This window comes from Stomoxys calcitrans, chromosome 1 (assembly GCF_963082655.1).
Source record: "Stomoxys calcitrans chromosome 1, idStoCalc2.1, whole genome shotgun sequence".
NCBI lineage: Eukaryota > Metazoa > Arthropoda > Insecta > Diptera > Muscidae > Stomoxys > Stomoxys calcitrans.
In genome coordinates, this window is record NC_081552.1 from 105,063,757 (window position 1) to 105,640,472 (window position 576,716).

Sequence of the window (576,716 nt, forward strand, 5' to 3'; positions counted from 1 at the left end):
CGGCTCGCCACAACAAGGGATACATGGGCGCAAGACCTTAAATCAAGAGATCGGTCTATATGGCGGCTGTATCCAAATCCGAACCGATCTAGGCCAAATTGAAGAAAGATGTCGAAGGGCCTAACACAACTAACTGTCCCAAATCAGCAAAATCGGATAATAAATGTGGCTTTTATGGGCCTAAGACCTTGAATCGGCGGATCGGTCTATATGGCAGCTATATCCAAATCTGGACCGATCTGAGCCCAATCGAAGAAGGATGTGGAAGGGCCTAAAACAACTCAATGCCCCAAATTTCAGCAAAATCGAATAATTAAGACCCTAAATCGGCGGACCGATCTATATGGGGGCTATATCAAGATAAGGTCCGATATAGCCCATCCTCGAACTTAAACTGAATATACCCCTAACCTTCGGTGGTGGGTATAATAACCGGGTGTGTTCTGAAACTCACTTTAGCTGGTGAAACGCCCTTTTCTCCCCTGAAAATGCATTAATGTACATATGTATTAATAGCTTCATGCAAGATACAGCACATATGTATCTTATTAGCCAAAAAAAACTAAAACGATTTTTCGTGTGTACCGGGGCGACATAATAGGCGCTGCAGAATTTTTTCTTGAAATTAAAATGTATTTTTTTAATAGGTCCATGGTACAATGCATCCGTGCATGCAATGCATGGTACAGTTCATCCTGATTAATTTAGAAGGGGTGGGTTTTGGTTGAAACAACAACGTATATGAATTTAAGAACGCACATTTGCAGCTGATAAATTGAATGGTGTCATTTTATTTTTTATATGTAAATGGCAACATTTTTGCCAAATAAACCAAAAACAAAATCAAATGTGGAAACCCTGTCAAACCACCGAAAGAACGATTTAGGGAAATGTTCCCAAAAAAACGTAGCCTTGCACGAGAATTATTTATTACTTTTCTCGATTCCTCTTTGTGTTTTTCGTTTTTTTGGGTAGAGTTGCCAGAGAGAAAAATAGATAACGATTTCTGTTAACGAGGAATTAGGAAATAATACATAGACATATTTAACTAAACAATGTTCCTTATCAGGATTCACTAATAGAAGGTTAGGTCACATGCAAAAACACAAAGTGGATAGGCCCCATAAACATCATTAAGGATGTCAAATCTGACGAATTCAGTGAATCCTGGTTCCTTATAAGTTACAGAATTTTGGTGCTGACGTATAAAAACACAAGTTAATTAGCAAAAAGAAGCTAACAACAAAGAAAAAAGTGTTTTGTACAAAAAATTTGAAGTTTAAAAACAAAAAATTGTCCACAATCCATTGAAAATTCATTCGTTATCCATACACAGTTATATTGAAATTCTCTCTTCTCTTAATTTTCTTCGTTTATTTCTAATCTTAGTACCTGGCTCATCTTAAAAGAGTCGATGGCACCGGCACCCATGTGCCGGTTAAGGTTTACCGTTAGGATAAGTAAACATGCAAATTTGCCCATGAACATTCCACTTAGGAACAGGGACAAACTCCTCATATATCAATGACTGCTGTCCGATTCAAATTTTAAGCTCTTTTTATAGCCGAGTCCGAACGGCGTGCCTCAGTGCGACAACTTCTGGGAAGAAGTTTTAACACGGCATAGTACTTCCCAAATGTGGCCTGCATTAGGAAAGGATAACCAACTCTGAAATTTTTTTTTTGATGTTCTCACCAGGAATCGAACCCAGGTGTTCAGCATCATAGGCGGACATGCTAACCTCTGCGCTACGGTGGTTAGGATAAGCAACAACGATATATTCGGAAAAACTAATCCCTTTAAAAGAAGTATATCGTATATGAAACTCCATAAAAAAAACAAACGGAAAATTTTGCCGAGATGTGTTCGTTTCGTCATAACTTGTTTTTTCATCTGGGGAAAATTTACATTTCGGGACGCCCATTGAGAACTCAATCAATCCGTTCGAAATAAAAATGTTTATGAAAGAATGTGTTGTGCTTTTGGTCTGCAATAACAACAACATATAAGATGCTGACGACGGCTTTTGCAAAGTTGCGCTTACTTAACTTATAACAGTGAAAATACTACAAAATCTAATTATTTTTACAAATAAATGCTGAGTTTATCTCTTTTTAAACAGTTTTGTGTTTCATTATTTATTAATTTCGAAGGGTTGGGTTTTGGTTGAAATTGCAACAACCTGTATGAATTTGACGACGACCCAAACACTCACATTTGTGTGTACACATGCACGTAAGCAGCTGATAAATTGTTTGATGCCATGTTAATTTTTATATGTAAATGACAATATTTTGGCCAAAGAAACCCAAAAAATATCAAATGTGATAAACTTGGGAAACCACCGAAAGAATGATTTTCGAACATTTTCCCACAAAAAAGAACGTAGTACCAGCCTTAAAGGTGGAGTTACATACCTCGCGCAGCACATATGCGTGCATGTCAAAAAAAAAAAAAATCAAAATAGGCTGGTTTGTATTATGAGTTGCACAACAAATAATTTTTTAAATAATAACTGTTAAGTAAAAACAAAATATTTTAAAAAGTGTCATGCTGAAATAGTGTAAAGCCTAGTGCTGACTTCATTCGCAGCGAAAATGCCTTTTTAATTATTGCGAAATCCGACAGACTCTATTCTTTGCCAGAACACAAACAACGACACACAACAAAGACGACATCATTGAAACAGAGTTGATTAGCGCCCTTTTCGTGAGCATTTAATTACATTGGCAATTAATTGAACCGAAATTTGTATTGGCGCAGCGATAGGTCGCTACTATTTTGCTTATAGAACTCAGTACCACTTGTACGGAATGTGTTCGCATTTTCCTTCTCACCATTTTTTTTATAATGCGTTTTGACAGTTGTTCGGCCGAAAAGGCGAAGTCAATACTAGACTTAAAGCAGAAAAAATAGGATTTGAAAAAATTAAATAAGTACATTAAACGAAACAAATTTGAGGACATGGAAGAAGGTAAACGAGGTTATTATAAATATTATTTTATTTTAATATGTAATTTCCCCTTAAGAGACTTTATTGGCTTGGAAAACGACGCTGATGACGGATGATAACAAATTCAGTATTCCTTCATGTGGATCTACATTTAATGGTATTGTGCGCAAAATGTTAAGATTGGTTTTTATTACGATTCACTAGTTTTTACAAGCGGTATCCACGACAATGCCCGGCTGACACGGAATAACTATGAGCACCACACAGGCTGGAACTAGGGGCTCCGACTTGTGTGGTGTCCATCGGGAAGCTTAGCTGAAAGCTACCGGGCGCGTCCACAGGTTGCTGATGCAAAGCTTCGTTTTTATGAGGAGTAGCTGCAAATGCGGCCGCGGGCAGTCAGCGATTTTCGAGAGCAGAGTCTCAGTGAGGAGTCAGGTGGCACTGGCTCTTAATTAAATACTGAGTGCCAATGATACTCGAGATGGCAAGGCGAGTTATTGGCGCCTTCAAATAATCAATGGCCTACATCAGCTTCTGTTCCCAAGTAAGAGGCGGCTGGAGGCGAGCGTCGGAGCTTGGAGCAAGCGGCTCGCCACAACAAGGGATACATGTGCAATCCCACAAACCCTATGCGGTTGGGGCACTGGGCCAGTAACCCACCCCCGGAAAACTATGGGAAACAAAGAAATAGTAAAAACGTGTGGTTAGTCGAAGACTGAAACACCTTGTCTCCAGCTTTACTCCGGTGGAAGAGAGGCTAGCCACAATCCGCATAAAAGATAACGTCCCATAGACTTTGCCACGGAAAAAACATGGTAGTTAGTAGCACCAGATTTCAACATACAAATATTCACAAAGCTACATGGCTGTCACCCGATCCAAATACGAGGAACCAAATTGATTACGTTGTCTTAGATGGAAGGCATTCATCCAGCGTGTTAGATGTACGAACGATCCGTGGAGCGAATGTAGATTCGGATCATTACCTTGTTACAGCAAAGATTCGCAACCATTTGGACATGGCTAGGAAAGTACGATCTGACGCTGCACGGAAGCTGGACATTCAAAAGTAACAAACAAACAGGTTCCACCGGCAAACTTCACTCGACTGACCCAACTGCTTGATGAAAGCACTCTTTGTTCCGATGATAAAATGGCGCAGTGGCAAACTATTGTCTACTCCATGGAAAATGCCGCGAAATCCGTACTTGAGTACCGGAAGCCTCCTCCACGAAACCCATGGTACAACCAAGAGTGTCAAGATGCTACTGAAGCCAAGAATGCGGCATATAGAGCAATTCTGCAATCAGTAGCAACGATGAAGGAGATGTATCGCAAGGAAGGAAGAGCGGAGAAACGTCTATTCCGCAGAAAGAAAAAGAAGATGGGAAGATGTTAGTGTGAGCGAATTGAAATGTACACGAGTCAGAATGAAATCCGAAAATTCTACGAAAGAATCAAACATCAAGCCGATGGCTTTGGTGCGGGCACATCCTCCTGCAGAGACAAAGAAGGAAATCTGGTAACTGACACAGGTAGCATGCTGATAATATGGAGAGAGCATTTTACCCCACTGCTAGAGCCCGACGTTGGCGGCGTTGTTTGTGTGTCTAATGGTTCTTAACTACTACATACACACACACAACCAAAACTCGTTCACAGATAGTGCACTTCGCGAGAAAAAATTGTATTCAGCTGTTTACGGTACACTACCTAGTAATTATGTCACGCGATCTCTTTGTTGACTACAAAACCGCTTTCGATACCCCTCTACGTTCAAAGATATTTCAAACCATGTCTGACTTTGGTATACCTGAAAAATTAATAAGACTCTGCAGGATGATACTTGCTGATACGCATTCCTCAGTAAGAATCTCTCCGAACCATTCAGTACCAAACGAGATTTCAGACAAGGAGACAGCCTATAGTGTGATCTCTTTAATATCCTGTTGGAGAAGATTTTACGAGATGCAGATGTGAATAGATATGGTACACTTATCACATGAGAACACATGCTCCTCGCCTACGTCAACGTCAACGACATCGACATCACGGTCGGTCACCTGAAAAAGTAACTGCAGCCTTTGAAAGAATCGAAAGAGAGTCGGTGAAAATGGCTCTGACAGTAAATAGAGATAAGACGAAATGGATGGTTTCAACTCCCAAAACGACTTGTACAATCGAGCAGATAAAGGAAATGGAGAAAGTTGGGAACTACAACTTTGAGATAGTCAGTAACTTTATCTACCTCGGCACCGCCGCAACCAAGATATAGTCATTTACAGGTAGTGGCAGTTGCCCAACAACAAAATGTTGAGTGCACTATCTGTCAAAATCAGTTATTAGTGCGACTCTGATTTTGTGTTCAGAAACAAGGTCACCTCTCGACAGACGAAGATAACATTATACAAGATACGGATACTACCCGTGTTGTTATATGGTTCTGAGACATGGGTACTTGTGAAAGGAGATGAGTCAGTGCTTGGAGTATATGAGAGAAAGATGAGCACGACTGGGATTCCAATGTAGACGGAGCGGGGGTGAGTGATCGAGAGAGATGACGTCACAATCGGAATTCCCTCGATGGCTGATGATGAGTGGACTGTAATTTAGGCGGTTTACTAAGCTTATTATTCCTCACGCACAGAGGAATAATAAGTTAGAAAAAGAGGAGATAAACCCAAAAGAGACAAGTGGAAATAAAAAGATGGTAAGTGTTTCGGTTGCGAGATTACAAAGGTAAGGGTGTTATTAGGAGAGGAGAAAAAAGTGTGGATGCTCACCTTGCTGCGGTTGTGTAAGAAGTGAAGTTTTAAAAATTACAGAAAGGGCAAGTGAGCTGCAGTACTAAAAGGCTTATAACTAACAATTCACAATAGTCTTACAATCTAGTACGGATGGCAAAAAAAGGATCTCTTATACGCTAGACAATTCATATCAATTCACAATACAATTCAATAATTCATACAACTTATTCTACGATATGTTCTTAATTTTTAAGGGACAAATGCAAATTTGTCCATGGCGCCGGCCTTGCGGTTACGCAAAATTTGATGAGGAAGCGCAAAGTACGGTCGCCAAGGACTTTATAGCCTCTGACAGTATCAAGTAATTCGGTTGAGGGGCTGCTGAGCGTTCTTTTTTGGCTTTCTGTGGCTTTGGCTTCTGTTGAGGTCTTGGCTTTTGCTGAGGTCTTGGCTTTGGTGGCAGGCGGCCTCTTTGACTCTGAGACCTGTAGCGTTTTTTGGGTTGTCGCTGTTGTTGACCAGCTGAGGCTGTGTGTTGACGTTGGCCAAGGCGTGATTTAGCTGGTTGTTTGCGTTGGGCCGGAGTTGATGTTGATTGTTGTCGTCGAGGCCGTGCTAAAGTTGGTGGTTTCTTTTGGGGTTGTTGTCTTGATGAGGTCGATTTGGTGGTGATGGTAGAGCTGCTGGAGTTGAAGGTGAGTTTTCGTGGGTGCAGCATGGTGTGATGCCGAAACCCACATTTTCGACAAGTATCTGCCGACTGGCAGTCATCAATTGTGTGGCTTTTCGCCAGACAATTTCGGCAGTAGTTGTGCTGTCGAACTACTACCCTCCTGTCCTCCACCGTCATCTGGATGAAAATTGGGCAGTATCTGAGGGCATGGCGTTTTTTTGCACAACACGCACTTGTAGAGGTTTTGGGCACTCATTTTGACCTGAAAGTAGACAGATGTTTATTGACTGTTGAGGTAAGCAAGAAATGAGAAAACAAATGAGAGTGAGATAGAGTATATAAACGGGTATGAAAAGTAAAGGAAATGGAAATGAGGGGAGAAGCAGACACACTTATGCGGTAATAATTTCCCCTATTGGGTTTGATCAAGTATGGGTAAGTGACATAGTTTAACGATTGGTCGAGTAATGACCCCGGATGCGATCTTCACATCCGCAATTCTGGTGTTCCTATCGGAACCGCTGTAGGTCTTAGACACTCTTCCCAGTCGCCAGTCACTAGGCGGTAGTAGATCGTCCATTACGACTACAAGATCACCGACCTTCACATTGGGAGAAGTGGTCTTCCATTTATAACGCTTCTGCAGCGTCCTCAGATACTCCTCTTTCCATCGTATAGCAAACTGGTGATGGATGGCCTTCAACTTCACCCACCTATTTACCACGGAGATATCCCCAGCCAAAGGCTCGGGAAATGACATTATCGGAGCGCCTTTCAAAAAATGTCCGGGAGTCAGCGCCGTGAGATCATTCGGATCCTCAGAGACGGCAGAGATGGGGCGAGAGTTCAGAACTCCTTCAATACGAGCAAGTAATGTGGCAAATTGCTCGAACGTGAATAAATGAGCGCCAGCCACTCTCCTGAAATGGTGCTTAAAACATTTCACGGCCGATTCCCAAAGCCCACCCATATGTGGAGCATGAGGGGGTATAAACTGCCACTCAAAGCCCTGTGTAGAGTACCTCTCAGCAATGTCGCTTGCTGCAACCTGAATGAAACTCCTAAACTCTCGTAGCATCTTTCGACTGGCACCCACGAAATTCCTGCCATTATCAGATACTACCTTACGAGGTAGGCCTCGCCTCCCAACGAATCGAGAAAAGGCGGCTTCAAATGCCGCCGTGGAGAGCTCGGAGCATGGCTCTAAATGCACAGCCTTTGTTGAGAAGCACACGAAAATGCTTACATAACCCTTTAAGAGAGGGGCTCTGCGAAGAGCTGAACTTTTGAGATCAAAGGGCCCTGCGAAATCTATGCCCGTCACGTGAAATGGTGGTGTTATTGTACATCTGTCAAGAGGGAGCGGAGCCATAATCTGGGAGCAAGGCTTCTTCTTGAAGATGATGCACGTTTTGCACTTGTGAATAATGCCCTTCACCCTTGGTCTGAGACGTGAGATGTGAAATTCTGTCTGAATCATACGACACATTAGGATGCATTCACCGTGGGCGAGAAATTCGTGCAAATGGAGCAAATAAAGGTGGCAAAGCCGAGAGTTCCCTGGAAGTATGATAGGAAATCTCTCGTTGTAGGGTAAAGAACAAGCCGCGAGTCGACCATTAACGCGTAGGACCTTGTCCCGATCCAGGAAGGGGTTCAGACATTGTAGTGAGCTTTTGTTGGAGAGTTCTTCAGAACTACTAACCTGCTTGTATTCGTCTGGGTACCACTTCATCTGGGCCAACATTATCAGACGGAATTTCGTGTTTCTTACCTCATCTTGGGTAAGAATTGGAGAGGAGTTACTAGTGGTCCCTCTAGATTCAGCAAGGCAGTTATAGTAGAATCTGAATATATAGGAGACTACCCTAAGTGCTCGGTGGTATGACGAGAATCTGAGCAGGATGTCTGAGTCTTCCACTGTCTCGTGCATAACCTGGATATTCATGCGCTTTCCCATTCCAGGGGATACCAAAGGGTTCCTGTTTGGCCATTCTGACGGTGGGTTCGTCAGCCAATTTGGGCCATGAAACCACAATGAAGGACCATGAGCACGACTGGGATTCCAATGTAGACGGAGCGGGGGTGAGTGATCGAGAGAGATGACGTCACAATCGGAATTCCCTCGATGGCTGATGATGAGTGGACTGTAATTTAGGCGGTTTACTAAGCTTATTATTCCTCACGCACAGAGGAATAATAAGTTAGAAAAAGAGGAGATAAACCCAAAAGAGACAAGTGGAAATAAAAAGATGGTAAGTGTTTCGGTTGCGAGATTACAAAGGTAAGGGTGTTATTAGGAGAGGAGAAAAAAGTGTGGATGCTCACCTTGCTGCGGTTGTGTAAGAAGTGAAGTTTTAAAAATTACAGAAAGGGCAAGTGAGCTGCAGTACTAAAAGGCTTATAACTAACAATTCACAATAGTCTTACAATCTAGTACGGATGGCAAAAAAAGGATCTCTTATACGCTAGACAATTCATATCAATTCACAATACAATTCAATAATTCATACAACTTATTCTACGATATGTTCTTAATTTTTAAGGGACAAATGCAAATTTGTCCAAAAGATTCTTCGTAAAATATATTGTTACAATTGGAGTTTATTAGTTTTATGGTTCCCTTAGTTAAATTTCCGTTATTTTAAATTTCAAATTGTAACCGTTTTCTCATTACGCCATCACACATTGTTTCTAGTATTCCCTAGAATTTCATTATTATTCTTTGTTGTTAATCTCTTACTCGTAATAATATCTGTTGTATTTCTTTTGTTTGGTTGCACCCCTAACTTAAATGTGCAATAGATGTAAGTGTATGTGTTTGCCGCTCAGCTTTAGCAGAGATCAAGACAGGACCTATCGCGAAGTTTCCAGATTGGGTATTCTCGAAACATCGATGTGGCCAGCAAAAGGTATATAACGCAGTGGCGTAACGCAACACGAGTCAGTCTTAGAACGCGTATTGTAAACGTATCAGCAAACAGAAGTTGTAAAGCAACTTGAAAGTAAAACGTAACAATATGAACCAGTTTGCGTTAATGGAGAATGTGGGCGAGGTATGAACCACGAGCTGTATGACGACGATAGCATAGTTACACGCATCAAAATACAACGGCTGCGTTGGCTAGGTCATGTTGTCAGAATGGATGAAGAAGCTCCAGCAAAGAAGTCTTTTGAAGGCAAAGGTGGTACACGCAAACCGGGAAGACCAAAATCACGATGGAAAGATCAAGTGGTGGGAGACACTTCGAAGCTTGGTGTCAGAGATTTTAGAATGAGCGCAGAAGATCGGGGCGCTTGGAACGCTATTCTACGTTCGGCTAGTGGAACAAATGTACTGTCATAGCCATATAAAGTAAGTATCCACTACAACGAACGGAACTCATAAAGCGAAGACAATTTTTATTTCTTTTTTTAGAAAATAAAAATTAAGAAGTAAAAATTTTAACGCAATATATTACATGTTCCATCAGCAATTTAATCCAATTAAATATTTTTTTTTTTTATTAATGCAAAAAATATCAACTATGTATTTTGTTTTATTAAATTGGCAAAAATGTTATTTGAGAGAAGGCACAACTTTCAAATAAATTACTTTATTGAGTTAAAAATTGTTTTAATTATATTTTTGAGGTTGTTATAAATCAAAATTACAAAATTGTTCATCAATAATACAAATTTGTTTATAGGTCCCATTTCAGCGAACTTTTTAATTGAATGCACAAATTTCTTAATTGAACCATATTTCTTATTTTTGAATAATATTCAGATCTGTCTGAATGCCACTCGTCGAACTGCGATGGGCTGCCTCCTCAGTTCTCTTGTGGGGCACCATCATCAGGAGATAAAGATCCTGCCCGGTTCAGTGACAATGAATAACAGCATCAGCTTAAATCAGTATAGGCCCTTAAGCATAGTACTGCCTTCACCTTTTCTGCCAAACAACTGTCTAAACGCATTGTTAAAGTTATAGCGAAACGAACACTTTCATCAATATTTTCCGCTTATTTTATATATGGAGTTTCAGCGCGAAAACCGAATATATTACTAACCTTTAGTCCGTTATTACAACGGCTGAGGCATAGAGTCACAGTCATCTTCTTCTACTTCGACAAAACCAAATATTGATATTGTCTTATTGGATAAACGCACGCATGTTACCAAACGGGTGCGATATCCTCCACTTAGGAACAAACGAAGAAAGTCCATGGGTGCCGCCGCTTCCACGCGTGGGGGAGACAAAACACAAAAGAATACAACTCACCCGTCTAACCAGCAGCAGAACGCCACCAAGGATGTCATCCAATTGGAATTGGCGTCAAATCGATGTCAATCGGAAATTTCGTCGTCCCAGCGGTTGCAGCACCACTGGCTATAAAAGCGATGGTGAAGAGCATTTAGGAGATCTTTCCTATAAATCAACAGTGTGCAGCAAAATCTTGACTGCCAAAAGTGGTTAGGTTTCTGATAATGGCTCATCATCGTTTCGCGACTGGAAACCCACAAAGAACTCCCATAATTCTGCCTACAACAGCGATCCGATTTGTAAAAGTCGTTACAGCACAAAAAGCTGTGCTTTTCGCAAATATTATGGATATCGAAGCGATTACAAGGAAAGTATACTGGAAAGTACTTCAAAACCATCACAGTTTCGCAGTAAACGCAGATCTTCAATTATGCCTAAGTGTATGGGATGCTCATGTTAATTTTCTTTTCTTTTAATATTGGTACTACGTTTTTTTGAGGGAAACACTTTCCATAATCGTTCTTTCATTGGTTTGACAAAGTTACCACATTTGATTTTTTGGGTTTCTTTGGCCAAATTGTTGCCATTTACTTATAAAAATTAATATGGCACCAATCTATTTATCAGCTGTTAACGTCCAAATGTACACACAAATGTGAGTGTGTGGACCGTTCTCAAATTCATATATGTGTTGTAATTTCAACCAAAACCCACTCCATTAAAATTTACTAGTAATGAAACAAAAACTATTTAAAAAGAAACGAATACAACTTTTTTTGTACATATAATTACACTTCGTAGTATTTTTAATGATATAAGTTAAATTGGCACAACTTTCCAAAAGCCTTTACCAGCATCTTCCACTTGTTTCAAAATAATGTTGTTGTAATTGCAAGACCAAAAGCAAAACTCTAGCTTTCACAGTCGTGATTACTTCGTACAGATTTATTGCAATAGCTTGCTATGAAAGGAACATTTTTTATTTATTTTAGAAGTGTATTTATTTATATTTATATACAAATTCTTTCTTTTCTATTCATTCACTTATAACTCCGAGTAACACTAACAAATGCTTGGTTAGTGTTACTCCGAGTAACACTAACAAATGCTTAGTTACAATTAGAAGTTTGGCGATCGCGTTTATTTTACATAAGAAAACGACTTGTTGCACAGCAACGGTGATTGTGGTCTACTTGGGCGTCGTGATATGCAAATTTGCCCTAGATGAAAAAACAAGTTATAGCGAAACGAACAATTTTCATCATTATTTTCAGCTTATTTTTTTATATCGAGTTTCACCGTGAAAACCGAATATAGTACCAACCTTTAAATAATAGAAAAACTGTTGATTGCTGCGTAATATTGCAACATCTTCAAAATTTTTCGCCTGATGTTTCCCCCTTCTTTTCGTTTACTTTAAAAGTATACGAGAAAATCAAATTTGTTTACAGGAGGTTTATCCCCACGATAAATTAATGTTCAGAATAAAAACGTAAGCATTACCATACAAGAATGGATTCATGTAAATCGTAACAGTTGTCAACAATGCCAAGCAAATGTCAAAACCAGTCACTTGATAATTTGCTTTCGAGCAAGAATTTTTTAAAAAACAATTGATATTATAAAATTATACATATATTAATATTTAAGATCCTTAGATGCCCACCAAGGTGTCTATGACAAAAATAGGGGGCCAAAAAAAGTCTAAAAGTAAAAATTGTTCGTTTGTGTCTCGAGTTTGTTGTTGATGCAGTCACGTGTCTGTTTGTGGAGGTGGTGATCATCGTCAAGCCGCCGGAACAAAATGGTTTTTTGTTATTTAAAGGCACCAAAAACACGCCTGTCATATCGAGAATTATTGGCACTTAGTATTTATGCAAGAGTCGGTGCCGTCCGGCTTCTCACTGAGGCATTTCACTCGATACCGCCGATTGTCCGCACTGAGGACTACACCATCTGATTCACTGCATTTAATGCTACATCTAATGCCCCTGGACATTGTGGCTAGACAAATTGTTGCGACCACTGGCGTGAGGCTATGGGAGCTTTCTCTATCTATCCTTGATACAATGTCCGATGTTCCAGGCACTGTGAATTACACCCTGCCTGAGCCGATTTTTGATAAAATGTACTGTACTCCTGATAGAGCCGATTGGAACTACGATATCCCTGGTAATAGAAGTTACATAGACTTCTACACGGATGGTTCTAGAGGTACTCTAAAGATCTAGAACTGGTCATATCAAAAGGTTACCCGACCACTGCAGTGTGTTACAAGCGGAGATCCTTGCATTTAAGGAAGTGGTGGAATGGCTAAGATATGTCATAACGACGATTGGCATAAATATCTTCTCAGGACCGCCCTCCATGTTGACAAACTGAAGGTTGCCAGCAACGGCTTTTGAAGAAGCTGTGAGGACATCGAAAAAGAAGAGACTATAGAACATTAGAAGGCATCTTTCTTCTTCGGTTCCTGTAGTATCACAATGGACGAAAACGTCTTAGTAAATCTGATGGCAGATTGCTATTTTTACCTAACACAGCCTCACCATGCCAATAATCCAGAGACGATTGATGAACTTATTACGAATATCAAACGCGAAACGCAGCGGTAGCGGCCAATATATAATCCAATATAATATTCATTTACAGGTAGTGTCAGTTGCCCAAAAACAAAATATTGAGTTCACTATCTGTCTGATTTTGTGTATGTTACTAGTTCGCGTAATTTTCCGTTGTTTTTTATTATCGTTCTTAACAAAACTACACACAAACAACCAAAACTCGTTGACAGATAGTGCAATTCGCGAGAAAAAATTGTGCTCAGCAGTTTGCGGTACACAACGTGGTAATTATGTCATGGTAGTGTCCGATTTATGCTTGAAAACTGTCGTGGTGGCCATGCAAAGAAATCGATTTCCATATATAATGGCATCGAACGTACTTTCACAGAAATGTAGAATTTCATGGATATCCACAATCGTTTTTGTATTATTTAAAAAAAAAACTTTTGTAGCGCCTTGTTTGGTTTCGTTGACAGCCATTTTTCTCGCAGTTGACTCCAAACTCTAAACCAAGCATGGGAGCTGCTTTTTGGCTATGTGTGTGAATAAAATTAATTTGTTGTGCACGAAATGAAATTGCAATGCGAGAATTGTTCAAAAATAGCTATTTAATTACACTTAAATTCAAATATGTTTTGCTTTTGTTATTACTTGTAACTTTACTGATTAAAGATTTTTTGATAAATAATGTTTTATAGTTTTGCTTGTTGGTAGGCAACCGTGTTTTTAAAATCACTACAATTTAATCGTAACAGTGTTTGCTGGCACATAATGCATTTCAATCCAGAAAAATAGTTGTCTGCGAAGAAACAAATTAATTTTTGATTCATTCATTGTTATGTGTTTATGTTGCCTGAGCTGCAATGAACAATGTTCGTAGTTTATTTCTATTTCTTCGCATGTAAAGAGGGCTAACATCCACCAAAAGAGCATAAGCTGCAGAGCGCAAATACTCAAAGGAGCACCTTTGCCCATGCCTTTTCTAAACCCATTCAATGAGTGAGCTTCATGTTGTTTTACAAGCATTTTAGTCTGTGTGTGTGTATTATAGTTAAGAGCCATAACATACACAAACAACGAAAAATGGCGCGAACTAGTTACATACACAAAATCAGAGTTGCACTAATAACCAAATATTTTGTTGTTGGGCAACTGCCACTACCGGTAAATGAATATATCTTGCTCTCATGCCGCTGGCGTCAACTTTTTTTGTTTCCCATATAAAATGTATATATGGGAATCAACACATCATATACCAACTGTAATTCCATGGCGAAACAATTAAAGGTGGTCTCATTTGTACAATAACCACAAATCATATGGTGGAATCCGCCATGTTGTCATCAAGCTGATCGACGTTTTGCCAACACACACAACGAAATTTGTGTGAGTGTGTGTATACGTGTGCGTAAATGAACAGAGAATATGCGAGAAAGAAGATAACAACAAAGAAAATGAAAACAATACCTGGCCGGCTGCTAACAGATGTTTGCGTGAGACCACATTTTAAAATCCGCCTTGCTGTAATTCGCTATTGACCATACTCGGCACAGGTATTGAAGGGCCTTTTGCAACTAACTGCACCAAATTTCACCAAAATCAGGTAAAAACCTTAAATCAGAAGATCGGTTTATGTGGCGGCTATGTTTAAATATATTCCGATATTGACCATATATAAATATGTAGGCCTATTGCAACACATTGTTCCAAATTTCAACAAATTCGGATAATAAATGCGGTTGTTATGGACACTAAATCGGCAGATCGGTCTATATGGAAGTTCCAAATCCAGAATAGTCCAATTTGTCCCATTTAAGAATTTTTTAAGAAAAAAATATGGATCTGTCCCAAAATTTAGCTGAATATCTGAGTTTTTGAAGGTTGTACCGTGATTACACAGATGGACACACAGGCGGACGGACAGACATGCGGACATCGTTAAATCGTCTTAGAATTTTACTGCGATCAAGAATATACATATTTTGTAGGGTCGGAAATGGATATTTTAATGTGTTGCAAACGGAATGATTTAATGAATATACCCCTATGGAAGTGAGTGTAAAATAAAATTTCGCTAAAAATCTACCAAAATCGAAATAGGCCGCCAATTCGACCAAACTCCTTAAAATTTAAAGTAGTTTAGGTTAGGTAAGAGTGGCAGTCCTTTACAGACTCACTTCGACAATTATAAGCCCATTGTGATACCACAGTAGCGACTGACCAAGGCTTTTGGAGGGAATCTAACCCACGACTGCACTGGTAATCCAAGCACGCTACCAACTCGGCTACTGGGGCGCCAAAAAACGGTAAAGCTGCAGCTAAGTAAAATTTTTCTCACCAAGTGCACTATCTATCAATGAGAGTATTCGTTGTGTGTGTGCATTACAGCTAAGAACCAAAACAAATTTGAAATAAGAATTGTACTGAATACTGTATTTGACGGATGGTGCACTCAATTTTTTGTTGTTGGGCAACTGCTCCCATGACTTAATTACCAGGTAGTGTTCCGTAAACAGCTGCGTACAAATTTTCTCGCGAAGTGCACTATCGGTCAACGAGTTTTGGTTGTGTGTGTGTATTATAGTTGAGAACCATAACACACAAACAATGAAAAATGGTGCGGACTAATAACATACTCAAAATTAGAGTTGCACTTATCATTGATTTTGACAGATAGTGCACTCAATATCAGTGATTAGTGCAACTCGGATTTTGAGTATATTACAAGTTCGCGTCATTTTTCGTTGTTTGTGTGTGTATAGTTTTTGACTATGATACACACACAACCAAAAAACGTTGACAGATAGTGCACTTCGCGAGAAAAAATTTTACTCAGCTGGTTACGGTACCCTACCTGGTAGTTATGTCATGACTGCTACTACCTTTTAAATATATCTTGCGTTTAGCCTCCCGACGTTGGTGTCATTGCTTAGCCGCTAAATAATTCCAACGCCGTTGTATTGTGTTTCAGTTCCTGTTGTTCCCATATGCGGGTTCCTTTTTCAAACAATCTTACGAAAGAGCATAATAACCGGTGATTCCGTTTTATTGTTTACTTCGCAAGCGGCGGCTTTTATACGTTCCATCTCTTTTCGTCAAACTCACAGACCATTGAAGAGAGCAAAAGGTGATGCTTGTTTCATACTCAATTTTGGTAGCGAATGGCAGGCAATTCTGCTACATTTTCTTTAATTTCAAATCATTTTTAAACAAAGTGGCGCAGGGAACAGACGCGTAACGTGTTTTTGAATTTTTTCGGGCGCTCGTCTTCCCGTGTCTTCGTTTAAAATTTTCCGTCTAGCGCGAAACATAAAGCTTATGTTTAAATAAATGAATTGAAAAGTTTGTTTTTCAATAACTAACAAAATATAGAGTGCTGGCGGTTTCGATTAGGGAAAGTGTATTTCATTTAATAGAATTTACGGTAATTTATTTTGGGTGCCCAATAAAAACAAGAATTCACTTCAAATGTGTGAAAATGAAAATTGTTTAACTCAAATGTTTGTTTGTTTAATCGCCAACTGATTTAATAAAAATATACAAAGGTATATGAAATTAGGAATGCTTGCAATTGATTTGAAATCGGATATGCCATCAAATAAAACCGCCTAACAAGTGCTTAACTAAAAATACAAAAACGCGACTAAGAAAGAAGCAGCAGTGATAATATACAACAACAACAATGAGGTAAAAATACTTGGAATTAGATAATGAAAAAGTAAATGATAAAAAATTATTAAGCAAATAGAGAACAGTAAACATTGAATCATAAAGTGAGAAGCAGCACCCCCCCCTCTTTATCACAACCAACGACTGCAATAGTTCTTGTTTCTTAGCAGTGACGAGCCAAAGTAGTGTTTTTTCTTTGGTGTAAACAAAACAACTGTAAATGTGCAATGTTTCAAAGTGTCGGGGTTTTTATAAATGTGTGAGTCCCTTATGAGAAGGGGAAAAGGTAATAAGAAAAATAGACGTTATAAAATAATTCGGTGTTTGTTTGTGTTTATCTCAGTCACCGCACTCGGTAGAGAAAATACCTTTATCAACCTCGCTTAAAAGTGTGCCTTTCCCTCCCTTCTTATGCCACCACTAACCGTTAACTGCTGGAGCAACACTAAAGCCCAAAATAGCAACTGTGGATAACCCCTTTCTGCTTTTCCTTTTTGTGAATCATCATCAACAAAGAACAAAAAGTGAGTGGGCAATCAATCCACCACCCAACTCACCTCGGCGGCAAAACTTTTCCATAGTTTTGTGGTGCGTTTGCTCTTTTATTATTGCCATCCACAAATTTTGTTTCAAACGTCTTGGTCGTTTTATTTTATTTTGCAACAACACACACTTGTTATTTAACCGCATTTATTTATGCCGGCACACAACATAAGCGAAGCAACCAGACTAACTCCTTAAATAAAAAAAAAACAACAAATACAATCGACGAAGACAACGGCAACGGGTAAAAACAACAACAATAGCAACTTCAGTACTCGCCAAAACTAACAACAACAACAAACCCGAGTTAAACTCATCCACAGTGCACTCACTATAAAAGGGCAACATATACCACAGCAACAACACGAAACAAAGAAATCAAGAGCACACACACACACACATACACAAAACAACCAACCGCCCCAAAGGCAATAACAACAGCAAAAACATTATCAACAATACACCGGCAATAAAGAGAACAACAGACACAATTGGAAATACAAAGTTAGAATTTTTGTTGTTACCAATTCGGAACGAAAAAGACTCGAACTCAAATTCAAAAACAAAGCCGAGTTCTGTCTCAATATCCCTCTTAAAAAATATAAAACAAATAAAATCAGTGAATGAAAAAGAGAGCAATCATCCAGAAATAAATACTTTTAAATAAAACAAAGCTATATTATTTCTAAAATTAAAATCGCCAATTATTTTTACCAGAACATTTGATTCGAAAAATAATTCCAACAACATGAGTTCCTTCGATTCCTCCCCATCGTCCTGCTCCATGGGTAAGAGAAAAAATTGCGCTTGGCTGTCCTCGTGTTTCTCGTCAACACAACAAAAACACTACTGCCTTTCTTTTGGAAATATCTACTGCCGTCCTTTGGTTTTTCTCGCCATTGCTCTTGTTTGTGGTCTATTAACCCATGCATCAGATGCTGCTTTGGATTTAAATGCAGCTCCACCACCGCCATTGGCAGCGGCATTAGCTTCACCCGGTGGCTCCTCGATTTTGGAGCAATTTAGCCCCAATTGTAGCGCCGTGTCGCACATCTTCACGAGTCGTGGCATTGACCCGGCCGAAATACCGCAGAAACCAAGTAACGGTAAGTTTTGATAATAAATTATGGCTTGGAATAAATTAAGTTAATTTATGACTATAAAAAGCTTACGGTATGTGTTTAATCTCATGTATAAAAAATATGCATATGTACAGGGTAGCTGACAGGATGTGTTACCAATTGAAAAAAAAGAGTAAATTTTTTTTGTATAAAAATTCTATATTCGATAAAATGTATATTCAAACGATAAAAATGTGAAAAAAGAAACAAAATGTAAAAAAACTTTAAAATCCAAACTAAGCACTTGACGTTCTAGTGGGATTTGGATACAACTCTGAAATTGGAATATTTGATCAGCTGGGCTTACCTTCTAATTGCAACAAAATGCCACTCTTTCCATTAAAGCGATGTAAGGGCGGGTCTAAATTTCGGTAGAAAAAAAGGTGGATCACAAAACAATGTAAAACTCTTCTACGAAACTTGTTCGAACTGAAATGGAATGCACGTGCTCGGCAGGCTACACATTTCGGGAGAAGTGGTCGGGGTTTTTGTTTCATTCCTGAATTCTGACCCATTACCAGCGTTACCATTGGAAATGTTGAAATAGTGGCAAAAAAAGTGTAATTTGTAAAAAAAACGTGGCTTTTTTTTGAAAAGTGGCACAAAGATGGCATTCTACTCGTTTTAAAAAAAAAAAAACAAAAAAAAGCTAGGTGTAATAAAAGCATACAATAAACCTTCTGCTTCTGGGTTATTTTGGGGAAGGGGTAGACCCACAGAAAATTGATCCCAAAAGTGGGTATCAATTGACATGGTCGGTAAATATGTCCGAGTTAAGGGTGTTTTGTGGAGTAGGTGGGCCCTAAAAACTATCAACATCGAGCTTCGCTGTCTTGAAGATCCAAGTTGTCTTGGTGAGCATATTCGTCCTATTTGGGGGTTGTTTTGGTGGTGGGACGTCGCCTAGGCAGTTGGACCCGAATGTTGATATCAAATACCTTTCATTTGGGCCCCATATTTCCATATTCGGCAACATATCATGTTTGGGGGAATGGGGCGGCCACTCAGTGACTTGACCCTGAAAATATATATCAGATTCCTATTCTACTCTAAAATACCTCTTGTTTGAACCCCATATTGCAATGGTCCGCTAAAACGCCCCATAGACACTTTTTCCCGAATATTGATATCAGATTCGTGCTTTACTCCCAAAGACCTTTCATTTGTCCCCCATATTGCTGTGGTCGTAAATTTGTCCTCTTTGGAGGATTTCTTGGGGAGGGGCGGCCACCCAAACACTTGACCCCACATTTGGATATCAGACTCGTATTCTACACTCAAATATCTAGCCCCATATTCCCATGGTCAGTAAATAAGTCCAGTTTAGGGGGTATTTTGGGGAAGGGGTGAACCCCCAGAAACGTGGTCCCACATTTGGATATCAGATTCGTATTCTACTCGCAAATACCTTTCAATTGAGTCCCATATTGCCATGGTCGGTAAATATGTCCGGTTTAAGGGTGTTTTGGGAGGTTGGGAGGAGGTGTCCCCCAAACACTTGGTTCAACAATAGGATATCAGATATGTTTTCTAATCTTAAACACCTTTCATTTGAGATCCATATTGTCGTGAATGGTCTATATATATATTTGGTAGGACTTGGGTGAGGGGCAGCTCCCTTCCAAAGTTTGGATACCTAATTTTTGTTCTTGATTTAGTATAAGAGAGCACACAACATTAAATCGCACCACTCATATCCGAGATCTGGCGTTTCTAAAAACTAGGGTAAGGGGGAGGGTCCGCCCCACCACTAGGTCATTATGCACCATCTGTGAAAATTTCAAAAAAATCCGTTCAGCCATTATTGAGTTTATAAGGAACATACAATACAATACATACAAACACAAATTGATTTTTATATATATGATTAATATTCAAATATGGGCCGATCTGGATTATTGGATATTTGGTTCAGGTTACGAGAAGCCTAATACAAGTCACAGTTTCAGCAGAATCGTGTTATAAAAGCGACTTTTATGTGTTTATGACCCAAAATCGGCAGATCGGTCCAAATGTCCGTGAAGATAAAGTTAACTTTAACCAGCAGAGACACAAATCCATTCTTCTAGCAGCGCTCTTTTACGAGCTTAGCAGAGTTATGCTAACAATTTAACAGAAAAGATCTAAAAATAAAATCAAGAAAAATAATAAAAAAACAAAATTCAGAAACAATTAAAAGAAGAGCACTAGCAGAACCACAAACATTTCGTATTTTGTAAAAAATTAAGTTATAACGTAAAAAAGTAAGGAAAGGCAAAAGTCGGACGGTGCCGACTTTATAACACCCTACACGTACCGTGTAAGTGGAAATTGGAAGCTATATTTTATTTTGAACCGAATTTAATGGACTTCGGAGGAGGTTTTCAGATGGGTTATAAACACTCCATATTAAATTTGGAGCAAATATGTTCAAAATTATAATGTGGCTCTATATGTGGAAATATGGCGTTATATATATATATATATACGGAAGCTATATCGTAATCTGATCATATTTCTATGAAATTCATCAGTTATATCGAGAGTGATAAAGAAAGTCCTTCCTGTCAAATATTGAGAGAATTGGTTGCCAAATGACCACGTTTTTGCAATTTTGCTCAAAATCGGACGAATATATATGAGAGCTATATCTGAATCTGAGCCGATTTTATCCAATCTAAATAGCACAAAATTTAAAGATGATTGGATGAAAATTTCGAACTGTACTTTGTTCACATGGACAGAAAGACATGGACAGAAAGACGGACATAGCTAAATCGAATCAGAAAGTGATTCTGAGTCGATCAGTATACTTATCAACGGGTCTATCTCTTTCTTCTTACTTAACTTTAATTGGATATGACAGAACATTTGTCCCATTAGCCGAACGTAGAATAGCGTTCCAAGCGCCTCGATCTTCTGCGCTTATTCTATAATCTCTGACACCAAGATTCGTGGTGTGTCTCCCACCTTCAAAAAACTTCTTTGCTGGAGCTTCTTCATCAATTCTGACAACATATCCTAGCCGACGCATCCATTCTATTTTGATACCGCTATCGTCGTCATACAGCTCGTGGTTCATACTACGCCTATATTCTCCATTAACGCAAACTAGTCCATGAATTTTACGAAGAATCTTTCTCTCAAACACTTCAACATACAACCATACAACAACACGGGTAGTATCAGTGTAATCTTCGTATAGTGTAATCTTCGTCTGTCGAGAGGTTTCCTTGTTTATAAACTGCTTACTTTGGATTAGTAGCATCTGTTTGCCAGTATAATTTTTCGCCTTTTTTCAACCAAACTTAGATATGGCTTGAAATACCTTTGAACGTATAGGGGTATCGAAAGCGACTTTGTAGTCAACAAATATATGGTAGGTATTGATTTGTCCTTCTCGGGTCTTTTCCATGATTTGGCGCGGTGTAAATATCTGGTCTAGGTTAGATTTACCAGGCCTAGGTCAAATTATCTCATGGACTTTAGGTTTTAATCTTTCACACAGTACGCTCGAGAGTATCTTGTATGCGATGGGAAAGATACTTATTCCTCTGTAGTTGGCATATTCCGTCTTGACTCTTTGTGTACGGGAAAAGTATGCTGAGGTTCCAATCAAAGGGGCCATTCTGTGAATTCTTACTTTAGCTTTAAATGCCAAATATCTCAAATACTGTTGTCTTTTTGGATATTCGGCTTTTGATTTAGACTGCAGGCATCGAGAGCTTCGTTCGCTATAAGTGAGTGCCTCGCATCCTCTTAGTTTTTGCACAGTGGGCCATTCTGTGAATTCTTACTTTAACTTTAAATGGCAAATATCTCAAATACTGTGGACTTTTTTTATATTATGTTTTGATTTAGATCCTAGGCATCGAGACATTCCTCTAAGTTTTTGCACAGTGGGCCATTCTGTTAATTCTAACTTTAACGTTAATTGTCAAATATCTCAAATATTGTGGCTTTTTGGATATTCTGCTTTTTCATTTAGAGAGCTTCCTTCGCTTAAAGTGGATACCGGTTTGGACTTATTAGTGTTGTTGCTCTGCCCGTTATGCATATTTTACGTTGTAACTTAATTTTTTACAAAATTCAAAATGGTTGTGGTTCTGTTAGTGCACTTTTTTTGTTTGTTTCTGAACTTTTTCATTATTTTTCTTGATTTTATTTTAAGATATTTTCTATTAAATTGTAAGCATATCTCTGATAAGCTTGTAATGGAGCGCTGCTAGAAGAAAGGATTTGTGTCTCTGCTAGTTAAAGTTAACTTTATCTTCACGGACATCGGTCGATATGGAAGCTATCTCAAAACATTGTTGGGGCAAGCTTGTTTTAGTAGTTTGGTTGCCTTCTGAATAATATTTCCTCAAAATGTTTGTAATTTTTGATTCATTTGTTTACAACAACAACGGCACGGCACCGGATGGCTGTGGGCACCACACAGGTTGGTACATTGAGGTCCGATCTGTGTGGTGTTCATTGCTGTCACGAGAAGCTTAGCTGTAAGCTACCGAGGCGTCCACAAGTTGCGGATAGTGGAATGCTCCATACGGAGTAGCTGCAACAGCAGTCGCGGACAATCCGCTGTATCGAGCGGAGAGTTTTAGTGAGAGGCCGGGCGGCTCCGGCTCTTGCACAAATACTGAGTGCCTATGATGCACGATATGACAAGGCGAGTTATTAGCGCCTTTAAATAACCAATGGCCACCTTGTTCCCGCGGCGAGCTTACTTACCTACAGGAGCTTGACGAGGATCGCCACCTCCACATGAAAATGTGGCTACAACAACAACAACAATTTCGTAGCCCTTAACAATTTATTGAACTCATAACGAGCATATAATTCTTTAGCGCCATATGAAGTTCAAAACTACTCACATGTATTTAGTTAATTTAAACTGGTGTTGAGGTTAAACATTTTTTGAGTTTAGGACACATTTGTCATATTTTTTCGAATTGGGCTTTAAAAACATAAACAAAATTGTATGTTTCAGCTATATAGGCTAATAATTAAAATTTCGAAAGAAAATCAGACTAATTCTAAGGGGAAAAATGATCCATTTTGCTTATTTGACGTTTAAGTTTATTCTATTATTTACAGTAAACGACTATTAATGCTGTTCTTTTTGTAATTAAAGTCAATTCGGCCAAAAAATTAATTGCATCAATGCATTACCTTGAATAAAGCAGAGTTAATTAAACTGGACTGGCAAATTAACATTGGAAAAGAAATGTTCGGTTTGGGGATGACACACTCAGAATGCTTATCGTAAATAAGGGTTGATTACATAATACACGTTAGTTCATGATCTGCGCTCATATTTAATTAAAAATTCGTAAGGGGTTAGAAAATTAACTTTGTACAAATAAAACTAATTTTTCATGAGTATACATAGATGAAACAGCTAAAAACTCAGGCGGAGTTAGTAATTTAACTTAAACTCATTTCTTTGGAATAAGCAATAAGTTTACCAAACATGAGTAGAAGCACATTATCGTTTACGATATCTTTTCTGAAACTTTTTACTGGATGAACTACTCAAAAAATTTGGAATTTTAGCTCAATATATGTATTTTTTGAGTTCACAATAACATGCTCGGAAAATAAGCATAATTTAATAACTGTTAGTTAGTGTTGAACTAAAATTGAATTTGTTGACTATTGCATTGTCAACCCCAAAAATATATTTTATTATTTCTTTGGGTTCCCCACCAACGCACGGAGTATTGTGGGACTTAATTTTAAAGTATGAAATATTTAATTAAATAATTATTTTGCTGGTACCAGACTCGAACTCGGCACCTTTGTATTGAGCAGCTGAATGACACGCTCAGAAAGCTTCCACAAAAGCTTCTTAAATTTTTTTTTGGCTAAATGTTATTTTAAGTTTTACTCACTTCCACTGTTGATAACATTGTGTCTATAAATAGAATATGTCAAGCCTAAACAAAACGGCATGACCATCTTTGATGGAAAAGTGTAAGAAAATGTGTTTCTTTTGTGTTGTTAGCAAATATCGAAAAAGAAAAATAGTCTAAGACTCAACTACTGGTGTTGTGGATGAATGCATAGAGCGTCTGCTTTGTAAACGGAAGGTTCTTGGTTCAACTCTCGGTTGCGACAAAACGTAAAGCTTTATTTAATTTATAATTGCAATGTTTCATACTAAATTTGTCTTCTTCAAAACAGCTGAGCAATTGATAGTGTGGGGGTGGGAGGCAGGCGGAACTAAATGGGTTTATGCTTTAAAGATGTGTTCGTCAATCTCCAATTGGATGGTTCGCAGAATTTGGAAATAGTGATTTATTTCAATTATTTTGCCTCTACGTTTCAATGCTCGTTAGTTCATATTTTACCTGTGGGAAGTTTAGTGTGAATTAATACTCTGTAAAAACAATATCGAAGCTGTTATGAAATTATTGAACTCGTAGCGAGCATATAATTCTTTAGAGTCATATGACGTTCAATATTTCCCAAATTTAGTTCACTTCAACTAGTGTTGAGGATAAAAACTGTTTCACTGTATTAAATTCTAAAATGTAAATATTTATTGGTGTAATTATTTCCATTCAGTTTTGGCTTAAAAAATATTGTATTAATCAAAGCCATATGGTCATGCATGAATAAAACCTTGAAATTATGTTAATTTAAGTAAAAACAACTTAATTTTTTCCATCAATAAAAATTGTAGGAATAAATATTTGGTTATTGGCTTTCAAATAAATTAAATTAGAGAAAAAACACATACGCATACATATATACATACATACAAAACAAATGAACTGGCATGAATGCCATGGATTTTACGATTTGCGTTTGATTCCTTGGTGGGATTTTTATGGGTTTTTTAACGTTTTGGTTTCTGTTTTCTTTTTTTTTCTTTTCTATTCATTGGAGCAGAACATAATTAAAAATTCGCACTATGCCACAGTGTGAAATAATGCCGCCGAGTGAGCTGATGATGGTTGGTTGACTTGCGTTGCGTTCGTGGTGGCTACTTTGTTTGGCCATTTGAATGTGATATATGCGTGATTAATCGATTAATCGCACAGTTACAATTCCAAACATGGCGGCAATTAATATCACCCATAAGACAATGAAACACACATTAATTAATTATTTTATGTGCTCTCTTGCCTGTCGGCAATGCTTTCTGTGTATTTGCTTCTCGTTTCGATCGTTTCTATTTAACGATATTTTGCCAAAGCAAAAACTAATAAATATTCTTTGAATCTACAAATCGGCATTTAACTTTTTATATGTTAATGACTTAACTGGCATTAGCTCTATCCGAATGTCTGAGTTGCCTGCCAGCCTGTCTGTCAACTGGTCTGTCGGAATGCTGGTGCCATGAATAAAATACCTGGGATAATCAAGTACATGCTTCAAACGATCGGTAGTCATCATTAGAAAACAGACAGCTACACATCAATAACGGACCGTAGTTATTGACAAACTCTTAAATTTATGTTAACACAACATTGATAATTTAATTAACTTAAAATTTGAATTTATGTACTATACTCAACTGAAATCACATTAAATTGTGGAGAAATGGGCGACTTTAGAGGAGCTTCGTTGAATGTCAATAGTATCTGAAAGTAAGCTGATGGTTTATTAATCAGAATTAGAGTTGAATTTTATCTTTCATCATATTGCGTATGAACTTGTTAATAGAAATGCTTAATAAGTGTTTTTGTGTAATGCTTAATCGAATGCTTTGAAACATAACCTACAATATTGCAATGGCGCTTTGGTCTAATGGATATCACTTCAAAAATCCTACTAACGCTACCATATATCCTGAAGCACTCAAAGAATAGAATATCAGTGCTGCAATTTTAGCTCTCTTTTATCGATTAACAGCCAAGTGGTATAGATTACAAATGAAGTGCCAAACTTATATACCACACAGATCCGAGTAGAACATGGAACTATAACCTCCTTGGAATGGAAACAGAATAGAGTACGAAAACTTCCATGAGTAAGGTTCTGAACTGGTTAACCATGTCTGTTTTGGGGTTATGCTTAAAAAAATTTGTTCCTTTTAGCTTTCGTGGTGCCGCAAGAGGTTGTCGTTGATATGAATTCGTCGGGACTTGTTAGGAAATTGTGGTTGAGTCAAAAATCTTTTGGGCGATAAAAAGTTTCGACTGGTCAGACCCTGATAAGGTATCACCACTTGAATTGCAAGCTGTGTTCGATAGACGGGCTCCTTGGCCGTGGGTGATGTACCCTGCTTGTATCAGCATGTCGTATGTCGAGGGATGGAGAGACACAAAGGTAATTTTCTATTTCAATTGTAGGAAAACCTTACCACACGAAGGCGAAATATTTTCGTCCTATTAGTCTGTCATCTTTTATGCTAAAGGCTCTAGGGAGGTTGACAGAAACATATCTTAGGGCAATGATTCCTGGAGATCGTCTGTCTCGTCAGCAGTATGCATATAGAGTCAAGTCTACTGAAACATCCCTTCACGACCTACTCTCAGCGAAATTTTTTATTCAAAATAGCAAAAATGTTTGCCAAAACAACAGTTTTTGTCTGCTGGAAATTGGAAAGCACTCATTACTGCTGTTTCTGCTGTTTTAACAAAAAGTTTCGACTACTATTTCACCTACCACAATCTGCCGTTTTAAATACAAAACTGCTAAATATTGAAGACATATTATTGTTGAACTGACAAAAAATTGTTTGCTTTTGTTTTATTTTATGCTATTATTTATGTTTACCTATTAAGCCGGCCATGTATATTGTTTATTTAAGGCCTTTACTCCAAAGGGAGGCGAGCTAATGGTCATGAGAGATTATGTTGGAAGAGCATATTTCAATTTGTTGAATATTACTGAAAACGAATTACCCGATCGACAGATTCCTTGTACACATGACATGCATCCATTGGTCGGTAGATAAAGTCGCTTGTCATTTTTATTGCTCTGTTAATGTACTCATAACTGTCGATGCTGCTTATAGCTATTTCCTATTACAAATTAATGTGGAATGTAAATTGGCCCTGGACTGTTCATCGGCAAATTTGCAAAACACCCACTGAGGTACACATTTTCATTAGACTACTGATCAGCATCTCACTCATGAAACTTCCTCAAATCTACCTTTTGACACATTTATTGTTTTATTGGACTACGCTGCATTGCTGCTGACACATAGTACATAACTCTTTTTGCATCATTCATGAAACTTCCTTAAATCTGCCTATTTCAATTCTGTTCCTATTTTTTTTGGCTACATACCACAACCAATGTCCGTGAAGATAAAGTTAACTTTAACTAGCAGAGACACAAACCCATTTAATTAGCAGCACATTGTTACGAGCTTAGCAGAGCTATGCTAACAATTTAACAGAAAAGATCTAGAAATAAAATCAAGAAAAATAATGAAAAAATTCATAAGAAACGACAACAAGAGCACTAAAAGGACCACAAACATTGCGAATTTTGTAAAAAACTATCTAACAAAGTAATAAATGCATAAGGAACAAATCTTCAACACCAAAAAGTCCAAAGCGAAAAGTAGAAAAACTAAGAGGGGTGCCGGGTACCCACTTATAGTGAAGGAAGCTCTTGATGCCTAGGATCTAAATCAAAAAGCAAAATATGCAAAAAGCCGCCAGTATTTGAGATAATTGGCATTTAAAGTTAAAGTTAGAATTAATAGAATGGCCCACTGTGCAAAATCTAAGAGGGGTGTCGGGTACCCACTTATAGTGAAGGAAGCTCTTGATGTCTAGGATCTAAATCAAAAACCAAAAGCAGCTCAGCCCAACGAGCTTTTTCGTATAAAAATATTAACCGCTTCGGGACTGGCGAAGAGCAGAATACGAAAAAGATGCTGAAACAATGCAGTGATCGGAGTTACCAAGAGGTGCAAGATTTCAAGATTTCTCAATCAAGATTTCTTATCGGTAGATCGGTATAAAGAGAACTATACCAAAATAAAGCCCATCTTTGAACTCTAGGCTGTAGAGAGATTTCAACAAACAGACGGGCCGACATGTATGCATACTTTGTAGGGTTAAAAATATATAATTTGATGTTTAAAAGTTGGAATAGCAAAATGACCACCTCTTGGGTAGTGGGTATAAAAACACACCGGTAGTAGATTTTGGTCGGATTTGGTAGGATTTTCCTTAAATTTTGGTAGGAAAGTGGCAACACTAACCACAACATCATTTGTTATTTGCTGTCCATTGATAATAAGTACAACAACAGCACTTGTGTGCAATGCAACAACAATGTTTTTTTACCTTGCATTCTATCCCCTGCTGCTGGATGTTGTTGTCTGTTATTTGAAACCCTCTTTTTTATTGCTATTTTTTATTGTTGGGTGTTGTTGTTTGTTATTTGAAACCCATTTTTTATTGCTATTTTTCATCACCTTCTCTTTCATTATACCCACGAAGACCCCATAAATTATATATATATACTAGCTGACCCGGGCCCGCTCCGCTGCGCCTTCTTTTATTTTATATGGAACAAAAGTTGCCTGGGAATATTTATTTTCGACAACTAAAGATCTTTTAGTGAAATACCATGCTACGAAAATAGTATATCGCTTGACTAAAATTTTAACAATATAAGTGCCTTTATCTGAATCCCATATGATCCTTATTGGTCTACGAATTCAAGTTTGGATGTAAGGTGTACTCCATTCTATACTTCATTTCAGCCCGATATTCTCATGATGTCTGATTTAGGAGGAGAGGTAGTCCCTCAGATACTTGGCCCTGAAAAAATATCAGCATCGTGCTCTTCTCTCAAATACCATGTATTTAAACCCCATATTGCCATTGGTTTTGAGGGGAGTTTACAGGATGAGGCGTCCCCCAAACACATGGCCCGGAAATAGGTTATCAAATTCGTTTTCTAATCTCAAATACCTTTCATTTGAGCCACATATTGTTATGGTTGAAAAATTTTTCCCCTTTGGGGTGTTTTGGGGAAGGGGTGATGCCCTATGAAATTCGTATTCTACTCCCAAATACCTTTATTTAGGTCCCTTATTGCGATGGTCAGTAAAAAATTGCTGTTTGTGGGGTATTTTGGGAAAGGGGTAGACCCCCAGAAAATTTGTCCCGAAATTGGGTATCAATTCTTGCTCTACCCCCCAATACGTTTCTTTCAAGCTCCACATTGACATGGTGGGTAAATATGCCCGATTAAGGGGTGTTTTGGCGATTGGAGTGGTCCCCCAAACACTAAGACAGGAAAATATATCAGCAACGTACTCTATTCTCATATATCTATATATCATTTATTTGAACCCCATATTGCCATGCCCTCAAAATTGAATATCAAATTCATTTTCTAATCCCATTTAAACTCCTTATTGCAAAAGTCAGCAAATATGTCCAGTTTGGGGTATTGGCCCTAAAAACTATGAATATTTAGTTCCACTCTCTTTAAGACTCAAATTATCTTGGTAAGCAAATACGGGAGCTGTTATGGTGGTGGGACGTCCGCTAGACAGATGGCCGCTAATGTTGATATCAGATACGTGGTCTACTCCCACATACCTTTAATTTGAGCCCCATATTTTCATAGTCGGCAAACATGACCGGCATGGGGGGTGTTTTGGGGGATGGGCGGCCACTCAGTGAGTTGGCCTTGAAAATATATATCGGATTCGTGTTCCACTTTAAAACCCCTCTAATTTGAGCCTCATATTGCAATAGTCAGAAAATACTTATTATTTGGGTGGTGTTGTGGGGGTGGGGTGGCCCCATAGACAATTTTCCCGAATATTAATGTCAAATTCGTGCTTTACTCCCAAAGACCTTTCATTTGAGCCCCATATTGCTATGGTCGTAAATTTGTCCCCTTTGGGGGATGTTTTTGGGGAGAGGCGGCCCCCCAAACACTTGGTCCCATATTTGGATATCAGATTCGTATTCTACATTCAAATACCTTTTTTTTAAGCCCCATATTCCCATGGTCAGTAAATAAGTCCTGTTTGGGGGGTGTTTTGGGGAAGGGGTGGACCCCAGAAACGTGGTCCCACATTTGGATATCAGATTCGTATTCTACTCGCAAAATACCTTTTAATTGAGTCCCATATTGCCATGGTCGGTAAATATGTCCGATTAAGGGGTGTTTTGGGGCTTGGGGTGGTCCCCCTAGCACTTGGTCCGATAATTCGCACCACCCATCTCCGAGATCTGGCGTTTCTGAAAATTAGGGTAAGGCGGAGGGTCTGCCCCCCTTTAGATATCAAAAAATGTAGTACCCTATTTTCAACACGGGGTCATTATGCACCATCTGTGAAAATTTCAAGAAAATCGGTTCAGCCGTTTCTGAGTCTATAAGGAACACACAAACATACAAACAAACAAACCTACAAACAAACACAAATTGATTTTCACATCCTTGGGTACCACAATGTCTCTTTTTATTTCGCACAGAAGCCTCGTGGTATATGTACGTAATGGCGTAGTGTTCCAAAGACGACAACACCTGGACTCACTGGATCCTGAATTTAACTCCCTTTGGGTTAAATTCGGGATTGGATCAAATATACTTCACTTCGGATTTTTATATAGAAGTTCAAACTCAGAAAGGGAGGCTTCTATGAACGGCTTTGACGCCCTTTCTGATTCCATTACAAATATTTTGGAGGGCTTTCCGGGCAGTGAAATCGTTGTCGCTGGGGATTTTAATGTCCACAACTCCTCGTGGCTTTCATATTAGAGTCATACGACTCCTGAGGTTCAATACGGTGAGCTTTTCGCTGCGCACAATGGTTTGGCGCAACTAGTGAACGAGCCGACACATATCGCATGTGTTCAAGGGCACTAAAATAATACTCTTGATCTTTTTTTAACATCACTTTTGCACCTCTTGGTAACTCCGATCACTGCATTGTTTCATCATCTTTTTCGTATTCTGCTCTTCCCCAGTCCCGAAGCGGTTAATATTTTTATACGAAAAAGCTCGTTGGGCTGAGCTGCTTTTGCTTTTTGATTTAGATCCTAGGAATCAAGAGCTTCCTTCACTATAAGTGGGTACCCGGCACCCCTCTTGGTTTTTGCACAGTGGGCCATTCTGTTAATTCTAACTTTAACTTTAAATGCCAATTATCTCAAATACTGGCGACTTTTTGGATATTTTGCTTATTGATTTAGATCCTAGGCATCAAGAGCTTCCTTCACTATAAGTGGGTACCCGGCACCGCTCTTAGTTTTTCTACATTTCGCTTTGGACTTTTTGGTGTTGTAGATTTGTTCTTTTTGCATTTATTACTTTGTTAGATAATTTTTTACAAAATTCGCAATGTTTGTGGTCCTTTTAGTGCTCTTGTTGTCGTTTCTTCTGAATTTTTTCATTATTTTTCTTGATTTTATTTTGAGATCTTTTCTGTTAAATTGTTAGCAGAGCTATGCTAAGCTCGTAACAGTGTGCCGCTAATTAAATGGGTTTGTGTCTCCGCTAGTTAAAGTTAACTTTATCCTCACGGACATTAGCTTTACTACTTCGAAAGTACCGCTTACTTTCGACAGGCGGGCAGACGGAAATGGCTAGATCGACTTAAAATATCATGACGATCAAGAATATATATACTTTATTGGGTCTTAGACGCATATTTCGAGGTGTTACAAACGGAATAACGAAATTAGAATATCCCCCATCCCCCTATGGTGGAGGGTATAAAAATTGCAGACGGAGAAGTCAAAAGAGGCCATTGGGGGCGTGCAAAATAATACTATTGCTATTAGTGATATTAAACAAATGCAAGTGTTAACTGAGAAATGTAAACAGAGAAGGCAAGCATATGGATAAATACACGACGCGTCGTTCATTAATCGTGACGTAGGTCAGAGTGCCGAAAGGGCAGACAGATAGTCAGTCAGTCAGACAAGCAGCAAGACATTTACTCTATCTACGTTGTCTGCCTTGTTTGAGTCTTAACAAATTGTACAAATGACAGTCTGGTATTAAGGCTGAAGCCTTGTGGCAGACATTTCGCTACATCAACATCATAAAGTGGCAAATGAATTTTGTACAGGCGTTTATGCACTTGTATTTATTTAGCAATTTGTTCGTCCGTCCCTCTGTCCTCCTCTTCTATTTCCTTCCACAAACCAACCAGCCAACCAACCATTTCATACATACACCATTTAACCTCTGTCTTCATATTATTGCTGATGCTATTTTAACTGTTTCGTCTTTATGTTTCCATAAATTGTGCAAAAGATTAGGGGGCTAAATTGTTCTCAACAAAAATTTAATTAAAGTGCCAATTCAATCCTTCTTCTCATTTGATATTTCCCCTTTTTGTTGATGGTTCAATTTGTTGGATAATTTAAGAAAATTAAGTGAAGTAACATTTCGTTGGAAGAAAGAAATTGGAAGTAGCAAGGAATGGAATAGAATATGACCATATGACCAAGGTACTAACATTAGTGTGTGGGAAACTAATGTTAAATGATTGCTTTTCTTAAAGGACACAAATTCATTGCTGTAATCTTGTAATCACTTACACTCGTTATTGTTCGGTTAAACAGTACAGTCCATTATTTCGCGGTATTACATCTTGTTGTAATAAATAAAAAAGTAATCTTTTTTACTCCCTTCCTAACTTTACTTAAAAGTTTAATAAAGCTTACGGCTAATCCTTATTGCCAATTTACATCTAACAAACTGTCTTTATTTTATATATTCTTGCTTTTATTTACGCTTCCGCCGAACACATTGCAATGCCGAAAAGTTGGAAATTTCTGAAGTTTCTTCTTGCCTAAAAATTAGGATTACAAACTAAAGTGCATAATTTTGATCGCCAAAAATATGGAAACTCTTCTGTAAAGAAACGCAAATTTATGTGACCTTTAAGTAACGTGTTTATGTTGAACGAACCTATTGCCTGCTAACCCTCAATTTTATTACCACTCTCGGCTGTTCCCAGGAAATTCTTCAAAAAAAGATGTTTTCAATGCCAAGGAACCACATTAAAAATTCGAGGGAATTTCCAGCGACATTAAGACAATTCTTGGAGATAGTGCCCCATTTGTCTGAATTGGTAGATGTGAACTTTATCAAGCGATTGCATTACATATCGTAGGTTAGAATAGATAAGGTTGAAGAAGAGAGTGTGGGTTATTAGCCGCCCCATGATGCCGAAGAAATCTAAGCCAGATTTTATGTGCTGTTCGCGAAAAACCTAAACTTTCTCCATTCTAAGAAAAGGTAGTCGTAGTTTCCCTTTTCTTAGGAAAAGGTCGTTCTAGTACCCGTTGCCTTAAGAAAATGTAGTTGTAGTGTTCTTTTCTTTAGGAAAGGTTGTTGCAGTTCCCTTCTCCTTAGGAAAATGTAGTTGTAGTACCCACTACCTTAAGAAAAGGTATTTTTAATTCCCTTTTCATTAGGAAAAAGTAGTTGTAGTAATCTTTTACTTCGGAAAAGTAGTTGTAGTACCATTTTCCTTAGGAAAAATTAGTAGTAGTACCCTGTTTCTTAGGAAATAGTAGTTAAGTACCCTTTTGTACCATTTTGTAGTACCATATTCCTTAGGAAAATTTACCCTTTGTCTTAGGCAAAGGTAGTTGTAGCACCATTTTCCTTAGGAAAAGATAGTTGCAGTAAATATTTCCTTAGGAAAAAGTAGTTGCAGCAACATGTTCCTTAGGAAATGGTAGTTGTTGTACGCTTTTCCTTAGGAAAAGGTAGTGGCAGTAGAATTTCCTTACGAAAATGTAGTTGTAGAACATTTTCCTTAGGAAAAGGTAGTTGTGGTACCCTTTTCTTTAATAAAGAATAGATCCAGTTCCCTTTTCCTTAGGAAAAAGTAGTTGTAGTACCCTCTGCCTTAGGAAAAGGTAGTTGTTTTGCCCTTTTCCTTAGGAAATGGTAGTTTTAGTTCCCTTTTCCTTAGGAAAATGTAGTTGTAGTACACTGTTCCTTAGGAAAGGCAGTTGCAGTACCCTGTTCCTTAGGAAATAGTAGTTTAGTACCTTTTTCCTTAAGAGAGGGTAGCTTTAATACCCTCTTCCACAGGAAAAGGTAGTTGTAGTACCCTTTGCCTTAGGAAAAATTTGTTGTAGTACCTTTTTCCTTAGGAAAAGTTAGTTTTAATACCTTTTGCCTTAGGAGAAGGTAGTTACAGTACCGTTTTCCTTCGGAAAAGATAGTTGCAGTAAATATTTCCTTAGGAAAAAGTAGTTGCAGCAACATGTTCCTTAGGAAAAGGTAGTTGTAGTACCCTTTTCTTTAATAAAGGATTGGTGCAGTTCCCCTTTCCTTAGGAAAAGGTAGTTGTAGTACCCTCTTTATTAAGAAAAGGAAGTTTTAGTACCCTTTGCCTTAGGAAAAGGTAGTTACAGTACCGTTTTCCTTAGGAAAAGATAGTTGCACTAACATCTTCCTTAGGAAAAGGTAGTTGTTGTATCCCTTTCCTTAGGTAAATGAATTTTCCTTAGGAAAAGTAGTTGTAGAACATTTTCCTCAGGAAAAGGTAGTTTTAGTACCCTCTAGCGTAGGAAAAGATAATTGTAGTACCCTTTTCCGTAGGAAAGGGTAGTAGTAGTACCCTTTTCCTTAGGAAAAGGTAGTTGTACACTCAAGGAAATTTTTTTATTCAAAATAGCAAAAATGTTTGGCTAAAACAACAGTTTTTGTCTGCTGAAAATGGGGAAGCAGTCATTACTGCAGTTTCAGCAAACATAGGGCTGCTATATTACCAAACATTTCGGTCAGCTAAATCAGCGAAAAATATCTACCGTTTTAAGTACAAAAATATGCAGAAAAAAACATTATGCCATTTTTTATGTTTGCCTGTTACTTGGTTTGGTTACTTTAGGCATATTTTTTGGAAATATTGTTGAAAGAGATGGTTTTAATTTGTGAAACATTAATTTAAAGAAGCTTCCTGATCCACCCATTGATATACATTTCGAAAAGTGGTCGAGCTTGCTCGGATTTTTTGTTATTGCTCTTCTAATGTGTGCATGACTGGCATGACCGTTTGTATCTAAATTTAAAGAAAGAATGTTATGAAAAGTATACATTCAGTGGTGATTATAAACATCCACTGAGGCACACATTTACATATGTGTTCTATTTTTTCTTCTAACATCCCCATCATAATTAAGCAGTAGTCATTTTCAGCAAACAACAGACTTTCAACAGTCAGCCTGCTCTTCTGAAATTGCAGAATTACTGCTGTAATAGCAGCAAATTAACCACTAATATTCAGCAGACAGTATTTGCTATTCAGCACCCTGTTTTTTATGAGTGCGCTGGTCAGCATCTCACTCATAAAATTTCCTTAAATCTACCTTTTGGCATACTTATTGTTTAAATGGACTATATAGCATTGCTGCTGGCTCCATATATCCTTTTGCGTACTGGTAAATATCTCATTCATGAAACTTTCTTAAATTTGCCTATTCCATTTTTTGGCTTCCTACCACGTAATAAGTACAACAACAGCACTTGTGTGCAATGCAACAACAATGTTTTGTCCCTTGCTTTCTATTCCCTGCTGTTTGTTATTTGAAAACCCTTTTTATTGCTATTTTTCATTGTTGCGTGTTGTTGCTTGATATTTGAAAACCCTTTTTTTATTGGTATTTTTCTTCATTTGAATGTTGTTTTGTTTCGCACACCACTCGTTATGTGTGGAATGCATGGCTATTATTTATGTTTTCCCCTTTTCCACCATTCATGTGTTTCATGTGTTTTCTTTCAAAAAATCAAAATCTTCTCTTTCATTTTAATTTATTTAGTTTACTCTCATTCTCACAACCTCATCATAAATTAAGCAGCAGTCATACCGCTGTTCTGAAATTGCAAACATTTCGCTATAACAGCACAACTAGTGCTGTAATAGTAGTAAAATTAACTACCGCCAACCGCCAGCAGCCAGTGTTTGCAGGTTTTTTTTTGTGAGTATAGTACACTTTTCCTTGGGTAAGCAACCCATGCTGACCATCTTTCTGCTTCATCGCATTATCCACTAAGGATTTTTGTAGTCCTTCCGACCGCTTCATTATTTACCAATTTTTGGTTAGGTAGGTGGCAGAATGCCCTATAAACCTTATAATAATGGACGTTTTCGTCTGCCAGCATATTTAGCGATCAGACAGTGGCATGTGTCATGACGGACACAATAACTGAGACGTCTGTTCTAGCCAGCCACAGCAAATCGGTAGACTTCTCCAAGTCTAGATTGGATTACATAATTTTGAAGTGTTAACAACCAGATTCCAGTTCCCCTGGAATGTGTAAAGTAGTTTCTAGTCTTGCAAGCTTGGCTGCTCTACAAGTCCATGGGATATCTCTGTGGCTCGGCACCTAGAACAGATGAGTTTTGAACTGCTCAGATGGCTGAGAGATGTGCGACAGTCGAGGGGGTTTTTGAATTCAGAAATATGTTCCCCATAGAGTTAATGGCTGAGGAGATATTTATGCCAGCCGTCGTTATGACATTACCTTCTTTAATTGCAAGGATCTTCGCCTGATACATGCTACAGTGGTTGAGTAACTTTTCCGATATGACCAGTCCTAGTTTTGCAGAGTACACCCCAAAGCTCACTTAATGGACAAGTTTGGAACCATCCGTTCAGAAGACTATATATAGCTCCTATTGCCAGAGATATTCTAGTTTTAATTAGTTCTATCAGGAATAGTAGTACAGTATTTTTTATAAAAAGCGGCTCAGGCAAAGTGTAGTCCACACTGCCTGGAACATCGGACGTTGTATCAAGGATAACATAGTGTCCATAGCCGCCACATGACCAAGAGACTTCTCCATTAGCTCACAGCATTAGTTGCAGCTATTTGTCTACCCACAATGTCCAGAGGCATTAGGTTTAGCACGAAATTCAGTGCATGGGCTGGTGTCCTCCTTAGTACGGCTGTACTGCACAAACAAGTCATTCGTTGGTTCCGGTTGAAGCGCCGTCCAACAGGACTACAACACCATATAGCATTATAGGTCTGTCAACTGCGGTATACACAAGAGAATGACAAAGTGTGTGGATTTGGATACCACAAAAATATATACATTGAATAGGTATGGATGCTAATTGTATTATGCCTGCACATATATTTCACATGCTTCACAATACTTTAACCACCCTTTGTAATTATCGACGAATACCCATTTGCTAGTGGTCGGGTGGACGCAACCCAGCGGGAAACTTGAGAAGGACCCACATTTAGAATCCTTCCCAAAGCTTACAATTCAACCACAAATAAAGCAAAACCAACTTTGAACGTCCTTTTAAATTTTGCCATTATATAAGACCTTTGTATTGAATCTTTTACACTTTGCAAATTCACTTCGTTCAAAAGAAGAAAAGAAAACATTGCAAAAGGGCATTCCTTAGCAATGAGTGCCTCATGTCTTTGCACAAGTAAACAAAAGACAATGCGAACAAAAGGCAAGCCGATATCAAACACATATTAGGCTTTTGACGAACTCAATATTGCGTGTGCGATAGCCCAGCAGACAGCACATCGGTTTAGCAAGAAGATCAAATCGCGGGGAAGGCAAATTAAGTTTCCGAAAATGTTAAAACAACATTTTCATTTTAAAAAAGGACTTCAGAGATTCCAGTATGAGGCGGAACATATTAAATTTACTTGTCTCTCTCAAATGAGAGAGCATTATTGTTTTTTGTGTTGTCCTACACCTTCAAAATCTCCTTCGGCATACGGTAATTTTTGGACACGATTTGTTAAATAGCAATGAGTAGGGAAGGTCCCTGGCATGTCTTCTGTCTCCAAAATAAGCTTTTACTCCTGAACTTTCACGCAGGGAAGTTGACGTTCGTTTGCATACACAAACACATATGAAAAAGTTTACACATGCTTGATACTTTTATTTCACGACTGGTACCCAAGCAACGCGTTAGATACTCAAAGTATCTTTGTATACTCACAGTATCCGTGTATACCCAGTGGGAAAAGGTAATCATTGGGATATGAGAAGGTAATCGATAGCCTCTATAGCTTATTGATTCCATAATACGTTATTCTTAACACGGGGGATGTCCTAGAAAAAGAAAAAATTCTTTTTATTTGTTCGAAGGAAACATTATATTATAATTCGTTAAATAGAATACATTATCCAACAATGTATTTGGAATAAAGTTTGTAACTAATGCATTATAATTTCATAAAAAAATAAAATTATTTATCCCCGAAACACATTAAATAATTTTTTGTGCTAACATAAAAATAGCGAAAATTCTCTATTATTATTAAATATAATATTAGGGTTTGAAACGCCATTATGACCTTAGAAAATTTAGCTTTTTTAAGGAGGCAAGAAATTATTCGAGAGTTCGGTCTATATGCAAAAGTGTAATTTTTAGTAATTCTTTTACTTAGAAACGTCTTTCTCGCAACTACGCAACGCAAGGCAAACTAAATCATGTTTTTGTTTTTGAAGCGACAGACAACGGAATTCCATAATGAAGAAGAATCGTCTCTTACAAAAATATAACATTCCAGCTTCATTTGATATGGTATTACAATCGGTAATTGATGTGCACTTTTTGTCAAATGAAATTATCCCTTTGTTCTTTAAGATATCTTATAAAATGTCAATCCCGTTACGGATTATATTATGTATTCCAAATGCAATACATTCGTCCTTTTCCCACTGGGAGATATGAAAATGAAAAAACATTTTATTGTAATTAGTTTTTTTTCGAAAATGGAAATACGTGCTTGCGTTTAGTTCTCTCCTCCCAAGGAGACAGATGTCACTGTGGTTAACTTGTATCTTCTGCTGAGAAGAACTTCTTCTGTCTTGCATGGATTTCCGCCTAGACCACTTTCGGTAGCCCACTTAGCTGTCGCACGCAGAGCTTCTTGAAGTTTATGGGAAACTTTCCCCTAACCATAATGGTCTCATTTTTAGCATACGTGATCACTATTACACTTTTTTCTTCCAGAGACGATAATATATTGTTAATGGCTATATTCCAAAGTCAAGAAGATAGTACCAAGTTTACTGATTGAGACAGTACCAAGTTTACTTGGCTATAAGATCCAGAGGATTGAGTACGGTACCTCACAAATGTCGCCAGCATTGGGAAGGGAAAACCACCGCTGATATTTTTTTTCTGATGTTCTCGTCAGGATTCGAACCCAGGCTTTCAGTGTCATGGGCGGACATGCTAACCTCTGCGCTACCGTGGCTTCGTCTTAGTCTGCCTAAAAATAATCACACTAGACGTCCTCGAGTTAAGACCGTTCCACCTCACGCCTTTCGTGATCGCCTGGATTTCTCCTTTGGGGACCGTGTTATGGTCTGGCAGCCGGAAATAGAACCCTGTCTTTAGGTTCACAATTAAGACGCTCAGAATTGTTCTATTCTCTAGCTTTGATCTATTCGTGTAGCATGAACTTCCAGGTGGCAACAGATTCTCGCAACCGACAACCGACAACAATCGTTGTCGGTTGTTCCCTGATCCTGTTGTAATTTCCTTACAAGCCACTTCTTCTCCGTGGTCGTTCACTTAACTACGAGACGTAAGTTAGTTTTAGTCTTATTACGTTTCTTTAGAGCCCGTAGACTATCCTCAGATTGAGGCCCAATTTCGAGTCTACATAGTCTCCAACATCTGTGCGCCTTCTCAGTACGCTTCTGGATGTGACAATTCGAGTTCAGTTTCCTATCTTAGATCATTCCCTGGTATTTGACACTTCTAGATATCGATATCGTTATATTTTGAGGAAACAGTACAAAACAGACAACTTTCCTCTAACTGAAATTTGAGAAAACAGTACAAAACAGAAAACTTTCCTCTAACTGCAATTTCTACAGCAGTTGTTGGAAGTCATACCAAAACGATATGTGCCAAATTTCAGCAAAATCGGATAAGCATTGTGCTCCCCAGAAGTTCAAGAAGTCTAATCGGGGGGATAGGTTTGTATGGCAGCTATATCAGGTTATGAACCGATTTTAACTATACTTAGCACAATTGTTGGAAGTGATACCAAAACACCACGCCCAATTTCAGCCAAATCGGAAAAGAATTGCGCCCTCTAGGATCTCAAGAAGTCAAGACCCAAGATCGTTTTATATGGCAGTTATATCAAAAGATGGACCGATTTGGCCCATTTCCAATCGCAACCGACCTACACTAAAAGGAAGTATTTGTGCAAAATTTCAAGCGCCTAGTTTTACTCCTTAGACTATCAAGAGTATATATACTTTATGAGGTCTTAGACGAATATTTGGAGGTGTTACTACCGAAATGACGAAATTAGTATACGCCCATCCTATGGTGCAGTCTTCAGTTCTGTTAGAAAGCTTTTCTCAAAGAAAAACCATTCATTCAAGCAATGCTACTATTCAAGGCTATCGAACAATTTTTTTTGGTGCAGAGAATTTTTGAGAAGGTTCTCACACCATGTCTTGGTTGGTCTTGGTTTACTGGCAGTTCTGTTGCCTCTGGCCATGGAGCCAGTTTTCTTTATAAAACATGTTGCTGTTGCCCAGGCGATGCACAGAACCCCCAGACAGACATTGAGCCAAATGATTCATAGCATAGTGGTTGCTCATCTTCGGGCTGATCATGATGATAACTCTGGTGATAATGTCTTTGGACTGATCTCACTAAAATGTATAATGATCACCAAAATAAGGGTAATGATAAAGTTTTTTGGTTGGCTGGGAATCTTGCTTAGTAAGTTTGATTTTGCTGCTATACTTGACACACACACTCAGAACGCACACCCTTACATTTCCATGGGACTTTATAGCTGCTTACCAAAATTGTCTCAGGGAGAAAAATGTGTTGGTTAAAACCAGACCCCCGTTGCACGAATCGTTGTTAAGGCCTTGGTTTATGCAGATAACCCTGTGCGTCCAAGCAGCAACAACAGCAAATGTATCCACTGCAGAATCAACTAACAAAAAAAACGATAAAATTTGGAATTTTATGTTAATTGAGCAATAAGCTAAAAATTATGAAATTTGCCACGTTAATGAGTTAATTAAATGGTCTTTAAGTTACAAATGATAAAATATGGAATTTAAGCCATCAAACCTTTGGGGGGACAACAACTTACTCGGGCACTTAATTGTCCAGGTTTTAGCAACAGAAGCTTTCAGCTTTTTTGTGACAAAGGGTTAGGGCTAGTCTCTCCTTTTATTTTATTCCTATGAGTTGTTGGGTTTGTTGCGATCTCAGTCGCTTCCTCTTCTGTCAATTATTTTGGAAATAAGTGTGGTTAGAGGCTACCAGCATCTCTTCTTCTCACAATTCTCATGGAATATTTGCGCTCGAGCCTGGGTGTGCATGTTTGAGTAGAAACACCAACAGCAGGTGTTGCCATCATCGTGTGTTCAGAGTGTTTGCGCATGCGCCATAGTACATTCTGCTATACATGTGTGAAATGAGGACTGATTAATTAATCTTTTTACGCGTTCCCTGAAAGGTTTCCAATTACTGAGCTCACCACTTATTTCTTGCTCTACAAGCCTTTATCTAATAATAAATTTAAGGAATTTAAATCTTAAACTAGCAATTGGGAGACCTTTTTCGTTCAATGTCTTGGTCTTGAAGTTGTTGGGTATGGAAAAAAATCTTTTGATTAGACAAGTTGGTTTTTTTTTTGAATAAGTATCGTAATCCCGGACACCACGGGATAACTATGAGCACCACAAAGGCTAAAACTTTGAGCTCCGACTAGTGTGGTGTCCATCGTCACCACGGGAAGCATAGCTGAAAGCTATCGGGGTCGTTCACAGGTTGCGGATGGTGGAAAGCTCTGTTTTTATGCGGAGTAGCTGCAAATGCGGCCGCGGGCAGTCAACGATTTTTGAGCATTGGCATTGGCTCTTTATTAAATACTGAGTGCCAATGATAGTCGAGATGACAAGGCGAGTTATTGGCGCCTTCAAATAAAAAATGGCCAACATCAGCGTCTGTTCCCAGGTTAGGGGCGGCTGGAGGCGAGCGTCAGATTTTGGAGCAAGCGGCTCGCCTTAACAAGGGATACATGTGCAATCCCACAAAACCCATGCGGTTGGGGCGGTGGGTCAGTAACCCGCCCCCGGAAAACTATGAGAACTGCTATGAGAAACAAAGGAATAGTAAAAATGGACCTCCCCAACGTTGACGACCCACGCAAACGAAAAAAGGACCATGATTTGCGGATCTGCATCTGGAATGTCCGCACCCTCTATAGAGAAGGTGCAGTATACGCGCTGGCGGATGTATTAGCAGATATTACCGCCTTAAAGGAAGTGCGATGGACTGGGAATGGCGTCACTACAACACGAAACTGTGACGAACTATATCATATCTGCCGTAACACGAGGCATGACTTTGGCTGTGGATTTGTGGTTAGTCGGAGACTGAAACACCTTTTCCGGTGGAAGGGAGGCTAGCCACAATCCGCATAAAAGATAACGTCCAATAATGGGTTGAGGCTCATAGACTTCGCCGCGGCAAAAAACATGATAGTTAGTAGCACCAGATTTCAACATAAAAATATTCACAAAGCCACATGGCTGTCACCCGAGGAACGAGGAACCAAATTGATCACGTTGTGATAGATGGAAGCATTCATCCAGCGATCGATCCGTGGAGCGAATATAGATTCGGATCATTACCTTGTTGCACGGATGCTGGACATTGAAAAGCTGCAAACACAACAGATGGCAGCGGCATACTCCACTCGACTGACCCAACTGCTTGATGAAAGCAGTTGAGTCAGTCGCAGAAAGCAAAACGAAATGGAAATAGAAAGACGAGAGTATGAGCGAATTGAGATGTACAGGAGTCAGAATGAAGTTCGGAAATTCTACCAAAGAATTAAACATCAAACCGATGGCTTTGGTGCAGGCACATCCTCCTGCAGAGACAAAGAAGGAAATCTGGTTACTGACACAAATAGCATGCTGAGGATATGGAAAGAATATTTTACCCAACTGCTAGTGTCCGACGACGCAGAACCAATCAACGATGATGGTATGAATGTTTACCTCCTAGTCAGAATGAGGTCCAAGTAGCAGTGACCCGACTGAAGAACAACAAGGCAGCTGGAGCCGACGGGTTACTCGCTGAACTATATAAGACCGGAGGCGACACGCTGATAAGGCGTTTGTATCAGCTTATTTCCGCAATCTGGCTAGAAGATCGCATACCCGATGATTGGAACCTCAGAATACTATGTTCCGTACACAAGAAAGGAGATAAGACGGAATGTCCGAGAAGGACAAATTAACATCTGCCATCTCTTTGTTGGGTACAAAGTCGCTTTCGATAGCCCTATTCGTTCAAAGGTATTTCAAGCCATGTGTGAGTTAGGTATCCCTGCAAAATTAATAAGACTGTGCAGGATGACACTTGCTGATATGCGTTCCTGAGTAAGAATAGGAAAAAATCTCTCGTGTGCCTGTACAAAAGCTCTTCTTTTCATTCACGTCTTTTCCAAGCTCTACAGATTTCTACTGCAGAGAGAAGTAGTCTACTTGGCGCTCCATTTGGCCGCTACACTGACAGCATGCCTGAGACTTACGTATATTCCGAAGGAATGGTTTTTTAGGCCAAGCCGGTCATGGCGAGTTATGCGACACAAAAGTCCTATAGAGGATACCATGATAAAAGTGGGACATTCAGCGAGTTGCTCAGAAAAATAATCTTTCGATACCAAGATGTATTGATTGACATTGAGAAGACTTTTAGTAATGTGAGGACCGAAACACTGATCCAATCCTTAGACCGGGTGGATTTGATTTTTAATAGGGAATTGAACTGAAGGTGTGACATCTAGGAGCGTAGTGAGAAGGCTCACAGATGTGAGCACTATGTGGACGGAAAGCACTATGTGGACGGATTTTTTAAAAGAAAGTAAATACATTTCTAATAAAACTTAGAATGAACTTTAATCAAATATACTTTTTTTACACTTTTTTCTAAAGCAAGCTTAAAGTAACAGCTGATAACTGACAGAAGAAAGAATGCAATTACAGAGTCAGAAGCTGTGAAAAAATTTGTCAACGCCGACTATATGAAAAATTCACAATTACTTTTTGGGCAACCCAATAGTTTGATGGACTGCGACGGAGAAAAAGCGCAACATAAGGACAATATAACAGGATCAGAGAATTTGTTGTCTTGGCATTGGCTGGGCTATTAGAACCACGCCACCAGAACACTGGAGACTATTTTAAATATCCGGCCCATAGAAATACAGATTAAGTACGCTACTGCGCCTACAAGATTTAAGGCGATGTGAGAATGGATCGAGAATAGGAGCAGATCTTACCATCCCAGTATAATCTCGGCGACTATAGGAAACCTGTATGTAAGTTTTGGGTTGAATCCCTGAGGCGACAGACACTTTAGGTCAATTGCGAAGAACTCCCGCAAGCGGCATATTATTTACTTGACTGCACTCTGGTATTGCCATCTGGAAATTAGTGCTACACGGATGGACCTAAGCTAGATGATAGAGTGGACGTGGGGCCGAGATCTGCTTCCAACTGCCTGATCATAAAAAGGTCTATCAGACGGCGATTCGGGTAATCACGGAATGCATGAGATGGAATAGTGTTAACGCGAGAATGTAGATTATAAACATATTTACGGACAGTAAGATGACCATCAAAGCTTCAACAACCAGCACAGTGAGGTCACGGATAGTTTTTGAGTGTAAAAGGATCATCAATCAATTCTATCAATTATCATTTTTTTTCACGATATAAACTAGTTTCCAAAAGCCAGTGCCCAAAACATGTGGAGGTAATGTTAAGGTTTAACTCAGCAATAATGCTTTTTCCTTTATTGCTACATTTGTGCACCTATAACGTCAACTTAGCTCCCAAATATTGTGGAATTTAGGATACTGTGACCCCAATGAGGCGTCCTTTTCTGGACCTTAACATATTAGATCTTCCCGACCCCGTTTTTACGGCTAGATTATTACTGTTCATATATTCATTTATGATTATTTATGTGGTTTTCCGAAAATTTTCTTCAATTTCACCTGGGGATATATTTTACACATAAATTATCGTATTTACAAAGAAATGTTTGTACATTGACATATTTTGAGCTATATCTTGGCACTAAAAATCTAATTTGTGAAGAAAACGTCTGGAATGGTCCTAATATCTATTTTACTATTTATTTACGGACAATGTCAAGTGCCATATAAATCCTCAAAAGTCCCGCAAAATAGCGAAAACGTATAGATATGTGAGTTGTGTACGTATACTTTTTTGATTTATTTTTCTAGCTTTGATCTTTTATATAGATTCTAGGGCGACAAAAAGAGTGATATCTGTACTTAACTTATACGTATTGCCCGGAGGAATATGTGCTTCAACAAAGAAGAAAGAGTCATATTAAGAAATTTTACATCAAGAGCTTTTTTAGCTGTTTCTTTTTTTTTGTAAAATAATTGAAGTTTACGTAAATTTATTTGATTGACAGGAGAATTCAATTCATAAGGAGAGCTCAAAAAGGGGTGGCATCCATCAGAATGGCCACTTATGAAATTTCCTTATTTCCAAAATAAAATAACTCTCATTATTTATCAAAAAAATAAAAAAATCTAACAACCAAAAGGATTGTTTTGCTTACTTTTTTTTTTTTTTAGAAAGACTTACACTGACAAAATGTTTGTCCCTATTTTAAAGATTCGAGCCAAAGATTAGCAAACTTAATTTAAAAATATTAAATTTTGTGAAAAATATATTCCTTCATATAATTTGCGTAGCTAGACATTTTCCCTGGAGGGAGCTATAACCCATCAAAAAAAATTAAAAACATTGTTTTTACTTTCTTATAAGAATGCAATATTTCCTATTCTTAAGTTCAAAAAATTAATGGGGTCCGTTTTTATCACATAAAGTCCCGTTTCCCTTGTTCTTTAATTGTGGTCTTAATGCCATGGACACCACATACTTCTTTATGACTCTTGGCAAAGTCGATCGCAAACGCAGCCAAAGTCGATCCCAAAAGTTGGTTCTAAATAATCGTCTAACCGGTGTAAGAATACAAATTCAGCTTCCTACTTTAATTTGTATGCTCGGCCTATACTTCTTCGCGTGAGAAATGGTTGATAGATTTGCAGATCGTTAGGACAGACGGCGTATTTAATACAATTTCCTTGCATCAAAATTGATTTTAATTTGAACAGATATACCAAAATCTCATTTTGCAATAGAATAAATATTTCATTGAAGTAAAATCGGATTATGTTTAGCTTGGCCGATTCTTATGTACATACCTTCCACAAAGAATTGTTTTGTTCTTTGTACTCATATATTTTTAAGCAGAAATTAAAGGCTTAATCAAGCTCATTGCAGGTTCTCAACAATTCAAATCTAGAGATCGGGTTTTATGGACTGAAAGTCATAACAGAAGTCTTTGTGCACAAGTTTAGCAAAATAGGATACGATATGCACCTTCTATGGCGTGAAGAAGTCAAGTGGGAAGATCGATTCGCATTTGGCTGATTTGCAATTCCAACTGATTCTCTTCAATAAGAGGTACTTTGGGCAATATTTGAACCTGCTAGCTGTACTTGACACAGATACATGGACACTTAAAATGTCATGGCGATTGAGAATTCATTAGGGTCTAGGGTTCGGAATACCGAAATTCGAATAATCCCATCTCATGCTGGAGCTTCTAAAATCCCATTTTTCAAGAAAGCATTTGTTGTTATTGAGACATGTGTTGTTACTAAGGCAAAACCAACACAGAGTGCAAACTTCCATTTCAAAAAGTTGCCTACATCAAATCGGCAAGTAATGTAAATTTGCCCATGAACATTCCATTGTATCTCACAAATGTCGCCACCACTGAAAACTGATGTTCTCGCCAGGATTAGAACCCGGGCGTGCAGTGTCGTAGGCGGACATGTTAACCTCTGCGCCACGGTGGCCGCCAAATGCAAGTCATAAATTCTGTCCCAATTTTCAAGAAAAATTACCCTAATTCAAACTTTGCAGCTTCTCTTATAAAAAAATAAAAAAATTCTGGGAGCGAATTCAGATTCTCCGGGGTAGCTTTAAGTTTTATGTAAAAAGATTATGAAAAAGGATTTTAGCAGTAACCTTAAAATTATAGGTTAGTGATATAATTGAAAAAGAAACAAAAAAACTATTTTTTTTTTATAAAAAAACAAAATAGAAAAAAAGGTATTTATATTAGACAATATTAATGGAATTTAAGGTTAAAATTAATTGTTAAGGTTTTTTTCTTCTTTTAATTTGGTTAAGTTTAAATAGATATTTTTAAATATTGATTTAGTTCAATTGTGAGCTCCGTTCATTTGCTGATCATATTTAGGCTATGCCAGCTCTCACTCGATAAAGAAGCTGTAGAAATCAAAATCGGCACTTATGGTCCGTCAATAAAAGTGGAACCGGTCCCTCGAGTAATCCAAAAGTCCACATGGATAATTATGATTTTTAAGGTTTTTACGGCCATATACACGAGAGAGGTTAGACTCGGCCTGTATGCTACAAAAAAAAAATATTGAATTAGGCCACGTCCAAATTTTTAATTCAAGAACTTATAAAAAATAAACAAAATTCCGTAGGTGCGATTTCTACTTGCAAAGGATTTCATTCAAAAATAAAACAAAAATTTCAAGTTTAACCTGTGTTTCTTTTCGCAAGAATCTGCTACTTATCGGTCACAGGATTTAAAAATCTGCCGCATGTAAAAAATGTACTTACCGGTCTTTTCCTTTCACACTTTTTATTTTCTTCTATGATCTTGCTGCGGAGGATTGCAAATTGAAAAGAATTTGCTATCCAAAATTTGCCTATCACTAAGAGAGTATCAAGTGAAGATAGAACCAAAAAAATTGAAACAAGTAGAAAGGAAAAGATAACTGATGATTTCACCTTTGTCCCAATACCCCAACAATGACAAGTATGGCATAGAATAATAAGAGTAAAGAGAGCAAATAAAATCATCACTAAAAGCTGTAGCCATTATTTCATTATTGCCCAATCATAGATCAATGTTGTTGTAAATATAAATTCGCTGGTAAATAGAAATATACTGGAAAAGAGAGCTACAGAGTCACAGGCTGTCAAAAAAATTTGTCAACGCCGACTATATGAAAAATCCGCAATTACTTTCAGGGCAACACAATATATTCTTGATCGTCGTGACATTTTATGTCGATCTAGCCATGTCCGTCCGTCTGTCTGTCGAAAGCACGCTAACTTTCGAAGGAGTAAAGCTAGCCGCTTGAAATTTTCCACAAATACTTCTTATTAGTGTAGGTCGATTGGTAAATGGGCCATATTGGTTCATGTTTTGATATTGCTGCCATATAAACCGATCTTTGATCTTGACTTCTTGAGCCACTAGAGGGCGCAATTCTTATCCGATTGGAATGAAATTTTGCACGACGTGTTTTATTATGATATCCAACAACAGTGCTAAGTATGGTTCAAATAGGTCTATAACCTGATATAGCTGTTATATAAACCGATCTGAGGTCTTGACTTCTTGAGCCACTAGAGGTCGCAATTCTTATCCGATTTGGATGAAATTATGCACAAAGTGTTTTGTTATGATATCCAACAACTGTGCCAAGTATGGTTCAAATCGGCCCATAACCTGATATAGCTGCCATATAAACCGATCTCGGGACTTCTTGAGCTTCCAGAGGGCGCAATTCCTATCCGATTTGGCTGCGATTTGGCATGACGTGTTTCGCTATGACTTTTAACAACTGTGCTAAGTTAGGTTCAAATCGGTTCATAATCTGATATAGCTGTCATATAAACCGATCTGGGATCTTGACTTCTTGAGCCTCTAAAAGGCGTAACGGCTTTTCCCATAACCTTCAACTTACACATTACGTATACTATTCGAATAGGTCTATAGCCTGATACAGCTCCCATATAAACCGATCTCCCTACTTTACTTCTTGAGCCTCTAGAGGACGTAATTCCTATCTGATTTAGCTGACATTTGGCATGACGTGTTTTGTTATGACATCCAAGAACTGTACTAAATATGGTTCAAATCGGTCCATAACCTGATATAGCTGTCACATAAACGGATCTGGGATCTTGACTTCTTGAGCCTCTGGAGGTCGCAATTATTATCCCATTTGGCTTAAATTACAACGGTTTCTCCCACGACCTTCAGCATACGTGTCAAATATGGTCTGAATCGGTCTGTAGCCTGAAACAGTCCATATGTATGGACTGACATAATTTGTGTGAAATTTCCAGGATGGAGCAGTGGAAGGTTAGAGAATTGGAAAGTGGTCAACTTTGACACCCTGTATCTCACCCTGTATTAAAGATATATGCCAACAACGCCATTTTTCCGAAAGCCTATGTCCTCCTCTAAAAACGTCTAGACATTTTTAGTGCTCAGGTCAACAGGTAAAAAGTTGTGTACTTATATCCAATTTTTCGTCGTTTTGGCCACTGTGCGGTTTAATAATTATGTTGCAAGCCTCTATCGCTGTAGTGCCTGATGTAACTGGTGCGTCAGACGAACATTGCTCTTCTCTTTGAATATCAGATAAACATTTTCAAAAAGATTATCTACAATCTTAATTTTGACCATATTGCAGTTCATGCCGTAAGTTTATGCGTAAATGTGATTTTTTGAAAGTGGGGCCAAGAAGGTGGCCAAGCTTAGAGCCCTGATTCATTTTGCTATAGGTTTAACATTAACCAACCTTGATCTAAATGCTTTAGCTTAGTCGAATGTTTTAGGCATCACAGCGACAGGTTCGTATTCACACATATTTTTTTTCAGCCATATAAACCTTTTTATTACACATACACACAACCATTTCATTCCATGGCAAACCAAAGTCAGCCAATGTCATCCCAAATAGTCGCCTCCTGTTGCCGTATCTTGGTTGATTCCAAAGTTGTCCTAAAGAAGTAGGAATTCCTTCTGCCAACGGATAACGAAAAAATGTTGTCATACTACTTTTCCACCTTAAAACAACAACTGAACCGACTGGCGAAAAGGAGGACCACGATCAATGACTGTTTAAACTGAATGGTTGGTTGGGTTGTCTTGCTTTATTTTTTTGGCCTGAGATGAAGGAAAGGTTGTAAATTCTCTTCGAAGTCGAGTTTTCGATGCCCATGGTAGGCTCAGTTTAGTTTCGTTTTTTATTGGGTTCCACAGGCAATGGATGGATGGATGGGAGTAGTGAGTGTGTGTAATATACAGCACATACACAGTGTGTATGTGCTGTGCGCAAGCGTTTCACAAATCACTTTCAGGCGTTATGATCGTGTTGGCTGCGCGAGCGACATTGTTGCCTGCCCCTCTGTTTGGGTTTTTTTTTGGCTAAAGGCTGCTCATCCAAAGTCAATATTATGCATGCGCCAACGTTGGCTTCTTTGTACTCAAGTTTATTGAGTCAACTTCGCTGTGAGTTGGCACCATTGTGGAATTTCTTTGAATGGCATCGGCCATTACTCCTTGGGAATCTTTTACAGAACCGAGAACTTAACAGCTGAATGCAAGGGTACACATAAACCTCACGTACTCGTTTGGGTATTCAGAAGAAGGAAAGACTTCTGGCCATGAATGTAAATATTCTATTTGTGACTCAGTATATGGACAACGGTTGTTGTTAAGCCTTTCTTTTTTTCTTATATTATATCCGATTAAAATGTGTCCCCTTTAGGTGTAAGCGAGTTTTTTTTTTTAGATAGAGGCACTTATCCTAGACCCATAGAGGTATTATTGCTATATTGTATTCGTCAGCGTTTTGGTCTCCCTCTTTGCGTGTTCTATTATGGTCGCCATCAAAGACTTCTTCGCTGGAGTTTCTTCATTTTTTCTGACAATATGACCTAGCCACCGCAACCGTTGTATTTTGACGCGTTTAACTATACTATCGTCGTCATACAACTCGTGGTTCATACGACGCCTTTATTCGCAAATTAACTCGGACTGGTCCATACATTAAGCGAACCTTTTCCTCTTATCTGCTCGGCTGTACAGGACTTTGTGGAAGTTGATGCCATCCACTTTGTCTTATCTCCATTTATCTCCATTTATTGATACTTTCAAAGGCTGCAATTGCTTCTTCCGGGGACCAACGCATAATATCGATGTCGTCGGCATGGGCGAGTAGCATATGGTCTCTTGTGAGTGGCGTGCCTGTGCCAGGATAATAAAGAGATCAAACAATAGGCTGTTTCCCTGTCTAAAACCTCGTTTTTACTGGGGAGCGCGCTCAGGAGGCGTCATCCTGGAAAATCGTATCAGGGACACAAAATTGAGACATGGCTTAAAATACCTTTGAACGTATAGGGCTGTCGAAGGCTGCCTTCTCGGGCCTTTTCCAGGACTATTGGAGCCAACATTTATGAAAAGTTTTTGTAGAATTTACTTGGCGGCCAAGTTATGTAAACACAATTTTTCTTACAATGTATGCTGCGTTGGGGTATACTGATTAAACTCGTTTATAAAAAGGAGGGTGTTATTTTTGAACTAAAGATCGATTCGGGTAGCACTTACTGAAGGTATTTCTTCTTCATTATGTAATGTTCATGGGACATCAAGGTGGATTTATAAATTTGGTCTCACGTGAATAGCCGACCAGTTTAACGGTATGTGTTTACGTTCACCGCAATCCACCCAATTTTTTGCATGTTCTCTTTGTTTATGTTTCTCTTTCTCTCATTTTATCTGCACACGTACACACACGAGCGCAAGTTTCTTTGGTTGTGTTGAGAACAATGTCATTTTTTGAAATGACATCTTGATGACGAGATGGCGGATTGCACCATATGATTGGTGGTTGTTATACGCAGAGGTTAGCATGTCCGCCTATGACGCTAAACGCCTGGGTTCGATTCCTGGCGAGACAATCAAAAAAAATTTTCAGCGGTGGTTTCCCCCTTCCTTATGCTGGTAACATTTGTGAGCTACTATGCTATGTAAAAACTTCTCTCCAAAGAGGTGTCGCACTGTTGCACGCCGTTTGGACTCGGCTATAAAAAGGAGGCCCCTTATCATTGAACTTAAACTTAAATCGGACTGCACTCATTGATATGTGAGAGGTTTGCCCCTGTTCCTTAGGGGAATGTTCATGGACAAAAATTTGCAAAATTTTGTACGAATAGGACCACCTGAAATTGTTTCGCCATGGTACACTTCAAATTGTTCGGTGTAAAGGCCCCATTAGTTTCCCCCATGGTATAATTGATTTTTGAGTTCCTTAGCTTATCTAGTTCGGATCGAATATATGTTTCATATTATAGCGTCAACTAGCCCTTAGAGATTTTATCGATTGCCTCTCCTTTTCTCACTATTAAGGATTTTCTCTCATTCCACTGTCAACACATGTTTAATCTTATGCCAGATCATTATAGTTGGATTTTCTCAATCGTTTTCATGGGTTTGATTATGTCAGTTTACCTGTTCTGTCTTTCTTCATCTTTCCATTTGCCTTCATCGTCGTCATCATTAGCGGCTACTATCGGCCAGACAACCTCGATGGAATGCTACGACTATCTCTGTTGTTTAATTTTAGACCTGGAAGAATATTCATTGCCACCAAGAAATGTGGCAAGCAACCAGTGCCGTTGTTCAATGGATGGTCAACTATGCGCCTGCATTTAGAGACTACCATTGAGACTACCTGGCCAATGTACTTTTGGACAATGCTCGTATCGGTATTACTGGTTGCCGCTGCTGTTGTTGTTTCCTGGGCCAATGTTGGGGTGTTTACCTGGGTATATTTGCCTTTGCATGTCGCTTAACGCGGCCTTTGCTCCTTTGACGCACCATTCAGCACCGTCATCATGTGGTTGTTGTTTTTGCTGTTGCTGCTTCATCCCAAAACTACTTTGGTTTGCTGTGAGTTTATGTTAGCCTGACATTGAAATTATTCTTTGAAATCTTATTGTCTGTCCGGCTTGTCGGTTGTTGTATTTTTGGTTGAGTTAGTTTTGTTGCACCATTCGTCTCTGTTTATCCATCCTCCATTAAGTCTTTGCACATTCTACTGGCTTTAGCCATTTGTAGCAACAAGTCCATTGGCCGCCAGAACTGCTGAGACACTATCTCTGCGCTTGAATTTCATTCTACATTTCTGCCTATGGGCGTTTGTTGCAAGGATTTATGTTTGCTGTTGATATTAATCATAGTGTCATTGAAATCGTTTATTTCTTCTGTAAGATTTTGCTTGGTCAAGACTGCTGCAAGTACATAAGACATCTGTATGCGCAACACGTTTTGAGGCAAAAGCAAACAGCGTATTCGTCTCATAGTCGCTTAGAAAGGCCGGATAATGTAGGCCTATCTTTATTTGTTCGCATGGCGTTGGCGGTTAGCAACAAAAGTGCACTCAGAAAAAATGCTGGCCTCAAGTGGCAATATTTGCATACTAAAATTTTAACATACTCCATCATTTTAGTCAAATCGTTTAGGAATTCTACTGTCTGAGGGTTCAATAAGTCAAATCAGGAGATAGGTTTATATGGGAGTTGTATCAGCCTTTTTCCGATTTTTCATTGTGCAAATATATATCAGATTATGGGCAGGTTGGACTGCACTTGACATATAGTGCAACCTTGCAACCTTATCGAATAAGTATTACGCCTTCTACGAGCTCGGGTAGTTAATTCGAGAGATTGGTTTGTACATTGATAGAAAAAAGAGGTTGCAAAATCATGCACCAATATTGTCGTTATTATTCACAGATGTTACTGCAAATATTCTTAACAAGCGTGGATGATTTTGTGAACATGCGTTGTTGTTTCATGCACCAAACGTTATGAACACCATCCCTATAAAATGTGTATTTATACCAACCCTAAGTTCAAATGACTCTATAAACATTATATGTGCGTAGCAGGCTGTGGTGCAATGGGGCAAGACGTTTCTAAACATTCAAGGGGATGGATGGAACACAGGTTCGATACTCAGCAAACACACAAAAACTCGTCTCATTTACAAAAACTGTGGATGGTTATTGCACATTTTTAGTTGATCTGATAACATAACTTTTATGACCGAATGTGGTTACTTTGTCAAGGCCGTGCATGATTTTTTTCTTTGGGTGTATGTGAGCTATATCAGGTTGTAGGCCGATTTAGAGAATACTTGATATATTGGAAGTGGTTTCCAAAGACATGGTGCAAAATGTTTACAAAATCGGATAAGAGTGGCCGAGATAGTCTGAGCACCCGCCTTTACCATATCCGGGGCTGTCTCTGGCCTGTCGCCCGACTCCCACTCTCCCACCCCAGCCATCGAAAATACTTCTACGACTGCTCCAGGGCCCCTGGCCGCATCCTGGACACCATCCTCGCCTCAGCGTTCGATCCTACAAGTAGTGTGAGAGCTGATACCTTCCTGACAGAGCTCTTCGACTACGCAATCGACGAAGGAGTTTCCGCTACGATTGTCTACAGAAGGGTAGTTGGCTAAGTAAGTTTGACTTCTTTTCAGCGCTTGGATTCTTCCTCTCGCGATGAAGAAGCGTTTTTGAGTTGAATGAGCCCTCTCCCTTTGTGTAAAATCGTTTTTGCTCTTGCACGGCTAGCAACCTATTCAGCGTCTCAAGGTGCTATATCACTCACTGCAAGATCGAGAGAAGGCGGATTTACATTGTGGGTGGACTTTCGAAGTTTTGCGGACGGACTGGTGGGACGTACAGAAATCATATTAGTGGTCTCCCCAGCATAATATGCCTCCTTATCAATCAATGTATGGTTTTGTCGTTGTCTTTATTGTTTTCATCCATTTTTGGTATTGCGAGTGTAACGGAAAGAAGGTCCCCCGCAGCAAAAGCCCCAGGTACTGCGGCAATAACTTAGAAAAAAAAATATATATATACATCTTGCTGAGGCGCACTGATATCGGCAAGGCTCCCTTCGAATATATGTTTGGATACCCCTGGCTTTAAACCATGGACCGTCAATAGGCTCGAGGGCTTACTGTCACCGCCGCAGTCTCAAGCGCCTATATCAGGCTCCACATCGCGTCAAAGTTGTTTCCTCTCACGAGGTAACAATCTTTATTGACTTTAGGGGCAATAAACATCTATGATTTAATTACGCGATTGTTTTTAAAAAAATAAGGTTTGGAAAATAATCACAAAATCGTACCTGAAGTAGCAGAATTAGTACGTTTTGTCCCGCCATAGGTACTATTTGCTTATTTCTTTGTAAAATTGAGCTAGAGCTCTGAATTTTGGCACATAGGTACAATATGGCAACATAAATTGGGGGACAGTATGAGATTTTCGAAATTCATACATTTGAGTACCAAAAGGTACGAAACAATACTAAGATGTACACTTCGAATAGAGTGAATGGATAAGGATGGAACTGCGAAATTTGGTTAAAATGATTGCTGTTTCGAAGTAATGGATGTAGAAAAAACAAATATGAAAAAATTATCCGAAACGGGACAAAAGATACATTTTCTGCCGCAATTGCTACCATTTGGTACTTTCTTTATGGATTGAGCTAGAGCTATGAAATTTCGCATGTAAATACAACTAGAAAATACCTAAATGATGGTGACTAAATGATTTTTTCAAAATTCGTGCATTTTGGTACAAAAATAGTGAACAAATAGTACAAAAAAGCTAATCTTCGCCTACCACGAACCAGGATAGTTAGATTTAAGCAATTTGATAAACAAAAAATTGTAATCTTGAGAAAAACACGAAACAAAAAAACAAGATACGCAACAAATCGTACCAGAAAGAAAAGAGAAAATGTACTCTTAGTACTGTAATTGGCACCTTTGGAATTTTCTTTTCGGGTGGAGCTTAGGTACACCTAGACAGTATACATCGGGCGGCAAGAAGATTTTTTTTTTTAATTTCGTACATTTAGGTACTAAAGGTACGGATTGAACTACAGCTCTCAAAATTGGGATACAGGTACATATTCTAGTATCCCAAAATGTACATGAGAGTACATATTGGGATACTAGAAAATTTTGGTAAAAATTCGTATTGAGCTAGATCGTCAAAATTGGGATGCAGGTACATCATGACAGTACTTAACGGCTGATAATATGATTTTTCTCTGATTTGTACAGTTAGGCACTTCAAAGTACAATATGGAATTTTATTTACGGATCGAGCCAAACTGTCAATGTTAGGTAAGAAATGTATTGTTGATATTGCTACTATTTGTTTTTGTACGGAAAGGAGCACATATGTGAAATGTTATTCGCAGTTATGACAAAACTTTATAATTTTATGAACTGAGTGACAACATGGAATTTCAAAAGGTTTTCACCAAAACAAGGGTTCTAATAAAACAGGGGCAAAGTGGACCGGGGTATACTAGTTGATCTTTAAAAGAAGATCCCTTTTCATTGAACTGAAACTTGGATAAGAGGGTTACCATAATGCAGCCCCTGTTCTTTAATTGAATGTTCATGGGCAAATTTGCATTTATTTGAAAATTGAATAGGAAAGTACTCATTGATATGAGAGCAGTCTACCGGCAGTTCCTTTAGGAGATGATAGGGGGAAAGCGGAATTTGAATGCGTTAGTCAATTAAATGTGCGATTACCTTTTTAGGACAGTATATGAAAGAAGAAGGTTGCGACTTTCCGGAATAAGGGTGATTTTTTTATAAGTGTTATTCGACGTATCTTCCGTTTTTGGTCCGACTTATCCGATACAGAGGGAAAGGGTTCCACTCAAGGTTCTTGTTTCTTTGGAGATTTTTTCGAGTTCTCAAACATGAGCGTACGGTGATCGGATTCGCTTAACGGGATGAACTCCAATCGATTAAAAATAGTCTTAGTGACACCTTATGTCATCTCAGCTTACGACACGAGTAAATTATTGTTGTTTATTCTATTGACAGAGCACTTATAAACCGGAGTCGAAACTAGTTGGAAATAAAACCCTTAAGGCCTGGTTTTGTTGTCGTAAATATACCGTAAATGTAGAAGAACGCCTTATGCCTTATGAAAACACATACAAACGATTACCGAACGTCTGTTGATAGTAACCGCAATGTAGAAATTTACGTTCCGTTTTCGTGTCAGCTGATGAAATATGAATTTTGAACAAATTTCGAAACGAAGAATGTATATATATTTAGTAAACTGAAATTCTACGATTTCTTAATGCAATTTTATAAATTTTATTTTTATTTTTTTATAGTCTAAATTTAATTTTTCCTTATTTTTGAAAGTTCTTTGCAGTGCTATTCTTTGAATAGGGGCATTGGACGAAATGCTCTATAGGCAGACAATATTCTGCAATGAATCTAAATAAGATTTTAAGACCAAAAAAGTAAGCGCAAACAGACAAAACCAAACGAAAGGCACGTCACATGTGGTGTAGGTATCACTGCCTATACCACAAAACAGCATTGGCAGCATCAGCCGATGGCTGATCTCAATGCAGAGAACAAGTAAGTTCGGCAAAATTGCGTTTGCTTGTTACTGTTGACATTGTTGGATTTGAATAAGGGAAGTAAGATTTTACTTCATTTCTATTGCGCTTGTGAATCAAGTCGTCTTAAAGAGCCCTGTTCAAATGCAGATGTGTGCTTTGCAACCTACTCTAGTTGGGGTGGTATGTAAAGCGCCATCATGCATTTGACAAATTTCTGCTGTAGAATATTCTAGCGAATCAGACATCGCGATACAGAGCCGGTCATATGCTTTTAAGCAACATCACACATTTTGCCTTACTTTTGAAAGTTCTTTGCTATGCTATTCTTTGAAAAGAAAGCATTGGACGAAATGATCTATAACAGGACAATATCCTGCAATGGAACATAAATAAGATTTTAAGACCAAAAAAGTCAGCGCAAACAGACAGTTTAATTTTAGGTTGAATGGGTAACTCATCATGAAAAGGTTAGTTCATTCGGTGGACATTGTGCGGGAAAAAGAAGTGTGGGTGAAAAGGAAAAGTGAGAAATGTGCGAATATATAAGAAGAAACTACAAAAAGAGAGTAGAGAGCAAGCGCCTGTCCGACATCATCGTTTCCGCTTACACATGTTAACACTATGTCGTGGAAACGAGGTCCGTGTCATGTAGCATACAACCCGTCGAACGGGAGGAAACTCGAGTGGACCCCCTTGTGGTTTAGGGCGATGACTATCGTTTATCTCCACATTGGAAAATGTCGCTTCAATAGTCAAGAAGGCCACCATCAGTTGGAGAAACGTTTCAAATTTTAATACCTCATTCGTATTCTACTTTCCAATACCTTTCATGTGATACCTGTATTTTTCCGATCAGTCCACTTTTGATTTTGGGTTGTGTTTTTGGCATTTTCGTCTCCCTTCTGATACCGAAAAATTATATAGCGTATGTTTCCTTCCAGACCATTCTACACAATATGCAAAAATTTCGAGAAAATCGGTTCTGCCGTTTTTCGTTCTATGCGGAACAAACAAACCGAGTCCCATATATCCGTGATTGGCTAATGTGCCCTTTTTGGGCGTTTTTGTAGGGCTGGGGTGACCCCCTATACTTCGACATGAATTTGTATGCCTGATTCGTTATCTACTCCTGCATACTTTTCATTTGATACCCATATTGGCCCACTTTTGGTTTTGGGTGGTGTTTTTGGGGTAACGGTGGAGGGTCCGCCCTTTACCGTTATATAAAGCCTATTCCTAGTTTTTGACCACATTCGTAGTCTACTCCCGAATACCTTTCATTTGAGTCCCATATTGTCATGATCGTCAAATAAACCTATTTAAAAGAGTTTTGGGTATGGGGCGGCCCCTCAGGTAGTTGGACCCAACTTTTACTATGAAATTCGTACTCTACTCTTGAATACCTTTCATTTGAATCCCATATTGTCCTGATCGGTCTACTTTTATTTTTGGGTAGTACTTTTGGGGTAAAGGGGAGGGTCCGCCCCCTCCCGATATTAAGAAATTATATAGCCTATGTTTCCTTCCAGACCAACCTACACAATCTGTGAAATTTTCAAGGTAATCGGTGCAGCCGTTTTAGAGTCTATACGGAACAAACAAACAAACACAAATTGAATTTTATATGTAAGATATCGTATGTCTGAAATTTCATTGCCACTTTTCAACACGTTCCATCTATTACCATAGCACGATCCTTAGTCCTGTAATGCTTAGCAACTAAGGTGCTCTTCTCATCTCATTGCTGTTTAGAGAGTGTTAAATATTTTGCGATGTTTTTGATACCATTACAAAGACATTAGCCAGATTAACAGCCGTCAACAAGCACCTCAAAGGCATTTTTTGGTCGCCACTATGATGCCGTCTTTATCAATTTTATATCACAAAACATTAAATTCTTATCTCTGAATCAACGATTGGATTTGCAATCGGAATATTAAACGTGCTGTTGGCCGTGGCAAGGTTTTTGGGATCACATTTTAAATATTGCCGTTTCACAAAGTGGCCGACTACAATACATATTCATCTTGGCGAGGCAACCGTATCCCGAACAACATTCGGAACACTCCATACTGGCTTGTCATTAATCATAGCATGTGTCTGCAGTAATGAAAACGATGCATTCCTTAACGAAACAAATATCTTTACGCCACAAAAGATGACGATGATGGAGACTGGGGCGAGGAGTTGGATCATCATTATCATCATAGGCGGCTGCAGCAACAGCAGCAGCGGCAAGGTTTTAATGCTCCGGTAACTGCCTCCATTAGGAAAACAACAGTGACTCTATCCATGGAAGATGATGCCAAAACTGATTTCATGTTTAAACATGCTGCCACTGCTGTTGAGGATGTCTATTGGATACGTGCTTGTTTACAGTTTTTGATTTTTTGGTTGCTGAATCAAAAGCACCAGCCTTCTTCCGCTTACGTTTTCTTCTGGTGGACGAGGCAACATTCCATTGATGTTGATGCTGATGCAGAATGCCAGCTTCTGCTGCGGCTTTAATGCTGCTCAGGTTGCGTGAATCTAAAACGCCGCTGTTTGTGTGTATGGTGCATGGCGAGTATAGTGTATAAATTTTGTGAGCATGTGAGCTGATATCAACCTCGAAGCAACTAAAGCAGAATGCCCTTAGCGGGTGTTACTCCACCGAAGTCGTAGTAGTCTTTTTTTCTGTTCCAGTCACTTACTCGTCCATGTGAATCGGTGACTTACTTGGCTGGTCTCGCGAGAAGTTAGTTACTACTTGCCTGTGTGATGGTGATTAAAAAGAAACCTGGCCTCAATATCTTGGTATGCATTGCATTCCTTAAACCAAAACAAATTTTGCTGTTGTTGCTTTCATTTAAGTTTCGTGTACGTTCTCACGAAGCTCTGCTTCATGAATCAGCCATGTACTTGTACTTGGGCTGTACAACATTCTTCATTTTGAGCACTACTCTGCCAGAGGAGGCAACTAGCGAATAATAGAATATTTTGCAACAACAAGAGGGAAATTTAGAAACCTGGACATGGCCATCAGACTGTCCCACGCTAAGGAGGAGAATTCTTTTTTTTTTGGAATAGGAGCTGTATCCAAATATGTAATCATAATGATATAATTTTGCAGCGGCTTTCAGATGGGTGGTAAAACATTCATTAAATAGTTCCCAAAATTCACAGCTTTTGTCTTTGTCTTGATACGTGGACAGATGGCCATGGTTAAGCCGAATCACGAAGAATTCGTCAGAAATTCTAACGCACCTGATTTAAAAGAGCAATAGCATATTGATCGTGGTTAGGTAAGGTTAGGTTAGGTTTAAGTGGCGGTCTGCCATCAGACTCAGACGTTTTCGTCCATTGTGACATCACAGGAACAGAAGAAGGAAGATGCCTTCTAGTTCCTACCGTTGAACCATCCAGAAGGCTTGAAAAAAACCAATTACTTGCGAATGTTCACATCCGCTACATCAGACAGATTCTCAAAGAAATGAGAACCTAAAGTGGAGCTCCTTCTGACTGCTAGTGTGGGACACACACACAGAAGGTGTTCTATAGTCTCTTCTTCTTCGATGTCCTCACAGCTTCTGCAAAAGTCGTTACTGTCAACCTTGAGTCTGTCAGCATGTTTTCCGATTTGACAGTGACCTGTCATGACGGACACAATGACTGAGACGTCTGTTCTAGCCAATGACAGCAAAGCGGTAGATCTCTTCAAGTCTAGATTAGGCCACATAGTTTTGGAATGCTCACAGCCCCCTCTTTGTGACCATCTATCATTCGTTGTCCTTCGGGCCTGGTACTGAAAACTTAGCTTACATGTCACTAGAGGCATACCAGTATCCCTGAAATGTGTAGGGTGTTCCTAGTCTCGCAAGCTCGTCTGCTTTAGAATTGCCTGGGATATCTCTGTGGCCCGGCATCCAGAACAGGTGAATTTTGAATTGTTCAGCCATCTCGTTGAGAGATCTGCGGCGGTTGATATTAATGCCAATCGTCGTAATGACATTATTTCATTGTCATTCCACCACTTCCTTAATTGTAAGAATCTCCGCTTGATACACACTGCAGTGGTCGGGTAACATTTTCAAAATTACCAGTTCTGGTCGTTTAGTTTGGAATCATCCGCATAGAAGTCTATGTAACTTCTGTTATCAGGGATATCGTAGTTCCAATCGGTTCTATCAGGAATAGCTCTTCAGTACTTTTTATCAAAAAGCGGCTCAGGTAGGGTGTAATCCTCACTGCCTGGAACATCGGATATTGTTTCCTCACTAGACATTGCCATACATTCTCTGACTTCTGAATGTACCCCACCGTAATAGGTTTCGAGGACAGAATCTTCCTCAGTCTAGAGGCCTCAGATGTATCCTCCGCGGAGCTGCAGAATTCTACCCAGGATTTGTTCTGAGCATTTCTCAGCTCGCTCTTATATTTTCTTAGCTCAGCCTTATAGATGTCCCAATCGTGAGGTGCTTTTGTGGTTTTTGTTCTGTTGAAGAGTTTTCTGGAGTCCTTCCTTAGTCCAAGCAGTTTGCCCCTTGGCTTGTCACTAGGACATGCAGGCACAAGCGAGTCTTTCAGGGCTTTCGTGATCCGCTTGACCACTATGTCTATATCCTTCGTAGTTTCAGCTTCTTTTTCTGGTCTAGAAGGGATACACGTGCAGAATTTGTGACGAAATTTATCCTAATTCACCTTTCTTATGTTTAGCCGAGGGACCACTTTTGCAGTATTTTTTCCAAGGCTGAAACTAATAAAACGATCATCAGAAAAGCTGTAGTCATCCAACACGTCCCGGTCGCATATTCTTCCACTTATATCTTCCGATACAAAGGTAATATCTAGTACCTCCTGCCTGTTCCTGGTAATAAAGGTCGATTTATCCCCTTTATTACAAATCGCCTGATTGCAACTTATAATATATTCGATAAGCAGCTCACTCCTTTCGTTGACATCTGAACTTTCCCATATCTGGTGATGTGCATTAGCATCACGTGCTACAAAGAGGCTTTTTTTCCCTAGAGAAGCGGATTCAACCAGCGACTTAAGGTTTGAAGGCGGCGTCTCTGAATCGTGTGCATAGGGAAGCCAGCCAGTAATGAGACTTGTTTATTTCAAGCTGGCTACTAATAAATCTTCAGTGCTTAAAGACGGAAGTAAAAAAAACATTAAGACTATTCATTGCAAGAATACAGGCTCTGTGTCTCCCATTTCCCCGTACCCTTGAGTAGTTTAAATCCCGGAATTCTTAGTCCACGAACAATTTCTCCACACACCCATGGTTCCTGGATAAAAACCACTTCAAATTCCCCTGGCTCAGGAGGACCTTTAGAGCCGTCGAAGCGGCCTTGCAATGGTAGAGATTTATCTGTAGAAACCGGATCATAGTCAGAATTCAGAACTTCCACCACTGTTGTATTAGCCTCGTCTTCTGTCGATTCTTCCTTGGATGCTTCACTAGCTGCTACTGTCGAAGTACTTTTTGAGTACCGTGCTCCGCTGGCGCACAGCTTGGATGTCCCACCCACACAGGGCTTGTCGGGTCCCGTTTCGATGCCATCCCCTCCTGTCTCCTGATTGTGGCAGGGGGATTTTCAGTCTCCTGTAATCCGCCAGACTTTAGCGATGTGGTCGATAGTTCCTCAGGCAAGTGTTCAGCAACAACTGCTGAGTCGTCTCCTGATTCCCCAACCCCACCGCTTCTAAAGGCCTTCAGTTTCAACTTGTTGAATCCGTAGGATGCAACTCCTTTAGAATTGTTAACGACAGCCGGCGTTTAGTACGAATACTGCATGCCTTCGGTCACCATCATCCAATCTACCAATCTTCCAGTCGTTGGTTGAAAGATTGGGATAACATTCCCTTAATCTTCCAAATATCGATTCAGGATCTGAGGGAATTATTGGTACGCAAGCATGCGCCATTGGTCGAGAAAGAATATGTTCCTTCTTAACTAAATCTATTGCTGCACCTGGCCAGATCTCACCAATCTTTTTTAAGCACACAACGATACATTTCAATTGAGCGTTGATCCCCGAAGGCAATTAATATGTATCGGCCGCGATACCAGTCTGCATCGCCACAAACTGGAGGAGACCCAGGAAATTCCGCAAGGACATTGGAGTATACTGATGACTGTCCATTGACTATCCTACTCCATATATTCCTAGGTATGCAGCTCTGTTATTCTCCAAGCTGTCTTTAACGACATTAGCAAAGGTTCTTGGACTCATATTACTATTGTGCGTTTGGGGATGGGATACCCTTCAATTAACCGCTGCCTTTTAACTGACTGCTCTGCCCTTTCCAAATGTAGACGTGTATCTTTTTGAGTATACGGCGCAGCGAATCTCCGAGCCCAATTAAGGGTGCCTCTCTTCTTATCGGTGATAGTTTTAGGATCATTCGCACCAGGCCTCTCAATAAACCTGGGAGCGCCCAATTAAGGGAGCCTCTCTTCTTATGGGTGATAGTTTTAGGATCATTCGCACCAGGCCTCTTAATAAACCTGAGAGTGATTTTTTTATTAAAACCTCTCAAAGAGGGCATTGTTTTGCCAGAGAAAGCCGATGCCTAGGCAAATTATATGCATGCAACGATAAAATAGATTCGGCCTTCTCCTTTAGGCTCGAACCAGGTGTCTTTGTAAAAACCTCCTGACGATCATTCGTTTGTCCGCTAGTGGGGCCTGGCGCTGTCTCCAAGTGAAGCTATAAATATAACCCCTTAAGCAATTGAACAATCTATGAATATCTAAATGAATTTCAATCCTTTTTTACTTGTTAAAATCTTCTTTATTCATTGTAGCGTATCTCCGGGTTGCCTTCATTCTTGATATTTGTTTTTTCGTCACTTTGAATACTTGCCCCCATTTGGTGTCGATCCTTAGCATATTTGGCTATTCCATGTGTACACAGAAAGAAATAAAACTCGGTTTCAATCCAATCGATGTTTTCATTGAAACTGCTTCAATCACGAAAATGTTAATATCAATCACAGTTTTTGAAAAAGGTGTGAAACTTTTTTTAATTAAAAAAAATTCATATTCCATAAACAAATTATTACCCCATTTTTGAAATTTCCAATTAGTTTTTTAATTGATCCAATTAAAAAAATTATTGAATATTTCGAAATATCCAATTAATTTTTTTATTGGATCAATTAAAAATTTAATTGAATATATTCAAATGTTACATTAAAATTTTAGCGAAAAGCGCTGTATTGGGCGCTCCCTCGATTTCGATGCAACATAGGTACAGAAATGCATCTAGAAATTTAAAAAGGTAGTCGAAAGATTGTTTTTGGGGCAGTCTAATTTTCTATATACAAAGAGTATTTATCAAAATTTTGAGCGGCTAGACTTTTTCAAAAACGGACAATCATAACAATGCTGTCGGGTCAAAGAAAATTTCCGATTCCATTAAAAAATGATTGAAATAACTTACTGCCTAGACCACTAACGTTTATTTCTTTTTTATCACTCGATTCGTTCTCCAATTCAATGAAAACAGCTGTCTTCCCTTGGCTGTTTTCAATGAATTGGGGAACGAATTGAGTGACAAAAAGAAATAAAAGATAGTAGTCTTAGCCGTTATTGTTTGAATAAAAAAGATTAAATTTTCATCCGGAGGCCACCGTAGCGCAGAGGTTAGCATGTCCGCCTATGACGCTGAACGCTTGGGTTCAAATCCTGGCGAGACCATCAGAAAAAATTTTTCTGTATACGAACACTTCAGTTTTACGAAGCTTGGATTTTCTTTCTCCATACTCCTGTATCCAAGAATGGAAGTGAAGTAGTGTATTATGTGAAGAAGTGTATTATATTAACAAAAGAATGCTTCTCTAAAACATGTACCTTTCTGCCCAGGATGCGATGGATGCGAAGGATGCGCGTGGTATGTGTGATTGTTGTATATGGGGTATTTATTAAGGAAGGCACCATTATGTAAATATTTGTAAGCGCCAATGCAATGTACGTTTCTTTAGTGCGAGGTCCATAGTGACATGAGATGGTTAAGAAGGTACTTCAGGAGTTTCAGGTAAAGCGCTATCAACCTCAGCTGTAAGGATCATCAATATCAAGTTTTTTTTTTGGTTGGAATTTTTTCCGCACCATATAAAAAAGCGAAATACCTTGTGAGAGTTTCTTGGGATTCATTACCCGCGCCCCATATTCAATTTTAAGCTAATGTTGTCATTGTTGCTGATGCTCTTTGGTGGTTAGCTTTTAACCAGCAAATAACTACTTAATTAGGTTTTGTTGCCATAAAGGAAGTTATTCGCCCGAAGGTCCATTTAAGCTGCACCATTTCAGTTTTACGGTGGAGTAGCTTCAACTGCCGTTAATATACGTTGGCTAAAGTGATCTGCTCATTACACCTTGGTTCTTGTTTCATTGGGACAATGGTAAGCATACACGTAGACCCATTTCCATTGCACATAGCATCCAGTTTACCATACGAATATTCCATATGAATAATTATTTTGCTCATTTGTCTTTCCATTTCTCTGCTGGGCTGGACTGGGCTTTTTGGCTTCTTGCGTTTTTGTGAGATGCGAAATTATTTTTCGTGTTTCGCAAAGTGTTAAGGCTGCGCTTACTTGATATTTCAATTGTTAATTAAATATTCAGTTTTGTTTTGTGGTCCACTTCCTTAAATTTTGGTTAATTGTAATAACCGTAATCTTTCAAATCGGAAAAATCAAAAGAATATTTTTTGATTTAGTAAATGGGCTGAGAGAGTTCCATATTTGTGCGCCAATGGTCATGGAGGCGCTTAAACTTTTTAATGTTTGTAGACCATAGGTTATCAAGTGGAAAAGAAAATGTTTGTATATGGTTTAAATTTCAATAACTTGTTAGTGTTAATGAAATACTAGACTACGATTTCAATAAGTTTTTTTTTCTCCCTATTTTGTGCGAAGGCAACTAAGATTATATTCATCAGAATAAGAGGTTAGTCAAAAGTAATTGTTTTGGATGTAAAACGGAGTTGACGTATGGAGGATAGAATCATCCGACCATCTCTACATTGAATGCCTTTAGACCTCGTAGTCAGACTACACTCACAGAAAAAAGTTTGCTAAAAATAGCAAACACAGTCTGCTGAGTATTAGTAGTTAATTTTGCTGCTATATTTAATTATGAAGGGGATGTTAGAAGAGAAAATAAAATGCAAATGTAAATGTGTGTTTCAGTAGATGTTTATAACCACCACTGAATGTATACTTTTCATAATGTTTTTTCTTCAAATTTAGATACAAAAGGCCATGCGAGTCATGTACACATTACTAGAGCAATAACAAAAATTCAGAGCGAGCTCTGCCACATTTTGAAATGAATACCAATTGCTAATACAGCAGCCCTATATTTGCTGAAACAGCGTAGCAACATGTTGCAAGCTGCCTACTGTAGGGTGCATATCTCATTAGATGCAGGTTGACACGGTGGCTAAACCAGCTAGGCCTCAGTCTCGGGTTGGTTCTTTGTCACTATGAGATATGCAAACAGCTGCGAACATAACTAATCGTGTCAAAAAGGTAAATTAGTTTATTCTTTTATTGGGATATTATAAAAACCAAGACGGACATAAAAAGGAAACGGTTGACACACAATAGTTTGGAGAATCCCACCCCTCCTGCCGTTTATCAAACAAGCAGCCTACGCATTACCCCAAGCTCCAAAATGTACGGGTAATACTCCAAAATCACTTAGTCTGTTTTCCCCTCAACACATTTCTTTATTTACAACCAAATTCACCAACCCAACACCCCTCCCTTCCACCCAGAAGAACTTACTCTGACATAATGGCAATTTCTCCAATTAAGAGCCAAAGAGAGAAAGAGAAGAGACTGTTTATATTAAAATTCATAAGAGCCTATTCAATGATCCATTTATTACTCTTTTTTTTTTTTTGTTATGTTTTTGTACTAAAATGTCAACAAGAGGTCAGCTAAGAAAATGTACAATTATAACTACATATTTACAAATTCATATTTTTTTTCTCTTATATCCTTACATACTTACAATCTAGTTTTTACTAATTCTCTTAACTTTTAACTTCTAAATACTGAAATAATATGTACATCTATACATAATTCTACATAATTCTACATAAGCCTACATACATACATGTCTGGCATCAAGTGGTTGTTGTTATTTGTCGTTTTGTGTGTTAATGTTGTTTCATCACCATTCAGGAGTGAATTAGAAACTCAATAGGTTAAAAATTTTGAATAAATTAATTTTCAAACAAAAAAATAAAACATTAGAGCTAATTTCCTTTTACCTTTTTCTCTTTGCTTAAATTTAGTGTACATACATTTCTCATTTAATAATTAGAAAAGCAAAGGGAACAAAATTAAATAATTCGGCATCACCGAAGAGAAGTCTACCGCTAGAAATATTTTTGTTTCTTTTTCTGCTTCTTCTTAATAACTTTGTTGGCATTTGTTTGTTAGAGCATCAGATTTAACCCCTCGCTCTTGTTGTGGTCTTCATCTGATTTCTTTTTCTGTTTATTTGCAATATTTCATTAGTTTTCTGTTACATATATATAGTTCTTTTTTTTATATATTTGTTTTTTTATTAACTGTGAATATATCATAATTTATTTATCTACATAGGTGTTCATAGATATTTTGTTCTTTTGTTTGCATGTTTATCGCTTCTTTCACTATAGATTTCTTTGAAAATGCATCGGGCACGAATATTTTTAGTTTTTATTTTTTTCTATGGAATTCTGTTTTGCAGAACAGCACTCACTTTTTAACAAAATTCAGATATTATTTTCCAGTTTTTTTGTTTTTATTCGTATGTACATTTCTATGCTTCCTATTTTGTTTCAATGATATTTTCTTGTTGTTTGGACATCTTTAAATTACAATTTTTCTTTTGCTTTTGATCTTTTTGTAAGATGTTACAATTCAAGTTAATTTTTTTTTCCTTTGAAAGTACTTTGTTTTGAACATTCTTTTCATTAACAATTGAATGTACACTTTCCTTTTTACTTTATTTTATTTATTTATTTATTTTTTTGAATTAAACTTTAATGTAGCGACACTTTCCAAGAGATTTTTTTCTTTTTATCGCAATCAGAATAACCTCTTCTTTTTTTTACCGCAAAAAAACGTGTCTTTTTCCGGAAGCCTCTCTCACCTCTCTCTTCTTCTTTTTTCTCCCTTGTCATTTTTTTTTTCATTGGTTTTGCCTATTTTCAGATGTCACTAAATAGTCTTTAAGGGCTGCATTCTGGGGCAGAGTTAGGAATTTAGTCTTCGTGATAAAAATTTGAACCCGGGTTCATAACAAACAGTCTGCTCTGAAATTGCAGAACTACTGCTACAATAGCAGCGCAATTAACTACTAATATTAGGCAGACAGTGTTTGCTATTTTCAGCAAACTTTTTACTATGAGTGTAGCATGGGCCACAGGCAGTCCCGGTGAAACCTGGACACTACTTGTCATGGAAAAAAGGAAGCATCTGCCAGAGGTAAGTGCAAGAGGGCATATTAAAATCTTTCCGATTTTGGTGCTCTCTATGTGAAAGCGTGTCGCAGATCGGTCATCCTAGCCGTTATTAGTAACGACTGCACTGAATCATACACCGAGGCGACCGAGATGCGACAGAATTGGACTCCATCAAGGTTGGACGTGATGGGTCTTAGATGGTCTGCAATTGACTCACATATCTGGCTCTGGATTGATCATGGATTGAGTACCACACGAGCCGGGTAAAATCGACCCAGACTATGTACACGTTCTACCAGACTTGTCGCCACCGATTGAATGGGCAGGAAGAGCATTGCGGCAGACCTTCTGACAATGACAGTTGTTGGCCTGGTGATATTTGCCCAAGCATCGCGTGCAGTTCCGATGTCTGGTCATAGTTCGAATACCACGACTTTAAGATATATCCAGATATGTCTTGCACTTTCCAAGTAAGGGACGGTGGCCGCATACGCGACAAGCGTATCGGTGAGAAGTGGGAGTATCCAGAACTTTCGCAGTAATGGACGCCTGCTCAGATAGGCTCACGGGAATAGCTCCTCGGCGCCCAGCTCAGACTCAGGCCGAATATGCATGTGAGTCGCGGCCAAACGTGATGCCGATTTACCGCAGTAGCGAATTTCTTTTCCTGTTCATTCAATCTCTCGGTTGCAATCGGCTTGTTGAGCTCCAATGCAAATTGGTCCTGGCGTCATGCCCATCTGCGTTCGACAGTACGTCATCGATCTTCATAAGGAATTCAATATTATACATGTTCGTAGAATCCATATTACTACGAAGAAAGGAGATAGTATAATTTTCGTCCACAATTACCAACTTAGATATTGGCTGTTATACAACGTCATTTGCTGTGCGAACGACCTAACTTCCACGAGGTCAGAAGAAGATTCTCGTGCCGAATCACTACTAAATCGGTTTTTTTCTACATCTTTTACCCGGGTATTTCTACTTGTGTAAATTCTTTAGATATTCCTCCTTTAGCCGAATATAAAACAAATATGCGAGAGCTTCAAACTTTCCAACCCGATATTAGAGTGACAATGGTTGTTCAGTTATGATAGGTGCTGAAGGAGAGAGTAAAGGCGCGTTGATTAAAAAATGACCGGGCGTCAAAGCTACCAATTCACTCGGACTATCCGACATAGGACAAAGGGCGCGAATAAGGACAAGCCTCATTGGATGCCACCGAGCGCAATTGGTTCATGTCTGGTATTGTGTCCCAAGGATGTGTATTGTGTCCCGATGCCAAGACAACATGTTCTTTGAACCTGTTGTATTATCCTTACGTTGCACTTTTTCTCCATTGCAGTCCACCAAACTACTGAGGCGTAAGAAAGTAGCGGTTTAATCACGCTCCTGTAGAGCCAGGACTATCCTCGGATTCAGGCCCCATTTCGAGCCTACGACCCGTCTACAACAACATACAACATCTGTGAGCCTTCTCAGCACGCTCCTGAATGTGACACTTCCAATTCAATTTCCGGCCCAAGATCACACTTAAGTATTTGACTTTGTCAGATATCAAAATTGTTCTATTGAGGAAACGTGGAGCGTCAAATTGACCCACCTTCTTCTTGCTCGTGAACCAACAGATTTTAGCTCTCTGAGTTAACATTGAGACCCCTAGGATATCCCAGTCGTGTGCCATCTGCAAGCCCCATTCAGCCCTTCTGCATAGCTGGTTCGGATCCTTACCCCTAAAAAGTATTATAACATCGTCTGCATAGCATAGCGGGTTAAAATCCCATCTTTGGTGGATGTTCTACTCTTTATCATGGTGTCCACAATATGTTCCATGATTTTGAGTAGAAAGGACGTAAGGCTTATAGGTCTGTAGGCCATTGATGCCACATAACTTGCCTAGCCGGGCTTGGGTGTGAATACCACCCTTATGTAAATACCAATCTTGCCTCCTGTCAGGCTTTCGGAGTATATGCATGTCCCAAGCACGCTTTGAAAATATTGGACAGGTGGGGTGCCAAAAAGTCTACCACCTTCTGTAGTAACGCCAGAAATATTCCATCAGGCTTGGGTAAATGTGATCAAATCGACCATATACTTATCACTAAACTCTTTCTGCGTTCGCTGATGGATCTAAAAACTAGACGAGGAGCTGACATTGATAGTGACTGTATGCTCTTTATGAACTTAAACAAAAAGCACAAAGCTCAACCTCTTTTACCTAAAATCCCCGAAACAGCGCGCCCGTACAATACAGCATTAACTGAGAAGCTACAGACATGGGCCGACATAACAACAGCTTGTACGGAGACAGCCACCTCTACCATAGGCACTTCTAGACGATTCAAAAATCCATGGATATGCATCAAAACTATAGAAGAAATAAAACACCAGAAATGTCTACGCAACGCTCTGCTACGGGCAAAATCAAGTGTAACAAAAACCGTAGCCAGGACTGAACATTGCACCTCCGCCTTGCTGGTCAAACGCCTAGTTCGCAGAGGTAAGCGATTATATTTAAATATAATGGCAGAGCAAGCCGAAAATGCGCATGGAAACATGCGTGGTGTTTACGAGTCAAAAACAACGGTAACAATATAAGGCCAACGGCAATAATAAAACATGAGGATGGATCAGAGTTAACAACACCCGAGCAGCAATTAAAGCGATGGTTCGGATTTTTCAGCTCCGAAGGATCAGTAACCCAGAACGTAAGCTCCGATCCTCTTGATCCGCCTGTGCGCCGAAATCCACGCAGGGAAATATCTACAGCTACACCTGCGAAGAAACTGAGGCCGTTCTGGTCTCACTCAAAAACGGCAAATCAGCCGGTCCTGACATCGTACCTGCCGATCTGTTGTGTACTGCACTGTGGCTCAACCGATCACCCTAATAATTAGAGAGGCCTGGGATACAAACGCTGTCCCCTCGGAATGGAAGAAGAGGATCATTGTTACAATCCCAAAGAAGGGTGACCTCACCCAGCGCAAGAACTGGAGGAGATTACATTGTTAAACGCAATAAATATGATGATGGCAAGTCTTCTTCTGCAACGTATTTCGGCTGCACTTGACAGCATTTTGAGGAAGGAACAAGCAGGTTTTCGGCCAGGACGTTATTGTGCCGACCCCATTAGCGCCTTGCGTATAATCATTGAACAGTCTGCAGAATTTAATACGCACCTATACCTTTTATTTATCGACTTCGAGCGTGCTTTTGACACAGTTTCGCGAAGTTCAATGTGGAACACGCTGTTGAATAAGGGCATTCCTGAAAAGATCGTGACGCTAATTAGGGAGCTGTATAGGAATGCAGAAGTTTCAGTATGTTTCAATGGAAAAGAGAGGGCGATCCCTTCAAGATCAATAAAGGAGTGAAGCAGGGGTGCATCTTATCGTCGACGTTATTTTTACTTTTACTAAAGGGTGATTTTTTAGCTATTTTGGGCAACATTGGATTAAACAGCTCACGCACGTTTCGTGCGTTGATTCACTGTCAAACATCTTCAGTTTAGTCTATAATTTAATCATGAATCGTCTTACAAACGAACAACGTTTGCAAATTATTGAATTTTATTATCAAAAAGCGTGTTCTGCTAAGAAAGTTTATCGCGCGCTTCTTCCAGAAAATGTCACAGTTTGGTGCAGTTTATGGGCTAGTGGTATCATTGGACCGTACTTCTTCAAAGATGAGCGCTGTTTTGAGATGATATAAAAGTTTTTTTTGTCCAAAATGTAAGAGCTTGACTTCCATGACATGTGGTTTCAACAAGACTTTGCCACATGCCACAGTACGCGTAACAATGGACTTATTGAGAGGGCAGTTCAGTGAACATTTTATTTCACGTTCGGGACCGTTAAATTGGCCGCATATTAACGCCTTCCTTTTAAAATTTGGCAACCAGAATTCTTCTTAACTTTTTAACCATAAATGCGTTCACCAATCGACTCGTGATGAAACTACTCCTATCTACGGCCATCTTGGAAATTGCTGTAATTTGCAAAAATATATTTCCCATTTACTCCTGACCCTCGATTCCCCCTTGCTCTTGATTTGATATATTATTTTTGTTGAATTAAAAAAAAAAATTGCTATTTTTGAAAAAATAATTGAAGAAATTTGATTTTTTTTTTAATTTCCTAGGCTACAACAACGAACAAAATATTTTTCTTAATACTATAGTCTTCCATATGGCAAAGAATAGTGCATTTTAATGGCTTACATAAAATCGCACCTGCTATCAAAAGTAGTAGGCTTATCGCCATAAATTTATTTTTTTATATAGAAACCACCAAGTCTAACAAGATGATAAAAAGGTTTCCAGAAATCTGATTTCTAAGAATTTTGAGAAAATTTTTTGTTTGATTTTAGAGCTTTAAAAAATTGTCGACTTTTGGTCGTCTTTTATGTGACGAAAAATTTTTTTTTAACTACTTTCATCGTTCAATGGTCCACTTTGCATCAATCCAAATTTCATAAGCATACCTCTTTCCTAACTCGAGCTAAAATTTTTTTAAGACGGTTCTATTTTTGGGTATTTTTCTAACTATTCGTCGTTAATGAAATAATTTTTTTTTTCTAACAGATGGCATGACACATACATATATAACAAAAATATATTGTATATCATGCCACGCACTATTTACCGTAAAAAATCGTATAAATCGGTTTAGGACTGTAGGAATAAACATTCATAGCCTTCGGAAGTTTATAGAGGCGATAGGAGGTCAACTTTGACAACCTGTATCTCACCATGTATTCAATATATGGAACATTTGCGAGTAGTCTCTGAAAGTTTATGGACTCTTCTACAAATGTCTAGATTGGATCAAAAGTTGTGGACGCATTTATATTTTGAAAACAAATTAACTACAATGACATATTTTTCACTCTTGTCTCAGTTCAGCTGTGACGTGTACTGTAAATGTACACGGATACTGTGAACATCGAACATTTTGTTTGGGTATCAAACCTGAAATTAGTGTATCAAACATGTTTGAACTTTTCCATAAGTACACATTTACTTTTGCCCAGTCGAACAGCAGTAAATGTGTATTCGTCGTTGTTTATCAAGGGTTGTTACAGTGTTGTGAAGCATATGGAATGTGTATGAGCAGGCACAATACACTTAGCATCCATTCTCATTGAACCCAAATATTTTTGTGGTATCCAAATCCATACACTTTGTCATTCTCTGGTATGGACCATACCAGAATGAATTTGTTTGTAACACCCAGAGAGATGGACCCATTGATAAGTATACGGATCGACTCAGAACCACTTTCTGATTCGATTTAGCTATATCCGTCCGTCTAGCCGTTTGCCCATGTTAATTTGTGTACAAAGTTCAGGTCGCAATTTTCATCTTTGAAGACGATCTTCAAAGTTGGTACAAACATTTTCTTGGGTCTAGAGACGAAGCCTATTGAAATTGGAAAAAATTAATTCAGATTTGGATATAGCTCCCACCAGGGACGTAGCCAGGATTTTATTTTTTCAAAATCGAAAATTGCCAACATTTTTTAGTTACTGTGAAATTGGTAAAGATACCTCAAACTTTTTTTTTGAAAATTGTCGTCGCTACTAATTGCTGAAATTGGCCCATCGGCGGTGACATGTGGTTAAAGTCAGAGCTGAATTTTGTACGGCTTGCCAACACACAATTATCAGGCCGATCCTAATCTCCCAAAGCCTTAAAAATGTGCTTGTCTTTGCAAATATCTTAGTTTTATAGCGTTTGTTTTGGCGAATCAGCTTCAGTATTTTGATGAAATGTTTTCTTTTGCGCTTATTTTTATTTGATCTGAAGCTAGTTTTATGATTTCAACAGGTTATTGTTTGTGTCGGTCAATTGGGTTTAAATGACTTTTATATCCACGAAATTTTAAGCAAATAAATTAAAAAATTAAGGAACAATAAAATATTAAAAAAAAAAGAAATTTTTACGACGATCCATCTACGTTCTGCTTAAATGATGCCGCTTATTTCTCTTTCCATGACGAAAAAATTAAAGGTGGTCTCATTCGTTTAACAACCACAAATCAATCCGCCATCTCCACCTCAAGATGTCATTTCAAAATTGCCATTGCTCTCAACAAAACCAAAGAAACTTGACCTCGTTTGTGTACGTGTGCCAGTTAAATGGGAGAAAGAGAAACTCAAACAAAAAAAAAACATGCAACAAAATGGGGTTGTTTGCTCAAAATGTAAACACAGAACTGACATGTTAAGACCGTCAAACAGTTTTCAGCTCTTCGCGTGAGACCACCTTCACTAATCCGCCATGTTCTCCTCCGAACTTTTAAAATCGATCGAATCTATTAAAATCGATCGAAAATCCGATTTTGAAAGAAAAGATGTCCGGAAAAAATTGCATCCAACTATTGCCGTATCTTATATATAAAAATCAATTTGTGTTTGTTTGTGTGTTCCTTATAGACTCAGAAACGGCTGAACCGATTTTCTGGTCCATAATGATCCCGTGGTGAAAATAGGGTACTACATTTTTCGATATCTGAAGGGGGGTGGCGGACCCTTCCCTTTACCCTAATTTTCAGGAACGCCAGATCTCGGAGATGGGTGGTACGATTTAAATTTTGTGTGCTCTCATATAATACCCTAAAAATAAAAATTTGGTATCCAAATTTCGGATGGGGTACCTAGGGGGGCCGCCCCACCCTAAAACCTACCACACATATATATTTAGGATAAGAAAACGTATCTGATATCCAATTGTCGGACCAAGTGTTAGGGGGATCCCCCCAACCCCCAAAACACCCCTAAATCGGACATATTTACCGAACATGGCAATATGGGACTCAAATGAAAAGTATTTGCGAGTAGAATAAGAATGTAATATCCAAATGGGGGTCCACCCCTTTCCCTTATTTACTGACCATGGGATTATGGGGCTTAAATAAAAGGTATTTGAGTGTAGAATTAGAATCTGATATCCAAATATGGGACCAAGTGTTTGGTGGGCCGCCTCTCACCAAAAACATCCCCCAAAGGGGACAAATTTACGACCATAGCAATATGGGGCTCAAATGAAAGGTCTTTGGGAGTAAAGCATGAATCTGATATCAATATTCTGCAAAAGTATCTATGGGACCACTCCACCCCCATCTAAATAGGAAGTAGTTGGTGACTATTGCAATATGAGGCACAAATAAGAGGGTTTTTAGAGTAGAACACGAATCCGATATATATTTTCAAGGCCAACTCACTGAGTATCCGCCCATCTCCCAAAACACCCCCCAACCCGGTCATGTTTGCCGACTATGGAAATATGGGGCTCAAATTTAAGGTATTTGGGAGTACACCACGTATCTGATATCAACATTAGGGACCAACTGTCTAGGGGACGTACCACCACCATAGCAACCCTCAAATAGGACGTATTTGCTCACCAAGACAATTTGGGTCTTAAAGAGAGTGGAACTAAATATTTATAGTTTACACCAAACCGGACATATTTGCTGACTTTTGCAATAAGGAGTTTAAATGAGATTAGAAAACGAATTTGATATCCAATTTCGAGACCAAGTGTTTGGGGGTCGTCTCACCCCATAAACTCCCCAAATGGGCAATTGGGGCTCAAATAAAAGGAATTTGTGATAAGAGCACGATGCTGATATTTTTTCAGGACTAAGTCCGTGGGTGGCCACCCCACCCCATATACCCCCTGGTACAAACTGGACATATTTGTGGATTATGGCTCACATCTGATATCGGTTTTATGGCCAAGTGTTTCAGGGAGGCCTCACCTCATAAACTCCCCCTAAACCACACATATATATCAAATGTGTTTTTTTTTGGAGAAGAATAAGAATCGCATATCCAATTTTGGGGCAAAGGGTTTGGCTACTCCAATCCCCCACCAAAACCAAGAGAATGAAGTAAATCTAACACCCAAACTTTGACGGGCGGACCGTCCCCTTACCCTTTTTTCTAAAATGCCAGGTATCGGAGATGGGTGTGGCAATTTAAACGAAATTTAGTTTGTTTATAATAACTCAAGAACAGAAATTTGGTAGCCTTCTTTAAGATGGGATAACTAGGCATATCCCAGCACCCCAAAGCAGAACTTATTCCCAGACCGTGCCAGTACAGGGCTAAGATAAATTAAGAGAGTGAAAGAAGGCGCAGTGCAGCGGACCTTATCCAGCTAGCAATAAATAAAGACAGGCATGCTAAAACTACTTGGTGCTTGATAATATTTAGAGCTCCTCCAAAAAGTCATAATTATACCACTAAGAGTTAATTCGACGCTTCTGTTTTTAATGCATTTCTATGGAGATTTAATAATACATTTTTTGTTACGGGATTTAAATAGTCTTTAAACAAGCCACACCTTTAACGCGGCTCATTGCTTGGGAAGGAACAGAAGACTTTAAAAATTTCGTCATTGTCATCACCATGAACATGACGATCACGATCATCATTACCACCGTCTTTATCATATTTTGCAATTCAAAAATAAAATTTGAAAACGTCTAGTAAAATGTCTAGTAGACAGTTCTCACTTTAGGTAGTCAATAAGAATGAATGAATCCTATCATTAAATAAATAATAGTTTAAAAATTCCACATACTCACAAACAGTCTCGCGCACACAAACCAGATAGTGTTTGCTTACGAAATAAACATAAATATACCTAAAAAATAAGAAGAAAAATAATTTTTTGGGATTGTCACAAAAATATGTTGCTTTGATGAATGGCTATCGCCTTAACCAACCTACACATACGAGAGCGTCCGTCTGTCTGTCTGACTATGTGCCTATCTGCCCATTCGGCCACGCACAGGCACATGTGCTTCGACTTGCCTAAGGTTGTCGAAAGACCAACTATGCATCTGTGAACAAAATGTCAAAAATTGAAAAAAACGTCTTCTTAGAATGATTCATGCTGAGTCCAAGACGCCGTCTTTATTCCATGACGACATCATAGTGTCAATGAAAGTCAATGGGAACAATATGGGCTGGGACTAACCTCAGAAATATTGAAACAAAAACGAAATTTGTTGTCTTATGCTGTGAATATGACATAATTGCAAAAAAATCTCCTGCCTCCCAGGGATGTTAGATTGAGCGGGAATTGATTGAGAACCAGCGAGAAGTGATAAAGTTCAAGAGGTTAACTGGCGATCATGATGATGATGAACAGACGTTATTTTCATATGAAATCAGTCTCCTCCAGTCAGAGATCAGTGTAGGGATTGCAGCCATCATCATGATCATTTTATATGCGCGTATGGCATAGTCACGTCATGCCCTGCAAACATTTTAGATCGCTAAATAATCTTTCGCCAATCGTCTAGATGAAGGTAACGATAGCGGACGAGCTCGTCTAAGAGTCGTAGACGATTCCCCCGTTGTGGCCTCAAGACGACTCTTTTGGAAGAGGGTTTCCCGAAGCTTCCATATGAGTTTCTAAAGAGTAAGTCAGATGAGTCTTGGACAATCTTAGAATAACGCAAGAATCGCGCGGACGAGTAATAAATTAGTGCTTTGGAAGATTTATAAAACACTCTTTTAGAAGAGTTGCGCATTACTCGCCTGAACAAGTAACAAACAAGGGTTTTGGAAAATATTGTTGCGAAGAGTTGCGCGTTGTTCGCTTGGGAGAATTAAAAATGCATAAAAAGTTTCGTTGTTGATCGAAAAATTAACAACACGAAAAACCTTTAAAATTTTTTTTTGTATTACTCGTCAAAATTAATCATACTAAGTACCAATCGTCATATAAACCAAGTGAAAATTCTGTTTGGTCTTGTGGAAGTTGTTCAATTAAAACAATACATAGAATAACATAACTCAATACAAGTCTTAAACGCACTAGGCATGAAAATAAAAACAATAGCGAAAATTAACACAGACGGTATATAAACAAATCTTCTGAGCGATAATAACGCAATGGGTTGCATAATAACCGCCACGAAGAATTGCTAAAATTTCCGCACACGTAATGGATTGTCCAACGAGAATCTAGAAGAGTACCTCACGATTCATACGGACGATTATAACGCAACGGCTTGTAAGAGAATCGTCGCGAAGAATGGCTAATACTTCCGCATACGCAAAAAATTGTCCAATGATATCGAAGAAGAGTGTTTCGCGACTCATACGGAGGAACAATTGCGTAAAAATCTTCCAGAAGATTGTTTTATTCACCGCGGGGATAAACGTTCTTCCAAAACATTTTGAAAAATGTTTGTAGGGTGGTTTCGCTCTCATCTCATGTGAGTGTGTGTCGTCTTCAAGATCCCCATAACCTGAAGAGAGGAAATCTTCAGCTATGTCATTGTAATGAAAACACGTCCAGAATGTTTAACCATTTTAAGTGGTGGTTGACGGCTGTGATGATTTTCATTCGTCCGTCCGTCCATCGAATGCTTCATCGTTTCTATGTATGTTCAATATTTGTATTTATAACTGCAAGCATGATCATGCATAGTTTTGACCATATTTGTTAATACTTATAGCTTGATTTTCTTCCACATTTTTTCTGCCATCTCATGCCACCATAACCAGATATGGCTGAATGGGATTAGATGTCCATGGTACAAGCCCATACGCCATAACTTGTGTTCTTGTTGTTCTCTCTATCGGGCTTTTGCAATCATTACGTGCACGCAATATTGATAGTTTTTCCGTTTTTCTTCATTGTTATCGCCTACTTTCGGCTGCCACCGGAGTGGCAGAGGCTCCCATGGGTTGCCATTCAATGCACTCGGTTGGATGTGGCATTTTTTGCAACCAGTGCTCGTAAATGGACTTTAGCGGTATCACAAATGAATTGTGCATTTTAACACCTTTATCTGGACAAGGAGTTGAGGCACATTGGAGACAAGTTTTACGATCAAAGCTACATGGAAACGGTGGTGGTGCGGTTAGCATCCGCCTCTATTCCACCAAGCACTTGGGTTCAAATCTCGTTGCAACTAGCAAACCTTGCAAAGTGTTTTTGATGTTGCCACATGTTATAAATCTTTGTAGTTAAACAAATGTACACTAAAAATGAAAAAAAAAAAAAAACATAAAATAGGACGTAATATTGTTGCAGATATTAACCATAACGTGACCACACTATTCCTATCTTAGTCCGTTTGTATGTAAAATATATTCCATAAATTTAAGCGCGAAAATTTGCTTGAAACGCTATAAGTATTACCCCGCCAGCTTTCGCAATTACCCATGCTTCGGAATTATATACCAACAAGGGTATTATCAGTGCGTTGAGTGGTTTTGTTCGTAAACTGCTTACTTAATCCAAAAAAGCATCTATTAGCCAATATTATTCTTCGCTTCATTTCAAAATTGGCATCAACAATTTTGTTTATGGCGGTGCCGGGGTAGATACTATTTCTGATTTTCTCAAAGTGGTAGTTCCTAGCTTTTGTTGTTTGCAGTGTTCCGAGCGTTGGTACCGTCATCTTTGTTTCATCTCCATTTGATGCCGAAATCACTTTACTGATCCTTTCTCGACCTTTTTAAAGACAGAAGTGACTGTTCTCAAATACCGACCCATAGGTTAGGTTAGGCTAGGTTGAAAAGAGGGTGCAGTTATTAATCCGCCCAATGCCACTATGGACATACACTTAAGCCAGTAATCGGCTTGTTGTGCGCTCTAAAAACTATAAAGTAACCTCTAAAAAGAAAATTTTAAGTTAGGAATTTCGTGCTACTTACAAAATCCTTAATTGTTTTTAATACCACTGCCCTAAGTTGGTTCATGTCTGTACCGGTATCTGTTGGACGCGAAAGCCGGGCAATGACAAAGGAAATGCTCCAACGTCTCATCATCTTCCCCGCATGCCCTACACATGCTATCACTTGCCGCACCGATTTTACATGAGTGAGCTCGTAGTCCTATGTGTCCCGTTATAATACCAATACATAGCTATACTGAACTCTTTCTTGCTTCCTTTCAGTAATAGCCTCGTCTTTTCACGATCTGGATCCCCCCATAGAATCTTCTGAATCTTATATACACTCCAGCATGGATAGCATTTGCCATTTTTTTAAATGACATTTTCATATATATAAGAGCTATATCAAGTTATTGACCGATATGGACAGTACTTGTCATGGCTGTTAGAAGCCATAGAAAAATATCACCTCCAAAATTTCAAGCAAATCGAATTGATCCCTCCAGAGGCTCAGAAAGTCAAATTGGGAGATCGGTTTATATGGCAGCTAGATTAGGTCATGAACTGATTTCGACCATACCTGGCACAGTTGTTGGAAGTCATACCAAACACCACGTGCAGAATGGCACGTGCATTTTATATGGCAGCTGGGACCGATTTGGCCAATTTACAATTCCAACCGACCTACACTTATAAGAAGTATTTTTTGAAAAAACTCAAGCTACCTTTACTCCTTCGAATGTTAGCGTGCTTTCGACAGACAGGCGGACGGACGGAAGGACATGGCTAGATCGACTCAAAGTGTCATGACGATCAAGAATATATATATACTATGGTATTATAAACGGAATGACGAAATAAGTATGCCCCATCCGACGGTGAAGGGTATAAAAATGAAAACATATATCGTTGTACAGATTATATACAAATTACCCTAGAGAATGTGGAATCAATCATGGATCTTGGCCTCTTGTTAGATCAAAGGTTAAACTATTGATCACATCTATCTTTGACGGTCAATAAAGCCTATGGTTCTTAAGGATTCGTTAGGCGTTGGATCATAGATTAAATCTGATCAAATTGCCCACGTTGAAAAGTCGGCTTTCAATGCTGAGCCTCAATTTCATATGAAATGTACTAAATGGAAACCTGAAGTCTAAGTTTCTATTGGGCCACATTTATTTAAGCGTATCGCTGAGACCAACACGAAATTTTGAACTTCTTCATGAATTGAACATTTTCGTACACATTTTGCGAACAATGACACATTAGGCGTTTATGCGTTGAATTTAATAAATATTGCAATAAGATAGGTTTGTGCGAAAACAAATATTGCTTAAAGTGGAAAATTGTTATTTTGCTGAATTCGTAGTTATCAAGTCTATTTGTATATGTTGTATATAGTCCAGTCTGTAAGGATTATAATATCTATAGAATAATTCGTCGATTACGGATAGCGACCCAACTTCAGTTGCATTGCCAACGGGCAAATTTGAAATAAGAATTTCCATTTCTATATTGAATTGCATACTTTTTTACAATTTCCTTAGAAGCTGAATGTTGATATAGCCTGCACTTGACAAAAAATGTCCAATGCTATACTAATGTTCATATCAAGGTTTTATCTCCTGGCAGCGTAACTGCAGTAGAGTTGCAATCCATAATCGATCCATAATAATAATAAAAAAATTAGAAATGAATGTTAGCAGAGCTAATGCTGGTTAGTCGGTTTGAGGTTCCCACCGGCCCACAGTGGCGCGGTTTGAGTTTTTTCGTTTCAAAAATCATATCTTTTGAAACGAATAAAATAATTGAATGATTAAAACGACATATGATAGATACAATTATAGATGTTTAGCCTATGAAATGTATGTTTGAAAAGGGTGCTACGCATGGTAGGTGTTATGTTATGGCTTATCAAAATCAAAATTTCTGGAAGAATGGTAATTAAATTTTAGATTTTTCCCCCTTTTTAAGGCTTTATTATTTTAAAATTATCAACCAAAAATTCAAAAAAAATCTGTAAAATTTTCGTCATAATTCATAACCATGCTTTTTTTTTAAAAGGTAAGTTGTGTAGCATACAACTTTTAGTACGAGGATTTAGAAGCCTTTCCAATGGCGCAAACAGAGCTCTATCCTTTGCAAAACGAATTATTACAATCTCCAAATTTTGCATACTTGTTGGAATCCATCTCCTTATTCACTATGTAAGTTTCGTGTAGATATCTATATCCGTTCAAATGTTATAAAATTATTCCAAAGATTTTTCGACTATGGAAGATGTTCTCCATACAATTCTTGAACCACGACTTTTTACACTTGTTGCGTCAAAACGAAAAATAGGTCAGCAAAGGGCTGCTAAACTCTTATAAATCATCTTATGGGGCTAGGTAAGGTTAGGTTAGATAAGGGTAGCAGTCCTTTACGGACTCACTTGGACAATTTTAGGTCCATTGTAGCAGTAGTACAGTAGCGAAAGACCAAGGCTTCTGGCGGGAATCGAACTCACGACCCCTGCACTGGTGATCCCAGCACGCTACCAACTCGGCTACCGGGTTGCCCTGTCTTTTGGGGCTATCAAAGAACGTATTTTGAAACTGTGGCAATGGTATTAGATAGTGCTTTGCCTAGAGAAGCACAAAGATATCATTATTATTCTTTTTGATAATTCTACATTTATTAAGTATATCCATCTATAGATAAAATAAAATATCCCAAATCCTTATCTAGTTTTCGAGATATTACACTTGAAATTGGACTAAATTACCTAAAAATTGTGTGTTTTGAAAATCGAAAATAGGTTAAACGGACAGTTTTAAAGAAAAAATGTTTTACTTGAGATAGGTTCATTCAAAGTGTTGTAGGCGCACATGAAAATGTTAATGTTTACCACCAGTTTGCTCTGTCCGGGCTATTGTGCGGCCGAAGTTTAACTCTCAAATACTTTATTTCCCACTCACCTCGTCATTACTAATGTATACTCGTTTTGTTGTATAAAATAATCAAACATAAAAATATTAAATTAGTATTTTATTTTTTTTTTTTCAGGTAAGTGTTTTATGTAAAAGGAAATCCATTTGAAGGGAATACAATCAAACGGTAAGCGATATCAATAAGTTCTACAACCAATCATTTGTTCTACAATCATTGCTATTGTTAACACAGCGCACAGAGATGGCAGAGAAATCGAAAAAAATATTAAAATATTACGTTTGAGAAGTGTTAGAGATATCTCTTTGACATTTGAAATAGGTAGCGCTGAGGTGTTAACGAGATCGTGAGCAAAATTTCAAGACCCTAGGTTGTCCGGGCGCCAAAATTTGTCACCTCGGTATTTCCAAAAATTGTTCGGGCTGCCAAATCTTCCTTTATGGTCTGATTTTTAACATTTATTTACTGGATAGTGCTCAAAAATCCCTATAAAAAGGTCCGCTTGAGGTATACAATATCTCCACTGGTTTCGGAGGTTTTCGACTTAAATTTTTTTTGTGCAATTTTGACCGAGATCTGCTTCTTATTTTGCAATTTGCGAAGGCATAAGTGTTTCGATTTTCATTCATGCATGATTTGAATTCGTGATAAAATTTACAGCGACTTGGCCCCGACAAGTGTCCACATCTGATTATTCAGTTAAAATGTTTACAGTTTGGAAGTAAAAATAATTTGAAAAAAGTGTTTTTGGCATTTTTTGGTCAAAAAAGTATTTTCATTGATTATTCTTTATTATAAAAACTTGCTTTAAAACCTCAATTATTTCTTTTTTGTTGGTGAAGAGAACATATTGAATATGCGTTTGTGAAATATGAACAAGATATGTCATTATAAACGGGTGCTATATGTACTTCAAAATAGGCAATTTTTTACTAAAAATTGGTAACCCCATCGAGTTCAACATTTCCTAATCCCAGATTCCCCAACTGGGCACCATTTTTTTTACTCCATATGTCCCCTAAACCCACGCAAAAATGTTTGTGCACCTAACAATATTTGTAGCCTCCAAAGCAAATGTACTAAAACCATTTTTGCTCGATTCGAACAAACAAATTCGAACAGAATTTATTTTTAGTTTTTTAAAGACACTTTTATTTGCAAAATTCAAAAAGAATTGCTAAAATATCTTTATTCGTTTTTTTTCTTAGAATTTGGCGCCCGGACAACCTAACACTTTCAAATTTCAAGGAGTTATCTCTACTCGTTCTCACACGGCATATTTTTTACTAGTTTCTTCGATTTTCTCCCACTGTGCATTGTTTTAATCAACAATTTCATTAATTCAATAAACTCTATTCACTATATTGCAAAGCTCAATTTCCGATTTACGTTCCCTTTTTCATACAAACTTTCAACTTTCTGCTTTATTCCTTTGCCACCTTGTCCATTGGCCACTGGATGAGCGGTGTGATGGACGGACACAAAAAACTGTTATGGGGGAAAATGCGTTTAATTATTGAGTATAAGTTTCCGAGAAGGTGGTGCTGCTGAATCACTATTCATAACTTCAAACTACAAGAGAAAGAAGGAAAGAAGAAAGAAAGAAAGAAACATTGCTCTTTAAATCTTAATGTAGTCCCTGAGACAAAAACGAAATTTCACACGGTTTATGACCATGTTTAAAAAGTATATTCAAACCTTTTAGTTTTTGTTGTTTTTAGGCTCTTTGGTGTGTTTTGTGTTTTATTGTAAGGCCAGTCGAAGAATTTCCATTCGTGGGCTACATTGCAACATAGTATACGAGTTGCGTTGGAAAAGTATAAGCGATAATATCAAGAAATTTTTTTGGTTTTCAGAGACCCAATTTTGTATGTATGTATTTTCATACCTACCACCAGACTATAGGGGTAAATTAATTTAATATCTATTATTTTATATTAGGTTTTTTTTAAGTCTATCTATCACATTTTATTTATTTCCGCTCTAACTTGACAATTGACCCGAAACGACCGGCAGAAAACTTTTTTGTCCGATTTTGAGGATATTTTTTTGACGTCGATGCCAAGCTCGGTTTATGTGGTCTCCATATTAACCACAAACATTGAATGTTTTTTGTTTAACTTTTCCATCCCTCCTCGTTCTCAAGTTTCTGTCCATTTTTCGTAGTACTTCACAGGCCTGTCGTAGTTGACTTACCTTTCAATTGATTTTTTCTTCGAGTTTTCGTGTTGTTATTTTTTTCAATTCATGATTTCCCTTTTTTCTCGTTCACCTTTTGCCCATAACTAATTGGAAATTATGCCTAACAAAATATATTAAAACGCTTTAGTTTTACGTTTCTCGTCTCCATGATGGAAAAAGGAAAAAGTCATGGTGAACTCCTTTTTTGTGAATTCAATTTTTAGCGGGCTGTTGAGTTCATTAGACGTCATTATTACGATTTATTGCAGTGCACACAGTTCGTTTGTATGCCTTAAGCCTTAATTAGGTTATGAGATTAGTGTCGTTTTGGGTGGCCAGGTGTAAATAATGCTGGCTCGAACAAATTTTAATTGGGGCAAAATGGGTAAGGATTTGTCAAGCTATTTTTATTTATTTGTAGATGGAATTCAAATGTTGGCGTTATCATGACAATACAGCGAAACAGTGAAAAAAGAATGAAATAATAGACATTTGGATTGCGGACAGACATAAAAACCAGAAGAACAGGAACAAGGAAAATGTCTTTTAGTTCCTACCGTTGAACCAGCCAAATCGCTCTATAAAGCCTTATAATTTGCGTATGTTCACGTCCCTTAATTCAGGCAACAGGTTGAGTTGGTTGCCCACCATATGTAAGTTTACTCGGAGGCCAGTTCGACTTATAGTGATACCCTAAAACAAAGAGAAGAGAAAGAAGATGTGAGTCCTCGGACCATATCCAGAGGCTATGCACGAATAAAAGAATCAGGGAGAATGAAGAACCAGAGTGGGAGGTGAATCGCTTATCCCTGATCCAGGGGTTATCTCCTGCGACTCTGACGCAGGCCTTTCTCTGGACATACCGAACTCCGTCGTACGAGTCTTCACCATACCAGTGTCCCATAGGTCAGTATTGGTCTTACAATGGCCGTATACATCAAATAAATCATCTTGAGGGTTACCCTCCACTTCCTTCCGAACATTTTCTTGCAGGAGTTAAAAGCGCACAGAGCCTTACGACTGTTTTCCTCTGCATACCTCTTTCAGGACAGCTTCGAATCGAGGATTATGCCAAGGTACTTTGCTTCCTTCGACAACTGCAGAGTGATCCCGTCCAATGACGGGAGTCTGAACTTTGGTATCTTGTATCTGCGAGTGAAGAGCATCAGCTCGGTCTTCGTTAAGTTGGTCCATTTCTGGTAGCTCATCTTGACAACAGTGATCTCGTCGACTGAAACTTGCCTCGGACCAGCAACTTGACTTCGTTCTCAACCTGACGAATCTTGTAAGGATAAACTCCTGGCGAACTCCTTAGAGGAAGCTAACGCAACAGTGGTGAAAAATCGGAGTCCTAGAATGGTCCGGTTTCTGCAGATAAATCTCCGGCACTAAAGATCCTTCTGATGGCAGGAGGATTTGACGTTGTTCTTATCCAGGAACCACGGGTGTGTGAAAAATGGTTCGTAGACTAAGAATTTGTGGATTTAATTTGTTCGAGGGAACAGCAAATGGGAGACACCAAGCCTGTATTCTTGCAAAGTGTAGTCGAAACACTAAATATTAAGTCTACCTGTTTTATTTTACTTCTGGTAGTAGTTTTTTCATGCATTTTAAATGAAGTTTCAAAATCAGCGCCAAGTATGGGTCACAGTATTTATAGCGCACAACAAACCGATAACTGGCTTAGGTGTTTGTCCATAGTGGCATGAATCGCATTAATATCCGCACCCTCTTTTCAGCCTAACCCATGGGTCACATAGGTGCGTCCTTCGGTATGGGCCTACACTGACCACTCTCCCTTGAAAACACAAACAGTTTGTTATATATCCGACTTCCAGCTTCTTCTATCCTTCCTTCTATAGAAATCACTATACCGTTTGTACGAATAAATGTATCCGCTTGAACTTTTGAGTATTGCAAATGTGCCATATATGTATTCAGATTTGGATATGACTACTCTAGAAGCGTACATTTTTATCCGATTTGGTTCATGTTTGGTGTTAAGTATTTTTAAGCTCTTCGCGCCCACACCGAGTACCACATAGATCGGTCCATAATGAGATAAAGCTTCCATATAAACCTGTACCCCGATGTTATTGCCTAGTCTATAGATTTTGATTCGATTTGGCTGAAATTTGGTACGTAAAGTACATTTATATCCTCCAACATTTACACCAAATCCCACCCACATAAGTTCAGAAATTGGTACAGAAGCCCCAATTTTGATCCGATTTGGCTAAAATTGGGTACGTGCAGTACACTTAACCTTCTAATAAACACACCATATATCGGGATTTGCAATAAGAGCGCTACAAAAGTTTTTTTTTTAATGAAACAAAAAAGGTTGCGGATATCAATGAAATTCTTTATTTCTGTGAAAGTTCGATGCCATTATGTATGGAAGTCGATTTTTTTGCATGGCCAGCAAGGGTACGCTTGCAGACGCTGAACCCAATTTTCGATGGTTTTCAAGCATAAATCGGCCGATACGGCTGCGTTCGAATTTCGGGTTCGATATTCGTATGCAGTTCATCAATTGGCGCTGGCTTGCTAGCCTTGACGTAGCCTCACAGGAATTAGTCTAACGCTGTCAAATCGCCCGACCGATGCGCCCAATCGGCTGGACCATTTCGTGAGATAACACGTTTTTCAAACTTGATTTACAATAAATTGATTTTGACATTCGCTATGTGGCCTGTGGCGCCGTCCTGTTGGAACCACATGTCCTCCCAGTCCATATCATCCAATTGGAGCCAAAGATATTCTGTTATCATTGAATGACAGCGATTTCCATTCACAGTAACCTGCCAGTCTTGTTCAACGCCGCCGGCCCATAAACCGCACCAAACCGCAATTTTTACGGGATGCAATGATGACTCATGGTGTACGTGTGGAATGCTGTCTGTACAATAACGCATATTTTGCTTATTGACGAAGTCATTCAACCAGAAATAAGCCTCATCGCTAAATTGGACATAGCGCTCTTAATGTGGAGGTAACTGACTCCGAACTCGGTAGTAAATTTTAATAATTTCGACTCGTTGTTGGCTCGTATATCTTTCCATCATGAAATGGCAAACTTTACTGAAGATAAATATCAAAAGAGCGGCAAAAAATATGGCGTCGTTTGCTGCCCCTGTCGTTCCATTTTTGGAACGTCTCTGAAAAAAAATCCCTGTTTAGTACCGATCCCTCGATATGATTTCGCGAGCTGCCGGTGGTCTTCTTCAATTGCCTGTATTATTTCTTGAAAATATATCAAATATAAACTGATTCAAGTTCCATAGATTTTTAGACAAATCCGTCCGAATGAGTCCGTCTTTACCTTTTTTGATTTAGGTCTTGCGTTTTTGGAGAAGCCCGACTAATCTGAACTTATAGTATAAAGTTTCCTCATGCTTTGAGAAACTGGCAAGCCTATTTGTACTAAAGATATACGCTTTCAGAAAATGATTGAACTGGCCACCCTGTTTTTGATATAGGATGTGCCATTCTGAGTTATGGTTGACCTCTAGTGATTTCTTTAATAATTAAATGCACATGACTTTCGATTTAACGATTTGATTGTGCAGGTGGGCACACGTTCAATCAAAGTATATAAACGATTACAAATAGTTAATAAAATATATATTTTTTTTCAGTGCTTAATTTTTAAGGCTTTGTTAAAACTTAAAAAAGTGAAATTATATAGGCAACCTTGGGCTACCATATAGGTAACCCTTAAGAACTTAATATGTATTGTTATTTACAGCACAACTGCAACAATTACAAGCCAGGAATAACGTACTTAATTAAAACTAGCCTACCCAAGCACGCTCTACTGCGCCTTTTACAATGCACGGAATAAAAATTTACTTATATTTCCATTCTAACCTATTTAGGTCTCATGGGTGTATCTTCATTTCAAACATACTCCACGTTGTTGACATACAGGCACTTAGCCCAAAATATTTCTTTTTTGTTTCATTTTCATTTATTATTTGTAGGATTCCACCTTCAATTTATGCCCCATATTGTTATTATAGGGATATATGTCCGTTAAGAGGGAACTGAAGGAGGGACGAGCGCTTAACATATTGACAGAACAAATTTTTACCCTACTGTCATGTACCTTTCATTTGAATATGATATTGCCATTATTAGGCTACATGTCAACTTAGGTATAAGGCGGACTCTCAGCCACTTGTTAAATGTTTGAATGTTCCTTTCGTACTCTCCTTCTAAAACCCTTGCATTTAGATCCAGATTTTTTTCAAATCGGCTGCATGTCCTTTGAGTAGGTTTGGAGGCCTTTGTGATTGTTGGCCCCAAATTGAGATGCCAAATTGCTACTCTCTTCTCAAATACTTTGAATTTGAAGCCTATATTGTCATAGCAAGGCTACATGTCCGTTGGTGCCTTTTGAGACAAAACTCTCTGAAAGTTGAATCCATATTTCAAAATAAGATCAGTACTCTACTTGTAAAACCCTCATTGTCATGATAGGTTGTTTAAAGAAAAAGGATGACCCCCAAACACTTGACGTCATATTTTTATGTCAGATTCGATCTGCCTGCCATTCGAGATACCATATTACCAGATCACGGTAGATGCCGCTTTGGGTTGTTCAGTGGCAAGGCAATCCCTCACAAAGCCTCCTTTATATATTGAAATATTGCCAAAGTTGTATTCAACCGTTGCCAATATATTAAACGGCAAAGATCCATAGCCGCAGCTTAAGCTACTGACACTCACTCAAAGAACACTAAGTAGGACCACACGCATCACAGCACCACTCACCCGAACCCCAAGAGTGACTTCTTTTTCTCTCGCATATGCTAGTCACCTTTCGCAGTCTCACCACTAATACTGCCCCCTATGGCTTTGCATTCACACAAATTTACTGTTTTTCATGTTATTTTGCACATCTCTGAAAAAATATCTTTCGATTCATGCCAATTTAATTGAAATTCATTCAGCGTAATGTGTACTACAAACTCGTCTCTATAAAATCCACCTACTGCATATGACCTGTAGTTATAAAATTATTTGTCTTGTTGTGAAGAAAATATATACAGACAACAACAACAAAAATGCAAATACCTAGCAGCCGAAGACAGGCCCACACCCCACAACAGCCTCACCTAAATAGTGATACTCTTTCCCTCGCATCATTTGTTTTTCTTACTCTCACCACTAATTCTCCCTCCTATGGCTTTGCATTCACACCCATAACGAATGCTTTAGAAAAAGACCCAACAACAATTTTTTGTGTTTATGCTACCTCTTCATTTATGTAAAATTAATTCCTCATTTTCATGTCTTTTTTTTAAGGAAAATTAATTTTCATATATATTCGTAGGAAAAATATCTTTTGATTGATGCCAATTTCATTAAAATCCATTCAGCCTTTCGGCCGTAATAAGTACCACAAAATCGACTTTATTTAACCCTTGGCTGTTAAATGGTTGGGCTAGGTTGAAAAGAAGGTGGGGATAGTCATCCGCCCCATGCCACTATGGACATAGTCGGCTTGTTGTGCGCTCTAAAAACTAAAAAGTAACATCGAAAGAGAAAATTTTGAGTTGGGTATTCCGTGGTACTTACAAAATCCTTAATTGTTTTCCATACCACTCCCCTAAATTGGTTAAATTCAATGACATAGGCTGTTAAATAATATTATAAAAAGATACGTCCAATTACTACAACATAGACGGGTGATTCTAGACGATCAGGTGGGATTTGGGGTGTATTCTAAATAAATAGGACTGTTCATATCGAGAAGGCTATTCGACCACGGTATTGGGTATCAAGCGTATATCTTTGCAATTAAAGAAGTGATGGAAAGGCTACGATATAATGTTGTAAGGACGATTGGCTTAAATATCTTCGCAGACATCCAGACAATCATTAAATCTCTGGGGAACATATTACTGAATTCAAAACTCGCTCTTGACTATCGCAGATCTCTCAACGAGATGGCTAAACAGTTCAAAATTTACCTGTTCTGGGTGCCGAACCACAATGATATTCCAGACGAGACTAGGAACTATCTTGCCCATTCCAGGAAAACTGGAATCTGTGGGTATGCCTCTGGCGATATGTAAGCTAAATTTTCAGGATTAGGCCCGAAGGACAACGAATGACAGATGGTCACTCTTGAAAAATAGCACCAAAACGAAGAAGATCTAATAACCTGGTTTCAGACGTGAGCTAAGTGCAAAAGTGACGTGAAAAGAACATAATATTAAAAAAAAAAAACAAATTTATATTGAAAAAATCTATAAATAATATTGAAAGGAAAGGTATTCATTTAAGTTTTATGTAGTTTTTTATATGATAAGTTGTTGTGCAGATTATTTAAAACTAGTGTTTCATCGGGCACTCTCCGCTGCGCTTCTCTTTACTCCATAATACTTTTCACCTGAGCCTTATAATGCCAGGGTCGGTAAATAACTTATGTTTTGGGGTGTTTTGAAGGCTTGACTACTTTAGAATTAATTCCGCAAATCGGTTTATATGGGAGCTATAATAATTTATAGGCGATTTTAGATCATACTTCCGATGAATGTTAGAGGTCATAACAGAACACTGTGCACAAAAATGTATCCAAATCGTATAAAAATTGCCCCCTTTAAGGGTTCAAAAAGTCAAATCGGGAGATCGGCTTATATGGGAGCTACATCTTAATATGGTCCGATATGAATCATCTTTAACTCAACTATAGAGGAGCTTGCTGCAACTCACCTTTTCAAATTTCAGCGAAATCGGGTAATAAATGCGGCAATTATGGGCTTAAGACTCAAAGCGGTAGATAGGTCTATATGGCAGCTATATCGAAATAAAGTCCGATTTGGGTATATTCGGCTCGGACATCGGTATGCATCAAAGAACTGCACTAGTTCAGCGACTCAATTTATGTTGATAATTTTGTTTGGGTGGATGAACGGAGAGTGATTGCTTTCGCATTTGCTCCAACCGAACATTCAGTTCGAATCACTTCATTAGTAATCAAACATGAATTTTCGTACTCGTTCGTTGCACTCAGTAATAAGGGATGATCAAACAAGCTATCTTGAATTGAATGAACTTTTTGTTTTCATTCGAGTTTGTTGGGGACAATTGATTGTTCCGCGCACATTCATCCAATTCGGTGCACGTGGCCTAAAAATAACAACAAACACTTGTTAGTTTTTTGTTTTCTTTATTTGTAATGGACAAAAATTCTGAAAGTGTGGCTGAAAATGTTGAAAGTGGAAACTACACACCGTCTGGCCAACATAAAGGTCGGATTTTATTAAATCTGATGGTACGGGTAGTGGACGGCCAATTATGTTAAGCGAAATTTTTTAGACGTGACAATCCATTATCAAAAAGACCATAAGATGATTGGTTTGGTGTTGGGCAAGAAGTAACTGGATTTCGAGTGGTCCACCAGCATAGACATTCTGAAAAAGCTCATAGGCATTTTTTATGAATTCGTTGTCCCAAATATCGAAAACGTAAAGTTTTTAAATTTTAAGTTCATTTAATGAAATAAAGTTTCTAATGTTAGATGTAAGCCATAAAACCAAATGAAATTAGAGGTTTTATTGTTTTTTAAATCTGTGTTAATTTATTGATTCCAATCAGACTTGCTCATTTGCACTTTGAACAAATCAAATCGAATACATTAAACTGAAAAATCATATCAAGCACGAGCTTCAAAATTGCAACAGAATCATTCACAGGATCCTAACCTAAGAATGTGAGCTGTTCGAGTGGAACGTGGTGCTTCAATCAAATCCTTTTTGAATCACAGCATTTTCGTTGCGTTTTGAGCGAGTTGAATAGACTGCTTTCACTTGTGCACATGATTGATTTTAATCGGTTTTCGAAACAGATTTTCCCTGCGCCTTTGTTTTTGTCTTTCTTTGACTAAAAATCGATTTACCCGATGTGAAAAACCCCAACCAGAATTACCCAAAGCCTTGGTCTTGCCATCTTTGGCACATACATACATCTCCAACTACTTAGGTTTTTCTTGTTATTCCAAGAAAGAATTTCCAACATTGCTTTCATTAAAATTATCATTTGCCATATTTGACAAATCGTATAATTAATTTGCCATAAGTATAATCATTTCAGTTATATTGTAACATTGCTTTCATCGCTATTCATGCCCCTCCACTTGAAAAACACGGTATGCATGTGTTTTGGCATTTCCCCCTAAGGTATTAGAAATTTCAATATTGATTTCCCTTTTCATTGGTGTTGTCACTGATGCATTGAAGTTTTATTATTGGCGTACACAGAGTTTTTGCCGTAGGGCAACAAATGTCAGTCAGTACTTTGCATCGTCTCCCTACAGAATTTCAACTTCAATTACGAAGGAAAACATTTTCATTTACCTGTAACCTAAAAAGGTAATGAAATGTCCTTTGCATTATTATGGCTCATCAAATTGTAGCCGAAGGACTTATGAACGAAGCAAGAACTGTTAAAAGTGTGTGTGTACTTACCTTTAATCTTTATTAGTTTTCGGTACTTTGCATACGAAATACTAAATCCAATGGCTTGGAACTAATTGTCTAGGCGCACTTTTACTATGCATTCCTCATTCAAGGATAATAATGAAGAAATATGTATTCTAAGTGGCACAGTGAGGGAGGGGGAAAGAGAGAGCGAGAAGCGTAAAAGAACGTGTGGACAAGTACTTTGGCTGTATTTACGTTAGAAATATTTGCCCGTGTGCCCTTTGGGCGGAGGTGTGCACAAAAATGAGGAGATTTGCAAAGGATTAAAATGACAATAGTGGTGAGAGCAAGGATGCTTAAGGAAACCCTTACATTGTTGTGAGGGTAAACTGGTACACAATGACATCCCCTTATTGTCATTACTTCATGAAAGGTATTGCCTTGTACGCCGCACTTTATAAAGATGAATGGGAATGGGAAGCGAAAGTTCGTTCAATTATGCATTGTACAACTGAAAGGTAAAATAGTGACGGGAATTTTAAATAAGAGTGATAACGGACACTATGTAAAGAGGCGAATAAAGATACGATACTAATGGGCTGAGGTATCATAATGTTAAAGGCTTGATGGAAGAAGAACGAGAAGAAGGGCCAACATTCCCTACATTAAAATTTTAAAATGATTTTTGTATACATTAGAATACAGGCTGGCTGGCACGAAGTGTTACCAAGTTCAGACTAGTATATCAGTCAAACTAGAAATGACAGCTGCATGATATTTGTTTTATGGACAGCTCATTTTGCTGTTTACAACTCACTTGTTTCTGTATCTATCTAAAAGAAAATAATTCGTTACGGAGTTCAATCGTAGTAGTGAGATTGCGTTGTATTTAGCTGGAAAATTATAAATGATTATTGTTGCCGAACTCAAACACCTTAAAGTGAACATAATATTTGTGTATCGCACCATAAATTGTAATAATTATACTGGTAGAGTTGCAACCCAATGACGATGGTAAGAAAAAAACTGCAAACGCGGCTGAAATGATTCAGTGAGTCGAGGCTCGAATTTTACGTAATCCACGCCGAAGTGACAATCAAGTGGCTATATATCTGAAAACATGCCGTGAAAGATGCTGTGCAAGTTGTTCTGTCATGGCCAATTAAAGTAAAGTAAGGTATGCCGTGAAAGGTTACAACACATGTGTATTTAAAAACTGAGCTCAAGGTAAGGCCTTACAAGTTACAAAAGTCATATGCCCTTACACCAAAGCAAAAAAAAAAACAGAAAACAATTTCACAATTGTGCAAATCATAAACAACAGAATAATCATGTTTACATAACCGAGCGCACGTGAGATAACTCACGAAGGGACACCCGAAATGAACGTCCATCTCAAGTGATGGTATGGGCACCTGTGACTGCCAACGTAAACCAAGAATGGATAAAAAATCATGTTCGGCACTTGATATTGATTGGCTGTTGAGTGCCAATCGTATTTTGACCGATTCAGAGCAATAGTCATAGCAAAAGGTGGTCATATTGAGCAAAAGTGAATGAATTCTGAAATTAAGATTATTTTGTGATTTGAATCATTTTTGTGATCTGAATCATTTTTGTGATTTGAATCAATAGAAATTATTTTCAGGGAAAAAAATGTGGTCGTTTGAATTGGTAGCACTTCGGGTCAGCTAACCTGTACTTATGGAACTGGCATATACTGAGAGTTTAAAATTCATAATTTGTCAGACCAAGTAGGTACAAAATGATTGTAAACAAGTAAAAGCGTGCATAGATCAGACGGGCCGAATCTTGTGAACCCACTACCATGGATTGTGCTAAAAATTTATGCAAAATAAATTAAGTTAAAGGGCATAATTTTATTCTACATTCCAAACTTCTGCCAAACTTCAGCAAAAGTTAAAGCTAGGAACCGAACAAGGATGGTTTACATGGGAGCTATATCGGGTTATAGACTGATTTGGACCTCATATGGCACAGTTGTTGGAAGTCATAAACAAAAACACTACATGCTCAATTTCAGCCAAATCGGACAAAAAATGCGGCTTGTAATGACTCACGAAATCAAATCGGGATATCGGTTTATATGGGAGCTATATCAGTTTATTGACCGATTTGGACCGTACTTGTCACAGTTGCTGGAAGTCGTAACAGAACACTACATGCCCAATTTCAACCAAATCCGACAAAAATCGCGGCTTGTAATGACTTAAGAAATCAAATCGGGACATAGGTTTATATATTTTGTCTCATTAGCCGACCATAGAAAAGGTTCCCAAGTCTATCGATCTTCTGCGCAGCTTCTCCAATCTCTGATACCTAATTGATTGATATTTCTATCGGAGTTTTGGCCGCCCTGGTATGCATATACCACAGTGCTTACTTTCAAAAGACTTCTTCGCTAGAGCTTCTTCATTCATTCTTACAACATAACGCAAGCGTTGAATTTTATACCTTTAACTCTGCTAAAATACAAGATACTATCGAGCGTACTGTGTGAAAGATTAAAATCCAAAGTCAACGAAATAATTGGTCCCTATCAGTGCGGCTTTAGACCTGGTAAGTCCACCATAGACCAGATATTTACACAGCTCCAAATTCTAGAAAAGACACGAGAAGGACAACATCTTTTCGTTGACTACAAAGCCGTCTTCAACAGCCCTATACCTTCAAAGGCTTTTCAAGCCATGTCTGAGTTTGGTAACCCCGCAATACCGATACGACTTTGCAAGATGACGTTTGCCGATACATGCACCTCACTTAAAATAGAAAAAAACCTTACCGAACCGTTCAATACCAAACTAGGTTTGAGACAAGGAGACAGCCTATCGTTTGATCTCTTTTATATCCTATAGGAGAAGATAATATGAGATGCAGGTGTGAAAGGGCATGGCACACTACTGATAAGAGTTAGTGTGCCATGCTATTCGCCTATACCGACGAACCGGAAAAAGGCAATGCTGCCTTTAAAAGTATCGAAAAAAAAAATCACCGAAAGTTAATTTGGCAGTACATGGGCATAGGACAAAGTGGACGATATCAACTACCACAAAGCACTGCATCAGATAAAGACAATGGAGAAAGTTGGGAACTACAACTTTGAGATAGTGAGCCACTTTATCTACTACGGTACTGCCGTATCGAAACTGAAACGAATGACACAAGTTCGTAATAAATCGAAGGATAATATTGGCAAACAGATGCTACATTGGATTGAGCAAGCAGTTTAGGAACAAAACCACCTCTCGACGAACGAAAATTACACTATACAGGACACTGATACCACCCGTGCTGATATACGGCTCCGAAGCATCGGTACTTGCGAAAGCCGAAGAGGCGGTAGGAAAAGTTCGAGGAAAAAAGCCTTCGTAAAATATATTGACCAGTATGCCCAGTATCATCCCAGTAGTCCAAAAAAACGAAAAAATGGAAATAAGTACACAACTTTTTGTCTGTTGACCAGAGCGGTAAAATCTTTTCTAGAAATGGCGTTGTTGGTCTATATCTTAAATATAGGATGAAACACGTGTGTCAAAGTTGACCGCTTTCCATCTTCTCCAATTTAGGGGCTATAACTTAAGCTACGTACAGGAAATTTCACACTAATTGCGCCACCCCAAAACCTACCAAATATATATATACACCAATCACGACAATATGGGACTCAAATGAAAGGTATTTAGGATAAGAAAACGTATCTGATATCCAATTGTTGGACCAAGTGTTAGGGGGACCACCCCAACCCCGAAAACACCCTAAATCGGATATATTTACCGACATGGCAATATGGGACTCAAACGAAAGGTATTTGGGAGTAGAATACGAATCTATTAGGTTGCCCAAAAAGTAATTGCGGATTTTTTAAAAGAAAGTAAATGCATTTTTAATAAAATTAGAATGAACTTTAATCAAATATACTTTTTTACACTTTTTTTCTAAAGCAAGCCAAAAGTAACAGCTGATAACTGACAGAAGAAAGAATGCAATTACAGAGTCACAAGCTGTGAAAAAATTTGTCAACGCCGCAATTACTTTTTGGGCAACCCAATAATATCCAAATGTAGGACCACGTTTCGAGGGTCCACCCCTTCCCCAAAACACCCCCCAAACAGGACTTATTTTCGGACCATGGGAATATGGAGCTTCAATAAAATGTATTTAAATGTGTAAAATTCAAATCTGATATCCAAATATGGGACCAAGTGTTTGGGGGCCGCCTCTTCCCAAAGGTCTTTGGGAGTAAAGCACGAGTATGATATCAATATTCGGGAAAAGTGTCTATGGGGCCACCCCACCCCCACAACACCGCCCAAAAAGGAAGTATTTTCTGATTATTGTAATATGAGGCTCAAATAAAAGGATTTTTAGAGTAGAACACGAATCCATCCACCAAAACACCCCCCAAGCCGGTCATGTTTGCCGACTATGGAAATATGGGGCTCAAATTAAAGGTATTTGGGAGTAGACCACGTATCTGATATCAACATTAGGGACCAACTGTCTAGGGGTCGTCCCACCACCATAGCAACCCCCAAATAGGACGTATTTGCTCACCAAGACGATTTGGGTCTTAAAGAGATATATATTTATAGTTTTTAGGGCATCATCCCTTCCCCAAAACACCCCCCAAAGGGTAAACATTTTTCGACCTTGCTAATATGTGGCTCTAATGAAAGGTATTTGAGATTATAAAACGAATTGGATAACTGATCTTGGGGCCATGTGTTTGGGGGACTCCCTTCGAAACCAATTGCAAAATGAGTTTAAATAAATGGTATTTGAGAGAAGAGCACGATGCTGATATTTTTTCAGAGCCAAGTGTCTAGGGGACCAACTCACCCCCGAAAACACTCCTAAATCAGATATCATGAGAATATCGGACTGAAATAAAGTATTTTAATAATGGAGTACACCTTACATCCAAACTTAAATTCGTAGAGCAATAGAGATCATATGGGATTCAAATGAAAACACTTATATTGTTAAACTGTAAGTCAAGCGATATACTGTTTTCGTTGCATGGTATTTCATTGAAAGCTCTTTAATTGTCGAAAATAAATATTGCAAGGATACTTTTGTTCCATATTAAGTAAAAAGAAGTATAAAAACAAAATGTAGCTCAGGCCAGGGCCACCGCCTCAAAATTATTTTTCTTAAGGACAAAATTGTATTGAAATTCTTACTAAAAACATAACACTCTCTTGCAATAAAACTTCAGCCAGGGTCCGACTCCCTCAAATAATCTTTTTTAAAAGCTAAATTTCATTAATTTTTTTTTTCACGATAACACTTTATTTCCTAGTGGTTATCCCCTCCTAATGCTTGCGACTTTTGGTGTGGCACACAGATAAAAATAATTTTGAAAAAGAACAACTTTTGATGAAAAAAAGACCACGAAACTTGTTCATTTTTCATCAACAATTTATTTTGAATCTCAGCGAGAGAAATAAGAAATTTGTTATTGAAAAACACTCTTTGCAAGCCAACATATAACAACCACAATATATCCATAAACAAGACAAAAACTATTTATCCAGCCGTCACGTGGGCTTTGCTGCATTGCTTCGGTCTGGTGGTGATTGAAATTTTCTTTGTTCGGCTCGCGCTGCATAGTCTCGTTCGTTTACTGCTTTTGGTCTCGTGTTTTTTTTCTGTCCCTCTCTTTGCTATTACCCTAAAATCCAATTTTACGATATTAATTTTGCCTCCATAAGCATTACTGCACAGCAATAAATGTCTCAATCAAATTCAATAAAAATTATATAAAAACCCCTTTAAAAAAATTGTTTGATTACGAAATACATTTTTTTCGCTGAATTTTCTAAAATAAGTGGAAAGACAAAATAACAAATACATTTTTTTTTTGACCGGCCGGGGGATTCGAACCTGGTTTTGCAAGTACTTAACGGCATAGGAGTATTTTGTGCTACATGGTAGTACGCGTATTTTGACAACTAACTCAACAAAAGTCTTTATTGAAAATCCACAAAATTTCAATTATTTTGTTTGTCAAGTTTATACAAACCTACTTCAACAAAAGTCTTCAATTTAATTCTGAAATTCGTTAAGAATTTATTGTTTCACATACAAATTTGATAGTTGGTTTTTTTTCTTATTTTTTTTCACTGCGGCACGCCGTTCGGACTCGGCTATAAATGGAAGGCCCCTTATCACTGAGCTTAAACTTGAATCGGACAGCACTCATTGATATGCGAGAAGTTTGCCCCTGTTCCTTAATGGAATGTTCTTGGAATGTTCTTGCATGTGCAACCAAATACAACGTTACAATTTCAAAAACGTTTAATCTGTGTCACTTCAAAACTTTTATTCTGTTCAAAACTTTTATTCTGTTCAAAACTTTTATTCTGTTCAAAACTTTTATTCTGTGTCACTTCCTCTACAGAACCCAGAAAAAAACGTGGAAATATCTCTATTCTATCCGATTTTATGTAACCGGCAACATAAAAGTCCATATATCAAAAAAATTCGAATTTTCCAAATTTATTTGTTGTCGTCACCATTAATCAAAAAAACCGACTGCCTTATTTACGAAACATATTTTAAAATATTTTGCCAATATATTTTAAAGTCAATTTCCATACCAGGAGACAAGATTGATATTTATACCGAAGCCCAGCAAGGCAAGTCATGCAACGCTAAAGGCCTTCAGACCTATAAGCCTTATGTTCTTTCATCCAAAACCATTGATCGTATTGTGGATACCAATATAAAGAGTGGAACATTCAGCGAACTGCTCAATTACAAAAGGCTTTCCCAAAGCCGAAAGGATCTGCAAGGAAATCTGATTGTTCGCGAGGAAGATGAAGGTGGGCTACTTTGACGCACCGCGTCTCCTCAACAAAACGATTTCGTTATAAAACAAGGACAGGAAACTGAATTGGAAGTGTCACATTCGGGAGCGTACAGAGATCAAGGCTGCCAGACATAATGATTGTACGTAGTTTTGACAATTTTTGTCCAAAATTTGGCACTTTGACGCATGAAAATCGTCGAGCGTCGATTTGAATCCCCCTATAAGTTGACGATTTTTTTCGAAATCTCTTTATACTGAAATCGACCTCAAATTAAAGAAAAAAAAACTTCAGAGTTATCGTTTATGACTGACTTTGTACGACCAATCCGCATTATTGCCCTATTTTAATGCAAAGGGCGGTTATATTTGAAGGCCTGATGTTGATTTTGAAAAACTTTAACGCGTTGCTCATTTGTATATCTTTCCATCATTAAAATTGAGTTAGTCTGAAATTGAGAAATGTCAAATAAAATGCAGAAAAATGTTTACGTGGGACATTAAAATTTAACAATCATTTAAATATTACTAGCCCTCCAATCATATTCACGTCTGAACTCCATATTAAAAAAAATTAAGCAACCTTTAATATTTTTGAAGAAAGATATTGACAAACATTCCATTGGCCTTCCAAACAAATTCGTTGCCACATACTACGAAGGTTCATAAACAGTTCGGTAGCGACAGCCAATGTTAAAATTGAGCTTATTGCCCTATATTTGTCATTGGTACCAAAAATATTGTAGTACTGCATGGAAAATTTAAAGGAGCAGACTTGTCATATTTTTTATTTATGTTCTTTATTTGAAGAATCCCAATATGTAAATATGCAAGTAGATGATAGCTTTTCTACAATGAACAGAGAAATATCCAGCTATGAACCGCAAATTGCTTTCACATGTCTTGGAACTATCATAACAAAATGGACTACGCCAACATGATGAAATAATTGCATCACGATCAATAACCAACATCTGAGCTATGCGGGCTTATCCAATAAACACAGTGAGCTCCTCGTAAATAAGAGCTGCGCGAATTGAAATACAGTCTTCTAAAGCTTGTGCGTAGTTATTTGAGTCTATACGGGACATTTACTTTTGCACTAATAAATAATACCATACTTAACACAGAGAAAAAATAACTTTAATGCTTTTCCGAATATAAATGACAACAACACATTCGGTTAACTGACAATTAACAATTATTTACCAATATCATCAATTTATATCTATAATCGAATTCCCACCAATGGTTTCTCTGGGTGCACCCTTCGAAAATCGCATCATTTAATTGATACAGACTAATTTAAAAGAGTGACGATTTGTATGAAAATTGTTGAAGATTTTTACGATTTTGTCTGAGAAGGCTCACAGATGTTGGGCATTATATAGGCTCGAAATGGGGATAGATTAGACCAATATATACTTACGCCTCGGTAGTTTGGTGGACTGCGAAAGAGAGAAAGAGTGCAACGTAAGGATAATACAACAGGTTCAGAGAACATGTTGTCTTGGCATAGGCGGAGCGTGGCATAGACGCCCACTAGGGCACTGGAGACTATTCTAGATATCCGACCCATAGACACACAGATTAAGTGTGAGGCAGCCACAGCGGCTATGAGACTTATGGCGATGGGAGAACGGATAGAAAAAAGGAGCAGGTCCTACCATTGCGGTATAATCGCGGCGAAAATAGGAAGCCTGAGGTCGAGTGCGACGTATTGCTGCCAGCGGCACAGCCTTGGATTGACGAAACGCTGGTATTGCCATTTAGAAGTTCATGCTAGACAGATGGCCGATGAACGCCCATGTAGCACTATTCCATTTTGTGAGAACACGAGCCTATTACTGAAAGAAAATAGGAACGAGGTCAGTACATCTATCGGTATCATAAAGGGACATCTAGGACTACGAACTCATTTATGCAAAATCGGTTTTTGCAGCTTACAAACCAGACATGAACCAACTAAGGGGCGTGGTAAGGAAAACAAGTAAAAGCGTGCAAAGTTCGGCCGGGCCGAATCTTATTTACCCTCCACCATGGATCGCATTAGTCGGCTTCTTTTCCAGGCATCTTTTCTTAGGCAAAAAAGGATAAAAGAAAAGATTTGCTCTGCTATTAGAGCGATATCAAGATAGGATCCGGTTTGGACCACAATTAAATTATGTGTTGGAGACCTGTGTAAAATGTCAGCCAATTCGAATAAGAATTGCGCCCTTTGGGGGCTCAAGAAGTAAAATAGAGAGATCGATTTATATGGGACCTGTATCGGGCTATAGACCGATTCAGACCAACAAAACACGTCGTGTAAAATTTCATTCCAATCGGATAAGAATTGCGCACTCTAGAGGCTGAAGAAGTCAAAACCCAAGATCGGTTTATATGGCAGCTATATCAAAACTTGGACCGATATGGCCCATTTACAATACCAGCCGACCTACACTAATAAGAAGTATTTGTGCAAAATTTCAAGTGGCTTACTTTACTCCTTCGGAAGTTAGCGTGCTTCCGACAGACAGACGGACGGACATGGCTAGATCGACATAAAATGTCGCGACGATCAAGAATATATATACTTTATGGGGTCTCAGACGAATATTTCGAGTAGTTACAAACAGAATAACGAAATTAGTATACCCCCTATCCTATGGTGGAGGGTATAAAAATTAGGAATTCTGTAAGTAGCACGGAATTCCTGACTTAAAGCGCGCAACAAGCCGAATACTGGCTTAGGTGTATGCCCATAGTGGCATGGGGCGGATTAATATCCGCAACCTTTTTTGACCTAACCTAACCGCCATACATTTCCAATCATGCATAAAAAATTCCCCAATTCGGATTCTTTCTACTCTCAATTTCATCTCCTCCACAAATGTTGCGAACATTTCTTATCACTCAGATCATAAATATTTAATTTTTTCCCCATTTGAACCACTTTTCGTCGTTATACAGCTTATACAGTTCGTGGTTTGTACGACGCCGATATTCTCCATCAATGCAAACTCATCCATAAACTTTACGAAGAATCGTTCCCTCAAATACTCCAAGCACAGCCTCGTCTGCTTTCGCAAGTACTCATGCCTCGGAACCATATAGTCTTATATAGTGTCATTCTCATCTTTCAAGAGGTGGCCTTGTTCGTAAACTGCTTGCTTAATCCAATGTAACATTTGTTTGCCAATATTATTCTTCACTTACCCTGATTTTTCGAACATATTCCAGCTCAAGATCATATTCAATGTTTTCTCTTTAAAGAATAGCATAGCAAGGAACTTATAAAATTAGGCATATGTGTGCTGTTATTTGAAGCACTTTGACTGTCATCGCGATTTCTGATACGCCATGTATCTTCATCCACACCTTTGTCAAATTGATTTAGCTGCCCTACGTACCCAACGACTATTGAGTACGATGTGTAGAGCACGTTTTTGTATTGAAACAGCGCCCAATAAGTCATCTAACTCTCCTTGGCGCAATAACATTGTCAAACTCTTTTCGTTGGGCACCGGAATATTCTTTGAGTGTCACTGCAAGTGCTTTTTGTGCGTAGGCCACGTTGACCTACAGCTCAGCGATCTTTAAAATCTTCGTGGTTTTCCGACCATATTCTAGCTCGAGCTCATATTCAATGCTTTATATTGAAAGCATAGCACAGCAAAGCATATTTCAACACTGGTGTCATTCGTTTCGGCTACGGTGTTGCCGAGGTAGATAAAAGTGATGACTTTCTCAAAGTTGTGGTTCCTAACATTCCATTTTCCTTATCTGCTCAGGTGTACAAGACATTGTAGGAGTTGATACAACCATTTCGTGTTATCTCTATTTAATGCCAGACCCACTTCCACTGATTCTCTTTGGTTACTTTCAAAGGCTGCAGTTACTACTTCCGGGGAACAACCAATGATATCAATATCGTCGGCTTAGGCGAGTAGCATGTGGTCGCTAGTGCATCCTCGTATAATCTTTTCCACTAGGATATTAACGACATCACACGATAAGCTGTTTCCTCGTTTGGTATAGAATGGTTCGGGGAGATTCTTTCCTACTCTTACTGAGGAACGTGTATCAGCAATCGTCATCCTGCAGAGTTTTACTAATTTTGCAGAGATACCAATCACAGACATGGCTGGAAATACCTTAGAACATATAAGGTTGTCGATAGCGTCTTTGTAGTCAATGAAGAGATGGTACGTGTTGACCTGTGCTTTTCGGTTCTTTTCCAATATTTGGGGCAATGTGAATATCCGATCTACGGCGCTTTGTCCATTTGTTTGATATTTGATTGTGATGGTCCAAGTTTTGATATAGCTCCCATATAAACCGATCTCCAGTTTATACTTGTTGAGCCCCTAAAAGGCGCAATCGTTATCCGATTTCCAATACTTATCTGAAATTCTGCCCAATGACTTTTGGTATGACCTTCCACATACGTGCCAAATATGGTCTGAATCAGTCAATAGTCTTATGTGGCCCGATCCCCAGATTTTACATCTTGAGCTCCTATAGGGTGCAATTCTTATTCGATTATCCAAGTATGGTCCGATTCGTTTCATAACCTAATATACATCTAAAAGCACAGCAATTCTTATCCGTCATCCTTTGTTTGACTATAAGGAGATACCGGGCAAAGAAATTGACAAATGCGACCTGTGGTGGAGGGTAAATAAGATTCGACCCGGCCGATCTTAGCACGTTTTTACTTGTTTTTTTTTTTTTTATATATTTTCCAACTTCTTTTATTAAATGTTAACAATGTGAATAGGTGAAACTAACCTAAAATAATAAAACACTTTTCTCAAAATCTTCGTCATTTCCTCATTATTGTACCCACTGACCCTAATATTAATATAAGCGACTGCAGTGCGTGAAAAGGTACAAAAGACAAAAAAGTTTAAATCAAAGTAAAAGTTGCCTATCTGGACCAAAATACTGGAACAAGCGAGATTGCTGCATTCGAAAAAAAATTTCGGAAATGTGAATTTGCAGGGCAGTTTTATATCCAAAAAACAATGCAATGAGGAAAGTAAACGTTGGGAAATGTTTTTGCCATAAGCCAAAGAATGGTGGTGTGCTTGGATTGAAAGTCATGAATGGACTTAAATGGATATGAATGAAGGATGTACCCATCATCTTCGGTAGGTGGAAAAAACAGACAAAAAAAAAATAAACAACAAAAGTTTAAAACATACAAATGACCACAAAACCCCTAAAACGCCTTTAATCATAATATACGAGTATGGGTCGAAGCCGTCGTCATCGTCATCATTCCACAATGGCTAAGTGCACAAATCTTAAAGTTCATTAAATATCAGAGCTTGAAACGTTTGGCAAAAACCGAAAAAGTTTCATGCAAAAAAATTTAAACCAAAAAAGGAGCCCCAAAAGGAAAAAAAAAATCGAAAAGGCCACAATCAGCACCACAATACTGAAGTAGTACGCATTTTTTATTTTAGTTGTAACCACGTTAATGAAACACATTAAAATTGCGGTTTTACCATTTCTCTTGGCTTAATTTTTTCAATGCTGAATAAAGCAGCATGGCGGATGGGCAATGATCATGCCTGTCCTATGCGCCTTTAGCCCCCAATAGCAGTAACCACATGTCCAGTGACCACTTGATCTTGCATTCAAGACAATTCGGCTCTCTGTATGGGTTGTTGTTCCAAAAACGTTTACACATGCTTGCAGAAAATGAGTCTTAAGATTTCATAATTGTGAGAAACTCAGTATGGTTTTAAAACCCATGGATATGTGGTTAAGGTGTTTGCCACAAAAAGTCTTGGATTAAATAAGTCAGAGATGGTTCTTCAATGCAGGAGATGTACTGTATCCTTCCAATATTTATTTGCTTAAAATATGTAGGCATACACATTTTTTTTGTCCGATAATAAGGCCGCTGGTTTTATCTCCTTCGACTGTTAACGACATCCTCGCAATTCATAAATCTTTGATTTTGAAGTTTGGGTTTAGACGAACTTTCTGGAAACTGGAAATCCCACATTCATAAAAAATAGCAAACACTGTCTGCTTTGTGTTGGGATTAAATTTTGATGCAGCATTAGTTCTGCTGTTATAGCAATATGATTGCAATTTTAGAACAACAGGCTGACTGCTGAAAAGTTGTTTGCTGAACACTAATGCAGTTCAATTAATGACAGGGTTATTAGAAGGGGGCCAAGATAAAATCACTTTTTATACCCTCCACCATAGGATGGGGGTATACTACTTTTGTCATTCTGTTTATAACACCTCGAAATATGCGTCTAAGATCCCATAAAGTATATATATTCTTGATCGTCATGACACGCTAACTTTCAAAGGAATAAAGCTAGGCGTTTGGAATTTTGCACAAATACTTTTCATTAGTGTAGGTCGGTTGGGATTGTAAATGGATCAAATTGGTCCATGTTTTTATATAGGTGCCATATAAACCGGTCTTGGGCCTTGACTTCTTGAGCCTCTAAAGGGCGCAATTCTCGTCCCATTTGATTGAAGTTTTGCACGTTGTGTTGTTGTGTATCACTTCCAATAACTGTGCTAAGAATGGTTCAATTCGGTTCATAACCTGATATAGCTGTCATATAAACCGATCTTGAGTCTTGACTTTTTCAGCTTTTAGAGAGCGCCATTCTTATCCGTTTTGTCTTTTATTTTGTGATGTTTTGGTATCACTTCCAACAACTGTGCTATGTATGGTTAAAATCGGTTCATAACCTGTTATAGCTGCCATATAAACCGATCTTGGATCTTGACTTCTTAAACCTCTAGAGGGCGCAATTCTCATCCGATTTGGCTGAAATTTTGCACAAGCTGATTTGTTATCACTTCCAACAACTGTGCTAAGTACGGTTCAATTCGGTTCATAACCTGATATAGCTGCCATATAAACCGATCTGGGATCTTGTCTTCTTGAGCACAATTCTCATCCGATTTGGCAGAAATTTTGTACAACGGCTTCTCCCACGACCTTCAACATACGTGTCCAATATGGTCTGAATCGATTCATAGCTTGATACAGCTCCCATGAAAATTGATCTCCCGATTTTACTTCTTGAGCCCCTACAAGGCGCAATTCTTATCTACAATTATATATCAATTCTACAATATTCAGCATTCAATTCATTTATGGTCCGAATCGGACTATCACTTGATACACTCCAATAGCATAACAGTACTTATTCATTATTCTTTGTTTCCCTAAAAAGACATACCGCGCAAAGAACTCGACAAATGCGATCCATGGTGGAGGGAATATAAATAAGATTTGGCCCGGCCGAACTTCGCACACTCTTACTTGTTTTTTCTCTAAAGAGGGTCGAGATAACGATCATGAATACACATAATGGCACAAGCTGGACAGACAGAGCGTATACCGCGTACCAAGTACGAATAAAACTTATTCCATCTCTTTGATAGAATACGACATCAATTCGTATACTGAAGGCCCCAAAATAAGTTTTGGGGTCGATTCGGGTGTCTTCTTAGGTAAAGCAAACATTGCCACCTCAGTTAAGTTTTCTGAGTATTGCAATGCATTTCAGACAGAGCTCTTAGAAAACTTCGTCGAAAGTTCGGCGACTCGTAGCATTAAGGTCGATCATAGTACCATCAAGAACTGTGAAGGTGCGTAAGGAAGAACTTAGGTAGTCTACATCGACGTTTTCAAAGCAGAGACCAGGTGAGAAAAGAATAAGAGATAGGTAATATGCAAATTTCAAGGCCCTAGAAGTCCCAAGGGCACTTTAGTGGGCCTTCAAAGTTGGTCACCTCGGCCCTACAAAATTTTGTTAGGGCTGTCAAAAGCGCATTTATAGTCCGATTTTCAATTTTTTTTCCTGGGCCTTAATGTCCAAGAAATTTGATTAACAATTATTTTTTTTTTAATTTTCGCAAAGACTGGTCTCTTATTTTGTTGCTTGTGAAAGCATTTCTGAACCTATTTCAAATTTTTGAACTGATTTGGATAGCTAATAAATAATTTACTATTTTTTGTCCCGATATATGCTAAGGTCCGATTCTTCAGTCAAAAGTTTTGCGAGTTACAAATCGCTCTCAGGTTTATTGAGAGGCTTGGTGCAAATGACCCTAAGACTCTCACAAATAGGGAGAGAGACTCCCTAAATTGGGCTCGCGAATTTGTTGCACAGGCTACCCCAGAGACTACACGTCAGCCAAAAGGCTGCGTTCACCTGGAGGGCATCCCATGACTAAAAGAACTAGGGCGAACAACAGTAAGGTGGGTCCAAGAACCTTTGCTAAAGTCGTTAGGGACAGTTTGGTGATGGCAGTGAGAACAGGGCTGCATACCTAGGAATAATTGGAGTGAGATAGTCAATGGACTGTCATCAGTATACTCCGATGTCCTTGCGGAATTTCCTGGGTCTCCTCCAGTTTGTGACGATGCAGGCTGGTATCGAGGCCGATACGGACTAATTGCCTTCGGGGATCAACGCGCCGGGGAAGCACGGGATTTAGAAAGTACTTCGACAGCAGCAGCTAGTGACAAAATTCTGCACGTTCTAGACCAGAAAAAGAAGTGGAGACTACGGAGGTAATAGACATAGTGGTCAAGCGAATCACGAAGGCTCTGAATGACTCGGTTGTGTCAGCATATCCTAGTGCGAAGTCAAGGGGCAAACAGTGACCGCCATGGTGAACCCCAGAGCTGGTTGGTCTAAGGAAGGACTGCAGAAAACTCTTCAACAGAGCGAAAGCCACAAGAGCACCGCACGGTTGGGACATCTATAAGGGTGAGCTAAGAAAGTATAAGGGCGAGCAGAGAAAGGCTCAGAACAAATCTTGGGTGGAATTCTGTAGCTCGAGACCTATTGCAGTGGGGTATATTCAGAAGTCAGAGAATGTATGGACAATGTCAAGTCAGGAAACGCTAGAACTACTCGTCGATACGCATTTCCCGGGGAATTCTCTAACAGACAACGTGGCGTCATAAGAAGTTGCCACTTATTAGGGAAATTATGTTTGACCCGACAATCCTTTGGGCGATAAGAATTTTCGAATCCTTAAGTCGCCAGGCCCTGATGATGTATCCCTGGTTGAATAACAAGTTGTGTCTGACTGGTTCCCTGGCTTACAGAGATATACTCTGCTTGTATCAGCATGTCATATATACCTATGGGATTGAGGGACACTAAGGTCATTTTCATTCCGAAAGCAGGAAAACCCTACCACACGAAGGCAAAAGATTTTCGTCCCATTTGTCTGTCATCCAGTTTGCTGAAGACTCTTGAGAGGTTGATAGAAACATATCTTAGGGCAAAGATCCCTAGAGATCGCCTGTCGAGGCAGCAGCATGCATATAGTAAAGGAAAATTCACTGAAATCACGACCTAGTCGGCTTCATAGAGGGTTCTCTCGCTGTCAAGGAATATGCAATGGTAGTATTTCTTCTTCTCTACCGTAAGAAAGTTTGTTAATAACTTACTTACTAAAAGTTAGTGTTGTATAACCGACAACCTTATGAGCTGTTTGCCGACATTGATATAGTTAAGCATATCTAATTATTACGGTTTCGTTGGTCAGTTCATTCTAAATGTGAAAATGAATAATTATCTTTGATTTTGAGAGTGGCGACAGAACAGGAAGACCGAAACTTCGATCGACAAATCAAGTAAAGGAAGGCATATAGTTTTACAAATATGAACTAATAAGACTTAGCTGTATACAAATTCCCACCCCCAAAAACACCACCTATCAGGACGCTTTAAGCAATTCGGGTATCAAATGAAAGGTATGTAAAAGTAGAGTACAAATCTGAGATAAAAATGTATTCCTTCGTGTCAGGGGGGCCTTATTTGTTTGTTTCCCGAGTGTCGCACTTTTCCATATAGCATACATAATAAACTTTTTCTTTATATGCTGATACAATTGCCTTTCACTGGGAATATAAAGGGTGATTTTTTTGACGTTAGGATTTTCATGCATTAGTATTTGACAGATCACGTGGGATTTCAGACATGGTGTCAAAGAGAAAGATGCTCAGTATGCTTTGACATTTCATCATGAATAGACTTACTAACGAGCAACGCTTGCAAATCATTGAATTTTATTACCAAAATCAGTGTTCGGTTCGAAATGTGTTCATTCACCGTAACGTTGCGTCCAACAGCATCTTTGAAAAAATACGGTCCAATGATTCCACCAGCGTACAAACCACACCAAACAGTGCATTTTTCGGGATGCATGGGCAGTTCTTGAACGGCTTCTGGTTGCTCTTCACTCCAAATGCGGCAATTTTGCTTATTTACGTAGCCATTCAACCAGAAATGAGCCTCATCGCTGAACAAAATTTGTCAAAATTTGAACACATTTCGAACCGAACACTGATTTTGGTAATAAAATTCAATGATTTGCAAGCGTTGCTCGTTAGTAAGTCTATTCATGATGAAATGTCAAAGCATACTGAGCATCTTTCTCTTTGACACCATGTCTGAAATCCCACGTGATCTGTCAAATACTAATGCATGAAAATCCTAACCTCAAAAAAATCACCCTTTAGAACAATTTGCTGTTTCTGCGTCTACCGGCATTGATTTTAAATTCCATAATTACTTGTTCTTCGCTTCAAGTTAAGGTTTGAACTGAAAGTAAAATGCGAAAATATGAATCCAGTTCCTTTTATTGGACTCGACAACATATTGTAACGGTATTTCTAGTAATAATTTTCGTAATAGGGCGATAAAAACTAAATTTTTTCCAAAATAACTCCCCAAAAAATGAAATAATCCCCACATTGCTTTTTGGAGTTTATTTCCTTTCCTTTTTTTAAAAATTATTTCATAATGAAATAATATCCGAACAATATTGAAGAAATAAATCCCAAAAAAAGATAAAACATTCCCCAAAATACTTTTGGGGGTTTTTTAAATTGTTTGCGTTGAAGGTTATATCATTGGGGGTTAGCTCGTAGAGCCTGGAAAAGTCTCTTGAATTGTCAACCACCGATGGAGAGTACAAACAAGACGTCAAGACCCAAGATCGGTTTATATGGCAGCTATATCAAAACATGGACCGATTTGGCCCATTTACAATCCCAACCGACCTACACTAATATAAAGTATTTGTGCAAATTCAAGCGCCTAGCTTTACTCCTACGAAAGTTAGCGTGCTTTCGACAGACAGTCGGACAGACGGACGGACATGGCTAGATCGACATAAAATGACATGACGATCTGGAATATATTGTATATACTTTATGGGGTCTCAGACGCATATTTCGAGGTGTTACAAACAGAATGACGAAATTAGTATACCCCCATCCCATGGTGGAGGGTATAAAAATCGATGCAAGATTGAATTCGTATTATAAGGTGAAGCATGTTTTCTGTTTTCGTCCATGTAGTATACAACCACTTCACTAAGAAGGGTAGGTTCAGCAGGACAAAGTAAAAGACAGTAGGCCTTTTTTTTCAATCCTTTATCATCATAGGAATAAATCGACTAAGTGGCTTAGTGAGTCCTAAACCTTACCTTAAAATAAAAAACAAATATGTATAAAATGAAGATATTCGCATTAAATTGCAATTTCATGGAAATACCATAGACTTCTTCCCTTAGAGGGCTTTTAAAATTATCGACGACATAAGATGGGGTTATTTGAGGAATCTAAATGTACAACATTTGGGTTACTTTTAGACGATTGGGGTCGCTAAAAAGTTTGTCTTCTCTGTATCGTTGTAGACTAGTGTTACAGGGGTTTTGCGGCAAGACTTGAACACTTTTGGTTAATCAAACCACAAGAATGTATTACGTTTAGGTTTCTTTGTAGGAAAACGAATGGACAGCCGGGGGGAAGGCGTATAACCAAAACAAAAACAAAAGAATACAATACCATGTCTTTTAGCCTTTCAGTTTGATATTTTCTCGGCCTTATACCAACTCCTTTATCTTTTTTGTAAATTAACTGTTTTCCAAGTGGTTTGTGTTTTGTTTACAGCGAAATGTTGTTTTAAGCTTCCTAAATAGTTCTTGGCGTTTTTTATTTGTTTTGTTTTGTTCTGTAGTTCAGGGATTGCGCTATTAAATCCAAATTAGAGAAGTGCGTGTTGCGGTTATGTTAATTATTACAGGTCTGCCTCTAATGGTTTTACACCAAGGGAAAAAATCATCATAGAAACAAATAATCGTTCTAAATCATTTTAAAGAAATTAATAAATTGTTTTAATATGAAACCGAAAAGAAAGCCAAGCCGACAGACATAAAGCCTAGAGGTTTTAATGAACACATTTCCGCACTCAATCAGGTATATGGTGTAGGCTAAAACTGCAAATTATTTTTTTTTTAAGTCTGAAACACCATTGTGCATTGTGTGAATATTAGTTTGTTGTCAATATTAGCTGACAGGCGGCTTCCGCTATAAATAGATTCTCTGTAAAATTATGTTAATAATTTTCTTTTGTTTCTTTTTTCTCTTTCAGGTATGTTGTTGTTAACTAACGTGTCAATGCGTAACGCAGAGGGCAAGTAATTTAATATGCGAGTCATTTTCTTTATGCCCAAAAAAATTGATCTGGTTTGTTTGTTGCCGACACCATCAACTATCACAGAAGATTCCGACAAAATCTATTCACTCAACGAAATCTGTTGTTCATAGTGGCAACAAAGTAAGCCAAAACAGCTGTTTTTGTCTACTGAAAATGGGAAAGAACACATGACTGCAATTTTAGCAAACCCAAAGGGGGGTTATCTTAGCAAACCAATGGCTGTTGTTTTATACACATTTTGGTGTGCTATCTAAAAAAATCAGCTATTTTAACTTCAAACTCTGCTTAAATATTGGACACATATTACTGCTAAACTAAAAAACAATAGTTGCTACGATATCTACAAATTGGGCTGCTTTGAGAGCAAATATTGATTGTTGTTTCAGCAAACATTTCTGTCATAAATGTCGACATTCGTTTTTTCCTAAAGACTCGGCTGTAAAAATGAGGTCCCTTATTTTTGAGTAAAACCTTGAATGGGACACTACTAATTGATATGCAAGAAGTCTCAGTGTTATTCCTTATTTCAATGTTTGTGGGCACAACCGAATGTAATGTAATAGCAGCAAAATTAACAGCAGACACTGTTTGTTATTATCAGCAGACTTTTCAATAAGTGTTGGTTCCATGAGTTGAGAAAATTAAACTTTTGTATATTTATGACCAGCCGAGCCGGGCCCGCTCCGCTGCGCCTTCTTTAAGACTCTAATATCTTTTTAGGGTGGGACACTTCGTCCTGAATGCGGATATCGAATTCGTGCCACTGTAGCTTATGGCGCTGAACGCGTTCGAATCCTGACGAGAATATCGGACAAAGCGGTGTCTATCCCCTCTTAATGTTGGCGACATTTGCGAAGTACAATGCCATGCATGGTCATTTAAAAAATTTCCCCGAAGAGGTGTCGCACTGCGGGACGCCGTGCGGACTAGGCTATAAAAAAAGGTCCCTTATCATTGAGTTTAAACTTGAATCGGAAAGCACTCATTGATGTGTGAGAATTTGCCCCTTCTCGGTTGCTGGTGGTAATTTTCTTCCTTAGGGTAATGTTCTCATTAGGGAAGAGATGGCACCTCAGACATTTCGACTCAAATATGGATATCAAATTCGTGCTGCACTTCCAAATCCCTTTAATTTGAGCCCCTTATTGCCATGACGGGTAAATATGAACCGTTTGGAGGATGTTTTGGGGCTGGGGCGGCCACCGGCACTTTGCTTTGAAAATAGATATCAAATTCGTTCTTTATTCCCAACGGAAATGAAGTTCAGTTTCGAGGGTGCTTTAGGGCATATCCCAAAACATTTGGCTCCAAAATTGGATATAAAATTCGTTTTCTACTCTCTGTGTATTTGGATCCAAATTTTAATACCATATTCGTTTTCTGGTCTCCAACACCTTTCATTTGATACCCTTATTGTGCCCATCGGACCAATTTCGGATATGGGTGGCGTTTTTGGGGTAAGGGGGATGGTCCGCCTCTATCCGATATCTAAAAATTATATATGTTTCCTTCCAGATAAACGTGTACAATCTATGAAAATTTTAAGAAAATCAGTTCAGCCAAGTATCATATAGTCATAATGAGTCTAATGGCGTTTTTGAGGGGTGACATGACCCCCTATACTTCGATTTGATTTTGTATGTACCTTTCATTTGAGCCTCATATTGAAATGAACGTCCAATATGTCTGTTTGGGCGAGTTTTGGGGTTCGGGCGGCCTGATGGGTACTTAGACTCAAATTTTAATACCATATTTTTCCGATCAGTCCACTTTTGATTTTGGGTTGTGTTTTTGGCATAAGGGGGAGGGTTCGTCTCCCTTCAGATACCGAAAAATTATATAGCGTATGTTTCCTTCCAGACCATCCAACACAATATGCGAAAATTTCGAGAAAATCGGTTCTGCCGTTTTTCAGTCTGTATGGAACAAACAAACCGCCATTTTGGGCGTTTTTCTGGGGTTGGGGTGACCCTCTATACTTCGATATGAATTTGTATGCCAGATTCGTTATCAATAAATTATAAAGTATATTCCTACTCTTTGACCATATTCGTAATCTTCTCCCGAATACCTTTCATTTGAGTCCCATATTGTCATGATCGTCAAATAAACCTATTTTAAGGGATTTCGGCTCCCCAGGTACTTGGACTTTTATTATAAAATTCGTTCTCTACTCTTGAATACCTGTCATTTGAATCCCATATTATTAAGAAGCGGAATCACTTATATAGAACTGGGTATGGATGTCGAATTCTTAGACGCCAAATTGACAATCTTTCAAATGTCATAAATAGAATAGCGAAGTAGGTTAGGTTTAAGTGGCAGTCTGCCCTCAGACTCACATAGACGTTTTAAAAATCCCAACAACTTGCGAATGTTTACATCCGCTAAATAAGACAAGTTCTCAAAGAAAAATAAAGTGGAACTCCTTCTGACTGCCAGCGCAGGACACACACACAGCAGATGTTGTATAGTCGACGTCAATACTGGCAACTGTGAGGACGTTCCTCGACGTCCTCACAGCTTCGGCAAAAGTCAATACTGCCAACCTTCAGCCTGTCAGCATGTTTTCCCGTCAGACAGTGACCTGTCATGATGGTCACAATGACTGAGACGTCCGTTCTAGACAGCGACAGTAAAGTGGCGGTCCTATTCAAGTCTAGACCAGGCCCCATAATTTTTGAATGCCCACAACCCCCCTTTGTGACCATCTATCATTCGTTGCCCTTCGAGCCCGATCGTGAAGACTTAGCTTACATGTCGCTAGAGGCATAGCAACAAATTCCAATTCCCCTGGAATGTGTAAGGTAGTTCCTAGTCTCGCAAGCTCGTCCGCTCTACAATTCCCAGGGATTTCTCTGTGGCCCGGCACCCAGTACAGGTGAATTTTTAACTATTCAGCTATCTCGTTGAGAGATCTTTGACAATCGAGGGCGGTTTTCAGAAATACATTTTTCAGGGATTTAATGGCTACCTGGCCGTCTGAGAAGATATTTATGCCAAACGTAATTATGACATTACTTCTTAGCCATTCAACCACTTCTTTAATCGCAAAGATTTCCGCTTGATACACACTGCCGTGGTATGTAACCTTCTCGATATGACTAGTCCAAGTTCTTCAGAGTACACCCCAAAACCCACCTGGTCGTCTAGTTTGGAACCATCACAATAGAATTCTATGTTACTTCAATTGCCGGGGATATTGTAGTCCAAATGGGTTCTATCAGGAATAGTGGTACAGTACCTTTTATAAAATAGCGGCCCAGGCAGTGTGTAATCTACATCGCACAAATGGTGGTTGACGACCTCAGTGCTGCTGTTATGCACAAACAAGCCATCTTATGGATCCGGATGACGGGCACAATAACTGATTACTTTAGGCCCTTTTTCCAAAAGGAGTCGGAGGAGGAGAAAATAAATAGAAAGTTTGCGTGGGCGACGAATGCGCACGCAACATTGTGGAACAGCGAAACGGTTGGTGGGGCGGCGAAAATCCTATGGGGGGATCCAGTTCGTGAGAAGACTAGGCTATTACTGAGAGGAAGCAAGAAGGTGGTCAGAATAGCTATTGGTATCATAACGGTACACATAGGACTACGAGCTCACCTATGTAAAATCAGGCGGCAAGTGGAAGATGACGTTGGAGCATTTCCTTTGTCATTGCCCGCGCTTTCGCGTCTAGCAGATACTGGCACTTAGGTGTAGACACAATACCAGGCATGAACCAACTTAGGGGAGTGGTATTGAAAACAATTCAGAATTTTGTAGGTAGCATGGAAATCCTAATTTAAAATTTTCTTTTTAGAGCTTACTTCATAGTTTTTAGAGCGCACATCAAGCCGATTACTGGCTTATGTGTATGTCCATAGTGGCATGGGGCGGAATAATATCTGCACCCTCTTTTTACCCTAACCTAACAAATTTTCTAAAGACATACTTTGGCCCAATCTACTTTGAAATTATTTTAAAAAGCCAAATTTCCAATAAATTTGTTTGTGCCTGCTCAATGCTTTTGCGACACTTCATTTTGCCCTCTTCGCCCTCTTCGAGGGCGGGGAAACTTGCCCTTAACTGCAATACCCAAGTCATCAGCATATGCATTACGCGATCTGTTGAACATAGAAGGTGAATTGTGAAACTTTGCATCCCACGCACCTTCTATCGGTTAGCGTTTGTTTATTTTTTATGTGATATAAATATGTTTAAAAGCCCACAGACTTATTTACTGTATTTATAAATGATCTGTCAGATGTAATTCTTCAACAAATAATAATATATTCTGTATGAAATGAAATTGCCTATGGTGGAACAAGTCTAAGATCTTTACCTTACAATTTTTAAATCATATATTGTTGTTTAGTTTTGGAAGATTGTTTAGTAAAATAGTGTGTAAAATAGATGTCTACCGCTTTGCAGTCGCTGGTTAGAACGCACGTTTCAGTCATTGTGTCCGTCATGACAGGTCACAGTCTGGTCGGCAGACTGTGCTGCTAGACTAAAGCTTGCCAGTTACGTCTTTTCGCCAAAGCGACGTACCTACGTCGAGGAACGAGAAGAGACTATAGGACATCTGCTGTATGTGTGTCCCACATTGGCAGTCAGAAGGAGTTCCACTTTAGGTTATCATTTCTTTGCGAACTTGTCTGAATTAGCGAATGTGAATATTCGGAAGTTGATGGGATTTTTAAAGCGATCTGGAAGGCATCTTCCTTCTCCTGTTCATGTGGTATCACAATTGAAGAAAACGTCTAAGTGCGTCTGATGGCAGACTGCCACTTGAACTTAACCTAACATATTCTCAACTTTACAATATTCCTTTAGACCTTCAAGAATTTTCAGATTCCGAAATCACTCACTTTTAACACTTTTGATTGGCAACACTACCTTTACACGTCAGCTGTTCTCAAAAGCCGAAGTATTTGTGACATGTACTAAGAGAAATGTGAAATCTATCTTCATGTCGTCACCATTTGATGAATGCACACAAACATAGTTATATACAACACACTTCGTAGGGAACATGACAGAAATGCAAATTATACAAAATGAGATGCAGTGAGACGATTTATTGCATTTTGTTCTCAAATGCCAGACAGAACGTCTTCCTTTTTGTTTGGAATCAAACTAAGGCCAAAACTAAGGACGAATGTACAACGCACAAAACAAAAATTCATCAAGAACAAGTCCCATGAGAGTGAGTATCCATAGAAACAGAAAAAGAAAATTTTTTCCTTCATCTTGCAAATCTGGGAAAAGAACAAAACGAACTTCGGCCAGGTAGGCAGGTCATAAAAAATTATCATTGGCGGCGGCGCCTTGTGAACTGCCGCTGCTTAACCACGGACAGACAGACGGATGGACACATTGCCGCTTGCTACACAACGTTTGTGTTGTTTATCGGCCGCCTCTTGATGCTCAATGAAGTTTTGTTTTGTGAGTTGTTGTTGTTTTTTTTCCAACTTTTTGAACTACGTGGACTTAATAAAAACTAAAACAACAGCAACAATAAGAACAAAAACAATTTAAATCAAAAGGTTAAAGCGGCATAACATATACCAAACATCTTAAAATGTATAGAAGAAGCATAAGCGAAAGAGTTTACCACGGACCACAACATCAACAACATAATTTTGTTGTATTCAACTAAGTGCACCTGTAGTGGCCACCGCGCTGCGCTGTTAGCTTTGGTAACTATGGCGGCCTTAAACCATTTTTCGTCTTCATGCCACATGCGTTGTTGTCATTAAAGCCCCAAGAAGCGAACGAAGCCTTAACAAAACAAAACAAGCTGAAGTGGTGGAGGATTTGGAATTTGGATTTGGAGGTGATGGTGTAAATCGTTTTTAAAAGGGAATTAAGTGTGGTCTGCTTTTTTTGCGCGTGTAAGCTGAAATTGCTTCTTGCAGTCTTTGCAATGTAATGACATTTACAATAATTAGCAATGTTAATTAGTTACCAAACATAAATGTTAAACTAATTAATGGTGCCAAGATTAAGAAGCTTTTATAGCCGAATATGAGGAAATGTATGAGCTGCTATGGTGTGCGTAGTTTGATATTCTTTCAAGTGAGTATTATGGAAAATTCCAATGGACATTGCCAAACAGTAATTATGAAGACTGTATTAGGTTAGATTGTGTTACGTTTTAGAGACCATCAGTCTCACTTAAATAATGTGGCACCCAGATGATTCAGAAAACTTATACAGTGACTAACATAAGTATTCGTTTTTCGAGTTTCTACAAATATATTACCTATGAACTTTTTTGTAAAAATATTTTTATCGAGATGCATAGAGACGTATATAAAGAAGTGAACTATGCAAAAAAAGAGATTAAAAAATATCTTCATTGTATTATTTCTAAGGATTAAGGACATAAAGAAGTTATGCCTTCTCAGAAGATATCAAGCAATGTGCGTGATAAGTGCTATTGCAATCGTTGCCATCAACCATAGGATCCTCTAGCTGAGCTCGGAGAAGATTTTCAAGCTCCTGGGTCTTCTGCGCTTCTTCTCCAGTTTCCAACAGCTACTTTCGAGATGAAGAATCTTCCTTTAAAACACGTCAACTAAACAATTTCTTCAAAAGATTTCATGTGGCAGTAATAATTCATAAGTTACATCCTATCAAAAACTTAGTGAGTACATGTTATTATTTTTGGCATGTAAAATAATGGATAACTTATTAATCCTATATATACTATATGCTTAATTATAATGAGTTACCAACAGGAATACCATCTTTGTTACCGGTAATACAAGTGTCGTTGCAACCAACCTTCGATGAAGCTCAAGAATAACCACTTATTGGTAATAATATAAAAAAGCGGACTATGCAAAAAAATGTAAAAATATCTTCATTGTATTATTTCTAAGGAATAATAAAAAAACTAAAAAATCTTGCTCACAAAAGCATTCGTCGGTAAATCTATAACAAAGTTAGGACTATATATTGATGACATTTAATATTTTGTAGGGTAATCCTTATTGGTAAAGATGTCCTCTATCGTCTTAGCATCGATTCTACCAATTTTCAACACATTTCTGGAGTGATTTGGTCTCATCCCTGCAGCACTATTAGTATTAAAATGTTTAAATACAGAATTAGACATTTTAATGCTAAATCTTCCCTTGAGTGCTGGTAAAATTGGGTTTCAAGATAAATAATGTATGTTCCAGGAAGATGACGACTCCACCAACACAGCATCGAGCGTCAAAAAGTGTTTTTTTTTTTAATAATCCTTAGAAATAATGCAATAAAGCTATTTTTAAATTTTTTGGCATAGTTCGCTTATTTGTATACGCCACTACGGATCGATAAAAATGTTTGTACAAAAATGTTCATAGGTTTACAAAAAATTTTATATTTTTGTAGAAACCCTAAAATCGAATACTTATATGAGTCACTGTATCTCCAATTAACACAAATCGCAAAGACATGAAGAAGTTATGCCTTCTCAAATAATATCACCCAATGTGCGTGATAAGTGCTATTTCTAATAGTTGTCATCGACCATACAATCTTCTAGCTGAACTCAGAAGATTTCCAAGCTCCTCGGTCTTCTCGGCTTCTTCTCCAATTTCGACAGCTATTTTCGAGATGCGGAATTTTTCTCGCGCTGAGTTTATAGGTAACATGGAATTCAATTCTCTCCTTAATGAAATTCGAAAATATATCGGGACCGAGCACCAAGCTCCATCATCAGTCTGCTTTGCCCCAAAAAACATTACATACTTCCACCACTCACTTATTAGAGAGCTGTGCAATGGTAGAAGAATACCTTCTTGAGACGAACATTGGATCAAACATCCAATATCGCTAACTCAAAAAGATCATTTAGCATCAGCAAACTTCGCTTGCCAAAGAGTAACTTTTTTATGTGTATACACATTTTATCAGCGTGCTTCCCGTTCATTCATCTTGTTTTGCGCTACTTTATTTTGGTTGTTTCATTTTGTTGTTCGAGTTATGTGGTTGCGATTTAATGCATAAGGCAGGCATGAATGAATTCCTTCAAGGACTTAATTTCAGCGAACAACTCTTTAAACACAACTAACCTTGAATTTCAATAAAATGTTTGCCTTTTGTGACACTACATTTTGCATAAACATTTTTAAAATTTTTTATTATGCTTTTTTGTCCCAAACAACAATTTCCTAAAAATGTTTCTATATAAAAATTTAAATAAACATTTTTTAAGACAAAATTTTAACCGATTACGCCGGAGCCTCGACTCCGTTGTCCGATTTTGATACAATTTCATGACGTCATAATTTGGAGAAAACGTTGAATTTGAAAACTTTTTGAAAAAAATCTTCTTTTATTTTCTAATCCCCTACAAGAAAAAAGTAATTTTTTTAATATTTAATGAGCATTTAGCGAGGAAAGGTGGATTTAATGATTTTGGCCCAAAATAGCACCTGCTGTCAAAAGAATTAGGATTATGGCCATAAATTAATTTTTTTATTATAAACACTATCAAATTCAACAAGATGCTAAAACGGATTCCAGAAATCTCACTGCTAAGCAATTTTAGAAATTTTTTCGTTAGATTTTTGGCATTTTGTTCCAAAACAAGACTGGATTCAGTTGTCCACTTTACGCCAATCAAACTTTCGTTACGCTACCTCTTTTCCAACTCGAGCTAGAATTTTTCGAAGAAAGCTTATTCTTAGGTATTTTTCGTCGTTAATGGGTTAATACATATTATTAAAGGGCAAATCACAATGTAATTTTTTTTAAAGATACCATTTTTGTGATTGTTTTAAACTAAAAGTTATTAAAAGTTTCTTTAAAATTCATGGAATTTTGTTTCCAACAAATTTTTCTATTAAAAGGAAGGTTCAACATTTAACAAGAAATTTTCTAAGGCATAATTCTATATGAATTTTCTCTTCATTCTCGTTTTACTACTTTAATTGAAATTTTATCTGTAGAAAAAAATATTAAAAATTTCTTTAAATGAGAAATTTTGCTTGTTAGTCAACTCCCAAAAAGCCTTGTACAACCGAGCAGATAAACAAAATGGAGAAAGTTGGGAACCACAACTTTGAGATAGTCTGTAACTTTATCTACTTCGGCACCGCCGTAGCCGAATAGAATGACACCAGTTTTGAGATAAAACGAAGAATAATATTGGCAAACAGATGCTACTTTGGACTAAGTAAGCAGTTTAGAAACAAGGCCACCTCTCGACAGACGAAGACTACACTTTACAAGACACTGATACTACCCGTGCCGTGATATGGTTCTGAAGCATGGGTGCTTGTGAAAGCAGATGAGGCAGTGCTTGGAGTATTTGAGAGAAAGATTCTTCGTAAAATATATGGACCAGTTTGCGTTAATGGAGAATATAGGCGACGTATGAACCACGAGCTGTATGACGACGATAGCATAGTTACACGCATCAAAAAAAAAAAAAACGGCTGCGTTGGCTAGGTCATGTTGTCAGAATGGATGAAGAAGCTCCAGCAAAGAAGTCTTTTGAAGGCAAACACGGTGGTACACGCAAACCAGGAAGACCAAAAGTCCGATGGAAAGATCAAGTTGTGGGAGACACTTCGAAACTTGGTGTCAGAGATTTTAGAATGAGCGCAGAAGATCGAGGCGCTTGGAACGCTATTCTACGTTCGGCTAGTGGAACAAGTATTCTGTCGTAGCCAATTAAAGTAAAGTAAGTACACGCAAAAAAATTAAACATTTGATACATTTTTACGACAAACAAAATACTTTTATCATCAAGTTTTGTTGTTATTGTAACCGTGTAACATTACGCATCAACATATCAAACGGTATCCATAAACGTAGTAGTATTGAACGTATCTAACTTTGTTTATTTGAAACCCTTTAGCAGGGTGAGTATTTGAGCGTATAGACAAGTGGTTGAAAAAATTACTCACCCCATTGCACAGTACTTTGTACATACACAAGAAAATAACCCCAAGCATACACATCGGCTTGCAAAAAATTGCAATGGTGTGCTTGTCCCTGGTATAGACACCGTCTCACCCAACATTTTTCCGGTTTTGTTTAGACTGAGCAAGGAGCAGTCAGTATAAAAAGCAGTAAAAATATTTTTTTTAATCTTTTTTATTTCCAATATTTCGGTCCATGTCGCCAAACCATTTCCGAGGATTTTAAAATATGGAGTTGTGTTTAACGTGATGCTATTGTATTCACCGTATGTTGGCAACTTTATATTTGTTACAAATTCTTGCAAGAATTTATGGTAAAAACATGTACTTTTATCGTACACACAGTCCAACGTTTTTCACAATAGAAGTTTACTTGGCGAACATTTCCTTTATGCCAAACGTACTATTTTTTTGCGTGTATGGTTGCTGATATGAATGCTGATTGCAGGCATTTATAAAAATATTTGCCAAATCGGTAACTCTTGTGAATTTCATTCACAATGAAGAGTTACAATTACAATTATATTTCGCATTTAATCAACAGTTGTTCTCTATATTCTAAGAAATTACATCATATTCGATTTTACAATATTGTCTCATTCATTTCTCCGTTCATGTGATAACAATATTTATTACCCCATGAGAAATTTCGTTGATACACAAAGCAAATTTACCAAGAAGTCAAAGAAAGTGCTGATAGAGCAATATCTGTAAAATAATCTCATAAACCTCTAACACTTAACAAAGAAGCCATTTGAAAATACCGCAAAAGCCGCTGTACCTGTGTTTTGTTGCCTTCGCCTTTCCTGGCTACCAGTGATTCTTGGGATAGTTTTTATTTCCCGGCACATTGGGAGCTAAGCATAAAACAGGTAAAAAGTGTTTAGTTAGTAGGAAGTCCCAAATGATAGCTTGTTTAAAACAACAGGATAATTGTACATTTATATATTGGGTTGCCCAAAAAGTAATTGCGGATTTTTCATATAGTCGGCGTTGACAAATTTTTTCACAGCTTGTGACTCTGTAATTGCATTCTTTTTTCTGTCAGTTATCAGCTGTTACTTTTAGCCTGCTTTAGAAAAAAGTTTAAAAAAAGTATATTTGATTAAAGTTCATTCTAAGTTTTATTAAAAATGAATTTACTTTCTTTTAAAAAATCCGCAATTACTTTTTGGGCAACCCAATAGATATGGACATATTTACATATAAATATTCTCATAGACTATGTTAGAGTAGGTCCATGGTTTTGGTAGTAAATCTAACATTACTCAGCAGATGTTTTGCTTAAAGCGGATCTCTAGCTACACGCTGCAATAATTTATTTGCAAATTCTGTTTAGAAATGGTGGCAAGAGTTTATATTACAATTTAATTCGGATTTATGAAGCGTTGTTTCCGCAATAATCTCTTTAGGGTATAAGCCTAGATAAATTTCATTGAATTGCAAATAAATAGTTGTTTGTGTCTGTAAAGCCTGTAAGTAAATCTCATCATTCATAGTGTTTTGTTTAATAAATGTTTAATAAAACGTTTAATAAAATTTCTTAATACTGTCCGCAATACGGCAATCATGCAATCACTACAATTTTTGAGTGACTTCAGCTTTTGCATAGAGTGCAATCATATCATGACGTCTAGAATTTGCATAGCTAAAATTTATGCGTGTTGACAAAAACACTGACCCACACGACGCAATATAATGTTTGGGAATTCAGATTTGTCGCAATAGCACAGGGCTAAAGGGTGTGAAAAACTATTGCAAAAAATTAAAACTTACATCGCACGGCAAAATATCAAATTTGTAAAAAATCTGCATTTTAGGGCAAAAATCTTCCGATTCAGCACTTTGCTATTTGTGGAGCAAAAAATCGGCAAATCTGGCAGCCCTGTACTGTACTAAAAGAGAAAAAATTTGAGTGTTGGAGCGTATGGATCAGTGGTTGGCAACAATACTCACACTATTGCACATTACATTATACGTCAATCCCATGGCAGCCGGTTGTACGTACCGGTTTGAGCCGTTGATATCCTTGGTCGGCAAACACACTGCTGCAACAACAAATTTGTACGCAAACAAGAAAATAATACCAAGCAGGCCAATGGGATTGCGAATGATTGCAATAGTCACTGGTATGGACACATTTTCACAGAAAACATTGTTATCCTTTTTTGTTTTGACAAAACAAAGAGCAGTCGGTTTTATGAGCAGATCGGTCGAGTGCGAATGTTAAACTCGGAAAGTGACAGTTTTTGAAGTTTCGCCTTAAGTAAAAAAATGCTGGTATTGCCAATGACAAAAATCATTAGAGCAACATACAAATGGCTGCCAGGTACAAAACAACCCAACAAGAATTTCTAGCAAAAACATTGTTTGATAATATTTACGCGGAACAGAAATATCCACCCTAAAGTACTACCATAGGAAATTTTTGTTTTATTTATTGCAAAACAAAGACAGCAGATCATAACACAAACCCATGATATAGCTGTCCGAAAATTTAAGGCCTTTAATATAATTGTGTATCATTACATTGAAATAAATCCAACTAAACTCTGAAGGAGTTTGTACTACCAACTGAGATCTGCTTATAATTGGAAAAGACATTGAGTTTGAATTATATTACAGCATTAAATTGATCTTGCATCCTTCTCAATGCACAATTCATTTTAAAATTAAAAAGTATATACAAAAGCTCGACATTAAATTTATATACATAAAGAGAAACTAGTTGAAACTACGAATAACATGTTCTATACATCAAAATTGAAAGGTATTGTCAGGGCAAAATCACTTTATATTTGTCACAAATTCTTGAAAAATTAATCGCAAAACAACATGTTCTTTTATCGTAAACAAAAAGTTCAACCTTTTTTAGAAAAGAAGTTTTCTTGGCGTGAAACAAATTTCCTTTACGTGAAACAAATTTGTGTGTACTTGCGTTAGTGTAAAAACCCAGATTGTATCATAGATAGCATTTTGTGAAAATATTTTGTTGCGTAGTTTAACGATAGCGCTTAAACTTTTTCCTGCAATGGAATTATGTGAGTCAAGAAAACCCGTGCTTGCTTAAAATGAGCCGAACCCTATCACGATGGATGCAATGAAGTATGTGTAGCAGTTGAGTTTGATTATATGTGAACTCTTGGTTTTAACATAAAATATTTATTTAACATATGTGATATGAAATAATGCTATAAACTTCATAGATCTATTTTGAATACCCAAGTTTACTTTAATCGGATCTTTCTGTTACCCTTAGTATTGTCAAGATCACTGTGCGCACACTTTGACCACCATATTCGGTCCGAAACCTTTTCCAATCCAGTGAGGTTTCCTATCGCCGTATCCATTATCCCGCAATGGTATTTTTTTTTTGCATCGCTGCGTTGCTCCCATCTCCTATAGCCGATCCCCGCGGAGCTGCCACATGGTATAGCGGTCAAAAAAAGTATTCATCATTAGCAAAATTGATAATAAATTCACTTATTTTGGGTAATTGAAGAAAATTTAAAGTAAACAAATAATGCAGTTTTATGCAATAGTTTATTTTTCGTAATATGTTTTAAAATAAATTCAAAAAATAAATTTAATTAGCGCAAAAAATGCAATTTTATATAATAACACCAAAAACAGAACAAAAAAAGTATTCATCATTGATGTGCTATCATCAAAGTCAAATTCAAATATTATTTGGGAATCCCCCTTTTCTGTTTTATTTAGTAAAGGAGGCTTTGCCCTTGACAGCAAATATTTAATTTCATTGAAAATATAGTTTTTGTCAAAATGGGTCGTAAGCAAAACGAGGTTTCTGATGAGGTAAAAGTTTTGATAATAAAACACCACAGGAATGGTTTAACTCAAAAAACTATCAGTGAAATATTAAATAGACCACGATCTACTATACAATCCATCATCAGAAAGTGGACAGAAACGAAAACTGTTGACAATAAACCAAGATCTGGTCGACCAAAAGCACTTTCAGTTGGAGATGTGCGTTGGCTAGTGCGGCAAGTTCAGAAAACTCCGAAGACAAATGCGACCATTCTTCGTAAAAACACTATGGAATATTTAGGGAAGGAAGTTACTACACAAACAATTCGAAATACACTCAAAAGGCATAGTTACAGAGGAAGAACTGCACGTAAGAAGCCCTTTATAAATAAAATAAACCGAGTGAAAAGGCTAAACTTCGCAAAAATGTATGTAAAACAGCCCGAATCATTTTGGAAAACAGTCATTTTTGCAGACGAGAGCAAGTTTAATCTTTTTGGGTGCGATGGAAAGGTCATAGTGTACAGAAAACCAAATACAGAGCTTGAAGAACGAAACACAGTTGCTACTGTAAAACATGGTGGAGGTGGTTTAATGGTTTGGGGGTGTATGGCGGCTTCAGGAGCGGGAAATCTTGAAATTATTAATGGAGTAATGGATCATAAGTATTACATTGACATTTTAAAGAGGAATTTAAAAGATAGTGCTGTAAAACTTGGGCTTGGTAATAACTTTCAATATTATCAAGATAATGACCCCAAACATTCTGCTTTAAATACCAAGATGTGGATGCTGTATAACTGCCCCAAAGTCATTAAAACTCCTCCTCAAAGTCCCGACTTGAACCCAATTGAACATCTTTGGGAACATCTCGAACGCAAATTGAGAACGCGCAATTTTTCGAGCAAGAGTCAAATGCAACAGGTGATAATGGAGGAATGGACTAATATAGACCAAAATATAACCGCTAAATTAGTCCAATCGATGTCAAACCGTTTAAAAGAAGTTATAAGACGCGGTGGTCGAATAACAAAGTATTAATTTTTTTAAATTATGTTATTTATTTTTTTGTTTTTTTGCAATGATGAATACTTTTTTTGTTTAATTTTTTGTGTTCAGCTGTAAAATGGCCCTTTTTGTTCCAATAAATACTATTTTTTTCTTTAAAAACAATGAAATTGTGTACATATATATCACACAAGCACTACTGCATCATTAGTTTAATATGTTTTTATTCCAATTGTCTTTTGTAGACTTATTAAAAAAAAAACATTGAATGATGAATACTTTTTTTGACCGCTGTATTACTTCGCGGGGGTCGGCTCAATTATAGTCTTGCTCCACTTTCTACACTTTGCTGGCATTGTGTTGCTTGTAACGCCTTTCGGGCGATATCTTCCTCATTTAGACTTTTGTGAACTATCATTATACACGCGTCCATTGTGTTCCAATTGTCCTCCGATTCTACCACGACGGTTACTTTATTGTCTGCCATTAGCTATTTATTTATGAAAGACTCCAACATGTTGCGACCTATGGCCAATCTTGGACATGTAAATAACGAATGTTCTGCGTCCTCCTCCATTGTAGGACAATTTGGGCACCGTGGAGAGGTGTCATGTCCGAAGCGATACAGTTAGCTTCTATATTGTCATCATTCTGCAAATTGCGCTGATCACATTCGATGCCTCTTTAACAGCGTATTCCACGTGCTGATTGAATTTCAAGCGGTCGTCTATCAGGACTCCAAGGTATTTCAAATTTTCGACCGATTTTATCTCCCCTCTGCCCACTTTAATATCTTTTTCTCTTCCCACTAATGAGCACAGCCTCCGTTTTTTGTTCCGCTAGATGTTGTTGTTAACCAGTCTTAAAATATTTTAATAGCCTCGTCCGAGCACAGCTCTACTTCATCCAAGTGACTTTCTTGAATCAATATGGCAATGCCATCTGCAAATCCACAATTGCAGCTTCTTCTGGTAATTTAAGTCTAAATATACCATCATACATGCTGTTCCATAGAAGCACACAGATCCTTGTGGCAGTCCAGAGGTTACATTATTTGAAACGACGCCCTTACCAGTGAGTGTCAACACATAGTACTCGGTTCGAAAAATAGCTTTTTATAACGGGACCGTTTATATTTCTTAATGGAAAAAGCTATATATAGAATTGAAAGCGTTTTTGATGAGGAGAATAATGACTGCACATGAATTGACATAAAGTTATGCAAGTTATCTCTATTATCATAAGCAAAGTACCTTTGCTTATTTCCAAAAAAGGTTGTTTTTCTAAAATTTGGTTTACGGAACATACATTTTTTTCGTCTAGATCCAGTGGACCATCAGCGGAGTAAGGCCCCATTTCGAGCGGGTCGTAGTCGTGCACTTGTTGCCCAAAATCTGTCAACCATTGTCGTATATCGAAATCCTTACGTTAAAGAAATTTTGCTCCTGAAATCGGAACCAAGGTCTAGGCGAGTCGTTTGCACATCACGCAAAAAAATATTTCGTTTGACATAAAGGAAATTTTCGCCAAGTAAACTTCCTTTCCGAAAAAGTACATGTTTTTTGTGATAAATTCTTCCAAGAATTTGAGACAAACATAAAGCTATTTTTACCCTGATAATACTTTTCATTCTTAACATATAGAACATGGTCTCGGAGTTTCAACTAGTTATTCTTTATTTATAAAAATTAATTTAACGTCAAACGTTTAAAATGGATTGTGCATATAAAAAGAATTAATATATTTAGCTTGAAAGAGTTTTTTACCTTTTTCGTTACATTTTTTGTTATTTTTTGTAGGATTTAAAATTTTTTTTAATATTATTTATTGTGAAATTTTTTTAGTAAAGTTAATAGAACATTTAATTTCTATCTTATGTTTTCAAAACATATGCTTAATTCAAACCAAGCACAATTTAATGTTGTAACATAATTCAACCTTAAATTTTTACGAATTGTAAGCAGATCTCAGTTTTTTTTGGAGTTATTTCAATGTTATGATACACAACTATATTAAAAGCCTTCCATTTTCACACAACTCCGTTATGGGTTTGTGTTATGATATGCTGTATGCGTTATGCTATAAATAAAATATAAAAAAGTTGCTGTTGTTTTTGCACATTTAATTGCCTACTTTGTGATGGATATTTCTTTATCGCGTAAATGTTACCAAACAATGTGTGTGCCTTAAAAATTCTTGTTGTGTTTTCTTGTACCTGGCAGCCATTTGAGTGTTGCTCTAATGATTTTCATCATTAGACACACCAGCAATTTTGTACCGAAACTTTAAAAATTGTCACTTTCCGAGTTCACCACCCGCATTTGTCCGAGCTGCTCAATATACTGACTGCTCATTGCTCAGTCAAAACAGAAAGGGAAAAAATGTTGAGTGTGAGAATGTGTCTATACCAGTGACGAGCACACAATTGCAAATAATTGCAAGCCTATGGTCCTGCTTGGGATTATTTCTTGTGTACGTACAAAGTGATGTGCAATGGGTTAGCATTTTTGCCAACCAACCAATACACTCAAATACTCACCCTTTCTCATAGGAGAGAAGGAGAGACACAAGAGAATAATTATTGGTCCAGTACACTAATAATCGTTTGCGGCTATCGAAGAGCTTTTGCAATTAAAGTGTTTTCGGTTTTACAACAAAACGAAAGTCCTTTTATCGTAGATGAAGCTGCTAAAGGTTTTGCGATAAACAAAGTTACGTTGAATGATACCAAGTTTATGGCTATCGTTTGATATGTTAAAGCGAAACGTTACACGGCTACAATAAAAACAAAATCTCGTGATAAAAGCATTTTGTTTGTCGTAAAAATTTCCCAAAAGTTTTTTTTTGTTGCGTGCAGTTAGGTCCGTAGTAAGCTATTCATGATGGTCATCCATTGGATGGATCATGCCATATTGCCTAACTGCGTAGTTTCTCCCATTTTTCCTCTATCTTCATTGCCACACATTATCTGGTTGAGCCTCGTAACCAATTGCTTCAACAAAAGCGTGCTTACTTTACGAAAAAGGATCTATTCATAAATAAGGTAGAAAACGGCAAAAGGACTAAATGTTCTCTAAAATAGTTTTTATCAGCCGACAAATGAACACATCTTTCTTAAATGCATTTAGCCAAACTGAAGAAGGAAAATAGTCTGGGAAAGGAGCATTAAGAGAGCCGCGTTAGCACAAAAAGGTTGATTCTTTGTTTATATTGCTTAGTTCGTCCATGCATTCGTTCATCTGTCCGTCCTACCGTGTGCTGGAAGAAGAAGGATAATGACAAAGACTGTGTGTTTTGTGTTTGTTGTTGTTGGTGTATTTACCTTTACCACCATATATATAAATATATATTCCTTGTTGGCTGCTCTCCACACCAAAACAATGCCATCAACAACAAACAAAAACAAATATGTCATTATCCTTGCCAAAGGTATACTATACTGAAATCAGTGTGTAACATTCACAGGAATAAAGAAGTAAATGCAGCCATAGCACCACAGACTTTTGTCGTAGTTGTCCCCGAACAGGAATGTGCTCTTTCGAACCACACAAGGTGTGTTGCAAGGACTGCAATGGGGTGCTGGTTAGATTGCTGCATGCATGCTCGGTTGGGCGAGTCGGTCCACCCAGGTGCCTGGTGACTGTGATGGCGTTGAAGCAAGGTGCAAAATCTAAAAGTGTATTTTACACAACAAAACTGTATGGCAGCAGCGTTAAGTATTACCGAGTACTTTGATGTTGTTGTTGTGGTGGGATTTTCTATTTTTTTTCTTTCGTTTTTGTTTTCTTTCTTACTTCGCAAATAAATCCAAACCTGTACGGTAATCTTGTATCCCGATAATCATTAGAACTCTTCCCTTCTCTCAAATATTGTGTTCGGTGATGATGAGTGAAAGGAGTCTGTCCGTCCTTTTCTTTTCCTTTTGTTAACAAACAAATTCGCTGAAATCATTCATGACTGCATCCATGCCTTTCAAAGTTTTACTGCTTTTTCATTTATTTGTTAGGGTTGTTGTTATCACTCTTCTTCGTTCGTTCATAAAGTTTCACATAGGTGATTGTATTTTTTGCCAACAAAATTTGTCATTGTTTTAAGCCAATTGCCTTTCTTTCGTTGAGAGTACGTAATAGAGGTATTCGTTTCTAATTAGTCATGGGTTTCTACGAAATGCATTGTAGATTAAACCGAGTTCGTTGGTAGAAACGGCAATGTCTTAGTTTCAGTTGTTCATATACTTCCTAATATTTAGATTTTGGAGGCCACCGTAGCGCAGAGGTTAGCATGTCCGCCTATGACGCTGAACGCCTGGGTTCGAATCCTGGCGAGACCATCAGAAAAAAATTTTCAGTAGTGGTTTTCCCCTCCTAATGTTGGCAACATAAAACTTCTTTCCAAAGAGGTGTCGTATTGCGGCACGTCGTTCGGAGCTTACCGTTTCCTTAATGGAATGTTCATAAGCAATTTAGCATTTTGCAATATTTAGATTTTATTAAGCAGCATCTAGTATAAAGTTTATTACCATCCGAATCGGAGAAAAATATGGTATATGGTAATTTTTGCTATGATGTAATACAATTTGTTCATGAACATGAACAACATAATGTGGGTTAGGTTGATGGGAAAGTACGGATATTAACTGCGGATACTACACGTAAGCTAGTAATTGGCTTTTTTTGTGCTCTGAGTAATGAAAATAACCTCGCAAAGTTTATAAAAGGAATTCCGTGCTCCTCATATGAATCCCTAATCCCTATCGCATCCAATACCAGACATGGTATTGTCGTCTTCCCCACCTTTCCTATGCACGCAGTCACTTGCCACACCTATTGTGTACAAACGATTTCGGACATGTTTACTATTGTCACCTCTACTACACCGCGATGATATGATCTCCTCCTATTTTCCACCGAAACCTCAATCCTCATAGGAGAGTTGACCGGACTTTTGAAATTATCCCGCCAAAACAAATTTGCCTATTAACATTCACTAAGAAATAGGGACAAACTTCTAATCGCTGAACATTATGCTGCATTTATCCTGCATCACCGTCCACCAAACTACCGAGGTGTAAGTTAGATCGTGAGAAGACGGGGCTATTGTTGAAAGGAACAGGGACACATAGGACTACGAGCTCACTTATGTAAAATCAGTGCGGCAAGTGATAGCAAGTGTAATGCATGCGGGGAAAATGATGAGACGTTGGAGCATTTCCTTTGTCATTGCCCGGCTTTCGCGTCTAACATAACTGCACTTAGGTGGGGACACTATACCTGAGATGAACCAACTTAGGGGAGGGCCATGGAAAACAATTAAGGATTTGGTAAGTAGCACGGAATTCGTAATTAGATTTTCTATTTCGATGTTACTTTTGTTGTATTTAGAGCACACAACAAGCCGATTACTGGCTTAGGTGTATGTCCATAGTGGCATGAGGCGGATTAATATCTGCACCCACTTTTCAACGCTACCTAAGTTAGTATTGGTCTTTCTGCGCTTCTGTAGAGCCTGTACGCTATCTTCGGATTCAGGTGCAATTTCGAGACTATATTGCATGGTTCCAGGGGTAGTGCCCAGTATTTGTAAGCCTTAACATTTCAGTTACCATCCAAAATAATCCTTGTCCGGTTCGGGTTCGAGATTGGCCAATCTAGTTTCTTCCTCGAAAACAGAAAGATTTCGGTTTCCTTGGGTTAACATTTAGATCTAGTCCAGTCTCCTAGATACTTTCGACCTTCCTGTAAAGCTGATTCTGATTCTTGTATGATTCAGACGAGTTCAATCCTCTCATCAGTTAAAAATTTAATGATAACAGAAAATCAAACAAAAGAAATTTGGACTCTCTGAGCACGAGACATTGGAAAATTGGGAATGTCTCCACGAAACACAACAACCATAACAGCAGGAATCGATTAAGTGGAAAAGTAAGGCGAAGTGGAGACAAAAAAAGTTAGAATGTATGGTAACGGAGACCTTAGACTCTTAGAGGGAGTCTTGGCGTAACATCAAAGATATTTGAGGATACATAATTATTCTTGGGCCTTTCAACTGATTTGGTGGTTCGTTTGCGCTGTTTGCGTTCGAATTGTTTGCGGTGTGTTTGAGCTGCCTGCAGTCGAAAGCCTGCCCCGTGTAGCCAACACCATCGCCGTGCCCTCGCAGCCTCGCCCTCTCGTTTGTGTTTTGTTGGAGTTGCCTGCAGTCGAAGTCCTGCCTTCTGCCCCGAGTAGCCCACACCACCGCCGTGCCCTCTATGCCTTACTGCGATTCCATGCTCCCTTACAAATTTTTTGTTAACTTGTATTCCTCCCGCTTTACTGAATTGTATTTTGTTTTATTTAAAACAAAGTTCGGCCGGGCCGAATCTTATATACCCTCCACCATGAATCGGATTTGTCAAGTTCTTCGCCCGGCATCTCATTATAGGAAAAACATGTTCTTTGCTCGGCATCTCTTTATGGGCAAACGGGATAATGATAAGAATTGCGTCCTATATGGGCTTAAGAAATAAAATCAGGAGATGGGTTTATATTGCAGCTATATCAGGTGATGGACCGATGGACAAATTTGGCACTCATGTTGAAGGTCATAGTTGAAGTCGTTGTACAAAATTTCAGCTAAATCGGATAAGAATTGCGCCCTCCAGAGGCTCATGAAGTACAATCGGGAGATAAGTTTATATGGGAGCTATATCAGGTTATGAACCGATTTGGACCCTACTTAGCACAGTTGTTGAAAGTCATAACAAAACACCTCGTACAAAATTTTAGCCAAATCGGATAAGATTTGTGCCCTATAAAGGCTCGAGAAGTCTAGATCCGAGATCGGTTTATATGACAGTATATCAAGTTATGAACCGATTTGGACCATACTTAGCACAGTTGTTGGAAGCCATAACAAATCAACTCATTCAAAATCGGACATGAATTGCGCCGTCTAGAGCCTGAAGAAGTCAAGATCGGTTTATATGGCAGTTGCATCAAAACATGGACCGATATGGTCCATTTCAAATCCCAACCGACCTACACTAACAGGAAGTATTTGTGCAAAATTTCAAGTGCCTAACTTTACTCTTTCGAAAGATAGCGTGCACACAGGCAGACAGAAGGACGGACATGGCTAGATCGACTTAAAATGTCATGGTAAAGGGTGATTTTTTTGAGGTTAGGATTTTCATGCATTAGTATTTGACAGATCACGTGGGATTTCAGACATGGTGTCAAAGAGAAAGATGCTCAGTATGCTTTGACATTTCATCATGAATAGACTTACTAACGAGCAACGCTTGCAAATCATTGAATTTTATTACCAAAATCAGTGTTCGGTTCGAAATGTGTTCAAATTTTGACAAATTTTGTTCAGCGATGAGGCTCATTTCTGGTTGAATGGCTACGTAAATAAGCAAAATTGCCGCATTTGGAGTGAAGAGCAACCAGAAGCCGTTCAAGAACTGCCCATGCATCCCGAAAAATGCACTGTTTGGTGTGGTTTGTACGCTGGTGGAATCATTGGACCGTATTTTTTCAAAGATGCTGTTGGACGCAACGTTACGGTGAATGAACACATTTCGAACCGAACACTGATTTTGGTAATAAAATTCAATGATTTGCAAGCGTTGCTCGTTAGTAAGTCTATTCATGATGAAATGTCAAAGCATACTGAGCATCTTTCTCTTTGACACCATGTCTGAAATCCCACGTGATCTGTCAAATACTAATGCATGAAAATCCTAACCTCAAAAAAATCACCCTTTATAAGACCAATATTTCGAGGTGTTACAATTAGAAACACCTCGAGAAATTTTGACTCGACTCCTACACCAGGCAAATTGCTCGACTCCGACAACGGGCACAGAAAAATGCTACATTTTATACCCACCACTAAAGAATACACATTGCGGGCAATATGGGTATCAAATTAAAGGTATTAGTGAGTAGAATACGAATATGTAAAAACAACAAATAGAAATTGGACCTGGGAAGAAACAACGGGATCTTGAGGTTTTGGACCCCCTTTAACCCTAGACAATGTGGGTGCTAAATAAAGGGTATTTAGGAGTAGATTAAGCAAACGCAATTTTCATTTTTATTCAAAATTTAGGATGAAGAGGAGTGGGATGAGGGTGATGATGAGTATAAAGACATCACATGCCATATACACGTGGCAATCCCTGGGAAGCGCCAACGGCAACAATAGGGAGAACGTCCCCCAAGAACGATCCCCTAGCGACCCCTTGCTACGAAGCACCTTTGCCCCAGAATCTCGTTACTGGACTCAGAACTAGGAGGTGCGCCCTATTTTTATAATAAATATTCTTAATTATCTGAGTATTCGAAGTCAATCTAGCCATATCCGTACGTTCGTTCAACAGGTACAGAAATCACCATACAGTTGAAACGAATCAGGCTACCCGCACGAAATTTTGGATAGAAACTTCTTTTCTGTCAAATATTGACCATATGGGTAGATTAATTTTAATTTATACAATAAAATTAAACTATGTACTTAGACATTGTTTCGTACTACGTACGTTTCTAAGGCGATTTATGGGCCAACTTTTTCCTGAACTGGGCTTTCAAACTGTTCGAAAACTCAGCTTATTCAAAAAACATGTGCAAGTTTATTTTAAAAAAAATTTGTCTAAAAATCAAATTTCGATTAATTTTTCTCTTAAGAAACAATTGTCGATCAAATTTTCTCTAAAGACAAAATATCGATTAAGTTTTCACTAAAACCAAAATTTCTATGAACTTTTTTTAAAACCAAAATTTTAACTAAACTTTTTCTAAAGATAAAATTTCAATCAAATATTTTAGGAAAACGAAATTTTTTAAAAACAATAAAATTGTTTCTAATGACATAATTTCAATGAAATTTTTACTAAAGACAATATCTTAATGAATTTTTTCTTAAAGCAAAATTTTAATATAATTTTATATAGAATTTTTCAATAAAATATTTTTTAAAGGCGAAATTGAAAAAAAAAAATCTAAACACAAAATTTCAAGGACGTTTCTAAAAAACTGATTTTATTGATATTTTCGCAACATTGTTCTAAAGAAAAACTTTCAGTATGATTATTTCTAAAGACAAAATTTCTATGAGATTTTTCCTAAAGACTTAATGCCAATAAAATTTTTTTCTTAAGACAAAGTTTTGATCAAATTTGCTCTTAAGAAACAATTGTCGATCAAATTTTCTCTAAAAACAAGATTTCTTTGAAATTTTTTTAAAAACAAAATTTTAACTAAGCTTTTCCTAAAGATAAAGCTTCAATCAAATTTTTTCTGAAAAAGATTTTTATTAAAAAAGTGAAATTGTTTCAAATGGCATAATATCAATGAATTTTTTTCTAAAGACAAAATTTTAATGAATTTTATCTTAATTTTAATGAAATTTTTTCTAAAGCAAAATTTTAAACAAATTTTTTCCATGAATTAAATTTATATAATTTTTTTTTTTAATATAATTTTTTTGTTGAAAGATTTTTTTCTCTATTTTGTTCGGAGTCGAGTTAATTTTTTCGACTCCGACTCCAGGGAAAATTGCTCGACTCCGCAGCCGTAGTTAGTATACTCCCATAAAGAAATAAATAAATGCAAATTTTGTAACAATACGTTCCATGCTCTTCAGTAGAATGGTAGTAAGGTTTATAGCTCTATAGGCCTACGCTTGTCGCTATCAGAATTTCGGATAATGTGCGTGTCCTTGTCAAGCCGCCCTGCAGGAAGTTTGGGGTAAATTCACTCCTATTAACATAAATTTCCGGTCAAATCACCCGTCATCCTTAGTCCTTGCATTGTGGCTGTTGTGAGGTATTTTTCTTTTCGGAGAATAAACTGGCACAAAAGTCTCTATGTTGGGGACAGATCGTTTTTTCCTATGATACCTCCTCCTTCCTTCCTTTCAGTTATAGCCTAATCTTCTCACGATCTGGATCCCCCCATGGGATCTTCGTCGTCCTACCGACCGTTTCGCTGTTCCACAATGCATGCGCCGCCCATTCCCTAAAATCGGACTGCGTCGACCCGAAAGGCTTCGGGTTAATTGGGTTAATTGACGACAGTCCTCTGGTCTTCACCGCCAAATCGTCTTCCCTTTCATTTCCCCTTACTCCGTTATGGCCCGGCACCCAAACGATGCGGATTTTGCCATCCTCAGAGAAGGCGTTAATCTCCTTCTTACACTGCAAGACTGTTTGCGAACTTACCATCCTGGTTGTTATTGTCCTTATGACAATTTTACTGTCGGTAAAGATGTTCACACTCGAAGTTTTTTGCATATAAATCTATTTTCAACTAGTTTTGTTTGTTCTCTGTTAGGGGGGACGCTTATTCGCTTAACACAATCTTCTTATATATAAAACTAGCTGACCCGGGCCCGCCATTGGCCATTGGCTTAAGAGGAGTTTACAGGATGAGGCGTCCCCCAAACACATGGTCCCAAAATAGGTTACCAAATGCGTTTTCTAATCTCAAATACCTTTCATTTGAGCCACATATTGGCATAGTCAACATTTTTTTCCTTTGGAGGTGTTTTGAGAAAGGGGTGATGCCCTAAATACATGGTCCTACATTTGGATATCAAATTCGTATACTACTCCCAAATACCTTTATTTGAACCCCATATTGCGATCGTCACTAAAAAATTGCTGTTTGTGGGGTTTTTTGGGGAAAGTGGTAGACCTCAGAAAATTGGTCCCGAAAATGAGTACCAATTCTTGCTCTACCCCCCAATACATTTCATTTAAGCTCCACATTGACATGGTCGGTAAATATGCCCGATTAAGGGGTGTTTTGGGGATTGGGTTGGTCCCCCAAACACTAAGCCCGGAAAATATATCAGCAACGTGCTCTATTCTCATATATCTATATATGATTTATTTGAACCCCATATTGCCATTGGCCTCAAAATTGAATATCAAATTCGTTTTCTGATCTCATTTAAACTCCTTATTGCAAAGTCAGCAAATATGTCCGGTTTGGGTATTGGCCCTAAAAACTATGAATATTTAGCTCCACTCTCTTTAGGACCCAAATTGTCTTGGTGAACAAATACGTCCTATCTGTGGGTTGTTATGGTGGTGGAACGTCCCCTAGACAGTTGGCCCCTAATGTTGATATCAGATACGTGGTCTAAATCATACCTACATAACTTTAATTTGAGCCCCATTTTTCCATAGTCGGCAAAAGTTACCGGTTTGGGGGTGTTTTGGGGGATGGGCGGCCACTCAGTGAGTTGGCCACGGATTCGTGTTCCACTTTAAAAACCCTCTTATTTGAGCCTCCTATTGCAATAGTCAGAAAATACTTACTATTTGGGTGGTGTTGTGACGGTGGCGTGGCCCCATAGACACTTTTCCCGAATATTGATATCAAAGTCGTGATTTACTCCCAAAGACCTTTCATTTGAGCTCCATATTGCTATGGTCGTAAATTTGTCCCCTTTGGGGGATGTTATTGGTGAGAGGCGGTTCTCCAAACACTTGGCCTCATATTTGAATATCAGATTCGTATTCTACATTCAAATACCTTTTCTTTAAGCCTCATATTCCCATGGTCAGTAAATAAGTCCTGGTTGGGGGGTGTTTTGGGGAAGGGGTGGACCCCCAGAGATTCGTATTCTACTCGCAAATACCTTTCATTTGAGTCCCATATTGCCATGGTCGGTAAATTTGTCCGATTTAGGGGTGTTTTGGGGCTTGGGGTGGTCCCCCTAGCACTTGGTCCGACATTTGGATATCAGATACGTTTTCTTATCCTAAATACCTTTCATTTGAGTTCCATATTGTAGTGATTGTTTTAAATATATGTTTGGTAGGTTTTAGGGTGGGGCAGCCCCCTAGGTACCTCATCTGAAATTTGGATACCAAATTTTTATTTTTAGGGTACTATATGAGGGCACACAAAATTTCGCTTAAATCGCATCACCCATCTACGAGATCTGGCGTTTCTGAAAATTAGGGTAAGGGGGAGGGTCCGCCCCTCCTTCAGATATCAAAAAATGTAGGACCCTATTTTCACCACGGGATATGCACCATCTGTGAAAATTTCAAGAAAATCCGTTCAGCCGCTTCTAAGTCTATAAGGAACGCACATACATACAAACAAACAAACAAACCTACAAACAAACACAAATTGATTTTTATATATTGTATAAGAGATTCAATTTGTGTTTGCATGTTTGTTTATTAATTTGTCGGTTTGTTTGTTCCGCATAAACTCAAAAACGGCTGCACCGATTACCTCGAAATGTTCACAGATTATGTAGGTTGGTCCGGATGGAAACATAGGCTATATAATTTTTTGATATCGGGGGAGGGTCCCCCCTTATCGCAAAAGAACTAACCAAAAATAAAAGTGGACCTATCGGCACAATATGGGATTCAAACGAATATGGTATTAAAATTTGGATCCAAGTGCACAACACCCCCACCCCGCAACCCCAAAACTCCTCTAAACAGATATATTCGAAGTTCATGTTAATATGGGACTCAAATGAAAAGCATCAATCAGTGGATTTCAAATATGGCATAAAACATTAGGTCCAAGTAATGGGAGGTCGCCCACCCCCAAAATGGCCATATTAGCCGACCATGGCAACATGGGACTCAAATGAAAGGTATTAGGGTGTAGATTACGAATATGACATTGACATTTGCGTTTAAGACTAGGTGGTGCTTTTCCTCCTCAAGATACGTTATATTGTTTATTTGATCCATTATGACAATATGGGACTCAAATGAAAGGTATTTGAGAGTAGAAAACGAATTGATATCCAATTTTGGAGCCAAGTGTTTTGGGGTACGCCCTAAAGCACCCCCAAAACTGAACTTCATTTCCGTTGGGAATAAAGAACGAGTTGGAAGTGCAGCACGTATTTGATATCCATATTTGAGTCGAAATGTCTGAGGTGCTATCCCTCTCCTAATGAGAACATTATCCTTAAAAAGAACATTACCACCAGGAACCGAGAAGGAGCAAATTCTCACACATCAATGAGTGCTTTCCGATTCACGTTTAAACTCAATGATAAAGGACCTTTTTTTTATAGGCGAGTCCGAACGGCGTCCCGCACGGTGACACCTCTATGGGGAAAATTTTTTAAATGCCATGCATGGCATTGTACCGAATGTCGCCGCAAATGTCGCCAACAATAAGAGGGGATAAACACCGCTTTGTCCGATGTTCTCGCCAGGATTCGAACGCGTTCAGTGTCATAGGCTACAATGTCACGATTTCGAGATCCGCATTCAGGGCGAAGTGTCCCCACCCTAAGAATATGTTAGAGAGTTGAAGGAGACGCAGCGAAGCGGGCCGGATTCGGCTAGTTTACATAGATATTTAAATATCGTAGTTTCTTTTCCAAAACTTTTATGCTTTTTTACCATTCGCTTCCCCTTGTTGTAAACTTAAACCAACTCTTACAATAAATGATCTGAAGTGAATCTCTGATTTCCTTGGAACTGATTATTCAATGGAATTCTGACACCATCTGCTACTAAGATGTTGAATACTATGACATGAATTAGTTTTTGTAAAATAAACATCTTCGTTGTATTCAAATACATTTTCCAAACTAGATACATTCTAGAGAGTCTTCAAAGCGCATATAACAAATTTGAAAAAAGAACTTTGTTTCTTCTTCTGGTCTTTATTTATGCAGTATGAGCAGGTTTTTCAAATGTACAAAATAATTACCAAACAATTTTTATTGCTTGTAAAACAAAAGTTGCACTGATTGTTTCACATTTATAATTTTTGTCACACGAGCCCCCTTCCGCCTTCAAGGAGACAGGCATTGTGAGAATGAAACAAAAAATAAAGAAAATCTACGAAAATCGGGAGTGTGTGTAGGTTGGCTGGCAGGTTGTTGCGTTGGTTATTTTTCAATGGACTAATGGGCTCTTGTCACACACATGCTTGGATCGAAAACATACTCGTACGGCATACGTAGCTGTTTTTTTTTTCTAAATATTTGGCTAAAAAAAATAAAAAAAGAATTCAATTAGTTTCATCTTGAGATTAGGCGTTGACATGCCGGACGAGGTGTTGGCTGACATTGCTTTGGCATTATGAATGAAATGAATTACGAAATACAGAAGACATAACAAAAAAGAAAAAACTAGTAACGACCAGAAAGCAAACAGAATTTTTTTATAATTTTTAATTAATGAATGATTCTAAATGTTAGCTAGCTCGCATTTTGTTGAGTCTATTTCTAATCAACCCCCAAAAAAGGAACCTTAGCAGGTGTCCCAAATTCAAATCCTCATGTCATTTTTCAAAATTGCGGGTGGTCACCCTGATAATTTGATTAACATTTTCACTATGAATGAGACACTACATACAGGGTTTGGTATTTTTCCTTTATATGCCCATTAAGCTAATGGGGATCTTCTTCAGCAGGGAGACATAATCTATTTTATTTAAATTTTGTTGCATTTTAATTTTGTCGTTTCGTCATAGATCTTATTGTTGTATATTTTTTTCTTTTACAATTTATACACTAACAAAGTGTCTATTTGGATAAGATATGCCAGCAGCATATATGTTCGAGAACAGAATAACTTTTCATAAGCAAAGTAGGTATTATATTTGTATGCCAAGTAAGTTACTATAGAACAGAGAAATTATTTTCAAAAATTTAACGATTAGACATGGCGAGGATTAAAACTAATTTTTATATGCGAGTCTATAGTCTCATTACGTACATCACAAGTTTAAATGTTTATATCCATTTAACGACTTTTTCATTTGAAAGTTTTACTATCATTGAAATTTACTGGTCTCCAAAACATGAACTGTTGGACGGTGTGTATTAAACGATTTTTTAAAATATTTTATTACAGGCCAGTTAATTCTTTCTCTCTCTCTCTCCCTCTGTCACCAAATATGCCCGAAGGGGGATTTGTGGCTTGTCTTTTTGTTTTAGAAGAGCTTTTTTCAGGTTTATGGCAAATTGTGGAATTTTTTTCGGTTTATCCCTATCTTGCCTTCGTGGTTTTGTTGGAAGGTTTTCTTAAAAAGTTGGTGAAATTGCATTTGGTTAGATTGAGGTGTTTGTAATATGAGTGTCTTTAACTAGGTTATGTTGTGATGCCACGGGAGAAATATGTAGAAAATATTGCCAGATTGCTTTGCAAGTTTGTCCACAAACACTTCAGTAAAGGTACGTTCAGATAAATGAAATATTTGACCCAATTTCTTTTATAATGTTTGCCCAAAATATGTCAAATTCGTACATTCTTGTTTATATATTCACATTGGAAACATTTATTTAAAACATTTTGTTTGTCCAAAAACAAATCGTTATTAGATCAAAAAGGGGTTTTCATCTGCCCTCGTTTGATTTAACACAAAAATTGTTAGACCAAACAAGAATAGACAAATTTTACATGCAATCGAATGTAGGGCAAAGAAAATGCTTGATTAATGTGGATCAAAAATTTTTTTAATCTGAACGTACCTTAAGGAACAGCTGGGATACTTGTCGCATATCTGCGATACGTATCCCATTCTCATGTGGACCACCTCCATCAGGAGACAAAGATCCTACCAGTGCGAAGACATAACTACATGCTGTCTAAGCAATACCTTTTGGGCTGTTATTGTTATGTTATCCCGATTGTAACCAGGGACCGCACGATACACGTCACCTGTTTAACTGCCCGGCCAGACCCACTCGACTCAGACCCAGTTCCCTGTGGACGCACCCCATCTTAGTCGCGGAGTTCCTGGGTCTTGACACTCAACAGAATCAAGCAGACGAAAGATAGTACACAATAAACTACTACAACAACAACAACAACGTATCCCAGCTGCACTTTTTAGGTGTAAGTTCAATGATAAGGGATTTTTATTGACGAGTTCGAACGACATGCCAGAGTGACGTTCTTTTTAAACCAGGCGTTTAGCATCATGGGTGGACGTGCTAACCTCTGCGGCATCGAGATTTTCATCTACATCGCTTTAAGCCCACAATAACTGATACATTTTTACATCCGTTCTATATCCGACGTCCTCACTGGTTCTGATGTACTCGTTACCTGCAACCTTTTCACTTTCAGCATGACTCCGGTTCTAGCTAACGACAGCAAAGCGATAGCTCATTGAAATTTTAGATTGGACTTTCACTGCCTCCAATTGATGACCATCTATTATCCTTGGCCCTTATGAAGTTATTTTGAAGAATGCGGTGATAGGTTTTTTTTTAAATTTCCAACATCGTAATCGTTTTGATTTAGAACGTAATAGAAACAAGTAAAAACGTGCTAACTTCGGCCGGGCCGAATCTTATATACCCTCCACCATGGATCGCATTTGTCGAGTTCTTTTCCCGGCATCTCTTCTTAGGCAAAAAAGGATATAAGAAAAGAGTTGCTCTGCTATTAAAACGATATCAAGATATGGTCCGGTTCGGACCACAATTAAATTATATGTTGGAGACCTATGTAAAATTTCAGCCAATTCGTATAAGAATTGCGCCCATTGGGGCTCACGAAGTAAAATAGAGAGAACGATTTATATGGGATATGTATCGGGCTATAGACCGATTCAGACCATAATAAACACGTTTATTGATGGTCATGAGAGGATCCGTCGTACAAAATTTCAGGCATATCGGATAATAATTGCGACCTCTAGGGGTCAAGAAGTCAAGATCCCAGATCGGTTTATATGGCAGCTATATCAGGTTATGAACCGATTTGAACCTTATTTGACACAGTTGTTGAAAGTAAAAATAAAATACGTCACGCAAAATTTCAGCCAAATCGGATAGGAATTACGCCCTCTAGAAGCTCAAGAAGTCAAATCCCCAGATCTATTAATATGACAGCTATATCAGGTTATGGACCGATTTCAACCATACTTGGCACAGTTGTTGGATATCATAACAAAATACTTCGTGCAAAAATTCATTCAAATCGGATAAGAATTGTGCCCTCTAGAGGCGCAAGAAGTCAAGACCCAAGATCGGTTTATATGGCAGCTATATCAGGTTATGGACCGATTTAAACCATACTTGGCACAGTTGTTGGATATCATAACAAAACACGTCGTGCAAAATTTCATTTCAATCGGATAAGAATTGCGCACTCTAAAGGCTCAAGAAGTCAAGACCCAAGATCGGTTTATATGGCAGCTATATCAGGTTATGGGCCGATTTGAACCATACTTGGCGCAGTTGTTGGATATCATAACAAAACACGTCGTGCAAAATTTCATTCCAATCGGATAAGAATTGCGCACTCTAAAGGCTCAAGAAGTCAAGACCCAAGATCGGTTTATATGGCAGCTATATCAAAACATGAACCGATATGGCCCATTTTCAATACCAACTGACCTACACTAATAAGAAGTATTTGTGCAAAATTTCAAGCGGCTAGCTTTACTCCTTCGGAAGTTAGCGTGCTTTCGACAGACAGACGGACGGACGGACAGACGGACGGACATGGCTAGATCGACATAAAATTTCACGACGATCAAGAATATATATACTTTATGGGGTCTCAGACGCATATTTCGAGTAGTTACAATCAGAATGACGAAATTAGTATACCCCCCATCTTATGGTGGAGGGTATAAAAACTCGATGACGATATCCGAAAATACAGCAATATTCATTGATAACCTCGATCTCTAGGCTAGCCCCTAAATTAAACTTTTTCAGTTTCAAACAAATAAATAGTTTAAGTCAAAGAATTTTATTTTTTAGTATGTAGTCTTCAAATTGTGATATTCAGCAACCTAAAAACATTAGTTTACTCTTTTTTTTATTATTGCAAAATAGGTCCAAAATTTATCAAATTTACACACCAATTGTACAATAAAACAAATCCGCAATTAACCGCTCTGAGATATTTTAAATAGATGTAATTCAAGCTGTAAACTAACTCACTATGCCCGGATGTGGACTGAATTGCAACCCTTTATAATGTTCGACACATGGTTTTATGGATATACGATAAAATATATAATTAAGAACTATATCTAAATGACCCGATGTTGTTTTGTACGCATGTTAATATCTGTAATGTACCGTACTAAATTTGGTAAAGATCGTACCAAAATTACGTCGATTTCAGCCATAAACACGTATATAGGGTGAAAGGTAAAAGTAATTGCGGATTTTTTAAAAGAAAGTAAATGCATTTTTAATAAAACTTAGAATGAACTTTAATCAAATATACTTTTTTACACTTTTTTTTCTAAAGCAAGCTAAAAGTAACAGCTGATAACTGACAGAAGAAAGAATGCAATTACAGAGTCACAAGCTGTGAAAAAATTTGTCAACGCCGACTATATGAAAAATCCGCAATTACTTTTTGGGCAACCCAATATATATGGGAGCTACATTTTAATATGAACCGATTTTGAAAATGAATTTGCATACATGTTATGACATTGAATTAAACATCTCATTTAAAATTTTGAAATATTCGCAGCAAAAGTTTGGCTACCACAGTCGTAAAAGCATATAACGAATGGAAGATATATGGGAGCTATATCTAAATCTGAATCGATTTTGATGAAATTCGTTAGACGTATTGAAACATCAAACAGTAAATTTTTCTATCAAATTTGGAAATGCTCGAACTAAAAATGGGTCTACCACAACCATAATAGCTAATATCGGATAAACTACAATATATATATGAGAGCTATATCTAAATCTGAAACGATTTTTTCCGATTTTCAATATTTTTGTTAATTTTTATGTTGCATCCACTAGTTCCAGTTCCTTTATAAGTTCGACTACCCTATAATATTGGGTTGCCCAAAAAGTAATTGCGGATTTTTTAAAAGAAAGTAAATGCATTTTTAATAAAACTTAGAATGCACTTTAATCAAATATACTTTTTTTTACACTTTTTTTCTAAAGCAAGCTAAAAGTAACAGCTGATAACTGACAGAAGAAAGAATGCAATTACAGAGTCACAAGCTGTGAAAAAATTTGTCAACGCCGACTATATGAAAAATCCGCAATTACTTTTTGGGCAACCCAATACATTGGAATATCTATGAGGTACAGCACCAATGAAACCGTGTACTGTTCAGCCATTTAGTTGGGAGATCTACGACAACCGTGGATAGTATATTAAATTTAGGAACACAAACTCCAAAGATTTAATGGCTGCCAGTCAGTCCGAGAAGGTATTAATGGCAAACGTCCCCAGAAGACCGCTTCTTCAAGACATCTTAAAAGAACGTTGCATGAAGATCTATAACTGATAGCCCATGCAAATCATTGATGACATTTTTATATAGTTGTCGCCCAAATCATACTTTTTAAGCGACATTGTAAACGAAAATGTCATCAATGAATAAATAGATGACAGTACACCTCATATATTCGTCAATGACAACAATCCAAAATATTTTGCAAGTTTGTTTTCAATGACAAAATAGAGGATAGGATCCACAAATTTGCCATTGAAAAATTTGTACACAAACATTTTTTAAGGTATTTTCGTGTTTTTTTTTTTTTTTGAGATATTAAATTTTTTTTCTCTTTTTGTTTCGGGGAATTTTGTTAATGACTGTTGTTTGTTTTTCACGTTAATAAACGCAATGTTTGCGCATTGAAATGTCTAAAAATTTAATTTAAAATGTTTTTGTATGTTTTGAAGTTTTTTGTCCATTGTGCCGTTGACGTTGCCTTGTATTATGACTCTTCGCAAATTTCTATCAATGTTCTTAGGTCAGGTTAGGTTAGGTTGAAAAGAGGCTCCGTCCCATACCACTATAGACATACATCTAACTGGCTTAGATGTATATCTATAGGGTATATAGTGGTATATCGGCTTGTTGTGAGCTCTTAAAAAAATGTTCTTAAGGCTGCTAAACAGAATTCTTCTTATTTTAAATGTATAAAGTGTATTTAATTGTTGGTTTCTAAATACTTATAATTTCAAGCATTTATTGGAACAGAACTCAATTTTCTGTTCTTTTAGGTAATTAAGGTGTTTATAGAAATTAGGGGGGTTGTTGCATTTATTTTTCGCTTTTCCATTTTAAAAGAATAGATATTCTCTTCAGACGTTGATACTCAAATGACTTCTTCACGATGCATCACATTCTTCTTTGTTTTGTTATTTTGTAAGTTAGATTTCTTTTTCATTAATGTACAAAACAAAGTTTTTAGAAAGATGACAGTTTATACGAAAGAGTCTGCTAGATGCCTTCGGCAGAGTAAAGTGTTTAAAATTTGATTGAGAGAGAGAAAATGAAAAATGGAAGTGGTGTCTTTTTTTGTGCACGCGGTCAGTACATTTTTCGATGATAAAATTTTATAACAGATAACCCGGCACGGGATAGCTGTGAGCACCACACAGGCTGGAACATTAAGGTGCGATCTGTGTGATGTTTCTTGCTGTCACGGGAAGCTTAGCTGGGAGCTACCGGGCGCGTCCACAGGTTGCGGATAGTGGAATGTTCCATACTGAGTAGCTGCAACGGCAATCGCGGACAATTTAACGGTATTGAGCGAGAGTCTCAGTGAGAGGTCGGGCGGCACCGGCTCTTGTACGAATACTGAGAGCCTATGATGCTCGATATGACAAGACGAGTTATTGTTATATTCACCCTGTTTCTGCGTCGATCGGTCCTTTGGACCGGAACGAGCTTGCTCACCTACAGGAGCTTGACGAGGATCCCCAACTCCACATGAAAATGTGGCTACAACAACAACATGAAGACTTCTCGATGCGCCTAGCCCTAGTTTTTTAGAATAGATCTCAAACTAAAATGTCTTAAGACATTAGGTAAGCATTGAATTCAGTACATCGGTATTTGTTCTCAATGCTGCTGTGATGCAAGAAAAGTCAACCTTTCGATCTGTCTGAGTCTTGAACAGCGCCATCCACCAGACCACAACACCATGTACCGTTATACGTCGGACAACGACAGTATATGGGCAGTATCTAATGCGTGGTTTAACCTCTCAACTTTTGAAAAGGGCTCTCTTGCAGGTGTAAAGGTCAAGAGTTACCTATTTCGCCCTTTTGAAAGTAATGGATTTAAAGTTGAACATCCAGATATTGTACGATTTGAGTGAATGAAACGTTGCACAGTGGGTTAAACGGCAAAATATTGGAAATAAGTCTACAACTTTTTAGCTGTTGATCTTAGCGTTTCAAAATGTTCTAGACATTTATAGAAGAGGACATAAGCTTACTGCCGGTCGATTTCTTTAATACGGGGTGAGATGCAGGGTGTAAAAGTTTACCACTTTTGACTTCTCCAACCTTCTGGGGGCCATAATTTTTGATCTACTGAATCGATTTGCATGATTTAGTACCCTAGAGAAAGAGCGAAAGACGAAATCTAAAAAAAATACGCATAATGTACCATGCCATCGTGTACCGTTAAAGAGTTATGAGTTATTTAATTTAAAAATAATAAAATTTTGTCTTGGTTTTTTCAGGGTTTTTTTAATAACCCCGTCAATATTTATGCTATAAACTTTAAATTTCACACAATTTGTGCCAGTATATGTATGCACAAAATAAAAAAGAAATCATGTCAATATCTTTAGCGGTTTAAAAATGGTATCGTTTTCAATATGAACAATGTTTTTTTGTCATAAATCTGCAAAATTTTTCAAAAAGATACTCCCATTTATTTCAAGTTTTTGCAAACTTTGGCCTTAAAAGCATTATCATTTGTTCCCATTTTCACAAAGTTGAGGTGTTAAGAAACATTTTAAGTGCTAATTTGACTAATTTCGATATCAAATCACCCCGTTATCTTAAGACCAATATGGCCAAATTTTACTAAATTTCAAAAGTTTCACGCTGGAATTAAAGCTTGAAATGTTTTCAACAATTTAAGGTATGTCTCCCCCTCTTCTAGCCAAAAATGAGGTCATGCCAGCCAAAAAAATTTCATGCTTTAATTCAAGCCCAAAAAACATAAAAAACTTCCCGTAGAACTTTTTTGCCAGTGTGAAACTTTTGAAATTAAGTAAAAAAATTTGGCCATATTGGTCTTAAGATAACGGGATGGTTTGCTATCGAAATGAGTCAAATTAGCACTTGAATTTTTTTTAACACCACCGCTTTGTGGAAATGGAAAGAAATGATAATGCTTTCATGGCCGAAGTTTGCGAAAACTTGAAAAATGAGAGTATATTTTTAGAGAAATTTTGCAAATTTTTGACAAAAAAAATTTTTTCATAATGAAAACCGCTAAAGATATTGACATGATTCCTTTTTATTTTGTGCATACATATAGTGGCACAAATAGTGTGAAATTTGAAGTTTATAGCTTAAAGATTGACGGGCTATTAAAAAAAAAACTCATTGAAAACAAACAAGTAAAAATTTTGATATTTTAAAATTAAACAACTCATAACTCGTTGACGGTCCACAATTGCATGGTACATTATGCATTTTTTTAGATCTCGTCAAGCTCTTTCTCTAGAGTACTAAATCACGCAAAACGATTCAGAAGTTATGGCCCCCTGTACCTCACCCTGTATTGAAGATATAGATCTGAAAGCTTATGTCCTCCTCTACAAATATCTAGAACATTTTGAAAAGCTAAGATCAACAGATAAAAAGTTGTAGACTTCTTTACAATTTTGTTTGCCGTTTGGCCCACTGTGCGTTGGCCCCTCCCGGGGATCTTCCTGGCAACTGCAAGCGTTTTTGTGATTGACGGCGTCCTATTTTTGAAGGCATCCTTAACGTTAAGAAATACTAACACTGTATATTGCTTGACAGCGAGATACCCTCTATATAGCTGAATATGTAATGAATGCAGAGTACATTTCCCCAAGTAATTGAACTGGTGAAACATTGCCAAATCCTGGAGATTGTGAGGAATCGAATTTTTTTATCGCCCAAAGAGTTATTGACAGGGACAACAACAGTGGCAATCATTTTCGGCGCCTTTCTTCACTAGAGAATTTTCCGTGATTTATGTATTCATGAGTAGTTATAGTGTTTCCTCACTAGATATTGCCTATACGTTGTCAGATGTGTTAATGAATCCTTACCGCTCTAGGTTATTCTCAACTTATCTTAATACCGGGTTTTCCAATATGGACTCGACAACTTTTTTAAATAAAACGCAATCCATTTGAGATATTCAAAAACTTTATTCATAATCAAAGCGATTATGAATGGAGCTCGTCTTCGATTTCCCAGTCATACATTCTTTCCCTGATATTCTCCGATACAAAGTTGCCTGTTTATTTCCTTAATTACAAATCGCATTGTAAAATTTATTCGATAAGTAACTCATCCCTCTCATAAACATCTGGACGTCGTCAGATGTTGATGAGAAGGAAGAGTTTATGTTTTAAATTTCGGAAGAGTTTATGTTTTCAGTTCATAATTTACTGTAAGACTTAAAAAAATCAACTGCAACAGAGCAAAAAGCAATTCCATACTTCGCTAAATAATTCTTAAACGCTGTATGAGGTACAATTTCGCTCAATATTTTGAGCACTATTCATTCTCTTCAACTTATTTGCAGCTATATCAGATTTTATTATGCTAGCAATAACTGAAGCAATTTTTTGCATTTTATTAACAAAGAAATACTGTTTTCTTTTCAGGTACGTCTTGTTTCATTTAAACAATAATTTTTCATATAAAATCTCTGTAAGCATTTTCTGTAATAATGCAAAAACGAAAGAAATATATGAAAACTTTTGAAATTGGTGACGGCGATAAGGTTCTTTAATATGTCGATAAAAGGAACTTAAATGCTGCGCATAATTCAAACGCTTATGTTGTCATAAAACATATGAGTAAGTAATAGAAAATTAAGTTCCCGAGTAAAAAAAATTATGGTCAGATCCAAATATATCTGCAATAAGGATCTAATTAGATCCAAGTGGATCTGCCGTATCCAATTGTATACAATTATATCTGATGCTATATATAACTATATCTGGTAGTAGATATAATTAGGTATGGGACCAGACATACTTATATCTGCTATATATAATTACAGTCGAACTTTTCTATGACGAACTTTCCTATAACGAATTGTTCTCTCTCTCTCTCTCTACCAAATTATATTTGTAGGCTCCTCCACAGCCAATTTACTACTTAAGGACGATTTTGAAAACATCTTGGGCCGATATGGGTATATGGGTATTCATGTAGCTTTTGTTTTTTTTTTATTTTTTAATGACAGTTCTATCTGCAAAATTCAAAATTTTTGTTTTCAGAAAATTGAAAATCGGGCCACAAATGAGGATTTGATTTAGGGGCTTGCCGAGAGGTGCCTTCAAATTCTGCTCATAATCTCGTTAAACCACAGCTATAAGCATTAAAATTTTCAAAGTGTTATCTCTACTCGTTGTAAATTGACAGATTTTTTACTATTTTTCTATTCCCCCTGTATGTTTTTTTTTTTTATTTTTGCACTTAGGTCAAATTAAATATATGTTTGGTCAGTTTCTCTATAACGGTCCATAACTGCTACGTTATAGAGAAGTACGACTGTATATCCAAAGATATATGCTATATATAACTATATCTGGCTTTGGATATAATTATATCTGGCCATAGATATAATTATATCTCCACTGTATATACAGGGTGGCTGATGAAAGCCGCTACCAAAAAAAAATGTAATAACTTTTTTTATATTTAATAATAATAATTTAATAATTAATTTAATTAATTAATTAATTAATTTAATTAATAATAATTTAATAATTAATTTAATAATTTAATTTAACATGAATAAAAGAAAAATGTATTCCATACACCGAAAAAAAAATGTAGCAATATTCATCATTGTAGCAATATTCATCAGCCACCCTGTATGTATCTCTTGCGCTACAAATAACCAAATTTTGTTCTTTCAGGGTTTTATAGTAGAAATGCGGGCGGGCGGGTTACTGGCCCAGCGCCCCAACCGCATGGGTTTGTGGGATTGCATGTATCCCTCGTTGTGCCGAGCCGCTTGCTCCAAGATCCGACGCTCGCCGCCAGCCGCCCCTAACCTGGGAACAGACGCTGATGTTGGCCATTGGTTATTTGAAGGCGCCAATAACTCGCCTTGGCATATCGAGTATCATTGGCACTCAGTATTTAGTTAAGAGCCAGTGCCACTTGACTCCTCACTGAGACTCTCCTCTCGAAAATTGCTGACTGCCCGCGGCCGCATTTGCAGCTACTCCGCATAAAAACAGAGCTTTCCACCATCCGCAACCTGTGGACACGTCCGGTAGCTTTCAGCTAAGCTTCCCGTCATAACGATGGGCACCACACAAGTCGGAGCTCAAAGTTCCAGCCTGTGTGGTGCTAATAGTCATCCCGTATCGGCCGGGGATTGTTGGTGTTAACAATTGGTAATATGTGATATTTGGGAGTTTTATTTTCTTAATGTCATGTTATTACAGAATGTAAAATATTAAAAAAGAATGTATATTTCTATATTCATTTGCACATTCCGCCAATTAGATTAGATATTATTATATAAAATTGGATCAGTTTATATCTCGGACAAATTCGAGATACAATTGTATCTTATTGTATCAAATCTTATCAGATTGTACTCAATTAGATCTAATTTGATACAATTAGATCCAATTATATATAACCATTTTTCGGATCCAATTATTTCTGATGCCACATATATTTGGATCTAACCATATCAACTTTTTTCACTCGGGTTGTTTATTTTTATAGTTACGCGCAAGTCGTGACTGTAATGAAAACATTCAATTATCACATTAATTTTTTTATTCCTAAATTTCCTTATCTAACTATGTTGTATTTGTTAGTTTCAACATAACAATTATTAATAAGTAACAATTTTCTAAAAGAAAGAAATGCCAACTATTTTTTTATTGATAAGTAAGTGAAATGGTTTCTTTGGTAGTTCCTTATTTCATCCATTACCTTATGCATTACGTTCTTCATGACTCACCTCATGTAAGAGTGCAATTCATGTAGTATATACAAAAAATGTCATTGCTTGGAATGAATAGAAAAACTATTTCATCACCTGCATAGTTTTTTCATTCATGATTGCTGTTTTTTTTTTTTTTTTTGAGTTGGCTTGGTCTTTGTTCACTAACCATCAATGAAGGTGCACAACTGCATTCAAGTTGGTAGCAGCCAATTAACAAGTCTCATCAATAAAGATTAAGTTTTTCTCGGTGTCATCCTCTGGCTATGATTCGCCCATCTTTTTTCAACCGAGTAATAGATCCAACCGACACAACCAATCAAGCTGTCATTATGAAGGCATTTCGAAAACTTTTTTCTTAAGACAGAAATATTATTGAAATAAAGAATGTAAGAAGGTTAAAGGGGGAGGGGAGCAAGAGCAAGTGGCATGATATGCTGACGGGATGACGATTATGATGAGAACGATGTGTGGATACGGATGATACAAAAAACTGGAACATTAAATATGGAATACAGAGCTAAAGACCGGACATGATTTTCTTGCTTTCAACATAATTAACAGCTCAATCAATAATTAATGCTATTCAATGGTAAGTTAGTTAATGACAACAAAAATAGCAGCAGCAACTTCTGGACCAGTGTCAGTAAAAGTTGGAGCTATTTAAAAGAATTGTTTTCGACAAAGGAACAGTGGGCTTGAATTATTAAGGCCGAACAGAAAGCAACAAATGGTAACAAAATGTAGCAATCTTTAAAAGAACATTTAGTTGCCCATTATTTATTTATTAATTGTACCTACATGTCAACGTTCTTAACCTCAAGCTCCATCTAAACAGAAAGTACTAAATGGTACCAATTTTGGTACCAAAGTTATTAATTTCTTATTTGTACCTACATGTCAAATATCGGGCCTCTAGCTCCAACTATAAAGAAAGTACCAAATAGTAACAATAGACACCAAAATGTTCGAATTGGGAAAAAATCATTTAGTTGTCCATCACATATTTCTAAGTTTTACCTACATGCCAAATTTAAGACCTATAGCTCCATCTGCACAGAAAGTACCAAGTGGTATTGGTTCCAAAATGTACAAATTGTGAAAAGATCATTGTCACCTATCATATTTTTAATAGTTGTACCTGCATGCCAAATTTCAGACCTCAAGCTCCCTGTAAAAAAAATGATCAAATGGTACCAATTTTATTACCAAAACATACGAATTTTGAATAGATCATTTAGTCACCTATCATATATTTCCTAGTTGTACCTACCTCTAGATCCATCTGTACAGAAAGTACCAAATTGTACCAATTGCGATACAAAACGTACATTTTCTTCCGTTACCAGCACTATTTTTCCATTTTTTCTTCCCACCATCATCATTTTGCACCAGATGTCTTTTAAGTAAAATTGCAAAATTCTACCTTTATCCATTCGCCCTGTAAAGAGATCAGCCATTTCGTACCTTTTTAGGTACTTTTTTTAGTAACTAAATGTACAAATTTCCAAAAACACTTATGGTCACCCAAATTAAGGTTGAACATTTCATTAAGGAACAGGGTCAAACTCAAATTTATTAAGGCATCACAAAAATCCTTAATTACAAAAAATAAAGATATTGATGGTTATATGATGCATTCCCCAAATTGTTCGAGAAATAGCAGGAAAATAAACGTATCTTGCCTTTTCTATTTCGCTTAAATTAGTTCTAAATAAACTCTGTTGACACATGAGTGCAACAGTTGTTTCGAATTATTATTGGTTGTTCTTTCCTCAGGATATCTTATCGCATACCGTTTTTTTTGACGGCACAGCAAAGGGCAGCTTAAAGGACAGCATATGCACAGCCACGTAATGGATTTTGATAGACGACTGCAATAGACAAAAATGTAGCGAGTCTTTCGGGGGCAACACGCATTATGTGACCGAAATCGTTACCAACAAACTTTTTAGCATTTACGGCTCTGAGCATCAAGAGTCTTCTTTCGAGCGTTGGTAAAGCAATAGATTCCAAGCGTTTCTCGTAAGAAGGGAGAACTTCAGCCAAATTTCATTTCACGCATAAGGAAAATTCATTCATTCCTATCTGAAAAGCACTTGAAGAATGAGTACTAAGCTCATAAACCAAAGATTGGTTTCATAATGATCATCAAAGTCCTTGGTCCACCCTTTTATAAAACCCAACAACGACTTTGCCTTATTGACGCACCGATCAATATGAAAATTAAAACATAATCTACCGAACAAAATAACACCCACATTGAAAAAAGTTTGCCCAAGATTTAAGATTTTTCCTAATTCGAAGGATTTTGGCAATGGAAACGAACCAAAGAACCAAAACACATCGAAATATCCATTTCCGACCCTATAAAATATATATATATATATATATATTCTCGATCAGCGTAAAAATATAAGACGATCTGTCCGTCTGTCTGTTGAAATCACGCTACAGTCTTTAAAAAGAGAGATATTGAGCTGCAATTTTGCGCAGAATCCTTTTTTGTCCATAGGCTATATCGGACTATATCTGGATATAGCCCCCATATAGACCGTTCCGTCGATTTAGGGTCTTAGACCCATAAAAGCCACATTTATTATCCGATTTTGCTGAAATTTGGGACAATCAGTTGTGTTAGGCCCTTCGACATATTTCTTCAATTTGGCCCAGATCGGTTCAGATTTGGATATAGCTGCCATATAGACCGATCCTCCGATTTAGGGTCTTAGACCTATAAAAACCAGATTTATTATTCGATTTTGCTGAAGTTTGGGACAATGAGTTGTGTTAGGGCCTTCGACATCCTTCTTCAATTTGGCTCAGATCGGTCCAGATTTAGATATAGTTGCCATATATACCGATCTCTCGATTTAAGGTTTTGGTTGCCATTAAAGGCGAAGTTATTGTCCGATGTCGCCAAAATTTGGGACAGTGAGTTGTGTTAGGCCCTTTGACATTTTTCTGAGACTTGGCTCAAATCGGTTTAGATTTGCATATAGCTGTCATATAGCGCCCATAAAAGGCGCATTTATAATCCGATTTCACTGAAATTAGACATGCATGGTTTTATTCTGCACCCTTAACGAATATACAGAAACGACAACACGTGAATAAATTTTGGGTTATCCCCGTCGATTTTCTCAGTAATTAACTTTGTATTTAAATGTTGAAAAACATCTACCAATCTACCAAAAGAGAATAAAAACCTACCAAAAACGACAACACTGGTTGTGACCATAGTGCGGCGTGCCGCTGTGCGATTCCTCTTTGTAGAGAAGTTTCTACATGGCTGCCATACCAGGTGGTACAGTACCTCACAAATGTCGCTAGCATTAGCAGGCGATACCCACCGCCGAAAAAATTGTTTATGTTGCTCTCGCCAAGATTTAAACCCAGACGTTCAGCGTCATAGGCGGACAATGTCGGAATGTTCGCATCCGTTAAATGAGATAACGTTCCAAAGAAATAAGAACCTAAAGTGGAATAACTTCTGACTGCCAGTGCGGGACAGACAGATATACTTTAGTCTCTTCATCCTCGAAGTCCTCATAGATTCGGTAAAAGTCATTACATGCAACCTTTAGTCTGTCAGCATGTTTTCCGATCAGACAGTGACCTGTCATGACGGAAGTCTGTTCTAGATAACAGTAAAATCTCTAACAGTCAATCGTCGATTTTAAAGCACTAATTCATTCACTTCATTGACGTGTTGGCCATGTGTTGATGTCGTTTGGTCGTCCGTAGCGCTCCAAGTCATCAACACGTTCTTGACCTTTTGGAAATCTTTGTACCACATTTTTCTGCGACATGGTAGAATCACCAAATTCCTCCGCAACATTCTCAACTTTTCCACATCCGAAATTTAATTTCGCAAAAAATCGAAAAATTCACTCTTGGCCGCTTGGTAAACACAAGCGAATATACACTACTGATAATGCCATCGACATAAAAATTGGCCCAGATGTCATTACCCAGCGAAAAATTTATGGCATCTAGAGGTTTGAGGCTAGAGTTTTGACGCGGGAAAGACGAATTTGAATTTCAGTAGGAGCAAAATCCAAATCCTAAGTGTTAAAATAATTTAAATTTGAAATATGGAATTATGTTTTTTTTTTTCGTTTTAAGCCTATAATTTTGTGGTTCCAATTTCAAAACAATAATGTGTGCTCTTACAGGCTTACTGGAATTAGTTCTGGAAGTCTCATCCCTATATAAACAGAATGTGTGTTGGAAGTAAGTGTGGAAGTAGTTTACAAGTTTTTGTTTGGTTCCGAAAAAAATTAATTTTTTGAAAAATTTTTCACTGGGTAACAGTTCTGTTAACCCAAGAAAACAAGAACTAGGCCTGAATCCGCGAAGTTTAAATTGAAAATTCACCTTACTTTTTACGCACAGAATATCAGCATGAACTTGGTAACACTTCGTATTAGCTGTGCTGTGCTGGTCCGTTTATGCTATAAAATATAGTTTAGATCGAGCTACGTATCATGAATTTTATGTCAGGCGCTTTGAGAATTGTTCGGCTTATCGAGATGTCTCGCACGAATTATTGATACCAGCTGTATTTATAGAAAGTGATACCAAAACAATACCGTAAGTTGTGAATGATGTAAAGCGTTATAAGCACCGTACGATATTGTCTTAGTATTAATTCACGGCTTTGCTTCACCACCAATACCATTGATACCACACGGTATCAATTTTTCTTTCGGTGTACAAATCACTACTCCCAATTTTAGCATAATAGGGTATAATAAACTAACTGTATGAGCTCGAGTTCTCACAATATATATCGATCTATATAGCTGTAATACCCAAATACAGTCTACTTTGGATCATTTTCGGTACAACTATCAAGGGTTGTAATAAAACTCCCTTCATGAGCCCACGAAATTCCAAACGAAGATCATTCTAATAATTTAGTTTACCAACTAATTTTATACGGATAATAAAATTTCTTAAAAAAAAAAAACTTAAAAAGTTTAATGTTCCGCCGCATTTTTGTCTATAAAAATACCAATTAACTGTATAAACAAGTTAGAAAGAAGTTCACAACAAAGTGGAGACAAAACTGATAAGATGGAGTTAATACAAAGGTATGCGTGTGTGTGAATCTGAAGAAAAACAACTACACAATGCTGGCCAGTAGAAAGGCGGACAGGCAGTCAACGTTTCGACAATCATAGCAAGAAAATAAAAATACGAAGAACAACAAATACAATAAGACCATGCCTTGCAGACTTGACTACAACTGCGGGAATCAGGTTACTTTGATGATGAGAAGAATAAAAAATCACAGTTCTATGTTCGTTCATTGTTGCGCCGTAGAAGCGATGAAGCTGCAATGCCAATGGCAATATCACATAATCATCATCATCCCAATGCGGCTAATATTCCAAACACAAACAAGATATAAAATCAAAGGCAATCATAAATGAAATATTAACAGAGGATATGAATTGGCAAAAAAGATGACTACGACGACGCATATTCCCCACGGACAGACCAATGAAAGGTCTGATCATTGATTGGTATTTGTTTGTCCAAGGCATACCATCGTAGTCATCCAATCCACAAAACCAACATTCGTCCACATTTTCAAATGATTTCTGGCGATCTTCTACGGTTGTGCCTGAATGGAAGGGACATTTCTCTATAATTTTTGTATTGTTTTGCCGCTCCAGAGATCGAAAACTCACATGATTATCGTAAGATTTAAAATCATTAAACAGTAAATTGATGCTGATACGATGAGTATCTTTGCCGGCAATGAATGGCAATGGGAATGGATAAGTTTATTAATTGTATTTACTGTGTGATCTTGGCACCTATCTGACATAGAGATCGACGAAAAAAGTTGATGCTCACAATATTTATGGCGATGATGAGGATGACTCAGTATAAAATAATTTCACAAAAGTCATGGAATTTGGACGGACAAACATTTGGATGGATGGATGGACGGATGGACAGGCATTTGGGGAGTTTCTATGTGAGTGAGACACTACGAAGAGACTTGCGTGTTGAATCGTTTGTTTTTTGGTTGAATGAAGACTAATATGTGTAATATAACTCAATTAAATGGTTTAAATTATTCAATAGATAAGAGTTCATAAGAAATTAAAAGTGATTTCAAAGTTGCTTTATGTTTGAAAAAGAATAGGGGTTTGATATCATTCTTCTATTTAATGAAATGTAGAAAACTTCAAAATGGCCTAATCACATAGGCGGCCATAACAATGGCTTAATTTCACTAAAAGCGGAATGTTAAAGAGATTCCCAAAGGCCTGGATCTTTCCGATGACATTAAATTTTGCAGTCTTGGTCTTTTGCATGGACCGCTTTTAGGTTAGAAATTTAAGGATTTTCTTAATTAAAGTTTATGGTAGATGTTAGGGCTCTATTACACGGCATGTAGTTGTCTTATGACATGTGTGATACAAACGAAACTAACATATGAAAATCACTTTTCAAAATAGCACATGTAATTTTTTCGATTTGAGCGTGCTTGCTCTATTCCTTCTGACAAAAAAAATAAAGAAATCAGCCGTTTTTGTTGTCAGTCAAATGAAAGCAACCCCAAATTAAATTGTTTTCACAAATTTATGATTTAACCAGCTTTCTCAAAACTTCAGCAATAATTACGCTTAAAAAAATCAGCTTTTGCTAAAATTTTTGGGTTATGACATACGAAAATAACATACAGGTGTGATAGCAAATGTGATGAATCGTATATAAAGTGACAATTTTGACAAACATTTTCAATTACATTTGAATACAAAAAGTGACATGTCAGAAGACTTCTCCATGCCGTGCAATAGCGCCTGTAGAATTTTCGAATTATTTGGCCCTTAAACTTTCCGCCAAGGATAGATAGCATAAGGGCATATCACACAGAAAAGTCGACTTGAAATATTGAAAAGAATATTACAATACATTTTCGGTGGTTCTTCACACGATGTTAGCGAGCATTGCCTTATTCAACTTCGCAAGTTCTCAAGCTGCCCATGCATGAATGTAGGAGCCACGATAATACTTGTGTCTTGACGATTGAGAGGTGGCTTAAGCCTCCTTAAGCCTGCTACTAAACATTTATCTCGTTTAAAGCCAATAAAAGGCAACGTGTTCATACTTCTAAGAAAAAACGCGTTGTGATTATTAAGCGAATAGACAAACAGCCAGTAGCAAATGAGCCGTTTTTCCCGCACACGATCTTAAAGCTAATTGCAATTGTAAGTATGAAGAAGCGTCGTCCACAGAGGGAGAGTGCGACAATGTTGGATGCGGAATAAGGAATACGGGAGCCTAGGTTGGAGTCATTTCGTCATTTTACTTTTAACACATCGCAATCAACATTTCTGACCCTTACAACTCAATGTATATAACTGTTTGTGTTTAAAATATATCTACAGTTCAATGTTTGCCAATTTTATATCTTAAAATACATGGTGGTGGATATACTAGTATCGCAAGTGTAGTATTTCATAAGAAAAGTTGAATTAAGTTTGTCATGAATATAAATTTTCTCTGTGAAGCATAGAAAACTGCCCTCAATCAACTTGGGGGACTGTGTACGCTATAGTTAAGAGGGAAGGCGCCTTATATGCCTGTAACTCTTCACAGTGTTGAAAGTGAGACTGTCGGAAGGACGACGAAAATCCCCTAGTGGGAACCGGCTCGTAACAAAACGAGGTAGTGTAAAAGATAATGAACAAAGCTTTCAGGACAACTATGGTGTCCCATACGGGCACACTAATACAGAATGGGTACTAAAAGTGACAGAGTAAGTGGAGAAGCCGACAAGACTTTGTAGCATTTCCTATGCCAACGACGGGCTTTCGTGGCTAACAAATACCGATACACGGGTGTGGACCAGGACAACCCTAAAAACAATTTGTACCACAAAACGTTTTTTTTTAATCTTTTGAAATGTCTTTTAATTTGAAATTTGATATTACAAATGACAAATTATTAAGATGTCGTTTATTTTAAATGTATACAACAATTCAGTGGGACGATACAAGTCTGAAATTCTCCAGTTTTTAATCGGCTAGGCTAATTTCATTCTACCTTGGTCGGGAGCTACACCGTTAATTTACCATCACCGGGAGATCTATTTGTATAAAAGTAAATTCAATGCACAGACCGAATAAACCCGAATTTAATAAAGTCAGTTGGAAGTCATGAGAGAAACCATTGTACAAAATTTTAGCCCGATCGGAAAAAAATTGCGCCCTTTATAGACGCACTGTGTATTTTAGGTAGAGTCGTATCGCTTATTTGTTAACTTTTGCAATACAATTTAGCTTTGCCGACAGTATCGATAGGAAAAATATCAGTGCTATCGATATTTTGCTAGCTGTAGTTTACACCTTATTATTATTCATCAATGTTCTTAAAGGCTGAGGCTAAGGCGCGAAAACTTCAATGCATCATATAAGGATAGGTTTGTTGTAAGAAACTAAAAGTCGACTAGGTTAGGTAAGGCTAGGTTAAAGTGTAAGTCTGTCATCAGACTCACATAGACGTTTTGTCCGTTGAACCATCCAGATCCCAGTAACTTGCGAATGTTCACATCCGCAAAATCAGACAGGTTCTCAAAGGAATGAGAACCTAAAGTGAAACTCCTTCTGACTGCTAGTGCGGGACACACACACAAAAGTTGTTCTATCGTTTCTTCTTCTTCAAAAGTCGTTGCTGGCTACCTTCCGTTTAGACAGTGACCTGTCATGACGGACACAATGATTGAGACGTCTGATCTAGCCAATGACAGCAAAGCGGTATCATAGCCCCCTCCTTGTGACCATCTATCATTCATTGTTCTTCGGGTTTAGTCCTTACTTAGCTTACATGTCGCTAGATGCATACCAACAGATTCCAGTATCCCTGGAATGTGAAGGGTAATTCCTAGTCTCGCAAGCTCGTCCGCTTTACAATTCCCTTCGATATCTCTGTGGCCCGGCACCAAGAACAGGTGAATTTTGAACTGTTCAGCCATCTTGTTGAGAGATCGGCGACAGTCGAGGGCGGTCTTTGTGTTCAGAAATGCGTTCTCATGGGATTTTAATGGCTGCGTGGCTGTCTGAGAAGATATTTATGCTAATCATCGTAATGACATTATATCCAACCTATTGTATCAAGGATAACACAGTGTTCGTAGACGCCACATGACCAACGAGAAAGCTCCCTTAACCTCACGACAGTGGTCGCTGTCGTGAGGTTAAGGGGCAATTTGTGTAGCCACAATATTCAGAGGCATTAGATGTAGCATTAAATTCAGTGCATGAGATGATGTCGTCCTCAGTGCGGCTATGATGCACAAACAAGCCATCCTTTGGATCAGGTTAAGTATTTAGCAGTAGGTGGACTTTTGAATCGCCGTCCACCAGGCCACAACACCATATAGCATTATAGGTGTGGCAACTGCAGTATATACCCAATGCATGACACGCGGTCTAAACCCCCAACTTTTGCCAATGACTCTCTTGCAGGTGTATGGGGCAAGAGTTGCCTTTTACACATTTTTCTTCCTGACAATAATATACTGTTAATGGCTATATGCCAAAGTAGAGGAACACCTCCTCGAGGTGTTCCTCTGCTGACCCATCTTTTTATATCCACAAATCAAAGGCCTGCCGTAATGCAATCTTTCTAACAGTAGAGTTGATGCCATGAAACTCCAACTCCTTCATGGTTGATGTCGGTTTTACATTATTGAAAGCACCTTCAATGTCAAGAAATGCTACCATTGTGTATTCCTTGACAGCGAGAGAACCCTCTATGTAGCCGATTAGGTCGTGAAGGGCTGTTTCAGTGGACTTGCCTTTACTATATGCATGCTACTGTGCATTATTATCACTTCCTACAATAAGGCGTTTCTTCAATACAGAAGCGGTTTTAACCAGCGACTTAAGGTTTGAAGGCGGCATCTCTAAATCGTGTGCCATATATAGGGAAACCAGCCAGTAATGGCTACTATTTAATCTTCAGTGCTTAGCGACGGAAGTAGAGAAATATTTAGACTTCTCTTTCCAATGAGAAGTTTAAATCCCGGAATTCTTAGTTCACGAACCATTCCTCCATACACCCATGGTTCTTGCATAAGAACCGCGTCAAATACCTCTGCCATCAGGAGGATCTTTAGTGCCGCCGAAGCGGCTTTACAATGGTAGAGATTTATTTGTAGTAACCGGACCATAGTGAAGATTCAGAACTTCAACCACTGTTGTGTTAGCCTCGTCTTCTGATTCCACCAGGATTTCATCATCACAAGATTCGTTAAATCTTGTCATGATGAGCTTCCATACGCATCCAGATTCAGGTGAGAAAGCTGTGGAACCACTCTTCCTCAGGACACAGGACACTTGCGATATGTACCTTATGGATTCCTCCTTAGATGCTTCACTAGCTACTGTTGTCGAAGTACTGTTTGAGTTCCGTGCTTCTCCGCTGGCGCACACCTTGAGCCCAGTCCAACTGGATGACCCACTCCCACAGGGCTTGTCGGGTCCCGTTTCGATGCCACCCCTCCTGTCTCCCGATTGTGTCAGGGGGATTTTCAGTCTCCTGCAATTTATCAGACTTTAGCGATGTGGTCGATAGTTCCGCTTCTATAGACCTTCAGTTTCAACTTGTTGAATCCGTAGGATACAATCCCTTCAAAATTGTTGAGGTTTGGGGAGTCAGCGGGGTCAGCCGGAGTTTGGTACGAATAATGCATGTCTCCGGTCACCACCAGCCTCATCCAGTCGGTGGTTGAAAAATTGGGATTACATTCCCTTCCAAGAATCGATTTAGGGTCTCAGGGAATTCTTGTGAAATTGACTTTCCATGTGAAATTGACTTTCTATGTTATAGAAGACGAATAACCGATGTGTCGAAAGTTGTACGAAGAGAACAATTTAAACACGAAGGAAGTTGGTGAGAAAACCAAACGTTTTTTAAATCTTCGCGGAAGATGGTGTATATCGGAATATACTTAGATTTCGCTACTATATAGACCGGTTTCTCAATAGAATTTATTAAAATTTGTGAATAGATTGGGTAGGGTCAGGTTGAAAAGAGAGTGCGGATATTCCGCCTCATGAATATATGGACATACACCTTACCCAGTAATCGGCTTATTGTTCACTCTAAATAATAAAAAAAATAACCTTGACAAAAATAAAAATCTTCCGTGCTACTAACTAAATGCGTAGTAGTTTTCTATACCACGCCCCTAAGTCGGCTTATGTCTGGTATTGTGTCCTCACCTAAGTGCCGGTGTCTGTAAGCCGCGAAATGCTCCAACGCCCGCCCTACACATGCTACACGTATTCCGCATAAGGGACTTGTAGTTCTATGTGTCCCGATATGATACCGAGAGCTTTACTGATTTTCCTTTAGTACGTATCTTCCAATAGGATTTTCGTGGTCTTACATGTTACATTCGTGTTCGTCGCCCATGTCCTTAACTCGAACGGAAAAACGGTTGTAGATATCAATGAAATTCTTATTTCTGTGAAAGTTCGTTGCTATGTACAATGTCATTACCTATGAAACTTGATTTCTTTTGCATGACCACCACGGGCGCGCTTGCAATTTCGCGTTCGATATTAGTACGAAGTTCATCAATCGTCACTGGCTAGTTGGCATAGACCATAGACTTGATGTAGCTTCACAGGAAATAGTCTAACGGTGTCAAATCGTACGACCAAGGCGGCCAATCGACTGGACCATTTTGTGAGATAACACTTTCTCCAAACTTGTGGCGTCGTCCTGTTGGCACCACATTACCTCCAAGTCCATATCATCCAATTGCGCCCAAAAATATTCTGTTATCATTGAATGGTAGTGATTGCCAGTCATAGTAACGTGCCGGTCTTGATTATCACGGAAGAAGTGTGGCCCAATGACGCCGCCGGTCCGGCAAAAACCTCACCAAACCGTAATATTTTCGGGATGCAATGATGACTCATGGTGTACGTGTGGAATTCTGTCTGACCAATAATGCAAATTTTGCTTATTGACGAAGCTATTCAGTCAGAAATGAGTCTCATCGCTGAAGCTCTTAACATTGTATTATGACGAATACAATATTTAGTTGGGGCAAATCGTTGCACATTTGTAATAACAATGGCTCTATAAGTGCAAATCAACAAGAAACATTATTTTATGAAAAACTTTGGGACTGTGTTTAGGATAAAATTGCAAGATTTTGTGTCGAATACAAAGTATGTATCTTTTTTTGACGCAATTTATGCGCAGTAGAACTTCTTGTTGCCTCCAGGTTGGCGCCGTTTGTTGCGAGGTTTTTTTTCGTTATATTGCACAAACGAGCATTTTTTTCACCTAAAGTAAAATTTGTAAAATATTCACTTTTCGAGTTTATGACCGAGAACCTCCCAAAGAAAAATACCAAAAATGAATTCTTCTTGTAGCCACACTCTCTTACAAATAAAAGAGACGCAAGATATAAACAAACCAAAATAATCTTATTTTCGTCTAACAAATGCTATTTTGATGTAAACAAAGCATTTTTGGCTTAAAATAAATTTTGAATTTTTGCGTAAAAAAGCGATCCTTTACCACAGCCGAAATTGATAAAGCCACTTTAACATCAAAAATGGAGGGAAATGTTGCACAGTTACTATAAAAATAGTACTTTCCTAAAAAAACAAAGATATTCCAAACGTTTTTGCGCTTTAGGGAAATTAAATTATAAATACACTATGCACTATTGCAAATGCAAATTTGCCCATGAACATTTCACTAAAGAACTGGGGCAAACTATGCACTCTTAGTTATCCAATATGTTGTGACTAAAAATGTGTATACATAAATAAAAAATAGAGAAAAAAGTTGCTGAATTTACATTAAAAAAGCAAGGCAATATTCCATCCAATTTTTGCTTGGGCAGCTAATTAGGGACTCCTATGTTTTCGTGCATTAAGTAGAAAATAATATAATTTGTGTAACTTAAATTTGTTTTTCGGGGTTTTCTTAAGGTTCTTAAGGCCCAATTAACTCTAATAATTAGTTGGGTAATCCCTATCATGCATGTACTGCTCTTCAACTTGAGGAAAATGTTGGAACTAACCTTTTTAGCGACCCTGGGAAATATTTAAACGAAATTCTTGAACATTTTGGAATAACTCATCCAAATGTTAACTTGTTCTTCTAGCCAAAGATCTCTCGAAGTCTTCGAAGAGTGATTTTGTTGAGTCTTAATACGGTGTTATCAGAGAATCAGACCAATAAATCTGTGTGTTTGGTAGAAAACCAAGGTTTAATGTACCATGTTAAACCATTTTTTAAATCGTTATCGTGCATAAAGTTCTTAACAGTAACTTCAAAATAATCTTAATCAGGAATTCCATGCCACTTATAAAAATACTAATTGTCTTTCATATTATTGTGTCCCAACTAAGTGCCGGTGTCTGTTAGTCGCGAAAGCTGGACATAGGACATAGTAAAAGCACCAATGGGTCATCACCCTCCACACCACATGCTATTTTGCATAAGTGAGCTTTGTATTCCGTTATAATACCGAAAGCTATTCTGACCTTCTTCTTACTCCCTTCAACAATAGCCTCGTCTTCTCATGTTCCAGATCCCCCCATAGGACTTTCGCCGTTCTACCGACCGTTGAGCTGTTCCACAGTGTTACATGCGCATTCGTCGTCCATGCCCTTAAATCGGACTGCGGCGACACGAAAGGCTTCGGGTTAAATTCGTTTATGGACAGCAGTCCTCCGGGCTTCACTGCTGATTCGTCTGTCTTTCATTTCCCCTAACTCCGCTACGGCACCACATTCAAACAAAGCGGATAGTGTCATCTTCGTAAAAAGCGTTAACATCATTCTTACACTCTATGATTGTTCGTGACCTTACCGTCCAGTATGTTATTGCTCCGATGGCCAGTTTACTATCCGTAAAGATATTCACACTCGGCGTCTTCGCGTTACACCACTTCACGCAATCCGTGATCGCCCGGATCTCCGCCTGCACGACCATATTATGGTCAGGCAGTCTAAAACAGATCTCAGTCCCTGGGTTCTCAATGTAGACCCCCAGGCCCACGCTGTCCTCTAGCTTTGATTCATCTGTGTAACATGATGTTCCAGATGGCAATACTAGGGTTCCGTCAATCCAAGACTGTGCTGCTGGCAGCAGTGCCTAGCACTCGACCTCAAGGTTCGACTCAGGTCTCCGATCGGAAACCTCTTCCCTTCCTTCCAGGTTTCCTATCGTCGCCTCGATTTTACCGCGCTGGTATGAGCTGCTCCCATCCTCAATCCATTCCCCCATCGCCATAAGTGTCATTGCCGCAGTGGCTGCCTTACAATTAATCTGTATATCTAGAATAGTATCCAGTGCCCTAGTGGTCGTGACCCCCATCGCCCTGCCTATGTCAAGACAACATGTTCTCTGTACCTGTTGTATTATCCTTATGTTGCACTTTTTCTCCATCGCAGTCCACCAAACTAATGAGGCGTATCACGCTCGTGTAGAGCCATTGTACTATCCTCGGATTTAGGTCGGAAGGTTTCGTGCCTACTGCCCATCTACATAGTATCCAACATCTGTCAGCCTTTTCGGTACGCTCTTGAATGTGTCACTTCCAATTCAGTTTGCTGTCCAAGATCACCCAATAGTATTTGACCGTGTCAGATATCGAAATCGTTTTCTTGAGGAGACGTGGTGCGTCAAATTGGCCCACCTTCGTCTAACTCACGGACAGACAGATTTCAGTCTTATCTGGGTTAACATTGAGATCCCGAGTCTAGCCCAGTCGTATTCCATCTGCAAGACCCTATCGGTCCTTCTGCATAGCGGATTATGATCCTTATACCTTAGAAGTGTTATGGCATCGTCTGCTAAGCAGACGTGTTCAAATTCCGCCTAAGTCAGCATCCGTAATAGGTTATTATTGGTGGTCACCCATAGAAGGGGCCATAAAATGCCCCCTATAGCGTGCCCCGTCACTTTATTCCTTATCTTTTTGTCTCGGGACCCACAATTAGTTCACCTATTCTTTAGCATATGGTTTATCCAGTTTCAAAGGACCTACAGGTTTCCGGCCAGGGTTTCTTGTGCCGACCATAGTAACTCCTTGCGCGTAATCACTTCATTACAGTCTGCAGAATTTAATATACAACCATACTGTATATTTGATACTCGTGATGAATAAGGTCATCTCTATAAAAATCGCTCGATTGAAAATACAGATAAAGTTGGTCTGAAAATAAATATAACCAAAACCTAGTAAATGAGGATAGGCATGACAAATATAACGTCATTGAAGACTTATCTTGGCATTAAAATAATAAATGACGGAGGATGAGAGTCAGATATCCGCCAATGTATCAACAAGTCCAGAAGCGACTTTCTAAAACAGAGCAATGTTTGGAGCTGCAATGACATCTAATAGTATAAAACAAAAATCAGACGCTTCAACTGCAGTGTCAAATCTATTTTACAACTTGGAGCCTGGAGTAGAAGTTGTAAGTGGTCAAAGGCGTAGCAGTGAGCTGCTGTACGTGATAGTTCAAAAATTAATCTATCAATGTGGTTGATCGAACAATTATAGATCTTTCAACGCGATTGATCGAAAAATTATCTATCAACGTAAGTCTTCTTAGCAAGATATGGTTAAATTTGAGTACAGATTGGAATCTTGCAAAGCCAGGGTGAATTAGCTTATTGACGGCAATTGTGTTTAAGCAAAAAATAATTCGGAGCACAACCACGAAAATGAGGAAGATTATTCTATGGAGCTTAAGTCTTAAAAAGCAATCAAAGACAAGTCTCAAAGTTCCGACAAAAAAGCATTTGCTGCGTATTACTATTTACTAGTTTATTACTACATATACCAAAGAAAATATTTTTACATGAAGCCAATGGTGTTTATTACGGATCTCGAGCAGACTATGAGAAAGACCCTAATACAATTTGTCCTCAAACTAAACTACAATAGTTGGTTTTGGACAGATAAACAATGCATAATTATGAATGGTTTATTAAACTGAGATTTAATGCAATCTTTTGAATCCACAATGCGAGTAAGCTCGAAGTGCACTGCAAATAAATTGTTGTTCTCTTTGAACACAAAAAATGTATTTTTAGCTAGAGAAGTAAAAAAATTCGCGCGAACAATTTGTATTGAAATCTTTGTATTGAAATCTTTGTATTGAAATGCCATTAAAAAAAACTTTTTCTCTCCAGAATGGTTGACACTAAAACGCACATATGTGCTAATAGGATTCCGAATATCTTTATAGAAGATTAAGAGAATTATTCGTCTGAGGATGAAGTTACCAAGCAGGAAAAGAATTCCACACAACCCCTCGATTTGAATGGTTTTGTTTGCGAGGACAAAACGCCAACACCTGGAAAATTTGCAACATATGCCTTCTTAGTTTACAAGCAGATGCCATTTCACAAGGACTTGACACATATAATTCTCCCTATTGCCGTTCAAAAGCTGAAAACTTAGTGCAGGCTCTTATTTAAATGTTAATTTTTATATACAATACATATGTACGGAATTATTACAATCAATATTTTGCGCAAATTCCTTTAATACATTTCAATCTTTAAAAAAAGAAATAAGACCCCAAAAATTATTGGAGGGTTATTTCATTTTCTATTTGGGAGCTTATTTCATTTATTGGTGAATTATATAATTTAAATTTTCATTCAATTTCATTATGAAATAACACCCCAATTTCGGGGACAAAACTCATTTTCAGTTTTGGGGAGTTTTTTTTGTGGCGCCCACTTTTTCTGGGGGCTGGTAAAACCCTTTAAACAGCAATAAAATATAAGTTTTTAACTCACACTGGCCAATTATTCTACAGACTTTAGCTTGTTAAATGCGAAGGAAATGATCTTAATATCCTGTAGTTGGAGCATACTGTCCTCGTTCAGTTTTTTGCAAAGGAAACTTATTGCTTCCCAGTTGGAGCCTAATGCTCTTAGCCGATATGTGTACAGAACATAATATGATGAGGTTTGGACTATCGAGTATACATTATTCTAGATCGATAATCAAGCTGATATATGCATCGTTTCCGGCCTTGAAACGGTCAGGTAATCAACAAAAAGTTGTCAGTCTGCACCCAACCGATCATCAGACCCTATGTACTTATTCATTTGTGATTTGTGCATTGGTAGAAGCATCTTCTTCTTATATACAAAATTCAATTAGTGTGGTTGTTTGTTTGTATGTTTGTTGGTTCCGTATAGACTCAAAAACGGCTGAACCGATTACCTTGAAATTTTTACAGATTACAGTCTGGAAGGAAACATAGGCCATATAATTTTTTGATATCGGGAGGGGGGGGGCGGACCATCCTCCTTACCCCAAAAGTACTAGCCAAAAATTAAAGTGGGCCGATCGGGACAATATGGGATTGTATGAAATGTATTCAAGAGTAGAGTACGAATTTCATAATAAAAGTTGGGCCCAAGTACCTGGGAGGGTCGCCCCAGCCCCAAAACCCCTTAAAATAGGTTTATTTCACCCATTGTGACAAAATATGGGACTCAAATGAAAGGTATTTGAGAGTAGAAAACAAATTTGATATGCAATTTCGGAACCAAGTGTTTTGGGGTACGCCCTAAAGCACCCCCTAAACTGAACTTCATGTCCGTTGGGAATAAATAACGAATTCGATATCCATATTTGAGTCGAAATGTCTGAAGTGCCATCCCTCCCCTAATGAGAACATTACACTAAGGAAGAACATTACCACCAGGAACCGAGAAGGGGCAAATTCTCACCCATCAATGAGTGCTTTCCGATTCAAGTTCAAACTCAATGATAAGGGACCTTGTTTTATAGCCTAGTCCAAAAGGCGTCCCGCAGTGCGACACCTCTTTGGGGAAAAATTTTTAAATGACCATGCATGGCATTGTGCCTTGCAAATATCGCCAACATTAAGAGGGGATAGACACCGCTTTGTCCGATATTCTCGTGAGGATTCGAAAGCGTTCAGCGTTATAAGCTACAATGGCACGAATTCGAAATTCGCATTCAGGGCGAAGTGTCCCCACCCTAAAAAGGTATTAGAGAGTTAAAGGCGCAGCGGAGCGGGCCGGACCGGCTAGTGTATTAGAAATATGAAACGTTGACTTATTTGATCCTGTAACTTCAACAGGATTTTGCCCAGCCATAGACCTAAAGGTTTTTCTTACTAATTTTAACAATCAATTGATTTTTAAGCTTGTAATCTTATAGCTAAAGAATCTATCCTGAAGTCATTGTGTCTAAGACTGTTATTTATTGGGTTGCCCAAAAAGTAATTGCGGATTTTTTAAAAGAAAGTAAATGCATTTTTAATAAAACTTAGAATGAACTTTAATCGAATATACTTTTTTACACTTTTTTTCTAAAGCAAACTAAAAGTAACAGCTGATAACTGACAGAAGAAAGAATGCAATTACAGAGTCACAAGCTGTGAAAAAATTTGTCAACGCCGACTATATGAAAAATCCGCAATTACTTTTTGGGCAACCCAATATATTAATAATAGAGTAGTAATACTAGTAGCTGTTTGTTTTTATCAAATTATGAAATATATTTTAATATAACAATGCACATTATTCAAATTATCTTAACATAAAATCAAAGAACTTGATAAACAACACAGTAAAAATGTCACTTTTGTTTGCATTAAAATCATATCTGATACGTTTGACCCAGTCAAAAAGGCCACTGATTGACAATTGTTTGCACCGTGCACACAAAAACAGAATGTATTTCTGTTGATTTATTGTCCAATTCGAAGTAAAGTCCCAATAAAAATATCATACTTTATCAACACTCTGTGGTATTTAATCTAAAACAAGATAGGGTGAAAGTTGGATTGCATTAAAGTCGAAAATATATTACCCAGCACTTTTTTAAGAGATTGATAATGCAGTAGGGTCTCCTGGCAACACCGATGACGACCACTACTAACATACGGCAATGGCGATGATGATGATGAGTTTGTATCGCAACATTTACGATTCATTTCACCGGAAAGATTAGATTTGTTAAACAACTTGAATGCCTACCTGTTTGTGGTGGCGAAAGAAGGGGGTCAAAATTGAAGGTTTACAATAACTACTGATCAATAAAAGAAATTTAAACCACAGAAAATATTATGACAGATAAATGTGTCATTTGGTGTACTTGGAAGGCATACGTGAGATCGGCAGCACACATATACACACACATGCAGACAGACGGATGCACGTCATGATGGTCTATGATTGCTGTATTTCGATTCCGCTTAATTTCAAATAATATTTAATACTTCTAAATTTCCTTAACCACTAGCAAATGATTCAATGGGTGTTAACCTGGAGCACACAATAATAGACGTCATTATTCATTACCTTCAAAGTACATATGGTTTCCTCTTATAACATTAGCCGTCTAATAGTTATCTTCATCTGCTTTGAGTCTGCCAGGCTGTGAATATTTTTTTAGATGAAATTTGATGCCTACATTTTGTATCGTGGTATTGGCTGTCTGATTTGTTGTACTGTTCTAGATTTGTTCGTTGCTTTAACGTCATTTTCTTCGAGGAAGTGGGAAACACCTTTTCCTTTACGATTCTTTTATATGAATCACAAAATAAATTATCCAATTCAAACATGGGATCATATGGGATCTCACAGAACATAAAATACGAATGTAAACCAAAAGCTAGTTTTGTTGTTATCTTTTTAGACAAGTGGAACTGTCGATTCAGTTACATGAAGTACATGGTTACAAAAATTTGATCAAGTTATTGTTCCAAAAAAATACAACATAAAGATCATACAATGTCTCTTCTATATATATAAAGGGTGATTTTTTAGCTATAATCTAATCCTGACCCATGCTTTATATAAGACCTAGTCGTTTGTGTGGGTATTATCACAATAAAAATAAATACAAAAAATACAAATCTTTATGGCAACACTGGTCTGAAACGCTCAACGACGTTTCGTGTTTTGTTTCACTGTCAAACATCTTCAGTTCGGTTTATAATTTAACCATGAATCAATCGTCTTATTCAATTTTGTTATCAAAATAGGTGCTCTGTTAAGAAAGTTCATCGCGAGCGTCTTCCATTTTACGACGAAGCTCATTTTTGGTTCAATGCGTACGTAAATACGCAGAATTGTCGATTTTGGAGTGAAGATCAGCCTGAAGCATTGCAAGAGCAACCAATGCATCCAGAAAAAGTCACAGATTGGTGCGGTTTAAGAGCTGATGGCATCATTGGACCGTACTTCTTCAAAGATGATGCGAATCGTAGCGTTACTGTGGATGGTGAGCGCATTAGTGAGATGATATAAATTTTTTTTGTCCAAAATGCAAGAGCATGACTTGCATGGCATGTGGTTTGAATAAAACGATGCCACACAGTTCGAGTTCGGTGAACATTTTATTTCACGTTCGAGACCGGTCCATTGGTCGCCCAGATCGTGCGATTAATCGCCTTCAGACTATTTTTTGAGAGGCTATGTCAAAGCTCAGGTCTATACAAATATGCCCGATTCAATTGACGCGAGATAAAGAAAGAGTATGCCAAAATTGGATTACGCGGATGGACCATTTGAGGCGTAGTCACGGTCAACATTTTCATGACAAAACCTTCAAACATTAAATTATATAGACCGTACTATCGATTCAAATAATCCTGAATTTTTCTGAATTCTATATTCTATATTAGATTTTTATGACGGTCTGCCGATTTAAGGTCTTAGGTCCATAAAAGCCACATTTATTGTCCGATTGTGCTGAAATTTGAGACAGTGAGTTGTGTTAGGCTTTTCGACATCCGTATCCTACATGTTTCAGTTCGGTCTATATTTAGAAAAATTGAACAGTGACTTGTATTTATTAGAACCCTCAATGTCCTCGCCGAATTTGGTCCAAATCGGACGATATTATTATTATTTGCTATAGGTGCGTAAATAATGAATTTGTCACTGGATTATTACGAAAAGGTGTTTATATACATACCCGAGGCCCGGCCGAACTTAATGCCTTTTCGACAATTCCTTGAAAACATCTGATTTTATAAAGGAAAAATAAATGTTTTCATTGAATTGGCGATCGATTCGAGTGACGTATTTATTAAAATTAAGCTCGGAATTTTGATCAATACGTTCTATATATAGAAGATAAAACTCTCCCACAAACAGTTTTTGGTTACATTTTTTAATTTTCTGACATAATACTAATCTTTTTTATGATCAAAATATGCATGTTAATGACATAGATACGGCTTCTTAAATTAGTTTCTGTTGGGTTTACTTCCCCATTGCATGTAATTCACAAAGTTACTGTAATAAAAATATATATTAATATATGTATTTTACTACTCTTTCTTTTATAATTCGGGAATCAATTTTGTCCGTTGCATTTTAAGAAGTGATCATGGACCCAAACATAAACCTCAATTTCGTGTTCCAGAAGTTTTACATATGTGAACCATATTGGATCGGAATCGAGGGTGCGACCTTTACTCCGCGCTTTTCGCAAAAGTTTTAATGTAACATTTGCATATTTTCAATTAAATCATTAATTAATCCAATTAAAAAATTAATAGGATATTTTGGAAATTTCACTCATCTTTTTTTAAAGGGATCAATGAAAAACTTAATTGAAAACATCAAAAATTTCAATATTTTTTTTAATTGAATATGCATTTTTTTTTTACCCATTTTAGTCCTTTTTGTAATGCAATCGCCTTGAAACTTTACACGTAAGACGCATTCGGCTTCCTGATAAATAAAAGATACACTCGGTTTTTTAGTAGTTTTTTTAGTAGTAGTATAGTTCTCGAGAAATCGGGGTTGAAAAAAGATAGGACCGGCACTATATTTAATACAAAAAAAAATTGGAATGATAAAAAAACGAACATCAAACAAGCACCGTTGGCTTGCTAGAGGCACACATATTTTGTATCTTCTTTCACATAAAACAACATTTCTTAGTAACATATCGTTAAAAAGAACAATTTGATATTGTTTAAAGCGTGTGCTATATTTATTTTTTAGCAGTAATAACTTTTTTACACAAACACAATTTGCTTTGTTTACCTTTGAGGTGGCAAAATATGCTCGGCGTCTCGATTTTTACTTCCCGAAGACGATAACTTTTTGATGTGGTTGCGATTAATGCCTTGGGCAGGCTACAGAGATCGCGATTTCCAAGCTTACCAAGCTCCATAATCAGTCTTCTGTTTTATGCCTTCCACCATAGGATAGGGGTATACTAATTTTGTCATTCCGTTTGTAACACATCGAAATATTAATCTGTGACCCCACAAAGTATATTCTTGATCGTCTTGACATTCTGAGTCGATTTAGCCATGTCCGTCTGGTCGTTAGAGTAGGTCGATTATGAATTTAAAAACAGCAAAATTGAACACAACAGTCTAGTATAAAAAAACATTGTATTTATTTATTCTAAAAATTTTTGGAATTTAATTTTTTTTCAAACATCATTCATTCTATTTGTAACTACTCGAAATATTCGTCTGAGACCCCATAAAGTATATATATTCTTGATCGTCGCGAGATTTTATGTCCGTGTCCTAACTTCCGAAGGAGTAAAGCTAGCCGCTTGAAATTTTGCACAAATACTTCTTATTAGTGTAGGTCGGGTGGTATTGTAAATGGGCCATATCGGTCCATATTTTGATATAGCTGCCAAGTAAACCGATCTGGGATCTTGACTTCTTGAGCCTCTAGAGGTCGCAATTATTATCCGATTTGCCTGGAATTTTGTACGACGGATCCTCTCATGACTATCAACATACGTGTTTATTATGGTCTGAATCGGTCTTTAGTCTGATACAGCTCCCATATAAATCGATCTCTATATTTTACTTCTTGAGACCCCAAAGGGCTCAATTCTTATTCGAATTGGCTGAGATTTTACACATATAATTTAATTGTGGTCCAAACCGGACCATATCTTGATATCGCTCTAATAGTAGAGCAAATCTTTTCTTATATCCTTTTTTTGCCTAAGAAGAAATGCCGGAAAAAAAACTCGACAATTGCGACCCATGGTGGAGGGTATATAAGATTCGGCCCGGCCGAACTTAGCACGCTTTTACTTGTTTTAAAATAAAATTGCAATTTTCTAATATTACTAAAATTAGTTATAAGTGGTCTAATTTAAAACTTCATATTTATTTTTATTCAAACTTAATATTCGAATAAATTATTAAGCCAAGTATCAATGCAGAAGTATGTCAAGGGGCTTAATTTTAGTCACTGTCCCAAATTTCGGCGAAATCGGATAATAAATTAGGGCCAAGACCCTAAATCGGAGGATCGGTCTATATGGTAGCTATATACCGATCTGTGCCAAATTGAAGAATGATGTCAAAGGGCCTAACACAACTCACTGTCCCAAATTTCAGCAAAATCGGATAATAAATGTGGATTTTATTGGCCTAAGACCCTAAATCGGCGGATCGGTCTATATGGGGGCTATATCAAGATATAGTCCGATATAGCCCATCTTCGAACTTAACCTGCTTATGGACAAAAAAAAAGTTTCAGCTCGATATCACTATTTTTGAAGACTGTAGCGTGATTTCAACAGACAGACGGGCGGACATGGCCAGATCGTCTTAGAATTGTACCCTGATCAAGAATATATATACTTCCAACCCAATAGCGCTTAAGAAGATACACTGGCGGAAATTGAAGCTTTACGATTAAATATCGCATTTTATTTTAATAAAACTGTAGTAAAATCCACTCTAAACGATCGCCAAAAGTCGCGCCCACTCTTCTAAGCTCTATTTTCTATTATTGGGTTGCCCAAAAAGTAATTGCGGATTTTTTTTTTAAAAATTAAATGCATTTTTAATAAAACTTAGAATGAACTTTAATCAAATATATAATTGCCATTTTGTTCGATAACCTTTTGCCATCTTCCTGGCAAATTTAGTATTCCACGCTCATAGAACTTCTGGCCTTCATCTGCAAAAAACTGAAGCAAGTGCGATTTTATAGCCTCATCATTGGCGAAAGTTTTACCATTTAAGGAGTTCTGCAAAGATCGAAATAAATGGTAGTCTGATGGTGCAAGCCAAGCTCACTCAGTTTTTGCCGAGTGACCTAAGATGTGTGCGGTCTAGCGTTGTCCTGGTGGAATATGACACCTTTACGATTGACCAATTCTGGTCGCTTCTGCTTGATGGCTGTATTCAATTTGTCCAATTGTTGACAGTAAACATCCGAATTAATCGTTTGGTTCCTTGGAAGCAGCTCAAAATATACCACACCCTTCCAATCCCACCAAACAGACAGCATAACCTTCTTTTGGTGGATATCAGCCTTTGAAGTGGTTTGAGCTGGTTCACCATGCTTGGACCATGATCGTTTTCGACTAACGTTGTTGTAAACAATCCATTTTTCATCTCCAGTTATGATTCGTTTTAAAAACGGATCGAATTCATTGCGTTTAAGGTGCATATCACAAGCGTTGATTCGGTTTGTTAAATGAATTTCTTTCAATACATGTGGTACCCATATTAAAATTGACGCCAAACAAACAAATGTAAACAAAATTTCGCGCACTTTTTTCTAAAGCAAGCTAAAAGTAACAGCTGATAACTGACAGAAGAAAGAAGCAATTACAGAGTCACAAGCCATTGAAAAAAATTTGTCAACGCCGATTATATTACTACTATATTACCGACAATTACTTTTTGGGCAACCCATTACAAAATTTATGAGATTGAAGATTTCCTGGCGTATATCAATAAAATATCTTTGCTTTGGGAGTAGTTTCTAGTTCGAGTTGTTCTACCTACAATTCATAATTAAATTTCTAAATATTTTTTTTTTTTTTTTGCAAAGCTACCAAACAAACTATTCCCGATTTATATGCACATAATTCCGATCTTTAACTGTATCATGGCATTATTTTAATATCACAAATTTCTCTTTTATTTCTGTTTGTTGTGTTGCAGTTCAATATACAAAACAATGCTTAGTTCTTTCAAGGTGAATCATTTTTGAAATTTAATCTAATGCCTTCAATTACGAACAATACAGGGTGGCTGATGAAAGCCGCTACCAAAAAAAAATGTAATAACTTTTTTTCTATTTAATAATAATAATTTAATAATTAATTTAATTAATTAATTAATTAATTTAATTAATAATAATTTAATAATTAATTTAATAATTTAATTTAACATGAATAAAAGAAAAATGTATTCCATACACCGAAAAAAAAATGTAGCAATATTCATCATTGTAGCAATATTCATCAGCCACCCTGTAGGTCTGCTAATTGAAACCCAACTCTTCTTGTGATTAGCAAATCAATTATTTTATTAGCAGCTGTTAATTGGTGGAGAATGTCTATACGTAAGTTCCTAATTTAAAGATTCCAAGGTAAGGATAAACATACGAAATTTCAAAACAAATGCCACACACACACACACATAGCATTCACCATACAATACAGTTGGTGTTTATTTGGAGAGGGGGAAATGATTTTCAGACAATGAAATATGGACTGTTTATCACATGCCAAAGTAAATACTTGGCTACATGCTGGAAACCCACTGAATTTAGGAGCGGAATTGAGCAGCGAGGCGTAATCCAACCATCCTGTAGGCCCCGTCCCCCCTTCATTGTTGTCATCATCTTCACCATAATCATCGTCACACCAACGATTTACTAGTGTAAACATTTTATAAATTGTTTACATTTAAAGAACAAAATAGCAGCAGCAACAGCAAATGGAAGGAAATATCAAAAAGAAAGCAAAGTCAGACTTTTTTTAACGATAACGAGCCAAACAAAAAGTCCATAACTTAAGGGGTAAATTTATGGTATATACGCTTCGGGCATAATAGCCCCGGGCCACACAATGCCTTGAGGCCTCCATACAATGTCTGTAGTAATTTATATCGGCCGGTGTATATCTCACTGCAAGTATGTTTATAGTATATCGCAATATAGGTGTAAGTAATCAGTATTTGTATTATATTTATTTTCTTTTTCATCCAACCCCCCTCCCCCTGTTTTGTTGTTGTTGCCCTTGAGGTTTATCAATTTGTCTTGATTTTTTTCCTTTTCGTTGTAATTGATTGACTTAATTCGACTTCAGAAACCCTTCATCACATTGCGTCTGGAATTTCTATGCGCCGACATTCTTTTAATTGGAAATTAATTCAATGGGCCAAGTGTTAATAAAAATATTTAATGAGTATGTTTGAAAATGAAAATACCTATTTCCATTTTCTAAACATGGAAATTTGTTTATGGTCTAGTGATAATTTCATATTGTTTTTATTTGTTTTTGTTTCGTAAAATTTATTAGCTAACTCAGTTGCATTTGTCGTAAAGTTGTAAAATGTCGGACCTGATTTATTTATTTAAATGCCACTGTATTTCTTCGGGCTTTAAATATTTTTATGTTTATAAGAGATATTTGCTTTTTAAAAATTTGTTTTTAATATCTCTAAACAGTGGAACAATTTTATTTATAAGTAAGGTAACTGAAAATACGAGGTAATTGAAAATACAATATTTTTAATTAAAAAATTTGTTGATTTAATATTTTTTTTAATTGAATATGATTCACATTTAATTGAATTATAGTCGTGATTGAAATTATTGCAATTTTCAATTAAAAAATAAAAATAATTTCAAATGAAATTTGCTTTAATTTATAATTATAATTATATAATTATAATTATAAAATTAAATGAATCGAAAAATGTTTGAATTATAAATTGGTGTTAAACCCCATATCCCTTCTTTTATAATATCTGCAGTGTATCCTTCACATGATTTTATTTAAGCAACATATTACATATCGTCCCCTACGATATAACTAGAGGGAGAATTCAAAGGTCCATACGTCCCACATGTCGATAAACTTACAACAATCTCATTACAGTCGATTCTACGAACTAAACTTTAAAAATAAGTTTCAAAAAGTCTCAATAATTTTTTTAATTGAAATAATAACAAAAAATAATTGAAAATTTCGAAAAATTTCAAAAAATTTTCTATATGAATCGTTTATTTTTTTTTTTTAATTTCCATCGTTTTTTTTATTTGAATATGCAATTTTTTAATTGAATTTTTGTTCAACTACGTCTTCAAAACGGTGATTGATTTTATCATTTTCGTGTGAAGCAGTTTCAAATAAAAAACTGATTGAATCAATGAATTTCGTGATTGAAACCGATTTTTTTTTTTCTGTAATATAAGAAACAAGTAAAAGTGTGCTAAGTTCGGCCGGGCCGAATCATAGGTACTTACCACCATAGATTCCGCTAAAAATTTACCCTTATTAACTGAGTTTGTATTTGAATTATTTTGGTCTCAAAAAGTCATATGGGGTTGTCGGTACTTAGGGGGGTCCTATAACACCATATTGACCGTTTCGGATAAAACTTGGCATGGATGTTGTAAGTCATATGATAGAGAGGTTCGGGCCATATTTCAGCCAAATCAGGAGAAAAATTAGGTTAAAGAAGTCAAATCCGGGGATGGACGGACTTGGCTAGATAGGCTCAGAATATAAAAAAATATAAAAGTATATAACTTCATGGGGTCGCAGATCAATATTTCGAGGCGTTACAAACGGAATGACTAGATTAGTATAATCCCATTCTATGGTGGCGGGATTTTTCATTGAGTTGTTTTCTTATCAAAATCATTTCAATTACTTTTGTTGAATTTATATTCCAAAAGAACAGTTTTATAAAAACATTCTCTGACAGGAAGGTACACAAAATCGCTCAATATCGGTGGCTAGTTCCGAATGTCGTAGATATCGATATCATTCAATTCAGGTCAAAAGAAAATTCTTAATCATCGGTCTATTGTCAGTCACCATTGATGGAGATGATCCGCAAAAAAATATGACGCCATCAATCTAAATCTTTTTTGATTGTTATACTAACCACCATAGGATGGGGGTATACTAATCTTGTAACACCTCAAAATATTGATCTGCGACCCCAGATCCGTCCGTCCGTCTATTGAAATCACGATAGCTGTCGAACACGTAAAGCTATTCGCTTGAAATATTGCATAGATAATTACTATTGATGAAGGTCGTTGGGGATTGCAAATGGGCCATATCGGTTCAGATTTGAATATAGCTCCTTTATAAACCGATCTCCCGATTTTAAGCCCCTGTAAGCCACTATTTTTGTTTGATTTGGCTAAAATTTTGCATCTTGCTAAAATTTTGCATGCGGTGTTCTGTTACGGCTTTCAATAAATGTGCCAATTACGGTTCAAATCCGTCTGGATTTGACTTCTTGAGCTCTTACAAGCCTCAAGTTTTGTCCGATTTGGTTGAAATTTTGCCAGCTGTTACAGCTTCCAACAACTATGCCAATTACGGTCCAAATCGGTTAATATCCTGGTATAGCACCCATATAAATAGATCTGCCGATTTGAATTCTTGAGTTCTTAAAAACCGCAATTTTGTTCTCTTACAGCTACCAACAACTATGTCAATTACGGTACAAATCGGTTTATAACCTGGTATAGCTCCCATATAAACCTGTCTCTCGATTATCCTTGGTCAGTTCCTAGAAGCTTTAATTCTGCTGGTTTGACAGAAGTTTGGTATGTGGAATAAAAGTATGCCCTTCAACTAAATTTATTTTGTATGAATTGTTAGCAGAATCCATGGTGGTGGATTCCCAAGATTCGGCCCGACGGAACTTAGCACGCTTTTACTTGGTTTTTATATAACTACTCGAAATATTCGCCTGAGACCCCATAAAGTATATATATTCTTGATCGTCGCGACATTTTATGTCGATCTAGCCATGTCCGTCGTCCGTCCGTCTATCCGTCCGTCTGTCTGTCGAAAGCACGCTAACTTCCGAAGGAGTAAAGCTAGCCGCTTGAAATTTGGCACAAATCCTTTTTATTAGTGTAGGTCGGTTGGTATTGTAAATGGGCCATATCGGTCTATGTTTTGATATAGCTGCCATATAAACCGATCTTGGGTCTTGACTTCTTGAGCCTCTAGAGGGCGCAATTCTCATTCGATTTGACTGAAATTTTGCACATAGTGTTCTAGTATCACTTCTAACAACTGTGCTAAGTATGGTTCAAATCGTTCCATAACCTGGTATATCTGTCATATAAACCGATCTTGGGTCTTGACTTCTTGAGCCTCTAGAGAGTGCATTTCTTATCCGATTGGAATGAAATTTTGCACGACGTGGTTTGTTATGATATCCAAGAACTGTGCCAAGTATGGTTCAAATCGGTCCATAATCTGATATAGCTGCCATTTAAACCGATCTTGGGTCTTGACTTCTTGAGCTTCTAGAGGGCGCAATTCCTATCCGATTTAAATGAAATTTTGCATGACGTTTTTTATTTTTTCTTTCAACAACTGTGTCCAATAAGGTTTAAATCGGTTCATAACCTGATATAGCTGCCATATAAACCGATCTGGGATCTTGACTTCTTGAGCCTCTAGAAGTCGCAATTATTATCCGATTTGCCTGAAATTTTGTACAATGGATCCTCTCTTGACCATCAACAAACGTGTTTATTATGGTCTGAATCTGTTTATAGCCCGATACAGCTCCCATATAAATCGATCTCTCTATTTTACTTCTTGAGCCCCCAAAGGGCGCAATTCTTACTCGAATTGGCTGACATTTTACACAGATCACCAACATATAATTTAATTGTGGTCTAAATCGGATCATATCTTGATATTGCTCTAATAGCGGAGCAAATCTTTTCTTATATCATTTTTTGCCTAAGAATAGATGTCGGGAAAAGAACTCGACAAATGCGATCCATGGTGGAGGGTATATAAGATATAGCATTCGGCGCAACTCTTTATTCTACAGCTATCTGCCAGGGCCTCTCGACGAAAGAGGAAAGACTACTTCAAGTGATTTGTCAAGACAAGATTAAAAGGCGTGTGACCGTATTTTCGTCGTGGTAAAAAAAAAGTTACTGGTGTTTTAGACCGGTATTGTTTAATTGAAAAATATAACATGTTCAATCACATTTATATATAAAATTTTTTTAAGAACCAATTAAAAAAATGATTGAATAAATCAACTCTTTAATTAAAAATGACAAAAATTTTAATCACGATCGTAATTGAAAAAAAGTTTAGGTTCAATTAAAAAAATTATTGAATCTATTAATTTTTTAATTGAAAATTGCCTAAATATCAATCACGGTTGTAATTGAATAAATTCGAATTCACTTAAAAAATTACTGATAAAATAATTTTTTTAATTGAAAACATTTCTATTTTCAATTAAATTTTTAATTGAAAAAAATTTCCTGATATTTCAACTTTTTCAACAGTGATTAACTTTTGTTTTATTGCTCTTTTTCTTTAAAGTAAACCTTAGCATTTAGCGTATAATATCTCGAAGTATTGATCCATGTGAAGGGGTGCTGTTAGGTTGTTAGGTCAATATTAGGAAGCCTACTATTTTTATGGATAACTACAGTTTTACCTACATAAAAACCACATTTTATTTTAACAATGTTCCCTATCTTCGGGCACGTTTTGCATGTATTCAATTCTTCCATTTATATTCTCATTCTCGGGGATTTTCCTGTTTTGCACGCTATAAATTTATATTTTTCAAAAATTATAAAATTTTTCAAATTTTCCGCTCATTACAATTTTTTTTAGGATGGGTCCAACAACCTTTGCTTATGTCGCTAGGGACAGTTTGGTGATGGCAGTTGTCGACAAGAACAGGGCTGCATACCTAGGAATTATTGAATTTCCTGGGTCTCCTCCAGTTTGTGACGATGCAGGCTGGTATCGAGGCCGATATTAGTCTGTATTGGCCGCGGGGATCAATGCTCAATTGAAATGTATCGTTGTGCGCTAAAAAAGATTGGTGAGATCTGGCCAGGTGCAGCACTAGATTTAGTCAAGAAGGGAGATATTCCTTCTCGACCAATGGCGCATGCTTGGATACCAAGGATTCCCTCAGATCCTGAACCGATACTTGGAAGACTAAGGGAATGTAATTCCAATCTTTCAACCACCAACCACCAACTCGAAAATCGGATGATTCGATAATGCTGATAGTGACCGGAGGCATATAGTACTCGTACTAAACTCCGGCTGTCTCGCAGACCTCAACAAGTTTGAAGGGGTTGCATCCTGCGGATTCAACAAGTTGAAGAGGTCTATAGAAGCGGTGAGGTTGGGAAATCAGGAGACGACTCAGCATTTGTTGCTGAATACTTGCCTGAAGAACTATCGACCACATCGCTAAAGTCTGATGGATTGCAGGAGACTGAAAATCTCCCTGCCTCAATCAGGAGACAGGAGGGGATGGCATCGAAACGGGACCATATCGCAAGTGTCCAGTGTCCTGAGCAAGAGTGCTTCTATAGCTTTCTCACCTGCATCTGGATACGTATGGAAGCTCATCATGACAAGATTTAACGAATCTTGTGAGGATAAACTCCTGGTGGAATCAGAAGACGAGGCTAACACAACAGTGGTTGAAGTTCTGAATCTTGACTATGGTCCGGTTTCTACAAATAAATCTCTACCATTGTAAAGCCGCCTCGGCGGCACTAAAGGTCCTCCTGATGGCAGAGGTATTTGACGTGGTTCTTATGCAAGAACCATGGGTGTGTGGAGAAATGGTTCGTGAACTAAGAATTCCGGGATTTAAACTTTTCAAGGGGGGTGGAAGACACAGAGCCTGTATTCTTGCAAAGAGAAGTCTAAATGTTTTTCTTCTTCCGTCGCTAAGCACTGAAGATTTAGTAGCAGCCAGCCTTGAAATAAACAAGTCTCATTACTGGCTGGCTTTTCTATATATGGGACACGATTCAGAGATGATAAGGGGCCTCCTTTTTATAGCCGAGTCCGAGCGGCGTGCCGCAGTGCGACACCTCTTTCGAGAGAAGTTTTACAAAGCATAGTACCTCACAAATGTTGACAGCATTAGGAGGGGAAAACCACCGTTGAAAATTTTTTCTGATGGTCTCGCCAGGATTCGAACCCAGGCGTTCAGCGTCATAGGCGGACATGCTAACCTCTGCGCTACGGTGTATATATACAGGGTGGCTGATGAATATTGCTACAATGATGAATATTGCTACATTTTTTTTTCGGTGTATGGAATACATTTTTCTTTTATTCATGTTAAATTAAATTATTAAATTAATTATTAAATTATTATTAATTAAATTAATTAATTAATTAATTAAATTAATTATTAAATTATTATTATTAAATAGAAAAAAAGTTATTACATTTTTTTTTGGTAGCGGCTTTCATCAGCCACCCTGTATATATATATATATATATATATATATATATATATATATATATATATATATATATATATAATAAATTGCAATCTGTCGATTTGTAATAAAGGGGACAAACCGACCTTTGTTACCAGGAACAGGCAGGAGGTACTAGATATAACCTTTGTATCGGTGGAGAATATTCGACTGGGAAATGTTGGATAACCACAGCTTCTCTGACCATCGTTATATTAGTTTCAGCCTTGGAGAAAATACTACTGAAGTGGTCCCTCGGCTTAACAGAAAAAAGGCGGATTGGGATAAATTTTGGCACAAATTCTGCACTTCTATCCCTTCTAGACCAAAAAAGGAAGTGAAAACTGCGGAGGATATAGACATAGTGGTGAAGCGGATCACGAAGGCCCTGAATGACTCGCTTGTTTCAGCATATCCTAGTGCGAAGTCAAGGGGCAAACAGCGACTGCCATGGTGGACCCCAGAGCGGGTTGGTCTAAGGAAGAACTGCAGAAAACTCTTCAACAGAGTAAAAGCCACTAGAGCACCACACGATTGGGACATCTATAAGGGTGAGCTAAGAAAGTATAAGGGCGAGCAGAGAAAGGCTCAGAACAAATCCTGGGTGGAATTCTGTAGCTCGAGACCTATTATTGTGGGGTATATTCACAAGTCAGAAAATATATGGACAATGTCTAGTGAGGAAACACTAGAACTACTCGTTGATACACATTTCCCGGGGGAATTCTCTAACAGACAACGTGGCGCCATAAGAAGTTGCCACTCGTATGCACTTGTCGGAGCTTATTAGGAAAATTATGTATGACCCGAAAATCCTTTGGGCGATAAGAATTTTCGAATCCATTAAGTCGCCAGGCCCTGACCGGTTGAATAACAAGCTGTGTCTGATAGACTGGTTCCCTGGCTTAGAGATATATACTTTGCATGTCATATTTACCTGTGGGATGGAGGGACACGAAGGTCATTTTCATTCCGAAAGCAGGAAAACCGTACCACACAAAGGCAAAAGACTTTCGTCCAATTAGTCTAACGGCAAAGATTAGAGATCGCCTGTCGCGGCAACAGCATGCATATAGTAAAGGCAAATCCACTGAAACAGCCCTTCACAACCTAGTCGGCTACATAGGGGGTTCTCTCGCTGTCATGGAATATGCAATGGTAGCATTGCTTCTTCTCTACCGGTAGAAAGATAATCAATAACTTACTTACTAAAAGATCCATTACGGCAGACTTGGGATCTGTGGATCTTCAAAGATGGGTCTCTAATTTGGAATACAGCCATTAACAATATATTTTTGTCACTGGAAGAAAAAGGTGTAAAAGTGTTCGCGTATGCTGATGATGTGGCAATTGCGGTTAGGGGAAGGAGATATACTTCAGGAAGCTCTACGTGCAATAGCGAAGTGGGCTTCCGAATGTGTTCTAGGAGTAAATCCGTGCAAGACAGAAGTAGTTGTTTTCAGCAGGAGATACAAGTTGCCAATAGTGGCACCTGTCTCCTTGGGAAGAGAGAATTTTCCATTTACAGAAAGCTCAAAATACCTGGATTTTTTTGCTATACAGGAAATTGAATGTCAAACCCAACATTAAGGGGAAGATAGGCAACTCCTGCTCTATAAATCTGCAAAAGAGCCATTGGCAAAAGTTTGGGGTTTAGACCGCGTGTCATACATTGGGTATATACTGCAGTTATCAGACTTATAATGCTATATGGTGTTGTGATCAATCCTTAACCGGATCCAAAGCGTGGTTGTTTGTGCATCCCATTGGTCATGTGGCAGTTGCGTACGCTGCGTTATCCTTGATACAATATCCGATGTTCCAGACAGTGTGGATTACACCCTATCTGAGCCGCTTTCTGATAGAACCGATTGAAACTACGATATCCCTGGTAACAGAAGTTAAATAGATTTCTATACGGATGGTTCCAAACTAGACGACCAGATGGACTTAGTGGTGTATTCTAAAGATCTAGAACTGGTCATATCGAAAAGGTTATCCGATCACTGCAGTGTGTATCAAACGGAGATCCTAGCAATAAAGGAAGTGGTGGAATGATTAAGATATAATGTCATTACGACGATTGGCATAAATATCTTTTCAGACATCCAGGCAGCCATTAAATCCCTGGTGAGCGTATTTCTGAAGAAAAAAACGGCCTCCGACTTTCACAGTTCTCTCAACGACATGTAAACTAAGATTTGGTCACGAAGAAGGGGGCTGTGAGCATTCCAAAATTATGTGGCCTCATCTAGACTTGAAGAAGTCTACCGTTTTGCTGTCATTGACTAGAACATTGTGTTCGTCATGACAGGTCACTGTCTAATCGGAAAACATGCTTACAAACTGAAGATTGCCAGTAACGGCTTTTGCAGATGAGACTATAGGACACCTTCTGTGTGTGTGTTCCGCACTAGCAGTCAGAAGGAGTTCCACTTAAGGTTCTCATTTCTTTGAGAACCTGTCTGATTTAGCGGATGCGAACATACACAAGTTATTGGGCTTTTTAAAACGATCTGGACGATTTAACGGTAGAAACTAGAAGGCTTCTTTCTTCTTCTGTTCCTGTGGTATCACAATGGACGTAAACGTTTAAGTGAATCTGATGGCAGACTGCCACATAAACCTAATCTAACCTAACCACGAGTTTCCTTGAATTATATCAGGGACTCATAAATGAAAATATGATCATGTTAGGTTATTTGTTGGGCTATTTTTGTATTCAGTGATGTATGCGTACATATATTTGGCTCATTTGCACTTCTGTCCGGATTACATCTGTGTAAAAGAGAACACTATATAATCTTGCTTTTTGTAGAAACAGATAGATACATACCGTTTATGCTATTAAATAATAATTTTAATTCGTGCAATTAAAAATTTGTCAAGCATATGTCTTTTTTACCAATCACATGCCATCATTCAATGCACAATAGAATTTCAATGTAAACAATTATCACAGAAAAGAAGCCTGTTATTGCACAAAAGCACATGCATTGGGAAAAAGTACAGCTAATAGACAGGGTTGTCGAGCGTGGTTTATGGGGTAATTGTATCATGGAGGCGTTTTCGCAATTAATACGATTCAAATACAACATACCAACGCACGGCCCTTGAAGCCATCACATCAAATATGGTGGAAAATCTTCTAACCAAAGACGAAACACGTCCCATAGTGGTTGGTGTGTGTTGCAATCTCTGGCTTTTTCTTTTTCATTTGCAAAGAAAAGCTCCGATCATTGAGCTCGTCTCGAAAAAAAAACAAACAAAAATTGTAAAATTTAATGATCTTCGCACTAACAGGGAGAAAACTTGAAAATGAGAAAATTTCGGCAGAGCTCGGCCGGGATTCGAACGTTGGCACACGGAGCAATAGCGAGAGCCGTTGCCGTTGTCTGGCGTTCGAAGCCATTCATACAACTTCCCACAGATGCACAGAATTATGTGTACCACGGAAGTAATGTAATTTTCACAGAAAAAAGTCTGTCATTACACAAAAACACATGCACTGGGACAAAGTACAGCTAATAGACAGGGTTGTTGAGCGTGGTAATTGTGGTAATTGTATCATAATCATAGAAGCGTTTTCGCAATAAATACCATTCAAATACAACATACCAACGCTCGGCCCCTGAAGCCATCCATCACACCTAATATGGTGGAAAAGTTTTCTAACCAAAAAAGAAACTCGTACCATAGTGGTTGGTGTGTGTTGCAATCTCTGGCTTTCCTTGTCCATTTGCAAAGAAAATCTCCGACAATTGAGCTCGTCTCGAAATAAAAACAAAAAAAAAAAAATGGAAAATTTAATGATCTTCCCTCTAAGAGGCAAACAACTTGAAAATAAAAATAGTTATCAAAGCAATTAATCCCATTTTTATACCCTCCACCATAAGATGGGGGGTATACTAATTTCGTCATTCTGTTTGTAACTACTCGAAATATTCGTCTGAGACCCCATAAAGTATATATATTCTTGATCGTCGCGACATTTTATGTCGATCTAGCCATGTCCGTCCGTCCGTCCGTCTGTCTGTCGAAAGCACGCTAACTTCCGAAGGAGTAAAGCTAGCCGCTTGAAATTTTGTACAAATACTTCTTATTAGTGTAGGTCGGTTGGTATTGTAAATGGGCCATATCGGTCCATGTTTTGATATTGCTGCCATATAAACCGATCTTGGGTCTTGACTTCTTGAGCCTCTAGAAGGCGCAATTCTTATCCGATTTGAATGAAATTTTGAACGACGTGTTTTGTTACGATATCCAACAACTGTGCCAAGTATGGTTCAAATCGGTCCATAACCTTATATAGCTGTCATATAAACCGATCTTGGGTCTTGACTTCTTGAGCCTCTAGAGTGCGCATTTCTAATCCGATTGGGATGATATTTTGCACGACGTGTTTTGTTATAACATCCAACAACTGTGCCAAGTATGGTTCAAATCGGTCCATAACCTTATATAGCTGTCATACAAACCGATCTTGGGTCTTGACTTCTTGAGCCTCTAGAGGGTGCAATTCCTATCCGATTTGAATGAATTTTGACACGTAGTATTTTGTTATGATATCCAACAACTGTGCCAAATATGGTTCAAATCGGTTCATAACCTGATATAGCTGTCATTGCACAGATCTGGGGACTTGATTTCTTGAGCTTCTAGAGGGCGCAATTCCTATCCGATTTGGCTGAAATTTCGCAAGACGTTTTTTATTGTTACTTTCAACAACTATGTCAAATAAAATACAAGTCGGTTCATAACCTGATATAGCTGCCATATAAACCGATCTGGGATCTTGACTTCTTGAGCCTCTAGAGGTCGCAATTATTATCCGATTTGCCTGAATTTTTGTACGACGGATTCTTTCATGACCATCAACATACGTGTTTATTATGGTCTGAATCGGTCCATAGCCCGATACAGCTCCCATATAAATCCATCTCTCTATTTTGCTTTTTGAGCTCACAAAGAGCGCAATTCTTATTCGAATTGGCTGACATTTTACACAGGTCTCCAACATAAATAAATTTTAATTGTGGTCCAAATTAGAGCCATAGCTTAATATCGCTCTAATAGCAGAGCAAATCTTTTCTTATATCCCGTTTTGCCTAAGAAGAGATGCCGGGAAAAGAACTCGACAAATGCGATCCATGGTGGAGGGTATATAAGATTCGGCCCGGCCGAACTTAGCACGCTTTTACTTGTTAAAAATTTTATTATTAGTCAATACCATGATTGATTGGTAAAATTTAAGTTTTTTTCAAATAAGGAAAAATCTTGAATTTTGCGCCAACTTTTCTTTCAGTGTACGCTTTTTCAAGTTTGGTTACGATTCTTGCTGGTAAATTGTTGGCATCACAGGTGGTATCATAAATCCTACGCCTCTTAAAGATGTCCGATAAAGTCTTCTGGTCTCTTTCATCTGCCATTTGTTGCAGTTCAATTTGGTTAAACTTCAGCAAATATTATTCTCATTTGGTTTTTCCTAAAAAGCGATTAACATCCACAACCTCATCCAGTGCAGCCATCAAACGCTAAACGTTTATTGTTTTGCTCTTGCGTTATCCTGTATTGTTTTTGGACTCTTGTGGTTGTTTCTATTTAATTTTATGCACAAAAATTTCATCTTTTCCACACAACACCTTGTTTAATCGTGCTAAAACAAGCAAACAATTGTTGAACTGTTGGAAGGGGTCGTTTTCCTCCGGCTTCTTTGTTTCGCTTCAACGGCAATCGTTGAAACCAACCCATACTGAAACACCGCTTCATTCATATCTTCCTTCCTTCATTCGTTTATCAAGATTCCATCCATGTTTTTGTTTACATAATGGCAAAATTGATTTATTATCAAAAAAAAAGAGGGAAAAAATAGGTGGTTTTTCTTTTGCGTTCTTGCTTGGCCACATATCTGGTAAAGAAGAGTACCTCCTTCCTCTTTGGGTCAGGATGATGTCTATATGCCATACCTGCCATATTCCAACTGAAAGGTTTTGTATCTTTTGCTGGGTGTCCATAAATATATATTTGATTTTTTTAATGGTTTTTGTTTGGCACATGTTTCCGGTGATAATAAGTTTTATTTTTTTTTTTTTTTGAGGATAAATTAAGCTTGTGTCGTTATTTCGCCATTATGAAAATTGTATAAAATTTTTCTTAAAATAAGGAAATCTAAAAAATGCACAAAAACGCTTGCAATATTAAAAAAGCTTGAAGATCGTTAATGTATAGGGTAAAAGCGCTTAACGGCGACAAGTGTTTCTTAGCTTTTACCTTATCTCTACCTACCATATGGCATCTTAGCTTTGACTAATAGCTATATGCTATACAAAATGTTGTTAGTAGAAATACTTTAATGAAGTTACTATTGGGTTGCCCAAAAAGTAATTGCAGATATTTTAAAAGAATGTAAATGCATTTTTAATAAAACTTAGAATGAACTTTAATCAAATATATAATTGTCATTTTGTCCGATAACCTTTTGCTCATAGAACTTCTGGCCTTTATCTGCAAAAAACTGAACCAAGTGCGACTTTATAGCTTCATCATTGCCGAAAGTTTTCCCATTTAAAGAGTTCTGCAAAGATCGAAATAAATGGTAGTCAGGGGCTATATGGTGAATGCATCAAAAGTTCCCAGCCAAGCTCACTCAGTTTTTGGCGAGTAACCAAAGAAGTGTGCGGTCTAGCGTTGTCCTGGTGGAATATGACACCTTTACGATTAACCAATTCTGGTCGCTTCTCCTTGATTGCTGTATTCAATTTGTCCAATTGTTGACAGTAAAGATCCGAACTAATCGTTTGGTTCCTTGGAAGCAGCTCAAAATATTCCACACCCTTCCAATCCCACCAAACAGACAGCATAACCTTCTTTTGGTGGTTATCAGACTTTGAAGTGGTTTGAGCTGATTCACAATGCTTGGACCATGATCGTTTTCGACTAACGTTGTTGCAAACAATCCATTTTTCATCTCCAGTTATGATTCGTTTTAAAAACGGATCGAATTCATTGCGTTTAAGGTGCATATCACAAGCGTTGATTCGGTTAGTTAACTGAATTTCTTTCAATACATGTGGTACCCAAATATCAAGCTTTTTCACCAGCCCAAGACTTTTTATGTGATAATGAACGGCTGATTTTGGTATATTAAACTTCTCTCCTATCTCACGCTCAGTTACATGACGATCCAATTCGATTAATGGCCTGATTTGGTCATCATCAACTTCATTTGGCCGACCTGAAAAATCCGCAATTACTTTTTGGGCAACCCAATATGATAACAGTTTGTGTCTACAGACTCGCACATACCAGGTGACTGGTATGTGCGAGAGAAAGAGTATACTGACAGAGGTGCTTCTTTGATGTTATTTGGCGTTGAGGTCAGCCGGTAGCTTAAGCTGCGGCTATGGACAAAGATGTTTGCAGTTTAATATGTTGACAACGGTTGAATACAACTTTGGCAACGCACTTATTTAAACATTGAAGTAAACAAAATGAGTCTGAGTAACTAATTGTGCGGCCACACTATGCATTTAATGAATGAAATAGTTGGCGGAGAGTTGAAAAAAGTAAAGGAAAGAGTAGGTAGTATTTTTGCTTACATTATATGATGGGGTCCCATATGTTTTAAGGTAAAAAATAAATATCGCTTTGTATGTTTCTTTGTTCGTGAGAGATTGCCCTGCCACGGCGCAACCCAACGCGGCATGTAGCGCGATCTGGTAATATGGGATCTTGAATGGAAGCAGAACGAATTTGACATAAAAATATGACGTCAAGTGTTTGGGCGTCATAATTTTTCTAAAACCTCCTATCATGATAATAAGGATTTTACAAGTTGAGTACGAACGTTACTTTGAAGTATGGATTCAACTTTAACAGAGTTTTAACCCAAAAGGCATCAACGGACATGTAGCCTTCCTACGACAATATGGAGCTCAAATTCCAGGTATTTTAGAATTGAGAAGGAATTTGATATCGAAATGTTGGGCCAACAATCTCAAGGTCTCCAAACCTTTTTGAGAGGACACGTTGCCGATTTGACAAAATCTGGCTCTAAATGAAAGGATTTTAGGAGTAGAGTACGAACGTAACATTTAACAAGTGACTGAGAGTCCGCATTATACCTAAGTTGACATATAGCCCAACAATGACAATATGATATTCAAATTAAGGATATATGGCAGTAAGGTAAAAACTTTTTCCGTCCACATGTAAAAGCTCTAAACAGTAATTACGGTAAGGACCTGAAATGACTTTATATAGCCAAAAATTTCTTGAGTATGTCCCTCCTTCAATTCCCACCAAATGGACATATAACCCGATAATAACAATATGGGGCATTAAATTAAAGAAGAGGAATACAAATCGCACAAATAATAAATAAAAATGAAAAAAAAATGGGCTAAGTGCCTGTGCGGCTGAAATATACTTTTTAAAATAGCATTGCATTCAACCGGAAGGTATTGGCAAGATGTGTAAGCCAACAATGTGGAGTATATTTGAAGTTAAGATACACCCATGAGACCTAGAAGTTTAGATTATATGCATAAGTAAATTTTTATTCTGTGTATTATAGAAGGCACAGCGGAGAGTGCTTGGGTGGACCAGTAATGATCAAACTTATTTTATTGGGTCTATTTGCGTACGCTTTTTTCAAAGGAGGTTTTGCTTGGACTAACAACAGCTGGGTATCGGGCCACAGCCAATATGCAAGACTGAAAACTATCCCAACTTGCAAGACTGGAAACTATACCAAAAAAAATTTGAATTTTTGGTTGCTCATTTGTAACGATTTCCATAAAACTTGGCACATTCCACTTTTTGGCCCATGGGCCCATATAGATTTTACAGTGTAGTTATCCAATTGTTGCACAAAATATTATCCATAGCTCTGAGAATGTAAAAATTAGAACTTAAAACAAGTTCCGTGAATAAGTTTTTCATAAGCAGTCATTAGGCAGACCGTTGATATAGGAACCACATATATTGGGTGATTAATTTTGTAGCTATAATCTTTTTGGCAACACTGGTTTCAGCAGCTCACGCACGTTTCGTGTTTTGTTTCACTGTCAAACATCTTCAGTTTGGTCTATAATTTATCAATGAATCCTCTTGCAAACAAACAACGCTTGTTAATTTTTGAATTTTATTATCAAAAATGATGCTCTGTTAGTCGTGGTCAAATTGTGTTCAGCGTCGAAGCTCATTTTTAGCTCAATGGGTACGTAAATAAGCAGAATTATCGATTTGGGAGTGAAAATCAGCCAGAAGCATTGCAAGAGCTACTAATGCATCCAGGAAAAGTCACAGATTGGTACAGTTAATGGGCTGGTGGCACCATTGGTCCGTACTTCTTCAAAGATGATTCGAATGGGCTATGTTAAAGCTCATGTCTATACAGACAAACCCGCTTCACTTGACGCATTGAAACACAACATTGAAGCATTAATTCGTGAGATACCGGCCAAAATGTTGGAAAGAGTATACCGAAATTGGATTACGCGGATGGACCATTTGAGGCGTAGTCACGGTCAACATTTGCATGAAATAATCTTCAAATATTAAATTAAATGGACCGTAGTATCGATTCAAATAAATGTTTCATAAATTTTTCTGAATTCTATGTGTTTTTTTTTTAACTTTCCTATAGGTCATAAAAAATCACTCTTTATAAAAGGTTATAGACCAATTTGGAATATAGGAAGTCTTTGAAAACTCCATGTACATAATTTCAGGTAATTCCGATACTGATTTCACACTCTTGGAGTTCAAAAAGTCAAATCGGGACATCGTTATGTACACCGATCGAAACTCAAGACGTTATCAAATTGACCCCATTGGTTTATGGAAGTAAATCAACACACATGTCATCAGATTGTTGTTGTAGTCACATTGAGGGGGAAACAATCCTCGTCAAGCTCCATATTTGAGCAAGCCAGATCCGGTCCAAAGAACCGATCCCTGCGGGAATGTTATGAACAACCACCTTTCGAAACGGAACGTACACCAGTGGCTGCTATGTCATTGTCCAAGGATCTGTTGATCAGGCAATTTCTTTTCAGTAAATTTTAATCAAATCTTTCTGCTTAACACAGTTCTTGTGGTCATTAAGCTCGACCCCACTTTGGAGAAAAAACAATTAAAGTGATCATTTATACATTACCGGCCTGTACTAGGCTTCCCGATTTGACATCGTGAGTCCCTGGAAGCCGTAATTTCTATTAGATTTTACTGAAATTTTGCACGTAGTGAAATTATCCTTGTTGAAAGGCAAATTGATCTGTAACCTGATAAAGCTTTCATATAAACCGATCCCCCGAGTAGTCTTTTACGGTCTCTTTTTGCCCGATTTGGCAGAAATTCGGTATGTAAAGTAGACATTGTCTTTCAACTAAATTCATTGGTCAAAATTGTTCGAAGAACTCATGGTGGTGGGTTCTCAAGATTTGGCCCAACTGAATTTAGAACGTTTTTATTTGTTCGTGTCCACATTATTGAAAATATACGACGTCTTTAGCAAATGGTTGGAACTAAAAGATAGAAGAAGCGCTTAAAGAAATCATAGAAGACCGAATAAGAAGAGAAATGAAAAAACTCATGTTATATTAAATTAACCACAACCTAGAAAAACAATATTCGAACCAGAAATTGAGTAAAAACGGTCCGGAGGAGTCCAAAGGCTTTACTCAAATATAGACCGATTGGATTCATTAACCACGTTCACACTGATCATTAAAACCTTTTTTATACCCTCCACCATAGGATGGGGGTACACTAATTTCGTCATTCTGTTTGTACCTCCTCGAAGATTTGTCTAAGACCCCATAAAGAATATATATTTTTGATCGTCATGACATTTTAAGTCGATCTGTCCGTCCGTCTGTCTGTAGGTCGAAAGCACGCTTACTTTCGAAGGAGTAAAGCTAGCAACTTGAAATTTTGCACGAATAATTCTTATTAGTGTAGGTCAGTTGGCATTGTAAATCGGCCATATCGGTAGATGTATTGATATAGTTGCCATATACACCATCTTGGGTCTTGACTTCTTGAACCACTAGAGGGCTCAATTTTTATCCGATTTGGCTGAAATTTTGCATGACGTGTTTCGTTACGACTTCCAACAATTATGCTAAGAATGGTTCAAATCGGTCCATAACCTGATTTAGCTGCCTTATAAACCTGTCTGGGGTCTTGACTTCTTGAGCCTCTAGAGGGCTCAATTCCTATCAGATTTGCTTCAAATTTTGCATGACGTGTTTCGTTATGACTTCCAACAACTGTATTTAGCATGGTTCAAATCGGCCCATAACCTCATATAGCTGTCATATAAACCGATCTGGGGATTTGACTTCTTGAGTTGCTCGAGGGTGCAATTCTTATCCTATTTAGCTAAAATTTTGCATGACGGGTTTTGTTATGACTTCCAACAACTGTACCAAATATGGTTGAAATCGGTAAGTAACCTGATATAGCTGCCATATAAACCGATCTTGGATCTTGAGCCTCTAGAGGGCGTAGTTACTATCCGATTTGTCTGAAATTTTGTACAACGGCTTCTCCCATGACCTTCAACATGCATGTCAAATATGGTCTGATGCGGTTTGTAGCCTAACACAGCTCCCATATAGACCAATCTCCCTATTTTACTTCTTGAGCCCCTAAAGGGCGCAATTCTTATTCGAATTGGCCGATATTTTACACAAGGACTTCTACTATGATCTCAAACATTCAATTTAATTATGGTCCGAATTGGACCATAACATGATATAATTCCCATAGCATAGCAATTGTTTTCTTTTATCCTTTGTTTGCCCAAAAGGAGATACAGGGAAAAGAACTCGACAATTGCGATCCATGGGGGAGGGTAAGTAAGATTCGGTCCGGCCGAACTTAGCACGCTTTTACTTGTGAATGGCTCAATCATCTGTTTTCCCTCTATAAAATCATCTGAGGAGAACCTTAAATACGGTTTTAATAAGCAGTGTAAGCGGTGTTATAGATTGCTTAGAACGAAGTTTTAAATAATTTTATGTTCCAAATATCAGTGAAATCGGATGACAAATAAGTGTTTTATGGTCCCAAGACCAAAAATCGGTTATGGTCCAAGACCCAAAACCCCTTTTTAAAGTTAGGCAGAAAATGTGTTTTTGTATTGTAACGGCATTTGACTGGTTTCCTAGATCGCGATTTCGTTTGGTACCACCAAACTCGTCATTAGGATTTGTCAAAACAAGTATGCCTTCTGGTTGAAACTATGCTTTTAAGAGTATTTTCTTTTTGTAGTGCATTAAGAAAGAAAATTGCTCCACTTCATATAATTCAGAAAATTAACATATTTTCCTATTTTTGGAACTGCAACTGCTGACTGTTTGCCCTTAACTAACAATGCATTTAAGGATTTGCATTTAAGGTTCTTCGATTTTTAGGGTGAACTTGCTGAAGAAGTGTGGTACCTTGTTCCTTAGGTCCACTATGGACATATTGGGCCTGATTGCAGATTGCTACTTAAACTTATCTATGTTACGTTCATGTGTGTACACTCTTGAGAAAAATTGGTAACTTTGACAAAACCCCCAACAAGTCTTAAACACCATCAATTCATTTGCGCTCTTATATTAGATTGTCCTTTTAAAGCCAAAACGGCGCCTGATTTCCTGGATATCTGCTTTCACCACATGAATTATATGTGGAAATAAATTTTGTTTTTTTTTTCAACATTCTAAGGATGTGTCATGTGGCAGACTTAAATCAACCAAACAAATAGCCATACATCATCCATATTACTCTTCTTTGTGGGTATTTGTTATACCTTCTAGAATTTTTTGTCTTCTAAGTTCGGCGTTAAAGAATGGGCAGAAAAGGAAAGAAAAAATAAACGCCTAAGAACAAGAGTTAAAACCAGGAAACATGTCATCCCATAGAATTTAAAATGCATTTCACTCCAAGCGCCAAAGTTGTCAATTATTTAACTGTGATGGAATGAGCGGCAGTGGCGCAAGGCACAATACAAACAAACAACAAGATGATATGAAGTGAAGGATTTTTTGCCGAAGGAGCAAAAAGTAACAACAGCGAAGTTGTGTGAAAACCTGTGGAGGAGAGCTGCTGATGTTGCTACCTTTCATGAGAGGCGGCATTATTCACTTTGATTTCAAGTTCAACAGACTCAAGTGTACACATGTCACAGCACACGGCATAGCAGCATCATCATCAACATCAGTATCAACATTCAACGTCAGATATCAGCAGACATCATTCACAAGTACCAACCATAACAACGGTAACAACTGCCACAATATCCTACAATTCATAGATTATTTTTATGGAGTGAGTGTATGTTATGCCATTCATGTAATGTTTGCGAGGCATGCTTAAAGGTTATAGGGTTTTAAGCCAATTCGAAATAGAGTTTGTTGTAAAGAAAAAGGCCCTTTTACTCAACCAAAGTTATTTCTATAATATTGAAAGTGGAGTTATGTAATCAATTTTTTTGAGGTTCAATGGCCATCCAGTCATAGTCCATTTCTATCCAAATAACACATTTGTAAGCCTATGGTATATGCCTCTCCATCGCAATTTCAATCTTAAAGCCATCGCAGAGAATATGCAAAATTAGTATTCTACTTCAGCCATCCCTACCTCGTTGCAATTCTGGCATTGCAGCATTATAACATCTCGAATAATAATACAATCTGCTGTTATCTACAGCGGTCAAAAAAAGTATTCATCATTAGCAAAATTGATAATAAATTCCCTTTTTTTGGGTAATTGAAGAAAATTTAAAGTAAACAAATAATGTAGTTTTATGCAATAGTTTATTTTTCGTAATATGTTTTAAAATAAATTCAAAAAATAAATTTAATTAGCGCAAAAAATGCAATTTTATATAATAACACCAAAAACAGAACAAAAAAAGTATTCATCATTGATGTGCTATCATCAAAGTCAAATTCAAATATTATTTGGGAATCCCCCTTTTCTGTTTTATTTAGTAAAGGAGGCTTCGCCCTTGACAGCAAATATTTAATTTCATTGAAAATATAGTTTTTGTCAAAATGGGTCGTAAGCAAAACGAGGTTTCTGATGAGGTAAAAGTTTTGATAATAAAACACCACAGGAATGGTTTAACTCAAAAAACTATCAGTGAAATATTAAATAGACCACGATCTACTATACAATCCATCATCAGAAAGTGGACAGAAACGAAAACTGTTGACAATAAACCAAGATCTGGTCGACCAAAAGCACTTTCAGTTGGAGATGTGCGTTGGCTAGTGCGGCAAGTTCAGAAAACTCCGAAGACAAATGCGACCATTCTTCGTAAAAACACTATGGAATATTTAGGGAAGGAAGTTACTACACAAACAATTCGAAATACACTCAAAAGGCATAGTTACAGAGGAAGAATTGCACGTAAGAAGCCCTTTATAAATAAAATAAACCGAGTGAAAAGGCTAAACTTCGCAAAAATGTATGTAAAACAGCCCGAATCATTTTGGAAAACAGTCATTTTTGCAGACGAGAGCAAGTTTAATCTTTTTGGGTGCGATGGAAAGGTCATAGTGTACAGAAAACCAAATACAGAGCTTGAAGAACGAAACACAGTTGCTACTGTAAAACATGGTGGAGGTGGTTTAATGGTTTGGGGGTGTATGGCGGCTTCAGGAGCGGGAAATCTTGAAATTATTAATGGAGTAATGGATCATAAGTATTACATTGACATTTTAAAGAGGAATTTAAAAGATAGTGCTGTAAAACTTGGGCTTGGTAATAACTTTCAATATTATCAAGATAATGACCCCAAACATTCTGCTTTAAATACCAAGATGTGGATGCTGTATAACTGCCCCAAAGTCATTAAAACTCCTCCTCAAAGTCCCGACTTGAACCCAATTGAACATCTTTGGGAACATCTCGAACGCAAATTGAGAACGCGCAATTTTTCGAGCAAGAGTCAAATGCAACAGGTGATAATGGAGGAATGGACTAATATAGACCAAAATATAACCGCTAAATTAGTCCAATCGATGTCAAACCGTTTAAAAGAAGTTATAAGACGCGGTGGTCGAATAACAATGTATTAATTTTTTTAAATTATGTTATTTATTTTTTTGTTTTTTTGCAATGATGAATACATTTTTTGTTTAATTTTTTGTGTTCAGCTGTAAAATGGCCCTTTTTGTTCCAATAAATACTATTTTTTTCTTTAAAAACAATGAAATTGTGTACATATATATCACACAAGCACTACTGCATCATTAGTTTAATATGTTTTTATTCCAATTGTCTTTTTTAGACTTATTAAAAAAAAAACATTGAATGATGAATACTTTTTTTGACCGCTGTACATCCACATGTTCTACATCATGGTCAAGTTCAACTATTAACAAGTAAGCCTTGGCAAACTGTTAAGCTACTTGAATTGAACAAGACCAGTGTAAATACAGTCATTGGCATAAGTATTTTGACACACAAATTTTCGACCAGTTTGGCTTAATGAAATTTTTTAAAAACTGCAGACGAAGCAATCTTATTGAGGACATTTGCTTTCAAAGAATCGGAGCATGGTGAATATCGAAACATCGTCATGATATCTGTCTCAGTTCCTCGTTTTAGGATTACGTTGTCTTAGGCAAACTTTTTACAAGCACAACATGGAATAGAATGACCAATAGGTTAAGTTTTAGTTTGACTTGTGACTTCACTCGAAGAAAAGTTTGGCCCACAATTATACATCTGCGAGAAGAAAAGCCACCGTTGCGCAGAGGTTGCAGCATTTCCGCCTATGGCGCTGAACCCAGGCGGTTAGTATCCTGCCTAAGGCATCAATCAGAATGTCAGTGTTGAATATACTCTCATTATGCTGGCGACATTTGTGAGGTACTCTGCTTTGTAAAAACTTCTCCGTTCAGACACCATTATATAACCACGTTACGGTGGCCTCCTCAGTTCTCACGCGAACCCCAGATTCAGGCGAATCTTTGTACATTCTTGGTAATCTCTTATCCGGTATGTTATTTCTCTGAATGAAAAACACCAGCTTCGTCCTAAGGTTTATTCTCTCTGCAGCACAACATTATCCATATATCCACGCAAAAAAATAATTCGTTTCACATAAAAGAAAATTTTGCCACGTAAACTTCTTTTCCGAATAACGCTGGAAAAACGTAAACGATAAAAGTACATGTCTTTTTGCGATAAATTCTTGCAAGAATTTGGGGCAAATATAGAGTTATTTTTTACACTAAAAATACCTTTCACTTTTCATATCTAAAATGTTGTTCGGGGTTTCAACTAGTTTTGTTTACTTATAAATTAGTTTAAGGTGCTTATGTATATGTATATTCTTATTAGTTTTCAAATAGATTGTGCGTATTGAAAAGGCTACCAAGTTCAATTCAATGTTGTAACACAAATTGTAACCAAATATGAACAGATCTTATTTTGTAATTCAAACGCTTCTAGAATATATTTGGATTTATTTCGATGTTATGATACACAATTATATTAAAAGCCTTCCATGCTGCTCCAATATTTCGGCTATCGATACAATGTTGCCAATTAAAGAGTTTTTGGTTTTACAACAAAAGAAAGGTACTATTACCACAGGCGAAGTTGCTAAAGGGTTTACAATGAAAAAAAAGTTTGCTACATTCGATAATACTACTTTTATGGCTAACGTTTGTGTTGAAGCGAAACCGTATATAGTTACAATAAAAGAAAAAGTTCATAATAAAAGCATTTTGTTCCTCGTGAAAATGTCTCAAACATTTTAGTTTTTACATGGGCGATTAATTTCGGGCCATTATTGTAGAATTATGAGGACTTCATTTACCACTAGGTTCGAGAGAATCGACCAGGACAAGCCTCCTTAAGTCGTCCTCATTATCACCCGTTTACTGTCCATACCATCTCCCAAGTTTGCCTTGATAATTCGAATGCTTAGCAATTTGCTCGTTTATTGGCAAATATGAGGGAGGACCCCTTGTGGTCCAAAGTGGCCGTTTTATGGTGTCCTCCCAGGACTACTACGTTTAAACTAACTCCGACCTGCCATAAAGGAGTCTGTGTGATGCCCCGCTGAAGTTATTCAGTGTTGGACCTTTTCTCTCTCTACCTTCTTTCAGTCTTTCCACTATTCGGACTAAAAATGACAACAGACTGTTGGCAATATAATCCTTCGTCGTGTTGTAGTTTATGTACTTAGGCAACGGGGGCAGCGTAGCACAGAGGTTAGCATGTGCACCTATCATGCTGAACGTCTGGCGAATATATCACAACAAATGTGTTGTGGTTATCCCACCCTATTGCTGGCGACATTTGTGAGGTTCTATACCATGCATAGAAACCATGTTAAAACTTCTCCCTAAAGAGGTGTCGCTCTGGGGCCCGCCGTTCAGCCTCGGCCATAAAAGGAGATCCCTTATCATTGAACTTAAATTTTAATATGAGTAGTTTCCCCCTGTTCCTTAATTTGCATTATTGGTGAACTCTGATACGGATTCTCCTCCAGCTTTTCATCTTGGCAGAGCAATGTTTCGGTGCTCAGAAACTGTTACTCCCTTCACAGGTATACTTTAGGACTATCCAATGAGTTTTTGATCCAACGACGGTTCCCTTTCTCATCTTTTTATTTTATTTTATTTCTGGGCAGTCTTTGTATGAAGGCCTCTAAATGGGTTCTATGTTGACTTAAAAACGCTACCAGTCGGTACATTTATGAATGATAATTAAAGGAATTTACTTTACGTATATTTACCACCTAATGTTTAGGAATCATAATCCTACATATATTAATGCATATATAAACCATTTCATTCATTTGTGTATTTGAATAGCTGGATAGCTGAAAAGCTGTAGCTTATGTTTTATATACTAAGGTGAATGAAATAACCTCATCTCTAAGATTTAAATGCAATTAGTGTTGAAGAAAGATGATACGTATTTGTAAAGAAATGAGCTATTTATTGTTCTAATAAATTTCTCTAAGCGTACTCTGCCGCCATTCACTATTCATTTACGTTTTAAATCAAGAGATTCTCTGTAACTGCACCAAATGTTTATTTTTTCATTCATTTTCAACAAGAAGCTGTTACAAAAATCTTTGTAAATCTTTACTCATCATTTGGACTATCCTTTTTACCAGACTTTAAGCTTCTTCTGTGCACTTGCAAATACAAGGACCACCTATGCGTCATGCATTTCCATCGTCATCAGAATAATTGGAAAGACGGAGGATATTTTGCTGCAACTGTCGAAAATGATTTAATGTGGAATGTGAAAAGGACAAAATCTCTGAGAAAAATCTTAACATATTTCAATGCACCACTGCTGTCGATGAATATGTTCGTTTGAAAGGAAAATGCGTTTTTAATTTGTGAAGATATGTGGCATGCTCTTCTTCCTTTTCGTCCATTTCGAGATGTTAATTCTCTCTTTCAGTTCGTACCTGCACCACATTATTTTCTCTTTTCTTCTTTGACGTAGATATTTTACGCTTTACATAACAACTCTTACCTTTCCTTTGAGCCATGTACATCCCTGTAGTTATTGCATGTGTTTCTGTTAATGGATTTGACTTTGTGAATGACAGCATAAATATGCGGACGACAGAGCTGTAGCCCTACAGGTATTGCAATTTCAAACACTTGCATGCCCTACACCATCGCTGTTATTAAAGACTTAGAAGTTCCACAAAATGTAATATCATTGTTAAGCTTTCCGATTGACTGACAAGCACTACATTGTAATCAAAGGACTGATATTTGGCAACGTCTGCTTATAGTTAGAGTTTATCTAAACAAGATGACTTTGGTGAACATCGATTTAGATTCATAAATTGCTTTCATACTCTGGTATACACCCTTATGCCTTAATGAACACACAGATACAAGGGGATTTTCATCAAATTTGTCAAACAAGTTTTTTTTTTAATAAATTAATTTTGAATACTGAGCAATTACTTTTTTAAGTCTGTGGCAATATTGGACCATCTCTTATGCAACTGTCAATAGTAGAAGATTAAATAATACACATATGGGGCCTGTTTTATTTCATGGATTGTTACGTAAATCGTGAGGGAATGAAGAATACATAAAAAGTTAGTCAGTCCAAGACAGATTATTTGATGGTTTTATATAATCACCCTTATTCCGGTTGTCGAAGGCGAAAATCGACCGCAATCGTAGTCACGTTTCATGGTGTACCGAAAGTTATTGCCGACACTCGACGCTCGACGTTCTAGTAGTGGAAGAATAATAACCAAAAATGTAAAAGAACGTGTTTGTATATGGGCAGTAGGTGTGTGCGATGAACAACCTTAACTCTCGATTGTTGTTTATTTTGTTAAAACAAAATAAAACTGTTGTCTTTAATAAAAATAAGTTCGATGATGCCAATTGCTGCCAGAAAACCCCTCCTGTAGAAATTTAGAACTTTTCAATAACAAAACAGGAACGTTCTCTCCTGCTGACAATTTGTGTGCGCGAAAACACTTAGTGCCATCGGAAAAATTGAGGAAACAAAATTAAAAGAAAAACATAATCACCGGTATTCATAAAACTTATTATGGATTTGAAATAAGTTTATTTAACAGATTTCCCTTATTGAATTGTTAAATAAGCCCATTTTAAGGCTTCATTAAATTTTGTTAATAAGCTTTTGTTGTCGTCATAACGACGAATAAATAAAGCAAAGTTGGAAAGATCATATCATCAATCAATGTGCCAAATATGATAAAGGTGGTTGTGACTTACGCATTCTTGAACGCATGAAGGCCGAAGGCCAAGAAGACGCTGGAAAAGACTTTAATTAGTAAACAGCCAAAATATACCTACACCGTCGGCCCTATATAGTAAACATATACTTGATCATCTTAAAAAAGGACGATTTAGCAATGTCCGTGTGTCTGTCGGCTGTAATCTCTCTGCAGTCTTTAGAAATGAAGCTTTTGAGCGGAAAGTTGGTTTAGATTTTTTATTAACCATTAAGTGATAAAGTGTCATATAGAGTGATCTGCCGATGCTAAGTCATAAAATAAGCATTTCTGAAATTTTGAATCATGACTTGGATTGAAACCTTCAACATTCAAGGTAAAAACGGTTCACATCGGATCATAGTTGGATATAGTTGGCAAAAGGCTCATAATATGCTTGTGTTTTACCTAAGTCCGCTAAATTTTCTAACTGCCTCCTGTGTACAGAATGGTGTCAACCATTAAATTTTGTAAAATACTGTTTTAAAAATCCCGTCTATATTTTTTGTCAAAAACATAATGGATTGTTCATCTTCAACAACCCTAATACCGTTTTATAAAAGTGTCGAAATTCGTGCACGCCTTCGACATCCGGAACAAGGATGAATGTCGCGACATTATATATTATATTTGGTAGGTTTTGTGTGGCATTGAATTAATTAAATAACAAATATATTTATTGATTATTTCTCTCTTCTTCCTATTTATAACTACGTTACTCTTGGTAATAATAATGCACTGAAGACCTATCCAGATTTTCTTTGCAATGCAAAACTGAAATGTGCATTGTAAATTTCCTTATCAGTGTAGCCTTATCGATTTTAGGAATCTAAACAATAACGTTAACACCTTTAGACTCACCTTGTTGCATCGTTGAAAGAACTCCTATAAACTTGTTGATATTTTCGAGGCAACCAGAGTACGCATACTGCATGTTTCCGGTTCCAATTAGCCTCATCCAATCTTCCTATCGATGGTTGATAGCCTAGTCTTCCAAGAATGTCTTCGGGCTCAGAAGGCTTCTGTGGTATGTTTGCATGCGTCGGAAGGAATATATTCCTTCCTGACTAAATCAAGCATTGCCCCAGGCCAGCGTCACCATTGTGCACTTTAGTATCAAATTTGGCACTTTTTTTGGACGATGCCACTTGCGTACCACTTTTTTATTTTGATACACTTTTAACATTTTTGCGCCACTTTTTCATCTGTTTGTGTCACTTGTTCAAAAATACAACTATGTAGCGATTATCTATTGTTTGTCGTCCAACAAATCGCATATAAATTTTTAGTTTTTCGAAAATTTAAAATTTTTGAGCTGAACGAGAGTATCTGGACAACACAAAAAAAATCAGTTTGTTTATGTTTGTGAAATATATCACTTAAGTATTTGCATACCCACCACCGAAAATTTGGCTTTTTGATTACAAAAAGTCTCGACCGAAAACCTAGGATTGATTTACGGTGGTGGAAATCTAACATTCGGATTGACCGAACTTATCTTTTATATACCTTTTTATCTTATTTATAAAAGAACTGAATTGTTTGTTTTTGTGATACAATGCAAATGCAAATTTTGCCCATGAACATTCCACTAAGGAACAGGGGCAAACTTCTCACATATCAATGAGTGCAGTCCGATTCAAGTTTAAGCTCAATGATAAGGGGCCTCCTTTTTATAGCCGAGTCCGAACGGCGTGCCGCAGTGCGACACCTCTTTGGAGAGAAGTTTTACATTGCATAGTACCCCACAAATTTTGCCAGCATTAGGAGGGGAAAACCACCGCTGAAAATTTTTTCTGATGGTCTCGCCAGTATTCGAACCCAGGCGTTCAGCATCATAGGCGGACATGCTAACCTCTGCGCTACAGTGGATCTCCGCCTGCAGAACCGTATTATTGTCAGGCGGTCGATGACAGCTCTCAGTCCCTGGGTTCTCAATGTAGACCCCAGGCTCTCTCTGTCCTCTACCTTTGATCCGTCTGTATAGCATGATCTTCCAGATGCCAATACCAAAGTTCCTCGCACTCGACCTCAAGTATCATCTCAGGTATCCAATCGGAAACCTTTTCCATTCCTTCAAAATTTCCTATCGTCTCACAGTGCTGCCAAATCGAAAAATCTTGAAAATAATTCTGGAAGTTTGGAACTGATAGAAATATGGATACGAAACTTAACATAGTCAATGCTGTATGTATGCCCCATGGATTAGCCTCTGGACCTATTAGGGTCCCCTTTTATACATGTATTATATATATTTGGAAAGGTATAAGCCGATCGGCCCATAAATGACCGTTTGGAAAGCAATTCAAATTTTACATGCACGAGGTGACCAACTTTCAGCCTCTAGACCTATTAGGGTCCCCAAATTTTGCAAACATATTGAAAAACACCTCAACATTGACTATATTAAGTTTCGTGTTCATATCATATCAAAGACTTTGCGATTTGGCAACACTGTGCGTCTCTCGATGGTATGACCTATTGCTATTCCATCCATCCATTCTCCCATCGCCTCAAGTATCATTGCCGCAGTTGCTGCCTTACACCTATTATGTATGACTATGGGTCGGATAATCTCCAGTGACCTTGTGGGCATGGTCCTCATCGCCCCGCCTACTCGATTTGGCGTCTCTCGATGGTATGACCTGTTGCTATTCTCTATCCATTCTCCCATCGCCTCAAGTATCATTACCGCAGTTGCTGCCTCACACCTATTATGTATGACTATAGGTCAGATAATCTCCAGTGACCTTATGGGGGTGGTCCTCATCGCCCCGCCTATGCCAAGATAAAATGTTCTCTGAACCTGTTGTATCCTTACATTGCACTTATCTCCATCTAAGTCCACCAAACGACTGAGGCGAAAATGTGTATTAGTCTTATCACGTTCCTGTAGTGCCAGTGGACCACTCTCGGATTCAGGCCCCATTTCGAGCATACGGTACGTCTACATAGTGCCCAACATTTGAGCCTTCTCGGTAGCCATCTCCTGTCCAAGATCATTTGACCTTGTCAGATATCGAAATCGTTTTGTTTGGACCAATTTGGAGACGTGGTGCGCCAAATTGGCCCACCTTCGTTTTCCTCGTGAACAGACTGACTTCAGTCTTCTCTGGGTTAATTGTGTTATTGAAACCGCTAGGTCTAGCCCAGTCGTATGCCATCTCCAAGACCCTTTGCGCACATCTAGATAGTTAATTCGCATCGATGTCCCTTAGAATTATTATAACATCGACTGTTATTTACTGTGGTCACCCATAGGAGTGACGATAAAATGCCCTCCTATGGCGTGCCCTGTGCCACATTCTCCTTATCTCTTTTGTCATGGGACACACAATTTATCCACCTGTTCCTCATCATTAGGTTCATTCAGTCTCTAAGGACCCGGTCCACCTGATAAAGGTGGTAAATTAACGACCTACGATCAACAGTGGTGAGAAATATTGTTCAGTTACTATAAATGTTTGTCGCAGAGGTAGTCCAAGTGCATTGGTTTTTTTCGTACATGCTGTCCTGAAAGACAAAAGCAAAGTAGCAAAGTTTCTTGAATCCACAATAATATTGTTCGCCATAGGTCTCATGGAGATGGCGTGTTCGCCAGATGGCCTCAGTCTTTTGGCTGACTTCTATACGGATGCCGGTGTAACCTGGCTGGCTTCTGTTCCCCGAGCCCAATTAAGAGAGTCTCCCACTTACCGCTGAGGATCTTGGGATCAATTGTACCGATCCTCTCAATAGTCCAGGTCTTTTTGTGCAACGCCTAAAAGAAGAAAAACCATAACCATTGTTAAGTATTCCCAGATATTTAGAAACACTTCCTGGTTTTAATTTATCATATTCGTCTATTTGTATGTTTGTCTATGTATTCCGGTGGTCGCGGTACAGGTCTTATTTGTTGACCGATTGTTATAAAATTTTGCCAAATACCACTTCTTGAGACCAGAGACGAAATGACAAATCCGGAAAGATGGGTTCTGTTTTGAAATGGCTCCCGTGTTTGTCGTTTATCCAATATGCGCTTTTATGGTTGCAGAAGCCACACTTTTGTTCCGATCGTCAATCAATTCTCACCAGCAGTTACTTGTAAGAGGGTTAAAAAGCTCAAAGAGTTTTCAATTATAAGACCATATGTGTCTTTTTTTCTATACTTGAAATAATGTAAACATTTTTTTCTGAAAACCCACACCACTATATCCGTTTTCTGTGCAGATTGGCGTTAATTTGAAAGTAATTGTTTTCTCATTTCAAAGCTTTTAAGAAAGTTTTCAAAATTTGTTTCACCTTACTTTTTTGGGAAGTGGTATTATCGAAAATTCAACATCACCAGGAAGAGTGTGCTTGGCATTCGACCCTGTCGCATTCATGTGTTATGCATCTTAATTTCAGTTCTACTGGTTAACCACTTGAAAATGTTTCGCTCAAATCTTAGGCTTCCTAAGACCATGGCAACAAAAACGCAAAACCGAGTAAGGGAAATGCGTGCAGAAAATCGAGTTTTTGTTGTTGTTCATCCTTTACAAGTGTTGTGTATGTGCTATGTTTTTTTTTTTTTATTTTGTGTCAATAACATAAATGCATATGTTATGTGCCCAAGCGCTTTGTCGATTGCAATATAACGCAATGTAATTTCAGCCTCGCTGCAGTTTGAAAAGAATTGCATACACAATTCGCAACTTCCACATTTTGCCACTCTTGATGTTGGAATGCAGGGACTGAGTGTGCATGCATACTTGTCCTCGTCCTCGCGCAATGCAGAACTCACAACAAAACGGGGAATAAAGAAGTGAAAAAACATGAAACGAGAAAAATCTCTTAGTGCCAGTTTGCCTTATAAAATGATATATAATGTCTAAAGCATACACTTTCCTTCGCATCCACTTCCACTTACATCCAAGAAATGCATCTGTATGTCCTTTAACAACAAAACAGGAACATACGAGTATAGACGGTCAGAGACCAGATTTCCAACGACACTCAGTAACAATGGCATCCAGGTATTACAGCTGCATTTGTTTTTGTCCACATTCTCCATGTAAAGTATGTTTTTTTAACTTCACTTTCAGCTACAGCTGTACAGCTATACGCTGTCATCAAATGAGTCTAAAGCAGAAATAAATCATGTGGTATATTAAGGATTTGCAAAGCTTGAAACTTGTGAATTATTTGTGAAGAATGTATGACTTCTTGCTTTTTAACATAAAATAGAGTGGATTATATAGAATTTCTGTTTTCGCAAGCAATCAATTTTCAACTGGTTAAAAAGAGGAAAGTTTAATCAAATTCTATTCGCTTTTTGAAGCGATCTGGATGGTTCGACGGTATCTCTCTCTCTCTCTCTTCAAAGGCATCCTTCCTCTGCTCTTCCTCTGGTATAACAATTGTAGAAAGTGAGTCTGATGGCAGACAGCCACATAAACCTAAATTAATATTCTTATCTCTTATTCTATCAATTTTCTTAATATTCAAAAAGTTTTGGTTAGTTAGGTTAGGTTGAAAAGAGGGCGCCGATATTAATCCATCCATGCCACTATGGACATACACTTAAGCTAGTTATCGGTTTCTTGTGCGCTCTAAAAACTAGAAAGCAACCTCGAAAAGGAAAATTTTAAGTTAAGAATTTCGTGCTGCTTACCAAATCCTTAATTGTTTTCCATACCGCTCCCCTATGTTGGTTCATGTCTGGTATTGTGTCCCCACCCAAGTATCGGTGTATTTTAGCCGCGATAGCCAGGCAATAATTTATTTATGAAATGCTCCAACGTCTCATCTTCAAAAAGTTTAACTTATTCATCTTTTAACTTCGGAATTTAACGTCGCATATGGCGTAGCATGAGTTCGTATGATGACGAACGTCTGGGTCTAGCCGTGGCGAAAGATCATATAATATTGCAGAAGTAGTTATCACCTTACTAATGCCTACATAATTTTTGAGCCCTTCAGCCATTTTGCCATGAAGACTCTTCTGTGAAAAAGGCCCTTATGATTAACTTGAATCGAATTCATGGGCATAAGTTCATGTCACGTACCGAATTTCCATCAAATTCGATGAAAAATAGGTCGTCAAGGAGCTTAACAAGCCAAGTCTGGGGATGTAGTTATGTGGGAGCATACCCAGTGAGCAATTTTTGCCGAGCGCTCTGGTGCTACAATGTTTCCGAAATTTTTCGTTTTATAAGAAAATTTCCCTCAGAAATTTAACAAATTTCCTGTTAGATTTATTTCGATCATTTCTGCACATTTTATTGTGTTTATGGCCGAAAACCTGAAATATTCTGAACATACTCGAAAGTAAATTTATATTTTTGTCGTATTTTTTCGTATTCCCGAGCATCAGACGAGAGTTGTTTCAGAGTATATTATATATAACACTAGCCGAACCGGACCCGCTCCGCTGCGCCTTATTTAACTCTCCAATAACTTTTTGGGTTGGGACACTTCGCCCTGTATGTGTGTAGCGAATTCGTGCCACTGTTGCCTTTGTCCGCCCATAACGCTGAACGCCTGCATTCAAATCCTGGCGATAACATTGAACAAAATTTAAAGCTATGATGATCCCTTCTTTGCTCGGCCATGTAAAAAATTCTCCCCAAAGAGGTGTCGCACTACGGTACGCCATTCGGACTCGGCTATAAAAAAGTCCCTTATCATTGAGTTTAAACTGGAATTGGAAAGCTTTCATTAATGTGTGAGAAGTGTGCCCCATCTCGGTTCCTGGGTAAATTTTTACTCCACTGCCAAATACCTTTCTTTTGGGTCCTATGTTATCGTATAGGTAAATATTTCTGGTTTAGAGAGACACTTGGCCATTTAGGTAAATATACGCTTCGTGCTCTAATTTCAAATACATTTAATATGAGCTCCGTAATGCCATAACCGGTAAATAAATTCTGTTTGAGGGTGAGGTGAACCCCAGGGACTTTGACCCGAAAATGAGTATAAATTTCCCGAAAATCAAACAATTTAAACATCAAGTGGCTTTTATTTAATAGGGGGGGTTTTTTCGGGTGGGACAGTCCCCCAAACACATGGCTCTTCAATTGGATATCAAATTCGTTTTTTCCTCTCAAGCACCTTTCCTTTGATCTATATATTGTCGTGATTGGTCTATATACCCATTTGACGAGTTTTGGACGGCTCCCGAGGCACCCGACCCCAACAATAGAAACCATGTTTTGTTTTGATTATGAAAGTGCAAAAAAATTTCGAACGAATCGCATTACCAATTTCCGAGATCTGGTGTAATGAGAAGTGCTTTTTAGGGGAGGGATGGCACTCAGACATTTCGACTCAAATATGGATATCAAATTCGTGCTGCACTCCCAAATCCATTTAATGTAACCTCATATTGCCATGGTCGGTAAATATGAAATGTTTGGAGGGTGTTTAGGGGCTGGGGCGGCCACCGGGACTTTGTCCTGATAATAGATATCAAATTCGTTTTTTACTCCCAAATACCGTTGATTTTAGCTCCACATTGCCATAAATGAAGTTCAGTTCAGCAGGGCGTGCTTTAGGGCGTACCCTCAAACACTTGGCTCCAAAATTGGATATATAACTCGTTTTCTACTTTCAAATAATTTTCATTTGAGTCCCATATTGTCATAATGGGTCAATCATTTGTCTATTTGTCTTATATTTTTAAGGAAAAGCGCCACCTAGACTTGAACACAAATTTTAATGTCATATTCGTAGTCGACTCCCAAATACCTTTCAAATGAGTCCCATAAAGACATGGCCGGCTAATGTGCCCATTTGGGGGTGGGACGACCTCTCATTACTTGGACCTTTATTTATACCACATTTGTAATATATTGTCGCATACCTTTCATTGAGGCCCATATTGATATGAAAGCCGAATATACCTGTTTAGAGAAGTTTTTGGGTTGGGGAGGGTACTTGAACCCAAATTTTAGTACGATATTCCTTTTCTAGTCTCCAACCCCTTTCATTTGATACCCATATTGAATGGCATTGTTAGGGATAGGGGGGAGGGACTGCCGCCATCCGATATCTAAAAATTATATAGCCTATGTTTCTTTCCAGACAAACTTACACAATATGTGAAAATTTTAAGAAAATCTGTTTAGCCGTTATTGATTCTACGGAACAAACAAAAACACCGAGTCCCATATAGTCATGATGGGTCGTATGCCCAATTAAGGCGTTTTTGGGGGGTAGTGTGACCCCCTATACTTCGATCTGATTTTGTATGGCAGATTCGTAAACTACTCCCGAATACCTTTCATTTGAGGCCCATATTGACATGAACGTCCAATATATCTGTTTGGGGGAATTTTGGGGTTGGGGCGGCCCAATGGGTACTTAGACCCAAATTCTAATGCCATAGTCGTATTCTATTTTCCAATACCTTTCATTTAATACCCATATTGTCCCGATCAGTCCACTTTTGATTTTGGGTGGCGTTTTTGGTTAACGGGGAGAGTCCGCCCCCTTCCGAAATCAACAAATTACAAAGCATATTTCTCCTTCTTAACCATATTCGCAATCTACTCCCGAGTACTTTTCATTTGAGTCCCATATTGTCATGATCGTCCAAAAAACCTATTTTGGGAGGTTTTGGGGTTGGGCGGTCCCCCAGTTACTTGGACCCAATTTTTAATATGAAGTTGGTACTCTTCGCCTGTATACCTTTCATTTGAGTCCCATATTGTCCAGATCGGTCCACTTTTATTTTTTGGTAGTACTTTTGTGATAAGGGGAGCGTCCGCCCCCTTCCGATATGAAAAAATTATATAGCCTATGTTTGCCTCCAGGCCAACCTACACAATCTGTGAAAATTTCAAGGTAATAGGTTCAGCCGTTTTTGAGTCTATATGGAACAAACAAACAAACACAAATTCAATTTATATTTCACATAAATACCTAATGAACCATTTGCCGAGTTCGTTTCCGAAATTGGTCAGGGTCTCTGCACGGGTTTCCAATTCTGAATGCATAGGCAAAATCTTAACGAAAGTTGTATGGGCGGCTTACACCGACTCTGAAAGTTTTGTCAGTGGAAATTCGGTATAAGGATAAGAGTTGTCTAACGAATTCTTTTTAGAATTCGGAAGCAAAATCGAGGGAAATTCTAAAGAAATTTTTTAAATTGCTCGGATATTTCCGAGGTTTTGTTAGATTCTCGTGACAAAAAATTACCAGAGAATGAGAATATTTTCTGGTGTTTTCTCCGAAATTCCAAACGGTTTCGGACGTTCGATCCGAAAATTTGGAAAATTTCTAGTTTTGTGTGAGAAAATTTTCCAAAATGTTAACTGTGATCTAAAAAAAAACACCCGAATAAAAACTGGACCTCTCTGTACATTTTCAGAGGTTTGTTAAGAAAATAATAAGGTACTCTCCACATATTCGAACAAATAGTCCAAATATTTTCCGAAATTTTTTACTATTATTAAGAAAAAATCCTAAGAAATTCTGAGTATTTTCGGGTGTATGTTTAGAAAATAATACGTTTGAGGCATTTTTAAGAGAAACAAAATACTCTTATTACGTAGTCTTTCTTTTATTGTAACTATGAAACGTTCGCCTCAACATATCAAACGGTAGCCATAAACGTAGTATTATTGAATGTAACTAACTTTGTTTATTGTAAACGCTTTAGTGACTACGCATACGATAAAATCACCTTTCTTTTCTTGTAAAACTAAAAACTTTTTAATGGCAAAAATGTTTCGATAGCTGCAAAGTGGGTTGGGTAAGCGGGAGAGGGTAAGTATTTAAACGTATAGACCAGTGATCGATAAATAGTGATGGGCGGATGGTAAACTAGGAAATTGACAATTTTTAATAGGTACGTCCAATGACAAAAACCATTAGAGTATAATTGAATGCTTGTTATATAATTGTATATCATAACATCGAAATAAATCCAAATATACGCTGAAAGAGTTTGAATTACCAACTTAGATCTGCTTATGATTGGTAAAAATTTAAGTTAGAACTATGTTACAACATAAAATTTAACTTGACATGCTTTTCAATATGACGCTACATTAATTTATACAGCGGTCAAAAAAAGTATTCATCATTAGCAAAATTGATAATAAATTCACTTATTTTGGGTAATTGAAGAAAATTTAAAGTTAACAAATAATGCAGTTTTATGCAATAGTTTATTTTTCGTAATATGTTTTAAAATAAATTCAAAAAATAAATTTAATTAGCGCAAGAAATGCAATTTTATATAATAACACCAAAAACAGAACAAAAAAAGTATTCATCATTGATGTGCTATCATCAAAGTCAAATTCAAATATTATTTGGGAATCCCCCTTTTCTGTTTTATTTAGTAAAGGAGGCTTTGCCCTTGACAGCAAATATTTAATTTCATTGAAAATATAGTTTTTGTCAAAATGGGTCGTAAGCAAAACGAGGTTTCTGATGAGGTAAAAGTTTTGATAATAAAACACCACAGGAATGGTTTAACTCAAAAAACTATCAGTGAAATATTAAATAGACCACGATCTACTATACAATCCATCATCAGAAATAGGACAGAAACGAAAACTGTTGACAATAAACCAAGATCTGGTCGACCAAAAGCACTTTCAGTTGGAGATGTGCGTTGGCTAGTGCGGCAAGTTCAGAAAACTCCGAAGACAAATGCGACCATTCTTCGTAAAAACACTATGGAATATTTAGGGAAGGAAGTTACTACACAAACAATTCGAAATACACTCAAAAGGCATAGTTACAGAGGAAGAACTGCACGTAAGAAGCCCTTTATAAATAAAATAAACCGAGTGAAAAGGCTAAACTTCGCAAAAATGTATGTAAAACAGCCCGAATCATTTTGGAAAACAGTCATTTTTGCAGACGAGAGCAAGTTTAATCTTTTTGGGTGCGATGGAAAGGTCATAGTGTACAGAAAACCAAATACAGAGCTTGAAGAACGAAACACAGTTGCTACTGTAAAACATGGTGGAGGTGGTTTAATGGTTTGGGGGTGTATGGCGGCTTCAGGAGCGGGAAATCTTGAAATTATTAATGGAGTAATGTAATCATAAGTATTACATTGACATTTTAAAGAGGAATTTAAAAGATAGTGCTGTAAAACTTGGGCTTGGTAATAACTTTCAATATTATCAAGATAATGACCCCAAACATTCTGCTTTAAATACCAAGATGTGGATGCTGTATAACTGCCCCAAAGTCATTAAAACTCCTCCTCAAAGTCCCGACTTGAACCCAATTGAACATCTTTGGGAACATCTCGAACGCAAATTGAGAACGCGCAATTTTTCGAGCAAGAGTCAAATGCAACAGGTGATAATGGAGGAATGGACTAATATAGACCAAAATATAACCGCTAAATTAGTCCAATCGATGTCAAACCGTTTAAAAGAAGTTATAAGACGCGGTGGTCGAATAACAAAGTATTAATTTTTTTAAATTATGTTATTAATTTTTTTGTTTTTTTGCAATGATGAATACTTTTTTTGTTTATTTTTTTTGTGTTTTGTGTTCAGCTGTAAAATGGCCCTTTTTGTTCCAATAAATACTATTTTTTTCTTTAAAAACAATGAAATTGTGTACATATATATCACACAAGCACTACTGCATCATTAGTTTAATATGTTTTTATTCCAATTGTCTTTTGTAGACTTATTAAAAAAAAAACATTGAATGATGAATACTTTTTTTGACCGCTGTAAGTAAAGTAAAACTAATTGAAACAACGAATAACATTTTATATGTCAAGAATGAAAGGTATTGCCAGTGTAAAAAGAAACTATATTTGTCACATATTCTTGCAAGAATTTATTGCAAAAACAAAAAACAAGTACTTTTATTGTGAACAAAATTCAAAGTTTTTCAGAAAAGAAGTTTACTTGGCGAAAATTTCTTTTATGTGAAACGAATTAGTTTTTGCGCGTATTTCTTCATTTTTCTTAGTAAATCTTGCGACTTTTTTTCATTTTTCCTTATGGCTTGACGTGACAAAACTTGTCACAATTATCACCATTTTAATGACTTTTCAATTACAGTTGAGCCTGGATTATCCGAGAACCTCCATTATCTGGGATGGATAAGATATTTTTGAATTTTTTATAGCTTCGATTATCCGTAATTACTTCCATTATTCGGGAGTATAAGCAAACTTTGCCATTTTATTTTAATAACCATACAAAATGAAAATAAATCGATCGTTCTAATTTTTTTGTGTGCAGAACTGACTTTCTTTTTGGGTATTAAAGCCTAAAAGCCTTGGGAAGCGCAGAAGAACCGAAAAAATGTACTTAGTAATTTAAGAATGGTCGTCGGGAAAGATTCAAGGGAACTTCGGGGGCAGGCTCATTGATAAAAAAAAGACTAAAGGCTTCGAAATGTGAATATTCTAAGGGCAGGTTGCAAAATCTAAAAAGCGAAGTGAAATTCACAAGCCTAAGGCTGAAGGAAAAAAAGGCTCGGCTGACTTTCTAGTTTGTTGAAAATTTTATTTATTTATTTCAAGGGAAAAACTAGGTCAAAAATAAGCTGCATATATTAATCCGCCCCATGTCACTATGGACATACACCTAAGGGAAAACTGAGCAATAAGACAAATTTTTAATGGATATGAAACTGTCCTATTGTGGAAGTGTTTACAATAGAGCAGTTTGGTTCGCCATGATGAAGCATTCATAGATAGGTAAAGAAATGACTAACTATATTATTGTGTGTGAATGCTGCTGCTACTCTCAAGTACAAGGCGAAAGTTATTGGAAAAAATGCTCGACTAAGATCTTTAATGTGTTTGAGCAAACTTCCCGTTATTTACAAAGCCAATAAAATTTTTGGATCATTTTAAGAAGATTGGTATGAAAGATGCTGTAAAATCCTTCTCCTAATAGACAACTCTTCGACACATCCAGACGTAAAATTAATTAAATTCAGCCGATGGACCAGCGAGCACGTTGAAGCTTTAAATGTTATATCGACAAATGTATCTACTCGTTTCAGATACAGAAATGACCTAACATACATCCAATAATGACACAGAAATATTAACAAGATTTTACTACAGAGGATATGGAAAGATAGTTCAGGTATAATAATGCTTCCCAATTTGCTGTTTTGTCGGATATTGAAATTATAGATATGACATATTCCACAGATAAGACTCAGAAGGAAAATAATAAGTTTAGTTGAAACTGATGGCGATGATAGAATACACTCAAAAATATCTTTAGTGGTTCCACAAGAATCGAAAAAAGTTCGGATTCCAAATTGGTGTTTGACCCTATACTACTTCTTTGTTAATACCTGCAATGTAGCCTTCAACATAGCCTCCATACAACATATCGTCCCCAAAGATATAACTAGAAGGAGAGTTTAAATATCCATGCGTCCCACAATTCGTAAATTTAAAGCAATCCTATGGCAGCCAATTCCACGAACAGGATTTCAAAAATGGTTTCAAAAATGTCAATAATTTTAATTGGATCAATTAAAAAATTCAGAAAATTTAAATATTTTCAATCATTTTTTTTTAATGCAATTGTTTTAATTGGAAATTTTTTCTATTACTCGTGATTGAAGCAGTTTCAAATAAAAAATTAATTGGATCAATTAATGTGGTGATTGAAACTGATTTATTATCTATGTGCATCCACTCCGCTCGCCGTTGATGGAGTGTTAACAAAAAGCTACTGTACGAGTATTGCTGTGTAGATTGACTGCAGCTGTACTTTCTAGTATTCTTTTAGTAATCTATCTCATTTCAATAATCATTCCGCGCCCCATAACCGAAAGTTTGTCTCCAAGTGGCATCGTTCGTCAAAAACCGTAAATAATTTATAAATCTATTTCCAATTTTATCAAAAAGTATGCTGATTCTCACCATTTGCTATATATTTGGCTTTTTAGGTCCTAAAAAAAACTTAAATTTTTACTAATGCACAAATAAATATTTTCTATGGAAATTTCAAACTTCCACGGAAAATAAGAATAAAGGTACTTTGGATGACGTTGTAACAGAAAATTGGTTATGAAATGGAAAAGTGTTGTGGTGGTAAATGCTTTGTCCTTTAATTGTTGTTCAATTTCTGGTCTAATTTAGATGGAAAACAGCAACATTTTTTTGCACATATAATTATTTGTCTGGGGTATAAGAGCTTTATCAAAGTCTGTCCGTCCAAGAACTCAAAGACTCCCCTCACTTTCAAGGTAGGCGCGAAACACACAATGGTATTTACATTTCGCCATTGCCACAGACAAATTTGTCTCTGGTTTGCCTGGTTTTGTCATGCATTCTTTTGTGCAACCACTCACTGCAATTTTAGTGCCATTGTTGGCATGCGGGGAAAGAGGTGTATTGCTCCTGCAATTGCCACTGCAGTTGTTGTATCCTTTAAATTCCAGTTTTGGTTTAGGAAACCTTGTAACCATTTTTTTCTTTTCTTAATAGCATATGTGTGTGCTACAGTAATTGTTGGAACAACGTATAATCTAAAGCTTTCATTATGTGCTGGTAAAAAGCTTCAAACACAGATGTCCTTTTTGAATCCATGAATGCTGACTGCATTAATGCAGGCAGGCAGGCGACCGGCCCATAGCAACAACTTGTAGAAAAATTGTGCGAGTTCACACTGATCACAAATTCATGTTGGGTTCATGTGTTGCCTCAAAGGTGAGGTTATGACTATGTAGTAGTGCATTCCAGAACAATTTATGGTAAAATAATTACAAGTCCGGATTTTTGCATCACATTATTAAAACTTTGTTCAAATGTTGGATGTCAGCAAGATATTATGATAGTTTAAAATAAGGTAACACTAATAACACACCGTAGCGCAGAGATGAGCATGTCAGCCTATGACGCTGAACGCCTGGGATCAAATCCTGGCGAGACCATCATAAAATTTTCAGCGGTGGTTATCACTCCCTAATGCTGGCGACATTTGTGAGGTACTATGCCATTTAAAAACTTCTAATCAAAAGAGGTGTCGCACTGCGGCACGCCGTTCGGACTCGGCTACAAAAAGCACGTCCCTTATCATTGAGTTTAAACATGAATCGGACTACACTCGTTGAAATGTGAGAAGTTTGCCCCAGTTCCTTAAAAGAATGTTCATGGGCAAATTTGCATTTGCATATAACAGGGAAAATAATTAAATTTTAACCTCTACAGTCAAAGTGCTTTATAACAGTGTTCGTGCTGATATGTTAGGCATTGCAGTACTGAATTTGTGCAACAGTTTCATAACGAACTCTTTATATTACTAGCTAATGGCCATAGTAGCCAATGCTATTTTTCTACTTTATTATGTTTATATTTACTATAAGCTTAATAAACAAATATATAAATTAAAAAAAAAAACAAATCCCGAACGTGAAATAAAATGTTCACCGAATTCGCCACTCTATAAGTCCATGTGGCACCACATGCCATGCAAGTCAAGCTCTTGTGGGGCTATGTTAAAACTCATGTCTATACAGACAAGCCCGCTTCAATTGATGCATTGGAAGAATCATTGAAGCATTTATTTGTGATATAGCGGCCGAAATGTTGGAAAGAGAATGCCAAAATTGGACTAAGCGGCTGGACCATTTGAGGCACGGTCCTGGTCAACATTTGCATGAAATAATCTTTAAACATTAAATTATATGGACCGTACTATCGATTTAAATAAAGAATTCATGGATTTTTCTGAATTTTATGTGTTTTTTGTTTTTTTTTTTTTTGAAAAACTTTCCTATAGCTCTTAAAAAATCGCCCTTTATATCAACATAGTCTCGTTTTCATTTTAATTGATGTTGCATATATCACAAATACTTCATCACTTCAAGCAATGAATGCCATGATTAATTTTAATTGAATTGACATAGTGTCTATTTTACGTTAACACTGCTGTTATTGTTGTTATTGCAGCAGTGTGTTGTACACTGAGGCCGCAGCCCTTGCCGATGAATGATTCCGGTACGTATAACCGGCTGCCATGGGATTGCCATTTGACACTATATTTCGCTTTAGCAAAGAATTTCTTATACCGCTTGTACCACCATGCCATATTTATACGTACCACACCAAAGCAAAAGATCATCTTCTTATTGCTTCTGCATGCCACCGTGGCGCAGAGTTTAGCATGTCCGCCTATGACGCCGAGCGCCTGGGTTCAAATTCCGGCACGAACATCAGAAAAATTTCAGCGGTGGTTTTCCCCCTAATAATGCTGGCTACATTTGTAATGTATCCTGCCATGTTACAACTTCTCTATCAAGTGGTGTCGCTAAACACTAATCGGACTGCACTCATTGATATAAGAGAAGTATCCCCTGTTGCGAAATTTAGTAGTTAGTTCCTTCTGCAAAAAACTCTATAGCGGTCGATAGATACATTCATAAATATCTTAGGGCGAAGATTCCTGAAAATCGCCAGTCACACTTATTGTGTCCATCATGACAGATTGATGTCTGATTGGAAAACATGCTGATGAGATATTATCTGAATTAGCGAATGCGAACATTCACAGGGTATTAAAGCGCCCTGGCTGGTTTAACGGAAGGAGTTATAAGGCAACTTCCATCTTCTATTTCTTATTCTATTGCCTAACCTAACCTTATCTTAAATCTATTTAATAAAAAATATTTACACTTTTTCCGTCTTTTTAAAACTGACTTGCTTAATAAAGGTGATTGAAATACAATTTAAGTTTGAATATGATTATGATGATTGTCCTCAACTTCCAAATTTGCTTCCGTTCCAAAGTATTTGTTCATCTTCCCCTATCCTATTTTTCGTTTCTGTAAGATTTCAATTATGGGCTTTTAGTTGATGATCTTGCTCTACACCCATCACTCTATCAAATAACAATTTCGTTACATTTTTATATGCTACTTGTTCATAAACTATTATCAATTCTCTTCTAGTTCAGTATTTTGCGATTACGTTAAGATGCGATTATAAAGCATTCAAAACAAACCTCAAATGTATTAATATTTGTATATGAATCATTTAAAGGCTGTCTAATCTTTAGACAATTAAATGAATTTGAGTGTTTACTCTCATCAAGCAAAATCATTAATCACTCCAACATATCTTTCTATCTATCGATTATTCATATCATTAGTTATCTGCTATTTTGCTAATCCAAAAAAAGAAAAAATCAATTAATCAAAAGTATCCGTAATCAAACGCTTACCAATAATTATATCATTAGCCCATAACAAACTGATACTACTACTTAATAAAACTTTTTTTTAAACATCTTTTAAAACTTTTTCATATGAAAATAGGCAGATTAATAACCTTGCTTTCTCTCTTCTATTTTCAGGTAAGCTCCTTTATACATCAAAAGATTTTAAGTAAGTTAAAGATTGAATTTGTTTTCCCTTGGATTGAGTTCTATTGAGATATGTATGTTCTAAGAGTCAGATGCAATTTTATTTATAAGACTTTATAAAAGTTGTATTTATTCATTCCATGACCAATCCATGTGCGAATTTATTGATAACTCTTTATAACAATTGAATTTATACATCCCATGACCATTTCATTCTTAATTTTATTATTTATTTTAAAGCAATTGTGCCACAAGAAAGACAGATGGTATAATCGACTACCATCATAAGTGATTTGCTTGACGCATCTCAATTAAAATTTATTACAAGTAGAATGAAGTCATGATATAGGGTCGCCTGTCGCAATGTTCCAGATATTAGAAGACGCATCCATTTCTCTATAAATGGTTCCAAACGAAACAATCATGCTTGCCTTGGGTATACTCCAACTAAAGAACTCAAACTTGATATATCGGATGGATTTTCATTCGCTTACAGAAATGGTAGAATGGTTTAAGCACATTGTCTTGTCAGAGGTGGACATGAATATATTTTAGGTAGCCAGTTGCTACTTCAACTAAAGAACTTTAACCCGATATATCGAATGGATGTTCTCGCGCTAACAGAAATGGTGGAATGATTAAACGATATTATCGTACCAGAGGTAGGCGTGAATATATTTTAGACTGCCAGTCTCTATTTGAAATTCCGCACAAGGTATTTCTGAACGCAAAAAGCGTCGTCAATCATCCCTTTTTTTCAATGAAATATATGAGACGTTGAACGGTTTTTTTTGCTGGTGGTATAGGGTGATGTCGATATTTAACTCTTTACCAGAGAAACTTGTAAAACTATCAACCACCTTATATATTTCAGAGCATCTGTGTCTGTCTCTAATGATATTCCGGATAAAGCTTTGTGGTATAGCCCAACGCAAAGGAGAAAGTGTGGTAACGTGAACAAGTCTGATAATGAAATGTTTCACCATATAATATAGATGCTGAAGGTTGCCAACAGTAGAGACTTTATTGAAGCGGTTTTCGAAAGGAGCTGGTGAGCTGAACAGAAGCTGCAAATAGCCATACATTTTCGTCCATTATGTTGCTATACTAATAACTAATATGTCTAAGAAAGCCAGTTTGTTTATTAAACCACTAAATTTAGGGTTTATATCGTTTTCAAGATATTTACAATAAATGTGTGTTGATCGAGAGCTCATCACTACTGACTTTATTTTAATGGGAGCCTTAAAAAGCTTCAAGCCATTTGAGTCAACAGAATCTGAAGTAATATTTCCGACATTACTACAGACGGGGTTTAAACAAATTAAAGGCCGATACGCTGATGAGTTTGGTGGTACCAAACGAAATCGCGATCTCGGATACCAGTCAAATGCTATTAAAAAGCAAACACATTTTCCCTACCTAACTTTAAAAGGAGGAGTTTTTGTTTTACTATTTGTTGTAGAACCAGAGAACCCCACTGTCTGCAACCGGACAATGTCCGATTGTATGAATTATTTCAAGTTTTAGTTCAATATAACTAAAATATTTACGATTTCCCCTTCTTCAATTCACAATAACATGCTTCTAAGTGAGAACAATTTAATAACTGTTAGTATTGAACTAAATTTTAATTTAATGACTTTGGCGTTAATAACCCCAAAAATATGATTTATTATTTGTTTGTGGCTCCTCATAAACCCGCGCAATTTCGTGGAGTATAATTTCAAAAGTATGAAATAATTAAAAATCATTGTGCTGGTTCGAGACTGGAACTCGAGACCTTTGTATTGAAAATCAAAGTCATATGATCTGTGCCACTAAAGCTCCTACCCCTTTTATGGCAAAATTTATTTTAATTTAAACTCACTTCCACTGGTAATGACATTGTGGCATTAAGTAAAATATGGCAAACCTAAGTAAAAAAGCATTATCATCTTTGATGACAAAGAGCTAGAAAATATTTTGCTTTTGTGATGTTCGCAAATAATGAAAATGAGAAAAAATTTACAGATTCAAATAGGAGGATGAATGCGGAGGCCACCGTAGCGCAGAAGTTATAAGGTTTGCCTATGACGCTGAACGCTTGGGTTCAAATTCTGGTGATACTTTACATTAATTTTATTGGCTACGACAGAACATTTGTCCCATTAGCCGAACGTAGAATAGCTTTCCAAGTGCCTCGATTTACTGCGCTCCTTCTCCTATCTTTGACAACAAGTTCGAAATGTACTTCACCACTTGATCTTTCCATATAAGCTTTGGTTTTCCGAGTTTCCGTGTACAACAGTGATCGCTTTCTAAAGACTACTTCGCTGGAGCTTCTTCATTCATTCTGACAGCATGACCTAGCCAATGAAACAAAGAATAACTGCCAGTATTATTATTCTTCGCTTTATTACAAAACTGACGTGATTCGTTTCCGTTATGGCTGTGTCGAAGTAGATAAAGTTGGTGACTATCTCAAAGTTGTGGTTCACAACTTTCTTCATGTACTCTATCTGCTCGGGTATACAAGACGTTGTGGATGTTGCCAGACACACTTTCACTGATTCTCTTTTAATTTTTTCAAAGGCTGCAGTTACTATGTACTCCCGGTGACCGACCCACGATATCGATGTCTATTATTTAAGAGCGGAGACGACACGCTCCTGCTGACTTGTTGTTCTTCAACCATAGGTAAACATTCTATAACATCATCAAATATTGGTTCTGGGGTATCCTCTTCGCTGCCATCATTGGCTGGGCAATATGGCAAGCACATTATCTGCATCAGTTACACTTTCCATGGAGTGGACAATGGTTTAACACTGCGCCGTTAAATCATGAGGAAAGGATTGATTTCATCAAATGGTTGAGTCAGTCGAGTGGAGTAAGCCGTCGCCATTTATCATGTTTTTTAGTTTTTCTATGTGCAGCTTCTGTGCAGTGTCAGACCGTACTTTTCTCGCCACGCTCACATGGGGGCGAACCTTTACTGCAACAAGGTAATGATCCGAATTTATGTTCGCTCCTCGGATCGATCGTACATCTAACACGCTGAATGGATGCCTTCTATTACTTCTTGATCTGGGGACAACCATGTGACTTTGTTTTTTATACACAGAAAAAATATGGGCCTATATTAGACCTGTTAAATATGGTATTCACTTATAAAAACTTTTCAAATAAAATATAATTTATTTAATTATAATTGCAAAGTAAAAAAAAAGTTATTGTAGAAAAACGCTACGTTGAAATAGTGAAAAGCGGAAATAATTTGGATGTGAACAAATAGAATGGAAAGGAATTGGAGGAAATTGAAGAATATAACATAACAATATTATTAATATTATCTTATTTTAACAGTATAGATGTATATTAACTTGGCAATCGGCGCTGAGGAGGGAAGATAACTTTTGGGGATCGCGTTTTCGTGGTACTGTACACAAAATGTTAAGATTGCTATTGTACAATCTTGGTAAGAGTTCTGCAAATGGACTGTATTAACGTTTTAAAACTCCAAGATTGTAAGCCAAATTGCAAGGTTGCCGTACGATATAGCAAGGAATAAGGAAATAAAACACAAGGATTTCAGTATGCGGTTTAAGGGTTTATTGGGCTCGCTGCTTCTTACCGCTTCGGTTGCTTGCAAGTCAATGACCAATGGATACAATGTACGAAGCCAGCGAGCATTAAAAAAAGTGCATGTCATTTTAAACTCATCTAGAACCGTACATGGAATAAACGTTAAAATGGAGACTAATTATCCAATTGAGTAAAAGCTTTTATTCATTTGGTTAAGATTGGATAAAGAGTTTCCATATCTTTATAAATATGTATGTAAAATGGGGAATTCATGAAGTTTCACATAGTGATTTGCACAAAATGAATTTGAGGAATTGAATTTTCTACAATAAAATATTACGATTCATTTTAAATTTGTATATGAATTAATTTGTTTATAATACTCTTTACAGACCATGTCCCCGTCAATGAGGAGAGGTTCATACTTGCATTTTTCGTTCTTTTTTCCAAAGCCTGGAATCATTAAGTGAAAAATATATTTATATTTTTAAGCAATACATTTCATGTTTCATATGCAAAAATTATTAATCAATAACACAAATTCCTTATAGGACAGATTACAGCAAATTTGTTAATTGAATTTACAAATTTCTAAATTGAACCTAGTTTTTAATTTTGCCTTTGTATTACAATCTGGAACTGCCAACTATCATATATTTTACCGCGGCGAAGTCTATTTGCCTCAACACATTATCGAGTAAATTTTCCGACTGTTGGACCAAAGATATTTTTCTGCCTTATTTTCGCATTAAAATCGATATTAAGATCATAGGTGGGCAGGGATCGTAATCTCTCTCTAGGCGCTCGTAGAAAATATCCTTGGTCTGTTCGTTCTTGTCATCCGTCGGGACATGGGCACATACAAAGTTGATGTTTAAGAATTTGGCCTTTATACGGATTGTGGCTAGACTCTAATCCACCGGAGAAAACCTGGAGACAAGGTGTTTCAGTCTTCGACTAACCGTGTCATGGCGGCTATATTATAGTTTCCCAGTGTTTGGTGTTGTTGTGACGCCATTCTGGCCCAACGCCCTAACTGCATGGTTTATGTGGGATCTCACATGTATCCCTGGATGGCGCGAGCCGCTTGTTTCAAGACCCGACGCTCGCCTACAGCCGCCCCTAACCTGGGAACAGACGCTGATGTTGGCCATTGTTTATTTGCTTATATTGGTTCAGCGCTCCATTCCAAATTCCATTAACCAAATTTAATTCATTTGAACTAGTGTTGAGTTTCAAAAGTTTTTGAGTGTACCACTATGGAAATGCTGTACGCAAATTTTGCTTTTAAATAAACCTTTCTAAGCAAAAGTTTCACTTCTGTCACGCTTATGTTTATTCCCAAAAAGACCATAAAGAACAGTTTATTTTGTTGCAAATTTTATTTAAACTGTCCCAACGACTTTTAAATTGGAGATGACTGAAATGAATGTGCGCAACTAAATCTTTCAATTGTTAAAATTGTTCGCACAAAAAAAAGCCTTGATTGAAAAGAAGTATTATAAAGGAAAACTCGAAACTTTTGAATGCTGATGAGTTGGGGAAACATGGCAGAATTCTTGGGCAGTATTCTATTCTTCCTAGATGACTGAGCACTCTCCCTCATAGTATGGGTTATACTAACATTTTCAAACAGTTTGTTATTGGTATAAGATAGATATATTGGTCTATGGTCGGAGCCGTAACGCAGAGGTTAGCATGTCCACCTATGACGCTGAACGTAGGGGTTCGAATCCTGGCGAGAACTTCAGAAAATTATTCAGCATTACCCCATCTATTGCTGGCGAAATTTGTGAGGTATTATGCCATTTTTACACGTAAAAACTCTCCCCAAAGAAATGGCCCCCTGGCGCACGTCATTCGGACCCGGTCATAAAAAGGAAGTATCTAATTATTGAGTTTTATCTTGAACCACACAGAATTCATTGCTATGTGTATCAGATATGTTATATCTGGTACAAAACAATTTGTAAGACCTAAAATGTCATATGGTGTTGTTGTCTGGTGAACGGCACTACAAAAATCTACCTAATGCTCAATAGTTAGTCATCTCTCAATAGCTGGCTGAATTTAATGGTACACTTAATGCCTCTGAACATTATGTGGTTATACAATCAGTCTCCTTGGTCAAGCAACGTCTGTGTACACTGCGTTGTTCTTGATGCATTGCCCGATATGCCATCCATTTTGAAGGGTACACATATAAGATTCAACCACGTCTAACATAATGCCTTTGTACTTGTCAATATTTCGCATACATAGGTATTTTATCAGTCAATATTTTGCTGTGGCAATTATATTAAAATTGTTTACATATGATTTTTTAGTTTTTTTTTTAATCATTTCTTATTTGGTCCACTGAACCCATCAATTTCAATAACATAAGTTCTTATATGAAAGCGCGCCCCACAAAAGTGGGTATGGGAATCAAGCATACAAAGTTTGCGTCGTACGGTGACGTAGATCAAAATTGGAAAATATAAAATCGTATTGATTAGCAATTAATTTCATGGGTTGCCATCAATGAATTGAAACGGTGTCAAGTAAGAATGTTCAACCGCAAGCAAACACACAATCCAAACAAAGTGCCTAAATTTGTATGGCCCACTCGAAGCCATTGGGGAAAAAAAAACAAAAACAAATCTGAAAAAAAATTGCGAAAATTTGTTTACCACATGCCTTCAACATCACTTCAAATCGTCGAGTATTTGCGGATATCATGAGTGTTTTGAAGAGATTCTACCCCCAAAAAATCAACGTACGAGTAGACTCAAATCGAACATAAACGCAATTGGACCACCGGCAAACCTCAATGGGATACAATGTAGAAATGAACGGATGCATGTATCCAGCTGAGATAGGATATTTGCATGCCTTTGGTGGTGCTGGTATATATAGTTGATGGTTTCCGTCAAGCGAAATACAGACAGTTTGGCCTTTGAGTATCTCTTCAAGTTTAATTGAGTGTATAACATTACTTCCATATATTATGGACAATGCAATTCAAGACAGAGTCGTCGACGCTGACTGTTGTCTAGGCTTTGTAAAGATGTTCGTGCGATAATGGGTTTAAAAAAACTGTTTATTTAATTTATTTTTAATAAACGACAAAATCTATATTTTGCTGAGGTATGAAGTAAGCTTTGGTTATTTATGGATTGACAATACCTCCCGCCATATCATTCAAGCTGCCTTCATGATCTTGGTAATAATTATGACGCCGGTTGGCCAGACTATAACCACCATTGCATATCCAAAACGGAAATATCTTTCTGTCGCTGTAAGCATTCCAGCTCTTCTGCTTCTACTTTTGCAGTTCAAGTGATGTCTTGTGTTCCTCAGTTTAGCTGGTTAGGTTTCCTTTTTTGTCTTTTAATTTTTTGTTCTTCATTCGGTTTAATCTCGTTACATTGGAATGCCGCTTATATAGCAGAGTGGCTAGATTCATGTAGAATGTGACTTGAAGTTGGTCAAGGCTTTTGTCGTCTTCATCTGCTTCAGTGGCTGAATGGTTGGCATGTTGAATGGCCAACATTAATGGATATTCATTGCAATCCATTATTCAAAGGACCACCCGATGTTTGGGGCATTCCTTATTTTCTGGCATTCTCGAAAAACTGGTTTGGAGTGAATAAAGAAGTCAATGATTTAGGCACACTGAAAGTAAATAATTGTTTCAATTACACTAGAGCCCCGACTTACGTCGTTAATGGGGACCGAATGCACTGAAATTAAATTAATGGAGGAAAATATTCAAAACAAAGCAAACAAAATTATAAAGAGAAGTTTTACATAGTACCTCAGGAGAGGAAACCACCGCTGAAAATTTTTTCTAATTGTCTCGCCTGGATTAGAACCCAGGCGTTCAGCGTCATAGGCGGACATGCTAACCTCTGCGCTACGGTAGCCTCTAAATCAACAACACTTTTATCCATTAAGTTCGACTGTTTTTTTTAACAAAAGTATCAAAAGTTGGTTGAATTTTAAAGATTTTTATACCCAACTACTCCACTGTGCGTCAGGTGTTATAACTTTGTACATTTGTTTGCAATGCTTAGAAGGAGAAGAGCTGGACCCATTGATAAGCATACCGATCGGCTTAAAATCACTTTCTGACTCGATTTAGCTATGTCCGTTTGTCTGTCCATGTATTATTGTGATCAAGGTACAGGTTGCATTTATTGTCCGACTGTCATGAAATTTTGCACATGTCAATTCTTTGGTCCTACGGCGATTTTGAACAAAATCGGTTCAGATTTAGATTTAGCTCCATATATATCTATCAACCGGATATGGCTTTTAAGCCTGTAGCAGCCACAATTTTGGTCCGATCTGTAGAAGAGTTTGCATATTTGTGAAACACCGCATGCAGAGGTATGGGCGAATCTTCTAATTTAACTAGGCAAGAGCGAATGAATGTAGAAGGTTGATGATGAGACAACGTCGGCCAGGCAAATTGCTAGTCTCTAGTGATGAGTGGACTGTTTGTATGTAGATGCTTGTTATTCCTCAGAATTGGGGCAAAATCAGTCTAAATGTAGATTTGACTCCCATATACATATTTATTTTATCCGATATGTACTAAGGCAGTAAAAGCCACAATTTTGGTCAGATCTGTACAGTATTGGACGTGAGATGTTCTATTTGACGGCCCGGTATGTGTGCGAAATTTCATCGACATCGGAACAGATTTAGACGTTGCTCCTATCAGGTACTTAGCCAACATTTTGATAAAAAAAAATCAATAAAATTTTTCTAAGGACTAAATGTAAATGAATTTTTTTAAGGAATCACTTTCAGAGAAAAACTCTCTAAAGACAACCTATCCTCGAGATTTTTTTTAAGGCCAAACTTTCAATAAAAGTTTGCATTTTGCAACACAACATTTTGCCTAAGCATTTTTAAAGTCTTTTTATTATGCTTATCTGCCCCAAAAAAAATTTTTCTAAAATTTTTTCTATAGACAAATTAAAAAAAAAATATTTATAATGAAAAAAAGTTAACCGATTGCGCCTGACCCACGATTCCGTCGCCCGACTCTAAATTTCATAATTTAGAGAATTTACAATTTTTTTTATATCTTGAATTTAAACAAATTTTTGAAAAATATTTTTTGAGTCTCTAATCCAAAAAAAATATTTTCTTTAAAATCGCACCTGCTGTCAAAAGAAATAGGATTATTGGCATAAATTTATTTTTTTAATATAGAAATCATCAAATGCAAAAAGACATTAAAACGGATTCCAAAAATCTCACTCCTATGAATTTCGAGAAATTTTTCCTTTGATTTTTGGGATATAACAAATTGCCCATTTGCCGCCAAAACATGACGGGTAAAATTGTTGTAATTGGTTTCAGTAGTCCACTTTACGTCGAGCTGGAATTTTTCTAAGGCAGCTCTATTCTTGGCTATTTTTCGTCGTTAATGGGTTAATGATATTTCTTTTAAAGGCCGAAGGGCAAGGTAATTTTTTCAAAACATAAAATTTTGGTGATTGTTTTAAACGAAAAGTTTTTAAAAGTTTGTCTTTATGTCGTTAAATGAAATATTTTGCTTGTTAGTCTGAAAAACTTCTTCAAAGAATAATTAGTAATATTTACTTATAGATTATTTGAAATTCATCAGCAATGAAATGGAAATTTTTAAGGACTCGGAAACATAATTTTAAACCCCAAAATGATTACCATGATTAATTTGCATTTTAATACAATTATTTAAAATTAAACCAATCTTTTTTTTCTTGAAATTCCAAGATATTTATGGCAATTGATACGGAGCTCATAGTGATTAAGGCACGAAAATTCTGGTAGAAATTTGTTAGTTCTGTTGGCTTTGAGCACAGTGAAATATTATTGAAGACTATTTTTAATTACCTACTTTTTTAATTTCTTGCAAGAAAATCTTTTTACAATGAAAATATTTTCCTTACGTTTCAGGTACGAAAATCTTTAATGAAATTCGACGTGTTTCACAGTGAAATACCCATGTTTTTCATGATTACTTTTTTGAAAAACTATAAAAATATCACTGATAACATAACACTTTTATTAAAATTTTATCATAAATAATGGAAAAAGTAATAGTAAACAACATTAATTTTCACTGTGAAACACGAACTTAATACCCATCTAAAGTGAGGAAATGTGTTAAAATAATATTAGTCAGCAGATTTTCACTATGTTTCCGATTTTTAGTTTTACCACCTTTTCTTATTTTATCTCTAACAAATTAGGACAACTTGAGGATTTATGAGGACATGATGGGAATCATAGACATATACGACAATAGTTGGATGCAATTTTTAGCGGACATCTTTTCTATCAGAAAAGGATTTTCGTTATGTTCGAAGAGGAAATTAGCGACATAACTTAAGCAGAATGTAGATGGTTTATTTGTATTATATTTTTTAACATATTTAATAACTATAGTTGCCTTATGTTTTCAATTTGTTTGCGTAAAATTTTATGGCAATAAAAGTCTTTCAAGACAAATGAACCGACACAGACAATATCCTGAGCGTAAAAGAAAAATGTCCTGGAAATACTGAAGCTGATTCGCCGAAACTTTCCCTAGAAAACAAAGATATTCGCATAGACAATCACATTTGTAAGGCTTTGAAAGATTAGATTGGCCAATAAATAGTGTGTTGGCAGTCAGTGCAAAATTGAGCTCTGACTTTATGACCAAATGTCACCGCCAATGAGTCAGTTCCTGCACACAATAGCGACCATAATTTTCTAAAAAAGAAATTTGAGGTATATTAACCAATTTCACAGTAACAGAAAAATGTTGACAATTTTCGATTTGGAAAAAAATCTGGGGTGCCCCCGCGCCAAATATATATATATATATATATATATATATATATATATATATATATATATATATATATATATATATATATATATATATATATATATATATATATATATATATATATATATATATATATATATATATATATATAAATATATATAAATATATATATATATATATATATATATATATATATATATATATATATATATATATATATATATATATATATATACACATTTTTGATTTTTAAGGCTATAGAAATGCACAGAAATGCAAGGTTCTATCCGATATTTCAATAAATATTATCACCTTCCTCCATTTCTTCAAATTCGGCTTCTCTACCTAAACTAGCTAACTCATTACTCATTGGAACATCATCTCCACTATCTCCATTAATAAGTACTGGCCATTATTGCCGCCATCTCCCTTTCATGGAGGATGCCTTAACTTCTTCCCAAGATAGATGTATATTTTCAATAACTTTCGCTATGTTGTAGCTTTTCCAGAAATCTTTCATAGAGAGTTTAACATTTTGATCTGTGGAATCAAGACGTTCCCCGAAAGTTCGGCGTAAAAGAAAAACCAATTTCACATGCTGCGATAAGTCATTCGAAAACATTTGTCCCTGTGCGTTATCGACTAACAAAAGCATTTTGAACTCAATTTGTTTAAGCTCATGAACGGCACAATTTTCTTACCAATCCTTAAATAGGGATTGCGGTCACCTAAGCCTTGTGTACCGGGAGGTCCTTTTTCTTAATATTTTTCATTGCCCTTCGACTTTCTGATTGAAATATCAAAAAAGGTTTAAATTTAACATCTCCCTTTACGTTTCCGTCCAAAAGTGGTGTTAGCCAATGCTCTCCGGCTTCATATCGAGGCAATGCTTTCTAATTTTTTGATAAGTAAGTTCTTGATGGTAACCGTTTCCAGAAAATACCTGTTTCGTCGGTATTCAAAATCTGCAGTAATAACTAGAGGTAGAAAGTCAAATTAAAATAGAAATATCCTAATTTTTTGTTAAGTTCTTACTCAGTGGCATTTTTGCTCATTTTTAACATCTTAACCAATAAAAGAGTGTTGTGGCAAATTCAGCTAAATGATTTATTTTATCACTGTCTCTGCTACAAATTGTTTTTACTCTTGTAGGTGGTAGTCCAAGAGCTTTTACTATGTTAACAGCCTTTTCTCCCGATTTGAAACGTTTTATAATGTCCAAACTGATTTTAGTTTTCTTTTACTTTGACACATATTTTACATCCATAATAGTCACACAACATAATGCAGATTTGAAATAGGTTTATTTGACAGTTATATAGAAAGGAAATTGGTCAAATAAATCTATTTCAAATTACATTAAATTTTGTGACTACCGGTGTAAATTCTTACCACAACTCCCACCACCACCACCACGACCATTTATACATACATACATATAACTAACAAAGAAAAGTAGGGTAATTCCCTTATATTTCGCGCGATTCGATAACTTCTTAACGCACGGGTGACGAGACGAGACCCTCCACTATGCGTAGTATCTCTTTTTAGGCAAACGAATACGAATATAATATTGTGTGATATTTCAGTTCATTCCGATAAGAATTGCGACTTGTAGGGGCTTAAGAAGCAATTGGGGGGATCAAGCTATTGGTCGATTCAGACCATAATATACACGTATGTTAAAGGTCATGAGAGAAGCCGTTGTACAAAATTTCTTCCAAATTGCATGAGAATTGCGCCTTTTAGAGGCTCAAAAAGTCAAGATCCCAGATCGGTTTATATGGCAGCTATAACAGGTTATGTACCGATTTGCGGCATACTTAGCACAGTTATTGGAAGTCATAACAAAACACCTCATGCAAAATTTCAGCTAAATCGGATGAGAATTGCCCGCTCTATTGGCTCAAGAAGTCAAGATCCAAGATCGCTTTATATGACAGCTATACCAGATTATGATCCGATTTAAATCATACTTTACACAGTTATTGGAAAAGATACCAAAACACTACGTTCAAAATTTCGGTCAAATCGGACAAAAATTGCGCCCCATAGAGGCTCAAGAAGTCAAGACCCAAGAACGGTTTATGTGGCAGCTATATCAAAACATGGACCGATTTGTCCCATTTACAATCCCAACCGACCTACACTAATAAAAAGTATTTGTGCAAAATTTCAAGCAGCTAGCTTAACTCCTGACGAAATTAGTATACCCCCATCCTATGGTGGAAGGTATAAAAATGCAAAAAGACAGAAAGGATGCTAAATCAGGCACTACAAATGCTAAAATTGGTATGTAATACACAATGCATCTCAGACCGATGTAACTTGAAATTCCAATGACGAAAGAGAAGCAACTTAAATTTCAACAATGCAAATCGAATTTCCCAACCTTTAAAAAATGATCCAACTTGAAATTTCGACGACGCAAATCGATTTTTCCGCAAGTCGGGGCTCTGGTGTATATATATAACATCTAAAGTCATAAAAACTGATTCAATGTAAACTTCTTATATATAAAAATACCTTAAAGAAGAAACATAACCTATTTCTTTCTGTCATTTTTTTTAAACTTAAACTCTTTCATATTTAGTTAAGCCTAACCGATAAAAATAGTACTTTGGAATGGCAATGGCCTGTTGCATCCTTTAAACAAAAACTTTGAAAAAAACATAAAAATCTTCTTTGCTCCTTTAAGCATTCTAAATATTTGTCAATATCCTATAATAACATGCTTATTCAGTAATATACCACAATAACTTTTATAACATTGTCTCCTTTTCCCCCCAAGATAAAAGTGAGCAACTTAATATCATTGACTTCAAAAGGCAATGAGAAACAAAGAAAGCAAACACGAAAAGTTTACAAACAAAGAAGTCAATGAAACTGCTGGTGATGCTGGTTAGTCAGCGAAAATGATGACTCAAGCAAAGAACCAAAAGAACTGAACCAACTCTGAGTGAGGCATTGAAATGTCCCAAGGCAATTTTACCAATGGAGGTAAATAAGTTATTGGCATATATTTGTGCCAGATATTTCTTACTAAACAAGAATATCGACAATGCATCGAAATTTTGGAAAAAAAAAAATAATTAACACAATTAAAAAACAAAAACATATGTTTTTAATAAAATAACGGGACACATAGGACTACGAGCTGACTTATGTAAAATCGGTGCGGCAAGTTATAGCATGTGTAAGGCATGCGGGTATGATGATGAGACGTTGGAGCATTTCCTGTGCCATTGCCCGGCTTTCGCGTCTAACAGATACCGGCATTTAAGTGGGGACACATTACCAGATATGATATATGGCATGAAAAACAATTTGGGATTTTGCAAGTAACACGGAATTCCTAACTTAGATTATCTTTTTCGAAGTTCCTTATTTTAGTATTTAGAACACACAACAAGGGCCGATTACTGGCTTGGGTGTATGTGCATAGTGGCATGAGGCGGATGAAAATCCGCACCTTCTTTTCAACCTGACCTAATAAGATATTTCATCGAGCCAGACAAACAGCGAAGAAAAACTGAAAAAAATAAATATATATGTATTGGATTGCCTAAAAAGTAATTTCGGATTTTTTAAAAGAAAGTAAATGCATTTTTAATAAAACTTAGAATGATCTTTAATCAAATATATAATTGCCATTTTGTTCGATAACCTTTTGCCATCTTCCTGGCAAATTTAGTATTCCACGCTCATAGAACTTCTGGCCTTTATCTGCAAAAAACTGAACCAAGTGCGATTTTATAGCCTCATCTTTGCCGAAAGTTTTACCGTTTAAGGAGTTCTGCAAAGATCGAAATAAATGGTAGTCTGATGGTGCAAGGTCAGGGCTATATGGTGGATGCATCACAAGTTCCCAGCCAAGCTCACTCAGTTTTTGGCGAGTGACCCAATATGTGTACGGTCTAGCGTTGTCCTGATGGAATATGACACCTTTACGATTGATCAATTCTGGTCGCTTCTCCTTGATGGCTGTATTCAATATGAGGGCTTTATCTGAAACTGAACCTATTTCTATGAAATTCACTAGTGTTGTCGAAAGTCAAGAGAAAATCCTTCCTTCCAAATTTCAAGAGAATCGATTAACAAATGACCATTTTAATGCATTATTACTACAAATCGGACGAACATATATATGGGAGCTATATCCAAATCTAATCCGATTTTTTCCAATTTCTATGGGCTTCATCTCTAGGCCGAAAAACATGCCTCTATCAAATTTGAAGACGATCACATAAACATTGCGAACTGTAGTTTGTACACAAATTAACATGGACAGCCAGATGAACATAGCTAAATCGAATTACAACTAAGGATTTTGTAAGTAGCACGGAATTCCTAACTTAAAATTTTCTTTTAAGAGGTTACTTTATAGTTTTTAGAGCGCACAACAAGCCGATTACAGGCTTAGCTGTATGTCCAAAGTGGCATGGGGCGGATTAATATCTGCACCCTTCTTTCAACCTTACCTAACCTAGTGCCCACACAAAAATGTATGAACTTAAAGATTTTTTTACCCAATGAAATCCATATAGTTGTACCATTAAGACCCTCTCCACTCGTAATACAAACTAGTTTTTTGTTTTTAATAAAAAGAAAAGAAAAAAATTCAATGCAATGCATTTCATTTTGTTTCCGCAATTAATCGACTGAAGTAAAAATGGTTTATTTATGGGAAAATACCTATTATTTATTTGAATAAGGTCAGTTAAACATGTTTTTGAAAGAATTAAAAATTTTCCAATAAATTGGTTAATGGAGTTGATAACCGCTTTAATTGAATTATTCAGCTTGCCATAAATGCAAATTGCAAAATCGTTTATTAATAATACAAATTTGTGTATCGGACCGATTTCAGCAAAATATTCAATTGAATATACGAATTTTTTAATTAAATTAAGGTGTTCATCTTTTCTGTGCACCCTCAACTGGCACCTATCACACCTTTTTAGCTCTTCATCTTGATCAATGGTTAACTTTTAAAAGGACAAAAAGAAAGTCTTCCCAACCAAAGAGGTGGCGGGAGTGGGGTGAGCGTGGCATTACTTGGCAGTAATAATTATAAACATATTACTTTTTTTCATTTTTGTAAATGGCACAACCAAGCGAACTGTAGCAAAAATATGATTATCGATTGCGATTTAATGCAAAAATAAGTCATGATAGACTGAGATAAAAGCCATCGGCAATATGAATATGTTATCCATCAAAATCATTGAACTGGTAAATCAACTTATGATTAACATATGCTTGCAGAAGAATATAATAATGAGAATTGCATATTAAAATAAACTCGCCATATTTTTTTTTTTTTGGCAGGATAGGATGGGACAGTGCATTACGCATCTAACGAGCACGTCTATCGTCGTTTGCCGGGCTTCGTCGAATCCGCGGTACCGGCTAAAAACCCAATCTATATCAGCTCGGAATACATATTGCCCTCGTAGCCATCTCCCCTAAATAGTGCCTCCTCTTTATAGTGTCTCTCATTTTCTAGCATCTGAAATGTCGCCAATCAGCGTACCCAGCATCACTTAGCCCATTGGCTGCACTTAAAGAAAATATGCTCGGCGTGGTCTTTAACTTATTCTGCCTCGTACACGCAGGTGTAAAAAGTGCACTCACCCATTCGATGCAGATACTCCGTGAAATACCTATGGGCGGAAAACATCTGGGTTGGGTATAAGTCGATGTCGATAAATCAATGTGTCCCCCTACCTTTTTTATTCTATCTTTCAATGGTCTAAAAGAAGGGCGAAGTCAGTTTGATCCGCCCTCATATTGGGCTCTGAAGATCTTGTATCTCATATTGCATTCCCGAGATCTGGTTCCAATAAGGATCCCTGGGCGGCTCTTGAGGTGACTTGTATTCTTTCTAAGCCTAGGATCGTATCGTAGATTAGTACCCGATTCATCAGGTAGATCTTTATTATCTTCATCAAGTACCTAGGTACATGAAGATCTCTCTAGGGCTTGTATTACGTCTACCCACCTCAGGGTGTGAAAGGCATTCTTTATGTCAAGCGTCGCTAATAATATGAACGGCCTCGTAAAATGACTGACGTCTTGTGTCGTTTGCGCTGTGTTAACTATCATTTTAGAGCTCCTAGTGTCGATTTGCTGGGTCGAAATCCGTACCGTCTTTTGGAGTGACCTCCCGCGGCTCTGATGGCTTCACCTAGTCTGTTGAAGCAGTTTGCCAGCAGTATCTAGAATCCACAGTGGTCTGTACGACGATGGTGTTGCTCAGTCCTCTATTCCTTTGCTAATTGAAAACCAGCTTTTGCTCCTTCCAAGCGTCTGGAAATATACCATCTCACAAGCAAAGCTAGGAGGCTTCCTATTCTTGAGGCTGTTGCCGATGGCTTGCAGTTCCTCTGTGGTGAAAAGAGCTATGTTCGCGGTAGGCTCTGCTTTACTGTCGTCCTCTCTTATCTGATGTGCGGGGTAAAGTGTGTTCACTTTGTTGTGCGATACGAGCTTTAGCTTGACGATTGATACCCGAGTCTCCAGGGACTTTTATTTATATCAAGTCTCGTTTCTTCCCATTTGTCTCTCTGCTTTTATCTGTGGCGGCTTGGCAAGTTGGTATGAGTTGTGTTCCGTCGCAGCGGCACCTCTACGACGGGTTCAGGTATATTTTCTTCTGGTCTTAACACAATTTCGACCGCATTCGTCCTTCGGTTTGCGGTTTGATCTTGCTTTCAACTTGGACATTGCTCAGTTACACGAGCTTGTGATTTGCGCCAAACTTGGCATCATAGAAGGAATGCTTTTCGAGTGTCATTAGTTAATTATCTGCTTGAACCACTCTCGGCTTGGAATATTTTAAATTTAAATTGGTTTTGCAATTTAATTTTTTGATGTCTCTTCTAATTGTGCTGTTTTATTCTTGGAAAACACTGCGCCCCATATGTACTTAAGATGTTAACGTAGAAGATTGACTCTTTAGCAATGAGCCTGGTGTCCTAATAATTCAACAATTTGACTAAAATACAATATTAAAACCATGGCCCCATGGGAAACCATGTGCGATTTAACCCGCCCATGCCATTCAGGCACTCACCTGAGCCAGTGATCGGCAACGTATATGCGTATGTCGGAGCTAGTGGACCATCTTGGGATTCGGTCCCCATTTCATTCCAATGTCTCATCTGCATAGGAACAAACATATATGAGCCATTTCCTAAATTTGGTACTTTCAGTTTAGTTTTCTATTAGTTTTGGTTGTAGGGCTCACTCGGAAACTTAAGGTCCATTGTATCCACCCTAGAAGAGAGAAGAAAAACAATATTTCGGAATTACTAGATTAGTGTACCCCTCAACCTATGGTGGTGGATATAAAAAAGACGTAGAATACATGATGAGATCCACCATGGTACGGTTCAAATCAGTATAACGTAAAAAAGATAGGAAGGGGAAACCAACACACAAGACAAAATCAAAGGTCAGAGAGGATCCATTGATGAAAGCTTCACTCAGTCAGACACTTCTGGCTTCTATAGTAGTCCATAATGACGAGATGGTTAAATGCCAGGAGGTGGAGGTGTTTTCTCTTAAATCTGTGTCTATTCGCAATTGCCGGGTAATGACCGCCGTCTCCAACTCCAACTCATCTCCACAAACCCTGCAGAAGTCCGCCTCACCCTGTGTCCTGGGCGACATGAAAGACCTAAAGTCGCCATGAGCCACGGGCCACGGTTTTAAAAAGAGGTCAAAATGACCCTTTAGGGTTCACAAACAGTAACGCTGCTTACTGGCCATATATGTGTACAAGACATAGCCAGGATTTTATTTTTGGTGGGGTGGCATCCCACATTTTTTCAAAATCGAAAATTGCCTTAAGTCTTCTGCGGTGACATTTGGTCACGAAATCAGAGCTAAATTTAGTACTGATTGCCAACACACTATTTATAGGCTGATCCTAATCCTTCAAAGCCTTCAAAGTGTGATTGTCTTTGGGAATACCTTAGTTCTGTAGTGAATGTTTCATCGAACCAGCTGCGCTCATTTTTGCTCTCAAACTAGCTTTATGATTTCAACAGGTTATTGTTTGTGTCGGTCTATTGATTTTCAATGACTTTTCCATAAAATTGTATGAAAACAAACTAAAAAAATTAAGCAACAATAATTGTTAAATATTTAAAAAAATAAATTTTGACCTATTTTTGCAAAGAACCATCTACATTCTGCTTAAATGATGAGTGACGCTAATTTCTTCTTCGAACTTAATTAAAATCGATCGAACTTAATTAAAATCGAAAAAATTGAATAACAAATTTGGTTTAGTGTAGCGGCTCTTATAGATAAAAGTCTGCTGTCTAATATTATTTAAACACTTTTCCTTACTTAAGGTGGGTATTAAGTTCGTGTTTCACAGTGAAAATTAATATTTCTTACGATTACTTCAATACATGATTTTATTCATAAGGGCATTCCTATTATTTTTGATAAAATTTGAATAAAAGTGTTATGTTATCAATGATATTTTTGTAGTTTTTCAAAAAAAAAAAGTAATTGTATTTTGGGTATTTCACTGTGAAACACCTACTTAATACCCACCTTTTTGTAAACATGCAATTTGACTCGTCGAATTTCATTAAAGATTTTTGTACGTAACACGTAAGTAAACCATTATGCGCAAAATATTTTCATTGTAAAAAGCTTTTCTTGGAAGAAAATCAAAAATTAAAAAAGTAAGTAATTAAAAAACAGAACTAACAAATTTGTACAAGAATTTTCGTCTTTGGAAAAAAATCCATGAATTTTTGGCTTTAAGAAACTTTTAATAACTTTTCGTTTAAAACAATCACAAAAATTTTATCCTTTGAAAAAATTACATTGCGATTTGGACTTAAAAAAATCACATTAAACTATTAACTACGAACAAGTAAGAGCGTGCTAAGTTCGGCCGGGCCGAATCTTATATACCCTCCACCATGGATCGCATTTGTCGAGTTCTATGCGCGGTATCTCTTTTTAGACAAACAAAGAGTATTGAATAAAAACTGTTATGCTATTGGAGCTATATCAAGTTATAGTCCGATTCGGACCATAAATGAATGCTGAACATTGTAGAAGTCATTGTGTAATATTTCAGTTCATTCGGATAGGAATTGCGCCTTGCAGGGGCTCAAGAAGCAAAATCGGGAGATTGGTTTATATGGGAGTTGTATCAAGCTATTGATCGATTTAGACCATATTAGACACGTATGTTGAAGGTCATGAGAGAAGACGTTGTACAAAATTTCAGCCAATTCGGATGTTGCGCCCTCTAGAGGCTCAAGAAGTCAAGATCCCAGATCGGTTTATATGGCAGCTATATCAGGTTCTATAACGATTTACCCCATACTTAGCACAGATATTGTCATAACAAAACACCTCGTGCAAAATTTCAGCCAAATCGGAAGAGAATTGCGCCCTCTAGAGGCTCAAGAAGTGAAGACCCAAGATCCGTTTGTATGGCAGCTATATCAAAACATGGACCGATTTGGCTTATTTACAATACCAACCGGCCTACACTAATAAAAAGTATTTGTGCAAAATTTCAAGCAGTTAGCTTAACTCCTTCGAAAGTTAGCGTGCTTTCGACAGACAGACGGACGGACAGACGGACGGACATGGCTAGATTGACTTAAAATGACACGACGATCAAGAATATATATACTTTTTGGGGTCTCAGACGCATATTTTGACGAAATTAGTATACCCCCATCCTATGGTGGAGGGTATAAAAATACCCAAGAATTTAGCTGATTTGAAAAATTCCAGCTCGAGTAAGGAAAGCTGTATTATAATGAAATTTGGATTGACGTAAAGTGGACGAATAAAATGAGTTGTAACAATTTTTCTCGTCATGTTTTGGGGGAAAATTGGCTTGTGGAATGTCGACAATTTTTTAATATCCCAAAAATCTAATGAAAAATTTCTCAAAATTCGTAGGAATGCGATTTCTGGAATCCGTTTTAATTTATCGTTTTATATGATTTCTATATTAAAAAATAAATGTATGCCAATAATCCTACTTCTTTTGACAGCAGGTGCGATTTTAAGCCAAAATCATTGAATCCAGCTTTCTTCGCTAAATGGTCATAAAATAATAAGAAAATTTTTATTTTGTTGCAGGGGTTAGGAAATAATTTTTTTTTATTCAAAATATTTTAAAAATTGCTGCGTCAATGTAAATTCCCTAAATTATGAATATATAAAATTTCATCAAAATCGGACAACGGAATCGAGGGTTCGCGCAATGGGTTAAAATTTTGTGTTTAAAAATATTGATTAAAATTTGTCTATAGAAAAATTTTTGGAAAGTGTTGTTTGGGACAGATAAGCACAATGCACAATTTCATTGAATTTTGGTTTTGAAAAAATAATCTTGAGGTTAGGTTGTCTTTCGAGAGTTTTTCGCTGAAATTTTTTCCTAACAAAAACTTCACTAAAATTTAGTCTTTAAAAAAAAAATTATTGAAGTTTTTATTTATAAAAATTTTGTTTTTGTAAAAAATTTAATTAATATGTTGTCTATGTCTTGTCCGGCCCGTGCTGATGTTTTGTCATTAAAAAATATTACGTTGAAATTTTGTCTTTAGAAAAATGTCATTAAAATTTGATTAGAAAAAATTTCTATAGAATTTTGTTTTTGCTTAGAATTTCATTACAATTTTGTCCTTAGGACAAGGGCCCCTGCCCCTGTCTACGTCACTGTATGTGTATATCGTGACAGTCCGTTCGGCCAGCTGCTCCTGCATCGGTAGTATATGTAGATTTTCGTATTGACCTAACTTAGTCTTCCTAGTGAGCAATCATATCTCCGTTTTCACTCATATGCACTACAGATAATATTCAGATCCCTGTTACGGCGATCAAAAATATTAATAACTCGTATAATACACCTCCCACGGCGGAGGAAATAAAAATAAATCTATTTTCTTCAAATAACTATTCGGGTTATTATCTGTGTCATATAGGTCCACTTTGCGGCATAGACCATCAATAGGAAGATAGTCTGTTTTTGATCTCTTGCTGGAACTGAAGACGCATTTTTAGCTTTGATGCAATTAGAAATGGAGGAAAATCTTCCAGTATGTTCCATTATTACTTTGGATGTTTAACAATGGCACTATAGTCATACATTCATTCATTGGTGTACGATATTCCAGCCTTTTGAATAAAAGTAAATTTTGTAACTGATTCATCTTGTATGTGTCAGTCTGACCTTGTTGGTCACCGGATGGGACATTAAGGGCTCCTATCGATTTAAATGGAAGCTTTTTTTATCGTCCAAAGATCTCCAGACTCAGTCCTAATTTCTCTGAATGTCCCAAGGATATTTTGCGAATGCAAATTTGCCCATGAACATTGCATCAAGGAACAGGGGAAAACTTCTCACATATCAATGAGTGCTGTCCGAACGGCGTGCGGCACCTCATTTAGTAGAAATTTGTATATGGCTTCCATACATTCACAAATGTCGCCAGAAGGCTACCGCGAAAAATCTTTTCTGATGTTCCGGCCAGGATTCGAGCCCAGGCGTTCAGCGTCATAGGCGAACATGCTAACCTCTGCGTTACGATGGTCTCCTCTCATGACTATTAACGGGTAAATTTATCAAGCGATTAACTTTAACGAGATTTAAATTTTGATCATTTTATACAAAAATTTCTCATGAATTTTTGCTCCATAAAAATCCGTCTCTTTCATTTTGTTTTGAAAAAACAATCAACCTGCAGTTGTGGTTTTAAAAAAAGCGTCCAAATTAAAGCACTGTTTGAATTTCTTTGAAAGTCATGACTTCAAATGGATAAGAAGACAAATCGTATAGTTTTCATAGCAATGTTAGTTGCTGTGGTCTTGTTCCAATGAATATATGTATGTACGTTCATGTCTCCAAATGTCTATGAATTAGGCTATGTCTAATGGCCAAGTATTTATTGAGCTTTGTCGGCTTTTTTATAGTTTGTTACGTCCGCGTCTTTCAGTAAAACCCCCAATGCTGCCATACAAAGTGTCTCTCTTTCTTTCTATCGCTTTAAGTTTAGATGACAATTATCCAGGCAACTCAGACAAATTCAAGCCAAAGGGAAGAGGTATGAGAGATCTTGCCAAAGACCAAACCGCAAAACCAAAATATTCACAATCGTTCGAAAGCGTAACTTTAATCAAACGACAAACATTGAACAAATCGAGCAGTTTTCTTAATTTACGATTGTCGCGCTGAAAATCAAAAAGCAAAAAAAAAGAAACAAATGAGTAAATCCACCACAAATCCATGGCAGGCCAGGGAACCAAACCATGTACATCTGCTATATATACATTCAAGACAAGCCAACAACTTTTGGTCGGTTCCAACAATGTACTATGTCCACAGGCTTGACCAGAAGCAGCATTCACATTTATTTCGGTTTTTTTATGGATGGTCAGCAATATTGAAAATTAATTCTCTTTGATGTCGCTTTTTTGTTGTTGTTGTTTTCCAATTGTATTGGGAGCAACATTATTTTAGTTTTTTTGTGTTAAAAAAAAAATCAATTAAATTAATTAAGCCATATCAAATGATTAATGAATAATTTGATCATACAGAAGTAATGTGGCAAGCTTTATAGACAACCACTTCATACCGTCCTTTCGTTCATTTGCACAGTCACATTCGTTAAATTGATTATTAACGTCTCTCATTTTGACATTTCGTAATCACAAACGGTCACAAACGACATTTAAATAAAATTCCATAGTCTTTCTTTATGATGGCATAAATATGCTTTATAGCTATGCGCCCCATAATGGTGCTCAAATTCTATGTGCACTCACGTAAATGGAAAACATTTTTAGATTTTATTTTTGGAACTGATGCAAAAACTAAATTCTTGATCTTTGGCATGTGTTGGACGTATATGGACTTTTTTCGTTTGTCTGTTGTCTTAGCGAATTTGAGGAATGTCTATACGCCACTGTGGTCTTAAAAATTTGTTAAGTAATAGTTAAGCCAATGGCAAAACTTGAATTTAAGTCTGTATGTACGGGTGTGGTCGATTCCTTATTAGATGTTGCCCTTGCTGCTGCTGTCGGTGTACCTTTTTGAGTTCCCTCCTTTACCGATCATTAAAGTATGGCAACAACTGCCGCGTTGTTCCTGACTCTCCAACCTCACCGCTTCTATACACCTTTAGCCTAGTCGTCTCGGATCCTCAGGACACAATTCCTTTGGACTTGTTGAGGCAGCCAGAGTCTCAAATCTTTCAATCCGTACTTGAAAGATAGAGATTGACCCTTAGGCATGCAAGTACTGATGGGGATCTTAAGGATGCCTCGGTGTCCATGCATGTGCGATTGGTCGAGAAGCGATATCTTCCTTCTTTGCAAAATTCAGTGCTGCTCTGTACAAGGGGTATATGTTAACTGGGCGTCTATGCCCAAAAGATCAGCCCCTATACCATCCGGTACCATCTGATAACCTATACAATCTGGTGCAGTTTCCGGAAATTCCGCAAGGACGTCGGGGTCAACCGATGAAAGCAAGTATACAGCTCTCTTCTCCTCCCTTGTTATTAACTGCCAAGCTCTTATTAGGACATTACCAGAGTGTCTCGCACTCACAATACGAATACTATTTAAAGCGAATACTATTTAAATTAATAAGAGAGAAATCTCCCAGCTGTTCCTTTATAAGAAATTCCTAGAAAAAATTACTTTTATTGAAATTTTGTTTTAAAAGTTAAACTGAATTTGTAAGTTATTTGTTATCACTGAGCTTGACATTGAATCGGACAGCACTCATTGATTAGTGAGAAGTTTGCCCCAGTTCTTTAACGAAATGTTCATGGGCAAATTTGCACTTAAATTTGTAAGTTGACATTAACAAACTGAATTTATGTAAAAATATCATATATGAAAATAAATTATTCGTAAAAGTTTAAACAAATTAACTAATTCAATGTTTTAATTTCTTTTTCAGGTAAGTGATAGTATGAAACGGAAAGAAGTTTTATCTGTACGAAGTCGTTTTTGTAAGTAGTATATATTTCAGTCGACGCACAGTGGGTTAGAATCGGAAAAAACTGGTAAAAATCTGCCTTTTGAGAACGGGTAGAGACAACTCTTTGAAATTTTGAACGGTTAAAGTTGAGGTGTTTGTCACCAAACCAAATCATGCATCAAAAAGGCCAAAGTTCAGCCGACGAACTAAATGCCACTTGCGATATATACATGTATATATTCATAAATGTCTTAAAAGAGGGCACAATATTTTAATTGTTTTGTTTAAGCTGATCTCAATTTGCCCATTTTAAGCCCAAACAAAGTATTTTGCAAAAATCGTAATAGAGACATATTTTTTGTTTTGTTTCCTCTCATGTCGAAGTCAATCACTCAGTTAATGAACTGCGTTTTTGTTTTAATGATTGCAATTCGTTATTATTGATGGTTGCTCTTTATATAAATAAACATTTTTCATTAATTTTTGTATGGTATTTCCAAACCCTGGTTTCCGTGGTCATATCTGCGTAAAAATGTAAAATGTTAATTGAGTCCAACACGGGTGTTTCATGGTTAGGAGTTTCTCAGTTTTTTCATTAAAATATGGAAAAAATAATTTAGTAATATTAATGAACAGGAATTCGTAAATACAACAATTAACGAACATTTTCGTTTTAATAACGTAAATTTTCGTAGTATTAATTCATACAAGTCAGCTTACGCTGGAGAAAATCAAAAAAAAAACTATTAAAATTATGCCGTGTGAGAACGGGTACAGATATCTTTTTGAAATTTAAATAGTTTGAGCTGAAGTGTTAGTGAAATCGGTTGTCAGGGCGCCTTTTGGCAGGCCTTCGGTATTTCCAAAAATTTTTCGGGCTGCCAAATCTTCATTTATGGTCTGATTTTCAAAAATCATTTCATTTCATTTTTACTGGACAGTGCTCAAAAATCCCCACAAAAAAGTCCACTTGAGGTCTACAATATCTCCAGTGGTTTGGGAGATATTCGACTTAAATTTTTTTTGTGCAATTTTGACCGTGATCTGCTTTATATTTGCAAAGGCATTTGTGGTTCGATTTTAATTTTTATGCGAGATTTGGATTCGTGGCCAAATTTACAACGACTTTGTCCGCGACAAGTGTCCACGTCTGATTATTCAGTTAAAAGTTATACAGTTTGGAAGTCAAAAAATGTAAAAAGTGTATTTTCTGCATTTTTTTATCATTTTAATCATTAATCAAATCGGGCAGAATTTATTTTTAGTTTTTTAAGGACACTTCTATTTGCAATATTCAAAAAGAATTACTAGCATATCATTATTCGTTTTTTTCTTAGAATTTTTTCAATCTCTCTCAGAAAATTGCAGTTTTTTTCCATATTTGTTGTTTTTACACATTTCTCGCTTATCTCTTTCTCATGGGCGCATTCGCCCTCATTATTCTAAGATTGCGGTGTCTCCGTGAGTCCCGATTTATAATGCGGAAATTGCGTTTATATCAAAAACCTCAACATCCTCAACGTCCTCCGTTGTCTCTGCTCTCACTCCCATGTCGTCTAAGAACGTTTCAGTTTGGACATTGATTTTTGGGAGAAACTCTTTTACCTTGGCGGCGCCAGTAACGCTATCGACCTATTCCCAGAAATGCTTCAAGGAGGTGCATTCTGCCGCTCTGATCATCTTGTTGTATTCCTTGAGCCGTGTGTAATACACATTCCAATAAACTGCCGTTTTTTTACGACGTGTGGACCTCTTTCCCATCTTTGCGAATCTCCCCAGTTAACCAGGGGTTTTGCTTAAGCTGATTTTCTATCTCGAAGAGGACTGCTATCTTCGAAGGACCACACTATTGCAGTCGTAATCCTGTTGCAATTGTCGTCAATGACTTCTATGCTTAGACAATTCAAAATATCTTTTCCAAGTCTTCCTCTAAGTGTTCTTCCGAATTTTGTCCAGATGGTTTTCTTTCAATCTGGAAGCTTATCAGATTCGGCAATGTGCGTACTATTCTGAACGTAATGTATCTCCATAGACACCCTCCTGAACCTTATCGATTAGATTTTTCGAACTTATTGGCACATCTAAAACCTCTTCTCTAAATCATTTGTTTTCTTAATTTGCAAGCCGCCGCACTATGGACGGAAATGGGAAAATGTGGCCAAAATTCGATAAAACCCACAAAAGTGCTCCGATTTTAATAAAATTTGAAACAAAAGCAGAAGGCATTTAAGGTCATATAACTTTTAACATACGAGACCAACATGCATGCTTTTTTTTCTTGTATCGAAAGAACTCATCGATATGAACAAAAGGAAGTAAAAAATATATGCCATATTGTGCACTAAATAGAAAGATATTAGCTGTCATATATATATATATCGCCCGATTTTGACTAAAATTGCTTTGATATGCACATCTGTCACTTTTACGCATTTTTTTGGCACAGACTTTTTTCTTAATACTCTTAATATAGTCGTTGAATTTTATAGAAATCGGCTCAGATTTACATATGACACCCATATATATATGCATGACCGAAGCCATATGAAGCAGATTAATCAACAAATATTCCTTAAATGTTGCAGATTGTTTTCTTTAGAAATTGGGTCAGATTTGGATATAGCTGCTATAGATATGTATTTACCACACAAATTTCACACACAAGTTTATGAAGCGATTTTTACTAAATTTGCTACATAGAAGTTTTTTGCACCTCTAACAACACACAAAAAGTCTGCCGATAACAATAATCATGTCTGCTGGCTATTAATAGTTAATTTTGCTGCTATTACAGCAGTGTAGCACAATGTTTGCAATTACAGACCAGCAGGCTGTCTGCTAAAAAGTCTGAAGTTTGCTGAAAATGTCTGCTGTTCAATTTATGATGGAGTGTTTAGGAGGAGAATAAAATAAAATTAATTACAACAAAATAACATAAAATATAACAAAATAAAACGAAATAAAATGATATAAAATTAAAATAATAAAAGAAAATAAAATAAATTAAGATAAAAATTTAATATAATTTAAATTAGTTTAATTTAATTCACTTTAATTTATTCAAATAAATAATATTAAATTAAATAACATCAGGTTAAACACTAAATTAAATAAAATAGGAGAGAGAATCCCTATGCGAAATTATATGTAAATATATATTCGCTCTCAATGCAGTGCAATTTATTTGCCATCGAAGTAACAATTTTTTGTCTGTTTAGCAGTAATAAGTGTTCAATATTTTAGCAGATTCTGTAGTTAAAACAGCTTATTCAGCTAGTTGAAATAACAAACGGAAATGTTTGCTGAAACGGCAGGCCTTTGTTTGCTGAAACAGCAGTCATGTCTGCTTTCCCATTTTCAGCAAACGTAAATTGTTATTTTAGCAAAAATGTTTGCTATTTGGAATACCAAATTCCCTTGAGTGTAGCTGCATCCTATGGTGGTGATTATAAAACGATGCCAACTTCGGCCGGGCCCAATCTTATGTACCCTCCACCATGGATCGCATTTGTCAAGAACTTTGTCATACTTGGTTTGGAGTTGGAGAACAATAGTACGCTCCTAGAAAAAAGTCTGCTGAAAATACCAAACACCGTCTGCTTGCTATTACAGCAGTAGTTCTGCAATTTCATAACAGCAGGCCTACTACAGAAAAGATTGTTGTTCGCTGAAAATTACTGCCTCTTAATTTATGATGGTTTTTCTAGAAGAAATAAAATGAAAAATAACATTTTTGGAAAGAAATGAGGAAAACAAGGTTGCGGTCAGACACCCATTCTGCGCACAAAAGAAGAACTTTTTGTTGTTGTTTATTGCACACGCTGTTTGCAAAAGGGTTTTGAGCACAGGCGAATATGCGCTTCGATTTATCACATGGTAAAAAGGGTCATCGTTATTGTAAACAATACACAGCCAACATGCGTCATAACCATGAAGACTTTATAATGAAACACATATGCAGCATTTTCCTTTTTGAAATACCTCTGCGCTGTTGTTGTTCCATTTTACTGAACACGAGAGATGGGTTGTTGTTGTTGTGTTGAAGGGCAATATATCAGAAAACCAAACAAACGGGTCTCCTTGCAGAAACGAAGAGTAAGAAGGGACAGTACGTAGCTAGTCCAAAGAATGTGTAAGTAAAAACAGATTCAAGTAAGTTTCTTGAATCAAATATTGACCATTACGTGAATGGAGTGCAAATGTGTGTCTCTTATAGGTTTAAGGAAGGAAGTTCTTGATTGAGATTTTGGAGATAGGCAAATGGGGATGTGTGTCTGAATGACTGTTTACTTTTATATGGATTTTTCATAAAATATCAATATTAGTAGAAATGACCTATAAAGCCAGTAGCCCTAACAGAGTAGGCATTAGCAGAGCAAAAAAATTGATGAGAGATTTTTCGCCACCTTTCGAAATGAATACCAATGGCCGCAATGTCTAGTGTAAAAGGATCTGTTGACCAGATAATTTCCTTTCAGTAATGTTCCACAAATTAAAATCTTCTTTCCAACATAATTTGTAATGGTGATTGGCTCGACTACCTTTGTAAAAAATGCCCAAAGGAATCAAAACACATGACCAGCCGTAAAATGCAAACATAAATAATAGCATAAAATAAAAAAAAGCAAAAATGTATTCATTTCAGCATTTTTCTTCAACATTTTTTCAATATTCCAGCAGATGTTCGTATTTGAAATAGCAGATTTTGTTAGATGAAATAGCAGTACGAAATGTTTTGCAGAAACACTGTGTTTGCTAAAACACCTGTTATGTCTGCTTTTCCTTTTTCAGCAAACAAAACCTGTTGTTTTAGCAAACATTTTTTAATAACAAATTTCGATGAGTGTAGGTAAACCTGCCTTAAATGCCTATATACTGATTGTACAGGCACTTGTTGACAAATCTTTACAAAATGTTCTTTATGAAATCCTTTGTTACCCCGCACTATACCTGATCTTGGTAGTTATTTATTATTATTATTATTTTATGTATTGAAGTCATAATTTTGCATTGAATTCCTCATTTTAGCAATTTCTAATAAAAGTTTGGAGTTTTAATAGCCAGGAAGTAAAATCACAACATAGCCTTAAATGGGAGCCCATCCAAAAGACTTTATGCAAAATTTCTCCACTTCCATGCTATAGTGATTTTATTTAAAGACGGACGGACATATTTTCGAAGCTGTTAGTTCAGAAAAGTGGCTATTACAGCCAAAACGCAAAAAAGTGCACCAATTCCTTTTGCTGTATGGTAAAGAAGACTTGGTTGAAGATATTTAAATTAAATGTCGGTTAACGGTCGGAGACGCTAAGCGATTACAGGGAAACTATATCAAATTATTTTAGAATATCGATGCAAGAAAATGAGTTTTGGAAAATCATTTTTTTAACACTAAAATAGGTTTTTATTCCACAAATAAAATTTTGTAAAAAATTCTAGTTTAAGTAGAGAGCAAAAAATATAAAAAAATTTTATATAAATTAGCGAATAGGCCCATAAAGTTCTAAGAATTTTTAAAGATTTATAGAAAAAAAAAAATAATAATAATTGTCATTTTGAATAATGGACAGACATAAAGCAAACTTACCGTTACTATACATCAATCTTCATATGTGCCTAATGCAAGTTCGTAAGCTAAATTTTGATAGATAATCTTTTCTTTTAATTGGCTATGACAGAATATTTCTTCCACTAGCCGAACGTAGAATAGCGTTCCAAGCGCTTCGATCTTCTGCGCTCATTCTAAAATCTCTGACACCAAGTTTCGAGGTGTCTCCCACAACTTTCCATCGGGCTTTTGGTCTTCCCGGTTTGCGTGTACCACAGTGTTTGCCTTCAAAAGACTTCTTTGCTGGAGCTTCTTCATCCATTCTGGCAACATGACCTAGCCAACGCAGCCGTTGTATTTTGATGCGTGTAACTATGCTATCGTCGTCATACAGCTCATACAGCTCGTGGTTCATACGTCGCCTATATTCTCCGTTAACGCAAACTAGTCCATATATTTTACGAAGAATCTTTCTCTCAAATACTCCAAGCACTGCCTCATCTGCTTTCACAAGTACCCATGCTTCAGAACCATATAACAGCACGGGTAGTATTGTAAAGAGTAATCTTCGTCTGTCGAGAGGTGGCCTTGTTTCTAAACTGCTTACTTAGTCCAAAGTAGCATCTGTTTGCCAGTATTATTCTTCGCTTTATCTCAAAACTGGTGTCATTCGTTTCGGTTACGGCGGTGCCGAGGTAGATAAAGTTACTGACTATCTCACAGTTGTGGTTCCCACCTTTCTCCATGTTCTTTATCTGCTCGGTTGTACAAGGCTTTTTGGGAGTGGAGACCATCCATTTCGTCTTATCTCCATTTACTGCCAGACCCATTTTCACTGACTCTCTTTCGATTCTTTCAAAGGCTGCAGTTACTACTTCCGGTGACCGACCGAGAGCATGTGCTCTCTTGTGATTAGTGTGCCATATCTATTCACTTCTGCATCCCGTATAATCTTCTCCAGCAGGATATTAAAGAGATCACACGAGAGGCTGTCTCCTTGTCTGAAACCTCGTTTGGTATTAAATGGTTCGGAGAGATTCTTTCCTATTCTTACTGAGGAACGCGTATAAGCAAGTGTCATCCTGCAGAGTCTTATTAATTTTGCAGGGATACCAAACTCAGACATGGCTTGAAATACCTTTGAACGTAAAGGAGTATCGAAGGCGGCTTTGTAGTCAACAAAGAGGTGGTAGGTGTTGATTTGTCCTTCTCGGGTCTTCTCCAGGATTTGGCGCAGTGTGAATATCTGGCATAGGGTGGATTTACCAGGTCTAAAGCCGCATTGATAGGGCCCAATTATCTCATTGACTTTAGGTTTTAATCTTTCACACAGTACGCTCGAGAGTATCTTGTATGCGATGGGGAGGAGACTTATTCCTCTGTAGTTGGCACATTCCGTCTTGTCTCCTTTCTTGTGTACGGGACATAGTATGCTGAGGTTCCAATCATCGGGTATGTGTTCTTCTAGCCAGATTGCGCAGATAAGCTGATGCATACGCCTTATCAGCGTGTCGCCTCCGGTCTTAAATAGTTCAGCGGGTAACCCGTCGGCTCCTGCTGCCTTGTTGTTCTTTAGTCGGGTTACTGCTTCTTGGACCTCATTCTGACTAGAAGGTAAACATTCTATACCATCATCAGGGATTGGTTCTGCGGTATCCTCTTCCTGTCCGCCGTCGGACACTGGCAGTTGAGTAAAATGTTCTTTCCATATACTCATCACGTTGTCTGTGTCAGTTACCAGATTTCCTTCTTTGTCTCTGCAGGAGGATGTGCCTGCACCAAAGCCATCGGTTTGGTGTTTAATTCTTTGGTAGAATTTCCGGACTTCATTCTGACTCCTGTACATCTCAATTCGCTCGCACTCACGCCTTTCCATTTCCTTTTTCTTTCTGCGGAATAGACGTTTCTCCGCTCTCCTTTTCTCCCGATACCTCTCCTTCATCTGGCGCGTTGCTACTGATTGCAGGGTTGCTCTATATGCCGCATTCTTGGCTTCAGTAGCATCTCGACACTCTTGGTCGTACCATGGGTTTTTTGGAGGAGGCTTTCGGTACCCAAGTACGGATTTCGCGGCATTTTCCATGGAGTGGGCAATAGTTTGCCACTGCGCCATTATATCATCGGAACAAGGAGTGCTTTCATCAAGCAGTTGGGTCAGTCGAGTGGAGTATGCCGCTGCCATTTGTTGTGTCTGCAGCTTTTCAATGTCCAGCTTCCATGCAGTGTCAGATCGTACTTTCCTCGCGATGTTCAAACGAGTGCGAACCTTTGCTGCAACAAGGTAATGATCCGAATCTATATTCGCTCCACGGATCGAACACGGAACACGCCGGATGAATGCCTTCCATCAATCACAATGTGACCAATTTTGTTCCTCGTGTTTTGATCGGGTGACAGCCATATGGCTTTGTGAATATTTTTATGTTGAATTTTGGTGCTATTAACTACCATGTTTTTTGCGGCAGCGAAATCTACCAGCCTCAGCCCATTACTGGACGTTATCTCGTGGAGGCTAAACTTTCCGAATGTTGGACCAAAAATTTCTTCCTTCCCTATTTTCGCATTAAAATCTCCCAGAACGATTTTAATATCATGGGCGGGGCAGCGGTCATATTCTCTCTCTAGGCGCTCGTAGAAAATATCCTTGGTCTGCTCGTCTTTGTCTTCCGTCGGGGCATGGGCACAAATAAGACTGATGTTGAAGAATTTAGCTTTTATGCGGATTGTGGCTAGCCTCTCATCAACCGGAGTAAAGCTGGAGACTAGGTGTTTCCGTCTTCGACTAGCCACAAATCCGCAGCCAAGTTCATGCCTCGTGTTATGGTAGCTATAGTATAGTTCGTCACCGTTTGGTGTTGTAGTGACGCCATTCCCAGTCCATCGCACTTCCTGTAAGGCGGTTATGTCTGCCGTGTACCTCTCTAATACATCCGCCAGCGCGTATACTGCACCTTCTCTATAAAGAGTGCGGACATTCCAGGTGCAGATCCGCAAATCATGGTCCTTTTTTCGTTTGCGTAGGTCGTCAACGTTAGGGGGGTTCGTTTTTACTATTCCTTTGTTTTTCATAGTAGTTCTATGTTTTCCGGGGGCGGGTTACTGGCCCAGCGCCCCAACCGCATGGGTTTGTGGGATTGCATGTATCCCTCGTTGTGGCGAGCCGCTTGCTCCAAGATCCGACGCTCGCCGCCAGCCGCCCCTAACCTGGGAACAGGCGCTGATGTTGGCCATTGGTTATTTGAAGGCGCCAATAACTCGCCTTGTCATCTCGAGTATCATTGCCACTCAGTATTTAGTTAAGAGCCAGTGCCACCTGACTCCTCACTGAGACTCTCCTATCGAAAATCGCTGACTGCCCGCGGCCGCATTTGCAGCTACTCCGCATAAAAACGGAGCTTTCCACCATCCGCAACCTGTGGACGCGCCCGGTAGCTTTCAGCTAAGCTTCCCGCAATAACGATGGGCACCACACAAGTCGGAGCTCAAAGTTCCAGCCTGTGTGGTGCTCATAGTCATCCCGTATCGGCCGGGTTTGATAGATAAAGCACCAAAAATTTCTATTTGTGGCCTTTGTTTTCCATTTCCGCCCATAGTGCGCCGCAAGGTTTAGTTTTTGTCTTGGAGGAGTCAAACCGTTTACAACCATAAAATATTGGGTGCCTGAGTTTAAACGGGCCTGAACGAGCTGCCACGCAGAACACAGTTGTGGTCGACCTGTTCGAAAAATCCAAAAAATTTTATTGGATGACCTTGGTGAGCTATCTGTACATCGCATATTGATGAAAAAGCTGGGCCCAAGTTGGGTGCCACATTTGCTCTCAATGCAACAGAAACAAATCCACCATTGCGATGGCGGTAAAGACCCATGAATTTATGTTCGAAATGCTTCAGCATGCACCATGCTCGGCTTTATAAATTGGTATTTTTGATAATATATCGTCCAATTTTGTTGGTCGACAAAAAGCGAAAGAAAGAAGAAGAAACAAGTGGGAAAAGTGTTTTGGTTTTAAATTGACCATTTCGGCTCCGTCGATTTTTTTGCTGCGATCGGCGGCTCAATTTAAACCGTACGAGCTGCTGAAAACGGCGACGCCGTAGTTGAATCAAAATTAGTCATCGGCTGCGCGCGGCCGGCTAATATCGGCTGGGCTTCGTTCATTGGCAGCTACATCCTATAGATCTTTTGTATTGATGAAAACCCAAGCTCGAAGCGAAGAATATGTTGTTTTTTTTTCTCAAAATCGTTTTTACTTATATGCAATATTTTGTCCTTTCGTTAAAGCATCATCTGTGATGTCCCTCGGCTTGCCTTTTCCATTATAAGAAAATATTCGATCATTGATCTAAAGTCCAATGAGAAAAAAACACCTCACCCAAAAATTATCTTCGCCTTTTAGATTCACCTTTGAATTAAAAACAAAGAAAACTAAATAAATTCCTATTTATTCCATCCCTAACCCAATTGCAACGTAACAAGTATTTATTTTTTCATAAACCGAAAAAATGTAGCCTTCAAATTAAGAGTCTCATAGCGTATCTGCAACTGCAACATTTAATGTGCCAAAAATAATCCCAGATGGGTAAAAAAGAAAACAAACACAAAACATAAAAGAATTTTTTATTATAGTAATAAAGTTACACATAAATCAACAAGTCGACATATCAAGACACCACATAGAAAACACACAGAAAATTTGCACAAAATCACATGCTGCAACAAACGTTAATAAGATCGAAATCACAAAAAATCTAAACAATGGCTATTGTGATATGGGCACATTGCATTCATAACAGACTGGCCATAATTTAAAGGAAAATATGTGTCAATTTGCAATACGTTCTAGTGCTGGGGGTTATTCCAATTACAATATGGTTCGGTTTTGTGGTTTATGAACAAAAATTTATGATGTATTAAAATACGCTGCGAAAAATTTGAGATAATATGGAAATTGTTGAGCACCAAACGACTGTTATACAAAAACAAACATATTAACAAATTTCACTCTAATCAGAAAAACATTTTCTGATTTCCTAAAAGGAGCCTAGAATGTAGGTATCATACCTCAACACTCTGAGCCATCGAGGGATTGAAAGAATTTAAGTTATTCCTGCCTACGCTGATGACATTGTCATATTTAATCCGAATAATGATACTAGTCAAACATAACTTCAGAAAGTTAAATGGCAAAATTGCAAAGCTCCTAGGTAAGATGGTTTCAAATCAATCCTTTTAAAATGGATACTTTCCCAACAATTTTAAAAACGAAAAACGTAAGGTCGTACCTATATTGTAAGATGGAGAAGATTCCCAAAATCCAAACAGCTACACCCCCTTAAACATGCTGAATAGTCATGACAAAGTTAAAAAAAAAACAAAAATATTCTACACAGAATAATCGAGTTTACAGAAAACCAGTCCATCCCTATGTAAGACCAATTTGGATTTCGTAAGTAACGCTCCACTATACGCCAAGAGAAACGTATGGTGAATATCGTGAGTGAAAATGAAAGGCAACGTAGGAGTTCCGGTATGGTTTTGATTGACATAGATAGGGCTATTGATTCGAGCCGTCACAATGGGCTGGTATACAAACTCCAGCGCTATGGATTTCCAAATATAGGATTTTTCAATAAGAGCAATACAAAAGTAAAACAAAAACGGTTGTTAATATCAATGAAATTCTTTATTTCTGTGAATGTACTTTGTATGCCACCTGCAAATCCAGACACTGAACCGAATTTTCGTCGGTTTTCAAGCATAAATCGGACGATTCGATTTTCGTACAAAGTTCATCAATCGTCGCTGGCTTGTTGGCATAGACCATAGACTTGACGTAGCCCCACAGGAAATATGTGCGGCATAAAATCGCACGACCGAGGCGGCCAATCGACTGAACCATTTCATGAGATAACACGTTCTCCAAACTTGGTTTCCAATAAATTGATTGTGACATACGCTGTGTGGCTTGTGGCGCCGTCCTTTTGGAACCACGGTAGCGATTTTTTTGGATTTATTGTCTATATAACAAGATAATAATCTTATAATTAGAGTGTAGATATATTTTTTTATAATATATTCGACTAAAGTAGGTTCTTAATAAATAAACTAGGTTACAATAAATAAAAAGTTTTAACAAGTAAAATCATGCTAAGTTCGGCCGGGCCGAATCTTATATACCCTCCACCATGGATCGCATTTGTCGGGTTCTTTTCCCGGCATCTCTTCTTAGGCAAAAAAGGATAAAAGAAAAGATTTGCTCTGCTATTAGAGCGATATCAAGATAGGGTTCGGTTTGGACCACAATTAAATTATATGTTGGAGACCTGTGTAAAATGTCAGCCAATTCGTATAAGAATTGCGCCCTTTGGGGGCTCAAGAAGTAAAATAGAGAGATCGATTTATATGGGAGCTGTATCGGGCTATAGACCGATTCAGACCATAAAAGAGGATCCGTCGTACAAAATTTCAGGCAAATCGGATAATAATTGCGACCTCTAGAGGCTCAAGAAGTCAAGATCCCAGATCGGTTCATATGGCAGCTATATCAGGTTATGAATCGATTTAAACCATACTTGGCACAGTTGTTAAAAGTAAAAATAAAATAAGTTATGCAAAATTTCAGGTAAATCGGATAGGAATTGCGCCCTTTAGAGGCTTAAGAAGTCAAGTCCGCAGATATATTTATATGACAGCTATATCAGGTTATGAACCGATTTGAACCATACTTGGCACAGTTGTTGGATATCACAACAAAATTCTTCGTGCAAAAATTCATTCAAATCGGATAAGAATCGCGCCCTCTAGAGACTCAAGAAGTCAAGACCCATGATCGGTTTATACGACAGCTATATCAGGTTATGAACCGATTTGAACCATACTTTGCACACTTGGTGGATATCATAACAAAACACGTTGTGTTTATATGGCAGCTATATCAGGTTATGGACCGATTTGAACTATACTTGGCACAGTTGTTGGATGGACCGATATGGCCCATTTACAATACCAACCGACCTACACTGATAAGAAGAATTTGTGCAAAATTTCAAGTGGCTAGCTTTACTCCTTCGGAAGTTATCGTGCTTTCGACAGACAGACGGACGGACATGGCTAGATCGACATAAAATGTCGCGACGATCAAGAATATATATATTGGGTTGCCTAAAATGTAATTGCGGATTTTTTTAAAGAAAGTAAATGCATTTTTAATAAAACTTAGAAATATATAATTGCCATTTTGTTCGATAACCTTTTGCCATCTTCCTGGCAAATTTAATATTCCACGCTCATAGAACTTCTAACCTTTATCTGCAAAAAACTGAACCAAGTGCGATTTTATAGCCTCATCATTGCCGAAAGTTTTACCATTTAAGGAGTTCTGCAAAGATCGAAATAAATGGTAGTCTGATGGTGCAAGGTCAGGGCTATATGGTGGATGCATCAAAAGTTCCCAGCCAAGCTCACTCAGTTTTTGGCGAGTGACCAAAGATGTGTGCGGTCTAGCGTTGTCCTGGTGGAATATGACACCTTTACGATTGACCAATTCTGGTCGCTTCTCCTTGATGGCTGTATTCAATTTGTCCAATTGTTGACAGTAAACATCCGAATTAATCGTTTGGTTCCTTGGAAGCAGCTCAAAATATACCACAACCTTCCAATCCCACCAAACAGACAGCATAATCTTCTTTTGGTGGATATCAGCCTTTGAAGTGGTTTGAGCTGGTTCACCATGCTTGGACCATGATCGTTTTCGACTAACGTTGTTGTAAACAATCCATTTTTCATCTCTAGTTATGATTTGTTTTAAAAACGGATCGAATTCATTGCGTTTAAGATGCATATCACAAGCGTTGATTCGGTTTGTTAAATGAATTTCTTTCAATACATGTGGTACCCATATTAAAATTGACGCCAAACAAACAAATGTAAACAAAATTTCGCGCACTTTTTTTCTTAAGCAAGCTAAAAGTAACAGCTGATAACTGACAGAAGAAAGAATGCAATTACAGGGTCACAAGCCGTTGAAAAAATTTGTCAACGCCGACTATATTACTACTATATTACCGACAATTGCTTTTTGGGCAACCCAATACTTTATGGGGTCTTAGACGAATATTTCGAGTAGTTACTAACAGTATGACGAATTTAGTATACCCCCATCCTATGGTGAAGGGTATAATAAAAAGTAGATTTTTTTGAAATTACACACTTTGTCCGTAATTATGTGGCCACCACTGTACACACCTGTTAGTAAAATTTTTTTTTTTTTTTGGAAGACACCCATCTTCCTGCACCACTTATCAATGAAAACATACGGCTTTCATCAGAAAAATCTTCCGACTTTAAAATTTGGCTCTCTTGAGGCCATTTAAATTTGGCTCAACGGTTCGTTTATATCCTTTATCTTTAAATTTGGTATCTCTAAATAATCGCATGCTTTGGTTAACAAAAATCCAAATATTTTGTTCAAACATGATTTCTTTTTTTTTCTTTTTCCTCAAATGCTTGGCCTTACTCATTTACCTTGTCCGTTTATGAGATGGTCCACCTCGTGACAGCATTCATTTATTTTAGGCGACCAGACAGACACATTGGCGTGCCTGCGGTTAAATCATGTAGAAATCCGCAAACACCAAACCGATATGCGACGTTGAGATAAAATAAAGCATCAAAGCATTGAATCCACATATTCTAATGTCCATCTACCCATAAGATGTGTAGTGTAGTCTAAATTTGGATTTAGATGTTCAATTTTGAAGAGAAAAAAAAATATAACCGGAACATCTTAGCACGACGACAAGAATAAGAATTACACCAAAGTGTCTCAACGTGGCAGTCATTGTTGGAGAACATCTCATTACTAATTTTCTGCGTTTACAAGTTTAGTGACCACAAAATAAGTGGCTCGGCATCATCAGCAGAGTTTAATACGATAAGAACTGCCTGGAGTGGAAATGTGGAAAGAGAAAAAAGTTGCCAACAAACGGATGGAAGAGAGCACAGACAGACAGTATTCTTAATATATGCTCGTCACGTTTATGTTGCTGGTTTGGGGAGCTGAGGTATGAAGGAATTGGAGTGAATGTCTTATAGAAGGCAGCAGCAGCTCCCCTACCTCCTCCCATGACACATACCTTGGACCATCGTACTTGCGCGTACTTAAGTGATTTTTATTTCATGAGTTTTTGGCCTAAATCTCAAAGTGTCAGCAATAATTGAAATTGAAATCGCTAGTATCGCTCGCATTAGTGATACTGCCGCTGCTGATAGTTGCCTGTATTGTTGGTTGGCTAGGTTTCTGCAACTCAAAATTTATGGCAGGCCGGTCGAGCAGCCGAATGTTTATCCTCTCTCTCCTTCATTCCAAAAACGACTTGAAAGACAAGTGCCTGTTTTGTCGGCCGTGTGCTGCCTGGTGCTCATTGCTCGTCTCAATCTGTTCATTCCCCCAAAGATTTAGGATAAAGATATACGATTTTTTATGATATCTAAAGTATTTCATTAAAAAGCAACTTAATTGAAATTCCTACATGGCTTGTCCATGTACAAATGAAATGAAATATGAAATTGAAAGAAGATGGAGCATTTCCATTTTGGGCATTGGTCAATAATGCTCTCGAGTATGTTTTATGGAGAGTCTGCCAAGTAATAAATCATAAACCATTGAACTGCTATATGCATCAGTTAGGCAACAGTAGTTTCAAGGAGAACGAAGTACAATAATGTGAAAAAATCTAATTACCTTTTTTTTAACTACGTAAAAACGGAATTTTTTTGGCCAGATGGAAACTCAATTTCCAATTTTTTTTATTGTTATATTTAATGGTTACATCGATTTTAGAACAAATAACATTTTACACTTTTACGGTGCAACATTTTGCAAATGTCGCGCTAATCCTTTCAAAATGTTGCACTTTTTACATTTTGAATCGAACATGTTCATATGCGGAACTTGGAAGGTGAAAAGAATTTTTTTTTTGTTGAATATGTTTCAAATTCCAATTTTTATACCCTCCATCATAAGATGGGGGGTATACTAATTTCGTCATTCTGTTTGTAACTACTCGAAATATTCGTCTGAGACCCCATAAAGCATATGTATTCTTGATCGTCGCGACATTTTATGTCGATCTAGCCATGTCCGTCCGTTTATCCGTCCGTCCGTCTGTCTGTCGAAAGCACGCTAACTTCCGAAGGAGTAAAGCTAGCCGCTTGAAATTTTGCACAAATACTTCTTATTAGTGTAGGTCGGTTGGTATTGTAAATGGACCATATCGGTTCATGTTTTGATATAGCTGCCATATAAACCGATCTTGGGTCTTGACTTCTTGAGCCTCTAAAGTGCGCAATTCTTATCCGATCAGAATGAAATTTTGCACGACGTGTTTTGTTATGATATCCAACAACTGTGCCAAGTATGGTTCAAATCGGTCCATAACCTGATATAGCTGCCATATAAACCGATCTTGGGTCTTGACTTCTTGAGCCTCTAGAGTGCGCAATTCTTATCCGATTGAAATGAAATTTTGCACCACGTGTTTTGTTATGATATCCAACAACTGTGCCAAGTATGGTTCAAATTGGTCCATAACCGGATATGGCTGTCATATAAACCGATCTTGGGTCTTGACTTCTTGAGCCTCTAGAGGGCGCAATTCTTATCCGATTGGAATGGAATTCTGCAAGACGTGTTTTTTTATGATACCCAACAACTGTGCCAAGTATGGTTTAAATCGGTCCATAACCTGATATAGCTGCCATATAAACCGATCTTGGGTCTTGACTTCTTGAGCCTCTAGAGGGCGCAATTCTTATTAGATTGGAATGGAATTTTGCAAGACGTGTTTTTTATGATACCCAACATCTGTGCTAAGTATGGTTTAAATCGGTCCATAACCTGATATAGCTGCCATATAAACCGATCTTGGGTCTTGACTTCTTGAGCCTTTAGAGGGCACAGTTCTTATCCGATTTGAATGCATTTTTGCACGAAGTATTTCGTTGTGATATCCAACAACTGTGCCAAGTATGGTTGAAATCGGTCCATAACCTGATATAGCTGTCATATAAACAGATCTGGGGATTTGACTTCTTGAGCTTCTAGAGGGCGCAATTCCTATCCGATTTGGCTGAAATTTTGCATGACGTATTTTATTTTTACTTTCAACAACTGTGTCAAATAAGGTTCAAATCGGTTCATAACCTGATATTTTACTTCGTGAGCCCCAATGGGCGCAATTCTTATACGAATTGGTTGAAATTTTACACAGGTCTCCAACATATAATTTAATTGTGGTCCGAACCGGACCATATCTTGTTATTTCTTTTATAGAACTGCCAAGCAAACCTTCTTTAAAGCATTAAGTTTTGTGATCATTTTTTTTAACATATAATACAGAGGGCGCGAACCAAATAAACATTTCTACACATTCAAGCAAAATTTGTCTAAATGACGGCAATCAGCTGTTTTACGCGTGAAGTTTATCTAAATGTAGGCGATCACAAATATATGCATGATATTCGGTGTACGCCACAGTTTAGGTTTAGGTGCCTATGCAACGAGAGCAGCTGTTTTAAAGTGCTTCACTCTACACCGTAGAAATGCAATATTTTTGAACTCTCTGTAGGCAACACTATTACACTCAACGAAATTTGTTATTCGAAACAGCAAGCATTTTTGCTAAAACGACAGCTTTTGTTTGGTGAAAAGGGGAAAGCGGACATTACTGCTGTTTCAGCAAATACAGTGCGGCTGTTTAAGCAAACGGTTTGTACTGCTATTTCAGCCTGCTGTTTTAAATACAAACATCTGCTAAAATATTGAATAATATAAAAAAAAATATCGGCTGAAATGAGAAAATGTTTTTATTCTATTATTTGTGTTTGCCTTTTACGGTGTCCTGTGTTTTAATTACTTTGGGCATTTTTTCCGCGAGCTTATGACCATGGCAAATTATGTTGTAAGAGAAGATTTTATTTTGTGGAATATTACTGAAAGGAAATTACCTGACCAACAGATCTTTGTACACATAGCCATTGCGTCCATTGATATAAAGGTGGCGAAAAATCTCTCGTAATTTTATTGTTGTGCTAATGCCCAGACTGTCGTGGCTACTGGCTTTATAGTTATTTTTGCTTATATCGTTATTATACGAAAAAAACCGCATGGAATGTAAACAGCCAACAGGTCAATATCTCATCCAAAAACTTCCATAAATCTGGCTGTGCCAACTTTTTTTGGTCTATCCATGTGTATGTGCAATGCATGACAACACTCATAGAAAAAAGTTTGCTCTAAATAGCAAATAGTAGTTAATTTTGCTGCTATTATAACAGTAGTTCTGCAATGTCAGAGCAACAGGCTAACTGCTGAAAAGTCTGTTGTTTGCTGAAAATAACTGCTGCTTAATTATGAAGGATGTTAGAAGAAAAAATAAATTCAAATGTAAATGTGTGTCTCAGTGGATGTTTATAACCACCGCTGAATGTTTACTTTCCATAATCTTTTTTTCTTTAAATTTATAAACAAAAGGCCATACCAGTCATGTACACATTAGTAAGGCAATAATAAACAAGTGAAAACGTTCTATGTTCGGCAGGGCCAAATCTTGTATACCCTCCAGCATAGATCGCATTTATCGAGTTCATTTCCCGATATCACTTTTTAGACAAACAAAGGATAAAAGAAAAGAACTGCTTTAATATTGGAGCTATATCAAGTTATTGTTCGATTCGGACCATAATTGATTTGAATATTGGAGACCTTAGTAGAAGTCAATGTGTAAAATTTCAGCCAATTCGAGTAAGAATTGCGCCCTTTAGGAACTCAAGAAGTAAAATAGAGAGATCGGTTTATATAGGAGCTGTATTGGGTTATAGGCCGATTCGGACAATATTTAATACGTAAGTTGAAGGTCACGAGAGAAGCCGTTGTACAAAATTTCAGCCAAATCGGATAATAATTACGCCCTCTGGAGGCTCAAAAAACAAAATCCCAGATTGGTTTATATGGCAGCTATACTCGGCTATTGACCTATTTCTACCACACTTAGCACACTTGTTGGAAGTCATAATAAAGTCATAAAATTATATGGCAGCTATATCAAAACATGGACCGATATGACCCATTTACAATCCCAACCGACCTACACTAATAAGAAGTATTTGTGCAAAATTTCAAGCGGCTAGCTTTATTCCTTCGAAAGTTAGAATGCTTTCGACAAACAGACGGACGGACATGGCTAGATTAGACTTTATGGGGTCTTAGACGAATATTTCGAGGAGTTACAAACAGAATGATGAAATAAGAATACCCCCATCCTATGGTGGAGGGTACAAAAATGCGAGCGAGCTCAGCCATATTTCAAAATGTATACCAATAGATGGACTATGTAGCTTCTTTACGTAATATTCCATAAATTCAAATCATCTCTTTCAACAAAATTTCTAAAAAAAATCCCTAAAGTAATCAAAACAAGAACCAGGCAAAGAGAAAAAAATAGCATACATTTTTTTTCAGCAGATTGTTTGTTTGTTGTTTTAGCTGACCGAACAGTTTGCTGAAACAGCAGTAATGTCTGCTTTCCCATTTTCAGCAGATAAAAACTGTTGTTTTAGCAAACATTTTTGCTGTTTTGAATAACAAATTTGGTTGATTAATGTATTGCCCCTTCTTGCTTTCCGCTTCTGTGAGAAAATCCATTTGTTTAATTTTTCTGATATTTTGCCTCTATCCATTTCTCGTGTAGTAAAGTAAAACAATACCAGTGGAAAGGTATTTTAAATATGAAAATGTCGCATAAGTGCCTCATACCAACTTGATGTTTATGACACATGCTATGATTTATGTTTTTTGTGACATACTATGTCACAAAACGCATGTGCAACGTGTGCAATAAACAACAACAACAAAAAGTTATATTTTTGTGTGCAGAGTGGGTGTGTGACCGCTACCTTGTTTTCCTCATTTTCTTTCCAAAAATTTTCTCTTTCATTTTATATCTTTCAACAAACCCATCATAAATTAGGCAGCAGTAATTTTCAGCAAACGACAAACCTTAAGCCTGCTGTTCTGAAATTGTAGAACTACTGCTGTTATAGCAGCAACATAAGCTACTAACAATCAGCAGATAGTGTTTGCTATTTTCACCCGGCATTTTTCTATTAGTGTATAAACGAAAACTACACCCGGTGGTGGGGTTACATATTTTGGTGAAAAATATGGCCAAAAAATGCTACACTTTTTTGGCCAATAGATATCACGATAAGATAGCTCAGTTATATGAGTTTTGTGTTACTGCATTTGTAGTAGGTAGGAAGGTATATTGCCTACAAAATGGCAGCCAAAGTGGTTAAAAAACCTGAGAAGTTCTGCACTCTTTGATATAAAAGAAGTCTTCTCGGTGTCCTTTGATTTGCAATCCCCAAGACCTACAATAAGTATCTACACTCGACGATACTTATTGTACACTCGACGATACTTACTGTTATTCAAAATAGCAAAAATGGCTGCCAAATTACAGTTTTTGCCTGCTGAAAATGGAAAAGCACACATGACTGTTGTTTCAGCAAAAAAATAGTTACGGTTTTAGCAAACATTTCCATCTATTATTTCAATTATTAAAAACTGCAAAAATGTTTGCTTAAACAACAGTTTTTGTTTGCCGAAAAAGGGAAAGCAGTTTCCAAGCGGTTTCCAATCTCAAAATTCGCTTAGCTCCAACAAAATTAAAATCTTTGAAATACACATTTTTTTTCTGTGTGTCTGTGTCCGTCTGTTCTAATCACGCTATAGACTTCAAAAATTGAAGTATTGAGCTAAAGTTTGACACAGATTGTCTGTACACAGGTTAAGTTCTTTAACGATCAAACCCGGATTAATTTAGATATAGCTGCCATATAAACCGAATTCCCGTTTTAAGGTCTTAAACCCATAAAAACAGCTATTATTTGATTTCGTTGAGGTGTACGAAGGCCCCGATATCCGAACCGAAAATGGCATATCGGGCCATAATTAGATATAGCTGCCATATAGACCGACGTAAGGTTGCGTTTATCACCCGATTTTGTCGAAATTTAGAACAGTAACATCCTGTCGTCATCCGCAACGAGTTTAGTCGAGATCGAATTATATTAAGATATAGCTGCCAATTAAGGGTCTAAAATCCATAAAAGCCCCATTTGTTATCATATCATAGAAAAAAGTCTGCTGGCTAATAGGATTTAAGAAAAATCTTTTCTACTAGAATCAATGATGCTGGCAATATACTGATAGATTTGTGCCCTTAACTCCTGTGAGCTCCGTATCAATTGCCTTAAATACTGTATTGTCAATTGTAAAGTTCTAAGAAAAAAAGGAAATGGTTTCATTTGAAATAATTATATTAATTATAAATTAATAATGGTGACCATTTCGAGGTTCGAGGAAATAATTCAAATAATTTATAATAAAATACTACTAATTATTCTTTGGAAACCATATTTGCGAGTATTATTAATTAAAGTTTTTCAGACTTACAAGCAGAATATTTTATTTAGAGGCAATTTTTGAATAATGTTTTTTTTTTTCAGATTAAATTTTAATTAAAATAAGAAAACTTGAATTAAGAGAAAATTAAAAAATAACATTGCCATTCGCACCTTAAAGAAAATTTTATTAAAATTTGGTTTTTAAATATATTTATTGAAATTTGTATTTAGAGAAAATGTTTGGAAACTGTCGTTGGAATAAATGTTATGAAAATTTATTAAAATCTTTTTAAAAAAATAATAATTTAGAGAGGGTCAAGGACCGTTAAAATTTTGTCTTTAGGCAATATTTCCTAGAAATTTGGGCTTTAGAAAAAATTTGTTACCATTTTGAAAAAAATGTATTGAATTTAGTCAATACAAAAAATGTCATTAAAATGTTGTCATTAGAGAAAATGTCTTTGAATTTTTATCTTTACATAGAAAAAATGTTATATTGTATTGGAATTGTGTCCAAATAAGGCAAATGGATTTTGTTTCTGTTTCCATTAGGAAAAGAAAACCAAAATAAAAAGACATTGAACATTGGCACAGAAATTTATATTTTGGCTTTAAAAAATACTTTTCATTTAATTTTTTATAAAGAAAAAAAAATTGATGCGAAATTTTGGGAAATTTTGTCTTTTTACAATACTAGCCGAACCGGGCCCGTTCCGCTGCGCCTTCTTTAACTCTCTAATATCATCTAGGGTTGGTACACTTCGACCTGAATGTGTATACCGAATTCGTGCCACTGTAGCCTTTGTCCGACTAAAACGCTGAACGCCTGCGTTCAAATCCTGGCAATAACATCGGACAAAATTTAAAGCGGTGGTGATCCCCTTTCATGGTCATGTAAAAAATTCTCTCCAAAGAGATGTCGCACTGCGGCACCGCATTCAGACTCGGCTATAAAAAAGTCCCTTATCATTGAGTTTAAAATTGAATCGAAAAGGTTTCATTGATGTGTGAGAAGTGTGCCCCTTCTCGGTTCCTGGGTAAATTTAAACTCCGGTTAAGAGAGACACTTGGTCCTTAATGTAAATATACGCTTCGTGCTCTACTTTCAAATACATTTTATATGAGGATGGACCCCAGGGACTTTGTGCCGAAAATGAGTATAAATTTCCCGATAATCAATCAATTTAAACATCAAATAGCTTTTATATAATAGGGAGGTGTTTTCGGGTGGGTCAGCTCCCCAAACACATTGGCGGGTTTTGGATGGCCCCCGAGGCACCCGACCCCAACAATTGAAACCATGTTTTGTTTTCACTATGAGAGTGCAAAGAAAATTTCGAACGAATCGAATTTCCAATCTCCGAGATCTGGTGGTTTTGAAAATTAGGGTATTGAGAAGTGCTTTTTTGGGGAGGGATGGCACTCAGACATTTCGACTCAAATATGGATATCAAATTCGTGCTGCACTCCCAAATCCATTTAATGTGAACCCATATTGCCATGGCCAGTAAATATGAAATGTTTGAAGGATCTTTTGGGGCTGGGGCGGCCACCGGCCCTGATAATAGATATCAAATTCGTTCGTTACTCCCAATTACCGTTGATTTGAGCTCCATATTGCCATAATCGAAAATTAAGTTCAGTTTAGGGGGCGCTTTAGGGCGTACCTTGGCTCCAAATTTGGATATCAATTTCATTTTGTACTCATTCAAATACCATATTGTCATAATGGGGTCAATCAACCTATTTGACTTATTTTTGGAAAGAAAAGGCCCACCTAGACTTGAACTCAAATTTTAATGTCATATTCGTAATTTACTCCCAAATACCTTTCATTTGAGGCCCATATTAACATGAACGTCGAATATATTTGTTTAGAGGAGTTTTTTGATTGGGGAGGTCCGCTAGGTACTTGGACCCAAATTTTAATACGATATTCGCTTTCTAGTCTCCAATACTTTTCATTTGATACCCATATTGTGCCTATCGGTCCACTTTTGGTTTTGGATGGCGTTGTTGGGGTAAGGGGGAGGGACCGTCTCCATCCGATTTCTAAAAATTATGTAGCCCATGTTTCCTTCCACACAAACTTACACAATCTGTGAAAATTTTAAGAAAATCGGTTCAGCCGTTTTCGATTCTACGGAACAAACAATCTACTTCCGAATACCTTTCATTTGAGGCCCATATTTTATTTTAGGGTTGGGGCGGCACGATGGGTACTTAGATCCAAATTTTAATACCATATTCGTATTCTAACCCAATACCTTTCATTTGATACCCATATTGTCCCGATCGGCCCACTTTTGATTTTGGGTAAAGGCCCCCTTCCGAAATCAACCATATTCTGACTATATTCGCAATCTACTCCCGAATACCTTTTATTTGAGTCCCATATTGTCATGATCGTCCAAAAAACCTATTTGAGGGGGTGTTGGGGTTGCGGCGGCCGCCTAGTTACCTGGACCCAATTTTTATTATGAAATTCGTTCTCTACTCCTGAATGCCTTTCATTTGAGTCCCATATTGTCCCGATCGGTCCACTTTTATTTTTGGGGAGTGCTTTTGGGGTAAGGGGGAGGGTCCGCCTCCCGTCCGATATCAAAAAATTATATAGCCTATGGTTCCTTTCAGACCAATCTACACAATCTGTGAAAATTTCAAGGTAATCGGTACAGCCGTTTTTGAGTCTACACGGAACAAACCGACAAACAAACAAACACATTTTCAATTTTATATATAAGATTATAAATATGAAATTTTGTCATTCATTTTGTGTTTAGAATAAATTTATTTAAATTTTTTTCTTGAGACAGAATAATTTTGTGGGGGCTCGAGCCCGAGGCCCCCTGCCGTATCGATCGATCCACTGATTTAAGGTCTTAAGCCCAAAAAACCTTAGACCAGTACTGGATGGACCGGGTCCTTGGAGTCTTGTATAAACCACATGAAGAAAGAAATACGGGAGAAAGTGACACAGGTCACGCCCCAGGGCGGCAATTTATCGTCCCTCCTATGGGTGGTTACTATGACCACCATAATAATCTATTACGGATGCTGACTAGGGAAGGATTTGAACCAGTCTGCCACGCAGACGACGTTATAATATTTCTAAGGAATAGGTATCTGAATCAGCTATGTGGAAAGGCTGAAAGGGTTTAGAAGGTAGACCTAGAGGCCTCAATGTTAACCCAAAGAAGGCTGAAATCTGCCTTTCTGACGAAGGTTGACCAATTCGACGCGCCACGTTTCCTCAACAGAACCAATTCTATATCCGGGACAGGAAATATAACTGACAGTGTCACATTTGGGAGCGTATCAACAAGACTCACAGATCTTGAGCACTTTTTTGATGGGCCGTAAGTTCGAAATGGGGCCTGAATCCGAGGTAGTCCACAGACTCTAGAGGAGGGTGATTAGACCAATATTTACTTACGCCTCAGTAGTTTCAGTGCAACATAAGAATAATACAACAGGTTTAGAGAACATGTTGTCTTGGCATATGCGGAGCGATGACGACCACGCCCACTAGGGCACTGGATATTATTCTAGATACCCGACCATAGACATGCAGATTAAGTGTGAAGCAGCCACTACCACTATTGGACATAAGGCGATTTTTGTTAGAGGCAATGCATATAATCGCGATAAAAGTAAACCTGAAAGGAATGGAAGAGGTTTCCGATGGAAAAACTGAGACAACACTTGAGATCAAGTGCTAGGCACTACTGCAGGCAGCACAGTCTTGGATTGAATGAACTCTGTTATTGTCATCTGGAAGCACATGCTACACAGATGGATGCTAGAGGTCCGAGTAGGCCTGTGGGTCTACATTGAGAACACAGGGACTAAGATCTGTATCCGACTGCCTGACCATAATACAGTCCTGCAGGCGGAGATCCGGGCGATCATGACACTCGTGAAATGGTATGGTGTCGACTCAAGGACATCGAGTGCGAACATCTTCACGAAGAGTAAACTGACCATTAGGATTGGTAAACCAGGGCAGTGGCATGACGAACAAGCTTGGAGTGTAAGAAGGAGATTAACTCATTCCATAGCTGAGTAAGGGCAATGAAAGAGTAGACGATGTGCCAGAATAGCGGCTTACAGACACCGACACTTAGGTGGGAACACAATACCAAACATGAACCCTCCTAAGGCGTGGAATGGAGAACGAAATTCCTGGCTAAGGTTACTTTTAAGTATTTAGAGCTCACAACATGCTAATTACTGCGGATTAATAACCGCACACTCTTTTCAATCTATGCTATCCTAATACAATGGACTAAAATCGTCTAAGTGAGTCTGTAAAAAAAGACTGCCACTCTTATGTCGCAAAACGATCAACAACGACTTTTGCAGATACTAAACCAGAGGATTTAATCTCCATCTCATTAACATTACCACAGGTTTCAAATACGTTTTTGAATATTTTTTTTATGGAAGCAATCACCCAATAAAATAACTTGTTCACAATGGTACATGAGAGTGGTGCTCATATTTAATTAAAACTGACAGTAACTTTTACATTCTATTGGTTTGTCTATTGGTTACCACCTTACTCATCCATACGACTTGAATAAGAAGTTTATGACAAAACTCTCATACAAATTTAAACTTTTGTCAATTTGAATGCAAAACTTTTTCGGCTTGTTGCTAACTAAGCCACTAATTCCAACAAACCGCATCCAATAACATCTAATTGTACATGACCAAAACGCTTCCTTTCTAACCCACAAAAACGCAAATGTTTCAAAATTTGCATAAAATAAACCATACAACAATTTCATTGAATGAAACAAACCAACCGCAAACAAATTGGGAGTGTTGCCACAAACCAAACCTGAACCCTGGAGAGACGAACAAAATAACAAAAATAAAAATCATCCTCCGTCTTTGTTCTTAGGGGTTTTGGGCCGAAAAAATTGCAATTTATTCCAATTACCATAATTGTTCTACCTCCTTCTATGGCAGCCAAAAAAATTTTGTCTACCCCACAACTAAGAGAAAAGAGTATTGTTGCTGAACACCACCATTGTCCTCTTCAGCGCTTTTTTTGGGTGAAAATATACCTTTACATCCTGCTAATGTGTTTTAATGCGAATTAATGTTGCGTGGGACATAATCCTGTTAAAATACACTTTGTCCAGAGACCGTAAAAATTAAACAACACACAACGTTAACAACTCGGGAATGTTTGTTAAATGTTGCCCTACCAATGGGGCCGCTTCCTCCTTCTTCGCCTTCCCACCTTTGGCACCAAAATAAACAGGGGGATGAACAGTATTAGTGGGGCCCTAAATTTCCCCTGTACGTTAAATGTTTATTTGTCATCGAAATAGCTAAATAATCAAGAATAAAAACTAAATAAAAATCACAAATACGTCCACAGATTTTGAGTTCAACATGGAGGCCTTCTGTTAGGCCTTAATTTGTGAATACCAAAAAAAAAAAACAATAGTATTGAATTTCAAAAGAGTTATTCGAAATGCGCTTATGAGAGGAACACTTGTTCCAAAGAGCTTTTAAGAAAAACACACAAACTAATTTTTTCGTATAAAAAAGCTCTTTAGAGGGTTTCATAGTAAAAAGATCAAGTTGAAATGTTTTTAAAATTTTTTGTGCTATAAAAGCTTTTAAAAGTTTTTTTTTCAGTTTTTCTTTTGAAAAGGTCTTTTTAAAGTTCTTCATGGAGAAGATTTCTTTTCCATTAAAGCACCTTTAATGGGATTTCGTTTAGAAAAGCTCTATTAAGAGGCTTTATTTAAATAAAGCTCATTAAAAGAGCTTTAAAACTTCTAAAAAAAATTTCTCCACGAAAAACTAAAAAAAACTCCATTATGTGAAGACTTAAAGAGGGTTTCGCATAGAAAAACTGGTTGAAATGGTTTTCGGAACGAAAAACTATTGTAAAAAGTTTTCTGAACAGCTCTTTTAAAAGGGGTTTGGTATGAGAAAAAACTTTCTAAGAGTTTTTCTCATAGAAAAGTCGTTCTTAGTTTTTTTTTTTGGAAATAAAACTTTTTTCCTCTAAGAAAAGCGTTTTTAAAAGGTTTTTCTAAAGAAAAACTTTTCATTTAAATATCTATAGTATAGCTCTATGAACAGTTATTTATATAGAAAAGTTCTATTAAATGGTTAACGTATAAAAAATTCGTATCAAACAGCTTCTTTAAGATGTTTTTGTACAGAACCATTCTTCTAAAGTTTGTTCCTGCGAAAAGCACTCAGGCGTATAATAAGATCTTTGAACATTTTTCGTATAGAAAAGTTTTTCGAATAGTTTTTCGTATGGAAATCTCCTTAAAGAGCAAAGAAAAGGAAACATCTTTTAAGATGTTGTCGTTTGGTAAAGCTCCTTTGTTAATATTTCGTATAGAGAAGATCTTTTAAGATCGTTACGCATAAAAAAAGCTCATTTCAGAAGGGCAAAAGCACTTTTAAGAGCTTTTCTAGTGAACAAATCTTAAAATCTCTAGTAAAATAATCTTTCAAGAGACTTTCCTCTTAAAAAGAATTTTAGTATAGGAACAGTCTTTGTATAGGAACAGCACTTATATTCATTTCATGTAAAAAAGTTTCTGCACTGAGAAGCTTTTTAAAAAGCTTCTGTACAAAAAGCTCTGACAAGTTCTTGAAATTTGTCCGTTTAAATAATCTCTTTTTATTATGGGATTATGCATATAAACTTTCCCATTTTAAAGGATTCTTTGTATAATTCTATTGAAAAAGGGCCTTCTCTACCTTTTCATTTCCCGATTAAGTTCACCTGCCAACTTAGAGATATATATTAATTTGTGCTGATTGTGTGACAACATAATTTGTATGTTTATGACGATTATTAATCATTATTATGTGTCATGCCAGAGGCTTCTTAAAGCATTTTTCTAAAATTCGGCAAAACAAAAAAAAAAACAGGGTTGCCTTATGTGCGTGAGAATGACGATAATGGCCCGACGGCAGACCAACAACACCTTACAACAGCAAAAAAAAAAAAAACAAAACACACCAGCATAAAAGAAGCCACAACTCCATCGCTCCATGCCAAGGCACAAACAAACAGTAGGAATAGCCAACTTTAGATTCAAATATCAAAGAGATGGGCGGAGATTTACATAATTATGTGTATTTAGGAATAAAAGTTTATGGAAAAAGGTCATCCATCGTAGACAAGCAGAAACGTATTAAACTTTAAAGCAAAAAAAGTGGACTTGTATAGAAAACTTGGAATAGCAGTGAGTAATACAGCAGATATAGGAAATACTCGCACTAATCAAGTGTAGCACCCGTCAATTATTTGGGAGTAGCCCATATTATAATGGGAGTTGTTAATGAATTCAAATAGTAATAGCTTCGCCTGATTTCAATGCTTGGGAATTTTTTGGTTGCGAGGTTCCCAAAAAAACTATTCAAAGTACTGTGTATTGGCAATATTTCAATGTTTTTTTTTTATACCCACCACCGAAGGATGGGGGTATATTCATTTTGTCATTCCGTTTGCAACACATCGAAACATCCATTTCCGACCCTATAAAGTATATAGGTTCTTGATCAGCGTTAAAATCTAAGACGATCTAGACATGTCCGTCCGTCTATCCGCCTGTCTGTTGAAATCACGCAACAGTCTTTAAAAATAGAGATATTGAGCTGAAATTTTGCACAGATTTTTTTTTTGTCCATAAGCAGGTTAAGTTCGAAGATGGACTATATCTGACTATATCTTGATATAGCCTCCATATCGACCGATCCGCCGGTTTGGGGTCTTAGGCCAATAAAATCCACATTTATTATCCGATTTTGCTAAAATTTGAAACAGTGAATTTTGTTAGGCCCTTAGACATCCTTCGTCAATTTGGCCCAGATCGGTACAGATTTGGATATAGCTGCCATATAGACCGATCCTCCGATTTAGGTTCTTAGGCCCATAAAAGCCACATTTATTATCCGATTTTGCTGAAATCTGGAACAATGAGTTGCGTTAGGCTCTTCGACGTCTTTCTTCAACTTGGTCCAGATCGGTGCAGATTTGAATGTAGCTGTCATATAGACCGATCTCTCGATTTAAGGTTTTAGGCCCATAAAAGGCGCATTTATTGTCTGATTTCGCCGAGATTTGGAACAGTTCGTTGTGTTAGGCTTTTTGACATCCGTGTCGCAAATGGTTCAGATCGGTTTATTTTTAGTTATAGCTTCTAAAAAGACCAATATTTTGCTATACACAATTGAACAATGACGTGTACCGATTAGGATTTGATTCAAATCGGAACATATTTCGATATAGCTGCTATGGGACATAAGGTATGCAATTTACACCGGATTTTGATGAAAGGTAGTTTACTTATATAACCGAGGTGGTGGGTATCCAACGCCTTTCTACTTTTTTTTTAATTTTATTTTAAAATTGTCAGAACTGACAATGTCCTTGAACAATAATCTTATACAAAACTGTCTCTTCACTGACGTCCTTGTTTTGCCACTTCGATTGTAAACTTTTAAGTTAGGCAAATTCTGACAAGGGTTTGAAAGTCTATGACTACATTCTCCAATTGCCGTCTTATGTTGGAATGACACTTGACGTAGATGTTCCATGGATAACTCTGTTGCTCTGTTGATAGAAAGGGCATAAAATGTCATGAACCTTCCGTTGAATGCCGAGACCATTTCTGGTGGTTTAATTTGCTGTTTTAACCACCATAGACTCCTGCTAGCGTGCCAGCATTTGTTTGTTACCATTTGTTGTTCTACGAAACATTAATTTGGTACGCATAATTAATTTGGATAGCATTATTTAATCTAAGCTATTAAGCTACCCATAAATAACCCAAGTCCATGAAAGGCAACACTCATATGAGTACTCCATGCATTTCTCCATCAACATAAAAAAAAATAACAGACAAAATTATTGGCAGTGTTGTTCTAACAAAAACCAACAATGGTCTGCTCTCTTTACCAAGCCCCAGAAATCAATGATCACCGTTTTTTGTTTTTTGCCTCATCCGAAGAGTGGCAGCTAGTCTGCTGCAAAGCAATTTGCATATTACCAGGAAATAGTAAAATAACAAAACGAAGAAAAGAAAAATGTTCATTCTGGAGTTAACAACAAAAACAACAACGAAGGGAGTAAAAAGAAAACATAAACATTATGCTAAAAGTATTAAAAAGCCTACACTAAACTATTGCAACCCTTCTCCTTTTAAAAATGTTTTTTGCTTTACCAACACATCATGCGGCTTAAAAATAAAAAATAAATAGGGAACGCATGGACCAGCACGGCGATTATTAAACTGGCTGAAGGGCCTCCAAGCAAATGTATATGCAATTCACCATAGGATGAAGGATAATAACTAATTTCGTCATACTGATAGCTTTGACATACTGAGGGGATCTGATACTACCGGCTTTCTGCCAAACTCACTATGTTTCCCACATGTGAAGCAAGTCGCACGAATTTAGCTCCCATCTAAACCGATCCATTATCATGTCCTGCCCGCTGATTCTGAAGGCTTACATGTCGCTAGAGGCATACCCACAGATTCCAGTGCTCCTGAAATGTGTCAGGTAGTCCATAGTCTCGCAAGCTCGTCTGCTTTACATTTCCCCGGAATATCTCTGTGGCCCTGTACCCATGCTTCGCAGAGCTTTATTGGCTGCCGGCTGCCTGAGAAGATATTTATGTCAATCTTCGTTATGACATTATATCTTAGTCATTCCACAACTTCTTTAATTGCGACGATTTCCGCTTGATACACACTACAGTGGTCGGGTAAACTTCTCGATAGGACTAGTCCTAGTTCTTCAGAGTACTCCCCAAGTTTGGAGCCATCCATATAGAAGTTTATGTAAATTCTATTACTAGGGAAATGGTAGCTCCAATGGTTCTATAAGGAATAGTGGTACAGTATTTTTGATCAAAAAGCGGCTCAGGCAATGTGTGTTCCATACTGCCTGGAACATCGGGCATCGTATCAAGGAAAACACAGTGTCCGTAGCCACTGTGTTATCCTTTAATGTACGAGTATTCTTATTTCAAAATCTTCTTTCTGACGTTTTCGTATGAACTTACATGCGTATACATCGTAGACTTCAACACATAGGTTTGACCGAATATTGTTCGAAAATCCTTAGGCTACTAATATGGATATCAGTTTCGAGTTTTCGAGTTAAACTTCTCTTCTAGCAGTCCTCTAGGATTTTCTAAAGATTGACCAAACACTTCTTACAGATTATTTTCAATGGCAGTTACATGATCCGGGAATTTTTTTTGTAACTCTGTTGCAGTTAGTTCAATCGCAATGTGTTGGAGGAAAAACTTTCAGAAAGAAAATATAATGGGAATTTTTCGTGCATTTTGAACTTTATTGATACAAAAAGATTTCAGCTGTAGAAACTTTAAAAAACGCTTTAAAAAACCAAATAACTTGCGAATGCTTACATCCGCTAAATCAGACAGGTTCTCAAAGAAATGAGTACTTAAAGTGGAACTCTTGCTGACTGCCAGTGTGGAATACACACACTAGGTGTTCTATAGTCTCTTCCTCTTCGATGTCCTCACAGCATCTGTAAAAGTCGTTTACTGGCAACCTTCAGTCTGTCTGCATGTTTTCCGATGCGACATTGACCTGTCATGACGGACACAGCAAGCCAATGACCGCAAAGGGACAGACCTCTTCAAGTCTAGATTAGGCCACATAGTTTTGAAATACTGATCCTGAAAGCTTAGCTATGTCGCTAGAGGCATGCCCACAGATTCCAGTTTCCCTGGAATGTGTAAGGCAGTTCCTAGTCTTGCAAGCTCGTCCGCCTTACAGTTCCCTGGGATATCTTTGTGGCCCGGCACCCAGAACATGTGAATTTTGAAATCTACAGCCATCTCGTTGAAAGAACTGCAACAATCAAGGGCAGCTTTGGTATTCAGAAGAACGCCTGGCTGTCTGAGAAGATATTTATGCCAATCGTCGTTATGACATTACATCTAAGCCATTCCTCCACTTCCTTAATTGCAAGGATCTCCCAAGGATCTTTATACACACTGCGGTGGTCCGGTAACCTTTTCAATATGATCAGTTCTATAACTTTAGAGTACCCCCCAAAGCCCACCTGATCGTCTAGTTTGGAGTCATCCGTATAGTAGTCTATGTAACTTCTATTACCAGGGATGTCGTAGTTCCAATCGGGTCTATAAGGGATCAGACTCAGGTAGGGCATTATACACACTTCGCACATTGTATCAAGGATAACACAGTCTCCGTAGCAGCCACATGACCAATGACAAAGCTCCCTTAACCTCACGGCAGTGGTCGCAGCAATTTGTCTAGCCACAATGTCCAGAGCCATTAGGTGTAGCATTAAATTCAGTGCATCAGATGGTGTAATCCTCAATGCGGCTGTGATGCACAAACAAGCCATCCTTTGGATCCGGTTAAGTATTGAGGAGTAGGTGGACTTTTAAAGCGCCGCCCACCAGACCACAACACCATGTAGCATTACAGCTCTGACAAGTCTCCTCCCAAGGAGACAGGTGCTACAGTAAGTAACTTGTATCTCCTACATCTGTTTTGCACGGATTTATACCTAGACCACTTTCGGTCGCCCACTTCGCTGTTGCACGTAGAGCTTAGAGTCAGGGAAAACTTGTACTTAAGACTCGAACCAGGTGTCTTCGTCAAAAGCGCCTGCTGACCAGTCGTCTGTCGGCTAGGTTTTAATAGCAGACAATAGCAGCTGCTGGGTCTTTGGAGTCCATTCTAAGCCTACTCCCGAACTTTGGATCTGCCGCTCCACTGGAAACAGACGCAGATCATCAGCCACCAAATGGACAACACATAATGGCAATTAAAGGATCTGGATTTTTTTCTGTAACTGTGTAACAGTTAATTCAATCGCATTGTGTTGTAGGAAAAGCCCTCAGAAAGAAAATATAATCGGAATTTTTTTGAGGTTAGGATTTTCATGCATTAGTATTTGACAGATCACATGGGATTTCAGACATGGTGTCAAAGAGAAAGATGCTCAGTATGCTTTGACATTTCATCATGAATAGACTTACTAACGAGCAACGCTTGCAAATCATTGAATTTTATTACCAAAATCAGTGTTCGGTTCGAAATGTGTTCAAATTTTGACAAATTTTGTTCAGCGATGAGGCTCATTTCTGGTTGAATGGCTACGTAAATAAACAAAATTGCCGCATTTGGAGTGAAGAGCAACCAGAAGCCGTTCAAGAACTGCCCATGCATCCCGAAAAATGCACTGTTTGGTGTGGTTTGTACCCTGGTGGAATCATTGGACCGTATTTTTTCAAAGATGCTGTTGGACGCAACGTTACGGTGAATGAACACATTTCGAACCGAACACTGATTTTGGTAATAAAATTCAATGATTTGCAAGTGTTGCTCGTTAGTAAGTCTATTCATGATGAAATGTCAAAGCATACTGAGCATCTTTCTCTTTGACACCATGTCTGAAATCCCACGTGATCTGTCAAATACTAATGCATGAAAATCCTAACCTCAAAAAAATCACCCTTTAGTTGTTGTGGATGCAAATGTTTCTTTTCTATTAGTTTCGCATTTTTCCAACTTTTTCTGATAGGATAACCCAATTATTCGTACTTTTTTTTAGTAATTACCATTTTTTACATCCTGGTACTGGCGACATTTGCGAGGTACTAGGTCATGTAAAAACTTCTTCGCAATGATGTGTCGCACTGCGTCACACCGTTTGGACTTGACTATAAAAAACAGGATACTTATTTATGATCGAGCTCAATCTTGAATGCCTTATGAATCTTGGGCAAATTTGCAATTTTACCATTGTAAATTTAAGGTTCTATTCGCTTCTTGTTAAAGAAAATATTTATTCAGAATTTTGTCGTTTTCAAAACTTTATTGCACAAGAAGTTTCCGACTTGGGTGCGCCAAGTGATAGCATGTGTAGGGCATGTTGGGAAAATGATGAGACGTTGGACCATTTCCTATGTCATTGCTCGGATTTCGCGGCTAACAGACCCCGATACTTAGGTGGGGACACAATACCAGACGTGAACCAGCTTAGGGCCGTGGTATGGGAACAAATTAAGGATGTTATAAGAAGCACGGAATTCCTAACATAGATTTTCTTATTCTAGATTACTTTTAGTATTTAGAGCGCACATAGTGTCATGGGGCGGGTTAATATCCGCACCCCCTTTTCAACCTAGCCTACTACTAGGGCCCCCTCTTCTACCAACCTATTCCCTTATTAATGCAAAATACTCTTTCGCATAAAATTTGTTTAAATAGGTGGACATTTAGAAACATAAACACACTGTTATTCTAATGGTAAACATTCCACAGAATGCAACCATAAACATATCAAATGCCGAGCTGACTTTGCTGTACTGTTCTTTTCTGCCTTCAGATGCACTTTTATGGCGTGGCAACACAACATTACATAGGTCTAGCTGTTTTTTCCCAAAACAAAACAAATATTGCAAAGATAGTTTATGACGAGACTGGAGTTTTACAAAAATAGGATGACATTCAAGAAGTCAGTCTGTAGACCGGACAGAGGCAATCATCGAGAAGAAAATTATGATTAATTTACAAAACTGTTTTATCTATTGTATAATTAATAGGACAGAGAATGAGAGAGACATACTTGTTGCAGAAATTTGACTTGCAAGAGGGTTTGCTAATTATTTTTTAACATTAAACTCATAATAGTTTAGATTTAATAGACAATTAAATATAATCATTCATTAATTCTTATATTGAGGATATGAAAACCAATATGTGTATATGGCTTCGGACTTTGAAGGAAGATTTTTCAGTTTTGCAATTCTCCTCTACTGATCCTTCAGTTTAATCTCAACTTGGACAATGTACCGTACTTTTTAAAATGGATAGCTAACCAACAGTCTGCTTTTAGGCTTTTGATCCCCATATAGACAGACAACCGGCGTGGGGAAGAATGAATAGACTGACAGATAGATGTTCAAAGTGCTTTTATTTGTAGTTTTACTCAAATGTTTGTATTATATTTTGTAGTTTATTTCTGCTGCTGCTGCTGATACTCTTCTGTTGCTATTTTAATTTTTGTTCTTTTTTATAATAGTCGAGTTGAGAAATTTTAATTACTGCTGGTACAGCGCACTGCATACAGAAATAACTATGAAGTCGGATGATAGAAAACATTTTTTAAACAATGCTCAGTAGGGAATGGAATAAATGATGGAGGTCCGATGGAGGATCGTTGTTTATGGGAACATTTCAACGGTGTGACATTTATTAAAAATGCTATTAAATCGAGAGTACTAAAAATAACAAATAATTTTAAACCTATAGTTATAACATTCATGTTCTGACAACATGAATTTTAAGGATGTGTTCGAGACACATCCTTAAAAAAAAATATACAGAAATCCCAATACAATACTAGTTTAAGTTGGCAGGGTAAGAAACCCAAACCTCATTCGTCATGGTATCCCAATGGTAGGCCAGATGCATTCCCAATGGGATTCTTTAGTTTCCCTCATTTCTTTTCACATGCATATTTCCTGGTGATTGTAGTAAAATCTCGATTAATCCTTCACAGGAAAGACAATCGTTTGCTAATTAACTTACTCGTGCCATCTGAATTAGAATGCACAGCCAAAACTTATTCAATAAATCTGCATAACAATAGGAAGTCAAAAAAATTCCAACTGAATAATGAGAAACTGAAGTGGTGGAGAAGTCGTATGCATCAACTGACTTGCTCATCTAGGAACCTACTGACGATTAGAATCTATACAATGCTTAGTACCCTAGAGATGTGAAGAGATTCTTATAGTCCACGAATAAACTAGTTCAATTGAACAGGTCAAGGAAATAAATGAACTGAACTACTCGCATAAGCCGGTCGATTTCGTTCACCAGCTCAGTAATAGGTTTATTCACTAGTGAGTGGCACCATTGTGAAACTATTGAAACTCGTTAGTGTGGTTACCAACCTATCGAATTATCTTTAAGGTCAACTGGTCGTCTAGCCTGAAACTGTCCGTATAGAAGTTTACCTACCTTCTACTACCTAGGATGTTGTAGTTCCAATCGATTCTATCAGGAAAAGTGCAATATGTAATCCACACTGCCTGGAACATTGGGCATTATATCATGCATAACACAGTGTCCGTAGCTGCCGCATGACCAAAGATAAGCTCACTTAGCCTCACCGCAGTGGTCGCAGCAAATTGTCTACCCACTATGTCTACATGAATTAGAGTTCTGTGCATCAGATGGTTTCGTTCTCAGTGCGGTTGTGAGGCACAAGCAAGTCATCCGATGGATCCAGCTTAACAGTAGGTGGACTTTTGAAGCGTCGTCCATCAGACCACAACACCCTATATTATTATAGATCTGACAACTACAGTATACATACATCCATTGCATGACACACGGTTTAAGCCCAAATTTTTTCCTTTGACTCTCCCGCGTTTGTATAGGGCAAGGCATACGAAAAACATTTATCTGTCGATTAAAGAGGAACCTTGGACTGTACCATATGTTCAAATTTATGCCCAAGTCGGAACTTTCATAGTTACATTAGAAAACACCGACAGAAATGACTTCTTGTTTACTTTAAAGGGCGCTTTAGCAATGTTCAACTCTTCTTTTTCAACCCCCCTCGTTTGAATCTTCCCAAAGAATCTGCCTTTTGGCAGTAAACCATAGCAGATGGAGCCGCCGCCTGTGGCGCACGGTAAATGGCACAACTGGTTACTTTTGTAGACTAACTAGACTCGCGTGGCATGATTATATTCTTGATATGCTCTGCAGCAATGGAATAGGTTGTTGATGCGTGGAAGACTTTTTGTTTAATTATAGCAACATTAGCTGCAAGTATAACAACAACGACGACGATGGCTATGATGGCCGCCACCAGCAACATCATCATTATCACTTCAAACTTCAAATGCAATGTGCATTTCCTCTTATGAGCCCCCAATGTTTTCATTCTAATGTGTTGCACATTTGGTTGGATTTTGCTGTTTATTTTCTTTCTTGTGCTGATGATCAGCGAGTCTAGTCTATCATGATTTCCTGTAGACTTTTTAATCAATTTCTATTGCATCATAAAAACAGACAATGTGTTCGAACGTCCGTTTGTCTGTCGTCTTCTTCTTTGTGCCCATGGTCTGTGCCACATTAACTTGACATCTAATGTTTCGATGGGTATTTCTTTTTTATTTTCTAATGGTTTGGGCATCAAGTTGGCTCCCCTTGCAAGGTGTTAAAAATACAGCATTTTGCCTATTTGAATCTAGAATATGAAAACTTTGGTGAAGTTTTTTCGACTTTTTCATGTTGGGCTTCGGGCTATGGTTCCCAACATCAACCTGTCTGCCCTGCTGAAAATTAATGTTCATCAAGAAGGAGAAACAAATATGAAAAGCGTGCTAAGTTCGGCCGGCCGAATCTTATATACCCTCCACCATGGATCGCATTTGTCGAGTTGTTTTCCCGGCATCTCTTCTTAGGCTAAAAAGGATATAAGAAAAGAGTTGCTCTGCTATTAAAACGATATCAAGATATGGTCCGGTTCGGACCACAATTAAATTATATGTTGGATACCTGTGTAAAATTTCAGCCAATTCGTATAAGAACTGCGCCCATTGGGGCTCACGAAGTAAAATAGAGAGAACGATTTATATGGGATCTGTATCGGGCTATAGACCGATTCTGAACATAAAAAACACGTTTGTTGATGGTCATGAGAGGATCCGTCGTACAAAATTTTAGGCATATCGGATAATAATTGCCACCTCTAGGGGTCAAGAAGTCAAGATCCCAGATCTGTTTATATGGCAGCTATATCAGGTTATGAACCGATTTGAACCTTATTTGACACAGTTGTTGAAAGTAAAAATAAAATACGTCATGCAAAATTTCAGCCAAATCGGATAGGAATTGCGCCCTCTAGAAGCTCAAGAAGTCAAATCCCTTGATCTGTTTATATGACAGCTATATCAGGTTATGGACCGATTTGAACCATACTTGGCACAGTTGTTGGGTATCATAACAAAACACGTCGTGCGAAATTCCATTCCAATCGGATAAGAATTGCGCCCTCTAGAGGCTCAAAAATCAAGAACCAAGATCGGTTTATATGGCAGCTATATCAGGTTATGGACCGATTTGAACCATACTTGGCACAGTTGTTGGATATAATAACAAAACACGTCGTGCAAAATTTCATTCTGATCGGATAAGAATTGCGCACTCTAGAGGCTCAAGAAGTCAAGACCCAAGATCGGTTTAAATGCCAGCTATATCAAAACATGAACCGATATGGTCCATTTACAATACCAACCGACCTACACTAATAAGAAGTATTTGTGCAAAATTTCAAGCGGCTAGCTTTACTCCTTCGGAAGTTAGCGTGCTTTCGACAGACAGACGGACGGACAGACAGACAGACAGACGGACGGACATGGCTAGATCGACATAAAATGTCGCGACGATCAAGAATATATATACTTTATGGGGCCTCAGACGAATATTTCGAGTAGTTACAAACAGAATGACGAAATTAGTATACCCCCCATCTTATGGTGGAGGGTATAAAAATGTTTGAAAATTATTGTTTAACTTCACCCCAAAGTGAAGTGGCTAATACTTTTAAAAGAAGTCCATAATAAAACAGCCGTCATTAAAATATTTCATAGTCAGGAAATGTATTATTTTTCTGTGCAAATGTTGAAATTTAAATAGGTTTTTATTACAATGTTACTATTACTACCTTCAAAGTAATACCAACATCGTCCCTCCGTTTGTAACTCATCGAAGTAATGATCTGAGCGCATTCGTCGCCCACTCCCTTGACGGCAGTCCTCTGGCCTTCACCGCCAATTCGTCTGCCCTTTCATTTCCCCTCACTCCGTTATGGCCCGGCACCCAAACGATGCGGATATTGCCATCTTCAGAGAAGGCCTTCTTATACTGCAAGACTGTTCGTGATCTTACCGTCCTGGTTGTTATTGCCCTTATGGCAACTTTGCTGTCGGTAAAGATGTTCACACTCGACGACCTCGCGTTAGCACCACACAATTTCACGCATTCAGTGATCGCCCGGATCTCCATAGCAGTCCACCAAACTACTGAGGCGTAAGTAAGTATTGATCTAATCACGGTCCTGTACAGCACGTGGTCTATCCTCGGATTCAGGCCCCAGTTCGAGCTTATGGCCCATCCACATAGCGTCCAACGTCTGTGAACCTTCTCAGTATGCTGCTGAATGTGACACTTCCAATTCAGTTTCCTGTCCAAGATCACACCTAAGTATTTGACCTAGTCAGATATCGAAATCGTCTTATTGAGGCAACGTGGTGCGTTTAATTGGTCCACCTTCGTCTTTTTGTTAACCTATGGGTTAACATAAACCTGGGTAACCATAAACCTATTATATGTTGTAACAGCTTAGTTAAATGTCATTGAAAGAAAAAAAATTAAAAATAATAAATTTCATACTTCCCCATTTAAGGGGTAAAATAGTTACTTAGTTATAATCACAGCCTTTCTCAAAGGGTTATTGTAATACGTTCTTTTATTTATCTTAAAAACAAAAAATGATTTTAAAAAAATGGATACGAATGGGATATAAGTTCAAAGTTATTCGACTGGCTCTGAAACCAAGTTATTATAATAGACCAAAACCAAATAAGTCCTCGATAGTATGGTGGTCTAGGATGGAGAAGAAGTTCAACACAATGACTCTAGAACAGGTTCAGATGCCGTGTTGTCTTGGCATGGACACTTGAAAACACAGGAAAGAAATCGGGTCTGTGCGTCTATAATGTAGACCAAGAGACCGAGTTTTCTTTTTCGGCTCCTATGAGTCCTGCAGGCGGTATTAACGAAATGTTAAAGAGAAATAGTGTAGTGTGAACATTTTTACGACAGGAAGTTTGCGGTAAGCACAATAGCAACGAAGATGGTGAAGTTACAACCAGAGAAGTTTTTAAGGGCAAAAATGTTTGCTGCAACAACAGAATTCTGCTAAAAATGGGACAGCAGTATGTTTTTGCTATCTTAGGGCAATGATCCCTGGAGATCGCCTGTCTCGGCAACAGTATTCGTATACAGAGTGCGCCAGAGAAAGTTACTTATTCACAAGGTCAATAAAAACAAAAGTACATCAGTTATTGTTTGAATTCTTTTTGATTTGAGAATACAATATCCCAATTTTTTTCTGGTAAATGACATGTAGTAACCGACGACCCCCATTGCGCATATAGTGATTAAGTCGATTTTTGAAATTCGTGTCCACTCGTTCCAGCGTATCAATTGGTATGTTAACAATGGCATCGCGAATGTTGCTCCTGAAGTGTCCTATGGTCCGTGTTCGATCGTCATGAACCAGGGATTTCAGATAACAGCATAAAAAGAAATAATATTTAGCGACAGTTCCACACTCCCGAAATGAATTAGCCCCGACACAATCGAATTACGGTCAGGAATGAATCTGTGAGGAGGAATTTTAAAGCGAGCGCGAAAGGCACGTTGCGTAGCAGGAAGTGAGCGACCATTAGTAAAGAAGCTCTCAACGGCGATGATCCGCTGCCCCCTAGACCAAGCATCACCACTCAACACAACCGTAAGAAAGTTTTCAATAACTCACTCACTAAAAGATGCATTACGGCAGGCTTAAGTCTGTAGATCTACTGGGTACTGTCTCCTCTCTGTCTCTCTGGAAGAAGGTGTACAATTGGTTACGTACGCAGATGATGTGGCGTATTCCTCGACTGTCAATGAGATGGTTAACAGTTCAAAATTGTCCTGTTCTGGGACACAGATACATCCCAGGGCATTGTAGAGCAGATGAGCCTGCGAGTCAAACATTCCGGGGAAACTGGAATCTGTGGATATGCCTCTAGCGACATGTAAGCTGAGCTTTCAGGATCAGGCCCGAAGAGCAACCATTGAGGTCACTAAGTGTGGGTTGTGACAACTCCAAAATTATGTCGTATAATCTGGACTTGAACATGTTCATCGCTTTGCTGTCGTTCACTAAAACAGACGTCTCAGTCATTGTATCCATCATAACAGGTCACTGTCTGTTAGACTGAAGGTTGCCAGTAACGTTTCTTGCAGAAGTTGTGATGATGTCGAGGATGAGGAGACTAAAGAACACACACTTGTGTGTGTGTCCTGCACTGACAGTCAGAAGGAGATCCACTTTAGGTTCTTATTTCTTTGATAACTTGTCTGATTTAGTGGATATAAACATTTGCAAGTTGTTGGATTTTCTAAAGCGATTTGGATGGCTCAACGGTAGGAACTAGAAGGCTTCTTCCTTCCCCTGTTCCTGTGGTATCACAATGGATGAAAACATCTAAGTGTGTCTGATAGATGCACCTAGACAAGTTTCTAATATTCGTCAAACCAATATTAGATAAAACTAGGAGATCATATTTAGTATATATTTATTTTTGATTCGAAATACATACATTCATAAAATACATAACAATAATTATGTACAACACAGAAAGAAAATTCTGTGTGAAATAGTTAAAATCTCAACGAATTTCAGCATTGAATTGAAGACATTAAATGTTGAAGTAGATTTGTAGAGACTTGACAGACAAAATAATTGAAATTCTGTGGATCCGGCTTAAAAAATATGTATGTCTGTTTTTACACTTTTTATATGGGCGGATTGGGGGTATACAAATCTAGTCATTCCGTTTTTAACATCTCGAAATATTCATATAAGACCCCATAAAGTATACAGTGGCACAAATATGTCTACATACCTTCTTTTCATAAATAGCGATTAGGTAAACTGGCAGTAATGTAGTAAGCGTAAGAATTTAACCTAAACATTTAGCTAATTATATTACTGGGAACCATGGTAAATAATTTAAGCAACAATAGACATTTGTCAGAAAAACATTTTCCTACAAAAATTTCGTTTTGTAAAACTTGTTTTTTGAGTGGGGTATGCAGACTTTTCTGTGTCACTGTATATATTCCTGATCGCCGTCCGTCCGTCTGTCGAAATCACGAAAGAGGTGGAACGCGAAAACCTAGCCGCTAGATTTGATATTTGATACAGATACTTAATATCGATGTAGGTCGTTGGGGATTGCAAATGGGCCATATCGGTTCAGATTTAGATATATAGTTCCCATATAAACCGATCTCCCGATTTGACTTCTTGAGCCTCTGGAAGCCGCAATTTTTGTCCGATTTGACCGATTTTTTGCATGCTGTGCTTTGTTACGACTTTGCCAAGTACGGTCTAAATAGGTCTACAACCTGATATAGCTCAGATATAAACCGATCTCTCGATTTGATGTCTTGAAACCCTGGAAGCCGCAATTTTTGGCTGAAATTTTGCATGTGTTGTTCTGTTAAGACACCCAACAACTGTGCCAAGTTCGGTCCATATCGGTCTATAACCTGATATAGATCCCATATAAACCGATCGACTGATTTGACTTCTTGAGCCCCTGGAAGCCGCAATTTCGTCCGATTTGGCTAAAATTTTTTCAACTACTGTGCCAAGTACAGTTCGAATGGGTCTATATCTTGATATAGCTCCCATATAAACCGATTACCGATTTGACTTCTTGAGCCCTTACAAGCCGCAATTTTTGTCCGATTAGGCTGAAATTATACATCCGATGTTCTGTTATGACTTTCAACAACTGTGTCAAATATGGTCCAAATCAGTCTATAACCTGATATAGCTCCCATGTAAACCAGTCTTTCAATTAATTTTTGCTGGTTTGACAGAAGTTTGGTATGTAGAATAAAATTATGCCCTACAACTAAATTTATTTTGTATAATTTTTTTAGCAGAATCCATGGTGGTGGGTTCCCAAAATTCGCACAACCGGCCGAACTTATCACGCTTTCACTTGTTTAAATAAAGCACGCGAGTCGAACCAAGCAAATAAAATCACCACCGCCAAAGTATTGCAGCAGCAAAACACAATTTGTAGTTCAGCTAATGGTTTTTTGTTATGCTTATGGATAATATTGTTGTTGACTTGCAAAGAGTGCCTTTCATCAATAAATTTGTACTTTGGGTCGTTGAGATTCAAAATAAATTGTTGCAGGAAAATTAACAAATTTTGACGTTGTTTTTTCGACAGAAGTTTTTGTTTTTCAAAATTATTTTTATCTGTGTGGTCACGACCCACACAAATTTTTTTCATCATTTTAAACATTCGAGCCAAAGATAAGCAAAACTAATAAAAAAAATTATCAATTTTGCAAATTTTTAAGAAAACATTAACTTTGGGGAAAGATATTTTCCTTCATATTAAGGATTTTTTATTTTAAATGGTAGGTAAATAAATCCTTAACTTTGCGTCTTGTTGTTAAAGGTGAAGATACAAATCTAAAATGAAGGTAAAAATATCGTTGAAATTTGCGAAATTGACCTTGGCACAAAACAACAGTGAAGCGTAGTTAAAGACGCAAAATGGAAGCGTCTTTAAATGCTTAGTTTTTTAGGTTAAGGTACCAAGTTAAAAAAAAATAATTTAAAAAGAATAAGAATCTATGAAGTAAAATATGAATCAATAAGCGATCAAAATTGAAAACGGATGCTCATAGGAAATAGGAATAAATAGTAAAGCCTTGGCTCCTTTTCATTGCTAAAATTCTACGAACAAGGAAAAATCTTAAATTTTGGACCAACTTTTTTTAAGTGCATAATTATGTATGCTTGCTCCAACATCATTTATGGCAGCATTTTTCAGCATCATTTATGAAGCTTTCGAAAGAAAATGTTTCAGAGCATGCACTTCATTATATACGATACTACTAGAAATTAAACGATGTAGATAAAATTATAATAATTGGTAATTTTATGGAACAATTTAATAAAGGCACCGTATTATACACGTGTGACCAATATCTTGAGACTGCCATTACAAACGGTTATGTAGCACCAGCAGCATTTAAATATTTGGAGAAAGGAAATTAGTTCAAAATAGATCTGGTATTCTCTTATTATACCATATATACCTAAATCAGTTTAAATAAATTCATATACCGTACATATGTAGATCAGAGATTTAGTACCAGTATATGCAAAAGAGATATCAGAATTGCAGCAAAGATATCAAAATTTTGGTGGTTGCATAATTCATGACGTTAATTCTCCAGCAAAGAAGTCTTTTGAAGGCAAACCGGGAAGACCAAAAACCCGATGGAAAGATCAAGTTGTGGGAGACACCTCGAATCTTAGTGATTTAGAGATTTTAAAATGAGAAGAAGATCGAGGCACTTGGAACGCTATTCTACGTTCGGGTAGTGGAGCAAATATTTTGCCATAGCCAATTAAAGTAAAGTAAAGTAATTCTTGCATGTATCATTTTTTTACAACGAGACAGTTTCATTTTTAAATTCGGAAAAAAATGTTAATATTGTAATTAATAAAATTTTTTAATAATTTTTTTCATTACGGTATATTTACAAATCAAATTGATAAAATATACTGACATAAATTCTTAATAAGTATGTATAAATACTTGAAATCTTTAACATAGTTTACTAGCACAATGTATATAAAATTTATAATATTCTATTGTTGTTTATTGTAGCGTAAGTAGCATATAAACAAATAAAAATTAATGTACAAACAAAGCATCAAATCTAAAAAATAATCAGGATTTTTTCCACTTAACTAAATTTTTTTTCTCTTTTTCAGTTCTTTTCATTAGATTATGCATCATATCGAGGGGTCGGATGCCTGTATGTCTTGTTCTGCCCACAAATAATTTTCAGTCCGTATAGAACTGCTGTTATATCGCTAGGTTAGCTTACACAAATAAAAATAAATTTGAAAAACAACAACTTTTGTTGAAAAATCAACTACAACATTTGTCAATTTTTCTTCAACAAATCACATAAAAATTTTAGCAACCCAAAGTACAAATTGAGTGTCAGCAATCACTCGCTAAGCTAGTCAGCAAAAAAATTTTATTCTCCACAGTAAAGATTGCACATAGTTTTTGTAGATATGCTATTAATTCTTAAAATTTCAAAGTTTTCTCCGTCAAGTATCGACAGACACACCTCAACAGCAAAATTGTATAGCACCCACTCTTTTCACATACAAAAGTTGTTAAATTGTTCTTACAGTGTTTTTTTTTTTTGTGTAGAGAGGCATCTATTTTCTTAAAAGACAAATTTAGTCCATTGTGATAGTACAGTAGCGACAGGCCAGGTCTCTGGTCGGAATCGAACCCACGACCACCGCAATATTAATACTAGTACGCTACTCGGACTAACTTCACGATTGATTCCCAAGCAATTCGCTGTGCACTTGCTCTCAAGTAAGTGTGCAGAGGTCAACCTTTTAAGAGAATCCTCCTACGTGAGCAAATCTCCTCCTTAATCTGTATATCTATTCGTAATAAGTTTTCCTTAGAACAACGCTTATTCCCACTAACCGTGTATGCTGCACTCTATAGTTTTACAAATTAAACTTATCTGTACGCCATTGCCCATCATATTCGGGGGTGAGGTTGTCCCCCAGGCACTTGATCCTGAAAAATATCAGCATCGTGCTCTTCTTTCAAATACCATTTAAACGGCATGTTGCCATTTGTTTAGGGGAGTTTACAGGATGAGGCGTCCCCCAAACACATGGCCCCGAAATAGGTTATCAAATTCGTTTTCTAATCTCAAACACCTTTCATTTGAGCCACATATTGGCATGGTCGAAAAATGTTTACCCTTTGGGGGGTGTTTTGGGAAAGGGGTGATGCCCTAAATACATGGTCCTATATTTGGATATCAAATTCGTATTCTACTTCCAAATACCTTTATTTGAGCCCCATATTGCGATGGTCAGTAAAAAATGGCTGCTTATGGGGTATCTTGGGAAAGGGGTAGACCCCAGAAAATTAGTCACGAAAGTGGGTATCAATTCTTGCTCTACCCCGCAATACCTTTCATTTAAACTCCACATTGACATGGTCGGTAAATATGCCCGATTTAGGGGGATTGGGGTGGTCCCGGTTTGGGGTATTGGCCCTAAAATCTATAAATATTTAGTTTCACTCTCTTTAAGACCCAAATTGTCTTGGTGAGCAAATACATCCTATTTGGAGGTTGTTATGGTGGTGTGACGTCCCCTAGACGGTTGGTCCCTAATGTTGATATCAGATACGTGGTCTACTCCCAAATACATTTAATTTGAGCCCCATAACATGACCGGCTTGGAGGTTGTTTTGGGGGATGGGCGGCCACTCAGTAAGTTGGCCTTGAAAATATATAGCGGATTCGTGTTCTACTCTAAAACCACTCTTATTTGAGTCTCATATTGCAATAGTCAGCAAATACTTCCTATTTGTTGGGTAGTGTTGTGGGGTGGCCCCCTAGACACTATTCTCGAATATTGATATCAGATTCGAGCTTTACTCCCAAAGACCTTGCAGTTGAGCCCCATATTGCTATGGTCGTAAATTTGTCCCCTTTGGGGGATGTTTTTGAGAAGTGGCGGCCCCCCAAACACTTGGTCCCATATTTGGTTATCAGATTCGAATTCTACACTCAAATATCTATTTATTTATGCCCCATATTCCCATGGTCAGTAAATAAGAAAATCGGTTCAGCCGTTTCTGAGTCTATAAGGAACACACAAACAAACACAAATTGATTTTTATATATAAGATAAGCCGTTTATATTTTCTGGATGGGTTAAATTTACTCAATTAAGAACATTAAGAAATCGATTCTCAGCTAATTTTATAGTCCCAATAATGCTGGTAGTCTTTATCTAAAGCGTCATAAACAATTCCATGTGGATGGATCAGAACAACGTGCAAACATAATAAATGTAATCCTATTGACCATTAATATACTGTCTCTACCGTCATACTGATTAAAAAAATGTATTTGAAAAGACTGCCTTTCTCCCCAAACACACACCTCAATAACCAAATGAGTCAATGTTTTCTATAAAAGTTCATAACAGAGACTTTTATTGCATATGTAGCTGCTGCAGCTGTAGCTACCTTGTGCGATTGATTAAAAAAAATTTTTTGGGTGGATGGCTTTTATTTACTTTTAGGCTATCAGAAAATCTATAGAACTTAATTAAGAGCTCATAAATATTTAAAAAAGATGTTCAATAAATACACATGTTCTATGCTCGCACTAATGCTTACAGCTGCTATTATTTTCGGACTTTCTGGCTAGCTTCCCTGCCACCTGTTTTGGCAATCATCATTGAGCCCATTGATCAATAATGTTTATACCCTGCACCATAGGGTGAGGGTATACTAATTCCGTCATTTCGTTTGTAACACTTAGAAATATGCGTCTAAGACCCTATATAGTATATATATTTTTTTTGATCGTCATGACATTTTAAGTAGATCTAGCGATGTTCGTGCGTCTGTCTGTCGAAAGCACGCTCACTTTCGATGGAATAAAGCTGGACGCTTGTAATTTTGCACAAATACTTCTTATTAGTATAGGTCGGTTGGGATTGTAAATGGGTCAAATCGGCCCATGTTTGGATATAGCTGCCATATAAACCGATCTCGAGTCTTGACTTCTTGATTTCTAGATTTCTAGAGGACGCAATTCTTATCCGATTTGTCTTTTGCACGTGGTGTTTTGGTATCACTTCTAACAATTGTGCTAAGTATGCTTCAAATCGGTTCATAACCTGATATATTGTAGCTGCCATATAAACCCTCTCCCGATTAGACTTCTCGAGCATCTAGAGGGCGCAATTCTTATTTAATTTGTCAGAAATTTTGCACGTATCGTTTCTATATGGAAATGCAAACTGACAAAGGGAGGCTTCCATGAACGGTTTTTTTTGCTGCGCACAATGGTTTGTCGCAACTAGTGAACGAACCGACACATGTCGCGTGTGTCCAAGAGCACCAAAATAATACTCTTGATCTTTTCTTGACTTCACACCCTGGAAGTATGAAGTTAATACTCTTGCACCTCTTGGTAGCTTCGATCACTGCATTGTTTCAGCGTTTTTTCGTATTTTGCTCTTCGTACTGCTTCCTCCCCAGCTCAATTGATTCTTTCAGCATTTTAATTGGAAACTATGTTCACTAGATGACGATATAAATGCTACTGCTGAAATGATTGAAAAGATAATTCTAAATGGAATGACGATATTTATTCCAGTTAAGACTAAAAAGGCTAAATCAGACGACAAAAATTAGTTTAACCACACATGCGGAAATGCTGTCAAATCGAAAGAGGTGGCCTTCAGGAACTGACGCTTGGATAAAAATGGCAATACTGAACTGCCTCGCAAGCAGGCAAGATCTTCGTGTGCCAAAGCGCTTAGGCGCAAAAATTTTCTTTATGATCAGCGCTTACGTACTAAGGTTCTTGCTTCTACACGAGGAAGTAAGAGCTTTTGGTCGTTCGTGAAAAGGGTAAAGGGTAGTTCTTCATCTATCCCAACTCTTGTTAAGGATGATCAAACGTTCAATGACCCGGTTGATAAGGCTAAACCCGTTGGCTGATATATTTGCAGAGAACTCTTCTCTGCCGGACAGCAATCAATCAATCGAACTCGTGGAGTTAAAAATTTTCTTGAGAATCTCGATGTATATAAGTCCTCGGGCCCAGATGGCATATCAATACTTATATTGCTCGTTCTTCGACGCTTGCCCCTCCATTACGCAACCTTTTCAACCTTGCCTACTGTGCGGGAGTATTCCCGGAGCGTTGGAGGGTTGTGAACGTTCAGCCAGTACGCAAGAAGGGTGAGGCGAACAACCCTGCGAATTACCGGCCAATTGTGATATGCTCCGCTCTTCCAAGGTTATGAAGAGCATGGTTTATCACCATTTTGTGAGGTATTTAAAGTCTAATGTCCTTCTTAGCTCTTAGCGACCATACTGTTGGTTCCGCAGAAATCGCTCGACGGGCGACTTCATGGCATTTCTTTCGGAACATTGAAGTCACTCAATCCACCAGTTTTGTGAGAATAAGGTTGTGGCTCTAGATATCTCCAAGGGATTTGGCAAATGCTGGCAAATGCTGCAAATGCTGGCAACATTTGTGAGGTACTATGCCATGTAAAACTTCTCTCCAAAGAGGTGTTGCACTTCGGCACGCGGTTCGAACATGGCTATAAAAAGGAGGCCCCTTATCATTGACCTTAAACTTGAATCGGACTGCACTCATTGATATGTCAGAAGTTTGCCCCAATTCCTTAATGGAATGTTCATGGGCAAATGTTTTTTTTTGATCTGTTAATCTGTCATTCGTACTCATTTGAGAGATTGGGAACAAGAGGCGGGTTATGGACGAAAATACTTCATTCCTTCTGATCTTCTTAACATCTATACCACTTTAAAAAGGCCGAAAATATATGGGCTGGAGCTTCAAAGTCATCCCTGGAGCTACTGGACCGTGTACAGAAGAGAGTGATGGCGTTGATTGGGAACAGTAGGGTATCCAAATCTTTTGCCTACCTTGAACATCGTCGCGCTGTTCTATTGGTACTTTCATGGTGTGTGTTCATCTGATATTTGTCTTCTTATCCCTGATGTAAGGATGTTTGTCAGAAATACAAGCCATTCCAGCAGCTCACACCCGTTTGTAATTGATTGACCAGCGGACCGGACAATGCATTATAGAGAGAAATCTTTTTTCGCCCGAACCGTTCGTATGTCTAATCGACTTCCGGCTAATGTTTTTCCCAACCACTATGACATCCAGAGATTTAAGACAAATGTCAATAAACACTACATCCTTTTCCCCTCTCCAATTCCTAATTTCCATTCGCCAACGCAATGCAGTGCATTCATAGGGGACATCCCCTGCGTGTTGGTATAATATATTGGGTTGCCCAAAAAGTAATTGCGGATTTTTCATATAGTCGGCGTTGACAAATTTTTTCACAGCTTGTGACTCTGTAATTGCATTCTTCCTTCTGTCAGTTATCAGCTGTTACTTTTAGATTGCTTTAGAAAAAAGTGTAAAAAAAGTATATTTGATTAAAGTTTATTCTAAGTTTTACTAAAAATGCATTTACTTTCTTTTAAAAAATCCGCAATTACTTTTTGGGCAACCCAATATATATATATACATATATATTTGAAAAGATCATTCGAAGAACTTGGCTAATGGGATCCATGGTGGAGGGTATATATGATTCGGCCCGGCCAAAAATTGGCTCGCTTTTACTTGTTGTGTTTTAAAATGCATTGTTACTTCTTTTGTTTGTTCAAAAATTCACACGGTCATAAAAATAGCATGGTAACACAGGGCGAGAGGGGGACGATTCTTCTCCCCCTTTTTAGTGTCATACACCAACATTAAAAATGTAATGCATTTTATTTGATTCTCCATATAACCTTTTTATGGACTTCCAAATGCGTTTTTGAACAAGACTATCACCACCCCAAAACATCATGTATTATTATCCATAAATTGGGGGCGCGTGTGTGTTGCTAACCACATACGCAGTGGAAGACCCCACACACAAACATCCATCCATCCATACAGACAACCTGGTACCATTTCTTTTTTGTGAAAGGTCTTTTGACGACATGCATCAACTTTTGTCTGAAGTGTGTCAATATCATCCATCTGACACACACCGAGTTTATTGTTGTAAATATTTTATGGGATTGCCATTAAATCCCCTCCAAAGCACCAATAAAATGTCAACCATACAAATTATGCAGGAAATATATGTCACACTTCCCAGGCAGCAGATCTCCCCATTGAACTAACCTCCAACTTCTCCATGCGACAACATCTCACACATCCCTTCAAAATCCATTGGGGGAAAGGCAAAACCTAGAGAATGTCTACTGGAGTTATATTGTGTGCCAGGATTATTAAATTGGGTGGCAATCTTCTGCATTTTTTTGTGGTACGCTTTCAAAAGCCAAATTCACGACAAAAAGGCAAATTGAAAATGGATGGCTTACAAAGGTTGTTACTACAATACGTGCATGGCTTGCGAAGTGGTGTGGAACGATGTTTGTGGCATATTGAACAATGAATGAAAAAGCCATATTTTAATAGCTCTAATTGGTTGTATCATTTTCCTGCAGGGATTGAATAGCAATTTCTACGTGTAATTGTTGACAGATATAAACATTTCGAAGCGCTTTTAATTTCTTTAATTATCGTAAAATTTGCTCAATCTTCAGCTGTCCCTTTTAATTTAGTATGTCAAGTATCCTCAAAGGAGCTTCTGCTTCTTTATGAAAACTTTCGTAATGATATCTACCTCAACTGCTCAATTGATTGATTTTCTTACTCAACTTCAATTTCCTTTTCATAAGCATTTGAAGTTTAAGCAAACGAATTTTCCACACAGCATTAGCTAAAGTCGCCTCATGATGTTTGAAACAGGAGCATTCTGCCTTGGATACTTAATGCATAAACAGTCTGTTCCCAATACATTTTTAAATTCTTTGAAGCAAGAAAGGAAGAACTTTTAATAAACTCATACTATGATTGCCTTACAATTTGTATACAATTGAGCACAGAGACTGCTGTATATTAATTAGGAGTTGTTCGCCCTTTGTGGTGTCCATTGCTACTTCTGCTTCGCAGCAGACAGGCGACGACCGATACTTTATTTGCTAGCATTGTCCCATGCGGCACAAATGGAGCCAATGGGCGGTAATTAAATTCAATCTGGCTCATGTTGTTTGTATTGCACATCTTAAAATCTTTGCTTTCACTTTCTCGTGATTAAACAAGCAACATTGTTGTTGTTATGCCAAACAAACATAGTTAGAGAAGTGTAGGAATAATTTATAACGATGGGTAGCTACTTTGGGAATAAAAGAGACAACGTTTGAATGATCTTAAAGGGTTAGTGCAGTAGTCAGATTTATTTAAACCAGGCGAACCGGGTCCGCTTAGCTGCGCCTTCTTTAACTCTCTAATATCATTTAATGTTGGGACACTTCGCCCTGAATGTGTATATCGATTTCGTGCCACTGTAGCCAGGTCCGCCTATAACGCTGAACGCCTGCGTTCAAATCGTGGCAATAACATCGGACAAAATTTAAAGCGTTGGTAATCCCCTTTTTATGCTGGCGACATTTGCCATGCATGGTCATGTAAAAAATTCTCCCCAAAGAGATGTCGCACTGCGGCACCGCATTCGGACTCGGCTATAAAAAAAGTCCCTTATCATTGAGTTTAAACTTGAATCGAAAAGCTTGCATTGATGTGTGAGAAGTGTGCCCCTTCTCGGTTCCTAGGTGAATTTTTACTCCACTTGGCCCTTAATGTAAATATACGCTTCGTGCTCTACTTTCAAATACATTTTATATGAGCCCCATAATGGCATGATCGGTAAATAAATTCAGTTTGAGGGTGGGATGGACCCCAGGGACTTTGTCCCGAAAATGAGTATCAATTTCCCGAAAATCAATCAACTTAAACATCAAATAACTTTTATTGGTGTTTTCGGGTGGGGCAGTTCCCCAAACACATGGATATCAAATTCGTTTTTTTTTCTCTCAAGCACCTTTCGTTTAAGCTCTATATTCTCGTGATTGGTCTATATACCCATTTGGCGAGATTTGGACGGCACCCGACCCCAACAATGGAAACCATGTTTTGTTTTGAATGTGAGAGTGTAAAGAAAATTTCGAACGAATCGAATTTCCAATCTCCGAGATCTGGTGGTTTTGAAAATTAGGGTATTGAGAAGTGCTTTTTAGGGGAGGGATGGCACTCAGATATTTCGACTCAAATATGGATTTCAAATTCGTGCTGCTCTCCCAAATCCATTTAATGTGAGCCCATATTGCCATGGTCAGTAAATATGAAATGTTTGGAAGGTGTTTTGGGGCTGGGGTGGCCAACGGCACTTTGCCCTGAAACTTTACTCCCAAATACCGTTGATTTGAGCTCCATATTGCCATAATCGGAAATTAAATGCAGTTTAGGGGGCGTTTTAGGGCGTACCTTGACTCCAAATTTGGATATCAAATTTTCTATTTATACTATTTCTAAATTTTCTACGCTCAAATACCTTTAAATACCTACCTTTAAATACCATATTGTCATAATGGGGTCAATCAACCTATTTGACTTATTTTGGGAGAGAAAAGCGCCACTTAGACTTGAACTCAAATTTTAATGTCATATTCGTAATCTACTCCCAAATACCTTTCATTTGAGTCCCATATAGACATGGTCGGCTAATATGCCCATTTGAGGGTACTTGGGGGTGGTGCGACCTCCCATTACTTGGACCTTATTTTTTATGCCATATTTGTGATCTACTGTCGAATACTTCTCATTTGAGGCCAATATTGACATGAACGTCGGAGTTTTTGGTTTGAGGAGGCCCGCTGGGTACTTGAACCCAATACCTTTCATTTGATACCCATATTGTGCCTATCGGTCCACTTTTGATTGTGGATGGCGTTGTTGGGGTAAGGGGGAGGGTCCGCCCCGCCCCCCCCCCTCCGATATCAAAAAATTATATAGCCTATGTTTTCTTCCGGACAAACTTACGCAATCTGTGCAAATTTTAAAAAAATCGGTTCAGCCTTTTTTGATTCTACCGAATAAACAAAAAAACCGAGTTCCATATAGTCATGATGGGTCGTATGCCCATCTGATTTTGTTTGCTAGATTCGTAATCTACTCCCGAATACCTTTCATTTGAGGCCCATATTGACATGAACGCCCAATATGTCTGTTTGGGGGAATTTTAGGGTTCTCCGCTTGATACACGCAGCGGTGACTTGTTTACTGACATTTTAGTCAGGTTAAGGAAGTCTTCGGAGCTGCTATTACGAAACGTGTTATAGTTCTTATCGTATCTTTAAGGGACAAAGATTGCCAATTAAGACACTCAGTATCTCAACTTCCTCCATTACCCTCTCGGTGGACACTGAGGTGATCGGTTAATATTTTAACCAGGTCAAATTTTTTAGTTCCAATAAAATGATCATTGAAACTGATTGAAATATAAGAAAAACGAAATTTATGATAGTTAGTAGAAACAAGTAAAAGAGTGGCAAGTTCGCCCTCCACCATGAATCGCATTTGTGAAGTCCTTTGGGTGACTTTTTCAAATATATATGAGCTATATTAAGTTATTAATCGATATGGACCGTACTTGTCATGACTGTTAGAAGTCATAGAAAAACACCACCTCCAAAATTTCAGCCAAATTGAGTAGTAATTGCGACCTCCAGAGGCCCAGGAAATCATATTTGGAGATCGGTTTATATGGCAGCTATTGTATATCAGGTTATCAACCGATTTAAACCATTTCTGGAACAATTTCAGCCAAATCCGGTAACAATTGCGCCCTTTATAAATAAAACCAAGACGTCTAATCTGGATATCAGTTTATATGGTGGCTATATCAAGTTATGGACTGATTTCCCCATACTTGGCACAGCCAAATCGGATAAAAATTGCGCTCTCTTGAAGCTAAAGAAGTCAAATCGGTAGATCGGCTTATATGGTAGCTATATCAGGTTATGAACCGATTTGAACCTTGCTTAGTACAATTGTTGCAAGTGATGCCAAAACACCTCACGCAAAATTTCGGCCAATTCGGATAGGAATTGCGCCCTATAGTGGCTCAAGAAGGCAAGCGCCTAGCTTTACTCCTTCGAAAGTTAGCGTGCTTTCGACAGACAGACGGACGGACAGACGAACGGTCATGGCTAGATCGACTTTATAGGGTCTTAGACGCTTATTTCGAGGTGTTAAAAATGGAATGACGAAATTAGTATATCCCCATCCTATGGTGGAGGGTATAAAAATCGCCACCTCAACGCAGCGTTGAAAATACAAAATATGGAAATTGAACGAGTGTCGGCTTTTAAATACGGACAGAACACAGATTTGTTGGCTCAACCAATTTTTGTTTTTCCTCCGGGTTTTCTCTTTTTTTTGGGCGATCGCAGTGCGAGAACAAAAGAGTTTGGATAGAGATGTTTGTGTTTTTTGCTATTGGCATCGTTGGATAAGTTGGATTTGAATAAGGGAAGTACAATTTGATTTATTTTCTATTGCGTTTATGAATCACGTCGTCTTAAAGAGCCCTGCTCAAATTCATATGTGAGCTTCACAATATGCTCTAGTTGGGATGGTTGTAAAGCACCATGAGCCATTTGACATCGCCCGCTGGGGATAACCAGTCAAATGCTTCTAGCAACAACAAACTTTTGCTGACTTTTAAATGTTTTTGGCTATACTATTCTTTGAATAGAAAGCATTAAAGCATAAACAATGGTCTAAATCCGGACAATATCCTGCAATGGAATCTCAACTTTTAAATTAATTTTATAAGTTTTGTCGGGGATCGAGGGGAGATTTGATCTCATGATGTCATGTTTGGTAGTCTTTCACGCATCTTTTATGCTACCGACATCATTTTCCTTATGATGGAATAGCGCAACAGCCATAAGTTTCCCAATCAAATTATATTTAAAAAAAATTGTTGATTAGAAATACATATTTTTTAAGCCGAATTTTCTAAAATAAGTTCAAGAAAAAATAACAAAAAAAAATTGTCGTTTTCAAGTTTTTAAATTACGTATGTTGATATGTTGCGTACGTTGGTATGTTGCATTTGTGTCGTATTTATTGCGAAAACGCCTCTATGATACAAATACCACATTAACAACGTTCGACAATCCTGTCTATTAGCTGTACTTTTCCCAAGGCATGTGTTTTCGTGTAATGACAGACGTTTTGTCTGCAACAATTACACTACTCCGGCCGGGGAACTCGAACCTGGGCTTACGAATTCTTCAGTGGCATGTGAGCATTTTGTATCCAGCAGTACTAACTGTGGGGTGGTCAGCACAATTACCGTAAGTAAGGGTGTTGTGCTACTCTTTGGTGGTACTGCGGCAACGCTGTTGGTTCAATTGGCAGAAGCAAAATAAATTTGTGATTAATGGAACTGATATATCGGTTAGTTACATCTTCTTTTAATCCTTGTTATTGTAACGTAGTTAAGATTGCTACTAAACTGTGAAAATAACCAAATCTGTGGTTCAAACAATTGAAATTAATTTGACGTCATTACCGTTTTGTTCTTATAATCGAATTCCAACTTTCTCTGGTACGTGGGATCCTTCTAAGGAAATAAGATCCCACATAGTGATGGCGAGAAATGTTTTCTTTAAATATAGCAAAGTATTGCTGAATCATTACATAAATAAATAAATTTTAAATTACGCTTTATACAACGCCGTGTGCTTGACCCAACTTTAAATAAACAGGTCTTACACCTAAAAATTATTTGAGATTCTGAATTTCAATGTTCGTAGACGAAAAAAAAAACAAAATATTAAAATAATCTTTGGAGAGATTTTCAAATTAATCCGCTTTGAAAGTTCGTATGCACGAAGTACGATAAAAATGGGTTTCTAAGTCATGGTCCGAGTAGGACCATAAATTGGTATAGCTCCAATGCGATCCATGGTGGAGGTTATATAAGATTCGGGCCGAACGAACTTAGCACGCTTTTACTTGTTTTGAACAAATTGCCTATTTTGAAGTACATATAGCACATGTTGTAGTTGACATATCTTGTTCAAACTTCAGTTAAAATGCATCTAAAATATGACCTCTCAATAAAAGAAGAAAAAAATAAGGTTTGAAGCGATAAAAATACTTTCTTTGACCAAAACATTCAAAAAATAGATTTTTCACATTTTTTGACTAACTGAACTATCGAATTTTGACGCATACTACAGCAGGATCGTTGTTAATTTTCTCACCAATCTAAATCATGCAAATTTTTGACTTCCAATATGTGTATGGACTTGGTCGGAATCATTTCAGATTTACATAATGTTATTTAGAGAAATATTGCAATAATGTGGCAATTTTTTAATCGGTGTTTGGCACAATCTATTCTCATTTGACTTGAATTATAACCGTTGAGTGGAGCGGACAAGTTTTCATTTCGCTCCTCGAAAAAAAATATATATCCGTATCTCGGAGTAGTTACCTATTACGAAAAATGTTAGTCTTTCCGGAGTAGGCTTAAAAGACCCAACAGCTGCGGGGGTGGTATCGGTGTGGGTGCCTTGACACCTGTAGTCCAGAGTAATGCTTCAAGCGCACAACCAGTCGTCAGACCAACAAATGAGGAAGAGACGGATAAACCAGAGGGAGGCACAGTTGGTCCCCAGCCTTTAAATAAAGGTCGTGTTTCCGATTCAGATTCAGACAGCGGCAGTGCCAATGAAACTGTCATCGGAACTGAATCAAGAGAAATCGGAGGTCTTACACAGGGAGGGGCAGGAGGAAGGAACTCTCCTTGCGATTGGCATTGATCCAGACTACGTGACAAGTTTGCACACTACGGGAGCAAGGCTGTCTATTTCAAGATTGAAAATACTAGGATATCCAGCGATCCACATATTGAGACATCAGGCCGGGCAGTAGAAGGTGACTAAATACCGGGCTGACGGCGAAACCACCAAGCAAAGAACCTTATACTGAGACATCGCGCAGTGCTGTCTAATATTGGAACATCAGGCAGTGCAGTGATGGGAAACTCAATACAGCATAACAATACAGCATAAATTTATTAATTTTCACTGTGAAACACGAACTTAATACCCACCTTAAGTGAGGAAATGTGTTAAAATAATATTGGTCAGCAGACTTTTATCTATGAGAACAAGTTTTATATTACACTTATGTTTTCCGCTAGGTCATTTGACATGAATTGGTCGACAAAGAAAGAAAAAAGTTTATAACCGCATTAACGAAGAAATCTCTTCGTGTTTCTGATTTTTAGTTATACCACTTTATCTCCAATAATTTAGGAATACTTTGTAAAGACATAATGGAAATTAAAAGCATATACGATAATAGTTGGATGCAATTTTTACCGGACATCTTTTCCATCAAAACCGGATTTTTGATCGATTTTAATTAGGTTCGAAGAAGAAATTAGCGACATCATTTAAGCAGAATGTAGATGGTTCCTCGTAAAAATTAGTCAACATTTATTTTTAGAAAAATTTAACAATTATGGATGCTGAATGTCACTATAAAACATAGATATTCGCAACTACACTTTGAAGGCTTTGATAGATTAGGATCGGCCTATAAATGGTATGTTGGCAATCATTATAAAATCCAACTCTGACATTATGACCAAATGTCACCGCCAGGGTTAGTTCCTGCAAACAATAGCGACCACAATTTTCAAAAAAAAAAAAATTTGAGATATCTTTACCAATTTCACAGTAACAGAAGAAGGTGGAAAGGTCGGTGGAGACTGCCATGCACGAGGTTGTGCAGAAAATAGAAAAATCTATCGATGCCAAGTCGTTCACATTGGCGGTATGTATTGACATCGAGGGGACTTTTAACATATCCGGACCGACACACTGATTCAATCCTTAGACCAGTATCGAGTGGTCCGGGTCCTTAGAGACTGGATTAACCATCCGAATCGTGAGAAGACGAGGTTACTACTCAAGGGAAGTAAGAACGAGGTCGGTATAGCTTTCGGTATCATAACGGGACACATAGGACTACGAGCTGGTTTATTCAAATTCGGTGCTTCAAGCGATAGCATTTTGGGAAGATGATGAGACGTTGGAGCATTTCCTATGTCATTGCCCGGCTTTCGCGGCCAATAGACACCGGTACTTAGGTGAGGACACTATACCAGACATGCGCCAACTTAGGGGCGTGATATGAAAGACAATTACTGACTTTGTAAGTAGTACAGAATTCCAAGCTTATGGTGATTTCGATTCTGAAAAAAATTTTACACTAATGTTGCACTTACACGGGACAACATTATGCAATTGTCACCCCAACCCTCTCATAGTGTTACACTTTTTGCATTTTCAATCGAACATGTTCCTATGTAGTCATTTCGACCAATTAATAAGATAAAAATCGCATTTATTTATCTAATAAATAAATTAATATATGCCGCTAGCTAAATAATTTTGCCGCTTTTTCCAATCATTCACAACATTTTGTCTTCTTCTGTTCATACAAAATTTGCTTGAATGATAGCCGCTGATTTTAAGTGCGACATTCTCCACCATAGACTTGACACGGTGTAAGAAATGCAACATTTTTCCACTCTCTGTCAATTACATACGAACACTACACCCGATGGTGGGGTTACATTTTTTTGAACAAACGAACACAAAATTTCGATTTCAGTGCAGCATGTCGACAAAAATGCTACACTTTTTTGCACAATCGAAATCACCATAAGATTTTTTTTCGAGTTTACATTTGAGTATTTAAAGCGCACACAAGCCTGAGGCGAATTAATATCCGCACCCTCTTTTCAACCTAACCTAACCTATGGAAATCGGTGCAGAATAAGATATATCTCCCAAATATAAACATCGCTCGATTTGCACTAATAGAGCCGGATTGCAGAATTATATATAGAGTCCATATATCACCCAATGTTCACTTATAGGATTAGTTATGTGGCATTGTTCTATTTAGACGCCATTTGTGCGGCACCATCCGCTGTGCTTTCTTTCACTCTGTAATACCTTTTATTTGCGCCCTATATTACCATGGTCGGTAAATAACTTCCATTTCGGGGTGCTTTAAAAGCTGGACCACATAAGAAGTTAAATCCACAGATTGTTTTTTATGGAAGCTGTATTAGTTTTTAGGCTGTTTTAGATCATACTTCTAATGCAGGTTAGAGGTCGTAGCAAAGCACTATGTACAAAAATGCAGCCAAATAGTAAAAAAATTGCGGAGCTGTATATAAATATAGTTCGATATGAACCATCTTCAACTCAGATATTGGGGAGCCTTCTGGAACTCATCGTTCCAAATTTTAGCGAAATCGGGTAATGAATGCCACAACTATGGACTTAAGACTCAAAATCGGCAGATCGGTCTATATGGCAACTATATCGAAATATAGTCCCATTTGAACCACATTCGGTTCGGACATCGGTATGCAAATCATTGTTTCAAATAACAGGGAAATTGGGTACAAATGCGGCTTTTATGTATTTTAGGCCGCTCTTTCCATATAAGTCCGACCACATGGACGGTACGGTAGTATTCATGCCTAGAAATTCCAGCTGATTTTAGATTGATGTCGGTTTTACTTAGTTGAAGGCATCCTTAGCGTCAATCTGCAAACAACACACTTTTCCAAATTTTCTTAATAATCATTATTCACTGCTATTTGCAGTTTTTTGATGGTGGGACGGTTCTCAAACGCTTGACCACACTTTTGTTCATCACATTAGTGTCTAATTGTTACTACAGTATGGCCCGCGAAAAACTTGCGATCTACCACTGTCAAAGAGCGCAACCCTCGAAAATTTCAATTTTTTTTTATAAAAATGGATAAACAATTTTCAATTCCTGTTAATGATGGAATACAATTTTATTTTTCATGCGTGTCGCTGTTGGCCTTGTCGAAGTCCATTTTATCAACCTTATTTTTCAACATATTTATGCAACGCAACCCTTGAATATTGAGCACATTAGGAATTTCAATTGAGATGTCAAAGCTCAAATAAGCCTCAGCCGCACTCAAGACTCAATATATGTCTTTATTAATACTCTGAAGATGAGTTTGCATAAAATTTAATTTTAAGGCCTTATTCACTAAACCTAAGGCCGATTTGAAATAGGTTTATATGACAGATTTCTTTTCTAGAACTGTCAAATAAACCTATTTTAAGGCTTCATTACGTTTTGTGACTAGAGCCGTTAAACTTTAAAAAGAATTGCAACATATTTCAATTTATTTTAATTTTGGATAACAACTCCAATATTTTAATTTCAAACAAAAAATATTTACCTTTAATAACTTTTGTTTCCTGTTTTTTTCTTTTTAGGTAAGTTTCTAGACAAAAAGAAAAGAACCCCACTCAAGGATATTAGTAAGTACTTAGTAATCAATATCAGCATATCTTCACATTTTAGTGTTGAAACAGCTACCGCTTTGTCTGTTTTTGTGGGAAAATAAAGCAAAGACTATAAACTTAAAACAATATTTAACTACTCTTATGGGAAAAACCCCAATTGATGTGAGTAGTTGTTCTCCAACGCTACTCGCAAAGTATTTTGCCTTCAATGTGGCAACATGTTTGTTTACAGTCTCACAACCTTTCAACACTGCCCTTTAGCACGGCTTCACTTCAAAACTTGGTAGGGAATAATTGAAGTTACACTTGTTCCAACATCAGCTACGCCACACAGCTTGCTCAGATTTCTCAGTGAATAGCCAATGTAAAGAAAACTGCTTGTATGGGATGCAAAACTTTATTCGTAGCACCCCCACATCATTGGGCAACATATGGAGGGGTCATTAGATTTTATTTAAAACTGGCTTTTGCTGTGTTTTATGTTCGAAAAAGTCTGACCGTATATACCCCCTTTTTTTGTCCAACATAAGGGCAATTGATTTGCGACTGCTGAACCATGTTTTCTCTCTTGCAGTACCACTTCGACGCATACTTCATGGGCCAACAGTGTGTGAACGTGTTAATTTGTTAAACTGCACAAAGCCCCCCAACAAACAACTACAAAATGCTATGGAAACGCGTTTTAATTATTCTTTGTTTAACGCAATATTCACTCCTCTGAACCATCTGCCTGTCTGCGCCCAAAGGATGGGTAGATGAAGGGATATTTTGACTTTGTCGGAATGCCGGAACAAAGAAGTTTACACAAATTATGAGTCATGCACAAACATTTGCATAATGAGGTTTTCACATGATGTGGATTTATTTATGTTTCAATTGCGAGTTCACCAGAAATTTGATATTCAGAAGAAGAAGGCTATTCTATTTTGAGAATAACTACTCCAAGGGACATGAAACAGTAGCACAACATAATCACCTTAAAAGTTCACGAAGTAGCGGTTCAGGAGTCATTATCTTGACAAAACAATTATACACTGTTCTTTGCAGATTCTTATGAATATGAACCAACCTTCATGACAATTGGACGTTTAGATCAGTAAATTTATTTTTTTTAAATTGCTATATATATAATCCATTTTTTACAAATGTGACATTTTTATTTAGAAATTTCAAATCTGAAATGCATTCTCAAGAAGTTAGTCATTCGAATTTTTCATCGGTTCTAGCACAACTACCAAATACAAATTAATTGCATTAAATTCAAATCAAAATTCATTTCAAACAACTGCTCCTCGAGTTGCAATAAGATCAAAGCAATATTAATAATAAGTCAATGATTGAAAAGACAATGTTGAGGTGCGACGATTATGTGCAAGACCCCTAAACCATTATAGGCTGTGGAGTTATTTGCAAATGAGAAAGCAAATGTCAGAGGCACAAAAATGACTTATTAGATATCAATAACTACCAGCTTGTGTATATACAAACAATAAATCTGAACATATTTGCCAAAATAAAAATCAATATTTTCTAAAAACTAAATTGATGTGTAATAAAACACTTCCTAAATGAAGTCATTATTTACCAATCATCCACCCACTCACTTCGTAATGGTAATAATCATTAGACAAAAACTCAATGAAGTCCCCTCCAAAGCATATAAATTTGGCTATGTTGTCACCTACACCATTGAATGTTTAAACTTTGCCAGAGTGTATGGTGGTAAATTACCTTTAATAATATAATACCTTATTTAAAACACTTTGAAAAATACCAACCCACACAAATTTCCACTCTCTAACATTTATAACCAACTGTCGGAGGTAAATTTATCATCTATGAGTGATGACCGTTAACAGTGGGCGACATTATATAAAAACAAGTATAAGCGTGCTAAGTTCGGCCGGGCCGAATCTTGGGAACCCACCACCATGGATTCTGCTAAAATATGGGAGCTATATCTAGGTATAGACCACATTGGGCCGTACTTGGCGCAGTTGTTGAGAGTCATAACAGAACGCCATATGCAAAATTTCAGCCAAATCGGACAAAAATTGCGGCTTCCAGGGGCTCAGGAAGTTAAATCGGAAGATCGGTTTATATGGAAGCTATATCTGGTTATAGACCGATTTGGAGCGTACTTGGCTCCGTTGTTGGGAGTCATAAAATTGCGGCTTCCAGGGTCTCAGAAGCTAAATGGGGAGATCGGTTTATATGGGAGCTATATCAGGTTATAAACCGATTTGAACGGTATTTGGCACAGTTATTGGAAGTCATAACAGAACACTATGTGCAAAATTTCAGCCAAATCTAACAAAAATTGAGGGCTCAAGAAGTCAAATCGAGAGATCGGTTTATGTGGGAACTATATTCAGATCTGAACCGATATGGCATATTTGCATTCCCCAACGACCTACATCAATATAAAGTATCAGTACAACATTTCAAGCGGCTAGCTCTACGCGTTCAACCGCTATCGTGATTCCGACAGACGGACGGTCATGGCTAGTTCGAATTAGAATTTCCAGACTATCAAGAATATATATACTTTATGGGGTCCTAGATCAATATTTCGAGGTGTTACAAACGGAATGACTAGATTAGTATACCCCCATCCTATGGTGGTGGGTATAAAAATTTAAATGAAAGGAAAATTAAAACAATCTTCGAGATATATGCAAAAGATGCGAGCACTCCTCCCCATTCTCGAGGAAAAGTCTCAAAACCATTCATATGAAATTTTTTTCATTTTTGGGCCCACAAGTAAATTGAAGAATATACGCGATTAGTTTTTATATTGCCCCTTCAAAGTATTCCCTCTCAATTAGTATGCATATATACTTTTTGGCTTGGCCCTTAGCTACCTTATTCTATTCGGTTTTTACCTTCTCAATCATGACAAAACGCATTGAAAACACCGTCGGTGAAAAATCTGGATAACATACAAGCAATGCAGAGTGTAAAGGATACAGCGCATCAAGATGATCTGGCATGTTCTTGGATTCACTTTTTTTTCTACCTTAAAAGCTATTAGTTTCGCGAAAACAAAGTGGCAAAATTAGTTCCTTTTCCTTTCCTACATTTCAGAAATCTTACATCGAAAATTTTCTAAAATGTTGACATGTCATTTACGCTATAATCACAAGTTGTTTCAAGGGGTGGAAGCGAAAGTGAAACCTAGAACAGACAGAAAACCTCTTTTTGACCACTAACCACGGTAATCGAAGTCAAACTAAGAACAAAAGCTTGATATATGATCGAACTTGAGGTGCCTTTTTGACTACGTCGGTAAAGTACCTAGGTTTACCTATAAACGGGCGACTAAACAGAAGAAGCATATTGTAGATGCCAATGCGGAATATAGATTGGAAAACAAAGTACTGGCATACAAAAAACTCTTAAAACCCATGTGGAAGTATGGTATTCAGTTATAGAGCTCGACGAGTTGCTCCAATCCCGAAATACTTCAAAGATGTCAGTCTAACACCGGTATTCACAAAAGTAAATGCAGTTTTAAAGTAGATTTATTTGACAGATTTCCTTATAGAACTGTCAATACGGCCGTAAAATTCCCCAGCTAAAATCGGTTTTGTTTTTTTCTCTTTAAAATTAAGAAATTACCGAACTTCATTGACTCGTACTTCATGACGAAAATATCCCAAAAAAAAAACGGATTAGCTTCATAACAATTTTCTTAACTTTATCAAAATTTTCATCGGTTTCTGATGCCACCAGTCACCTTTTCTATTGAACAGACCTTGTTCATTAAAGAGCCCGACTATTTGGCGGTCTGGCTGTGGTACACAGAAACAAATAACTCTAAGAAAAAACCAACTACCAAATTTGTATGTGAAACTTTAAATTCTCAACGAAATTTAGCATTGAATTGAAGATTTTATTTGTTAAAGTAGGTTATATGAAACTTAACTGACAAAATAATTGAAATTTTGTGGATTTTCAACAAATTCTTTTGTTGAGTTAATTGTTAAAATACCCGTACTTCAATGTAGCACATCAGACTCCCATGCCATTAAGTACTTGCTAAGGCATGTTTGAATCCTCCGGCCGGTCAAAATTTTTTTTGGTAATGTTTTCTTTTAGCTTATTTTAAAAAAACTCGGTTAAAATAGCTAAAAACGTTTTTTTAAAGCTGAATTTGTTCAATATACTTTTTAATGTGCATAATGCTTATAGAGTTATTTCATCAGAAATAAAATGATGTCTGCAGGCTAGTGGATGAGTGCAAGACTAACGAACATGAGATCATGAGTTCAAACCAAACGCCAGCAAAATTAATAAAATTGGATTTTAGGGTAATAGTTGAGAGAGTGACAGAAAAAAAACCAACAGCAAAGCAGTAAACGAACGAGATAAGCAGCGCGAGCACCGAAGCTGTGCAGCAAGGCACATGAAGTGGCTGGTTAAATGTTTTTTTTTGTCTTGCTTATGGATAAATTGTTGTTGTTGTTAGATATTGGCTTGCAAAGAGTGCCTTCCAACAACAGATATGTACTTTCGTTCGTTGAGATTTAAAATAAATTGTTGCAGGAAAATTAACAAATTTCGTTGTCGTTTTTTCGATAAAAGTTGTTGTTTTTCAAAATCATTTTCATCTGTGTAGGGTATTTTAAGCGTAAATCTTGAAAGGAATGTTAGCGATGTGTTGCGTGGATTTCTTTACAAGTTTCCAAAAACCATTCAGCAGGGAAAAATGTCGCTGCGAAACAATGCAAATTTTACGTTTTTTGTTATTTCTTCCCATCAAAATTTCGATTTGAAAAATCTTGTATAGATGAGTTTCTTTGCTTTTTTTATTTAATTTAAATTTCAATCAACATTTTTAGCGTGCTCTTCTTGAGTTTGTGTGGAACTAGGTTCTCGGTTTTTGAGTAAACCTTATGGACGTGCGGTGATTAATGATGATATTTTGAGCACATCCCACCTTTAAGGGATGTACAGTTTCCGTTTGTGCGAAGTTGCTCTTCATCGAAGTTTTTAGAGGTGGTTGGTGTTGGTGTCCTCGAACTCAAAAATTCCATTTTTGAATATGCTTATTTTTACCATCTGCAAACAATGGTTTCGCCGATACAGTTCTTCCCGTTGACGCAGTAGCCGCCTTAGAGGTATTTTAAAGTAGAACATGATTCTGATATATATTTTCAAAGCCAAATCACTGAGTGGCTAAAAAAAATTTAGCTCTAATGAAGGGTATTTGGGAGTAGACGTATTTGCTCACCAAGACAATTGGGGTCCTCAAGACCCCAAAACGGACTTATTTGCTGGCTTTTAGAATTATTAGAAAACGAATTTGATTATTAGAAAACGAATTTGATATCCAATTTTAAGGCCAATGGCAATATGGGGCACAAATATATGAGAATAGAGAACGTTGCTGGTATATTTTCAGGGCTTAGTGTTTGGGGGACCACCCCACTCCCCAAAACACCTCTAAATCGGGCATATTTACCGACCATGTCAATGTGAGGGTTAAATAAAAGGATTTGGGGGCAGAGCAAGAATTGATATCCAATTTTGGGACCAATTTTCTGGGAAAGGGGTACACCCCCAGCAATTTTTTGCTGGCCATCGCAATATGGGGCTCAAATAAAGGTATTTGGGAGTAGAATACGAATTTCATATCCAAATGTAGGACCATGTATTTAGGGCATCACCCCTTCCGCAAAACACCCCCCAAAGGGTAAACATTTTTCGATCACGCCAATATGTGGCTCAAATGAAAGGTATTTGAGATTATAAAACGAATTTGATAACCAATTTGGGATCATGTGTTTGGGGGACGCCTCATCCTATAAACTCCGCCTCAAAACCAATGGCAATATGGGGTTTAAATAAATGGTATTTGAGAGAAGAGCGCGATGCTGATATTTTTCAGAGCCAATGGTCTGGGGGACCATCTCACCCCCCAAAACACCCCTAAATCAGACATCATGGGAATATCGGGCTTAAATAAAGTATTTTAAGAATGGAGTACACCCTACATCCAAACTTGAATTCGCAGACCAATAAATATCATATGGGATTCAGATAAAGGCACTTATATTGTAAAACTGTTAGTCAAGCGATATACTATTTTCGTAGCATGGTATTTCACTAAAAGCTCTTTAATTGTCGAAAATAAATATTCCAAGGAAAATTTTGTTCCATATAAAATAAAAGAAGGCGCAGCGGAGCGGGTCCGGTCCAGCTAGTAATTAAATTAAGTAGAACTTCCCTGCAAAATAATTTTTTGGTATTCGGTGTTATTGATGAATGAAGGAAGATGTTGAATCGTGATAGAATTTAGATATGTTTTCAAAAAAGGCGCTATGAACACGCCAAGCTGGGTAAATCATATATATGTAAAATTAATTTAATTATGGGTTACAACAAATACAGCAGATTTCTTTATGTTTTTGTCAGAAGAAAAAGAGCACGCTCTAATCGAAAAAATGTACATGTGCTACATGTAATTTTTTTCGATTAGATCGTGCTCTATTCCTTCTGACAAAAACATAAAGAAATCAGCTGGTTTTGTTGTCAGTCAAATGGGAGCAACCCCAAGTTAAACTGTTTTAACAAATTTATGTTTAAACCAGCTTTCTCACAACTTTAACAAGTATAAAAATCAGCTTTTGCTCACAATTTTAGGGTATGTCATACGAAAATAACATACAGGTGTGATACCAAAAATGATGAATCCTATGTAAATTGACAATGTTGACAAACATTTTCAATTACAAGTGAATACAAAAAGTGACATGTCATAAGACATCTACATGCCGTGTAATAGCGCCTTCAGTAAAATACCATTAAAATGCACCTACATACTTTAAGGAAATATATACCTCTTTTTATTCGACACTAACTAAAAAGTTATGTATTAAATATTTTTTTACATGCTCCTACACCGTAATAAGCTTCAGTACAAATTTGCTCCAAAATTTTCCTTCCGGGAGTATTTTTGAACGTGAATTAAATACTTTTGAACTGGTTGTAAGGAAAAATATTTAGGAAATTTCCATACCCATTTTAAGTATATAAACTTATTGCGATTTTCTCCAAAATAGGACATGTTCCCATAGTTTAGCAAAACTTCATTCACAAAAGAGAAAATTTTCATAAAGCATAATAAAATTGTTATACCAGTTTTGTGTACATGTTTTACTATATAATACGATACCCATTTTTCAGTGTTTATCTTCTCTTGTACACGTTACTATTTTTAAGCCACAAGTAATGTTGATATCTGTGAATGGTAATGCTACAAATATGCTCCATGCGCATATTAAGTTTTTGCTGGTTAGGTCTTTTTCTTTTGAGTGTAACAAACAAATTCACTTAGTTATAATACCTTGTACCACTGTAGTACAAATATAGTTTATCACTCTTTTATAATAAGGTTAATAATAATACAGCTACGAACCTCCCCGCTGACTCTTTGTTGATGTTTGCGATCAAATTTGCATTTTTAACTTATGATTTTGGTATAGTTTATATCCCCATGTATCCCAGTGTGCGTCTGTTAGACAGATAGTCAGTCACTTGTTTATTGCCTTAAGGCAAACCATTGGCCCAAGAGCCATGTGCAACAGCACTAAATGAGGAAAACGGTTTTCTGGTATTATACCCACCACCATAGGATAGAGGGTATGTTTATTCAGTCGATTTTGGGTCTTAAGCAATAATATAATAACAATATAACAATCGCATTTATTACCTGATTTCGCTGAAATTTGGCATAGTGAGTTTTATTAGGCCTGCCGATAACCAAACCAAATATTCCAGATCGGAACATATTTGGATATAGCTGCCATATAGACCGACCTGCCGATTTTGGGTCTTAGGGCCATAACAAGCGCATTTATTACCCGACATCGCTGAAATATGGAACAATGAGTTGTATCAAGACTCCCAACCAGGTATTCGGGGCCGAGTGGAGCGTGGATCGGAGCAGATCTAATTTTGTCGTAGTGGGAGCGTCATTTTCAGAACCCGGTGCAGAGCGGTTACCAATCTCAAACGAACTTGTTATTTTGGCGAATTGGAACAACAATTTAAAATTATTAAATTAACACGAGATAACTTAAGATAATTTTCGTAAAAGCGTTATCGAAAACATATTAGAGAACCGACTTGTACCAATTTTAAGAGATTTCATTTTAAAGTCAAAAGAAATAATTTTGTCAAGTTCTTTGCACGGTTTCTCTTTATAGGCAGAAACTAAAAAGGATCAAACAACAAACTCCATGGATTTTTATACACGCCACCATAGAACTAGGTGGTATATTCATTAATTCATTCCGTTTGCAACACATCGAAGTTACGTTAAGTACTTGAATCAGCAAAATCGAACTATAATTAGATATAGCTGCAATGTAGACCGATCACCTGGTTTAGTGCATTAAGCTCAAAAAAGGCGCTTTTATTGTCCAATTTCGCTGAAATTTGAGACCGCGAGTGGCACTAAGTCCTCCGATAACTGAACGGAATTTGGCCCATGTCGGGCCATAATTAGATATAGTTGCCATATAGACCGATCTACCGATTTAGTATTTTAAGCCCATAACAAGCGATTACCACCCGATTTTATTGAAATTTGGAACATACGAAACAAGTATGATCCAGATCGGGCTGTTTTTAGATATAGTTGGCTTATAGACCAATCTGCCTATTAAGGGTCTTAAGCCCATTTATTACCCGATTTCGATAAAATTTAGAACAGTGAATTTTAGTATGACCGTCGACATCCAACCCGAATATGGTCCAGATCGGTACATGTTAGGATATAGTTGTTATACACGATTTGCTGAATTAGGGTTTAAAGCCCATAAAGGCCCCATTTATTACTCGATTTCGCTGAAATTTGAGACAGTGATTTGGTTTAGGCCTCTCGTTGTCCGAATATGCCGATTATGGGCCTTTATCTCATAAAAAGTCGTATTTCTCTATTTCTCTGAAATTTATAACAGTGAGTTAGACTATATATCCCATTTTCCCGAACCAAATTTGTTCCAAATCATACCATATTTTGCTATAAATTGGAACATGTAGTTGCACTAGGCCATCCGGTATCCGGAACGCTTATGGTCTATATCAGACTATATTTGCATATAGTTGCCAAGTGGACCGATTTGTGATCACAGGCAATAAAGTCCTCATTTGCAACTTGATTCCCTGAAATTCAATACATTAACTTGTATATGGCTTCTCGGCACCTGAACCGAATATGATCAAATTCGGCCTATACGTGGGCATTTATATAGATATAGTAGGTTTATAATAAAATAGGGTAATAAATAAATCCATGGTGGGGGTGTCCATAGTTCAGCGCGCCAAACTTGATGCGTTTTTACTTGTTGTTTATTACAAATTTGTTTAGGTATTGATGTAACGTCGTAAGATTTGTTTATTTATACATATTAGGAGAAATATTTCAGCCAAATCGAATAATTTTATCAGGTTTTAGAACGGTTTAGACCATACTTGGCAAGGGTGTAGGAGAAATTATGCAAAATTAAAAAAAAAAAATCCGATAATAATTGCACCTTCTAGGGGTCCAAAGAGTACAATCGGCAGATCGGTTTATATGGAGCTATATACAGTTATGGGCCAATTGAGACTATACTTGACAATAATATTAGAGGTCATAAAAGAAACAGGTTTGCCGGAGCGGATGCCTGCTCCCAACTTCTGTCCCGAATACGGTTCAGATTGGGCTATATTTAGATATAGCTGCCATAGAGACCGATCTTCAGCTTTAGAGTCTAAACAACAATCATTTGCATTAGGTGCCTCGATATCCAACCCGAATATGGTGTATACTTACGTATAGCTGCTATATGCCGATTTAGGGTCATAAGCCTATAACAGGCGCATTTACCGGATTTCGCTAAATTCAGAACAGTGAGTTTTAAAAGACCCGTCGATATCCGAATGGTTCGGAACATATTTGGATATAGCTGCCATATGGACCGATCTGCCGATTTTGGGTCTTAGGCCTATAAAAGGCGCATTTATTTCCCGACTTCGCTGAAATTTAGAACAGTGAGTTGTATTAAGACCAAATACATTTAAGATCGAACTATATTTGGATATTAATATGGATATAGTAGTGTTATACACTCAAAAGAAAGTGAAACCCAAATGATTGAAAATTGAACTAAATGTAAGTAAAATTGACCATGATTTGTCACTTGGTGTATACCAATTGCTTATTTTAGGTATATGGGAGTGTAATAAAATCAAATTTAAATTTCCTATAAGTTTGGATATCTGAACTCAATTTCAGCATATTTTGAATATAATTATGAGGTAAATTCTTATGCGTTTTTATATTTTTTTATTTTTTTTTTTATTCAAAAATTTTAAACTCTCGATAAGGGAAACTTAATAAAAATTTATAAAAGTCTTAGAAAAAAAGGGAAAGAATATAAACAAAGAAAAAAAAGAGGAAATATAAATATATGTTGTAGTGAAATAAAAGAAAGGAAAGCATTAATAATTCTGACATATAGTTGGTATTAGGACAAAGTGTTTTCAAAGAGGTTGCTGATAAGAGGGTTTGTAAAGAACTGCAATTTTGTCTGAAACGGGCCATCGCCTCCGCAATTCGTATATCAAATAATTTGACACCAGATAGCATATGAAGCCTCTGGGTGGAATAATCCCAATAATCTGACAAATCTGTAAACTTTTTATATGCGTCCTAACGTGTGGGGATCACGGGAGAGCCATATAGAATAATGGATTGAAAAATTGTCTTACACAAAAAACTCTATGTCAATTTTGGCACTTATAAAACGGTAAAAGCTCAAATTTTTAAGCGGGAACTATTTCTATTCTATAGGCTGCTTAATTTTACAGCCGATAAAGGCTGTGCAATACAGCGTACTAAGATGAAATGCAACTACGATAATTGTAAGACGCATAATGAAGGAATATCCAATATTGCAAATTGTGAGCTTTTCACTGGAGAACTTAAGGATTTTGTGAGCAGCACGGAATTCTAAGATAGATCTCTTCGGGGCTTACAGAGTAGCTGAGACAAAGAGTTATAAATTTAAACTACAATTGTGTGAAAAATTTTTTGTTAATTCATGTGACAAAAATGTGTGAATGTAAATTGATTTTAATGATCCATTCATTTTTGTTCCATATGACCATATGCCTTGACTGTTGCTCTCAGTCGGTCAAAAAACGAGTTGCAACCTGCACGAATATATCTGCCGGTATTTTAGCCAACTCCCTCTCGTACAATGACTTTCTTCAGCACATCCATACTGAGATATTTTTAGTCCTTTCCATGCTCTTTAAAATGTCAGACCGCATATTTACCGTCTGTCAAGCCTTTTCAGTATTCACAAAAGGGTCATTTATTATTTTAGTTTTGGTGTACATCTGTAATATCTTGCCACATTTTTTTTTCCGTAGCTCTCTTCCAGACCTCATTCCTTCAAAAAACAAACCAAACTGTTTGCCAAATAACGAAACAAACATGTACTGATCGCCACGCCACTGTACGCACACGATTGTCCAACAACAAAAATCCTACTCCCATGCAAAGGCAGACAAAACATATCCACACAAGTCGACAAGTAGTTGTCATCTACTTTTCTGAAATCCTGTTAAAAAATATTAAATTAGGATTATTGTGATCCATTATTGATCATTTGCCGCCAAACAAAGTATTGTACACACAAATGAATTTTGTTTATAATGTGTAAATGAAATACCTAAAAAACTCAATTAGTTTCTTTCGTTCATGAAAATTTATGAAAAAGTCATAACAAAACATGCTGATTGTTCTGTAAAGGAGCCTTCTTGTAGAAGAAGTTAATGAAAATGCCTTAAAAGTGCATTTCAATAACTAAAAAGTTGTAAACTAAACGTGGTGGACTTCATGCTGACATCTCCTCAAAATATATGGTAACAAGCTTCAGTAAATATTTGCTAAAAATTATTTTTTCTTCTTTTGTTTGTTTCTCTTTCGAAGCGAGCTCAATGATCGGAGATGCAAATGGAAAAGGAAAGCCAAAGATAGCAACACCAAACACTATTTTTTCCATACAAAGTTTTTTTTGGTATGTCACAGATTACAATTTAGGATATAATATTCCCTTCCGCAAGTATTTTTAAAACGAGAATTTAAGATTTTTAAACTTATAATAAAGAATATATTTTAGGAAATTTCCATACCCATTATAAGTATATGAGCTGTTTGCAAATTCTTTGAAAATAGAATATGTTACCATACTTAAGCAAAATTTCATTACAAAAGAGAAAATTTTCGTAAAGCGTAATACCAATTTTGGGAAATTTTTTTACTACATAATACGGTACCCTTTTTTTAGTGAAATACATTTTGATAATTATTATATCCATGGTGGTGGGTCTCGAAAGTTCGGCACGGCCGAACTTAATACGTTTTTACTTGCTATCTTTAAAATTGGCTGTTTTGCTTTGGTGGTCTTTTTTCCCTTTTTCGTAACCTGGCCGACACCGGCTTAGTTCAGTTTTCACTTCAGTCATAAACTTTGTTGTTGTTGTTGACATACGCCTATGTAAATGTACTTGTTGCGTTTTACATATTCCTGGCATGGGTTATTCAATTCGTGGCACTGTAACCAGGCATTTTAACGAGTTCATAGTGGCAGCCTAAGCAAGACTGGTGTGGGTTTAACATTTTTTCGAAGCATTTTTTATAACCAAAAAAGTTAATAGCACACCCTGGAAATGTTCTAGCCAAACAGCTTCGAAATATACGCTGACAATTTGAACAGACAGTGGTGAGGGCTGTCATCTCAAATCGAGGCTAATGTATTCCCATGCTGTTGCTGCTGTTGCTGCTGTTGGCTTTTGCCTTTTGGTCCTGAAGTGGTGGCTGGTGCAACATGGAATTCTACTAGAGAAAAAAGGAGAAAAAATGCAACGGTTTTATTTCATTTCAAAAGTTCTTGTTTTTGCATATGGACTTAATTTTCCTGTTTAGAGCGTACTTTTCCAGACTTTATTGGTTCGGTTTGGTTTGGGTTTCTGTTTTTTGTTTTGTTTTGAAAATATAATAAAAATGTAAATGAGTGAAATGCAAAAATAGAATAAAGTGCAGTTAAACAATTTTTTTCACTGCAAATCAAAAATTGCTTTATAAAAATATGCAAAATGGGTTTTCCTTTCAAACACACAAAAAGGGGTGTTTGAAAGGAAAACCTAAATGCATGCTGATTCTTTGCTGTGCAGATATCTATTTCGAAAATATGCAGATTAGCTTAAATGTTGGTATACGAATACTGGCATTTTCCCCCTCGTTGCCACGGGGCTTATTTGCATATTTGACACGAAGAAAAAAGAAGCAAATGCCAAAAACTCACATTTGAATTTAAATGAATTCTACAACAATGGATTTACCATAAACTCAAATGATTCTCATTTTCCTTCCAGCGCCTATTTACATGGGATATAACAGCCTAATTTCCTGTATCGCCGATTGTTTCCCATTGCCCCTAATTTGTCGATAAAAACTCAATCAATATGTCAATCATTCTCGGGAACGTAATTTAATTTTCTTTCGTTTTCCCTTGTTTTATATTTTTTTTGTTTACCACACCCCTCCCCCCCCCCAAAAAAAAAAAAAATAAAAAAAAAAAACAATTACCTTAAATTGTAACGAGGTTAATCCCCAAAACTCCCATTTGACTTTCTTTGAAACTGAATTTCATTTCCGACATCAAACGGAAATTTGCAAATTTAGATATCGTCAAATGGTCGTTTAACGTAATTTGGAGATGAATAGCGCAATAAACGTACAGTTCGAATATATCTTCGCATTTTTTACTTACAATTCAAATAAAGTCGAATGATTATTGCATGCACGCAAAGAAACAAAGTTTAGCAGCATATGCTTAGATGTAAAAGGATCTGTAAGAATTACAGCATCCTACTTTAATATCATTACGTGGGGTAAAGGCGGTTATCTCTGAGTCTTAAAGTCCAGGTAATTATTCACCGATTAAATAGCAGGAGTATAACAAGGTGGGGCTACTAGAAAGAAATGTTGATTCCCACAAGGTTGGCAAAACTCTTTGATGATCATTTTAGCCTTCCTGGGTTAGAAGCTCATATTCTGAATGTGTTAATATATCATATTTCGAATTGTAACACAGAAAATATATTGACGTAAATTTTAACAATTAAACTTGGTGTTGGCTAATAGTAGCATTTTTTAAAAAAGTGAGCAATAATTTTTTAAATTGAAACACTATTGTGCATGGAATCATGTCATGTGATTGGTAAAGAAGACGTAAAACTAAATAAATTTTTAATTGCACGAATTAAAATTGTTATTTGATAGCATAAACGGTATGTATCTGTTTCTACAAAAAGCAAGAGACCCGGACAGAAGTGCAAATGAGCCAATATATGTACGCATACACCAACAAATAACCAAACACAATTACATTTTCATTTTGTGCATCCATGGATGGTTAAAGGAAAATAAGTAAGAGCGTGCTAAGTTCGGCCGGGTCGAATCTTATATACCCCCCACCATAGATCGCATTTGTCCAGTTCTATTACCGACATCTCTTTTTAGGCAAACAAAGAATAAAGGAAAATAATTGATTTAATATTGGAGCTATATCAAGCCAAGGTCCGATTTGGACCATAATTGAATTGAACGTTGGAGACCATAATAGAAGCCATTGAGTAAGAATTGAGCCCTTGATGTGCTCAAGAAGTAAACTAGAGAGATCGGTTTATATGGTCACGCATGTTGATGGTCATGGGAGAAGCCGTTGTACAACATTTCAGCCAAATCGGGTAATAACTACGCCCTCTGAAGGCTCTAGAAGTCAAGATCCCAGATCGGTTAAAATGGCAGCTATATCAGAATATCGATCGATTTGAACCATATTTGACACACTTGTTAGAAGTCATAACAAAACACCTCATGCAAAATTTCAGCCAAATAGGATAAAAACTGCGACCTCTAGTGGCTCCAGAAGTCGAGATTTAAGATCGGATTATATGGCAGCTATATCAGGTTATAGACTTTATAGATTTGATCCATATTTGGCACAGATGTTGGAAGTCATAACTTAACACGTCGTGCAAAATTTCACCAAATCGGATAGGAATTGTGCCCTCTAGTGGCTCAAGAACTCAAGACCCCAGATAGGTTTATATGACAGCAATATCAAGTTATGGACCGATTTGATCCATACTCAACACATTTGTTGGAAGTCATAATAATGCTGTAATTTATAGTGTAAATTTGAAGAGACCAAAGCAGAAAAATCCCAGGTATGAATATATAATTGGAAGAATTGAATGCATTCGAAACGTGCCCAAAAATGGAGAACATTGTAAAAATAAAATGTGGTATTGATATTTGCAATACTGTGTTGGAATATTTGATTATCGATAAAAAAGGGCTTTCTAATATTGATTTGTTGATAAAAACGCTTGACACTTTGTGTTATTTAAATGTTTTATTAAATACTTTTTGGTTGTTTTGGCTCTAGGTCATGGAACAATAATTAAAAACCGATGTTTAAGTTTTTGAAAATTGTTTTATTTTGAAAACTCCAATATTTCGAGCACCACCGGTGTTCTTCTTCTGGGAAGTTCACTGAAAATTTTACATTTTTCATAAAAAATATACAAACAGATAACAGATAATTTTATGAAATAATTACATTTTTAACAATTACAAATGACTTTCTTATGACGATGTGAAAAGTATACTGAAAGCTTTCACTCTCTATTGCCTATATTTATTTACTAAACTCCTGTAAATCTGTGCACTGTGCTCTGTGTCAGTCTTAAAATTCATTCGTTTCTCAGTGGGTGTATAAATAATGTGAAGCACTTCAAGCATGTATCTTCGTTTATTAATGTTTTCTTGCGCTAAAATCTTTACATCCTTAAGGTTGGGAATGTGTCCAGTTAAAGTACAATGCGAGGCTAGTGCCGTCTTTCGTTCTATTGGTTTGTGTAGAATTTTTTGATCGGATTTATGTGCCGAAAGTCTAGTTTTTAATTCTGTCCGAGTGGTGCCTAGATATGCCATTGGGCATACATTTGATTTGTCCCCATCGCATTGTATTTTGTATACAACATTTGACTTGTCTTTGGCCTTTACCTTAGTCTTTGTCCTACTAATTAAACTACCTACGGTATTCTTACTTTTGAATGCTAACCTAAAGTTGTTCTTGTCATATATGTCCGAGTTATTAAGGCGTTCTGAAAACCCAGGTATGTGTGTTGATGATTCGTATAATTTCGGTGAGTTATTGAACCTAAAAAGAGATTGGGAGATTGGATCTGTTGGGTGATGCCACCCAACCTTTACCATGTCCTATGTTGACGGAGAGGCAAACTTTTTTCAGCGAAATATCAATTATTTATTTGACAAATATGTCCCAATAAGGACAAAAACACTTCTGAGTAGTGAAAGCCCATGGTTTGAAAACAAGTTAAAGCACTACGTTTTAGGATACTTGAAATTCATAATGGAAATTTCAGAAGGCATTCAACACAAAAGGTACCTGGAGGCATAATAAGTCAACTGGAATAGGGGGCGATAACATAGCACTTGATGAGAATGTAGATTTGGAAGCAATTAATGAAAGCTTTTTAAATATATCTCTACCAAGGCCCAGTATTAACTTTTATGGAAATGTATTTTGTAATATTGACAATGATATAACCTTTGAATTCGAACACTTTGAACCATTTGGCATCATCGATGCCGTCAAATCAATTAAATCCAATGCTGTAGGATCTGATCTAATTGATCCCAAAATTTTTAAAAATAATTTTTCCCCATATTCTGTCCTACATTGGTTATATCTTTAACAATATTATATCAACGAGCTGCTGAGTAGTCCCGGTACCGAAAAATAATCAAGAATTTAAACCTATAGCCATACTTCCCTACATTTCGAAGATATTTGAACAAACAAATTTCGCAACGGATAACTCACTTTTAACCAAACTCCAATCAGGATTTCGGCCAAAGCACAGTTACACTACTACACTTTTGAAAGTTGTTGACGGCAACAAAATCACTTTTCTGGTTCTTTTAGATTATTCTAAGGCGTTTGACTCTGTTTACCCCAAAAATTCTCTGTCTTAAACTTAAATTGTTTTTTTTTTCATTTTCCAAATCTTCAACATATCTGATTCATTTCTATCTTTCTAATCGTAGCCAATCTGTATCAGTTGGAAATTGTAATTCTAGATGCCTTCCAGGTGTCCCACAAGGTTCAATATTAGGCCCTCTCCATTTTTCTTTTTACAGCAAAGTCCTTCCCAAAACAGTTGCAGAGTTTTAGTATTCATATGTATGCCGATGATGTTCAACTGTATATAAGCACGTCAGCTGAGAAAATAAATGATACCATATTTCGTCTAAATAACGACCTTGACAGTATTAATGCGTGGCCGAATGGCCTTCTATTGAATCCCTCGAAGTTAAAATGCATAGCCATTTCCAGAAATCGGTCAAAATTTCCGCTAAATCTTAACATTGCAATTAATGGTTCTGCAATCGAAACTTGGCCTAATTTTTGATGATAAATTATCGCAGGCGAATCATATTAACTCGGCAGTTGGCAAAACGTATGGTGTATTAAGAACCTTATATATGAGAAAACGCTCGTATACTCCCATAGAAATCAGAATGCTCTTGGCAAACACATACATCCTGCCAAAACTTTTATATTCCTGTGAAATTTTTTCAAATTGTGATACTGTTCTTAAACATAAATTACATGTTGCCTTTAATGATGTTTCCAGATATGTTTTTGGTTTTCGTAGGAGAGATCGAATATCGGACTTTGCCAGACAGTTATATGGTGTCTCTTTCGATGCATACCTTAAAATACGTTCTCTGCTGGCACTGCACAAAATGATATACACAAATAAGCCGTCTTATTTGTCTGCTATACTTCGTTATGCTAATTCTAGTAGAGGCAAGCAAACGAATCAAATACGACACCAATATCCCATATCAGAGCAACAGTTTTTTTTTATCAGTGCAATACGCCTCTGGAATTCTCTTCCCAATAATATCCAAACTTTAAGTATCGAAAAACAGTTTAAATCTTTCATTTTTAATTTTTTTTTTAACATATTCAATCTTTTTCTAAACAATTTATGAACAATTGTAATCTGTTTAACCATTTCTTATCAACTTTAATAAATATTTTCTTAAACAAAATTTTTAGCAAATTTATTTATTTAATATAACCCCTATGTTGACACACATTGTTAAAATGCGAAAATGCATATGAACTTAAAATTTGCTATTTAGTTATTTTATGCAAATCAAAAGTGTACGATTATCCTCACCATATTTTTATACCCTCCACCATAGGATGGGGGTATACTAATTTCGTCATTCTGTTTGTAACACCTCGAAATATGCGTCTGAGACCCCATAAAGTATATATATTCTTGATCATCATGTAATTTTAAGTGAATCTAGCTATGTCCGTCCGTCTGTCTGTCGAAAACATATAAACCGATCTCGGGTCTTGACTTTTTTAACCTCTAGAGGGCGCAATTCTTATCCGATTTGACTGAAATTTCGCACGTGGTGTTTTTGTATCTTTTCCAATACTTGTATTAAATATAGCGCAAATCTTCTTGAGCCTCTAGAGGGCGCAATTCTTGTCCGCTTTGACTGAAATTTTGCACGTGGTGTTTTGGTATCACTTCCAAAAACTGCTCTAAGTCTGGTTCAAATCGGTCAATGTTTTGATATAGCTGCCATATCAACCGATCATGGGTCTTGACTTTTTGAGCTAATAGAGTGCGCAATTCTCATCCGATTTGGCTGGAATTTAGCATGAGGTGTTTTGTTATGACTTCTAACAACTGTATTAAACATTTCTATCTTGAATTCTTGAGCCTCTAGAGGACGCAATTCTCATACGATTTGGCAGAAATTTTGTACATTCTCTCATGACCTTCAACACATGTGTCTAATATGGTCTGAACCGATCAATAGCTTGATACAGCTCCCATATAAACCGATCTCTCGATTTTGCTTCTTGAGCCCCTACAAAGCGCAATTCTTGTCCGAATGAACTAATATATTACTCAATATTCTTTGTTTGCCTAAAAGGACATTCTGCGCATAGAACTCGACAAATGCGATCCATGGTGGAGGGTATATAAGATTCGCCCCGGCCGAACTTAGCACGCTCTTACTTGTTTTATACATGATCTAGTCTTTTGTATGGGTATTATCACAATAAAAATACAAAATACAATACAAAAGAACTTCACTTTTCTAGATTTTAAAAGGTACTGATTGAATATTTACAATGGGAGAGTAAGAGGGCCAACAAAAGTAAAATCATACATGTTGTGTCGGCTTGTCATATGCGTAATCATCATCATGATTGACAGAAACACAACAACCCAACAGCACCCTTTCATGTGGATCAATACTTTAAAATATTATACGCGAAATGTTAACGCGATTTATTTCAATATAAAAATATTTTTTTTTTACTTTTTTTACTTTAAGTATATGAATTAATTGGAATTTCTTCGGTAGTATGATATGTAGTTTAAAATTTTTTAATAATTTAGTAACATTTTCAACTTTGGGAAAGTTTTTTTTTACTAAATAATACGAAATTTGCGAAATTTTCTCAATGAGATACTTAGTCATATTTTCTACAAGCTTTCGTAATCTTTTGCGAACAAGATATGATAATTTCTTTGTCTTTTCACACTTACTTACATTACTTTAATTGGCTATGACAGAATATTTGTTCCACTAGCCGAACGTAGATGAGCGTTCCAAGCGCCTCGATCTTCTGCGCTTATTCTAAAATCTCTGACACCAAGTTTCGAAGTGTCTCCCACAACTTGATCTTTCCATCGGGCTTTTGGTCTTTCCGGTTTGCGTGTACCACTGTGTTTGCCTACAAAAGACTTCTTTGCTGGAGCTTCTTCATCCATTCTGACAACATGACCTAGCCAACGCAGCCGTTGTATTTTGATGCGTGTAACTATGCTATCGTCGTCATACAGCTCGTGGTTCATACGTCGCCTATATTCTCCGTTAACGCAAACTGGCCCATATATTTTACGAAGAATCTTTCTCTCAAATACTCCAAGCACTGCCTCATCTGATTTCACAAGTACCCATGCTTCAGAACCATATAACAGCACGGGTAGTATTAGTGTCTTGTAAAGTGTAATCTTCGTCTGTCGAGAGGTGGCCTTGTTTCTAAACTGCTTACTTAGTCCAAAGTAGCATCTGTTTGCCAGTGTTATTCTTCGCTTTATCTCAAAACTGGTGTCATTCGTTTCGGTTACGGCGGTGCCGAGGTAGATAAAGTTACTGACTATCTCACAGTTGTGGTTCCCAACTTTCTGCAAGTTCTTTATCTGCTCGGTTGTACAAGGCTTTTTGGGAGTGGAGACCACCCATTTCGTCTTATCTCCATTTACTGCCAGACCCATTTTCACTGACTCTCTTTCGATTCTTTCAAAGTCTGCAGTTACTACTTCCGGTGACCGACCTATGATATCGATATCGTCGGCATAGGCGAGTAGCATGTGTTCTCTTGTGATTAGTGTGCCATATCTTTTCACATCTGCATCTCGTATAATCTTCTCCAGCAGGATATTAAAGAGATCACACGATAGGCTGTCTCCTTGTCTGAAACCTCGTTTGGTATTAAATGGTTCGGAGAGATTCTTTCCTTTTCTTACTGAGGAACGCGTATCAACAAGTGTCATCCTGCAGAGTCTTATTAATTTTGCAGGGATACCAAACTCAGACATGGCTTGAAATACCTTCGAACGTAAAGGAGTATAGAAGGCGGCTTTGTAGTCAACAAAGAGATGGTAGGGTCTTTTCCAGGATTTGGCGCAGTGTGAATATCTGGTCTAGGGTGGATTTACCTGGTCTAAAGCCGCATTGATAGGGCCCAATTATCTGATTGACTTTAGGTTTTAATCTTTCACACTGTACGCTCGAGAGTATCTTGTATGCGATGGGGAGGAGACTTATTCCTCTGTAGTTGGCACATTCCGACTTGTCTCCAATCATCGGGTATGTGTTCTTATAGCCAGATTGCGCTGATAAGCTGATGCATACGCCTTATCAGCGTGTCGCCTCCGGTCTTAAATAGTTCAGCGGGTAACCCGTCGGCTCCTGCTGCCTTATTGTTCTTTAGTCGGGTTACTGCTACTTGGACCTCATTCTGACTAGGAGGTCTTTTCATAAAGGGGAGGTATTATGAATAGTTTTAAATGCAAAGTTGGCGCATTTTTATATCAAACTTCCCGCTATCTGAAAGCCATATTTTTTTCGTATTTGAATTAAAGCTTAAAATGGTCTTTCACATTTTATTGCACATATTCCCTGCAACTGCCTCTATAAAACCCAACAAATCAGTGTAAAAATCTCTATATGTGGTGATATGTGACTTTGTATAGGAGCTAATATAAAATATTGGTCGATTCATCTATGGATTGGATTGGAATATTCGCTAGGCCGAGAAAAATCGATTGCCAAATTTTAGACAAATTGAAACTAAAATGTGGGTTTCAGGCCATTGATATCGAAAATTGGAGCTACGTAAGTATGGGACCTACACCAAAAGGTGAGCCATTATGGACCGTATTCATTTTATGGGCTTAAGATGGTTAATCTGAAGATCGATCTATATAGAAGCCATATCAAAATATGGACTGGGATGAGTATATCATAACATTTTTTTTTCCAAATTTTAGCACTTTAGCTCCTAACTTTAGCAGCCGTTTAGGAGCTGAATATTTCAAATCTGGAGTCCAGTCCAGGGGCAATGTAAAGATATAGTCCTTTACAGCCCATACTCGAACATAAACGCTTAATGGATAAAAAAAATCCATTATTCAGCTTTCACAAACATAAAACTATTACGATGAATCTTACACTTATAAGGAGGTAATCCCAAAAATTTAGCTTGGATATGCACAAACCGTTGCTGAAATTCATCAACTCGATACAACCATGTAATGATATTACCATACAATGCCTTCCGTTTAAATAACTATTCAATTTACACTATTTTTTTATGGTAAACCAAAGAGCAATGAATCGTAGCACTTGAGAATAAAGTACCCAAATGCATCTCAAAAAAATTGGAAACAATTCTTGCCTAGCAGCAACATAAGTAAATCAAAACTAATATCTCTATGCAGCTTTTTTCTGTGTGCAACTTTCTTTTCGACTATTCCTTCAAATCGTTTATTCGAGATTTTTACACAAAAAGTGTACTAAACGATTAGTGGAAAGTAGACATAGACAGACAGCGGCATGGCATGCAATAACAGCGGCAGGTAGGTCACAATCATCAGGTACAGGTACATCAAAAACAAAACAGCATGCCGTCATTCGCGAGTGAGCTCTGCAAAGAAACGATTGGATGGAAGTGAAAAATATGGAGTACATATATCCATAACTATGTACATAAATGGTAAAAAATACATTTTATACATTTATGAGAATTTCTAAGTGAAGAACAAAACGTTTTTACTCTCATGCAAGACAACTACTGGCTAGTTGCAATAGATGAAAAACTCGCACACAATATGGACTATAATACAGTACCATAAAAATCGCAAAAATCTGTAATCGCTTTTTAACGCGATTACAAATTTTTTTAAATTTTTTCTTTTCTTAAATATTTTCAAAATTGACTCAGTGATGCAGGTAGGCCGTGTTGCTGCCTATACAGTTTATGGCATCTTGCTTGCCACTGCATGACAATCTCTGACAGCCCATGTGTTTTTGATGTGGTTGCCTGTCGTTGCGTTGATGATCACATATCATGGCAAACCATTTGCTTAAGTAAAATTCGGGCGGTGCCGACTACACCTACTTTATAAGTGCAAATTGGCCAATACCAATTTATGGAATGCAAAGTTTTAATAAGATAAAGACGTTTGTTACGGCTGTAGCAGTGAAAATCGCACGATACATGTATATATGGGAGCTATATCTAAATCTGAACAGATTTCTATGAAATTCACCATTAATGTCGAGAGTCATAAGATAATCTTTTCTGCCATTTCGTGAAAAAAGGTTAACAAGTGACCATATTACTGCAATGTTAGTGCAAATCGGACGAAAATATATATGGGATGGGATTTTTTTACCGTTTCATTAGGCTTCGTCTTTAGGCAAACAAATGCCTTTGCCAAATTTGAAGAGGATCGGATGAAAATTGCGATCTGTACTTTTTACACAAATTTACATGGACAGACAGACAGACAAACGGACATAGTCGAATCGAATCGAAAGTGATTCTGAGTCGATCTGTATACCTATTAATGGGTCCATCTCTCTGGATCTGGATGTTTCAAAGAAATGCACTAAGTTCTAGTTATAATACCACTGTAAGAGTTTGGGTATAAAAATAAATACCTTGTTAGTAGATTTTTCCTTTTTGTTGACTCTATGATGCAAACGACCTATTTTGTCGGTGTATTCATCTATGGCACCAGACGGCAATTGCGAAAACCACCGCTATGTTTAAATTAAATTCTTGAATTCTAATGCAATTTCATTCAATATTTGCTAAGTGTGTGCGAGTGAGATTCAACGGCAGACAACACCAACTTACCCTTACCCTCAACCAACACCTCTAACACTTGATCAGTGTTCGGCACACATTGTCCAAGAAATGTTGGTCTTTTTTTGTAACTTTCGTAAAGGCAACATCAATTCTCATGTTTGCTTGAAGCAGTTGGTTGTCCTTCCTCCAAATTTGCTTGTTTTACTATGTTTTCGGTATTCTCTGGTTGTTAGGAAACAACCTAGACATTGAAAGTGAAATTTTTATGTCATAAAAATACAAAAAATGTTCCCCCAATAAAACTTTTTTGTTCAAAGAGCCAAATAAAGGCAACGACCCTCAAGTCGGCCCAAATCAAGGTACACATACACACATTTATTTGAGAACTTGTGCCAGGACAACGAAGGGCTAACAAAAAATGTTGAAATTGCACATTAAGTTCTCTCTCTCTCTCTCTCTCTCTTTTACCATCATATGCTCGCTATGGCACATGATGACAACCATTACCATTTTCTGAATGCCTGTTACAAATGCTTGTAACTTTTTCAAGATATGCTGCTCACTCTTTAAGCTTTCCAATCAGCCAACTTGAACTTGATATGATAGATGAATAAGGACAACAATAGTACAATAGTAGTCAGTGTTGGAGTCAGTAAGTATTGTAGTCAGTGAATGGTAGATAGTAACAGCAACACATTTCCCTCTTGTTCTCATAGCTGACGAACACTTGCAACACATAAACACGGTTTGGCTGAATGAATATAGTCCGTCGGTTAGCTACTGTGTGAAAGTACAAAACGCGGCAAAAGCACTTGAAACCCCCAGCAATGGTTGGAAGGATGGTGGAAGTGTCTGGGGGTAGTTTAAGTCTATCGCAATCATCAACCCAGCGTCAGTCAACATTAATGGCAGACAACGAACCAGACAGTCTTCCCGTCTGCCAGCCAGTTATCCAGCCAACCATGAGCAGCCGGAGTATATAAAATATTGTAATACAACTTTACGTTTTCCCCTAAAAAAGTAGGTAAAAATTTAACATTTCTTTCATGTGCTGTATTCGTGTTGTTTTTTTACATTCAATTTTGTTGCACACAGCAGCAACAGTCTGGAAAGGGAGTCATTGAAACGCTCTTAGGATATGCCAGTTGTTGTGTGTTGAATTTGTTTCATTGGCATACACTTGGAGAAAAAATGCCATGCTTTAAAAATCAAATCAAAGTAAAAAGTTCGTTATTCCTTTTAATGAAGGAACGTTAGATCGTGCCGAAGAACTGAAAAACGATAGCGAATTTGGTAGATAGCAATAATTGATGAAACACGTAATAGCGTGCTTAGTTCGGCAACACCGAATCATTCATCGCATTTGTCAAGAGCTGTACCAGGTTATCTACTGATGAACGCCATACTTGGTTTGGATGTTGGAGACCGTAATAGAAGATAAGAGTTGCGCCCTTATGGATTCAAGAAAAAAAATCGGGAAATATTTTTGCAAAATTTCAAGCACCTAATATTCCTCCTCCTTCAAAAGTAAGCGTGCTTCCGAGAGTCAGACAGAAGAACGGACAGACGTGACTAAATAAACATAGAATGTCCAGACGATCAAAAATATATATAATTTGAAGGGTCGCTGATCATTATTTCGATTTAAACTGACGAGGAAGACACAGAGGTACTTCACATGCCAAATTTCAGCATAATCGTGTACAAATTTGACTTCAAAAAATCAAATCCGAGTATCGTTTTCCATGGATCTCCCATCGATTGGGCGTTCATCGTGGTCATGAGCAGCTCAGCTGCGAGCTACCGGACGCGTCCACAGGTTGAGGATAGTGGAATGCTCCGTACGGAGCAGCTGCAACTGCAGTCGCGAACACTCAACGGTATCGTATGGAGAGTCTCAGTGAGAAACCGGGCAGCACCCGCTCTTGCTAAAATACCGAGTGCCTACACGCAAAAATTCATTCGTTTGTCATAAAGGACATTTTGGCCAGGTAAATTTCTCTTCTTAAAAACGTTGGACTTTGTTTACGATAAAAGTACATGTTTTTGTTTGATAAATTTCTGGGAAGAATTTGTGACATATTTAAAGTTTTTTTATCCTGACAATATCTTTCATTCGTGTTGTATAGAACATGTTATTCGGGTTTTCAACTAGTTTTTCTCTATAAATTTAACGTCAAACGTTTAAAATTAATTGTGCATATTGATAAGGACTACGATTACACGCAGATCTCAGTTGGTAAATCAAACCCATTCAAATTATATTTGGATTTTTTTCGATGTTATGATACACAATTGTATTAAAAGCCTTTCATTTTCGCACAACCCATTATGGTTTTGTATTATGATCTATTCGTATTTGTTATGCTATAAAGAAAGCAAAAAAAAACTGTTGTTGTTTTCGCACATTTAAATACCTGCTTTGTGATGGATGGATTTATCCCGTAAATGGCACCAAACAATGTATGTGCCTTAGAAATTCTGGTTGTGTTTTCTTACACCTGGCAGTCATACCTGATTTTTGTCATTGGACATACCAGCATAATTGCATCGTAACTTAAAAAAATTGACAATTTCTGCTTTCACGCTCTTTGCTCAGTCAAAACTAAAACGGAAAAAAAGTTGTGTGCGAGAATGTGTCTGTATCGGTGACGGGCACACAATTGCAATTATTTGCAAGCCTATGGGTTATTTTCCTGTGTACGAACAGACTAATATGTAATAGAGTGAGTACGCTCAAATACTCACCCTTTCTCTCAGGAGAGCAAGAGAGACACAAGAGAATAATTATTGGTCCTGTACAGAAGACCAAAGGTACAAGTACAAAGGTACTTCACATATAATCGTTTCAAGCTATTGAAGCATTTTGCAATTAACGATTTTTGGGTTTTAAAACAAAAGGAAGGTATTTTTACCGTAGACGAAGCCACTAAAGGTTTTACAATAAACAAAGTTAGTTACGTTCATTAATACTACGTTTATAAAAGTATTAGAGTAGGATTTTTTTATTTTGATGTTGGACATTTGCTGCGTAGTTTTACTCCTACTAGTCGATTAATTATAAGACGACTTAGCCATGACACAGTTGACTCCGATGCTTGGGTGTTGCTACGATACCGGACTTGAACCGACTTAAATGCAAGAATGAAAGACAATTGGGTATTATGTTAGCAGCACGGAGTTCCTGTAATAGAGTTTTTCCATTCTTTTTCAAGGATACTTTTCATTACACAATAAGCCTGCTACTGGCTTAGTTGCATAACCATAGGGGCATGGGGCGCTAGGTCAACGCCATTTTGTTGACCTTACCTAACCTAGCCATGTTCGTACTTCTGTTAAACTTTATAAGGACGTTATAGTCCTCTAATGTAAAGTTATTGAGCGGCTTTCTTATTACTTTTCAAGCGATGGATTTTAATGTCTTAACTTCTTTCCATTAAAAGACGCTTTTTTGACATTTTCCACTCAACAACCACAATTTTGTCTAGAGTGTATAAAAAAGTTTAACTTTAGCACCCTTTTGTTTGTAGCGTTTGTACAATAATGAAAGTAAGTGTACCATCATTGTCGGGAATAAATTGTTATTTTTCATAGGCTTTGCATAAAGCACGTTAACAGGGCGCAATGCAAAATCAACTAAGAGTTAATGGCTTGTTCTTTTTTTCAGTCCTGGCTTCAACATAGACCTTATCTAACACTACTTGAGTTTGTATGGAATTTTTTCTTTGTTTTTGGATTTGGTATTCCCGTTCCGAAATTTCGCCTTTCATGTGACCTGTACTGTGGCATGCTGTGAAAGCATTGGATCCTTCCGTGTGAGTGCGCCAACATAAATCATTTTAAATGTCTTTCCACTGTTGTCCTTGGAATCCTGTTTCCTCTCGCTTGCCTACAACGTGCTACTACTGCTAGTTCTGGTCCCAGAATCGTAGTAGTCTCATAGACTCCTTTACATACTTAAAACATTAATGACATCGCTGGGCGATGACAAAGGGGCTGGAATAGAGTTGGGTTGATTGTATCCAAACCAGTGGTGTTTTAAGTGAACAATTTTTTGTGTTAACCTTTGTGCCGACATCCATTATTGTCCTGTGTTGCTTTTATGCCATCCAGACGGGACAAGGGGGTAGTTGCTTGAACTTGAATCCGGTTTCTTGATACTCCTGTTCGTAGACTATGTTCAAATCGCCATAGTTTTTTCTTCTGCTTCTTCTTTTGCACGCACATTTCAAGGTATTCGTAGGTTGAACGCCTCGTATTGGGGCAGGGGGATAAATAAAGGGAACGCTAGGACGTTGTAAAAGCATGCATCATGTTGTTATTTGGCCATATCCATCTAGCTTAATGAATTTCGTTAGTTATGGCAGCTTTTTGTGTGCCTTGTTTTCCTGCGGCTGATGTTTCCTTGTTTCCATGAGGGTGGATGAAAAGGACTTTTCCATCGTTGTCCCCTCGGCTTGTGTGCGGTTGTGAGCGAACACACGCAATGTTGCGTACGGTTGAAAGGACATGAAATATGTTTATGTTTTTCACCTACTAATCTATAAATCGATTTTTCTCGTGTGCTAATGTGTACTTTTTCTTTGTTTTATTTATAAATCTCATCTGCTGTTATTTATAAAAAAAACCTCCACCACGCAAACGGAGATATATAAAATTTTTAATATTTATGCACCCCCAAACGAAGCTTTAATGAATTATGACCTTAAATTAGCAGCAAAACAGAAATAAAACAAAGAAGCGCTAATAAATATAAAAAAAAATAATCTAAGAATAAAGTATTGTATATTTTAGTTATGGATAGAAAATAGTCCAATAATTTGAAAAAAGTAGGTTGCCCCATCAGCTGAGTTGGTAGCGTGCTCTGACTACCAATACGGGGGTCGTGGGTGCATTTCCCACCAAAAGCCTGGTCTATCGCTTCTGTAGTATCACTTACTAAAAATATCAACGCGAGTCCGTTAATATTTTGAAATTGTTGCGCTTTGTTTGTTTACTTGGGGGTTGGGGGACGCCCCATCCCAACGGATGGGTTTACCGATTGGGACAATATGGGTATCAAATGAAAGCAATGTAAGAGTAGAGTTCGAACTTGGCATAAAAATGTCACACTCACATAAAAAAATATTTCTTGGTGTCTGAGGGGCCCCCCCAACCGCCAATACCACCAGCAGGACATATTTACCGATTGGGACATTATGAGACTCAAATGAAAGGTATTTGGGAGTTCAATAAGAATATGGTATTAAAAATTGGGTCCAAAAGTAGCGCCCAAAATCAAAAGTGGAGTGATCGGGAATATATGGGACTCGAATAAAAGGCATTTGGGAGTAGAGAATGAATATAATATTTAAAATTGGGTCCTAGTACCTAGCGAGCCGTCCAAAACCCAAAACCACCCCAAAAATACCACCAAAAATAAAAGTGGACCGAACGGGACAATATGGGACTTAAATGAATAGTTTTCGGAAGTAGAATACGAATTTGGTGTCAAGAATTGGATCCAAGTAATTAGAGCGTCGCCCCCAGAGTACCGTCCGAAATAAAAAGTGAACCGATCGGGACAATATAGGACCCCAATGAAAGGGGAGATGGTAACCTAGAAATAAAAATGGTACTCAAGTTTTGGATGGAGTACCTAGGTACCTAGGGGGGCCGCCCCACCCCCAAAACCTATCAAATATATATGTAGACTAATCACGATAATATGGGACTCAAATGAAAGGTATTTAAGGTTAGAAAACGTATATTCAATTGTCGGACCACCCCAACCCCCAAAAAACCCCAAAATCGGACATCGGGGGATCACCTCACTCCCGAAAACACCCCTAAATCGAACTTCAGGAGAATATTGGGCTTAAATAAAGTCTTTTAAGATTACATCTAACATTTAAACCTTAATGACCCTAAAACTTCAGAGCGAACTCATAGACCAATAACGATTATATGGGATTCAGATTAAGGCATTTATATTGTTATACTGTTAGTCAAGTGATATACATATACTATTTTCGTAGCATGGTACAAGAAGGCGCAGCAGAGCGGTCCCGGTTCAGCTAGTATTTATATAAAAAAAATTTATAATAAAAGACTTTTTCAGAGCATACAAAGGGCTACTGTTTTAACTTCTGTGTAACACTTACGTGTGATATATCAATTTACAAAATCTACTAAAATATTTAGCACGTATTTCTGCTGAACAGGCAAAAAAAAAATTTCTACGATAACAAATTTGAATTCTGTGTTATTTAATTTAATTTTATCTTACATTATTTTATTTTATTATGATCTATTTTGTTTAATTTATTTTATACAATTGAATTCAATTTAATTTTTATTTATTACTAGCTGACCTGGGCCCGCTTCGCTGCGCCTTCTTTTACTTTATATGGAACAAATTTTTCCTTTGAATATTTATTTTCGACAATTAAAAAGCTTTTAGTGGGGAGTACCATGCTACGAAAATAGTATATCGCTTGACTAACAGTTTAACAATATAAGTTGATCTGAATCCCATATGATCTTTAATGGTCTACGAATTTAAGTTTGAATGCAAGGTGTACTCCACTCTTAAAATACTTTATTTCAGCCCGATATTCTCAAGATGTCGGATTTAGTGGTTTTTTGGGGATGAGGCGGTCCCCCCGACACTTGGCCCCAAAATTGGTTATCAAATTCGTTTTCTAATCTCAAATACATTTAAGCCACATATTGGCATGGTCGAAAAATTTTGACCCGTTGGGGGGTGTTTTGGGGAAGGGGCGTTGCCTTAAATCCATAGTCCTACATTTGGATATCAAATTCGTATTCTACTCCCAAATACCTTTATATAAGCTCCATATTGCGATGGTCAGTAAAAAATAACTGTTTGGGGTGTATTTTGGAAAAGGAGTGGACCCCCAGAAAATTGGTCCCGAAAGTGGGTATCAATGTCTTTAAAGTTGTATCTTTACAAAGAAAGTTTTATCTTTACATAAAAAGTTTAGGCAACATGTAGTGTCGCAAAATGCAATGAGCAGACATAACAAATTTTATTAACATTTTAGCTATAACAAATAATTTCGGGGTAGGCCCAACGCTTGGCGGAAGTGTGTCTTTAGAGAATTTTTCATTGAAATTTAGACTTTAGAAAAAAGATATTAAAATTAAGCCTTTGAAGAAATGTCATCTTTGATTTGTCATAAAAATCTTGCCTTTAGAAAAAATGCATCATCAACCATAAGTTGTTTAATGTTTAAGCAAACTTTCAACATATAAATAATTTCGATGGGTTCTGGCTCCGTCTAAGGTTTTGTTCTAGGAGAGTGTTACGTCTTAAGAACAAATTTCATTAAAACTTTGTTTTTAGTAAAAATTCCATTACAATTCCATTACTTTAGAAAAATAATTTTGTGGCGGCCCTGGCCTGAACTATATTATAAGCTAGCATAAGAGCTGTAGTTAAACCTGCAAACGAAATACCATTTTGTACAATTTAGTACCTTAATGTATGAATTTTAAAAATTCCTCTAGTCGCCCGGAATATACTCTCAAAGTGTATCGGTCAGTTAAGAAAGCATCATTCCGTACGTTTTAGTACCAAAATATACGAATTTCAAAAAAAATTCTTCTGGTTGGCCGGTATATACTTTCAATGTGTACCGGAATCCCAAGTTTCAGAGCTCCAGCACAATACGTACAAAAAGTACAAACTTGTACATTTAAGTACCTAAATGTAGGAATTTCAAAAAATCGTCTTGTCGCCCGATACATACTGTCAAGGTGTACCTATATCCCAATTTGGAGAGCTTTAGCTCAATTGGCAAAAAAGAACCATTTTGTACGCTTTAGTACCAAAATATACGAATTTCAAAAAAAATCTTATCGCCCACTATAAACTGTCAAGGTGTACATGTATCCAAAATTTCATAGCTTTAGCTCAATCTGTAAAGAAAGTAAAATTTTTAACGTTTTTTCAAAATCTGTGCTTAAGTACCATCCTATAAGCTTTAGTACCCAAATGTACGAATTTCAAAAAAAAATCTTAAAGTCGAGTGATTTAAACTATCGAGGTTTACCTGTTTCAAAAACTTACGACCTCTAGCTCAATCTGTAAAGAAAGTACCATTTTGTAAATTTTAATACCAAAATGTACGAATTAAAAAACAAAAATCTAGTTGGCCGATAAATACTGTCGATATATACCTGTATCACAATTTGGAGAGCTGAAGCCAAATTTGCAAGGAAGGTACAATATGTACGGATTTCAAATAAATCTGCTGGTCGCCCGATACGTTAGGGTGTACCTGTATTCAGATTTTGGTACCTAATTGTATTTCAAAAATGTCTTTCAAGTTTGAGAGCTGTAACTCAATCTGTAAAGAAAGTACCATTTTGTACATTTTAATACCAAAATGTACGAATTTCAACATACTTTTCTAGTTGCCCGGTAGATACTGTGGAGGTGTAACAGTATCATTATGTGGTGAGCTGCAGATCAATATCTAAACAATGTACCACTTTGTACGTTTTAGTACCAAAATGTACGAATTTCAATACATGCTGTCAAGGTGTATCTGTATCCTAAATTCCTGATCTGTAGCTCAGTCTATTAAAAAAGTACAATATAGTACGAATTACGTCACTAAAAGTGCGTTTTCCTCCTCTTTTGGTACTTTTCTAACGTTTCGCTTATGGTATTTTTGTCCAGACTACGATAATTTTTATCAAATAGCATTATACTAGCTGTCGCCAATCGCTGTAAACAAAGATAAACTATTTCGTAATATTTTGCACTGTTTTTGATACCAAAATGTACGAATTTTGAAAAAATTAATCAGTCAAACTAAATATTTTTCCTAGCTGCACCTACTGCCGCATTTCAGAGCTCTTGTTCAATCCATTTGGTAAAATGGTACCGATTTCGGTACTAAATGTACATTTTCTCTCGGTTCGGCAACTATTTTTCAAAAATTTTCTCTTCAGCCCATTGTTACGCAACATCATGGCAGATGGCAATTCTGTCAACAAAAACCATGCTGCTTTCAGCAGTGCCTCGCCCTTGACTAATCGGAACGGCAGAATTTTCGGACCGATTACCTGAGACAACAATAAACGTCGAATGTAAAATACGAATGCCATGGTTCCAAAAATGGAAAGTAGAAACCCTACACTCAACGAAATTTGTTATTTAAAATAGCAAAGATTTAAAATAGCAAAGAAGTACTTGTCTGCTGAAAACGGGAAAGCATACATAGCTGCTATTTCAGCAAACAAAGAGTTGCTGCTTTGGCGTCTGCTATTCCAACTAACAACAACTGCTGTTTGAACTTCAAAATCTGCTAAGTTATTGAAAACGCATTACTGCCGAACACGCAAAAAAACAGTTTCCCATATAGTATTTTAGTGAGTTCTTTTCCTCCTTTTTATGTTATTTTTTATTTATATAAAAATTGTTTAAGAAAATTATTTTTATCTTTTGAATATTTCAATCGAACCATTTAAATGCCTTGGTCAACAAGGCTGTAACCCAACGGGTTACCATAAAAAAAAAACAGCATTCAATGTCGAAGTTTGTCTTCATCTTGGGAAGTAATGTAGAATAAGATTTACTGTGATACGTTTAACCGCTTCTGTTAAATATAAATTAGGGAAGTTATGAATGAACTGCATGTTTAGTAGCTTCAAAGTGAAATATCCTCGGTTGAGCGTGGTACGCAATTTTCGACTATTTTAGCTAGGTGCTTTAAAAGAAGCTTCGTCATAATCTTGTAGAATTTTTGGTACATCATGTAAGAAAATTGTCCAGTTTTCGGCGACGGCTCCATGTTAAAATCACAACATTAAGTGCAGTTTTGGAGTAGATCCGCATCCCCAAAAACTAAATTTTTTACATCTTTGGAAGCAACAATTTTGCTGGGGGTCAAAACAGAACCATTTAAGATATGTTAATTTCTCATAAATAATGTTTGTAATGTTATTCAAATCCCTATTATGCTTCAATTGGTTTAGCATCATAATTTGGTTGATTTTATTGCGATGGGTGAAATCACTTCAACCCAACGCTTTGTAACAAATTATGTTAATTAATTTTATCGCTGACAAACAGAGTAGTAAAAAACACATCATTTATTTATTAACTCTATTCTGGTCTTTAGTCGACAGCACAAGAGAATGAGTTGTCCTTTTTGGCTATGCCTCCCTTCATTGTCATTGTCATCGTCATCATCATCATTCATTATCTTGCCACAAAGCAAAACAATTAAGATAAGTCCATTCTGGCCAACACTTTTGTGCTTTATTGTTTGTTTGCTTAGCGCTAGCAGAGCAAAAGGCCACATTGTGTTTGTTGCTGTTATGGCCATTTGAACTTGTTATATCCATAACTGCCTAAAAACATTTTTAATTATATATTGTAAGTCCTGTTGTTGTTGCGGCTCATGTTCAATGCCCTGCACACCACACTCATAACAATTACCAACCATTGTCTATCGTGTGGCCCATAAAAACTAGTAACCGTGGTGCCAACGACCAGACCCTTAGTCCACCCTAGATGATAGACAAGTTATCAAAATTATAGGACTTTATATACAAGTCCTCCCACCAAAGTTGTTGAAATGTTTCTTAATGTTGTTCCAGAACTTTAACAATTCGCTTGGAAAGCTCATGCGGGAAGTTAAAAATGTACATATACGAGGATGTATGCATGTGTGAAAGGTAATTACATATACTAATTCATACATCTTCCCATGAATACATAGGCAGACACGCTTTGCCATATCTGTCCCCATATCTCGTTTGTTTCCCCTATAGGACCTTTGTTGTGGGTTTATTATCACATCAAGTTATGTCAAGCGGGCGTAATAGTAGGAGGATTTAGGAAATTTATTTTAATGATTTTTCAAAATGAAACATTCCGCAGTTGAATGTGAACACTTGTCGTTTTGTATTCCTCTGAATCTGTTTTGAAATGAAGGGATTGTAGGCCGTATCGAAGGAAACAAACAAAGAAGTTTACTAATTTTAATTTCGTGGATAGTTCGGCTTGAGGTCATGTAATTAAAAAAAAAAAAAAAACATATGTCGGTGTTTTTTTATTGTTTTATTTTAAAATTTTCCAATATTTCGATTACCGTCGGTAATCTTTATCAGGGAATGGATAACTAAAAAGATTATAGCAACATAAAACAGAATTTAGCAAAAGCACAGAAACAAAATATGAATTTGATTAAAATTTAACCTTTGAAAACAGAAATTACATGTTATAACAAGTGAACTTATTTCTTACACCACACAAGAATGACTGAAGCTTGTTGTCTATTGCTTATATTAGTCTATTGCTTATATTTTTGTATTAAGTTTCTATATATTGGTGCACGGTGTCTGTATCCGTTTTGTAGTTCATACGTTCGGCAGATGGGGTGTTAATTATGTGCAGCATTTCTAATGTGTATCTTCTTTTGTAGTTAGGTTCTTGGGCTAATATCTTGACGTCCTTGAAATTTGGTACATGTAGTCGAGTTGCACAGTGGACTGTGAGTGCAGTCTTCTGTTCTAAAGGCTTATCCTTTGCCTTTTGATCCGATTTATGAGCGGAAACCCTTGTCTTCAGTTCTGTTTTTGTAGTGCTAATATATGCCCTTGAGCATATATTGGACTTGTCCCCATCGCAGCTTATCTTGTATACCACGTTCGAATCTTCCTCTTTCCTTATCCTGGTTTAAGTCTTGCTAAATAGGTTGTTGACGGTATTGCCGCTTTTTAGTGTCAGTTGGTATGAGTCTTTGTTGTAAATGTTGAAATTATCAAATCTCTCCGAAAAGCCTAAAATATATGTTGTCCTTTTATAAATTCTTGGTGCAAGTTCCTTCGTATCCCTGTCCTTTTTATTCTTCACGTGTTTTATTAGATCCGTTACCATTTTTCTTGGCAAATCATTTTGTTGCTCTAGTATGTTTCGAATTCTCTTCTCATTTTCGATGTGGAAGGATTTGTCGCTTATTTTAAAAACCCTATCGATAAAATTTGTGGCAGTGTTGATTTTATACTCCTTGGATGCTTTGAATAGAAGTTAATGAGCCTTCCCGATGCTGTTTCTTTTTGGTACCAATCGAGCTTCAATCTGTTGCCTTTTCTATGGACTATTGTGTCAAGGTAGGATAGCATGCGATTTGTTTCGCATTCCATTGTAAATTCGATCTGTTTATTGAATGAATTCAATATTCGGAGTGTGTTTTCTACTTCATTCTTGTCGATTATGCAAAATATGTCATCTACATATTTGGTCAAAAATCGCGGTTTGCTCGTCAGTTTATCAATACATTTGTCTAGTAGTTCCTCCATTATTATGTCTGCTACAATCGGCGATAATGGAGACCCCATTGGCATGTCCTTTTTTTGTTCATAAAACCCGTCGTCATATATTTCTATAAGTAAATCCATTGGAATTTTTGTATATTCTTGAATAATTCTCCATTTCTCCTTTATTGTCGATATTGCCAGATTGACAGGAACACTGGGGAACAAGGATACAACATCGAACGAGACTAGTTATTCCGTGTCTTTAAGCTCTTGGTCGTTGATTCTCGTTTTGAATTCTATTCCGTCCTTTATGTTGTATATTGAGTCCATCGTAGCATTGTTTAATATCTCTGTGATGTATTATATTTGGATAATCCGTATTAAGGGGGGTTTATGGAGGAACATATCGGCCTAAGTGGGGTGCCTGTTTTTTTTTGGTAGTCCATATATCCATAGTCCATAATGTTTACTAATTTTACTAAATTTAGGTCAATTCACCGAAGTGGATGAGCTTAATAAAGGGTTTTCCAACAAGAGGTGTTATTTTGAATCACTCGGTGTATCGGAAGCTGTCACTTTTAAAGCTTTCATTCCTTGAATTTTGACAAACTTCTCCATTATTAAAAATAGAACGATAGATGCCTCAACAATGCATAGAATTCATTAAAATTCACTACAAAAAAAGTGAAAATTTTGCAGCCAGAGTTCGCAAAACTAAAGCATTTTTGGGTCACAGTGATGTACCTTGTCGGACCGCAATACTCGCACAGCAAAATTGTCGCATTTGGGACTTGAAGAACCCTAGAGTTATTGTAGAGAGCCTCTCCATCCTCAACGTTTAACTGTTTGGCGCAGTTTATGGTCCGACGATAAGTGAGACATTGAACCTTACTTTTTCAAAAATGGGATTGGATCAATAGTCACAATTGAGTCTTTCAAGAAGACGGCGCTACGTGCCACACAAGCAACGAGACCTTTGCTCTTTTACAGGAAAAGTTTCCGGGCCGTCCTATCTCTGGAAGAAATGATCGCAATTGGCATCGCGATCTGGTGATTTAACACCTTGTGACTTCTTCCCTTGGGGCCACGTGAAAGATAAGGTGTACACCAACAGCCCATCAATTCAATACCCAGTCAATGTAATACCTCAAATATAAAATTCGTTAGGCTTTCGATGACATAGGGCATCCACTGTGCATTTTGGTTATGGAAAATGTCATGAAAAGGATATAGTCCTGTAAGCGTAGTCGCGGTGGTCATTCGGCTGATGTTAGTTTGAAAAGAGGGTGCAGATATTAATCCGCCCCATGCCACTATGGACATACACCTAACCCAGTAATCGGCTTGTTGCGTGCTCTAAAACTATAAAGTAACCTCTAAAAAGAAAAGTTGAAGTTAGGAATTCCGTGCTACTTACAAAATCCTTAATTGTTTTCAATACCACTCCCCCAAGTTGGTTCATGTCTGGTATTGTGTCTCCAACTAAGTGCCGGTATCTGTTAGACGCAAAAGCCGGACAATGACAAAGAAAATGCTCCAACGTCTCATCATCTTCCCCGCATGCCCCATTACGTCTTTATTTTTATATTTTTACTGATCTCCTTTTTAATGCCTTTCAGTAATAGCCTCGTCTTCTCACAATCCGGATCTCCCCAAAGGATTTTCGTTGTCCTGCCGACCGTTTCAATGTTCGTTTCAGTGTTAGTCGCCCACGCCCTTAACTTGCACTGCGTCGCCCCAAAAGGCTTCGTATTAACCATGTTTGTTGACGTCAGTCCTACACTCTTAGGAAAAAGCCTGCTGAAAATAGCAAACAATGTCTTCTGACTGTTAGTAGCAGGAGTTCTGCTATTTCAGCAGTAGCTCTGCAATTTCAGAACAGCAGTCCTACTGCGGAAAAGTCTATTTTTTTGGTGAGAATGATCGCTGCTTAATTTTTGATACAAGAAGAAGCCCTTATGCGGCATTTCTCTGCTTAAAGCACCTTTGCACTGTTGTTGTTCTACTTTACTGAATACGGGAGATGGATTGTTGTTGTTGTGTTAAACGGCAAAATATCAGAAAAACCAAACCGAAGTCGTTTTTAAAGGTATTTTCCTCGCAGATAAAGAACAACACATAAGTAGACTACAAAGAATTTGACACAAACAGATTTAAAGAATTTTCTTGAATGAGATATTGACCAGTAGTCAAACGAAGATGTTTGTCTCAATGGCTGTCTACTTTCCATATGGGTTTTTATACCCTCCACCATAGGATGGGGATATACTAATTTCGTCATTCTGTTTGTAACACCTCGAAATATACGTCTGAGACCCCATAACGTATATATATTCTTGATCGTCATGTAATTTTAAGTCGATCTAGCCATGTCCGTCCGTCTGTCTGCACGCTAACTTTCGAAGGAATAAAGCTAGCCGCTTGAAATTTTGCACAAATACTTTTTATTAGTGTAGGTCAGTTTGGATTGTAAATGGGCCAAATCGGTCCATGTTTTGATATAGCTGCCACCTTCCGGCAATATCTATGTGTACAAGGATCTGTTGATCAGGTAATTTTCTTTCCGTTATATCTTCCTTCCAAAATTGTTTGTAAAAATATCCAAAGTAGTTAAAACACATAACCGGCCTTAAAATGCAAACATTAAAAATAGCACTAAATAAGAAACAAAAAAATCATTTCATCTTTTTTTTAAATATTGTAGCAGATTTTTATATTTAAAACAGCAGATTTTGTTAGTTGAAATAACAGCAGGAAATGTTTGCTAAAACACCAGCACTATGTTTGCTGAAACAGCAGTAATGTCTGTTTTCTCTGTATCATCAAACAAAAACTGTTGTTTTAGCAATAATTTTTGCTGTTTTGAATAACAAATTTCATTGATATGGCCTGGCACTCAATACAATGCGGATCGTGCCTTCCTTAGAGAAGCAGTTAATCTCCGACATCATCGCGTTAACACCATACCACCTCATGCATTCCGTGATCCCCCGCATCGCTGCCAGTAGAACCGTAATATGGTCTGGCAGTCGAAAACAGATCTCAATCCGTGAATTCTCAATGAAGAACTCCAGGCCCACTCTAAAATTGTGTAAAATCTATCCAGAAACTTTCGAATTTCAAATGTAGTTGACAAACATTCTGCCCTCCATTTGGCAATACACTTTTCCCCAACTTTCCTTTTTTTAAGTTTTTACGAGGGTTGCCTTTTATATTTCGGGATTAGAGAACACAAAAACAACTGTTAATCATCGAAAATTGCTTTATTGTTTTTTAAAATATTCCCCATTAACATCTATACACTTTTGCATGCGTTTGAAACAACTGTCGAAGCACTTTTGCCACTCTGATTGGGGTATCTCCAAAACATGCGTTCTGTACGCATCAACCGCTTCTTCAGGTATCGAAAAACGTTGAACTGTCATTTTATTTTTCACGTACGGGAATAAAAAGAAGTTATTCGGTGCCAAGTCAGGACTATACGGCGGATGACTCATTAAATCGATGTTTTGAGTGCTCAAAAATGCAGCTGTTTCGTATTTTTGGAGCATTTCTTTCGACCAATCGACACGAGCCTTGTTTTTAGCGATTGACAAATAGTGTGGGACCCAACGCGAAAATTTTTTTGCCGGTCAAATGTTCATACAATATTGAATATATGCTGGTCCCACTAATGCCTGAGGTTGTCTCAATCTTACGATAGCTCACATAACGATCTTGCAATATCAGTTTGAACACAGCATCAATGGTTTTTGGAACAACTACTGATTTTAGACGACCTTCATGAAATTCATCTTGGAGTGAACTACGGCCTCGATTGAATTCACCATACCTCCGATAAACACTGGTCCTTGATGGAGTTCCATCGCCAAAAACTGAATTAAGTTTTCGAAAGTTGTTAAAAATAATCGCACGAAAATGTTCACGATTTAATTCAATTTTTGGGCGAGAGGAATCGTTCAAGTTACTGTAAACAAAACAAATAGCGCTCGTACGTCAAAACGTTCGGAGTACGTATAATCTCAAAAATGTCAAGCTTTACGATGGAGCTGTTAGTTGACAGATTGCAGCACAAGGGTTGCCCAGTCCCAAAATATAAAAGGAAACCCTCGTACAAATTGATACAGCCTTATATGTTTCTTCTAGCATGCTATGTATGTCGATAATAAATGTGTACATATGCATACACAAATTTGCCTACTTGCTATAAACAAATGTGGAAAGTAATCAGTTTGTACATGTGTTAATATTTCTCCAAGGAATAATTTATAAAGATGGAAATGTTTGTCGTTATGTGATTCAAGATATGGCCTAAGAACTTGTTTCCTTCAATATTGTTAACAATGGCGATAAGAGTTACTTTATAAAGTAAGTTTGTTTAAAATTTTCTTAAAGGCAAATAACTTCTTTCTTTTTATTTTCGATGTAGCATTAAAGGCTAAAGAGGAATTGAAAGTTGACCAAAGACTTTGTGAGGACTATTAGTTAAAAATTTGACTTTTTGGAAATCTGAAGGATTTGGTAAATAATTTGCAAATGGATTAACATTCGAATCCGCTAAATTGAATAGACCTTAATAAAAGGTAGGTTCATTAAATATATTTATTACTAGCCGAACCGGGCCCGCTCCGCTGCGTCTTCTTTTACTCTCTAATATCTAAAAATTATATATGTTTCCTTCCAGACAAACGTGCACAATCTATGAAAATTTTAATCGGTTCAGCCAAGTATCATATAGTCATAATGCGTCTAATGGCGTTTTTGAGGGGTGACATGACCCCCTATACTTCAATCTGATTTTGTATGCCAGATTCGAAATCTACTCCCGAATACCTTTCGTTTGAGCCCCATATTGAAATGAACGTCCTATATGTCTAAGTATAAGGGGGAGGGTTCGACCCCCTTACGATACCGAAAAATTATATAGCGTATGCTTCCTACACAATATCCGAAAATTTCGAGAAAATCGGTTCTGCTGTTTTTCAGTCTATACGGAACAAACAAACCGACTCCCATATTGCCGTGATTGGCTAATGTACCCATTTTGGTCATTTTTGTGGGAGTGAGGTGGCCCCCTATACTTCGACATGAATTTGTATGCCTGATTCGTTATATTGTCCTTATCGGCCCACTTTTGATTTTGGGTGGTGTTTTTGGGGTAACGGTGGAGGGTCCGCCACCTACCGTTATCAATAAATTAAAAAGCCTATTCCTACTTTTTGACCATGTACGTAATCTAGTCGGCTAATATGCCCATTTGGGGGTATTTGGGGGTGGGCGACCTCCCATTACTTGGACCTAATGTTTTATGCCATATTTGTAATCTACTCATTGATACTTTTCATTTGAGTCCCATATTGACATGAACTTCTAATATATCTGTGTAGAGGAGTTTTGGGGTTGGGGGGGTGGGTTTGGTCTGTTTACTTCCAGACCAACCTAAACAATCTGTTAAAATTTCAAGGTAAATTTTTACCCTACTGTCAAATACCCTTCATAAGAATATCATATTGCCATTATTGGGCTACATGTCAACTTGGATATAAGGCGGACTCTCAGCCACTTGTTAAATGTTTTAATGTTCGTATTCTAGTCCTAAACCCCTTTTAATACCCCCCAAATGGGCATATCGGCAACATGTCTTTTCGAGAATTGTTGGCCCAAAATTTCGATGTCAATTTCTCTCTATTCTCATATACCTTGAATTTGAGTCCTATAATGTCGGTGTAAGGATACATGGCCGTTGGTGCCTTTTGAGTTAAAACTCTCTGAAAGTTGAGTCCATATTTCAAAATAAGATCAGTACTCTACATGTAAAACTCTCATTGTCATGACAGGTGGTTTAAGGAAAAGGATGATCCCCAAACACTTGACTTCATATTCTTATGTAAGATTCGTTCTACCTTCCATTCGAGACCCCGTATTACCAGACCGCGCTACATGCCGCTTTGGGTTGTTCAGTGCCAGGGCAATCACTCACACAACCCCCGTCTGATATTGTAATATAAAGTGCACTCTTTTTCATCAAATGATCATTTTAAACTCTGAATATTGCAAGTAAATCTAGTCTAATAAAGTCTTTACGAACAAATCGAGTCTAATAAAGTCTATACGAACATAGAAACATACAAGAAGATATGGATTTTTTACCTTAAAACATGTAGGACCCATCACATAATGTTGCCAAAGTTGTATTTAACCGTTGCCAAAGTTAACGATTACCAACATGTTAAACTGCAATCGTCATTGTCTATAGCCGCAGCTTGAGCTACTGAACGATCTTCATGCAAAGAACACCAAATAATTCCACCACCGCACAACCGCACCCTAATAGTGACCTCTTTTATCATACTTCTCTCTCGCATGTCAGTCAACTCTCGCACTCTCACCACTAATACTCCCACCACTAATACCTATGGCTTTGCGTTCACAAAAATAACGGATGCTTAAGAAAAGCAAAAACAATTTGTTGTGTTTTTTTGCAGCCTCGCAAACATATAAACAGCAACAACAAAAATGCCAATACCTCGCACGCCAAAGCCGAGTCTTAAGTAATTGGCTGACCTACATACCAAGTAGGGTCACGTACATCACACCCTACAACACCCCCATCTAAATAGTGATACTCTTTTTCTCTCACCATTTGTTTCTCTTTCTCTTACCGTATCTCGGAATAGGTATTACCAATTACGAAAAAATTTTAAAACCTTTTTGGTGGAGGCTCAAAATGAACAGCTGCTGTGGTGCCATCAGATCGCAGCATATTATTCTCCACTCCTATTGGTGTCGGTGCCTTGGCACCTGCAGTCGAGAGTAATGCTTCAAGCCCACAACTAGTCGTCAAACTAATTAATGAGGAAGAGACAGATAAACCAGAGGGATGCACAGTTCCGACTCGGATTCAGACAGCGACAGTGTCGATGAAACAGTAATCGCAGCCGAATCGAGAGATGAGGGCGGCTGAGCTCACAAGCAGACCGAGAAAGCGATCCGGGGCACGCCGAAGGAGAGAGAGGAGTATGAACCGGCATCGCAATCGTGCTAAAGTGCAGTATGCTGAAGAAGAAAAAGAGTTCCCCGCTTTCAAGTACTCTCAGAAGACCAAGCCAATCCTCCCGCAATGGAGACACCAAACAGTGTACTGTGGAGGGAGACAAAGTCGGAAAAGGAACCATACGAATTATGAGCTATGGGTATAGAGGAGACATCTGAATGCTGCGCTTTGCGTCAGTGGAATGTATTGGGGCTCAAAGCTCGACCTTGTTAAAGATGGACATCCCACACCTCACAAAGGCGACGGTCTTCATCAAGGATATGGGCGGCGAAATCGCGACGTAACGCCTTGTGGCTGGCATTATCAATGGAGGGTCTCCATAGAGCATTCCTTCTCAGACCATCGAATCCGATAAGCTTCCGGAATAAGTTGAAAACCAACTGGAAAAAATTCGGAAGGCTACTCAGAAGAAGACTTGGGCAAGATAATTTAGATTGTCCAACCAAAGAAGACATTGACGAAAATGTCAACAGGATTATGACTACACTAGGGGGTCCTTCGAAGATAGTTGTCCTCTTCGGGAAAGGAAATCAGCCCAAGAAAAGCCCTAGGTGACCGGGGAAGATTCACAATATTGGGAAAGAGGTCCGTAGACTTTTTAACAGAGCACGTTGTAAAAAATCGGATGTATAATTGGGATGTGTATTACACACGGCTCAAGGTATACAATAAGATTACCAGAGCGGCAAAACATGCCTTCTGGAAGCTTTTCTGTGACCAGGTCGATTGTTCGATATTTCCAAAAATGTGTTATATTAGATATCCTTTTTTTTCGCAAATGGTCGCAATTTAATGTTTTAAGCATATGTATTGTAGAGAGAGAGAGAGGTATATTCGCGTCGAATATGATCCATATCGAACCATATTTGGATAAACCTTCTATATAGATATACCCATCGATAGAACTTCAGGGCCTCCAAATGGTTTATTTTTTAACCGATTTCCCTAAAATCCGGATAGTTGAGTAGTATTGACCTTTCTACAATACATCCTTTTCTATTATGTTCCACACCAGGGCTGCGGAGTCGAGCAATTTTGACTCGACTACGACTCCAGACAAACTGCTGGACTCCGACTCAGACTCCGGAGTCATCTCCGGGCACTTAAAAATGCTCCCTCGGGGAGCATTGTCGCTAGGGGGTCGAGGCGCCTTTGCCCCAGAAACGGACTTCAGAATCTAATGTAGTTCCTGGGCTCAGAACTTAGGGGTGAGACCTACAAAGTGCATTTTTCCACAAATTTCGTCACGTCGAAATATTTATAATAAATATTCTCAATCGTCAATTATCCAATATCCGTCCGTCCGTTCAAGAGGTAGACGAAATCACTATATCGTCGGAGCGAATAAGGCTTGTGGGTCGTTTGCTGTCCAATATTGGCCATATTGGAAAGATTGATTTTAATTTATACAAAAAAAATTAAACAAAATACTTAAAATTGTTTCGTACTACGTACGATTCTAAAGTGATTAATGGGCCAAAGTTTTTCTAAACTGGGCATTCAAACTGTTCGAAAACTGAGGTTATTCAAAAATGTGTTTAAATTTTTAATATATTTAAATATCCAGTGTAGGATAGGCAAGACAAAGGCCTGCACAAAACCATTCATTGGTAACTGTTTTGCTGAACTCGTGAACGCTGAACCCATATAGGTGTTGTATTTCAAGACTACTGAAAAACGAGACACTGAAAATAGAGTAAAACGAACAAGTAGCTGTTGAGTTGATAGTTTTGATAAACAACCACCAGTCAGTGCTTGGGAGTATTTTTATCCCGAATTCATCGCTGCTCCAGTAAGTTATAAGAAATTACTCGCTGTATATGAAAGTGTCTTGCTGTCATTTTCAATAAATGAACTGATCACACAAATCGCTGAAACCAAATGTACCCGAATACATGCATTGTACGACGTGCACTCACTGAAATCCGAATCAAATTTTCCTTTTGCTGATGGGCTTATTATATACATTCACTCATGTCATTGGCTTGGTGTTTTGTTATCTGTTTTACCCAGTTCTCAAATGTCTCAAACAATGTTGTATTTTTAAACGAAGAGTTCAGTTCTTGAAATACTCTATGATTGTTAGTGTGTCTTGAAAGCAGAAATGAATGATGGTCTTGCGCAGGCCTTTTTGTGCAGGATAAGTATAGAACTGAAAAGGGAAATTTTTTCCAAAATAATTAAAAAATGATTGCCCTGTGGTTAAGTTCAAATGAAATTTCCAAATACATACAAAATTTCAATGAAGTGTTTTCTTATGACAAAAATTTTAATGCAATTTTTATGTAGAATTTTTCAATCATATGGTTTTTAAAGAAAAAACTTTAAAAAAAGTTTTTAAACACAAAATTTCAAAGACATTTTTGAAGGCAATATTTCGAAGGAAGACAAAATTTTATTGATATTTTTCGAAAAACTTTCTAAGGAAAACTTTCAATAAGATTATCTCAAGACAAAATTAGATGAAATTTTCATGAAAGACAAAATTTCTGTGAGATTTTTTCTAAAGACTTAATTCCAATAACATTTGTTCTGAAGACAAAATTTCGATCAAATTGTTATTTAAGACAAAATTTCAATGAAGGGAAAGTTTCAATAAAATGTTTCTAAAGGCAAAATTTTAACCAACATTTTTCTAAAGATAAAACTTCACTCAAATTTTATATGAATTTGAAATTTTAGGTTAATACATCTAAAACAAAACAAAATTTAGAATTGTAAGATAAAGTCCTTAAAGTACCGACTACTGGTACACTTACTACAATCGTCGCTTCTCTGGAAAAATATCTTTCGATTCATGTCAATTTCATTAAAATCCATTTAGCCGCTTGGCCGTTATATGTAACACAAACCACCTTTAGAAAACCTTTGGCCGTTTAATAATATATATCACACCTTTATAAGCCATTGGTCTCACTTTTAATATTTTTGGTGTTTATTTTTATAGAAAACTTTAAACAACATTTAATACAACAATAATCAGTAAAACCAAAATGAAATACAAATGCAAATTTCCTTTCCTTGAATTTTTTAATTCATTTCCCTTGAGGCGAAAAGAGAAACAGGCGATTAATTCCCATAACCGGAGCGTATCTAATCTTCCTTTTGCAAACTTAAATGACAAATAAGATTTCTCAATGATTATTTGCAATTTCCTTGCACAAAAGCTCAATGTGATGCCATAGCTCTGGAGAATCAAGGAATGAATGCAATTACCCAAGTGTGTAAGAACTTCAATGATTTCACTTGGACATGCTAAACTTCCTTTCTATTTTAAACGAATAGACGATGCATTTTTATCGTATTTCACCTCGGCACTGATAATAATCCATTCCCAGACGGGAAAGCAAACATATATCTTCCTCAGCCCCCCGCGCACACACACACACACACACACTTCGTAAGGAGTTTAGAGCTATTGATGTGAAGAGTAAAGGATGTTTTGCCATTCCTTGCCAAAGCAGGTGATGAAGATTACCAATGGATCAATACAGCTTCGATCGTTGTTGTTGCTTTGGCTGCTAAAGCTATTGAAGGTTCTGTTTATGCCAATAATAGCTCTAAATATTGGTTGTTATGTACAACTTGACATCGCGCCACAAAAACTGCCATCAGACCCAAATGAAATCCACTACAACCTGCGACAAGAAGCAGGATGAAATCACCTGCAAGCTCATACATATTCGCACTTCCATTTCGTTTGTTTACTCCCTGCCTGGTACATAGACAGACGTAGGTCGTCATGCCCGCTTCCATAGAACAAACAACGATAAACCATCATTACGCACTTGTACTCTTCCCAAACCAATAAATTGAATACTTTGCTCCCATGGATGCTGCTTAAATGGATGTTGGATGCTGCAGTTGTTTGCCATACAACTACCACAAATGCCGTTACTGCTGCTTTTGGTGCTGACGGAATTGCTGTTGTTTGTTGCTGCTGTCAGGTTGCTGGTATACCTGCTGTGATGTTGCTGGCTGGTGATTCTGGTGCAACAAATCCGACTTTTTTTTTTTTGTTTTATTGATTTGACTGCAATGCCTGCTTTAATGGTGCGAATGTGTTAAATGCCTAAATAAACAATTTACTTGTCTGGTATTTACTCCGGTTTATTTTGTACCGGTGAAATCACTTTAATAAAAAAATTAGAGTGTACAGATTTTAAGACGAATTCTTCTCATCTACAGAGTTTAGGTCTTTATTTACCTTCTGCAGCATATGCTTAGTGCTAAGGTCAAGAACTGTAAAAAAATTTCCAGTTAATTGAAGAACATGGGAAAAATAAGTTGAAATATTGAAAAAGGATGGATTTGTCGGATTTGTCAACCCAGTAGACTAAAAACGATTTAATAATGAGTAAATATCTATACATAAATTTAAGCCCCAGTGGTTTAGTCGGATAGTCGGAAAGGATTTCCTTCTCAGAAACCTTAGGTTTTTGGTTATCAGATATTTTATCTTTTTACGTGTGCATTTTAGTTTAAATATTCGAGAAACTTCTTAGTTACAGCAAATAATGTGGAAAATTCCTTACACCTACAACACCAGTCTCTCAATCAAAAATGGTTAGTCATCATCTTACCTTGTTTTGCGAATCGATGGAAGGAGTGACAGAGTCGTCCAGGTTCTGCAGGGCGGATCTAAGGATCCGAAAACACTTGGGAGCATTCTATAAATTGACGGAACCTGGACGGAGTCTAGCTCTGAGACGCTCGAGGTACTGGCTCCTACGCACTTGCCTGAATACAATACGGTGATTCAATAATACCCGGATGGTATAGATTTCTGCCTATCCCTGACTCAGTACAGCAAGACCGTACACCATACGACTTCTTAAGATGATTTTTATGCGCTGCGCTCATCCCGAAGTCACGAAAACCGACCCACTCTCTACAGGCTTATTAGTTTCTCGTCCTTCATTTGAAATACCCTGGAAAAACTAATTGACACATGTATTGAACCGTCTCAACCCTTCACTGGTATGCGGCTTTCAGCAAACATATACTATGTATCAATCGGTTGACCGTGCCGTTTATGATGTGGTCGAAAGGATTTTGGGATTGGCGACTTCTTGGCGATAGAAGGGGTTTTTAATTACGTGAAGCTGGAGTCCATACCCTCTCTGGTGGACATTAGGGTTCCTCTTCTTTTGGTGAATTCTTCTTCTGGTTATTTCGTTGCCTACGCGGATGACGTCTTTATCACAGTAGGCGGTCGTTTCCTCCCTACTATTACAAACCTCTTTCAGGGATGCAAACAAAGCTATCTCGGGCTTGCAATAAACGCCAAATAAACTGACCTGGTACATTTCACCAGGAGAAGAATGCTGAATGTTTTAAGGGGACCTATCCTGGATGGGGTATGGTTGCCGCTCTTTCCGGAGGCCAAATACTTCAGCTTAATTTTTGACCAGGAACTAAAGTGGAGAAAGAACGAGACTGAAAACGCTCTACTCTTCTCGCAACTGGATAGGAAATAGTTGGGGCTTACGACGGGGACGGTACATTAGATTTTCACTGCGGTTGTTCGGCCGATTCTCACCTATGGATGTCTGGTGTAACATTAAGCTCTCGATAATTGTGTCCTCTACATGATTATGGAGATGGTACAGGGTTCTGATGCTGAACAAGTAAAAATACCCCGAGAGAGCCGCTCGGTCTTAGGCTTTGCACCTATATGTTGAGTGTGGCTGCGAAAATCGCCTTATGACTGATGTATTCACATATCTAGCGCTCCCAAAATTTGGGCATTCTTATGTTTTGCTAAAGGATGGAGATGTGGCGAGGTGGCATGTTATATGCAGTGCGACAAATTATAAAACATGGAAGTCATTCCTTTTGGACGGGTTGGATGTAATTTTCCCGCCAAGAGATCACTGGATGGGAGTACCCCGCCCTTTCCGGGGTTTTCTTCTGTATACACGGATGGGTCTAAGTTGCAGAGTGCCGAGTGCCTTGCGACTGAGCATGACTTCGGATGGCTCCTGTCAGATCCTGGACGTCGCGCTGAGCGCAGGGAGATGTTGACTTCTGCAGATATGCGGTGATGTGGAGAAATTGGAGAACATCCATAACGTTTTGCGGCACTGCCCCGCAATTGCTAGAACACATGGTGAGGGATGAACACCATTTTCCGTATCTAGATTCGCTCCAAGTCTTTCTGGAATTCCATAGAGGCCTGGAGAGGTTCTGGCTACACCGTCTGGTTCCCTACATTATTGTCTTGTTTGTTGGCTTTATTTTTCGGTTGTCTTTGCTGACTTGAGATATACCATCTCTATTTGGTTTTCTCCGTCTTCCAGGACGAATACAATGGACCTAAGATCTATGAATTAAGCAGAAACCTGAACTAGTCGCATGCCTTCCAATCTAACCCAGCTTTTTTACCTTTTGAAGGCGTCGCAATTGACCCCATTTGTGCTTCAAACTCCTTAATAATACAAAACAAAATGAAGAAATTATATACTCTCCTTACTCCTCTCGATACCAACTGAATGGATTTGAGTGGCAGCCAGCACGCTCCAATGCATTTCTTTTCAAATACTAATTCTTCAATATTCCATTCTCAAGTTGTTGCTTAGTTCGTTCGATTCGGTTTGTTGTGCTTTATTTGTTTTTCATCAGAAATCTATAGGATTCTGCTGAAGCGTTCCTGGATGCCATGACATTCAAGATTGCTAGCTATGGTGATGTAGCATCATCATGCTGCTGTTTAGATACATATACGAAAGACGATGGTGGTGTCGATGATGATGCCAGTGAATTCCTGGAAACCTCACAAAGAATGCAATCTCAAAACTCTTCTGAAATAGTTTCAAGCACTCACTTACTTATTTCCATGTCCGCCACTAGCACTTGGAATATTTATTTAGTTCTTTATTCTGTAGCAGCAACACACATTGAATTCCAAACATTAGAGGTGATTTCATTTCTTTCATACGTTTTGTTTGTTTTTTTACTTTCTAACAACAAACTGCCACCTAAAATAGACTGCCCCGCCAGCAGGAAGGTGAATTCAGGTGAATTAGTATGTGTAAAGACATCATTGCTTTTTGTATGAAGACTTTGGCAAAGTTTTCCTGTTTTATTGATTTTTATTATTGTCACATTCGATATGAAATTAATTCCTAGTTTTTTCTTTCTCACTCTTTGTTTTACAGAAATGGGTCTGCGCTATTGTGAATCGCCATCGGTGGGCACTTGTTGCACTCACAGCATGGAAACCAAGATGGCCATGCAGTCACGTCTTCAATTGGAGAAACATTCCAAAGAACAAATCCTAAAAATGTCTAGAACGCTGAGTGATAAAGCGCAAAAATTTAACGGTAAGATACAATTACTTTTAGAATTACTTCTTGCACAAAAGTATTTGATTGGAAATGAATGCGAATATCAACGAATTGCGAATTGCCACGGAAAGGTATCGGAGAACATTAATAGCTTGACACCATGAAATACCTTTGGTCAGCCAAGGGTTACAAAGTGATTCCAAACGACCCCAATAGTATGGGGTATATTTATGCCCTCACTCCGCTAGTAGTGCTTGTTATAAGGGTATACATTTGATGTAGCAATAGTTTTTATTATGTGGACTTAGGTTCAAAAGTTTTCCCACTGACATCCCATAAGAGGAGAAATCGCCCAAAGTCATCCAGAATCCAAATCAATAAACCAAAATTTGTATCTTTCTCTTAGGTGTAAAACAAGTTGAGCCAATGAAACTCAGAAAGTTGTACATATGTATACGTATGTATTGGGTTGCCTAAAAAGTAATTGCGGATTTTTTAAAAGAAAGTAAATGCATTTTTAATAAAACTTAGAATGAACTTTAATCAAATATATAATTGCCATTTTGTTCGATAACCTTTTGCCATCTTCCTGGCAAATTTAGTATTCCACGCTCATAGAACTTCTGGCCTTTATCTGCAAAAAACTGAACCAAGTGCGATTTTATAGCCTCATCATTGCCGAAAGTTTTACTATTTAAGGAGTTCTGCAAAGATCGAAATAAATGGTAGTCTGATGGTGCAAGGTCAGGGCTATATGATGGATGCATCAAAAGTTCCCAACCAAGCTTACTCAGTTTTTGGCGAGTGACCAAAGATGTGTGCGGTCTAGCGTTGTCCTGGTGGAATATGACACCTTTACGATTGACCAATTCCGGTCGCTTCTCCTTGATGGCTGTATTCAATTTGTCCAATTGTTGACAATAAACATCCGAATTAATCGTTTGGTTCCTTGGAAGCAGCTCAAAATATACCACACCCTTCCAATCCCACCAAACAGACAGCATAACCTTCTTTTGGTGGATATCAGCCTTTGAAGTGGTTTGAGCTGGTTCACCATGCTTGGACCATGATCGTTTTCGACTAACGTTGTTGTAAACAATCCATTTTTCATCTCCAGTTATAATTTGTTTTAAAAACGGATCGAATTCACAACAAGCGTTGATTCGGTTTGTTAAATGAATTTCTTTCAATACATGTGGTACCCATATTAAAATTGACGCCAAACAAACAAATGTAAACAAAATTTCGCGCACTTTTTTTCTAGAGCAAGCTAAAAGTAACAGCTGATAACTGACAGAAGAAAGAAGCAATTACAGAGTCACCATCCGTTGAAAAAATTTGTCAACGCCGACTGTATTACTACTATATTACCGACAATTACTTTTTGGGCAACCCAATATTTACATTTGTAACATTTGAAGCATCTAATATGAACAAGTAAAAGGCTGCTAAGTTCGGCCGGGCCGAATCTTATATACCCTCTACCATGGATCGCATTTGTCAAGTTCTTTGCCCGATATCTCTTAATAGGAAAACAAATGATAATGGATAAGAATTGCTATGCCATTGGAGCTATAGCAAAGTTATATACCGATTGATGCCATTATTAGTTCGGCTGTTGAAGAGACCAATGTGGAAGTCATTGTGCGAAATTTCAGCCAAATCGGATAGTAATTGCATCCTCTAGCGGCTAAAGAAGTCAAGATCCGATATCGGTTTATATAGGAGCTATATTAGGTTATAAACCGATTTGGACCATACTTAATATAGTTGTTGGAAGTAATAACAAAACACCTCATGCAAAATTTCAGCCAAATCAAACAAAAATTGCAGCCTATAGTGTCTCAAGTAGTCAAGATCCAAGATCGGTTTATATGGCAGCTATATACAAAACATGGACCGATATGGCCCATTTACAATCCCAAGCGATCTACACTAATAAGAAGTATTTGTAAGGGGACACAATACCAGACATGAACCAATTTAGGTCTTGGAAAGAAAAACAATTAGAGATTTTGTGAGAAGCAAAGAATTCAACGTAACCTAGTATGAGCAAGTAGAGAGGCATTGAATCTGAATTTTGGGATACAGGCACATCTTGGTTGTATGTACCGGGTGACTAGAAGATTTTGTTGATACGCGGACATTTTGGTACTTTAACGTACAAAATGGTACCTTTTTTACGGATTGAGCTACAGCTCTGACATTTGGAATACAGGAACAGTATGTACCGGGCGACTAAAAGTTTTTTTTTTGTATTCGTACATTGTGGTACTAGCAGTTACACCTCGGCAGCCTAGATTAGGCGACTAGACGAGTTTTCTGAAAGTTGTACATTTATGACTAAAAATATTTTTTTAAATTCGTATATTTAGGTACTAAAATGTACAAATTATTATTATTATTATTGACGCATAGAGCGAAAATTCTGGAATTTGTTATACAGTTTTAGACTGTATATATTGGGTGACTAGAAGATGTTCTTAAACTTCGTGCAACTAAGTAGTAAAACTTTCAAAATGGTACTTTCTTTACAGATTGGTCTACAGTTCCCAAAATATGGACACACCTTGACACCACATATTCGAACTGAATGTTCGGTTCGAGCAAATACGAAAGCAATTACTCTCCGCTCATAGATCCAAACAAAACCATCAACATAAATCGAGAAGCTAAACAAGTGTGCTTGAAAATTTTGCTACTCGCTGCAGTTCTCTGGTGTGAATTCGAAGGCATAGTTGGGAGTATTAGTTGTTGTTGTATCAGTGTGTTGTGTTCTTTCGTCTTCTTGATTCTGTTGAGTATCCAGATGCAGGAACTCTGCGACTAAGATGGGGTGCGCCCAGAGGGATTTGGGTCTGAGACGAGTGCATCTGGCTGGGTAGTTAAGCAGGTGATGTGTGTATCCAGTAGATAATAATTTAGATGGTCTCTGTGATAACAGCCCAAAAGGTATTGCTTGAACAGCATGTAGTTTTGACTTCGCACTGGTAAGATCTTTGTCTCCTGACGGAGGTGGTCCACATGAGAACTGAGGAGACAGCCCGTCGCAGTTCGGAGGGCGGCATTCTGACAGATCTTAATATTATTCCACTGCGTGTCGCAGAGCTGACGAGACCACACTGACGGTGCATAACTTACCGCAGACCGGCCAAATGCTTTATACATGGTCAACAAGGTTTCTTTGTTTGCACCCCAAGTGCTGCCGGCAAGTGACTTTTCGCACGTTATCGCAAATTGCTGTGGCATGTGACACTTGATGGTCGCAATCATTTCTCCATCGACCATCACAATCTGCTCAGCATTCACCTCACGCGTATTGTTAGTGAACAATGTGGCTGAAAATTTGGTGAAGATATCTTCAGATTTCTTTCAGCGAAATATGAGGCAAGTTCATTGAGGTAGACGTTCAACCTATCACTGATGTCAACAATGGGTGGGGGCCTGATGCCATGATTGTACAATCGTCCGCATATGATACGATCTCTATGTCGTCTGGAGGGGGTTGGAATGGAGGATAGGTAGAGGTTAAACAGTGCTGGCGAAATCACCCCGCCTTGGGGAACTCGCCGTTTTATTCTACGGTGCTTCGACTTATTATCCCCACATTCCACAAACACTGGTAATTCGCGACCCAGCGTTTCAGGCCTGGCTGGAGGGACGTGTTGGCGATGTCCTCAAATAGTTTGACATGACTGACCGTGTCGAATGCCGTGGATCCAGTGCCACAAGAACTGTCACATGGCCTGGGCTGATTGAAGCCACGGCGAATGTGTGCGGTGATGGCATGCAAAGCAGTTGTGCTATGCAGTCTTCGAAATCCATGTTGAAGCTCGGCGAATGGAAATTCTACAACGAGGCTCGGGAGGAGTAATGCCTCAAGCGTCTTGCTACTGGTGAGAAAAGGGAGATCGGTCTGTTCGACTGTAAGATTGACGGTTGAACAACCTGGCGCATCTCTTCGGATCAGTCTCGGTTACGTCACCAAAAGTGACTGAGGTCCTGTCGTCCCGTGTACAGGGGTTCAAGAGTGACTTAACAGTAAAACACAGCTTGCCTAAACCGGTGCCTAAGTTACATTGCTGCAAGTGTTCCAGTCACAAATTCCGACTATGTTCGTTGACTACCCCGTTTATTTCCGGATTCGGCTCGATGATTCTTGGGTTAGTGGGGTCCGTACAACGAATCCCATCACGCTTGTCTGCGAGTACCACTGTCTGCGCTGGGAAATTGGGCCGGCTGGTATAAAGCGAGCGGCTGCTGCGTTGATGATGTTTTGGAATTTCCTCTCGTCAACTAATAATTCGAGGGGGTCGTCAGTTCACTGAAGCGGCGATTGCTGTACTCTCTGAAGCCAGCCCAATTGGCCCTCTTCTGATTGATAAACGTTCGGCGCTCAGGGGTTATGAAGTCGGGTGGTCGGTCGATGATAAAAATTATGGGGAGGTGATCTGACCCCAAAGAGATGACGGCTAGCTAGGAGATCTGGGGATGCAATGGAAATATCTGGGGAGCTGCTACACCTCCTCGTAATCCTAGTGGGCATCCTCATTCACCGTGCAAAACGTGGAGCTTTCAATCTGCTCTGCCAAAACTATGCCCCGCTGGTCGTTATCTAGGGATGCCATAAATGCCATGAAATGTGATGCGCATTAAAGGCCCCTAGAACCAGACGATTATGGGCAGATAGTAACCTACTATTTCGGGGTTGTAAGCTTGGCCATTATTTGGGACACAGCTACCAACCGGCGGTATGTACACGTTGTATAGATCTATCTCGGCAGTACCAGACCTGACTGCTATCCCCATGCACATCATGTAGGGGTCACTAGCACCAGGCGCAGGCGAGATGGGTCTATATTGAACGGAATGGTGTTTCACGAAGGCCAATCCCCATCTATATTCCTTGAGCGATCCTTATGTAGCACATTGTATGCTTGACAACTGTGCAAGGTGCAGGTGTTGGTCAGCTTTGTCTCCTGGATCGCTGCGACCAATATGTTCTTCCGACTCATAAAATCCCCAATCTCGTCGTTCTTGCCATGGAGACCGTTGCGATTCAATTGCAAAATGATACACTTCCCGGCACTGCCCTGGCAACTTCGGGGCGGGGATGCTGCCGTTGGCTAAATTGCCGTACGGGATTGGTTCGGCGCGTACAACCGGCTGTCATCTAAAGTGGTGTTCGATCCATGTTTAAGAATTATTTCACACTTTCACTTCATTACCAACACCAGTGTTTAATCAAACAAAAATAATTATTATTCAAACAAATTGAGCTGCGGAAATGATATTTAAACAGTTGTAATGGAAACATTATTTATTTTCTCACGGTGAAAAAAGGTTCATAAAAATCTCCAGTCAATATTGAATAGCTCGGGTACTCAAGTGGAGCAAACATTGTTGGCATCATAATTGCTGATATGTGTAAAAAAAGGTTCAAAGTCATGCAGAACATATATTCCAATCATCGGAACTTTAATGTGTATTATCTTGAGAATTTTGTTGTTGTTGTAAATAACAACAATCAAAATAATATATTTTTTTTAGGAAACTAAAAAGTCCGATTCTTTTTGTCAAATAAAAGTTACCTCTAATTTCACTGGGCTGTAAGTAAAATCCGGTTATGTATACTTGAAGAGATCAATGCAGAAACGGTCTTGAAAATTTGTAGTCAATATTTTATATTCTGAATTTGTTGTTCATGCAATCTCTAAATAGGTGCCATTCGAAAGTCTTTCTAGCAGCTGTGATGTCCATAAATTTATGTAAAACGGCAGATACTATTCTATTCGTTATACAATTATTAATATTTATATAAGGCCAGCTCGTTTTAAACGGTTGACATAAATTTAATGGTGTGTCCACTGGAAATGTGAAGCCAATTGCCCCAAATATACCGGCCCTAAACTGGAAAATTAGTTACCTGTCACAGGACATACCCTACAGGGAATGAAAAGTTTCAATTGTCAAACTTATGATTCGTAATAATTTTTTAAAAAGTCGCTTAATTATTTTTAAAAAATTGTTTATCCGTTAAATATATTAGCTTACTAATGTTATCTCTCTTAAAAATACTTTCCAAGACCTATCCCAAGGTGTTAGAATGTTGGCAATTCATCACCTTGAGCGACAAACCCTTACAAAAGTGATAGGTTTTTGCCATGTAAGGGGATGAGAACTGGGACCGGTCCCTATCACCAGAGGACCTATCCCGTGACGGGTTTGGGACCTGTCCGATTTTCCGCAGGGATACAACTAAGTTTTCCCACGAACATTCCATTAAGGAACAGGGGATACTTCTTTCATATCAATGAGTGCAGTCCGATTAATGTTTAAGCTCAATGAAAAGGGACCTCCTCCGAGTTCGAACGGCGTGCCGCATAGCAACACCACTTGGTAGAGAATTTTTAACATAGCAGAATACCTTGCAAGTGAAGCCAGCACTAGTAAGGGATGTTGGTTACCGCTGACAAAATTTCTGATGCTCGCGTCGGGATTTGAACCCAGCGCTCGGTGTCATGGGCGGACATGCTGAACTCTCCACCACGGTAGTGGTGTCCCACTAAATATAGCTGCTATAAATTTTAATAAGCAAATTATTTGGGGTTTACTTTCTCCTTCACTTCACCACATCTTTTATTGCAACGATCTACACTTGATGCGCACTGTAATGATCTGGAAACCTTTTCGATATGGTCAACGTTTACGCCCTATTACTCTTATTATCTTATAGATTCAGTCCATTGTCAAGCCACGACGTCCAGAGGCATAAACTGTATAATTACATTATATATGTATCATATGGCCCCTTTGCGTTTATAACAATAAGTGAATTTACAAAAAGCCGTCCACCAGATCACAATATACCATATATAGAAGAGCATCTATTGTTTAAGGCAGATTTACTTCTGGACCATTCGTTTTTTATAACGTTCATACAGATTCATTAAGATGTTGTCCAAGACTTATAATCTAAATCAGTTGAGTTGATCTGCAAACAGATCTACATTTTTGTCTTATATATGGAAAAATTTAAAGAACATTTAACTGAATTATATGTGTTCTAACACAACGCCTGGGTCATAATTAGCTTATAATTTACTCTGAATGGTTTATAGTAAAACAAGTAAAAACGTGCTAAGTTCGGCCGGGCCGAATCTTATATACCCTCCACCATGGATCGCATTTGTCGAGCTCTTGCCACGGTATCTCTTTTTAGGCAAACAAAAGATAGAAGAAATGAATTGCTATGTTATTGGAACAATATCAAGTTATGGTTCATTTCGGACCTTAATTGAACAGACTATTGGAGACTATAGTAGAAGTCATTGTGTAAAATTTCATCCAAATCGAGTAAGAATTGCGCCCTTTAGGGGCTCAAAAAGTGAAATAGGGAGTTGGTTTCATAGGGGAGCTGTTTTAGGCAATAGACCTATTCAGACCATATTTGACACATATGTTGAAGGTCATGGGAGAAGCCGTTGTACAAAATTTCACCCAAATCAGATAATAATTGCGCCCTATAAAGGCTCAAGAAGTCAAAATCTCAGATCGGTTTATATGGCAGCTATATAAGGTTATGGACCGATTTGAACCATACTTTGCACAGTTGTTGAAAGTCATAACGAAACACGTAATGCAAAATTTCAGTGAAATCGGATAGGATTTGCGCCCTCTAAGGGCCCAAGAAGTCAAGATCCCAGATCGGTTTATATGACAGCTATATCAGGTTATGGACCGATGTCACCCATACTTGGTACAGTTGTTGAAAATCATAACAAAACACGTCATGCAATATTTCAGCCAAATCCAATAAGAATTGCGTCCTCTAGTGGTTCAAGAAGTCAAGATTCAAGATCGGTTTATATGGCAGCTATATGGACCGATTTGAAACGTACTTGGGACAGTTGTTGAAAATCATAACAAAACACGTCATGCAATATTTCAGCCAAATCGAGTAAGAATTGCGTCCTCTTGTGGTTCAAGAAGTCAAGATTCAAGATCGGTTTATATGGCAGCTATATCAGGTTATGGACCGATTTGAAAGGTACTTGGCATAGTTGTTGGAAGTCATGACGAAATACGTCGTGCAAAGTTTCACCCAATTTAGATAAAAATTTTAATTAAAATCAAGATGCCAGATCAGCTTATATGATAGCTATATCAGGATATGGACCGATTTCAACCGTCCCTAGCATAGTTGTTGGAAATCACAACAAAACACCTCATGCAATATTTCAGCCAAATCGAATAAGAATTGCGTCCTCTAGTGGTTCAAGAAGTCAAGACCCAAGATCGGTTTATATGGCAGCTATATCAAAACATGGACCGATATGGCCCATTTAAAATCCTAACTGACCTACACCTATAAGAAGCATTTGTGCAATATTTCAAGCGGCTAGCTTTACTCCTTCGAAAGTTGGCGTGCTTTCCACAGACAGACGGACGGACATTGCTAGATCGACATAAAATGTCATAACGGTCAAGAATATATTTATGGCGTCTGAGACGAATATTTCGAGGAGTTACAAACAGAATGACGAAATTAGTATACAAATATTAGCTAATAGGGAAAAATTGAATTTGCCCCACCCCAATGTCCATAGAAAGTTTTAAAATCTGCACCTAAAATCCAAAATGAGTCAAATAATAGCAATAATTGCTATACTCTTGAATACATGTACTCTTGATCCTTGTGAAGTTTGAAGATGATCTAAGCATGTCCGTTTGTCTGACCGATCGCCCAATTTAAAGCCAAAAAGCATATTATTGCACAAGATCACTGAAAGTGTGTTGTAATAGACCCCTAATTATCCTTGTCGAATAAAGTTCACATCGGATCATGTTTGCATATTTTTGAGGCCATAAAGCCGAATTTATTAATCGGTTTCGCTGAAATCTGGTACAGTAAGTTGTATTCAACCGTATTCAACACCCGTGCAGAGTATGGTGCGGTTAGGTAAATTTTTTATCTGATTTCAGCAAAATGCAGAAAACACAAATATGCGCGGCCGAACTTAATCCGTTTTTACTTGTTTTCTACAAGTAAAAAGTGGTCTAGGCGTAAATCCGTCTAAGTTCTTCTTTTATGCGGGAGCTACCCACAGTGTCATATGTCCTATTGGGAAATTGAACTTCAAACCAAACATCTTGGAAAGGACAAGAAAGGTAATTCTTGGCCGACACATCTGCAAGAGAGCCCCCATTGGCAAAAGATGGGGGCTTAAACCGCGTGTCATGTACAGGGTGTATACTGCAGTTGTCAGACCTTATAGCCGAATCCAAGAGATGGCTTATTTGTGCATCCCGCACAACCCGCCCTGTGGAGGACACCATCTGTTGTACTGATTTTAACATTTAACCTAATGCCTCTGGGCATTGCGGCTAGACAAATTGCTGCGGCCACTGCTGTGAGGCTAAGGGAGCTTTCTCTTTGGGCATGTGGTGACTACGGACAATGTGTTATCCTTGATACAATGCCCTTTTTTCCGGGGAGCGTGAATTACACATTGCCTGAGCCGCTTTTTGATAACATGTACTGTACCACTATTCCTAATAAAACCATTAGGAACTACGATATCTCTGGTAACAGAAGTTGCATAGACCTCTACGCAATTGGTTCCAAATTAGACGACCAAGTGGACTTTATCTGAAAAAAACATTTTGTTCGATAAAATTTCGCAATCACAAAACAACATTCCTTAACCAGCTTGAATGGACATACAAATAAGCAATCAAAGTATGCTAGTACAACACACAAATCATATTATTCAGATTTCAAAGTTTTTAGCCAAACGCAACAAAAACCTAAAAATTCGTCTTTGCCATTATACCCTTGCATATGTATGTTTGTACATATAAAGAATTTATGGACAATGCCATAAATCATCAGACTGGTTTCCACCACTGGAATTGTTTCACTCTGGTTTCCAATTTCAATTGCTAAACAAACACAAACACAATCAACAGCAGCAGTAGCTGCAGGAATAGCAGCATAAATCACTTCCTAAATACTTTTTGTTTATAATTAGAATACATTTGACTTCCAGCAGGCCGTGTTGAGTACTTTGTAAAAGAAACAACACACCCACCCAAAATTCCAAATCCTCGAACAATGGACAAATAAAAATTCCACAAAAAATTATGGCCGAAAAAATTTTCAACACCCACTTGACTGACAATCGAATAACAGGCGGTAAGCAGCGGGCAGCACAAAAAATCCAAAGGTGGCTGGAAAAGAAAAAAGAAATATTTTCTAGGAGCCAAACTCACAAAAAGCATAAAAGGTTGCAACCTCTATGATTTCTTTTCCAAATTGCCTCAGGTTAGAGGCGTGTAGAGTTACATGCCACTTGGCACCAGCTTTTTGACATTAAAAAATTTTATAATAATTATTCAATTCAATTCAAATTCTAACAACAGGCGGCAACACATCGAAGAAACAAGTATCGTAGCAGCAGAAAAAAATTTTTTGACACGACAAGTAGCTATGTCTCGAGCAGAAGGAGGAGATGCCAAAGGAGGCACGTACCACTAACAAGACACCCAGCTTCCAAAATCTCTTGCATCCGCTATTGTCATAGAGTCAAAGTCATAGAAATGATCATTGTACAGAAATTTGTATAAGTGCGAGTTGTTAATCGCCTGGGCTTGCTGTGAGAGCTTGATCAAGTGGCTACACTAAACGCTGTGCGCATGCGGGCTTCTGTTTAATGTTTGATTGCTTGAAGTCATGTTACGAGCTATGTCAGCCAGCCCCCTTTGTGTTAATGATGATCGGAGATGACGACGATGAAAATGATTGCTAGATTTAAACCGCTTGCCTACCTCAAGTGGCCATTATTGTCGTCATCAAAGATAATAACAGCAAAAGTCATGGTACTACAATTAAAGATGTGTGAATAATAAAACATATTAGGAAAAAAAACAAAAATATGAGTTAAAATTAAATAAAACAAGTAAAAGCGTGCAAAGTTCGGCCGGGCCGAATCTTACATACCCTCCACCTTGGATCGCATTTGTCGAGTTCTATGCGCGGTATCAATTTTTTGGCAAACAAAGAATTTTATATATAAAAATCAATTTGTGTTTGTTTGTGTGTTCCTTATAGACTCAGAAACGCCTCAATCGATTTTCTTGAAATTTTCACAGATGGTGCATAATGACCCCGTGGTGAAAATAGGGTACTACAGCATAGCAATTCTTATCCATTATCATTTGTTTTCCTATTAAGAAAAATCGGGTAAAGAACTTAACAAATGCGATCCCTGGGGGAGGGTATATAAGATTCGGCCCCGCCGAACGCTTTCACTTGTTTTAATATAGCATCTTTAATTTTAAGATATAAAAAAACTAAAGACGCTTCTTTTTGTAGAGTTATCAAGTCTTTAGCTATGGAACGACGTTGTCCTTTTCTGAATGTCAATTTCCTATTATTCAAATACATTTTGACCGTCATTGAAAGAGTTTTGTCATTAAAAATAAGACGCTTAGTTGAGGATCATATAAACGTCAATTTACGTTAAAAGTTCTTTAATCTTATCTTATATATTGGGTTGCCCAAAAAGTAATTGCGGATTTTTCATATAGTCGGCGTTGACAAATTTTTTCACAGCTTGTGACTCTGTAATTGCATTCTTTCTTCTGTCAGTTATCAGCTGTTACTTTTAGCTTGCTTTAGAAAAAAAATGTGAAAAAAGTATATTTGATTAAAGTTCATTCTAAGCTTTATTAAAAATGCATTTACTTTCTTTTAAAAAATCCGCAATTACTTTTTGGGCAACCCAATATAAAAATCAATTTGTGTTTGTTTGTGTGTTCCTTATATTCCTTCCTTCACATATGTTGCATAATGATACCGTGGTGATTTTTGATATCTGAAGGAGGGGTGGACCCTACCCCTTACCCAAATTTTCAGAAACGCCACATCTCGGAGATGGGTGGTGCGATTTAAGCGAAATTTTGTGTGTTCTCTTAAAGTAACCTAAAAACAAAATTTTGGTATCCAAATTTAGGATGGGGTACCTTGGGGGGGCGCCCCACCCCCTAAACCTACTAAACATATATATAGTCCAATCACGACAATATGGGACTCAAATGAAAGGTATTTAGGATACGAAAACGTATCTAATATCCAATTGTAAGTGTTTGGGGGACCACCCCAACGCCCAAAAGACCCCTAAATCGGACATATTTAGCGACAATGGCAATATAGGACTCATATGAATGGTATTTGCGAGTAGATTACGAATTTGATATCCAAATGTGGGACCAAGTTTCTGGGGGTCCACCCCTTCCCCAAAACACTACCCAAACAGGACTTATTCACTGATCATGGCAATATGGGACTGACATGAAAGGTATTTGAGTGTAGAATACGAATCTGATATCTAAATGTTGGGCCAAGTCGTTGGGGGGTCTTTGGGAGCACGGCTTTGGGAGCAAAGCACGAATCTGATAGCAATATTCGGGAAAAAGTGTTTATGGGTCACCCCATCCCCATAAAACCACCCAAATAGAATGTATTTGCTGACAATTGCAATATGGGGCTCAAATAAGAGGTATTTTGGAGAAGAACAAGAATCTGATATATATATATATATTCAAGGCCAAGTCACTGAGTGGCCCCTCCATCCCTTAAAACAGCCCCCAAAACGGTCATGTTTGTCGACTATAGAAATATGGGGCTCAAATAAAAGGTAATTGGGAGTACGAATGTGATATCAACATTCGGGACCTACTTTCAAAGCGACGTCCTACCCGCAAATAAGACGTATTTGCTCACCATGACAGTTTGGGTCATAAAGAGAGTGGAGTTCGATATTGATAGGTTTTAGCGGCCATACCCCAAAACGAACATATTTGCTGACTTTTGCAATGAGGGGTTTAAATAAAAGGTATTTGAGATTAGCAAACGTATTTGATATCCAAATTGGAGGCCAATGGCAATACGGCGTTCAAATAAATGATATTTGAGAGTAGAGCAAGATGCTGATATATTTTCACCCCTAAATCGGATATATTTACCCATATTGGTTCAACTTTCGGGACCAATTTTCTGGGTGTCTACCCTTTCCCCAAAAACACCACACAAACAGCAATTATTTACTGACCATTGCAATATGGGGCTCAAATAAAGGTATTTGGGAGTATAATACGAATCTTATATCCAAAAGTGGGACCATGTATTTGGGGCACCACCTCCTCCCCCAAAACACCCCCCAAACAGTAAAGATTTACCGTTCATGGTAAAATGTGGCTCAAATGATAAAGGTATTTGAGATTTGATAAACAATTTTGGGGCCAAGTGTTTGGGGACGCCTCATTCCACAACTCCCCTTAGATCAATGGCAATATGGGGTTTAAAAAAAATGGTATATGAGGGTAGAGCACGATGCTTATATTTTTTCACGGCTAAGTGTCTGGGAGACCACCTCACCCCAGAAAACATCCCTAAATTAATCATATGTATTTACTGATCTTAGCAATGTGGGGCTCAAATGATGAGTATTTAGGAGTAGGGAACGAATTTAATACCCACTTTCTGGACCTCGTTTCTGGGACCACCACTCCCTTAACCCACCAACCAACACCCAGGGCACTTCGCACTACCAAAATCCATATGAGAATATTGGGCTCCAGTCTTTGAAGCTAAAATAAGTCTTTAACATCCCAACTTAAATGACCATAAACCCACCGAGCGAATTCACAGACGAATAAAGATCATATGGAATTCAGATTAAGGCATTTATATTATTATACTGTTTCTCAAGATTTATACACATACTATTTTCGTAGCATGGTATTTCACTAAAGGGTCTTTAATTGTCAAAAATATATTCAAAGGAAAATTTTGTTCCACAAAAAGTAAAAGCGGAGCGGGCCCTGTCCAGCTATTATAATATAAAATCGTTCACCAAACGAAATGTTTCTTTAAAAAGTTGGAAGATTTGTCATCTTTAAATTGAGCTCGAAGAGGAAAAGGCATGAAGTTTCGGATACAAAGGGAAATCTAAAACAATACCGAATCTGACCAAAATCTGTTAGCTTTATATATGGCTCGCATAAAAACTAATCTTCTTTAACCATAGGAACTCTTATCCAGTAGATTGATGCATTTGATATAAGGCACACAATAAGGTTTATAAAAATACCTTATCGTAATTTACTTGTTTTTATTATACAACATTTACTCTGAAGCACTAACTAAATTATGCTTATTACAAATTTCTTTGGAATAAAAGTATTTATTGAAATAAACATTCAGTTTCTGTAATTAGAAATAACCTTTTTATCGGCAATGGCATCATACTTATAAACAATTTATGACCAAAGTCAGCCTGTTGAAGTTAAGATTAGAATACTAAGGGATGACATAATGTATAAGCCTTACTATTTGCTGAAAATATGGTTTATCTTTGGTCAGGAGAAGCTGAAATTCATCTGCAAACCAATGTTCTTGGTAGCAATATTTGATTGTTTTTTTATACCCCCACCATAGGATGGGGGGTATACTAATTTCGTCATTCTGTTTGTAACACCTCGAAATATGCGTCTGAGACCCCATAAAGTATATATATTCTTCGTCTGTCTGTCGAAAGCAAGCTAACTTTCGAAGGAGTAAAGCTAGCCGCTTGACATTTTGCACAAATACTTTCTATTAGTGTAGTGGGATTGTCAATGGGCCAATCGGTCCATGTTTTGATATAGTTGCCATATAAACCGATCTTGGGTCTTGATTTCTTGAGGTACTAGAGGGCGCAGTTTATATCCGATTTGGCTGAAATTTTGCACGTGGTGTTTTGGTATCACATTCAACAACTGCGCTTAGTATGGTTCAAATCGGTCCATGTTTTGATATAGCAGCCATATAAACCGATCTTGGGTCTTGACTTCTTGAGCATCTGGAGGGCGCAGTTCTTATCCGATTTGACTGAATTGACTGAATTTTGCACGTGGCGTTTTGGTATCACTTCCAACAACTGATGATTCAAATCGGTTCATAATCTGGTATAGCAGTCATATAAACCGATCTTGGATATTGACTTCTTGTGCCAATAGAGCGCACAATTCTCGTCCGATTTTGCTGAAATTTTGCATGAGGTGTTTTGTTATGACTTCCAATAACTCTGCTGGGTATGGCGTAAATCGGTACATAACCTGCTATAGCTGCCATATAATCCGATCTGGGATCTTGACTTCTTGAGCCTCTAGATGGGCGTAATTCTCATCTGATTTGGCAGAAATTTTGTACAATGGCTTCTCTCATGATCTTCAACATACGTGTTCAATATGATCTGAATCGATCTATAGCTTGATACAGCTCCCACATAAACCGATCTCCCGATTTTGCTTCTTGAATCCCCACAAGGCGCAAATCTTGTCCGAATGAACTGAAATATTACACAATGATTTGTACAATGTTCAGCATTCACTTATGGTCCGAATCGGACTATAACTTGATATAGCTCCAATAGCATAACAGTTCTTTTTCAATACTTGCTGACCCGGGCCCGCTGCGCCTTCTTTTACTTTATATGGAACGAAAGTTTCCTTGGAATATTTATTTTCGACAATTAAAGAGCTTTTAGTGAAATACCATGCTACGAAAGTAGTATATCGCTTGACTAATAGATTAACAACATAAGTGTCTTTATCTGAATCCCATATGATCTATATTGGTCTACCAATTTCAATTTATTTCAGCTCGATATTCTCATGATGTCTGTTTTGGTGGTGTTTTCGGGGGTGCGGTGGTCCCCCAGATACTTGGCCCTGAAAAAATATCAGCATCGTGCTCTTCTCACAAATATCATTTATTTAAACCTCATATTGTCATTTGCTTAAGAGGAGTTTACTGGATGAGGCGTCCCTCAAACACATGGCCTCAAAATAGGTTATCAAATTCGTTTTCTAATCGCAAATACCTTTCATTTGAGCCACATATTGACATGGTCGAAAAATTTTTTCCCTTTGGGGGTGTTTTGGGAAAGGGTCCTACATTTGGATATCAATTTCGAATTCTACTCCCAAATACCTTTATTTGAGCCCCATATTGCGATGGTCAGTAAAAAATTGCTGTTTGTGGGGTATTTTGGGAAAGGGGTAGACCCCAAGAAAACTGGTCCCGAAAATGGGTATCAATTCTTGCTCTACCCCCCAATACCTTTCATTTAAGCTCCAGTGACATGGTCGGTAAATATGCAAGATTAAGTGGTGCTTTGGGGTGGTCCCCCGAACACTTAGCCCGGAAAATATATCAGCAACGTGCTCTATTCTCATATATCTATATATCATTTATTTAAACCCCATATTGCCTTTGCCCTCATAATTGAATATCAAATTCGTTTTCTAATCTCATTTAAACTCTTTTTGTAAAAGTCAGCAAATTTGTCTGGTTTGGGATATTGGCCCTAAAAACTATGAATATTTAGCTCCACTCTCTTTAGGACCCAAATTGTCTTGGTGAGCAAATACGTCCTATTTGGGGGTTGTTATGGTGGTGGGACGTCTGCTAGACAGTTGGCCCCTATTGTTTACATCAGATACGTGGTCTACTCCCAAATATCTTTCATTTGAGCCCCATATTTCCATAGTTGGCAAAAATGACCCGCTTGGGGGGTGTTTTGGGGGATGGGCGGCCACTCATAGAGTTGGCCTTGAAATACATATCGGATTCGTGTTCCACTTTAAAAACCCTCTTATTTGAGCCTCATATTGCAATATTCAGAAAACACTTACTATTTAGGTGGTGTTGTGGGGATGGGGTGGCCCCATAGACACTTTTCCCGAATATTGATATCAAAGTCGTGCTTTACTCCCACAGACCTTTCATTTGATCCCCATGTTGCTATGGTCGTAAATTTGTCCCCTTTGGGGGATGTTATTGGTGAGAGGCGGTTCCCCAAACACTTGGTCCCATATTTGGATATCAGATTCGTATTTTACATTCAAATACCTTTTATTTAAGCCCCATATGGTCAGTAAATAAGTCCAGTTTGAGGGGTGTTTTGGGGAAGGGTTGGACCTCCAGAAACTTGGTCCCACATTTGGATATCAAATTCGTAATCTACTCGCAAATACCATTCATATGAGTCCTATATTGCCATTGTCGCTAAATATGTCCGATTTAGGGGTCTTTTGGGCGTTGGGGTGGTCCCCCAAACACTTACAATTGGATATTAGATACGTTTTCGTATCCTAAATACCTTTCATTTGAGTCCCATATTGTCGTGATTGGACTATATATATGTTTAGTAGGTTTAGGGGGTGGGGCGCCCCCCCAAGGTACCCCATCCTAAATTTGGATACCAAAATTTTGTTTTTAGGTTACTTTAAGAGAACACACAAAATTTCGCTTAAATCGCACCACCCATCTCCGAGATGTGGCGTTTCTGAAAATTTGGGTAAGGGGTAGGGTCCACCCCTCCTTCAGATATCAAAAATCACCACGGTATCATTATGCAACATATGTGAAGGAAGGAATATAAGGAACACACAAACAAACACAAATTGATTTTTATATTGGGTTGCCCAAAAAGTAATTGCGGATTTTTTAAAAGAAAGTAAATGCATTTTTAATAAAGCTTAGAATGAACTTTAATCAAATATACTTTTTTCACATTTTTTTCTAAAGCAAGCTAAAAGTAACAGCTGATAACTGACAGAAGAAAGAATGCAATTACAGAGTCACAAGCTGTGAAAAAATTTGTCAACGCCGACTATATGAAAAATCCGCAATTACTTTTTGGGCAACCCAATATATAAGATAAGATTAAAGAACTTTTAACGTAAATTGACGTTTATATGATCCTCAACTAAGCGTCTTATTTTTAATGACAAAACTCTTTCAATGACGGTCAAAATGTATTTGAATAATAGGAAATTGACATTCAGAAAAGGACAACGTCGTTCCATAGCTAAAGACTTGATAACTCTACAAAAAGAAGCGTCTTTAGTTTTTTTATATCTTAAAATTAAAGATGCTATATTAAAACAAGTGAAAGCGTTCGGCGGGGCCGAATCTTATATACCCTCCCCCAGGGATCGCATTTGTTAAGTTCTTTACCCGATTTTTCTTAATAGGAAAACAAATGATAATGGATAAGAATTGCTATGCTATTGGAGCTACACCAAGTTATAAACCAATTGGGCCATAATTGGTTTGGCTGTTGGAGACCAAAGTGGAAGTCATTGTGCAAAATTTCAGCAAAATGGGATAAGAATTGCGCCCTCTATAGGCTCAAGAAATATAATCGGCAGATCGGTTTATATGGAGCTACATCAGGTTATGAACCGATTTAGTCCATACTTAGCACAGTTGTTGGAAGTCATAACAAAACACTTCGTGCAAACTTTGAGTCAAATCGGATAATAATTGCGCCCGCTAGCGGCTCAATAAATCAGGATCCGAGATCGGTTTATATGGGAGCTATATCAAAACATGGACCGATATGGTCCATTTCCAATCCTAACAGAAGAAGTATTTGTGCCAAATTTCAAGCGCCTAGCTTTTTATGGGGTCCTTGACGCATATTTCGAGGTGTTACAAACATATTGACGATATAAGATAACCCCAACCTATGGTGGAGGGCATTAAAGTAGAATTTTTCAAAAAAAATAAATAGAGAGTCATCTGTAAAGTTAAATGAGAAACAGTCAGCGACCAACATTCGAAATGGAAGGTTTGTTGTGTCCGTGAGAATATGGCTACTTAAATTTAAAGATAGCATCTATTTGGAAAATTCGGTTCTATGGATACCAAAATTGGTCGACCAAGAAAAAAATTCTTAACTGCGAATTCTATAGACGGAAAAACACTTAACCGATCTTTACTAATTTTCTAGCATTTTAATTGTGAATAACGCATTATAGGTAACCAGAAGAGGTCATTTATTCCAACTAAAATGATATCGTTTAGAATTAACGACAAATGTGGATTGACCCAGACATGCAGAGATCCTGTCAGTTGGAATGAATAATAATACACACTAGTACTGATCTGTTTCTAGAACAGCCAAGAATTTCGTGTGCCAATGTAAGTAGACGCGAAAGATTCCACATTCTAAAGTTAAGACTTCAGTCATTTGTAAAAATAGCGACGGGGAGTTTGTTAAAACTGACCAGATATATGTTCACTCGGAATTTATGGAGAGCATGGTTAACCACGATCCCGTATTTGACGTGTTTGAAGTTCGATGGCCGTTCTGACCATTCGTTTACGCGTAATTTGTCCCCGGTAGACTTTTTGGCATTTCTGCCAGAAACTTGAATTGGCTCTACACATTGACTTAATTTGGTTCTGTCCTTGACATATTTCCTTCTTATTTTCACTAACGATCTATTGAGTAAGGCTGTTCTTTTCATTTGTGAATGACGGCAAGATCATCAAGAAATAGAAGACTGTTGATAAATCAATTATTCATTTAGATCTTAAATATTTTTAGGAATTTAGGAATTTATTTATTTATTTTTTTATTTTATGATCTGCAATAATTTTAAAATCAATTTTAATGTTTTACAAAGTATATGAGCGCAAACAGACAAAATAATCGTTTTTCCAATCTATTTCTAAATTTTTAATCTAAATGTTATTTGTAATTTTTTTATATCTCTTTTCAGAAAATTTTCGTAAACTTTTGCAAGAATCAAAATCTGAATTTCACAGTATGTTCACCCGTACCTATGGAGTGATCTATCAACAGAACGCCTATGTTTTTTCGGATTTGTTTAACGAATTGGAAAACTACTACAATCGCGGACGTGTCGATTTGCTAGATGTCATGGATACCTTCTTTAATACTTTGTATCAAAAAATGTTTCAAGTCTTAAATGTTCAATACTCGTTCGATGAAAAGTAAGTAACACATATTAATTTATAAGAGGTTTTCCATTAAGATGTGTTTTTTTGGCATTCATAGAAAGTGTCATATTTTGTGATATATGATCGGATGTTTATTTCATCAAGTCGCAAAGTGTCTGTCCTATGTCATCGATAGCCTCTATCCGAATTCTATCTTTGAAGTCTTAAATTGAAGTTGGGCTATTGGCGCACGTGGCCCCAAAAATCTACCTCGATATCGGTGGCCAATTGTGATAACCTCTTCCAGAGATAACACGGCCCGGAAACTTTTCCCTTTAAAGAGTAAAGGTGTCGTTGATTGCGTGGCACGTAACGCCGTCTTGTTGAAATAAAACGTTGTCCACATTAAAATCATCCCACTCCGACCATAAAAAAATTAATAATCTTCTCTCTATAGCGCAATCTATTCACCGTTACTGTGGATCCAACCTCATTTTTGAAAAAGTAAGATCCATTGACCATAAACCGCACCAAACAGTCACACGTTAAGGATGGAGAGGCTTCTAAACAATAACTCTTGGGGTTTCCGAGCCCCAGATGCGATAATTTTGCTTGTTGACGTAACCACCGAAGTGAAAATGGGCCTCATCAGCCAAGATGATTTCACCAAATAAAAATTTATAAAATGATCTTTGGCCATTGTTCTACACCGAAAGAGTTGTCAAAATAAAGATCTGTTTGTTTTTTTTTTTGATATTGACAAACAATTTGACCAAATAGCAGCCTCCTTAAATGCTTAATGATTTTTTCAAAACACATTTTTGAAAGTTAAATAATTTCAATCTTTTTATACCCACCACCCAAGAATGGGGGTATATTCATTTGGTCATTCCGTTTGCAACGCATCGAAATATACATTTCAGACCCTATAAAATATGTATATTCGTGGTCGTCGTAGAAATCTAAAACGATTTAGCCATGTCCGTCCATCCGTCTGTGTGTTGCTTCGCACCGGCTCTTATTTTTTGTCCATAAGCAGGTTTAGTTCAAAGGTGGGCTATATCGGACTATATTTTTATATAGCCCCTATATAGACTGATCTCCCAATTTTAGTCCTTAGGCCCATAAAATGCGCATTTATTTATTTGTTTGTTTATTAGGTGTGGCACCAGCTCAACAAGATCATATCCTATATGTTAATGTTCTGGATCATTATTTTTACATTGAATATTTACTATTTTTAACAACTTAAATATCGGAAGTTAATTCGTAGCTTGCTTGAAGAATTCAGATAGCTCTTACTTGAAAGAAGTAGCATTGCTTATACTCTGAATGTTGTATAAGGTATTGCTGTTCAGAAATTTGAGATTTCGAGATAGCTGAAATTTATAAGGGCAGTGAATTGTGTCAGACCCCTCGACTCCACTGACGAAATTGATCCAAATCGGGCCATATTTGGATAAAGCTGCTAATGTTTCATAAATGGGCTTTACGTAATGAGGTTAAAACGAATATCCGAGGTAGATATACGTTACAATATTCGTGGTTGCAGCAGTTTCAAATAAAAAATTATTTTTATCAATTAATTTCGTGATTCTGTGAACTGGCGGCGTCAATACCTTAAACGAGTGAATCTATCTTTAAATTTACACAAGTTGAATGTTTAAGTACTTTTTTATACATCAATACCGTGATATAAGGTATTGCAACTAATGAAAAGAAAAGAGCGATCTTTTAATTTTACTTATTAAATCCCTAGAATATAACATGACTTCTTAGGCATCTGCAGTGCAAATTTCTTACCATGATTTATGTCAAATGCCCGTACCAAGAATTGTTCAAACCGGTTCAAAATCTGATATAGATTCCTATAGACCGATCTTCAGATGGTGGTGTTAATTTTACCTGATTGGATTTAAAATTTATATGTGGTCTTGATTTACAACATAACATGTGTTGCAGAGATATGGGGAAGTTCGGATATCAACGAATGTGGTAAGCGGCTTATCGAATATATTATAAGTTGCATTCTGGCGATTTGTAATAAAGAAAATAAACCGACCTTTATTACCAGGAACAGGCTGGAGATACTAGATTTTACCTTTGTATAGGAGGATGTAATCGAAATGGTCAAGCGAATCATGAAGGCTCGAATGACTCGCCTATGTCAGCACGCCCTAGAGCCAAACCAAGGGCAGCTATATGTAAATCTGAACCGATTTCTATGAAATTCATCTGTAATGTCGAGAGTTATAAGAAAATCCTCCCTGCTAAATTTCGAGAGTATCGGCTAACAAATGAGCAAATTTATTGCAATATTGCTTAAAATCTGATGAATATATATAAGCTATATCAAAATCTCAACCGATTTCATGCAAATTTCTCAGATATTGTGGTATTCGTCGAGGAAAGAGTTATGCAAAAGTGTGGTCAATAAATGCGCTTGCTGTGACTCTAGAAGTTAAAAGCCGGATATATATATATATATATATATATGTATATATATATATATATATATATATATATATATATATATATATATATATATATATATATATATACCGACCTTTATTACCAGGAACAGGCTGGAGATAGAAGATTTTACCTTTGTATAGGAGGATGTAATCGAAATGGTCAAGCGAATCATGAAGGCTCGAATGACTCGCCTATGTCAGCATGCCCTAGAGCCAAACCAAGGGCAGCTATATGTAAATCTGAACCGATTTCTATGAAATTCATCTGTAATGTCGAGAGTTATAAGAAAATCCTCCCTGCTAAATTTCGAGAGTATCGGCTAACAAATGAGCAAATTTATTGCAATATTGCTTAAAATCTGATGAATATATATAAGCTATATCAAAATCTCAACCGATTTCATGCAAATTTCTCAGATATTGTGGTTTTCGTCGAGGAATATATATATATATATATATATATATATATATATATATATATATATATATATATATATATATATATATATATATATATATAAGACCTATATCTAAATCTTAACCGATTTCCAGGAAAGTCACCGGTAATGTCGGTAAGAGTCAAGAGAAAATTCTTCGTGCCAAATTTCGGGAGAATCGGTTGACAAATGACCATTTTATTCTACTCACTATTACTGCAAATCGGACGAACATATATATGGGAGATATATCCAAATCCGATCTGATTTTTTCCAATTTCAATAGGCTTCGTCGCTAGGCCGAAAAACTATACCAAATTTTAAGACGATCGGATTGCAACTGCGATCTTAACTTTGTACACAAATTAAGATGGACAGACAGACGGACATAGCTAAATCGAATCAGAAAGTGATTCTGAGTCGATCGGTATACTTATCAATGGGTCTATCTCTCTTCCTTCTGAACTAAGTTATAATACCCTGTTCCACAGTAGTGTTGTGGGGTATAAACATTTTTTACACTGACAATAATAAAATACTTTTCGAGGTTTCAACTGGTTTTTATTTACATATAAATTAATTTATGTATATGTACATTCTTTATAAAGGGTGATTTTTTAATACTTAATAATAAAATACTTTTCGAGGTTTCAACTGGTTTTTCTTTGCATATAAATTAATTTATGTATATGTGCATTCTTTATAAAGGGTGATTTTTTAAGAGCTATAGGAAAGTTTTTCAAAAAAAAAAAAAAAAAAACACATAAAATTCATGAAATCTTTATTTGAATCGAGAGTACGGTCCATATAATTTTATGTTTGAAGATTATTTCATGCAAATGTTGACCGTGACTGCGCCTCAAATGGTCCAGCCGCTAAATTCAATGTTGCCATACTCTATCCAACATTTCGGCCGGAATCGTGAGATCCCGATCCCAAAGTTGTCTTCGAATGCGTCAATTGAAAAAATAGTCTAAAGGAGTTAAATCGCACCATCTGGGCGGCCAATTGACCGGTCTCCAACGTGAAATAAAATGTTCACCAAACTCACCACTCAATAAGTCCATTGTTACACGAGCTGTGTGGTATGTGGCACCGTCTTGTTAAAACCACATGTCAAGCTCTTGCATTTTGGGCAAAAAACAAGTTGGATATCGTCTCACGGTAGCGCTCACCATTCACGGTTACGTTACGATTCGCATCATCTTTGAAGAAGTACGGTTCAATGATGCCACCACACCAAACTGTGACTTTTTCTGGATGCATTGGTAGCTCTTGCAATGCTTCGGGTTGATCTTCACTCCAAAATCGACTATTCTGTTCATTTACGTACCCATTGAGCAAAAAATGAGCTTCGTCGTAAAATGGAAGAAGCACGATGAACTTTCTTAACAGAGCGCGCATTTTGATTATAAAATTCAATAATTTGCAGGCGTTGTTCGTTTGTAAGACGATTCATTGTTAAATTATAGACCAAACTGAAGTTGTTTGACAGTGAAACAAAACACGAAACGTGCGTTAGCTGTTTCAACCAGTGTTGGCAAAAAGATAATGCTAGAAAATCATCCTTTAATTTTAAAATAGATTGTGCATATTGAAAAGGATGCCAAGTTCAATTTAATGTTGAAACATAATTCTAACTTACCTTTTTACCAATTATAAGCAGATCTATTTTGGTAACTCGAACTATTTCAGGGTATATTGGGTTTATTTCGATGTTATGATACACAATAACATTAAAAGCCTTCCATGTTGCTCTAATGATTTTTGTAATTGGACATACCAATAGCGAATCTTTTAAAATTGTCCATTTCCGAGTTTACCATCCGCCTATCAATTTTTATCCATCACTGGTCTATACGCTTATACACTCAACCGCTCCTTCTCTCTAGTAGGAGAGGAGAATAATTATTGGTCCGGTAAACGAATAATCGTTTGCAGCTATCGAAACACTTTTGCCATTAAAGAGTTCTTGGTTTTAGAACGAAAGAAAGGTACTTTTACCGTAGGCAAAATTGCCAATGGGTATACAATAAACTAAGTTGTAACATTCAATAATACTAGGTTTATGGCTACCTTTTGATATGTTGAAGCGAAACCTTACTTAGTTACAACAAAAGATAAACTTCGTCATAAAAGATTTTTGTTTCTCGTAAAAATGTCTTTTCTTTTCGACAAGTAAACTTCTATTGAAAAAAACGTTGGGAGTTTGTTTACGATAAAATTTCAGGAATTTGTGACGAATATAAAGGATTGAGGCCACCTTAGCGCAGAGGTTAGCATTGGCGCCTATGACACTGAGCGCCTGAGTTAGAATCCTGGCGAGAACATCAGAAAAAAATTTAAAATTCCTTTTTTAATTTTTTGCATAAAAGAGCCATGCCTTACCACAGACGAAGTTCATAAAAGTTTAATCATAATTGAAGTGACTATAACATCAAAATGTGGCAAATAATACACGACTGAAGTTCAACAGTGGAGGGATATCCTGCTATGGTTTAGATCACGTGTCATGCATTGGGTATATACTGCAGTTGTCAGACCTATAACGCTATACGGTGTTGTGGTCTGGTGAACGGCGCTTCAAAAGTCCACATATTGTTCAATACTCAGCCGGATTCAAAGCATGGCTTGTTCGTGCATCACAGCCATCTGATGCACAGAATTTCATGCTACTCCTAATGTTTTGGACAATATGGCTACAAAAATTGCTGCGGCCACTGCTGTGAGGCTAATCGAGATTACTCTTTGTCCTGATGTTCTGGGCAGTGTGAATTACACATTGCCTGAATCGCTTTTTGATAAAAAGTACTGTACCATTATTCCTGATAGACCCCATTGGAATTACAATATTCCTGTTATTAAAAGGAGATTTTTTTGTTATTATCTTTTTGGCAACACTGGTTTAAACAGCTCACGCACGTTTCGTGTTTTCAACCATTAATCGTCTAACAAACGAACAACGCTTGCAAGTTATTGAATTTTATTATCAAAATGGGTGATGTGTTTAGAAAGTCCATCGTGTTCAAATTGTGTTAAGCGACGAAGCTTATTTTTGGCTCAATGGGTATGTAAATGAGCAGAATTGTCGATTTTGGAGTGAAGGTCAGCCAGAAACATTGAAAAAGCTACCAATGCATCCAAAAAGAGAGACACAGTTTGGTATCGTTTATGACCTGGTGGCATCATTGGACCGTACTTCTTCATTGGACGAATCGTAACGTAACCGTGAATGGTGAGCGTTATTGTGAGATGATATCCAACTTTTTTTTTGTCCAAAATGCAAGAACATGACTTGCACGACATGTGGTTTCAACAAGACGTTGCTATTGGGTTGCCCAAAAAGTAATTGCGGATTTTTCATATAGTCGTCGTTGACAAATTTTTTCACAGCTTGTGACTCTGTAATTGCATTCTTTCTTCTGTCAGTTATCAGCTGTTACTTTTAGCTTGCTTTAGAAAAAAAGTGTAAAAAAAGTATATTTGATTAAAGTCCATTCTAAGTTTTATTAAAAATGCATTTACTTTCTTTAAAAAATCCGCAATTACTTTTTGAGCAACCCAATATATACCACACAGCACGCGTAACTATGGACATATTGAGAGGCGAGTACGGTGAACATTCCAACCGGTCAATTGTTCGCCTAGATGGTGCGATTTAACTCCTTTAGATTATTTTTGTGGGGCTATGTTAAAGCTCAAGTCTATACAGACAAGCTCGCTTCAATTGACGCATTGGAAGACAACATTGAAGCATCTATTCGGGAGATACCGGTCGCAATGTTTGCCAAATTTGCACTAAGCGGATGGACCATTTGAGGCGCAGTTGCGGTCAACATTTGCATGAAATAATCTTCAAACATTAAATTATATGGACCGTACTATCGATTCAAATGCAGATTTCATGGATTTTTCTGAATTTTATGTGTGTTTTTTTTAACTTTCCTGTAGCTCTATATGAATGGTTTTCACACTAGACGACCAGGTGGGTTTCGAGGTGTACTCTAAGGAATTAGATCTGGTCATATCAAGAAGGTTACCCTACCACTGTATTGTGTATCAAGAGGAAATCCTTAGAGTTGTTAAGATATAAAGCCATAACGACGACTGGCATAAATATCTTCTCAGAGCGCCAGGCAGCCATTTAATATATGAGGAACATAGTTCTGAACTCAAAAACCACCCTCTGCTGTCGCAAATCTATCAACGAGTTGGCTGAGCAGTTCAAAATTCACCTGTTCTGGGTTTTGGAATTTGTGGATATGCCTCTAGCGACATGTAAGCTAAGTCTTCAAGATCAGACCCGAAGGGCAATGAATGACAGATGTTCACAGAGTGGGAGTTGTGAATACTCCAAAGTTATGAAGCACAATCTAGACTTGAGGAGGACTACCGGCTAGCTTTCGCTGCCTAGAAAAGGAGTCATTGTGTCCGCCATGACAGGTCACAGTTTGAACGGGAAACATACTGACAGACTGAAGGTTGCAAGTAACGACTTCTGCGGAAGCTGTGATGATTGCGAGGATGAGGAGACTACAAAACGCCAGCTGTATGTGTGTGCTGCACTTGCAGGCAGAAGGAGTTCCACTTTAGGTTTTCATTTCTTTTATAACTTGTCTGAACTAGCAAATGTGAACAATTCTTAGTTCTTGGGCTTTTTAAAGCGATTTGGATGGTTCGACTGTAGGAACTAGAAGGCATCTTTCTTCTCCTGTTCTGTGGTAGTATCACAATGGACGAAAACGTCGAAGTGAGTCTGATGGTAGACTGCAACTTAAAGTTAACCTAACCTGTGTTGTAGCGTATTGTATATGCTCAATAACGGAGGGCATACTAGATAGACCTGTCTGAACATTATACCTACATATGTATATTGTTTGTAATGTTACTCTTAAAACAAACTCTCCCTTAAAATAGTTTTAAGTTTTTCTCCAAGTTCTCATTTACTTTCGGCTTATGATGAAAATTGGAATTAAAAATGTCACAAATCACACAAAACACTCTAAAATATTGCCAAGTATCATTCAAACTTTTGCCCATTGACAACAAATACCAATGAGGTCATTGCCACCCCATCTCACCACAATAAAATTCATTCACTTTTTCAATATTAATTTCTCAACCCAACAAATAATTGTTATTTAACCTTTGAAACCCACAACTACAGCACGCACAGATTTAATTTCCATGTTTTATTGTTGGATCCCTTTTGGCTTTTGTGGGTTTTCAATTGCATTGTGTCGGCGGTTTTAAAGTCATTCATAAAAACAACTGATAACCGGTAGTTTAGTGGTCAAAACATTTACAATGTCGGCCAAAGTGTGCGTATGGACTCCACTCGGCTGCAACTCAAGTGTGAACCGCCTGGTGTGGCTTGTCATCATTGTAAAAATACATTCAACGAAACCCTCTTTTAATTCACTATTGGTCAAGTACAAGTACTGGGTACTTCTTGTAATGGTTAATGCCACAGATTATGTTACCTACATACATACCTACCAACATTGCCAACTTGCCCCGCATGAATAAATGTTGAAAAACCTTAAAATGGTTTTGTTTCTAAAAAGTTTTCCCCCTCATTGTATTTGAAAAGTTGTTTTAAAGTTTTTGTGTTGTCTTTGTCACCATGTCCCTATACAGGGCAAATGTAGTACCACTACTCAATCAAAGAATAATAAGACGGCAACGGCTCGTGTTACTCGCACTCAAGATTTTTATGGGTTTTGTTAAATTCTTTGCTTAGAGCGACTCCACCAAACCCTACATGGAGTATGAGCTAAAAGGCCTCAAACTAAACTTTGAACTTTAGGGATTTGTCCTTTTCCCATTTGTTTGTCTTTAAACCTATGGAATCATTTAGTAACATTTCTTTTTCAGACCTGAGAAAAGGAAAAAGGCTTTGCATTTGTATTTATTTTTTTTTGTTTTTTATACCCTCCACCACAAGATGGGGGTATACTAATTTCGTCATTCTGTTTGTAACTCCTCGAAATATTCCTCTGAGAACCCATAAAGTGTATATATTCTTGGTCGTCATGTAATTTTGAGTCGATCTAGCCATGTCCGTCTGTTTGTCGAAAGCACGCTAACTTTTGAAGGAGTGAAGCTAGCCGCTTGAAACTTTGCACAAATACTTGTTATTGGTGTAGGTCGGTTGGGATTGTAAATAGATCATATCGATCCACGTCTTGATATAGATGCCGTATAAACCGATCTTGGATCTTGCCTTCTTGAGTCGATTTGGCTGAAATTTTACTTGAGGTGTTTTGTTATGACTTTCAACAACTGTGCTAAGTATGGTTCAAATCGGTCCATAACTGGATATAGCTGCCATATAAACCAATCTTGAATCTTGACTTCTTGAGCATCTAGAAGACGCAATTATTATCAGATTTGGCTGAAATTTTGTACAACGACTACTCACATGAACTTCTACATGTGTGTCAATTTTGGTCTGAATCGGTCTATAACCAGATACAGCTCCCATATAAAACGATCTCCCTATTTTATTTCTTGAGACCCTTTTGGGCTCAATTTTCATTCGAATTGACTGAAATTTTACACAACGACTTCTACTTCTATGGTCTCCAACATTCAACTCTACTATGTTCCGAATCGGACGATAACTTGATATTATAGCTCCAGTATTATAGTAATTCTTTTCTTTATCCTTTGTTTGCCTAAAAAAAAGAGACACCGGGAAAAGAACTCGACAAATGCGATCCATGGTGGAGGGTATATAAGATTCGGCCAGGCCGAACTTAGCACGCTTTTACTTGTTTTTGTTTAAATTAATTGAATATTTAGTGGAAATGCTCAAATTACAATGGACTGTTGATACCCTACATGGCCCTATTTTGGAATGATAGAGTTTTTCTACATTGTGAAGTCGAAGCCAATTGCTTTATGTATTAATTGTCAAAGATACATTTTAATCCGATAACCTGCTTACAGATGGCACTCTGCTATTTGGTGGGACATTTTGAACTTCAAGTTAACCATGATTCACCAAAGAAAACGGGACACCTTTGGCCCAAATTTTTTAAGGCAGGAAGGTGTTTTTTTTTTTTATTAAAGAACGCCTTTGAACCAAATTATGAAAATCTGACTTTAAACTCAATTAAAACTATTATCTCTTGTGAGAATGGTACTCCGATCTTTTAACCTATTAAATAAATAATAAATCCTTTGAGGTGATTGCCTTTTTATTGTCAGTATATTTCCGCCTTATTTTTGAGCATTTGAGCTTTTCCCCGGAACATCAAACCTTCCGAGAACAACAATCTATTAATTGTCAACCTTATTTTACCGGTTTGTATTTCCCAAAGAGTTTAAGCCCATGTCAGATTAATCGAATTAAGTCGACACTATTTACCATGGCACGATGTGGCTGTATGTGTGTGCCTTAAGACATTTTTAATGCAACGAGTCAATGTGGCAGACTTACAAGTGCCAGTGCTTGTAGATGGCTAACAATACTTGTTGGGGATGACGGGCTGGTAATTTTGTTTTCATTACAAACAAACGAAACTTATCACTAGTTCATACATCCATTTGCTGAAAAAAACGAATAGAAGTGTAAAGCAGGAGCAGAAGGGAAAGGAGGATGTGTTGGACTAAAAGCTGAATTTAAAACAGCTAAAGGAACGTTGCTGTTAAGTTCTGCTTCACAGAATTTCCGTTTTGACTTTTAACACATTTGTTTAAGCCGATGCCCTACTCGACCGTCTTCTTACCATGAAAATTCATCAATGGCAACGAAAACAAAACCAACCGGCAACCGTTCGCCTGTCGCTTGCTGTTGATGTGTGTTTTGGCATTAAGTTTCATTAAACTTAATATGAGTTGCTGCTACTTTATGTTTTACTCTTTTTCAATGCAAATTTTCCATTTGCTTTAGCAAACCAACCCTGCTCACATAAATTCACAGAAAAAACAAATGTCTTTTAAAAATTTCAAAAGAAATTGAAACTTTTTTATGATGCGCGACTAAATGACAGACAGAATGCGCATACTAAGTTTCTATGATATGTTTGTTCCATATCCACAGTACTAGAGTTTTAAATATTAAAGGGTTTAAGAAAATTGTATAGCAACATAGGAACTCTAATTAAGCCGTTATATGGCAAGAAGATTGTTGAACTATTGTACATGACGTTATCTTGAACATTGGTATTCACAAAACGTAACTTTTCCTTAATGAAATGCTCATGGGCAAATTTGCAACGTAACTGCGATACCTTTTTAGGCTTCGGAATACAGAGATACAGGCCTAAAATCTATTACTGTGGTTTCAGGGTCTATTTAATCGACCTCTTTTAAGTAGCTCTTCTTAACATTTTTAATGACTGTTTAATTAGTTTAAGTTAGGTTGAAAAAAGGGGTGCGAATATTAATCCGCCTCACGCTACTATGGACATAATCCTAAGCCAGTAATCGGTTTGTGTGCACTCTTAATATACTAACCGTTGAGTGGAACGGACGTGTTTTCATTTCGGTCCTCATAGAAAAATATCGGTATCACGGAATAGGTACTACTTATTACGAAAACAAGTAAAAGCGTGCTAAGTTCGGCCGGGCCGAATCTTATATACCCTCCACCATGGATCGCATTTGTCGAGTTCTTTTCCCGGCATCTCTTCTTAGGCAAAAAAGGATATAAGAAAAGAGTTGCTCTGCTATTAAAACGATATCAAGATATGGTCCGGTTCGGACCACAATTAAATTATATGTTGGAGACCTGTGTAAAATTTCAGCCAATTCGTATAAGAATTGCGCCCATTGGGGCTCACGAAGTAAAATAGAGAGAACGATTTATATGGGATCTGTATCGGGCTATAGACCGATTCAGACCATAATAAACACGTTTGTTGATGATCATGAGAGGATCCATCGTACAAAATTTCAGGCATATCGGATAATAATTGCGACCTCTAGGGGTCAAGAAGTCAAGATCCCAGATCGGTTTATATGGCAGCTATATCAGGTTATGAACCGATTTGAACCTCATTTGACACAGTTGTTGAATGAAATACGTCATGCAAAATTTAAGCCAAATCGGATAGGAACTGCGCCCTCTAGAAGCTCAAGAAGTCAAATCCCCAGATCTGTTTATATGACAGCTATATCAGGTTATTGACCGATTTCAACCATACTTGGCACAGTTGTTGGATATCAAAACGAAATACTTCGTGCAAAAATTCATTCAAATCGGATAAGAATTGTGCCCTCTAGAGGCCCAAGATCGGTTTATATGGCAGCTATATCAGGTTATGGACCGATTTAAACCATACTTGGCACAGTTGTTGGGTATCATAACAAAACACGTCGTGCGAAATTCCATTCTAATCGGATAAGAATTGCGCCCTCTGGAGGCTCAAGAAGTCAAGACCCAAGATCGGATTATGTCGCAGCTATATCAGGTTATGGACCGATTTAAACCATACTTGGCACAGTTGTTGGATATAACAACAAAACACTTCGTGCAAAATTTCATTCTGATCGGATAAGAATTGCGCACGGTAGAGGCTCAAGAAGTCAAGACCCAAGATCGGTTTATATGGCAGCTATATCAGGTTATGGACCGATTTGAACTATACTTGGCACAGTTGTTGGATATCATAGCAAAACACATCGTGCAAAATTTCATTCTGATCGGATAAGAATTCCGCACGCTAGAGGCTCAAGAAGTCAAGACCCAAGATCGGTTTATATGGCAGCTATATCAGGTTATGGACCGATTTGAACTATACTTAGCACAGTTGTTGGATATCATAGCAAAACACATCGTGCAAAATTTCATTCCAATCGGATAAAAATTGCGCACTCTAGAGGCTCAAGAAGTCAAGACCCAAGATCGGTTTATATGGCAGCTATATCAAAACATGGACCGATATGGCCCATTTACAATACCAACCGACCTACACTAATAAGAAGTATTTGTGCAAAATTTCAAGCGGCTAGCTTTACTCCTTCGGAAGTTAGCGTGCTTTCGACAGACAGACGGACGGACGGACATGGCTAGATCGACAGAAAATGTCGCGACAATCAAGAATATATATACTTTATGGGGTCTCAGACGAATATTTCGAGTAGTTACAAACAGAATGACGAAATAAGTATACACCCCATCTTATGGTGGAGGGTATAAAAATTTAAAAGCCTTTCAGGAGTACGCTCAAAATGGACTCCGAAGACCCAATAGCTTCAGTGGTAGCATCATACCGTAGGATGTTGTCCCCCCCTCTAATAGGTGTGGATGCCCTGGTACCCGTGGTCGAGAGTAATGCTTCAAGCGCACAACCGGTTGTAAGACTAAAAAACGAGGAAGAAACGGATAAACCAGAGGGACGCAAAGTTCGTTCCCACCCTTTAAATAAAGGTGGTGTTTCCGATTCAAATTCAGACAGTAACAACGTCGATGAAACAGTCATCGCAGCCGAATCGAGAGATGAGGACAGCGTGATGACAGCAGAAGTAAGCCATGGCTATGCTACGCTCACAAGAAAATCGAGTCCGGGGCACGACGAAATAGACAGAGGAGTATAAACCGGCAACGCAATTGGGTGAAAGTGCAGGGTGCTAGAACGGATGGAACTGACATTTCAAGCACTTCGACGGAAGTTGGAAAGATCAGATCACCCGAAGAGCATAACACTGCTAAGATGCCAAAGAAGAAAAAGAGCTCCCCGCTTTCTAGTACTCTGGAAAGACCAAGCCAGCCCTCCCGCAATGAAGACAAAGTCGGAACAGGAACGAAGGAAGCGCGCACGACCCCTGAGTTTTCATGGGGGACTGTGACTTCCAAAAGAATGCCACAGCCATCACGGAAGGTGAAGATCGGCGCTGAAAAAAGATAAGGAGACATCCTCTTACGCCAGAGTGGCACGGAAGCACAACAGAGATGAGATGACTTATGCAGTCATCGATATCGGCAGTGCATCCTGTAGGATTCCACCAGATCATCAGTCCCTAGTGAAGCATCTGGTAAACAAACGGGTTTTCGAACATGTGTTGAACTCTGAAGGGGGTCCACCCATACGGATGATGAGGATAATGGTTACGGTTTCCGATGATTTCCCATATTGATGAAAATAATCCTAAAATTCAATTAATTCATTATGTGCATACAAAGTTTGATGACAATTGTACTTGAACTTGACTGAAAAAAAATAAATTGTGTTAATATATAAAATGTTTTCCTAGTATTGAGGAGCGATTTTGTCCTAAATGACAATTAAAGGCTCCCAATGTTTACGATTTTATGCTTGGTTATAAAAATTAGATCTTCATCACAATGATTTATGAGAATGTTGCTGCCAATTTTTTCCGATTTCATGCGAATGTTTATATTTAAATCTGATCTCAAAAAGTAAATCGATGGATCAGTTTATATGGGCCTTTTTACCCACCTGTCCGGCATTTGGTTGAGTGTTCGTGGGCACAGTGCACTTTAAATACCAACTTTTAATCAAATTGTATGAACGTTTAGGCTTCTAGGAGCTTAAAAGAAGCTAAAAATGAAGATCGATTTGGGAACGTTATCCAAATCTAACCAGTTTACACCGATATGCGCATCATAATAAAGTGATTTGTAAAACACGACACATCTGTCATGTCGCCAAGTTGCACATGATGCCTAAAAAGACATTGATTGACGTTCAATCGTCGTATTTGATGAATCAAAATAGACAAATTGGTAGTATCCGGAAGAAACTAAGAAATTCACATGTAGCAGAACTTGGTATTATTTTAAAGTGTTATGACGCCTTTGCCATTTTTAAACGTTTATTTGACGCCATAAAATATCAGATAAATTATATTCTTTGAGTTTAATTTTATTTCCCTCCAATATCCATTTAACGCCGTAGAATAGCAGGTAAAAACATTTGAAATTTGTTCATTGTTTTGGATGGCATAATAAACAAAATAGGTATTTGCAGGACTATAAGGAAGCATGTCCGCTTATGACGCCAAATGCATTGGTTTCAACCAGAAAACATTTTCAGAGGTGGTTATGTTCTCATTCATACTGGCGACATTTGTGAGATCAGTCATGTCAAACTTCTGTATATTTTCGTTTCGCTGAGCGACACTCTATTAGGGGGTCGCTTAGCATCGAGCTAAAGACTTGAATCGAACAGCATTTATTGAAATAAGAGAGAAATCTCTGGTTCTCTAATGAGATGTTTATACGAAAATTAGCAATTTACAAGAACTTTAACTGTTAATGCCACATACCGACAGCACACAAGTAGAGATGTTTTCACGGCTGATTACTTGAGGTAAATACCTCATGAGTGTCGCTAGCAGTAGGAGGGGATAACCACCGCCGGTGTTCTCGCCGGAATTTGAACCCAGGCGTTCAAAGTGAAAGGCGGACATGATTACCGCTGAGCTACGGTGGCCCCAATATTTAATAAATCAAGGAATTAAAAGCTAACTTAACTTATTCATAAATAGAGTCCGGATTTTTATGCAAAATCGAAACTGTGGTATTTTGCATATATGCAGACGTTATATGTTTACAAAATAAATTTTATTTTGAGTTTGACCAGCTAGGCAAAATATATGCAACATAGATTTGCTCTTTTTAGTGTTTAGTTATTTTTTGTTTTTGTTTTCACTCTAGATATTCTAGGTGACCAAAAGCTTGAAGGGGATATGAATCATTAAAATATTAACTCATTCTTAACTAATACAGCAAGATGTTTATCTAAAGAAATACATAAAAAAAGTGTATAAATACGATTGGAAAGCGAATCGCAAGTGTAACATTATTCTCTTAGTTTGACTAACGAATATATGTATATTGTTGTTTTTAATATTACTCTTTTTTTTTTTGACAAAGAAAATATTTACAACAGTCCAATAAAATAAAAACACAATTAACTCATTACTTAAAGCAGAAAAAGGCATTTTAAATAATGAAGTTAAGTAATTTTTTCTAAAGCTCGCAGCAGCCTTAATTCAAACTGAACGGTTTTCTTTTAAGGATATGGATTTCTTTTCATTAAAAATACAATGGACTTTTGTTAAGTTGTAGCAAACTTTAATCCATTGCTATTTTTGTATTAAATTAAGGAACTAATATCGTTCATTCAAGTCTGCATGTCCTTGGGTTTCAAATGCTAAAAGCGTTAATTCTAGTATTCATTTCTTTGTGTAAGGGATTCATACATTTTTATTTGAAAACGCCGTGTACTTGGTTTATATCCACACTGCGTCTTTTATGCTAGGATGCTACCCTTGTTTATAAGGTGCATATCTTGCATAGCTCGAAATTATCACCAAATCTTAAAATTAAGGACAAGGTCTTTAAGCTTGAGTAAACTTTATAAGACGTTCTTTGTACAGGCATAAATAAAATAAAATAAACATGATGTAATGCCTATATATTTTGAAAAATATGTATTTCTTGTCAAAATAATGTTTTGCAATCCCGGATAGCTGAATTAAGAGCGATCACATCAATGTTATTGCTGTTCATAAGTGGAAATAAAAATATTTTATTTTCGTTTTTTATTCCTTACAAATGATTCACAGATTATCGATACTGAACTGTAACTAAATTTCATTTGAGTTAACCAGCCTCCTGGAAATCACAGTGGACTCTCAGAAAGAACTGTTGATTTGTTCTGGCCGAAAAGGAAATTGTTTCAATTCAAAGAATTGTTTATATACTTTTTAATGTTTTAAACTAATCATATAATAATATTTGATACTGTTTAAAGTAAAAAATTGTGGCAACAACGTGGTTTTTACTAATCACTGGTAATTGCACTAGAATGTACTGCGTCCGTTGACTTCCGCTGCAAAAAACGAAATAAAGTTTGTTTAGAGCATATTTTTGTTTCTCCTAATAGGTAGTTCATCCATTCAACATGTTACTTTGAGAATTATATTTCAGTATTGCGAATTGCCATTAAGCAATTAGGTTCTATTCAAACGAAAAATAATCAATTCTGAAGAAACTACTAAAAAAAACTAATAGCACATTTAATGGTCGTTTAATTACTTTCCATTAATACAAAATTTTGAATAATTTCAGTTTCATTCGCCATTGTTTTTGAGACAAAACGATTCATTTTGCTTTTGACCGTAATAGGTGCTTGTTCCGAACTATTTGTAACGACGAATTAGCGACAACCACATAATGGCAAACGATTAAGTATTTTTAGTGTTCTATATATTGTAAAAAGATATTATTATTAATAAGAAAATTGCATTATTTACATATATTTCTGAATTGATTTGAACTGCTGGCGACACTTGTAAGATATTTACCTTATGAAATCAGCCGTGAAAGCTTCCCTACTGGAGAGCTATGGGTCCGCGGCAAGACGTTTGGACTCGTCAAAAAAAAGGAGGTCCTTTATCATTGAGCTTAAGCTTGTTTCGGAGAGAACTTGTTGATATGAGAGAAATCTCCCCGCTGTTCCTTAACACAACCGTATGAACAACAACCGTAAAAGTTCTTGTAAATGGCAAATTTTCTTAAAAAAATCCAATTAAAGAACGAAATTTCTCTCTTAGTTCAATGAATGCTGTCCGCTTCCAGTTTTCAGGTCAATAACAAGGAACCCTATGATTGTAGCTAAGTCAGAATAGTTTGCTGCTGAGCGAAACCAAAATGTACAGAAGTTTAACATGACTAATCTCACAAATGCCGCTAGTATTAATAAGACATAACCATAACATAATTTGTTTCTGGTTGAAACCCATGCAAATAAACTTTTGAAGAAAAATGCTAGAGGCGTCCTAAAACTTTAAAAATCTCTTTTTTTAATAAGGGATTTTTAGGACATTTTTAATGCTAAAATAAATTTGAATGGAACAAAACTATCACAAAAATGTTCACTCTTTGTTATGGCATATTCTCAACTATTTATTTATTTTGTTTATAATTCCGAAATGAAATATGAAATTCACTGCAGACATGATGCCTTCGCACATTCCTCCGTGTCTTCCGGATATTATTAATTTGTCCAATTTGATTCATCTTATTTGACGTTTGAACGTCAATAAATGTATTTTTGGGCTTCATGTGTTGCTTAGCAACATGACACAGACGTGTCACACAAATCACACTTTATTATCGGTGAGAGTCGGTTAGATTTCGATAACGTTTTCAAATCGATCTACATTTTTAACTTTTTAAGCGCCTAGAAGCCAAACTTGTATGCAATTTGATTGGTTCTTAGGGTGCACAGTGTCCACCAATACTCAACAAAATGCCGGCCAGGTGGGTTCATATATATATACAAGGCCCGTATAAACCGCTCCATCGATTTACTTTTTGAAATCAGTAGTTGAATTCAACAAAGTGTTTAAACGGAAAAAGTTTAGTTAAAAAGCGATAACAGAAAGGTTAATGAATTGGGTATTCAGTAGCCACTTTTAACGATAAATGACATTGTTAAAATCAGCTGTTTTCGGTAACGAATAGAAATTCGTTAACTAAACGTCGGACAATTATGTAGTGTTTTCTTTAACGAAATAAATGAAGCTAAATATTTACAATGGCTTAAGAGTATGTATCTCTTATTTTTTCTTAAAACTTTTCGGATATGTGTGTGTACAATCAATAAATAAGCGTGGTATCGTGTGTTTCTTAATATGAAAAACAAGTAAAAACGTGCTAAGTTCGGCCGGGCCGAGTCTCATGGATCGCATTTGTCAAGTTCCTTGAATGATATGGACTGATTTAGACCATAATTGACACAGTTGTTGGAAATCAAAATAAAACACTTCATGCAAAATTTCGAACAAATCGCATACGAGTTTCGCCCTCTAGAAGTCAAGACCCAAGATCGGTTTATATGACAGCTATATTAAGTTATCAACCCATTTCAACCATACTTAGCACAATTTTTGAAAGTCATAACAAAACCGTAATGCAAAATTTCAGCCAAATTCGATAGGAATTACGTCCTATGAATGATTTTGTTTATAGAAAAAAAAATTTAATTTCTTCTAAACACTAACTTTTAGTTAAACTTTTTAAAATGACAAAATTTTGATCAGACCGGAACAACCTCAAAATTATGTATCTTAAGTTCAAAGTTTTAATGAAATTTTTTCTAAACAAATTTAAATGAAATTTTTTCAAAACAAATTTAAATGAAGTTTTTTCTAAACAAATTTTAGTGAAATTTTTTCTAAACAAATTTTAGTGAATTTTTTTCTAAAATTTCAGTGTAATATTTTTAAAGACAAAACTTTCACAGTTTTTCCTAAAGACACAATTGTAATAATTCATCACAGTTTTTCCTAAAGACAAAATTGTAATAATTCAGAGTAACATTCTCATCAGCCCGGGCCCCAACATTTCGTTTCAAGTTTTCCTAATGACAAAATTTCAATAAAAATTTTTCTAAAGACAAACTTTTGCCCCTCCTACCTCAAAATTATTTTATAAAGCCAAAATTTCAATAAAAATTATTGCTCCTGCTCAATGCATTTTGCGACACATTTTTAAGTTTTTTTTTTTTTAATGCTTTTCTGTCCCAAATAGAAACAAAACCAAATTGAAAAATCGCAAAATACAAAATGAAATTTTTCTATGTAAAGAAAAAAATTTAAAGACTTTTTTTTCTAAAGACAAAATTTCAATGAAATATGTCAGGCCCGGGCATCCTCAAAACTAATTTTTTCTAAAAGAAATTTTAAAAGATTTCGATAAATCTCAGCAACAACTTTTCAAACATTACACTTGACCCTCGATTCCCTTGTCCAATTTGGATGAAATTTCATAATTAAGTGCGTTTATATTGACGTATTATTTTTTTTTAATTTCTTTAACGACAATTTTTGTAAAGAAAAAATTTAAAAAAAATTTTACATTTTTGTATAAAAAACAATATTATTTTTATTTCCTAAGCCACAATGTATTTACAACAAAAATAAAAAAATAATGATTTTAATTTTTTATAAGCATTTAGCAAAGAATGGTGGATTTAATTACACTGAAATAAAATAGCACCTGTTGGTTTATAGCCATAAATTTATTTTTTATTATAGAAACCATGAAATGCAACAAGACCCTTAAATGGACTCCAGAAATCTCACTAATAATCCTTACGGAAGTATGTTGTATTCCACAATTTTCTTATTGTGATTTAAGACTTTATGTATGTATGTATGTCGGTGTTAAAGCTTTCCACGAATATAAATCAGTTAAAATGTTGTTTGTATCAATGCTTTATGCTTCAAATTTCAATGCTATATGCTTCACTCTACGAAAATGGAAAGAAACGACAATGAAAGCATGACCAAAGTTTGCGAAAACTTGAAGGAAATGGGAGTATCTTTTTTGAAAAATGTTGCAAATTTTTGACAAAGAAAAAATATTTTTCATATTGAAAACGATGCCATTTTTAAACCGTTGAAGATATTGACGTGATTTCTTTTTTATTTTGGGAATACATATTGGAAATACTGGAACAAGCCAAAATTTTGATATTTTAAAATTAAACAACTCATAACTCGTTAATGGTACACGGTGGCATGGTACATTATACGCATTTTTAGGCCTCGTCAAGCTCTTTCTCTAGAGTACAAAATCATGCAAATGTATTCAGTAGATAAAAAGTTATGGCCCCTAGAATGTTGGAGAATTCAAAAGTGGTCAACTTTGACACCCTGAATGGACCTGAGAGCTTATGCCCTCCTCTACAAATGTCTAGAACAATAGATAAAAAGTTGTTGGCTTATTTTCATTTTTTTTGCCGTTTGGCCCACTGTGCATCGAGAGACCCCCTCCAATTATAATTCCAAATGTTAGTGATATCAAAAATATGGCGAATAGTTTTTCTGGACGATAAAAATATATCGTTTCATACATACCAGCTTAAACAGGAACGATCCTACAGATATGTCATAAGAAAGGTACACCATACAACACCTTCAGATGAACTTAAAATCAAGTTGGAAAATAAAGGTTATTCTGTAAGAAATATAACTTATGTTAAGAGTAGGTTAAATAAGCAACCCTTACCAATGTTCTTCGTTGATTTGGAACCAGCTCAAAATAACAAGATAATATATGATATTCAACGATTGTATAATGCTGTTGTGAAAATAGAACCGCCAAATAAGACTGACGATATAGAGCAGTGTCATAGGTGTCAGCAATTTGGACACACCAGAACTTATTGCAGAAATAACTACAGCTGCGTTAAGTGCGGACAGAGCCACCCATCAAATGAATTGCAAAAAAATGCCAACACTCATGCCCAATGTGCTAACTGCAACCAACATCACACAGCGAGTTACAATGGCTGTGATGTAAACAAAAATATCATCCAAAGGAAAAGAATTGTAAGAAGAAACAACAACAATTTCAATCCAAGTAATAGGTCTGTTCGCGGACTTTTCCAGTAAAAATTTGCAGGGGAGAAAGAGCCATTTTACTCTCTTTAAAAAATTTGCAAGCACAAGTACGCAAACGACTTCCAGTGAAATTTTTAACAAAAACGGCTGATTTTTGTTTTGGTTGGAAAACATTTTTTTTTTTAAATAAAAAATGCTGGCGATACTTTTGAGGTATTTTCCTTAGATAAACGTCAATTTATTGACCCGAGAGTGAAAAGACTAGAAGGGGGAGCCATTCGTCGTATCCGTGATCTCCGTGGCGCTAGACAGCCATCACAAATTACCTTGCAATCCCATAACAGCCGGTTGTACGTAGCGCTTTGGCCCGATGGAGTCTTTCATCGGGAACGGCTGCCGCCTCAGTGTACAACACACTGCTGCAACAACAACCGTTCACAAAGCTACGAATATCATCTGTTGCGCCAAGTCGCTGGTCCCAGAATCTCTACACTGATGCTGAAAAATCTGGATCTACCTGGAGTCGAGTACCTTACAACTGTCCTCAGCCTGTCTGAATACTATTATAGTACCCGATGTTTGGAAGATGGGCAGTCTGATCCCACTACTGAAACCTGGAAAGAACACGAGCAAGGAGGGTCGTACAGACCGATCCCCTTCTCTTATCAGTAGCCAAGACGCATGAGGCACTACTACTCCCGCTCCTCTCGTTGGACAATTTCCTTTCGCCGAACATCAGCATGCTTTTCGAAGGCTGCATTGGACTACAACTGCTTCGCATTCCATCACCGTATACAAAAGTGCACTTGTTGTGCTGACAAAGAAAGCTTGGATTAAACATCTAATGCTTCTGAATATTGTGGCTAGACAAATTGATACGACCACTAAGCTAAGGCTAAGGGAGCTTTCTATTTGGTCATGTGGCGGCTACGGACACTTGATTATGATTGAAGATATCTGTAACCTTTCACAATTGGCAGACTAATTTGCACTAATTTTTCTAATCCCACTGTGCGCCACTTGTTTAACTGCCCAGCTAGAGCCACTCAATTCCATGGCAGCAAATTCCAAGGAAACGTGTTGGTTTCATCGTAGCTCTCTGATAAGGATGAATCCATCAGTACACTTAAGAAACCGATAATTGCTCTTTTCTTGGTGACTGGAAGGATACAATGTTTGAATTTTTCTACATTATCCATATAATTCGGCAAATTTTGCACTTACCTTCTAATGTAGAACAACTGATTTGAGGTAAAATTACAACATTATTTGGTGAGTTTTCTGTACCTGATTCTAGCTGGTGCATTAATCTTTATTAAAAATAAATAAAAATGAAACAAATTTAAAAATTGCCAATAAACAATATATTTAGTTTTTACTTACCTCCGCCTTTTTGATCCATTTTGGCGTTAGCTATTGTATTTTCATGTAACGGCTGCTTTTCATAAAACAGCTGACCTTTAGAAAACATCTGTTCAAAGTTGCAAATTTCTACTGGCAAAAAAGGTCCCAGTAGCAATTTGCAGGTTCTCTATTTTCTAACCGTCAAAATTTGCTCTCTCGCGCTCTCTTCTGCTGTCAAATAAAGTACGCGAACGACTTCCAGTAAAAAGGTAGGTTGTTATACAAATGTATCACTTAAAATAATCTAGCAACATTGTCTACGGGCTTACCAACTTACTGGTCCACTGATCCATAAATGGTCCTGATTTATTAGATTTTTTGATATATAAAGGAATTACCAATGACGGGCTTGACATTGCTGGTAGCAATAATTTAAGTTTAGACCATGTCCCTGTACTGGTTGATCCCAACACCCCATTTGAAATGAAATCTGCAAGGTACAAAATACTGAAACCAAATACAAATATCCCTATATTTCAAAAGTATTTAGATGAAAACTTGAATCTGAAAAAGGATTCTCCCAATAGCAGACGACAACATTTTCTTTTCACAACCGAAATATGTCAACTTGTACGAGGAAAGTGGCGATTAAGAAAGGAGTGGCAAAACAATCGGTCTATAAATGATAAGCGCATATTTAATACAGCTTGTAAAGACTTAACAATGTTATTATCTGAGTTTAAGAACAAGAAAACAGCAGATTATTTAAAAGAAACAATTTTTCAAAATACAACGAATATCATTTATGGAAAGCAGCTAAATATTTAAAAGGACCAACCAAAAGAAAAACGGTTACAAAGGACCCAAATGGTTCCTGGTACCGCACTAATCAAAACATCGCTCAAACATTTGCATTGTACCTTAAAGAAATATTTACACCCTATTCTTTTAATAGCGACGAAGGCATAGAGGAAATTAATAATTTCTTAGATTGTCCTTTACAAATGAGGCTACCGATACGTCATATCCAAGTGAGGTGAGAGCGGAAATCAAAGCTTTAAACAGTAGGAAATCTCCGGGATATGATCAAATAGATGCCAACACAGTTAAATATTTACCACACAAAAGCATTGTCGTCTTAACTTTAATCTATAACTCGGTATTACCACTCAATCATTTTCCATTGCAATGGAAATGCGCTGAGATAATAATGATTCACAAGCCGAATAGACCCGATAACGTTCCATCCTCGTATAGACCAATAAGCCTTTTGGTGATATTCTTACCTATTCTAGAGAGAGAGAGATTATTATTCCAGAGCATCAATTCGGATTTAGATCAGGGCATGGAACTCCTGAACAAGTTCACAGAGTAGTTAACCATGTAACCGAAGCTCTAGAGAAAAGGAAGTATTGTTCTGCGATGTTCCTTGATATACCGCAAGCCTTCGACGAAGTATGTATAAGATAAAACATTATTTGTCCGCCCCGTACTTTCTCTTTTCAAAAGCTATTTGTCGAATATGCAATTTTATGTAAAAGAAGACGATACTATCATCAAGTAAGTCAGCTACAGAAGCCTCGCTATTTCTAAACGAGGAAATTTCCCACGAGGAAATTGCCCACTTGTTTCAATAAACTCTTCCGTAATCCCCAACACTTCAGCGGTAAAATATCTCGGCAGCAATATGGAAAGACCATATTCGTGCTAAACTTCAACAATTAAAAATTAAAACTTGAAAAATGTGCTGGCTGTTGGGCCCATAATCAAAATTGATTTTAAACAATAAGCTACGACACTACAAAGCTATACTTAAACCCGTTTGGACCTACGGAATACAAATCTGGGCCAGTGCAAATAATCCAGTATTGATTCCATCGAAAGATACCAGTCGAAAACACTCAGACTGCCGACAAATGTCCCTTGGTGTATAAAAAAAAACAAATGTATACTAAATGATTTTTGAATGAATTCAATTCTGGAAGAAAGTCGAAGACTCAGAAAACTATCTCCAAAGACTTAGCGACCATGTCAACACGTCCTCCATATGCTTGCTGGATAGCTCCAATGAAACAAGAAGACTGCAGCGCTACCATGTACTAGATATACCTTTTAGAAATCAATCTTTAGCATTTGGAAATGAACTTAGCCAAACATAATTGTTATATTTCTACGTTATGCATCTCGGTGGAGTTTAAGTAACCAACGGCCACCTTGTTTCCGCGACGATCGCTCCTTTGGACCGGAACGAGCTTGGTCAAATATTTAAAATGTTGATCGCTGATTGATTCCTTTTTTACTGCACAGATGACTGTCAAATCATTATATTGTATTTTGAATTATTTTTTTTTTAATCTAAGCATCTTAACCTAAAGAAGTAAAAAGGCGTTGGATACCCACCACCCCGGGTATATATGTAAAACACCTTTCGTCAAAATCCGGTGAAAAATGTATACCTTATGCCCCATAGGAGCTATATCGAAATATGTTCCGATTTGGACCAAATACTTATAAGTACAAGTCATTTTTCAATTGCGTATAACAAAATATTGGTCTTTTAAGTAGCTATATCTAAAATTAAACCGATTTGAACCATGTACTAAACGGATGTCGAAATGCTTAGCATAAGTCACTGTGTAAAATTTAAGTGAAATCGGATTATAAATGCGACTTTATGGGACCAAGACTATAAATCGGGATATCGGTCTGTATGGCAGATCTGGACGGATCTGGATCAAATTTAAAAAGGATATCGAAGGGCGTAACACAACTCACCGTCCCAAATTTCGGCGTCATCGGACAATAAACGCACCTTTTATAACCCCAAAACCTTAGATATAGAGATCGGGCTATATGGCAGCTATATCCAAATCTGAACCGATCTGTGCCATATTGCAGAAGTATGTCGAGGGGCTTAATTTAACCCACTGTCCCCAATTTCGGCCACATCGGACAATAAATGCGCCTCTTATGGGTCCAAAACCATTAATCGAGAGATCGGTCTATATGGCAGCTATATCCAAATCTGGACCGATCTGAGCCAAATTGACAAGGGATGTCGAAGGGCCTAACTCTACTCACTGTCCCAAATTTTAACAAAATCGGGTAATAAATGTGGCTTTTATGGGCTTAAAACCCTAAATCAGGGGATCGGTCTATATGGCAGCTAAATCCAAATCTGGACGGATCTGGGCCAAATTGACGAAGGATGTCGAAGTGCTTATCACAACTCACTGTCCCAAATTTCAGCAAAATCGGATAATAAATGTGGCTTTTATGGGCCTAGGACCCTAAATCGTAGGATCGGTCTATATGGCAGCTATATCCAAATCAGAACCGATCTGGGCCAAATTGACGAAGGATGTCGAGGGGCCTAACACAACTCACTGTCTCAAATTTCAGCAAAATCGGATAATAAATGTGGCTTTTATGAGCCTAAGACCCTAAATCGGAGGATCGGTCTATATGGCAGCTATATCGAAATCTGAACCGATCTGGGCCAAATTGACGAAGGATATCGAAGGGCCTAACATAACTCACTGTCCCAAATTTCAGCAAAATCGGATAATAAATGTGGCTTTTATGGGCCTAAGACCCTAAACCGGCGGATCGGTCTATATGGGGGCTATATCAAGATATAGTCTGATATAGCCCATCTTCGAACTTAACCTGCTTATGGACAAAAAAAGAATCTGTGCAAAGTTTCAGCTCAATATCTCTATTTTTGAAGACTGTAGCGTGATTTCAACAGACAGACGGACATGTCTAGATCGTCTTAGATTTTTACGCTGATCAAGAATATATATACTTTATAGGGTCGGAAATGGATATTTCGATGTGTTGCAAACGGAATGACAAAATGAATATACCCCCATCCTTCAGTGGTGGGTATAAAAACTAAACATTTAATGACGCTACTAGTTTTAAGTCTATTTTAGGTCTTCAAGTAAGGTACACTGTTGCCCTATCCCAATGTCAATTGCCTAGCTATGTTTTGACAACTATGTTTTGACCTTCATTTTAAATTTTTATCTTTTATAACAAAACGCCAAGTTAAGGATCTATAAACCTACCATTTAAAATAAGAATTTCTTAATATTAAGGAAAATATCTATGACCAAAGGAAAAGTTGCCTTAAAAAGTTGAGTAACATCAAGTTGAAGAAAAGTTTTGTAAGCCTACCATGTTTACAAATTTCGCCAGTTGAAGTGAGCAAATGTCAACCATTGCAAATAACTGTGTAACATATTATGAAAGAGCGAATAGCGGTAGCATGCATAATAAAAGATCGAAGGAAATTTTTTTTATGGCTTCAGTGAAACAAATGTAGATTGTTAATGAGATATTGTGAAAGAAATCGGCATAAACATCTTCTCAGACAGCCATGCAGCCATTAAATCCCTGGAGAATGTATTTCGACTGTCGCAGGAGATGGCTGAAAATTTCAAAATTCACCTGTTCTGAGTGCTGGGCACAGAGATCCAGGGAATTGTAGAGCAGACGAGCTTGCGAGACTAGGAGCTACCTTACACATTCCGTGGAACTGGAATCTGTGGGCATGTCTCTAGCGACATTTAAGCTAAGTCTTCAGGATCAGTCCCGAAGGACCACGAATGATAGATGGTCACAAGGGAGGGGTTGTGAACATTCCAAAATTATGTGGCCTAATCTAGGCTTGAAGAGGCCAAGCGCTTTGCTGTCGCTGGCTAGAACAAACATCTCAGTCATAGCGTCCTTCTTGTCAGGGCACTGTTTGATCGGAAAACCTGCTGACAGACTGAAGGTTGCCAGTAACGTCTTTGCAGAAGCTGTGATGATGTCGAGGATAAGGAGACTATAGAACATGTACTGTTTGAGTGTCCTGCAATGACAGTCAGAAGGCGTTTCACTTTGATAACTTGTCTGATTTACCAGATGTGAACATTCGCAAGTTGTTGGGCTTTTTAAAGCGATTTGGATGGTTCAACGGTAGGAGCAGTTTCTGGTCATGTCATTTATCTAGCAATCAGTTTGAATCTCCTACCTAGGTTTAAATTTTCTGAAGAGCCGATCCTTTCTGGAGAAAATGCATGAGCTTTATTGGAGAATTTACTCGGCTTTACATTATTATACAGATATGTACAAAATTACGCAAAATAACTTTTTTAAATTTTTTTCTCAATGTATAGAACTCAGCATTTATGGTTTTTTTTTATAACTTTGTAGCAAATTTATGCTATTTTTATTTTGTTTGTAATTTTTTGAAACATTTGCACTTTCTTTCAGATATTTACGTTGTGTCAGCGAACATATGAAGGAACTGAAACCCTTTGGTGATGTACCCGATAAATTATCCGTCCAAATTAAAAGATCCTTTGTTGCCACACGCACATATGGTCAAGCTTTAAACACAGCAGCTGATGTATCCAAAAGATTAGTTAATGTGAGTAAAAAAATTTCAAAAAAGTTCATTGGGTATATTTTTTTTTATATTAAATTAAACCTCCCCTCTTCCCGTACAGATTCGCCTTAATGCCGATTGCACCTCGGCTCTAACGAAAATGCAGCATTGTGGCTCCTGCAAAGGTTACAGTGAGAAACCTTGCACCAATTATTGTGTGAATGTCATCAAGGGTTGCCTGCATTACTTCAACGAATTAGATACAGAATGGGAAAACTATGCCGGAGCTATGGATAAAGTGGCCGAACGCCTGTTGGGCTCTTTTAACATTGTCATGGTTGTAGAGCCCATAAATATTAAAATTTCCGAAGCTATAATGAATTTTCAGGTGGGTACAGCGATTTTTTAAATTGTTAACATTTTTATCGCTGACGGCTTTATTAATTGAAACGACAAGATAAATGACGATGTATTCTCAAAAATAGTTACACCTACATTTCGATGATTTTGTTTTGCCGAAATTTAAACTAAAACATAGAAGAGGAGGTGCGCTGTGTCGCACAATGCCCATAAACTGTGAAATACACTGCCTTGTTTTATCCGACATATCTTTACGACGCATGCGTGTATGACAGAAGATCATAAAATTTGCATAGAAAAATAAGCGACTGCCTACTCAACAGCTTTATGGGTATCGAGTTTCATTTTTTGCTTATCATCGACCAGAAAGATGATAATTTTTTATTGGGATTTTGCATATTTCCCAAGTTTGAGAGTGTGTGGTTGAGGCCTATTATGTTTGTATACTTAATTTATGTTCATGACTTAAACAGCTTCTCGTTTTTGCCCCCAAATATGGAGGTTCCGCCGAAAAGGGATGGGGTTGGCTTAACATCAGCCAGTAGAGATTAGGAAGGTCTTTATGGGAATCGTTTAATGTTATATCAACGTGTCTGCAAAGTGGCATGCCGCGCATTCATTAATACATACACATAAAATTCAAATTTCAGAATTTTGAAAAAATTGCCAAACTACGAGCGCTCTTATTAGACAAAAATAAGTCAAAACAGGTTTATTGGTGTATGATTTTCTTTAATCATTTGTATAGCACAAGTCCATATTTTTCCGTTTGTTAAAACAATGGATTGGGGTTTTATTAACAACAATTTATGATTTACTTTGTAAATGCTTTGCTGAAGTCAGTGAAAACAGAATCGGTCGGTAATTTATTTCTAAAAACTTCATTTACTATTGTCGTATTGGAGACACAATACCAGACATTAGCCAACTTAGGGGAGTGGTATTGAAAACTGTTGAAAATACTTTATGTTATTCTACTTTAGTTCAACATAATTAATTTGATTAAGTTACCTTAGTATTAATTGTTGTGTATTGAAAAAATAATTTTCATTTTCCATATCACTCTGTATACTGAATTTAAATAAAGCACACACATTTAAATTCCATTGCGTACATAGTCTGTCTCAATAGGTTATGGGCCCAGAACTCATAACGCGATTTTGAGCAAATAAGAATAATTCAAACTACATAATCTGGACTAGCAATTCAAAGGCCGTTGTTTCTGTTGGTCAGAAAAATATTGAATTGGTGAGCTTTGTGTACCGGGAACAGAAATTCAAAAGGTGAAATTTTCTGTTGAACAGAAAAATTGTTAAATTGCGAAGCTGTGTATACCTGGAAAAGCGATTCAAAGGCTGAAATTTTCTGTAGGTCAGAAAAACTTTTTGGAATTGGTAAGCTGTTGAAAAATGTCTACGTTTAATGGACGCATTCCGTTGTTCAACGGCAACAATTTTTTGACATGGAAAACGCAAATGGAGGCTATTTTGCATAAAAATAGATTGCTGAATATTGTGATGGGTGAAGAAAAATGTCCGGAACTTCCAATTTTACCTCAAAATGCAACGAGTGAGCAGAGAACTCAATTTGAAACCAAGATGGAGACCCTGAAAAAATTCAAGGAAAAGGATATGGATGCAAGAGCCGAAATTTTGATATCCTTGGAAGCAAACATAGTGAGTATGGTGAGACATATCAAGTCATCAAGTGAAATGTGGAAACATCTGGAAGATACTTTTGATCGAAAGACTATCAGAAAGAAGATAGAGTGCTACAGGAAGCTGCTAAACTTCAAAATGTCTGAAAACCAGAGCGTGTCGGAATTTTTAATTGAATTCGACGTTTGTGCTGCTTCGATTCGTGAAATGGGTGTTGAATTGGATGAAGACCTTCTTGCGGTTATAATTGTAGATGCATTGCCAGAGAAATTTTCAGCTATTAAGGCTGCCGTGGATACTGCAAACGAATTTCCCAAAGTTGAGGTGTTGAAGGCGCGTTTGTTGGAAATTGGTGATAAAAATGCGTTAGATCAAGATTCTGCAATGAAAGCTAAACATTACGCAAGAAAGCAACATCAATATGGTTCAAATTACAACAAAACTCAAGCTGAAGGTATGTTCAAAAAGACTTTTAAATGTTTTCGTTGTAAAAAGAAAGGACATAAAGCCAGCAAATGTAGAGAAAAATTGTCATTTGAGGAAAACTCTCGCGGTGTTGAGGAAAAAGCAAAATGCATGGGTGCAACAGAAACTGCTATGATCGTGAAATCTAATCGCGAATGGATAATAGATAGTGGAGCGACTTCCCATATGTGTAATGAGGAATCTCTATTTATCCAACTCAACAAAGGCTATAATGGTAAAGTAAAACTGGCAGACGACAAAGAGGTATGCATCAAAGGTATTGGTAAAGTTTCGATTTTTGTAAATGTACAAGGAAAAAAGAAGACCATACACTTTGATAACGCACTATATGTACCACATTTGAAATGTAACCTTGTGTCGTCCAGTAAAGCTACAGACTCCGGTTGTAAAGTAACCATGGAGGGCAAAAAGGCTTTAATTTTGAGAAAAAATGAAATTTTGATTGAAGGCCACAAGAGAAACAATGTATATTTCGTCAATTTGTTTGAAGATAAAAAGGCTGCAAATACAGTGCATCAAAGCGACGAAAAGAATTTTAATTTGTGGCATCGGCGATATGGGCACTTAAATTGTAAGGACTTAAGCCGACTTTCGTCTTTTTCTATGGTAAATGGATTGCCAAATTTGAATGCGATGCAAATTGATTGCGAAGCTTGTATTCGTGGAAAGCAGACTAGATTATCCTTCCCACATAAAAATGAAAAATCTTCCACGGAAATATTGCAACTTATTCACACAGACTTATGTGGTCCTATGAAGTGTGAGTCTATGGGACGAAGTATTTATTTTGCAACTTTCATTGACGATTTCTCTCGTAAAGTGTATGTCTATTTTCTGAGACAAAAGAACGAATATTTAGAGAAATTTAAAGAATTTAAACAGGCTGTTGAAAATGAAACTGGAAAAAGGATAAAAATACTTCGAAGTGACAATGCAAAAGAGTTGGTTGGGGCAGATTTTTCGAATTTTTTGAAGAAAAATGGAATTAAACGTCAGCTAACAGTGGAGTACACCCCTCAACAGAACGGCGTTTCCGAACGTATGAATCGTACTTTGGTGGAAATGGGTCGTTCATGTATGTTAGATGCTGATTTACCAACTTCCTTGTGGGCGGAATTGATTAACACGTCAGTGTATATAAGAAACAGATGTCCGACAAATCTAAACAATGAAAAAACTCCTGAAGAAATATGGACTGGTAAGAAACCTTGCGTGAAACATTTACGCCAAATAGGATGTAAGGCTTTCGTTTTAAACAAGAAGTCCAAATTCAAATGGGAAGCCAGGAGTGATGAACATATATTAGTGGGCTATTCCGTTGAATCAAAGGCATATCGATTATGGAGACCAGGCACTAAACAAGTTGTAAAAAGTCGTGACGTAAGATTCATTGAGAATGAATTGTACAAGAATGTGAACAAAACAAACAAAGAATTGTTTTATGAATTTGAAATCAAATCTCCAAAAATTGATAAAGTGGATCAACGATTCGATGATGATCGGTCATCCGATGATGTTGACCATGAGACGGATGACGAGTTTTCTGAGTGTGACAACTCGGAATTTTCAAATGAAGACTGTCAAAGTGGTGAGAGTTCCAATGAAATTCCAAACGAGAATGTCAGAGATGCTGGAAGTAATAACCAAGACCAGTTTGAATCCATAAAGCAGAGGCTTAGATCGTGGACGTTTAAAAAAAAAGATGAGTCGTCTAATATGGTTGATGAAAAATGTATGGACCCAAGATCAATAAATGAGGCTTTATCATCAATTCGTGCAGATGAATGGCGTAAAGCAATTGAATCAGAATACGCGTCATTGATGAAGAATAATACCTGGACTTTGACAAACTTGCCTGAAGGAAGAAAAGCTGTCGGTTGCAAATGGGTTTTCAAGTCGAAAATAAAACCCGACGGGACAGTTGAAAAACGAAAAGCGAGACTTGTAGCAAAAGGCTATACTCAAGTCATGGGCTTAGACTACGTTGATACATTTGCCCCAGTTGTAAGGCAAACTTCATTGCGATTGATTTATGCTTTGTCAGTGGAGCATAATCTTCAATTAAGACAATTGGATGTATCAACTGCTTTTCTAAATGGCACACTGGACGAAGAAACGAAAAAAGGACCATGATTTGCGTATCTACACCTGGAATGTCCGCACTCTTTATAGAGAAGAACAAGGCAGATATGACCGCCCTACAGGAAGTGCGATGGACTGGGAATGGCGTAACTACAACACCAAATGGTGACGAACTATACTATAGCTGCCACAACACGAGGCATGAATTTGGCTGTGGATTTGCGGTTAGTCGGAGACTGAAACACCTTGTCTCCAGCTTTACTCCGGTGGATGAGAGGCGAGCCACAATCCGCATAAAAGCCAAATTCTTCAACACCAGCCTAATTTGCGCCCATGCCCTGACGCAAGTCAAAGACGAGCAGACCAAGGATATTTTCTACGAGTACCTAGATAGAGAATATGACCGCTGCCCCGCCTATGATATTAAAATCATTCTGGGAGATTTTAGTGCAAAGATAGGGAAGGAATACATTTTTGGTCCAACATTCGGAAAGTTTAGCCTCCACGAGATAACGTCCAGTAATGGGCTGAGGCTGGTAGATTTCGCCGCCGCAAAAAACATGGTAGTTAATAGCACCAAAATTCAACATAAAAATATTCACAAAGACATATGGCTGTCACCCGATCAAAAGATGGAAGGCATTCATCCAGCGTGTTCCGTGTTCGATCCGTGGAGCGAATATAGATTCGGATCACTACCTTGTTGCAGCAAAGGTTCGCACCCGTTTGAGCATGGCGAGGAAAGTACGATCTGACACTGCACGGAAACAAATGGCAGCGGCATACTCCACTCGGCTGACCCAATTGCTTGATGAAAGCACTCCTTGTTCCGATGATATAATGGCGCAATGGCAAACTATTGCCCACTCCATGGAAAATGCCGCGAAATCCGTACTTGGGTACCGGAAGCCTCCTCCAAGAAATCCATGTTACGACCAAGAGTGTCGAGATGCTACAGAAGCCAAGAATACGGCATATAGAGCAACCCTGCAATCAGTAACAACGAGCCAGATGAAGGAGAGGCATCGGAAGATTAGGAGAGAGGAGAAACGTCTATTCCGCAGAAAGAAAGAGGAAATGGAAAGGCGTGAGTGTGATCGAATTGAGATGTACAGGAGTCAGAATGAAGTCCGGGAATTTTACCAAAAAAATTAAACATCAAAACCGATGGCTTTGGTGCAGGCACATCCTCCTGCAGAGACAAAGAAGGAAATCTCGTAACTGACACAGATAACATGCTAAGGATATGGAAAGAACATTTTACCCAACTGCTAGTGTCCGGCGTTGACGGCGAAGAGGATACCGCAGAGCCAATCAATGATTATGGTATAGAATATTTACCTCCTTGTCAGAATGAGGTCCAGGTAGCAGTGACCCGACTAAAGAACAACAAGGCAGCAGGAGTCGACGGATTACCCGCTGAACTATTTAAGACCGCAGGCGACATGCTGATAAGGCGTGTGCATCAGCTTATCTTCGCAATCTGGCTAGAAGAACGCATACCCGATGATTGGAACCTCAGCATACTATGTTCCGTACACAAGAAAAGAGACAAGACGGAGTGTGCCAACTACAGAGGAATAAGTCTCCTCCCCATCGAGTGTACTGTTTGAAAGATTAAAACCTAAAGTCAATGAGATAATTGGGCCCTATCAATGCTGCTTTAGATCTGGTAAATCCACCCTGGACCAAATGTTCACACTGCGCCAAATTCTGGAAAAGACCCGAGAAGGAGAAATTAAAACCTACCATCTCTTTGATGACTACTAAGCCGCTTTCGATACCCCTTTACGTTCGAAGGTATTTCAAGCCATGTCTGAGTTTGGTATCCCTGCAAAATGAATAAGACTCTGCAGGATTACACTTGCTGATATGCGTTCCTCAGTAAGAATAGGAAAGAATCTCTCCGATCCATTTTATACCAAACGAGGTTTCAGACAAGGAGACAGCCTATCGTGAGATGCAGATGTGAATATATATGGCACACTACTCACTAGAGAACACATGCACATGAGGCAGTGCTTGGAGTATTTGAGAGAAAGATTCTTCGTAAAATATATAGACCAGTTTGCGTTAATGGAGAATATAGGCGACGTATGAACCACGTGCTGTATGAGCTATCAAAATACAACGGCTGCGTTGGTTAGGTCATGTTGTTAGAATGGATGCAGAAGCCTTTGAAGGCAAACACGGTAGTACACGCAAACCGCGAAGACAAAAAGCCAGATGGAAAGATCAAGTGGTGGTAGACTGCTGGAAACTTGGTGTCAGAGATTTAAGAATGAGTGCAGAAGATCGAGGCGTTTGGAACACTTATCTACGTTCGGCTAGTGGAACAAATGTTCTGTCATAGCCAATTAAAGTGAAAGTAAATATGTTGAAGAGATGATAAAATGGAAGTCACCTGATGAGAAAGCATGACTGTGACAATTTGTTCAAGCAATTTACAAATAGCGCTTTATTTCGGTGTACCTCGCCAATTGGAAGCATCGATTTTACTTCCCGATTTAACTCATGGTATTATGAATGACTCCTTCCAAACAGAAGGGAAACTTCCACTCGTTATTGATATATTGAATATTCTACTCAAAAGACGCACAATAACTCAGCGTAATATTTAAGGACACAGTTGGGGACATAGGAACTCCGTCCGGACCGGGGGTAAATGATACTCTCAGATACTTCAAATATGTCAGAACAATCTCTGGACTTAATGTTGATATAAGTATTGGATGAGCTTCAAGTATGTGGATATTCATCATGAAAATAGTTCGTTCTAGATAAAAAATTAGCAAATGAGTTACTAATACGATTGACACTACTACAGTTGAACCAAATTTAAGAGATTTAGGGACCCTGTTTGAACGACGTTGTGAATTGACAAAATTGTAGACAAATTTAGGTTTAGAATAGAATTGCTCTTTCATGCGATTTATATAGCTTCTACACATCGATTTTGACCTCACGATCTGGATCCCCCCAAAGGATTTTCGCCGTTATAAGCGCATTCGTCGCCCACTCCCTTAACTCGGACTGCGTCGACCCGAAAGGCTTTCTAAAGCAGACCTCAGTCCCTGGGTTCTCAATGTAAACCGCCAGGCCCACGTTGTTCTCTAGCTTTGATCCATCCGTGTAACATGATCTTCCAGATGGCAATACTAGGGTTCCGTCAATGCAAGACTGTGCCGCTGGCAGCAGTACCTCGCACTCGACTTCAAGGTTCATCTCAGGTATCCGATCGGAAACCTCTTCCCTTCCTTCCAGGTTTCCTAACGTCGCCTCGATTATACCGCGATGGTATGAGCTGCTCCCATCCTCAATCAATTCTTCCATCGCCTTAATTCTCATAGCCGCAGTGGCTGCCTTACACTTAATCTGTATGTCAAAGGGTCGGATATCTAGAATAGTCTCCTGCGCCCTATGCCAAGACAATATGTTCTATGAACCTGTTGTATGGTCCTTATGTTGCACTTTTTCTCCATAGCAGTCCACCAAAGTACTGAGGCGTAAGTATTGATCTAAACACGCTTCTGTAGAGCCAGTGGACTATCCTCGGATTCAGGTCCCATTTCGAGCCTATGGCCCGTCGTAATCCTGTTGACATTTTCGTCAATGTCTTCTATGCTTGGACAATCTAAATTATCTTGCCCAAGTCTACTTCTGAGTAGGCTTCCGAATTTTGTCCAGTTGGTTTTCAACTTATTCTGGAAGCTTATCGGATTCGGCGCTGGCCGTGCTATTCTAAACCTAATGTAGCGATGGTCAGAGAAAGAGTGTTCCACGGTGACCCTCCAATCCTGAACCTCATTGATTAGATTTTCCGAACATATCGTCACATCTAATACCTCCCTCCTAATCCTATTAACAAAGGTAGCGGTGTTACCAATACTACATACCTTAAGTATACCAAGTTTCTTTACTTTGCCAACTTTCCCGTTCAGCTTCTGATGTATACCTAGATAGTGCTGGAATACAGACAAAGAACAGTCTCTGAATTGTCGCATATTATAAAGAAAATATTTTATTTGTTTTTCCTAAAAAACAATCAAAAATAAGCAAATTGGTTCACTTTGTAAAAAAAATCTTCTAGAACCGCAGTTGTGAACTCTTGACAATGCATTTCGATTCCAGACCACTGTGCGTCGTTTGGAATCGCCTATCAAATGAAAATCTCTTCTTATTAGAATAAACGTTAATAGGATGTTAGTGGGAAACATTTGCCTTATTTTAGTTTACAGAGAATCCATGGCAGCTGGTATGCCATGTTGGAATCGTCCCCTAGGAGGCTTAATTTTGACCACAAAACTAGAATTTGTCATGCGAAGGAGATCTACATAGATTCATATTTTTCTTAACAGGCTAATTTGAATAATTCTCTGGATGCCTCCCATAACTAGGAATACTGTGGAGAAGGAGTCTCCTTTCCATACAATTTTTTTACAAAGTTGTAGATAAAGCTGTTAATGTTATATTTATACACTTAACTCACATTTTTTCTTGTGCCAATACTAAGATCTTAAAGTTGGGATCTCCTATGCCTGTTCGTTTGTTGAATTCTCTCCTCACTGTTTGTTTATACAAAGAAAAGAAGCAACATCGAAAAAGCGACGAAATCTGTGTGCAAAATTTATTTATATCGCCGCTCCAAGGTGTGCCGATTTTTAACCTGTTTAAGCATTAAAACACCATGTGTTTGCCATTCGCTTATAAAAATAATGCTCAAATAAATTAGATTCTTAATATTGTTTCATTTCATGCGGCATAATTTACATTTTTCAATCATAATTCAATATTTAATACAAAAATCATTGATTTAGAAACGATTTAAAATCTATCACCTAACATTCTTAATTGTATTCAGTGTTTATTTTTTGATTCCGTTTTTGTTTTTGTTTGTTCTTGCTCAAATCTGTGTTCTTTGTTAAGGTTGTTTACCTGTTTGTTTATATTAACAATATATGCATGCATAAATAAATTAGCAAATAGTATGCTTTGTATAGTCTTCGTAGTTTGATATAAAACCTGCTACCAGTTTATATGGAAACCCTTAATGAGATGATAAAACAATTTTAAGCAATAAATTCACCAATCACATCTTCCTTATCTGCTCGTTTAGAACTCAAACGTCACTTAAAAACAGAATATAGCATATTATTTAACGAAAATAACACTCTCAGTAATATGATAATTTTACCAAACTATGTGTGGAGTCAGGAAAACGCTCATAAGACTTTATAGGTTAGCTGACACGAAGTGTTACCAAGTTCAAACTCATATATTCTACTCACGTTTCTGTGCATCTTTTGAAAGTTGTGCCAATAGCTTCGAATACTAGATAATAGCAGCGAGTGTCCAGGTTCGAATACTGGCTGGACTTTGCCGAATTTTATTTTTCAAAATTTTTTGCCTGTTAATGCGAAGATCATCATCATCATCATCACATGACACGTTTCGACCCCTTGGTTAAGGTAGCTTGTACTTATATCGAATTCATTGCGAAAAAGTCTTTATAGTTTTAGTACAACACTAACCCAACTCGACACCCTGTCTGCTAGCTTTTCACACAAAAAGAGTGGTCGTTCGAGTTGGTAGCACTTGGTATCAACCACCCTGCATTGTATTAATTGTATTATATGTATTCAATGGTGGAATTTATTTTAGGAAAAATATGTCATCTGGAATACAGACGCCGATAGTAGTTTGAAGTTTCTGGCCGATAGTAGATCGGTAACACGTCGTGTCAGCTTCTTATTCTAGGGAAAATATGTCACTTGGACCAGATGCCATACAGTTTACGGCCTACCAATGCGGTTTCTGATGATGACTTCCTCCTTATACTATGTTCAGACCAAAGTCGTTTTGAGCAAACAAATCGTTTTCCCTTAATAATGCTTTAAAAACGACTCGTTTTTCCTTTACCATTTCAATAGGCAAAGCGACTCGTTTGCCACGAAAACGAGTCATTCGAAGCATGTGCGCCCAAATAAATGCCTTAATTGTGTTAAATAAACACAGCCCTGAAAAAAAAATTGTAAAATAAACAAAATATTTACATGCACAGCAAGAGAAAAAAAACCAGCCACTATAACATTTAAATTGTAGTACGAAAAATTAAATTTGTAAAACATCTCAACTGGTGAGAACGGTTGACGTTTCCCAAAACCAGTGAAGCTAAACAAATCAGTATAGACGTAGCATTAACCAAGAAGTCGCATGATACAATTGCTTGTGTGTGGTATCCTCTTTTCGTTTTCCATTACGTTAAAATGTTTGATCATTAAGCTCGTCTCGAAAGTATATTTCTCTTTCGAGATATAAACTTGGCATGATTGGCATAACCAAACTATACGTCAAAATTTCGACCACATCAAATGATAATAACGGCCTATACGAGCTCAAGAATTCGTATCGAGAATCCGATTTTGTTCACCTATCTTAATATGGTCTTCTAAACGCTAGATTGGCGACACATTTTCTGCTCTTTATGTCGCCTCCGGAACATCCGGAACGGAAGGTGTGATATGTGTGTGGTGTGAGTAATTTAAATACTAAATAGCCTTAAGATTTACAAATGTAATAGAGTTGATTGGACTCTTACCGTTTTATCAACTGAAATTGGAAATATCTAAACGCAGTAAAAAACAAAATAAAGAACTAATTGATGAAGCTATATGTCCAACAATCTCGTGTACGTACCGGAAAGACCCGATGGATTCCTTCATCAGCAGGGGCTGCCGTCTCGGTGTACAACACACTGCTACAACAACTATATGTCAAAAAAAAATATGAGACGCTTATAAAATGAACTAAAATTCAAGTCAAATTAATGAAGCCTTAAAAAAGGTTTATTTGACAGTCCTACAAAGGAAATCCGTCAAATAAACCCATTTTCCAATCTTCATTAAAGCTCTCGAAAATGTAGAATAAGTGTATCGTAAATGTAAAGAGGCAATTATGCTTATTATAAAACAGCATTTGACATTATAAACGAAACAATTTTATTAGCAACAAAGACTTGAAGGTGAGGGAGGTTCTGACTTCAGGTATACCTCAAGGGCAGGTCCGAGGAGATGGCCCTTCACGATGTCGTGCAAGAAGTCGAGACGCCTCTCCTACTGAAGGAGTACGCAATGGCGGCTTTCCCGAATATTAAGAGGGCATTTAATAACGAGGAGAAGGGTCGAAAGTCACCGCCCTAAACCGCACGGGGGTCAAACTGAGTTTCTCCCCTTGTTTCTGAATGCTACGTGACAGGGCTATCAACGCAGACTTCGGAGATAATGTAGTCAGACGGCGTGTGATAAGAGGAACGCCACAATGGTGGAGCGTTCTCGGGATTCGCTTTCCCGGGAGAGAGGGATGGGAAGCGAATCCTGTGTTTGAAGACAATGATGCCTCGGTCTTTATTGATAGCTCCAAAATGGGGACAGTGACTGGATTGGGGCCATACTGCGACACACAAAATATCGGTACATCGGTAAGGTACGCCGGGCGAGTGTATAATCTTTCGGGCAGAGCTCTGTGCTTTTTTTTTACTGACCGGTTACGGTCGACAGACGTTGGGTAATCATTTGTATGTGTATACGTAAGCCAAAACAAAACAGCTGACTCGTTTTCCTACATATACGGTATGTTTACGAGAGCATAAGTTTAAGTTTTGTGAATACCGGTGTTGATGTATGCAATATTTCTAAAAAACTATACAACAATATATGATTTAAAAAATTCTAAGTAAATATTTTCATGATAATATCATGCCCAGACTTTTCCACCATAGGCAATTTCATGCCCAACAAATATCGTTCATGACCTTAGTCTGCTAAGCCTTTTATTCCTTGCAATCTTATTGTCCAAAACCCCACTGCTTTTATTGGATTAACCTCAACTAAATGTGAACACATTGTAGACACACTTGGGAAATATAGACCATTTAAAATGTATTTACAACGATCACATTTTATCTATATCTTAACTCGACGCGGCCACATCTTGTTGACTTAGACGCCAGAAGCGAGAAAATATCTACTTACATATGTCTACATTGGCTTACTTGCAACCATCTTCATACTCCATACGAGTTATGTGTGTGATTTTATACCTCAAGGGTTAAATATTTAAAGCATAGACACATTAATGGGCCTTATGGATGATGGCGTCGTCGACATCGCCATGGAAAACAATATAACAATATTGTTGGTTTTCGCCATGCAGTTCTTGGTGCCTGTATGTGGTGTGGAAGACGCCATCATCATCATCGAACATCCACATGAACTGTAATTTATCTAATTTCCTGTAATTGATGCAATCGATGCAAAGATGTAACTGCTGCTGCTGCTGCCAATGATGATGGATGACAAGCAATCGAATGAATGTACCAACACTACATATCTTTAATGTTTTACTTTGCATATGACATACTCGTACAAGACTTGTTGGGCAAATGGTTGGGCAAAAGCCTGGAGGCCAGTAGGCCTATGTTCAATAATGATTCCGTAAATCTATCATTTGGCCTGAATCAACGCATCTATGAATGACTTACAACTGTCTGTTCGAATGAACGACTCAATGAATTGAACAAATCAATCGGATGGCATGGCATTATGTCTGAAGTTGAAAGAAATTGTTCCCATGAGCTTTTATGATTTTCTGGCGCATTGCTTCCGTAGACAATGGATGTGTTTTTGTACGCGAGAGCCGAATCTTGAATCCATAACCAACTTCAAATTATATCGTTTAATTTCAATTTGTATGATGTCTACAAAGTAGGTCTTGAAGGATTAAACAACTTATGGACCTACAGATTTGAACGTATTTTTGATTAAAAAAATCTACACAATCTGTAAAGATTGAGATTTCTAGAGGCCCAAGAAGTTAATCCGAGGATATATCAAAATATAAACTATATGCAATATCAGTAAGAATTACACTGGACAACAAAATGAAAAATGTTGGCTTGAAGTTTTGAATTGCTGGAACGGGTCCGCTCCGCTGCGCCTTCTTTCACTCTTCAGTACCTTTCATTTTAGCCCTTTATTGCCATGGTCTGTAAATACGTCAATCATTTCGTCAAATTCAAATTCGTGCTGTACTCCCAGATACCGTTCTTTTAGAGTCCCATTTGGCCATGGTCTGTAAATACGTCAATCATTTCGTCAAATTCAAATTCGTGCTGTACTCCCAGATACCGTTCTTTTAGAGTCCCATTTGGCCATGATAAAAATGTCAGGTTTGGGGCGTATTTTGATGTCAAATTCAAATTGGTGCTGTACTCCCAGATACCGTTCTTTTAGAGTCCCATTTGGCCATGGTAAAAATGTCAGGTTGGGGGCGTATTTTGGGGATGTGCGGCCACCCAAACATTTGCCTGCACAATTGAATATCAGACTCGTATTCCACTTTCATTTGAGCCGTTTATTGCCATGGTCGGCAATAAACGACCGCCCCACCATGCGGGGGGAGTGGCGGCCCCTCATAAAATTGGCCACACATTCTGATATTAGATTTCGCTTCGATCGCCCCACCATGCGGACATGCTAACCTCGTCAGATATCAAAAAATTAAGTACCCTATTTTCACTACGGGACCATTCTGCACTATATGTGAAAATTTCCAAACAAAATTGGCTCAGCCATTTTTGAGTCCATACGGAACACATAAACAAACAAACACAAATTGATTTCTATATATACAGTCCTATTCTGAATAACAATTCCCTGGGAATTTATTCCCTACTCCCTTTTCCCCTATTCTGAATAACAATTTACTGGGAGTTTTTTCCCTTTTCCCTTATTCTAAACAAACTTCGAAAAAGGGAAATCTCTCCCAGGGGGAAAAAAAGTAGTTATTCTGAATCGATATAAAAGGTATAATGAGGCGATAAAACTAGGGAAAAAATTCCCCCAAACAAATGAAAAGGAGTTAGGATAAAAAATTGTGAATTTTATGTTTTTATAAAAAAGTGGTACCACTTCTTATTACTTACGAAGTTCAAATTTTGTTAGGCTCTCCCGGTTTAAATATGTCATGTACACACCATAGAAGATTTTCTCAATTTTATTGGCACTCCGTTGCGAGTCGGATACTCAAAGGAGGTCCCTTATCATTGAGCTTAAAGTAGAATCGGGCGGCACTCAATGGTGTGCAAAAAGTCTTCTGCCTGTTCCTTAATGGAATGTTAGTGGGCAATTATTCAAAGATACTTGGCGCCACATTAGGCAGCATTTACTCCACAGGAGTAACAATAAATAAATCCATAAGTCGCTTTCCGACAACACTATGTCCAGCAGCCGTCCCAACCATCAAGATCTTCAATTTCTAGTTCTATAAAAGTAGGCCTTTAGATAAAACGGCGTATCAGGCAGACCACCACAGCATTCATACGCTTCAGCCACCTTAACTCCTTTAGGCAAGGGAAAACGCCAACATGCAGGATGTGTGCCCCGCATGCAACCAGGGACAACACGCTACAATTAATCTGTCTGCCAGACCACTTTGGAAGCATCTAATTTAAAAGGTGTTATCACAACACATAAATATGGTGACAAGCTGTAGGCCATAATTGTGCACTATTAAAAAACAAAAATTAAAATAAACATTACAAAAGCAACCGCAAACATGTTTGCAAACTTTTTATCAACCTTTATAACTTTTTTGCTTATTTTTCCATTTTATGTTCTTTTTCCAAAAAATAATAGTAGAATGTGTAGCCAAAATAAAACAGCTGAAGCAAAACAGCTGTTTTCGAGAATTCGAAATTCCCTCTCCCCATTCAATCAGAATAGGAGATTTTATTCGAGGGAGAAATTAATTCCCAGGGAGTTTTCAGAATTGGGCTGATAATATTTGTCAAATCGGCAACATTTTTGATCCAACAGCTTTTATTTTTAGATACAGAGATAGACACAGAGATAAAATTTAAGATTTTTACCCAGGTTTCAGTTTTTTTGGAGACTAAAAATATTTTATTGTTTTTCTATATGAATGTGCAAGCAAGACATCTTGAGCCGGACCTATAAAGAAATTTGTTTTATTGATTAACAATTTTGCAAATTGGAATTTAGGAAAAGCTTAAGAATCCAATTAAAGTGGTTAATTACTCAATAAATCATTTATTTAAAATTGCCATTTCTCTTAAATAATGTTTTTACTGTTTTAATAAAAATAAATAATTGATATTTTTCATATTAATAAAAAAAACTTTTCATTTCATTGGATTAAATTGCATATAAAAAATGTAAAATATTGTTGAAAAATATTTGTATTTATATTGATCCAAGGCTACTAAAAAAAGTACATTTGTCGATTCTACTTTGTGCCTCTTTCGATGTCGGCGACACCGTCTGTAGAAAATATAAACAATATAATTTTTATACATACATATTAAAAATGAATCGTAATATGTGTCAGTCTTAGCATTTTGCGTGGAATACCATGAAATTTAGATCCACATGTGTTATCTTCCATCCGCAGCACCCAAGTCAATATAATCTATATATGTTCTTATATATAAAATTCAATTTGTGTTTGTTTGTCGGTTTGTTTGTCTGTTCCGTATAGACTCAAAAACGGCTGAACCGATTACCTTAAAATTTTCCGAAAGGCGTGCCGCAGTGCGACACCTCTTTGGAGAAAATTTTTTACATGACCATGCATGGCATGGTAAGAAAACCACTGCTTTTTATTTTGTCCGATGTTCTCGCCGGGATTCGAACGCAGGCGTTCAGCGTCATGGGCGGACATAGTCTAACATGGCACGAATTCAATATTCACATTCAGGGTGAGGTGTACCCACCCTAGAAATATATTAGGGAGTCAAAGAAGGCGCAGCAGGACGAACCATAGGTTCCTCATTTTAAATTTCTAAAATGCATAACATGTGTACGGCTTTATTCTAGTGCAAAAAGAGATGGTTTGGCACTTTGATTTTCAAATCATATTTTGCCATGTATTTTATATGGAAAATTGGTGACCAAGGTAGTATATGATGTGTGGCATATAAGTAACCATATGCCATATGTGGCATATAATATACCATATGAATGGTTTTGTGTCAGAGGTTCTTGCCAAATCATGGGAGTTACGCACTGTAAGACACCTTTTTTTCAACTGGAACATAACCGTAGACATACCACACATTTCTGACATTTAAAATGAGGAACCCATGGATTGTGTTAATGGCACAATTCGTTTTAAAGTACATCTAATATATTGGGTTGCCTAAAACGTAATTGCGGATTTTTTAAAAGAAAGTAAATGCATTTTTAATAAAACTTAGAATGAACTTTAATCAAATATACTTTTTTTCCCTTTTTTTCAAAGCAAGCTAACAGCTGATAACTGACAGAAGAAAGAATGCAATTACAGAGTCACAAGCTGTGAAAAAATTTGTCAACGCCGACTATATGAAAAATCCGCAATTACTTTTTGGGCAACCCAATACAACTTTGACAAAGTCTGAAGGCCTGGTTATGCTCTCGTAAACGTAGAAACAAATGTGTCGTAAATGTATCGTAAATGTAAAGAGGCAATTATGCTTATTCCAAAACGTACCATTTGACATTTCAAACAAAACAATTTGTTTTAACAAAAAAGAGTTGAAGGTGAGAGAGGGTCTGGCGTCGAAGAACTTCAGGCATAACTCAAGGGCGGGTGGGAGAAGACGGCCCTCCACGCAGTGATGCGAGAATCTGCGAGGGTTTCTCGAATATTGAGAGGGTATCTAACAATGAGGAAGAATGGGTCGACAGTCACCGCCCTGAGCCGCACGGGGAGACAGAATAAGGCCAAGTTTCCCATCTGGATGCGGTGGACAGACTGAAGAGGGTTCCAGGTGACAGGGACTGGATTGGGGCTATACTTCGACACACATAACACTTCAGGGAGAGCTATGTGACATAACGCTAAAGTAATTCTGGGAAGGGATTTACAGTTTTCGAAATAAGCTTTTGTTGCTGATGTTGTAGTTACATTTGTATGTGGAGGTAGCGATTCTCGTCAAGCTCGTTTCGCTCACCGATCGCCGCGGAAACGTTATGACCATTGGTTATTAAAAGACGCCAATAGATCGCCTTGTCACATCGCGTATCACAAGCACTCAGTATTTAAGCAAGCACCGTTACCGCCCGACCTCTCACCGAGACTCACCGCTGATTGTCTGCGACTGCAATTGCAGCTATTCCGTATACAAAGCCTTTCACTAATCGCGAAATCAGTATGTGTATATGGCGGCCCTCAAGGCCGTCGGCTCTAGTACAGTGAGGTCAAAGTGCTTGGAGGAGTGTGTGGAATTCCTAAATAGACCCTAGTTTCACGACATAGTGCTAACATGGATTAGCGGATACGACAGCGCCGTATTGGCGCTTACCCCTTCTCTCTTCTTGTAATTTCTTGTTATTACTATGTCTCACTTTTTTTCACAACTTTTACTTTTCAGAACAGGTCAGACTGGCCACTGGTGGGCTACCCGTTCAACATTTATTATTAACAATAAATTGTAATAAATTCCACAGAAAAATAGAATAGGAGAATAGAAGTTTTCTAAACATAAATTTTTGGTTTTGAAATTTCTTCAAACTTCAAATTTTATCACCTGACACGCAAACGGAACGTAAAATTTTGTTTTTACCGAATTCTACATTCCATTTACGTCGACAGACGTTCGGTAATCGTTTGCATGCGTTTTCATAAAGCAAAGCAAAACAGCTGACACGTTTTCCTACATTTACGGTATGTTTACGAGAGCATTACCAGGCCTTGATATAGATTTTTCATATTTTTCAAAGATACATTCAACACAAACAATTGAAAAACTATTTGGATCAAGTATAAAACGTCTTCTTTGCGCATTCTTATCGGAAAACAACTTTAATAGTTTCGAAAATAAGGAATATCTGGATAGAAATCGTAAATCATGGCCTGGCCCTAAGCTGTATTTCAAAAACAAAAGCTTAACGGATTTTTTGTTGTTGTTGTTGTAGCAAGGTGTTGTGTTCTATCTTTCATCTGCTTGATTCTGTTAAATGTTCAGATCCAGGAACTCTGCGACTAAGATGGGGTGCGTCCAGAGGGATCTTGGTTCAGAGGAATCTTGGTCTGAGACGAGGGGGACTGGCTGGGCAGTTAAACATGTGACGTGTGTCGTGTGGACCCTGGTCACAATCGGCACATACATCCTGTACGTTGGCATCAATCCTTGCTCTGTAGGAATTGAGACGGCTGCATCTGCCGGATCGTAATTGAGCCAGAACTACTCTGGTTTGTGCGGGGAGGTAAATTTCTTCAGGTGCATTGGGAGGTGGTCGTTCTCTAAGAACCACATTCACCCGGTATCTATTCACCGCATCTGCTACCGTGTCTGCATGAATGTTGTCTAGGCCCGCTTAGTAGACCGCTTGATCTATAGGTTCTTACTTGTAGCGCTGGACCTCACGCTCTAGATCATGTAAATCTAATTTAAAGCTTCTGGCGGCGAATACCTATCCACAACATGATGATTTGGATGGTCTCTGCGATAACAGCCCAAAAGGTATTGCTTAGACAGCATGTAGTTATGTCTTCGAACGGGAAGGATCTTTGTCTCCCGTTGCAGGTAGTCCACTTGACAATTGAGAAGACAGCCCGTCGTAGTTCGCAGGGCGTCATTCTGACAGATCTGAATATAATTCACTGCGTATCACAGAGCTGACGAGACCACACTGGCGCGGCATAACTTACCACAGACCGGCCAATTGCTTTGTACGTGGTCAACAAGGTTTCTTTGTCTGCACCCCAAATGCTGCCGGCAAGTGACTTGAGGACATTGATTCTACTTTTGACTTGATCGCAAATTGCTGTGGCGTGTGAGGAGAATATGTAAGAACTGTCAAATGTGACGCCAAGTATTTCGGGACACTTGATAGTCGGAATCATCACTTTCACTTCCCTATGCATCTCATGCGTGTATGTAGTAAACAATGAGGCTGATGATTTGGTGGGGTTCGTACAACGAATCCTATCGCGCTCGTCTGCGAGTACCACTGCCTGCGTTGGGAAATTGGGACACACTTGGGGTATTCGACCGGCTGGTATAAAGCGAGCGGCTGCTGCGTCAATGAAGTCTCAGAATTTTCTCTCGGCAACTAGCACATTTGAGGGAGGTGTCAGTTCACTGAAGCAGCGATTGGTGTACTCTCTGAAGACTACCCAATCGGCCTTCTTTTGATTGATAAACGTTCGGCGTTCAGAGGTTATGAAATCGGCTGGTTGGTCGATGGTGAGAATTATGGGGAGGTGGTCTGATCCTAAAGAAATGACGACTTGCCAGGTTACGTCACTGAGGAGATCATTGGATGCAATGGAAATGCCTGGTGAGCTGCTACACCTCCTCGTAATCCTAGTGGAGGCATCCTCATTCACCGTGCATATCGTGGTGCCTTCAATCTGCTCCGGATTTGTAATTAAATATAGAAAAAATCAATGGAAACAAAAGACGTGTTGACCAGTGTTATTTGTGCCAACTTTCAATGGATAACTTACTTCATTCGAACGACAGTATCATGAATATCAAGAATAAAGATATATTTTTTATTGGGTCGAGTATCCATACATCGATGTGATATCCATAAATCGACTTGATACAATCCGTGTGACGAGAATGACTTACCTTCCCATCAGGTTGGGGGTGTTGTTGGGTATGAAAACAGCTTAATACTGAGTATAAAAACAGTATATTATAATAAGTAAAATGATTAAAAAAAAACTTATTTCAAGTATGTAGTATTGGGTTGCCCAAAAAGTAATTGCGGATTTTTTAAAAGAAAGTAAATGCATTTTTAATAAAACTTAGAATGAACTATAATTAAATATACTTTTTTTACACTTTTCTTCTAAAGCAAGTAATTGCGGATTTTTTAAAAGAAAGTAAATGCATTTTTAATAAAACTTAGAATGAACTTTAATCAAATATACATTTTTTACACTTTTTTCTAAAGCAAGCTAAAAGTAACAGCTGATAACTGACAGAAGGAAGAATGCAATTACAGAGTCACAAGCTGTGAAAAAATTTGTCAAAGCCGACTATATGAAAAATCCGCAATTACTTTTTGGGCAACCCAATATTTTCCTTTGATATTACTTGGTGCCAACAGAGAACTGTATTAAATTCACGTTTACTCGCCTTTCTTCTCCTTAACTTTACCAACTGTTATGGAAATTCTACTTTTTTGTTACAAAACACGCCCAATGTGTTTAGTATATCGAGCCTATCTCAATGTGAATGTTTTTTGCGGTCATCCATTACAACGTCTAATTTATAGACAATGATTAGATATATCAAGTGTAATTTAATACTTACTGTCTGACAGACTGATATATAGCGTGCAAACGTGAAAAGGAGGTGTAATGACGCACACATGAAGCAAACATCGAAATTAGGTGAAAATGTGGTTACCTTATTACACTCAAAACATGCAGACATTATTGATTAGCTCTTATCTTGTTTATTTATCTAAAGGGTGATTTTTTGGCTATTATGTTTTTGGCAACACTGGTTTAAACAGCTCACGCATGTTTCGTGTTTTATTTCACTGACAGTTGATCTATAATTTAACCATGAATCGTCTTACAAACGAACAACGCCTGCAAATTATTGAATTTTATTATAAAAATGCGTGCTCTGTTAAGAAAGTTCATCGTGTTCATATTGTGTTCAGCGACGAAGTTCATTTTTGGCTCAATGGGTACGTAAATAAGCGGAATTGTCGATTTTGGAGTGAAGATCAGCCAGAAGCATTGCAAGAGCTAGCTACCAATACATCTAGAAAAAGTCAAAGGTTGGTACGGTTTATGGGCTGGTGGCATCATTGGACCGTACTTCTTCAATGATGATGTGAATCGTACCGTTACTGTGAATGGTGAGCGCTATCGTAAGATGATATCCAACTTTTTTTGCCCAAAATGCAAGAGCTTGACTTGCATGACATGTGGTTGCAACTAGACGTTGCTATATGCCACACAGCACGCGTAACAATGGACTTATTGAGAGGCGAGTTCGGTGAACATTTTATTTCACGGTTGGGACCGATCAATTGGCCACCTTGATGGCGCGATTGAACGCCTTTAGACTATTTTTTGTGGGGCTATGTTTAAGCTCATGTCTATACAGACAAGCCTGATTCAATTGACGCATTGGAAGACAACATTGAAGGATTTATTCGTGAGATACAGGCCGAAATGTTAGAAAGAGTATGCCAAAATTGGACTAAGCGGATGGGCCATTTAAGGCGCAGTCACGGTCAACATTTGCATGAAATAATCTTCAAACATTAAGTCATATGGACCGTACTATCAATTCAAATAAAGATTTCATGAATTTTTCTGACTTATGTGTTTTTTTTTTGAAAAACTTTCCTATAGCTTTTAAAAAATCACCCTTTATTTATTTTGATAGGATTCCGGCCACGACATCACCAATCGCGTCTTCCAGGGTTGTGGTCGCCCCACCTTGGGTCGTTCCAAGCGTAGCATAAATCCTAAATTCCCCGCTAGCGAAGAAACCAAACAAAATCATCATGTGAAACGTTCCGCTGCTGCAAATGACATTGAGCAATTGGAAAGTGATATTCTGGATATTGATGCTTCTCTGGATGATGCGATTATACTGAGAGAGAAACGCGCCGCTGATCCTGGTAATCGTGATAGCAGTGAAGGTGATAACAATGGAGGTGGGGGTGGCAATAATCGTCGCAACAATAATAAGCGTAAACAGCAAAATCGTAAAAATGATGATAACGACTATGGACGAGATCCCGCCCTGGACAAGCTAGTCAAGGATATACGTCAACGCGTCAAGGATTACAAAAAGTTCTGGTCGAATTTACCACATCAGATATGTAGCAACGATGAGATTTCTACTTCCACTGACGCTGATGGTATGTGCTGGAATGGTCATACCATTGATAGGTGAGGTCCTCTATTCAATATTTTCGAACAGATGATGTAACATTTTGTGTTTGTGTTTTTATGGTTTTGCAGATACATGCATTCGGTTTCCACCGAACATAGTTCCAATCCCGAGTTTCCGGGCAATCCAGCTACTACCAAGCAAACTAGTCAAGTCGCCACTCAAGTGTATTATTTGAAAAATGCCATTAGTCATTTGAGGAATGCCTACAATGGTCAAGATGTGGATTGGAGTGATCAAGGTTAGTAAGAATTTAATTTAAATTGAAACAGGTGTATATATTTTTTTTATTTTTCTTCTGTCTTAATTAATTCATGAATTGCAAAGGATCTATTTTATTGCAGTACTATATTCAAAGTACTACTATAAAGAGTAATGCAAATTGCAATGCAAACTTTGCCCATGAACATTCCACTAAGGAACATGAAGAGTGAAATACGAAAATCAAAATTTGAGGTCAAGACTGCTCAATTTAGAATGGTGTTCTACGTATATCCCATTCATTAACCTAGATAGCCCTAATATCTCACACATACACCATATATTCCCCCCAGCACGGGATATCTGTGAGCACCACACAGGCTGGAACATTGAGGTCCGATCTGTGTGGTGTTCATTGCTCTCACAAGAAGCTTAGCTGCGAGGTACCGGGCGCGTCCAAAGGTTGCGGAGTGGAAAGCTCCACAGGGAGTAGTTGCAACGGCAGTCGCGGACAATTCGCGGTATCGAGCGGAGAGTCTCAGTGAGAGGCCGGGCGACACCGGTTTAGCTCCGGTTAGTTTGCTTCGAAGATAAAGCCGGTTAGTTTGCTTCGAAGATAAAGCCATCGACCTTGTCCATAATATTGTTTCTTATTGGATTTTTGGTTGGTCTGCTTTGAGATTCGTCGATTGATCGAAGATATATCGTATTTCGTGAATTTTTTTCCGTTTGTCGCAAATGTTGAAAGGTCTTATCAAACTTTCCTTACAAAGTAATATTGGAAGATCAGCCTGATTGGTGTATCATATTTGAAACTATATCAAGAATTGAATGCTCGTAAGAAAAGACGCGCTTATCATTAACTACTTTAGTAAGCCAGCTAGCTATACGACTGATAATGAAGTGACGTAACCTGGCAAGCCGTCATTTCTTTGCGATCAGACCACATACCCATAATTCTCACCATCGACCGACCACTCGACTTCATAACCTCTGAGCGCCGGACGTTTATGAATCAGAAGAAGGCCGATTTGCCTGGCTTCAAAGAGTACACCAAATCGCCACTTCAAAGAACTGACACCACTCTCGAGTGCGCTAATTGCCGAGACATCATTAACACAGCAGCCGCTCACTTTATACCAGCCGATCGAATATCCCAAGTGCGGCCCAATTTCCCAGCGCTGGCAGTGGTACTAGCAAACGAGCGTGATGGGATTCGTTGAACGGACTCCATTAATCCCAGAATGAGCGACCTAAATCTCGAAATAAACGGTAGTCAACGAACATAAGCGGAATTTGTGACTGGATCACTTGGAGCAATGTAACTTAGGTAAGCTGTGGTCTACTGTTTAGTCACTCCCGAACCCCGGTAGACGGGACGACAGGAACTCAGACACATTTGGCGACGTAACCGTGACCGATACGAAGGGGTGAGTCAGGTTGTTCAACCGTCATTTTATTGTGCATCCCGAGAGTGACAGGGCTAGGAGGAGAGCAATTCGTCGTATCCGTGGTCTCCTAGCCATAGGACATTCATTACAATTTATCGTGTACGATTATAAATGTCGTCAGTGGCGCCAAATCATCCAAGGCGTTGGGCCACGACGGAATCTCTACACTGATGCTGAAGAATCTGGATCAACCTGGAGTCGAATACTTTACGGCAGTCCTCAACCTGTCTCTGAACACTCTTATAGTTTCTGCTGTCTTGAAAATGGGCAGAGTGATCCCGCTACTGAAGCCTGGAAGAGACTCGAGTTTGGGGGAGTCGTACAGACCGATCTCCCTTCTCTCACCAGTGGCAAAGACGCTTGAGGCATTACTCCTTCCGAGCCTCGTTGGAGAATTTGCATTCGCCGAGCATCAGCATGTATTTCGACGACTGCATAGCACAACAACTGATCTGCATGCCATCACCGCACACATTTGCCGTGGCTTCAATCAGCCCAAGCCATGTGATAGAACGCTCCTCGTGGCACTGTACCTATCGAAGGCATTCGACACGATCAGCCATCGCTGCAAGAAATTTAAAAATTTCATCCACATTGTTCACTACATACACGCATGAGGTGCGCAGGGAGCTGACTGTGATGGTCGATGGAGAAATGATTCCGACTATCAAGTGTCTTAAAATACTTGGTGTCACATTTGACAGCTCTTACATATTCTCCTCACATGCCACAGCAATTTGCGATCAAGTCAAAAGTAGAAACAAGGTCCTCAAGTCACTTGCCGGCAGTACGTAGGATGCTGACAAAGAAACCTTGTTGACCACGTACAAAGCAATTGACCGGTCTGTATGCAGTTATGCAGCGCCAGTGTGGTCCCGTCATCTCTGTAATACGCAGTTGAAAAAATTCAGATCTGTCAGAATGCCGCCCATCGAACTACGACGGGCTGTCTCCTCAGTTCTCACGTGGACCACCTCCATCAGGAGAAAAGTTCTTACCCGACATAACTACATGCTGTCTAAGCAATACCTTCTGGGCTGTTATCGCAGAGACCATCCAAATCATCATCTTGTGGATGGGTATTCACCGCCAGAAGCCTTAAAGTAGATCTACACGATCTAGAGCGTGAGGTCCAGCGCTACAAGAGAGAACCTCTAGATCATGCGGTGTATCAAGCGGGCCTAGACATTAATTTTAATTTAATTAATAACACTAAATGTACCTTTATCATTAAAAAAAGAGGTAAAAAAGCGTTAAGTTCGGCCGGGCCGAACTTTGAATACACACCACCTCGGGTATATATGTAAACCACCTATCGTCATAATCCGGTGAAAAATTCATCATTTATGCCCCCATAGCAGCTCGAGATATGGTCTAATAAGTACAAGTCATTGTTCAATTCTGCAGAACAAAATATTGGTCTTTATGGAAGCCATATCCTAATATAGGCCGATCTGAACCATATACGACACGTATGTCGAAAAGCCTAACATAAGTCACTGTGTCAAATTTCAACGAAATGCGCCTTTATGGGTCCAAAACCTTAAATCGAGAGATCGGTCTATATGGCAGCTATATCCAAATCTGGACCGATCTGGATCAAATTGTAGAAAGTTGTTGAAGAGCCTAATGCAACTCACTGTCCCAAATTTCGGCGAAATCGGGCAATAAATGCGGTCTATATGGCAGCTATCTCCAAATCTGGACCGATCTGGGCCAAATTAAAGACGAAAGTCGACTGGCCTAACACAACTCACTGTTCCAAATTTCTCGTACAATAAATGCACCTTTTATGGGCCCAAGACCTTAAATCGAGAGATCGCTCTATATGGCAGCTATATCTAAATCTGGACCGATCTGGGCCAAATTAAAAAATATGTCGAAGGGCCTAACACACTGTCCTAAATTTCAGCAAAATCGGATAATAAATGTGGCTTTTATGAGCCTAAGATCCTAAATCGACGGATCGGTCTATATTAGGGCTACATCAAGATATAGTCTGATATAGCCCATCTTCGAACTTAACCTGCTTATGGACAAAAACAGAATCTGTGCAAGGTTTCAGCTCAATATCTCTATTTTTAAAGACTGCAGCGTGATGTGATTTCAACAGACAGACGGACGGACGGACATGGCCAGATATTCTTAGATTTTTACGCTGATCATGAATATATATACTTTTATAGGGTCGGAAATGGATATTTCGATGTGTTGCAAACGGAATGACAAAATGAATATACCCCCATCCTTCGGTGGTGGGTATAAAAAAGCGAATAAGTTTGTCAATATTGCTATACTTTTGTATCCTATATCTCAAACACCAGAGTTAGTCACACACTGTAATTAAAATATAGTGTAATTTCATATAGTCGGCGTTGACAAATTTTTTGACAGCTTGTGACTCTGTAATTGCATTCTTTCTTCTGTCAGTTATCAGCTGTTACTTTTAGCTTGCTTTAGAAAAAAGTGTAAAAAAAGAATATTTGATTAAAGTTCATTCTAAGCTTTATTAAAAATGCATTTACTTTCTTTTAAAAAATCCGCAATTACTTTTTGGGCAACCCAATATATATCCGATATATAAATAAAGTTTACACTATTTATTGATATTAGAAAAGCTCTTTGATGTATGCTTCGATTTTATTAAAATTCATCACAGGAAGGAGAAAAGATGAAAAGAAGATTTTTGGTGTGAATATCAAACAATTCTGTTCAGATTTGGATATATATCCGATATACATATAAATGTCTTAAGTTATTTTCTTAATGCTATTACACCTACAACAACAACCGATTGGGACGAAATTTGTCTCAGATGTTGCCGATGCCTAGGAGAAGATGTACATATAGTGAATTTCAAGAAAATCGGTTCAGATATGTATGTAGCTCTGATATATATGTAGTATTTGGGATATTCCTTCAAAAAAAATTACACAACCTATTTGGCCAAAATTTGCCGTAAACGTTGTCGACGCGTGCTAGAAAATGTGTGAAGAGTTTCAAACAAGCAAAAGCGTGTTAAGTTCGGCCAGGCCGAATCTTAGGAACCCACCACCATGGATTCTGCTAAAAATGTGTACAAACTAAATTTAGTTGAATGTCATAATTTTATTCTACATACATACCAAACTTCTGTCAAACAAGCAAAATTAAAGCTTTTAGGAACCGAACAAGGATAATCGAGAGACCGATTTATATGGGAGCTATATTAGTGTATAGACCGACTTTGACCGTACTCGGCGCAGTTGTTGGAAGTCGTAACAGAACACTATGTGCAAAATTTCAGCCAAATTGTGGATTCCAGGGGCTCAAGAAGTCAAATCCGGCCATTGGTTTATATGGGAGCTATATCAGGTTAAAGACCGATTTGGACCGTACTTGACACAGATGTTGGAGGTCATAGTAAAATGCTTTGTGTAAAACTACAGCCAAATCGGATGAAAATTGCGGCTTCCAGGGTCTCAATAAGTCAAATCGGTAGATCGGTTTACATGTCATAGCAAAATGCTTTGTGCAAAACTATAACCAAATCGGATGAAAATGGGCTCAAGAAGTTAAATCGGGAAATCGGTTTCTATGGGAGCTATACCCAAATCTGAACCGATATGGCCCATTTGCAATCCCCAACGACCTACATCAATATAAAGTATCTGTGTAAATTTCAAGCGGCTAGACGGACGGACATGGCTACATCGAATCAAAATGTCGAGAGGATCCAGAATATATATACTTCATGGGGTCGCAGATCAATATTTCGAGGTGTTACAAACGGAATAACTAAATTAGTATACCCTCATCCTATGGTGGTGGGTATAAAAAATCGATTCAAATTTGGATATTGTTCGGATATACATATATAGTTTAAAAGATATAACTTGTAATTCTATATTTCCCACGTTTAACAATCGATTGGGCCGAAATATGCCACAGATAATGGTAATTGAGGAAAAACTGTGATAGTTTTCAAGGAAATAGAATCAGATTTAGATATAATACTAATATATATATACATACCAAACTATTGGGTTGCCCAAAAAGTAATTGCGGATTTTTCATATAGTCGGCGTTGACAAATTTTTTCACAGCTTCTGACTCTGTAATTGCATTCTTTCTTCTGTCAGCTATCAGCTGTTACTTTTAGCTTGCTTTAGAAAGAAAGTGTAAAAAAAGTATATTTGATTAAAGTTCATTCTAAGTGTTATTAAAAATGCATTTACTTTCTTTTAAAAAATCCGCAATTACTTTTTGGGAAAATTCAACAACGACTCTATGCTTACATACAGCGTAACACTATATTATTTGTTTCATTGACTTTATATAAATCAGAGCGGAAATTACCTACTTTAAAGACCCTAGAACAAGAAAAAATTATTTTCGAAAACAAATTCTATTAAAATGTTTAGTATTATATGTATAGGTCAAAACGGGCACAACTTTATTGAACATACGTATGGTCGCGTATCCTCTGAATTCGCTTGAATAGTCAACTATATATCCATGTTTTTCTAAAAAAAACATAAACATTTTAAAATTGTCAGAAATGTATTATATGACAAACTATGATTTCCACAGAAGCAAATTTAGAAAATTAGTTCAATGCTTGAACCAGATAGGTTTAAAGTTTCAAGGTCATATGACTTTTAGTTTTGCCAAAAAAAAATTTGCAAAAACTATACAAAATCATGTTAGTTTGAAAAAAGTGTATGTTCATGAACCTAGAAACAACTAACCTCTACGTCGTAATATTGACATATAAAGTCTTGAGCGTTATGACTTTGTCAATCTGGGAAGAATAAGAAAAATATTTTCCAGCAGCAGTTAGCATGTCCACATTTGACGCTGAACGCCTTTGTTCAAATCACGGCAAGAACATCAGAAAAAATTTGCAGCGGTAGTTATCGCCTTCTAGTGCTGACGGCACTGCATCACAAGTGCCGAACAGAGTGGGCCAGGGTCTACATTGAGAACGCAGGTATTGTTTCCGACTGTCTGATCATGTTGTTGTTGTAACAGTGTATTATACACTGAGGCGGCAGCCCTTGCCGATGAAGGATTTCAACGGGTCAATCCGGTACGTACAACCGGCTACTATGGGATTGATTATAATACGGTCCTGTTAACGGAAATCCGGGCGATCACGGAATGCGTGAGATATTGTGGTATTAACGCAAAGACGTCAAGTTGGAACATATTTATAGACCCTAAACTGGGCAACAGGGCAATAACAATCACGACGGTTAGGTTACGAACAGTCTTGGAGTTTAGGAAGGAGATTGATGCCTTCTTAGAGGATGGCACGATCCGCATTCTTTGGGTGCCGGGCCATAGCGCAGTAAAGGGGATTGAAAGATCAGGCGATTTGGCAGTGAAGGCCAGAGGACAGCCACCAATAAACTTGGTTAATCCGAAGCCCTTTTGGGCAAAGCAGTCCGAGTTAAGGCCAATGGGCGACGAACGCATGTAACACTGAGGAACAGCGAAACGGTCGGTAGGATGACAAAACTCCTATGCAGAAATACGGATCGTGAAAAAAACCATAAGAAGGCCAGTATAGTTTTCGATATCATAACGGCCCACATTGGACTACGATCTCACTTATGCAGAATAGGTGCGGCAAGTGATAGCATGTGTAGGACATGTGGGAAAGATGACGAGACGGTGGAACACTCCGTAAGTTATTGCCTGGCTTTCTCGGCTAAGAGACAAAATACCAGACATGAACCGACTTAGGGGCATGGTATAAAATAATTAGGGGTTTTGTTAGTAGCTCGGAATTCCTGACTTAGTTTTTTTTTAATATTTTTTTTTGAGATTATTTTTTAGCATTTACAGTGCACAACAAGCCGATTAATGGCTAAGGTTGTTGTAGTAGCAGTGTGTTGTACTCTCAGGCGGCAGCTCTTGCCGATGAAAGATTCCATCGGGCCAATCCGGTACGTACAACCGGCTGCCGTGGGATTGACTAAGGGGACTAAGTGTATGTCCATAGTGGCATGGGGCGGAATAATATCCACACCCTTTTTTTCAACCTTAACTAACCTACCCTAAGTAGTGTCGTTCGGACTCGGCAATAAAAAGAAGGTCCCTTATCGTTGGGCTTGAACTTGTTTCGGATAGCATTCATTGACATGAGAGAAGTATTCCTGTTGTTTCTCTATGGAATATTTATGCGCAAATTTGCTGAACTCCATATAATTTTCTCTACTTTATCAGTCACATCATATTATTTAAATATTTTTTTTCCGTGTTTTTCAGAAGAACCATATTACGGCAGCGGTGCTGGTTCTGGTGGTGGCGTCGATGACGAAGATGACGACGAAGGTTCTGGTTTGGGTAGTCCCTTTACACCTAGCCAAAAACCAGATCCAACTGAACGACCCAATATTGATGGCAATCGTGTGGATGATGAAGACGATGACGAAGATATTGTCAAACAACGTACTGACATCGGCATGGGCGGTGGCATTATTGGTGGGGCTGGTGGTGTTGGTGGTGGCATACAAACACAAACCTCAAGGCCGCATAGTCCCCATAATACCAATACCCTGGATGAAGATGATGCCGATAGTCACCACGACCATCACGAGGATGATGACATTGATGAAGACCTCAAATCAAGCGGGTCTTCGAGACCCGAAAAGATGTCTTTACGCCGTGCTTTATTCATGTATTTGGTGCCATTGTATATGGCCTGGTTTGGTGGCATAATTGTCGATTTGCTGTGATTTGTTATTTAGATTTTAATTTGTTTTTACGTTTGTTTTTTTTTTTAATTTTTATTTAACGCAAAACAAATTTTAAGATAAAAAAATGTTTAGTAGGAAAACGGAAAGATGAAAAAACTAATTTTGGTTATAAAATGCGTAATCGATGTAGGTGATAGTAAAGCAATGTGGGAAAATTATGAAATTATCCTTTTTAGGGAAAATTAAAAATGCGTTTAACCCCAACACAAAACAAAACGAAACAAATCATGTATAAATTATATTTTTTGTATATACATAAATAAGAAATACATACATACATGCATGCCTTACAAGTAGCTGTGTATGCATGTACATATGTGTTTGTCTTAATAGATTTTTATTTTAAGAATTCTTCATATTTTTCTCTAAATCAAAATAGATTTTCATAAATTCAGCAGAGGGACAAAACAAATAATTTTTTTTTTGCCAGAAACTACGACTGCGTAAAGCAATTACCTATTAAGGGCCATAAAAAGTGTCAAATTGTAATGTAAAACAACATACCTGGTTTGGGTACAGCCATAATTCTTAATGCTTTTTTTTTAACATTTCAAAATATTTGCATTACCTAGGAAATTTCTTAGTCTATTTTTCCCTTCAAAATTGATTTCAAGAAAACAACTTTTAACAAATGACCCAACCGCATTAAAGGAAACCAAACGATATACGTTAACCATACAATGGGTATTCGAAAAGAAAAACGCCTCCTCCACTCCCCACCTCCTCTGATACGCTCCTCTTCATTTCTTATACACGAACCTTGTAGCTGTTAAGCCTCAAATATTTACAAAAACAAGATTAAGTGAATGAAAACAAATACAATACAACATAGAGGTATATCTATACATTTTAACTAATCTATACAAACATATTTATATTCTGTTAGTTGATAGAAACGAAATGTAACTATACATTTTAAACTGTATAACCAGAAGCTGCATTTGAATTTGTAATAATCCAGCCTATGTAACCCGAATCGAACTCCAAAACGCGTTAAGCAAATCCAAGTGTGCGAAATTGTTATGAGACATAGATGAAAAAAAAAAACAGAAAACAAAAAGTTTAAACGATGCATGTTGTATGTGATAATGACTGAATGAAATTTATAATTGATTTTTTAATTAAAACAATAAACTAATTAATTAATTATATGTAATATATCCTCTCAGCCCGAAAAAAAATGCTAACATATTGAAATCAATCTAGCAAGGCAACATATTTAAGCTAAAATAAGAGCAGACTTTCCAAACACTTTTCCAGTATAGCTATTGGTATCATAACGGGACACATAGCACTACGAGCCCACTTATTTAAAACGGTGCGGCAAGTGATAGCATGTGAAGGGCATGCGGGGAAGATGATGAGACGTTGGAGCATTTGCTTTGTCATTGTTGCCCGGCTTTCACTTCAGGTACCGGCACTTAGGTGGGCACACAATACCACACATGAACCAACTAAGGGGCGTGGCATGAAAAACAATTAAGGATTTTGTAAGTAGCACGGAATTCCTAACTTAGATTTTCTTTTTTGAGTTTTTTTTTAGTATTTAGAGCGCACAACAAGCCGATTACTGGTCTAAGTGTATGTCCATGGCCATGGCATGGGGCGGATTTTTGAACCTTATCTATCCTAAATATGTGGGTTTATTGGGTATTATTCCATGCATTCTGTGCAATGCTGTATTGGCTAGCCTTTTACCATCTAATTTAAACTGCAAGGATCACCCCTTTTAGTTAAGGGTAACAAAATTAAATTAAACAAAAATAAATTAAGACCTTTAAGTTAATGGTGAGAAAGTTAAAATAAAAAAAAAGAACAGGAAAAATATAAAATTGTAAGCAGACCACAGAGTGCCAGTGTTGTGAGCAGCTTTCGTTCGCTTATTCCATCCAAGTTAACATTTTTGAAATACACAACCCCTATGAAAATCTGGCCTTGTCATTGAAAATTTTTAATTGCCGCATTCAACAGTATTTTAGGTTGTTAAAATGGGATGAGTCATAAAATGTTTAATTCCATGTTCCCTATTGTTTGTAAGAAAATTCGATTGTTTACGTATCAACGTTTCGTATTGATTTACAAATTTCTTATCCCAATATCATAATTTTAATTAGCCCTTGAACATTGATATAGTTTGCCGCAAAGGCTATATGCACAATTGAATTTGAAATTTATCACATCTCTTTTGGTCTTATCTTCAGTTTGCTCCGCTAAAAGTTATCATGTAGATTTTACCTCGGCGCTGAGGTTAGCATGTCCGCCTATGACGCTGAACGCCTGGATTCGAATCCTGGCGAGAACTTCAGAAAAATATTCAGCGGTGTAGCGCCATGTAAAAACTTCTCCCAAAGAGGGATCACCATGCGGCACGCCGTTGGGATACGGCTAAAAAATTGAGGTTTCTTATCATTAAGCTTAAACTTGATTCGAACGCTTAAATCCCAATGGGCCAAACTTTAAATATCCACTACATACTCAAGCTATATTTGAGAGATTGGTTGACCCGTCTCCGACCAAGGTTATATTAAAAGCGCCTTACAAATGTTTTGTCTTAGAACTTTAAATCCTTTTCGGGATTTACCCTTCTGACCTAATAATATTTTCCAAAGTTTGAATTTTGCACACCTAAGACCATAACCCAAAACTGTTTCGGTTTACATGTTGACTATTATTAAGAAAGTAAATCGGCCAATTCTAAAAGCTTTTAAGGGTTCAAGACGTGTAAGTGGGTTCGGGGGACTCTTGCACAAAATTTCAGCGTGATTGGCTAATAATTAAAGTTTCTTGGGGGGTGAAGATGCTATGCATACAACATTTCAGTGGGCAACAATTGTGGATTCTAGATGCGCAAGAAGTCAAACATAAAAAATTGCTTAATATTAAAGTACTCGACCTTTCGAGTTATTTTTATACCCTCCACCATAGGATGGGGGGTATACTAATTTCATCATTCTGTTTTTTAATTCCTCGAAATATTCGTATCAGACCCCATAAAGTATATATATTCTTGGCCGTCATGACATTTTATGTCGATCTAGCCATGTCCGTCCGTCTGTCTGTCGAAAGAACGCTAACTTTCAAAGGAGTAAAGCTAGCCGCTTGAAATTTTGTACAAATACTTCTTATAGGTGTAGGTCGGTTGGGATTGTAAATGGGCCATATCGGTCCATGTTCTGATATAGCTGCTATATAAACCGATTTTTGATCTTGACTTCTTGAGCCTATACAGCGCGCAATTTTTATCCGATTTGGCTGAAATTTTGAATGAAGTATTTTGTTGTGATTTCCAACAACTGGGGTCTTGACTTCTTGAGCCTCTAAAGGGCGCAATTTTTATCTAATTTAGGTGAAATTTGGCACGCCGTGTTTCGTCATGACTTCCAACAACTGTGCCAAGTACGTTTCAAATCGGTCCATAACCTGATATAGCTGACATATAAACCGATCTTGAATCTTGACCACTTGAACCACTAGAGCACGAGATAAGGATGGTGGAACCTCCGCGGTAAAAAAAAAAAATAACTCTTTGCAATTTGAAGTCTGAACAAAGAATAATTTTTATTTTCATTTTAAATCTTAAAGAAAACTAAGTTACAATATAATAAATGATGATTAAAGTAAAAGCTAGATTTCTTGGAATTATACAATAAAAGTTACAAAACAATTTCTTATTAATTAGTTGGTGTTAACAATGATATTGGTTATATGAGACAAATATATTTATTGGTTATTCAGCGTTAATTATGACCTAAATCAATAGGTTAACGTTCTCGGTGGTTTTGGTGGAGATAATAAGGTGGGTGTCGTAACTGGTTTTGGTGGAGACAATAAGGTGGGTGTCGTAACTGGTTTTGGTGGAGACAATAAGGTGGGTGTCGTAACTCCTCCCCCCTTAAGATAGAGCGACGGCCACAATGAAGATGTTGTGGTCGGAGTGATAGGCTGTGGAGGTGGAAAGTGGTGTTTGTACGTATTTTTTCGTTTAATGACAATGATGAGTATGGTAATGACTACTATTGTGCATACTAATGTTGTTGTTGTTGTGACTGAGTGAACTGTTGTAGTGGTTATTTCCAGGTTGCTAATTCTGTTGTTGGTTAGAAAGTTGAAATCCTCGAGTTTTTGAAGACTAAGTATTTCGATTGTGGAGTTTACGGAAATGTTGCTGTTTGGTAACGGGGGTATGTGGAGTTGATCCCAATATGCATCGGTATCATCGTGGTATGTTATACCATTTATTGAGACGTCACAGTTCTGGAAACGCACAAGGGCTGTGTCTTTTACTGTGAGAGTTTTGATACTGCAAGTAGAATTTATTAGTGTCTCTGGTGAGTGTATAAAAAGTATTAGGTTTTGTTCCACTTGTGTGATCGATTCCCTTTTTCCAACGTCACTAATTGGGCAATTTGCTTCTTTATTGTTTATTAAGTTTCCAATACATAACGAGTATTTGGTTTCTTCCTGTCGGATCGGTATACCGCAATAATATGTTCCTTCGATCGATGGGCAAAGTGTTTTGTGATGGTGTGTGGAATTTTCATTAAACAGTATATATGGTTCTGTTATTATTAACTTAGTTATGTTTATTGGTAAAGGAATTATGTGGTATAGAAAATAGTCTTCTTCAGAGACATTCGGTACAAGAATATTAAAAATGATATTTGTTTCATTGTAGTAGGCTTGCATGCCTAGCATTTCATAAATATTTTCGATAGATCTGACTTCAATATTTTTTTGTTTTAATTTGACTTCTATGTTTTCGAGTTCTTCCGGGCTGAGGAGGAATCTTGAAATTATATTTAGTTTTGACAGAACTACTGCCTCAGCTATGTTTGTTAAGTGGTGTGTTAGAAGGTCGATGTTGTAGTTTATCTGGTTGAGGTATTGTGTTTGTAATAGTATGTCCTCTTCCTGTTTTATTTTATTAGTTGTGCTCGACATGTATCTTTCTATTGTGTGCTGTTCGTTATTTATGTGGGATGTTATGTTATTGAATCTTTCAATCATTTTAAAGTTGATTGAATGTTCGTGTGAAAGTGTATATGTAACGTTGTTTAGGTTTGAGTAAATGTTTTCTATCTGTTGATTTATTGTTCTAGCGTCTTGGTCATCCATGTTACCCGTTATGAATTTAATCACGGAACCTAGTCCATTTATTAGCCCTCTTCTCTGTCTTTTAATTGGGTATAATGCTAAAAACTTGGTCTTTAATTCTGCAAGTTTTAGCTTAGTTATTCTTACGATGTTAGGTTCAAATATATGTTTCTCGAAAAGGTCAAGATTGTATTCTATAACGTCAATGTTTGTTTTGTAGTTTTCAAGATTAATGATGTGAATAAAGCTGTTGAGATTTGTGACGAATCTTGCGGGGCCTAAACGCAGTGGTAAAATGCTTTGGTGTGTTGGCAAGTTGTGTACCTCGATTATTTGTGCCTGAATTGAAGGAATTCTAAAAGTGAAAGATTAGTGTTAGTTTGTGTGAGAAGAGCGTGAGGGTAGTTCTGGTCAATGTTCTATCCCTAGTATATATTCATATTAATTTACTGAATTATTGTTTATTTGTTTATTTATGTACTAAACATGTAGTAATAGTATAGGACATTTCTTTTTCTTTTTGCAAAGGCTATAATAATTCTTGATACAATTAAAATTTTAGTTTTTATTTATTTATTTATTTATTTATTTATTTTTTTTTTTTTTTTTTTTTTTTTTTTTTATTTTTTATGTTTTTTTCTTAATCTACATTTATGTAATTTCTTTTGCCCTTTAGTAAGAATGGTAAATTTGCCATCTTTTTCAACTGTTTGCTTTGAATATCTAGGCGTCAATTTGTTTCTTCTTGATTCTTTCCTGAAAACGATTTGGCCATCAGTGACGTCTTCAGGATCCTCTCTAGAATCATTCAGGTTTTCGATTCTTGTCTTTGTTGTGTCTCGGACATGTTTTTGAATTTCGGGGTATAGTTCGTCAAGGAAAGTATTTAGTTTCGTTAAATAGTCATGTTCGTTTGAAAAATTTAATGTCTTCATGAATTTGTATGGTCGTCCAAAAAATAACTCGTAGGGTGTGTGTTTGGTCGTGGAATGAATAGCGTTATTGTACGTTATCAATGTTTCAGACAGTATTTCCTCGTGTTCTGTTGAGAATCCCTTTTCCTTTCTCTTAGATAGTATTAGTCTGTATATTTCAGTAAGTGTGGAGTGTAACCTTTCTACAGGTGAATTACTGCTAGTCTGTTGGAAAGATGTAAAGTGTAATTCTATTTGGAATTGTCTGCAGAAATCTTTGAAGATGTTTGCAACGAATTCGGAGCCTTGGTCACAGACAACCATTTTGGGTATACCAAAGGAACTAATAAAATTCTTGAATGCTTTAAGAACCGTAATACTATTCCTGCAACTAAGTGCGTATCCGCAAGCAAATTTGGAACATTTGTCTATGACAGTCAGTATTTGATTATTGTTAATACTGTAGAGATCGATATGAAGTATTTCCAGGGGTTTTAATGGTGTTTCTGGAACTAAAAATTTCAGTTTTGGGGGATTCCTATCATATTTAAAGGTCTTACACTTCTCGCAATGGTTCAGTGTTTTGGTGATCTTATCTTTCATATTTAAGAAATAATATTTCCTCTTAAGGTGAGACAATGTCTCATTTATGCCTCTATGATTCGATCGTTCGTGGTAGTCGCGAATTATTTCCTCTTGTTTCTCCTCAGTCATTATGTCCTCAAGAATTTCGGTACACCTAATGAGACGGAATGTCTTAGCTTGTGAAAAATATTTGGAATAAGTCAACTGTACTATTGCAAAGATTTCATCATTCGTGTAAATAGCCGTCTGCTTATTGGGGGGAAAGTATTCCTTAAATATGTCTAGCATGATTCCTTCGTTGAACTGCTCTCTACGCAAAATTCTCCTCTGTCTATTCCTAAAAATGTTCTCTATGGTCATGGGTGACCCTGTGCGATCCCTTTCGAAAATCACCTGTAGGTTGAATTCATTTAAAGGTCTCTCTGAAATGGGAATACCGTCATTCAAATTTTCGTCCGCGCTATGAATTGTGCTTGTGTTGTTGAAAAGTTCTTGTCTATTTTCTTCCAATGGTTCATTTATCTTTACTCGACTAAGAGCATCAGCGTTCGTGTTAAGCTTCCCTTTTTTATAGACAATCTCATAGTCGTATTCCTCCAATTTTAGTCGCCATCTAATCAATTTGGAGTTTGGTTCTTTCAGGTTCATTACCCAGGTGAGGGGTCTGTGATCTGTAAAAATTTTGAACTTTCTTCCAAAAAGGTACGGGCGGAAATACTTCACTGCCCAAACTATTGCCAGTAATTCCCTTTCTATTGTCGAATAATTGCATTCGCTCTGTGAGAGGGTGCGGCTCGCGAAACAAATTGGCTTGTCTCTACCTATATTACCCTGTGACAAAACAGCTCCCAATGCAATATTGCTAGCGTCTGTTGTGAGAATGAAGGGTTTAGTAAAGTCGGGATGCTGAAGGATGGGATCGTTCATCAGTAAATTTTTACATGTCTCAAATGCCTCGCTATACTTCTGGTCTATCTGGATGGTTGCTCCCTTTTTCAGGCATTGGGTGAGTGGTTTAGTGAGTTTGGCCAAATCTTTAATAAATTTGCGATAGTAACCCACGAGTCCAAGGAATGCCTTAATTTCCGTACGTGTCTTAGGTAATGGAAAATTTTTTATGGCATCGATCTTCGCCGGATTGGGTTTTATACCTTCAGAATTTATAATGTGCCCCAGGAAGGAGATCTCCTTTCTAAGAAACTCACATTTATCCATTTGGATCTTAAAATTGGCTTCCCTAAGTCTTCTGAATACCTGCGTTATACCCTCCAGGTGTTCTTGTAGTGAAGTGGAATATATGATTATATCATCTAGGTATACAAGGCATACCTTCCCTATGAGATCTTTTAGGATATTGTCCATTACCCGTTGGAAAGTGCTTGGGGCATTTTTTAGCCCGAAAGGCATTCTAGTAAACTCATAGTGCCCATTTTCCACGGTAAATGCCGTTTTCTGAATATGTCTAGGGTCCATCTCAATCTGGTGGAAACCGCTAGCTAGATCAAGGGTGGTGAAGTACATGCATCTGCCCAGTTTATCCAATATCTCATTTATATTTGGTATTGGATATCTGTCAGATATAGTCTTGTCGTTGACTTTTCTATAGTCTATCACCAATCTCCATTTCCTATTACCATGGATGTCTATCTTCTTAGGGACTATCCAGATTGGAGAGCTCCAGGGTGAGTAGCTATGTTGAATAATCCCTTGTTCTAACATCTTATTTATCTGAGTCTGAATCTCCTGCTTGTGCACGTATGGGTATCTGTACGACTTCGTGTATATGGGGATATCATCACTAGTGACTATCTTGTGTCTTATTTTACTTGTAAACGAAAGTGGCTCCCCTTCCCTATAAATAAGGTCACTGTATTCTGTACATACTTTTAAGAGTTTCTTTCGTTCTTCGCTATTAAGGTTACTTGTTCTCAATAAGTCGTTCAGGTGAGGTCCGGAAGGATGATCGAGTTCGTCCTCGCCATCATTACTAATTGCCAAGTTGAAATTATTCAGTTCTATAAAGTCGGTCTCGTCATACCGTCTCGCCACCAATGGGGCGTCTAACATAAATATCTGGTCTCCGTCAGATAAGTTTGTTATTTCGATAGAGCTGTACCCGTTCTCGACATTGTACAGACCAGAGCTAACGAAAAGCTTTGGTGCTAATTCAATGGGATTAATGTAGACAGTGCCATTCTGCTCATTGATAGGCAATTTTATCAGGGTTTTAGATTTAGCTTGAATTTCTTTAATTTCGGTAGATTGATTTGTCTTGAAACTGATATTGTTGACAGCGTTTCCGGTAATTAAGGTTCTATTCGCAAGGTCAATTTTGGCTTTGAGTAAAAGAAGTGCATCCATGCCCAAAAGTCCGTCGAAGAAATTATGAAATCTAAAAATGAGGAATTTAAGGGATCCTGTTTGGTTGAACTCTGGAAATATTGGCAGGTCTACCTGTTTATCTATTTGGTAACTTTTAAAGACAGTAGTAATAGTTACGGGGTCGCACTGAATTTGTTCCTTTGGCGAGACATATTCGGGGTTTATAAAAGAAGAGGATGCTCCCGTGTCTAGGAGAAATTTCAGAGGTTTGCCGCAAGGTAGAAGGATGGAAACGTATGGTAAGGTCGACGGGTGTTTAGTTGGATTTATGTAACCAATTGGCTGTTGGAGGCTGATCTGAAAAAATTTCCAGCGTCCTCAATATTGGTTGGCTCGTTATTATTGTGCCCGTTGTTGATAAATTCCTGCCGTCGGTGTAAGTTTTGATTTTCTACGAAATTGTTTGGGTCGTTGTCTAGGTACTTATCTAGCTGCCGATAATTGTTGGATGTGGTTGTCTCATGGAAATTCAGATTTGGATTAAATCTAGTCTGTTGGCTAGGACTCGCTTTTATTCTTGGTATGTCGTGGTTCAAATGCCTGGGCTCATAAGGTTGGTATCTCGAGCTGTTTGGAAGATACTGATTCCTGTTTCTATTAAAATGGACCTGAGGGATGAAATTTCGGTCGAACTGGTTTGATTGGGGTCGCTTGTCCACTGGAGGCAAGTGTCTAGTATTCCCGTAATCCTGATTTCGTTGCCAATTCTGATTGCGATTCCTGTTCTGTTGAAAACGGTTCTCATACGGTCTGTACTGTGTATGGTATCCGACCCTATTTGTCTGTGGTGCCCTCTGGTATGATATATTCTGCTCCTTGACACAACAAGATAATGCCTCAGCCAGTGAACGCGGTTGCATCGCTCTTACCCTAGATCCAAGTGGTTCATTTAGGCCACTAAGGAAAGAGTTTAAACACATCTCGGAATAGAGGGATTTCTTTGCGTTTATTACTCCAGGGTCTTTTTCATGAATAAGTATGTTATTACAAAGAGAAGATTGAATTTCTATAATCTCTCCGTAGAATGGCTCGATAGCCTTATTATACTGCCTGACATTGTGTAAGTCTCTTATTAGGGATGTCTCAGTCCGTTTGTCTGAGTAGTGAAGTATGAGGTTATTCTTTATGTCATCCCAAATGAGTGGAGTTCCGTACATATTGAGGACCTCATTGGCCTGTCCCTCAATTTTGTTTCGTATGGCCCTTAGTAAAATCTGGCCATACGGAGTGTTGTCCGTGCCACGTATATATAATAGGATCTCCTCAACGTTATTGAGGAATTCGTACAGGAGTTTTTGGTTTCCGTCGAATTTAGGCAAATCCTTAATCGCGTCGGGGATTCTCAGTGAGTTGAAAATCTCGACCTGATTGGTTGCCGGGCCTTGAGTTGGTTGCGTCGATTGATTCATTTGATCTAAAATGGAACACGAGCTACCTTCAAAAGTGGTCAAATCACCTCCGTCAATAGTACTGTTAGAATTTGTGAGGGTCTGGTTACTTTTGTCAATACCTTCGTCCGGATCCTCTGCGAGGGATTCACTGTCTCTTCCGGCGATGGAGGTTAGGCTAGTAAATTTTCTCAATTTATAAGGGATAAATCGAAGTTTCTGTTTCTGATTCTTTTTGTCGGGCATAAGTACCGATATTTCTTGATTTCACAATTTGTTCGCTTATATATATTCGAGAGAGAGGGAAAAAAAAACTTATATTTTGTCTATCTCTTCTTCTGTCTAATAGAAGAAATTTGTGGACTATTGAGTAGTGGGTGCCACTATACAGATATTCCTTCTGTACTCCTGTCGAATAAGCCAATGATGATCATTCAAGGTCTATGACAAGGATCGACTTTCACTTCTCGGTCTGACCACACAAATTCTTCTTTTTTCTTTTTTTTTTTTTTTTTTTTTTTTTTTTTGTTTTGTCGATATACCTTCGACACTGTTCTAAAGGTTGGTACAGAAAAAAAAAATTAACCTTCAAATTGCGTTTAAAAGGTAAAGATGTTTCTTTAGAGTTTTTCACAACTATTCCGATTTTTTTTTTTTTTTATTATTATTTTCTTTTCCACACACACACAAACACTTACATAAGCCCGATCAGGAAGTTAGTGATGCTCGTTCTCCTTGTTGATTTCGTCATGTTGTGATTTGTTGTGTCCTCCTAGGTTCCAGTGGATAAAGGGTTGATACCCACTATCTCGTTGTTGGCTTGATGTGTGTTTTCGTGTTTCCTCCAAGGGACAACGAGATTGTCCACTGAACTGCCGACTGCGCCAGATAAGGATGGTGGAACCTCCGCGGTAAAAAAAAAAAATAACTCTTTGCAATTTGAAGTCTGAACAAAGAATAATTTTTATTTTCATTTTAAATCTTAAAGAAAACTAAGTTACAATATAATAAATGATGATTAAAGTAAAAGCTAGATTTCTTGGAATTATACAATAAAAGTTACAAAACAATTTCTTATTAATTAGTTGGTGTTAACAATGATATTGGTTATATGAGACAAATATATTTATTGGTTATTCAGCGTTAATTATGACCTAAATCAATAGGTTAACGTTCTCGGTGGTTTTGGTGGAGATAATAAGGTGGGTGTCGTAACTGGTTTTGGTGGAGACAATAAGGTGGGTGTCGTAACTGGTTTTGGTGGAGACAATAAGGTGGGTGTCGTAACTCACGCAATTCTATTCGATTTGGTTGAAATATTGTATGACGTGTTTCGTTATGACTTTCAACAACTGTGCAAAGTATGGTTCAAATCAGTCCGTAACCTGATATAGCTGCCATATAAACCGGTCTGGGATCTTGACTTCTTGAGCCTTTATAGGGCGCAATTATTATCTTATTTGGGTGAAATTTTGTACAACGGCTTCTCCCATGACCTTCAACATACGTGTCAAATATGGTCTGAATCGGACTATAGCCTAGTACAGGTCCCCTATAAAAAGATCTCCCTATTTTACTTTTTTAGCCCCTAAAGGGCGCAATTCTTACTCGATTTGGCTGAAATTTTACTCAATGTCATCTACTTGGTCTCCAACGTTCATTCCATTATGATCCAAATCGGACCATAACTTGATATAGCTTCAATAGCATATTAATTATTCTCTTTTGTCCTTTCCTTTTCTTTGTTTGCCTAAAAATTGACACCGGGAAAAGAACTCGACAATTGCGATCCTTGGTGGAGGGTATATAAGATTTGGCCCTGCCGAACTTAGCACGCTTTTACTTGTTTCTATTCTACTCAAGTTGTAAATCGATGGATACAACAAACCAGCAAATATAGGATTAACTTTTAGTATTTTTTAGGTGTGTTGTCTTAATTTTAAAACTTTCCAATTATTAGTTTATTCAATAATTTTTATCAAAAAATAATTTCAACATAAAATAAAATTTTACCAATAGATTAAACTATCGATACTATCCATAGTTTGCCAGCTCTAGAAAATAACTACCGCTAAAATATTTTTGCGTTAATCAAGCCAGGATTTCAATCCGCATAACACTACCAATAATAACCCAAAAACAAAAATCTGATTTTTAAGTTTCGATCACATCGATCGGTGCAATATGGGACTTAAATATAGGATATTTTGGAGTATCTTATATTATAATTTTAAGCCAGGTGTCAGGATAGTTCCTCCGAACAACGACCCCCTCTGCCAACCGACACTTAGGCCGATCGGCTAAATAAAAGGTGGTAGAACATGATTGATCCGGTCCATAGGACCGAACGCTGCGGAACCATTAAGGCCATTGGTTATTTAAAGGCCAGTACCTCGCCTTTACATATGGAACATCATAGACAGCAAGAGCTGGTGCCACCCGGCCTCTCGCTTCAACTCTCCACTCAATACACCTGATTGTATGCGACTGGAGTTGCTTTCCACTTGTGAGTCGTGATTTTCTTGTGTGTCCTGTTTTTTATCGTGAGTCGTTAGTTTCTCGTGAGTCGTTAGATTCTCGTGAACCGTGCGTGAGTAAATTGTTTGTTGTTGTTGTTGTAACAGTGTGTTGTACACTGAGTAAATTGTTTGTCTCATGATCGTGCGTAAAGGTGAGTCGACATAAAAAAGTCGTGTGTGAGTAAAATTTTTTTCCTCGTGAGCGTGAGTGAATTTTCACTCGCGTGCGCATCTCTAGTTGTTGTTGTTGATCTTGTGGTCACATTTTCATGTGAAGGTGGCGATCCTCGTCAAACTCCTGTAGGTGAGCAGCTTGTACCGGCTTGTGCTCAAAAATGCAGTGGTTTGAGTCGATGTGTGAGAGCTCGCATTGTCGTGGTGAAAAGTGATCCATCTTCAGCGGTTGGTTTTCCTGATTTCTTGGAAGACAACTGGCAAACAAATGGTTGTGCACCACACAAAACTGACGGTTCTGCCTTGTTCTAGTGGTACGAAAAAAACAGGCGATCATTTGCTTGGAATTGCTTCGTGCGCGAGCAACTTTTGTTGGATTTGACTCATCTTGAAACACCCATACAGTCGACTGCTGTTTACACTAGGGTTCATACGCGTTACTCCACTATTCATCACCTATCACGATATCGAGGGACCGCGATCGTATTTTTCGAGCATTTCTTTGACAAATTGTATCGGATCCAACGCGAACAAATTTTTTTGACGGTCAAATGTTCATGCAAAAATGAATGTATGCTGGTCCAACTAATGTCTAAGGTTGTCTCAACATCACGATAGGTCCCATGAACTACGACCTCGGTTGAATTCACCATACCATCGATATACACGGGCCCTTGATGGAACTTCATCACCAAAAAATTAATTAAGTTCATCGATGCACTGTTGTTGAGTTCATCCACGTCGAAAGGTGCAAAAAATAATCGCACGAAAATGTTCACGATTTAATTCCATTTTATGGGCGAGATGAATCTTTTAAGTTACAGGAAACAACACAAACAACGCTCGTATGTCAAAACGTTCTGAGTACGTATAACCTCAAGAATGTCAATCTTTACGATAGAGCTGTCATTTGGCAGATTGCAACACAAGGGTTGTCCAATCCCGAAATATAAAAGGCAACCCTCGTATACCGTACCGGGCACATCTCTAGTTAGTACATTTCGTTGAGAAGTTCTTGGTGATGATATTTCTCTTGGAAGTGGGTTATCCTCGTCTTGGGTTGGGAGTATATGTAAATGTCCCTTAAAACAGTTTGGCCTCAGAAGTTCACACCCTTTTCCGGTTTTGATCTACTGATCTAATACTATTACTCGTACTCTTAACTTGGAATTTCCCACCCTGGTTGACTGTTGTACCCGTACTATGCAATTTGCATATAAATTGTTAATCATTTTCTTTTTTCGTAAACAAATAAACTTTTTTGCAACGTAAAAGGGGATGTAATTTTAAGGATCCTTAGTTGCCGTTGAGCTGGCCAATAACGTTTCACTGATGGTCCAGGTACACTATATAGAGTCAGTGAACTCATAATGAGTGGGTCAGAAAAAAAGAGGTTCTTTCGTATTCTTACGGAGGAATGCATGTCAGCAAACGTCATCCGGCACAGTCTTATATAATTTTGCAGGTATCCCAATCTCAGAAATACCTTTGTCGAAAGCAGGTTTACAGTCGACGAAGTGTGAATATCTGGTCTATGGTGGATTTGCCAGATCTAAAGCCGCATTGATAGGGCCAATAATCTCATTGACTTATGATTTTAATCGTTCACACAATACAATCGAGATTATCTTGTATGCTATGGGACTGTCAAATGCAAGTTTGTATTTGACGAAGAGATAGTAAGTGTCGACCTGTCCCTCACGGGCCTTTTTCAGAATTTCACACAGTGTGAATATATGGTCTATGGTGGATTTGCCAGACCTAAAGCCACATTGACTGGGCCCAATTATCTCACTGACTTATGATTTTTATCATTCACACAATACGCTCGAGAGAATCTTATATGCGATTAGGTTCCAATCATGGGGTATGCGCTCTTCTAGCCAGGTCGCGCAAACGTGCTCAGCGTGTCGCCTCAATAGTGCTTAAATAGTTCAGCTGGCAACCCATAGGCCCCAACTGCCTTGTTGTTTTTCAGTCGGGTCACTGCTACTTGAACCTCATTCTGACTAGGCGGAATACATTCTACAGGGATTGGTTCTGCGGTATCCTCGTCTCTACCATTATCGGATACTAGTAGCTGGGAAACATTTTCTTTCCATATCCTAACCACACCATCTGAATCCGTTACAAGATTTCCTTCCATGTCTCCGCTGGAGGATGTGCAAAATTTACGATAATACATTTATTATAAACCTCCCCGCACGAAATCTTGCTCTGTTGACTATAACGTTTCTATTCCCAAGGGTTTTGCATTGGCTCCAGCCGACTTAACGACATCATCACAACTATTTAATTGTTGACTTTTTTGTGTTTGTAATGCCCCTTACATTATTCATATATAGTTAACAGGTAAATAAAGATTTTAATGTTTGACAAATAGACGGATTAATGACGCTTGTGAGAATATGTCTTGTAGGGTTTCATGAGGTCTGGCTTCCAATAAGTGCATCTTTCTTTTATTTCGTTTGTTTTTGCTGTAAATTTTTAGTATTGGCGGCAGAGCTGCTTCCTTTGAAGAATAATAAAATAATGGATTGCCACCCGTATTCACAAAACTTAAAACAGCTTTTTAGTAGGTTTTTTTTTTGACAGTTCTATTAAGGAAATCTGTCGAATATGCCTAATTTAACGCTGCTTTAAGTTTTGTGAATATGGGCATACATCTATAAGCTCTCCATTTGCTGTCATATTTGGAGAGAAATTATTAATCTCTTATATTTTCATCCTTTTTGTATTACTTTATTTATTTAAGCTTGCTCGCGTTCCTCGAATTTTGGTTAGATATACTGTTTTTTCTACACATAAAAACGATTAAAATTTAAAATGCTCCCGTTTATTATGGTACCACAGATTTTTTAAAAGAGAATACTATTAACTTCATCCACTTTATAAAAATTAACTTGGGAAGTTTCTTTTTTAGTTCAAAAATGTTTTTCTTGCTGGAATTGTTGAGGAGTATAATAAAAAATAAGAACGATAATTTACAAATAACAAATTATATCAAAGAAAAATTTAACTTAGATTTAACAAATAATTTATTTAGTCATTATGAAAAAGAAGGAAAAACAAAAGATTAAGCATAGAATATTTTTTGTACTAAATTTATTCGAATTGAACCACCTGACTGGCTAGATTTTGGTAATAGGAAATTGCAAAATCAGTCTATAGAAGTTTTGAATGTCTGAATTTCTTAACAGTTATAGACTGAGTAAAATTGAGCTAAGCTAAGCTAAATTGTGGAAATGAAAAAACTAAACATTTTATTTTCCCATTTAAATCGTTTTCTGCTGTTCTAAGTAACCTTAATCATAAAATTGTCCAGTGTCCAGTGGAACTATAAATTATAAAAATAAATATTTATTTAAAAAAAGCACCTAAAGTGGTAAACATTTGAGCCTAAACACACATATTATCACAACCCTCAGAAATGTAACTATGTGTGTGAAACTAAAATATTCAAGAATAAATTAAGAAAAGAAGCTAAAGTTTAAATCGAAATCCAATTGAGGGGAACATTTTTAAAACACACACACCCTCCCATTGTATACATGAAACATTTTCAAAATTATAATTCGTGTTTATTTGACTAAAAAACAAGAACAACAAAACAATGTGCAATGAAACTAAAATCACAAACATATTCAAAATAAAAACCAAAATTGGGTTTTGATAATCAGCCTAAAAGTATACTTTAAAATTCAATTTTACATAAGGTGTAAATTTTTTCGTCAAGCTTCGTTTCCCCTAAAGTTTAATCAATCTTCCATTGTTTATTTTGTTTTTAGGTCTTTGTTTTTTATTAGTATCGTTTTTTTTTCTTAGTGAACCAAACTAAAATTATATGTTCAATATACGTTTATTTTGCTTTAATAACATAATTGTGCGTAAATATTACTAATTATTTTTATTCTGTTTAATTTGACTGATTTATAATTTATTTTTGAATTTATATATAAACTCTTCCATCGATACTTTGTATTGCTTACTTAGTTGTGTCTATTTCGTACATATATATATACTATTTTATTTAAGTTTTGTATTAAATTAGTATCATAGATTTATTAAATACTAAAGAAATCTTATTTCATAATTTTATATATCATAATAAATAGATGTCGATGAGATAACGCAAATAGTTATGATGAGAACGACGATGATAAAGATGATGATGTTGTATGACGTATGTGATTATAAAATAATAATTTAATAAAAACTTAAACATATATTATTTAAATCAATCAAACTTGTTTCAATCGTGTTCCATAAAGTTTAATATGGTAAAAAAGTCGCATCAAAAAATTACTATTTCGAGACCATGGTAAGCTATAAGTGACAATCTGCCATGCGAATCACTAAGACTTTTTCATCCATTGTGATACCACAGGCACAGGAGAAGGAAGGAAGATGCCTTCTAGTTCCTCCTAGTTGAACCATCCAGGTCGCTTTTAAAAACTCAACAACTTGCGAAAGTTCATATTCGCGAACTCAGAAGAGTTCTCAAAGAAATGAGAACCTAAAGTGAAACTCTTTCTGACTGGCAGTGAGGAACACACACATCCAGCAGATGATAAAGTCTCTTTTTCGTCGACGTCCCCACGACTTCGGCAAAAGACGTTACTTGCGACCTTCAGTCTGTCAGTATGTTTTCCGATCAGACAGTCCGTTCTAGCCAGGGAAATAAAGCGGTAGACCTCTTCAAGTTTAGACCCGGTCACATAATTTTGGAATGAAGGTGAGAATGCACGTTCCGATCCAAAGGACCTATCGCCGCGGGAACAAGCTGACTATTGGCTATTTAAAGGAGCCAATAACCTTGTCATATCGATCATCATAGGCACTCAGGATTTGTGCAATAGCCGGTGCCGCCCGGCCTCTCACTAAGACTCTCCGCTCAATACCACTGCTTGTCCGCGACTGCCTTTGAAGCTACTCCGTTTGGAGCATTCCAATATCTGCAACGTGTGGACGCGCCCTGTACCTCGCAGCTACGCTTCTCGTGACAGCAATGAACATCACACAGATTGGACCTCAATGTTCCAGCCTGTGTGGTGCTCACAGCTATCCCGTGCCGGGAGCAGGAATGGTAGGTAGTACAGTAACATCGAGCATTGTATCAAGGATAACACAGTGTCCGTAGCCGCCGCATTAGCGAAGGGATAGCTCCCTTAACCTCATTGCAGTGGTCGCAGCAATTTGAAAAGCCACAATGTCCAAGGGTTGTAGCATTAAATTCAGAGCATCAGATGGTGTAGTCCTCACTGCGGCTGTGTGAAGTACAAACAAGCCATCCTATGGATCCGCCTGAGTATTGGATAGTAGGTGAATTTTTGAAGCGCAAAGCAGGGATTCGAAGCAGACCCCTTTTTGCCGGAGTGGGAGCGAAATTTTTTGAACCCGGTTCTAATATCAAAATCCGCTCCGCTCCGACAAAATAAAAATGTGTAAAATAAAAATTTAACCCTCCGAAGTCATCCACTTTTTGTGTAGAATTTAATATGAAAACGCATTTTTTTTCAATTTTGTAGACATCAATGAAAAATGACCCCACGGACCTTCTCACCCGTCAGAGGGTTAACATGTGATAACTTTAGAGTTTAAATCGTTATCGAAAGCATATTAGAGAAGAGATTTGTACGAATTTTTAAAAGTGTCGTCTTAATCCTCCATGGATCGCATTTGCGAAGTTCTTTTTTTTATAAGCAGAAAGAAAAAAGGATCCCGTAACTATATATATATATATATATATATATATATATATATATATATATATATATATATATATATATATATATACATATATATATCCCTATATGTAGCTGTAGTCGAGAGTAATGCTACAAGCGCAAAACTAGTCGTCAGACTAATTAATAAGGAAGAGACGGATAAACCAGAGGGATGCACAGTTTGTCCCCAGCCTTTAATTAAAGGTGGTGCTTCCGACAGTTCTCGCAGCCGAATCGAGAGATGAGGTCATCGGGATGACAGCAGAAGTGAGCGATGGCTTTGCTCAGCTCACAAGCAGCCCGAGAAAGCGATCCTCTTACTCCAGAGTGGCAGAGGAAGCACAATAGAGATGAGCTGACTTATGCAGTCATCAATATCGTCTGTGCATCCGGTAGGATTCCACCAGATCATCGGTCCCAAGTGGAGGATCTGGTTAACGATGGGATTTTCGAACTCTGTAAGGGGTCCACCCATACAAATGATGAGCTGCGAGTTTGGAAGGGACATCTTTACGCTGCGATTTGCGTCGGCGGAATGAGTTGATACCGTCAAACAGCTCGTCAGAGGTATTCACGCTCAAAGCTCGAGGGCGCAAAGCTCGACCTGGTTAGAAAGATGGACATCCATCAGCTCACAAATGCTACGGTTTTCATCAATGGATGGGGCAGTAAATTTTGCGACGGAACGCATGTTGGGATTCTTGGGCAAGCAAAACGAAGGTTAGGTCGCAGAGAAGTGGGAGGTCTTCCACAGGGAGGAGAAGGAGGGAGGAACTCACTTTGTGGTTGGCATTGATCAAGTCTCCGTGACAACTTTGGCTAATACTAAAGGCACGGGAGCAAAGCGGTCTTTTTCAAGATTGGGAAGACTAGGATAGGCAGAAACTATCGTTCTGCGACATCAGGCCGTGCAGTGCCAGGTGTCTCAACACCGCCCAACAAACAGGGGGCCGACAACGAGACAATCACGGCATCTCTCAATATTGGAAAGACTAGGGGAAGCAATGATAATAATACTAAAATATCCGGCAGTGCAGTGGCGAGAGACCCAACACAGCCTAATAAACAAGAACCCGACGACGGACCCATCACCGACTTAAAAATTCGGAATACTGGGATAGGTGAAGATCCTAATATTGAAACAGTAGGCAGCGCAGCGACAGGAGTCTCAATGCAACCCAACGAACATGGAGCCGATGATGGTACCATCACCTACTCCTAAGAAGCCCATTTACTTAAGATTTGGAAGGCTAAGATAGGCATAGATCCTAATATTGAAGCATCAGGCAGTACAGACAATGGAAACCCAATAAAACTTAACGAACCCGATGATGGAACCATTACCGACTTTATAAATAGTCGGAAGACTAGACTAGGCAAAGAACCTAAAACGATGACATCAGCCAGTGCAGTGACAGGAAAGTCAATGCAGTCTAAAGAACAGGGAGCAGACGATGAGATCATCGACTCCCAAGATGCCCATGACCAATGATTGAGGTAATCCAGATAAACCTCCACTGGAGCGAGACCGCTACACAGGCTCTGATGGAGAAAATCAGCAAGGGCAAGATTCATATTGCCTTAATTCAGGAGCCATGGACTACCCGGAACAAAGTTTCTGGACTGAACCATATCAACTACCAATTATTCTATGCTAACACTGGTACTCGGCCAAGGACCTGCGTTATTTGTCATAAAAATTTGAATTACATATTTTCCCCAGAGTTGTCAACGTCGAATGCAACAGTGGTGAGACAGGCAGACGGTGGAGCATTCCTGGCATCACTTTATCTGCCTTTCGACTCTCCGACACTGCCACCCACGTCGGAGCTGCAAATTCAATGTGGTTCAGAATTGGAGGGTCTCCATGGAACACTCTTTCTCTGACCATCGCTACATTAGATTTAGAATAGCACGGCCAACGCCGAATCCGATAAGCTTCCGGAATAAGTTGAAAGCCAACTGGACAAAATTCTGAAGGCTACTCAAAAGAAGACTTGGGCAAGATAATTTAGATTGTCCAAGCATAGAAGAGATTGACACCGCCAAGATAAAAAAGTTTCTCTCAAAAACCCATGTCCAAACTAAAACTTAGTAGACGACATGGGAGTGAGAGCAGAGACATGTTGAGGCTTTTGATGAAAACCCATTTTCCACAGGATACGAAGGGACTCACGGAGTCACCGGAATCTTGGAATAATGACGTTGATCGAAGGTTTATAATAATGGAATTTATGGTGAAGGAATCCTTGAGGAGCTTCAAACTATTTAAGTCACCCGGACCTGATGGAATATTTCCGGCGTTACTACAGAAAGAGGCAGACTATCTGGCGCCTCGTCTGGCCAAAATTTTCATAGTGTGCATCGGACTTTCATATACTCCGAAAGCCTGGCAGGAGGCAAGGGTGGTGTTTATAACCAAGCCCGGCAAGGCAAGTTATGCGACACCAAAGGCCTACAGACCCATAAGCCTTACATCCTTTCTACTCAAAACCATGGAACGTATTGTGGATACCATGATAAAGAGTATGACATCCAGCGAACTGCTCAAATACAAACAGCATGCCTATGTCAAGGGAAGGTCGGTGGAGACTGCCCTGCACGAGGTTGTGCATAAAATAGAGGAATCCCTTGATACCAAAACGTACACACTGGCGGTATGCAAGGACATCGAGGGTGCTTTTAATAATGTGCGGACGGACACACTGATACAATCCTTAGAACAGTCGCGGGTGGACCCGGTCCTTAGAGACTGGATAAACCATATGCTAAGGAACAGGTGGATAAATTGTGTGTCCCATGGTATAAATATAAGGAAGAAAGTGGTACAGGGCACGCCACAGGGGGGTATTTTATCTCCACTCCTATGGTTGACCACCATAAATGACCTATTACGGATACTGACTGAGGAGGGATTTGAACCCGTCTGCTACGCACACGATGTTATAATATTTCTAAGGGGTAAGGATCTGGCATATGACTGGGCTTGCCCCTGTTCCTTAGTGGAATGTTCATGGGCAAAATTTGCAAATTTGCAAATATGACTGGGCTAGACCCAGAGGTCTCAATGTTAACCCAGAGAAGACTGAAATATGCCTGCTCACGAGGAAGACAAAGGTGGGCGATTTTAACGCACCACGTTTCCTCAATAAGACGATTTCGATATCTGACAAGGTCAAATGTCACATTCAGGAGAGTACTGAGAAGGCTCACAGATTTTGGGCACTATGTAGACAGGCCATAGGCTCGAAATGGGGCCTGAATCCTAGGATAGTCCACTGGCTCTACAGGAGCGTGATTAGACCAATACTTACTCACGCCTCAGTAGTTTGGAGGACTGCTATTGAGAAACAGTGCAACAGATTCAGAGAACATGTTGTCTTGGCATAGGCGGAGCGATGAGGACCTATTAGGCGGCTATTAGACTTAGGCGATGGGAGAATGGATTGAGGATGGGAGCAGCTCATAACATAGCGGTATAATCGAGGCGACGATAGGAAACCCGGAAGGAAGGGAAGAGGTTTCCGATCGGATACCTGAGATGAACCTTGAAGTCGAGTGCGAGGCACTGCTGCCATCAGCACAGTCTTGGATTGACGGAACCCTAGTATTGCCATCTGGAAGATCATGCTACACGGATGGATCAAAGCTAGAGACAGAGTGGGCCTGGGGGTTTACATTGAGAACCCAGGGACTGAAATCTGTTTGCTGCCTGACCATAATACGGCCCTGCAGGCGGAGATCCGGGCGATCACGCAATGCGTGAAGTGGTGTGGTGCTAATGCGAGGACGTCGAGTGTGAACATCTTTACCGACAGTAAAATTGCCACAAGGGCAATAACAACCAGAACGGTAAGGTCACGAACAGTCTTGCAGTGTAAGAAGGAGATTAACGCCTTCTCTGAGTATGCTAAAATCCGCATCGTTTGGGTGCCAGGCCATAACGGAGTAAGGGGAAATGAAAGGGCAGACGATTTGGCGGTGAAGGCCAAAGAACTGCCGTCAATAAACTTGATTAACCCGAAGCCTTTCGGGTCGACGCACCCCGAGTTAAGGGAGGGGCGACGAATGCACATGCAAGATTGTGGAACAGCGAAACGGTCGGTAGGACGGCGAAAATCCTATGGGGGTATCCAGATCGTGAAAACACGAGGCTATTACTGAAAGGAAGCATGAAGGAGATCAGTATAGCTTTTGGTATCATAACGGGATACATTGGACTACGAGCTCACTTATGTAAAATCGGTGCGGCAAGTGATAGCATGTGTAGGGCATGCGTGGAAGATGATGAGACGTCGGAGTATTTCATTTGTCATTGCCCGGCTTTCGCGTCCAACAGATACCGATACTTAGGTGGAGACACAATATCAAACGTGAACCAACTTAGGGTAGTGGCATGGAAAAAAATTAAGGATTTTGTAAGTAGCACGGAATACCTAACTTAAAATTTTCTTTTTAGAGGTTACTTTGTAGTTTTAAGAGCGCACAACAAGCCGATTACTGGCTTAGGTGTATGTCCATAGTGGCATGGGGCGGATTAATAACTGCACCCTCTTTTCAACCTAAGCTAACCTAATCTACAAGTTTTTGTAAACTTTTGCCATCTAGATATGATCACTTCTTTGTATTTTCATAAAGGGGAGGTACCAAGAAAATTTGTAATTCAAAATTGGCTCATTTTTGTATAAAACCACCCCGCCATCTTAAAGCTAATATTTTTTACTAAATTTCAAAAGTTTCCACATTGCCGCTTATTATTCCACTTTTTGTATAGGAATTAAAGCATGAAATGGTCTATATGTCCTAGCCGACTTTCAACTTGTATTTTTTGGAATGTTAAAACCCAAGTAGAACATCACATTTAATTTAAATATGAATAATTAACTTTTATTTTCTAGAACTTTCTCTATAAAACCCAAAAAGAAAAACAAAAATATCTCTATTCTGTTCGATTTTATGTACACCGCATTATTTATTTATTTTTATTTATTTATTTATTTATTCATTCATTGCAATACTAAGCCAATTAGGCCAAAATACTTGTATTACAAACATAACTTATACCCCTAAGTAGCAATAAGCGTATAAAACTATTCTTAATCTATATCTTTATCAGATTACAAATCGTATTCCTATGGGCTCCCCAGCCAAAAATTATTAGTAGAATACAAAAAATATACCAAAAAAGTCCTATATTGAAAGCAACAACGTCAAAAGTAGGAAGTATTTAGCATTATATATAAAAATTAACAGTTAACATATCTAGAAGCAGTAGCACAGTCGTACATTTAAAAAGTAAGCGCAATTAAAGTGTGCAGAAATATCTGATACTTCAGAGTTGCAAGTAGTTGACAATTTTTAAACGAAAAGCATTATTTGAGTGGGAGAAAACCCTCAAATCCACTGGTAAAAAGTTCCAAAATCGGGCAATCCGCACAACAAAAGACTTCTCATACAAAGAGCACGATATCCTAGGTATCATAATCTGGGTATTTCGAACCGAATGAGAGAAGGTAAATGAATCACGCAAAGAAAAAGGCACACCACTTCTAATAATCTTGTAAAACAAGAGTACGTTACTACGATCGATGTAACTTTCAAAAGAAACACCCAGAAAATGTTTAACGAATTCTCCTATGTGTGCACGCCTACGAACATTGAAAACAAACCGAACTATAGCATTCATAATACGCTTCAACTTCTGGATATTGCCCATCATAGTACCCGATACAACCTCCAGACCATATCTAATAGAAGGTACAAGTAAAGCATGAGCCAGTCGTCTTTTAACCCAAAGGGGCAAATAAATATTGGTAGAATATATTCTACGCAAGCTATAATATACCTTACTATGAATAAAGTCGACATGAGCTCCAAAATTCAGGTTCCTATCTAGCAACACTCCAAGGCACTTAAGCTCATTGACAAAATTAACTCTATTATCCCCCAAAAACAGGGGTAAATCAAAAGCCCGGTTTCCAAAAATCAAAGCTTTAGACTTAAGGGGGTTGACCCTTAAAGCATTCGTACTTGTCCATTGAATAACTTGACTCAAACAGCGGTTTATTCCAACCTGGAAATCATTAAGAAAATCACGATGACCACTGAAAAGAAGCATAACATCATCCGCATACAAGAAAATAGAACAAATGGAAACATCTAAGCAGTCCGGTAGATCATTTACATAAAAAAGAAAAAGCAAAGGGCCCAAGACTGAGCCTTGGGGAACACCAGAGGTAAGAGGAAGTGTAGAAGATACATTGCCGCTCATGTCCACAAATTGAGACCTTCCATATAAGTAGGAAAGGACAAGCCTGCAAGCAGGTCTAGAAAAATTAAATTTAACACAAAGCTTCTCTAATAAAATTTTAAAACAAATGGAATTAAACGCCTTAGTCAAGTCAAGGGAAACCAACACACTATCTCTGCCCAAATTGCTATTCGCTCTAATAGAATCTGTTAGCTGGAGAAGTAAAGTCGTAGTGCTATGACCTTTACGAAATCCATGCTGATTGTAGAAAATGCGATTAGAAAATTGCGCAAGAATCTGATCCTTCATAATGTGCTCACAAACCTTTGACAAAATGGGTAAAATTGAAATGGGTCTTAGATCATCCGGGCCATTGACAGGAACAGTTTTAGGAATAGGAACTACTCGAGCCGTTTTCCAAGCAGTTGGAAAAACAGAAGATGTTAAAATGGAATTAACTAAATCCAAAATGACCTCAGACACATAAGGAAAAACAACATTCAAAAATAGAACAGATAGCCCATCAACACCAACTGATTTTGACTTTATTTTTGAAATGGCATTGGCAATGTCATTGATGTTGACACAATCGAAAGAAAACCCACTTTCATTGAAGGAAAATGCTTCTAGATCAATAATAGAGCTCGCATCAGAAGACACGCCATCAACAAAAAAGGTATTAACGTCATTAACATCATTATTAAACACAACTGCATCATCACCTATGCAGCCAGATGCGCGAAGAACTTTCCACAAACCATCTGCACGCAGTCCCTTGAACCGTTCTAAATAGTATCTTCGTCTCTCCTTACGTATAAGAGATTTTGTCTTATTTCGATATTTGCAAAAAGTTCTCCATTTTTCAGGAGATCTATTCACTTGATAATCTGCGTAAGCTAAGTCTCTTAATGATTTGGTGAAAACAATATTCCTGGAGTTCATCCACTCATTACCAACAGATATCACATTTTTCCTGACAACAGGAACAAATGAATAGAGATCCTCAAAAAGAGAAGAGATAAGAAAACACTTAGTATCGACATCCAGTGCACTAAAAATATCCGAGAAATCAAAATCTATCAAATAACTAAGCATGCCAGACATATCGATGTTCTTGTAATCATGGTATTCTACAAAAGACTCCGTTCTACTCAAGTGAAAGTCAAAAACCCCAAATAACAGCACATGACGAGAGATTGCAGGGCACTGAACCTGGCCAGATGTGAACTTACTTAAATTAGAACTCAAAAGCATAAAATCAATCAGACTCGTTGTACCGTGCACTACATCGTAATGAGTTGGCTTAGCATTGTGCAAAACAGTCAAGCACAATCTACGACACGTTGAATGGACTAAAGAAGAAGCTGAAATATTAAATAAGTTGCAATTAAAATCTCCGACAACGATAATATTCGAAAATATAAGAAAAAGGTCACGGTGAATTTCTTCAAACGTGGAAATATCGCCGGGAGGAGGTAAGTATACAACGCCAAATAATATTTTCAACGAACCAGAGTATAACTCAAGAAACAGAGATTCACACTTCCCCAAAATCGAACTACTAAAAACAAGTTTATGACGAAGTGATGAAGAGATGTAAATACCAACACCACCACCTCTGGAACTTTTGCGATCATTTCTATGAAATATGTAGCCTGGAACGCTAACAGAACGTAGAGAAACGGCTGACTTCAGCCAAGTTTCGGACAGTCCAACAAGATCAAGCATAGAATCACACAAAATAGATTTAAGCTCATCAAATTTGGAAGAGCAAACATTAGGTCTCATACTTTGGCAATTCAAATGGGCCACTTTTAATTTATCGTTACAACCACGCAGTATAGATTTAATGTAAGTGTTGTTGCTAACAACAGGACCTAAGTTCAAATTAGAAGACATCGAAAATGTGCAAGAAATTTAACATGGGGAGCCGAAAACCGTCTAATAGTAATAAAGTAATCATAATAAAGATAGTATTTAAATCCATGTAACAATTTAAATTCATAATCATTTCTAAAACAGCTGATCAATATAAAAAATGAGATCAAAAACAGGAAACATATTAAAGTTAATATATACATAATCAATCAAAATCAATCAAAATATGTCAAAAGTATGCGAAAAAGGGAATTGTACAAGAAAAAAGTAATAGAATTGAATTCATGAGAAATGGTAAACATACTAGTAAAACACTACGATGCCTCCTCAGTAGACGATTCAAGAAGCGCTACACACTCGTCCACACCACGGATAACCTCGCTTCCGTCAGGCAACAGCAGCTTAACCTTCAGCCTGTCACCATATAAAATTCTGTACTTTACCACAAGTCGCTTCCGAAGTAATTGTTTGCAGATCATGTTAAAATTGCTGGCCGCAGGTGAAAAGTGATCGTTAAGGTACACACGGCGTTCTACATCACTTCCATCACCAACAAAAAAATCGCACACTCTCAAAGAACGAGTCTTCCAATACTCGCTCATAATAGAATCCCGGATCATAACACTATTCAATTTCAGCAGTATTAACTTGCGGTTACTTATGTAACAAACATGGTTTATATCGCAACTGGAGATGTCGATCTTATAAAAAGCACCCAGTGAAATAACAGTGGCCACCAGATTGTTAATGCCCACGGGCATACCACCAATGACAATATCGCCACGATTAAGTCGTCTATGCAGCATATTATTTTCTATTTCCAGCTTTGAAATTTTAAGCGATGTTGAAGTTTCCACAGATACAATTTTTTTGTTACATTCAGCAATGTCTGCTCTGATGCCACCCAAACATGAAGTCATTTCTGATTTAATACCATCTAATGCGTCTTTGATGGCTGTTTGGTCGCTGTTGTTCTTTGCGATGAAATTATCTAGTTTCTTTTCCAAACTGCACATGTCTGTGAGGAAACTACTGGAGCAAATATTTTGTTCGCAAGAGTTACATATAAAAGCACTTGCTTTCACGGACTTTAACGCCTGTAAATCCTTCTCTGACAGCTTGACACAATTAGCATGAAACCAACGGGAGCAAAGTCTGCACATGACACTACCAGACTTATTGATAGGCTCCTCACAGCACCCACACTTAGTAGCTTTATTAGCCGGCATAGCTAAGATAAACAAAAAAGTCAAAAGCAACAGCAACAACAGCAGCAGCACACAAAGAGTAATATGAAAATATCCAGTTAGAATACAGCAATACAGCCAACACTGCAACAACAAAGGCTATGCAAATTCACAGCAGCCTAGAGAAAACAATTCTATGTAATTTATAACAATTATCCAAAATATTCGATGAAATTCCAATAGTCCGTAGCTCGTTTGATGAAAAGCGCGAAGAAATACTTTGATTGATAAATTGCGTTAATAAAAAATTCAAAAGGAATGATCAGCTGTCAAACGCACGCTTCTACTCAGGCAAAGGGCATTATCAAATACCCTTTTTTAAAAATGTTGAATTTTCCAAACTGTGTTGTTGTCGCCACCATTAAACATGAAAAGAGACCGCCTACCCCAAATCGGAGTCCATCTATTCTAAATTTCATCTAGACTTCGCTAAATTCGGTGCAAAAATCTCTATTTGTGAAATGTGACCTTATATACGAGCTACTGTAAAATATTGGTCGATTCGTCTACGGATTATTCTTTTGCCAGGCCGAGAAAAAGTTGCTTACAAAATTTTAGACGAACTGTGGGTTTCAGAGCAAAAATACCATAAATTGGCGGTACGTTAATATGGGACCTACACCCAAAGTTGGACCGATATGGACCATATTCGATATATTCTCATTTTATAGGCTTAAGATGTTTAATCTGGAGAACGATCTATATGGTAGCTACATCAAAATATGGACTGGGTTGAGTATATTACTTTACTTTAATTGGCCATTACAGAAAATTTGTTCCTCTAACCGAACGTAGAATAGATGCCCAAACGCATCGTTCTTCTGCGCTTCTTCTCCAATTTCTGACACCCAGTTTGAAGATGTCGCCTTCAAAAAGACTTCTTTGTTGGAGCAAAGAACATAATCTAGCCAACGCAAACGTTGTATTTTGATAGGTTTAACCATTGTATCGTCGTTATACAGCTCTTGGTTCATACGACGCCTAGTATATTACTTTTTCCAAACTTGGGCAAAATCTGACATTAAATACGCCTTTAGAAGCTGAAGATTTCAAATCTGGAGTCCAGTCAATGCAGGGCAATTAAAAGGTATAGTCCTATACAGCCCACCCTCGAACATAATGGATAAAAAAATACATTTGTGCCAAAATTGTGCTTCCATAGCCATAAAACTATTAAGATGAATCTTAAAGTTATTATGACGTAATCCCAAAAATTTGGCTTGGATATGCACAAACTCTGGCACGAGTTATTTATGGCAACAAGAGTAAATCAAAGAGCAATGAATCTTAAAATTAGGAACAATTCTTACCTAGCAACATTAGAAAAGCGAAACTTGTATATTTGTGCAGTTTTTTTTTCGACTATTCGACTTCAAAATCGATTATTCGACTTTTAAAACATTGAAAGACGACTTCAACTTTTTTACCCAAAAAACCCTTACCCTAATTTTCAGAAACGCCAGATCTCGCAGATGGGTGGTGCGATTTAAGCGAAATTTTGTGTGCTCTCGTATAGTACCCTAAAAATAAAAATTTGGTATCCAAATTTCGGTTGGGGTATCTAGGGGGGCTGCCCAACCCTAAAACCTACCAAACATATATTTAGACCAATCACGACAATATAGGACTCAAATGAAAGGTATTTAGGATAAGAAAACGTATCTGATATCCAATTGTCGGACCAAGTGCTAGGGGAACCACCCCAAGCCCCAAAACACCCCTAAAACGGACATATTTACCGACCATGGCAATATGGGACTCAAATGAAAGGTATTTGCGAGTAGAATACGAATTTGATATCCAAATGTGGGACCACGTTTATGGGGATCCACCCCTTCCCCAAAACACCCCCCAAACTGGACTTATTTACTGACCATGGGAATATGGGGCTTAAATAAAAGGTATTTGAATGTAGAATACGAATCTGATATCCAAATATGAGACCAAGTGTTTGGGGGCCGCCTCTCACCAAAACCATCCTCCAAAGGGGACAAATTTACGACCATAGCAATATGTGGCTCAAATGAAAGGTCTTTGGGAGTAAAGCACGAATTTGATATCAATATTCGGGAAAAGTGTCGGTCGGACCACCCAACCCCCACAACACCACCCAAATTGGAAGTATTTGATGACTATTGCAATATGAGGCTCAAATAAGAGGGTTTTTAAAGTGGAACACGAATCCGAAATATATTTTCAAGGCCAACTCACTGAGTGGCCGCCCATCCCCCAAAACACTCCCCAAGTCGGTCATGTTTGCCGACTATGGAAATATGGGGCTCAAATTAAAGGTATGTGGGAGTAGACCACATATCATAGACCACCCTCAAATAGAACGTATTTGCTCACCAAGATAATTTGGGTCTTAAAGAGAGTGGAACTAAATATTCATAGTTTTTAAGGCCAATACCCCAAACCGGACATATTTACTGACTTTTGCAACAAGGAGTTTAAATGAGATTAGAAAACGATACTGTGTGCCTATGATGCTCGATAAGACAGAGCTCACATCAGGAGCATGACAAGTATCGAAATGTAGCTACAACAACAACCTCGGAATATTCCACAAATCTTCTTTTTTACCTCAAAGACGCCTGATTCACACTTGTAAGGACGTAGTTAAAACATTTTTCAACCGATTGCACGAAATTTGGTATAGAATATTTTAATACAAATTTCGATATACTTCACGATGTCTTCACAGCTTGCACTTGCACCCTTTAGTCTGTTAACATATATTGCAAGCAGACAACGACCAATCCCATGGCAGCCGGTTGTACGCAGCGGATTGACCCGATGGAATCCTCATCGGCAAGGGCTGCCGCCTCTGTGTACGTGTTCGTCTTTTTTCGTCATGGGAGAGGCACATCCCGGAGTGCCTTCTCCGCACGCTTCTGGTCCGTGCCGGGATTGAAAAGAACCCCGGACCCTGGTTCTGTTCGGTTTGCCAGAACCGCCTTCATCATCGGTCGGTGTCGGTGAGGTGTAACCGGTGCATGGAGTAGGTACATTTCCGTTCTTGCTCTGGCCTAACTTCACTACGGAAGTATAGTCATACTGGCTATGTCGCTAAGTGCTGTGCGAACATAGTCAGCAGTGGGTCATAGGCGTCGTCGTCGTCGCCTTCGGCGTCCTCGTCGTCGGACTATGAGACCCTCCCGACCTCTCCCGTACGGCAATTTACGCAACGGCAGCATCCTCGACCTACTATTTCCAGGCCAGTGCCGGGAAGTGTATCGTTCTTGCAGTTAAACTGCAACGGACTGCGTGGCAAGATCGATGAGATCGTGGACTTTATGAGTCGGAAAATCATATTGGTCGCAGCGATCCAGGAGACAAAGCTGACCAACACCTGCAGCTTGCACAGTTGTCATGGTTACAATGTGCTACGTAAGGATCGCTCAAGGAATGAAGGTGGGGGATTGGCCTTCGTTATACACCATTCCGTGCAGTATAGACCTATCTCGCCTGCGCTTGACGCTAGTGACCCATACATGGAATGTATGGGGGTAGCAGTCAGGTCTGGTACTGCCGAGATAGAGATATAAACCGTGTATATACCGCCGGTTGGTAGCTGTGTCCCGATTAATGGCCAGGCTTACAACCCCGACATAAGTGGGTTGCTATCTGGCCATAATCGTCTGGTTCTAGGGGGTTTTAATGCGCATCACACGTCATGGCGTTCTCCCCTAGATAACGACCAGCGTGACATAGCTTTGGCAGAGCAGATAAATAGCTCCACGTTTTGCACGGTGAATTAGGATGCCCCTACTAGGATTACGAGGAGGTGCAGCAGCTCGCCAGACATCTCAATTGCATCCCCTGATCTCCTGAGTGACGTATCCTGGCAAGCCGTCATCTCTTTGGGGTCAGACCACCTCCCCATAATCCTTACCATCGACCGACCACCCGACTTCATAACCTCTGAGCGCCGGACGTTTATCAATTATAAGAAGGCCGATTGGACTGGCTTCAGAGAGTATACCAATCGCCGCTTCAGTGAACTGCCACCCCCCTCTGATGTGCTTGTGGCCGAGAGGAAATTCCTAGACATCATTAACGCAGCAGCCGCTCGCTTTATACCGGCCGGTCGAATACCCCAAGTGCGACCCGATTTCCCGGCGCAAGCAGTGGTACTCGCAGACGAGCGTGATGGGATTCGTGCTATGGAGCCCGCTAACCCCAGAATCAGCGAGCTGAATCTGGAAATAAACAGGGTAGTCAATGAACATAAGCGGAATTTGTGGCTGGAACACTTGGAGCAATGTTACTTAGGCACCGGTGTAGGCAAACTGTGGGCCATTGTTAAGTCACCCTCGAACCCCGGTAGACGGGATGACAGGACCTCAGTCACTTTTGGCGAGATAACAGTGACTGATCCGAAGAGATGCGCCAGGTTGTTAACCGTCAAATTATTGTGCATCCCGAGAGAGACAGGGCAAGGAGGAGAGCCATTCGCCGTATTCGTGGTCTCCGAGCCGATGAACAGCCATCACAATTTACCGTGGGCGAAGTTACGAATGTCATCCGTGGCGCCAAATCTTCTAAGGCGTTGGGCCCCGACGGAATCTCTACATTGATGTTGAAGAAACTGGATTCACCTGGAGTTGAGTACCTTACCACTTCCCCCAACCTGTCATTGAACACTTATAGTTCCCGATGTCTGGAAAATGGGCAGAGTGATCCCGCTACTGAAGCCTGAAAAAGACCCGAGTTTGGGGGAGTCGTACAGACCGATCTCTCTTCTCTCACCAGTGGCAAAGACGCTTGAGGCATTACTCCTCCCGAGCCTCGTAGGAAAATTTCCATTCGCCGAGCATCAACATGGATTTCGGAAACTGCACAGCACAACAACAGCTTTGCATGCCATCACCACACACATTTGCCGGGGCTTCAATCAACCCAGGACATGTGATAGGACGGTCCTCGTGGCACTGGACCTATCGCAGCCATGTCCTCCAAATTATTTGAGGACATCGCCAACACGTCCCTCCAGCCAGGCCTGAAACGATGGGTCGCGAATTATCTGTGTGGTCGCCAGTCATTTGTGGAATTTAGGGATAAGAAGTCGAAACATCGTAGAGTGAAACAGGGAGTTCCCCAAGGTGGGTGATATCTCCGGCACTGTTTAACCTCTACCATTCCACCCCCTCCAGACGGCTGTAGTGGCGCTTGAGGCTGTGTTGGTTTAAATCTTTCTTTTCTTTTTTGTTCCTTTTCCGGTTTGTGGCCAGACTGATTGTGTTATGGTGTTGGTGGTTTGGTTTGGCAAATAGCTCCCTAGATTATACCTGTGATTTCGCACATTACATTTAAACGCTGTTATATCTATGCTATGCCATTGAGTCTTTATGCCCTAGGCAATGATGTTATCTCCTTTTCTCCGCGACATATTGAGTTTGTTTTGCATTGGTATATGTCGGGCCATTTCTTTTTTGTTGTAAACTTTGCTAAGAGCTTGGGAAATTCTGATGCTTTGGCGAGAGTAGAAAAGGGCCTGGCCGAGAAGCCATCTCGCTCATTTTTGGCAAGCTTTCCCAGAGTGAACAAGTGTACATAAAGCTACGATCGTTGTTTGTTGAGTCAATTTTTAATAAAACCGCTGTGAATTTTTTTATTGAAACGTCATCCGTTTTTTTTTATGAAAACCGCTCAGTTTTCGGAACTTCTTTAATTATCCATTGTGAGTTTTTCTTATTTTTCGGGTGTCGGTAGGTCGGCATAAAGTGATTTACTTTCATTTATTTCGAATTTTCTTTTTTTCTGTTTTAAGGTTGGAATTTTATTCTAACTTATGTTAAATTTTCCAATTAGGGCGTTTGGATAAATTTTTGAGCCAAACTACCATTGAAACCTAATTTATTTCCGGTCATTTCAATTATTGATTTGCCGCATATGAAACCCGCATTAACCATTTCCCGATTAAAAACCTACAAAGGTAAATTAAGTTTTGTTATTTTTTTGCTTTGCTCCAATTCTAACAAGAGGTCGTGTGTTTCCCTCAGGTTTCTAACTCTCTTTGGTCGATTTGGTTTCTCTTTTGAGGCGAACGAAGTCCCTGGCTTGACTTGGAGTACCATTGCATCCCATTTACACCGAACCCATCAGTCTGTTACTCAGCGTCGTGAAATTAACTCGCTCCTACTCCCCGCGTTGTGTCCGTGGTCATGTGAGTGGAGAGGAAGTATTCGGGGACTGCGGCGAAGCCCTGACCGCCTTTGTGTGCTATATAACCCCAAACCAAAAAAAAATAGTGTGTTCCTGCTCATATTCGCAGCCTTAAAAGTGACCTATTTTATAGTGCGAATTAGGAAAAAAAAGATCGTTGCTTTGATAGCCTGAAAACTGTAAGAACCTGAAAAAGAAAGAAATTGATTTTTTTTCCAAGCAGAAGTCTGCTTTGCATGCATGAAAATCTCATGTTATTTGTTCGTATGTGTTGTTTGATTTTGAACCGCTTCCATTTATATTCATTTTTCTTTTTTTTAAATCGGTTCTTTGGAGAAAAAGTAACATTTTTAACAACTTTATAGTGTCTCTAAAATTTATTTAAAGGGTAAAAATTACGCAAGTGGTCGAAGAAAAAAAAGGATATATTTAAAAACTTTAGAAAAAGTGAAACACTAATAAAGAAAAAGAAAATCATATTAAAACATTACACCCAAAGACTACAACAACAAGTCACATAAAAGAGACAATAAATAAAACAACCAACAAATCTGGTAAGTTATAAGAACATCCACCAGTGTTGGGAAGTGCAAATAGCCCTGCCCCGCATACCCCTGCTGAAAGGCCTTTCATCGTGGGATCTAAACGACAAGTAAGTGGTTTCTTTACTCTTTTGTTTTGTTGTTGTTGTTGCTTTATTTGAAAACACCACTTGTTGTCATTAATGCTGTGGCTGCATGGACTAGTTGTGCCAATCATTTGAGCAGACCGTTAGAATATTGAAGAGCAGTGGTGGTTTCAATGAAGATTCTCTTTTATTTTCAATAAATTCAAAATATATTTCTTTGGTCACAAATTCAGCTGCAATAAATTTCAAATAGATCAAAATAATTAGAACATTTTATAAATCCTGGTAAAAGGACTCGAAAATAACATTCACGTAGGCGTTCAAGGTGTTTTTTTTCCTTTTGTGTATGCCTTGTTATTTTCTCATTACAGCTTTAGAGGCATTGAAACATATAGCAAGCTCTTGGCTGCAGTTTAATATGCTCACTTGTTTTTGAATGGTGGATACCAGGTAACATGGATGGGTGGGCATAGACTTTTCAGGTTGCTACAATTATAACCTGAATACAATAGGCTCTGCAAAATCGACTTTCTTCTTTCTCTTTTCTACTTCTTGCGTTGCTATTTCGTCCCCATCTTAGCTTAACTTGTACGCTTTATAGACAATTCTTTTTAAAGTTTTATGGTAGCGTTTTCGAGCTTGACAATGGCAAGATCCCATACCCACCGACGAGCAATAAGGCCGAGCCGAATAAGCGTGCCAATGCCAACTTGTCTGCTCATTGACTTGATCAACATGTACTGGCTTTTCAAGAAATTTAAATTGACCGTTGTATGCTACATATATAAAATTTTTGGCGCCCAACGTGGGGCCCGAGCGTTTTGAAACTGATTTTCGTAAATTAATTTATTTTTTTTTAAACTTCAAAATATTTTTTTTATATTTTGGCAAAATCGCTCAGCTCCTATTTTCCTTTTCTATCTTTTTGTGTATTCTCATCCTTTCCAATTTTTCATTTTTCTTCTGTGTATCTCAATTTCAATGGAATTTGTATTTCGTTAAATGCAGTGGTGCTGTCGAATACTACCAGTTATAGGGGTACACGGCCTTGTATCTTTATGAAGGTATCTTTTGTATTTTGCTGTTTGGCGAATTCAGGATTTTGGACCTCTGTCTAATACTGACCTAGACTTTAAAATTCTTAAGATATTTTCTCTCTAATTTACGTATTGGAATTTGTGAATGTTTTCGATTACGTTTGCAACCAACGTAAGCTTATCTTTTCTTTTAGATCTAACTTTCTCTTTTGGGGAATCTCTTTTTTTTTAGAGCCTAGATATATTTTATATTTTGTTCTCCCTTTCTACTGGTGGTCGCCTAAAGGAATCAAATAATTTCATGATTATTTTGGGTTTTGGAAATTTCGATTTTTATTAGACTTTTTTTTTCATTATTGGTTTTTTATTTTTTTTTTTTGCTTTATTTTTGGTTATTTATTCTTTTTTATTTTAGATTTTTTTCCGTCTTGGAATATTTTTTTTCTCTTGATTTTTAAGAGTTACATTTTTTATTTTTTTTGGGATTTATTTTGACTTCCATACTTTTGTTTTTGTTTTTGAATAATAAAAAGCGAAATATTTTTCTGAATATTTTTAGCTTTTCAAATTTTTTACTTTTCGTGAAGTCGTCTGGTGAAGGATTTTACTTCGATTTTTCTTCTCTTGTTGTCTTGGGTTTTTTTTTCAAAATGGTACTCCAACGTAGTAATGAGGATTTGCCTACCGCGCTAGCTAGTGAGGAAAACGGCCCAAAATGTGGCGTGTGCAATGCTACTGTCCCACATAAGTCCGTTTTGACCGAAACTGTTTGCAGGCATTTATTTCACAAGACTTGTGTTAGCAATCACATTAAAACCAATCCTAATTGCCCAGTGTGTGGTAAGAAAATTACGAAAGATCCTACTCCGTCGGCGCCTAAGCCTGCTTCATCACCTGTAGCTACTAGATCTTCATCGAAAGCCAAGAATTTTGACTCAATGAGATCAACCGATTTAGTCCCATCTACATCTAGTCAATCAGGAAATGCGACTAATGTTTCACAGGGAAAACCTTCTAATACCTCCTCTAGTACGACCCTTGGTATGTCTGAATTTTCTTTGAATGACATTCAGAGTATGGTATCTAGGATTGTTTCTGAACAGCAATCCCAACTTTTGTCCGCTTTGTCCAGCCAAATCTCGACTTTGGTTGATAAGAGTGTTGAGACCAGTTTGTCTAGATTGGGTTCGAATGCCTTCCAAATGGGCCACATTCAGAGTAATCCACCTCAATTAAACAGAGTGGATATAAATTCTTCTCATGCCTTGAACACGTCTTCACCGGATGCTAACAGAGCACCACGAATGCATACATTACCTGATGTAGAGCAGCGCACACTTGAGCAGCTCCTTGGTTTGCCTTCATCATCAAATAATCGGCCGAATGTTAGTGGCGGTCAGGATTCTTTTGATGCTAGGCTTGGTACTAATCGCCCGTACTCTGCAGGATCAGTCACCGTGCCTGATTTATGTATCCGACCCGATATGGTTAGCCAAATTATGTTTAACTGGAAGATGAAATTTAATGGAAGCTCAAACTGTTTGCCGGTCGACAGTTTTATCTATAGGGTTGAAGCGTTGACAAACCAAACCTTGGGTGGCAATTTTCATTTGTTGTGTGGCAATGCTAGTGCGTTATTTGACGGGAAAGCCAACGATTGGTTTTGGCGATTCCACAAGACGGTAGATATTGTTAAATGGCCAGATCTTTGTCGTGCACTGCGTGAACAGTATAAGGATTCGCGTACGGATGTAGATATTAGGGAGATGATCCGAGACCGGAAAAAAAAGTCTCATGAATCTTTTGACTCCTTTTACGAATCGGTTATCGACCTCGTGGATCGATTGGAGCAGCCTTTGAGTGGTAAAACACTGGTTGAGATCTTGAGACGTAATCTTTTGCCAGAAATCCAGCACGAAATTTTAAATATGAAAATAGAATCTATCGGTCAACTTCGTGAGATTTGCCGCCGCCGTGAATTTTTCATTCAGGACGTTTATAAAAGGCATGGTGTTTATGGTAGTAAGGTGGGTCACCTCCAAAAGCGGTTATCCGAGATTGATATCGAACCTGAACAGACACCGGTATTAGAGTTGCTGCCACCTGATGAGGATATAGCAGAAATTAGTTTGATTTGCTGGAATTGCCGAGGGGCGGGACACCGTTACCAAGATTGTTTGGCAGAACGCACCATATTTTGTTATGGGTGTGGGGCACCACAGACATACAAACCCAGCTGTAGGAAATGCAGCCCGAATCCAAAAAACTATTCAGCGATGGCACCAAAGGGTGCAGCCAAAACGAGTCATGCTCGAACGAGCCCCGAAACAAAATAAGGTGTGAGGATATTTTACCCAATTTTGACAGTACTTTAACCGGATATGACAATAATTTACCCAGACTTGAAAATAAATCACCCAGCTTTAACGATGGACATGATGGTGTTGACTACACAGGAAATGGAAATGAAAAGGCATTACTTTGTACAGATAACCCTGAGTTAGAACGACGATTAGGTCCTAATCCTTTGGTTCCTTTCCATGAGAGACTTAGGAATTATTATGAAGTCAGAAAGAGGATTTTTGGTGAAGACTACAGGCCTAGTAGGTCGAGTATTAGAATGAAAACTTTTTGGAAAAAGATTAAATCTGTGAGGAAAATCTTCTCTGTTTCTGTCCTAGACAGACCTGGAGATGTAAGACCCTATGCTGAAGTTCAGTTGTTAGGCAGAAATATGATAGGTCTCCTCGATACTGGCGCTTCCGTATCCTGTTTAGGTTCTGATGCGGCTACACGAATGTTACATTCGGATATTCCATACAAACCTCTTCACACCACAGTGAACACTGCCGATGGCAAAGCTCAAAAGGTTTTAGGGATTTTGGAGACTTCAATTGAATTTCGCGGTCGAAAAATGGGCATAAGGCTTTTCATTGTACCTACTCTCTCGCAGAATCTGATTTTAGGGATCGATTTTTGGCGTTTATATGACCTTTTACCACCGTCTTTGTTACCGGCCATAGGTTCGCTTAATCTTTTCCCTGACGTTTGTGAGATTTTGGGTGATATTGTGTTGACCTCCGAGCAGCGGTTCGAGATGCAAAAGGTGATAGGTCTTTTCCCTTCATTCGCGAAGGCGGGCCTGGGAAAGACTAATGTTTTATGCCATACCATCGATACTGGTGATGCAAAACCAGTTAAACAACGCCACTTCCCAGTCTCTCCGGCGATTGAGAAGTTGATTTATGAAGAGTTGGACCGAATGCTTGCCATGGGGGTGATAGAAGAATCCTCTAGTGCCTGGTCTTCTCCAGTGGTGCTACATAGAAAACCTGGCAAAAATAGATTGTGTCTCGACAGCAGGAAACTAAACTCTCTGACAATAGGTGACGCTTATCCGCTTCCACATATCGACGGCATTTTAAGCCGTCTGCCCAAGGCGGAATTTATCAGTAGTTTGGACCTCAAAGATGCCTTTTGGCAAATACCACTTGATGACTCATCGAAAGATAAGACAGCATTCACGGTACCTGGGAGGCCGCTGTATCATTTCAAAGTCATGCCCTTCGGTCTATGCAATGCGCCACAGACCATGTGCAGGCTCATGGACCGGGTGATACCTGCGGACCTCAGATCCGAAGTGTTTGTCTATCTGGATGATCTTCTTGTGGTATCGGCATCCTTTGAGCGACATATTGCTGTGTTAATGGAAGTGGCTAAGTGTCTACGAAACGCTGGTTTAACCATAAATGTCGAGAAAAGTAAATTTTGCGTGACTGAAGTCCGATATTTAGGCCATGTTGTGGGAAACGGGGTTATCCGAACAGACCCAGATAAAGTTGCCGCCGTTACAGAATTTCCGACACCGAGGTCTGTTAAACAGGTCAGACGTTTTCTTGGTATGTCGGGTTGGTACCGGAAATTTATTAGGAACTATGCTGCCCTTTCGACCCCTTTAACAGATTTGTTAAAGGCAAAAAGAAAATTTGCGTGGACCGATGATGCCCAGAAAGCTTTTGAGGATTTAAAGTCAATCTTGAGTTCAGCCCCTGTTTTGCATAGTCCTGATTTCTCGCAGCCTTTTTACATACACTGCGATGCTAGCAAAACAGGAATAGGAAGTGTATTGGTGCAGAAGAATGCGGAGGGTGATGAGTTTCCGATAGCTTTTATGTCTAAGAAACTCAACCAAGCCCAACGCAACTACAGTGTCACCGAACAAGAATGCTTGGCAGCAATGCTGAGTATAAAGAAATTCAGGGCTTATGTCGAGGGGCATGAGTTCACTGTGATAACTGATCACGCATCATTAAAATGGCTCATGTCCCAAACAGACCTAAGCACAAGCCTGGCCAGATGGGCTTTGAAACTACAAGGCTATCGGTTTAAGATTGAGCATCGAAAGGGTACGCAACTCTGATGACTTGTCCGAGGTCTTGTGTTTGTCCGAGATAGGTAAGGACAGTGGGGTTTTTGTAGATTTGAATTCTACCCACTTTAACTCCGAAGACTACAAAGACTTGTTAAGAAGGGTTCAAGCTAATATCGATCATACACCTGACTTAAAAATAACCGATGGGTTTTTGTATAGAAGGACAGAGCACGCACGCGGAGAACAAACAACTGACGACTTGGCATGGAAACTTTGGATTCCATCGGGTTTAGTTCCTGAGGTCCTGCGAAAGCACCACGATGACCTCTTCTCATCTCATTGCGGAATTAATAAGGCACTGGAGAGAGTCCGAAGATATTACTACTGGCCAAATTTGGTCGATGATGTCCGAAATTACATTAACAGTTGTGAGATCTGCAAATCCACTAAACACCCGAATTACATTATGAGACCACCGATGGGTAAGGCAGGGGAGACTCATAGGTTCTTCCAGAGGCTGTATGTGGACTTTTTAGGACCGTATCCTAGGTCCAGAACCGGTAACGTAGGAATTTTTGTGGCGTTGGGCCATTTTTCGAAATTTTGTTTTATCCATCCTGTTAGGAAGTTTACGGCCGATATAGTTGTCAAGTTCCTGGAGGAGTATCTTTTTCACACTTTTGGCGTCCCCGAGGTTGTTGTTTCCGACAACGGAACCCAATTTAAGGCGAATAATTTCAATAAACTTCTGCAACATTATGGCATTTCTCATGTTTATACTGCGGTTCACTCTCCCCAGGCAAATGCGTCTGAGAGAGTGAACAGATCAGTTATTTCTGCGATAAAGGCGTATGTAAATCCTAACCAGAAGGATTGGGATGAGAATCTGAGTCGAATTGCATGTGCACTTAGGTCTACAGTTCACTCCTCCGTTGGTACTTCCCCTTATTTCATGGCATTCGGTCAGCATATGGTGATCAATGGTGCTTCTTATAAATTATTAAGAAACTTGGGCATGTTAGATGATAGGGCTGTCAATTTCAATCGTTCGGACTCATTTGATATTATTCGTGCTAAGGCTTCGGATCTCATGAGGAAGCAGTTTGAGCGCAATGAAAGGGCATATAACCTTCGGTCCAGACAGGTTTCCTACGAAGTTGGTCAAGAGGTTTTCCGGAGAAATTTTCGCCAAAGCAACTTTGAGCAGGGTTACAATGCCAAGTTGGCTCCAACTTTTGTTAAAGCCCGGATACGTAGGAAACTGGGCAATTACTATTACGAACTTGAGGATCTACAAGGACGATCCCTTGGTAATTATCATGCGAAGGATATAAGGCAATGAACATCCACAAGCGTGATCAACTTTCGAGTTTTTTTTCCTCCCCGAAACCTGATTTTGGCGGGGGGGTAAATGTAGTGGCGCTTGTGGCTGTGTTGGTTTAAATCTTTCTTTTCTTTTTTGTTCCTTTTCCGGTTTGTGGCCAGACAGATTGTGTTATGGTGTTGGTGGCTTGGTTTGGTAAATAGCTCCCTAGATTATACCTGTGATTTCGCACATTACATTTAAACGCTGTTATATCTATGCTATGCCATTGAGTCTTTATGCCCTAGGCAATGATGTTATCTCCTTTTCTCCGCGACATATTGAGTTTGTTTTGCATTGGTATATGTCGGGCCATTTCTTTTTTGTTGTAAACTTTGCTAAGAGCTTGGGAAATTCTGATGCTTTGGCGAGAGTAGAAAAGGGCCTGGCCGAGAAGCCATCTCGCTCATTTTTGGCAAGCTTTCCCAGAGTGAACAAGTGTACATAAAGCTACGATCGTTGTTTGTTGAGTCAATTTTTAATAAAACCGCTGTGAATTTTTTTATTGAAACGTCATCCGTTTTTTTTTATGAAAACCGCTCAGTTTTCGGAACTTCTTTAATTATCCATTGTGAGTTTTTCTTATTTTTCGGGTGTCGGTAGGTCGGCATAAAGTGATTTACTTTCATTTATTTCGAATTTTCTTTTTTTCTGTTTTAAGGTTGGAATTTTATTCTAACTTATGTTAAATTTTCCAATTAGGGTGTTTGGATAAATTTTTGAGCCAAACTACCATTGAAACATAATTTATTTCCGGTCATTTCAATTATTGATTTGCCGCATATGAAACCCGCATTAACCATTTCCCGATTAAAAACCTACAAAGGTAAATTAAGTTTTGTTATTTTTTTGCTTTGCTCCAATTCTAACAAGAGGTCGTGTGTTTCCCTCAGGTTTCTAACTCTCTTTGGTCGATTTGGTTTCTCTTTTGAGGCGAACGAAGTCCCTGGCTTGACTTGGAGTACCATTGCATCCCATTTACACCGAACCCATCAGTCTAATACTCAGCGTCGTGAAATTAACTCGTTCCTACTCCCCGCGTTGTGTCCGTGGTCATGTGAGTGGAGAGGAAGTATTCGGGGACTGCGGCGAAGCCCTGACCGCCTTTGTGTGCTATATAACCCCAAACAAAAAAAAATAGTGTGTTCCTGCTCATATTCGCAGCCTTAAAAGTGACCTATTTTATAGTGCGAATTAGGAAAAAAAAAGATCGTTGCTTTGATAGCCTGAAAACTGTAAGAACCTGAAAAAGAAAGAAATTGATTTTTTTTCCAAGCAGAAGTCTGCTTTGCATGCATGAAAATCTCGTGTTATTTGTTCGTATGTGTTGTTTGATTTTGAACCGCTTCCATTTATATTCATTTTTCTTTTTTTAAATCGGTTCTTTGGAGAAAAAGTAACATTTTTAACAACTTTATAGTGTCTCTAAAATTTATTTAAAGGATAAAAATTACGCAAGTGGTCGAAGAAAAAAAAGGATATATTTAAAAACTTTAGAAAAAGTGAAACACTAATAAAGAAAAAGAAAATCATATTAAAACATTACACCCAAAGACTACAACAACAAGTCACATAAAAGAGACAATAAATAAAACAACCAACAAATCTGGTAAGTTATAAGAACATCCACCAGTGTTGGGAAGTGCAAATAGCCCTGCCCCGCATACCCCTGCTGAAAGGCCTTTCATCGTGGGATCTAAACGACAAGTAAGTGGTTTCTTTACTCTTTTGTTTTGTTGTTGTTGTTGCTTTATTTGAAAACACCACTTGTTGTCATTAATGCTGTGGCTGCATGGACTAGTTGTGCCAATCATTTGAGCAGACCGTTAGAATATTGAAGAGCAGTGGTGGTTTCAATGAAGATTCTCTTTTATTTTCAATAAATTCAAAATATATTTCTTTGGTCACAAATTCAGCTGCAATAAATTTCAAATAGATCAAAATAATTAGAACATTTTATAAATCCTGGTAAAAGGACTCGAAAATAACATTCACGTAGGCGTTCAAGGTGTTTTTTTCCTTTTGTGTATGCCTTGTTATTTTCTCCTTACAGCTTTAGAGGCATTGAAACATATAGCAAGCTCTTGGCTGCAATTTAATATGCTCACTTGTTTTTGAATGGTGGATACCAGGTAACATGGATGGGTGGGCATAGACTTTTCAGGTTGCTACAACTATAACCTGAATACAATAGGCTCTGCAAAATCGACTTTCTTCTTTCTCTTTTCTACTTCTTGCGTTGCTATTTCGTCCCCATCTTAGCTTAACTTGCACGCTTTATAGACAATTCTTTTTAAAGTTTTATGGTAGCGTTTTCGAGCTTGACAATGGCAAGATCCCATACCCACCGACGAGCAATAAGGCCGAGCCGAATAAGCGTGCCAATGCCAACTTGTCTGCTCATTGACTTGATCAACATGTACTGGCTTTTCAAGAAATTGAAATTGACCGTTGTATGCTACACGGCATAGAGATCGTATCATATGCGGACGATTGTACGATCATGGCATCAGGCCCCCCACCCATTGATGACATCTGCTATAGGTTGAACGTTTACCTCAACGAGCTTGCCTCATATTTCGCTGCAAGAAATCTGAAGATATCCGCCACCAAATCTTCAGCCACATTGTTCACTACAAATACACGTGAGGTGAATACTGAGCTGACTGTGATGGTCGATGGAGAAATGATTCCGACCATCAAGTGTCCCAAAATACTTGGCGTCACATTTGACAGTTCTTGCACATTCTCCCCACATGCCACAGCAATCTGCGATAAAGGCAAAAGTAGAAACAAGGTCCTCAAGTCACTTGCTGGCTGCACTTGGGGTGCAGATAAAGAAACCTTGTTGACCACGTACAAAGCAATTGGCTGTGGTAAGTTATGCAGCGCCAGTGTGGTCTCGTCAACTTTGTGACACGCAGTGGAATAATATTCAGATCTGTCAGAATGCCGCCCTCCGAACTGCGACGGGCTGTCTCCTCAGTTCTTATGTGGACCACCTCCATCAGGAGACAAAGATCCTACCAGTGCGAAGACATAACTACATGCTGTCCAAGCAATACCTTTTGGGCTGTTATCGCAGAAATCAACCAAATCATCATCTTGTGGATAGATACCCACCGCCCAGAAGCCTTAAGGTAGATCTACACGATCTAGAGCGTGAGGTTCAGCACTACAAGAGAGAATCTCTAGATCAAGCGGCTTATCAAGTGGGTCTAAACAACATTCATGCCGACACGGTAGCAGATGCGGTAATTGGCTACCGGGTGAATGTAGTCCTTGGAGAACGACCGCCACCCATCGCACCTGAAGAAATCTACCTCCCCCGGCAAACCAGAGTGGTTCTGGCTCAATTACGTTCCGGCAGATGCAGCCGCCTCAATTCCCACAGAGCTAGGATTGATGCCGACGTGCAAGATGTATGTCCCGATTGTAACCAGGGACCGCACGTCACCTGTTTAACTGCCCGGCCAGACCCACTCGACTCAGACCCAGATCCCTGTGGACGCACCCCATCATAGTCGCAGAGCAGACGAAAGATAGAACACAATAAACTGCTACAACAACAACACGATATGAGAGACTTCGATTTTTGCCAACGGCACACGTCCAAATACCTGATACCTGTCTAACTTAAAAGCACCTACCAGATTTTTTTTGTATCCAAATTAAAAAAAAACCCCTTCTAGGATGACAATTTTTCCAATATTTCAATCCATTTCAAAAATAACTTTCCATTTTAAACACTAGACAGTTAACTTGGTATATACATTTAATTATAAGTTTTATTCTATACAAGTATAAAAAAATAAGTATCGATTCTCTTTTTAATATAAAAAATAACTTGTTAAGTTTCAATTTGAATTTACAGAAATAAACAGATTAAAACACTTCAAATGCAGATGTACAATTAGACACATATACAAGACTAAAACCACTGGTGGTTCACCGGAAATATGCAATCGTGGCGAAAAATTTAGTTTTATTTACACTTGCTACCTAGGTCGGTCATTGCACCCTTTAGCATCAGGTACAAAGATGTCGATGTGGCTCTACAATAAATAGCTCCATCATAGTTTAGGCTATAACTGCCGATGGTCTGGTCTTTATATAAACAAAAACGGCAATTACCAACGCAAGGACACCCATAATAGGTAAAACCACTGTCTTCATTTGATTTTGTATAGCCAAATTTTCCAACCTTCTTTCCTTGCGTTGTTTGCGTGTTTCCTTTACTTTACCCTTGAGTTGACGCATCTTGAATTTTAAGGAATGGGGAGACTGTAACGATATTTATGTAAAAAAAGTTTCAACTTGAATGGCTCCCAAAGCCGTTTAGCTACTCTTACCTCTAAATTTTAACAAATTCTAAAGAAAATACTAGAAGATTAAAGTTACTCAGGGCTAGCGAAAGTAGTAAACACCTGTATTTACTTTTTGCTTTTGTTACTTGTTGCTGTTTTTTTGTCTTGAAGGTCTAGAGTAGTGGTGTGCACATGATTCGTGGGTTGTCGTGTCACACGTGAATCACGCGTGATTATGTGACTCGTGAGATGCAAATCCAATCACGTCTAGGTGCGTGATCCTGACTGAATTAAAATTCTTCGTGCGTGAGTGAGTGAGATCATGCTCACATACTCAAGATACTTATCACAAATCACGAGAAAAATCGCGAGTAAAACACGGATTATTATCAAATAACAGTTCACGAGACACCCATGACTCAGGACACATTCACGACTCACGAGAAACTCACGACTAACAGTTAATAAAAAAATAATGAAAAACTCAAGCTTTTACATGAGTCTCAAATCATACGGTATTTGAACTTACGAATTCATACAAACTGTCACTATTGGAAAGGTACGAAAGAAGTAGAAACAAATTCTGTTTACAGACTCATAAAAATGAAAAGAGCAAAATATGGCTAGGCATTAATATTCATAAAGGGTGATTTTTTTGAGGTTAGGATTTTCATGCATTAGTATTTGACAGATCACGTGGGATTTCAGACATGGTGTCAAAGAGAAAGATGCTCAGTATGCTTTGACATTTCATCATGAATAGACTTACTAACGAGCAACGCTTGCAAATCATTGAATTTTATTACCAAAATCAGTGTTCGGTTCGAAATGTGTTCATTCACCGTAACGTTGCGTCCAACAGCATCTTTGAAAAAATACGGTCCAATGATTCCACCAGCGTACAAACCACACCAAACAGTGCATTTTTCGGGATGCATGGGCAGTTCTTGAACGGCTTCTGGTTGCTCTTCACTCCAAATGCGGCAATTTTGCTTATTTACGTAGCCATTCAACCAGAAATGAGCCTCATCGCTGAACACATGAATGAACACATTTCGAACCGAACACTGATTTTGGTAATAAAATTCAATGATTTGCAAGCGTTGCTCGTTAGTAAGTCTATTCATGATGAAATGTCAAAGCATACTGAGCATCTTTCTCTTTGACACCATGTCTGAAATCCCACGTGATCTGTCAAATACTAATGCATGAAAATCCTAACCTCAAAAAAATCACCCTTTACATCGTGTGTGTTGTTCCGTATGTATTTCGTGAGTTCTCTCATGAGTCGTGAGATGTGAATTGTGCAATATCACTCACGTGCACATCTCTGGTCTAAAGTCGATTATTTGATTTTTTATGTGAAGTTCACTTTTTGTGGTAAAAATTATCGATTATGAAATCAAGTAATTGAATTTTGGCACGCAAACTTGTCTGAAAAAAAATCATGGCTGAACCAATAAGGTTTGTAAAGTTGCTAGGGTGGAATACCGGTTCAAATAGAACATCTTTTTCAAATTTTAGAAAAAATCACAGCTGTTAAATTTACTATATAAAATCAAAACAAAAATAAAAAAATTGGACTCAGCTCTTCGCATGACCTCACCTTATAAGTACATTCTGACTTGTAAGCAGTGTTCACTAAAGAAGGTTAAGTCACTTGCCCGGCTGATGAAATATTGCAATTTCAGGGTTGTATCCAAATACACTCTTACGTCAAATGTTTTGTTTGGATTTTTCATCATTTTGTTAATTTTTTCACATTTTTAATGTTTTAATTTATAATTTATACGTTTGTAATTACAAACCTTCAATTTTTTGGCTGCAGCTCGTGACAATGCAAATAAAAACTAGCATGTCATTTGACAGAGTACAGAAGTTTGACAGATGAGTGGGAATTTCTATCCCCATCTCCACAGGGTTGTATCGCGGTTGTTTTATAATTGTACAATTCTTGTAAGCAGCGTTACCGTTGGAAATTTTTAAATAGTGGCTCAAAAAGTGTAATTTCTAAAAAAAGTGGAATTTTATTTTTCGAAAAGTCGCACATTTCGTTAAAAAAAAAACAAACTAGGAGTAATTAAAGCATATAACGAAATTTCTGATTTTTATATAGAATAAAAAACTTCCAAAATTTGACACAATATTTTTCATAAAAAACCAAAAATAAAACGTGTATAACAAAAATAAACAATTCAGTTATTTTATAAATAACATAAAAAGGTGTGTAAAAAATAAGTTCGGTCAATCCAAATTTTAGATTCCCACAACCGTAAATCAATCCTAGGTTTTAGGTCGAGACTTTTTGTAACCAAAAAGCCAAATTCAAAATTGAACAGATGAACTGACTTCGCAAAATCTACGATCAACAGAACATGTATTTGTAGGTTTTAGAATAAATGTTTAGACGAGTTGTGGTGGTGGGTATTTAAATACTTAAGTGATATATTTCACAAACATAAACTTGTTTTGTCCAGTTACATTTATTCAGCTCAAAAAATTTAAATTTTTCGAAACATTTATATGCGATTTGTTGGACGACAAACATGATGCACACAAGTGGCATCGTCTAAAAAAGTGTCAAATTTGATACTAAAGTGGCACAACGGTAATGCTGCCTACAGCCTAACTAACTTGGAAAAAGAAAAATTTAAGGTCAACCAAAACCAATATAAATAAAATTAAATAAATTTTTTAAATCAGAGGAAAACATCGGTTTTAGATTGAAAACAGAAAAATGATGCGTATACCCACGCGTGCGTTCATTCGTTGCTGTCGCAACAATGACTGAAGTCAAGAGAATAAGAATTCATGTGAATTGAGCATTAACGCTAGCGTAATAAAATTTTAGTTTTGTGCACCCCTGCTCTGGGTTTCGTAATGTAAACCCTTGCAAAATTTCAGCCAAAACGGGAAATAATTGCGCCTACTAGAGGCACAGGAAATCATATCGAGAGATCGGGTTATATGGGAGCTATATCAGAAGATCGAGGCTCAAGAAATATGACCAGGTGATCGGTTCATATAGGGGCTATGTCTTAGAATGGATCGGTTAAAATTTCGAGAGGATAGATTTACTCGTTCGAAAGTTAGTGTGGCTAAATCGATTTAAACATTCAGAATCCTCTCTGGGAATAAACTTTTTTTATTTCTCCCTCGAATAAAATCCTCCTTTTCTGATTGAATGGGGAGAGGAGGTTGTTAAAAAAGCTTACAAACATATTTAGTGTTGCTTTTACAATGTTTGTTTTAATTTTTGTAATTTCATAATTCACAATTATGGCCTACAGCTAGTCACGATATTTCTGTGTTGTGACAAAAACTTTCCGTCCTCATCCAAAAATCGTTAGCTAAATTGAGATGCTTCCAGAGTGGTCTGGTGATTGGACAGATAGATTAATAGTGTCGTGTTGTCCCTGCTTGCATGCGGGGCGCACATCCTGCACGTTGGTGCTTTCCCTTGCCAAAAGGTGTTTGTGTGACTCAATCTGCCGGATCGTTCATGGACAGAACTACTTTAGTGAATCCCGGCACGGGAACATCGAGCTCCGATTTGTGTAGTGTTCATTGCTGTCACGAGAACCTTAGCTGCGAGCTATCGGGCGCGTCCACAGGTTGCGGATAGTGGAATGCTGCATACGGATTAGCTGCAACGGCAGATGCGGACAACCAGCGGTATCAAGCGGAGAGTCTCAGTGAGAAGCCGGGCGGCACCGACTCTTGCGCAAATACTGAGTACCTATAATGCTCGATATGTCAAAGCGAGTCATTTGCTCCTTTGAATAACAATCGGCCACCCTGTTCCCGTGGCGATCGGTTCATTGGACCGGAACGATCATACTCACCTACAGGAGCTTGGCGAGGATCGCCACCTCCACATGAAACTGTGGCCACAACAACAACTTTAGTGAGTAGTACACAGGTTTTTTCTACTTCGTCGTCATAAATGCTGTAGTGGTCTGCGTGATACGCCAGCAACTTATGGATTTATTCCTACTCCTGTGGAATAAAAGTTCCCGAATGTAGCGCCAATTATTTTTGAATAATTGACAATCTGAAGTGCAATGTTGCAAATTTACCCAGGTACATTCTATTAAGGAACAGGCAGAAGACTTCTTGCACATCATTGTGTGATGCCCGATTCTACTTTAAGCTAAATGATAAGAGACCTCCTTTTAGTATCCGACTCCGAACGGCGTGTCACTTAGCGAGAACTCGTTACATATATGGGTCTAAGCATATTAAAATGTGGACCACATATTTTGATACCTACAAATGCATACATATTTGTAGATCAATTCTAGAATTGTCGACTTTTAGTGTCAATAGAACTAAAAAACTTATGCAAATCTTCTATGGCGGGAACCAGACATACATATTTAAACCGGAAGAACCTAATAAAATTTCTACTTGATTTTGATGAAAAAGTGAAAATGAATTTCCGTACGATTTAAATTGTTCGTAAATAGTAAGAACTAGGCAATCCCATGGTAGCCAGTTGCAAGGGATGCCGCCTCAGCGTACGTGTTCGACTTTTTTCGTCATGGGAGAGGCGCATCCCGGAGTATGTTTTCCGCACGCTTCTGGTCCGTGCCAGGTTCTGCTCGGTTTGCCAGAACCGCCTCCATCATCGGTCGGTGTCGGTGAGGTGTAACCGGTGCATGGAGTGAGCACATTTCCGATCTTGCTCTGGCCTCACTTCACTACGGGAGTATAGTCATACTGGATATGTCGCAAGGTGCTGTGCGAACATAGCCAGCAGAGGGTCACACGCGTCGTCGTCGGACTGTGTGACCCTCCCGACCTCTCCTGTACGGCAATATACGCAACGGCAGCATCACAACGACCAGCGTGGCATAGATTTGGTAGAGCAGATTGAAGGCTCCACGTTCGCCCTCGGATGTGCTAGCGGCCGAGAGGAAATTCCGAGACATCAATAACGCAGCAGCCCCTCGCTTTATACTAGCCGGTCCAATTTCTTGGCGCAGACAGTTGTACTCCCAGACGAGCGTGATAGGATTCGTTGTATAGACCCCACTAACCCCAGAATCAGCGAGTTGAATCTGGAAATAAACAGGGTAGTCAACGAACATAAGCGGAATTTGGAGCAATGTAACTTAGGTACCGGTTTAGGCAAGCTGTGTTCTACTGTTAAGTCACTCTCGAACCCCGGTAGACGGGATGACAGGACCTCAGTCACTTTTGGCGAAATAACCGTGACTGATCCGAAGATTTTGCCCCTGTTCCTTAGTGGAATGTTCATAGGCAACATTTGTATTTTTGATCCAAAGATATGCGCCAGGTTGTTCAATCGTCAATTTATTGTGCATCCCGAGAGTGACAGGGCAAGGGGGAGAGCCATTCACCGTGTTAGTGGACTCCGAGCCGATGAACAGCCGTGGGCGAATGTCATCCGTGGCGCCAAATAATCCAAGGCGTTGGGCCCCGACGGAATCTCTACATTGATGTTGAAAAATCTGGATTCACCTGGAGATGAGTACCTTACCACTGTCCTCAACCTGTCATTGAATACGCTTATAGTTCCCTATGTCTGGAAAATGGGCAGAGTGATCCCGCTACTGAAGCCTGGAAAAGACCCGAGTTTGCTGGAGTCGTACAGACCTATCTCCCTTCTCTCACCAGTGGCAAAGACTCTTGAGGCATTACTCCTCCCGAGCCTCGTAGGAGAATTTCCATTCGCAGAGCTCCAACATGAATTTCGAGGACTGCACAACAACAGCTTTTCATACCATCACCGCACACATTTGCCGTGGCTTCAATCAGCCCAGGCCATGTGATAGGACGGTCCTCGTGGCACTGGACCTATCGAAGACATTCGACACGGTCAGTCATGCCAAACTATTTGAGGACATCGCCAGCACGTCTCCAGCCAGGCCTGAAACGCTGGGTCGCGAATTATCTGTATGGTCGCCAGTCATTTGTGGAATTTAGGGATAAGAAGTCGAAGCACCGTAGAGTGAAACAGGGAATTCCCCAAGGTGGGGTGATATCTCCGGCACTGTTTAACCTCTACCTATCCTCTATTCCACCCCCTCCAGACGGCATAGAGATCGTATCATATACGGACCATTGTACGATCATGGCATCAAGTGCCCGAAAATACTTGGCGTCATATTTGACAGCTCTTACACATTCTCCCCACATGCTAGAGCAATTTGCGATAAAATCAAAAGTAGAAACAAGGTCGTCAAGTCACTTGCTGGCAGCACTTGGGGTGCAGACAAAGAAACCTTGTTGACCACGTACAAAGCAATTGGCCGGTCTGTGGCAAGTTATGCAGCGCCAGTGTGGTCACGTCAACTTTGTGACACGCAGTGGAATAATATTCAGATCTGTCAGAATGCCGCCCTCCGAACTGCGACGGGCTGTCTCCTCAGTTCTCATGTGGACCACCTTCATCAGGAGACAAAGATCCTACCAGTGCGAAGACATAACTACATGCTGTCTAAGCAATACCTTTTGGGCTGTTATCGCAGAAATCATCCAAATCATCATCTTGTGGATAGATACCCACCGCCCAGAAGCCTTAAGGTAGATCTACACGATCTAGAGCGTGAGGTTCAGCGCTACAAGAGAGGACCTCTAGATCAATGGCTACCGGATAAATGTAGTCTTCGGCAAACCAGAGTAGTTCTGGCTCAATTACGTTCCGAAACATGCAGCCGCCTCAACTCCTACAGAGCAAGGATTGATGCCAACGTGCAATATGTATGTCCCGATTGTTACCGGCCAGACCCACTCGACTCAGACCCAGATCCCTGTGGACGCACCCCATCTTAGTCGCAGGGTTCCTGGGTCTTGACACTTAACAGAATCAAGCAGACGAAAGATAGAACACAACAAGCTGCTACAACAACAACTAGTACCTTTTTTTATAAAACAATTAAATTTATAAATTTGTGTCCTAGCTCTCTTTCATTTGTTTAGGGGAATTTTTCTGAAGTTTTATCGTCTCATTCTCCCTTTTATTTCGATTCAGAATAGCTACTTTTTTCGCTGGGAGATATTTTCCTTTTTCGAAGTTTGTTTAGAATAAGGGAGTAGGGAACAAACTCACAGCAAATTGTTATTCAGAATAGGAAAAAAGAGAGAAGGGAAAAAACTCCCAGGAAATTGTTATTCAGAATAGGGCTGAAAATGTCATAACGTTCAAGAACATATGTACCTCATGGGGATTTAGACTAATATTTCAAGTTGTTTTAAACGGAATGACAAAATTAGTACACCCCCATCCGACGGTGGAGGGCATAATAAAAAAATGTGCCAAAATTTCGAAAAATGCGACCTGATCGGAAATGATTCTGAATTAAACGACTTACATAAAGCTTATGAGTCGATTATGGATTGCATCTCGACTACAGATGCGTTGCCAGAAGATAAAAATCAGTATCAGCACTTAGGTGAAGACACAATACCAGACTTGAACCAACTTAGGGGAGTGGTATTGAAAACAATTAAGGATTTTGTAAGTAGCACGGAATTCCTAACTTAAAATTTTCTTTTTAGAGGTTACTTCATAGTTTTTAGAGCGCACAACATGCCGATTACTGGCTTAGGGGCGGATTAATATCTGCACCCTCTTTTCAACCTTACCTAACTTAACTTGAAAATCAGTATAATGTTGGAAAATGTTATCGGTTTATAAAGCTCAGCTACTAAGAAATTTGGCATCTGCTAGACCAACATAAGCAAGTTTAATGACTGAACTTATGTTAACACCTAATATTTCTTTTCATCTAATGTCTTTAAGCGTACAAATCTTTATAATAAATAAATCATTTAGAATTACGTCATATAACAGTTTCTCATGTTGGAGGGACATTCAAGATATTAAGAAAAACTAATGGTATTAATAAACTTCATTTATTATAAATTATTATTTAATATATAACACTAATTGTTGAATTTAGTTACTAAAATGTCATTGCATTAGCAATTCTACTTGGCGTTGTCCATAAAATCCTTGGCTTCATTAATTTTCGCGGCTAAATAAGGCGAACCACCACGATCCGGATGGTTCAGTAACATGATTTTCTTATGAGCATCCTTTACCTTCAATGAAAAAAGTGACAGATAGAGATTTGTTAAGCTTCCCGTGTTTATGTACCTTCGTTTTAGATGCACTCGGACTAACACCCAATATTAACGATGCCTCCCTTTTAGTCATTTTAGGTTCAAAGCCGCCTTTGTAATATTTTGAATTTGCTAATGATTCAGCATCAAATTTGGGCAAATTCTTCATTGCCTCATTGAATTTAGTGGTCATTGCCGGCATGCGACGCATAACATGCTTACCAGCAAATCCCACAGCTGCCAAGCCCAAGCCGGTTAATATAATCGATGAGGCCTGCAGATATTGAAAAAAATGTTTTGAAAACTGATATTCTGCGATGTGAATTCCCCATATTATAATTACCATAGTTTTTAAATATTGGGTTTTTTTTGTTTCTTTGACTTGTTGTGAAAATGAAATAAGCTAAAATGCGAAGAAATCAGCTGGTACTTTACATAAGAGACACAGGGATGTTAAAATTTTTGTGTAATGACATTTGTTGACAACTGTATCGTCGAATGTGGCAATTTCGATGTCTGCTACAATAAATTCACAGCCCATCATTTACAATAATATTTAAATTAATACCGTTACATTACGAATATTTATTGTTCGCTTTGAGATTGCAAGAAATTATTATTAAAGATGTTTAGCTATGAATAAAATTGGATTGTGAAAATGCAACAAAATCTAGCATGAACATTGCAATTTAATGTAACACCTAAAATTATGGAATTGTATGAACTAAGTATTTTACAAGTATTATACGTACCAAATCACACACAAATTTAAGCTTTTAGGAGTCGTAGAAGACTAATTGGAATATCGTGTATACGGTAGCTATATCAAGTTATCCACCGTTTTGGATCGTTCTTGGCACCCGTGTCAAGTCGGAAGTCGTAACAGAACCTTCCAGAAGCCCAAGATGTCAAATTGCAGGACTATTTTGTATGGGAGCTATATTCAAATCTGAACCCATATAGGACAGATGTAATCTTGTTTCCAAAAAAGGAGTCCTGAATAAAAATATGTCGTCTAGGTGTCCTAGTTTCTGTTGCATGGAAATGTGCCTTTACATGGAAAATACATTAAACTTATAATAATAATCTCTTTGCAGCAGCCCAGCATGGAAAATGAAAACAGGGAAAAAAGCCTTGTCTTGCCTATCTTTTAAGGCTGAACATTGAAACAAAAAGCGCTTGGTCGATTTCATCTCCCCCTAACCCGTGGTAAAACTGTAGCCACATTTTCATGTAGAAGTGACGATCCTCGTCAAGCTCCTGCAGGTGAGCAAACTTGTTCCGGTCCAAAGGACCGATCGTCGCGGAACAAGGTGGCCATTGGTTATTTAAAAGCGCCAATAAGCCGCCTTGTCATATCGAGCATCTTGGGCACTTAGTATTTGTGCAAGAGCCGGTGCAGCGCAGGCTTCTCACAGAGATTCTCCGCTCGATACCGCTGATTATCCGCGACTGCCGATACAGCTATGTTTTCTATTTTTCTGTGGAATTTATTACAATATATTATTAATAATAAATGTTGATTGGCTAGCCCACCATGAAAACGTGGCCATTCTGACTTGTTTAGAAAAGTAAATGTTGTGAAAAAAGTGAGACATATGTAATAACAAGAAATTACAAGAAGAGAGAAGGGGTAAGCGCCAATACAGCGCTGTCGTATCCGCTAATCCATATAAGCACTATGTCGTGAAACTGAGGTCTATTCAGGAATTCCACACACTCCTCCACGCACTTCGACCTCACTGTACTAGAGCCCACGGCCTTAAGGGACGCCATATGCACATACTGATTTCGACACGGCACGCGATGATTATAAGCAACACATCAATTGAAACTCAGAGCTCCAATTTGTTTGGTGTTCATCGTCATTACGGGAAGCTCAACTGAGAGCTAACGGTCGAGTCCACATGTTGCGATTAGTGAAAGGTGGCGTCAACAACTTGTGGACGCCACCGAGCTCTCAGACGTGCTCCTCGTGATGACTATAACCAACACAAATCGGATCGACCGCTTACCATGATGGCGAAGTTATTCGCGTAGGCTATATGGTTATCAGTGCTTTCTCCTTCCCGAAAGCCCTAATAACCCATTAATAACTAAAATCCACAAAAGAGAAGAAAACCTCCTTTCACAATCTTCCTAACAGAGCCCTCCGTTAGAGTTGATAATCCGACCCTTTAGCAAAGTATATACCTAATTCACCAATAGAGGCGAGATCCTGTTGAGATACAAATCCCACTAAAACGTCAAATGCTTGGTTTGGATATTGTATTGTATTTGTACTTATTTTTATTGTGATAATACCCATACAAAAGACTAGGTCTTATATAAAGTATGGGGAAGGTATTCGTACAGTTTTAATTTGCAACTTAGTTATAAAGTAAAAATTAAGTGATATTTTTTCATTTTAACAAATTGAAGGCAGCAAAGAAAATTACAGAGATCAAATTAAAAAAAGAGAGAAAAAAGTGTATAAAATACCTAAATAGTAAATTTTAAGTATATATGCATTTCACATTCGTATCAACAAAGGGGTTAAATTAAATAAATAAATTTGCTTCAAATTTTGTTTAATAACAAATGGTTAAAAGAAAGAAAGAAAAAGATTGAATATGTTACAAAGATTAAAAATTATTCAAAATCGAAGATTTAAACTATTTTTTGTTACTTAAAGTTTGGATATTATTGGGAAGAGTATTCCAGAGGCGTATGTCACTGATAAAAAAAACTGTTACTCTGATATGCAATATTGGTATCGTATTTGATTGAGTTACTATGATTCGCCCATGATAATTTATCATCAAAAACTACGCCATGATTACTCGCTGAGGTCACCATTTCGATTGCAGAACCATTAATTGCAATGTTAATATTTAGCGACAATATTGTGCGATTTCTGGAAATGGCTATGCATTTTGACTTTGAGGGATTCAATAGAAGGTCATTCGCATTCGCTCACGCATTAATACTGTCAAGGTAGTTATTCAGACGAACTATGGTATCATTTATTTTCTCTACTGACGTGCTTACCGTTGAACATCATCGGCATACATATGAATTCTACAAATCTGCAACTGTTTAGGAAGGTCATTGCTGTATAAAGAAAAATGGAGAGTGCCTAATATTGCTCCTGTGTGGACACCTCGTGAAACTGGAAGGCATCTAGAAGTAAGATTTCCAACTGATACAGATTGGGTACGATAAGAAAGATAGGAATAAATCAGATTTGTTAAAGATTCGGAAAATTTAAAAAAATGTTTAAGTTTAAGACTGAGAATGATCTAAAAGAACCAGAAAAGTGATTTTGTTGCGGTCAATATTACTTCCTATATCTTCAACAACTTTCAAAACTGTAGTAGTGCAACTGTGCTTCGGCCGAAATCCTGATTGGAGGTTGGTTCAAAGTGAATTACCCGCAATATATTGCGAAATTTGTTTGTTCAAAAGGTATTCAAATATCTTCAAAATATATGGAAGTATGGCTATCCAGGATTGTGGATAGCAGCTCCTTAATATAATATTGTTAAGGAAATAACAAATGTTATGCAAAAAATGGGTAATTATTATTTTTAAAAATTTAGGATCAATTAGATCAGATCCAAATGCTTGGTTTGAATTTTAAAAATTGTTCACATTTTGTTCCTTTTTCATATTTTAAATGTATAAATTTCTATGTTACACAATTTAAAATCATAAATCTTTTGATCGCGACAAATCCGAAAGCAGAATAGAATACCGAATCATATTTTAGTACTAGATAGACAAGCCGCGAAGGGCAAAAATAAAACGCAAAAATTTTCTCCAGTGCAAATCTGTATGTTTGCCATGAGATAGATGGTAACGCCATTTGCCAACCTGTAAAAACAATACGAGGAGAAAAGCGTAACTATTTGTAAAATTTATAATTAAAATTTCCAAAACATGTGTGGACATAGCAGTCAAAGAAAATTTATTAAGATTTGAAATATTTTGATTAAAAATGCCCATAATCTATTTAAGGTCCCTATTATGACCAGTTTTTAAATCTAGAAATCCCGATATTCCTCTCAAAGCGCAGTATGCATTTCCGGTGAAATTTTCGTTTCCAAAGTCAATGAAAAAAGTTCATTTATGGCTTCCTGACTGGATTTTTGTTCTACGAAAAACAGTTCTGGGATATGTGAGGTACAAGAAAGTAAAGGTACGAAAAACAGTTCTGTGGTAATTGTGGTACACCAAATTAAAGGTATTGATCTCCCCTTTAATTTGGTATATGCACTTTTTCGAACGAAGTCCATTTATGGCTTCCAAAGTGCATTTAGTGTCCTGCCCTCCAGCTTCGTAATAGAAAACATCAACGTTTGTTCTACAAAAAACAGTTATGGGATAAGTGTAGTATACCAATTTAAAGGTATTGATATCCTCTTTAATTCGGTATCCGCGCTTTTTTGAACAAAGTCCAGACGGAATTTAGTACAGAAAACTTAACCGTTTGTTCTACGAAAAACAGATCTGGGTTAAGTTTGCTAAATTAAAGGTATCGATCTCCCCCTTAATTTAGTATGCACACTTTTTTGAATGAAGTCCGTTTACGTCCTCCAGAATGAAATTAGTTTATTTCCAGGCGGCAGTAGCTTAAAACGGTTGATAATTTCCGTAAATGCTAAATTTTTTGTGTTTGTATTTCTTTGTGTTTGCTTGTGTTACTTTGTGTTTTGTATTACCTGTATTACTGCCATCTAGCGAGTTATCGTTGGTAACTTCGAGCAAGTAGTATTTTGGGACAATTGAGGTCGGAATTATTCGTACTTTTCCAGTAAAAATTTGCAGGGAAGCAAAAGCCAGTTTACTCTCTTCAGAAAATTTGCAAGCAAAAATAGTCGTTCGCGTACTTTGCAGTGAAAATATGCAGAACAACAGCAGATTTGTTAGTTTTTTATTAGCTTGCTTAGGAAAACAATGGTATTTAAATAAAAAATGCTGGCGATACTTGTGAGGTATTTTCCTTAGATAAACTTCAATTTATTGACCCGAGAGTGACAAGGCTAGAAGAAGAGCCATGCGTAGTATCCGTGATCTCCTTGCCGCTGGACAGCCATCACAATTTACAATGCGCGAAGCTACGAATATCATTCGTGGCGCCAAGTAGCGCAAGGCCCTGGTCCCAAACGGAAGCTCTACACTGATGCTGAAGAATCTGTATCTGTCTGGAGTCGAGTATCTTACAAGTGTCCTCAGCCTGTCTGAACACTATTGTAGTACTCTATCGGCAGCACTTGGTGTGCTGACAAAGGAACATTAGACTAACAAATTGCTGCGACCACTGATGTGAAGCTAAGGGAGATTTCTATTTGGTCAAGTGGCGGCTGCGGACGCTGTGTTATCTTTAAAGATATCTGTATCCGTTTACAATTGGCAGACTATTTTGTACTAACTTTTTTCAATCCCACTCTGCGTAACTTTTAACTGAATATCCAGACACACAAAGGAACGGTATTGGTGTAATTGTAGCACTTTGATGTAGATGATTCCATCAAAACACTTAAGAGACGGATCATTGCTCTTTCCTTGGTGTCTGGAAGGATACAATGTTTTAATTTTTCAAGATTTTCCAAATAATTCCCCAAATTTTGCACTTACTTTTTAATGTAGAATAACCGACTTGAGGTAAAATTACAACTTCATTTGGCGAGTTTTCTGTATCTGAACCCTAGATGCTGCCTTGAATCTTCATTAAAAGTAAATAAAAATTAAACAAATTTGATAATTACCAATAAACAATTATCTCTGCCTTTTGATCCATTTTGATGTTACCTTTTTTATTGTCATGTAACGGCTGCTTTTCATGAAACAGCTGACTTTACAAAACATTTGTTCAAAGATGCAAAAGTACCAGTAGAAATTTGCAGGTTCTCCATTTTCAAACTGTCAAAATTTGCTCGCTCTCGCGCTCTCTTCTGAAGTTCGCGAACGACTTCCAGTAAAAAGTTGTTCAAATCTGCACAAATTTTTCAGTTCCCGAACACAGCTCCCTGTTCACCTCATGTGTGAATATAGTGAACAATGTATGTATGTATGTATGTATATATTTATTTGAGTCTTCTTCTTTTTCGATTACATGTGAATGTAGTTTTCGATTTCTTAATAATATTTAGAACTATTGTTGTCTCGTTCTATTACACGATTAGTATAGATAATTGCTACGCGCTTGAAAGTATAGAGTATACTTATGAATATGAATAACATAACAAAATGAAATGAAAACAAAAGGCTTGCTCTCGGCCTTTACTGTTGCTTACAGAGCAAAGAGAGTCTGTATAATAAATAACTTATAACTAGACAACAACTACAACGAAATAACAAAATGTTCTGCAATTACTATAGCTAACAGAGCGAATTGGCATAACCAGTTATGAATGAAAATGTAAATATCACAGTTTGTACGAATGTATGTATGTATAAAAATATAATGTATATGACATATGTTTATATGTTTCGACTCAATCATCAAAGAAGAGTATTAGAAAACGAGTTGAGCTGTGCTCATGGTAAGTATTTAGAAATACATAAAGAACAATTAAAAGCAAATTTATGTAAAAAATTGCGTTATAAAACTAATATTATATTATATTTTTTTTTTTTATTTCTCATCCACGATGTGATCCAGGTGTCGTCTTGCGGAAAAATTCTGGCAACATGGAAGGGGCTGATTCATTGTCGAAAGTTTCATTGATTATGGCAACTGGTGAAAGGTAAGCTGAATCAACCCATGATGAACGTTCTTCTAATTCATAAATGTCTCTTATCAGGTCATTTTCGTGCGTGGCCATTTTTTTGACGAATATTTCTAGAAGCTTGAAACCATAAGAACACAATGGTTCGATGTCTGAAATATCGTAGATGTAAGAGTTGGAATATTTTTTTGTGCGGCTTTGGTAGTGCTTATTTATACATTTCCTTAACACTTTCCTCTCTAGGATTTCCATTTCTTTGGCCACTGTCGGAGAGATAGTGAACCAGATTGGAAAGCCGTATATCAGCACGGGTCTAATGGCCACTTTGTAAAGCAGTAACTTAGTGGATTGTGGTAAGTATTTGCTATTAAATAAATAGGAAAATGAACCTAATATTTTTTTTGACTTTTGCAGTGATCCTCTGGCGTGTGGGTTGAATTTAAGCAGCTTGTCAAATGTGACGCCGAGATATTTGACTTTGGATTCGACGGGTATGCTGACTCCATTAAGGGTAAGTTCCAGTCTCTTACTCTGAGGTACCACATAATTTGGGCATTTGCCTGATGCATTCCTTACACAAACTGCTCGTGATTTCGCTTCGTTTATCTTAATACCCCATGTCTTATAGTATTCATCGATGCGTCTAAGGTGTACTGCTGCTTTCTCCATGGCGATCTCTGGGGATTTATCGTGAGCATATATAAGGCAATCATCTGCGTAAAGAATGGCCTGCGAGTCTTGCGATGTATGGGGAAAATCGTGCAAAAATATGTTGAAAAGATGTGGTGCTAGGACACTGCCTTGGGGTACGCCACTGCCAACGGACCCGAAGTTCGACAGTGTCCCCTGTACATCTACACAAAATCTTCGATTTGAAAAAAAGCTGTGTAAAATCTTAACAAGGTACGGATCAGTCTCTAACTCTATTAGCTTATACAAAATGCCAGTATGTATAACAGAGTCGAAAGCCTTCTCTATATCAAGGGATATGGCTACCGTGCAGGATTGATCTCGAAGATTGATGGTGATGTCGCTATGAAATTTCAATAATGCGTGTTGGGTGGAATGTGTCTTTCTGAATCCAAACTGGAAGTCAGGTAAAGGTTCAATTATGTAATCGTTTTCAATTTTCTCTTTCAGGATGTGCTCAAATATTTTCCCAATGTTGGACAGGAGAGAAATTGGGCGGAAATCGGACGGAGTAGCACACTCAGTTTTCTTTTTGATTGGGAGAATTTTTGCTACTTTCCAATCGGACGGGAAGTAGCCATTGTTTATGCAATTATTGAAGATGAAGGTGAGAAGATTTAAAGTTGATTCTGGTAATCTCTTTAATACAAAATTTGATATTCCATCTAGGCCACTCGATTTCTTATTGTTCATGCGTTGAACAATATCTTTGACTCTTTCTGGAGTTGTGAAGTGCAAATTATCCTGATTTCGGGCTGCGTTGATCTCGTAATCGAAATTATAGATATGTCGGGGAACCGCGTTTAAACAATTGGAGACCTTTGATTGCAGATCCTCAACTGGATGAAGGGGTAATCTTGTGCGGAAGGTGTCTGAGTAAAAGGCATGGAACTCGTTTGCGATGTCAGTACTATTGGTGAGTATACTGTTGTTGCGGACGATTTGTTGGCAGAACGGAGATTTAGATTTTCCCGTAATTTGATATACTTTTTTGAAAGCGGAAGGACCTGGTTTTATATCTTGCAATCTTTTGTTAAAGTAATCAGCTTGTTCCATGTTCACCGATTCTTTAATAATGGTCTTTAGCAGCTGAATCTGTTTGGACAGCACATTATACTCACTGCTTAAGCGGTTCCCCGTTCGATGAAAGATTTTCTTCAATTCCTTCTGCCAGCTATGCTTGATCTTATAAAGTTTTTTGGTTTTCTCCGAAAGTGGAAATTTATCACCCTGCGTTAAGATTTGCCTAGTGTGAGCGTTGTGTATGCAATTGAAAGATGTTTTAAACTGATCTATCATTTCATCTATTTCATTGTCCTCTAGATTAAAGCTAGAGATCGGCATAATTCGGCGGGATGCCGAGTCCATATCCTGAATGAAATTTGGCCAGTTGGTGTCCTTATAGGAGGTGTATGTCCGGGGGGTCCTCAAGATGAGCTCTGGATGATCTATTCTGAGTGACAACTTTATTGGGAAGTGATCGGAAAAGGTTGGTAATGTCGAGATCTCAAAATTTGGCAGCGTTCTGTTCAAGAGGTGCGGACTCATCAAAAAGTGGTCCAAAAATGAAGGGCCGTTTGGATATGACGGCTCTGCATCGCATAACCGGTCCACTTCGAGGCTATTGTCATCTAACCATCCACGCAAAGATTTTCCGTTCATATTTTCCATACTATCGCCCCAAACCGGGCTCCTTGAATTCAGATCACCTCCTAGGATGAATCCATCAAAATTGCCACAAAGCTGCAAAAGTTTGGCCAGATCTGCTTCAAATTTATGCGGAGGATAATTGCACTGGACATAAATCGATCCAATTAAATATCTCTTTCGAGCGCCATCATTCATAAACTCTATCTGGGCCAGGGAAAGATTTAATCCAATGTCATCCAAAAAGATCCGGTTATATTGAATTGTATTTTTCATAACAATGGCAACTCCAATTGGGGAACTGTCATAAATGAAATTGTAACCATCTATTCTTGCCCTCTTATTCCTTTTCAGATGACATTCTTGGATGAAGCCAATGTCAATTTTGTTACGGTGGAGAATGTCTTTAAGATCTATTTGACGACTAGTATCAACAAGAGATCTTACATTGAAGGTTAGTAATTTTATGAATCTATGGTCCATAACTAATTCTAACTTTGTTTAGAAGGCGCAAAAATTCAGCTTTGGCCTCAGACTTTGACATATTGGCGTATTCGGAGAGGAATATGTTGACCTCCTGTTCCAGGGTCAATTCATCGGGATGCAAGAAGAGAGATGCCAATTTCAAAAATTGGTCAATTATTGGCGGTTTTTGTTGAGTTGCACCTTGCTGTGACGGACGAGTCTGAAACAAGTTAGAGAATGTATGGCCTGGAGTCACCAGAGACCGCCCTACTGACGTTGGATTTTGCTCGAGAATTCTCCTCAATGGCCTTAGACAATCTCTGCTGACGTGCAGCAACATATTTCCTATAGGTTGGGCAACCCCGCCAATTCGCTGGATGGCCCGCCTCACCGCAATTATTGCAGAAGGGATCCGACGAATCCTCCTTTGTTCGTTGGCATTCGCCTGGGCCGTGCTTTTTGTCACATTTCACACAATTGTATGCAGAGTTGCAATTTTTTGAAATGTGGCCCCACCGTTGGCACCTGCGACATTGGATCTCAGAATCCTTTCTTCTTGGTTTCTCCCAAGATACAATTTGGCTTTGTATGCCCCTTATATTAGAAACATCAGATAGCTGTTTCCCAGGTAATAATGAGACTAAGAAAAGACCAGTTTCCTTATTCCTTTGTGTTTTGTAGATTGTCACATTGGCCACAGTATTCGGAACCAATTCATCTAACTCAGACTTTATTTCTTCTATTTCCGTGCTAGAAGTAAGCCCACGCAATATAAAGGAAGGTTGTTTCAGTTCCTTCGGAGTAAAGGAGTATGAGTGGATGCCCTTCTCACGTAGGAGAGCCATCATTGAAGAATGGACAGACGGATCAGAAAAAAAAATCTTGCTTTTGTTCTTATTCATATTCTTTACTTTAAAAGAAAATTTAGGTATTGTCTCCCTCAAAGAATCAACCAATGCTTTGATGTTGACATTATAAATAAAAATTGGTGGGCACCATTTTGGTTTTGTCTCACCGTTGTTGTTGTTGTTGGCGTTTGTTTTACCATTATTGGCCTGGTTGTCTTGCGTTGCTGCAGTTGAAGTTGATGCAAAATCCACTTGTGTGAGGACACTAAGTATTCCAAATGGGTTGTCATCCGTCTGCTTATGCTTTTTCAATCTTTCCCTCAGCTCTGGGATTTCAATGTCGTTAGGATTCACTGCCGTCTCATTACGCTGCCTCTTGATAGCGCTAGTCTGCGCGCCCTTGTTGCTTATTATGTCTGCATTCAAATTATGCTGCGAAGTAGAAATTTCCTCCTCAACGACATCGCAGTCCATGTCGTTGGGTTTATAGCCAGGCATCTTGTCTGCAAAATCTGCAGGTGGGATGCCTGTTAAGCAGTCTATTTATTAAAACAATTTACGAATTAAAAGAGTTATTTCCCGTGTTAAAAAAAATGCGTCTGGATGCTTTCCTTTCTCGAAACAAAAAAAAAACATATAGTGAACAATATAGCTGAAGATATGGTGACATGTCATCAAATCTCTTGCAACGAAATAAGCAGCAAGTTTGTTGAAGTAAACGTTTAATCTATCGCAGAGGTCATCAATGTGTGGCAGCATGATTAGAGCTGGCAAAATATCGATGGCACTATCGATATTTAATTTTTTGGCTCAATATCGATTGATATTTTTCCGATGGATACCATCGTAAAAATTAATTTTTTTTGCAAAACAAAACAAAAATAAGCAATCCAACACTGAATGTATCCTTAAAGATAGATTGCGCCTATAGAGGGCGCAATTTTCCGATTAGACCAACATTTTGTACAATAATTTCACTCATGACTTCCAACTGACTTTATTAACCTTGGTTTTATTTGGTCTCTGCATTGATATTGTTTCTATATAAATCAATCTTCTGATTTTTACTTCTCATATTCGTTAGAAATATAGGTGATGGGAAATTAACGATAGTATCGACATTTATTATTAAAACTACCGGAAATATCGAATTATCGATAGTTTGCCAACTCTAGGCATGATGCCATAATCGTACAATCCTCCGCATATGATACGATCTTTATGCCGTCTGCAGGGGGTGAAATGGATTGGCGACCACACAGACAATTCGCGACCCAGCATATGATACGCCTGGAGGACAATATGTCCTCAAATAGTTTGGCATGGCTGATCGTGCCGAATGCCTTCGATAGGTCCAGTTCCACGAGGACCGTCCTATCACATGGCCTGGGCAGATTGAAGCCACGGCAAATATGGACGGTGATGGCATGCAAAGCAGTTGTTGTTGCAGTTTTCGAAAACCATGCTGATGCCCGAATGGAAATTCCCCAACGTAGCGTCTTGGCTACTGGGGAGAGAAGGTTGATCGGACGACTCCCCTTTACTAGGCTTCAATAGCGGGATCACTTCGTCCATCTTTCAAACATCGGGTACTATAGGAGTGTTCAGAGACAAGGTTGAAGACAGTCAAGGTACTCGACTCCAGATGGGTCCAGATTCTTAGCATCAATGTAGAGATTCCGTCAGGGCCCAACGCTTGGATGACTTGACGCCACGGATAACATTCGTAACTTCGTCCACGATAAATTGTGTTGGCTGTCCATTCTCTGAAGCTGACCAAATCGGCCTTTTTCTGATTGATAAATGTCCGGCGCTCAGAGGTTATGAAATCGGGTGGTCTGCGATGGTGAGAATTATGGGGAGGTGATCTGATACCAAAGAAATGATGGCATGTCAGGATACGTCACGCAGGAGATCAGTGGATGCAATGAAATTGTCTGGCGAGCTGCTGTATCTTCTCGTAATTCTAGTGGGGGCATCCTCATTCACCGTGCGAAACGTTCCTTCAATCTGCTCTGTGGCATGCAGTGTGCGTCGTTTGCATTTTGTAAATATGGATGATTTCCTTTCCCGTGAAGGAAACTATGGCGTAATGCACGTATATAGGGTTTCGTTAGCCGTAGCTGCTGTAAATTTGTTTTTTTTTTTAATTTTTTCGGCAGAGCTGCCAGAAGAAATATAAAACAATTTTCGACACCTATAAGCTTGAATTTTGTCAATTTTTGAGCGCACAAAAATTTCTCTGTAATTTCAATGCTCTTTAGAGGGACTCCATCGGCTCAATCCGGTACGTACAACCGGCTACCATGGGATTATATATGTGATACGCAGTGAAATAATATTCAAATCTGTCAGAATGCCGCTTTTCGAACTGCAACGGGTTTTCTCCTAAGTTCTCACGTGGACCACCTCCATCAGGAGACAAAGATCCTACCCGTGCGAAGTCATGTTGTCTAAATGCTGTCTAAGCCAAATCTGCTGGGCTGTTATCGCAGGGACCATCCCAATCATCATCATCCAGGAGCCTTAAGGTGGATCTACATGATGATAGTCACATTAACACTGTTTAAAAGAGTATGAGTATTATCAAACATCAACTGAATAAAATATCTTTAAAATAGAGGCAGCTGAATGAAGACACGCGAAGTGGTTTATACTGTCCGTGTGCTTCCATTTGTTTTAGTGTATTTATTTATATACTGCCTATCTACGATAAAGAGCGAGAGGTTCAGCGTTACAAGAGAGAACCTCTAGATCAAGCGGGTCTGGATAACATTCATGCATTGAATAACTACCGGGTTAATGTGGTCCTTGCAGAACGACCGCCTCCTATTGCACCTGAAGAAATTGACCTCCCCCGGCAAACCAGAGTGGTTCTGGCTCAATTACGATCCGGCAGATATAGCCACCTCAACTTCTACAGAGCAAGGATTGATATGAATATGCAGGATGTTTGTCCCGATTGTGACCTGGGACCACATGACACACGTCATGTGTTTAATTTCTCAGCCGGCACGGGATTGCTGTGAGCACCACACAGGCTAGAAGATTGAGGTACTATCTGTATGGTGTCGATATAACAAGGCCAGTTATTGGCGCCTTTAAATAATCAATGGCCACCCTGTTCCCGCGGCGATCTGTCCTTTGGATCAGAACGAGGTTGCTCACCTACAGGAGCTTGATGAAGATCGCCATCTTCATTGCAGAGTTCACGGATCTGGATATGCAAAAGAATCAAGCAGACGAGAGAAATAACTCAACAAACTGCTACGACAACAACAACCAGATCTATCTTTCTAAGATTGGTCCTCCAATATTACCAATTTTTCTTTTTCTGGTGTATATCGTCAACAATATTTGTTGGTCATTGGCCCAATCATATCCCATTTGAAAAGTTTTGTTATGGTACGAGAAGAACAATAAATAACAAGTAAAAGCGTGCTAAGTTCGGCCGGGCCTAATCTTTCATACCCTTCGCCATGGATCGCATTTATCGAGTTATTTTCCCTGCATCTCTTCTTAGGCAAAAAAGGATATAAGAAAAGATTTGCTCTGCTATTAGAGCGATATCAAGATATGATCCGGTTTAGACCACAATTAAATTATATTTTGGAGACCTGTGTAAAATGTCAGCCAATTCGAATAAGAATTGCGCCCTTTGGGGGCTCAAGAAGTAAAATAGAGAGATCGATTTATATGGCAGCTGTATCGGGCTATAGACCGATTCAGACCATATTAAACACGTATGTTGATGGTCATAAGAGGATCCGTCGTACAAATTTCATTCCAATCGGATAATAATTGCGACCTCTACAGGCACAGTTGTTGGATATCATAACAAAATACTTCGTGCGAAATTTCATTCCAATCGGATAACAATTGCGCACTCTAGAGGCTCAGGAAGTCAAGATCAAAGATCGGTTTATATGGCAGCTATATCAAAATGTGGACCGATATGGCCCATTTACAATACCAACTGACCTACACTAATTGGAAGTATTTGTTTGGCTAGCTTTACTCCTTCAGAAATTAGCGTGCTTTCGACAGACAGACGGACGGACATGGCTAGATCGACACAAAATGTCGCGACGATCAAGAATATATATACTTTATGGGGTCTCAGACGAATATTTCAAGTAGTTACAAACAGAATGACGAAATTAGTATACCCCCCATCCTATGGTGGAGGGTATAAAAATAATTTAAAGTCCGCCTTTACGTAAATAGGACAATCCCATAGCAGCCGGTTGTACGTACCGGATTGACGCGATGAAGTCCTTCATCGGCAAGGGCTACCGCCTCAGTATACAACACACTGCTACAACAACAACGTAAAGATGTCAATTTAATCACTTTTGCAAATGCCAATGATGTTAACGAACTACCAACGGATCCCATCAAGCAGTTGGGTCAGCCGAGCGGAGTATGCCGCTGCCACCTGTTGTGTTTGCAGCTTTTCAATGTCGAGCTTCCGGGCAGTGTCAGATCGTACTTTCCTCACCATGTTCAAACGGGTGCGAACCTTTTCTGCATCAAGGTAATGATCTGAATCTATATACGCTCTACGGTTCGATCGTACATCTAATACGATGGATGAATGCCTATCGCAATATAATCAATTTCGTTCCTCGTGTTTTGGTCGGGTGAGAGCCATGTGGCATTGTGAATATTTTTATGTTGAAATCTGGTGCTACTAACTACCATGTTTTTGCCGCGGCAAAATCTATCAGCCTCAACCCATTTCTGGACGTTATCTCTTGGAGGCTAAACTTTCTGACTGTTGGACCAAAAATTTTTTCCTTCCCTATCTTCTATATTTCCCTACCTTCCCAGAACGAGTTTAATATCATGGGCGGTCATTTCACTCTCTAGGCGCTCGTAGAAAATATCTTTGGTCTGTTCGTCTTTGTTGAAGAATTTGGCTTTAATGGGGATTGTGGCTAGCCTCTCATCCTCCGAAGTAAAGCTGAAAACAAGGTATTTCAGTCTTCAACTAACCACAAATCCACAGCCAAATTCACGCCTCATGTTATGGTAGCTATGGTATAGTTCGTCACCGTTTGGTGTTGTAGTGACGCCATTCCCAGTCCATCGTACTTCCTGTAAGGTGGTAATATCTGCCTTGTACTGCTCTAATATATCAGCCAGCGCGTATACTGCACCTTCTCTATAGAGCGCGGACATACCAGGTGCAGATCCGCAAATCATGGTCCTTTTTTGGTTTGCGTAGGTCGTCAACGTTGGGGGGTCCGTTTTTGCTATTCCTTTGTAGTAGTAGTTCTCAGCTTCCGGGGCGGGTTACTGGCCCAGCGCCCCAACCGCATGGGTGTTGTGGGATATCACATGTATCCCTCGTTGTTGTTGTTGTTATAGCAGCTTATTGTGTTCTATCTTTCGGCTGCTTGATTCTGTTGAAGACCCGGGAACTCTGAGACTAAGATGGGGTGCGTCCAAAGGGATCTGGGTCTGGCCGGGCAGTTAAACTGGTGACGTGTATTGTGCGGTCCCTGGTTACAATCGTGACATACATCTTGGACGTCGGCATCAATCCTTGCTCTGTAGGAGTGGAGGCGGCTGCATCTGCCGGAACGTAATTGAGCCAGAACTACTCTGGTTTGCCGGGGGAGGTCGATTTCTTCAGGTGCAATGGAAGGCGGTCGTTCTGCAAGGACAGCATTCACCCGGTAGCCAATTACCGCATCTGCTACCATGAACACGCTCTAGATCATGTAGGTCTACCTTAAAACTTCTGGGCGGTGGATATCTATCCACAAGATGATGATTTGGATGGTCTCTGCGATGACAGCCCAAAAGGTATTGCTTAGACAGCATGTAGTTATGTCTTCGCACTGGTAGGATCTCTGTCTCCTGATGGAGGTGGTCCACATGAGAACTGAGGAGACAGCCCGTCGCAGTTCGGAGGGCGGCATTCTGACAGATCTGAATATGATTCAACTGCGTCTCACAAAGTTGACGAGACCACACTGGCGATGCATAACTTGCCACAGACCGGCCAATTGCTCTGTACGTGGTCAACAAGGTTTCTTTGTCTGCACCCCAAGTGCTGCCAGCAAGTGGCTTAAGGACCTTGTTTCTACTTTTGATTTTATCGCAAATTGCTGTAGCATGTGGGGAGAATGTGTAAGAGCTGCCAAATGTGACGCCAAGTATTTTCGGACACTTGATGGTCGGAATCATTTCTCCATCGACCATCACAGTCAGCTCAGTATTCACCTCACGTGTATTTGTAGTGAACAGTGTGGCTGAAGATTTGGTGGCGGATATCTTCAGATTTCTTGCAGCGAAATATGAGGCAAGCTCGTTGAGGTAAACGTTCAACCTATCGCAGATGTCATCAATGGGTGGGAGGCCTGATGCCATGATCGTACAATCGTCCGCGTATGATACGATCTCTATGCCGTCTGGAGGGGGTGGAATGGTAGAGGTTAAACAGTGCCGGAGATATCACCCACCTTGGAGAACTCCCTCTTTCACTCTACGGTGTTTCGACTTCTTATCCCTAAATTCCACAAATGACTGGCGACCACACAGATAATTCGCGACCCATCGTTTCAGGCCTGGCTGGAGGGACGTGTTGGCGATGTCCTCAAATAATTTGGAGGACATGGCTGCGATAGGTCCAGTGCCACGAGGACCGTCCTATCACATGTCCTGGGCTGATTGAAGCCACGGCAAATGTGTGCGGTGATGGCATGCAAAGCTGTTGTTGTGCTGTGCATTCTCCGAAATCCATGTTGATGCTCGGCGAATGGAAATTATCCTACGAGGCTCGGGAGGAGTAATGCCTCAAGCGTCTTTGCCACTGGTGAGAGAAGGGAGATCGTTCTGTACGACTCCCCCAAACTCGGGTCTTTTCCAGGCTTCAGTAGCGGGATCACTCTGCCCATTTTCCAGAAATCAGGAACTATACGAGTGTTCAATGACAGGTTGAGGACAGTGGTAAGGTACTTAACTCCAAGTGAATCCAGATTGTTCAACATCAATGTAGAGATTCCGCCGGGGCCCAACGCCTTAGTTGATTTGGCGCCACGGATGATATTTGTAACTTCGCCCACGGTAAATTGTGGTGGCTGTTCATCGGCTCGGAGACCACGAATACGGCGAATGGCTCTCCTCCTTGCCCTGTCTCTCTCGGGATGCACAATAAATTGACGGTTGAACAACCTGGCACATCTATTCGAATAAGTCACGGTTATTTCGCCAAAAGTGACTGAGGTCCTGTCATCCCGTCTACCGGGGTTCGAGAGTGACTTAACAGTAGACCACAGTTTGCCTACACCGGTGCCTTAGTTACATTGCTCCAAGTGTTCCAGCCACAAATTCCGCTTATGTTCGTTGACTACCCTGTTTATTTCCAGATTCAGCTCGCTGATTCTGGGGTTAGCGGGGTCCATAGCACGAATCCCATCACGCTCATCTGGCAGTACCACTGCTTGCGCCGGGAAATCGGGCCGCACTTGGGGTATTCGACCGGCTAGTATAAAGCGAGCGGCTGCTGCGTTAATGATGTCTCGGAATTTCCTCTCGGCCACAATCACATCAGAGGGGGGTGGCAGTTCACTGAAGCGGCGATGTGTGTACTCTCTGAAGCCAGTCCAATCGGCCTTCTTATAATTGATAAACGTCCGGCGCTCAGAGGTTATGAAGTCGGGTGGTCGGTCGATGGTGAGAATTATGGGGAGGTGGTGGTCTGACCCCAAAGAGATGACGGCTTGCCAGGATACGTCACTCAGGAGATCAGGGGATGCAAGGGAGATGTCTGGCGAGCTGCTGCACCTCCTCGTTATTCTAGTTGGGGCATCCTCATTCACCATGTAACACGTTGAGCTTTCAATCTGCTCTGCCAAAGCTATGTCACGCTGGTCGTTACCTAGGTGAGAATGGCATGACGTGTGATGCGCATTAAAGTCCCCTTGAACCAGACGATTATGGCCAGATAGCAACCCACTTATGTCGGGGTTGTTAGCCTGGCCATTAATCGGGACACAGCTACCAACCGGCGGTATGTACACGTTGTATAGCTCTATCTCGGCAGTACCAGACCTGACTGCTATCCCCATGCATCCCATTTAGGGCTCACTAGCGCCATGCGCAGGCGAGCTAGGTGGTGTATCACGAAGACCAATACCCCACCTCCATTCCTTGAGCGATCCCTACGTAGCACATTGTAACCGTGACAACTGTGCAAGCTGCATCCGACGACGAGGACGCATAAGGCGACGACGACGCTTGTGACCTATTGTTGGCTATGTTCGCACAGTATCTTGCGACATAGCCAGTATGACTATACTCCCGTAGTGAAGTGAGGCCAGAGCAAGATCGAAAATTTACCCACTCCATGCACTGGTTACACCTCACCGACACCGACCGATGATGGAGGCTGTTCTGGCAAACCGAACAGAACCAGGATCCGGGGTTCTTTCAATCCCGGCACGGACCAGAAGTCTGCCGAAAAAGGCACTCCGTGATGTGCCTCTCCCATGACCAAAAAAAAAAAAAACGAACAATGATGATTCCATCGGGTCAATCCGGTGCGTACAACCGGCTGCCATGGGATTGCGCATCCCTTCATTGTTGTGGCGAACCGCTTTTTCCAAGATCCGACGCTCGCCTCCAGCCTTAACCTGGGAACAGACGCTGACGTTGGCCATTGGTTATTTAAAGGCGCCAATAACTCGCATTTACAACTCGGGTATAATTGGAGCGCAGTATTTAATTAAGAGCCAGTGCCACCTGACTCCTCACTGAGACTCTCGAAAATCGCTGACTGCCCGCGGCCGCATTTGCAACACGCCCTGTAGTTTTCAGCTAAGTTTCCCGTGGTAACGATGGACACCACAAAAGTCGGAGCTCAAAGTTCCAGCCTGTGTGGTGCTCATAGTTATCCCGTGTCGACCGGGAGGTTACCATGTTAGCTTTTAAAACTGAAATTCCGGCTAGAACATCAGAATAAGAGTCAGCGGTGGTTATTCCCTTCTCGGGCTGAATGTTCGCTTTTGACGCTGAAATTCCGGCTAGAACATCGGAAAAGAGGCAGCGGTGGTTGTCCCCTCCTAGTGGTGACGAAATTTGTGAGGTAATTACCTAAGGTAATCAGCCGTGTAAACTTCTGTACTAAGTGGTGTCGCTCTTCGGCTCGCTGTTCGACATTGAAAAGGAGAAAAACACTCATGGATATGAGAGAAGTATCCCGGCTATTCCTTTATTATAAGTTCATGGCCAAATTTGCAATTTTCAATGTTGAAAATAAATTTAATTTTTAAAATTTAACTTTTATTGAATTCATAAAATCTTTTGTAATTTCTAGGTACTATTTAAATTAAATGAAAGATTTAAGATTTAAAAATAATCAAGGCAGGGCTAGTAAATATATATACAGTGAATTGTTTATTTCTATACATCCATTTGTCTATGGGAATGTTTTAATATATATTAAATTTGCCAGTTCAATTTGTTTAATCAAAATTTAAGTAGGAAGTGAAATACTTTGATCAGCATGCTTCCTAGCTAGATGTGCTGTTAACCTGGAAATGTATTTGAAAATCACGGAACAATGAGGACACCGGTTTTCCGAGTGTGTAGCCAAGTGTGTGCGCAGATCATTGCGGCCTCGAAATCCTTTATCGCAAACTTCACATTTAATTTTTCGTTTTGCCTCATGCCTATGCATGTGTTTTTTAAAAGCACCTAATGTTTTTGGAGTTTTTCCACATTCTGGGCAAATAATCTTATTATTATCATTTGTAGAAGTATCAGGTATAAGGTCCTTAGAGTGCCAATAATCTTTGTGGCGTTTCAAGCGCAGTCTTGTCATATTAATTTGTCCACATATTTCACATTGGAATATTTTAGGATCCATATGATATCGCATATGTTCCTCAATGTAATAATGGGTCCTGAATCTACAACCACAGCAGGTTATATGACACTTTTTACCAGGATGATTTGCATCAAAATGCTTTTGTAATAATGTAAAAGTAGAACACGACGCTCCGCAATGTATACATTCTAAAATTGGTCTCCACTGAGCTATAATTGAATCTAACTCTGGTATTGTCTTTCTTCTTTCATAGGTTTTTGGCAAGACACAATCTTCGTCGTCGTCATCATCATCATCATCACCATCACCATCATTTGAAGAATCACAAACCGTATAAACGTGCCCACAATTTCTACTTGAATTAAAGGCATGCAGCCTGTCTTTATCCGATTGACCATTTTGGTAATTTTTCCTTAAACTAACTTTAGACTGTATTTCGTATTCTTGCGAACTGAACTGATGATCAGGGTGAACATCGATTAATTCTAATTCGGGTTCTTCTTTTACCACAATTTGATGTCCTATTCTATCTATTTGAGATTCTTCAGCTTTCTCAGTTACAATAAAGTTTGTTTTCTTCACATCATTGTGGACACCTGTAACATTCTCCAGTTGATGCTTCTCCTTCTCACATTCTAGTTCTATTTTCACCAGCCTTTTTTTGACATCAAATACAGTGATTTGAAATTTATGAAAATCCAATATTTGGCTCCAACACGGGAGGCAAATGGCACTCAGATTCTGCATTTTGTTGACAAAATATTTATTAATGACGTTGAATATTACCATATTTTCCTTGAGCCCAATTTGCTTGCGACTTGTGGCACAAAAAGAACACATGTTCTTTTGGTACACACTTGCCAAAGCAGACTGCTGCTGGAACTGATGGAACGCTTTTATGTGACTCCAGCAATCTATGCAAACAGCAGTAAGCTCATGCTCGTCGTTTAAAAACTGCAATGGAATAATATTAAACATCCATTGCCCGAGAAAATTGATATACTTACTTACCATTGGATCAAAATATTTTGTGGTTATCTCGTAAACAACGAAGTCGTCAAACAGACTTTTATACTTTTGATTTCTGCAATCTGTTGCGCACAACCGGCAAATTACGAGGGGCATTATAACCAAAACTATGAATTGAAAAATTGTCTAAATAAAGCGCGATTTTAATATTATGGATATATATTAAATGTAAAACGCAATTTAAATCACAAAATGTGTTTACGAATTCCTTCAATTCAATGTATGTATGTATGTATGTATGTGTTTATTTGAGGCTTATTCTTTTTCGATTACATTTGAATACATTTATCGATAACTTAACATATATTTAGAACTATTATTGTCTCGTTCTAACACACGATGAGTACAGGTACTTGGCTACATGCTTAACAATGTGAAGAGTATATGAATGGAATACAAAACAAAATGTCAAAAATAAAAAAAGGCTTGCTCACGGCCTTTACTATTGCTAACAGAGCTTAAGAGAGTCTGTTAAAAAAAAAAAATAAATACTTAGAACTAAATAACATATAAATCGAGATAACAATTTCTGTTAAAGGCAATAACAAACAGAGGGTAATGGATGAACCAATTAATGAATGAATGTCAAAATGTAAATATCACAGATTTGTAGATGTATTGGTATAAACTAACGAACGTTCATACTATAGAAGGCAGAATGCTAACATGTTTTGATTTCTTATTTCTTTTGTTAACTTGATTTGTGCTATGCACGTTGTTATTTTTTTTTTTTTTTTGGAAAGCAATAGTATTGCTTGTTAAAAAAAGTGTTAATATTAAAAAAAAAAATAAATAAATAAATTGGTAAAATTTTATACAAAACAAAAAAAAGGGTAAAGTGTATAAGTGTATATCATCCTCTATGTGATCCAGGTGTGGATTTTTTGTAAAATTCTGGTGTACTGTGACGGGCTGATTCGTTGTCATCAACTTGGGTAATTATGGCAACAGGAGAAAGATAGGCTGAATCAGCCCATGATGAAGTTTCTTGCAATTCATATATTTCTTTTACTAGGTCATTTTCGTGGGTGGCCAGGCGTCCGACAAATAATTTCTGGAGCTTGAGCGCGTATGTGCATAAAGGTTCAATGCCGGATATATCATAAATGTAAGTATTAGAGTATTTTTTGGTGCGACTTTGGTAATGTCTGTTTACACATTTCCTTAGAATTCTACGTTCGTAAATTTCCAATTCTTTGGCTACTGTCGGGGAGATAGTGAACCATATTGGAAAACCGTAAGTCAACACGGGTCTGATAGCAACCTTATAAAGCAATAATTTCGTAGCCTGGGGTAAATGCTTGCTATTCAATATATAAGAAAATGAACCTAATATCTTTTTCGTTTTTTGTAATGTTGCTCGAGCGTGGGAATTAAACTTCAACATCTTGTCGAATGTGATGCCGAGGTACTTGACGCTTTGTTCTATCGGAATATTGACTCCATCCAATGTAAGTTCCAATGTCTTGCTTTGAGGTACAACAAATTTCGGGCATTTACCAGATGGATTCCTGATGCAGATGGCCCGGGATTTGGCTGCGTTAATCTTTATGCCCCATGTTTTGTAATAATCATTTATGACGCTGAGGTGTCGTGCAGCTTTAGCCAGGGCAATTTCTGGAGAAACATCATGGGCATAAATAAGGCAATCATCTGCGTATAGAATGGCCTGGGAGTATTGTGTTGTATGTGGAAAGTCGGACAGGAAGATATTGAAGAGATGGGGCGCAAGGACGCTTCCTTGAGGCACCCCACTGTTGACGAAGCCAAAGGATGATGCTGTGCCCCGAATATCGACACAAAATCTACGGTTGGCGAAGAAATTTGACATCAATTTAATCAGGTAAGGGTCCATATCTACATCGATTAATTTATACAGTATTCCGAGGTGGCAAACGGAATCAAATGCCTTCTCGATGTCCAGGGATATTGCAACTGTACAAGTTTGATTCCGCAGATTTACAATAATGTCATTTTGGAATTTTAAGAGTGCATGTTGCGTGGAGTGCCCTCTCTTAAAACCAAACTGATAATTCGTAACGGGTTCAATGATAAATCCATTTTCAATTTTGTCTTTCAGAACATGTTCAAATATTTTTCCAATGTTTGACAACAATGAGATCGGACGAAAATCAGACGGGGTTTTTGCATCGGCTTTCTTTTTTATTGGGATAATTTTTGCAACTTTCCACTCAGATGGAAAGTACCCGTTGTTGATGCAGTGGTTGAATATAAAGGTGAGTAATTTCAAGGCAGAATTGGGAAACCTTTTTATTAAAAAATTGGATATACCATCCAGACCGCTAGATTTTTTGTTGTTTATAGATTCAATAATGGCCTTGATTTTTGCAGGGTTGGTAAAATGAAGATCGTCATGGTTATGAAGGGCGTTGAGATCGAGATCAAAGTTGAAGATATGGCGTGGAATGACATCGACACAGTTTGATACTTTTGGTAGTAAGTCATCAACAGGATTTGTAGGCAAACGTTGGCAGAATGTATCAGAGTAAAACTCTTGGAATTGTTGGGCGATGTCTAAGCTATTGGTAATGGTGTTATTGTTGCGGACTAGTTGTTGGCAAAAAGGCGCCTTAGTTTTACCAGTAATTTGATAAATTTTTCTAAATGCGGAAGGACCAGGTTTAATATCTTGTAACTTCTTATTAAACCTTTGAGCCTCTTCAATGTTGACAGACTCCTTAATAATAATTTTCAGCAGTTGTATCTGTTTTGATAAAACGTTGTACTCACTGTTTGTTCTGTTTCCAATTCGATGGAAGATCTTTTTTAGCTCCTTTTGCCACAAATGTTTAATTTTGTAAAGCTACTTGGTTTTTTCCGAGAGAGGGAACTTTTCGCCATTGACTGAGATCTGTTTACTATGAGAATTGTGGATTGTTGTAAATGATGTATTAAAATTGTTTATCAAATCATCTATTTCATAATTTTCTAGGTTTGATGGCGAAGATGGCAGTAGTCGGCATGAAGCATCGTTGATATCCTGGATGAACTCGGCCCAGTTCGTGTCTTTATAAGATGTATAGGTGCGTGGAATTCTCATTAGCAATTCCGGGTGATCTACACGAAGAGACAGTTTGATGGGGAAGTGGTCCGAGAAGGACGGCAAGGTTGATATTTCGAAATTTGGGACATTTCGATTTAAAAGATGTGGGCTAACGAGGAAATGGTCTAAATATGATAGACCATTCGGATATGATGGGGATGAGTCACAGATTCGGACAACATCTAGACTGTTATCCTCAAGCCAATTGCGCAATATTTTACCGTTTGAGTTTTCAAGGTGGTCACCCCAAACTGGGCTCTTTGAGTTTAAATCTCCACCAAGAATGAATCCATCGAAGCTCTTACAAAGTTGGATTAATTTGGAAAGGTCTGCCTCCAACTTTTGTGCCGGATAATTACATTGGACGTAGAGAGATCCAATTAAAAATTTGTTGTTGTTTGAAAACTCTATCTGGACAAGGGAAACATGTATGCCAACATCATTTAAAAAGACTCGATCATACCCAATCTGGTTCCTGATGACAACGGCGACTCCAAGAGGTGAGTTGTCACATATAAAGTTATATCGATCCAATTTAATCTTCTTATTTCTTTTTAGGTGGCATTCCTGTATGAAGCCGATATCAATTCTGTTGAGGTGCAGTGTGTCCTTAAGATCTATTTGACGACTGATGTCAGTGAGGGATCTTACGTTGAAGGTTAGAAATCTCAAGAACCTATGGTCCATAACTAACTCTTATTTTATTTAGGAGGCGCAAAAACTCTGCTTTGGCCTCGACCTTGGTCATGTTCGCATACTCAGAGAGAAATATATTCACCTCCTGTTCCAGTGTCAACTCTTCGGGCTCCAAAAAAAGGGAAGCCAGTTTCAAAAACTGGTCTATTGCTGGCGGCTTTTGTTGCTGTGCTCCAGGTTGCGCTGAACGCTGGTGAAAAAGGTTCGAGAAAGTCTGCCCTGGGGTTATTGCGGACATACCGACAGCTCTGTTAACATTGGCCTTTGCGAGAGATCTCTCCTCGATGGCCTTTGAAATCCTTTGCCTACGAGCAACAGCATATTTCTTAAATGTTGGACATCCACGCCAGTTTGCCGGATGACCTGCCTCACTACAATTATTACAATAGGGTTCTGAAGAATCCTCTTTTCTCCTTTGACACTCGCCTGGGCCATGATTCTGGTCACATTTAACGCATTTGTACGCAGAATTGCAGTTCCGCGAAACGTGACCCCACCGTTGACACCTATGGCACTGAATTTCCGAGTCCTTCTTCTTCGGCCTCTCCCATGTAATAATTTGGTTTTGTAGCCCTTTGATATTAGCAATATCAGAGAGTGCTTTTCCTGGCAGTAATGAAACTAAGAAAAGACCAGTGTTAGTATTTCTTTGTGTTCTAAACCTCGACACACTTGCCACCGTATCTGGGACAATTTCATCTAATTCAGCCTTTATCTCTTCAATTCCAGTGTCTGCAATGAGACCTCTCAGTACAAATGATGGTTGTTTAAGTTCTTTCGGTGTAAATGAATATGAATGAACTCCCTTTTCACGCAATATCGCCATCATTGAGGAGTGGACGGAAGAATCAGCAAAAAAAATCTTACTTTTATTTTTATTGATATTCTTTACCTTAAAAGAAAATATCGGAATTGTTTTCCTTAAGGAGTCGACGAGAGTTTTAATATTTACATTAAAAAGGAAGATAGGTGGACACCATTTTGGCTTTTGTCCGCTGTTGTTGTCATTGTTGTTATTATTGCCCTTATCGGCTTGGGCGGGTTGAGTTGCAGTAGTAGAGGCGGCAGAAAAATCAACTTGGGTAAGAACCCCAAGAATGCCAAATGGGTTATCATCAGTTTGTTTATGTTTCTTAAGCCTCTCACTAAGATCCGGAATGTCTACATCATTTAAACCCAGGGCGGATTCATGACGGTGTCTTTTGTTGTTGTTTATTTGTGCACTCTCTTTATTGTTGGATTCGGCCATCAAATTTCTCTGGGAAGTTGATGCTTCTACCTCAGCGACATCGAAGTCCATGTCAGGTGGACTGAAGCCAGGCATCTTTATGCAAAAATTGCAGCTTAGATGCCTGTTTCAAAGTCAAAATTATAAGAATTCTATGAATTGCAATTATTTCTTTTTTCCGCGATAAAAAAAACACTTCTCTTTGACCAAAAGAATTAAATTCGTCCAAAAATGAAACTTTATGGCAGCATTTTTCCCGCGCTTAGCCAGTCAACCTCCTTCAATTCAACTTGTAGACAGAACAGGACATTGACAGGAATTAGATGAGGATCCAAAACAGTGTTGCCACAACATAACAATTTAGACATCTTTATTACCATGACATAATTACCAGGTAGTGTACCGTAAACAGCTGAGAACAATATTTTTCACAAAGTGCATTATAGTTAAGAACTGTAACACACACAAACAACGGTAAATGACGAGAACTAGTAACAAACTCGAAATCAGAGTTGCATTAAATACTGATTTTGACAGATAGAGTACTCAATTTTTTGTTGTTGGGCAACTGCAACAACTAATTCAATCACGCTCCATATAAGAAAAAACAAAAATAGCTGCAAATATTGATGAAATGTGTTCGTTTCACTATAAAGGCTGGCACAACATTTTTTTCAGTGGAAAATTTTCCCCAAAACGTTCTTTCGGTGGTTTGACATAGTTACCACATTTGAGTTTTTTGCATTTCTTTGGCCAAAATGTTGCAATATAGAGATATTTTAGATCTTGTTTCGGAACCTTGAAGAATCCCGTTGCCAATGAAAATAAACAGTAAGTTTATTTATTTTATGCCAATAAGTCGTTTAAATTTAGCGACGTCTGTCCACAATGTAGGCGGCTAAGTTATGCCGCACGCAAATCGGTTACCAAAACGCAAATGACTTTACAATTACTGACATGGGACTTTTCTCAATGAAACGTCGAAATTTGATGTGCAGTCAAAAATCTTACTAGCCCCTGAGCCACTCAAAAATTATTCACCACACCTAACGTCATATTTTTACTATCCCTACAACTTTGCCATCATTTGACACACAGTCTTACACAAAAATTTGAGTGTGTGGACCATACTCAAATTCACATATATTGTTGCAATTTCAACCACAACCCATCCGTTCGATATAAATATATAATGAAACACAATTTTTTTTTTAAAGAAACGAATTCAGCCTGTAACTCGTAATAGGTCATTATTTTTAGAAGAAAAATTTAAGTTACTCAGAATAGCTGCGATAGAGGTATCCATTAGGCGGTTAATGATCTTTGTCTGTTTCCAGTGGAGCGGCAGATCTAGAACCCGGGAGTAGGCTTAGAATGAATTCCAAAGACCCAACAGCTGCGGTGGTAGAATCAGGCCGTAGCATTTTATCTGCTGCCGAAACCTCGACTGGTGGAGCGGCTGCTCCAGGCTCCACTAGCCGACAGACGACTGTTCAGCAGGGGCTTTTGACGAAGACACCTGGTTCGAGTCTCATGGACAAGGCCGAACCTATTCCATCTTCGCATGCCTATAATTTGCCCAGGCCATCGCCCTTCCCCGGCAAACCAACATCTCTTTAAGAGGTTGGAATAATAGAAGACGCATCGCTCTCAGGTTTATTGAGAGGCTTGGTGCGAATGATCCTAGAACTCTTACTAATGGGGAGAGAGACTCCCTAAATTGGTCTCGGGAATTCGTTGCACTGGTTACCCCAAAAACTACACGTCTGGATTCGGAAACTGCATCGCAGTCAGCCAAAAGGCTGTGGTCACCTAGAGGGCATCCCATGCTTAAAAGAACTAGGGCGAACAACAGTAAGATGGGTCCAAGAACTTTTGCTAATGACGCTAGAGACAGTTTGGTGATGGCAGTTGTCGACAAGGGAAAAGAACAGGGCTGCATACCTAGGAATTATTGGAGTGGGATAGTCAATGGACTGTCATCAGTATACTCCAATGTCCTTGTGGAATTTCCTGGGTCCCCCTCAGTGTGTGGCGATGCAGGCTGGTATCGAGGGCGATACAGACTAATTGCCTTCGGGGATCAACGCTCAAATGAAATGTATCGTTGTGCACTAAACAAAATTGGTGAGATCTGGCCAGGTGCTGCACTAGATTTAGTCAAGAAGGAAGCTATTTCTTCTCGACCAATGGCGCATATTTGGATACCAAGGATTCCCTCAGATCCTGAATGGAAGACTAAGGGAATGCAATCCCAAGCTTTCAACCACCGACTGGAAGATTGGTAGATTGGATGAGGCTAATGGTGACCAGAGACATGCAGTATTCGTACTAAACTCCGGCTGTCTGCAGGGGTTGTATCGTACGGATTCAACAAGTTGAAACTGAAAGTCTTTGGAAACGGTGGGGTTAGGGAATCAAAAGACGACCCAACAGTTGTTACTGAACACTTGCCAGAGGAACTATCAACCCAATCTGACGGATTGCAGGAGACTGAAAATCTCCCTACCACTATCAAGACAAGAGGGGATGGCATAGAAACGGCATCTGACAAACCCTGTGCGGGTGGGACACAACGTTGGACTGGGCTCAAGGTGTGCGCCAGAGGGGAAGCACGGAACTCAGAAAGTACTTCGACAGCAGCGGTTAGTGAATCATCTAAGGGGAAATCGTCCACACCGCAAGTGTCCAGTGTCTTAAGGAAGAGTGGTTCCACAGCTTTTTCACCTGCCCCTGGATGCGTACGGAAGCTCATCATGACAAGTTCTAACGAATCTTGTGAGGATGAACTCCTGGTAGAATCAGAAGATGAGGCTAACACAACCGTGGTTGAAGTTATAAATCTTGACTATGGTCCGGTTTCTGCAGATAAATCTCCACCATGTTAAGGCCGCTTCGGCGGTACTAAATGTCCTCCTGATGGCTGGGGGATTTGACGTGGTTCTTATGCAAGAACCATGGGTGTGTGGAGGAATGGTTCGTGGACTAAGAATTCCGGGATTTAAACTTCTCAGGGGTGAGGGGAATAGATGTTTTTTTCTTCCGTCGCTAAGCACTTAAGATTTAGTAGAAGACAGCCTTGAAATAAACAAGTCTCATTACTGGCTGGCTTCTCTATATACAGGGTGGCTGATGAATATTGCTACAATGATGAATATTGCTACATTTTTTTTTCGGTGTATGGAATACATTTTTCTTTTATTCATGTTAAATTAAATTATTAAATTAATTATTAAATTATTATTAATTAAATTAATTAATTAATTAATTAAATTAATTATTAAATTATTATTATTAAATAGAAAAAAAGTTATTACATTTTTTTTTGGTAGCGGCTTTCATCAGCCACCCTGTATGTCACACGATTCAGAGATGCCGTCTTCAAACCTTATCATTGTAGGAATTGATGCTTATCATTGTAGGAAGTGATGCTAATGCACATCACCAGATATGGAGAAGTTCGGATGTCAACGAAAGGGGTGAGCTGCTTATTGAATATATTATAAGTTGCAATCTGGCGATTTGTAATAAAGAAGATAAACCGACATTTATTACCAGGAACAGGCAGATGATACAAGATATTACCTTTGTATTGGGAGATATGCAAATGCAATTTTTGCCCATGAATATTCCACTAAGGAACAGGGACAAACTTCTCACATATCAATCAGTTCACTCCGATTCAAGTTTAAGCTCAATGATAAGGGACGTCCTTTTTATAACCGAGTCCGATCGGCGTGCCGCAGTGCGACACTCTTTGGAGAGAAGTTTTACATGGCATAGTACCTCACAAATGTTGCCAGCATTAGGAGGGGAGATATAAAGGGAAGAATATGCGACGGAGAAGTGCTGGATGGCCACAGCTTATCTGATCATCGTTATATTAGTTTCATCCTTGGAGAAAATACTGAAGTAGTGGTCCCTCGGCTAAACAAAAGGCGGATTGGGATAAATTTCGTCAAAAATTCTGCACGTCTATCCCTTTTAGACCTGAAAAGGAAGTGGAAACTACGGAGGGTATAGACATAATGGTCAATCGGATCACGAAGGCCCTGAATGACTCGCTTGTGTTAGCATGTCCTGGTGCCAAGCCAAGGAGCAAATCGATACCGCCATGGTGGACCCCAGAGCTGGTTGGTCTAAGGAAGGACTGCAGAAAACTCTTCAATAAAACGAAAGCCACAAGAGCACCACACGATTAGGACATCTATAAGGCTCAGAACAAATCCTGGGCAGAATTCTGCCGCTCCGTGGAGGATATATCGGAAGCCTCTAGGCTAAGGAAGATTCTGTCCTCGAGACCTATTACGGTGGGGTATATTCAGAAGTCACAGAATGTATGGACAATGTCTAGTGAGGAAACATTAGAACTACTCCTTGGTACACATTTCCCGGGAAATTCTCCAACGGACAACGTGGCGCCAGAAGAGGTTGTCATTGGTATGCATTCGTCGGAGGCTTTTAGGGAAAATGTGTCCGAGCCGAAAATCCTTTGGGCGATAAATAATTTCGACTCCTTTAAGACGCCAGGCCCTGATGATGTATCACCGGTTGAATTACTAGCTGTGTCTGATAGACTGGTTCCCTGGCTTAGGGATATATACTCTGCTTGTATCAGAATGTCATATATACCTCTGGGATGGAGGGACACGAAGGTTATTTTCATTCCAAAAGCATGAAAACCCTACCATACGAAGGCGAAAGTTTTTCGTCCTATTAGTCTGTCATCCTTTATGCTGAAGACTTTTGAGAGGTTGATAGAAACATATCTTACGGCAAAGATCCCTGGATATCGCCTGTCGCGGCAGCAGCATGCATATAGTAAAGGCAAATCCATTGAAACAGCCCTTCTCGACCTAGTCGGCTACATAGAGGGTTCCCTCGCTGTCAAGGAATATACAATGGTAGAATTTCTTGACATTGAAGGTGCTTTCAATAATGTAAAACCGACGTCAATCATGAAGGAGTTAGAGTTCCTACGCATCAATTCTACCGTAAGAAAGTTTATTAATATCTTACTTACTAAAAGATGCATTACGGAAGGCTTGGGGTCTGTGGATCTAAAAAGATGGGTCAGCAGAGGAACACCTCGAGGAGGTGTACTGTCTCCTCTACTTTGGAATCTATCCATTAACAATATATTATGCTGATGACGTGGCAATTGCGGTTTCCCAGCACTCTAAGAGATATACTTCAGGAAGCTCTACGTGCAATAGCAAAGTGGGCTACCGAAAGTGCTCTAGGTATAAATCCGTGCAAGGCAGAAGTAATTCTTTTCAGCTGGAGATATAAGTTGCAGTGGAACTTGTCTCCTTGGGTGGAGAGAATGTTCCGTTTACAGAAAGCGCAAAATACCTGGGTGTTTTGCTGGACAGGAAATCGAACTTCAAATCCAACATTTTGGAAGGGACAAGAAAGGCCATTCTTGCCCTATACACCTGCAAGAGAGCCATTGGCAAAAGTTGGGGATTTAGATCGCGTGTAATGCATTGGGTATATACTGCAGTTGTCAGATCTCTAATGCTATATGGTGTTGTGGTCTGGTGGACGCCGCTTTAAAAGTACACCTACTGCTAAATACCTAACCGGATCCAAGGGATGGCTTGTTTCTACATCACAGCCGCACTGAGGACGACACCATCTGATACACTGAAGTTAATGCTACATCTTATGCCTCTGGACATTGTGGCTACCCAAATTGCAGCGACCACTGCCGTGAGGTTAAGGGAGCTTTCTCATTGGTCATGAGGCGGTTACAGACACTGTGTTATCCTTGATAAAATATCCGATGTTCCAGGCAGTGTGGATTACACCCTACCCGAGCCACTTTTTGATAAAAATTACTGTACCACTATTCCTGATAGAACCGATTGGAACCTCAATATCCCTTGTAACAGAAGTTACATAGGCTTCTATATGGATGGTTCCAAACTAAACGATTAGGTGGACTTCGGGGTGTACTCTAAAGATCTGGAACTGGTCATTTAGAAAAGGTTACCCGACCACTGCAGTGTGTATCAAGCAGAGATCTTTGCAATTGAGGAAGTGGTAGAATTGCTAAGATATAATGTCATTACGACGATTGGCATAAATATCTTCTCAAAAAGCCAAGCAACCATTAAATCCCTGGAGAACGTATTTCTGAACACAAAAACCGCCTTTGACTGTCGAAAATCTCTCAACGAGATGGCTGAACAGTTCAAAATTGACCTGTTTTGGGTGCCGGGCCACAGAGATATCCCAGGGAATTGTAAAGCAGATGAGCTTGCGAGACTAGGAACTACTCTACACAATTCAGGGATACTGGAATCTGTGCGTATGACTCTAGCGACATGTAAGCTAAGTTTTCAGGACCAGGCCCGAAGGGCAACGAATGATAGATGGTCACAATGGCTGTGAGCATTCTAAAACTATGTGGCCTAATCTAGACTTGAAGTGGTCTACTGCTTTGCTGTCATTGGCTAGAACAAACGCCTCAGTCATTGTGTCCGTCATGACAGCTCACTGTCTAATCGGAAAACATGCTGACAGATTGAAGGTTGCCAGAAACGACTTTTGCAAAAGCTGTGAGGACATCGAAGAAGTAGAGACTATAGAACACCTTCTGTGTGTGTGTCCCGCACTAGCAGTCAGAAGGAGTTCCTCTTTGGGTTCTCATTTCTTTAAGAACCTGTCTGATTTAACGGATGTGAATATTCGCAAGTTATTGTGCTTTTTAAAGTGATCTGGATGGTTCAACGGTAGGAACTAGAAGGCATCTTTCTTCTTCCGTTCCTGTGGTATCACAATGGACGAAAACGTCTAAGAAAGTCTGATGGCAGACTGCCACTTAAACCAAACCTTGTAAATATAATTAGATTTTGTAGTATTTTCGTTGGTGTAAGTTAAATAAGCACAACTTTCCAAAAGCTTTTGCCAGCTAATGTTCTAATAGGAAGACCAAAAGCTCAACACTTTCTCTCACAATCGTTATTACTTCGTACCAGGATTCACTGAATTATGAAAGAAACATTTATTTTTTTAAGAAGTATATTTATTTATAATTGTATGTTTATATACAAATAGATTCTTATTTATGCATCCACAAATAATATTTTTTCCAGTAATTACATGTGAGCAAGATTACTGACACTAACAAACACTTAGTTACAATTAGAAGTTTGGCGATCGCGGTTATTTTGCGTAAGAAAACCACTTGTTGCGCAGCGACAGTGGTTGTAATCTTTTTGGACGTCGAGGATTGTAAATTTTATCATCATTTTTCGCTCATTTTTAATATGGAGTTTTACCGCGAAATCCGAATATAGTACCAACCTGAACTTGTTTTTTCATCTAGGGAAAATTTACATTTCACGACGCCCAAAAAGATCACAACCACAGTCGCTGCACAAAAAGTCATTTCCTTAGGGTTGGTATTCTATTCTGCTTTCGGAATAGTCGCGGAATTTTTAAATGTCCCACAAGAGGAATTTGACAGCAATCAAATGTTTTTGTTTCCATACCAAAACACGTTTCTTTATCTGCACTTATTGTTTTCTCTATTTTATATATTTTTTCTTTAATAATTAAAGAAAATGAACAATTGAAACTAATAAAATATACAAAAATAATGCAGGCAATAGTTACAAGTCTTCCACTATAAAAGTTTTTTTCCATTTTCCTCACTTTGAGCAGAGTACTACTTTTCCGCCTATTCTTAGCCAAGGTTTCGCCGACGTTTTTTGTTTGGAGTTTGACAGCATTCCGCTTGAAACGCTGAACAGAATACTCAGGTTTACGTACTGTATTCGTTTTTCGTGATATTTTTCGACGATTATTTTTTTAGGTAAAAGTTTTTAAAGCAACTACTATGACATAATTACCAGATAGTGAACCGTAAACAGCTGAGTACAATTTTTTCTCGTGAAGTGCACTATCTGTCAACAAGTTTTGGTTGTGTGGGTGTATAGTTAAGAACCATAGCATACAAAAACAACGAAAAATGGCGCGAACTAGTAACTTACACAAAATCAGAGTTGTTGGGCAATTGCCACTACCTGGAAATGAATATATCTAGGACACTATTAGGGTTGGTATCAAGATATATTCATTTACAGGTAGTGGCAGTTGCGAACAACAAAAAATTGAGTGCACTATCTGTCAAAATCAGTGATTAGTGCAACTCTGATTTTGATTATAGTGCTAGTTCGCGCCATTTTTCCTTGTATATGTGTATGGTTCTTAGCTATAATACATACCCACACTCACTTAGCTAAACAAATGTACTCAGCTGTTTACGGTACACTACCTGTTAATTATGTCCTGGCTGGTATTCTATTCTTCTTTCGGAAATGTTTTTAAAGGGTGATTTTTTTGAGGTTAGGATTTTCATGCATTAGTATTTGACAGATCACGTGGGATTTCAGACATGGTGTCAAAGAGAAAGATGCTCAGTATGCTTTGACATTTCATCATGAATAGACTTACTAACGAGCAACGCTTGCAAATCATTGAATTTTATTACCAAAATCAGTGTTCGGTTCGAAATGTGTTCATTCACCGTTCAGCGATGAGGCTCATTTCTGGTTGAATGGCTACGTAAATAAGCAAAATTGCCGCATTTGGAGTGAAGAGCAACCAGAAGCCGTTCAAGAACTGCCCATGCATCCCGAAAAATGCACTGTTTGGTGTGGTTTGTACGCTGGTGGAATCATTGGACCGTATTTTTTCAAAGATGCTGTTGGACGCAACGTTACGGTGAATGAACACATTTCGAACCGAACACTGATTTTGGTAATAAAATTCAATGATTTGCAAGCGTTGCTCGTTAGTAAGTCTATTCATGAAAATCCTAACCTCAAAAAAATCACCCTTTATTTCTATACTGCACCTGTCTTGTCTATTAAATTAATTTTTTTTGCAAATGAATAGAGACAAATGAACCAATGAAATGAATAAAACATACAAAAATGGTTTGTATATTAAATGTAATTTTTTGCAATTAAATAGAGACAAATGAAATCAATAAAACATATAAAAATGATGCCGTCAATGATTTCAAGTGATGCCACTTTGCTTTTTTGGTCAATTTCCTCACGATAAGCAGAGTACCACTTTTCTGCCTATTTTTAGCCGATTTTTTATATGCATTTTCACAGCATTACACCTGGAAAGATGAACAGAATACTCTGCTTTACACGGCATGTAGTTGTCTTATGATATGTCAAATTTAGCACATATTGAGCAGTACATGTCGTGTGATACAAGCGAAACTAACATATGAAAATCGCATTTCAAAATAGCACATGTAATTCTTTTCGATTAGAGCGTGCTCCATTCCTTCTGTCAAAATCAGTGATTAGTGCAACTCATGTGATTTGACCAGCTTTCTCACAACTTTAACAATTATTACCCATAAAAAACTTTAACAATTATTACTCATAAAAAATCAGATTCTGCCCAAATTTTTAGGTTATGTCACACGAAAAAAAACATACAGGTGTGATAGCCAAAATTATGAATCGAATGTAAATTAACAATTTTGACAAACATTTTCAATTATATGTGAACACAAAAAGTGACATGTCATAAGACATCTTCATGCCGTGTAGTAGCGCCTTTACCTGGCAGGAGTTTCGTTCATCATTTTCATGTAAACAATAGAAAAAATAGAAAAAAAATTGAGTTTGTAACATTTAATTATCTTCGTCCGAATGACTGGTACTATGTTCGATTTTCGCGACATTTTTTCGTGATTACTTCTTAAGATAATAGATGTTGATGGAAAAAAAATGCTGGTCCCATTCTGCGGGACATTCCCTCATTACTTATGAAAACATCTTCATAAAAGTATTATATTTTCATTGAGATTTTTCTAATGTTTCAAAAAAGTAACCGTGAAAAATGTGTCTTTTCAACTGTGGAAAACAAATATATTGGGTTGCCCAAAAAGTAATTGCGGATTTTTCATACAGTCGGCGTTGACAAATTTTTTCACAGCTTGTGACTCTGTAATTGCATTCTTTCTTCTGTCAGTTATCAGCTGTTACTTTTAGCTTGCTTAAGAAAAAAGTGTAAAAAAGTATATTTGATTAAAGTTCATTCTAAGTTTTATTAAAAATGCATTTACTTTCTTTTAAAAAAGCCGCAATTACTTTTTGGGCAACCAATAGTACCAGCCTTAACAGGCAAAAAACTTGAAAAAGTAAAAAATTCGGCAGAGCCCGGCTGGAATTCGAACGTGGTCACACGGAGCATCAGCGAGAGCCGTTGCCGATGTCAAGCGGGCGAAGCCATCAATAAAACTTCCAACAGATGCACAAAATCATGTATAGTACTGAAGAAGTGTAATTGACAAAGAAAAAAGTCTGTCATTACACAAAAATACATGCATTGGAAACAGGTATAGCTAATAGACAGGGTTGTCGAGCGAGATAATTGTATTATTGATGCGTTTTCGCAATTAATACGATTCAAATACAACATATCAACGCACGGCCCTTGAAGCCATTACACCTAATATGGTTGAAAAGTCTTCTAACCAAGGACCAAACGCGTCCCATAGTGGTTGGTGTGTGTTGCTATCTTTGGCTTTCCTTTTCCATTTGCAATCTCTGATCATTAAGCTCGTCTCGAAAGAGAAACAAACAAAAATAAAAAACTTCCCCTACGTCATTTTTACATCTCACCCAAGTTATATTCATTAACAGGTAGTGGCAGATGCCCGACAACAAGATATTGAGGCACTGTCTGTCAAAAACAGTGATGAGTGCAACAATGATTTTGTGTATGTTACTAGTTCGCGCCATTTTTCGTTGTTTGTGTGTGTTATGTTTCTTAAATATTGTATAATAGTCACACGAGATAAGGATGGTGGAACCTCCGCGGTTAAAAAAAAAAAATAACTCTTTGCAATTTGAAGTCTGAACAAAGAATAATTTTTATTTTCATTTTAAATCTTAAAGAAAACTAAGTTACAATATAATAAATGATGATTAAAGTAAAAGCTAGATTTCTTGGAATTATACAATAAAAGTTACAAAACAATTTCTTATTAATTAGTTGGTGTTAACAATGATATTGGTTATATGAGACAAATATATTTATTGGTTATTCAGCGTTAATTATGACCTAAATCAATAGGTTAACGTTCTCGGTGGTTTTGGTGGAGATAATAAGGTGGGTGTCGTAACTGGTTTTGGTGGAGACAATAAGGTGGGTGTCGTAACTGGTTTTGGTGGAGACAATAAGGTGGGTGTCGTAACTCCTCCCCCCTTAAGATAGAGCGACGGCCACAATGAAGATGTTGTGGTCGGAGTGATAGGCTGTGGAGGTGGAAAGTGGTGTTTGTACGTATTTTTTCGTTTAATGACAATGATGAGTATGGTAATGACTACTATTGTGCATACTAATGTTGTTGTTGTTGTGACTGAGTGAACTGTTGTAGTGGTTATTTCCAGGTTGCTAATTCTGTTGTTGGTTAGAAAGTTGAAATCCTCGAGTTTTTGAAGACTAAGTATTTCGATTGTGGAGTTTACGGAAATGTTGCTGTTTGGTAACGGGGGTATGTGGAGTTGATCCCAATATGCATCGGTATCATCGTGGTATGTTATACCATTTATTGAGACGTCACAGTTCTGGAAACGCACAAGGGCTGTGTCTTTTACTGTGAGAGTTTTGATACTGCAAGTAGAATTTATTAGTGTCTCTGGTGAGTGTATAAAAAGTATTAGGTTTTGTTCCACTTGTGTGATCGATTCCCTTTTTCCAACGTCACTAATTGGGCAATTTGCTTCTTTATTGTTTATTAAGTTTCCAATACATAACGAGTATTTGGTTTCTTCCTGTCGGATCGGTATACCGCAATAATATGTTCCTTCGATCGATGGGCAAAGTGTTTTGTGATGGTGTGTGGAATTTTCATTAAACAGTATATATGGTTCTGTTATTATTAACTTAGTTATGTTTATTGGTAAAGGAATTATGTGGTATAGAAAATAGTCTTCTTCAGAGACATTCGGTACAAGAATATTAAAAATGATATTTGTTTCATTGTAGTAGGCTTGCATGCCTAGCATTTCATAAATATTTTCGATAGATCTGACTTCAATATTTTTTTGTTTTAATTTGACTTCTATGTTTTCGAGTTCTTCCGGGCTGAGGAGGAATCTTGAAATTATATTTAGTTTTGACAGAACTACTGCCTCAGCTATGTTTGTTAAGTGGTGTGTTAGAAGGTCGATGTTGTAGTTTATCTGGTTGAGGTATTGTGTTTGTAATAGTATGTCCTCTTCCTGTTTTATTTTATTAGTTGTGCTCGACATGTATCTTTCTATTGTGTGCTGTTCGTTATTTATGTGGGATGTTATGTTATTGAATCTTTCAATCATTTTAAAGTTGATTGAATGTTCGTGTGAAAGTGTATATGTAACGTTGTTTAGGTTTGAGTAAATGTTTTCTATCTGTTGATTTATTGTTCTAGCGTCTTGGTCATCCATGTTACCCGTTATGAATTTAATCACGGAACCTAGTCCATTTATTAGCCCTCTTCTCTGTCTTTTAATTGGGTATAATGCTAAAAACTTGGTCTTTAATTCTGCAAGTTTTAGCTTAGTTATTCTTACGATGTTAGGTTCAAATATATGTTTCTCGAAAAGGTCAAGATTGTATTCTATAACGTCAATGTTTGTTTTGTAGTTTTCAAGATTAATGATGTGAATAAAGCTGTTGAGATTTGTGACGAATCTTGCGGGGCCTAAACGCAGTGGTAAAATGCTTTGGTGTGTTGGCAAGTTGTGTACCTCGATTATTTGTGCCTGAATTGAAGGAATTCTAAAAGTGAAAGATTAGTGTTAGTTTGTGTGAGAAGAGCGTGAGGGTAGTTCTGGTCAATGTTCTATCCCTAGTATATATTCATATTAATTTACTGAATTATTGTTTATTTGTTTATTTATGTACTAAACATGTAGTAATAGTATAGGACATTTCTTTTTCTTTTTGCAAAGGCTATAATAATTCTTGATACAATTAAAATTTTAGTTTTTATTTATTTATTTATTTATTTTTTTTTTTTTTTTTTTTTTCTCTCTTTTTTTTTTTTCTTTCCCTTTTCTTCCTTCTCCTTCCCCCTTTTTTTTTTCTCCCCTTTTTTTTTCTTTTTTTTCCCTTTTTTCCTTCCTCTTTTCCTTTTTCTTTTCTTATTCTTTATGTTTTTTTCTTAATCTACATTTATGTAATTTCTTTTGCCCTTTAGTAAGAATGGTAAATTTGCCATCTTTTTCAACTGTTTGCTTTGAATATCTAGGCGTCAATTTGTTTCTTCTTGATTCTTTCCTGAAAACGATTTGGCCATCAGTGACGTCTTCAGGATCCTCTCTAGAATCATTCAGGTTTTCGATTCTTGTCTTTGTTGTGTCTCGGACATGTTTTTGAATTTCGGGGTATAGTTCGTCAAGGAAAGTATTTAGTTTCGTTAAATAGTCATGTTCGTTTGAAAAATTTAATGTCTTCATGAATTTGTATGGTCGTCCAAAAAATAACTCGTAGGGTGTGTGTTTGGTCGTGGAATGAATAGCGTTATTGTACGTTATCAATGTTTCAGACAGTATTTCCTCGTGTTCTGTTGAGAATCCCTTTTCCTTTCTCTTAGATAGTATTAGTCTGTATATTTCAGTAAGTGTGGAGTGTAACCTTTCTACAGGTGAATTACTGCTAGTCTTTTGGTAAGATGTAAAGTGTAATTCTATTTGGAATTGTCTGCAGAAATCTTTGAAGATGTTTGCAACGAATTCGGAGCCTTGGTCACAGACAACCATTTTGGGTATACCAAAGGAACTAATAAAATTCTTGAATGCTTTAAGAACCGTAATACTATTCCTGCAACTAAGTGCGTATCCGCAAGCAAATTTGGAACATTTGTCTATGACAGTCAGTATTTGATTATTGTTAATACTGTAGAGATCGATATGAAGTATTTCCAGGGGTTTTAATGGTGTTTCTGGAACTAAAAATTTCAGTTTTGGGGGATTCCTATCATATTTAAAGGTCTTACACTTCTCGCAATGGTTCAGTGTTTTGGTGATCTTATCTTTCATATTTAAGAAATAATATTTCCTCTTAAGGTGAGACAATGTCTCATTTATGCCTCTATGATTCGATCGTTCGTGGTAGTCGCGAATTATTTCCTCTTGTTTCTCCTCAGTCATTATGTCCTCAAGAATTTCGGTACACCTAATGAGACGGAATGTCTTAGCTTGTGAAAAATATTTGGAATAAGTCAACTGTACTATTGCAAAGATTTCATCATTCGTGTAAATAGCCGTCTGCTTATTGGGGGGAAAGTATTCCTTAAATATGTCTAGCATGATTCCTTCGTTGAACTGCTCTCTACGCAAAATTCTCCTCTGTCTATTCCTAAAAATGTTCTCTATGGTCATGGGTGACCCTGTGCGATCCCTTTCGAAAATCACCTGTAGGTTGAATTCATTTAAAGGTCTCTCTGAAATGGGAATACCGTCATTCAAATTTTCGTCCGCGCTATGAATTGTGCTTGTGTTGTTGAAAAGTTCTTGTCTATTTTCTTCCAATGGTTCATTTATCTTTACTCGACTAAGAGCATCAGCGTTCGTGTTAAGCTTCCCTTTTTTATAGACAATCTCATAGTCGTATTCCTCCAATTTTAGTCGCCATCTAATCAATTTGGAGTTTGGTTCTTTCAGGTTCATTACCCAGGTGAGGGGTCTGTGATCTGTAAAAATTTTGAACTTTCTTCCAAAAAGGTACGGGCGGAAATACTTCACTGCCCAAACTATTGCCAGTAATTCCCTTTCTATTGTCGAATAATTGCATTCGCTCTGTGAGAGGGTGCGGCTCGCGAAACAAATTGGCTTGTCTCTACCTATATTACCCTGTGACAAAACAGCTCCCAATGCAATATTGCTAGCGTCTGTTGTGAGAATGAAGGGTTTAGTAAAGTCGGGATGCTGAAGGATGGGATCGTTCATCAGTAAATTTTTACATGTCTCAAATGCCTCGCTATACTTCTGGTCTATCTGGATGGTTGCTCCCTTTTTCAGGCATTGGGTGAGTGGTTTAGTGAGTTTGGCCAAATCTTTAATAAATTTGCGATAGTAACCCACGAGTCCAAGGAATGCCTTAATTTCCGTACGTGTCTTAGGTAATGGAAAATTTTTTATGGCATCGATCTTCGCCGGATTGGGTTTTATACCTTCAGAATTTATAATGTGCCCCAGGAAGGAGATCTCCTTTCTAAGAAACTCACATTTATCCATTTGGATCTTAAAATTGGCTTCCCTAAGTCTTCTGAATACCTGCGTTATACCCTCCAGGTGTTCTTGTAGTGAAGTGGAATATATGATTATATCATCTAGGTATACAAGGCATACCTTCCCTATGAGATCTTTTAGGATATTGTCCATTACCCGTTGGAAAGTGCTTGGGGCATTTTTTAGCCCGAAAGGCATTCTAGTAAACTCATAGTGCCCATTTTCCACGGTAAATGCCGTTTTCTGAATATGTCTAGGGTCCATCTCAATCTGGTGGAAACCGCTAGCTAGATCAAGGGTGGTGAAGTACATGCATCTGCCCAGTTTATCCAATATCTCATTTATATTTGGTATTGGATATCTGTCAGATATAGTCTTGTCGTTGACTTTTCTATAGTCTATCACCAATCTCCATTTCCTATTACCATGGATGTCTATCTTCTTAGGGACTATCCAGATTGGAGAGCTCCAGGGTGAGTAGCTATGTTGAATAATCCCTTGTTCTAACATCTTATTTATCTGAGTCTGAATCTCCTGCTTGTGCACGTATGGGTATCTGTACGACTTCGTGTATATGGGGATATCATCACTAGTGACTATCTTGTGTCTTATTTTACTTGTAAACGAAAGTGGCTCCCCTTCCCTATAAATAAGGTCACTGTATTCTGTACATACTTTTAAGAGTTTCTTTCGTTCTTCGCTATTAAGGTTACTTGTTCTCAATAAGTCGTTCAGGTGAGGTCCGGAAGGATGATCGAGTTCGTCCTCGCCATCATTACTAATTGCCAAGTTGAAATTATTCAGTTCTATAAAGTCGGTCTCGTCATACCGTCTCGCCACCAATGGGGCGTCTAACATAAATATCTGGTCTCCGTCAGATAAGTTTGTTATTTCGATAGAGCTGTACCCGTTCTCGACATTGTACAGACCAGAGCTAACGAAAAGCTTTGGTGCTAATTCAATGGGATTAATGTAGACAGTGCCATTCTGCTCATTGATAGGCAATTTTATCAGGGTTTTAGATTTAGCTTGAATTTCTTTAATTTCGGTAGATTGATTTGTCTTGAAACTGATATTGTTGACAGCGTTTCCGGTAATTAAGGTTCTATTCGCAAGGTCAATTTTGGCTTTGAGTAAAAGAAGTGCATCCATGCCCAAAAGTCCGTCGAAGAAATTATGAAATCTAAAAATGAGGAATTTAAGGGATCCTGTTTGGTTGAACTCTGGAAATATTGGCAGGTCTACCTGTTTATCTATTTGGTAACTTTTAAAGACAGTAGTAATAGTTACGGGGTCGCACTGAATTTGTTCCTTTGGCGAGACATATTCGGGGTTTATAAAAGAAGAGGATGCTCCCGTGTCTAGGAGAAATTTCAAAGGTTTGCCGCAAGGTAGAAGGATGGAAACGTATGGTAAGGTCGACGGGTGTTTAGTTGGATTTATGTAACCAATTGGCTGTTGGAGGCTGATCTGAAAAAATTTCCAGCGTCCTCAATATTGGTTGGCTCGTTATTATTGTGCCCGTTGTTGATAAATTCCTGCCGTCGGTGTAAGTTTTGATTTTCTACGAAATTGTTTGGGTCGTTGTCTAGGTACTTATCTAGCTGCCGATAATTGTTGGATGTGGTTGTCTCATGGAAATTCAGATTTGGATTAAATCTAGTCTGTTGGCTAGGACTCGCTTTTATTCTTGGTATGTCGTGGTTCAAATGCCTGGGCTCATAAGGTTGGTATCTCGAGCTGTTTGGAAGATACTGATTCCTGTTTCTATTAAAATGGACCTGAGGGATGAAATTTCGGTCGAACTGGTTTGATTGGGGTCGCTTGTCCACTGGAGGCAAGTGTCTAGTATTCCCGTAATCCTGATTTCGTTGCCAATTCTGATTGCGATTCCTGTTCTGTTGAAAACGGTTCTCATACGGTCTGTACTGTGTATGGTATCCGACCCTATTTGTCTGTGGTGCCCTCTGGTATGATATATTCTGCTCCTTGACACAACAAGATAATGCCTCAGCCAGTGAACGCGGTTGCATCGCTCTTACCCTAGATCCAAGTGGTTCATTTAGGCCACTAAGGAAAGAGTTTAAACACATCTCGGAATAGAGGGATTTCTTTGCGTTTATTACTCCAGGGTCTTTTTCATGAATAAGTATGTTATTACAAAGAGAAGATTGAATTTCTATAATCTCTCCGTAGAATGGCTCGATAGCCTTATTATACTGCCTGACATTGTGTAAGTCTCTTATTAGGGATGTCTCAGTCCGTTTGTCTGAGTAGTGAAGTATGAGGTTATTCTTTATGTCATCCCAAATGAGTGGAGTTCCGTACATATTGAGGACCTCATTGGCCTGTCCCTCAATTTTGTTTCGTATGGCCCTTAGTAAAATCTGGCCATACGGAGTGTTGTCCGTGCCACGTATATATAATAGGATCTCCTCAACGTTATTGAGGAATTCGTACAGGAGTTTTTGGTTTCCGTCGAATTTAGGCAAATCCTTAATCGCGTCGGGGATTCTCAGTGAGTTGAAAATCTCGACCTGATTGGTTGCCGGGCCTTGAGTTGGTTGCGTCGATTGATTCATTTGATCTAAAATGGAACACGAGCTACCTTCAAAAGTGGTCAAATCACCTCCGTCAATAGTACTGTTAGAATTTGTGAGGGTCTGGTTACTTTTGTCAATACCTTCGTCCGGATCCTCTGCGAGGGATTCACTGTCTCTTCCGGCGATGGAGGTTAGGCTAGTAAATTTTCTCAATTTATAAGGGATAAATCGAAGTTTCTGTTTCTGATTCTTTTTGTCGGGCATAAGTACCGATATTTCTTGATTTCACAATTTGTTCGCTTATATATATTCGAGAGAGAGGGAAAAAAAAACTTATATTTTGTCTATCTCTTCTTCTGTCTAATAGAAGAAATTTGTGGACTATTGAGTAGTGGGTGCCACTATACAGATATTCCTTCTGTACTCCTGTCGAATAAGCCAATGATGATCATTCAAGGTCTATGACAAGGATCGACTTTCACTTCTCGGTCTGACCACACAAATTCTTCTTTTTTCTTTTTTTTTTTTTTTTTTTTTTTTTTTTTTGTTTTGTCGATATACCTTCGACACTGTTCTAAAGGTTGGTACAGAAAAAAAAAATTAACCTTCAAATTGCGTTTAAAAGGTAAAGATGTTTCTTTAGAGTTTTTCACAACTATTCCGATTTTTTTTTTTTTTATTATTATTTTCTTTTCCACACACACACAAACACTTACATAAGCCCGATCAGGAAGTTAGTGATGCTCGTTCTCCTTGTTGATTTCGTCATGTTGTGATTTGTTGTGTCCTCCTAGGTTCCAGTGGATAAAGGGTTGATACCCACTATCTCGTTGTTGGCTTGATGTGTGTTTTCGTGTTTCCTCCAAGGGACAACGAGATTGTCCACTGAACTGCCGACTGCGCCAGATAAGGATGGTGGAACCTCCGCGGTAAAAAAAAAAATAACTCTTTGCAATTTGAAGTCTGAACAAAGAATAATTTTTATTTTCATTTTAAATCTTAAAGAAAACTAAGTTACAATATAATAAATGATGATTAAAGTAAAAGCTAGATTTCTTGGAATTATACAATAAAAGTTACAAAACAATTTCTTATTAATTAGTTGGTGTTAACAATGATATTGGTTATATGAGACAAATATATTTATTGGTTATTCAGCGTTAATTATGACCTAAATCAATAGGTTAACGTTCTCGGTGGTTTTGGTGGAGATAATAAGGTGGGTGTCGTAACTGGTTTTGGTGGAGACAATAAGGTGGGTGTCGTAACTGGTTTTGGTGGAGACAATAAGGTGGGTGTCGTAACTCACGCAACCAAAACTCGTTGACAGATAGTGCACTCTCGAGAAAAAATTGTACTCAACTGTTTACGGTACACTACCTGGTAATTATGTCACGATCCCACCGTAGGAGATTGCTATCATTCGACACACGCTCTAAGTAATTTTAATAAAATTATTATTTCATCATTGTTATTTGAGTGGTGTTTCAAACAAGTAATCGCGAAAAACATGGGTTTTCAACGGTGAAAAACGAACATAGTACCAGCCACTAGTGAGTAGTATAGGTTGATATTATTTTAAATTAAAAATTAAAGGTACAGATCTCCCCTGGCTTTAGTGTAATGCCCTCCAGTTTCAAAATAGAAATCTGGAAGGATTGTTGTACGAAAAACAGTTCTGGGTATGTGCGGTACACCAAATTAAAGGTGTTAATCTTACTTTTGATTTGTTGTACGCAATTTTTTGAACGAAGTCCATTTATGGCTTCCGGGCGAAAACCAGTTACGGAATATGTGTGGTACACCAAATTAAAGGTGCTGACCTCCCCTTTGACTTGGTATACGCGCTTTTTCGAACGAAGTCCATTTTTGGCTTCCAGACTTGATTAACTGTCCTGCCCTCCAGTTTGTAAATAGAAATCTTGAAGATTGTTTTACGAAAAACAGTTCTGGGATATGTATGTAGTACGTTCCTAAAGGTACCTAAAGGAAACTACCTTGAGTGGCAAATGCCGTATATTGAAATGTCAAAGTTGTTTTGGAAATAAACTTTGTTTTACAACTTATTTTCATCAGATGTGTATTATATTTGTATTTTCATCATTATAACACTGTTTTGTTGGTTATGTGTAGAATATCTGATCAAATATTTAGAACATCGTTTTAAGATTTTAGAAAAAAATCACAGCTGTGTTATCAAACCTTTGACATTTAGATATGCTACTGTTAAGAATGAGATGCGCGCTGGTTTGCGGTTAATTCGACACTAAATTAATGTGGTAATAATTCTTTCTTACTAATTATCTTACAAACTATTCCTTAGCCTACCCACAAGCTAGCAACTCTTGCGGGCATTTGTCTTGAGTGGGTCATAAAACCTTTTTCTTCTTTTCGTGTACCATATGCAGCAGACAACAGCTATACATTTCCTTTTAGAGATATCTATTCGGGAATTTGGAAAGTTGGAAAACATACAAAACTCTAACCATTTGAAGTAAGTATGTTTGAGAAATTCAAACATTCTGCGCTGCCACAGTGAATAGTCGAACTATCGCAAGCAGATAAAAGTTTAGAAATTTAAACAACTACAAAATTTAATACAAAAATAAAAAAATTGTACTGAGCTGTTCGCAAGACCTCAGCTTATAAGTGCATGCTGACGCAGGCGTTTATTTCTAAAACCACTTTGACATTTGCATTTACGTCATTTGCCAATCAAGGTAGTATCGTTGGGGGTAGTTTTTTGTTGTTGTGCTAACGACACTACCTATTAGCTGTACCATGGCAAGCATTCTTACAATCTCATATTCCTATGAAATCGTACAACAATTTGAGCAAAAAATCTGTGGGTCTGATCAGATTTTTAACAAAAAGTTTTCTCATCGCCGATAGCGGCCAGTGGAAACGTCGTCAGGGCGCTGGGCTTGACGAGAATGCCGTCGCCAGTCAACGGATAAATCGTCAAAAAAGAAAACACACACTCACATAAAACAAATCTCGCGAAAACTTATTATCCTGCAAAATCTAAAATCCCAATAATCATTCTGGGTGTTCAGAGGAACTGCGAAGTGAAAAGTTTTCGAAAATCATTGTGTTAAGCCACATGCAGTTGTAGTTTTTTTGCATAAAAACGACTAAGTAATAAGGCAAGAAAGAAATAATCAAAGCGAAAAAGATTCATTTTTGTGTTGTAACGCAGTGAACTGTTAAGAAGTGAGTGGTGTTGTTTGTGTGCTGTTGTTCTCCTTGTGTGGTGGTGCGCTGCAGGAGCAAAAGCTTGAAAAGGTTACATTTCGGTTTCAAACAATTTTTCCCCAATAAACAGCCGCGTATTCGCATGGAGCGTATTCCCGATTATCTACGAGACACCGTCGATTGGTTAATGGGGTAAGTAGTTCTGTGGACTATGGATGGATAAAGGGCCGCTAAAACATTGATTTCGAAGATGTTAAACTAGACGTAATTTCCTTCTACTGGCCAACGTCGTCGTCGTCAGTTATGGGCCATATTTTGATATTGTTTTGGGTTACTTTTCTGTTTTTGCAAATGTGCCTTTTTCATTGTTTTTGTTTTCGTTGGGTGGAAATAGGCCTGTAGTGTGATGACATGTTTGATATCCACCATTTGGCTGGATGCCAATTGGCCTCGTTTTTATCACAAGAAATTGCAATGTGTATGAGAGATTTTGTGTTTCTCGTACATATTTTCACTTCTTTTGGTCACCTCTTCTTCGTCGTCATCACCACCATCATCATCACCGCCATCCTCGTCGATGTAGTCAATGATGGGCTTTGCATTATGTCGTTTTACTTTTTTGTGCTCCTCCTCCATCCATCCATCCATCGACCATACATATGTATGGTGGCCTTTTTTCTTCTTCTGTTTTCCGAGTTAGTTGTTATTGTTGCGTTATCGTGAGTGCCCTGAGATCTTTATTTTTTATTTTTGCACTTTACTTTTCTTTTTGTTTTGTTTGAAACAGGAACAAGCAAGCGACCGACAATGATGGCGAAGAAAATATGTAACATTTTGGTTTTATACTTATACAGTGTGATGTCACAGGAAGAAGGAGGCATGATATCCATCGTATGATATTTTCATGTTTAATAGGTTTCCTTGCCACAATCCCTACACAAGCAAACGGCAGCCCACCATCTACCCTAAGGCTACTTGCTTATGCCAGATCGTCATGCTAGCCAGTCAGCCTTTGATATTGTGGTGTTCACTTGACTGCGTATGGTTTTAGTTTGTCCTGGCGTTGTTTCTGTTACTTTGTGTGACCATGATTATTTTCTCCAATTGTTTTCGTGTTAAATTCGCCCAAAAAAATTCACATAATGTCATTTACTCAGGCCATACAGTTAGTTCCACCTGTCGAAATTCTAAAAGAAAAAAAATCTGTTCCCAAAATGAATGGTTAACAGAAAACTTTAAAATATTAAAAGTTTGCTAATAAAAATTGGAAAAATATTAACGCCGTAATGTATCGCAATGTCATAATCCGCTGCAACTGCTGGCTATAGCTATGTACACATGTTTCTCATGAGACGAACAGGTTTCTTTTTCTCCAATTGGTTGTTGTGTGCACTACTATTCTTGTTGGAGTAAAATTACAAATTGCCTCATTGGAAAATTGTTGTGTGTATTCTCGTCATGATTTTATGGGACTTTGCTGCCAAGAATAGAACAATGTGAACGAACGAACTTACGTACAGACTTACTACTGCATAACTATTCAATCAGTAAAATCATTTAGGGGTTTCCTCAGCGGCTTCTGTTTGTTGTATTATTGCAATTTTAGACTTCAGCATAAAAAAATGTTTGCCAATATTCTCGTTATGCTGGTAAGCTGCGTCATTTTTAATTTTCTTTGCTCCTCAATGTATAGCCACATTATGTAAAACGTAATAATTTTTCCTTCATTCCAAAGTGTCTCCACAAAGTGGGTTCGACGTTTGCATGATTTATATAACATTCACGGTATTAGACGTTTAAGGAAACAACTATTAAAAGACGTGTATAGAAGGATGTGAGCTGAGTAGTAGCTTCAATTGTTGTGCTGACATAATTTCAGGAGTAGTTTTAACTAGGGAATCTAGTTCCTTTTGTTGTTGTTATAGCTGTGTTTTGTGTTCTATCTTTAACCTGCTTGGTTCTGTTAAATATCCATATCCAGGAATTCTGCGACTTAGGTGAGGTGTGCTCACAGGGATCTGGGTCTGAGACGAGTAGTTCTTGATGGACAGTTCAACAGGTAACGTGTGTAGTGTGGTCCCCGGTCACAATCGGGACACACATCCTGGGCGTTTTTACCAATCCTTGCTTTGTAGGAGATGGGTTTCTCCATGTACCGGATCAGGTTTTCCGGGGGAGGTCAATTTCATCAGGTGCAATGGGAGGCGGTCTTTCTCCAAGGACTTCATTCAGCCGGTAGCCATTTACTGCATCCGCTGCCGTGTCTGCATGAATGTTGTGTAGAACCACTTGTTATGTCTAGACCCGCTTGATAGAGGTTCTCTCTTGTAGCGCTGTACCTCACGCTCTAGATCATGTAGATCTACCTTAAGGCTTCTGGGCGGTGGATACCTATCCACTAGATGATGGTTTGGATGGTCTCGCACGGGTAGGATCTTTGTCTCCTGATGGAGATGGTCCACATGAGAACTGAGGAGACAACCCGTCGCAATTCTAAGGTCGGCATTCTGAAAGATCTGAATATTATTCCACTGCGTGTCACAGAGCTGACAAGACAACACTGGCGCTGCATAACTTACCACAGACCGACCAATTGCTTTGTACGTGGCCAACAAGGTTTTCAAGTCGTGCCGGCAAGTGACTTGAGGACCTTGTTTCTACTTTTGACCGTATCACAAATTGATGTGGCATGTGGGGAGAATATGAACGCCAAATATTTTGGCACACTTGATGCCAAGTATTTTGGCACATTTGATGGTCGGAATTATTTCTCCATCGACCATCACTATCAGCTTAGAATCCACCTCACGCGTATTGGTGGTAAATAATATGGCTGAAGATTTGGTGGCAGATATTTTCAGAGCTCTTGCAGCAAAATATGTGGCAAGTTCGTTGAGGTAGAAGTTCAACCTATCGCAGTTGTCTTTAATGGGTGGGGATCCTAATGCCAATCATCGGGGGGTGGAGAGGATAGGTAGAGGTTAAACAGTGCCAGAGATATCACCCCGGCTTGGGTAACTCCCTGTTTCACTCTACGGTGTTTCGATCTCTTATACCTAAATTGCTGATTGCCTTCAATAGGTCCAGTGCCACGAGGACCGTTGTTGTTGTTGTTGTTGTAGCAGTTTATTGTGTACTATCTTTCGTCTGCTTGATTCTGTTGAGTGTCAAGACCCAGGAACTCCGCGACTAAGATGGGGTGCGTCCACAGGGATCTGGGTCTGAGTCGAGTGGGTCTGGCAGGGCAGTTAAACAGGTGACGTGTATCGTGCGGTCCCTGGTTACAATCGGGACATACATCTTGCACGTCGGCATCAATCCTAGCTCTGTGGGAATTGAGGCGGCTGCATCTGCCGGAACGTAATTGAGCCAGAACCACTCTGGTTTGCCGGGGGAGGTCGATTTCCTCGGGTGCAATGGCTGGCGGTCGTTCTCCAAGGACTACATTCACCCGGTAGCCAATTAACGCGTCTGCTACCGTGTCTGCATGAATGTTGTTTAGACCCGCTTGATATGCCGCTTGATCTAGAGGTTCTCTCTTGTAGCGCTGTACCTCACGCTCTAGATCATGTAGATCTACCTTAAGGCTTCTGGGCGGTGGGTATCTATCCTCAAGATGATGATTTGGATGATTTCTGCGATAACAGCCCAAAAGGTATTGCTTAGACAGCATGTAGTTATGTCTTCGCACTGGTAGGATCTTTGTCTCCTGATGGAGGTGGTCCACATGAGAACTAAGGAGACAGCCCGTCGCAGTTCGGAGGGCGGCATTCTGACAGATCTGAATATTATTCCACTGCGTGTCACAAAGTTGACGTGACCACACTGGCGCTGCATAACTTACCACAGACCGGCCAATTGCTTTGTACGTGGTCAACAAGGTTTCTTTGTCTGCACCCCAAGTGCTGCCAGCGAGTGACTTGAGGACCTTGTTTCTACTTTTGACTTTATTGCAGATTGCTGTGGCATGTGGAGAGAAAGTGTAGGAGCTGTCAAATGTGACGCCAAGTATTTTGGGACACTTGATGGTCGGAATCATTTCTCCATCGACCATCACAGTCAGCTCAGAACTCACCTCACGCGTATTTGTAGTGAACAGTGTGGCTGAAGATTTGGTGGCGGATATCTTTAGATTTCTTGCAGCGAAATAAGAGGCAAGCTCGTTGAGGTAGACGTTCAACCTATCGCAGATGTCATCAATGGGTGGGGGGCCTGATGCCAAGATCGTACAGTCGTCCGCATATGATACGATCTCTATGCCGTCTGGAGGAGGTGGGATGGAGGATAGGTAGAGGTTAAACAGAGCCGGAGATATCACCCCACCTTGGGGAACTCCCTGTTTCACTCTACGGTGTTTTGACTTCTTATCCCTAAATTCCACAAATGACTGGCGGCCACACAGATAATTCGCGACCCAACGTTTCAGGCCTGGCTGGAGGGACGTGTTGGCGATGTCCTCAAATAATTTGGCATGGCTGACCGTGTCGAATGCCTTCGATAGGTCCAGTGCCACGAGGACCGTCCTATCACATGGCCTGGGTTGATTGAAGCCACGGCAAATGTGTGTGGTGATGGCATGCAAAGCTGTTGTTGTGCTGTGCAGTCTCCGAAATCCGTGTTGATGCTCTGCGAATGGAAATTCTCCTACGAGGCTCGGGAGGAGTAATGCCTCAAGCGTCTTAGCCACTGGTGAGAGAAGGGAGACCGGTCTGTACGACTCCCCCAAACTCGGGTCTTTACCAAGCTTCAGTAGCGGGATCACTCTGCCCATTTTCCAGACATCGGGAACTATAAGAGTGTTCTATGACAGGTTAAGGACAGTGGTAAGGTACTCAACTCCAGGTAAATCCAGATTCTTCAGCATCAATGTAGAGATTCCGTCGGGGCCCAACGCCTTGGAAGGTTTGGCGCCACGGATGACATTCGTAACTTCGCCCACGGTAAATTGTGATGGCTGTTCATCGGCTCGGAGACCACGAATACGGCGAATGGCTCTCCTCCTTGCCCTGTCTCTCTCGGGATGCACAATAAATTGACGGTTGAACAACCTGGTGCATCTCTTCGGATCAGTCACGGTTAACTTGCCAAAAGTGACTGAGGTCCTGTCGTCCCGTCTACCGGGGTTCGAGAGAGACTTAAAAGTGGCCCACAATTTGCCTGCACCGGTGCCTAAGTTACATTGCTCCAAGTGTTCCAGCCACAAATTCCGCTTATGTTCGTTGACTACCCTGTTTATTTCCAGATTCAGCTCGCTGATTCTGGGGTTAGCGGGGTCCATAGCACGAATCCCATCACGCTCGTCTGCGAGTACCACTGCTTGCGCCGGGAAATTGGGTCGCACTTGCGGCATTCGACCGGCTGGTATAAAGCGAGCGGCTGCTGCGTTGATGATGTCTCGGAATTTCCTCTCGGCCACAAGCACACCAGAGGGGGGTGTGCTTGTGAAGCGGCGATTGGTATACTCTCTGAAGCCAGTCCAATTGGCCTTCTTGTAATTGATGAACGTCCGGCGCTCAGAGGTTATGAAGTCGGGTGGTCGGTTGATGGTAAGGATTATGGGGAGGTGGACTGACCCCAAAGAGATGACGGCTTGCCAGTATACGTCACTCAGGAGATCAGGGGATGCAATTGAGATGTCTGGCGAGCTGCTGCACCTCCTCGTAATCCTAGTGGGGGCATCCTCATTCACCGTGCAAAACGTGGAGCTATCTGTCTGCTCTGCCAAAGCTATGCCACGCTGGTCGTTACCTAGGGGAGAATGCCATGACGAGTGATGTGCATTAAAATTCCCCAGAACCAGACGACTATGGCCAGATAGCAACCCACTTATGTCGGGGTTGTAAGCCTGGCCATTAATCGGGACACAGCTACCAACCGGCGGTATATACACGTTGTATATCTCTATCTCGGCAGTACCAGACCTGACTGCTACCCCCATACATTCCATGTATGGGTCACTAGCGTCAAGCGCAGGCGAGGAATGGTGTATAACGAAGGCCAATCCCCCACCTCCATTCCTTGAGCGATCCTTACGTAGCACATTGTAGCCGTGACAACTGTGCAAGCTGCAGGTGTTAGTCAGCTTTGTCTCCTGGATCGCTGCGACCGATATGCTCTTCCGACTCATAAAATCTACAATCTCATCAATCTTGCCTCGCAGTCCATTGCAGTTTAACTGCAGGAACGATACATTTCCCGACACTGGCCTGGCAATAGTAGGGCTAGGGTGCTGTCGTTGCATAAATTGCCGTACGGGAGAGGTCGGGGGGTCACATAGTCCGACGACGAGGACGCCGAAGGCGACGACGGCGACGCTTGTGACCCACTGCTGGCTATGTTCGCACAGCACCTAGCGACATAGCCAGTATGACTATACTCCCGTAGCGAAGTTAGGCCAGAGCAAGAACGGAAATGTACCCACACCAAGCACCGGTTACACCTCACCGACACTGACCGATGATGAAGGCGGTTCTGGCAAACGGAACAGAACCAGGGTCCGGGGTTCTTTTCAATCCCGGCACGGACCAGAAGCGTACGGAGAAGGCACTCCGGGATGTGCCTCTCCCATGACGAAAAAAGACGAACACGTACACTGAGGCGGCAGCCCTTGCCGATTAAGAATCCATCGGGTCAATCCGGTGCGTATTGAGGATTGACGAGGACCGTCCTATGCAGTTGTTGTGCTATGAAATCTACGAAATCACGGCTGAGGCTCGTCGATTTGAAATTCTCTAACGAGACTCGGTAGGAGTAGTGCTTCAAGCGTCTTGGCTACTGGTAAGAGAAGGGAGATCGGTCTGTACGTTTCATGTGGGGAATGCAATGAAACGTGATGCGCATTAAGTATCCTAGAACCAGACGACTGTGGCCAGACAGTAGCCCACTTATGTCGGGCTTGTCCGCTTGGCCACTAGTTTGATCAGAACTACCAACCGGCGGTATGTTTACGTTGTATATATTCATCTCGGCAGTACCGGACCTGACTGCTATCCCTATACACTCCATGTTGGGGTCACTAGCGCTAGGCGCAGGCGAGTTTGGACTTTACTGCACGGAATGGTGTATCACGAAAGCCAATCCCCCTACTCCATTCCTTAAGCGAGCAAGCTGCAGGTGTTGCTCAGCTTTGTCTCCTGGATCGCCGCAACCAATATGTTTTTCCGACTCATAAAATCTATTATCTCGACGATATTGCCTCTCAATTGCAAAAAACATACGCTTCCCGGCACTGGCCTGACAATATTGGAGCTGAGATGCTGTTGTTGCGTATATTGCCCCACGGGAGAGGTCGGTGGGGTCACATAGTCCGACGACGACGCATGTGACACACTACACCTTGAAACATATTCAATGTGACCATACTCCCGTAGAGACGTAAGGCCAGAGCAAGATCGAAAATGTACCCACTCCATGCACCGGTTACACCTCACTGACCAATGATGGAGGCGGTTTTGGCAAACAGAACAGAACCACGGGCCGGGGTTCTTTTCAATCCCGGCATGGAGGAAAGCATGCGGAGAAGGCACTCCGGGTTGTGCCTCTCCTATGACGAAAAAATTGACGAACACGTACACTGAGGCGGCTGCCCTTGCCGGTAAGGAATTAGTCGGGTCAATCCGGTACATACAACCGGCTGCCATGGGATTATATATTTGTCTCCTGATGGAAGTGGTCCACGTGAGAACTGAGGAGACAGCCCGTCGCAGTTCGAAGAGCCGCATTATGACAGATCGGAATATTATTATTCCAAAACAGAATTTTTCGAATTATTATTCGAAAAATTCTGTTAAAAATAATATTTGAATTTTATATATCTAAATTTAATAAATCTAAATTCACTATACGCAAACTGTGGACGCGCCTGGTAGCTCGCAGCTAAGCTTTTCGTATCAGCAATGAAAACCACACAGATCGAACCTCAATGTTCCAGCATGTGCGGTTTCTCACTGCCATCCCGTGCCGGTTATCGTGATAACGATGAACACCACACAGACCGTAGATCAAAGTTCCAGCCTAAGTGGTGCTCATTGTTATCCCATACCGGGGGGAAAATAGTATCTTAAAGCGAATTTTTAACAATCGATCTAATTTGTGTAGTAAATTCAAAAAAACATGGGACAAAGTACACGCCCTTTAATCATTTTCATTATATGCTGTAGTTGTTGTTGTTGTTGTAGTGTGTTGTACACCGAGGCGGCGGTCCTTGCCGATGAAGTCAATCCGGTACGTACAACCGGCTGCCATGGATAACTGTCACAAAGTGTTACCTGTTGTTGTTAACTGTTGTTAAGTGTCAAACGACCAAAGTTTCTTTCAAATGTGAAAGTAATCTTAATTGCAGAATCCATGCATTTTTGGTCGATTTGACCACCCTTTGCCTTTACTATTATTCAGAGTCGGTAAAAAATATGATTTGGAAGCTGCACGAATATAGCCTGCAGGTATTTTGCGCCATTCCCATGTGATGGCTTTTTTTCAGCACTTCAGCACTGACATATTTTTTAGTCCTTATCTTACGCTCTAAAATTACCAAATAGAAATTTCCATCGGAGTGGCATCTGGTGAATGGGTGTCCAATTCGCCAGATTCTTCTTGGTTTACACGTGAAGGTGCCGAGTGTTGTTTGTACGTTGTTGTTGTTGTAGCCACATGTCAATATGTGGAGGTGGCGATCGTCATCTAGCTTCTATAGGTGAACAAGCCTGGCTAAGAAGAGATGCCGGGAAAAGAACTCGACAAATGCGATCCATGGTGGAGGGTATATAAGATTCGGCCCGGCCGAACTTAGCACGAATTTCTTACTACGAAAGAAGACGACAAGAAAAATAGTACGTTATCTGAAGCAAACAGCCCCACATTTTTTCAAAATTGAAAATTGCCAAAATTTTTCTGTGAAATTGGTAAAGCTACCTCAATTTTTTTTGTGTTTTTTGATGGAAAGAGTACTGACCCATCGGCGGTGAAATTTGGTCATAAAGTCAGAAATGAGTTTTGTACTCATTGCCAACACACCATTTATAGGCCGATGCTAATCTTTGAAAGCCTTCAAAGTTCGGTTGTCTTTGCGAATATCATAGTTTTATAGTGAGTTTTGGCGTATCAGCTTCAGTATTTTGATGAAATGTTTTATTTGCGCTCATTTTTGCTCTCAAACTAGTTTTATGTTGTCAACAGGTTATTTGTGTCGGTCTATGAATTTTAAATGACTTTAATTTCCATAAAATTTTACGCAAACATTAAGCAACTATAATTGTTAAATATTTCAAAAAAAAAAAAACTTTGGCAAATTTTTATGAAGAGCCATCTACATTTTGCTTAAATGCTGTCGCTAATTTCTTCTTCGAACTTAATTGAAATTGATCGAAAATCCGTTTTTGATGGAAAAGATTGCATCCAACTATTGACGTATATGCAGCTGTAATCTTTTTTCTTTCTTTGCCCACTAATTGATGTGAAAATACCTAGCGGCAGACGTAAGTACAACATAAAACTTGATCCAATAGATAACAGTATGCTTAGTAATATCATTTTAACACATTTCCTCACTTACGGTATGTCTTATAATAAAAGTAGGTTTTAAAGCAAAAAGGCTTTCTGATTTCATTCATTAGGGCATTCCCATTATTATAGATAAAATTTTAATAAAAGTGTTATGTAATCATTGATAATTTTGTAGTTGTTCAAAAAAGCAATACATAAGGAAATCATTATTCGCAAAATCTTTTCAGTAAAATGATTTTCCTGGAAGAAATTCAAAAATTCAAAATGTAAATTTTAAAATGTTTTAATCTACGTGCTCAAATCTACGGTCAAAGCCAACAGAACTAACAAATTTCTCCTAGACTTTTCATCCATTAATCACTCCATTTCGATTGCCTTAAATACTGTATTGTAAATTACGGAATTCCAAGACACACACGAAATGGTTTTATTTGAAATGTAAATTAATCTGGGTCATCATTTCGGGGTTTTAAAATTGTGCTTCCGAGTCCTTAACATTTTTCATTTCATTGCTGATGTATTTCAAATAATTTATAGTTAAATATTACTAATTACTTCCAGTTAAGGCGAATATCATTTAATTTTAAAAATTTTCGTTTTGTTTCTCTTTTGAGACTAGCTCAATAATCGGAGATTCCAATGTACGGGACTCAAACTTGGACAAACGGAGTAGCTGCGAGAGCCGTTGCCGTTGTCTAGCGTTTGAAGTCATATACATATATACAACTTCCAAAAGATGAAAAAATGGCATGTATCTATGAATACAAAGAAAAGACATGCGATGGAAAAGAATAGCTAGTATGAAAGGTGTCAGACTTGTGTTAATGTCGTGCTTACATAGTAGACACGTTTTCGCGGTATATTCGAAATAAGTACGACCAATGCTTGAAGCCCCTACACCTAATATAGCCGATGAGTTATTCTTACCAAATGACGAACGGCTTCTCATAGTGGTTGGACGTCCGTGAAGATAAAGTTAACTTTAACTAGTAGAGATAAAAACCAATTCAATTTTCAGCATAATGTTAACACGTTAACAGAGCCCTGTTATAAAGTTAACAGCAAATATTTAATAATAAAAATACGATTTCAGCTCCAAATTCCGCAAAAAAAAAAACAAGAAAAACCCAAAATATATCACAAACGCTTCAAATTGCCCAAAAAATATTAAAATTTTGTAAATATTTACCATTATCATATACATAAAACATCTTTTCTCACGAGTGCTATACTAGATAAAGATGAGCCCACTGTGGCGGACTGAAAAATAGTGCGTCAATCACCGCTTGGGGATTTATTATATGGACCAGGTGCTCTCCAGAAATGCTTTAACCGCCACACAAAGTATTGAAGGAACAAACATATTGGCCATTTTCGATTGCATTGGCTATATCAGAGAAGTTTTACTTTAGAGAAAGATGAGCCTAATGTGGCGGACTGAAAAATAGTACTTCAATCACCACTTGGGGATTTATTATATGGACCAAGTGCTTTCGAGAAATGCTTTAACCGACATCCAAAGTGTTGAAGGAAAAATATATTGGCCGTGTTTGATTGTATTGGCCATATCAGGGAAATTTGACTTTAGAGAAAGATGAGCCCACTGTGGCGGACCGAAAAATAGTGCGTCAATAGCCGCTTGGGGATTTATTACATGGACCAAGGGCTTTCCAAAAATGTTTTAACCGACACCCTAAGTATTGAGGGAAAAAGATAATGGCCATTTTCGATTGCATTGGCCTGATATGGCCAATACAATCGAAAATGGCCAATATCTTTTTTCTTTTTTTTGTTTTATATATTTGATAATTGTAAATATTTACAATAGTTTTTGGGAAATTTGAAGCGTTTGTGATATATTTTGACTTTTTATTGTTTTACTTGTAGAATTTGGAGCTAAAATCGTTTTTTTATTATTAAATATTTGCTGCTAACTTTATAACAGAGCTCTTTTAACGTGTTAACATTACGCTGAAAATTTAATTGGTTTGTGTCTCTACTAGTTAAAGCAAACTTTATCTTCACGGAAATGCTTGTTGAATGTCTGTCTTTCGAAATATCTTTTATAAAATTTTTTTTGGAAGAAAATTCCATGAAGATTTTGGGCTTAAAGAAACTTTAATAATTTTTCATTTAAAACAATCACAAAAATTTTATCTTTTAAAAAATTAAATTGCGACCCTGTCTTTAAACGACGAAAAATATCCAAGAATAGAGCTGCCTTAGAAAAATTCTAGCACGATTAAGGAAAGAAGTATCGTAATGATATTTGGATTGGCGTAAAGTGGACCACTGAAACCAGTTACAACAATTTATCCCGTCATGTTTTGGGGGAAATGGGATTGCTAAAAGTCGGAAATTTTTTATATCTTAAAAAGCAAACGAGAAAATTTCCAAAACTCTTAGAAATGAGATTTCTGGAATCCGTTCTAATGTCTTGTTTTGATTTGATGGTTTCTATATTAAAAAAACTTTTTGACAGGAGGTGCTATTTTATGCCAAAATTATTAAATCCAACTTTCTTCGCTAAATGGTCATAAAATATTACGAAAATGATTTTTTTGTTGTGTGGTTTAGGAAATAAAAAAAATGTAATTGTAAATATATAAAAAAATTGCCACGTTAATATTCTCTAAATTATGAATATATAAAATTTCATCCAAATCAGACAACGGAATCGAGGGTCAGGCGTAATGGTTTAAAATGTTGTCTTTAAAAATATTTATTCAAATTTGTCTATAGAAAAAATATTCGGAAAATATTCTTTGGGACATATAAGCGTAATAAAAAAACTTTAAAAATGTTTATGCAAAATGTAGTATCGGAAAATGCAAAATTTTATTGAAATTTTGGCTTTAAAAATTAATCTAGAGGTTAGGCTGTCTTTAGAGTGTTTTCGCTGAAATTTAATTCTTAAAAAAACATTAAAATTTTGTCTAAAGAAAAAATTTTATTATTTTTTTTTAAATATTGTCTTTAGAAAAAATTTAATGCAAATGTTATCTTTAAAAATTTTTTTAAGAAATGTTTGCCTTTAAAAAATAGTTTTAAAGGGAGTCGGGCCCGTGCTGAAGTTTTGTCATTAAAAAATGTTTCGCTGAAATTTTGTGGAAAACTTTTTTTGGCACAAAAAACATATATTTTCACATCATTGCAATGTTCAAAACACTCAATAGCTTGAAGATTTTACGCAAAATGAATGACAGAGAGATCTAACTGTGCATGTTGTTATGTATGCGTGTGTGTGTTTTTTCATTCTTTTGCACAACAATGAAAGCATGAGAGCAAAAATGGACAATAAACAAACAAACAAGAAATAGTGAGAAAATGCTGAACCACTTCCAAGTATACATTAAGTAGTTTACTTGAACTTGACTTGGAAAATTCCCCCATCAACTTTTCATAAATAAGACAATTTTCATTGTCTACCAACGTGGACATATTTCAATAACACATTTTTTATATTTGTGATAAAAATTATTAATATTGTGAAAAGTTTCTTTACGTGTATGGCACAAGGTTTCATAAATATAAGATTTTTTTTCGTAAACTATCATACTCATACATTTCCTTTCATTAGGAATTTTCATAATATTTATGATTTTTTCATTAATTTAATAAAACTTTTCATAATATTTATGAACAAAAGGTTATGAAACCCGATCATTACATTTATGAAGGAAAATTCTTTCTGTGTACTATTGTTAGTGTGTCTTGAAAGCTGAAATGAATGCTCTTGCGCAGGCTTTGTTCCGCTATTTAAATACAAAAAGTAGAACTAACGTTATAAACAGTCAAATGTTTACCCAAAATACTGAAGCAAAACCACTGTTTTCGAAAACTCGAAATTTCCTCTCCCAAATATTTGTTCTCCCCATTCATTCAGAATAGGAGGATTTAATTTGAGGGAGAAATAAATTAGGGAGTTTTCAGAATTGGGCTGAATGTGATGAAAGCTCCCAATGTGAATTTGCGAAGTTCGAGTTGAACTCAGAAATTGAAATTAAAAATATGGACGAAGATAAATCGATAAATAAATCTCTAAATCTAAAATAGATAGATAAATCTCCATGCTTCAAGGCATTATAGAAGAAATATAGACATGTAATGTTTAAAAGTGTTTGAAAGAACACATAAGAAACGGTTTTCGTAGTCCAGCCTACATCGATGATCCTAAATAAATCACAGTATACCGTGGAATAACTTTTGCAGTTTGTAGAGATTATTTTTGTTCGACCCAGTATAGACCTCGGCACCAAATAAGTAATGATTTTTTAAGAGTTATATGCATGAAATCTTTATTTGAATCGATAGTACAGTCCGTATAATTTAATGTTTCAAGATTATTTCATGCAAAAGTTTACCGTGACTGCGCCTCAAACTTTCTTTCCAACATTTCGGCCGGTATCTCACGAATAAATGCTTCAATGTTGTTTTCCAATGCGTCAATTGAAGCGGGCTTGTCTGTATAGACATGAGCTTTAACATAGCCACACAAAAATAATCTTGGTTGTCAATTGACCACTCCCGAACGTGAAATAAAATGTTCACCGAACTCGCCTCTCAATAAGTCCATTGTTACGAGTGCTGTGTGACATGTGATACAGTCTTGTTGAAACCACATGTCATGCAAGTCAAGCTCTTGCATTTTGGGCAAAAAGAGTTGGATACCATCTCACGAAAGCGCTCACCATTCACAGTTACGTTACGATTCGCATCAAGTACGGTCCAATGAAGCCACCAGCCCATAAACCGCACCAAACTGTGACTTTTTCTGAATGCATTGGTAGCTCTTGCAATGCTTCTTGCTGATCTTCACTCCAAATCGACAATTCTGCTTATTTATGTACCCGTTAAGCCGACGTAGTCGAAGGCGATTTTCACATTTCATGGTATTCGGTAACTTATTCGCTTTCGACAGTTTGATATTGCGGTAAATAAAAATAATAATATAAAAGTAGGTTCCATACTTTTTCGACAAACAGGCGCGAAATAGTTTAGAATACAATTGATTTATATATTGATCGTTTTCGTCAAATTTGACAGTCGAATACGACTTTTGTGATACCAAAAATGCAAAAATAGTTTTCGTCTTCGACAACCATAATACCATTTTGTAAAAATTTCGACATTCGACTACGCCATCGCCAACCGGCATAAGGGGGATTATAGACTAAACTGAAGATGTTTGACAATTACTGTGTTCAGCAACTTTAGGCTGCTGAAGTTATTAGAGTAGTCAATCGTTCATCAATCATTTATTTTGTGTTAATTCATATCTATATATTATTATATATTTTTATACCCTCCACCATAAGATGGGGGGTATACTAATTTCGTCATTCTGTTTGTAACTACTCGAAATATTCGTCTGAGACCCCATAAAGTATATATATTCTTGATCGTCGTGACATTTTATGTCGATCTAGCCATGTCCGTCCGTCTGTCCGTCCGTCCGTCCGTCCGTCCGTCCGTCCGTCCGTCCGTCCGTCCGTCCGTCTGTCTGTCGAAAGCACGCTAACTTCCGAAGGAGTAAAGCTAGCCGCTTGAAATTTTGCACAAATACTTCTTATCAGTGTAGGTCGGTTGGTATTGTAAATGGGCCATATCGGTCCATGTTTTGATATAGCTGCCATATAAACCGATCTTGGGTCTTGACTTCTTGAGCCTCTAGAGTGCGCAATTCTTATCCGATTGGAATGAATTTTTGCACGACGTGTTTTGTTATGATATCCAACAACTGCGCCAAGTATAGTTCAAATCGGTCCATAACCTGATATAGCTGCCATATAAACCGATCTTGGGTCTTGACTTCTTGAGCCTCTAGCGTGCGCAATTCTTACCCGATCAGAATGAAATTTTGCACGTCGTGTTTTGTTATTATATCCAACAACTGTGCCAAGTATGGTTCAAATCGGTCCATAACCTGATATAGCTGCCATATAAACCGATCTTGGGTCTTGACTTCTTGAGCCTCTAGAGTGCGCAATTCTTATCCGATAGGAATGGAATTTCGCACGACGTGTTTTGTTATGATATCCAACAACTGTGCCAAGTATGATTCAAATCGGCCCATAACCTGATATAGCTGCCATATAAACCGATCTTGGGTCTTGACTTCTTGAGCCTCTAGAGGGCCCAATTCTTATCCGAATGTAATGGAATTTTGCACGACGTGTTTTGTTATGATACCCAACAACTGTGCCAAGTATGGTTTAAATCGGTCCATAACCTGATATAGCTGCCATATAAACCGATCTTGGGTCTTGACTTCTTGAGCCTCTAGAGGGCACAATTCTTATCCGATTTGAATGAATTTTTGCACGAAGTATTTCGTTATAATATCCAACAACTGTGCCAAGTATGGTTTACATCGGTCCATAACCTGATATAGCTGTCATATAAACTGATCTGGGGATTTGACTTCTTGAGCTTTTAGATGGCGCAATTCCTATCCGATTTGGCTGAAATTTTGCATGACGTATTTTATTTTTACTTTCAACAACTGTGTCAAATAAGGTTCAAATCGGTTCATAACCTGATATAGCTGCCATATAAACCGATCTGGGATCTTGACTTCTTGACCCATAGAGGTCGCAATTATTATCCGATATGCCAGAAATTTTGTACGACGGATCCTCTCATGACCATCAACAAACGTGTTTATAATGGTCTGAATCGTTCTATAGCCCGATACAGATCCCATATAAATCGTTCTCTCTATTTTACTTCGTGAGCCCCAATGGACGCAATTCTTATACGAATTGGCTGAAATTTTACACAGGTCTCCAACATATAATTTATTTGTGGTCCGAACCGGACCATATCTTGTTTTGCCTAAGAAGAGATGCCAGGAAAGAACTCGACAAATGCGATCCATGGTGGAGGGTATATAAGATTCGGCCCGGCCGAACTTAGCACGTTTTTACTTGTTTTTCATTAAAGTTGTCTCAACTGAGTTATTTTAACTAAAATATAGTCCATTAGTCAAATAAGGTCTTAGGGCTTGGCTGAGATTTGAGAAGTAAATAAATAAAAAAAATAATCCGAGGAGGATAAATCTGAAGTACTTCAATAAGTATTTTGAATATATGTATATGGGTTTGGTCATGTGTTTTTCTAATCAAAGAGGGATAACCATCGCCGTCTTTATTTACCCTAAATTTATCCTTCGGTGGCCAAAACTTAAGTTTTACGGTTTTGGTATCGAGCGCTTCCAACCTAGCATACCGAAACATGTCTCGGAAATAGAGACATGAGCAAGATACATACCGCTATCTCGGCTTTAGCTGGGCCGGAATGAATGGTGTCACTAGGTGACCCGATTTTAGAACCAAGTATGCTGAGAAGGTTCTCAGAAAAAATTAGCGAATTTTCTAGCTAGATACACCCAGAAAAATTGGTCTGCTGATATGAAATTACAAATTATAAACTTTTGAATAAATCTATACAAAAAAGTTTTGAACTACTTAACAACAACTGAGGCATCTGCTACATATTGATAAAAAATTTGCGAATTTTAGGAGCTAATTTTTTGTTGAAAAGAATAAATATACCAGTAGTAGTTATACTCATAGAAAAAATCCTGCTGATAGTAGCAAACACTGTCTGCTGACTGTTAGTAGTTATTTTACTGCTATTACAGCAGTAATTCTGCTGTCATAGCTAAATGTTTTCAATTTCAGAACATCAGCATGACTGGGGTTGTTGCTAGGAGAGTGACTATAAGAGATTTTTTAATTTTTGATCGTAACCAGAAAAAATACCGATAACATTTAAACACACTACTGATGTAGTATCAGGCAAGCATATACAGCGGTCAAAAAAAGTATTCATCATTCAATGTTTTTTTTTTAATAAGTCTACAAAAGACAATTGGAATAAAAACATATTAAACTAATGATGCAGTAGTGCTTGTGTGATATATATGTACACAATTTCATTGTTTTTAAAGAAAAAAATAGTATTTATTGGAACAAAAAGGGCCATTTTACAGCTGAACACAAAAAATTAAACAAAAAAAGTATTCATCATTGCAAAAAAACAAAAAAATAAATAACATAATTTAAAAAAATTAATACTTTGTTATTCGACCACCGCGTCTTATAACTTCTTTTAAACGGTTTGACATCGATTGGACTAATTTAGCGGTTATATTTTGGTCTATATTAGTCCATTCCTCCATTATCACCTGTTGCATTTGACTCTTGCTCGAAAAATTGCGCGTTCTCAATTTGCGTTCGAGATGTTCCCAAAGATGTTCAATTGGGTTCAAGTCGGGACTTTGAGGAGGAGTTTTAATGACTTTGGGGCAGTTATACAGCATCCACATCTTGGTATTTAAAGCAGAATGTTTGGGGTCATTATCTTGATAATATTGAAAGTTATTACCAAGCCCAAGTTTTACAGCACTATCATTTAAATTCCTCTTTAAAATGTCAATGTAATACTTATGATCCATTACTCCATTAATAATTTCAAGATTTCCCGCTCCTGAAGCCGCCATACACCCCCAAACCATTAAACCACCTCCACCATGTTTTACAGTAGCAACTGTGTTTCGTTCTTCAAGCTCTGTATTTGGTTTTCTGTACACTATGACCTTTCCATCGCACCCAAAAAGATTAAACTTGCTCTCGTCTGCAAAAATGACTGTTTTCCAAAATGATTCGGGCTGTTTTACATACATTTTTGCGAAGTTTAGCCTTTTCACTCGGTTTATTTTATTTATAAAGGGCTTCTTACGTGCAGTTCTTCCTCTGTAACTATGCCTTTTGAGTGTATTTCGAATTGTTTGTGTAGTAACTTCCTTCCCTAAATATTCCATAGTGTTTTTACGAAGAACGGTCGCATTTGTCTTCGGAGTTTTCTGAACTTGCCGCACTAGCCAACGCACATCTCCAACTGAAAGTGCTTTTGATCGACCAGATCTTGGTTTATTGTCAACAGTTTTCGTTTCTGTCCACTTTCTGATGATGGATTGTATAGTAGATCGTGGTCTATTTAATATTTCACTGATAGTTTTTTGAGTTAAACCATTCCTGTGGTGTTTTATTATCAAAACTTTTACCTCATCAGAAACCTCGTTTTGCTTACGACCCATTTTGACAAAAACTATATTTTCAATGAAATTAAATATTTGCTGTCAAGGGCAAAGCCTCCTTTACTAAATAAAACAGAAAAGGGGGATTCCCAAATAATATTTGAATTTGACTTTGATGATAGCACATCAATGATGAATACTTTTTTTGTTCTGTTTTTGGTGTTATTATATAAAATTGCATTTTTTGCGCTAATTAAATTTATTTTTTTAATTTATTTTAAAACATATTACGAAAAATAAACTATTGCATAAAACTGCATTATTTGTTTACTTTAAATTTTCTTCAATTACCCAAAATAAGTGAATTTATTATCAATTTTGCTAATGATGAATACTTTTTTTGACCGCTGTATAATAGACCACCATTTCACAGAACACGCGCGGTGTGTAAAACAAAACAATCGGCTCTATTTTGTATGTCGTCGTCACAACGAATTCCTGTCGCATATGTCGCTTTTCGACTAAAATGCGACTATCTTTAAACTCTATTAAATTTTTCGGTATTATTTATGCCGACAAAAACAGTCGTAGAGAGTTTTTCAAGTTACAAGATTAGAAATTACAATACTGAATAAAATTAATTAGAAAAATGAGTAACATCAAAACTTAGTATCTAACATTTGTGCATTGTTTAGCTAAAATTATTCAATTGTACATATTTTAAGGATAAAAAAAACGACACCAAAGCAATGTGAAGCTCTTGTGGATTTTATGTGTCAAAACCCAAATATAGCTAAAGGTTATCACAAAAATGCAGACAAGTTGTCCATAAAGCAGCAGTGGAATAATTTGCAAAGGAAGCTGAATAGTTTAGGCCCTCCCACACGTGAGGCTGAAGGTTGAATGAAGGTGTGGGCAGACATGAAAAGCAGCGTTAAGAAGAAAATCGCGCACAATAAGATGGAAAGCCGTGCAACTGGTGGAGGCATTTTCAACCCGAAGTTGTTGACACCTTTGGAAGAGGCAGTAGCAGGACTACTGTAAATCAACTCTATTGTAAGTCCAGAATGCCCATCCATAGGTGTTCAAAGTTCGCCGGTAAACCTTTTTCAAGAAATTTTCGAGGGCGAAGTTGGCGGACACGTCAGCGAGGACAATGTAGAAGGGGATATCCAACCCAATACTTCTACTCGAAAAAAGAATCAACGAACTGTGGACAAAAATTTACTTCTGGATCAACAGCTTAAAATTCAGACAAATTTATATGAAGAAGTAAAAAAAAGAATTTGTCAGAAATGGAGAGGTATAGTCGCAAAAATTATAGAGTTCAAGAAAAACGCTTCAAAATGGAAAAGGAAATGCTTAGGCTATAAAAAGAACAAATTAGAAATAAAGAAAACTATAGGACCAACATGTTGAAATTGAGAACGTAAGAAATTACCCTCAAACAACAAACAACGGAGATAGAAAAAGCTAGAATTCCAGAATTTTAAGATTTGTGTGTTTTTATGCATAGTGCTACATATTATTTTCCTGTTAAGTTCCTAATTGCTATGGGTATAGGGTACCAATTGTGTTATTTTTTGTATTTTGTGTTCAATAAAACTATTTTTTATACATTCATTGTGTTCATGATATTTAATCTTATACTTGTTGCTCTCATGTCGCCATTATTTCCATTGTAATCTTCATCTGAGTTTTGATTTTCTAAAGGGATTTCAAATTCACTATGATCGAGTTTATAGTGCGATAATCTTCGTGGCCATGTCAGGAGAATAAGGCAACTGTCTCGCACCAAGCAGTCAGCGAAATCTATTTTTTGCAACACCAATTGTTCTTTCCACAATATTTCTTGCTTTGGAATGTACTGTGTCATATCGAAACTCAGCACTGCCTTCTTCTGCTGCCCTAAATGGGGTGAGGGTGATTAGGTATGGCTCTAGTGGATATTCTGCATCCCCTGTTGATATATAGATAAATAAGTCTATTTCTATCCTTGTCATTCCATCATACCTAAAAGCCATGTGCTTCTTTCTCCGTTATTATATCTTTCTGCAAGATATGCTTTAAGATCACTAACGAATCGTGTGCTGAACTTGGATGGCTTGGTGAAATATAACGTATTCTAAGTTTATGATCACAGACCTGTAATAATGCATTATACAATTCTGTGAATAGCATATTAATCTATTACTCACCCCCATCAAATTTAAGCTATAAAATCCCTTTCTATTATAGTATTTCAAACCAACTGATAGAGTTGGAGCCAAAATCTTAATATGGGTGCCATCAATACAGCCAATTACACCCGGAAACCTCGTTTAGCCATAGAAATGCTCCTTTATTTCCATCTTTTCCGTTTAGCTCATTTTGAATGTAATCCATTTGGAGCAAAATTCGGTATACATCGCATCTATGCACTCGTGAAAGACACAACTCATTGTGGGTTGTGCCAGGCTCACGTTGAAATCGTTTACTGCGCCCTTTTGATAGTTACCTTCCGCGAGTATTCTAAGTGTTGCACCCAGCCGCAAAGTTTAACATACAGATGTTGATCTGAAGGGATCACGAAGTTTTGTTGAAATTGTCCTTAGAACGTACCGAAAAGACGCTTTGTTCATTCTAAAATTGCCTGCAAATCTGCAAACATATATTGATAATTTGACAGAAACGTGAAAGAAAACATTTGACAGAAACGTGAAAGAAAACATACATACTGTTAACGTAGAAGAAGCCTATACGATTTTATAACTATAACCCTCATTAGATTGAAATGCAGAGGGCGTTCAAATGTATCGTTAAGTGCCATATTTACACTATCACCTATCTTAGCCTTTAAGAATATTATAAATAAAATGTTCACTTTGGATTCAACCTCGAACACAAGAACATTGGTAAGAGTTTCCTTTCCTCCAAGATTTTCCGCTTGTGGATAATTCGTAACTCCAATATTGTCTTCGACTTCTTGCATGACCATCTCTCCTCGAGATTTAATTGCAAGAAGTTATTTCGCTTCAGTTGCTTATGGTCGTGCTGTGATTTTAGTTCCATTTCTTCACCCCCCAAAGAGATCCAACATCCTACATATATTCATTTGGTCCCATCGAGCCGGATTTCTGTACTGGGTACTCAATTACACAACAGCGATCATTGCAACAACTAAGTCATTCCTCGCAACAAAATCATTCTCGGATCATTCCTCCATTTCCATCATCCATTTCCATCATCCAGGTTCGCATTATTTCCATATTGGGTATGAACACTCGTTTTTGCATAACCAGTTTTAGTTTCTAACGAACTAATAAAGTGACAGTGCGATTAACCGGGAGAAGAAGAAGCTAAGAACGTGAACTTTTGTAGCAAAATGACTGGCGTTATTGTTTTTCTTTAAAAATCCATTTAATTCTTAATTGTGAGACGTGGTTTTTAATATTAAATCGTGATTTTCTTATACATAAGTAGATGAGAGTATTTTAAGTGTTGGTCGCATATTTAGAGGTTAGGCCGTCTACCAAAAAAAAAAAAAAAAAGAAATTAACACGATACCGCGATAAACATTTCTTGGAAATCCAAAAGTGAACAAATTTTATCCGCTGATATTTTTTCGAAGAGAAAGAAAAGATTCAGAATCTTTAGTGAAACTATAGGCTTCCAATTGAGTGTCAAAATTCAAAAAAAAAGGAAGAAAAGAAAAAGATATTTGGAATACATAACCTCTTCTGAGACATGTGCTGAAATTTTATATATGTATATAGGCGAAGAAATGGATAATCTCCTATGTAAAACCTCATAGCCCTCAACTGTACAAAGTTTATATAAGCCTTATATGAAGCTGAAGCCGTTACATACATAACGTACGTACAGAACATATGTATATACATATTTCTTTTTTTTTTTCTCCTCCTTTGTTATCCATATTTCGTTATTTATTGCTTGCCGATGAATTCAAATGAGAAGAAAGACAAAGAGTAATGAAAGTAACGAGCAATTTCCAGTGAGTTTTATCCATATATGCTTTACCAGCAGTCCAGCCTAGTAGAGTACTCTCAAGTTGTTTCAAGTTCCATTTGTTTCAATCATCTCACCCGCATCGATTTGATTTGCTTTTCTAGTGTATTTGCTATCCACTCATTATTAGGCTGTCTGCAGCACTGATGTTCTATTTTATTCTGACTGCGAGTACTCTCGACCGAAACTGGGAGTTTTTTTTTTTTGTTTTTAATATATAGAAATGCAAAGAGATACTTGTATAATCTTAAGAATTCCGATTCAGATTTTATGCTTTTGAAATAAAATAGTCTTTGACAGCCGTCTCTAAAATTTACAGAGTTTTCCCCCCTTTTAAGACATTTCAGACAATTCAAACGAATTTAACGCATACATCAACGCTTGATCAATATTTGTGATTGATTCCTATCCATTTGTTTTGGTTTCCAATTGGTTTTTATTTATTTTTTTTTTTTTCCTATTTTCCAAATAAATAAGTGTCTACTACACCTCTCCGAATAACGACATTGAAGTTCAGAGAAATATATAGCGAATTTTGTAAGAGATTGTTGCACAGATCTCACGACCAAGCCATGAGTACACTGGACCGATTTATACGCGCTAATATAAAGCTCGTTCACTTCGAACAGGAGCTTACCGATGCGTCCATAGAGAACTCTTCAGTTTTTGCTCTCGAGGTTCATCGAGAGGAGCTCAGGTCCATTTGGGGCTCAGTTAAGTCTCTTTACGAGAAATGTGTAGACGAAGTGGACCAAAAGGCCAAGAAAAAGGGCAAAGATGGGACAGATCCATTATCCTCTAGCGACGTCAGCGACGAGACTCATATGGAAAGCATTAATGCACGTTATCATGCATCATACGAAACGTATGTTAAGATAGTATCAAAAATCAGCGCTGGAATACATGACCGTGGCCGGAACACTTCTTCATTACCTCCCTCACCCTTTTCAATCACACCACACTCCAATTTCCATCTGCCTGCGTGTGATACTGAAACGTTTTGTGGGGACTATAAGTCCTGGCCTTCCTTTCGAGACATGTTCTCGGCAATTTATGTCAATAATTCCAGCCTATCTAACGTCCAAAAGCTTTTTTATTTAATGAAGAAAACGGAAGGTGAAGCTCATGACATCGTGATGAAAGGTCCTTTGACGAACAGTGGTTTCGACACGGCTTGGGCAAATCTTGTAGATAGATTTGAGAACAAGCGAATGCTAGTTCATAGCCAGCTGCGCGTTTTGTTTAATCTCTCCCCAGTCAAATCCGAAAATGGCGAGGATATAAAATGCTTACAGAGAGACATCAATTCTTGTATCTCATCACTACAGATGTACCATATTGATATCTCGAGTTGGGATCCAATCTTTGTTTATATCTGTTCGACAAAATTGCCCCGCACAACTCTTTCCTTGTGGGAACATTCAATACAAAACAAAAAGGACATTTCCAACTGGTCCGATTTAAATAATTTTCTTTCCAGTAGGTTTCAGACTCTTGAGACTATTTCTGAAATCAATTGCCAGTCGTCCTCACACGATTCTAGACAAACTGGTTTGAGAAAATCCAGTCAAAACGTTTCGAAACAAATTAACTCCAACCACACTAACGTTTCTGCTACCCCAGCGAAACATCTTTGTAACCTATGCAGTTTAGAGACTCACATTATCCGCAAATGCCCAAAATTTATTCAGATGTGTCCAGAGGAGAGATTATCGTGCATCAGGAAATTGAATTTGTGTTTGAATTGCTTTGCTGGTGGCCATAGTGTAAAGGAGTGTAAAAGCTCACACAACTGCTTTACATGTAAGAAACGACACAACACGCTACTTCACCGTGATGCAACCATTCAAGTTGCGCAATATCCTAACACTAATGCGCATGCTGTGCTAACGGATTTTGACCCAGATACATCCATCATACAGTCCACTTCTCTTAACCCAACTGAAACCTATAACGCTGTTTCAGAATCCGTAGCATGTTCTCCGACCTCTTTAAACAGTGTTCAGTCATGCTTTGCCTCGCACACCCGCAATGTCCTTTTAGGTACAGCGTTGGTTCAAATCAGGCATTCAGGGTTGACATACATCGTTCGGGCTTTAATAGACTCAGGTTCACAAGGAACTTTTCTGTCTGAGAAGATATTCCACACGCTTAAAATTCCATTTCAACGCATTGATGCTGAAATTACGGGCCTTAACGGCGTTCCTTCAGCCACCGTTAGGAAACTGGCAAAATTTACAATAAGTCCGCGTTTCGATTCTCAACTGGAGATGAACGTAACTGCGTTAGTAATTCCCCAACTTTCAAGAGACCTTCCCTCTAGATCGATCAATCCTTCAACATTAAGTGAGTTTCCGAAAATACAACTCGCAGATCCTCAATTTTTTCAAAGCTCTCGTATTGACCTTTTACTTGGTGCAGACCTTTTTAACAATATATTGCTTGATGGAGTAAAACGTGATATTTGTGGGTCGCTGGTTGCTCAAGAGACTATTTTTGGCTGGATTGTGTCCGGTTCAGTCCAAAATACGGAGAATATTTCCTCTTTTTCATCTCTAGTTTCATTTCTTTCTGAAAAAAGTTTGGAAAAAACGCTAAGACGTTTTTGGGAGGTGGAGAATCTTCCTCGAAAGCAGCATCTGTCCGAAGACGATGAGTTTTGCGAGAAACTGTATAAGGAAACCACAACTAGGGATGAAAGTGGCAGATTCACAGTTGGCCTTCCCTTCAAACACACAATTTTGAATTCAACAATGCAATTGGGACAGTCCAGGACCATTGCAAAGGCACAGTTCTTGCGGAATGAGTCTCGCTTATTGAAGAATCTGGAGCGAAAAAATGAGTACGATGCCGTAGTCGAAGAATACCTGGATTTAGGGCACATGAAAAGCGTTCCAGCTCCCATTCATCAAAATTATCCGCAGCACTATTACCTTCCACATCATTCAGTCGTTAAACCGGAGAGCACCACCACGAAAGTTCGAGTGGTATTTAATGCCTCCTGTCCGACTTCCTCCGGAGTATCCTTGAACGATATCCTTCACACTGGACCTGCATTACAGAATGATCTGGTCCTGCTTCTTCTTAGGTGGCGCTTTTATCGCTTCGTCTTTTGTGCTGACATTCAGAAGATGTATCGGCAAATTAAAGTCCATCCCAAAGACACTTGCTACCAAAGAATTCTATTTCGCAGGGATCCGTGTGAGGAAATATCTGATTATGAGTTAACGACAGTAACATTTGGCGTCAACGCAGCTCCTTATCTGGCAATAAGAACCCTCCTACAATTGGCGGAAGAGTCCGAGAGGTCCCTTCCCATTGCCAGTGAAATTATTAGGGATTCCATGTATGTTGATGATGTTATAGCTGGGAGCCACCATATTCCTGACGCTCTCTCCGCAAGGACACAGTTGATTATCGCGATGAGTTCGGCACATTTTCCTCTGCGTAAGTGGGCATCCAATTGTATTGAGATCCTTGCGGGTTTACCGAAAGATCATCTTCTGAAAGAGGACTTTTTAAGCTTCGACGATAGTAGCCACACTAAAACACTTGGTATCAGATGGAACGCCAAGTCAGATAACTTCTTCTTCAGGTGCAACGCAATTTCAGACAAATTATCCTATACAAAAAGGGAAGTGTTATCGGAGATTTCTAAAATCTTCGATCCAGCAGGCTGGCTAGCCCCCATTATAGTCCTGACCAAGATACTCATGCGAAAAATTTGGTTGTCTAATGTTGGTTGGGACGAATCCATTAATTCCGATTGCCTGCATGACTGGAAACGTTTCCTTAGCAGTTATTCATTGATAGACACCATTCAATTACCGAGATGGCTCTCATATTCCCCGTCCTGTCATGTTCAGTTCCATGCCTTCTGCGATGCATCGGAGAATGCATATGCGACAGTGATATACACCAGAATTCTTCTGGAGGACGACTCCGTTTATGTAGCACTATTAACCTCCAAGTCCAAAGTTGCTCCAGTCAATACGCTTTCCATACCCCGTCTGGAACTCTGCGGAGCCACACTTTTAGCTGAGTTAGTTGATTCTGTCATTCCATCCATGCACCTTCCAAGCTATGAAATATACAAGTGGACAGACTCTACTATAGTCCTGGCATGGCTTCGAAAGCCTTCATGTTATTGGAAAGTGTTTGTAGCGAACCGAGTATCTACAATTACCGAACTAGTTGGAATCGACAATTGGTTCCACGTTGAGTCTGAATCGAATCCAGCAGATTTAGTTAGTAGGGGAGTCTACCCCGAAGATCTAGTCGCCTGCAACCTTTGGTGGAATGGACCGCAATGGCTGCAGTTATCGCCAGAATTTTGGCCCGTAACTTCAGATACCGCCATGGATACACAACTGGAACAGAAACCAATAGCTGCCCATATTTCCATACTGCCAGAAGAACCTGATCTTCTGGAACGTTTTTCCTCTTTTAATAGGGCAATTCAGGTTCTCTGTTACATTTTTCGTTTTTTCCATCGGACACATCCAAATCACCGGCAGTGCAAACAATTTACTTCAACACTTTTGACTGCCTCAGAAGTGACTCACGTGAAAAGACGTCTTATAACCTTAGCTCAAACCAGACACTTTCCTGAGATTTTTAAAGCTATAGAGAAAAAGGTAGACATTCCTAAGACATGCAAGATTATTAGCCTCAATCCTTTCTTGGACAAAGACGGGATAATAAGGGCATTCGGCCGGCTCGCTTATTCGCCGTCTTTAAGCTATGATGAAAGGTATCCAATTATATTGCCATACAATTGCCAGTTCAGCCGTTTACTGGTTTGTTTTACCCACAAAATCTCCTTGCACGGGGGCAATCAGCTAGTGCTAAATTTAATTCGCCTTCAATATTGGATACCAAAACTAAAAAATTTAATAAAGAGCCTTATTCATAAATGCAAAGAATGTATTGTCCACAAGAAGAAAGTCCAAACTCAGCTTATGGCCGCTCTACCCCCAGAAAGGACCCTGCTTCGGCGACCGTTTCACTGTACGGGCATCGATTTTGCTGGGCCCTTCGATATTAGAAGTTTCAGCGGGAGAGGAGTCAAAACAACGAAAGGTTACACCTGCGTTTTTGTTTGCTTCGCAACGAAAGCGATTCATTTGGAAGCAGTATCTTCCTTATCCACTGACGCCTTCCTTGCCGCCTTTGATCGGTTCATTTCAAGACGAGGGTGCCCTTCGCACGTTTATTCCGATAATGGAACCAACTTTCAAGGTGCATCCAAACAAATTGAAAAACAGTTCTTAGTAGCTGCCAAATCCAACGTCCAATCCAAATATGTGCACCAAAATCTGTCCTGGCACTTTATCCCTCCTGGAGCCCCCCATATGGGAGGTCTTTGGGAAGCTGGAGTGAAAAGTTTCAAGACCCACTTCAAAAGGGTCTCACATAACTTTAACTACACCTTCGAAGAGTTTTCCACACTTCTTTCAAAAATCGAAGCGTGTCTTAACTCACGACCAATTTCCACCATGTCCGAAGACTCCACGGATCTTAACCCTCTTACTCCAGGACATTTTCTGACCGGGGGTCCGATTCTTGCATTACCGGAGCCTACCTTTGACATAGACCCAGAATCGGTTGTTAATCGATGGCAACGCGTTAAGGTTCAGCAACACCATTTCTGCCAACGCTGGAAAATGGAGTATTTAAAAGAATTACACAAGCGCTATAAGTGGCAGCATCCTAAAAAGGAAATTAAAATAGACTCAGTAGTCATTATTAAGGAAGAAAACCAGCCTCCAAATGAGTGGAGACTAGGTAGAGTAATCCATCTTTACCCAGGGAAAGATAATAGAACTCGAGTCGCAGATATTTATACGCAGAAGGGAACAGTCACCCGTCCAATCGTTAAACTGGTTTTGCTTCCCACTGAGTGATCTATATATACATATTTGTTTTTGTTTATCTTACGATTTTAATACTTATGTACAGCATGCCAAGAATAATTCAAAACCGTTCCATCACCCCAGAAGATCCAATGAAACCAAAAAAACTCTACCGATGCCACGTGTGTAAAAGAGTTCATCCCTTACGTAGTTGCAGCAGATTTCTCAATATGGATGTCCATCAGCGGAGGAAAGTCGTCCACCGTTTCAAATATTGCCTTAATTGTCTGGCTCATAAACACTCACGAGGTAAATGCTTAAGCCGCTCTGGATGTCATATATGCAAGCGCCAACACCATACTCTTTTACACCACCGCGGTTCCCAACAGTACAGTCGCTCCGAACATGCTTCAACATCTCATTCAACGCACGCTATGCTACCACATCAAAGAATTACTGTACTACCCACGGCTATCATTAAAATTGCATGGAAAAACCGCTTATATCCAGTAAGGGCACTTATCGATACGGGTTCTGCTGTAAGCCGTATTGCAAAAGCCATTGTGACAAAACACCACTTACTGACCAGCCGCATGGGAGAGTCGGAAATGTGCCAAATTGTTTTTCGGGCTCATTCTGGAAACACCACCAAGATTTCAATGTGCGCTCGTGTTGATAACCGAATCTCCATGGTAACACCCATCTCAACGTTGTCAATGGCATTCAAAGAAAAATTTCTTAACTTGGTACTGGCAGACCCCGACTTTCTTGAAAGTAACCCGATTTCAATAGTCCTCGGGGCGGACATCTACCCTAAGCTCATACTCAGCGGTGTCATACCCACCGGCGAGGGATCTTTAATGGCGCAAAACTCAACACTCGGATGGCTAGTATCTGGCACTTGTGCAGCATAAAGTAAACATTAGCAAAGAAATACCCAGCAAACAACTTTATAATCATTATGTATTAATCTGTTCGAATACCGCAAAAATCCGAATTATGAATTATGATTTTTTATGCAAGTTCGATGAATTAATTTCTTATTTGATGGTACCCATCAAGGGGCCCGGAATGTTAACGTAGAAGAAGCCTATACGATTTTATAACTATAACCCTCATTAGATTGAAATGCAGAGGGCGTTCAAATGTATCGTTAAGTGCCATATTTACACTATCACCTATCTTAGCCTTTAAGAATATTATAAATAAAATGTTCACTTTGGATTCAACCTCGAACACAAGAACATTGGTAAGAGTTTCCTTTCCTCCAAGATTTTCCGCTTGTGGATAATTCGTAACTCCAATATTGTCTTCGACTTCTTGCATGACCATCTCTCCTCGAGATTTAATTGCAAGAAGTTATTTCGCTTCAGTTGCTTATGGTCGTGCTGTGATTTTAGTTCCATTTCTTCACCCCCCAAAGAGATCCAACATCCTACATATATTCACATACATACTTTGAACTTGGAAGGGAAAATACGTTCGACTGAATTCTTGTCTACCTGCGGTAACGAATAAGATTATAAGCATTGCTTTCGTCTTCTTCGTCAGAAGATGAAAAATTTGCAACACTTTTTACTTTTTATTACAAGATGTTTAAAAAGCCGGCAATTGGGCTGAAAATGTGTAAATCAAATATTTTCGATCAGCTGATGGTTTCATCACAGGGTAGTTCATAATTTATTAAAATATGCGGAATACGTCTATTACAAAAACACTCACGCCATTTGTTTTAAATAATACCAACGAAATGTCAATTCGAGTTCGACTACGACTGCTCTCGAAATTCGACTACGACATACATCACAAGGGCGAATATTCAAGTGATACCAATAAAAAAGGGTTTCAAGCAACTACACCCAACAATGAAAAAAGCAGTAGAAAAGGGGTTTCAAGAAACAAGCAACAACATCCTACAGCAGGGGAAAAAAACTTTGATGTTGCATTGAACGTAAGTGCTGTATATGTACTTATTATCAAGGGACAGCAAGGAACAAATTATGTTGGGGTAGGTAGCCCAAAAATGGGGAAAAATTTTGGCATTCAAGTACTGTTGTTTTACTTATGATCAAGGGAGAGGAAGAAACAACCAATGTTGTGATAGGTAGTCCAAAAATTTAAAAAAAAGTTTGTCACATTATGATTTAAATTGAAGAAAGTTTTATGAATGAGATATTTGCCAGTACGCAAACGGAGATATCTATGTGTAAGTAGCATTGCAGAATAGTCCAATAAAACAATTAATATGGGAAAAGGGAGATTAAAGGAAGGTTTATGACTGAGATACTGACAAGTAGGCCAATGGAAATGTGCGCCTCAGTGGATTAGACAAAGAATCTATTGATCAGGTAATTCGTTTTCGGTTATATTCCACGAAATAAAATATTTCCTACCAACACAATTTCTCCATAAAATACAAACATAAATTACTTTCTTTACTTTAATTGACTAGCCGAACGTAGAATAGCGTTTCAAGCGCCTTGATCTTCTGCGCTCATTCTAAAATCTCTGACACTAAGTTTCGAGGTCTCTCCCATCACTTGATCTTTCCATCGGGATTTTGGTCTTCTCGGTTTGCTTGTACCACCATGTTTGCCTTCCAAAGACTTCTTTGCTGGAGCTTCTTCATCCATTCTGACAAAAAGACCTAGCCAACACAGCCGTTGTATTTTGATGCGTGTAACTATGCTATCGTCGTTATACAGCTCGTGGTTCATACGTCGCCTATATTCTCCATTAACGCAAACTGGTCCATATGTCTTACGAAGAATATTTCTCTCTAATACTCCAAGCATTGCCTCATCTGCTTTCACAAGTACCCATGTTTTAGAACCATATAACAACGTCGGCATAGGCGAGTAGCTTGTGTTCTCTTGTGATTAGTGTGTCATATCTATTCACATCTGCATCTTGTATAATCTTCTCCAGCAGGATATTAAAGAGATCACACGATAGGCTGTCTCCTTGTCTGAAACCTCGTTTAGTACTAAATGGTTCGGAGAGATTCTTTCCTGTTCTTACTGAGGAACGCGTATCAGCAATTGCCATCCTCAGAGTCTTATTACTTTTGCAGGGATACCAAACTCAGACATGGCTTGAAATACTTTTGAACATAAAGGAGTATCGAAAGCGGCTTTGTAGTCAACAAAGAGATGGTAGGGGTTAATTAGTCCTTCTCGGGGCTTTTTCAGGATTTGGCGCAGTGTGAATACAAACATAAATAATGGCATAAAATAAAAAACAAAAATTTTTCAATTCAGCAATTTTTTTTTCAAAATTTCTTTAATATTTTGTATATAAAACAGTAAATTTTTTTTCTGAAATTGCAGTACAAAACGTTTGTTAAATCAGCAGGACTATGTGTTTGCTGAAACAGCAGTTTTGTTTGTTTTCCCTTTTTCAGCAAACATAAACTTGTTTTAGCAAACATTTTTGCTGTTCTAAATGACAAATTTCGTTGGGTGTACTTTGTTTGATGTTATTCAAATTCGATTAAAAATGAGCAAATTGTAGAAAATTGGAATGATTTTTACGTTATATGCTTGTAAACTGAGAGATAAGATAGAATATAAAATTTTTTGAAACATTTAAGAAATTTTTTAAACTTTTTAAAATTTGAAAACAATAGAAAGTGTTTGCTGTTTTAGCAAAAAAAAAAAAATACTGCTCCCTCATTTTCAGCATACTTTATGCTGCTACAGCAAACATTTTTGCTGTTTTTACTAACAAATTTCTCTCCATGCATGTTGTCATTCGACTTGTTTTATTGATTCGCTTAGATAGCAGATTCGTGCTCACTTTCAGGGGGAACATGGATTCTTCTTTTTGATTAAATTTGCGGCAGTAGAACCTATTTTGCATTGCACCACAGTCTGCTGAGCAGGTATATTTTGTCAAATCATTGACTATATGTAGTTCTATGGACATGTTCGTTCGCCTTTTTTTACCCCGAACCTGTATTCTAAATGAGAGTTTTCAATTTGCTGGTTAGATAAACAAATTTGATGTATTAAATCTTTTTTAATTAAAAATTTCGGCGGTTGAACAAGTTCCTTAAATACACAATAGCAACAGAGATATTCGTCATATCGCTCTAGTTAAACTTTCACTAACGATAAAATTATTTAACACGCTATGGGGGACGATGGGGATAATAACTTTGTCTTTTGTGTGTAACTCGTCGAGATGAGATTTAACTTTCGCACGAAATTTCTAACTTATATTTCTTATTAGGGTTGGTGTTGATATAGCTACCGCATAAACGGATCTCGCTGATTTGTCTTCTTGAGCATCTTAAGGGCGCAGATTTGAATTTTGGGAATTCGATGAAATTCTGCATGTGCAGTTCTACTTGAAACTTATGTGGTGAGTATGGTCGGAATGGCTGCATACTCTGGTAGAGCCTTTTAGCACTATGTGTGAAGTACGTTTATTCCTTCGAACACCCACAACAATTCTCGCCCACTATACCTAAATAAATATAAACCGATAGCCCGATTTGACTTTTTCAGCTCTTAGATGCCCCAATTTTTATCCGATTTTACTGAAATTTGGTATGTAAAGTACGTTTATGTCTTTCAACGGATTTGACTATTTGAGGTATCAAGAAGAGTTAATCATTACCCTATTTGATTTCTGCAAACTAATACAGCAATACATTTAAATAATATGTGTGCATTTTGAGCAGAATCCACAGTGGTGGGCATCCAAGACTCTGCCCGGTCGAACTTAGCATGTCTCAAAAATTACTTGGAATATTTTATACATTGGAAAGCAACATTATTGCGAGGGTACCTGATAGGCAGCAGCTAAAATCTTATGAAAAAATTTTAGAAATTAAAAAAATTAAAAACCAAAACAATTATTCTTAACAAAAGTCGGTCATGGGGACCTTGTGAAAGATTATTAAAGGGTTTATAAATAAATCTTAATATTTTCATTGTGATACATTATTATGTTTCTTTCTCTTAAATTAAATATTTAGGTTAGGTTGAAAATAGGGTGCGGATATTAATCTACCTACGCCAGTAATCGGCTTGTTGTGCACTCTAATAACTAAAAAGTAACTAAGTAGCTAACTTAAATATTTAGTACGATAATAATTTGTCGTTTTGTATAAGGACATTTTGCAGTATCCGTGGCATAGAACTCACCTGATTTGGGGTTGGTATATAAATTTTCTTCTAGTTCATCAAGCGACCTGTACGGCTTGTATTTTCAAAATATGCATTTTCCAACCGTTCCATATGTTTTATGGGAAAATTCCACCGAATTCGTTAGCAAATTCAATAATGTTTTTGTTTAAGAGGCCATTATACTGTTTTGCATTCATTTGTAACTTTCAAAGTGTTCCAAATGCACCAAATACCATAAGGGATCTGTGGCCAAGGTTTTGGTTGCATCGCTCTTGTCGTAGGTACCGATAATCCCCTTCAATATTTATGATTGAAATTGGTCCATCCACGGAGATCACCGTGGTCCAGAGGTTAGCATGTCCGCCTATGACGCCGAACGCCTGGGTTCAAACCCCGGCGTCAAAACCAGAAAAATTTGATGCGGTTGTTATGCCCTTACTAATGCTGGTTACATTTGTGAGGTATCCTACCATGTTCAAACTTCTCTACTAAGTGGTGTCGCTATGCGGCACGTCGTTCGGACTGGGCATACAAAGGAGGCCACTTATCACTGAGCTTAACATTTAATTGGACTGCACTCATTGACATGAGAGAAGTATCCCTTGCTCCTTAATGGAATGTTCATGGGAAATTTAGTTTAGAAAGCGCTCCACTAAAGTTTATTTTCTTATAAAATTATACAAATCGAATTCTTGTCGTCTAGGAAATCTGACAGATTGTTAAAAAAAGCTACTGTATTGCGGTGTGGATTAACTGTAAGTGTAATTTTCACTATACCTTTAGTAGCTAATCACAATTAGTAATCATTTCGCGCCCAATACCCTTAAATTTGCTTCGACGTGGCATTTTCCGTCAAAAATATAAATTTATTTCCAGTTTTATTATAAAAAGTAGGCTGATTCTCATCAATTGCCATAATTTCACAGTTATCACCGAGAAAATTGGAAATTGTTGGCTCCTTAACTCCTAAACCTGAAATTTTTACTTATGGACATGTAAATATTTTTTATGGAATGAAGTTGAAAAGAGAATTGGCTATTGAATGGCAATGCGTTCAAGAAAGTAAACATTTTGTCCTTTAATTGTTGTTCAATTACTGGTCTCGTTTAGATGGAAAACAGCAAAATTTTTTAGCACATATAATTATTTGACTGGGGTATTATGACGATGTCTGTGCCAAATTTAAAGAGGATCAAATGATTATTAAAAATTGGCATCTGTACTTTGATTGGAAATAAAAATGATTAGAAATGTACAAACAGACTGAAGGACATGGATAGATTGAATCTAAAGGTGAGTCTGAGGGGGTCTGTATACCTACCCTTCTATATTTCAGTATGCAGCTATAGAACGTAAAAAGTATGCAAATTCTGAATAGCGGGAAATTTTCCAAAATAATTTTTAAGAAAAGTGAATTTCAGCGGTTGTGCAAGCACAAGCCGGACAAACGACCAAAAAGCGGGATAGTCCTGCCAAAAGCGGGATATATGGCCACATTAGTTATTGTAGGTGCCTGAAATCTGACTTACTTAGACAATAGTTGTAACATCAAAGTAGCGCCAGACCAAGGCTTGGGGTAGGCTGTGGCTGTGGGTTGGCCACAATGGCCACATAACAAATATGACCGTTCTAAATTTGGACAGGAGACGGGTCTAAAGGTTATTCTACTGGTCAGAGAATTCCGTCCATAATTTGGGCAATAGATAATTAGTTCATGGCATTTGGATTTTCTTTTGACTTAGGCAAACATAATGAAAAAATCATATATATAACAAACTAAGATCCTCGATGAAAGACAAATCTATCACGCTTACTAGAAAAATTACGTTTGGAGAACACTTATTGCGATAACCAAGTAAAATGTAGTTCACAAAAATCATGACACTTACTCACATAACGAGAAAAATCCGCTCACAAAATTGATTCAGCGTTCCTGTTGCATCACAATGGATTAATTGACCGGGATTGCAGACGGACACTATTGCCAAATCTGTCACCAATTCTAGTAATAAGGGGTAATTTTTTGCCTATCATCTTTTTGGCAACACTGGTTTAAACAGCTCACGCACGTTTAGTGTTTGTTTCACTGTCAAACATCTTCAGTTTGATCTATAATTTAACCATGAATCGTCTTAGAAACGAACAGGTTAAGCTAGGTTAGGTTGAAAGGAGGTTGCAGATATTAATCCGCCCTATGCCACTATGGACATACACCTAAGCCAGCAATCGGCTTGTTGTGCGCTCTAAATACAGAAAAGTATCCTCGAAAAAGAAATTCTAAGTTAGGAATTCCACAAATCTTATGGATCCTCCCATAAGATTTTCGCCGTCCTACCGGCCGTTTCGCTATTCCACAGGGTTGCATGCGCATATGTCGCCCACGCCTTTAACTCGGACTGCGTCTACCCGAAAGGCTTCGGATTGACAGCAGTCCACTGGCCTTCCCCGCCATTCCCCCTTGCCTCGCACTCGACCTCAAGGTTCATCTCAGGTATCCGATCAGAAACCTCTTACCGTCCTTCCAGGTTTCCTATCGTCGCCTCGATTATACCGCGATGGTATGACCTGCTCCCATCCTCAATCCATTCTTCCATAACCTTAATCCTCATAGCCGCAGTAGCTGCCTCACACTTAATCTGTATGTCAATGGATTGGATATCTAGAATAGTCTCCAGTGCCCTAGTGGGCGTGGTCCTCATCGCTCCGCCTATGCCAAGACAACATGTTCTCTGAATCTTTTTTATGGTCCCTATGGTGCACTTTTTCTCCATAGCAGTCCATCAAACTACTGAAGCGTAAGTAAGTAAGTACAAACGAACAACTCTTGCAAATTATTGAATTTTATTATCAAAATACGTGCTCTGTTAAGAAAGTTCATCGCACTCTTCTTCCATTGAGTGACGAAGCTCATTTCAATGGTTACGTAAATAAGCATAATTGTCGAGTTTGCAGTGAAGATCAGCAAAAAGCATTGCAAGAGCTACCAATGCATCCAGAAAAGTCAAAGTTTGGTGCGGTTTATGGGCTGGTGGCATCATTGGACCATAATTCTTCAAAAATGAAGCGAATCATAATGTAACTGTGAATGGTGAGTGCTTTCGTGAGATGATATACAGTTTTTTTTTTGTCCAAAATGCAAGAGCTTGACTTGCATGACATGTGGTTTCAACAAGACGGTGCCACATGCCACACAACACGCGTAACAATAGACTTATTGAGAGGCGAGTTCGGTGAACATTTTATCTCACGTTCGGGAGTGGTCAATTGACCGCCTAGATCGTGCAATTTTACTCATTTTCACTTTTTTTGTGGGGCTATGTTAAAGCTCATGTCTATACGGAAAAGCCCGCTTCCATTGACGCAATGGAAGGCAACATTGGAGGATTAATTCGTGAGATACCGGCCGACATGTTGGAAAGAGTATGCCAAAATTGGACTAAGCGGATGGACCATTTGAGGCGCAGTCAAGTTCAGCATTTGCATGAAATAATCTACAAACATTAAATTATATGGAACGTAGTATCGATTCAAATAAAGATTTTATAAATTTTTCTGAATTTTATGTGTTTCTTTTCTGAAAAACTTTCCTAAAGCTCTTAAAAAATCACCCTACCTTGTAGCTTTTCAACGTGGACAACATTCATACGCATATTTGTGACGAAAACTGTTACCTTCATTGACACAAAATTTTCTTAGTCGATTTTAATAGCTGGGCTGTTGGTGATAGATGCATCATAAAAAGGTAGCAGCCGGGTATGCTAACTACGTATTTTTTGGCGTTTGCGATTGTTAGTCGTAGTCAATGAACTCGGAGGTGGAATATAAATAAAAAAGCACCAAAAGACAAATTTTTAATAATTATTTTAACTGGAAATGTCGAAACAGAATTGCTTAGTGGCAGACACCCAAAGTGCTCGAGTTAAAATAGTTATCTGTGAAAAGGTTCACAATTAAAAACACTCGAGAAAGCCATTGAGCAAAGTA

The 576,716-nt window shown here is 37.9% G+C and overlaps 8 protein-coding genes and 4 long non-coding RNA genes across 19 annotated transcripts; 5 read left to right on the forward strand and 7 right to left on the reverse strand.

Moving 5' to 3' along the window:
- Positions 1 to 6,473: 6,473 nt before the first annotated feature.
- LOC131996716 (uncharacterized) lies at positions 6,474 to 7,865 on the reverse strand. The gene is made up of 2 exons (XM_059366512.1): positions 6,978 to 7,865; positions 6,474 to 6,638 (listed from the first exon to the last, which is right to left on the reverse strand). Exons 1-2 carry the CDS (start codon positions 7,863 to 7,865, stop codon positions 6,474 to 6,476), a joined length of 1,053 nt encoding a protein of 350 aa, XP_059222495.1.
- An 8,530-nt stretch (positions 7,866 to 16,395) lies between these two features.
- On the forward strand, positions 16,396 to 439,778 carry LOC106093455 (glypican-6). Of its 2 annotated transcripts, none has more exons than XM_059363259.1 (8): positions 16,396 to 18,504; positions 359,020 to 359,184; positions 378,772 to 379,006; positions 406,806 to 406,962; positions 407,042 to 407,308; positions 428,932 to 429,443; positions 429,516 to 429,685; positions 437,352 to 439,778. In XM_059363259.1, exons 1-8 carry the CDS (start codon positions 18,147 to 18,149, stop codon positions 437,819 to 437,821), a joined length of 2,334 nt encoding a protein of 777 aa, XP_059219242.1. In that variant the 5' UTR covers positions 16,396 to 18,146; the 3' UTR covers positions 437,822 to 439,778. The 2 variants fall into 2 exon arrangements, with proteins under 2 accessions (XP_059219242.1, XP_059219243.1); XM_059363260.1 differs by having other exon boundaries at positions 437,355 to 439,778.
- Positions 332,830 to 333,582, forward strand: LOC106089148 (uncharacterized). Its single transcript, XR_001221563.1, has 3 exons — positions 332,830 to 332,885; positions 333,077 to 333,178; positions 333,243 to 333,582. It is a non-coding gene; the product is annotated as an uncharacterized LOC106089148 (long non-coding RNA).
- A 1,589-nt stretch (positions 439,779 to 441,367) lies between the features above and the next one.
- LOC131994273 (uncharacterized) lies at positions 441,368 to 443,498 on the reverse strand. Of its 2 annotated transcripts, none has more exons than XM_059360955.1 (2): positions 441,869 to 443,498; positions 441,368 to 441,784 (listed from the first exon to the last, which is right to left on the reverse strand). In XM_059360955.1, the coding sequence occupies exons 1-2, from the start codon at positions 442,955 to 442,957 to the stop codon at positions 441,596 to 441,598; spliced, it is 1,278 nt and encodes a 425-aa protein (XP_059216938.1). In that variant the 5' UTR covers positions 442,958 to 443,498; the 3' UTR covers positions 441,368 to 441,595. The 2 variants fall into 2 exon arrangements, with proteins under 2 accessions (XP_059216938.1, XP_059216937.1); XM_059360954.1 differs by having other exon boundaries at positions 441,368 to 441,638; positions 441,675 to 443,498.
- Positions 443,499 to 483,324: 39,826 nt separating this feature from the next.
- LOC106086882 (single-pass membrane and coiled-coil domain-containing protein 4 homolog) lies at positions 483,325 to 484,047 on the reverse strand. Its single transcript, XM_013251705.2, has 2 exons — positions 483,920 to 484,047; positions 483,325 to 483,851 (listed from the first exon to the last, which is right to left on the reverse strand). Exon 2 carries the CDS (start codon positions 483,825 to 483,827, stop codon positions 483,648 to 483,650), a length of 180 nt encoding a protein of 59 aa, XP_013107159.1. The 5' UTR covers positions 483,828 to 483,851; positions 483,920 to 484,047; the 3' UTR covers positions 483,325 to 483,647.
- A 7,692-nt stretch (positions 484,048 to 491,739) lies between these two features.
- On the reverse strand, positions 491,740 to 492,421 carry LOC106086881 (mitochondrial import inner membrane translocase subunit TIM14). Its single transcript, XM_013251703.2, has 3 exons — positions 492,312 to 492,421; positions 492,003 to 492,242; positions 491,740 to 491,947 (listed from the first exon to the last, which is right to left on the reverse strand). Exons 1-3 carry the CDS (start codon positions 492,312 to 492,314, stop codon positions 491,834 to 491,836), a joined length of 357 nt encoding a protein of 118 aa, XP_013107157.1. The 5' UTR covers positions 492,315 to 492,421; the 3' UTR covers positions 491,740 to 491,833.
- Positions 492,422 to 494,518: 2,097 nt separating this feature from the next.
- Positions 494,519 to 498,009, reverse strand: LOC106086879 (uncharacterized). Its single transcript, XR_001221195.2, has 4 exons — positions 497,762 to 498,009; positions 497,588 to 497,675; positions 496,672 to 497,522; positions 494,519 to 495,149 (listed from the first exon to the last, which is right to left on the reverse strand). It is a non-coding gene; the product is annotated as an uncharacterized LOC106086879 (long non-coding RNA).
- A 5,650-nt stretch (positions 498,010 to 503,659) lies between these two features.
- LOC106086883 (uncharacterized) lies at positions 503,660 to 504,998 on the forward strand. Its single transcript, XR_001221196.2, has 2 exons — positions 503,660 to 504,618; positions 504,687 to 504,998. It is a non-coding gene; the product is annotated as an uncharacterized LOC106086883 (long non-coding RNA).
- Positions 504,999 to 511,716: 6,718 nt separating this feature from the next.
- Positions 511,717 to 513,682, reverse strand: LOC106086878 (serendipity locus protein delta-like). The gene is made up of 2 exons (XM_013251701.2): positions 513,184 to 513,682; positions 511,717 to 513,126 (listed from the first exon to the last, which is right to left on the reverse strand). The coding sequence occupies exons 1-2, from the start codon at positions 513,295 to 513,297 to the stop codon at positions 511,819 to 511,821; spliced, it is 1,422 nt and encodes a 473-aa protein (XP_013107155.1). The 5' UTR covers positions 513,298 to 513,682; the 3' UTR covers positions 511,717 to 511,818.
- Positions 513,683 to 513,774: 92 nt separating this feature from the next.
- LOC131998284 (uncharacterized) lies at positions 513,775 to 517,968 on the forward strand. 5 transcript variants are annotated; one of them, XR_009398673.1, is made up of 12 exons: positions 513,779 to 513,793; positions 513,951 to 514,005; positions 514,075 to 514,136; positions 514,217 to 514,309; positions 514,370 to 514,652; positions 514,722 to 515,044; positions 515,282 to 515,438; positions 515,554 to 515,747; positions 516,155 to 516,765; positions 516,824 to 516,923; positions 516,975 to 517,598; positions 517,691 to 517,968. It is a non-coding gene; the product is annotated as an uncharacterized LOC131998284 (long non-coding RNA). The 5 variants fall into 5 exon arrangements; XR_009398674.1 differs by lacking the exon at positions 513,951 to 514,005 and having other exon boundaries at positions 513,775 to 513,793; XR_009398676.1 differs by lacking the exons at positions 513,779 to 513,793; positions 513,951 to 514,005 and having other exon boundaries at positions 514,021 to 514,136; positions 514,370 to 514,609; positions 514,678 to 515,044.
- An 11,107-nt stretch (positions 517,969 to 529,075) lies between these two features.
- Positions 529,076 to 531,206, reverse strand: LOC131994272 (uncharacterized). 2 transcript variants are annotated; one of them, XM_059360953.1, is made up of 2 exons: positions 529,577 to 531,206; positions 529,076 to 529,492 (listed from the first exon to the last, which is right to left on the reverse strand). In XM_059360953.1, exons 1-2 carry the CDS (start codon positions 530,663 to 530,665, stop codon positions 529,304 to 529,306), a joined length of 1,278 nt encoding a protein of 425 aa, XP_059216936.1. In that variant the 5' UTR covers positions 530,666 to 531,206; the 3' UTR covers positions 529,076 to 529,303. The 2 variants fall into 2 exon arrangements, with proteins under 2 accessions (XP_059216936.1, XP_059216935.1); XM_059360952.1 differs by having other exon boundaries at positions 529,076 to 529,346; positions 529,383 to 531,206.
- Positions 531,207 to 562,314: 31,108 nt separating this feature from the next.
- Positions 562,315 to 568,511, forward strand: LOC131996725 (uncharacterized). Its single transcript, XM_059366539.1, has 3 exons — positions 562,315 to 564,088; positions 564,164 to 566,196; positions 567,987 to 568,511. Exons 1-3 carry the CDS (start codon positions 562,315 to 562,317, stop codon positions 568,509 to 568,511), a joined length of 4,332 nt encoding a protein of 1,443 aa, XP_059222522.1.
- The last annotated feature ends 8,205 nt before the right edge of the window (positions 568,512 to 576,716 follow it).

Coding starts and splice junctions, on each gene's coding strand:
- LOC131996716 (XM_059366512.1), bottom strand. CDS start 7,865: ATGTGTCGTATGATTCAGACAGAATTTCACATCTCACGTCTCAGACCA. Junction 6,639..6,977: donor CCACTTCTCCCAATGTGAAG/GTCGGTGATCTT, acceptor GTCTACTTTCAG/GTCAAAATGAGTGCCCAAAA.
- LOC106093455 (XM_059363259.1), top strand. CDS start 18,147: ATGAGTTCCTTCGATTCCTCCCCATCGTCCTGCTCCATGGGTAAGAGA. Junction 18,505..359,019: donor ACCGCAGAAACCAAGTAACG/GTAAGTTTTGAT, acceptor TTTGTTTTACAG/AAATGGGTCTGCGCTATTGT. Junction 429,444..429,515: donor AATGGTCATACCATTGATAG/GTGAGGTCCTCT, acceptor ATGGTTTTGCAG/ATACATGCATTCGGTTTCCA.
- LOC131994273 (XM_059360954.1), bottom strand. CDS start 442,957: ATGGATGACCAAGACGCTAGAACAATAAATCAACAGATAGAAAACATT. Junction 441,639..441,674: donor AAACCAGTTACGACACCCAC/CTTATTGTCTCC, acceptor TACGACACCCAC/CTTATTATCTCCACCAAAAC.
- LOC106086882 (XM_013251705.2), bottom strand. CDS start 483,827: ATGCGTCAACTCAAGGGTAAAGTAAAGGAAACACGCAAACAACGCAAG.
- LOC106086881 (XM_013251703.2), bottom strand. Junction 491,948..492,002: donor CGAGTGCATCTAAAACGAAG/GTACATAAACAC, acceptor TTTTCATTGAAG/GTAAAGGATGCTCATAAGAA.
- LOC106086878 (XM_013251701.2), bottom strand. CDS start 513,297: ATGCCCCTCGTAATTTGCCGGTTGTGCGCAACAGATTGCAGAAATCAA. Junction 513,127..513,183: donor CAAAATATTTTGATCCAATG/GTAAGTAAGTAT, acceptor ATTCCATTGCAG/TTTTTAAACGACGAGCATGA.
- LOC131994272 (XM_059360952.1), bottom strand. CDS start 530,665: ATGGATGACCAAGACGCTAGAACAATAAATCAACAGATAGAAAACATT. Junction 529,347..529,382: donor AAACCAGTTACGACACCCAC/CTTATTGTCTCC, acceptor TACGACACCCAC/CTTATTATCTCCACCAAAAC.
- LOC131996725 (XM_059366539.1), top strand. CDS start 562,315: ATGAGTACACTGGACCGATTTATACGCGCTAATATAAAGCTCGTTCAC. Junction 564,089..564,163: donor GATCAATCCTTCAACATTAA/GTGAGTTTCCGA, acceptor TACTTGGTGCAG/ACCTTTTTAACAATATATTG. Junction 566,197..567,986: donor GTTTTTCCTCTTTTAATAGG/GCAATTCAGGTT, acceptor GGTTCCCAACAG/TACAGTCGCTCCGAACATGC.